Here is a 576,716-nt window from a genome sequence, read left to right as displayed (position 1 = left end):
GTTACACCCTCAAAAACCTCCAGTAGGTTGTCAAACATGAGTTCCCTTTCATAAATCCATGTAGACGTTGCCTAATCACGTTGATATTTTCTGTGTTCTACTTTTGCATCCTTTATGATAGACTGCAGCATTTTCCCTATTATCGATGTCCAAATGCAGTAAGACCGAGATGATATACAGGATTGGACTGACAAGTGTCAAGTAACATTCATGCCACACAAACGGCAGGCAATGACCATTCCCAGCAAGAGACTATCTATCTTACTTTGGCATTCAAGAGCATTACCATCGCTGCCATGTTTCCTTTTCTTTTTTAATGGGATGTGGGTGTTGCTGGTTAGGCTAGCATTTATTGCCCATCTCTCATTGCCATTCAGAAGGCGCTGTTGAGCTGCCTCTTGAACTGCTGCAGCCAATGTACTGTCTGCACATCCACAGTGCTGCGAGGGAGGGAGTTCCAGGATTTTGGACCAGCAACAGTGAAGGAACGGCAATATATTTCCAAGTCAGGATGGTGGGTGACTTCAAGGAGAACTTCCAGTTGGTGGCCTTCCCAGGAATCTGCTGTCCTTGAACTTCTAGCTGCTATTGTGCGTCGTTGGTGGAGGGCGTGAAAGTTTGTTGAAGGGGGAGCAATGAAGTCGGCTGCGATGGTGTCAAGCTCCCTGAGTGCTGTTGCAGCTTCACTCATTCAAGCAAGTGGAGAGTATTCCATCGCAAGCTTTTTCTGCCTCTTAGATGGTGGACCGGCTTTGAGTTACTCACCATAGGAACCCTAACCTTTGACCTGCTCTTGTCGCCACAGTATTTATATGGCTAATCCAGTTCTGCATCTGGTCTATGGAAACCCTCAGGATGTTGATAGTGGGGGATTCAGGAACTCACCAATGCTCCTTAGTCAACACCTTCCAAACCTATGACCTCTAGCAGCTAGAAGGACAAAGACAGCAGGTGCCTGGAGGCCACCAAATAGATGTTGCCCTCCAAGCTGCAATTGGACTTGGACTACTTCAGTAACTAAGGAGTCATGAATGGTGCTGAGCATTGTGCCTTCATCGGCGAACATCACCACTTCTGACCTTATGATGGACGGAAGGTCATTGATGTAGCAGCTGAAGATGGCTGGGCAAAGTCCATAAACACTTAAATCATAGAATCCCTAGAGTGCAGTAGGTGGCCATTTGCCCCATTGATCCTGCATTGACCCTCTGAAAGAACAGCTGGCCTAGGCGCATTCCCCTGCCCTACCTCCACAACCCACCCAACTTGCTCACCTTTGGACACGAAGGAACAATTTAGCATGGCAAATCAACCTAATTTGCATATCTTTAGACTGTGGGAGGAAACCAGAGTATCTGGAGGAAACCCACTCAGACACAGGGAGAACGTGCAAACTCCACGACAATCACCTAAAGTTGGAATTGAATCCATGTCCCTGGTGCTGTGAGGCAGCAGTGCTAAGCACTATGCCACCGCGCCGCCCCAGTGAGACCCATGATGTAAGTCAAATGCTGATGCAGTTATGTCCTCAGATGCAGACTCGCACACAATGTGAGAACTACAAGTAATATCTGATGGTCAGCAGGTTTGTGGTGGGAAGAGACCCAGGAAAGCTCCTTATTTGCAATTTTCCAAAGTTTCCTTTTGAGGCAGGATGAACAGAAGAACTTCTCCTGATCCCACAAAGAAACAGTAGGTGTCATTTGGGGAATTATACTGCAGTTTGATAATTTGGGGCCCCTGTGCTTCTTTTGGACCGTGAAGGCTGAATGTCCCAGTTTTAAAATGAACAGTCTGTCACTTTAAGCTGCAGCAGCATCTGTAGCAGTGCTGGCTTCCCAATGCCCCTTGCTCAGCAATTTTCCTGCTGTGAGTGCTAATAGCCCTGAATGTAATTATGACCCTGAATGAGGGGAAATGTGACAGGTTGAGCTCTAGGTAACCCCCTGGGCAGGAGTTGTGTCGCGATGCATTTCTGGCACAAACGTCAGCCTGAAGGAAAATCTAGGACACAGAGTTTTAACAAATGGCTCTCTTACACTGAATCAGTCTTATGTGCTTCATTAGTTGGAGAAGGAATGTCTTTTGGGAACTCTGAAAAATGTTTGAAAGCATCGGCTCTGATGCATTTACACTAACCATGAATGGCTGCAGAATATAAAGTCAGCTCGAAAAATCTGTGTTTAGGTTACTTAAGGATAATTTGAGGACATTGACCAACCTGATAATATTCTGCAGTGTAACAAGTTAAGATTTGCATGGGGCTTCACAACATAATGGTCTGGAAGTTGCTAGATTAGGACATATGTCTGTGTGCCCCATTCATTAACATTTTTCCCTTCATCTGCAGCTCAAAAAATGTTTGCACTGCAAATTGCTGAAAGTGCAGTATGGAGAGGACAACAGGGTATCTGGAACCAGGAAGAACAACACGGCCAACAGTCCAACTCCTCCATCACCAGGATTTAAGGATTAAGAAAGCAAGCTAGAATCAGCAGAACATGAAGTAGGATAAATGTGAGTTAAATCAAGTACAAAAAGAGAAATAGAGAGAAAGAAAGATAGGATTAATGAGGCAGAATGGAAAACTAAAAATCAACATTAAAAAAAATGTTTCATTCAAATAGTCTCCAAGTACAATTATCACCTGCACGAATGAAACTCCACAGATCCCTTTCTGTCGGAAGAAATTGAGCAGGGTTTAAATATTATCGTTAAAAATGTACTTACGCTTATAAGTATCAGCTCTCAGGTTCTACAACAAGTTGAATTGGTGTGGGGTTTAGTGAGTTTTTATGATCTTTTTTCGATGATTGCCTGTTTATGACAAGGCTAAGAAGAAGTGTAAGAATGTTCGTTCATACATAATCAGCACGTTTTTTTTAATATTGACTGATTACCTGTTGATCAAGAAGCATTACATTCGAATTGTGTGCACAGGTAGCTAGCAATATCTTAATGTAGCTAACATAATAGAATAGAATCCCTACAGTGCAGAAGGAGGCCATTCAGCCCATTGAGTCTGTACTAGCCCTTGGAAAGAGCAGCCTACTTAATCCCATGCCTCCACCCTATCCCCCTAACCCAATAATTCCACCTAACCCTTTGGACACTGAGGGGCAATTTTAGCACGGCGAATCCACCTAACCTGCACATCTTTGGACTGTGGGAGGAAACCGGAGTACCCGGAGGAAAGCCACACAGACACAGGGAGAAAGTGCAAACTCTATACAGTCACCCGAGGCCAGAATTGAACGCAGGTCCCTGGATCCGTGAGGTGGCAGTGTGCCACCCTACTGCCCAAATAAGAGCACAAAGTCCAGCCAACTGACCATACAACCTTTTATATTGAGTCAGGTGAGGTAATTGTTTTAAGGAATATTTTTCTGACAGACACACATGTAACATTTTACACAACTGTCTCATTGTGTCTTTTACCCAGTTATGAGGCAAAGTGTGCATGTCTATAATATATGTGCCAAATGGAGAGATTGAAGGTTATTATAGTCATTATCTTTGCTAGCTTTCAGCTGTGAGTATATTTAAATAGCTCTTCTGGCTTCAGCCCAGGCTTTAATTTTGTCACAAAGAATAATTACTGACATTTTACTCTGAATTCATTAATGAATTGACAGTGTTAGAAAAAAAAATGTAATATTCAACTATAACCAGGAATAAAATGACAACAGTGATGATGGCGGGATTTAAGACAATGGACTCTATGGAAAACTCTGGCTGACCTTTTGATTTGATTTGATTTAATTTATTATTGTCACATGTATTAGTATACAGTGAAAAGTGTTGTTTCTTGCATGCTATACAGACAACACATACCGTACATAAGGAAGGCAGGAGAGACTACAGAATGTAATGTTACAGTCATAACTAGGATGTAGAGAAAAGATCAACTTAATACGAGGTAGGTCCATTCAAAAGTCTGATGGCAGCAGGGAAGAAGCTGTTCCTGAGTCGGTTGGTACGTGACCTCAAACTTTTGTATCTTTTTCCTGACGGAAGAAGGTGGAAGAGAGTATGTCCAGGGTGCGTGGGGTCCTTAATTATGCTGGTTGCTTTTCTGAGGCAGCGGGAATTATAGATAGAGTTAATGGATGGGAGGCTGGTTTGCGTGATGGACTGGGCTACATTCACAACCTTTTCTAGTTTCCTGCGGTCTTGGGCAGAGCAGGAACCATTCCAAGCTATGATACAACCAGAAAGAATGCTTGCTATGGTGCATCTGCTTGTGTTCAGTGGTGTTGGTCACTGCCACGTGAGCACCTTTTTCATGAAAATTTTTTCCCAAGCCCTGATATCTGTTTGTACCATAGTGGAACCATGGAACAAGGCCATCCACGACTTTATACCCTGCAGACTCCCCAGATTATCAGTCTTCCTGCAGTAATGTGTTACTTGACTGCCTTATGGGGCGGGATTCTCCTGCGATTGGCGGGATGGCCTGACGCCGGCGCTAAGAAAGGTGCGAACCACTCCAGCGTCAGGCCAACTGGAACTTCAGGAAACCTCTGATCCGGAAGGGGCTAGCAGCAGCGTGATGTCCATCACGACGCCGTCACCTGTCACAGACCCATGCGCTGTCATTGATGCCGCACGCGTTGCAGCACAAAAGACGCCACCGCCGGAGACTCGGCAAAATGGCCACCCGCCGCGCAGCGCCGAGGTTCCAGGAGCGGGACATCGAGTTGCTCCTTGACACACTGGAGCAGAGGAGGGAGGTGCTGTACCCTGGCAGGTCGCACCTAAGCTCAGCCGGCGCCTGTGGTGAGAGGTGGCAGAGGCTGTCAGTGCCGTGGCTGTGACAGCAAGGACAGGCATCTAGGCCACAAGAAGGTCAATGACCTAGTCACCGCAGCCAGGGTGAGTCCAGGATGGGTGGCACAGCCCTGGCTGAAACAGGCATAGCTGCACACACATGGGTGTGAACCTATGTCAACATACACAAAACCGCTGGTCTGCAAGTATATGTCCGCCTAACACTGTTGCCCTTTATCTCTGTCACCCTCCCACCTCCCCCACAGGATAAGCACACTCATAACAACCGTAAGTGTGAGAGGACTGGAGGGGGTCCATCTGAATTGCGCCCCCTCACCGTTCATGAAGAGAGGGCCCTGGACCTTGCAGACGGACCTGAGGACTGGGAGGTTGGGGATGCAGAGGCCGGGGGCACAGCACCAAGTGAGACCCCCCACTGCCTGCCCCCCCCTTCCCCATCCCCCCTTCCCCATCCCCTGTTCCCCCTTCCCCCATCCCCCATTCCCCCTTCCCCCTCCCCTTTTCCTGTACCCCCCATCTTCCCCTCCCCCATCCCCCTTACCCCATCCCCAACCACCTTCCCCCATCCCCAGCTGCATGTCTACCATGCATGCTGTAATGTGTATTGCAAGACCAAACATCGACCCATCCGTCCCTGTGGATGCTGACCGGCCCCAGGACGTGCCAGTGCGCCCACAAGACATGGGATGACCCGGGCCGTCAGGCATATGATGCCTCCACCCAGTGCCAGGATGCCCACAAGACAGGGATAGACCTGGACCGTCAGACATATGACGCTCCCACACAGTGCCAGTGTGCCCATGAGCCAGGGATAGACCCGGACCATCAGGTGTACGCCGCACCCATCTAGTGCCAGTGTGGTGACGCCGGAGGGCCACACCCAGCGACGGGGAGGGCAGCCACACCAACAGGCCCCATATCAGTCAACCCAGGAAACTGATACACAGGACACAAGCACCCAGGAGACCCACATACAGGACACACCCGCCCAGGACACACCCACCTAGGACACTGACACACAGGACACAACCACCTGGGACACCCACAGACAGGACACACCGACCCAGGACACAACCACCCAGGACACAACTGTCGTGTTATTCACCCTGGGGTAACACGGACTGCAACAGGATGCAGATGAACAGTAAAGCATACACCAAACGTAGGCGTTGGTTCAATACGATTTATTGAACTTCTATAACAATGCACACAGCTGGCTGTGGGTTAACACTCTACTACTCTCAGTGTACTAACTCAAACTTACTAGACCAGGCTACCTCTGATCCATGTGTAGAAGGTGCTGACTGATATATACACCCTGACTGTCACTACAGTTGTCACCAATGGAAAGAGGCGGAGTGCTGATGCCTCGTGTGTTTTATAGTTGGAAGCTCCCCTCTGGTGTTCTGTCTGGTGATTGGTTGTGTTCTACCCTGTATGGTGATTGGCTAACCTGGGTGTCTGTCACTGCCTGTTTTTATGATGTGCATAGGTGCATATTATGGCAACAACCACCCAGGATACCCACACACAGGGGACGGACGGACAGGAAACACCACCCCAAGGGACCCCGGACTTCGGGTCCGATGAGGACCTCGACATTACGCCACTGCTATCTCCTACATCTTCCACCATCGCAGAGACACTCACCTCTGTTGTGCACTTTAGTGATGAGGCTTTTGGTACACTAACTGGTGCGCACAACACAGCCATCCCAGTACAGCAGGTGGAGGTAGGAGCAGCCGAGGGGCTGGATGGTCGGAGTGCAGGCCGGCCCCAACAACCACCTGCCACCCAGATGGGTCTCGGGTTCCTCGGGTTACCACACCCACCCACAGACCGGATGCAGTCACGGACCCAGGGATGATTTAAGGGGGTGATGGCCAGCTTGCAGCAGCTGCAGACGCAGGTGGAGAAGTCCATCCGCGTGCAGGACCAGGGACTAGTGCCGGTAATGCGTGCCACCCAGGCCAAAACTGTACGGGTGGCGTCCACAGTGGAAGTAATGGCTGTGACGGTGTCAGACATGGGTAGCAGTATGCAAGGCCTGGGGCTTTCCGTGCAGGCAGCGTCCGTGGCCCAGGACATGGCAGCACTCTCACAGGCAGCCATAAGCCAGAGCCAGCTGCAGATCGCAGAGGCGCTCAACGCCGTGGCCCAGTCTCAACAGGCCACGGCGCAGTCCCTACAGGCCATCGCTGAGGGCATTGGCGCCATTGCCAAGGTGCTGGCAGACAGGGATGGCCAACGCCCTGAGCTCCATCGCTGCAAACATGCAGACCCTTGTTGATACCAGGGCGGGCCTCCAGGACTGGCAGAGCCAGGTGCCGGGGTGCATTGGGTGCTGGGTCCGTTCACACCCCCGACCCATGGAGAGGCCTGAGGGCCATCGGGCACCCCGAGGGAGGAGGAGGTGCTGGGGCCCATTCCGGGTCCCCCTGCAGGGACATCTCGGACTCCCGCCCTTCCGTCCCAGGTGCATCTGGTGGGCAACGGACAGGACAGGCTGGCAGCTTGCCATCCCAGTCACCCGAGCCACAGCCTGGCCCATCCAGGCCCGCCCTCGCCACCGACCCCCCCCCCCCCCCCCCCCCCCCCCCCCCCCCCCCCCAGGCAGATGACGGGACCATGCGCTGCAGTGTCAAGGCCGCAAACAGGGACGGTCCAGGTGGAGGGTGTTGCTGTGGCCATGAGTCAGACATTGTCTAACGATGTAGAGCCCGGGGCTCATCGCAGAGCGAGTTTTCATCATCCTCCATGGCCTGTAATAGACCCGCTTCCACTGGCGACCGTGTGAGCCCTGGCCATTAAGGTTACCTCTCATTTTTCTAAATCTGTGCTTTTCAAACTTCTTTGCCCGGGACCCACTTTTGCCAACCAGCCAACTTTCTCGACCCACACTGGCCGATGTTTGCGAAAGACATCGGGTTGGATTCTCCATGTGGGAGACTAAGTCCCCATGCCAGCGTGAAAACGGTGGTGTTTTACTTCAGGAAAACTGGCGCAAAATGGCCACTGATTCCCTGCTCCGGGGGGTGGGGAAGAAGGGGGATGGCTGGCAGCCAGGTAGCGTAGATCTCCCAGCTCTAGCTGCCAATACAGCCTGAAGCATTGCCGGATCTGCGACCTGCAGCGGCCGCACCGTGCTTCATGGAGGATGCAGCCCGCGGACCCGGCATGCAACAATAGTCCCGCCCTTCGGCCGCTCGCCCCGGACCGCCCCCCACAATGCCCCCAGCCCTGAATAAAGCCCCCCATGCCCGCGGATCGGCTCTCCCCCGACTGTGGTGGTGCTGAACTGAGTCTGCAGCTGCCAAGCTGAGTTCCTGATGGGTGCGACCACACATGTCCCACGCCGTAGGGAACTCAGCCTGTCGGGGACGGAGCATCGCGGGGCGGGCCACAGGCAATAGCCTGAGGCAGTGGATATGGTGTGCAGCGTATTTCTAGAGCATGCCGCTTTTCAGTGGGTGGAGCATCGCGAAAGCGCCACCACCGCCGATTCTGTCATCATCGGGGATTCTCCGCCCCATCACTGAACGTGGTTTCGGCTTCAGGGATCATGTTTGCTTACCTATAATGCAAAAGAGAAGCCTGCTTGGTCTTCAGAATCTCACTCCAATCAGGTTCACAGGAGGAGAGGGCATTGCGTATATCAGGTGCAGCATTTAGCCAGTTCGGTTGTGCACTCTTCCTTTTGGTGAGAACGGAGAATCCAACCTCGCATATGTAGGTCATCGTGAAGTTCAATAGCAACAAAATGCTTTTTTACTCAGCACTGGACACTCCTGGGAGATGCTATTCCAGAATGCTGACAACTTTATGTGCTTTTGATGTGTTTTCAATATGCTGTCACAGGTGAGGTACAGCAGCTTAGTCTTTTCATAGAATCTTAGACTCATAGAATTTACAGTGCAGAAGGAGGTCATTCGGCCCATCGAATCTGCACCAGCCCTTGAAAAGAGCACCCACCTGCTCATCTTTGGACTGTGGGGGGAAACTGGAGCACCCGGGGGAAACCCACGCACACACGGGGAGAATGTGCAGACTCTGCACAGACAGTGACCCAAGTCGGGGATCGAACCTGGGACCCTGGACCTGTGAAGTAACAGTGCTAACCACGGTGATACCTTGCGACCCACTTTCCTCTGGAGTCATCTGTAAGTTTATAACTGACTCTGGGGACACAACCTCAAAATAAATTTTTTAACTACCATTTCCCTTTCAAAATCAGAAATTTCTCTCGTTCGCCAGTGCTTCCTTGCAAATAACACACATGGGCTTTGCATCCTTTCTTGCATTGACAATTAACAAAACGATACCTCAAGAAATTATCTTTATATTGCTTTAATCCTGAGTTAAGTTTCTTCTTTGTTGGCTGTTCACCAGATGCCCTGGAACTCTGTACAGAGCTAACACTAGCACTGCTCTGTGTTGCTATGGACTCTCCTGCACAATTCTCTCCAGCAGATTCAGCTGTGAGATCCTGGACCATAGGTACACTATCTATTTGTGTCTCTGACTGTCTCTTCCTTGCAACAAGATGATCCATCTTCACAGTCCTCTTGCTTTGCTTGCTAGCAGCTAGGAAATGGAAGAAGCTCTCCTCTGTGATTTCGCACCAGAAGCAGGTCAAGTGTACATGCAGGGTGCGCTGACCTGCTTACTGCTGCCACTCATGGTTGTAAAACTGCACTTAGCCTCATTTCATTCTCAGTTTAAAGCTATTAGAGGCCGCCATTTGCAATTTAAATGCTGGAAGCAGCCATTGGGCACTTCTCCTACGATCGGAACGACCGCAGGAACGCCATGACCGATTGCTCTGTAACCCTCCCAACACACACCCACGACCTACCTGCTGGTCATGACACGCACTTTGAACAACCCTGTTCTAAACTCCAATGGATGCAGGCCATAACAGCCTGACAGAGATTTAGAAGGTTTAAACCCAAGGTGCAAAGTGACTTTTTCAATACCCAAGGATGTAACTGGCTGTGGATCCTCAATTTGATATTGGGGTTTTATTAGGAAGATAACCTCTTTGAATAACCGTTTTAGTTAGCCTTACCGCTAAACATATTTTCAAAATATTTTTGAAGATAAAATAAAGTCTCATGTCCAGTTAACTGCCCAACATGCCAGTAATACCTTGGAAAGAAATATGCAAATTAACTCAGCTTCAAAACCGACAAATTTGGCATGCAGAACCCATTTTTTAGGGATGGGCAATAAATGCTGGCCTAACGAATGACGCCCACATCCCGTAAATGAATAAAAAATAAATAAAAAATAAGATAGTGTCTCTCAGTATAAGACTGCGTCTGTCAGTTCAAGGCATGTGGGTCAGTATAAGTCGCCTGGGTCAGTTTAAGACAGAATCTGTCAGTATGACAGGGAGGAGTGTGCAGCAAGTCAAGATCACTGTGAAGCAGGCAGGAAGGAATGTGCCGCAGGTCAGGATTACTGTGAAACAGACCGGGAGGAGTGTGCAGCAGGTCAGGATCACTGTGAAGCAGGCAGGAAGGAATGTGCCGCAGGTCAGGATCACTGTGAAGCAGGCAGGAAGGAATGTGCCGCAGGTCAGGATCACTGTAAAACAGACTGGCAGGATGCGCAGCAGGACAGGATCACTGTGAAATAGAAGGGAGGAGTGCAGCAGGACAGGATCACTGAGAAGCAGACCGGGAGGAGTGTGCAGCAGGACAGGATCACTGAGAAGCAGACCGGGAGGAGTGTGCAGCAGGACAGGATCACTGTGAAGCAGATCGGGAGGAGTGCGCAGCAGGACAGGATCACTGTGAAATAGAAGGGAGGAGTGTGCAGCAGGACAGGATCATTGTGAAGCAGACCAGGAGGAGTGTGCAGCAGGACAGGATCACTGAGAAGCAGAAGGCAGGAGTGTGCAGCAGGATAGGATGATTGTGAAGCAGATCGGGAGGAGTGTGCAGCAGGACAGGATTATTGTGAAACAGACTTGCAGGAGTGTGCAACAGGTCAGGATCACTGAAACAGACGGGGAGGAGTGTGCAGCAGGACAGGATCATTGTGAAACAGACTAGGAGGAATGTGAAGCAGATCAGGATCACAGTGAAACAGTGCGAAGCAGATCAGGATCACTGTGAAGATGGCAGGGAGAAATGTGAGGGAGGTCAGGATCACTGTGACGAAGGCAGGGAGAAATGTGCGGGAGGTCAGGATCACTGTGAAGAAGGCAGGAAGGAATGTGCGGGAGGCGTGTGCAGCAGGACAGGATCACTGAGAAGCAGACCGGGAGGAGTGTGCAGCAGGACAGGATCACTGAGAAGCAGAAGGCAGGAGTGTGCAGCAGAACAGGATCACTGAGAAGCAGACCGGGAGGAGTGTGCAGCAGGACAGGACCACTGAAAAGCAGACCGGGAGGAGTGTGCAGCAGGACAGGATCACTGGGAAGCAGACTGGGAGGAGTGTGCAGCAGGACAGGATCACTGTGAAGCAGATCGGGAGGAGTGTGCAGCAGGACAGGATCACTGTGAAGCAGAAGGCAGGATTGTGCAGCAGGACAGGATCACTGTGAACAGAACAGGAGGAGTGTGCAGCAGGTCAGGATCACTGTGAAGAAGGTCGGGAGGAGAGTGCAGCAGGACAGGATCACTGTGAAGCAGAAGGCAGGAGTGTGCAGCAGGACAGGATCACTGTGAACAGAACAGGAGGAGTGTGCAGCAGGACAGGATCACTGTGAAGCAGACCGGGAGGAGTGTGCAGCAGGACAGGATCACTGTGAAGCAGACCGGGAGGAGTGTGCAGCAGGACAGGATCACTAGGAAACAGAAGGGAGGAGCGTGCAGCAGGACAGGAGGAGTGTGCAGCAGGACAGGATCACTGTGAACTGAACAGGAGGAGTGTGCAGCAGGTCAGGAACACTGTGAAGCAGACCGGGAGGAGTGTGCAGCAGGACAGGATCACTAGGAAACAGAAGGGAGGAGTGTGCAGCAGGACAGGAGCACTGAGAAGCAGATCGGGAGGAGGGTGCAGCAGGACAGGATCACTGTGAAGCAGATCGGGAGGAGTGTGCAGCAGGACAGGATCACTGAGAAGCAGAAGGCAGGAGTGTGCAGCAGGACAGGATCATTGTGAAACAGACTGGCAGGAGTGCGCAGCAGGACAGGATCACTGTGAAGCAGACCGGGAGGAGTGTGCAGCAGGACAGGATCACTGTGAAACAGACTGTAAGGAGTGTGCAGGAGGACAGGATCACTGTGAAGCAGACTGGGAGGAGTGTGCCGCAGGATAGAATGATTGTGAAGCAGATCGGGAGGAGTGTGCAGCAGGACAGGATCATTGTGAAGCAGAAGGCAGGAGTGTGCAGCAGGACAGGATCACTGAGAAGCAGACCGGGATGAGTGTGCAGCAGGACAGGATCACTGTGAAGCAGAAGGCAGGAGTGTACAGCAGGACAGGATCACTGAGAAGCAGACCAGGAGGAGTGTGCAGCAGGACAGGATCACTGAGAAGCAGAAGGCAGGAGTGTGCAGCAGGACAGGATCACTGTGAAGCAGACCAGGAGGAGTGTGCAGCAGGACAGGATCACTGTGAAGCAGACTGGGAGGAGTGTGCAGCAGGATAGGATCATTGTGAAGCAGACCGGGAGGAGTGTGCAGCAGGACAGGATCACTGTGAAGCAGACTGGGAGGAGTGTGCAGCAGGACAGGATCACTGTGAAGCAGACTGGGAGGAGTGTGCAGCAGGACAGGATCACTGTGAAGCAGACTGGGAGGAGTGTGCAGCAGGATAGGATCATTGTGAAGCAGACCGGGAGGAGTGTGCAGCACGACAGGATCACTGTGAAGCAGACTGGGAGGAGTGTGCAGCAGGACAGGATCACTGTGAAGCAGAAGGCAGGAGTGTGCAGCAGGACAGGATCACTGTGAAGCAGAAGGCAGGAGTGTGCAGCAGGACAGGATCACTGTGAACAGAACAGGAGGAGTGCGCAGCAGGACAGGATCACTGTGAAGCAGAAGGCAGGAGTGTGCAGCAGGACAGGATCACTGAGAAGCAGGAGGCAGGAGTGTGCAGCAGGACAGGATCACTGAGAAGCAGAAGGGAGGAGTGTGCAGCAGGACAGGATCACTGTGAAGCAGAAGGCAGGAGTGTACAGCAGGACAGGATCACTGAGAAGTAGACTGGGAGGAGTGTGCAGCAGGACAGGATCACTGAGGAGCAGAAGGGAGGAGTGTGCAGCAGGACAGGATCACTGTGAAGCAGAAGGCAGGAGTGTGCAGCAGGACAGGATCACTGTGAAGCAGAAGGCAGGAGTGTGCAGCAGGACAGGATCACTGTGAAGCAGACCAGGAGGAGTGTGCAGCAGGACAGGATCACTGTGAAGCAGACTGGGAGGAGTGTGCAGCAGGACAGGATCACTGTGAAGCAGACCGGGAGGAGTGTGCAGCAGGACAGGATCACTGTGAAGCAGACTGGGAGGAGTGTGCAGCAGGACAGGATCACTGTGAAGCAGACTGGGAGGAGTGTGCAGCAGGACAGGATCACTGTGAAGCAGACCAGGAGGAGTGTGCAGCAGGACAGGATCACTGTGAAGCAGACCGGGAGGAGTGTGCAGCAGGATAGGATCACTGAGAAGCAGAAGGCAGGATTGTGCAGCAGGACAGGATCACTGTGAAGCAGACCAGGAGGAGTGTGCAGCAGGACAGGATCACTGTGAAGCAGAAGGCAGGAGTGTGCAGCAGGACAGGATCACTGTGAAGCAGACTGGGAGGAGTGTGCAGCAGGACAGGATCACTGTGAAGCAGACTGGGAGGAGTGTGCAGCAGGACAGGATCATTGTGAAGCATATCGGGAGGAGTGTTCAGCAGGTCAGGATCAATGTGAAGCAGAAGGCAGGATTATGCAGCAGGACAGGATTACTGTGAAATAGAAGGGAGGAGTGTGCAGCAGGACAGGATCATTGTGAAGCATATCGGGAGGAGTGTTCAGCAGGTCAGGATCAATGTGAAGCAGAAGGCAGGATTATGCAGCAGGACAGGATTACTGTGAAATAGAAGGGAGGAGTGCAGCAGGACAGGATCATTGTGAAGCAGACCGGGAGGAGTGTTCAGCAGGTCAGGATCAATGTGAAGCAGAAGGCAGGATTATGCAGCAGGACAGGATTACTGTGAACAGAACAGGAGGAGTGTGCAGCAGGACAGGATCACTGAGAAGCAGAAGGCAGGAGTGTGCAGCAGGACAGGATCACTGAGAAGCAGACCGGCTGGAGTGCGCAGCAGGACAAGATCACTGTGAAACAGACTGGAATAAGTGTGAAGCAGGACAGGGTCACTTTGAAGAAGGCAGGGAGGAATGTGCGGGAGGTCAGGATCATTGTGAAGAAGAACGGGAGGAGTGTGCAGCAGGACAGGATCACTGTGAAACAGACCGGGAGGAGTGTGCAGCAGGACAGGATCACTGAGAAGCAGACCAGGAGGAGTGTGCAGCAGAACAGGATCACTGAGAAGCAGAAGGCAGGAGTGTGCAGCAGGACAGGATCACTGTGAAGCAGATCGGGAGGAGTGTGCAGCAGAACAGGATCACTGAGAAGCAGAAGGCAGGAGTGTGCAGCAGGACAGGATCACTGTGAAGCAGACTGGGAGGAGTGTGCAGCAGGACAGGATCACTGTGAAGCAGACCGGGAGGAGTGTGCAGCAGGACAGGATCACTAGGAAACAGAAGGGAGGAGCGTGCAGCAGGACAGGATCACTGTGAAATAGAAGGGAGGAGGGAGGAGTGTACAGCAGGACAGGATCACTGTGAAGCCGACTGGGAGGCGTGTGCAGCAGGATAGGATCACTGTGAAGCCGACTGGGAGGCGTGTGCAGCAGGATAGGATCACTGAGAGGCAGAAGGCAGGAGTGTGCAGCAGGACAGGATCACTGTGAAGCAGAAGGGAGGAGGGAGGAGTGTACAGCAGGACAGGATCACTGTGAAGCCGACTGGGAGGCGTGTGCAGCAGGATAGGATCACTGAGAGGCAGAAGGCAGGAGTGTGCAGCAGGACAGGATCACTGTGAAACAGACTGGGAGGACTGTGCAGCAGGACAGGATCACTGTGAAGCAGAAGGGAGGAGGGAGGAGTGTACAGCAGGACAGGATCACTGTGAAGCCGACTGGGAGGCGTGTGCAGCAGGATAGGATCACTGAGAGGCAGAAGGCAGGAGTGTGCAGCAGGACAGGATCACTGTGAACAGAACAGGAGGAGTGTGCAGCAGGACAGGATCTCTGTGAAGCAGACCAGGAGGATAGTGCAGCAGGACTGGATCACTGAAACAGACTGGGAGGAGTGCGCAGCAGGACAGGATCACTGTGAAGCATACTGGGAGGAGTGTGCAGCAGGACAGGATCACTGTGAAGCAGACCAGGAGGAGTGTGCAGCAGGACAGGATCACTGTGAAGCAGACCAGGAGGAGTGTGCAGCAGGACAGGATCACTGTGAAGCAGAAGGCAGGATTGTGCAGCAGGATGGGATGATTGTGAAGCAGATCGGGAGGAGTGTGCAGCAGGACAGGATCCCTGTGAAGCAGACTGGGAGGAGTGTGCTTCAGGACAGGATCACTGTGAACAGAACAGGAGGAGTGTGCAGCAGGACAGGATCACTGTGAAGCAGAAGGCAGGAGTGTGCAGCAGGACAGGATCACTGAGAAGCAGACCGGGAGGAGTGTGCAGCAGGACAGGATCACTGTGAACAGAACAGGAGGAGTGCGCAGCATGACAGAATCACTGTGAAGCAGAAGGCAGGATTGTGCAGCAGGACAGGATCACTGAGAAGCAGACCGGGAGGAGTGTGCAGCAGGACAGGATCATTGTGAAGCAGACCGGGAGGAGTGTGCTTCAGGACAGGATCACTGTGAAGCAGAAGGCAGGAGTGTGCAGCAGGACAGGATCACTGTGAAGCAGACCGGGAGGAGTGTGCAGCAGGACAGGATCACTGTGAACAGAACAGGAGGAGTGTGCAGCAAGTCAGGATCACTGTGAATCTGTGAATCTGATCGGGAGGAATGTGCGGGAGGTCAGGATCTCTGTGAAGCAGACCTAGAGGTGTGTAAAGCAGTCAGGATCATTGTGAAACAGACCGGGAGGAGTGCAAAGCAGTCCATCATCGCTTTCCATTTTGCATATTGATTACCTCTTAACTGGCTGTGGATCCTCAAATTGCTATTGGTTTTTGTTTAGGAAGTTAACCACTTTGAATAACCATTTTAGTTAGTCTTGGCCCTGAACATATGTTCAAAATATTTCTGAAGATAAAAAAAAGCGTCATTTCGAGTTAACTGCCCAATATGCCTGTAATAGACTGAAGTGAAAAACAGGTCAGGATCACTGTGAAGAGAGCAGGAGGAGTGTCAATCTGTTCAGGATAACTGAAGCACACCGGGAGCAGTGTGCAGCAGGTCAGAATCGCTGTGAAGCAGAAGGGGAGGAGGGTGAAGTTGGTCAGGATTTCTGTGAAGCAGACCAAGAGGAGTATAAAGTTGGTCAGGATCACTGTTAAGAGATTGGGATGAATGTGAAAGAGGCCAGGATCACTGGAGGAATGTGAATTTGATCATGATTGCTGTGAAGCAGACAGGAAGGGATGTGAGGCAAGTCAGGATTACCGTGAAGCAGACCTGGAGGAGTGTGCAGCAAGTCAGGAGCATTGTAAAGCAGACCGGGAGGGATAAAGGCGGTCAGGATCACTGTGAAGAGACCGGAAGTGTGTAAAGCACTTCAGGATCATTGTGAAGCAGACCTGGAGAAGTGTGAAGGGTCTCAGTATCACTATGAAATGCACTGGGAGGAGTATACATTGTAAGGGTTCTTCCTGTTAATTCCCTTCCTTCCCATTTTGTTTATTTTGCCGTTGTTCATTTTTGATCCTTGGATGATTAATGGACACATATCTTTATGTCAGGTAACGTAATTCATAAGTTACCAGAGTTCCTGTTGGTATGAATAGGAGGCTTCAGGCTTGTCTGCACCAAAGAGAGAGAGATATGGTGTGTCTCGGTTTGATTGATTAGCTAGCAGCCAATGAATGGGTCCAAAAGGCCGTACAATGCCTGTTAACAGGATGTCATTGGATCCTGTCACAGTGGAATGCTTTTCAGACTCCCAAGGAGTTTCAGTTTGACTCCTGACAGCTCCGAGAGAAGATCCTACTCTCGTTCCTCTGTGTTTCCCACAAGGAAGTGCATGGGTGCTGTATATCTGAACCTGCAGAGTACCTGAATGAATCTAAATATAGGAAAACGAGTTCACAGTTACAAAGACCAGAACTTGCTTCTCTCTCTCCAGAAAGGCAGTGACTGCTGTACTTCTGAAGTTGCAGAGAACCGACATCAATGCACCTACAGCAAAGACCATTAAGGTCTGCGCACAGAGACATTAATTTGCAAGCTTGTTGTGAAGGAAGGTGTCCTAAAAACCATAATCTGAAACAAAGACTGTTTTTCCGATTGCTTTTTATTTTTAGCTCTTCCCACCCCTTTGTGGTTGCCTGTCTTGTGTGTGTAGAAGGTGGGGGGAAAGTTAAAGTGGGGAGTTAGGAATTAGTTAATAGTTTGCCAGTTGTATTTGCTGTATAATTCATTATACAGTATTTCTTGTTTTAAATAAACAGTAATAGCTTTTCAACTTACAAACCTTGTGACTGTAATTATTGGGTAGTCAAGGGCCAAAGACTTTGGATATTTTTAGAAGAGTTATTAGTTAATCACTTGTGTTGTGACTTTGGGACAAGTTGACTAGACATTAGCCCAGAATTTGTAACAAAAGCTGGTCAGGATCTTTATGAAGAGATCGGGAGGAATGTGCAGGAGGTCAGAATTACTGTTAACCACACTGGGAAGAGTGTTGAATAGATCAGGATCATTGTGAATCAGAACGGGAGGAGTGTGCAGCAGGTCAGCGTTGCTGTGAAGCAGAGCGGGAGGAGTGTGATGCAGCATAACTGTGAATCAGACCATGAAGAGTGTGAAACAGGTAAGGATCACTCTGAAGAGCACCAGGAGGAGTGTGAAGCAGTTCAGGATCATTGTGAAGCAGTTCGGGAGAAGTGTACAACAGGTCAGGATCACTGTGAGGCAGACCAGGAGGAGTATCAAAATTAATTATCATTGCAAATATATATATATTAATTATGAAAAGACTGCATGGGTTAGTCAATGGGCAACTGTGTTTAACCTTTTTTTAAATACATAAATATCTCCTTATTGTTATCCAAGTAAGTTATTTTTGTTTACAAAATAATACCATGATCCCTGATATTTTCATTTGGTCAATATGCAAAAACAATTAAGTACTTCTGCAATTGGGCAGCACAGTGGCGCAGTGGGTTAGCCCTGTTGCCTCACGGCGCTGAGGTCCAGGTTCGATCCCGGCTCTGGGTCACTGTCGGTGTGGAGTTTGCACATTCTCCCCGGGTCTGCGTGGGTTTCGCCCCCACAACCCAAAGATGTGCAGGGTAGGTGGATTGGCCACGCTAAATTGCCCCTTAATTGGAAAAAATTAATTGGGCACTCTAAATTTTTTTTTTTTAAAGTACTTCTGCAATTTAGATTTTGCATGGAGATCTGGCAAATCTTTCTGCTGCAACTATTATAATATCAGATATCAGAAGCCAGTATTGCAGCGACAGTTAGAGATTTTGCAGCAGTTATGGAGTTTTCCTCAGCCCCATGGCCAGTGCAAAATTGTAACCAATGGATCATCAAGCCACAATGAGCGAACCACTAAACAGCATTCTGCTGTGTCAAGTTGACCTCCATACTTCATATTGAGTGAGTGTTTACTGAAAAATGGTGAAACACAACAGAATAAGGTTATTAGGTTGAGCAACTCCCCTTTTTCTCCTCTTTAGGGAGGAAGGGCAATATTGTGCCTAACTAATTCATTTATGAGCTAACTGGGAAGATTGATGAGGACAGTGCTGTTGATGGGGCATACATGGATTTCCAAAAAGCATTTGATAGTGCAGCACAGCAGACATTGCAAGCAAAGCTGGAGCTCATGGAATGAAGGGACAATAGCCGCAGGGATGGTGTGCGATTCTCCATTTGCTGATACCGAAATCGCAAAATGCAATTGGTCAGAGAATCGGTTCCGGCGGCAAAATTGCGGCGGGCACCGATTTGACACCAAACTGGAATTCTCCATCACCTCGGCAGCGCAGTCAATGCATATCGGAACGCACATACAGTAAACACTGTTTGTATATCACTAACAGGCCCGACCCGGTATTTTCTTGGGCCTCCGTGATTTTTCTCTTCCAGATGGGCCGAGTTCCCTATGGCGCGGTTCACTTTTGCTTTCAAAAACCATGAAACCAGTATTGTGGTTGATGAGAGAGAAAGGGCGAGGAGGTAGGACACAGAGAGGGGCGGCTGTGGGCTGCTGGGCCTGAAACTGGTTGGGCTGGCTTAGGTGGGGGCAGCCCTGCCAGGGCCGGGAGAGGGGGGAAACGGGGGAAACAGTCCGTGTGGCCGGGGTGAACCCCCATGGGACGGGGGGGGGGGGGGGGGGGGGGGGGTCCAGTCCCAGACCGCCATTACCGCAGCATTTTGCTGTGCACCCCAATGACCACTCTAATTGGGCCCTGGTTCCCTGGTTCTGCAGAGCGACACCTGCCATATAAGTGCCCCCCCCTCCCCCCACCCCTGCACCCCACCTTCTGCCACAGACACCCCTCACTGGGAACCCACCCAGGGCAACACCAACAGTAGCCCCACGGGGGCAAAGGAGCATACCACTGGCAAGGGCTGTCCCAGCCAATGGTACCCCTGGCATCAGGGATGGGCGTCAGGACCAGAAGCCCCCACGGTTCCAGTGACCAACAGGGCTAGGTTTGCGGGGATGGGAGGTGGGGACACATGGGGGCAGGACCCGCAGTGCCAACTGGGGCCACCATGTTGCCTGCTGAACCTGGTTGGGCATGGGAGTACACACCATGATAAAATGTCGGCCTTTCACCACCTGCAGACAATGGATATTTAAATTCAACCAGCAATGGTGGCCTTCCTCCTAGTCGGCACATCCATGGGGAATTCCCTACGATTGTACAAGCTGGAACTGCTCAAGGAGGAGGAAGCTTCTGCAGCAGAGCGTGTCACAGAGGGACAGGAGGCAGCCACCCAAAGTGGAGAACTGGCTTCCCAGCAGGCCGAGGAGGATTAGGTGCCAAGGAGGCGCTGCATGAGGCCTTGCGTGTACTGGCTCTGCCTGTCACTCGAGGACCTGCCGGACCGGGCATGCTATCGAAGACTCCGGCTGAGCAGAGACACAGTGCGACAGATGTGCCATATGATGGCACTCCTGGCACCACGGGGGTATGGGGAAGGACACCCGCTCCCGGTGGCCATTAAGGTGACGGTCGCCTTGAACCTCTACGAGTTTGGACCTGTCCACAGTCTCACAGACATCGGTGCACAGATGCATCCATGCCGTCACAGAGGCCCTAAGTGCCCAGGCGACTCAACACATCCACTTCAATGTGGACCAAGCCCCAAGGCTGCCCGGGCGTTGGGGTTCACCACCATTGCCAACATGCTCCGGATCCAGGGGTTGATCGACATGATGCATGTCGCCTTACGAGCACCTGCAGATGACGGGCCATTCTACCCCAAACCAAAAGGGGCTCCGCTCAATGAGCGTGCAGCGGATATGTGACCATCAGGTATGCATCATTCAGGTCTGTGTCCAATACCTGGGCAGTGTGCACAATGCCTTCACCCTGACACATCAATGATTCCTGACATGTTCAAGATGGCCTCCCCTGCTGGGGGTTGGCTCCTGGGTGACAGGGGTTATCCACTGCGGTCATGGCTGATGACACCTATCCAGAGGCCACAGACCAATGCAGAGACCCTGTACAAAACTGTCCAAAAAACGACCAGGCCCGTGATCAAGCGGTGCTTCGGTCCCCTAACGATGCGGTTCAGGTGCCTGGACAGATCTGGAGGGGGCCGCTGGGAGGATTGCCCGCATTGTGGCAGCCTTCTGTGTCCTCCACAACATCGTACAGCAGAGGAGTGATGTGCTGGAGGAGGAGGAATGGCAGGTCTCATCCGAAGGAGTTTGCAGGGGTAGTGCGAGGATGGGCAGGACCTGTGCTTCAGGGTCAACATGCACAGGATGCTCTGATCCCCTCCAGGTTGACCGACAAGTGGGGAGGGGGTTTTGACAGGGCGGACTGGCCAGGGGCATGGACACTGCATCCCATCCCAAAACCTTCTCACCCCTCACCCCCGACCACCTCCCTGCTTGCAACTCCCTCTGTGATACATACCAGCCGCACGGGGGGCCTGGTCCATGGGGTTGAGGATGATGACAACCTGCTATGTGATGAGATCTGGTGCTCCGCATTGTATGACAATGTCTGACTCCTGCCTACAATAGCACTTTCCACCGTCCACCTGGGTGATCCCTGCATGCGAGCTGGTTATTCCATCACATGGTCCCATCGGATCTCTGGGGTGGCAGTGGTGGGGACGGTTGGGCGGGTGGGGAACCCAGGCCACCCACAACATCCGCCATTCCACCCCTCTTTTTGGCCAGACCAGACCAGCCCAGACCAGCCCAGACCAGCCTATCCCCACAATCATCTGACAGAGCACCCGAGGCAGGTTGTCACAGGTGTTTAATATGGCCCAGTCACAGCAGGCCACCGGAATGGCAGCGCCAAGTGCCAGGGAAGCCTCAAAGGGATAGCTCTGCTTACATCCCCCTGCACCAATGCCAACTTACCTGTTGTCTAACTTTCTGGCCTTACGGGCCCTAACGCTATGTCAAGACGGATCCCCAGACAATACAGCAGGAGTGGAGGCAGCCTGCTATGATTCCTGCCCTGCGGAAAGGATCCCTGTTGGTGGCCGTCTTCTGGAGAGACTGGGCCTGGATGGGCCGGCTGCTGCTCGGATGTCCCAAGTGGCGCGGTGTCGCCCTGTTCTGCCCGCTGCCCATCAGATGCACTAAGCACAGGTGGGGGAGTCCAAACTGCTCGGTGTTCCGCACCGTCCGTGCGGGAATCACCGACACGGGCCTCATCACATCCTCCTCCCTCGGGGTGCCCGATGCCACCTGGGCTACTCCATTGGACAGGGGTATGAGCGGAGCTATCCCCTGAGGCTCTCCTGACATTTGGCGCTGCCAGTCCTGGAGGTCTGCTGTGACTGGGCCACGCGCAGGAGCGCCACTGGAAAGTACATGGGGATCTGAAACATGGGGTGCCTGTGAAACAGCAACCTTGCCCTGGGCCTTGGCCAGTGTCTGCACAGAATGCCCCAGCCTTGGACATGCTGATCCATAGCCAAATCCGTCACTCCCAATGCCTCCACCGCAGATGCCATCCATGCGATGTTGGCCTGGGTGGCACGCATGGTCACCCTGCTGCTAAACAGTGTTGGACTCCTCCAACTGCATCTGCAGGTACTGGATGTTCACTGACAAACCTCTCATGTAGTCCCTGGCTCTGTGACAGCATCTCCAGTATAGATAGGACTGTGCATTCCAGAAGCCAGAACCTGTCTGGATGGCAGCTATTTCCTGGGGTCAGCCTGCCCTCCAACCATGCGCCCCCTCGGGAGTCCCTACCTCCACCTTCTGTACCAGATCAGCAGTGTGGTGAACGGCAGGAGCCTCTTCATAAAGTGCCCAACCAAGATTAGTGCCTCTGGGTTGGTGAAGGGTGTTGGAGACAGCTGTGATAGGAAATTATTGTCATCCTCCGACTCGTGTCTCAGGCGGAGAGCTGGTGTCCGAGCTGCTCCCATCGCTGCTCAGCTCACGTGGGGGGGGGGGGGGGGGGGGGGGGCGGCGGCCTCCGGCTGTGGCACCAGCTGGGGGCGGGGACACTAGATGGACCTTTCCCATCACCAGCAGGTCCTGTAAGAAAAGACACATGATTAGACCATGGGCTGAGGGGGTGGGGAGTGGGCGTGCGGGTGGAGGGTGGTGGTATGGGGTTGATGTAGGGTGAGGGTGGTATAGGGGTGAGGGTGGTATGGGGTTGAGGGTGATGTGTGGGCTCGGGTGCTACGGGGTTGAGGGTGGTATGGGGGTGAGGGTGGTATGGGGTGATGGTGGTATGGGGTTGAGGGTGATGTGTGGGCTCGGGTGCTACAGGGTTGAGGGTGGTGTGGGGGTGAGGGTGTATGGATGTGGTGTGGGGAAGGGGGTTGACATATTTGACATGGGGAACCGCAACTAAGTAGGGTCTTAGTTCCTCACCGAACTCCACCTTGGCGACCTCCCTTTCCTCCAGTCCACCGACCATGTCCAGGGCCCTCTGCTCTGCCATGGTTAGGGGCTGCAGGTCTGACGGTCCTCCTCCTGTCTTCTCCCAGTCCCAGCAGTTATGTGTGGCCTTCTCCTGGCAGTTGAGGGGGCAGAGAGGGGGTTGGAAACAGATGACGACAGTGTTAGACAGTGCGATGCATACAACCCAGGTAGTGGTTAGCTTGTGGCCTCAGTGGCTGGGGACCGGCCATGGCGGCCGGTATGGGTGCTGACATGTGGTGAAGGGTGGGGGTTCGGCCGCACTCCGGGTGAGGGAGGTTTAGGGGTATGCGGGTTAATGCCTGAGGAACGGTGCTGTATACTCATTCTTGCCACCTTGAGGATGTTATGCCATCTTTCCCAGCACTGCTGGCTGGTTCGGACGCTGTTACCCACTGCATTGACTGCCTCTGCCACTCGTGCCCAGGCACGGCAATTGGCAGCGGCTGGCAGCCTCCTTAGTGTCAATCGGAAAATCGGCGAATCCGACACTGTTTTTAATTAGAATCAATTGTGTTCCACGTGCGCCGGTGCTATCCGCTTGACAGTAGCGAAATCCCCGTCCAGGTGCAGTGCCAGTTTTGTTGTGAAAATCCACGAAATCTGCATCTGCGACAACACTTAGTCTCAGAAATAGAGAATCCCGCCCATAAAATCTACTGTTTGATTTGCTGACACTTTGGGTCAATGCTGGCCTCCCCATCTGGATCCCTCCCTGGCCTGATGGGTGGTCGCATCCTCAGGGTGTTGGATGGCCCCCTGCACATGGGCTGCTCTCTCTCTCGAGCATCCATTGACGCTGCTGCCGTCGAGTTCTCTGGCCGCCTGGACTGAGACCGCCACTGCGAAGGCAGCTGCTGCGGTGCGTCCATAATATCATCCATATTGTGATGAGGAATTGGAGATGGCGAGAGACTGACAATCAGCGATGGCTTTCACCCCAGAACCTCAAATCCCCCAAGCCTCCCCTACCTTACGCTTCCCGCCTTGTCTCATGATACCATCTAATGAGCCGGCTGGGGGACCCCGCCTCGTACACGCTCACCTGGCAACAGTGGAGCCCCTGGACACCGGACGCCAGAGCCCAGATCCCAGACCCCCACTGGGAATGGGTGGAGGTCCCGTCCCTGATCTATACACACACACACCCTCTGGTCATGGGGATGTTCCCAGTGCTGAAGACCAACTCTTGATTGATTGGCGGTTGCTGTCTCTGTTGTGTTGAAGCCCTAGTGTTCCGGCAAATTGTCCAATTCACCAAGTCTGATTGGATTGCTGGGCAGTAGTACCAGCCTCCAACGTAGCACGTCTACCCATGGGAATCCACTTGGGAGTGTGGAGTGCTCACATTGTGAACATTGCCAATCCCCTATGAGTGATAGTCTTCAGCTGTGAGCCAGAGGCCGCCACGGTCAGTGGGATTTAAAGTGACCTTCACCATATTGCCACGGATGGGGCTCTGTCCTGGGGTGTTTGGTGGGATTGATATGCAGCAGCTGAAGTTGCCCCTGGCATGGGTGGACACAATCCGTGGGGTGGCATATTGGACCCAGGGGTGCTGAGCCCCTCATCCTCCAGCCCAGGAATGACCATCAACCGATGGCAGCCAACAGCCCCCCCCCCCCCCCCCCCCCACCATGGCCAGGCCGTTCACCCCCGGGTGAGCCCCACCTAGCTCAAGCCCCGGGCTGACTGATCAATTTCCAAGATGGCTACTCACCTCCTCTGATGCCCACAGCAGCCATTTTGCCAACTTCACGTTTTTAAATAGGTGTGCTAAATGATGCCCATATGACTGCTCACTGGGGAGCTGGTAAGATCAGGGGAGGCCGTTCGATAGGGGTTTCTTTCCATTAATGGGATAGAGGTTGACCTTGATTGGTAATTATTGGTTTCTCGCCACGTCATGATAGGATCCATATCGCGCCAACGGTCATGGGCTGGTTAGTTCAGAAACTGATCATCGACTGGCACGATTCCTGATTTCAGCCTCTCTCGCGATCTAACCGGGTTTTACTTCTGGATTGCCCCAGGGAAGTATCCTTCTAGTCACGATATTTTACATATGCCTTCAACAACTGCATTTTTTGCTATTATGTCCTGTGCTGCTGCTTCTTGACTGTTACATTCACGTCTTACCTTTAAATCTTCAAATCATGAAGCTTTTTGCCAAGTGCTGTCAGAGTCCTCTGAATAGTTGAGAAAGACATCAGGCTTCCAGCAACACATTTAGATGGTTGATGCCTCCCTTTCATATATGGGCGAACTCCTCTTCCAACAAAGTTGCACTATACAGAGGTTACATTTGGAAGGACTTGTTAAATTGGATTTTCTCACATGTTCAACCATTTTCACTGAAAAAGACCCACCATCAGATGAATCCAATTGTTGAATAGCACAATGGAAACTTTGGAACATCAATGGATTATTATTATTATAGTGCATTATCATTGGCCATTAGTTCTTCCTTACTACAGAGGAAATCACAGCATATTCAGAAGTTACACATTTCAATGTTACCCATTGCTACATTTATTTCTTTAGCAATTCATCAATGATGTTGAACACAGACATTTAAGGCATTTCCCTTTCAAAGGAAAATGGCAGACGGTTTGTTTTAATTGCTTTAATGGCAGCTGGTGGAATTTCAGCTCAATTAATGACTCTGGAATTAAAAACTAATCTCAGTCATGGTTACTGAGATGATCAGATTGCAGTAAAATCCCAGCTGGTTCACCGATGCTCTTTAGGGAAGGATATTTGTCATCCTTGCCTGGTCTAGCCTGCATGAGACTCCAGACACAATTATGTAGTTGACTTTTAAATGCCCACTGAAATAGCCGAGCAAACCTTGCATGTATACCAAACCACTACAGAATAGTCAAAAAGGCATAATATCGGGCGGACCAATCAGCATTGATCTAATCCTCTTGACATTGACATTGTAAAGTCCTCCTTACTAACATCAGGGGAGCTTGTGATAAAGTTGCAAGAGCTGACCCACAGACTAGTCAAGCAAAATGTCTGTAAAATATGGTTTGGTGAGAATGCCACAACCATCATCAAACTGATTATTTTGTGTCCCACTGGTAGGACAGACCCACCTGAAAAAATGGCAGTGATAGGCACTCAGGAGTTGCCTTTGGAGTTTTCAACATTGAGTCAGACTTATTGAAGTCTCATGACTTCAAGTCAAACACAGGAAAAGAAACCTACTGATTACGTAAGAACTTAAGAACATAATAACTAGGAGCAGGATAAGACAATTCAGCCCCTCGAGCATGATCTAATCCTGGCATTATCGCCACCCTTCCTACCCGCTCCCCGTAAACCTTCACCCACTACAAATTAAAAAACTATCTTCTTAAATTTGTTTAGTGTTCCGGCGACTACTTCACTCTGGGGTTGGATTGGATATTGTTTATTGTAACGTGTACCGAGTTACAGTGAAAAGTATTTTTCTGCGAACAGCTCAACAGATCATTAAGTACATGAAAAGAAAAGGAAATAAAAGAAAATACATAATAGGGCAACACAATGTACACAATGTAACTGCATAACACCGGCATCAGGTGACGTATACAGGGGAGTAGTGTTAATGAGGTCAGTCCATAAGAGGGTCGTTTACGAGTCTGATAACAGTGGGGAAGAAGCTGTTTTGAGTCAGTTTGTGCGTGTCCTCAGACTTTTGTATCTCCTATCGAGAATTCCACAGATTCACAATGCTTTGAGTGAAGTAATTCCTTCTCATTTCTTTTTCAAATCTGCCATCCCTTATTCTAAAGCTATGGTCTCTCATTCTAAAATGTCCAGCAAGGGGAAACATCTGCTCTACATCTATCCTGTCATTCCCCTTTAGCATCTTATATACCTCAGTTAGATCTCGTCCCATTCTTCTAAACTCCAGCGAGTACAGGCCTTAACTACTTAATCTCTCTGCATCATGAGAAGTCCTTCTTCCCTGGAATCAATCTAGTGAACCTTCTCTGAACTGCCTCTAATGCATTTATATCCTTCCTCAACTAAGGGACCAAAACTATGCACAGTACTGCAGATGTGGTCTCGCTAATGCCCTATACAGTTGCAACAGCACATCCCTACTTTTATATTCTATTCCAAATGGCAACATTTAATTGGCCTTCCTTATTAGCTGCTGCACCTGCATATTAACTTTCGGTGAACGAGGACACCCAGATTCCTCTGCGCCAAAGCATTTTGAAGTTTCTCTCAAGTTAGATAATAAATTGGCTTTTAATGCCTCTGACCAAAATGGATAACCTCACACTTACCCACATTAAAATTCATCTGCCAAATTTTGACCTACGCACCTAACTTATCCAAATCCAATTGAAAATGTCTTAATTTTTCACTGCAACTTACTATCCCACCTACTTTAGAATCACCTGCAAATTTGTCTATTGTACCTTCTATTCCTGCATTCAAGCCATCAATATAGATTGTAAATAGTTAGGGACGGAGGACCGAATCCTGTGGCACACCACTACTGACATCTTGCCAAACAGAAAAAAATACATTTCTCTCCATCTTTGATTTCTGTTGGTTAGCCAATCCGTTATCCAAGTTAATATATTACACCCAATCCCTTGGAATCTTACCTTGCTGTGTATTGTGTGCAGCACCTTATCAACTGTCTTCTGGAAGTCCAGATGTACTATATCTGCAGGACCCCCATTATCCATTTGGCTTGCTACATCTCCCAAGAACTTCAGCAAATTAGTCAAACATCTTTTACCCTTCATAAAACTATGCTTACTCTGCTGGATTGCATTGAGTTCCACTTGATCAACAACCTCTGCTTCACCTGTTACTATTGGGATGGTACTAGTGACCTCCACCGTGAAAACCAAGGCAAAATATTGAATTAGTGCCTCTGCTGTTCCTGTATTCCCCATTATTAACTCCACAGACTCGTCCTCCAAGGGATTAACATTGACTTTAGCTACCCTCTTCCTTTTTACATACTTATAGAACCATTTGCTATCCATTTTTATATTTTGTACTAGATTTTTTTTCATAATTTACCTTTGTTCTTTTTATTACCTTTTTGTAACCTTGTTGGTCTTTAAAAGTTTCCCAGTCTTCCACCTGTCACTGCCCTTTGCAATATTGTATGCCTTAGTTTTTGCCTTTGTTATCTTTGACCTCTTTGCTTAGCCACGGGTGCATTTCTCCCCTCTTACAATCATTTTCTTCTCTGCAATGTATTTTTGTTGGAATATCTCCTTAAATATCTGTCACGTTCATCAACTGTCCTACCTTTTCGTCTTTCTGCCAGTCGACCTGGCCCAATTCTGTCCTCATGCCTATATAATTACCTTGGTTTATTACCAGAAAACAAGTGTGGGACTCAGGCTCATTACCCTCAATCTGAGTTTGAAATTCAAGCATGCAATGATCACTCTTCCCCAGAGGATCCTTTACTACAAGATCATTAAGTAATCCCATCTCATTACACAATATTAAATCCAAAACAGCTTGCCTCTAGTTGGGTTTGACTATTATTCCTAGAAACAATCTCTAATAGTTATGAACTCTCACTCGAGAACACCCTTGCCAACTTGATTAATCCAGTGGAGATGCACATTAAAATTGCCCATGATTATTGTCACACCTTTGTTACAAGCACCCAGCATTTTCTGGTCCTACTATTAGGGGACCCATAGATTATTTCCACCATGGACTTCTTTCCTCTGCTATTTAAGAAGGCAAGAGATTAAGAAGTTTTCTCTTAAATTTCCACACTTACCTCAATTCCCAAGCTCCACTTTCTGCAGAGAAGGGAGGCGGTGGCGTAGACGTGTCGTCACTGAACTTGTAAACTGGAGACCCAGAGTAATGCTTTGGGGACCCAGTTCAAATGCCGCCAATGCAGATGATGAAATTTGAATTCAATAAAAATCTGGAATTGAATGTCGAATGATTACCATGAAACTATTGTCAATTGTGATAACAACCCATCTGGTTCACTAATGTCCTTTACGGAAGGAAATCTGCCATTTGTACCTGGTCTGACCTACATGTGATTCCAGACCCACAACAATGTGGTTGACTCTTAACTGTCCCCTCAAGGGAAATTAGGGATGGGCAATAAGTGCTGGCACAGCCTGTGATGCCCCCCTCCCAGGAACGAATAATAAAAAAGGTTGCGCTCCAAGCTGAGTAGCACCCCAGCCTTTGTTTTGAAGCCTCTTCAACCAGTTTATTTAACTGACTGCACCAATTAACTTCCCTGGCTTTTCCCACTTGGAGAATCTATTTGATTCCACTCTCCTTAGGCCTAAGGATACTTAAATGCTTACCCTTTAATTGTTTGCAATTCGTGCTAGGTTTTAAGAAGGCAAGAGATTGAGATTTATTTTCTTAAACTCCTGCACATACCTCAACTCCTCAGCTCCACTCTCTGCAGCTAGCACCACCACCTACCGCTCTCCCTCAGCAGGTGAATCAGTACTCCGTCGTGTTAACACCACTTGGATGAAGCACCGCTGGTGGAAAGGGTGCAGATTGTATGATGTGTGAGGGACTAAATATCTATCAACAGTGATTTACTAGCACCGCTACTGACTGAGGCGCCCAAGCTCTGAAGGTCATAACTGCCAGACTGGATCTGTGTCAGGTGCTGAGGGAACCAACAAAAGAGTAAAACCTACTTGACCTCATCCTTACCAATCTACCGATCATAAATACAACTGTCCATGACAGTATTGGTAGGAACAGTCCTTGTGGAGACAAAATCTCATTTTCATAATGAGGATACCACCCATTGTATTGTGAGACACCTCCACCACTCTGCTGCATGGGACAGATTCAGCACAATCTCAGCAACTCAAGCCGAGACATCCATGAGGCTTTGTGGGCCATTAGTAGTTACGAAAAGAACTCGGGAAGAGGGCAACAGAGCCCGAAAGGACTAAATGAAGAGCTGAAGGCAATAAGACTCAGTTGCTTTCCATCCTTTTGTATCGTAATGATAAGTTCCTTGAAAATTTTAGCAATGAACAAAAAGCAAACAATAAAGCTGTAATCAGTCAGGAAGTAAGTCAAGCCACAGCAAATGATGAAATTAACAAAGAGTGAAGAGAAAAGAGTTGGATGAACTGAACTGAAAACTGCAATAAATAGAAAATTAGTTAAAAGTTTGTGATCCTAATCTAATTGAGAAGAAGCCTGACGATATCAAAGATAAGGGGTAAAAACAGGTATTATGCAGAAGTTGGAAGTAGCTAGAGAGTCTATCAAGGCCAGTAAGAAACTGTACAAGCAGTAAGAGAAATTCACTTGGAGAAAGAAGATGTAACAAAAAAGGGATTGAGAGAAAAGTACACGCAGAACTCAACAATATTGAGCACAGCATGGAACTTGAGTAGATCCAAGGAAATCACATGTAATGGAGACTGTCAGTTTTTTTTAATGGGTGAGTGAATTACTCGTCTCAAAGTGAAATGCATCAAAGATTTGATCCATGATGCTCATGTAGAACTACTACAAGGGTCACCGTGCTGTTGAAGCAGAAATTTTGCTATCATTAACCAGAGCCATTATTAGTAATTAATTAGAAATCCAATTGAATGATCAAACTACCAGTCGTGTGAGAAAAGCAAGTAAGCTTGAGGAGTTGGCATTCAGCAGAGAGGCAGAAATTGTTCAGTGTTTGACGGTGCTGAGGAGGATATAGCAATGGACAAACCAAAAGAGAGAGCACAATTGCTGGAACAAGTTAGCAATTCAGGAGAACTGTCTAATAAATATAACAATAAACAGGAAGACATATTGAACATAGAAGCAGAGTTCAACACAAAGGCAACAAAAAGAAAATGGCAATTTTCTGAAAAACATGCAAATTTCCTGAAAAGCATGAGAAGCGAAAGATCATATCAAATGGTGTTTGGAGAGAATGTTGGATCCACCTTGAAAGAAACTTAGAAATAGATAAACTGAAAGGGTTGCAAAAGCAGAGCAATAGACGAGAAAATGGCTGTGCTCCTTTTCGGCAAGATGAAGTTATTATGGCAGATAGAAAGTGATTAAGGAAGAACTTTGAGTTGTTCAGTAACTGTTATGTTTTTAAATCCCCACACAGAGAATAAGTACTGAGGTGCCACACACTTTGTTTTTCTTAAAAATGTGATGCAAGGTTTATTCTGGAGATGGTACTTCATTCAAGTCTAAGATAAAAGAGAGGAACAAAATCCCATTGCAGTTATTACAGATCACATGACTTTCCACCAGCAGAGATCATAGTATTTACAGTGCAGAAGGATGCCATTCGGTCCATCAAGTCTGCACCGGCTCTTGGAAAGAGCACCCGACCCAAGCCCACACCACCCTATCTCCATAACCCAGTAACCCCACTCAACCAACACTAAGGGCAACTTTGGACACTAAGGGCAATTTAGCATGGCCAATCCACCTAACCTGCATGTCTTTGGACTGTGGGAGGAAATTGGAGCATCCAGAGGAAACCCACGCACACACGGGGGGAATGTGCAGACTCCGCACAGACAGTGACCCAGACGGGAATCGAACCTGGGACCCTGGAGCTGTGAAGCAATTATGCTAACCACTATGCTACCATGCTGCCCTCAGATGTATGACTTAAATACATAACACCCCACCCTCTTTACTTATTAGATAGAATTTACAGTGCAGAAGGAGGCCATTCGGCCCATCGAGTCTGCACCGGCTCTTGGAAAGAGCACCCTACCCAAGGTCAACACCTCCCCCTATCCCAATAACCCAGTAACCCCACCCAACACTAAGGGCAATTTTGGACACTAAGGGCAATTTATCATGGCCAATCCACCTAACCTGCACATCTTTGGACTGTGGGAGGAAACAGGAGCACCCGGAGGAAACCCACGCACACACGGGGAGGATGTGCAGACTCCGCACAGACAGTGACCCAAGCCGGAATCGAACCTGGGACCCTGGAGCTGTGAAGCCATTGTGCTATCCACAATGCTACCGTGCTGCCCCACAGCATTAACTACCGTTTCATCCCAAACAACAACTATTCCAATATTTAACCAACAGACCCAATTAATCAGATGCATTACTATACATCACAATTTTCCAGCAGGATTCTCTGTTCTGGAATCTAAGTGCTCCCACAAGCAGGGAAGCAGGACTGGTCTCTCCTGACGCTCGGAGTGTTCCACAGGTACCTCTGCCATGCAAATTTATACATGGTGGCAAGTGTACTGGTTTCCTTTCCCTTCCAGGTCTCGGGCCGCCATTTTTAACAGGCGTTTCGATCACCGCATCCAGCAGCAGGCCCCCTTCCTCCCAACAACGCAACTGTTGACCACCCCAGTTATAAGGGGAGCACCCCAAACCCCTCTGTAACGAGATACATCCTCCCCACCACCACGGGATTAATGGATCAGCCCCCCCAGCACCAGGCACACATGAGAGTGACCTGACCCTTCAGCCATCCTCCAACAGGCCCCTACTTCAGGCCTCCCCCTTCAGTCCCCACCTCCTGGCATTGCCAATGATGCACTGCCCACTGGAACCATGGCACTGACACCCTGGCAGTAGCACCCTGGTCTGGCGCACTAGTCCCGGAAAGGTGGGGGGTCAATGAGGAAAATCCATTGTTATCATTCCCCTTTACTGCTGGAAGGTTGCAGAAGGATGGTTCTTTGAGGCTTCTTAAATCTGTGTGGACTCGGGCTGTGGGAAGGGGTGGACCCGGAGGAGGGTCCCAGATTCAAGCCCTCACCCACAGCCTGTACTGCTATCATGGTTGTGTAGTAATTAACTGAATGACCACTAAGAGTCTCATTTGTATATAAATGAATGTTAGAGTCAGTTGACCTCAGACTGACTAGGGAGCTGAGAGTGGTTGCTTGCGCATGGTCATACTGTTATTCATCTATTGTTTTGTATATATTTGACCCACAGTTAATGTTAATAAATCGGTTCCGGTTGCAGCGATGAGGAGCTAAGCCGCACGTTCAGCAGCTCCCGCTATTAAAGGACTTTCGGGTCTATTTTAGGGCCCCAAACGGCGCTGTTTCGACGATTCCCGGTGGGGGAAGGTGTTTGGAGAAACATTCCCCGAAATTTATGGTGCTTACCCGGAGTGGGGCAAAGGAAAAGGCTGCAGCAGCTCCCCAGGAAAAGCGGGGGAAGGAGGACAAAATGGCAGCCGGCGGAGCACCCGAGGACTGGTGGAAGTGGGCGCAGGAGCAGCAAGCTGCTCTTCTGCGCTGTTTTGCGGAGCTGAAGGCTGAGTTGCTGGACTCCCTGAATGCGACTACCAACAAGCTGCTTGAGACCCAGACGGCCCAGGGGGTGGCCATTCGGGAGTTGCAGCAGCAGGCCGCTGAGCGGGAGAAGGAGGCCGTGGTCCTCGTGGGGAAAGTGGAGTTGCACGAGGCACTTCACAAAAAGTGGCAAGACCGCTTGGAAGAGCTGGACGTTCGCACGAGGCGAAAGAATTTGAGGATCCTGGGCCTGGCGGAGGGGCTGGAGGGGTCAGATATTCCGTCTTATGTGACCGCGATGCTGAGCTCGTTGATGGGAGCAGGGTCCTTCCATTTGCCCCTGGAGCTTGAGGGAGCCCACAGAGTGCTGGCCAGGAGGCCCAAGACAAATGAACCCCCGCGGGCGGTGCTGGTGCGGTTCCATTGATTCAGCGACCGGGAGTGTGTGCTGCGCTGGGCCAAGAAAGAGAGGAGCAGCAAGTGGGAGAATTCGGTAGTGAGAATCTACCACAGGGGTGGGCAAACTACGGCCCGCGGGCCGCATGCGGCCCGCCAAAGGTATTTCTGCGGCCCACCAAGTCACAAAAAAAAAAATCTTTTAAAAATTTAAAAAAAAAAAAAAAAAAATTTTTTTTTTAAAGGTTAATGGGGGGGGGGGGGGGGCTGTTGGGTTACTTACTGGTATAGGGTGGATACGTTGACTTGAGTAGGGTGATCATTGCTCGGCACAACGTCGAGGGCCGAAGGGCCTGTTCTGTGCTGTACTGTTCTATGTTCTATATGAGGCGCCCAGAATCATAACCGGGTGAAGTAATTATTTTACTTAATATACTATGCGGCCCTTTGTGAATTTCTGAATGTGGCCCTTGCACGGAAAAGTTTGCCCACCCCTGATCTACCAGGACTGGAGTGCGGTGGTGGCTAAGCGGTGGGCCGGGTTTAACCGGACGAAGGCGGTGCTGCATGCCAAGCAGGTCAAATTTGGAATGCTGCAGCCTGCGCGTCTGTGGGTGACATATAAGGACCGGCACCACTACTTGGAGTTCCCGGAGGAGGCATGGGCCTTTGTACAGGCGGAGAAGCTGGACTCGAACTAGGGTCTGGGGGCTGCGGGGTCCGGTGCACTATGGTCGTTGCTGTTTTTGCTGTTGTTGTTTTTGTAACTTTGACATGTGTTTTTTATGCTGGTTTTTTGCTCTGTTTCCAGGTGGGTCTGTTGGGTATGGTTTCGGGTTATGTGGGGAATGTTGGGGGTTTTTTTTTAAATTTTCTCTTCTGTATGGGGCTGGGGGATGGGATGGAGCTGGAATTTGGGGAGCTGCGTCAGAAGGGTGGGGTGGGGCTGTGTGAGAGCGCGGGCTTCCCTCTGGTTTCCCGCGCTGCTGGGCAGGAGGGGTGGAGCTGGCGGTGGGGGCGTGGCCTCTACAGTTTTTTTCCCGCGCTGAAGCGGTGCCAAGGAGGTGTGGCAGGAGGGGGGATGACCCCATGTCGGGAGGGGCCGGGTTTTGGCGGGATTTGCCGGGGTCAGCATAAGTCAGCTGACTCACGGAAGTACCATGGAGGGTGCATCGCGGCTAGGAGGGGTCCTAGCCTAGGGGGGATGGTGGGTGGGGGGGGATACCGGGTTGCTGCTGGAATGGCCAGGAAGGAGCTGGTGTGGGCCGGGGGGGGGTAGGGGAGAGGCGTTACTGTCATGGGGAATGGGTCGGGCGGGGTGTGGTGGCCTGGGGAGAGCAGTCGATGAGCTATGGCTAGTCGGCGGGGGAGGGGGGCGGGGTGCCCTCTGATCCGGCTGATCACCTGGAACGTGAGGGGGCTGAATGGGCCGGTTAAGAGAACTAGGGTATTTTCTCATCTGAAGGGGCTGAAGGTGGACGTGGCTATGCTCCAGGAGACCCACTTGAAGGTGGCGGACCAGGGTCATCTGAGGAAGGGGTGGGTGGGGCAGGTATTCCACTCAGGATTAGACGCGAAGAACCGGGGGGTGGCGATTCTGGTGGGGAAGAGGGTGGCGTTCGAGGCGTCTGAGGTGGTGTCGGACAAGGAGGGCAGATATATTATGGTGAAGGGTAGGCTGCAGGGAGAGAAGGTGGTGCTGGTTAATGTATATGCCCCGAATTGGGATGATGCTGGCTTTAAGAGGCGCATGTTGGGCCGCATTCCGGACCTGGAGGCAGGGGGCCTGATCATGGAGGGTGACTTTAACACAGTGCTAGATCCCCCACTGGACCGGTCCAGTTCAAGGACGGGTAGGAGACCGGCGGCGGCCAAAGTGCTGAGGGCGTTTATGGGCCAGATGGGAGGGGTGGATCCCTGGAGGTTTGGGAGGCCGAGGGCGCGGGAGTATTCCTTTTTCTCTCATGTCCATAGGGTTTACTCACGAATAGATTTTTTCGTCCTGAGCAGGGGATTGATCCCGAAGGTGCAGGATGCAGAGTATTCGGCCATAGCAATCTCAGACCATGCTCTGCACTGGGTCGATCTGGAGATGGGGGAGGCGCGGGACCAGCGCCCGCTGTGGCGCCTGGATGTGGGGATGCTGGCTGATGAGGAGGTGTGTAGGAGGGTCCGGGGAAGTATTGAGGGGTATCTTGAGACCAACGACACGGGGGAGGGGATGGGGATGGTCTGAGAGGCTCTGAAAGCAGTGATCAGGGGGGAGCTGATTTCCATCCGGGTCCATAGGGAAAGGAGGGAGAGGAAGGAGAGGGAGAGACTGGTGGGGGAGCTCCTGGATGTGGATAGGACGTACTCGGAGGCACCGGAGGAGGGGTTGCTGGGGGAACGGCATAGCTTGCAGGCCAAGTTCGACTTGTTGACCACCAGAAAGGCGGAGACACAGTGGAGGAGGTCGCAGGGCACGGTATATGAGTATGGGGAGAAGGCGAGCAGGATGTTGGCGCATCAGCTCCATAGGCAAGATGCGGCTAGGGAAATTGGTGGAGTGACGAATAAGGGTGGGAATGTGGTGCAGAAGGGGGCAGAGGTGAACGGGGTCTTTAGGGACTTCTACGAGGAACTGTACCGGTTGGAGCCACCGATGGGGGGGGGGGGCGGTGGAGAGCTTCATTTACCAAAGGTGCAAGAGGAGCTGGTGGAGGGGCTGGGGGCACCGATAGAGTTGGAGGAGTTAGTCAGGGGGATTGGTCAAATGCAGTCAGGTAAGGCCCCGGGGCCGGATGGGTTCCCGGTGGAATTTTATAAACAGTATGTGGATCTGGTGGGCCCCCTGTTGGTGCGAGCCTTCAATGAGGCATGGGAAGGGGGGGGGGCCTTGCCCCCGACGATGTCACGGGCGCTGATTTCCCTGATCCTGAAGCGGGATAAGGACCCCTTGCAGTGTGGATCATACAGGCCAATCTCGCTCCTCAATGTTGACGCTAAGTTGCTGTCGAAGATCCTGGCCACCAGGATAGAGGACTGTGTGCCAGGGGGGATACACGAGGATCAGACAGGATTTGTCAAGGGAAGGCAGCTCAACACGAATGTGCGGAGATTGTTAAATGTTATTATGATGCCGGCGGTGGAGGGGGAGGCGGAGATAGTGGTGGCGCTGGATGCAGAGAAGGCGTTTGATCGAGTTGAGTGGGGTTACCTGTGGGAGGTGCTGGAGCGGTTTGGATTCGGGGAGGGGTTCATCAAATGGGTGAGGTTGCTCTATGAGGCCCCGATGGCCAGTGTAGTTACCAATGGAAGGAGAGCAGAGTACTTCAGGCTCTACCGTGGGACCAGGCAGGGGTGCACCCTGTCCCCCTTGCTTTTTGCACTGGCGATAGAACCTTTGGCTTTGGCGCTGAGGGAGTCGGGGAGGTGGAGAGGCCTGGTGCGGGGTGGGGAAGAACATCGGGTATCGCTGTATGCGGACGACCTGCTGTTGTATGTGGCAGACCCAGAGGGGGGAATGCCGGGGGTGATGGAGCTGCTAGCGGAATTTGGGGGCTTCTCGGGCTATAAGTTAAATCTAGGCAAGAGTGATGTATTTGTAGTACACCCGGGTGATCAGGAGGAGGGATTTGGGAGGCTCCCGTTTAAGAGGGCAGTGAAGAGTTTCAGATACCTGGGGGTGCAGGTGGCCAGGAGTTGGGGGACTCTCCATAAGCTTAATTTTACCAGGCTTGTGGAGGAGGAATTCAAAAGGTGGGACATGGTGCCGCTATCGCTGGCGGGTAGAGTGCAGTCCGTCAAAATGACGGTTCTCCCGAGGTTCTTGTTCCTTTTTCAGTGTTTGCCCATCTTTATCCCTAGGGCCTTTTTTAGAAGGGTGACTAGCAGCATCATGAGCTTTGTTTGGGCGCATGAGACCCCGAGGGTGAAGAGGGTCTTCTTGGAGCGGGGTAGAGATGGTGGGGGGCTGGCGTTACCCAATCTCTCGGGGTATTATTGGGTGGCCAATGTGTCGATGGTGCGCAAGTGGGTGATGGAGGGGGAGGGGACAGCATGGAAACGGATAAAGAGGGCGTCCTGTGGAGATACAAGCCTGGGGGCCCTGGTAACGGCGCCGTGGCCGCTCCCTCCTACGAGGTGTACCACGAGTCCGGTGGTGGCGGCTACCCTCAAGATTTGGGGGCAGTGGAGGCGACATCGGGGGAAGTGGGGGGCTCGATGGAGGCTCCGTTAAGGGGGAACCATCGGTTCGTCCCGGGGAACATTGATGGGGGGTTCCAGGGTTGGCACAGATCGGGCATCAGACAGCTGAGGGACGTGTTCATTGATGGGAGGTTTGTGAGCCTGGGGGAGTTGGAGGAGAAATTTGGAGGAACGTTGACTATGTTTGCTTATTTAATTTTAATTTATTTTTAAGTTCTCTTGTTGTTTACTGGGTTTGGGGGTGTGTGTGATACATGCGTTGATACGGTCTTGGGGGTGTTACAGTTATTATGGTGTTTTATTGTTGCTTTTCATTGTTTGTTGTTATATTTTCTGTAAAAAATTCCAATAAAAATTATTTTTTTTTAAAAAATGTTAATAAACCGTTTATAGCTTTAGTTACAAATGTTCTTGTAAGATAAATCAGGCCATCCGACAAGAACATTACACAGCCCAAGCCCAGGCAACTCCCAGGATCCTTGGAAAAAAACTCTCTGCAGTCTGGCAGGGGCAGAAATGCACATTACCAATGGGATGTCCTTCCAGGTCACCCTCAGAGTCCACTGCACCTGGCTGCACTTAACCAGACTCACATCAAAGCCCGACAGGTGGAATACCCACTCTAGGGGTCAGAGCAACATGCAGGGGGTAGAATTGAGCTTCAAGTCTGTTCCAGTCTGTTCCAGTCTGAATTGGGCTTCCAGCCCATGAATTGTGAACACTCATTCTCCTTGAGTGAATACTCCCTTTTCAGTGTTTTGTTTCCTCCTGCAATCCATGGTTCCTGTTGTTGTTTGACAATCTCTGAAGTATCAGGCGGTATCAAAAGGTCAAACTGTGTGATTAGCTTCCTTTTGAAAGGCATCATTTGGAGTAACAGTGTGTTTGAGAAGGGGGAGATGGTGGTGTAGTGGTAATGCCATTAGGCTAGTAAACCAGAGAGCTCAGGCCAATACCCTAGGGACATGCGTTCAGATCCCACTGCAGGAGCTGGTGAAATTAAAAACTCTGGGATAAAATAGCTGGTCTCAGTGATAAGTGACCATGTAACTATCATTGATTGTTGGGCCAGCACGGTAGCACACATGGCTAGCACTATGGCTTCACAGCGCCAGGGTCTCAGGTTCGATTCCCTGCTGGGTCACTGTCTGTGCGGAGTCTGAACGTTCTTCCCGTGTCTGCGGGGTTTCCTCCAGGTGCTCCGGTTTCCTCCCACAGTCCAAAGACGTGCAGGTTAGGTGGATTGGCCATGCTAAATTGCCCTTAGTGTCCAAAAAGGTTAGGAGGGGTTATTGGGTTATGGGGATAGGGTGGAAATGAGGACTGTGGGTCGGTGCAGACTCGATGGGCTGAATGGCCTCCTCTGCACTGTATGTTCTATATTCTATAAAAATCATTTTGGTGAACCTCTGTATCATTGTTTGCAGTGTTTCAATATGATCCCAAAAAGTTACTTGCCTGTCTTGACAATGTACCTTTGTCCTCTGATGTCTTGATTGAATGTTTCAGTGATTGTACGAATCGCTTGGCCAATTTGTTCATTGAAGGTGGCAGAGAGCCAACTTGATGTGTTGTATACGATTTTAGTTGTCTCCCAGCTTCTTCAAATTGAACTGTGTTCCATTGTCACTTGGGACCTGCTCTGGTCAACCAAATCGCGCAAATATTTCATCCAACTTCCCAACAGTTTCTTCTGCCGTCATGGATTTCATGATCGCTACTTCCGGCAATTTAGAATGCGCATCTCCAATTACTGGGAACATATATTACACAATGGACCAGCGTATGTGTATTCTCTGCCATGGCAGTTTCGACCATTGCCACGGATATAAGGCTCGCAGCAGTGGAGTACTTCTTAGTTTTGCACAGTACTGACATTGCCCCACTTTCTCTTCAACTTGTGAATCTAATCCTGACCACCAAAAATAGCAATGTGCCAGTTCTTTCACCCTCACCATACTAGGATGTCTCTCATATAGTTGGACAAGGATTTTTTTATGCAAGCACGGAGGAATAATCACTCAGATTCCCCATAATAAAACTCCATTCGGGACTGTCAACTCAATTATTCTTCTAATGTAGAGCTGGAGATGGATTTTTACATGAGATAAAGTCACAGGTACGTTATCCACGTGCGAGAAATATAGGGGGCGGGATTCTCCGAACCCCCGCCGGGCCGGAGAATCACCGGGGGGGCGGCGTGAATCCCGCCGCGCTGCCCTGACGCCCCGACGCCGGCTGCCGGATTCTCCGGCACCTGGTTTTTGGCGGGAGGGGGGTCCGGAGCCGTTAGCAGTGCCCCCCCCCCCCGGTGATTCTCCGCTCCGCGATGGGCCGAGTGGCCACCCATTTTCGGCCAGTCCTGCCGGTGTAAATCAAATCAGCTCCAAATTGGTGGGACCTGGCTCTGCGGAATCCTTGGGGGGTGGGCACGGGGGGGATCTGGCCCCGGGGGAACCCCCCAAGGTGGCCTGGCCCGCGATCGGGGCCTACCGTGTGGGCACTCTTTCTCTCCACGCCGACGAATGTAACGGTCCGCCATGGCCGGCGTGGAGAAGAATCCCCCTGCGCATGCGCTGGGATCACGCCAGAGTACGCTGGCGCTCCCATGCATGTGCCTACTCGCGCCGGCTTTCTTTTGTCTAGTGCCATGCCTGTTTGGCACAACACAAAATTTGTAATGGCTTCAATAGTATTTATTGTAATAGTTTATTAATCCCAGAAACTACCTCAATTGCATCACATTTTGAGGACGTTGTGCTTCTAAGATTGTGATCATCATTTTGGGCCCTTTATGCAAGCCATATTTATTAATGATGTGACATAAATAGTTTAGAGATGTATTGAAAAAGTCAAACGAAGATTCTGATTTTGTAGGCTTTCCAGTGTAGCTTCCAAGTTCTTCAAGTGCTCTTGTTCACTTGAGCTGGTAATGAGGATATCATCTAGGTCACATTGCACCCCATTTAGCCAATTCAGAATTTGATTCATGGACCTCTGAAATAGAGCAGGTGCAGACGTTATCCCAAACAGAAGTCTGTATCAGAACAGACCTTTGTGCATCATAGTGAGTCATGATTGTGATTTTTCAGCTATATTCATTTGTAATTATGCCTGTGATAGATTTATTTTACTGAATTTCTGACTTCCAGAAAATCGAGTAAATAAGTCGTCTATCCATAGCAGTGGATAGTAATCGCCACACAATATAGGGTTTATTAAAATAAAATGCTGGAATCTGAAACGAAAGAGAAAATGCTGGAAAATCTCAGCAAGTCTGGCAGCATCTATAGGGAGAGAAAAGAGCTAGAGTTTTGAGTCCAATGACTCTTTGTCAAAGCTAACAGACAGAGAAAGTGGGAAATATTTAAACTGTGGAGTGAGCTTGGTAAATACCTTGTCCAACACTAAGAGAGAAATGGAAAGCAGTGAAGTTGGATAGCGAGGGACGGACTTACGGAAATCCTGTCGGAGAGAAGAGCAGTACTTCTTCAGGGTAGGCATTCCTGGAAGAGAGGTGGCAGTGAGTTAAACACTGGATAAAAGTAATTTACTGTGGATGCTGGAATCTGAAACAAAAGAGAAAATGCTGGAAAATCTTATCAAATCTGCTGATTTGCTTTTATCCAGTGTTTAACTCACTGCCACCTCTCTTCCAGGAATGCATTCCCCAATGGGACGGAGAATCGGGCGTCGGGGCAAAATCAGGATTGGTGCCAGGTGCCGACCCAAATGCAATGCTCCAATCCTCCCACTGGTGGCATGAACAAGCTCCACGCCGCACCCCAGAATATCAAAGAGAAGTAAATGCAGTGAAATCACTTGAGTGATTGGAATGCAGTTAGCGCTTGGAATGCACTTAAATCTCTTTGATGTGGTCAATGTTTACAACATTGGGGTTTCATCACTGAGGACACTAAAGCATGAAAGGATATGAATTAGTCAAAGCTACAGATGATCTTTACAAGTTGCCAATCCCTGGGGGGTCCCCCATTACAACATTCCCTGGTGGGGTTCCCCTAATACAAGGGTTCCTGAGGGATGCCCCTCTTACAGAGGTCCCTCAGGGGGTCCCCCTATTGCATAGGTCTCTGTGAGAGGCACTCTATTACAGGGCTCCCTGCAGAGTCCCTGGGGCCTTACCCTATCACAGGGGTCCCTGAGAGGTTCCCCCTTTTACAGGGGTCCCTGGATGGTTCCCCTATTACAGGGATCCTTGGAGGGATGGGTTAGATGCCCCCCATACTTGGGGTTGGGGGGCACCCAGGCAATCCGGGGGTGGGGGGGGGCTGCTTTGCGATGGGGTGGGGGGTCGGGAAAGATTTGAGGTAAGGACAGGTGTGTTCAGCCGCTGGACCTTACTATCAGGTCGCCCACTCAAGATGCCAGCCCAATAGAGGGATTCCCTTCAAATCCCTCGTATTCTATGCCATGCATAAGTTTGCATGGAATACGAGGGATTCACATACAGCTCAACATCATTGAGTACAAGCAGTGCACATCCACCACCTTCAGCATTCTCTCCCTCCACACTGATGCAGAATGGCAGCCATGTGTACCATATACAAGATGCACTGCAGCAATTCACCAAGAGTCCTTTGACAGAACCTTCAAAACCAGTGACTTCTACTGCCTCAGAGGCCAAGGATGCAGGTTCAGGCTACATCACCATCTGAAAAGTTCACCTCTAAGCAACACACCCAACCTGACTTGAAACTACCTGCCCACATGGACTGCAAGGGTTCAAAAGGCATCTCACTGCCATTTTCCCAGGGACAATTAGGAACGAGCAATAAATGTTGTCATTGTCAGCGATGCTCACATCTCGTGAAAGAAGAGAAAAAGAGAAGGAGAATAAACAGATTATCTGCAGAATGGAGACACCAATGTCACAAATCATTCTATCTTCCAAGCAGTAATTAGACACAGTTGATCACACCAGCATATTACTGCATGATGCTTCATGTTCATCTGCATTCACTAATTAATGCGTTGCCCTATTCACCATCACATAGTCTGAATGACAGAACAAAATCTCTGTTGGAGGATATTTTTGTGAGGCAGTATGTTAAGGTAAATTTAAAAATGTTGTGCTCCCTATGAGGATTCCGCATGGATCACACATCAGAAACAGGTAAAATTTTGTAACCCTATCTTGCCCACTGGGAGTGTAGAAATTCTGATCCACTTTATCATCTCCAGAAGGCTGGAAGATATGACAGATTATAAAAAACAGAAAAGAGTGACGAAAAGATTCATGAAGATGGAAAAATTACAGTATGAGAGAAAGCTAGCGAGAAATATAAAGACAGATAGTAAGAGTGTCTCTCGATTTTTAAAAAAAAGAGTAAACAAAGTGAGCGTTGATCCTGTAGAAAGTGATTCTGGGAAATTAAAGAGACGGTAGATGAATTCAATAGGTATTTTGCATCAGTCGGAGAGTACGGAGAATAAAAGCAACATCCCAAATATAACTGTAAATCAGGAATTCAAAAAGAGGAAGGAACTCATGGAAATTATAACCATCAAGGAAGCAGAAGCGAGCAAATGGGTAGAGCTGTGGGCTGACAAGTCCCCGGGTCCTGATGGACTTCATTCTATGGTTTTAAAAGAAGTGGCAAGTATAAGATTTTGATAATTCTATTAATTTTTAGGATCTTGTAGCTCAAAGCAAAACGAGGGAGGCTTGTGATGTTTAAGGGGCATCTTGACAAATACATGAATAGGATGTGAATAGAGGGATACGGACCCCAGAGGTGCAAAAGATTTTAGTTTAGACAGACAGCATGGTCAGCGCAGGCTTGGAGGGGTGAAGGGCCTGTTCCTGTGCTGTAATTTTCTTTGTTCCTTGTTTCTTTGTTCTTTGTTCCTTTACAACAGAACAAGGGTTGCTTGGGAACAAGTAAAGCTAAACTATACACAGCACAGATTCACTAAATAGCTCTTCACTCTCTGGCTCCCAGGTCCACTCTCCCAGGAACGCTACTTACAGGACTCCATGCTTTTTTCCCATTGGACAGCGCTTGCGGCTCCCGCACGATAGGCCCAAAGCCGGTCACGTGGACTGCGAAGGCCTGCCCATTAAAAGAGCCGCCACCACATCTTAAGAACCTCACAAACATTTTTACACAACAGGTTATGTACAGTTTCTACACATAGTAAAGAGCTTGAGAAACACAAGGAACGAGAGACCATAACAGTTCATCACAGTCAATCAGTCTGGGGAATATCTGGGCCTTGTAGAGCGCCTTAGCCCTCCAACTGGAGGTCATGTTATAAGTTACAAGAAAGTTGGCAAACCAAAGGCGTAATGGTCTGCTGAACTGTTTCTTAATGGCTATTTTGGATGTCTGCACAGCTCTCTCTGCTAACTCATTTGTGGTGGGCTGCCATTTGTTCGGACAAAGGGCTGAAACTCTGCACCAGTGAACACACTGCCATTGACACACGCTGGCTGCAATTCTTCAGCCGTTGTGATTCACCTTTGCCATTGCCAGTGTGCTCCCATCTGTGGCTTTCCTGGCGGTATGGGCTGGCTTCAAATCCCATTGACAAATGTCAGGAAGCAAGAATCTCACTGCCTGTGAAAGATGCACTGTTCAGGAACACACGGCTGGGAGACCGGAGAATCCAGCCAACTATACTTCAGGGAGGCCATGGGTAGCAAAAGTCCAGCACAGGACCTCTATCGTGGCCACTGAAGTTGTTGTCCCCATCTCTTGGACATCAAACCAGAGTTAAGTGCAGTCAGTTTCTAGCTGACCACTTCAAAATCACTCAACTGTGAAGGGAGGTGATTGGAAAGCACTTAACTCTGTTTGAAGTAGTCCAGGAGCTGTCCATCAAAGTTTGATGTTGATAAACATTGCAGTTAGACCACTTCAGAGTTACTCAAACATGAAGGAAGATTAATGGAACACTACTGACAGCTGGGATGTGTAGTAGCTGTCAATCACAGTCTAGTAAAATCAGTATCAAAGAGAAATGAATTGGTGGCTTGCAGATCAAAGATTTGAGGGAGTTTAAACCCAGCTGACTCTTTTTCTCTTTCCAGGAATTGACAGGTTCTGCTTCTCGTGTCTGAGCCAGTAGATATATTATCCAGCTGTTAAAGCAGTGATTTTTTTTCACTGCCTCTTTCAAGACCCTAAACACATTAAAGAAGCCATCCCCAATGGACAAACCCTACATATATGCAAGATATGCTCAGACAAGGAGAAACGTAACAGGCATCTACATGAAAGATGTCCTCAAATGAACGGGATATGGCACGCAACTCGTCGATTGACAGTTCTAAAGCGCCACAGCCAAAAAACGCACTGACCTTCTCAGAAGACAAATCCAGGACACAACCGATATCCAGTACTTCCCTGGAGCAGAGAAACTACGACATCTTCTTCGGAGCCTTCAACACGTCATCAATGAAGATGAACATCTTGCCAAGGCCATCCCCACACCCCCACTACAAAGCGCAACCTCCAACAGACCACTGTTTGCAGCAAACTACCCCGCTTTCAAGAGAATGGCGACCAAAACACCACACAACCCTGCCATGGCAACCTCTACAAGACGTGCCAGATCATCGACATGGATACCATTATTACACGTGAGAACACCACCCATCAGGTACGCGGTACATATTCGTGCGACTTGGCCAACATTGTCTACCACATACGCTGCAGGAGCATGGTACATTGGCGAGACCATGCAGACGCTGCGACAATGGATGAACGGACATCGCGTGACATCCATTCCAGTCCGGGAACACTTAAGCAGTCAAGGGAATTCAGCCTCTGATCTTCGGGTAAGCGTTCTCCAAGTCGGCCTTCAGGACGCGCGACAGCACAGAATCACCGAGCAAAATCCGATAGCCAAGTTCCGTACGCATGAGTACGGCCTCAACCGGGACCTTGGATTCATGTCTCATTACATTCGCCGTTCAACATCCGGCCTGAACTTGTGAAATCCTACCAACTCACCTGGCTTGAGAAAATTCACACCTCTTTAACCTGGAATTACCCCTCTCTCCAGTCACTCCGTCAGGAACTGTAAAGACTTAATTACCTGCAAAGACTTGCTTTCAAAGAATCATCTTGAATCATTTGCTTTGTTTATAAATGAGTTTGTGGAACACACTTCTTCACTCACCTGAGGAAGGAGCTGCACTCCGAAAGCTAGTGATTCAAAGCAAACGTGTTGGACTTTAACTCAGTGTTGTAAGACTTCTTACTGTGCAAAGACATGACACAGGAGCTGCACCATCCCCTTGTTCAAGCGGAGCCTCCTGTGGCACATACTGCCTGTCATCTATTCAAAAGACCAGTGACGCCTGTACTCCTTGGGCTGTCGTGGGCCTTGCCCTCTGGGTTTCTCCCTGGTCTGATGGGCATCCGGGTCCGCAGGGTGTGGAGTGGGGACTTACACATGGGCCACCGCTTTATGCCTCTGTTGACATGGCTGCCGTCTTCTTTGCCGTCTGGCCGCCTGGCCTGCCAGCAGCACCATGACAGCAGCTTCCGCAGGGTCCAAAATATCGTCCATACTCTTTAATGTCTGTAAGTAATTGGAGAGAGTGGGAGACTGACAACCCGTGGTGTCTTCCACCCTGGGACCCTCCAGTTTTCCATTGCTCCCCGCATATCCTTTGCTATCTGACACGCCAGCCCACTGTGGGGTCCCCTGTTCACAGGACCCCAGACCATGTATCCCAGACACTCTCGCATAATGTTACTTGGACCGAATGCTGGTCCCCTCCCTGGGCAAAACCCCACCCTCTGGTCATGGATATGTCCCCCGTGCTGGGGGCCTTGCCCTGGGCGTTGACATGTTGACCACTGCGTGTGTGGCATTGCCCCTCACCGTGGTGAGGCACAGTGTCCAAGCATCATGGTCTGATTGGGGTCTAGGCAATAACATCCACATGCTACATGGCCTTCCCACCCTTGGGGATCCACTTGGGAGATGTAAATTGCTCATTTAACAATGGGCCAGCGCACCGAGCGATTCCCAGACCCACTGGCATCTGATTCACTTGCATTGGAATTCACGTTAAAAGCCTGACAGACTGGAGAAACGTTTAAGTGCTCCACTCACCACAGACTGTCATTCCAACCAAGAAGATGGCTGTACGCAGACCAAGATTGAATGGTGGATGCCATTGAGGAGAGGAGGGACATCATAGAATGATAGAATATACTGCAGAAGGAGGCCATTCGGCCCATCGGGTCTGCACCGGCTCTTGGAAAGAGCACCCAACTTAAGCCCACACTTCCAACCTGTCCCCTTAATCCAGTAACCCCCTAACCTTTTTTTGGACCTATGAGCAATTTAGCATGGCCAGTCCACCTAACCTGCTCATCTTTAGACTGTGGGAGGAAACCGGAGCACCCGGAGGAAACCCGTGCAGAAACGGGGAGAACATGCAGACTCCACACAGACAGTGATTGAAGCCAGGAATTAAACCTGGGACCCCGGAGCTGTGAAGCAACTGTGCTAACCACTGTGCTACCGTGCTGCTCCTGCACCAAGGTGGGGCAGAGATTCAAGCCCACCTATGAGAATGGGAAGGACTGGAGGGCAAGGAGAAGTGTTATGGGCCAGGGTTGTATCATGGAGTTCAACTGACCCACAATGTTTAATAAATTGCGGTATGGGGAGCACACGGCCCACTCTACAGGTATGGTACAGCAGGAATCAAAAAGTATTTTTTTGAGCAAAACAATGTTTATTTTATGAACTCAAGTTTACCTTCACTGTAACATCTTAGCAACCATCAATTCAAATACAACCCCCAAAGAATACAATACTAAGTAATCCTTACTTTCCTTTTAACATTCATAAGACATTAAAAAAAACTTTTAACAGAAGCACATCAGGTTTAAATTCACTATTGGGAGCAGTCGTCACTCTGAATTCACCAATTGATCAAGACATAGTCTTTACATGGCAGAGAGAACAACATTACACATTCTTTGGCTGGCTGCATCTCCAACACTGAAACGGAACCAAAAAAAAACAGACACACCAAAGCTTTTCTCAAAGTGAAACTAAAAGCTGACAGACAGCCTAGCTCCACCCACACTCTGACATCACTGCAGTAACAAACACCCATTTCTTAAAGATACTCTTACATGACAGAAGACAGAGTGAAGAACGAACAGAGAGGGAAGGAGTGGAGGGACCGAGAGAGAGGGTCGGTGTGAGAGGTTTAGGGGAAGGTGGATTCTGTGTAGGGTGAAGGTGGGTTGAAGGGAGGGTGGCAGGGAGTGTGGAAAGGGTGGGGCAGGGTGTTGAAGATGGTGGCCAAGCCTCCTAGTTGGTAATTGGGAGGTGGTGAGATTGCCCTGTGTGCAGATGTCCTGGATCACATGTTGGGCGCCCTGCCCTCCCAGCACAGGCTCCACACCAGATCCTCCTGGATACCATCCCCCTCCTTCTCAGATGTCTCCTGCCATTAATTCTCTTCCACCAGGATGTGGCCCAATGATGCTCGATTCCTGTTGGGGGCTATATTGGAATGCTTCAGTAGAGCAGTCCAGGCATCGGAAGTGCAACTTGAACACGCTGATGCACCACTCGATGATGCTTCTGGTTGCTGAGTGAGCATCATTATAACTGCACTCCGTCTTGGGCTGGGGCTTCAGTACAGGCATCATTCGCCATGACCTCAGGATGTAAGCCATGTCATCCTATAGCCAAACCCTCACCCAAGAGAGAGCATCAAAAGTGCCAGGAACCAACAGTGTGTCAGGATGTATGTGTCGTGCACGCTGCCTGGATATCAGGCACAGGCGTGCATGATGTTCAGCTGGTAGTCGCACACCGACTACATATTCATGGAGTGGAAGCCCTTCCTATTGATGAAGGGTACACCTTGCTGAAGCAATGCTCGGAAGGCGACATGGTTGCCATCAATCATCCCCTTGACCTCGGCATGTCAGCGAAGTCCTGTTGCCAGGGCATCTTACTGGGCCTTCTCTCGGTTGAAGATTATGTAGTCTGATGCCTGGGCATATAGGGCATTCATAACCGAGCTGTGTGTGACAATTGCGAAATCGCACACAGGTCTCCGCTCGAGCCCTGGAATTCATCAGGGGCATAAAAACTCAAGGTAACCATTGCCTTGATGGCTAACAGAAGCAGAAGTCATAGACTCATTGTGGAAGGGAAATTAATGAGTTGCCAACTTAGAAGCATGCTGGGAAATGCTTGACTATAGTTCAACACTACTTTTGAATGAAAATAAGTAGGTCAGGTAACATAAATGAAATACTGCTTAATATTCTATTATGAAAACACATTGTCCTCCGAAAGATAACAAAATGTGTACTCAAGTTGTTTTTAGCCAAGGGCAAGAACATGTGTACTACGTATTTCATCATGCGTACTTTCCAAGGTCTATTTAATATAAACATGCCTGTTTATTTCAAGCTGTTATTTCAGACTATAATGATATGCTTCCGTCAATCGAATCTCAGAGTGCGGTGCACTGGCTTTGCAGCTGGAACACTCTCTCTCCGCAAATACATTTGTGTAAATAAATTTCCTTAAATCGAACCTCGAGGAATTTGTCTCTATTATAATGTCCACGACACTCATAGAATCATAGAATTTACAGTGCAGAAGGAGGCCATTAGGCCCATCAGGTCTGCAAAGGCTCTTGGAAAGAGCACCCTACTTAAGCCCACACCTCCACACTATCCCCATAACTCAGTAACCCCATCTCACCTCTCTGAACACTAGGGGCAATATACCAAGGCCAATCTACCTAACCTGCACATTATTGGACTGTGGGAGGAAACCGGAGCACCCAGAGGAGACCCACGCAGACACAGGGAGAACGTGCAGACTCCGCACAGACAGTGACCCAAGCCGGGAATCGCACCTTGGACTCTGGAGCTGTGAAGCAACCATGCTAACAATTGTGCTACCGTGCTGCCCTTATGGAGTCCTCCTCCATACCCCTGCAATGCCAGTTGTGCCACCATCTGGCACAGGTGACACATGTTCTTCCTGGTGAGCCAGAGCTGTCTGTGGTACACATGATCCGACAGCTCCTCGAAGGGAAGGCACTGACGGTATACATGTGGCCTGATGCAGCACCACCTTCGCACCTCCTCCTCAGCCTGTTGGATGGCTGGCACTTGATCAAAGAACAAAGAACAATACATCACCAGATCAGGCCCTGCGGCCCTCCAAGCCTGCGCCGACCATGGTACTTGCCTAAACTAAAACCGTATGCACTTACGGAGTCCGAATCCTTCCATTCCCACCCTGTTCATATAATTGGTCTAGATGCCCCTTAAATGCCATTATCATACCTGCTCCCACCACCTCCCCAGGCAGCGCCTTGCACATATTTACCATCCACTGTGTAAAAAACATGCCTCGCATAGCAGTTCTAAACTTTTCCCCACGCACTTTAATCCTATGTCCCCTAGTTCTTGCCTCTCCTACCCTAGGAAAGATCATCTGACTATCCACTCTGTCCATGCCATTCATAATCTAGTAGACCTCTATCAGGTCGCCTCTCAGTCTCCACCGTTCCAGTGAGAACAAACCGAGTTTATCTCACCTCTCGAAGATTATTAGTTGGCCCCTCGTTGCCTGGAATCATTCAGTTTGTGAAGGCTCCTCCCTGGGCTGGTCCTGGAGTTACCACCGTCATTCATTTGCAATGGCAGCAGCGGCCAGGTAGTTCGCAAAGTCCGTGTCTTTTTGGGGGAAATGGGGGAGAGGCAGAGAATGTGAGCAAGATCAGGATTCCCTTGACTATCCAATGCCAACAGGCTACCTGGCCACTCTAAGTTGTACTGCTGCACCATCTTCCACATGTCCCCCCCCCCCCCCCCCCCCCCACCCCCCCCCCCCCCCCACCCCCCTGCCCGACTTCCAGCCACTTCTAGATTAGGTAGCCCGCCCTGCACCCCATCCCCATCAGTGACGGGCACTGGGCCTCTGATGTGGGAAGCTTCTAGTCTCACCACCCATCCATGCCAACAGGGGTACCAGTGGGTGCTGCAACTGGTGTTAGCGATAGGCTCTGTGGCCCCCGTCCTATTTCTCCGTGTGGTCTACTGTGGGTCTCAAAACTGGGATAGCCTTGTGCTCCCCTGCCAGGAGGGTGGAAACAGGTTGTGTGGTGGAGACATTCATACCGTGCAGGCATTCGTCTCAATGCTAAAAGTCTGGTGTGCGGGAGGGCCTACAGATGGGAGTGAGCGAGGGATGTGTAGGTTTGCTGGAACCTTAGCTGCGGTGTTCTGTGGAGCCTGCGTTTTACACACAGGTAGTGACAGGGAGCTGGTCAGGTTTCCTGGCTAGGGATGGGAAGGATGGGACCAGGGGCACAATGGACAGGCAAGGCTTGGAGACATCTAATGATCCTCAGGGGTAGGCTCACTGATAGTGTTACTCTGAGAGCAGCTGTGTGCCAGGGAGGGTTTCAGCGGCCCTGGCGCATGTGTCCTTTGTTTGGGGGTGAGTTCAGCTAATTTCCTGACTCCTCTGCTGTGGGGCTGCGCTTCTAAGGATTGCACTGAGAAATGCCAATACCTTGTGGGTTGGCGGTTAAGCATGGCAACGCCCATTCCCTTAATGATATTGCTGAGGTATAAGGGTTTCTGATTGGCGGCTGAGTTGGTTTCCACATGACCAGAAGCCCTCAGAGCATTTGCAGAATACTGTCAGCAGTCAGCATTCTCAACAGCCAGGAGTCTGTAAGTTTAAATTTTTTTTTTAGCTTACTGTCACAAGTAGGCTGCAATGAAGTTACTATGAAAAGCCCCTAGTCAACCCATTCCAGCGCCTGTTTGGGGAGGCCGGTACGGGAATTGAACCCACAGTGCTGTCCTTGTTCTGCATTACAAGCTGGTGATTTAGCCCACTGTGCTAAACCAGCCCCAATTGCAGCTAGCAGTGGGTTTAAACGACTTTATGCAGCAATGGGGGGTCACAGCCTGGGTACCCTGATCCCAAGGGAGCTCCCCGGTTCTATATACTTGCCACCACATTCGTTACCAACTATTGCCTGAGGTCCAGGCAGACAACCCTCAACAAGGCCGAAAAGTTTGAAAAGTTTGCTTTTCTCCTTGCTGCTTCTCAACAGCGCATGGCACCCAGGTCCCGCATGTAAATGCTTGCACCAATTCACACCCATGTGACTCACTGTAGAGAGGGCTGGAGCATCACGTGGGGCTGGATATTCGGGCCGACAGCCCATGAATCATATTCCAATGCATGTAAATCACGGTTTTGCATCATGCTGCCAGCAGGGAGCATGTAGTTTCCTGCCGCCGCCAGTGGGGGCTCGGAGCATCAACCAGATTGTTGCCTGGCGCCGATCCCATTTTTCAGCTGGATCGGGAAACCTACTAATGGTGTCGGGCAATGGAGAATCCATCACATTATAGCAGGGCACTTAGCCTGAGATGGCGGAGCAGTGCATATCGCTAAGCAGCTTCTGGTGATCGGTAATTCACAGGGGATTTCTTCCTCACCACAACTTTCTGAATGATTTGTGTATTACTAATGACACACAAAGTTCACTGTTTGTTCTTCAGCAAACTCCAGCCCACAATGTTTATCTGCCAATTGTACGTTCTACTGTACGCATGTGCATTGAACTAGATTGGTTCTCGGATCAATAACATTTTTGCAGCAATTTAAAAGCCAAAGAGATTGTCATTCTTCGCATCTTGTGCTTGTCTATTTTGGGGAAGCATTCTACCTCCTTATGCTGAAAAAGCAAATAGAATAATCTCAATGCAAAGTAATTCAATGTGGAATTTAACCCATATACAAGATGTATAAATCCTTGTCATGACTGGGGTAAAATCAACATTAAACATACAGTGCCTATTTATTCAATTTTGGCGCAAATACAAATTGACAAATGCAAAATGAATGGGGTAGGATTCTTCCTTTCTAAGACTAAGGCTGGGTTCTCCGTTTCAGCCGGCATTTAGCCACTGAAACGGAGAAATCATGGGAGTTTTATCACACCAGAATCGGAGCCAATCCCTCACTGAATTCCGGTACCGGTGAGCGGCTAGCAGTGACGCCAGGTGAAATTCCCAGCTCCCGTGCCAAAAACCACTGGAGAATGGCCGGGTCCGTGGCCACGCATACGCACGGTGATGACATTCAGCGGTCACGCTGTACAGCATGGTGCTGGCCGTGCGCCGACCCGACTCACTGAATACAACCCCAGAGGCCACTGCCTGGCCACCCCCTGGCCACTCCCCACCTGTCTCCCCAGCCTGCATGGACGCCGCTTCCCTTGGATGCAGTCCGAAGCCCTCACATCGGGTTACCAACCGCTCAGACCACACTTCAACCACGTGGCCGGGAACTCAGCTCATCGGGGGCGGAGCATGTCGGGAGGGCCTTCCGATGACGGCGCACAACACAATGATGTCATTTTGAAAGGGCGGAGACTCAAAAACTGATGTCAAACTGGTGCTGCACTCAATTTGGGCGTCAGAAGGGATTCTCCGCCCGATCACCGATTACACAATCCCACCCGAAGTGTTGATGACAACACAGAATTCATGGACTTTCACAACAGAAAAGCGATTCTACTGTTGTTAAGGGGCTACCACTGGCACCATGTGAAACAGAAACGCTTCTAATGAGAAACGCTGCTGGGCTCGCTAGTTCTGTGATTCATACTCAGGAGGTTGACATGCTGCAGTGGCATATACACATTTCACTCCCCATACACACTTCACTCCCCATACACACCATCCCAGCCAACAATATGGCAGTGAGGAGAGCGGCCCCGAGATTTACTAATGCTGAACTGGAGACCCTCTTGGACGCCATGGAGAGGAGGAGGGTGACCTGTACCCTGGCCCAGGAAGGAGGCTGCCAGCCGTCGCTGTTTGTCATGCCTGGACGCAGGTGGCAGAGGCTGTCAGCGCCGGCAGCAAAATCGTCCAGACCGGACGGCAGTGCTGGAAGAAACTGCACAACCTCCCCAGGGCAGCCTGTGTGAGTAGGCAGCACTGTGTCCCTGGCACCAACCCCCATCCCACACACCCATAAACCGACCCAATGCCCCCAACCTGGAGGGCAGCCGAACCCCCAACCTGCCCCACATGCCAGAACCCATATTGGCCTCCATGGCTGAGTGCCCTGGCCACTGAGACCACCAGCTGCCCACCCCCTGGGCTGCATGTGCCAGACTGTCTAAAAATATCATTTTCAGTTTCCTTCCCCCGCTAAGAGAAGTCTGCACACAACCAGCAGGAGCGGGAGAAGACAGGAGGCGGACGGCTGGACATGCGGCCTCTCACTGTACCCGAGCAGAGGGCCCTGGAAGTGGTTGGCGGCCCAGAGGAAACAGGGTCGCTGAGGTTGAGTTCGGCCGTGGGCGAGGAAGTGAGACCCTGCTTAGTTGCGGTTGACACCTCTGTCAACTCTGCCCACACCACCCCACGTCACCCTCACCCTACACCACTCACACCTCTCTCCTCACCCCCACAAAACCCTCACCATACACCACCCCACCCTACACCATCCTCACCCCCGCAACATCCCCGCCCATTTACTAACCATGCATCTTGTCTTGTGTCTTACAGGACCTGCTGATGATGGGGGGTAATCGAGCATCCTCCGCCCCCAGCCAATGCCACAGCTAAAGCTCCCCTGTGAGCTGGGCACCAAAACTGAGAGCAGCGCGAATACCAGCTCTCTGCCTGAGACTCCGGACACCCCGGAGCTCGGGTCGGAGAATGACTGTGATTTTCCATCACATCTGTCTCCAACACCCTCCACAGTCCCAGGGACGCTCACCTCAGTTGGATATGTTAGTGAAGAGGCTCCTGGGATGGTTAGCTTTACTTGGGTCACTGGTAAGATTTTAGAGTCCATTATTAAATATGAAATAGCGAAGTATTTGGAACTGTATGGTAAAATAGGACTGAGTCATCACAGGTTCATCAAGGGGAAGTCATGTCTGACAAATCTGTTGGAGTTCTTTGAAGAAGTAACTAGGAAGTTAGACAAAGGAGAACCAGTGGACGTGATTTATTTAGATTTCCAGAAGGCCTTTGACAAGATGGCGTTAAATAAATTAAGAGCCCATGGTATTAAGAAGGGTAAGATCGTGGCATTGATAGAGGATTGGCTGACTGGCAGAAGGCAGTGGGTGGGATAAAGGGGTCTTTTTCAGGATTGCAGCCAGTGACTAGTGGTGTACCTCAGCGGTCTGTGCTGGGACCACAACTTTTCACAATATACATTAATGATCTGGAAGAAGGAACTGAAGGCACAGTTGCTAAGTTTGCAGATGATACAAAGATCTATAGAGGGACAGGTAGTATTGAGGAAGAAGGGAGGCTGCAGAAGGACAGGCTAAGAGAGTGGGCAAAGAAGTGGCAGATGGAATACAATGTGGAAAAGTATGAGGTTATGCACTTTGGAAGGAGAAATGGAGGCATAGACTGTTTTAAATACGGAAATGCTGAAGAAATCAGAAGCACAAAGGGACTTAGGAGTCCTTGTTCATGATTCTCTTAAAGTTAATGTGCATGTTCAGTCGGCAGTCAGGAAGGCAAATGCAATGTTAGCATTCATGTCGAGAGGGCTAGAATACAAGAGCGGAGATGTACTTCTGAGGCTATATAAGGCTCTGGTCAGACCCCATTTGGAGTATTGTGATCAGTTTTGGGCCCCGTATCTAAGGAAGGATGTGTTGGCCTTGTAAAGGGTCCAGAGGAGGTTCACAAAAATCATCCCTGGAATGAAGAGCTTGGCATAAGAGGAACAGTTGAGGACTCTATGTCTGGATGCATTGGAGTTTCGAAGGATGAGGGGGGATCTTTTTGAAACTTACAGGATACTACAAGGCCTTGATAGAGTGGACGTGGAGAGGATGTTTCCACTTGTAGGAAAAACTAGGAGCAGAAGACACGATCTCAGACTAAAGGGACGATCCTTTAAAACAGAGATGAGGAGGAATTTCTTCAGCCAGAGGCTGGTGAATCTGTGGAACTCTTTGCCACAGAAGGCTGTGGAGATCAAATCACTGAATGTCTTTAAGACAGAGATAGATTAGTAAGGGTATCAGGGGTTATGGGGAGACGACAGGAGAATGGGGATGCAAAAAAGATCAGCCATGATTGAATGGCGGAGCAGACTCGATGGTTCGAGTGGCCTAATTCTGCTCCTATGTTTATGATCTTATGGTCTTATGGGACACTATCTGGTGCGCACCACACAGTTGACCCAGTAAAGCAGGTGGAGGTAGGAACACCCGAAGGGGTGGACAGTCGGAGGGCAGGCTAATCAGATGTGTTGCCTGTGCACTTGGCCAATGTCCCATCCACCAACCCCCCTCTCCCAGTTGGTGAACGTGGAGGCTATCTGAGCGTTCCCTGCGCGGTGGTGCTGGCGCACACGTCGTGCGGCCTCCAACGCCTGCCTGGGCTCCATATCCTGCCCATCCTCCCCCTCCCCCTGCATCCTTATCATCGGACAAGGCCTGGTGTTCCTCCTCCTCCAACACATCTCCTATCTGCTGCGCGATGTTGTGGAGCCCGCACAGGCAGTCACAACACGGGTGACCCTCTCAGCATCACATTGGAGGACCCTTTCAGAATGGATGATCTCTGCATGCGAGCTGGCCATTCCATCGCACTCTCCCATTGAATCCCTGCGGTGACAGTGGTGGGGACTGTCGGTGGGTGGGGGTTGGTGAGGGTTTGGGGTGGTGTAGGATGGGGTGATGTTGGGGTGGTTTGGTGTTGGTGTGGGTGTGATGGTGGTTTCGAAGAGAGGGTGGTGTGGGGTGAGGGCGAGGGTGGTGTGGGGTTGGTGTTGGGGGGGCGGCGGTTGACACGCATGTCATGGGGAACCGCAACTAAGTGGAGTCTCACTTACTCGCCCACAGTTGAACTCTACCTCAGTGACCTCCCTTTCCTCGGGGCTGCCGACCACATCCAGGGCCCTCTGCTCTGCCATGGTGAGGGGCCGCAGGTCCAGCGGTTTCCCTCATGTTATCTCCTGCTGTGCAGTGGTTATGGGTGGCCTTCTCCTGAAGGAGGTGGAACAGAAAATGACAGTGTTAGACATTCCAATGCATGCAGCCCAGGGGGTGGGTATCTGGTAGCCTCAGTAGCCAAGCACCCAGCCTTCGCGGCCGGTATGTGTGCTGGTATGTGGTGCAGGATTGGGGTTCGGCCGCCCTCCAGCTGGGACGGGGGTTGGTACCAGGGGCCTCTCCTCCACAGCATCCAGGAGGGTTTCAATCTCTGCGAATATTCAGTCTCAATTGTTCCACCAAGGGAAGGCACTGATCAAATGTGAAAATCACCCGCCAATCTAAAATGGAAGATTCATACCTGGACTGTGTGAGATATAATCCTGTACTCTTGACAGGTTACTCTACTGTTCTGACATGAGAATTATGAGAAGAATTAAGATGCTAGTCAAAGCTCAAATTAAACACCAACGTCTGTAACAGATTTGAAAAAATGAAACATTAGCAACATGTTCATTAACAATGCATCTATTAATAGAACCTCCATTAGTCACAAATACTCCTTTTAACAATATACCCGTCTATCACAAGTACTTTGCAAGGAATCAAGACTGGAAATCTCCGGCGTTTGGGATTCTCTTTTACCCCTGGCAGCGCACCCCAATCTGTGGGTTTTCCGGCGGTGTGGAGTGACTTCAATGGGAAATCCCATTGACCATTAGCAGGAAGAAAGAATCCCGCCATCAGCGAACTGCGCGCCACCGAGAAACACGTGGCTGACAGGAAAATCCTGCGCCATATCTTTGATCACCCAGTGAGCAGTCTCTTTGCTCTCAATCATATCCTTCTGTAATTGACCAAACTGCTCACTTAAGCACCAAATCATTTTTTTTGTGATGATTTTTATTCTCTTGCCATGGTGGGGAATATTTCTTGTTAACAAGATACCTGCCCTACCAAAACCCACCTTAAGCTCTATTTATCCAATGAGGCATCTAATTCTTTGTTCAAATTACAATATTAGCACTCACTGCCTTGTTGATGAGCAAATTCCCTTCAGTGCATTTCTCTCAGGAATGCTTCAAATATCTTCAAACTCTCTATCGGTAAATGAAACAGGAGATTATTTTCCTGATCTCTCACACTCATTTCAAAAGCATAGTTAACCAATACAAGTCTGCCTGTGTGGAGTTTGTAAGTTATCCCCTGTGTGTGGGTTTCTTCCGGGTGCTCCGGTTTCCTCCCATAGTCCAAAGATGTGTAGGTTAGGTGGATTGGACATGCTAAATTGCCCTTAATGTCCAGGGGTGTGCAGGTTATGTTATGGGATTACGGGGATAGGTAGGGGTGGACACTTGCAAATGGGCAGGGTGTTCATTCGAAGGGTCGGTGCAGAGTCGATGAGCCGAATGGCCTTCTTCAGCACTGTAGGGATGCTATGTAGTCCCTTAAAGTACTGCCTACTTACAAACAGAGTATCTAATAAATCATTTAAACTAAATCTGTATTCTTGTGGGGTTAGCTTCTCTACATTTCAAAAGAAAGCTAACTCTGATGCCATCCATAAACGTCAGTTTGTCTAATCTTCACAGATTTCAAAACACTTAAGTTAGCTAAGAGACAGTTTTTATCCAGTTATTTGTTAATGTGAGGCTCCTCCAAAGTTCTAACTTGACACTAAAGTGAAATATAGCTTTGAAGTTCGTCTGTGTATTGGTTGCAACACATTTTATGACTTTTGTGAGCCTTAAAGTGTTTTTAACCAGTGACTCTGTTTATCAGTAATGAAAAAAAAACAGCCTGCAACTGTTAACAGGTCACTGAAGTTTGAGAAGCACTCTTAGCCTTCACAGTGCATGCTGATCAGATTTGCCAGCTTTCTCTGCAGCTCAGTACAGCCAACAGCATTCTCTATTCCATTTAAACTATCAGTGCTTCTGGGTTGGATGGTCTCCACAAATTTCAATCACAAATTTCACCTAAAAGTACGATTAAGTCAGTCAGAAATATTAAAGCTTCTCGCAATTGCTTTCCTGCAGCTTCTGGTTAGTTTAAGAGTGAACGGAATTGAAGTCTAAAGAGAGGTCACTGCACTCCCTTCATAGATGATATTTCATAGAATTTACAGTGCAGAAGGAGGCCATTCGGCCCATCGAGTCTGCACCGGCCCTTACAAAGAGCAACCCACTCAAGCCCACATATCTACCCGATCCCCGCAACCCAGCAACCCCCACTTAGCCTTTTTGGACACCAAGGGCAATTTAGCATGGCCAATCCACCAAACCCGCACATCTTTGGACTGTGGGAGGAAAGCGGAGCTCCCGGATAAAACCCACACAGACACGGGAAGTATGTGCAGACTCCGCACAGACAGTGACCCAGCCAGTAATTGAACCTGGGACCTGGGACTCTGGAGCTGTGAAGCAATTGTGCTAACCACTATGCTACCGTGCTGCCTTCAGTGGGGTCTCGGTTATAGCCAGTATTCTCTGGCCATTCGCTGGTCACAGGATTCTCTGGTCCCACTGGCAGCGCACCCTCGCTCCCGAGTACTCCAGTGACATAATGTAGCTTTATTGAGAATTCCCATTGACACAGTTGGGAGCATCGCATCATCAGCAAATGGTGCGCCGCCTCCCACCACCGGGAAACACGCGGCTGGGAGGCCAGAGAATCTAGCCCTATAGTTTGAGCACAGACAGGGTAATAGATGACCCCCTTTTCCTTTTCCCTTTTGCACTATTGTCATTAACATTGTTCACCCTCTAAAATTAATAGTTGCACATGTCCCCGTTCAAACTGCACTGTGGATAAGGAGGAACTTATCTTACAGCTGATGCTGCCATCTCCCATAACATTAAATAACTGAATGTAGAATGCCTCCCTTCATTTTGACAAACTGAAACCAGCAAGTCTATTACCACTGCTGCCTGAATCCACCTGGGAGACACACTTACCTTTAGACTTGCAGCTGTAGAAAATTGTACACAATTCCCACGAAAGGCAGGGGACTGGAGGGTACATTCTGAACATTGGTGAGATCCGCCAGACCATGGCCCTGCTTGGAGATTTGTGCTTTAGTTGTGGGACGTGGTTGTAATGACCTCCAATTAGCATTATTGGTTGGCCAATTGGAGTATGATAGCTCATTGAGGGGGCCCATATAAGCACCTGTGTAGGCTTTGTGATCCAGTTTTAAGTTGACTGGAATGCTAGCAGCACTGTTGGAGCTGCTCTTGTATATAGTTATTGGCAATAAATATTGGAGTGGTGACGGGACTCCTGCCTCCTGTGGATTATTACAGTGGCGATGAGGTAAACAAAGAACTTTGCGGAGACCAGCTGCCGCACTCGGAGGGTAAGCCTTGCTATTTAAAAAATGCTGGTTTTTGGGAGGTTAGATGCATTCGACCTGACTATTGAGGACTGGTCCCAGTATGTGGGGAGAATGTGTTACTTCTTCCGGACCAATGATATAACTACGGATGAAAGGAAACGGGTTATCCTGCTGTCGGCGTGCGGACCCTCAGCTTTCGCCATTATACGTAGTCTAACTTATCCCGATGCGCCGGACACAAAACCTCTCCAAGAAGTAACGGAATTGGTGAAAGAGCACTACGACCCAAAACCACCCCTCATTTTGCGTAGGTACAGATTCTACACAGCGAAGCGGGAAGACAAGGAGTCAGTTACAAATTTCTTGACCCGCCTGAGTAGGCTGGCGGAAAAATGTGAGTTCGGCCCGACGCTAAATGAAATGCTTCGGGACCGGTTAGTGTGTGACATAAACGACCTCACAATACAGAAACGTCTGTTGGCAGAAACGCAGCTAGACTGCAGGCAGGCGTTACAGCTCGCACTGTCCCTAGAAAAGGCAGCAAGTGGGGCGCAGGAACTACAGGGCAGACCAATGGAGGTAGATACCTGTGAGAGGGACTACCACACGGGTCCTGCTACCAGATAGCCGCTCTCAGGAAAAGCCTGAGGAATAGGGGGAAAAGGGAAAACCCCAGAACTGCCCCCAAGTGTGCCAGGACTAACTGGAGACAGAGGGAAGTACCGGCTGAGGCTCCCCCAACAGAGAAGGATCGTTTCTGGCACCAGACAGAGTGGGGTAACAGCGACAGAAACCCTAGAAGGAGGTGGCAAAATAGGAATAGCAGGTGGGGACGCAGGGAAGTACACAACCTAGACGCCCCATCCTCCTCCGAAGGGGAACAATTATATAATATCGCGATGAAGAAAGCAGAACTTATTAAGATTACCCCATGGGTGAACGGTCGGGGAGGCCGACCGTTAATGGAAAAGGACACGGGTGCGGCCGTATCAGTAATGGGAGTGGCAGCATTTAAAAAATCAAAGATGGACTCCAGCCACTAACCCTAATAAAAACATCAACGAAACTTAAAACCTACACGGGGGAACCCCTGGAAGTTTTAGACACAACTCATGTACCCGTGGAATATGAGAAACAATTGCTCAGATTACCGTTGACGATAGTAGAGGGCTCCGGACCAAGCTTAATTGGACGGAACTGGCTGAAAGACCTCAAATTAGATTGGATGAAAATTTTCCAGAGTGGAAGAGGGCAGTTGAGTGGAGTACTCTAAAAATACCCAGAGGTCTTCCAAGAAGGTTTGGGGGAAATCATAGACGCCAAAGCAACATTGCTCGTGGACCCAGAAGCCCTTCCAAAATTTTGTAAGGCCAGGGCAGTATCTTTCGCGTTAAGGAAGAAAGTAGAGATCGAAATAGAAAGGTTACGGCGCGACGGCATTATCAGACCAGTACAGTTCTCGGAATGGGCAGCGCCAGTGGTACCAATTTTGAAGCCAGACGGCTCGATACGTCTCTGTGGCGATTTCAAACAGATGGTAAACAAATACCACTGCTGGACAAATACCCGATCCCGAAAATAGCGACCTATATGCCAAATTGGCAGGTGGGCTTTTGTCACGAAACTGGACATGAGCCACGCCTACCTGCAGTTAAAACTGGACAAGGGCTCCCAGACGTTCGCTACAATCAACACCCTGAAGGGCGTTTTTCGTTATACTAAGCTACCTTTCGGAGTGTCATCAGCCTGCGCTATATTCCAGCGTACGCTGGAAAATATTCTGCAGGGACTACCGCAGGTGGCGATTTATTTGGACGATGTCTTAATCACGGGTAGGACGAACAGGGAACACTTAAGGAACCTGGAGGAAGTGTCAAGCATTTCGCAAAGGCAGGCGTACGGCTTAAAAGAGAAAAATGTGTTTTTCTGGCCCCACAAGTGACGTACCTGGGATATAAAGTAGACGAGTCGGTGGGAGGCCGAGAGCGCGGGAGTATTCTTTTTTCTCCCATGTCCATAGGGTCTATTCCCGAATAAATCTTTTCGTCCTGAGCAGAGGATTGATCCCGAAGGTGCAGGATGCCGAGTATTCGGCCATTGCGATTTCAGACTATGCTCCGCACTGGGTTGATCTGGAGATGGGGGAGGCGCGGGACCAGCGCCCGCTGTGGCGCCTGGATGTGGGGATGCTGGCTGATGAGGAGGTGTGTAGGAGGGTCCGGGGAAGTATTGAGGGGTATCTTGATACCAACGACACGGGGGAGGTCCGGGTGGGTATGGTCTGGGAGGCTCTGAAAGCAGTGATCCGGGGGGAGCTGATCTCCATCCGGGCCCATAGGGAAAGGAGGGAGAAGAAGGAGAGGGAGAGACTGGTGGGGGAGCTCCTGGATGTGGACAGGAGATACGCGGAGGCACCGGAGGAGGGGTTGCTGGGGGAACGGCGTAGTTTGCAGGCCAAATTTGACTTGTTGACCACCAGAAAGGCGGAGACACAGTGGAGGAGGGTGCAGGGCGCGGTATATGAGTATGGGGAGAAGGTGAGCAGGATGTTGGCACATCAGCTCCGCAGGCGAGATGCGGCTAGGGAAATTGGTGGAGTGACGGATAGGGGTGGGAATGTAGTGCAGAAGGGGACAGAAGTAAATGGGGTCTTTAGGGACTTCTACGAGGAACTGTACCGGTCAGAACCTCCGATGGGGAGAGGGGGGATGGAGAGCTTCATGAACAGGCTATGTTTCGCAAGGGTTCAAGAGGAGCTGGTAGAGGGGCTGGGGGCACCGATAGAGTTGGAAGAGCTAGTCAGGGGGATTGGACAAATGCAGTCAGGTAAGGCGCCGGGGCCGGACGGGTTCCCGGTGGAATTTTATAAAAAGTATGCGGATCTGGTGGGCCCCCTGTTGGTGCAAGCCTTCAATGAGGCATGGGAGGGGGGGGCTTTGCCCCCGACAATGTCGCGGGCACTGATCTCTCTGATCCTGAAGCGGGATAAGGACCCCTTGCAGTGTGGATCATACAGGCCTATCTCGGTCCTCAATGTTGACGCTAAGTTGCTGGCGAAGATCCTGGACACCAGGATAGAGGACTGTGGGCCAGGGGTGATACACGAGGATCAGACAGGATTTGTCAAGGGACGGCAGCTCAACACGAATGTGCGGAGACTGCTAAATGTTATTATGATGCCGGCAGTGGAGGGGGAGGCGGAGATAGTGGTGGCGCTGGATGCGGAGAAAGCGTTTGATAGAATTGAGTGGGGGTACCTGTGGGAGGTGCTGGAACGGTTCGGATTCGGGGAGGGATTCATCAAATGGGTGAGGCTGCTCTACGCGGCTCCGATGGCAAGTGTAGTTACCAATGGAAGGAGATCGGAGTACTTTAGGCTCTACTGTGGGACCAGGCTGGGGTGCCCCCTGTCCCCCTTGCTCTTTGCACTGGCGATTGAACCTTTGGCTATGGCATTAAGGGAGTCAGGGAGATGGAGGGGTCTTGTGCGGGGTGGGGAGGAACATCGTGTATCGCTGTATGCGGACGACCTGCTGTTGTATGTGGCGGATCCAGAAGGGGGAATACCGGGGGTGATGGAGCTGTTAGTGGAATTTGGGGGCTTCTCCATAAGCTTAATTTTACCAGGCTGGTGGAGCAGATGGAGGAGGAATTTAAAAGGTGGGACATGGTGCCGCTATCGTTGGCGGGTAGAGTGCAGTCCATCAAAATGATGGTTCTCCCGAGGTTCTTGTTCCTTTTTCAGTGTTTGCCCATCTTTATCCCTAGGGCCTTTTTTTAGAAGGGTGACTAGCAGCATCATGAGCTTTGTTTGGGTGCATGAGACCCCAAGGGTGAAGAGGGTCTTCTTGGAGCGGGATAGAGATGGGGAGGGGCTGGCGTTACCCAATCTCTCGGGGTATTATTGGGCGGCCAATGTGTCGAATGTGCGCAAGTGGGTAATGGAGGGGGAGGGGGCAGCATGGAAATGGATGGAGAGGGTGTCCTGTGGAGATACAAGCCTGGGGGCCCTGGTAACGGCGCCGTGGCCGCTCCCTCCTACGAGGTATACCATGAGTCCGGTGGTGGCGGCTACCCTTACGATTTGGGGGCAGTGGAGGCGACATAGGGGAGAAGTGGGGGGCTCGATGGAGGCTCCGTTAAGGGGGAACCATAGGTTCGTCCCGGGGAACATTGATTCAAGGTGCTGCATAGGGCCTACATGACTGGGACGAGGATGAGTAGGTTCTTTGGGGGTGAAGACAGATGTGTCAGGTGCTCGGGGAGTCCAGCGAACCATGCCCATATGTTCTGGGCATGCCCGGCACTGGAGGAGTTCTGGAAGGGGGTGGCGAGGATGGTGTCGAGGGTGGTGGGATCCAGGGTCAAGCCAGGATGGGGACTCGCGATTTTTGGGGTTGGGGTGGAGCCGGGAGTGCAGGAGGCGAAAGAGGCCGGTGTGCTGGCCTTTGCGTCCCTAGTAGCCCGGCGAAGGATCTTGCTACAATGGAAGGATGCGAGGCCCCCAAGCGTGGAGACCTGGATCAATGACATGGCGGGTTTCATTAAGCTAGAGAAGGTCAAATTCGCCCTGAGAGGGTCGGTACAGGGGTTCTTTAGGCGGTGGCAACCTTTTCTCGACTTTCTGGCTCAACCATAGGGTACGGGGACAGTAGCAGCAGCAACCCGGGGGGGGAGGGGTGGGAGGGTGGGAGGGAAAGGGGGGGGGACGATGACTATGTTTGTTTATTTAATTTAAATTTATTTTTAAGTTCTTTTTTTGTTCATTGGGGTTGGGGGGTGGGGGGATGTGATACATGCGTCGATACGGTCTGGGGGGGGTGTTACAGTTATTATGGGTTATTTTGTTGCATTTCATTGTTTGTCGTTATGTTTTATATTTTCTGTCAAAAATTCCAATAAAAATTATTTATTAAAAAAAAGTAGACGAGTCAGGCTTCCACCCATTGGAAGACAGAGTAAGGGCAATAAAAGAAGACCCAGCTCCCACCACGGTCCAGGAGCTACGATCATTTCTAGGGTTGGTAACCTATTATGGCAAATTTATTGAAAATCGGGCGTCCATCCTAGAACCCCTCCACCAGCTACTAAAAAAGGGGCAAGAATGGAAATGGTCCGCCCGCCAAAACCGAGCATTTAGGGACATTAAGGAACAGCTGTCATCCGAAAATGTCCTAGAGCATTATGACCAAAGGAAGGAGTTGGTGGTCACTTGTGACGCATCCCCTTATGGGGTAGGAGCCGTCTTAGCCTATAGAGGAAGGAATGGGGAAGAACAGCCAATAGCCTATGCTTCGAGGACCTTGACGATGCCTGAGAGGAAGTACGCCCAAATCGAGAAGGAAGGACTGGCGGTGACATTTGCAGTAAAAACATTTCACCAGTATCTATATGTATCTATACATTCACCATAGTGACGGACTATAAGCCGTTATTATGGTTATTAAAAGAAGACAAGTCAATACCACCGATCGCATCAGCTGGAATCCAACGCTGGGCGTTGCTACTGGCGGCATATAGATACGTTCTGGAGCACAGACCGGGAACAAATAGTAGCACATGCAGATGCTTTGAGCAGACTTCCCCTCTCGGACACCCCGCCGCTAATATCGAAAGTGGAGGAGACAATAATGACTCTAAATTTTTTAGACACCCTACAACATATTCGGTTGTGGACACAAAAAGACCCAGTTTTAGCCAAGATGAAGTATTTACTGCTAACAGGGGAACTGGAAAGACCAGGGGAGCCCCAGATGCACCCATACTGGAGTAGAAGGGACCAAATAACCGTAGAAGACGGTATCCTATTATGGGGAGCCCGGGTAATCGTCCCAGCTCAGGGCTGTCGGGCAATCTTAACCCAGTTACACCACAGACACCCAGGGGTGTCTAAAATGAAGATGCTAGCTCGAAGCTATGTTTGGTGGCCAGGTTTGGACACAGACATAGCAGTCTTGGTACGTCGATGCCAGGAGTGCCAACAGGGGCAAAGAGTGCCACCAGCTGCGCCATTGCACCCGTGGGAATGGCCAGGCAGACCATGGACCCGCCTGCATATTGACCACGCCGGCCCTTTCATAGGCTCAATGTTTTTGGTGATAGTGGACGCCCACTCCAAATGGTTGGACATCCATCGGGTAAACACGGCAAGCACAGCATTGACAATCGAAAAGCTCAGGGCCTTGTTTGCAACACATGGACTTCCGGAGGTATTGGTGTCGGACAACGGAATGGCATTCACAAGTGGGGAATTTGGAAAATTTCTAAAAGAAAACGGAGTCCGCCACATCAAAACGGCTCCTTACCATCCAACGGCCTGGCAGAGAGAGCGGATAGCTCATTGAGGGGGCCCATATAAGCACCTGTGTAGGCTTTGTGATCCAGACTTAAGTTGAATGCTAGCAGTACTATTGGAGCTGCTCTTGTATATAGTTATTGGCAATAAATATTGGAGTGGTGACGGGACTCCTGCCTGCTGTGGATTATTACAATGGTGAAAACAGTGTAAGCAGCAGGTTAATGGGAGCGCAATGTCAGACAGGCATATCTGTGAACCACCACACATCCCACACTATGTTGATTTATATCCTCCTTTCCTGGAGACCCTTCAGAGCAACATGGAGCAAAACTGCTTTTCCACCTTTTCATACTTCCATTTCTACCTGTCTTGCCTATAATGCCTCAGCCCATTACCTAATTCCTTGTGTCTTAAATGTTTTTGTTATTTCCCTCATTATGCCTCCTAGTGTTTCACATTAATAACACTTCGGCCATTTAACCAGATTTCCATTTAAAAACTTTGGCTGCGATTCTTCGCTCCCCACGTCGGGTGGGAGAATCGCGGGCGAATTACGCCACGCCACCCTGGCACCGCCCGCGATTTCCCCCCCCCCCCATTTTTCACGGCGACCGCCGATTCTCCGGCCCGGATGGGCTGAGCGGCCTGACGACTCCGACCGGTTCACGCCGCCATCAACCACACCTGGTCGCTGCCGGCGTGAACATCGCGCGGCAGGTAAGTGTGGGGCCTGTGGGGAGGCGGAGAGAAGGTCGAGCACCACGGGCGTGCTCATCAGATGTCAGGCCCGCGATCCGTCGGGCTGGCGTCTGTAAATGACGCACTCTTTTCCCTCCACCCCCTCGCAAGATGAAGCCGCCATGTCTTGCGGGGCAGCGGATAAGAAGACGCCATCCGTATCACTTAGGCGCTGCCGGCCGCGTCATTCTCGGCGCGCCGCTTTGACGCACACGCAAGGCCCGGCGCCTGAGTTCCGCGCACTGCCGCTCCTAGCCCCCCGGGGGGGGGGGGGGGGGGGGGGGGGGGAAATAGGGGGCGAGGAGAGGCCTCCGACGTCGTAGTGAAAGACTCCGAGTTTCACTCCGGCGTCGGCCATTTTGGAGAATCGCGCCCTTTATATCTCATTTTATTTTTTCCTTGCTCACCATATGTGTACATTTGGTTGTATGTGTGTGTACAGATGTATGTGTGTGCCCGTGTGTGTCTTCCCCCTTTCAGTTCTGCTCCCTCTTGGGTTCTGTTCATTTCTAACTTGATCCAATTCTGACAGAAGGGCCATACATCTTTAAAAAAAAATTTTTTATAGGATGTGGGTGTCACTGGCTAGGCCAGCATTTATTTTCCACCCATAGTTGCCCTTGGGACGGTGGTGGTGAGCTTCCTTCTTGAATCACTACAGTTCCTGAGGTGTAGGTGCACCCATATTGTTGTTAGGAAGGGAGTTCCAGGATTTTGACCCAGTGACAATGAAGAAACGGTGAGATATTTCCAAGTCAGGGTGATGAGTCACTTAGAGGGGAACTACCAAGTGGTAGTATTCCCGTATGCCTTCTGCACTTGTCCTTCTAGATAGTAGCGGTGGTGGGTTTGTAAAGTGAAGCATTAACTGGCCTGCTTCTATTTCCACAGATGCTGACTGACCTGCTGATTGTTTCCAACATTATCTGTCTTTTGTTCTTTTCAATTATTTTGAGCTGATTACGATAAAAATAAGGGGCTGGATTCTCCGTCTCAGGGACTATGTCCCCACGCCGTCATGAAAACTGTGGGGCGCGATTCTCCGCCCCCCACGACGGGTCGGAGAATAGCGGGAGGGCCTTCCCGACATTTTTCCCGACCTCCCGCTATTCTCCCCCCCCCCCGCCCACGGCCGCCCCCCGACACGAATCGCTGCTCGCCGTTTTTTTACGGCGAACAGCGATTCACCCCTGGCCGATGGGCCGATTTCCCAGGCCTTTACGGCCGTTTTCACGAACGGCAACACACCTGCTCTCACCGTTCGTGAAAACGGCCGCAAAGTGCCGTTCTGGGGAACCATGGCACCGATTGGCATGGCCGCCCCGCCGAGGTTCACGGTGCCACGCTGCTAGCCCCGACCGGGGCGCAGAATCGGGTCCCGGGAGGGGCCGCGTAGGCTGCCGTGAAACACGGCCGGTTTCACGGCAGCCTTCACGACTCTCCGCATTTGCGGAGAATCGCGCACTTTTACGCCAGTAAAACTGCTGTCAAAGAGCCACAGATTCACAGCCTTGCAGGGGGCTAGCAGGCAGCTATTGTGGAGCTCACAGCTCCAGCTGCCGATATGGCCCCCTGCACTTCTGGGTCAGTGGCCGTGCATCCGCATGGCGGCAGCCTCCAGCGGCCGCGCTGTGTCCCATGGCGCACTCAGACCGCAGACCTGGACCGCGGAAATGGTGCCCCCGATTGGCCGCGGGCCCGACCCGGACTGCCAACACAATAAAGCCCAGTCCCGAATGAAACCCCCTCCCTCCCATCCCTCCGAACAGCCCGCGCCAACTGTGGGGGTCCCGGACTGAGCCCGCAGCCGCCCGGCGTGTATCCTGAATGGCAGGACCACATTGGAAATACGCCATTAGGAATTTGGCTGATCAGGGGCGGAGTATAGCGGGGCGGGCCTCAAACAATGGCCTCAGGTGGTGGTCGCGTGGCTTTGGGGGGGGGGGGGGGGGGGGGGCAAGATTCGCAGAACCGGCACCGGTTCCAATTTAATGCGTGAAACTGGATTCTCCGTCCCTTCGCCGGACATGATTTCGGCGTCGGGGTGCGGAAAATCCAGCCCAGGAATTTTACACATGGAGCTGACTTAAAATTTAGAAATTTCTCTGAAAAAATATAGAAGTAAAACATTTTGTGCTTTGATATGATAATGAAAATATATTCTTCGCGTGCATAATTTGAGCATCAACAGCAAACTCTTTCTAAAATATCAAAAAATAATATATTTTGAGTTAGATAGATAGAATTAGGGATGGGCAACAAATGCTGGACTTGCTGGCGACATCTACAATTCCAAAATTTAAATGGGAAATGTTTTTGCTTCCAATTGTTGCTACTTTCTGACCCTAGGCTGACCTCTGTTTTATTTCTTTTTACTTTACAAACAATTATTATTTTACACATACAGCTAATTCTCTATGGCGCATTTCATTGGCGAACCAAGATTATCTGTAGAAAAATGTGCTTGAAGTCAGGAATCGTGCTCTGTAACCAACTACTAACAGGTGCACATAAGCACCTCCAATTGATCACTGTGCAATTTACTCCTGCTTCCAGTACATTAGACTACCGAGCAACCTATAATTGCCTTCTATTACGAGCTTAATAGCTGGTGTTGCTATGGTCACTAAAAGCTAAAAGTTAAAAAGATATTCATGATGGTCATAAACTAAATCATTCTATTGTTTCGGGGAATTTTTTTCTATATACATTAAGGAAACAGGTTATATGAATAAGATAGCAATATTGGCAGTTTTCTATTTCTAATGTCTTTTGTCACTTGCCTGGCATTCAGGCAAGTAAGTCACAGTCAATAATGTGCATATGGCACTATCAAGTATGCTTGCTTTCCCAGTATATCTTTTGCAATCTTGTACAGCAGTGTTTTTCAACCTTTTCTTCATGGGGCACACTTTTGCCAACCGGCGACCCATGCCGGCTGACCCTCGTCATGTTTGTCTACCTTTCATGTGAAAGGGGAGTCTATTTGGTCCCCACGAACTCATTCCAATTGGGTACACAGGAGAAGAAGGCATTGCGCATATCGAGTGCTGAGTTCAGCCAGTTCCTTTGTGCTGTCTACACCTTTGTGAAAACGGAAACTTTAACCTCGCACATGTAGGTCGTTGTGAAGGGCAAAAGCAACAAAATGCTTGTTTTACTCAGCACTGGATTATCCTTGGAGATGCCACTCCAGAATGCTGACAGCCTCATGGGCTTTTGATGAGTTTTTAATGTGCTGAAAAGGTCAGGTACAGCAGCTTAGTCTTTTCCTTTGGAATCAGCTGTAAGTTAATAACTGACTCTGGGGTCTCACCTCTAAAGAAATATTTCACCCCCCACTTCTCTTTCAAAATCTAAAATTCTCCTCTCATTTGCCAGCACTTCCTTGCATATGACACACATAGGTTTTGCATCCTTATTTGCATTGGCACAATTACAAAATCATACCTCAAGTAATCATCTTTATACTTCTTTGTTCCTGAGTTACTTTTCTTCTTTTTAGGCTGTTAACCAGAGGCCCTGGAGCTCTGTACAGAGCTAACACTAGCACTGCTCTGTCCCACCCTGGACCCTCCTGTGCAGTAGATTCAGATGTGAGATCCTGGACAGTAGGTACACTGCCTATTTGTGCCTCTGGCTGTCTCTTCCTTGTAACAAAATTATTAATCTTCACAGTCCTTTTGCCTGGCTTACTCGCAGCTGTTGATCAACATGTTTTCTTTCTTTACTTATTCGACAAATGCAGCATAATGTGATACTGATAAGCAATAAATGCAGAAGATTTGGGGGTTGATTTTCTTGACCCTTTTCCCATGGAGATTGCCCACTTAGCTTGCCATAGAACATAGAACATAGAACGATACAGCGCAGTACAGGCCCTTCGGCCCTCGATGTTGCACCAACATGGAAAAAAAAACTAAAGGCCATCTAACCTACACTATGCCCTTATCATCCATATGCTTATCCAATAAATTTTTAAATGCCCTCAATGTTGGCGAGTTCACTACTGTTGCAGGTAGGGCATTCCGCGGCCTCACCACTCTTTGCGTAAAAAACCCACCTCTGACCTCTGTCCTATATCTATTACCCCTCAATTTAAGGCTATGTCCCCTCGTGCTAGCCACCTCCATCCGCGGGAGAAGGCTCTCGCTGTCCACCCTATCTAACCCTCTGAAGACCCATTTCTCTACAATACACTGACATTTCCCTGGCACTTCTGCGGACAATTTAACAAGTTCAATAGCAAGGAACACACCATTTCAAGCCTGCAGCTGCACTTGGCTCCGACTGCTTGACAAGGCCTGTATCAGACGTACATGGAGGCCTTGCTCAGGAGAAAATCAGGAGTCTGATACTTCAACCCCTATTTTTTTTACCATGACTTCAACAAATCTACCTTGTACATCAAACCATTGATATTGGTACATCTCTGTCAGTTTTGTGATAGCTAAATTTTACCGAGCAAATTTTACGGGTGACATGTTTTAATCCACTCACCTGTGAAGCTGAAGTTTGTTGACTGTAATTACACCAGAGACTGGCATCTTCTGATTAAGCAATATTTTCAAATTAATTGTGCCAGTGGGAATTTATATTATTTTTACCAACCATACGTAAGTTTGTCATTGATTTATCACATTTTGTATTCTGAAACGTAGTTTGACAGGTATATCATTAAGTTTAAAAGTTTCAGTGTGAATGTCATTATTAAAAAATAAATTGAGACGTATTTCATTAAAAAGAGGAATCCAAGCTAAAAACAGACTGCCAAATGTTGCTGAGAGATATAGTTGCACAGATCAATTAAAAGGGGGATAGAAATGAAACCAAATTCATATGAAAACCCACAAGTTGAAAGAAACTAAAGACCCAGACATGTTCTTGTGGTCTTCTGATGTAACTTGAGCAGAAGATTAGAGGCAACTCTCAAGGCAATGGTTGAGATCCACAGTGACACAGCAATGCTGGATCACTGCAATTTCAAAGAACAAAGTTCTGCTGGTCTCTCACACCAGAGTAACTTGGATGTCCTATGGGATATCTCGGCCAAGATGACAGGAAGCTGGAATCTGGATAAAGGGTACTTTGAAGATGCAACGTTGATTCTCAAGATTAGTATAGCTGAAAGTATTAAACATAGTACCAAATGTTCTTTGTGGAACAATTCCTGTCACGCAAACGCGCAGCACGCGGCGCACATGCAGCCCACCCGATTCCCAACTCCGCAGGTACCTGATTTGCTTGAGTCAGGATTCTCGTTCAGAGCCTGACGAGCTGGAGCAGCACTCCACCCACGACAGACTGTTGTTCCAGCCAAGAGAATGGCAGCGAAAAGATCAGAACCTAGGGACTGGAATCTCTGTTTCTGTGGCTAAGTGCCGACGCTGGCGTGGGAACTGTGGTGTTTTGCCACACCAAAATTGGTGCCGAAGACTGACCAATTCCGGAACCAGTGAGGGGCTAGCAGCGGAGCACAGTAAAACTCCCGGCTCCTGCGCTAAAAATGGCCGCAGAATGGCCGGGTCCGTGTCCGCGCATGCGCAAGGTGACGACCTGCAGCGGTCACGCTGTACAACATGGTGCTGGCCACACGCAAACCCGACCTGCCAAATACTGCCCCACAGGTCAACCGCTGGCCAACCCCTAGCCACCCCCCACCAGTCCCCCCAGCCCTTGCAGAAGACCCCCCGTACAGCAGCACATCTCCCGGCCAACTGTGGCGACACTGGACACAGTCCGCAGCCGCCACGCCACGTTCCCAACCGTTCAGACCTCACGTCAACTGCGCGGTCAGGTACTCGTGCCTTCGGGGGCAGAGCATTAGTGGAGGGCCTTCAACGATGGTGCCATTTCGGAGGTGGGGAAACTGGAAAACTGGCGTCAAACTGGCACTGCCCCTGATTTGGGTTCTCTGCCCAATCGCCGATAATGATATCGGCATCGGGCAATGAAGAATCCTAGCCAAAGTTCCTGGACTCAGAAATTGAACACATGTTGGATGCCGTTGAGTAGAGGAGGGGAACCCTCTTCCCCAGGGTGGGCGGAGATTCAAGCCCACAATTCTGAATGAGGCCTAGGATGAGGTAGCAGAGGCTGTGAGTGCTACAAGCCTCACCAAGAGGACTGCCATGCAATGCCTCAAGAAGATAATGACCTCCTTCAAGCAGTTCGGGTGAGTAACCCTGGCATTACTCCTGTCCCTCCCTCATCACATCTGTACCCAATCCCCTAGCTGCCAACAGCACCCCGCCTGCACCTCCCTTCCAACTCACCCTCCACCAAACCCAAACACATGCATTGTCCTCTTTGGCCAGGAGCCTTGCACCTACATGCCACTAACTACAAAACTCCCATAAAACTCATGTCCCAACATCTCACTATGTCCTTTCTGTTTCCCCAAGTATGAAGTGGGCTATAATTGCTGTGAGCGCCAGAAGAGGGAGGAGGCATCCCAGGTATTCGGGTCCACACCCCTCTGAGGAAAAGGCCCTGCAACTGGTGGGGAGGCTGACGAGAGGGAGTGGCTGGAATGGAGTTTGGAATGCATCAAACATGTGAGAGTCCAACACAGATGTCCCTTTAGCACAGTGTTCTTCAAAGTCGGGGGCGCGACCCGCGGGTGGGTCACGGGCGGGTGTCGGGAGGGTCGCGGAGCCGTTGTCCGCGGCGCTCCCGATCGCGCAAATCCCCGCGCAGCAGTCGGCTTTTCATAATGCCGGCTGCAGGCTGCCGTGAACATGTAAAAAGAAAATTGGCGCGCATGCACAGAAAATTCGGCCGCATTTGGCGCGCTGCCGATAATCGGGCCACATGCGCAGTGCGGCCGCTATGTTTTTAAAAGGTTGCAGCTTTTTGTTTTACAAGTTCTGTAGTCATTTTTATTCATTTATTCATTTATTTTATTCATTTGATTTAAATTTTTTCATTTATTTTACTCATTTTATTTTTTGTTTTTTTTTACAAGTTCGGGGGGGGGGTTTGTTTTACAGGGAAAAAATCCAGAACTTTGGACAGATGGAGACTCCATACTTTCCGACACCGGAAGGCTTCACCTTCATCCAACAGGTTCCATTGGAGGAGCGTGTATGAGGGCCAAATGGACCCAAAACCATTTTCTCCATTTTTGGCAGCAGCAAACAAGGTAAGAGAAAATGGTGGGTCGCGCAGGTTGGCTGGCGTGGGTCGTGAAGGTCAGCGGGTTGGATCCCGAAGGTTGGCCGGTTGGTAAAAATGGGTCCCCGGTAAAAAAGTTTGAAGAATACTGCTTTAGCAATTCCTCCCACAGGCCAGTCCTTCCCAAGATCTCACCTTCATGTCTTCTATGTTGCAGTATCTCCATTAGACGGTGCTGCCCTCCCCCCATCCAAACCCTCAGAACACCCTGGGGCACCACTCCAGGGAAGACACCAACACCACTGCTTTCACCTGCACCACCCACCAGCGCAGAGGCTATCACCACGGTGATGCTGGTCTGACACTTGGAGGGGGGAGGGCGAGCTGTGGTATTGGGAAGGAGTAGAAGGCTAAGGGGAAGGTGAAGTGAAGGACTAAGGGAGAGGGAAGGGCTGAGAGTCTCTGGGGAAGGTGGATTTTGTGTGTGGAGTTTGAAGTAGGGGGAGGGGGTAAAGAGGTGGGAGAGGGTGGCAGAGCTGCAGTTGGCCTAGCCTCCTAGTTGGTAAAGTGGGAGATGATGAGGCTGTATTGTGTGTGCCATCTCTGGATCACACATTGTGCAGCCTGCTGTGCCAGCTCAGCCTCCACTCCGTGGTCTTTCTGGAGACTATCCTCGTTCGCCTCGACAGATGAGGCCTGCCATTCTTCCTCCTCTTCCAGCATGTTGCCCTGCTGCTGTCCTTTGTTATGAAGGATGCAGAAGGCCACAAGGATGCTTGGGACTCACTGGGGGCTATACTAGAGCATCCACCAGAGTGGTCAAGGAATCAGAAGTTCATCTTGAGCATGCCGATGCACCACTCGATGACCCCCCCCCCCCCCTGTTTGCTGTGTTAGCATCGTTATGATGGTTCTCTGCCTCAGTTTTGGGCCTCTAGACACACATAATTAGTCGTGACCCCAGTTGTAACCCTTGTCGGCCAAGAGTTAAGCCCTCGCCCCGGGGTGAGCCTCGAAGGTTTCGGGAACTGATGAGTGCATCAGGATGTATGCATGTGCACGCTGCCTAGGTATTGGGCACACGACGTACGTGATGTGGAGCTGATGGTCACACACCAACTGCACATTCATGGAAGGAAAGGCCTTCCTATTGATGAAGGGCACCCCCTGATGAACCGGTGCTCAGTGGGTGACATGTATGCCGCCGATGACACCTGGGCATGCCCATACCTGCAATGGTAGCACATTCTGCTGCCTGGGCATCTTGCTGGGCCTGGTCCAGCTTGAAGGTGAGGGGAGGGATAGAGAATGACAGCAAGATGAGAATTCCCTTGACCATCCAATGCCAGCAGCTTATATGGTCGCCAAAAGTTGTACTGCTGCGCCAACCTCCCACATGTCCCCTTCATCCCCCCCTCCCCCCCCTCCCCCCACTGGCCCCTTCAAGACGATATAGTCCACACTGCACCCCTGCCTCCAATAGTAACTGGCACCCAGAATGTGATGTCAGAAGCCTCCATCCTCACCACTAATCACTGCAAAGAAGTGTACTGGAGCCTTATCAGCAATGTTCTGTGGAGCCCGCGTTTTACACACAGGTAGTAACAGGGAGCTGGTCAGGTTTCCTGACCAGGGACGGAAAGATGGAATTAGTGGTGCAGTAGAGAGGCAGGGCTTGGAGACATCACATGATCCTCAGGGTTGTTCTAGCCGATTGTGTCACTGGTGAGACTTTTATTCTGAGAGAAACTGTGTCCGAGGGAGGGTTCCAGGAGCAACAGTCAACATGCCCTTTGTTCGGGATGAGCTCTGCTAATCCTCTGCTTCCTCTTGTAAGGGTCCTTCCTGTGTATTCCCTTATTCCCCTTTCTTTTATTTTGTTGTTAGCATTTTAGACCCATGGGTAATTCATTGATATGTATCTTCAAGTCAAGCAGCAGAGAGAATGTGGAACTCAGAAGTTACAGGGGAGAATACTCGGCTAGTCTCTGCTAGTTTGAACAGGAGCTTCAGACATTTTGTCACCGGAGAGAGAGATAGGGTGGGACTCAGTTTGATTGATTGGCTGGCGATCAGTGAATTGGCCAAAAGGCTGTACTCTGCCCGGTAACAGGTGGTGATTGTACGCTAGCCCAGTGTGAGGGTTCTCAGAGACCTCAGGGAGCAGTTGGGTCCAGCAACAGGAAGACCGGGACGTGCTTTTCACACACTCTTCAGAAAGGCTGTATGTGCTGTATTCCTCAAGCTGCAGAGAGCTGAATGAATGAATCCACAGGAAAACTATTACAGAATGCAAGCAAAAAGCAAAGACGAGGGGCAGGATTCTCCATCAGCTGGCGAATACGGAGAGACGTGACCGTGGGCTGCTGGGCCAGACACTGGCCAGGCGGGCTGGGGTCGATGGCCACACCAGTTCTGGGGCGTGGTTAGATGGGAAATGGGCCGTGTGGCCGGGTGACCCCCCCCCCACTCCCCAATGGCACAAGGGCTTTGTCCGGGCATGGACCGCCATTGCCATGGTCTGCAAGGCAGACATCTTGTTGTGCACCACACGGACCACCCACCTTGTCCTTGGTTCTGCAGAGTGACACCAGCCGTTGAGGTGCCTCTACCCCTGCACACCACCCTCCGCCAGACCCCTGCCAGCATCACCAGAGGGGCATCATGTGGCCCACCCAAGGGCAATACTCACAGTTCCCCCTATAGGGGGCCACTGGGCAGGGGCAACAGAGCATACTACTGGCAAGGGCAGTGCCAGCCAATGGTACCCCTGGCAGCAGGGATGGGCGACAGGACCAGAGGCCCCCTCAGTGCTGGGCATGATGGGGCCTGGAGTAAGGAGAGGGGAGGGGAGAGGGGTGGGACAAGCAGGGGCAGAGTCCGCAGTGCCAACTAGGGCCACCATGTAGCCCATTGGACTGCTGCGTCCTCCAAAACATTGTGCAGCAGAAGGGAAACTTGCTGGAGGAGGAGGACGAACACCAGTCCTCCTCCAACAAGGAGGGTGAGGGTGAGAATGGACAAGGCATGGGGCACAGGCAGGCACGACATGTGCATAAGGGTGCAGCACCTGCAGGTGGGAGGTATGGGCCAGGTACACGGACACTGCAACCTACCCTCACACCATCCCATCCACCCCCCACAATGTGTCCGTGCCACCAGCTTCTGCGTTTGTACCACATCAGTCAGTGTCTGTGCCATCTCCGGTGACCATGGGCTGCTGGGCCAGACACTGGCCAGGCGGGCTGGGGTGGATGGCCACACCAGTTCTGGGGTGTGGTTAGATGGGAAATGGGCCGTGTGGCCGGGTGACCGCCCCCCCTCCCCCCCGCCCCCCCCCCCCATGGCAAGAGGCAGCCCTGTTTTGGGCCTCGGCCAGCCCCTGCACAGAGTGCCCCAGACTTTGGACATGCCAGAACCACTCACCCCCAATGCCTCCACTGTGGACGCCACCCGTGTGGTGTCGGCCTGGGTTTCATGAATGGTTGGAACACCTTCTTTCCCCTGCACACAGTTGGACTCCACCCGATGTTCGTACCTCAACTCGATGTATCGTAGAATGTGTGGGGTGCATACCAGAGGGTGTCCCAGGAGTCTTTTCACTAAAGTGGCCAAACAAGGTGATCGTCTCTGGGATGGTGGTGGGTTTTGGAGACAGCTGTGACGGGAAACTCGCGTCACCCTGGACTCGTGCTCCGGGTGTCTTGGGTCACATGTACAATATGGCTCCCGTCCCTTCTGTTGTTCTCGTCTCTGGTTGGCACACGGGGGGTCTCAGGTTTTGGCACTGGCAAGGGCAGTGCCAGCCAACAGTACCCCTGGCAGCAGGGATGGGCGACAGGGCCAGAGGCCCCCACAGTGCTGGGCATGGTCACAAGATGGACCCGCCCCATCACCAGCAGGGCCTGCAAGACACACGACGAGACGCATGATTAGACCATAGGCCGGGGGGGGGGGGGGGGCTGTGGGTGCTGTGTGTGAGGGTGGTGTGAGCGTGAGGGTATGGGTGAGCGTGGTGTGGAACAAGGGTGGGGGTGTGAGGGTGAGGGTAGTGTGGGGTGAGGATGGAGATGAGGGTGGTGTGTGGGTGAGGGTGAGAGTGGGTGTGAGGGTGGTATAGGGGTGAGGGTGTGTGTGAGGTATTAAGGGTGGTGTGATGGTGAGGAGGGGGGTGAGGCTCGCGTGGAGGTGAGGTGGCCATGTGGACGGGCATGAGGGTGATGTGGGGATGAAGATGAGGGAGGTAAAGGTGGTGTGGGGGTGAGGATGTGGGTGAGGGTGGTATGGGGGTGAGGGTGGGGCTGAGCCTGGTGCGGGGATGAGGATAGAGGTGAGGGCGGCACATTAGCACAGTGGTTGGCATGGTTGCTTCACAGCGCCAGGACCCCGGTTCAATCCTGGCTTGGGCTGGAGTCTGCACATTCTCTCTGTGCCTGCCTGGGTTTCCTCCGGTGCTCCGGTTTCCTCCCACAAGTCCCGAAAGACATGCTTGTTAGGACATTCTGAATTCTCCCTCAGTGTACCTGAACAAACACTGGAATGTGGCGACAAGGTGATTTTCACAGTAACTTCGTTGCAGTGTTAAGGTAAGCCTACTTGTGACAATAATAAAGATTATTATGATTATTCTTATAGGGTGATGTGGGGGTGAGGGTGGGGTGGGGGTGAACGTGGTGTGGGGGTGAGGGTGGGGTGGGAGCAAGGGTGGAGCTGAGGTTGGGAGTGAGGATGTGGGTGAGGGTGATGTGGGGAATGAAGTCTCTATATTCAGCTGCAGATTCCCTCAGGAATCTCTCACAATCTTCACCATACATTAATTAGTATGGCTAGGCGTGGCACGGTGGTGCAGTGGTTAGCACTGCTGCCCCACAGTGCCAAGGACCCAGGTTCAATCACAGCGCTGGGTCACTGTATGTGTGGAGTTTGCACATTCTCCCCATATCTGCATGGATCTCACCATGATCCAAAGATGTGCAGGGTAGGTAGTTTGGCAACTGAAATGAAATGAAATGAAATGAAAATCGCTTATTGTCACGAGTAGGCTTCAAATGAAGTTACTGTGAAAAGCCCCTAGTCGCCACATTCCGGCGCCTGTTCGGGGAGGCTGGTACGGGAATCGAACCGTGCTGCTGGCCTGCTTGGTCTGCTTTCAAAGCCAGCGATTTAGCCCTGTGCTAAACGGCTTTCGGTGAAGTATGGCTGTGCTGGACACTCTGTAAGCCCTCTGTTTCTCCCAACAGCCACCACGCCAGGTTCTCGATTTGTGAGAGCACACGTGGACTGCGCCGTTGGGAATGCGGCCATTGGAGGCCCATCGCAGGTGGGCCCACAAATGAGATGCGAAGTGTTGCAACCACATGCGGCGTACATCGCATTGATGCCGTTTTCGAGGAGGCGTGGCATCGCAATTCAGCATCAAACCGGCGCCTGTTATGATTATGGCATCTGGAGCTATTCTCAGCCCGATCGCATGCCCCGATTTCAGCGTCGGCTAACGGAGTATCCCACCCATAGTCTCCCAGACGAAGAATTTCACCCTTGGTGTGAGAAAAACCTTTTTCACACAATTAGTGGTTGAAGCCTGGAATGCACTGCCTGGAGTTCTGTAGAAGACAGGTCCAATCGAGCCATTCAAGAGGACATTAGATAATTATTTAAATGGAAATAACTTGCAGGGGTATGGAGAAAAGGCAGGGGAATGGCACTAAGTCATGTTGCATGTTTGGAGAGATGGTGCACGCACGATGGGCAGTATGGTAGCACAAGTGGCTAGCACTGTGGCTTCACAGCGCCAGGGTCCCAGGTTCGATTCCAGCTTGGGTCACTGTCTGTGCGGAGTCTGCACGTTCTCCCCGTGTCTGCGTGGGTTTCCTCCGGGTGCTCCGGTTTCCTCCCAAAGTCCAAAGACGTGCAGGTTAGGTGTATTGTCCCTGAGTGGCAAAAAGGTTATGAGTGGTTATTGGATTACGGGGATAGGATGGAAGTGAGGGCTTAAGTGGGCCAGTGCAGACTCGATGGGTCGAATGGTCTCCTTCTGCACTGTATGTGCTATGATGGGTAAAATGGCCTCCATCTAACAATTCTATGGTTCTGTGAGTTTCCATATGGGCAACTTGCTCAGCATCGTCAGCACAGGGGAGTTGCCTGATCAGGATTTTGTCTTCACTTTCAGTCTGGAAAAGACTGTAGAGCTTGCTGGCTGACCGAGCTCCTTCCATATCGGCAGCGAAGGCAAAAGTCAGAAATATGGGGAAGAAGATGAAAACAGAGGGGAGAATGTGAGAATGAGGATTAGGAAGGAGAATACTGTCATCTCCGATGGTTTCAGCCCCACCACTGGGAACAGCAATAGTTGCCCCAGTAATGACCAGCACCATCTGCTCCATGGAGAATAGAACATGCTGACACACCTCTCCCAGTCATGTTAACTCCTGTTATCTCTGGTTGTGCAGCACCTTGTCCTTTAAGAAAGAGGGAGGTATTTCAATAAACTTTGTGCGATCGGTTTCCTGTTTGACTCCCAGCAACTGCTCATGTCACATTCCCTTTCAGGCGGTGCAGTCTACCTTTAAGTAGAGCTGGAAGTTTAGCCTCCCCTGCAGATATATAGTAAATGAATAGTATTGTTCGCATGGCTGCATGCAGAAATCATTGTAATGAGCAGGCAGCATCAAGTTGGCATGCTTCCTACATTTCAATCAATGGATGCAAGATATTTGTGCATCATGATCCCCACATCTGTTTTCAGGAGCCATCCAATTGAACTCTCGAAGTATTTTTCCACAACTGGTAAACTGATGTTACCCTGTGCATATATCTCTCCTTTCTTGAACACAGATGTGCTGTCAGTGACTTTTCCACTTCCAAACTCCAATTTGAATAGTTTTTACTGAAAAATTGTCAGCAGAACCTCTCTCCTCCTTGACTTCTCACAGCAGGCTAGCATCATGCCAGCATTGTTCGGTGAGGTTTCAAAACCAATTCCTTTTCTACAATAAGCTCTGTCAATTAATGCGCATCTCTCTCTGCATTTATGTTCTCAGCGTCATATGGAAAGACAACCAACAGGTTTTTTATTTAACCTCTGCCACACATCAGCATTTAGCTGTTGCAACATCCCCCCTACCCCTTTCCTTCCCTAACCTCACTCCATTCATCACGCAGTTGTCCTACCTGCTCACTGACTACAGCTAAACTTATAATGTACGTATGAAAGGCATTACTATTTCCTTTAATATAATTGTTCATTCTTCATATTCAATTTTAGGCCATTTATCTCCCATTCACTCCCCTGCAAAATATTAAGACCCCATGAATTGATTGAGGGTGTGATTCAGTGGCCTCATCACACCCGATGAGGACCGTTGAATCTTGCAAGAGGTCTCTCATGAGATTTACAACACTTGAAGCATCTTTTGAGACCAAACAGAGTCCTGTGAGATGTTGCAACCTGGATCTGGTTCTCACTGGGCATGGCCCAGATCAGAATATTCAAATGAGCCGGCGCCCGGACTCAATGGGCTCACATGGGAGATCTCGCCAGGGCGCCGTATCGCACTGGTCCACACGAATATGGACCAACTGTAATGGCACCTGGGGGGGGTGGTCTTCCATGGCATTAGAGACCCCAGGGTGTTCGGGATAGGGCAGTGCAGCACCCTGGCACTTCCCATGGCATCTGGGCACCTTGACATTGCCAGCCTGGAGCCATGTTGGCATGTTGTAAATGTAAGGGATCGAGCCCCTGGTGCTGTACCAGGTGGAGGGTTCCATGGGCCTCCCAAAGTTGGGGGTGGGGTTGACAACGGAGGGAAGGGGCCATGAAATGGGTGGGGGAAAAGTTCAGTGCAGCATCCAAAATGGCACACGATCTGTGAGGAACATTTCCTGCTCGCCAGCAGAAAATCCCTTTAATTGTGGCCTCAGCGGAGAGAATCTCCCGAGGCCAAATAAAAGGCTAAGTGTCATTGAATAGCGAGATGTTTCTTGGCGTTGTCGCCGCTGAGAAACACCCCAGAAAATGCACCTGAACCAGGCATAAAGGTTTTTCGGCTGAATCGCATCCTTAGTATTGATAGCCAGAGCTTTAGCAGACCAGGGGCTGGTTTAGCACAGTTGGCTAAACAGCTGGCTTGTAATGCAGAACAAGGCCAGCAGTACGGGTTCAATTCCGTACTAGCCTCCCCGAACAGGTGCCGGAATGTGGCAACTTTGAGCTTGTTCAAGGAACAGCTATTGCATGTTCTTGATAAGTACGTACCAGTCAGGCAGGGAGGAAGGGGTCGAGCGAGGAAACCGTGGTTTACCAAAGAAGTGGAATCTCTTGTTAAGAGGAAGAAGGAGGCCTATGTGAAGATGAGGCATGAAGTTTCAGTTGGGGCGTCTGATAGTTACAAGGAAGCGAGGAAGGATCTAAAGAGAGAGCTGAGACGAGCAAGGAGGGGACATGAGAAGTCTTTGGCAGGTAGGATCAAGGAAAACCCAAAAGCTTTCTATAGGTATGTCAGGAATAAAAGAATGACTAGGGTAAGAGTAGGGCCAGTCAAGGACAGTGGTGGGAAGTTGTGTGTGGAGGCTGAGGAGATAAGCGAGATACTAAATGAATACTTTTCATCAGTATTTACTCAAGAAAAAGATAATATTGTGGAGGAGAATGCTGAGACCCAGGCTATTAGAATAGATGGCGTTGAGGTGCGTAGGGAAGCAGTGTTGGCAATTCTGGACAAGGTGAAAATAGATAAGTCCCCGGGGCCGGATGGGATTTATCCTAGGATTCTCTGGGAAGCCAGGGAAGAGATTGCTGAGCCTTTGGCTTTGATTTTTAGGTCATCATTGGCTACAGGAATAGTGCCAGAGGACTGGAGGATAGCAAATGTGGTCCCTTTGTTCAAGAAGGGGAGTAGAGATAACCCCGGTAACTATAGGCCGGTGAGCCTAACGTCTGTGGTGGGTAAGGTCTTGGAGAGGATTATAAAAGATACGATTTATAATCATCTAGATAGGAATAATATGATTAGGGATAGTCAGCATGGTTTTGTGAAGGGTAGGTCATGCCTCACAAACCTTATCGAGTTCTTTGAGAAGGTGACTGAACAGGTAGACGAGGGTAGAGCAGTTGATGTGGTGTATATGGATTTCAGTAAAGCGTTTGATAAGGTTCCCCACGGTCGGCTATTGCAGAAAATACGGAGGCTGGGGATTGAGGGTGATTTAGAGATGTGGATCAGAAGTTGGCTAGTTGAAAGAAGACAGAGAGTGGTAGTTGATGGGAAATGTTCAGAATGGAGTTCAGTTACGAGTGGCGTACCACAAGGATCTGTTCTGGGGCCGTTGCTGTTTGTCATTTTTATAAATGACCTAGAGGAGGGCGCAGAAGGCTGGGTGAGTAAATTTGCAGACGACACTAAAGTCGGTGGAGTTGTAGACAGTGCAGAAGGATGTTGCAGGTTACAGAGTGACATAGATAAGCTGCAGAGCTGGGCTGAGAGGTGGCAAATGGAGTTTAACGTGGAGAAGTGTGAGGTGATTCACTTTGGAAAGAATAACAGGAATGTGGAATATTTGGCTAATGGTAAAATTCTTGGTAGTGTGGATGAGCAGAGGGATCTCGGTGTCCATGTACATAGATCCCTGAAAGTTGCCACCCAGGTTGATAGGGTTGTGAAGAAGGCCTATGGTGTGTTGGCCTTTATTGGTAGAGGGATTGAGTTCCGGAGCTATGAGGTCATGTTGCAGTTGTACAAAACTCTAGTACGGCCGCATTTGGAGTATTGCGTACAGTTCTGGTCGCCTCATTATAGGAAGGACGTGGAAGCCTTGGAACGGGTGCAGAGGAGATTTACCAGGATGTTGCCTGGTATGGAGGGAAAATCTTATGAGGAAAGGCTGATGGACTTGAGGTTGTTTTCGTTAGAGAGAAGAAGGTTAAGAGGTGACTTAATAGAGGCATACAAAATGATCAGAGGGTTAGATAGGGTGGACAGCGAGAGCCTTCTCCCGCGGATGGAGGTGGCTAGCACGAGGGGACATAGCCTTAAATTGAGGGGTAATAGATATAGGACAGAGGTCAGAGGTGGGTTTTTTACGCAAAGAGTGGTGAGGCCGTGGAATGCCCTACCTGCAACAGTAGTGAACTCGCCAACATTGAGGGCATTTAAAAGTTTATTGGATAAGCATATGGATGATAAGGGCATAGTGTAGGTTAGATGGCCTTTAGTTTTTTTCCATGTCGGTGCAACATCGAGGGCCGAAGGGCCTGTACTGCGCTGTATCGTTCTATGTTCTATGTAACTTGGGGCTTTTCACAGTAACTTCATTGAAGCCTACTTGTGACAATAACCTATTATTATATACCTTCATTCTAAATTTGTTCTAATTTATTCTTACTTTAATTTACTTTTGGAGTTCATTACTTTCGTGCACTCATTTTTGCCTTGTAAGAATATATTTAATTTGGTTGTATCTGTGTTACATCTGAATATTTCCCAGTGCAGATGTGTTCATCTGTTCCCTTACTTTTCTATGCAGTCAATGTGGTCCAGATGCCTTCTCACTGTTTCTTTTTTCCTTTGTCCAGTCCAGCACCAGTAATCTGACTCTTTGTTATCCTATTCTATTCTTACATTGCACAAAACTATTTGGTGGTCATTTATTCTTCTTTTCTCATATCAGCTTTTGTCCTACGTCATGTCCCAAAACTAAATCATACAATTATTTTTCTTGTTGGACTAGAGTTATATTTATCTTGGAAACAGTCCTGATATAATTCTAAAAATCATTCTCTACTTTGACCATATATATTAAGGCACAGTGGTTAGCACTTCTGCCTCACAGCGCCAGGGACCCAGGTTCAATTGTGGACTTGGATGACTGTCTGTGTGGAGTTTGCACTTTCTCCCCGTATCTGCGTGGCTTCCCTCCGGGATGCTCCGGTTTCCTTCCACAGTCCAGAGATGTGCAGGTTAGGTGGATTGACCATGCTATCTTGCCCCTTAGTGTCCAAAAGGTTAGGTGGGGTTACTGGGTTACGGGAATAGAATAGGGGGTGGGCCTAGGTCGGTGCAGACTCGATAGGCTGAATGGCCTCCTTCTGCACTGTAGTGATTCTTTTATTCTATGATTCTTATTCCAGTCTGTGATGGGGAGGATCTAGTGGTGCTGTGGGCAGCGTCCCTACCTCTCAACCTGAAGCTCTGGATTTGATATACCCTCTGGAGACAAACCCATTCCAGAAAAATCTAGCTATGGGCAGAGATATAAGCATGTACCTTGCCTGCCTCATGTGAGGAGGAGGTAGTGGTGTACTGATATTGTTGCTAGACTTAATCCAGAGACCCAGGTTAATGCTCTGGAGACCTGGGTTCAAATCCCACCACAGCAGATGGTGAAATTTGAATTACATTTTTTTTTTAAACTGGAATTAAAAGCCAAATGATGGCCCAGTCCTCTAATGTCCTTTAGGGAAGGAATTCTATTTTTTTCTTTTTTAAATTTAGAGTACCCAATTAATTTTTCCATTTAAGGGGCAATTTAGCATGGCCAATCCACTTAGCTTGTACATCTTTGGGTTGTGCGGGCGAAACCCACGCAAACACGGGGATAATGTGCAAACTCCACATGGGCAGTGACCCAGAGCCGGGATCAAACCTGGGGCTTCGGCGCTGTGATGGGGAAGGAATTCTGACATCTGGCCTACACGTGACTCCAGACCCACTGGTTGACTCTTAAATGCCCTCAATAAATGCTGGTCCAGCCAGTAATGCCCACATCCAATGAATGTTTTTTTTAAAAGGCACAGGAATTTTCTAAGTCTAAGTCTGCATTGGGATCTCAAAGTTTGGTCTGGAATATACACCAAAACTTGTCGCACTTTCCTTCCTGTTTTATAACACTGCCTATCTGAATTGCCTCTAACTACCATTTCCTTGGCATTCTTACATTCCAAAGCTGTGACAAAATCCTTCACAGACTCCTTCCCCTTTCTTCCACTCATTATTTTACAATTGCTCCCAATAGATTTCAATCTTCACATGTCAACAACATTTTTGAATTTAAGTCAGTCACAAGAATGCAGAGACTTTGTTGGTATCACAGTTAATGACTCCAAGCTGTCGGTAAATTTTTGCATTGCTGAACTTGGCTGCAAGATTGTTCTGAAATCTAGCTATGGTGTACACATGAGCTGAATGCCACTGTACAGAAATAATGAACACTTTCAATTTCTTGAGAAAGGAAAAGTGTTGTTGCAAATATAATGGAGCTAAATAGCAAACAAGATATCCTGTCTTGAGTTATTTAACAAAGAAGAAAAGACAGCTTCCTGCATATGTTTTCACATGACTGATTTTAGACAGCAATCCAAACTTAGTCTACAATTACTGGAATATTTTTGGATAAAGACTGAGCAATTAGTAATAATATCCACCAGCAATTAAAGCAATTTGGAACATTTGATTGATCATTCATTGCTTTTCAATAATTAATGAAGGTGGCCAAATTGCATTTTTGTGGTGCCAAATCTAAGGTTATCATTTAAGCAGCAAATTTTTCTGCTTACAGAAACTGACTTTATTATATTCATTCCATCGTTTCTCAATTTTCTCTGGTTTTCATTGCTCATCCTGACAGGCTTTGAGATTGTTGGAGTTATTGCAATCTTGTCCAAAACACTGATCTCTAAATGTTTCTGGTATTGGTGTTCAACAATTCTATATCAATCCTATTTGTGCAGTCACTGGCATTTGAGTTTCTTTCAACTTTCTCCATGGCTGCACTCGTGCATGAGATACAATTGGCCAAATCTTATAAAGGTAGCACTCTGCTGACTAAATAAAACCATGAGATCCCATACTGAGAAATGCAGAACAGAAAGGTTGCAGGTGTCATCTCTGTCCTGTGCCAATTTAACTGATTTGAGCTAGATCATTGGAGGACATTTTACAATTGGCCTCAGTCTGGGGAATGTTTGGGGGCTGGATTCTCCAACCTGTCACGCCAAATTTCTTCCCCGACCCGCCGGCGGGATTCTCCATTATGCTGGCCGGTCAATGGGGTTTCCCATTGTGGGGCAGCCCCACGCCGTCGGGAAACCCCCAGGCGCCGGCAAAACAGAGAATCCCGCCTGCATGAATCCTGCCCAAGGTTTATCGTTATTCCCCAACTGAGGCCTGTTCGCTGAACTTGTGTATAAATGATGATCAATTATGTGAAGTATTACAAAGCAACAACTGCCCATGGAATTGTACCACACCAACATAGATTACCTTCTCAGGACAGGAGCGGAAGGCAGAATAGGCATTAGGCTGGATTCTCTGATTTTGAGACTATATCCCCATTCCAGGGTGTGAACGGTGGGGTTTTCCGACAGAAAACATGGCATAAAAAGGCCACCGATCCTCCGTTTGGCTGGGGGCCAGCAGCGTAGAGAATCCAGTTCTAGCTGCTGATACGGCCTGGAGAATTGCTGGGTCCGTAGCTGTGCATGTGCACGGCGGCGGCCTGCAGAGGCCGCACCGTGCTACATGGCGGTGGCTGCTCGTAGAACCGGCCCCCTTTGGCCAGCTCGCGTGCCCCGGACCACCCTGCCACAGTGCTCGCAGCCCCTGATAATGTCCCCCTTGCCCACGAATTGGCCCTTCCCTGACTGTGGCGACGTTGGGCTGAGTCCACAGCCATCAGGCCGAGTTCCCGACAGATAAAACCACATGCGACCGACTCTGTGAGAACTCAGCCGGTCGGGGGTGGAGAATATGGGAGCAGGTCTTAGGCAATGTCCTGAGGCCGTCGATACGTCCTGCAGCATACTCTCTGAGTACGCCGCTTTGGTGGGGGCGGAGCATTGCGAAAGAGGCGCCGCCCCCGATTTGGTCGGGAATTGTGATTCTCTGGCCAATCAGTGGTCAGCGACCGGAGAATCCAGCCCATTGTTTTCAATAAAATGCACTAAGATTAAGTTTTAGTAAGCTGGAAAACAGACCTTTTATATAAGAGGTTTGAGTTCAAATTTACTCCAGCCAGGTGTCTGATGTGACCATCAATTCACTGGACACACGATTGGAAGTAAACTGTGGTTTCAATAGTCTTACAACTGAGCCAGCCTGCGACCAGAGGAACTGAGAGCAGGCTTACGGCTGCAGCACATTATACTTCCGGTTAGTGGGAGGAGCCATGGACGGAGCCATGGGCGGAGCCAAGGGTGAATCCCAGTACAAACTCCTCATCTCCCCCTATGGGCAGAGCCGCGCAATGGCTCACATACAGAGCCCACAAGGACATAATACAACGCAATGTAATACAGTGTGAATTACAATGCAGTATAATTCACCACATTCACCCCCTGTAAAAAAATCAAGTCCGGCGGGAGTGATGGGTCTACAAATTGAGTCGGTACGGTGGCCGAGTCGTCCTTTGGGATCGGCGGAGCACCAGGGTTGCAGCCTCTTCGGGTGGCTGGGTGGTGACGATCGGTGAGGATACGATGGTGGACTCCGGAAATGTTTCGGCCGAGCTTCATTCCTGACCGGTGCGACGGGCGACGGGGGGTGCAGGAAACCTATAGGTGCGGGGGTGCTGAGCGTGGGCAGGGAACCTATAGGCGCGGGGGCGCAGGGCGTGGGGGTTTGGGTGGGGTGTAGTGTGAGGGGTGCCTCGGCGATGGTGGTGATAGTGGTGGATCCTGCAGGCGCCAGGTCCCGGAGGGAAACGGTGTCCAGACGGCCGTCGGGGTGTTCTATGAAGGTATCTTGGGGGTTCGAATGGAGTAGTAGCACTCTCTCTAATAGCGGATCTGTTTTATGTGCCCGGACGTGCTTCCAGAGGAGAACCCGGCCCGGTGTCCTCAACCAGGATGGGAGCGAAACCCCTGTGGTAGTGCCCCTAGAGAAAACAAATAGTCATTCGTGAGGGGTCTGGTTGGTGGCGGTGCAGAGGGGGGGACCTAATTGCATGGAGCGCGTCAGGGAGGACCTCCTGCCAATGGGAGGTCAGGAGATTCCTGGACCGGAGAGTCAGTAGGACGGTCTTCCAGACCGTGCGTTCTTCTTCTCCACCTGCCCGTTCCCCCTGGGGTTGTAGCTGGTAGTCCTGCTCGAGGCGATGCCCTTGTCGAGCAGGTACTGACGCAGCTCGTCGGTCATAAAGGACGAACCCCTGTCGCTGTGTACGTAGCTGGGGAAACCGAACAAGGTGAAGACACTGTGCAGGGCTCTGATGACTGTGTGGGAGATCCTATCGGGGCATGGGATGGAAAATGGGAAGGGGGAGAATTCATCGATGACGTTCAGAAAGTACACATTTTGATTGGTCGAGGGGAGTGGCCCTTTGAAATCGATGCTCAAGCGTTCAAAGGGCCGGGAGACCCTTACCAGGTGGGCCTTGTCTGGTCTATAGAAGTGCAGTTTGCACTCCGCGCAGGTCGGGCAATCCCTGGTGATGGCTTTTACCTCCTCGGTGGAGAAAGGCAGATTTTGGGCTTTGATGTAGTGGGCGAGCTGGGTGACCCCCGGGTGGCAGAGGTCATTGTGGATAGCTTTCTGCCGGTCATCGTGCGTGCTGTCGTACGTGCCGCGGGACAGGGCATCTGGGGGCTCGTTGAGCTTCCCCGGTCGATACATAATATCGTAATTGTAGGTGGAGAGTTCGATCCTCCACCGCAGGATTTTATCATTTTTAATTTTGCCCCTTAGTGAGTTGTCAAACATGAAGTCAACCTATCTTTGGTTGGTGGTGAGGGTAAACCTCCTACCTGAGAGGTAGTGCCTCCAGTGCCGTACGGCTTCCACAATGGCTTGAGCTTCTTTTTCGACCGAGGAGTGTCGAAGTTCCGAAGCGGAGAGGGTTCGGGAGAAAAAGGCGACTGTTCTACCTGCCTGATTCAGAGTGGCTGCGAGAGCGACCGCTGAGGCGTCGCTTTCCACCTGGAAGAGGACGGATTCACCCACTGCCCACATGGCAGCTTTGGCGATGTCCTCCTTGATGCAGTTGAAGGCCTGGCGGGCCTCAGCTGACAGAGGAAAGAGTGTGGTCTTAAATAGTGGGCGGGCATTGTCCGCATACTGAGGGACCCACTGGGCATAATAAGAGAAGAGTACCAGGCACCTCTTGAGGGCCCTGGGACAATGAGGGAGAGGGAGTTGTAAGAAGGGGCGCATACAGTCCGGGTCGGGGCCCAGGTCTCCGTTTTCCATGAAATAGCCGAGGATGGCTAGCCTGGTAGTGCGGAAAACTCTGTATTAATGTGAGATTAAGTTTCTGGGCAGTTTGGAGAAATCGGTGGAGGTTGGCGTCGTGGTCCTGCTGATCATGGCCGCAGATGGTGACATTATCCAAGTACGGAAACGTGGCCCGCAGCCCGTACTGGTCCACCATTCGGTCCATTGCTCGTTGGAAAACCGAGATCCCATTCGTGACGCCAAAGGGGACCCGAAGGAAATGGAAGAGTCGGCCATCTGCCGCGAACGCCGTATAGTGGTGGCCCTCCGGGCGGATTGGGAGCTGGTGGTATGCAGACTTCAGATCCACCATGGAGAATATGCGGTACTGGGCGATCTGGTTAACCATGTCTGCAATCCTGGGGAGGGGGTACGCATCGAGGAGGGTGAACCGGTTAATGGTTTGGCTATAATCCACTACCATTCTGAACTTTTCCCTGGTCTTGACGACCACCACCTGAGCTCTCCAGGGGCTGTTACTGGCCTCTATGATTCCTTCATGAAGGATCCGCTGGATCTCGGCTCTAATAAATACTCTGTCCTGCAGGCTATACCGCCTGCTGTGAGTGGCTACGGGTTTGCAGTTCGGAGTGAGATTAGTGAAGATTGGAGTGGGGTCGATTTTTAGCGTCGCTAGACTGCAGATAGTGAGCGGCGGTAGGGGTCCGCCGAAACTGAGTGTGAGGCTCTTGAGATTACATTAGAAGTTGAGTCCAAGTAAGAGTGGGGCACAGAGGTCGGGGAGTACGTACAGCTGGAAATTAGCGTAGCTGGCGCCCTGAATCGTTAGGGTCGCGACGGTGCGCCCTTGTATGTGTACAGAGTGTGAATCCGAGGCGAGGGAGATAGTTTGCTGTGCAGGGAAGACAGGGAGCGAACAGCGTCTTACCAGGTCAGGGTGTACGAAGCTCTCGGTGCTCCCGGAGTCGCACATGTTGAAAACCAGTTGATTTTAACGGACATCATCGAGCTGTGGAGGTGTTTCGGACGTGACTGGTCCAACGTGACTGTGTTGTATTGCGGGTAGTTGGCGGCTCGATCAGCTGTGCAGGAGTGGCCCTGTGATGACTGTCCGCTGAGGTCGTAGTCGTCGAGATGAGATTCGGAGGCTGGAGAAGATGGCGTCCAAGATGGCTGCCCCCGTGGATCGCACATGGCGGGCAGCGAGGAAGGTGGCGGCCCCCATGAGTCGCACGTGGCCGGCAGCGTGGAGGTGGGTTGCCAGGATGGCGGCCCCCATGAGTCGCACATGTCGGGTGGGGGCGGAGTCAGCAGACACGCTGCAGCACTACGGGGCTTGCGGGCCTTTGAGTCTGGGAGGCGAGTGCTCTGGACTGCGGGGGAGTTTGGATTTTTCAACTTTGCCAGGCATACTCGGGCATAGTGTCCTTTGCGACTGCAGCTGCTGCAGGTCGCGTTGCGGGCCGGGCAGTGCTGCCGTGGGTGTTGGGGCTGTCCACGAAAATGGCACGCTGGCGCTGCATAGTGTGTGGGTGGCCACGCGGCACAGGCCTGGGCTGTCGCTGGTCGGGGGCCCATGAAGGGGTCGCCTGGTCCGCGGGGAATGAGTTCAAACTGCGGAAAGCGACCTCCATAGTTGTAGCTAACTCTAAAGTGTCCTCCAAGTTCTGGGCCCCTTTTTCAAGCAATCACTGGCGCACATAGTTGGACCTGAGCCCTGCAACGTTTACATCACGTACAGTGAGTTCCATATGCTGGGCAGCTGTTACAGCCTGAAAATTGCAGTCCCGAGCAAGGGCTTTTAAATTGTGCAGAAAGTCTTCCAGCGACTCCGCGGGGCCCTGGCAGCGGGTCGTGAAAATGTGCCGCGTGTAGACCTCGTTGATGGGCCGCACGTACATTCGGTCGAGCATGGTCAGGGCCATAGTACATGACGTGGTACAATTAAGTTGCGTAGAGATACGATGGCTCACCCTTGCATGCAATAGGCTGAGTTTCTGATCCTCTGTAGTCTCGGAAGTGCTTGATTCAGCCAGGTAGGCCTTGAAACATCGAAGCCAGTGTAGGAAGATTTCCTTCGCCTCTGCAGCCTGCGGGACGAGTTCTAGTCGATCAGGTTTGAGGGCTGATTCCACAGCAGTTTTCTTCAAGTTTTCTAAGACTATTAAATTGATGTGACCATCAATTCACTAGACACACGATTGGAAGTAAACTGTGGTTTTAATAGTCTTACAACTGAGCCAGCCTGAGATCTGAGGAACTGAGAGCAGGCTTACGGCTGCAGAGCTTTATACTTCTGGTTAGTGGGAGGAGCCATGGGCGGAGCCATGGGCGGAGCCAAGGGTGAAGCCCAGTACAAACTCCTCATCTCCCCCTATGGTCAGAGCCGCACAACGGCTCACACACAGAGCCCACAAGGACATAATACAACGCAATGTAATACAGTGTGAATTACAATGCAGTATAATTCACCACAGTGTCTTAATCCTTTTCCTTGTGTTAGACTGCTGGATGAAATTATTTTGTACAACTTTAGCACAGTCATATTCACTAAATAATGAAATTTTGAGGGACCTTTATAATCTGCTGGTTCAGATGTTGTGAAGAAAAAAATCACTTAATACCATCTCTAATGACTTTTGATCATTGATCAAAATGGTGAACCAGAAGGAGTCAGAAGATCAAAGGATAAGCCAAGAGGTAAACGACAGCAGAGGTGAGGCTGGCATGGAAATAAAAGGATCTTAAACTCTATTCACTTGGAAAATGGGAGTCAGTGTAGGATAAGGGTAATGGATCAGTGGGAGTCAGTACGTGACAGGCTATGGTTGGTGAAGCTTTGGATGAATTGATGTTTATAGAGGGTGGAGGAGGACATTGAAGAAATCAAGTTCAAAACTGGCGAAAGCTGCGATGATAGGAAGGATGACTTTGAATTGGAGGTCAGAAATGCTGCTGATGTGCAAGTTAGTGGTATTGGTAATGGAAAAGATATGGATCTAAAGTTTATCTTTATGTCAACTAGATGTTTAGAGCTGGATAGTTTAGAAGTTGAAATCAGGGCACCTTTTTGCATAAAGGGTAATAGAAATCTGGAACTCTTTCCACTGGAGTTTTGAAGAGTGAGGGGTGACATGATTGAGGTATATAAGATCCTGAACAGTGTTGACAGGGTGGATGTTGAAAGGGTGTTTCCTCGTGTGGGTGAGTCCAGAACCAGGAGGAACTTTAGGGGTCATCCTTTTAGGACAGAATGGGGAGACTTATTTTCTCTTTGAGGGTTGTTCGACTTTGAAACTCAGAAGGCAATGGAAGCGGGGTCACTGAAGATGTTTAAGGCAGAGGTAGAGTCCATCAGGGCAAGAGAATTGAAGGTTTTTTTGGGGATAGATGGGAATGTAGAACTCAAAACACAATAATAATAATCTTTATTGTCACAAGTAGGCTTATAGTAACACTGCAATGAAGTTACTGTGAAAAGCCCCGAGTTGCTACATTCTGGCACCTGTTCGAGTACACAAAGAGAGAGTTGTCCAATTCACCCAACAGCACGTCTTTTGGGGCATGTGGGAGGAAACCGGAACACCCGGAGAAAACCCACGCAGACACGGGGAGAACGTGCAGACTCTGTACAGACAGTGACCCATGCCAGGAATCAAACCTGGGACCCTGGAGTTGTGAAGCATCGGTGCTAATCACTGTGCTACTGTCCGCCCAAACAGATCAGCCATGAAATTGTTGAGTAGTGGTGCAGACCCAAGGGGCCGAATGGCCTACTCCGGCTCCTATTTCACATGTTTGTAAAGACAGTAGATGCCAGGTCAATTAAAATTGTCACGACTGAAGTCGAAGGGTTCTTGTTGGGTAAGGCTATAAAAAGGTTCATTTATATTGAACAAAGCTGGAGCCCATAGAGCAAAAGGGTCTGTAACAGCATGGATACATATTTGACTGAGTGACAGGAGAAGGAGTAGTGGTGAACAATCATTCTTCAGGCAGGAGGAAGGTGGGGTTCCCAGCGGTAGGTGTTAAGACTCCTTGCTTTTCTTTATATACATTAATGACCCAGGCTTGGGTGTATAGGGCACAATTTCAAAATTTACAGATAGGATAAAAATTGTAAGTATTGTAAACTGTGTGGAGGACACTAATAAACCTCAGCAGGACATAGACTGCTGGAATAGGTGGAGATGTGGTAGATGAAATTTAATTGGAGTGTGAAGCGATTCAGTTTGGTCCAAAGGAAGGGGAGAGACAATGGTCTCGAAACTCTGCATTTCGTGCTCGCGTAAGGGGATCGTGCCCCGCACATGTGCATCAGAAAAATACAGAAGTCCCAGCACAAGGACATACTCGCTCAAAGCACACCAGGTTCAACCTCCATTCCAGTATTTTTGAAATCCTCTGCTGCAAGCAGTGCGCTGAAGCAGCTGAATGTGAAATCACGGGACAGCACTAACTTGGCCTGCTCGTCCCGATGTTGGGTGGGCATCTATGCTTGTTTATTTGTTTATTTGCTTTTTTTTCTCATCCAGAATAAGTGAGCAGAGGCAGGAGAAGATTTTTTTAAGTGGGTTGATCTTTTTTAATGGTGTTTATAAATATATTTAAACAGGGCGGCATGGTGACGCAGTGGTTAGCACTGCTGCCTCATGGCGCCGAGGACGGGGATTCGATCCCAGCCCCGGGTCACTGTCCGTGTGGAGTTTGCACATTCTCCTCGTGACTGCGTGGGTCTCACTCCCACAACCCAAAGAAGTGCAGGGTAGGTTGATTGCCCCTTAATTGAGATTTTTAAAAAAACATTCAATGCACATAAAATGAAATACATTTTTTTTTTTAACTTTGGTTTGTCACGAGGCTGTTAATTCCATTCAGAAGTACTTTAATTTATAAAGAGGGTTTGGAGTCACAGAAAGAATTTTTTTTTAATTGATTTGTCGTGAGGATGTTAATTCCATTAAAGGAACTATAATGGATGGAGTTGGCTTGGAGTATATGTAATAAGCTCCATCGAAAGTACATTTGGATTTTGCAATGTGTTTTAAGTTGTGTTGGTTAAGAATCTTGTTGATGTTATGTTGATCCTTATAGGCCTCAGTGATTACTTCAAATGCATTGGGAAAGTTTAATGCCTTAATTAAAGTATGCAAACCTCCTATAAGCTAATGTGAACTATCTCTCTAACATGATGTGGAGATGCCGCCGTCGGACTGGCGTGGGTACAGTAAGGAGTCTTACAACATCATGTTAAATTCCAACGGGTTTATTTGGAATCACCTGATGAAGGCGCTATGCTCCAAAAGACTTATTACTATCTCTCTGGCAGGTATTGCAGAATCCAGTGCAGAATCACAATCTGGGGGTAGATTCCCAATTGCCCGACATTGGCATTGGGATTCCCGATTGTCGGAGAATGGAGCGTCAAGGGAAAAACAGGTTTGGCATCAGGCACCAAACACATTGCGATGCTCCAATCCCAACCGGTGACCTCAGTGCGATACCCACCCCACGCCACGGGAGGATACAAATTGATGATTTGCATTTGATTAATGGGCTTAAAGCCAATTTCTTCACCCCTTCCCCACCCCATGTTATGCACCAACCCCACAGCTGGCAATCCTCCTGACAGGTTAAGGTGCATGTTTGCCCAAGGCTGGCTCTGATGTGGTGGACCCCGAGGTAGGAATAACAGCAAACGGGATTATTATTTAAACAATAAAATATTAAAGCATGCTGCTGTGCAGAGAGACCTGGGTGTGCTAGTGCATGAGTCACAGAAAGTTGGTTTACAGGTGCAACAGGTGATTAAGAAGGCAAATGGAATTTTGTCCTTCATTGCTAGAGGGATGGAGTTTAAGACTAGGGAGGCTATGTTGCAATTGTATAAGGTGTTAGTGAGGTCACACCTGGAGTATTGTGTTCAGTTTTGGTCTCCTTACTTGAGAAAGGACGTACTGGCACTGGAGGGTGTGCAGAGGAGATTCACTAGGTTAATCCCAGAGCTGAAGGGGTTGGATTATGAGGAGAGGTTGAGTAGACTGGGACTGTACTCGTTGGAATTTAGAAGGATGAGGGGGGATCTTATAGAAACATTTAAAATTATGAAGGGAAAGATAGGATAGATGCGGGCAGGTTGCTTCCACTGGCGGGTGAAAGCAGAACTAGGGGACATAGCCTCAAAATAAGGGCAAGTAGATTTAGGACTGAGTTTAGGAGGAACTTCTTCACCCAAAGGGTTGTGAATCTATGGAATTCATTGCCCAGTGAAGCAGTTGAGGCTCCTTCATTAAATGTTATGGTGTTCAGGCCGGAAAGTGGAGCTGAGTCCACAAAAGATCAGCCATGATCTAATTGAATGGCGGAGCAGGCTTGAGGGGCCAGATGGCCTACTCCTGCTCCTAGTTCTTATGTTGTTATGTTCTTAAGAGGGTCAGTGCATAACTGAGATGTCCTCCAAAGCCCATTGGAAGGATCCCTTCCCTCACAATGTAAATCCTGTCTCCCCAAAAAATGAAAAGTAGAGGCAAAGTCCCTCACAACAGGAATAATGGTTCACTCATCCATAGCATGAGAGTGAATCGACCCACCCCAACAGACCCCCTCCACAGACGCCACCATCAGAGACCCTCCATCAGAGACCCCCAACAGGGACCCCCAACAGTGACTCCCCATCAGAATCTCCATCAGAGGTTCCCCACAAAGATCCCAATCAGTCACTTCTGCCTGTAAGCTAAAGAGCAGTCCAGGCAGGAGGGTGAAGAATCATTGCATTTTCCTCTTACCCCTCCCTAACATCTGCTGCCTCAGACAAAAGTGTTTAAAGCTGCAGCTGTTACAAGTGTTAGAGGCTTGCTCAAAAGCCAATACACTTCAGAGGGCTTAATATCCCTTGACAGTGATTGAAATGAAAATATTCCATTCAATTTCATACAGCAATACATTATATTAACCAGTGATTGACAGTTTTATTACTCCAGAGACAGGTGTTTGGTGGATTATTGAACTATCTTTCCCTTCACGCTTAAATGCATCTCAGGTACCCTGATTTGATGCAAATCACAGTGTTTAAAAACATTCTTACCTTGAATAACAGTTGCTCACCACATCAAAAACAACTAAGTGCTTTCACTTCCTCTTTTTAATAGCAGAAAGCACTTATGTCTCTATTGGGAGTATCTGATGGGGTCTCTGATGAGCGTCTCTGATGGGGATCTGATGGGGGGTCTGATGGGAGGTCTGTTGGGAAAGACTGGGCGCACCGGTGAGGGAGGGGGTTTGGGTCACCCTCATGCGTGCATGCTGTTGGGGTTGGCAGGTGTAACTCATTATTCCTATGATTGGGAGAGGATGCCTCTACTTGTCAGTGGGGCAGAGGCAGGATTTGCGTCATGGACATGGGGTCATGCCACTGGTTCTCAGTATTGGCAGCCGGCTCAAAATTGCCGCCTAATACCGGGATTCTGACAGAATCCGCTAGCTCTCCCTCATGCACAGATTAGCATGGTGAAGTAGAGAGACTCACACCTGGGCATCTGAATTCACACTATCGACTTAACCTGAAGATACGGACGCAGAATGGTCAAGTTCATGGCTGCATATGCTTGCAGTGGCTGAGATTTACAACATGGCGCCAGCCGTGCCCGGACCTGGCCTGCCAGATAGTGCCCACCGCAACACCCCTTGCCATCGCCGGAATACCCCACAACAGTTCCACCCACCCCCGTCAAAAGCCCCCCCTGCCAGCGAGATGGCCCCCCCCACCTCTCCCCCCCCCCCCCCCCACCAACTATGTTGGCACTGGACGCAGTCCGCAGCCGCCATGCTAGGCCCCCGAAAATTGATAGGACACGCACTCGACGTTGTCGGGATTTCGGCTCATCGGGGGCAGAGCATCGGGAGAGGACCTCAGGTGATGTTCTGAGGCCATCCCAACGCCATGCGCCGTAGTCCTCGAGAACGCCATTTTTGAGGGGGCGGTGCATCTGAAAAACGGCGCCGCCCCTGATTTCGGTGTAAAAAACGGATTCGCCGGTCAATCGCCGAACATGGTTTCACCGTCGGCAATCGGAGAATCCCACCCATAGTCTCCAGAATGGAAAATCCAGGCACTGGAATCATGTTTCACTACTACTGGTGGATCACACTTTTAGCTTTGATTCTGAAACTCACTGAAGTTCTTTAGAGGCTTTGACATAGGCGCAGGGATCATGAGAGAAGCATCAGGCTACATGTCCACCTGGTCAGGAAGCAAATTAATTACCCACCCAGGAGGGTGTACAGGTAAAGGACATCATATGAAATCATGTCAGAGGTCATGTGTGCCAGGAGACTGTGCTTCAGCAAGGAAGCAATGGGAAACCTTTGTGAAATGGTGAAGGAAGACCTGAAGATGAAATCTGTTACCTTAACAGTGAAGATAAAACTCATGACAGGTGTAGTGTGTTGTGCATTGTAGAACTGTGCCCTTCAGCATGGACTGAGCATTCACCCAGAAGATGATTTGCCACCAGAAATGGTGGAGCTGGAGAAGAGCAATATGGAGCCTGATGAGGACATACTTCATGGTACAGGTGAGGAAGATCAGGCTCGAGGTGATGCGAGGGCAGTTCTAGATCACCTGGTAGCTGTTGCTTTTAGACAGTGAATCCTCACTCCATTACTCCCCCTCACTCTACTCTCGTCTCTCATCACCCTATCCCTTCCCTCCTTCACCTCCTTCCATCTCCCTCCTCCTCCCCTTGCCCTATTGCCAAAAAGACAAAGAGCTGTTGTGTTAAAATGAAAAATATATTTTATTGCAAGAATTTTGAAAAGGTGAGGTAGTTATTAAATGAGATGTCATGCGGCAGCTGAAAAGTTAACTGCCAAAGTTTTGTATTTATATTTGTTCAAAAATGTTTTCCATTACACTTTACGCAAATGTCTTTTTCAAACATGAAAACACAACATTTAAATATGAGATAATTATAACTGAATAACATATTTGAAGTAAACAAGGCAGAAAATTACTGATGATAAACACCAATTGTAATGTTCTTTGACTGAGCCGATGTTGAATCTTGATATTGGAGTGTGAACAAAGATTACACTTTGCTTTATAAACAAAGTTATTTATTACCAACACTACATTAATGAATTACTAAAATCCCTATTCCCAGTCTGATTTGCTGGGGCCAGAATTAGCACTGGAGAGCCGGATCAGCTGGATCAGCTTATAAACATCCGCCCTCCCCACACACTCTCATTCCAACCAGGAAGATGACTTTATGGGCATCTGTGCCACACTTCATGGAGAGTGAGCTAGCGAGGATGCTGAATGCAGTGTAGGAGAGGATGGTCACCCTTTTCCCCAGGGTAGAGCGCCAACTGAAGCCAGCTTCATCAACAATGCCTGGGAGGAGGCGGCAGAGACAGTCAGTGCTGCCAGTCTAACCAGAAGGACTGGGACCCAGTGCAGCAAAAAGATGAATGATATCTTCAGGGCAGCTCGGGTGAATTATCACCTTTGTTCCTGGCATCACACCCATCCCTCACTCCTCAAATCAACCCCTCAATCCCTGAGAAGCCAAGCACACCCCACCTGCCTGCATCTCCTTTACAACCGACCCTCTACCAAACTCCAAAACCTGTATTTGGCCGGGTGCCATGCACACACATGCTACCAGCTACCAGCCCTCCGTAGAATTTGACTCCCTGTATCTCACCATGTCCTTTCTGTGACCACCTGAGGGTGACTATCCTCTTATACACTGCCCCCTAGGACAAGGCCCACAACGGATGAGAGAGTCAGAAGACTGCAGGAGGCATCTCTGACGTACATGAGCAGACCCCTGTGGAGTTAGTGGGAAAGGGCGGTATCTGATAAAGAGGCCGGCATCTGGCAACCAACTGAGAGCCCAATGCAAAGCCGATGTCCCTATGGCAACTGAGTCACCCCTCTTCCACAGATATGTCCTGGGGCCATGTGGACATTTCTGCGGTGCTCCAGAGCTTGACCCAGTCACAAAGGACCATGACGGGGGGCATCGGGAGCATTAGCCGGGCACTGACTGGCGTTGGCCAGTTACAGAGGGACATGACACAGGCTCAGAGGGACATTGCACAGTGCAGAGGGACATGACCATGGCAATAAGGGACATATCTCACTTGCTGAGTGATGTGACCCAGCCTAATTGCTCCATGGTTGAGAGCATCGAGACCATGGCTCAGACGAGGGTGGGCTTCCTGGACAGGCAGCACCAGATGACGGTGGAGCCTCTATAGCTCACTCTAGTGCATCACCTTTGTTGCATAGAGTAGCCCGGAGTCCACTGACCACATCGACAGGATGACGAAGTGATGAGGCCCATGCCAATGCCGTCTGCAGGGGAGGTGCTGGAACACCTCAGCTCTTCCGAATTCCTTTCATCTGTCACTGGCACATCTGACGGGCAGTGGGCAAATCAGGGTGACATGTCTTCAACAGTGATACCTGAACGTCAGCTGGACACATCGAGGTCCAGGCCTTCCAGAGGATGGTCGCCAAAGGCATCGCATGACAGAGGGTGAGACACGCAGCAGACCGCCTCTACTTCTGATGTGCTTTCTGGCAAAGCACCTGGAAGGTGCGGTAGGCAACTAAAATCAGAAGGTTAGAAAAACTTAATTTTGGTACAGCTACAGCACATAGGTGATAGTTAGCAGTCAGGGCACAACAATGTTTATACTCACCATTAATCACTTTTGCACCAACAGTCCGACCTGTCTCTAACCTCTGTCTGATGGGTATAAGGGATGGGCTGGGCCTGGGTGCAGAGTGTGTGCTCGTGGGGTGTGTTGGGGGTGGGGCGGGTGGAGGATGGGAAGGGGCAAGGCCCCAATGACACATGAATCTCCCACCTGGCTTCACTCTCTGAGACAGGTAGCAGGGCATGGGGATAGAAGTGTGAGCCTGTCTTGTGTGACAGCTTGCCCAGTGAGTGAGCTCTAACTGTTCACCATCTCCCGAAACCGCCCACCCCCAGAAAGGATATATGGCCCTGTAAGATGGATTGGCCAGCACACATGCAGCGGTCACCTGGGTGGACAGGGGAATGTGTTCCTCCTAAAGGCAGGAGTCCGATTTTGTCAAACACTGAAGAGCACCGGAGATCATGTCACGGCAAATCGTCATTATCCTCTGTCCCATGGACAAGACCCACTGATACTGCCAACCCTGTGCCCACATCCTGTGGTGATGCTGGTGGGACTCTCGAGGGGAGAAGGGGGAACTGAGGTATTGGGAAGGAGTGAAGGGCTGAGGGACAGGGGAGGTGTAGTGAAGGGAGGAGGGACAGGGGAGGTGCAGTGAAGGGAGGAGGGACAGGGGAGGTGCAGTGAAGGAAGGAGGGACAGGGGAGGTGCAGTGAAGGGAGGAGGGACAGGGGAGGTGCAGTGAAGGGAGGAGGGACAGGGGAGGTGCAGTGAAGGAAGGAGGGACAGGGGAGGTGCAGTGAAGGGAGGAGGGACAGGGGAGGTGCAGTGAGGGGAGGAGGGACAGGGAAGGTACAGTGAAGGGAGGAGGGACAGGGAAGGGGCAGTAAAGGGAGGAGGGACAGCGAAGGTGCAGTGAAGGGAGGAGGGACAGGGGAGGTGCAGTGAGGGGAGGAGGGACAGGGAAGGTGGAGGGAAGGGAGGAGGGACAGGGATGGTGGAGGGAAGGGAGGAGGAACAGGGGAGGTGCAGTGAAGGGAGGAGGGACAGGGAAGGTGGAGGGAAGGGAGGAGGGTCAGGGGAGGTGCAGTGAAGGGAGGAGGGATGGGGAGGTGCAGTGAAGGCAGGAGGGACAGGGAAGGTACAGTGAAGGAAGGAGGGATGGAGAGGTGCAGTGAGGGGAGGAGGGACAGGGAAGGTGGAGGGAAGGCAGGAGGGACAGGGAAGGTGGAGGGAAGGGAGGAGGGACAGGGAAGGGGCAGTGAAGGGAGGAGGGACAGGGAAGGTACAGTGAAGGGAGAAGGGACAGGGGAGGTGCAGTGAGGGGAGGAGGCACAGGGAGGTGCAGTGAAGGGAGGAGGGACAGGGAAGGTGTAGTGAAGGCAGGAGGGACAGGGAAGGTGGAGGGAAGGCAGGAGGGACAGGGAAGGTGGAGGGAAGGGAGGAGGAACAGGGAAGGTGGAGGGAAGGGAGGAGGGACAGGGAAGGGGCAGTGAATGGAGGAGGGACAGGGGAGGCGCAGTGAGGGGAGGAGGCACAGGGAGGTGCAGTGAAGGGAGGAGGGACAGGGGAGGTGTAGTGAAGGCAGGAGGGACAGGGAAGGTGGAGGGAAGGCAGGAGGGAAGGCAGGAGGGACAGGGAAGGTGGAGGGAAGGGAGGAGGGACAGGGAAGGTGGAGGGAAGGGAGGAGGCACAGGGAAGGGCAGTGAAGGGAGGAGGGATGGGGAGGTGCAGTGAAGGGAGGAGGGGCGGGGAGGTGCAGTGAAGGGAGGAGGGACAGGGAAGGTGTAGTGAAGGGAGGAGGGACAGGGAAGGGGCAGTGAAGGGAGGAGGGACAGGGAAGGTGCAGTGAAGGGAGGAGGGACGGGGAAGGTGCAGTGAAGGGAGGAGGGACAAGGAAGGTGCAGTGAAGGGAGGAGGGACGGGGAGGTGCAGTGAGGGGAGGAGGGACAGGGGAGGTGCAGTGAGGGGAGGTGGGACAGGGAAGGGGCAGTGAAGGGAGGAGGGACAGGGAAGGTGCAGTGAAGGGAGGAGGGACGGGGAGGTGCAGTGAGGGGAGGAGGGACAGGGAAGGGGCAGTGAAGGGAGGAGGGACAGGGAAGGTGCAGTGAAGGGAGGAGAGACGGGGAGGTGCAGTGAGGGGAGGAGGGACAGGGAAGGGGCAGTGAAGGGAGGAGGGACAGGGGAGGGGTAGTGAAGGCAGGAGGGACAGGGAAGGTGGAGGGAAGGGAGGAGGGACAGGAAAGGTGCAGTGAAGGGAGTGTGGTAGTATTACTAGAGGTACTACAGTACCTGGGAGTGTGAGCTATCATTGGTGGAGAAGGCTCGCTGCTCATTGGCCCAAGTGTTTGAATTTCTTTGGTCGGAATGTAGCTCCGCCCAGTGAGGCCGGGTATAAGAACCCGTGTTTCTCAGCAGCCAACCTTCTTTCTGTACTCGAGCTGCTGGGGAAACATCTTGTTGATTAAAGCCTTCAATTCGGACTACTTCCTTGTTTCAGTAGTTATTGATCGCGCATCAGGGAGGAGGGGCAGGGAGGATGCTGTGAAGGAGGAGAGTCAGGGGAGGTGTAGTGAAGGGAGGAGGGACAGGGGAGGTGTAGTGAAGGGAGGAGGGACAGGGAAGGTGCAGTGAAGGGAGGAGGGATGGGGAGGTGCAGTGAAAGGAGGAGGGACAGGGGAGGTGCAGTGAAGGGAGGAGGGACAGGGGAGGTGCAGTGAAGGGAGGAGGGATGGGGAAGGTGCAGTGAAGGGAGGAGGGACAGGGGAGGTGCAGTGAAGGGAGGAGGGACAGGGAAGGTGCAGTGAAGGGAGGAGGGACGGGGAGGTGCAGTGAAGGGAGGAGGGACAGGGGAGGTACAGTGAAGGGAGGAGGGACAGGGAAGGTGCAGTGAAGGGAGGAGGGACAGGGAAGGTGCAGTGAGGGGAGGAGGGACAGGGAAGGTGCAGTGAAGGGAGGAGGGACAGGAAAGATGTAGTGAAGGGAGGAGGGACAGGGAAGGTACAGTGAAGGGAGGAGGGACAGGGAAGGTGCAGTGAAGGGAGGAGGGACAGGGAAGGTACAGTGAAGGGAGGAGGGACAGGGAAGGTGCAGTGAAGGGAGGAGGGATGGGGAGGTGCAGTGAAGGGAGGAGGGACAGGGGAGGTGTAGTGACGGGAGGAGGGATGTGGAGGTGTAGTGAAGGGAGGAGGGACAGGGAAGGTACAGTGAAGGGAGGAGGGACAGGGAAGGTGCAGTGAAGGGAGGAGGGACAGGAAAGGCGCAGTGAAGGGAGGAGGGACAGGAAAGGTGCAGTGAAGGGAGGAGGGACAAAGGAGGTGTAGTGACGGGAGGAGGGACGGGGAGGTGTAGTGAAGGGAGGAGGGACGGGGAGGTGCAGTGAAGGGAGGAGGGACAGGGAAGGTGCAGTGAAGGGAGGAGGGCTGGGGGGGGGGTAGTGAAGGGAGGAGGGATGGGGAGGTGCAGTGAAGGGAGGAGGGACAGGGAAGGTGCAGTGAAGGGAGGAGGGACAGCGGAGGTGTAGTGAAGGGAGGAGGGATGGGGAGGTGCAGTGAAGGGAGGAGGGATGGGGAGGTGCAGTGAAGGGAGGAGGGACAGGGAAGGTGCAGTGAAGGGAGGAGGGACTGGAAAGGTGCAGTGAAGGGAGGAGGGACAGGGGAGGTGTAGTGAAGGGAGGAGGGATGGGGAGGTGCAGTGAAGGGAGGAGGGACGGGGAGGTGTAGTGACGGGAGGAGGGATGTGGAGGTGTAGTGAAGGGAGGAGGGACAGGGAAGGTACAGTGAAGGGAGGAGGGACAGGGGAGGTGCAGTGAAGGGAGGAGGGACAGGGGAGGTGTAGTGACGGGAGGAGGGATGTGGAGGTGCAGTGAAGGGAGGAGGGACAGGGAAGGTACAGTGAAGGGAGGAGGAACAGGGAAGGTGCAGTGAAGGGAGGAGGGACAGGAAAGGCGCAGTGAAGGGAGGAGGGACAGGAAAGGTGCAGTGAAGGGAGGAGGGACAGGGAAGGGGCAGTGAAGGGAGGAGGGACAGGGGAGGGGCAGTGAAGGGAGGAGAGACAAAGGAGGTGTAGTGACGGGAGGAGGGATGGGGAGGTGTAGTGAAGGGAGGAGGGACAGGAAAGGTGCAGTGAAGGGAGGAGGGACAGGGAAGGTGTAGTGACGGGAGGAGGGATGGGGAGGTGTAGGACGGGAGGAGGGATGGGGAGGTGTAATGAAGGGAGGAGGGACAGGGAAGGTGCAGTGAAGGGAGGAGGGACAGGGAAGGGGCAGTGAAGGGAGGAGGGACAGGGGAGGGGCAGTGAAGGGAGGAGGGACAAAGGAGGTGTAGTGACGGGAGGAGGGATGGGGAGGTGTAGTGAAGGGAGGAGGGACAGGAAAGGTGCAGTGAAGGGAGGAGGGACAGGGAATGTGTAGTGACGGGAGGAGGGACAGGGAAGGTGCAGTGAAGGGAGGAGGGACAGGAAAGGCGCAGTGAAGGGAGGAGGGACAGGCGAGGTGCAGTGAAGGGAGGAGGGACAGGAAAGGCGCAGTGAAGGGAGGAGGGACAGGAAAGGTGCAGTGAAGGGAGGAGGGACAGGGAAGGGGCAGTGAAGGGAGGAGGGACAGGGGAGGGGCAGTGAAGGGAGGAGGGACAAAGGAGGTGTAGTGACGGGAGGAGGGATGGGGAGGTGTAGTGAAGGGAGGAGGGACAGGAAAGGTGCAGTGAAGGGAGGAGGGACAGGGAAGGTGTAGTGACGGGAGGAGGGATGGGGAGGTGTAGTGACGGGAGGAGGGATGGGGAGGTGTAATGAAGGGAGGAGGGACAGGGAAGGTGCAGTGAAGGGAGGAGGGACAGGGAAGAGGCAGTGAAGGGAGGAGGGACAGGGGAGGGGCAGTGAAGGGAGGAGGGACAAAGGAGGTGTAGTGACGGGAGGAGGGATGGGGAGGTGTAGTGAAGGGAGGAGGGACAGGAAAGGTGCAGTGAAGGGAGGAGGGACAGGGAATGTGTAGTGACGGGAGGAGGGATGGGGAGGTGTAGTGAAGGGAGGAGGGACAGGGGAGGGGCAGTGAAGGGAGGAGGGACAAAGGAGGTGTAGTGACGGGAGGAGGGATGGGGAGGTGTAGTGAAGGGAGGAGGGACAGGAAAGGTGCAGTGAAGGGAGGAGGGACAGGGAAGGTGTAGTGACGGGAGGAGGGATGGGGAGGTGTAGTGAAGGGAGGAGGGACAGGGGAGGTGCAGTGAAGGGAGGAGGGACAGGAAAGGCGCAGTGAAGGGAGGAGGGACAGGGGAGGTGTAGTGAAGGGAGGAGGGGCAGGGGAGGTGTAGTGAAGGGAGGAGGGACAGGGAAGGTGTAGTGAAGGCAGGAGGGACAGGGAAGGTGGAGGGAAGGCAGGAGGGACAGGGAAGGTGGAGGGAAGGGAGGAGGAACAGGGAAGGTGGAGGGAAGGGAGGAGAGACAGGGAAGGGGCAGTGAATGGAGGAGGGACAGGGGAGGCGCAGTGAGGGGAGGAGGCACAGGGAGGTGCAGTGAAGGGAGGAGGGACAGGGGAGGTGTAGTGAAGGCAGGAGGGACAGTGAAGGTGGAGGGAAGGCAGGAGGGAAGGCAGGAGGGACAGGGAAGGTGGAGGGAAGGGAGGAGGGACAGGGAAGGTGGAGGGAAGGGAGGAGGCACAGGGAAGGGGCAGTGAAGGGAGGAGGGATGGGGAGGTGCAGTGAAGGGAGGAGGGGCGGGGAGGTGCAGTGAAGGGAGGAGGGACAGGGAAGGTGTAGTGAAGGGAGGAGGGACAGGGAAGGGGCAGTGAAGGGAGGAGGGACAGGGAAGGTGCAGTGAAGGGATGAGGGACGGGGAAGGTGCAGTGAAGGGAGGAGGGACAAGGAAGGTGCAGTGAAGGGAGGAGGGACGGGGAGGTGCAGTGAGGGGAGGAGGGACAGGGGAGGTGCAGTGAGGGGAGGTGGGACAGGGAAGGGGCAGTGAAGGGAGGAGGGACAGGGAAGGTGCAGTGAAGGGAGGAGGGACGGGGAGGTGCAGTGAGGGGAGGAGGGACAGGGAAGGGGCAGTGAAGGGAGGAGGGACAGGGAAGGTGCAGTGAAGGGAGGAGAGACGGGGAGGTGCAGTGAGGGGAGGAGGGACAGGGAAGGGGCAGTGAAGGGAGGAGGGACAGGGGAGGGGTAGTGAAGGCAGGAGGGACAGGGAAGGTGGAGGGAAGGGAGGAGGGACAGGAAAGGTGCAGTGAAGGGAGTGTGGTAGTATTACTAGAGGTACTACGGTACCTGGGAGTGTGAGCTATCATTGGTGGAGAAGGCTCGCTGCTCATTGGCCCAAGTGTTTGAATTTCATTGGTCGGAATGTAGCTCCGCCCAGTGAGGCCGGGTATAAGAACCCGTGTTTCTCAGCAGCCAACCTTCTTTCTGTACTCGAGCTGCTGGGGAAACATCTTGTTGATTAAAGCCTTCAATTCGGACTACTTCCTTGTTTCAGTAGTTATTGATCGCGCATCAGGGAGGAGGGACAGGGAGGATGCTGTGAAGGAGGAGAGTCAGGGGAGGTGTAGTGAAGGGAGGAGGGTCAGGGGAGGTGTAGTGAAGGGAGGAGGGACAGGGAAGGTGCAGTGAAGGGAGGAGGGATGGGGAGGTGCAGTGAAAGGAGGAGGGACAGGGGAGGTGCAGTGAAGGGAGGAGGGACAGGGGAGGTGCAGTGAAGGGAGGAGGGACAGGGAAGGTGCAGTGAAGGGAGGAGGGACGGGGAGGTGCAGTGAAGGGAGGAGGGACAGGGGAGGTACAGTGAAGGGAGGAGGGACAGGGAAGGTGCAGTGAAGGGAGGAGGGACAGGGAAGGTGCAGTGAGGGGAGGAGGGACAGGGAAGGTGCAGTGAAGGGAGGAGGGACAGGAAAGATGCAGTGAAGGGAGGAGGGATGTGGAGGTGTAGTGAAGGGAGGAGGGACAGGGAAGGTACAGTGAAGGGAGGAGGGACAGGGAAGGTGCAGTGAAGGGAGGAGGGACAGGAAAGGCGCAGTGAAGGGAGGAGGGACAGGAAAGGTGCAGTGAAGGGAGGAGGGACAAAGGAGGTGTAGTGACGGGAGGAGGGACGGGGAGGTGTAGTGAAGGGAGGAGGGACGGGGAGGTGCAGTGAAGGGAGGAGGGACAGGGAAGGTGCAGTGAAGGGAGGAGGGCTGGGGGGGGGTAGTGAAGGGAGGAGGGATGGGGAGGTGCAGTGAAGGGAGGAGGGACAGGGAAGGTGCAGTGAAGGGAGGAGGGACAGGGGAGGTGTAGTGAAGGGAGGAGGGATGGGGAGGTGCAGTGAAGGGAGGAGGGATGGGGAGGTGCAGTGAAGGGAGGAGGGACAGGGAAGGTGCAGTGAAGGGAGGAGGGACTGGAAAGGTGCAGTGAAGGGAGGAGGGACAGGGGAGGTGTAGTGAAGGGAGGAGGGATGGGGAGGTGCAGTGAAGGGAGGAGGGACGGGGAGGTGTAGTGACGGGAGGAGGGATGTGGAGGTGTAGTGAAGGGAGGAGGGACAGGGAAGGTACAGTGAAGGGAGGAGTGACAGGGGAGGTGCAGTGAAGGGAGGAGGGACAGGGGAGGTGTAGTGACGGGAGGAGGGATGTGGAGGTGCAGTGAAGGGAGGAGGGACAGGGAAGGTACAGTGAAGGGAGGAGGGACAGGGAAGGTGCAGTGAAGGGAGGAGGGACAGGAAAGGCGCAGTGAAGGGAGGAGGGACAGGAAAGGTGCAGTGAAGGGAGGAGGGACAGGGAAGGGGCAGTGAAGGGAGGAGGGACAGGGGAGGGGCAGTGAAGGGAGGAGGGACAAAGGAGGTGTAGTGACGGGAGGAGGGATGGGGAGGTGTAGTGAAGGGAGGAGGGACAGGAAAGGTGCAGTGAAGGGAGGAGGGACAGGGAAGGTGTAGTGACGGGAGGAGGGATGGGGAGGTGTAGGACGGGAGGAGGGATGGGGAGGTGTAATGAAGGGAGGAGGGACAGGGAAGGTGCAGTGAAGGGAGGAGGGACAGGGAAGGGGCAGTGAAGGGAGGAGGGACAGGGGAGGGGCAGTGAAGGGAGGAGGGACAAAGGAGGTGTAGTGACGGGAGGAGGGATGGGGAGGTGTAGTGAAGGGAGGAGGGACAGGAAAGGTGCAGTGAAGGGAGGAGGGACAGGGAATGTGTAGTGACGGGAGGAGGGACAGGGAAGGTGCAGTGAAGGGAGGAGGGACAGGAAAGGCGCAGTGAAGGGAGGAGGGACAGGAAAGGTGCAGTGAAGGGAGGAGGGACAGGGAAGGGGCAGTGAAGGGAGGAGGGACAGGGGAGGGGCAGTGAAGGGAGGAGGGACAAAGGAGGTGTAGTGACGGGAGGAGGGATGGGGAGGTGTAGTGAAGGGAGGAGGGACAGGAAAGGTGCAGTGAAGGGAGGAGGGACAGGGAAGGTGTAGTGACGGGAGGAGGGATGGGGAGGTGTAATGAAGGGAGGAGGGACAGGGAAGGTGCAGTGAAGGGAGGAGGGACAGGGAAGAGGCAGTGAAGGGAGGAGGGACAGGGGAGGGGCAGTGAAGGGAGGAGGGACAAAGGAGGTGTAGTGACGGGAGGAGGGATGGGGAGGTGTAGTGAAGGGAGGAGGGACAGGAAAGGTGCAGTGAAGGGAGGAGGGACAGGGAATGTGTAGTGACGGGAGGAGGGATGGGGAGGTGTAGTGAAGGGAGGAGGGACAGGGGAGGGGCAGTGAAGGGAGGAGGGACAGGGGAGGGGCAGTGAAGGGAGGAGGGACAAAGGAGGTGTAGTGACGGGAGGAGGGATGGGGAGGTGTAGTGAAGGGAGGAGGAACAGGAAAGGTGTAGTGACGGGAGGAGGGATGGGGAGGTGTAGTGAAGGGAGGAGGGACAGGGGAGGTGCAGTGAAGGGAGGAGGGACAGGAAAGGCGCAGTGAAGGGAGGAGGGGACAGGGGAGGTGTAGTGAAGGGAGGAGGGACAGGGGAGGTGTAGTGAAGGGAGGAGGGACAGGGGAGGTGTAGTGAAGGGAGGAGGGACAGGGAAGTTGTGAGCGTCTATGGGGAAGGGAATACCAGCTGAGAGGGTTGGGTAGAATGGATAGTGGGACAGGATGGTGGAGCTGCCGGTGACCAGGCCTCTGAGTTGGCAAATCAGGAGTCGATGAGGCTGTCCTCTATGCAGCAGCCCTGGAGCACACATTGGGTGGCATGCCCTGCCAGCCCGGGCTCCACGCTTGGTTCTCCATGGGCACCCTCCTTATCCTCCTCATCAGCAGAGGCCTGATGTTCTTTCTCCTCCTCCTCCAACATCCAGCATGTCGCCTCTCTGCTTCGCTATGTTATTAAGGATGCAGCAGGCTAACTGCACATTCAGGGAGTGGAACCCCTTGCTATTGATGAACGGCACCCCTTGATGAACTGGTGCTCGAAGGGGGACATGCGTATGATCAATCACCCCCTGAAACTGGGGCATGCCTGCAATGGTGGTGAATCCTGATGCCCGGGCATCCTGGTGTATCTAATCCAGACTGAACGTTGATTAGTCTACTGCCCGACCACATAGAGCATTTGTCACATCATGGATGCACTTGAGTGTGGACATTTGCGATATCCCACACAGTTCCCTGCTCAAGCCCTGGAAAGACACAGAGGCACAAAGTTTCAGGGCGATAGACATCTTGAGCAGGAGCAGGTGTCCTCCTCCAAACACCCATGGTGTCAGGTGTGCCACCATCTGGCACATGTGGCACACGGTCAGAGTGGTTAGCCAAAGTCTCCAATGGCGCAGATGGTCTGGCAGCTCTTTGAAGGACAGGCGTTGTCGGTATATATGTCCCCTGATGCAGCACCTCATTTGCACCTTATATTTGGCCTGGTGAACGAACCGCACCAGCTGGACCCCGCTCTTCTGGCTCAGGCTCCTCTTGTGCAGGGTCCTCCCTGAGCTGGCCCTTCTCCTCCAGCCTCTGTGCATCTACAATGGCAGCTGCGGCCAGGTAGATAGCAAGCTCGACTCTGAAATTCATTCTCTGCATTAGGATAAAAGCGAATATTAGCAGGATGAGTATTCCTTTTCCCATCTAAAGCCACCAGGTTACATAGTCACCCTGGGTTGTACTGCTGCACCACACTCAATATGTCCCTCCCCAACCATACCACCCCTACACCTCACCCAACTCCCTCAATATGTTGTCATCCACATTGTACCCCTATCCCCTCACCACCCATCCCTGTCAGCAAGGGTACCGGTGACTCCTGCAAACAGTCAGCGATAAGCTCTGTGGTCTCTGTATTGTTTCCCCCAGTGGGGTCGATTGTGGGTTTCCTCACTGGGTGAACCGTGTGTTATAGCGACAGCAGGCTGGCAACTGGTTGAGTGGTGGAGAAGGTCACCATGTGCCACCAATCACCTTCATGCTTATAGGTTTGTGTGTGAGCAAGGGAAGCATGCGTCTGCTGGGACCTTAGCTGCAGTGTGATGTGGATCCTGGGTATGACACACAAGTTGTGACAGAGAGTTGGTCAGTTTTCCTGGCCGGGAGTAGGGTGTATGGGCGCAGGGATGCAGTGCACAGGCAGGGCTTGATGGCATCTGGTGTTCCTGAGTGGTGCACTAGCTGATAGTGTCACTGGTGAGGCCCTGACCCTGAGAGGGGCAGTGTCCCAGGCAATGGTGCATGTTTCCTTTGTTTGAGGTGAGGTCTGCTGTTCCCCTGATTCCCCTGCAGTGGGACTGCGGTGCTAATGAGTGCACTGAGTGACACCTGTGGCGCAATTCTCCCCTACCCGGCGGGGCAGGGGGTCCCGGCATAACGGTGTGGCGCCACCCACTCCGGCGTCGGGCCTCCCCAAAGGTGCGGAATTCTCCACACCTTTAGGGGCCAAGCCCTCACATTGAGGGGCTAGGCCCGCGCCGGAGCGACTGGCGCTAAAACCGGCAACAACGGCCACACCGACTGGCGCTAAGACCACACCGACTGGCGCTAAAACCGGCAACAACGGCCTTTGACGCCCGCCGCCCGGCGCCGGGGCTGGCCGAAAGGCCTTCGCCGGTTCGCGCATGCGCCGGTGCGTCAGCTGCCGCTGCCGTCACCACCGGCGCATGCGCGCTGGGGGATTCTCTTCCGCCTCTTCCATGGTGGAGGCCGTGGCGGCAGCGGAAGAAAAAGAGTGCCCCCACGGCACTGGCCCGCCCGCCAATCGGTGGGCCCCGATCGCGGGCCTGGCCCCGGGGGGCATCCCCCGGGGTCCGATCGTTCCGCTCCCCCCCAGGACCCCGGGGGCCCGCTCGCGCCGCCGATCCCGCCGGCACAGAGGTGGTTCAAACCACGGTGGCTGGAGTGGCCTCTCAGCGGCGGGACTTCGGCCCATCCGGGCCGGAGAATAACGGCAGCACAGAAACCCGTAGCCTCCCGCCGGCCCCTGCCATTCTCCGAGGCGGGCAGCGGGATTGGCAGCACTCCGACTTTTTGCGGGTGGGAGAATTCTGGACATGGCACGGATGGGATTTTCGGCGGCCCCGGGTGATTCTCCGACCCTGCTGGTCTGTGGAGCTGTGGTCTGAGATTTCCTGGGTGGCGGTATGGGTAGTTTTCCAGTTGACCAGGGGCTGTCGGAACATTTATAGGAGCAGTCAGCAGTGTCAACAGCCAGGTGTCTGTAAGTGGCACTGAAGGAGTGCATTTAAATCCACATACTGCAGAAATGGCGGTTTGAGCCAGGCCAGCCCGATCCCCAGAGAAACAGCGAGTGCACAGACGTGGCACCGAGTCATTTCCCGCTATTCTAGATTCACACCTTTACTAAAATATAAAAATGTTAGCATTTGCTTTGGAACAGCTGCCCATCAGCCGAGACACGCTGTCACTCCCAACTGAAAAGACATTTCTTTCAGGGTAAAAGCAGCCCTTGTTTCAGGAAAGCTTAATGTCAGCCTCTGACGGTGAGATGTGGCTTTTTGATGAGCTTTTCTGTTCTGTTTAAATGCAGTCAACCTTGGTCGAAAAAAAAATCCTGGTTCACTCATTTCTTGTTATTCATGAAGCATTTACTTTAAGATAATTCAAATTGCATTTGGTATTTTCTTATTCAAGCAATACCAATACTTAATACTTTTATAGAAAACACAGTATTAAATCGTAACACTGTGCAATGAGTCAGATTAATTTGCATTTTGGCATCCTCTTTAATGAAGGAGCAATTAATCCATTCTAAATTTTGCACTGGTGCGATTTTTCTCCATTATTACCTGACAGCTTTGATGTAATTTGTGTTCCTTTGCAACATTTGCTGAGGTGAACTTTGATTCACTGGTGCCCTGAGAAACTGTTGAATGCATAACAAACTAAAGGAAGGCACTGCCGCTGAAATGGCTTTGAGTATAAATGTGACTTTATTGAGCTTTCATTGAGAACTTCAAACAAGAAGTGACTGTTGATACCATTTGTTAATAATTAAGTGAATAATGATCGCACTTCAAATGCTCAGATAATTTGTTCTAAATGACGACAAAGAATTACGAGAATTGCATGAAAAGCATATTTTGACAGCAGCAGGATTGTTAAATGTATTCTCGGTTGTGCAAAAGCTGGAACCAGGTAACAAAGAACAATATAGCACAGGAACAGGCTCTTCGGCCCTCCAAGCCTGTACCGGTCATGATACCAACCTTGGCCAAAACCCTCAGCAAGTCCTTGTGCCATATTCCTCTACATCCATCCTATCCATGGGGGGGATTCTCCCTTCTGGGGACTAAGTGGACTGCGGAGGAGTTGTCCCCGCTCCAGCCGGCGCCGAAGGGCTGGCGCGAGTTCACGCATGCGTGGAACGGCAGGCGTGATCTTGCACATGCGCCGAACGGCCGCCGTGATTCCACGCATGCGCAGGCCAGACGGCATATTTTCATGTATGCGCGGGAGGTTCTCTTCTCCGCGCCGACCAGCGGGCAATATGACAGCCGCACAGGGGTCTGGTGCGGAAGAAAGAAGCCCCCCCACGGAACAAGCCCGCCCGCAGATTCGTGGGCCCTGATCGCGGGCCAGGCCACCGTGGGGGCTTCCCCCGGGATTGAACCCCCCCACGCCCCCCTGAGGACCGCCCCGCACACTCACCTGCCAGGTTCCGTCGTGCGTGTGGTGAGTAATTCACGCCGGCAGGACTGGGCGTAAATGGACAGCTGCTCGGCTCATCGGGTCCGGAGAATTACCTGAGGGGGAACACTGTCAACAGCCCCCGACCAGCGTGACGCCGTCGCCGTCGTAGAATAGGGAAGCCGGCGTCGGGGCAGCGGGGTGGGAGTCGCGTCTCCCCCGGGGATTCTCCCACCCGGTGAGGGTCGGAGAATCCCGGCCAATGTATTTGTCAAGATGCCCTTTGAACTGCATTAATGGGCGGGATTCTCCCCTACCTGGCGGGGCGGCCGGTCCCGGCGCCAAGGAGTGGTGTGAACCACTCCGGCGTCGGGCCGTTCCGAAGGTGCGGAATCCTCCGCACCTTCAGGGCCAAGGCCGGCACTGGAGTGGTTTGCGCCCCGCCGGCCGACGCAGAAGGGGCTTGGTGCTATGCTAACCGGCGTCAAAGAGCCTCCGCCGGCCGGCGTGAGTTGGCACATGCGCAGGAGCGTGTGCTGGCATCATCCCAGCGTGTGCAAGGGGGGTTCATCTCCACGTCGGCCGTGGCGGAGGACCACAGCAGCCGACGCAGAGGAATAGAGTGCCCCCGCGGCCCAGGTCCCCCCGTGGATCGGTGTCCTCCAATTGTGGGGGCACCTACTGGGGCCAGATCCCTCTGCCCCCCCCCCCCCCCCCCCCCCCCCCCGAGGACCCTGGAGGCCATCCGCACAGTCAGATCCAGCCTGTAAGTACCTACTCTAATTTACGCCGGCAGGACCGGCCGAAAACAGGCAGCCACTCGGCCCATCGCAGGCCAGAGGTTCGCCGGGGGGCTGCTGCCAGCGGCCGCCGACCGGCGCGGCGCAATTCCCTCCCCCGCAAAATCCCCAGCACTGGAGAATTCGGCAGCTGGCGGGAGCTGGATTCGCGCCCAATATCTAAATTGCCCTTAGTGTCGGAAAGGTAAGGTGGGGTTACTGGGTTGCGAAGACAGGGTGGAGATGTGGTCTTAGGTAGGGTGTTCTTTCCAAAGGGCCAGTGCAATTTCAATGGGCCGAATGGCCTCCTTCTGCATTGTAAATTCTATGATATATGATCGGCTTCCACAGCCTCCCATGGCAACGCGTTCCAGGCACTCACGACCCTCTGTGTAAAAACCTGCCTCGCACATCTCCTCAAAACTTTGCTCCACGGATCTTAAACCTATGCACCCTGGTGACTGACCCCTCCACCCTGGGAAAGAGTGCCTGCCCATCCATTCTATCCATGCCCCTAATAATCTTGTAGACCTCAATAAGGTCATCCCTCAACCTCCGTCGTTCTAATGAAAACAGTCTGGGTCTATTCAACCACTTTGCATAGCTAACACCCTCCAGATCAGGCCACATCCGAGTAAACCTCTTCTGCGCCCTCTCCATAGCCTCCACATCCTTCTGGTAGTGTGGCGACCAGAATTGTGCGCAATATTCCAAATGCGACCTTACCAATGTTCTATACAACTGTAGCATGATACTTGATGCCCCGTGCAATGAAGGGAAGCCATCCGTATGCTTTCTTGACTATCTTGACAACTTGTGTTGCCACTTTCAAAGTCCTGTGGACCTGCACAGTCAGATCTCTCTGACTTTCTATACTCTTGAGAATTTTGCCATTTACAGTATGTTAGACCTACCAAAATGCATTACCTCACATTTGACCGGATTAAACTCCATTTGTTATTTTTCTGGCCAAGTCTCCAACTTATCCATGTCCTGCTGTATCCTCTGACAATCCTCAACACTACCTGCCCCTCCACCAACCTTGGGGTCATCCACAAACATACTAATTAGACCGGCGACATTTTCCTCCAAATTATTTATTAATACGACAAACAACAGGGCCTGGGGTGGGGGGGGAAAGGCCGAGCAGCTGGGGTGACTCCCCCCACTGGACAGGGGCAGTGCCCAGGCACTGACCACCAGTATGGCGGCCATCTTGCTGCGCACCGACTGGCCACCCACCTCGGCCACTAGTTCTACACAATGACACTGGCTGTATGGATGCCCCCACCCTTCACCCCCCCACCCTGGCTACACTGCCCCCCGCCCAACCGGCAGCCACCCTCCGGCAGACCACCTGGGGGAACACCCACGGTAGACCCCAGCGAGGGCAGTGCCAGCCAATGATACCCCTGCCATCAGGGATGGGCACCAGGGCCAGAGGCCCCCATGGTACAGGTCACTGACGAGGCAGAGGTGAGGGGGCGGAGGTGGAGCCCACACTGCCAACCGGGGATACCGGTTAGCCCGTCAAACCTGTTTGGGCACCGGCGCATGCACCATGCTAAAATATTGGCCATTCACCCCCTGCAGACAACAGTTTAGGAGTTCGACCAGCAATGGTGTCTACCCTGGTGGTTGCGGCAGCTCTGTGGGATGCCCTGTGGCCATGTGGGTGGCAGCTGCTTGAAGAGGAGGTGGAAGCTGCAGCAGCAGAGAGTGCTGCAGAGGGGTAGGTGGCAGCCGCACAGGCTGGAAGGCCGGCTACCCAACAGGCCGAGGAGGGGGAGGTGCCAAGGAGGCGCCGCATGAGGCCTCGTGTATACCAGCACTGCCTGACATTTGAGGACCTGCCAGACCGGGCATGCTGTCGAAGACTCTGGCTGAGCAGGGGGACAGATGATGGCACACCTATATATGTGGGAGGACACCCACTACCGGTGACCATCAAGGTGACTGAACCTTTATGCCACAATGTCTTTCCAGGTGTCAAGTGGGACCTGTCTGGGATCTCACAGACCTCATTGCACACGTGCATCCACACCATCACTATGCCCAGGCGGATCAGTACATCCATTTCAATGTGGACAGAGCCTACCAGGATGCTTGAGCAGCAGGGTTCGTTGCCATCGCCAGGTGCCCAGGTCCAGCGGGCAATAGACAGGATTCATATTGCCCTACGCGCTCCTGCGGATAACAGGCCGCTCAACACCAACAGAAAGGGGTACCACTCTATGAACATCCAGCTGCTCAGTGACCATTAGCTGTGCATCGTGCACCTCTGCGCCCGATACCCAGGCAGTGAGCACGACGCCTTCATCCTGGCACACTCAGTAATTCCTAACATGTTCGAGGGGCACCCCCCTTCCCCCCTTCCCCGGCTGAGGGGTTGGCTCCTGTGGCTGATGACACCTATCTGTCGGCCATTGACCAATGCAATGACGCCCATACAGCGGAGTGTGATCGAGCGGGTGCTTCGGCCTCCTGAAGATGAGGTTCAGGTGTCTGGACCACTCTGGAGGGGCCCTCCAGTATGACGTTAGGAGGGTTCGCCCGCATTTTGGTGGCCTTCTGCATCCTCCACCACATCACGCAGCAGCAGAGGGGCAATGTCCTGAGCAAGGAGGATGAGGAGGAAGGGCATGCCCTGTCCGCCAAGGAGGATGCGGGGGAGGGGGAGGGGGAGGATGGAGAGGACATGAAACGCTCTGATCGCCTCGAGAGGGGGCGAGGTGGGGGGAGTGGCTGCTGACCATGGGTACAGACATCTCATCCCAACGCCACAACTTCTCACCCCGCCAAACCCTCACTTGGACTCTCTTGTTATACATACCTGCAGTAATACGAGGGAGGGACCTTGAGTTAGCAGTAACAGTGGGTCTGGTCCATGGGGTGGAGGGTGATGGCAATACGCTCTGCAATGAGCCCTGGTGCTCCACATCGGATGACAACACCTGACCCATACCCACGGTTGCACAGTCCACCTGCGTGATCCCTGCTGGCCATTCCACCATAAAGTCTCATCGAATCCCTGGGGTGACGGTTGTGGGGTCAGGGGGCAGGGAGGAAGGAGGATGGGGAACACGGGCCTCCCAATCCCCCCACCCTCCCCCCCCCTCCCCCCCGCCAGCCCACCCCCCCTCCCCACTCAGGCCAGCCCAGACCTGCCCAACCCTCACCCATTCGACAGGCAGGTTGTAACGGTGGTAACAGGTGTTTATTGTGAACAGATATTCACAGATCTGTGCCCCAGCCTCTATGACTATACTGTGCCCAGCACCCATGCCAAATTAACTGGTGTATAACTATCTGGTCCTACGGGCCTTGATGCTATGTCCAGGTGGTTCCCCGGACGGTACAGCAGGAGTGGAGGCGGCCTGCTGTGACTCCTGCCCTGCGACGAGGGCTTCCGCTGGCGTGTGTCTTCTGGGGCAACCCGGCCTAGTTGGGCCCTGCCATTGCTCCGGTGTCCTGGGTGGTGTGGTGCCACCTTGTTCTGCCTGCTGTCCACCAGATGCGTCAGGGACAGGAGAGGGGGAGTCCGAGATGCTGAAGTGTTCCGGGACCTGCCCTGCAGGAGTCACAGGGAGGGGCACCATCACCTCCTCCTCCTTCGGGATGCCCGATGGCCCCTGGGCTACTCCATGTGAGGGGGTTCGGGCGGAGCCATCTCCTGTGGCTCCCCCGCCACCTACTGCTGCCAGTCCTGGGGGCCCGCTCTGGTCTTGACCAGGGTCTGCACGCTCATGGCCATGGAGTACAGGGAGTGGACCATCGCCATCTAGGATTGCACCATATCACGCTGTGACTACGCCATCTCCCTCTGGGACTGGGCTACCTCACTCTCTGTCTGCGGCATGCTGGTCAGCACCTGGGAAATGCCACTGACGTTCCCATCCATGACCTGCTGTGGCTGGACCACACTTAGCAGCACCACTGCGATGTCCAGGTGGTTCTGACACATGTCTGCCTGTGAGAGGGCAAATCTGTCCTGGGACTCGGCCACTGCCTGCACAGAATGCCCCAGGCCTTGGACATGCTGATCCATATCCGAAATAGTCGCCCCCAATGCCTCCATCGTGGACGCCACCCATGCGGTGTTGGCCTGGCTGGAACCAACCCCTGCTCCTGCAGGCAGTTAGACTCCTCCACCTGTACCAGCAGGTGCTGGATGCTTGCCGGCATCCCCTCATGTAGTCCCTGACTCTCTGACTGCATCTGCACTGTTTTTGGGACTGGATGTTCCAAAGCCCCGGACCCTTCTGGACGCCAGCTGGTTCTTGGGGTCAGCCTGCCCTCCGACCGTCTGCCCCCTCGGGTGCTCCTACCTCCACCTGCTGTCCTGGATCAGCTGTGTGGGGCGCACCACTGAGTATCCCAGGAGCCTCTTCACTATAGTGCCCAGCCGAGGTGAGTGTCTCTGGGAAGGTGGAGGGTGTTGGAGACAGCTGTGATGGATGGTCAGTGTCATCTACTCAGGTGGAGGTCTGGTTTCTGGGTTGCTCTCCCTATCAGTGCTTGGCTTCCGGGGGGGGCACCAGTTGTGGCACTGGCTGGGGACGGGGCCACCGGATGGAGCTGCCCCATCTTCGGCACGTCCTGCAAGTATGATTAGACTCCGGCCAGTGGGGGGATTGAAGGGGGAGAGGGGGTGTGGTGGTGTAGGGTGAGGGTGGTGTGGGTGAGAGGGTGGTCTGGGGGTGAGGGTGATGTGGGTATGGGTGATGTGGGTGCTGGGGTGGTATGGGGGTGAGGGTTGTATAGGAGTGAGGGTGGTGTGGGAGTGAGGGTGGTGTGGGAGTGAGGGTGGTGTGGGGGTGAGGGTGGTGTGGGAGTGAGGGTAGTGTGGGAGTGAGGGTGGTGTGGGGTTGAGGGTGGTGTGGGGGTGAGGGTGGTATGGGAGTGAGGGTGGTGTGGGGGTGAGGGTGGTGTGGGAGTGAGGGTGGTGTGGGAGTGAAGGTGGTGTGGGAGTGAGGGTGGTGTGGGGTGGGGGTGGTGTGGGAGTGAGGGTGGTGTGGGAGTGAGGGTGGTGTGGGGTGAGAGTGGTGCGGGGGTGAGGGTGTGGGAGTAAGGGTGGTGTGGGAGTGAGGGTGGTGTGGGAGTGAGGGTGGTGCGGGGGTGAGGGTGGTGTGGGGTGAGAGTGGTGCGGGAATGAGGGTGGTGTGGGAGTGAGGGTGGTGTGGGAGTGAGGGTGGTGCGGGGGTGAGGGTGGTGTGGGAGTGAGGGTGGTGTGGGAGTGAGGGTGGTGCGGGGGTGAGTGTGGTGTGGGGTGAGAGTGGTGTGGGGTGAGGGTGGTGCGGGAGTGAGGGTGGTGCGGGAGTGAGGGTGGTGCAGGGGTGAGGGTGGTGCGGGGGTGAGGGTGGTGTGGGGTGAGAGTGGTGCGGGAATGAGGGTGGTGTGGGAGTGAGGGTGGTGTGGGAGTGAGGGTGGTGTGGGAGTGAGGGTGGTGCGGGGGTGAGGGTGGTGTGGGAGTGAGGGTGGTGTGGGAGTGAGGGTGGTGCGGGGTGAGTGTGGTGTGGGGTGAGAGTGGTGTGGGGTGAGGGTGGTGCGGGAGTGAGGGTGGTGCGGGAGTGAGGGTGGTGCGGGGGTGAGGGTGGTATGGGAGTGAGGGTGGTGTGGGAGTAAGGGTGGTGCGGGGGTTCTCCCTTTCTGATGCCGGAAAAGGATTCGTGAACGACCACAACAGAAAAACTGGTGCAGCACCTGGACTGATTCAGCTACTGTTAAAGGCGAGCACCAGCATCATTCTCAATGAGAAACAGTGCCGGACACGCCACACACACCGTCCCAGCCAACAAGATGACAGCAAGGATAGCGGCCCTGAGATTCAAGTCGCCGAGCTGGAGACCCTCCTGAATGTGGTAGAGGAGAGGTGGATGGTCCTGTACCCTGGTCCGGTAAGGAGGCTGCCAGGTGCTACCCTTCCCCATGCCTAGACGCAGGTGGCAAAAGTAGTCAGTGCTGTGGGTAACACCATCCTGACTGGATAGCAGTGCTGGACAAAACTGTACAATCTCCTCAGGACGGCCAGGGTGAGTAGGCGGCATTGTGCCCCTGGTACCAACCCCCGTCCCACACACATCCTCCCCTCGCAACGCAGAGGGTGGGCGTACCCTCACCCTGCACCACATGTCGACAGGCCACCATGGCTGGGTGCTCTGGCCACCCCTGGGCTGCATGCATCGGACTATCTCACACTGTCGTTTTCTGTTCCCCCCCCCCCAGGAGAAGGCCGCCCACAACTGCAGTGAGTGGGAGAACGCTGGAGGGAGATCGCCTAATCTGCCACCCTAATCATTGCAGAGCAGTGAGTCGGCAGATCGAGGACAAGGAGGTCACTGGAGGTGCGGCCACGGGGGAGAAATTGAGACCCTGACAAGTTGCGGTTTCCCCAGGACTCGTGTGTCAACCCTCCCCTACACCACCCCTACACCACCTTCACCACCCTCACCCGCACACCAACCACACCCTCACACCCCATCACCCTCACCCCCACCACCCATACCCCACACAACCCTCACCCCCCATACCAACCTCACCACCACTTCCCAGACCACCCTCACGGTCATCCTCCGCCATCCTCATGCTCACCCCCCCCCCCCCCCCCCCCACACCACCCTCACCCCCACCCTCATCCCCACAGGACCCTTGCCCTGACCCCCACAACCCCCATCACCCTTATGTACACACCACCCTCACCCCACACTACCCTCATCCCAACCCTCACTCTGACATCATCCTCACCCCATCTTCACTACCACCCTCCTTCCACCCCCACCACCCTCAAACCCACCCCCACATCACCCTATCCCACCCTCACCCTCATCCCCACTCCCATCCCACCAGCTTGTGCCACAGCCGAGCCTTCCAATTAACTGAGCAGCGACGCTGAGAGCAGCTCGGACACCAGCCCTCCACCCCAGAGGAGAGCTCAGAGCTCGGGTCGGAGGATGACATAGATTTCCCATCACAGCTGTCTCCTACATCCTCCACCATCCCAGAGACTCTCACCTCTGTTGGGCACTTTAGTGAAGAGGCTCCTGGACACTATCTGGTGTGCACCACACAGCTCATCCAGTACAGCAGGTGGAGGTAGGAACTCCCAAGGGGGCAGACGGTCGGAGGCTTGGGCTTCTGGCATAGACGGTCCCATCGATTGTGGAGATGCAGTCACAGAGCCAAGGACTACATGCGCAGGTGGAGGAGTCCAACCGAGTGCAGGAGCAAGGGTTGGTTGCCGGCAATGCGTGCCACCCAGACCAACACCGCACAGGTGGCGTCTGCAGTGGAGGCTTGGAGGCGACGGATTCGGCTATGGATCAGCATGTCCAAGACCTGGGGTATTCTGTGTGGGTACTGGCTGAGGCCCTTAACAGGGTTGCCAGCTCCCAGGCAACCATGTCCCAGAGTCACCTGGAAATCGCAGTGGCGCTCCTGAGCGTGGGCCAGTCACAGCAGGCTATGGATGGGAACGTCCGGGGCATTGTCCAGGTGCAGGCCAATGTGGCACAGACACAATTGGAGGTGGTCCAGGCCCAGAGGGAGATGGCCCTGTCACTGGCTGACACAAACCCAGAAGGTGGTGGTACGGTCGCAGAGTGATGTGGTGCAGTCCCAGACGGAGCTGGGCCATTCCGTGTACTCCATGGCCATAAGGATGTAGACCCTGGCCAAGACCAGAGCAAACCTTCAAGACTGACAGCGCCAGGTGGCAGGGGAGCCTCAGAGGATAGCTTGCTCCTCCGTCCTAAGGAGTAGCCGGGGGGCCATCAAGCACCCTGAGGGAGGAGGAGGTGATGGGGCCCGTGCCAATGACTCCTGCAGGGGAGGTACCAGAGTACCGCAGAACCTCGGACTCCCCCCCCCGCCCCTGGCGCATCTGGTGGGCAGAACAGGGCAGCACCATCCCAACTACGATGCCCGAGCAGCAACCGGACCCATCCAATCAGCGTTTACGTACTCAACAGTGGGGCAGCACGGTGGCCTGACTGTGTCAGAGACCTGCATTTGATTCCAGCCTTGGGTTGTCTGTGTGGCGTTTGTATATTTTCCCTCTGTGGGTTTCCTCCAGGTGCTCCGGTTTCCTCCCACAGTCCAAAGATGTGCAGGTTAGGTGGATTGGCCATGCTAAAATTGCCCCTTAGTGTCCAAAGATGTGTAGCTTAGATGGGGTTATGGAGATAGGGCGGGGGAGTGGACCGAGGGGGGGTGCTCTTTCAGACTTGATGGGCCGAATGGCCTCCTTCTGCACTATAGGGATTCTATGAAGGTGTTTGGTTTAGTGCTGCCAATCACATTTGCATCATGGCAATCACTAATTCGCTTCCAAATGACAGGCAAAAAGCAGATTTCAAAATAGGCAAGTCTGATGAACACAGCATCCACTCTCTATCTATTTCCATCCTATCCCCATAATAATAACCACAGGAAGTGCGTTAGCATGGTTTGAAAGTTGGCCAAAGGATAGCGAGTAAGAGTTGATCAATGTTTTTATACATTGGAAAGATGTAAACGGTAGTGACCCCTAAAGTTCAGTGTTGTCACTTATTTTTCAATATGACTGAAAGTGAGTCAATAATTGGAGGACACAAACTGAAGATTATCACCGACAGAGGCAAGTGATAAATTAGCAAATATCTGTTTTGCAGAAGGCTATTAAGACACTGCCAGAAATAGTGGTGGAAGTTGAATTTATAATAGCGTTTTAAAAAGAAGTGGATCAATATTTGAACAAGAAAAAAAGCCTAATAGTGCATTGCGAAAGGAACTAATGGGACTAAGCAACTGGCTCTTTTAGAGAGTTGGCATGGGCCCAATGAGCTAATTGGCTTCCTCATATCCTGTAAAATTCTGCAGTCCTATATTATACAGTGGGGCTTCTATTACAACACTAAAATATTTGCAAGCTTTACAAGAATGCACAGTTAACTACTAATGCTTCTTCACTTTAAGTTACAGCCATCTATCACAAACATCACCCTGATTATTTCTTACTTCATTAACCATAGCTCATAGTCAAGCCTCTGTTACATACTGATGCTACAATAGGTTTGATAGAGACCCTTGAGAGAAGCTTAATGGCAAATAAATGCCTCAATCTTCGAGCACCACATAGTAAACTGCCCATGAATCACTGAAGCTGACTTAAATCTAAGGCTTTGTAAGTCTATGCAAATATTATAACATTTAATATTTGATTGCTAAAAATCAAAGACTGAGATGAGGATTTGTCTATACTTAACACATCACAGTTTTTCAGAACTGACAGTCACAAAGGTAAAATGCCACCAAATTTGAATGCTCAACTTTTTCACTTGCGTGGAAATTGTTCCTGTGACATTTACTTATGAGCCTTTGGCTAGAAATGGAAGTGCAGATTTATTGCATGCATACTCAATACATTTAATATCCTGGAGAAAAAAATTAAACCTTTCTTGGCTGCATTTTTAAAAAGTGAATAAACTGAACAACGTAGCTCTGTGATAATGGCAGATGCTGGCGTGTTAGTACAAATGTCTTGCTGTCTCCTTCAGATATCATTGGGTGAAATTGATTTTTTGCAAATGAGTTATCACAAAATTGATACAAGGAAGGATATCTTCACCAGTAAGGCCAAAGAGAGCCTAAGGCAAACAGCAATTTTTGGCACTCATTTAAATTAGATTGCTGGTACATCACCAGGAGTATCACCAGTTGCACATGACCCGATAGCTCCCCAGCTTGACGTCACCCTGGAGATCACCAGCTGTATATGGAAGGCACGGAAGCACAGTGGTTAGTATTGTAGCTTCGGAGCAATGGGGTCTCAGGTTCAATTCCTACTTGGGTCACTGTCTGTGTCTACGTGAGTTTCCTCCGGGTGCTCCAGTTTTCTCCCATATGTCCCGAAAGACGTGCTGTTAGGTGAATTGGACATTCTGAATTCTCCCTCTGTGTGCCCGAACCCGGAGAGTGGCGACTAGGGGATTTTCACAGTAACTTCATTGCAGTGTTATTGTAAGCCTATTTGTGACAATAATAAAGATTATTACTATCACCAGGGAGATCACCAGTTGTACACCACCCTGAAGATCACCAGCTGTACATCACCATGGAAATTACCAGCTGGACATCACCGGGACGATCAGCAGAGATCACCAGCTGTGCAGCACCAGGAAGCACCAGCTGTATATCACCAGCTGTACATCACCAGGAATCACTAGCTGTACATCACCATGGGGACCACCAGCTGTACATCACCATGGAGCTCACTTGTAGAGAGAATTGAAATTACAAGTGACTGCATCACTCGGCAGTGGTCCTCAGTAAATCCGGCAGGGCAGAAGATTGATGGTGAGGAGATGATCAGAAGAGGGGTAGAGTAACCAAAAGGGGAATGGAGATGATCGAGAGGGGTGAATGTTTGAATGGGAGGGGGTGGAGACAGAGCCAGATGGGGAGGGGTGTGGAAGAGCTCAGAATAGGAATGACGGTGGCGATGGAACAAGTCCAGCCTTTGGTCCAACCCGCCTCTGAGTTTGTTCCAGTATTGCCCGCATCGACGCCCATTATCATCCACCACCACCCAGACTGAAAATCTGGGGCGGCATTCTCTCAGCCCAGGCCGGGTTGGAGAATCGCTGGGCCGGGCGCGAATCATGCGACTCTACCTCGACACCGGTCCGGCCATTGGCGCCGGCATGGTCGGCAAGGCGGCGGTCAGGGGCCGCTCCATGCGGCCTCCCCCAGCGATTCTCCGCCCGGGCTGGGTCAAGTGGCCGCCCAAAAAAACCCGAGTCCCGCCGGCGCCGTTCACATCTGGTCTTACCCGGCGGGACCTCGGCATCCATCCGGGGGGTGGCCTGGGGGGGAGGAGGGGCGGTGGGGTGCCTCCACCGTGGCCTAGCCCGCGATCGGGGCCTACCGATCGGCAGGCCAGTCTCTCGTGGTGGGGCCTCTTTTACTCTGCGCTGGCCGCTGTAGCCCTATGCCATGTTGCGTCAGGCCCGGCGCGGAGAAGGGAGCTGCCATGCATGCGCGCATTCTCTCCGGTGGCAGTGCGCATGCGCGCATTTGCGCCAGTCGCAGCGCGCATGCGCAGACCCGCGGCGCCGGTATCAGCAGCTGGAGTGGTGTGGTTCGCTCCAGTACTGTGCTGGCCTCCTGTAGGGCTCAGGATCGCTGCTCCTGGGGGTCTGTTGACGCCGTCGTAAAACGTAACGCCGTTTATGACAGCATCAACACTTAGCCTTAGGATCAGAGAATCCCACCCCTGATCGTCCAGAGTCCTTTCTCCTGGGTCGGGTACGTGGAGCTGAGAAGTGTCCCCCAGGATGCCAACCACACCCCCAACTTTTCATTTGTGAGCACCGCCAAAGATACTTTAAACCCCTCGTGGCAACATCTTCCACCATGGTTCCTGCCCAGTCCTGCAGATTTAGCAAAAGCAGATTTACTCCAATCCAGAAAGGTATTTTATTCATAAATGGTTTGATCAGTTAAATAATATTCACCTAATCATAGTTGATCAGCAAAAATACTTTGATAATTTAGAGCGTAGTGTGTTGTGGAACATTATCTAAAAATACTTTTTGTCTCACTGGAATCATTTTCTGCCATCTGTTATTCCGAATATGAACTTCAATAGCAATTACCTGTAACTTTTTTTTATAAATGTTTTTTTTATTGGGTTTTTGGACAAAGTATATTTCCCGTTATGTCCATAAAATAGAATATATATATATACATAGAAGAGAAGGGAACATGCACAAACAACAAAGCAAACAAAAAGAAAAGTGAGAATAAAATAACTGGTAGGGGGCTGTTTAGCACAGGGCTAAATTGCTGGTTTTGAAAGCAGACCAAGCAGGCCAGCAGCACGGTTCGATTCCCGTAACAGCCTCCCCGAATAGGCGCCGGAATGTGGTGACTAGGGGCTTTTCACAGTAACTTCATTTGAAGCCTACTCGTGACGATAAGCGATTTTCATTTCATTTCATGTGCTAGCTCAACAACAGCAGCTCTGTACAATTGGCAATGTTGTTTTTAGCATATAAGTAGGCATCTGTTTGTGAGGGGGGGAAACTGGGGAGGTACATATACATTTGGGTGCCGGAGAAACAATTACAGAACAATTACAGAGGGCAATACGTGACTGGATCTGGTGTTGGTGTTGCCGCCTGCTTCTCCCGGACGGTTTTCGCTGCCGTTGTCGTCTTGCGATCACCTCCGCTTCAGCCATTCGTCCCGTCTTTCGCCCGGATTTTCCTTGTTCTCTGCTCCTATAGATGACAAGTCTGTTATCGTTTCCCGTGCCCTCCTTGCGGCTGTCATTCCCTTGCCTCCCCCCAACCTCTCTGGTTCCCCTCTATTGTTCCCTGTCTCCTCCCTCTTCCCCCCTCCCCTCCCCTTCTGCCCCTTCCCCCCTCCCCTTCTCCTGTGGTTCACCTTTCTTTTCTCTTAGGTTTAGCTGCTAATAGCAATTTATTTTGCATCTGTGAAGAATGTTACCTTTAGTTATTCAGTGACCACTGGAAATAATCTTCCCTTATGCACTTTCTCAATACCCTTGCAAAATGTTAAATATATTTGTTGGTTTTACTTCCCTTTTAACTGCCCTACACTAGTGAGTACAGCCCATATTTCAGTCTTTTCTTTCAGAGATTTGATGATGCAGGATGTCTGTAAATTATGTGGAGTGACTCAAGCCCTATTTGCAAGATAATGTATGGCAAAGGGCATGGTAAAGGTTTAAGGAGTCAGATAACAGACTTACATAGAACCTTTACAGAGCAGAGGGAGGCCATTCAGCCCATCGAGTCAGCACTGGCTTTGGAAAGAGCATTCTACCTAGTCCAGCTCGCCTGCCTTATTCCCAGAGCCTTGCACATTCTTTCTTTTCAAACAGCAGTCCAATTCCCTTCACTGAATTCTTCGATCGAACCTGCCTCCACCATCCTTTCAGGCAGCATCTCAACAACAAGGACCCCTACGTCAGACTCCTATTCATTGACTACAGCTCCACCTTCAACACCATAATTCCAGCCAAGCTCATGTCAAAACTCCAAAACCTAGGACTTGGCTCTTCCATCTGCAACTGGATCCTCGACTTCCTGGCCCATAGACCACAATTAGTAAGGATAAACAACAACACCTCCTCCACCATAGTCCTCAATACCAGGGCCCTGCAAGGCTGTGCACTTCGTCCCCTACTATACTTCCTATACATACACAACTGTGTGGCAAAATTCAGCTCCAACTCCATCTGTAAGCTTGCTGATGACATGACCACAATGGGTCGGATCACAAATAACAGTGAATCAGAGTACAGATGGAGATAGAGAACTAGTGGCATGGTGCAACGACAATAATCTCTCCGTCAATGTCAGCAAAACTAAAGAGCTGGTCATTGACTTCAGGAAACAATGTATTGTTCACACCCCTGTCTGCATTAATGGTGCCGAGATGGAGGCGGGTGACAGCTTCAAATTCCTGGGGGGTGTACACATCACTAACAATCTGTCCTGGTCCACCCATGTCGATGCTACAACCAAGAAAGCACAACAGTCCCTCCACTTGCTCAGGAAACAAAGGAAATTTGGATGTCTACATTGACTCTTACTAATTTTTACGGATACCACCATAGAAAGTATCCTATCTGGCTGCATCACAGCTTGGGATGGCAATTGCTTGGCCCAAGACCGTAAGAAACTATAGAGAATCGTGAACGCAGCTCAGTCCATCACACAAACCAGCCTCTCATCCATTGAGTCTATCTACGGGCAGAAGATACAAAAGTCTGAGAACATGCACTAATAGATTCAAAAACACTTCTTTCCCAGACTCCCGAATGACCCTCTTATGGACTGAACAGACGTCTTCACACATCTTCTCTACTGAGTCATACTACACTCCTGATGCCTGTCTATGTATTTACATTGTGCATTTATGTTTGTTCTACGTTTTTCATGTATGGAACGATCCACCTGGATTGTACGCAGAACAATCCTTTTCACTGTACCTTGGTACAGATGACAATAAATCTAAATCTAATCTAAATCAAAGTTTGTTCCAGACTCTGGGTGAAAAGACTTTTCCTCACATCACTTTTACTCCTTTTGCTGATAATATTTTCATAAAAGTATTTCAAGCATATGTAAATGTAATTTTAAAAAAAACCTTGCAAGGATACAACAGGCGCGATTCAAGTTCACGCCGGCTCAAGTTAAAGTCTGCTGGACATTGCATTTAGTGGGGCATACCTCAGAGGCTTCTGTGCCAAGAAACACCCCGGTTTTTATGGCCTTGGGGAGATTCTGTTTGCCGAAGCCGCACTTAAAGGGATTTTGGCAGGAAAAGCTCCTTGCAGATTGGAGTCCCATTTTGACAGTATCGCCGATCTCACACGCCACACATTTGAGGCCCCCCATGCTCTTTTGACTGCCCTCCCCAAAGTTGGGAGTCCACTGAGAACCACCCCTCATGCATGCTCTATCTGGCAAGGCCTCCCTGGGCCCAACCCCTGGCAGTGCCAACCTGGCATCTGGCAGGGTGGCAGTGCTAGGTTGCCAGGCTGGCATTGCCAAGGTTCCCATGTGCTGGGAAGTGCCAGAATGCATCCCTGCTCTGTCCACGACCACCGGGGTTCTCCAATGGTCTGGAAGAATCCCCCAGGTGCCATTACGCCTGGTTCACATTTGCACGGGCCAGTACTAAATGACAGCCTAATTAAGTCTCCTAAGCATGGCCGGTGAATCCCAGGCACAGGCGAATCCGGCGTCCGGGTATTTAAATGCCATTAGTCTCATTTAAATATACAGTGAGGGCGAGACTCAGATCGCGCAGGGTGACTCAAAATCGGCTGGGTGCCTAGTGCAAAGCACGATTTGGGGCTCAAGCGCGATTCACCCATTGTGCACGGATATGCATTGGATGCAAGGGGGGTCTCTGAATGTAGCTCAACAACCTTTACATCCTCAGAGTATCCCAAAGTGCTTCCCAGCTAATGAAATACTTTTCAAGAGTAGTTCCTGTTTTATTGTAGGGAAACATACCAGTCAACCTTTGCACAGCAAGAATGTGATGAAGATCATCTGTTTTAGCTGTGTTGGTTGGGAGATTAATGTTGCTACATTATTGAGGAACACTTTGCTCATCTGCTTCAAAATAGTGTGATGGGCCCTTGATACACCATCAACAATACACGATGAGTGATAAACACAACTGAGGCTTTAATACAACAAACAGCAAGCCTCCTGCCTCTGGACCTGAACTGGGTCCGGAGGCGGAGACTTGCCACTTTTATGCAGAAGCCTGAGGGGAGGAGCCACAGGCGGAGCCAGCCTGGACAAGCCCAGGCATGTAAAATACAGTACCATACGTATCATACAATAACGTGGTTTACCACATTCACCCCCGTTTAAACAAAGAGTCCGGCGGGGGTGAAGTGGTCTTAAAAGTCAAGTCTGTTGGCGGCAATGACCTTCCGCCATGACCGCCTCAGTCCTGGCTGTTGTGTGGGTGCCGGTGTCAAGACCTGCGCGTCCGGGAGCGTGACGACTTCTTCTTCACCCAGATCGTGGGATTATATTCATTGGAGTTTAGGAGGTTGAGGGGAGATCTAATAGAAACGTACAAGATAATGAATGGCTTGGATAGGATGGACGTAGGGAAGTTGTTTCCATTAGCAGGGGAGACTAGGACGCGGGGGCACAGCCTTAGAATAAAAGGGAGTCACTTTAGAACAGAGATGAGGAGAAATTTCTTCAGCCAGAGAGTGGTAGGTCTGTGGAATTCATTGCCACAGAGGGCGGTGGAGGCCGGGACATTGAGTGTCTTTAAGACAGAAATTGATAAATCCTTGATTTCTCGAGGAATTAAGGGCTATGGTGAGAGAGCGGGTAAATGGAGTTGAAATCAACCATGATTGAATGGTGGAGTGGACTCGATGGGCCGAATGGCCTTACTTCCACTCCTATGTCTTATGGTCTTATGTTGAGTTGGCGAAGGGAGGGTGGTGTATGGCGGAGGTGGTGGTGCTTGTCGCCGGTGGGTCTGCGGCTTTCAGTTCATGAGGGAGGTGGGCGGAAGTGGGGGAAGACGGTGTAGGTTTGGGGTTGGTGGTGATGGTCGCCGGGGAGCCTGCACAAGCCAAATCCCGAAGGGAGACCGTGTCCCGCTCCCCCGTCCTGGTGTGCCCCATAGGCGGGACACGGGTGACAGCTGGGGTTTGCATGGAGCAGCAGGATCTTCTCGACGAGGGGGTCGGTTTTATGGCTCCTCGCATGCTTCCGGAGAAGGACGGGTCCCGGGATGTCAGCCAGGATGGAAGCAAGACCCCGGAGGTGGACGTCCTGGGGAAGGCAAATATACGTTCATGGGGAGTCTCATTAGTGGCTGTACATAGGAGGGACCAGATGGAGTGAAGCGCATCGGGGAGGACCTCCTATCAACGGGAGACTTTTTGACTGTCGGGCCAAGAGGACGACCTTCCAGACCCTCGTGTTCTCCCGGGGGTTATAGCTGGTTCTCCTGCTGGAGGCGATGCCTTTGCTGAGCAGGAAATGACGCAACTCGTCGCTCATAAAGGAGGAGCCCCGATCACTGGATGTAGGCGGGGAACCCGAAGAGGGTGAAAAGACTGTGCAGGGCCTTGATAATGGAGGCAGAGGTCATGTCTGAGCAGTGGATGGCGAAGGGGAATCTGGAGTACTCATCAACGATGTTGAGGAAGTACATGTTACGGCCAGGGGAGGGGCCCTTTGAAGTCAATGCTGAGGCGCTCAAAGGGGCGTGAGGCCTTTACCAGATGTGCTCTGTCTGGCCGATAATTGGGGACCCACTGGGCATAGTACGAGAAGGACCCCAGGCATCTCTTCAGAGCCTTGGGGCAGTGGGGGAGGGGGTGTTCCAGGAGGGGGCGCATGCGGTCGGGGTCGGGCCCTCGGACTCCGTGTCCCACGACGTAGCCGAGGATGGCCAAGAAGGTTGTGTGGAAGACACATTTCTCTCTATTATAAGTTGGTTCAGGAGTTTAGCGGTGTGAAGGAAGCGCCAGAGGTTCTCATCATGGTCTTGCTGGTCACGGCCGCAGATGGTGACGTTGTCTAGGTACGGGAATGTGGCCCGCTGCCCGTACTGGTCAACCATTCGGTCCATTTCCCTTTGGAAGACCAAGACCTCATTGGTGATGCTGAAGGGAATCCTGAGGAAGCGATAAAGGTGGCCATCTGCCTCGAAGGCAGTATATTGGCGGTCCTCTGGGCGGATAGGGAGCCTGCGGTACGCAGACTACAAGTCGACTGTAGAGAAGACTGAAAACTGCGCAATCTGATTGACCATGTCAGATATGCGGGGGAGGGGGTACGCATCGAGCTGTGTGTACTGGTTGATGGTCTGGCTATAATCGATGACCATCCGGTGCTTCTCCCCTGTCTTGACGACCACCACTTGGGCTCTCCAGGGGCTGTTGCTAGCCTCAATAATCCCCTCTCGCAGGAATCGCTGGACCTCCGACCTGATGAAGGTCCTGTCATGGGCACTGTAGCATCTGCTTCTAGTAGCGACGAGCTTACAGTCCGGGGTGAGGTTTGTGAAGAGGGCGGGTGGGACGACCTTAAGGGTCCCGAGGCTACAGACGGTGATGGGGGGCAGAAGTCAGTTGAGCTTTAAGGTAATGCTCTGGAGATGGCACTGGAAGTCGAGACCCAGTAATAGGACAGCGCAGAGATGGGGGAGGACATAGAGCCTAAAGTTGGTGTACTGCACACCTTGCACAGTGAGGGTCGTGACACAGTACCCCCGGATTTCTACTGCGTGGGATCCGGAAGTGAGGGAGATTTTCTGGGTCGCGGGTAGGATGGGGAGGGAGCAGCGCCTTACCGTATCTGAGTGTATGAAGCTGTGTGTGCTCCCGGAGTCAAAAAGGCAGGCTGTCTCGTGCCCGTTGATCCGGACGGTCATCATGGACTTCGCGAGGTAGTGCAGCAGGGACTGGTCGAGCGTGACAGAGGCGAGTGTCGGAAGGCGGTTGGTAGGCCGCTCGGAGGTAGCAGCGGCCAGCCTATGGTCAGGTGAGCTAGGCTCACGGGAGGCTGCGGAGTGGTTCCAAGATGGTGGCCCCCATGAGTCGCACGTGGCGGGTGAGGTGCAAGATGGCATCCAAGGTAGCGGCCCCCATGGGTCGCACGTGGTGGGTGAGGTGCAAGATGGTGTCCAAGATGGTGGCCCCCATAGGTTGCACATGTTGGCCGAAATTAAAGATGGCGCCACCCACGGGTTACACATGGCGGGTGGTGCGGCAGTTGGGGGTAGCTCCGACAGGCAGCAGGAAACACTGCTGGGCCTAGAAGATTTAGGGGAAGCTCGGGCCTGGCGGGCTTTTGAAAAATGGCCCTTCATCCCACAGCCGTTACAAGTTGCACTCCGTACCGGGTTGCATTGCTGGGGGTGATTACTCTGGCCGCAAAAGTAGCACTTCGGACCTCCGGCGTTGGCGGGCCTCAGCGCAGCGCAGGCTTGCGTCGCACCCGGGTCAGCTGATGGCTGCGCCCACGAGGGTGCTGCGCGGTCGGAGGTGTAGGCCCCATGTTCAGGGAGGTACCTCCAGTGAGCTGGAGAGTTTTACTGTCTCTGGGAGGCCAAGTGTCTCCCCTTCTAATATACGCTGGTGGATATAGTTAGAGTTCATGCCCGCGACATAAGTGTCCTTGATCAGCAGCTCTGCATGCTGGGTAGCCGATATCGCCCGACAGTCGCAGTTCCGGCAGAGGATGCGCAAGGCATGCAGGAATTCTGCGAATGATTCCCCAGGGCGTTACCAACTCCTGGCGAGGAGGTGCCTGGCATACACCTGGTTAACGGATTTCACGTATTGTCCTTTTAGCAGCGTTATCGATTCCGCATTCGAGGGGGCGTCCCTGATGAGGGGAAAGACCCTTAGGCTCACCCGTGCATGGAGGACCTGCTTCTTCTGGAGGTCTGTGAGGTCATCATTGAAGGATGCGAGGTACGTCTCGAAGCAGCTTAGCCAGTGTTCAAAAGTCTCTGTAGTGTTGGCTGCTTGTGGGTCCAGTTCCAAGCGATCAGGCTTGAGTGAGGAGTTCATCTTGAGTGAAGCGTCCATCTTTAGAAGTTTAGTGTATTAAATTGATATGCCATCAATAATACATGACGAGTGATAAACGTAACTGAGGCTTTAATACACTAAACAGCAATCCTCCTGCCTCTGGACCTGAACTGGGTCCGGAGGCGGAGACTTGCCACTTTTATACAGAAGCCTGAGGGGAGGAGCCACAGGCGGAGCCAGCCTGGACAAGCCCAAGCATGTACAATACAGTACCATACGTATCATACAATAATGTGGTTTACCACAGCCCTTTATCATCCACTTTTGAGGGTAGATAGAGCCTGAGTTTAATGTTACATCTGTAAGACAGCAAACTTCAACAATACTGCATTTCCTCGGTGCAAACCTGAAATGTTACCTTTGATTAGGTACTCAAGCCCCAAGGCAATTAACCTTTTAACTCAGAGGTAAGAGGCATTGAGCCAACACTAACACTGGAAGGGGACTGGAAAGAGCCTGTACCCGGAGAAATCTTTCGACACATATAAATGTATAATGTTGAATTTGGATCGGCACAGCTCCAAGCGTGCATGCACCACGTAGTGTTGTATACTCAAGGCTGCTGAGTAGGAGAAAACCTCACAAGTTACAGTTCACATTACAATGAAAATTCCAAGTGAAATATGTCTCACCCAAAATAATGTAATTCAACTTGCTGTACCATTTCTTTTCTGTCTTTGGCATTGTCTTTCTGCCACATCAGAATACTTTGAACCTAGATTTTATCCTGTCCAGTGTCCAGGCATTCAGACTCATCTTTTTATCAGGATCATTCCTGTTTTTACTGTTGTGTTTCTTAATCTTCCAAATGAAGGCAACTAAGTACATACTGAAGCACTCAATTTATCTGGAGTAATTTTTGGTAAATGATTCTAATAGTACATTAGCTATTTGCCTCGGTTCAACAAATCTGTTGTCCAAATTATTTGCTGAATTATTTTGGCCCCAGGAGATCTCGATCAGTCCAAACACATTGCATTTCTGTGTTTATACATCATTTTCTAAAATACATATTTTTAAAAATCATACCTTATTCTATTTATATTTGCTTACTGTGTCTACTAAATGAATATGATGGTGATGAGGAGCGCAATTCTCCGAGCCGTGCACCGCGCCACGACACCCCAACGCCGGCGCGCGATTCTCCGAGGTGCGGACAATCAGCGCCATTTGCGCCGGCGCATTTGACGCGCCGCCAGCCACAGACCGCTGGAATCGGCGGGGCTCCAGCCCGGATGGGCTGAGCGGATATGACAGAGTCCCACCGGTGCCGTTCACCCCTGGTCGCTGCCAGCGGGAAATCTGCGCGAAGGGTCGGGGGGCGGCCTGTGCGGCAGGGAAAAGCACTCCTTCACTGAGGGGGGCTCGAATGGGGTCTGGCCCGCGATCGGGGCTCACTGATTGGCGGGCCAGCCTCTCTCCCCCCTGGCCTACTTTCTTCCGCTTCCAGCCCAGGAATCCCCGCGCCATGTTGCGTCAGGGCTGGAGCGTTGAAGAAGTCCCCCGCGCATGCGCAGGTTGGCGCGGCCCAACTGCGCATGCATGTGTTGGCGCAGCGCCAATTTGGCACCGGGAAGTGAGGCTGGAGCGGCGTGAACCCCGTGCCCCCTTTGCGCCATCGTGAAACGTGCCGGCGTTCACAACGGCGCGAACAATTGGTCTCCATTTTGGAGAATCGCCCCCGGGATTGTGGAGCATTTGTTAATGAAAAAACCTTCAATGAAGACTGATTAAAAATGGAAGGATTTAGAAGAAATTTCATGTGTGCCTAATCCTGATACCTTAGATGTATGGAGAGGCAGCAGAAGAGGTAATTTCCTTGTCCTCTTTAAAAGACAATGGGCAGAATTCTTCATGTGCCGGCGCCAAAATTGTAATATGCGATTGGGTGGAGAATAGGTTCTGCACCAAAATCGAGGCAGGCGCCAATTTGACACCAAATTGTGATTCTCCATCAACTCAAAAATGGTGTCAATGCATGATGGAAGGCACGTACAATAAACATCGTTTGTATATCATTAGGAGGCCCGACCTGGTATTCTCTCCGGCATCCGCGATTCTCCTCCTCCGTGTGGCCGAGTTCCCGACGGCGCAGTTCACAAGTGGTCAGCAGCAGAGCGTGCCGCAGAGGGATAGGTGGCAGCCGCCCAGGTTGGAGAGCCGGCTGCCCAACAGGCCGAGGAGGAGGTGCCAAGGAGGCGGCGCATGAGGCCTCACGTGGGTAGCACTGTTGCTTCACAGCTCCAGGGTCCCATGTTGAATTCCTGACTTGGGTCACTGTCTGTGTGGTGTCTGCAAGTTCTCCCTGTGGCTGTGTGGGTTTCCTCCGGGTGCTCCGGTTACCCCCACAAGTCCTGAAAGACATGCTGTTAGGTGAATTGGACATTCTGAATTCTCCCTCTGTGTACCCGAACAGGCGCCGGAGTGTGGCGACTAGAGGATTTTCACAGTAACTTCTTTGCAGTGTTAATGTAAGTCTACTTGTGACTGCCTCCACCTGCTGTACCAGGTCAACTGTGTGGTGCGCACCAGATAGTGTCGCAGGAGTCTCTTCACAAACACGGCCAACCAAAGTAAGTGTCTCTGGGATGGTGGAGGGTGTTGGAGACAGCATGTGATGGAAAATCACTGTCATCCTCCGACCCGAGCTTATAAAAGTAAAAATGGGAAAATATGTCATTTGAAACATGGAAGTCTGGCAATACCTGACCTAAGGTACATGAGAGGATGTAGGGAAAAATACCACGAAGAGTTAACAGCAGCTGCAAAAGAAGGTTTTGAAATGCAGATAGCCTTTATCAACCAGGCTTTAAGAAAACAGCTTGTGACTATTCAAGCTGTAAAACTGACGCATGTCTTTTAAGTTACAGCAGATTGAACTTTTAATTATATGGGAAAAAAACAATATTTTGCACCTTCTTTGAAGTTAATTATTTTGGTAAGCAGCTGAAAAAGACTTGCTAGGATCTTCAGTTGAATTGGATGATAAATGTTTAGGTGTGAAATTCTGCTAACACCAGGTGAATATGGGAAGCTGGAGACAATGTGACAAAGGGAACACAGGTTAGCCCCAAATCGGTGTCAGAGTTCTGAGCTGGGGGCACTATTTGGTAACAAAGCAACTTTAGAAATGACAGAAACCAGATGTAACACTTTTGAACATCACAAGGGAAACAATGTAATCACAATTCGATGAGCTGCAGTCATGCTCAATATGAATGCATAGATGTATTAGAAATAATTCAGATTAAAGATACCTTGTACAATCAAGAGTAAAATAAAGTTACTTTACGATAATGTCACATAAACTTAATAACTGCTAGAAGGGAATAAACCCTAGAAAAGGGGACAGCCAGTAGAGACAGCTCTCATAGCTGTCCTTGGCCATGGGACGTATATAACATAGCAACTGAGCAGAACAGCAAATCCATCTGAGGAAGACCAAAAGCTAAAGAAGAGTGATTGTCAAGGTAAACCTGAAGGTCTTTTCAACCAACCAGGAGAATCCAGAAGCAAGATCTTTTTACTTTTCTGTAAAGGCAGTGATTGCATCTTTTAAAACAAAAAATATAATAATGAAATAACTTAAAGTTTTATCCTGAAACTGTGGTTATTACAAAGTCTACTTTACTTAGCAATGCGGGACCCAGGATTGTGCTACTGAGTGATAAGTAAATAAAATGTTTCTATGAAGATATGGGTTATACCAGGGCATAACTTGAAAATGTAGTTTGACACGAATAGCACCCACCTAAGCCTGCATCGGAGTCAGGGAGTGAGAATCCCTGTTCACCATTTAGAATGTCGGCCATTTTTGGTTGGGGGAATTCTAAGAATAGTGGTGAGTTTTTTACTTCAAGCTCCAGGGTCTCCTGAGTCTCGGGCGGACGGCTGGTCTCCGAACTGCTTCCAGTGTTGGCAGTCTGGTTCATGGGGAGGGGGGCTTCGGCTGTTGGACTAGCTGGAGGCTGGAGGCTGGGATGCCTGATAGATCCAGCCTATCCACAGCAGGTTCTGTAAGACACAAGATGAGGCGCATGATTAGACCACGGGCCGGGGGAAGTGGGGTTGGGCGAGTGGGTGGAGGTTGGTTGTGTGGGGCTGAGGGTGGTGTGGGGGTGAAGGTGGTGTTGGTGTGAGAGTGGTGTGGGGTGAGGGTGGTGTTGGGGTGAGGGTGGTAGTGGGTGGGGGTGAGGGTGGGGCTGGTGCTGGGGGGGTTGGCCCACGTGTCACGGAGAATCGTAACTCAGCAGGGTCTCACTACCTCGCCCGTGGCCGCACTCCACCTTGATGACCTCCCGTTCCTCCAGCCCACCGACAATGTCCAGTGACCTCTGCTCAGCCACGATAAGGGGTCGGAGGTCCGACGGTTCCCCTCCTGTCTTCTCCTGCTCCCGACAGTTGTGCACGGCCTTCTGGGGGGTGGGAACAGAAAACAACAGTGTTAGACAGTTCGACTCATGCAGCCCTGGTGGCGGGTAGGTATAGCCTCAGTAGCCAGGACACCCAGCCATGGTGACAAGGTATGGGTACCGGCATGTGTTGCAGGGTGAGGGTTCAGCTGCCCTCCAGTTTGGGGTGGGGGAAGGGGTTACGGGTGTGTGGCAGGGGCACAGTGCCATCTACTCACCCTGACCACCCTGAGGAGGTTGTGTAGTTTCCTCCGGCACTGCTGCTCAGTCTGGACAGTGTTGCTGATGGCACTTTCAACCTCTGCCACCTGCGTCCAGGCAAGACGAATGGCAGCAGCTGGCAGCCTCATTCCTGGGCCGGGGTACAGGATCATCCTCTGCTCCTCCACCATGTCCAGGAGGGTCTCCAACTCAGAATCGGTGAAGCGTGCAGCTGATCTCCTTGCTGCCATCTTGTTGACTGGGATGGTGTGCATTGGGGTGAAATATATATGCGGCTGTAGCTTGTCAACCGCCTGAATGTCAATCATATAACGGGCTAATCCGGCACCGTTTCCCATCAGAATCAATTATGTTCCACATGGCGCCGGTGCTAGCCCCTCAACAGTAGCGGAATTGGTCCAGGTTTGATCCCAGTTTGCTGTCGTGAAAGTCCACAAATTCTGCTTTGGCGTCAACATTTAAGAATCCCGCCACTCCTCTCTACTTCTTTCAGATGCCGTCTCTATTAAAGTTGGCAGAAAAATGATTCATCTACTTTTCACTCAAATTTCATTCAGCAATGTTAAATTCACTGGAAAGTCTGACACCGCTGCCTGCCAAAGCAGTGATGTCACCTCCTATCTTTGGAGCAACGTTGGACTCGGGCCCTTTTTTGCTTCACAAGTTACATGAAATCCAGAATAGACTTTCTGAAAAATCAGCGAACACAATCAGTTGCACAATTTAAGGGGATATTCTCTCTGGTGCACTTGCTAGATGGGGTGGGAGGATCAGAAATTAAAGACAAAGGCTGTGTACTAAATTGTACAGTTGCAACTTGTCAGATTGTAATTAAGGTGGGACTTTCCGGCTCATACAGTCTGTGACTTTTCACCTCTGATGTATTGCCACTGTTGCATCCCTTTTTCCATCGCTTTTAAAAGAGCTCAGAACATTGTACAGGCACAGATCATTACTTCCTAGTACAGGTAAAGTTGCGTTGTTTGTACTGTTTCAGAAAACGATTCAGGAACATTTCTTTTAAACATTTTGTCTTTCTTTCAGTAACAATTATTCTGGTACATTTTCATTCTCCCATTTGTGTCCAATTTCACCTTTTGGTGTGTTTCACTTTTTCTCGTTAATGCTTTTCTGAGGCGTTTTCCTGCCATTGGCAACAGCCGTCTCACCCTTGGAAAGTTAGTAATTTAGCTTGGAGAACTGAAGGATGGGGAGGAGTTCCACTGGGATGCAATGGAGCAAGTAACCTAGTGGGCTTTCTATATCTGGTATCTCAGTTACTCTCTCACCCACAGTCACACTCTTCTCCCCCACACCACCTCCGCTGACACTCTCCACCCACTCGCCGAACCCACTTCTTGGGCCTCCACATCCTTCTGGTAGTGTGGCGACCAGAATTGAACACTATACTCTAAACGCAACCTAACTAAGGTTCTGTACAGCTGCAACATCACTTGCCAATTGTTATACTCAATACCCTGGCCAATGAAGGCAAGCATGCCGTATGCCTTCTTGACTACCTTCTCCACCTGTTTTGCCCCTTTCAGTGACCTGTGGACCTGTACACCAAGATCTCTCTGAATGTCAATACTATTGAGGGTTCCACCATTCACTGTATATTCCCTACCGTTATTAGAACTTCCAAAATACATTAACTCACATTTGTCTGGATTAAACTCCATCTGCCATCTCTCCTCCCATGTCTCCACAAACAATCTAAATCCTACTGTATCCTCTGACAGCCCTCATCGCTATCCGCAGTTCCACCAACCTTTGTGTCGTCCGCAAACTTACTAATCAGACCAGTTCCATTTTCCTCCAAATCATTTATATATACTATGAACAGCAAAGGTCCCAGCACCGAACCCTGCTAAACACACTAGTCACAGCCCTCCAATCAGAAAAGTACCCTTCCATTGCTACTCTCTGCCTTCTATGACCTAGCCAGTTCTGTATCCATCTTGCCAGCTCACCCCTGATCCCGTGTGACTTCACCTTTTGTACCAGTCTGCCATGAGGTATCTTGTCAAAGGCCTTACTGAAGTCCATATAGACAACATCCACTGCCCTACCTGCATCAATCATCTTAGTGACCTCTTCGAAAAACTCTATCAAGTTCATATCACACCTGATTGGGCGACAGCAGTTGACAGGTTTCTGGGGCACATTCTGTAAAGCACCACCTGATGCACATCAGGTGGAGGCAGGAATGCCCAGACGAGGTAGCAGTCAAACGTCTGCTGGATTTCGGGGCCCTGCTGGGTCTTCAGGGTGTGAGGCGCGGCCCTGCACTTGGCCTCCAACTCGAGGCTCTGTCGATGCTGCTGCCTCTGCTTTCTCCGGCGCCTGGCTGACTGGATTGCCAGCAGCACCACAAGGGCAGCTTCCATGTGGTCCAAGATATCATTCATCTCGTGTAATATATGTAAGGAAGTGGAGAGGGTGAAAGACAAACAACCAGCTGTGTCTTCCTTCCGGGGCTCTCCAGTCCCCCATGGCTCCCCCCCCCCCCCCCCACCCCCCCCTCCCCCCCCCCCCACTTCCCTCACATCCCTGTCTTCCCTTTGGGTGCTATTGAACAAGCCCTGCCCACGCACTCCCGGTCAGAGCAGGTGCCCTGGTCACTGGACCCCAGACCCTGTATCCCAGACACCCGGTCATAACGTTAATAAATTCATAAGATATAGGAGCAGAATTAAGCTATTTGGCCCATTGAGTCTGCTTCGCCATTCGATCATGGTTGATCCTATCCTGGCATTAACTCCACCTTCCTGCCTGTTCTCCAAAACCCTTCAACCCATTACCAATTAAAAATCTGTCTAATTCCTTCTTAAATTTAATCACTGTCCCTGCATCGACCGAACTCTGGGGTCGCAAATTCCACAGATTCACAACCCTTTGGAAGAAGTAGTTTTTCCTCAAATCTGTTTTAAATTTGCTACCTCTTATTCTAAGATTATGATCTCTCATTTGAGAATGCCCCACAAGAGGAAGCATCAGCTCCACATGTACTTTATCCATACCTTTTAGCATCTTATATACCTCAACGTGATCTCCCCTCATTCTTCTAAATTCGAGAGAGCATAGGCCTAAACTGTTCAATCTCTCTTCATACGACAAACCCGTCAACTCTGGAATCAACCTAGTGTTTGATAAGCTTCCCCACGGTAGGCTATTGCAGAAAATATGGAGGCATGGGATTCAGGGTGATTTAGCAGTTTGGATCAGAAATTGGCTAGCTGGAAGAAGACAAAAGGTGGTGATTGATGGGAAATGTTCAGACTGGTGTCCAGTTACTAGTGGTGTACCACAAGGATCTGTTTTGGGGCCGCTGCTGTTCGTCATTTTTATAAATGACCTGGAGAAGGGCGTAGAAGGATGGGTGAGTAAATTTGCAGATGACACTAAAGTCGGTGGAGTTGTGGACAGTGCAGAAGGATGTTAAAAGTTACAGAGGGACATAGATAAGCTGCAGAGCTGGGCTGACAGGTGGCAAATGGAGTTTAATGCAGAAAAGTGTGAGGTGATTCATTTTGGAAGGAATAACAGGAAGACAGAGTACTGGGCTAATGGTAAGATTCTTGGTAGTGTGGATGAGCAGAGAGATCTCGGTGTCCATGTCCATAGATCCCTGAAAGTTGCCACCCAGGTTGACAGGGTTGTTAAGGAGGTGTACGGTGTATTAGCTTTTATTGGTAGAGGAATTGAGTCTCGGAGCCATGAGGTCAAGTTGCAGTTATACAAAACTCTGGTGTAGCGGCATTTGGGGTATTGTGTGCAGTTCTGGTCGCCGCATTATAGGAAGGATGTGGAAGCATTGGAAAGGGTACAGAGATTTATCAGGATGTTGCCTGGTATGGAGGGAAGATCTTACAAGGAAAGGCTGAGGGACTTGAGGCTGTTTTCGTTAGAGAGAAGAAGGTTAAGAGGTGACTTAATTGAGTCATACAAGATGATCAGAGGATTAGATAGGGTGGATATTGAGAGCCTTTTTCCTCGGATGGTGATGTCTAGCAAGAGGGGACATAGCTTTAAATTGGGGCAGCATGGTAGCATTGTGGATAGCACAATCGCTTCACAGCTCCAGGGTCCGAGGTTCGATTCCGGCTTGGGTCACTGTCTGTGCGGAGTCTGCACATCCTCCCCGTGTGTGCGTGGGTTTCCTCCGGGTGCTCCGGTTTCCTCCCACAGTCCAAAGATGTGCAGGTTAGGTGGATTGGCCATGATAAATTGCCGTTAGTGTCCAAATTTGCCCTTAGTGTTGGGTGGGGTTACTGGGTTATGGGGATAGGGTGGAGGTGTTAACCTTGGGTAGGGTGCTCTTTTCAGGAGCCGGTGCAGAATCGATGGGCCGAATGGCCTCCTTCTGCACTGTAAATTCTATGTAAATTGAGGGGAGATAGATTTTGGACAGATGTTAGAGGTAGGTTCTTTACTCAGAGAGTAGTAAGGGCGTGGAATGCCCTGCCTGCAACAGTAGTGGACTCGCCAACACTAAACGCATTCAAATGGTCATTGGATAGACATATGGATGAAAAGGAATAGTGTAGATGGGCTTTCGAGGGGTTTCACAGGTCGATGCAACATTGTGGGCCAAAGGGCCTGTACTGCACCGTAATGTTCTATGTTCTATGTTCTATGTTCTATGTTCCTCTGAACTGCCTCCAATGCTACTACATCTTTCCTCAAAAAAGGGGACAAACTGTGCACAATACTCCAGGAGCAGTCTCACCAATGCCTTGTACAGTTGCAACAACACTTCCTTACCTTTATACTCAATTCCTTTTGCTATAAATACCAACATTTCATTTGCTTTCCTTATTATCTGCTGTACCTGCATGCTAGTTTTCTCTGATTCGTGCACAAGGACACCCAGATCCCTCTGCATCGGAGCACCCCAAAGTTTCTCCCCATTTAGATAATAAGCTGCCTTTCCATTTAACCAAAATGCATGACCTCACACATGTCCATATTAAACTTCATCTGCTACATTTTGGCCCACTCTCCTAACCTATCTCTATCCATTGTAAGGTTCTTATTTTTTCATTGCAGCTTACTGTCCCACCTATTTTGAGTCATTTGCGAATTTTCCGATAGAACCTTCTATCCCTTTATCCAAGTCGTTCATATAGATTGTAAATAGCTGGGGTCCATGGACCGAACCCTGTAGCACCCCACTCGTTACAACTTGCCATCCAGAAAAAAGCCCCATTTATCCCGACTCTGTCTTCTGTCCATCTGCCAGTCTTCTTTCCAAACTAATAAGTTACCACAAATCCCATTTGATCCCACCTTGTGAATCAACCTTTGGTGCGGCACCTTAGCAAATACCTTCCTGAGGTCCAGATATACTACATCTACAGAATCCCCATTATCCACTTTGCTTGTTACATCTTCAAGAACTGTAGCAAATGAAGGGCAAATCAGTCAAACATGATTTGCCCTTCATAAAACCGGGCTGGCTCTGATGGATTGCGTTTTAACTTTCCAAATGTCCTGATATTACTTCCTTGATAATTGATTCTAACAATTTCCCAACAACAGATGTTAAACTAACTCCCTTTTTGAATAAGGGCATTATATTAGATTTTCCCAATCCACTGGAATCTTTCCCATGACCAGGGAATTTTGGAATATTATAACCAATGGATTCACTATCTCTGCTGCCCCTTCCTTCAACCCTTGGGTGTAGGCCATCAAGTCCAGGGCACCTGTCTGTCTCAATGACAATAGTTTGTTGGCATAGCAGTGGGGCACCGTTCTGGAGGTGAAGGAGGAGGAACACAGCCACCTCCGAGGACAAGGAGGAGCCGGACCAGGAGTGGTTGGAGGAAGGGCTGGTGGAAGATCCTTGGAACAGTCGGAGGGTGGAGTAGAGGCGGCAGCGGTGAGGGCCCGACATGCCTGCAGGACCAGGAAGGCCCTCATCCTCTATCACTTCACATAGGATGTGGCTTTGACAGTCATTTCCCCCCCCCCCACCCTTCCCACCCACCATTCCCCACCCACTTATGTCTCCCTCACCCATGCCACACCCCACACCTCACAATATCCCCTCCCTTCCCCACCCCACCATCCCGCCAACCAACCACCCATTACCCTTCCCCTCCCCCCTTCTCAATCGGCCTGTTCCAACCTCACAGGGCCCGTGTTGGCACTGCCAGAGGGTCAATATGCAAGGCAGGAGGCTGATGATAACTTGCTGCGAGTTGAGCTCCTCAATCTATGCCATTTTCCTACTCCTGTCTATCTGTTGAGTGCGCACTCACACCTATCGTCTGCATATGTCTCAGTTTTAACGTTTTTTTAATGGTGTACAATCGTGACCCCCAACCGTCGCTAGCTCCCCATGGTGTCGCAACCCCCCTCTCCCCCCAATACCCTCTCAGTGGTCCTCTATCTGCTTTCCCCTTTGTGCTCTACTGTCATGTCTAGGTGTGTCCCTACATCAGAGGTATGGACAGCCTGCTGCTCACTGCGTCCCTTCACCTTTAATGTCACTGCAGGACATCCTCTGGAGGGTTTGTGGTTGGAGGGCCCCATCTAACTTCATGGTGGCATATGCCTTGCCATGCTTGCTGACCTCACAACGCATCGTTGTCATGGGGTTGACTCGGGAGAACTGGTGACCACCGCTGCCACCCCATAGGGAGGATCCAGGTCGGCCTCCAGCATCCCCCCCTCCCAATTAGGGCCCTGGGGGTCACCTCAGGGTGGAGGGGCAGCTGGATTGATCTCAGGATGCCCCTGAATTAACCGACTCTGCTTGCCCTGGAGGCTCTCCAATGTCTGCACCATGGTGTCGATGCCCTCAGCAATGCCCCTCTGTGAGTGGGCCATGCTCTCCAGTGCCTTGCTAATGTCCACCTGCGCCTAGGTCACGGTCCTCAGTGACCAGGACATGCTCTGGAGCACATCAGTGATGTCCACCTAAGATTGGGACACATCCCCCAGCGACTGGGACATGCTTCGCGGTGCCTCAGTGATGCCTACCTGAGACTGGGACAGCTACACAGCGCCTTGGATAGGTCCACCTTGTCCAGAAAACGTTCCCCAGCGACTTGGACATGTTATCGAGGTGCTCATCCATGACCGTCACTGTGGTGAATTATACTGCATTGTAATTCACACTGTATTGCATTGCGTTGTATTATGTCCTTGTGGGCTCTGTATGTGAGCCGTTGAGCGGCTCTGCCCATAGGGGGAGATGAGGAGTTTGTACTGGGCTTCACCCTTGGCTCCGCCCATGGCTCCGCCCACGGGTCCTCCCACTAACCGGAAGTATAAAGTGCTGCAGCCGTAAGCCTGCTATCAGTTCCTCTGGTCGCAGGCTGGCTCAGTTGTAAGACTATTAAAACCACAGTTTACTTCCAATCGTGTGTCTAGTGAATTGATGGTCACATCAATTTAGTAGTCTTAGAAAACTTGAAGAAAACTACTATGGAATCAGCCCTCAAACCTGACCGACTAGAACTCGACCCGTAGGCTGCAGAGGCGAAGCAAATCTTCCTACGCTGGCTTTGATGTTTCAAGGCCTACCTGGTTGAATCAAGCACTTCCGAGACTACAGAGGAGCAGAAACTCAGCCTACTGCACGCAAGGGTGAGCCATCGTATCTCTACGCAACTTAATTGTACCACCTCAAATACTGAGGACCATGCTCGACCGAATGTACGTGCGGCCCATCAATGAGGTCTACGTGCGGCACGTTTTCACGACCCGCCGCCAGCGCCCCGCGGAGTCGCTGGAAGACTTTCTGCGTGATTTAAAAGCCCAAGCTCGGGACTGCAATTTTCAGGCTTTTACAGCCGCCCAGCATATGGAACTCACTGTACGTGATGTATACGTTGCAGGGCTCACGTCTAACTATGTGCGCCAGCGATTGCTTGAAAAAGGGGCCCAGAAATTGGAGGACACTGTAGAGTTATCTACAACTATGGAGGTCGCGTTCCGCAGTTTGAACTCATTCCCGGCGGACCAAGCGACACCATCGTGGGACCCCGACCAGTGACAGCCCCAGGCCTGCGCCGCGCGGCCACCCACCCACCTTGGAGCGCCAGCGTGCCATTTGTGTGGTCAGCCCCAACACCCAAGGCTACACTGCAGCAGCTGCAGTCGCAAAGGACACTATGCCCGAGTATGCCTGGCAAAGTTGAAAACTCCAAACTCCCCCGCAGTCCAGAGCACTCGTCTCCCAAACTCACAGGCCCGCAGGCCCCGTAATCCTGCAGCGTGTCTGCCGCCTCAGCCTCCACCCGACATGTGCGACTCATGGGGGCCGCCATCTTGCCAACACTCCTCCACACGGTCGGCCACGTGCGACTCATGGGGGCCGCCATCTTGGACGCCATCTTTGGTGTTCAGCTTTGACAAAGAGTCATCGGACTCGAAACGTTAGCTCTTTTCTACAGATGCTGCCAGACTTGCTGAGATTTTCCAGCATTTTCCCATTTGTTTCAGATTGCAGCATCTACAGCTATTTGCTTTTATTTATTGGACGCCATCTTCCTTGCCGCCCGCCACGTGCGATCCACGGGGCGGCCATCTTGGACGCCATCTTCTCCAACCTCCGAACCTCATCTCGATGAGTCGCGTCCGAAACACCTCCAGAGCTCGATGATGTCCGTTAAAATCAATGGGTACAGGACGTCGTGCCTCTTCGGCTCCGGGAGCACTGAGAGCTTCGTACATCCTTACCTGGTAAGATGCTGTTCGCTCCCTATCTTCCCTGCACGGCAAACTATCTCCCTCGCCTCGGGCTCACACTCTGTCCACATACAAGGGCGCACCGTCGCGACCCTAATGATTCAGGGCGCCAGCTGCGCTAATTTCCAGCTGTACGTACTCTCCGACCTCTGCGCCCCACTCTTACTTGGACTCGACTTCCAATGTAATCTCAAAGCCTCACACTCAGCTTCGGCGGACCCCTACCTTCACTCACTATCTGCAGTCTAGCGACGCTAAAAATCGACCCCCCTCCACTCTTTGCTAACCTCACTCCGAACTGCAAACCCGTAGCCACTCACAGCAGGCGGTATAGCCTGCAGGACAGGGTATTTATTAGAGCCGAGGTCCAGCGGCTCCTACATGAGGGAATCATAGAGGCCAGTAACAGCCCCTGGAGAGCTCAGGTGGTGGTCGTCAAGACCAGGGAAAAGTTCAGAATGGTAGTGGATTATAGCCAAACCATTAACCGGTTCCCGCTCCTCGATGCGTACCCCCTCCCCAGGATTGCAGACATGGTCAACCAGATCGCCCAGTACCGCATATTCTCCATGGTGTATCTGAAGTCTGCATACCACCAACTCCCAATCCGCCCGGAGGACCGCCACTACATGGCATTCGAGGCAGATGGCCGCCTCTTCCATTTCCTCCGGGTCCCCTTTGGCGTCACTAATGGGGTCTCGGTGTTCCAACGAGCAATGGACCGAATGGTGGACCAGTACGGGCTGCGGGCCACGTTTCCGTACTTGGATAATGTCACCATCTGCGGCCATGATCAGCAGGACCATGACGCCAACCTCCACCGATTTGTCCAAACTGCCCAGAAACTTAATCTCACTTATAATACAGAGAAATGCGTTTTCCGCACTACCAGGCTAGGCATCCTCGGCTATGTCATGGAAAATGGAGTCCTGGGCCCCGACTGGGACCGTATGCGCCCCTTCTTACAACTCCCTCTCCCTCATTGTCCCAGGGCCCTCAAGAGGTGCCTGGGATTTTTTTCTTATTATGCCCAGTGGGTCCCCAAGTATGCGGACAAAGCCCGCCCACTATTTAAGACCACGCTCTTTCCACTGTCAGCTGAGGCCCGCCAGGCCTTCAACTGCATCAAGGAGGACATCGCCAAAGCCGCCATGCGGGCAGTGGATGAATCCGTCCCCTTCCAGGTGGAAAGCGACGCCTCAGCGGTCGCTCTCGCCACCACTCTGAATCAGGCAGGGAGACCAGTCGCCTTCTTCTCTCGAACCCTCACCGCTTCGGAACTTCACCACTCCTCGGTCGAAAAGGAAGCTGAAGCCATTGTGGAAGCCGTACGGCACTGGAGGCACTACCTCGCAGGTAGGAGGTTTACCCTCATCACCGACCAAAGATCGGTTGCCTTCATGTTTGGCAACTCGCAAAGTGGCAAAATTAAAAATTAAAATCCTGCGGTGGAGGATCGAACTCTCCACCTACAATTACGATATTATGTATCGACCGGGGAAGCTCAACGAGCCCCCAGATACCCTGTCCCACGGCACGTGTGCCAGCGCGCAAGACGACCGCCTGAAGGCTATCCACAATGACCTCTGCCACCCAGGGGTCACCCGGCTTGCCCACTACGTCAAAGCCCGAAATCTGCCTTTCTCCACCGAGGAGGTAAAAGCCATCACCAGGGATTGCCCGACCTGCGCGGAGTGCAAACCGCACTTCTATGGACCTGGTAAAGGCCTCCCGGCCCTTTGAACGCCTGAGCATCGATTTCAAAGGGCCACTCCCCGCGACCAAACGAAATGTGTACTTTCTGAACGTCATCGACGAATTCTCCCACTTTCCGTTTGCCATCCCGTGCCCCGATATGACCTCCCACACAGTCATCAGAGCCCTGCACAGTGTCTTCACCCTGTTTGGTTTCCCCAGCTATGTACACAGCGACAGGGGTTCGTCCTTTATGAGCGATGAGCTGCGTCAGTACCTGCTCGACAAGGCAAGGGCATCGCCTCGAGCAGGACTACCAGCTACAACCCCAGGGGGAACGGGCAGGTAGAGAGGGAGAACGCGACGGTCTGGAAGACCGTCCTACTGACCCTCCGGTCCAGGAATCTCCTGACCTCCCATTGGCAGGAGGTCCTCCCCGACGCGCTCCATGCAATTAGGTCCCTCCTGTGCACCGCCACCAACCAGACCCCTCACGAATGACTATTTGTTTTCTCTAGGGGCACTACCACGGGGGCTTCGCTCCCATCCTGTTTGAGGACACCGGGCCCGGTTCTACTCTGGAAGCATGTGCGGACACACAAAACAGACCCGCTAGTAGAGAGAGTGCTACTACTTAATTCAAACCCCCAATACGCCTTCATAGAACACCCCGACGGCCGTCAGGACACCGTCTCCCTCCGGGACCTGGCGCCTGCAGGATCCACCACAACCACCACCATCGCCGAGGCACCCCTCACACTACACCCCACCCAACCCCCCACGCCCTGCGCCCCCGCGCCTATAGGTTTCCTGCGCCCCCCGTTGCCCGTCACACTGGTCAGGAATGAAGCTCGGGCCGAAACACCCCCGGAGTCCACCATCATACCCACACCGATCGCCACCACCCAGCCACCCAAAGAGGCTGCAACCCCGGTGCTCCGCCGATCCCAAAGGACGACTCGGCCACCGGACCGACTCAATTTGTAGACCTGTCACCCCCGCCAGACTTGATTTTTTTACAGGGGGTGAATGTGGTGAATTATACTGCATTGTAATTCACACTGTATTGCATTGTGTTGTATTATGTCCTTGTGGGCTCTGTGTGTGAGCCGTTGCGCGGCTCTGCCCATAGGGGGAGATGAGGAGCTTGTACTAGGCTTCACCTATGGCTCCTCCCACTAACCGGAAGTATGAAGTGCTGCAGCCGTAAGCCTGCTCTCAGTTCCTCTGGTCGCAGGCTGGCTTAGTTGTAAGACTATTAAAACCACAGTTTACTTCCAATCGTGTGCCTAGTGAATTGATGGTCACATCAGTCACTGACTGAGCCATGCCTTAGATATCACCTCTCATGGTGGTGACTCTGCTCCAGGCTCTCTACTGCGGCCACCACCCTCGCAGTGTTGGCCTTGGTGCCATGCATTGCTGGTACCATCTCCTGCACCTGCAACCATTGGGACTCCTGCAATCGACTATGGACCAACTGGAGTGTCACTGACATCCCCCTCTGAATCTCACAGCCACACCCTATCGACTAGTTGGCTACATCAAGTCTGGGATTACCTGGTCATGAGACTCAGCATCTGACTGGGATGCAGCTGGGCCCTGGAACCCTGCTGCTTCCCCTGGATATTCCTGCCTCCATTTGATATGCATCTGCAACTGTGTGGTGCTCATCAGATTGCGGCCCAGAAGCCTGTCCATTACTCTCGCTCACCAAGGTGTGTGTCTCTGCGCTGTTAGAGGGCATGGATGACAATTGTGACGCATTGATGGCGGCATCCCCGGAGGCCTCCTCCAAGGTGGTTTCCTGGATGGCAGTAGGGAACCATCCTGGATGGGCCGGCACAATCGGATGGAGATCCTGTGGGAGAATGGTCATGTGGTCAGTGGGAGCGAAGGATCATCATGCTGGCATGAATAACCCACATGTGACAGGTCATCTGGGTGGGGGCCAGTGGATACTCATCGCTGCGGTGCAGGTCAATCTCAACGTAAGTGACCGATCTGTTCTTGGCTACCCCTGCGACCTCTAGGGCCCATTTCTCCAAGGGGGATGAGGACAATGAAGTCTGGAAACCCACCACTCGCCTACGGCCTTTCCCGTGGGTTATGAGCCAACATCTCCTGCCGGAACACAGAGCAAGGATCGTGAGGCGCATGCTTCAAGCATTGGGGGTGGGGCGCACAGGCAGATTTACCATTTCTGGGCAAATGCGGGATGTACTGATGCATGCCAGGGTGTGCTGGGCATGTCACGGTATTGTATTGGGGGGGTGTGTGGTGTCAGGTGTAGGGCCATGGAGGGTGCAGCACGTGAGAGCGGTGCCCGGGGGCCAATGCCAACTCGCACCCATGTGGCGGGTTGGAGGTCATTGATCTTCTCACGGCACTGCATGGCAGTCCTCCTGATGCCACTCACTGAGCTGATGGCTGCTGCTCTGCTTCCCAGGTGACACTAGCTGACCTATAACTGATCTTCCAACTCCCTCGGGGGCACAGGTTATGAAGTCTGGACTCTACCACGTCCAACAGTCTGGCCAGGTTGGCATCCCCAAATCGTGGAGCTGGTCTTTGCGGTGGCATGGCTGCGTGCGGTCTGGGGTTTGCTCTGCCGGATTGGTTTAAGTGCTGCTCTCCCTTGTTAGTGTGGAGCTGCCAGGGACGGTTGGCTCACAGCAGCGGGAGTGAAGCCCGTGCGGCATCATTAAGAGCATCATTACGCTCAAACATTCCGTGTAAAACAGCCACCGATCCTCCATTTGGCTGGGGGCTAGCATCCCAGCAGTGTAGAGTACCCAGCTCTACCTGCCAATATGGCTTGGAGAATTGCCAGGTCAGCAGCCTGCATTGGCCGCGCCGTGCAACATGGCACCGGCCACTCGCGGACCCGGCCTGCGAAATAGTGCCCCCCCTTTGGCCGGCTCGCGCATCCCGGACCACCTCCCCCATAGTGCCCCCAGCTCCTGGAAAAGTCCTCCCTGCCCGCGGATCGTCCCTCCCCCGACTGTGGCGGCCCTGGACTGAGTACACAGCCGCCACGCCGAGTTCCCGCCGGATGAGACCATGAGAGACCCACGCCATCAGGAAGGGAACTTGGCCAGTCAGGGGCGGAGCATCGGGGGCGGGTCTCAGGCAATGTCGTGAGGCCTTCTATACGCAGTTCTGGATGGGGCGGAGCATCGCAGAGTGGCGCCACCCCTGATTTGGTCGGAAACTTTGATTCTCCGGCCGATCGCTGAACGTGATTTCGGCGTCGGCGACCAGAGAATCCCGCCCAACATCTTACATAGGCTACCATTTTAGAATGCAATTTGTTTTTTTGTTAAAACAGGTTAAGAAAATGTGATGCATGGAATAATGCATTTCTAAAATTTCATTTAGCCGTACAATTTCCTTGGGAAATGAAAATTCCTTTGTGAAATGAAAATGGTTGACTCAAGTTCCTCACAGACTGGAAAATCTGTGCCAGGACTAGGTTGGGTGGGCAAACCGTGTTTAACTGTCCCATGTTTTTTGTCTGCAGGGCGGCATGGTGGCACAGTGGTTAGCACTGCGGCCTCACGGCACCAAGGACCTGGGTTTAATCCCAGCCCCGGGTCAATGCCTGTGTGCAGTTTGCACATTCTCCCCATGTCTGTGTGGGTCTCACCTCCACAACCCATGGATGTGCAGGTTAGGTGGATTGGCCACACTAAATTGCCCCTTAATTGGAAAAAAATAATTGGGTACTTTAAATTTAATTTTAAAATAAATATGTTGTCTGCATCAATCTATGTACGCTATGCTTTCCCCAAAAAATCTGAATATGCTCAGTCACATGTTCTAATGAATTTCTGCGTTCAATAAGACATGCTTATTTCAGAAATAAATCAGCTGGAAATATTGTCGAAGAAGCAATTGGTAGTTTAATGCTAAATCTTTCTATTCCCAAATTAGGAAATTGTAATGTTTCAGTTAACTAACGTTCATTAATTGCTGAACATAAATGCACATCATTTTCCGTATTGTATTGTTGGTTTACAGAAAATTTGTTGACAGATATTGCGATAATCTTATTCACATGAACATAAGATTGTAAACAGTTATCAGGAGTGTATAGGACATAAATGAATAATATGCACTTTGACAGCTCAGTCTGCTCTCAGCAGGTTAAGACAGGAAGCAGTTTATGTGGATCAGTGCGCTCCTTCCCTGTGGAGTCTGGAATGCATTCCTTTCAGATATAACTAACTGTGATCCATTGCTGAACATGCCCCAGAGTGTTCCCTCCAAGTTCTGCATTGCTGTATTATCTCGTAATATCAAATAATTCTGCTAAAAAAAATACTCATAAGCCCTGGGTGTGTTTTAGTATTTCAGCAATATAATTTTATGCGTTCAATTGCTCCCCAAATCCTCATAACAGCCAAGCTGCACCTGTGAACCTAAAGAAATGATGTGACAAATAATGTTATGTTGAGTTCATTCAAACTGAGCTCAGTCAATTATTTGTAATTGGAGTCTCTGGTGTGCCCTCTGCTGTTGGGGGGTCTCTGTGGGGGCTTCTGTAATTTGGAAGGTCTCAGGTGACGGTCCTTGTAATTGGAGAGTCTCAGTTGGAGGTTTCTATAATTGGTGGGGGGGGGGGGGGGGGGGCTTTGGTGGGAGGGATCATGGGAGGATCTGGTGGGCAGGATTTGCATTGTGGGTGGTGGTGGGGGGGGGGGGGGTTGGTGACAGTGGCCCTCCCATGGACTTTAGGGGCAACTTACTTTAAGAGTTACTCCCTTGGTCAGCGCGCGATCCACCGTATCAGGGCCACATTTGTAAATACCTGCACAAATTCTCAACCACGTGATTCCCGGTGCAGAGCACTGGAGAATCATATGGGCCCAGAGAATATGGTGCCCGACCCATTAGTAGGATGAAAATGGGTCTCACTGCACCATTTACATCCTCCCGCTGGTGGGGGGCATGAACCTTGATCGTGCCGCCAATGGGGGATCGGAGTATCCGACCCCATTTGTTGCCCAAAGCTGGATTCTCCGCCCCATCGTGAATCACCTTTCTGGCATTGTGAAATAGAGAATCTAGCCTGTGGTTTTCAGTTTGCCATTACATTTGCTTGCTGATAGTTTGAGGTCCATATATCGCAGTGCATTAGTTGATCCGGCTATCAGATGACCTTGTTTTACCAGCATCAGAATGCATTTCAAGTTCAAACTTAACATCTTGTCATCTCCCACCTTTACTTTTTTTTTAATGAATTTAGAGTACTAGTTATTTTTGTTTCCAATTAAGGGGCAATTTAGCATGGCCAATCCACCTAGCCTGCACATCTTTGGGTTGTGGGGGTGAAACTCATGCAGACACGGGGAGAATGTGCAAACTCCACATGGACAGTGACCCAGAGCCGGGATTCAAACCCGGGTCCTCAGCGCCACAATCCCAGTGCTAACCACTTTGCCACATGCCACCCCCGCCCCTCTCCTCTTATGCCAATATAATTCCTCAGTCCACCTGCATTATTCCAGTTTTTAATGCAGAATATATTTTTTTATGGTGAAATGTGGACACAATTTTTCATTACGACAGAGAGGCTCTCTGTTGTGGCTAAAATCTTGGACATGGCTGGAAATTTTAAATCCAGCCCTTCAAGCATGGAATTTCCTGGGCGGGATTCTCCAATCCCCCGTCGGGTCAGAGAATCGCCGGGGGGGGGGGGGTGGGCGTCGTGAAACCCGCCCCCGCCGGCCGCCACACTCTCTGGCACCGGCGATGGGACGAAGTCCCGCTGCTTCTATGCCGGTCCCGCCGGTGTAGATTGAATCCAGTTCCCATACCGGCAGGACCTGGTGGCGCGGGCGGGTGCCGGGGTGCTGGAGAGGGGGGACGCGGGGCTATCTGGCCCCAGGGGGTGCTCCCACGGTGGCCTGGCCCGCAATCGGGGCCCACTGATCCGCGGGCGGGCCTGTGCCTCTTTTCGTACGTGCCGACCATCAGTCTCCGCGATGGCTGGCGCGAAGGTGAACGCCCCCCCCCCCGCGCATGCGCGGGGATGACGTCCGCAGCCGCTGACGCTCTCGCGCATGCGCGGACTCGCACCTGCCGGCGGAGTCCCTTCGGCCCTGGCTGGCGTGGCGCCAAAGGCCTTCCACACCAGCCGGTGGGGCGTGAACCACTCAGGGGCGGGCCAAGCCCCTAAAGGTGCGGAGGATTCCGCACCTTTCGGGCGGCCCGATGCCACAGTGGTTCACACCACTCCGTCCAGCCGGATAGGGGAGAATCCCTCCCCCTATTTTTCTGGGGGTGGGGCAGGAGTCACGTGAGGGGTTGTGCATGTACAATTTATGGAGACAGAAAGCCACTTAAATCACCAGCCGGGATTCTCTAAAAACGCAGCTAAGAGTTGACACCGGCTTAAACACCGGAGTGTTTCATGCTGGCGTCAACGGGCCTCTTGGCCCAGCGATTCTGTTACCCACAGGGGTCAGCATGGTGCTGGAGTGACCTGCACTGCTCACTGCAGGTGCGGTCATGCACGTGGCGGCCTTTTGCGCGCTGCACAACATGGCAGAGCCACACAGCGGGCTGGCGCGGAAGAATGTAGCCATCCCCGGATCACGCGCACCCGCCGATCGGTAGCCCCCGATCGCGGGCCTAGCTGTGATGGGGCCCCCTCCCCCGGAGTCTAATCCCCCTGCACCCCCACCAGGACGGCCACCACGGCCACGGGTCGGCGTTCCCGCCTGGTGGAACAATATGGGAACCACGCCAGTGGAACTCTTTCAACGGCCCCCAACCGGCGTCGCTTCGAACGTACGCCCGCAGCTGCCGGCGATTCTTCGGTGGCTGGAGAATCGCGTCCCGGCGTCGGACCGGCATTGCGGCCCGTCTCGGCTTCAACGCCAATTCTCCGAGCCGGTGCGGGCTTGGAGAATCCCGGCCCAGGAATCTGAAGTCTGAAGTGTGCAGATTAGACCAGATAAGCAAAGGTAACAACCAAGTGCATTCATTTGGGTACTTCTTTTGGAGATGTAAGGCACCCTTTTGTAGAGGTAATGCACCCATTGGGATTGTTAAAAATAAACATGATTGTGCATAAAAAGTGCATAAACCCATTGGCACTTTCAAAGCTGACAGGGAGCCGTGAAAGAACTGTTAAGCTGTCAAAGGATAGTAGGTTAGTTGGAAATGAAGGGATAAGTACCAATGGTGGTGGGTGGGAGCATGGGTTGCTATGAGTTTGCACAAAGTTGGTATAGGGGCTATAAAGGACCATGAGGGTGTGAGAGCATAGGTGATATGAGGGGTCATGGGGTGTGAGTGGAAAGAAATAATTCAGCAGAATGGGCATGAGGGGCCAAGGGGGGTTGGATGGGGGTGTTGAGGTGACATATGTTGGCTGGGACATGGGGAGTGTCTGGGGAATGAAGGGGGTGAAGGCTATTTTTTTGATTTTTGACTTTTTAAAAGTAACAAAGTTCTGGAGCACGGAGACAGGCTTCCTGCCCAGCCCGCCTCTGCACCCACAACTTCCGCACTCATTCCGGGGCAGTGGGCCTGACTTCCAACCTAGCTTGCCACCCTATCCCATAACGGAAATCGCAACTGCAGACGGCCATTTTGAAAGTCAGGTCCTCAGGTCTGGGAATTCTCCCGTCTATCTGCGTCAGATCCAAGACCGAAACTCTGGGCCGCAATATGACTGTTTGAATTTAATTGTACCATGGGAAAGATCACTAAACAATACAGTTGCATGAAGAAAAATGATTTGCAGCTGAAATTAAATCAGTTATTGAAACTATGTCAAGAAATTACAACAAAATACATGTTAAATTTTGATCTTGGCCATTAATATTTCTCTTACCATTTTATGTGAACTGTAAAACTATTCAATGGACAAAACACCAACAGTGGCAGGTATATATTTTATTACGTTGGCTCTGGGGATTGCTGTAGCCATCAGTAATTTTGCGGCTTTCTTATTATTCACTTAAATTTGAGGCAGCAACATGGCGGAGAGTAAAACCATCTTAAAGAAGCTTGGACAGTGCATGCTGAAAAAGAGTTGTTTTAGTCATAGCAATGAAATAATAGCTTTTATGTTCAATTAATGTGCATGATTTCAATTCAGTTGAACGCAGGAACTTGAGTTTTTATGGAGTTACCTGCACATCATTTAGTCAAATACAGATCAAAGGTTCCATATGGTGTTTTCAGTTTGTAGATTATAATAGTAAGAAGTCTTACAACACCAGGTTAAAGTCCAACAGGCTTGTTTTGAATCACTAGCTTTCGGAGCACAGCTCCTTCAACAGGTGTTTCGAAACAAACCTATTGGACTTTAACCTGGTGTTGTAAGACTTCTTACTGTGCTCACCCCAGTCAAATGCCGGCATCTCCACATCATAGATTACAATAGAGGGAGGATAAAAATTGAATTTTTGGAACAGAATTTAATATATGTTCAATATATCACTCATTCTTTTGGTGGATGCAGTTAGGTGGGTGGAAAATTATATATTTGTTTTGGTACAAATGTCTATTGCAAAGTACAAAAACAAACTGGGATTATCAAATAAAATAGTGAGATATTCCTCCTCCCCAAAGTAGTTTGGTTTTGCCATCTTCCCACATAAGCAGTGTAGTTTCTCAGAGCCTCCCAATGGAGAGGGAGTCTTAAGCATTTACATTCTTTTTTGCAGCGTGGCTTGATACACTTTATGCTCTGCATGTTAAGTCCATTTTTGGAAGGATTTTTTTGTGGCTTCAAAGATTGATCATGTGCCACGATCTATGGTAAATGTTTCCTTCCTTATGGCGATGAGAGTGCTTCGTTTACAAATTAGAACCACTTCAACAGGGATTTTGTTGAAGAGTATTTTACCTCGTGGTGCTGTCCGACAGAAAAAATTAAACCATTGACTAAATTATAGCTGCATTATTTGTTTTTATGTTTGAGTCCAGCCACCTACAGAACTCAAGGATGACTCAAGTACGAATCACAGAACAGAACTCCAGATGTAGAGACTGAAATAGGCTTTACCTGAAAATCAGAGATTTGCAACTGTACTTTGAAAGTATTTTTAGGCTCATGATAATGATATTTAGTAGTAATTCTTATCTAATTCCGTTCCTATCACTATCCAACAAGTTTGAGGTTTAAAACAAGAAAGTTTGGCACTCTTTTTCTGAAAAAGAAATGGTAGAACACATTGGGCCGGATTCTCCGAATTTGGGGCTATGTCTGGAAGAAGTGTCTAGTTTTACGATGATAAAATCGGCGAGGCGCCAGCACTGACCCTCCGACTGGTGAGGGGCTAGCAGCCGTGCCACGTAAAAAACACAGCTGAAGAATTACCGGGTCCAAGACCCCATATGCACACACTGATGACCTGCCGCAGTCGTGCCGTACAACATGGCGCTGGTCCGCGCCGACCTAACCGACCAGATAGTGATCCCTGCACACCTCCAGGCCACCCCTCATCAGTCGACCCAGGCCTCGCCGAAGCCCCCCCTCCCCCCACCCTGGCCAGCAGCATGGCTCCCTCCCCCCTCCCGACTGTGGCAGCGCTGGATACCGTCCGCAGCTGGCACGCCGGGTTCACAAAAACTGAGAGCACACGTGAACCCCGCCGTCGGGAACTCGGCCTGGTGGGGGTGGAGCATCGGGGGAGGGCCTTCAGATAACGTCCTGAGGCCATCCCAACGGCATGCGGAGTACTCCTCAATGGCACTCCTTTGGAGGGGGCGGAGTATCCAAAAACAGGCGCTGCCCCCCGATTCAGTCATAAATAGGGATTCTCCACCTGATCGCTGATTACAATATCGGCATCGGAGAATCCCGCCCATATTTTATTGCAATGTACTGAAATGTATATTAGATAACATTCGGCTTTACACATCCATTGCTGCATATTTGGCTGGAAAGAAGCGCCTTGCCTTAGGAAAGGCAGGGAATGAAAATAAATAATTCAATAAGTATAGTAATAATGAGTGGAATTTGTCTGATGCCCTAAATCACTTATTTAAATCATCACTGTGCTAAATTTACAAAACCTGTTGGGCGGGATTTTCCAACCCGCCAGCCTTGTTTTCTGGTGGGGCGCAGCGCGCCCCAGTCGGCAACAGATTCTCCGTTTCCGGAGCCAGCCAACGGGGGTTTCCCATTGTGGCAACCTCATGCCCTCGGGATACCCACGTGGATGCGTCGCTGGAGTTCCGGAGGATCCTGCCGATGGAGAATTCCACAGATTATTTTTTACAAAAGCAAAACCCTGCAGATACTGGAGATGTGAAATAAAAAACAGACAATAGAACATAGAACATTACAGCACAGAACAGGCCCTTCGGCCCTCGATGTTGTGCCGAGCAATGATCACCCTACTCAAACCCACGTATCCACCCTATACCCGTAATCCAACAACCCCCCTCCCCTTAACCTTACTTTTAAGGGCACTACGGGCAATTTAGCATGGCCAATCCACCTAACCCGCACATCTTTGGACTGTGGGAGGAAACCGGAGCACCCGGAGGAAACCCACGCACACACGGGGAGGACGTGCAGACTCCGCACAGACAGTGACCCAGCCGGGAACCGAACCTGGGACCCTGGAGCTGTGAAGCATTTATGCTAACCACAATGCTACTGTGCTGCCCAGAATGTGGGATATCACCAGCTCAAGCAGCAGTTATGGAGAGAGAATGAGAGTTATGCTTTGAGCCCAGTTTAGCTCTTCTTTGGACTAATAATAACAATAATAATAATATTTATTAGTGTCACAAGTAGGCTTACGTTAACACTGCAATGAAGTTACTGTGAAAAGCCCCGAGTCGCCATACTCCGGTGCCTGTTCTGGTACACTGAGGATGAATTCAGAATGTCCAATTCACCTAACAACACATCTTTCGGGACTTGTGGGAGGAAACTGGAGCACCCGGAGGAAACCCACGCAGACACGGGGAGAACGTGCACAGACAGTGACCGAAGCGGGAATTGAACCTGGGACCCTGGAGCTGTGAAACAGCAGTGGTAACCACTGTGCTACCGTGCCGCTCCCAATTATCTGCAGTTCCAAAGAAAATTTACATTTGACTCAAAACATTGGGCTGGGTTTTCCTGTCCTTCCTCCGGTGAGATCTTCCAGCCCCAGGGCAGGCTTATTGACTTCAGCAGGACTGGAAGACCCTGCCTTCAGCCATGGCAATCCGCCCTTTCCGAAGGGAAACCCACCGCAGGGAGGCCAGAAAATCCCAAACATTTCTCTCCACAGATGCTGCCTGTCCAGTTGGGGTTTTCCAGTATTTTCTCTATTCATTCTTGTTATTTATAATGTCCCTTTGTTTTTACATTTTAAAGTTTGAATTTAAAAGACACAGCTTTCATTTCAGTTCCCGTCCATCTTTCCGAGTGTTAACGCTCTGAGGTACTTTGTGAGTTATATGTTTCGTGAAACAAACAGTCTGTTATGAGTGAAAAGAAATTCCTATTAGGGCAGCGTGGTAGCACAGTGGTTAGCACTGTTACTTCAGAGTGCAAGGGGCCAGGTTCCAATCCCAGCTTGGGGCACTGTCTGTGCGAAGTCTGCACGTTTTCCCCGTGCCTGCGTGGGTTTCCTCCGTGTGCAGTGGGGAGCTCTACTTGCTGGACTCCCCCGTGTAGCAAGAGGCCCCAAAATAATTCCCCACCTTCTCCCCAGCCTGAACGCACTATGGGAGGGTCCCTGGCCCATGCACCCTCCCTAGCGCCCTTACCAAGTACACCCAGTCCGATCACACATGCACAACAAATGCCAGCTTGGCACCCAGCTCGCACTGCTGAGGTGCCAGGCTGGCACTGCCAGGGTACCCAGATGGTGCCAGCAGTGCCAGGGCACCACCCTGCCCAGATGGTAAGCAGGTGGGTGCCTCTGATCCGCTGGCAGATCCCCACAAGTACCGTTCCATCTGGTCCCCGTTTACCGCTGTAGGGGTACCAGAGTGTGGTATTCTAAAGGGAATGAATCCCAAAGCCTCAGGTACCTTGGAATCTGCACAGCAGAGTGAGACTTGCTGCCTTACTCTCATATAATATAATAATAATAATAATCACTTATTGTCGCAAGTAGGCCTCAATAAAAACCCTACACTCCAGCAACTCCCTTCCACCCCACCGCCGCCCTCCAACTGGCTGCATCCGCCGAAAGGTCAGCACGCGGCCCACCCAGGGGCAACAGCCACTGTAGCCCCTACAGGAAGGTGCCAGATGGAGGCCACAAACTGTACCGCTGGCATGGGTAGCGGCAGCCAAAAGTACCCCGGGCAGCAGGAACAGGGCCAGAGTTCCCCACTGTACCAAGCACTGATGGGGCCAGGGGTGCGGAGGGCAGAGTGCCAGGGGGAATGGTCGGGCATTGGGGTGGGGATAGGGTGAAGGGGATATGTGGGGGCAGGGTCTGCAGCATAGACTGGAGCCACCGTGTAGCCTAGTGGCACTAGTTGGGCATGGGGTTATACACAATGCTAACATGTCTGACTTTCACCCCCTCCAGTCAATGAACTTCGGCAGCAGAGGGGTGACGTGCTGTTGGAGGAGGATGAACGCCAGGCCTTGTCAGCAGGGAGGCTGAGGATGGACAGGACATGGCTCAGGCAGGCATGGGAGGCCGCACAACGCGTGCGGCAGGGCCAATGTGCTAGGGGGGCTCCAATCGTTTCTAGGTTCACCGACAAGGGGCCTGGCCAGTGGCACAGCCATCCAATATCCCCCGCCCCTCTGGCCGACCACCCCCTCCCATGAACATCCTCCCAGGGATACCACCCCATACCCCCTTGCAACCCCTCTGTGATTCCTACCTGCCTCATTGCAGGTTGCGGGCCCGGGATTGGCAGCAGACTTCAGGACCACCGACACCATCTGTGACCTCCACCCCGGAAATCCCCATCACTCACGTCTGGAGCTGTGAAGCGGTCTTCCTGGTGCTCTTTGGAGACAGTGGTGCTCACGTCCTACCGTTCACCAGGAAAACTTTGATATTTATCTTGGAAAAGCAGAAATGTAATTTTGAGACACCGTGAGCTGAAGGAGCTATGGATGGGCATGTGTCAAAACTATAGGCCAACCTGTAAGTCATCACACAGCCAGGTTGTGTTGATAACTTTGAGGCAATTCCACTTGTCACTTCTGACAGGTGATTTTTGATAGAGCTGTGAACAGTTTGAATAGTGAGGTTTTGCACATTTTATGCACATTCATACCTATTTTTAACAATTCCAAGAGCACCTTTCCTCCCCAAAGATCACATGACCTAACCCCGAAATATGTCCCGGGACCAAATCCAAAGAAGTATCCTGCTATCCAAAAGAATCCTCAAATGTCAAACTTACTCTTACCGGATCTAATCTGCACACTTTGGGTTTCACACTCAGGTCACAAAAATACATCTTGAGTGGAAACAGCGAATGATTAAAAGAACCAGCTACCTCAGGAAAACACCAATGGATGAAACACGGCCAGGCCCCATTCCCACTCCTGGGAAAATGAATTGCCGAGTTCCGTGGCAGAACTTGTGATCTTGGGCCAACGCTGCCATTTTTGCCACAATGGAGAGCCTCTCGAACTTGGTGAAAATCTGATTTCATGAATTCATGTTCCCGGGTGGATCGTGGCCGGAATCAATTTTGTGTCCGTTTCTTGGCCCGCTGCGTGTGCATGCGCAACGAGCGAAAGTTTCAGGCCCAAGTTTGAACCCCAAAATTAAAAATGGGCTACATACACTTGTTAATTTTTGGTTCACAGACCACTTTAAGAAAATACCTTTAACGTGGTCCCGGCAGTAGCCTCCAACTGGCACCAGTCTGATCACCCACCCTATCCTTCACCCATGTTTGAGCTCCCACCTCCATATCCAAACACTAATCACCCTGCTCTTGGCAGACCACACACCCTGCCTCATGGACCTGAGTGCCACAGAATTCCGAGTAGCCCAGTGTGATGAATGTTATCAGTAGCTGATATAATGGTACCTTACCTTTAATGCATTGGCCCTTTAAGACCGGGCTTGGAACCCTGGGGGACTCCGCCTCTGGCTCCGCCTCTGGCTCCGCCCCCAGGAAACGGTATATAAGATAAGGCTCACTCAGGCAACATGTGATGAGCACACTTCTCGGCTGCTGTATAGTTCTCAGATGATTAAAGCCTTTGAATCATCTATCTTCTCTCCTGTGTCGTGATTGAGGGTATCTCACCCTGTCTTCCAGAATGCTTGGTGACAGTCTGTGCAATTTATTGGCTCCATGGAGATGAGGTCTGAGGCCCAACGCTCTGGGAACTACATTGGATCTCACTGTTCAGACACAGGGATATTCTCATGATCACCATGGATTTCTAAGCCCGTGCTTTTATGCTTTTATGCAGTGTGATGATCGGAATACCTTGCCCCTTTAAGAGGCTTGTGATGATCGGAATACATTGCCCCTTTAAGAGGCTTGGAACCCTGGGGGACTCCGCCTCTGGCTACGCCCCCTGGGAAACAGTAATTAAGATGAGACTCTATTTTGCGAGCACACTTCTCATGGAGGCTGCCATTGTTCACTGCTTATTAAAGCCTTTGATTACTGACCTAACTTTCGTGTCGTAATTGAGAGTGCCTCAATTTAATAAGCAGTGCACATCAAGATGGACAGCGGTCTGAAACCAGAGAAACTCAACCTGGAAGGCAGGACGCCTGAAGCCTCGGAAATCTTTAAACATTGGCTCCAGTGTTTTGAGGATTATCTGGATTCCTCACAGTCTGATGTCGACAGCGCTCGCAAGCTGCGCTTCTTACATGGCCGGGTGAGCCACCGAATCTCCGCCATGATCGAAACCGCTACGACCTATGAGGCGGCGATCGAAATATTGAAGAAACGCTTCATAAAGACTATCAATGAGGTACATGCCAGACATTTGCTCTCGACCTGCAGCCAGCGCTCCGGGGAAATGCTGGACGAGTTCGTGGAAAGACTCACCGCGCTCACGAGGAACTGCGACCACAAAGCAGTGACGGCTGAAGAACACAGGGACTTACACATTCGCGACGCCCTTGTGTCTGGCATCAGGTCATCATACATCCGGCAGCGGCTCCTAGAAGACGGGGCGAAGGATCTCCAAGGCACAGTAACGCTCGGCTTTTCTCTCAAAACGGCCCACCGTAACCTCCGTACGTACTCCGCGGACCTTACGAACCCCTCTCGATCCCCTCCAGACTCGGCCACGCTACAGGCCTGTGCCACGCGTCGATCCACTCACTCCGGGGGCTCCCCATGCTATTTCTGTGGTCAAGGCCAGCACCCACGTCAGCGTTGTCCGGCCCGATCCGCGACCTGCAACGACTGCGGGAAGAAAGGGCACTTCGCGAAAGTCTGCCTGGCTGGGCCCAAAGGCCACAAACAAAAGTCTCACCGGGCCCAGAAATCAAGCTCCCGGCCTCACAGACCCCGCAACGCGGCTGCACTGCGGCCAGACACGCCCACTTCTGACGCGTCATCGACCTCGTGCGAGTCATGGGAGCGGCCATTTTGGTGGCGGCCATCTTCGAAACCCGACACGTGCGACCGGCGGTGGCGGCCATCTTGTGACTCCGGGCGGCCATTTTGTGAGTCCAGTGTGTGTGACGGCCCGCACCTAGGAGCGATCACGCTTGATCAATCACGGCCGAAACACCTGCGGAACTCGATGATGCGGGTGCGAATCAACGGCCAAGACACTCCCTGCCTGTTCGACTCCGGGAGCACGGAGAGCTTTATCCACCCAGACACGGTAAGGCGCTGCTCCCTGCGCACCCATCCCGCCTCCCACACTATCGCCCTCGCCTCAGGGTCCCATTTGGTTCAAATCACGGGGTATTGTGTCGCTGACCTCACAATTCAAGGCGCGAAATACTCCCGTTTTAAACTGTACATTTTTCCTCAACTCTGCGCCCCCCTGCTGCTTGGCCTCGACTTTCAGTGCAGCCACCGGAGCCTGACACTGAAGTTCGGCGGACCCCTGCCCCCACTCACAGTCTGCAGCCTGGCGACACTCAAAGTTGCACCACCCCCCCCTCTTCGCGAACCTCACTCCCGACTGTAAGCCCATCGCCACCAAGAGTCACCGGTACAGTACCCAAGACTTGACTTTCATCAAGTTGGAGGTTCAGCGGCTACTAAAAGAGGGGGTCATAGAGGCCAGCAACAGCCCTTGGAGGGCCCAGGTATTAGTAGTCCACTCCGGGGAAAAGCAACGCATGGTTGTGGATTATAGCCAGACAATAAACCGCTTCACACAACTCGATGCGTACCCACTTCCCCGCATCGCTGAAATGGTGTACCAAATTGCCCAGTGTGATGATATGATCTGCATACTCGTCTGCCATTGGGCCAGAACGTCGGCTTACCATTGGCCCTGGTCGGTCATGTGCCTCTCGACCGATTGGCCGAGAGGCTGAGTTAACCACGCCTCTATCAACGAGGTATAAATGCTCAGAAGCCTGACGATCGTCCCTTTCCACTGTAGACGATCGCCAGGCTGTGTTCTAGTTAATTAAAGCCTGACATTGGTAAATCACTCGCCTCACGTGCAATCGATGGTGCATCAATTTAATTTACTACAACTTTGAAGATGGAGTTCTGCATCAAGCCCGAATGCCTCCGCATCAGCCCGCAAACTCCGAACTCTACAGAACTTTTCAAACTCTGGCTGACTTGCCTCGAAGGGTTCCTGGCATCTACAACCACCCCCCCAACCGGGGCACAGAAGCTGCACGTCCTCCACTCCAGCGTGGGTATTGACGCTTACTCAATAATCGAAGACGAAACAGATTATGATGACGCTATACGGAAGCTAAAAGGACAATTCATCAAACCGATCAACAGGGTATTCGCTCGACATCTGCTGGCCACCAGAAAGCAGGTCCCCGGTGAGTCTCTAGACCAATACGCCCGAGCCCTCTATTCCCTGAGGAGAGGTTGCGCCTGTGAAGCGGTGTCCGCTACAGAGCACATGGAGCTACTCGTCAGAGACGCTTACGTGGCTGGGATGCTGTCTCCCGTGATCCGCCAGCGGATGCTGGAAAGAGACGAACTCAGTTTAACGGAGACGCTGACTCTCTCCGCCTCCCTGGAGGTCGCAGATCTAAGCGCTCGCACCTATGACCCTGGCCAGGCCGCCTCCTGGCATGCTTCCCACCAGCTACCCACCGCTCCCGGCCTCCCTCAGGCTTGTGCCGCGGGGCGCCCCGATAAATCCGCGGGGCCCCGCTGCTACTTTTGTGGGTACGCTAAGCACCCTCGCTCGCGCTGCCCAGCCTGCTCCGCCCTCTGTAAGAGCTGCGGGAAGAAGGGCCACTACTCCACGGTCTGCCAGGCCAAATCGCTGGCTGCAGCGCTTCTGGAAGCTGCACAGCACTCTCCCCCCCTCCCCCAGGCCTCTGCAAACGGCCTGTGTGCCTCCCTCTCTCCCCCAGGGCCCCTCCAGCCACTCCCGACTCACGCCCCGCCGGCCGACATGCGCACCTCCCCGGCCCCTCCAGGCCTCTGCCTGCCTGCCGCGCATGTTTCTCCCCCCCGCCCCCGGGCCCCGGCGCCCGACCGGCTCGCCTCTCCGGGCCCCCCTGGTCCCTGCCTGCCCGCAGCGGCCCTGCTTCCCCCGCTCCCGGACCCCGGCTCCCCCCACCCCCGGGCCCCGGCGCCCGACCGGCTCGCCTCTCCGGGCCCCCCCGGTCCCTGCCTGCCCGCAGCGCGACTCGGCTCCCCCCGCCCCCGGCCCCCCGCACCCGGCCCGCGCGCCTTACCTCCTCCCACAGCTGATGCACCTAGCCGGCGTCCTGGAGCCGGCTTCTGCATCCCCACAGCTGATGCACCTAGCCGGCGTCCTGGAGCCGGCTTGTGCATCCCCACAGCTGATGCACCGAGCCGGCGTCCTGGAGCCGGCTTCCGCATCCCCACAGCTGATGCACCTAGCCGGCGTCCTGGAGCCGGCTTGTGCATCCCCACAGCTGATGCACCTAGCCGGCGTCCTGGAGCCGGCTTGTGCATCCCCACCGCTGATGCTTGTTACTCACCTCCTGGAGCCGGCCTGCGCGCCTCTCCGCTCACAGCGCCGGCAACGCTAGCTCCGCCTCCAGCGGCCATGAGGGCTTCCTGGGCGCCGCCATCTTGGGGTGCCGACCCCACGTGCGGGTCCTGGGCGCCGCCATCTTGGGGCCCCGACCCCACGTGCGGGTCCTGGTCGCCGCCATCTTGGGGAACAGACCTCACCTGGGGATCCTGGCCACCGGCTTCCACATCTGCCACGCAAGGTCCCTCCAGCATGGAATCGGACAGCGACGACGGATTTTCTCCACGGCTCGCGGCCGTTCACCCCACATATGGATCCTGGCCACCGACTTCCACATCTGCCACGCAAGGTCCCTCCAGCATGGAATCGGACAGCGACGACGAATTTTCTCCACGGCTCGCGGCCGTTCAGCTCGACCAGTCTCATCCACGCACACTCGCCAAAACGACTACGCTGATCCACCTCAACGGCCACAAGACGGACTGCCTGCTGGACTCCGGGAGCACGGAAAGCTTCGTTCACCCTGACACGGTAAGACGCTGCGCGCTCCCTGTCCATCCCGTAACACGCAAAATCGGTTTAGCCTCAGGTTCGCACTCCGTCCACATCACAGGGTGCTGCATCGCGGACCTCACGGTCCAAGGGAAGGATTTTAAAAATTATAAATTCCTTGTCCTCCCTGACCTTTGCGCACCGGCACTCCTAGGACTGGACTTCCAGTGCAACCTGCAGAGCTTGACTTTTCAATTCGGCGGCCCTATACCCCCCCTCACTGTCTGCAGCCTCGCGTCCCTCAAAGTAGACCCTCCCTCCCTGTTTGCTAACCTCACCCCCGATTGCAAACCCGTCGCCACACGGAGCAGACGGTACAGCGCCCAGGACCGATCCTTCATCAGGTCCGAGGTCCAGAGGTTGCTGACGGAAGGGGTCATCGAGGCCAGCAGCAGTCCCTGGCGAGCCCAAGTGCTGGTGGTCCGGACGGGGGAGAAAAACCGGATGGTCATCGATTATAGCCAAACCATCAATCGGTTTACGCAACTGGACGCGTATCCTCTCCCCCGTATCTCTACCATGGTAAACGAGATCGCGAGATACAAGGTCTTCTCAACGGTGGACCTTAAGTCCGCTTACCACCAGCTCCCCATCCGCGCGAGTGATCGACTGTACACCGCGTTCGAGGCTGACGGGCGCCTCTACCACTTCCTTAGGGTTCCGTTTGGTGTCACGAATGGGGTCTCGGTCTTCCAACGGGAGATGGACCGAATGGTCGACAAGTACGGATTACAGGCTACCTTCCCGTACCTTGATAATGTCACCATCTGCGGCCACGACCAGCAGGACCATGACGCCAACCTCCAGAAATTCCTCCAAACCGCAAAACTCCTTAACCTCACGTACAATAAGGATAAATGCGTGTTCAGCACCGACCGCCTAGCCATCCTCGGCTACGTAGTGCGTAATGGAGTGATAGGCCCCGATCCCGAACGCATGCACCCCCTGATGGAACTCCCTCTCCCCAATACCCCCAAATCTCTCAAACGCTGCCTGGGGTTTTTCGCATACTACGCCCAATGGGTTCCCAACTACGCGGACAAGGCCCGTCCCCTCATGCAAAACACGACCTTCCCGCCGTCGACGGAGGCCTGTCAGGCCTTTAGCCGCATCAAAGCGGACATCGCAAAGGCCACGATGCGCGCCATCAACGAGGCCCTCCCCTTCCAGGTCGAGAGCGACGCATCTGAAGTAGCTCTGGCGGCCACCCTGAACCAAGCAGGCAGACCCGTGGCCTTCTTCTCCAGAACTCTCCAGGCTTCCGAACTCCGCCACCCCTCTGTGGAAAAGGAAGCCCAGGCCATAGTCGAAGCCGTGCGACATTGGAGGCACTATTTGGCCGGCAGGAGGTTTACCCTCCTCACAGACCAACGGTCAGTAGCCTTCATGTTTGATAATGCACAAAGGGGCAAGATCAAAAATGACAAGATTTTACGGTGGCGGATCGAGTTGTCCACGTACAACTATGATATCTTGTATCGTCCTGGGAAGCTCAATGAGCCTCCTGATGCCCTGTCCCGCAGTACCTGCGCCAGCGCGCAGATAGACCGCCTCCGCTCCCTCCACGCGGACCTCTGCCATCCAGGGGTGACCCGCCTATACCACCTCATTAAGGCCCGCAACCTGCCCTACTCTATCGAGGACGTCAGGACAGTAACCCGTGACTGCCACATCTGCGCCGAGTGCAAACCGCACTTCTACCGCCCCGAGCGCGCACACCTGATCAAAGCATCCCGCCCCTTTGAACGTCTCAGCATTGACTTCAAGGGGCCCCTTCCCTCTAACAACCGCAACATTTACTTCCTGGCGGTTGTCGACGAACACTCCCGCTTCCCCTTTGCCATTCCCTGTCCCGACATGACCACATCGACCGTCATTAAGGCCCTACTCTCCATCTTCTCACTGTTCGGCTACCCCGCGTACATACACAGCGATCAGGGGTCCTCATTTATGAGCGACGAGCTGCGTCAATTCCTGCTCGACAGGGGCATCGCCTCTAGCAGGACGACCAGCTATAACCCTCGGGGTAACGGACAGGTCGAGCGGGAGAATGGTACCATCTGGAAGACCATACTACTGGCCCTCCGGTCTAGAAATCTCCCTATTTCCCAATGGCAAGAGGTGCTCCCCGATGCGCTGCACTCTATCCGCTCACTGCTCTGTACTGCTACTAATCAGACACCTCATGAACGTCTTCTTGTTTTCCCCAGGAAGTTGTCCTCCGGATCCCCTCTCCCGACGTGGCTGGTCACCCCCGGGCCCATCTTGCTCCGGAAGCATGTGCGGGTGCACAAGTCCGACCCGTTGGTGGAGCATGTCCAGTTACTCCACGCTAACCCGCAGTACGCGTATGTGGAGTACCCCGACGGTCGGCAGGACACGGTCTCCCTCCGGGACCTGGCACCCGCCGGCGTGCAGCCCCCCCACCACCACAGACCCCCCCCTCCCCTTTTCACCCCAGCACCCCACTCAGCTTCCCCATCCCTCATCCATGGCGTCTCCGCGGCCAGCTCAGGTGACGGAGACTACTCGAGGTCTATCGCTCCCGGACACCAGGACATCAGCAGGACCATCAGCCGATCCGACGACACCTCCTCCACTACGGCGCTCGGCCAGGACGTCAAGGACCACCAAATGACTGATCGAATTCTTCTAGAGTTCTACGGTCCCAAGGACTTCCTTTTGTAAATATTGTTATGTCTGGGCCAGTGGCAAGCCCCCAAATTCGACAAGGGTACGGAGAGAAAATTATTCTCCCGACGGCTACTCATATCATCAGTTCTTCCCCCCCCCCCCACCCCGCGTCTCGTTCACAACCCCCCCCCCCCCCCCCCCCCCCCCCCCGCCTTCCTTCTCCGTAAGGGGTGAATGTGATGATATGATCTGCATACTCGTCTGCCATTGGGCCAGAACGTCGGCTTACCATTGGCCCTGGTCGGTCATGTGCCTCTCGACCGATTGGCCGAGAGGCTGAGTTAACCACGCCTCTATCAACGAGGTATAAATGCTCAGAAGCCTGACGATCGTCCCGTTCCACTGTAGACGATCGCCAGGCTGTGTTCTAGTTAATTAAAGCCTGACATTGGTAAATCACTCGCCTCACGTGCAATCGATGGTGCATCACCCAGTATCGGGTATTCTCCACGGTTGACCTCAAATCGGCCTACCACCAACTCCCTATTCGCTCAAAGGACCGCCCCTACACGGCTTTTGAAGCAGCCGGTCGGCTGTTTCACTTTCTCAGGGTACCCTTTGGTGTTACAAACGGAGTCTCCGTTTTCCAGAGGGCGATGGATCAAATGGTGGACCAGTACGGCTTACGGGCGACCTTCCCGTACTTGGACAACATCACCATCTGCGGCCATGACCAGCAGGACCACGACGCAAACCTGAGGAAGTTCCTCCAGACTGCCCGGGCCCTCAACCTCACCTACAACAAAGAGAAATGCGTGTTCCACACAACCCGGCTCGCCATCCTCGGCTACGTCATGGAGAACGGGGTCCTAGGCCCGGACCCCGACCGCATGCGTCCCCTTAAGGAACTCCCCCTCCCCCGTAGCCTCAAGGCACTTAAACGGTGCTTGGGGCTTTTCTCCTATTACGCCCAGTGGGTCCCCAGATATGGGGACAAAGCCCGGCCACTCATTAAGACCACGGTTTTTCCACTGACGGATGAGGCCCAGTCGCCTTTCAACCGTATCAAGGCCGGCATCATCAAGGCCGCCATGCACGCGGTGGACGAAGCCATCCCCATTCAAATAGAAAGCGATGCATCAGACGTCGCCCTGGCTGCTACCCTCAAACAAGCGGGCAGACCAGTAGCGTTCTTCTCCCGAACCCTCAACGCCTCGGAAATTCGACACTCTGCAGTCGAGAAGGAGGCACAAGCCATAGTGGAGGCCGTGCGACACTGGAGGCACTACCTAGCTGGTAGGAGGTTCACCCTCATCACCGACCAACGGTCGGTCGCCTTTATGTTCGATAACGCACAACGGGGCAAAATAAAGAACGACAAGATTCTGAGGTGGAGGATAGAGCTCTCCACCTATACGTACGATATTAAATATCGCCCGGGGAAGCTCAACGAGTCCCCAGATGCCCTGTCTCGCGGCACGTGCGCCAATGCGCAATTGGACCGCCTGAGAACCATCCACGATGACCTCTGCCACCCGGGGGTCACCCGGCTTGCCCACTTCATCAAGTCCCGCAACCTGCCCTACTCCACAGGGGAGGTCAAGACCATGACTAAGGCATTCCAGATCTGTGCAGAATGCAAACCGCAGTTCTATCGACCAGACAAGGCCCGCCTGATAAAAGCCTCTGGGCCCTTTGAGCGACTAAGTGTGGACTTCAAAGGGCCTCTCCCGTCCAACAACCGCAACATCTATTTCCTCACCGTCATCGATGAATTCTCCCGCTTCCCTTTTGCTGTCCCCTGCCCTGATACTACCTCGGCCTCCATGATCAAGGCACTGCGCAGCATCTTCGCTCTGTTTGGTTTCCCCGCTTATATTCACAGCGACCGGGGTACATCGTTCATGAGCGATGAGCTGCGTCGGTACCTGCTCAGCAAGGGCATCGCCTCGAGCAGGACGACGAGCTATAACCCGCGGGGAAACGGGCAAGTGGAGAGGGAGAACGCGACAGTTTGGAAGGCTGTCCTCCTAGCCCTACGGTCAAGGAGTCTCCCTATCGCCCGCTGGCAGGAGGTCCTACCCAATGCCCTACACTCCATTAGGTCGCTCCTCTGTACGGCCACGAACGAGGCCCCTCACAATCGTTTGTTTGTCTTCCCCAGGAAGTCCACCTCTCGGGTCTCGCTTCCACCCTGGCTGACGACTCCGGGTCCAGTCCTACTCCGGAGGCATGTGAGGAGCCATAAAACGGATCCCATAGTCGAGAGGGTCCACCTGCTGCACGCAAACCCTCGTTATGCCTACGTCGAGCACCCCGATGGCAGGCAGGATACTGTATCCCTGCGAGACCTGGCACCCGCTGGCTCTCCCACCGACTCCACCGATCCTCCCACCGACCCCCCCTTCTACCGACGCTCCCGGCCCTACACCGAACGCGGACTTCGACAGCGCCCCCTCCATAGCACCCCCTGCCCCCCAGCCGACACCGACCACCCTAATCACTCCTGATACCCCCCCCTCTCCAAGGCGGACAAAGCTTCAGTCAACCGTGCTCCCGGATAGACCACCATCGGAACCGACCGCATCCACGGCGCCACCACCGGAGCGGCGAAAGTCAGCACGGACTATCAGACCACCACAAAGACTGAACTTATAATTTAAAAACACTTCATCCCCGACGGACTATGTGTTTTTTTTAAACAGGGGGTGAATGTGATGATCGGAATACCTTGCCCCTTTAAGAGGCTTGTGATGATCGGAATACATTGCCCCTTTAAGAGGCTTGGAACCCTGAGGGACTCCGCCTCTGGCTACGCCCCCTGGGAAACAGTACTTAAGATGAGACTCCATTTTGCGAGCACACTTCTCATGGAGGCTGCCATTGTTCACTGCTTATTAAAGCCTTTGATTGCTGACCTAACTTTCGTGTCATAATTGAGAGTGCCTCATGCAGGATTTAAGTACAGAAATTATTGGAAAAAATGAGCAATTATGTTAAACCTTAAAGGCTACATTCCTGCTGTCTCCATTCTTCCTCATCAATTCCTACTGCACCATAATCCTCCTATTTAACCTGCTGCATACATACCCTTTGTAAGGTAAAGTTATGCATGATGAAACAGACCACGACTATTTCTGTCAAATGCTGAATTTTACAGGAGTGGGTTACTATCAACTATAATTGTGCAGTCCGCAATAATTCAGATTGCTGTACATACGTCATTGTTTTTCTGTTCTGCAGTCTGTGGAATATCTCAGTTAGTTCATCAGCTCAGACTAATCATTCCACCTTAGCCAGAAAATAAGAGAAGAAACATAGTGCTGGTTCTCCACTGCCCAATGCTGGTAGCGAGAATCATGGGCTGGATTCTTCACAAATGTGACTATCTCCCCATGCCGTCGTAAAAACGCTGACATTTCACTCCAGACTTTTCTGCAAAAAATAAAGAGCAATTCACTTACCTGCAGTGGGCTGGCAGGGACCCGGGGAGCATCACGCAGCTTTAGCTGTGGATATGGGCCTCTACACTTCCGGTTCAGAGTTCATGCATGCGCACGGCGGTGGTCTCCAGCCGCCGCACCGAACGTGATGGCGGACTCGGACCGCGGACCAGGACCAAGAAACAAGGTCTCACCGATCTGCCCCTCACCGCTTCATCTGACCGCCCGATCGCTTCCCCGGCCACCCATAAGGCTCCCACCCCCCCCCCCCCCCACCCCCGCCCCTCGTGCTGCTGGATCCCCCACCCCTCACCAGGGCGGCCGCAGACTGAGTCATGAATTACGACCTGCCAGACGTGGTTAGAACCATGGTATCAAGACCTCGGCCGGTCGGGATCGGAGTATCGCTGGGAGGCCCTCTGGCAATGGCCTCCCAGCCACACGTCGTAATTTGTGGGCGAGCAATTCTCCGAGGACCTGAACATCACGGGAGCGGCGCCAGGCCCAATTCTCGCGTAAAAATCGATTCTCCGCCCCCGCATCAAACACAATTTTGGCGTGGGGCTGCGGAGAATCCAGCCCCATGTTTGGTTGGAGAATATCGGGTGAAGGAAAAAACAGAATTGGCGCAAACACCACAGCCGCTGTCAACAGGGAACAAGGGGCATCGGCAGTCAGGTTTACACTCTGGGCCCATCCAAATCCGGTATTTGCATGGATTTGAATGTGATTGGTGGGTTGGACAACGCATGCTCCACCACTCCATGATACTCCACCCTTCTCATGTGGGTGTGAATTGATGCAAGTAGTTACCAGCCATGATGCCATGCTGTTCAGGGGAAGCGAGAAGGTAAGAAAACTCTCAAACTTTGTCAGGCTTGCCTGGATGGTGGCTGCCTGGGCCATAGGAAGTAGCAGGGAGTGACGTGGTGCCATGTGCTTGCACTCGAAGTGTCCCCTCAGGATCGGGGTTGTCTGCCTCAGACCACCATTGCGGCAGTATGTTATCTAAATGCACCCCTGCGGTGGAACATATAGATTACTGGCTGTTCACACTGCTGACAACTCACTGTATCCTGGTTATGCTCAGTGAGCCTATGGGAACCCACCCAGCCAACCTCTTTGGAAACCCTCAGCCCCCAGCAGTATCATCAATGGGTCAAGCTCAATCATCAGCCCACTAGGTGTTGGCACTCCTCAGTGCACTCATTAGAAAAGCACCCCCCCAGCAAAGGAGGGAGGGGAATAGCAGAGCTCACCCCAAATAAATGACACATGTACTGTGGTCTTTGGCACCCTCCCTGGTACACAGCCCCTCTCAGAGAAGAAGCTTCACTAGTGACACTATTAGCGAGCCTGCATCTCAGGATCAGGAGCTGTCTCCAAGCCTTTCATGTCCACTGCGACCCTGCTCCCATCCATCCTGCCCCCAGCCAGAAAACCTGACCACTCCCTGTCATGACTTATGAGCCACAACCAGGCCCCATATCACACTGCAGATAAGATCCCAGCAAAGGAACACTTCCCTCGCACACCCCCTTATGTGGGACCTGCCCGCGCACAAGCATTGAGGTGACTGGCAGCACACGTTGGCCATTTCCACCACATTCCCAGTTGCCACCATGCTGTCGGGCTAACATACGGCACATCACGTGAGAAGACCCACAGTAGACCCCACTGGGGGAACCAGGACAGGGACCACAGAGCCTATCGCTGACACGGGTCGCAGCAGCCAAATGTTCCCCTGTTGACAGAGGCAGGTAGTGAGGATAAAGAATGCCCATATCAATGCGCTATGCCCAGTGCCACTCACTGATGGGACAGGGGTGCAGTATGGACATTTCAAAGGGCCGGTGAGGGTTGGGGGGATGTGTGAAGGTGGTGCATCATTACAACTCAGGGTGACCATGTAACGTGGTGGCTTTGGATGGGCAAGGGGATCCTCAGATAGTCTACATTCTCTGTTTTTCCCCCCTGCACCAACTCCCTGCAGAGACATGAATTTCAGAGCATAGCCAGCTATGCTTGCTATCTAACTGGCCTTACTGCTGTTGCAGATGCATGGAGGCTGGAGGAGCAGGGCCAGCCCAGGGAGGACCCTGCACAAGAGGAGCCTTCCTCAGAAGAGCAGGGACCAGCCAGAGAGGCTCAAATGCCAGCTGTTCAACAGGCCGAGGGGGCGGTGCGAAGGAGGAGTCGCTGGATCTCCTGTGCCAACCCCGACTACGGCTCATCGGGAAGATTGTGCACCACCTGTGCCAGTTGGTGGCGCACCTGGTACCTCGGGAGTTTGAGGAAGATTCTCCTGGTGGCCGTCAAGGTGATGATTGCGCTGAACCTTGATGCCTCTGGCTCATTCCAGGGATTGAGCAGGAACCTGTGTGGAATATCACAAACCGTACTGTGGTGGATGCCCTGTGTACCCGGGCATCGGTCTACATCACCTTCAATCTGGACCGGGCCCACCAGGATGCTCAGCCTAAGGAGGTCATTCAGTTTCTTCCTGCCTTGCGTGCCTGGTGAGGCTGACAGCACTAACTGCCACCTCCTCCCAGATGCTGTTCAGGTGGGCGTGCTTGAGTCTCCACCCCACCTGGGAAATGTGTGCCCTTCCTCTCCTCAATGGCATGGAGCAGTCAACTCCAGACCCCCGACTCTTTAACATGCTTTCCTGCCTCAGCGGAGCTGGGAATTGTTTGTAATTCATGTCGGCAGAGCGCTGGCCCATTTGCATCTCCTGAATTTCGTTCAAACAGTGTCCCCAGTGGGGACGATTGCTGCACGTGATTCAGTTCCGGCAGGCACACAGGGACCAGGAGTCAGGATTCACCATTTGGGAGATTGTGCTCTCCTGCCAGAGCTGAATTCCCACTGAGAGTGCAAATCAGGAAGCGATTCCCAATCCTTAGCCATGTAAATTTTTGCATGGTGAGGATTGCAAAGGATTCCCTCGGGAATCACACTATCGGGCCGCCATTCTGGGCAGGTGGGCCAATCGTGAGGAAGGTGGGCCAATCCCTGTCTAGAAGATAGAGATTAGGCCGGACAGAGGCGGTGAATAATTCACGACTTTAACACTCACCTGTGCAATATATCTGCCAGCTCAGGCAGAGGAAGCAGCAGCACCTGCAAATTCCTAGGCTGAAAATACCTGTCAGTGGTGGCATAGTGGTATTGTCAGTGAACTAGTAAGCCAGAGACCCAAAGCAATGTCCTGGGGACCTAGGATCAAATCCTGCCACTGCAGATGTTGAAATCTGAATTAAATCTTTTTTTAAATCTGGAATTAAGAGTGTAATGATTACCATGAAACCATTGGTGACTATCGTAAGAACCCATCTGGTTCACAAATGTCCTTTAGGGAAAGAAATCTGCTCTACTAAAAGCAAATTACTGCGGATGCTGGAATCTGGAATGAAAGGGAAAATGCTGGAAAATCTCAGCAAGTCTGGCAGCATCTGTAGGGAGAGAAAAGAGCTAACGTTTCGAGTCCGATGACTCTTTGTCAAAGCTGCTCTGCCGTCCTTACCTGGACTGGCCTACATATGACTCCAGATCAACTATAATGTGGTTGACTCGGAACTGTCTCCTCAAGGGATTATTATAAAGATTATTATTAGGGATGGGCAATAAATGCAGGCACAGCTTGCAACACCCAGGTCCCATGAACGAATAAGAAAAACCCTCAGATCTTTGATCTGCAAGCCATTCATTCATCACTCTGTGCAATTGCTTTCACTAGGCTTGACTGTCAGTATGTGCAAACACCCAGCTGCCAGCATTGTTCCATTCATCTTCCTTCACAGTTGAGTAACTTTAAAGTGGTCAGCTGTGAAACTACCCACAATGTTTATAAACATCAAGCTTTGATTGACAGCTCCAGGACCACTTCAGCATAGTTAAATGCTGGGAATACTTGTCTTTGTCCACTGAGCTGTATTTCTTGCCAGTTTCTGTCAGTGGTGGTTTGCTATTAGTTTCCACTCTCAAGAGCGGGATATGGAGGCTGATCCCAAGTATTCCTAGTCAGTTTCACAGCTGACCACTTAAAAGTCACTTAACTGTAAAGGGAGATGATTGGAAAGTTGAGGTGCAGAGGGATCCAGGTGTCCTCGTGCAGAAAATGTTGGTGTACAGGTACATCAAGTAAATGGGAAAGCTAACAGAAATTTGTCATTTATTGTGAGGGGAATTGATTACAAATGTCGGAAGGGTATGGTTCATTTAAACAAAACATTGGTGAGACCACATTTGGAATATCATGTACAGTACTGGTCTCCTTTTTTTATAATAATCTTTATCGTCATAAGTACGGTAGTATGGTGGTTAGCATAAATGCTTCACAGCTCCAGGGTCCCAGGTTCGATACCCGGCTGGGTCACTGTCTGTACGGAGTCTGCACGTCCTCCCTGTGTGTGCGTGGGTTTCCTCCGGGTGCTCCGGTTTCCTCCCACAGTCCAAAGTTGTGCGGGTTAGGTGGATTGGCCATGATAAATTGCCCGTAGTGTCCTAAAAAGTAATGTTAAGGGGGGGGGGGGGTTGTTGGGTTGCGGGTATAGGGTGGATACGTGGATTTGATTAGGGTGATCATTGCTCGGCACAACATCGAGGGCCGAAGGGCCTGTTCTGTGCTGTACTATTCTATTCTAAGTAGGCTTACATTAGCACTGCAACAAAGTTACTGTGAAAAGCTCCTAGTCGTTACATTCGATGGCTGTTCGGGTACACAGAGGGAGAATTCTGAATATCCAATTCACCTAACCTGCACGTCTTTCGGGACTTGTGTGAGGAAACTGGAGCACGTGGAGGAAACCCACACAGACACAGGGAGAACGTGCAAACGTCGTATAGACAGTGACACAAGCCGGGAATCGAACCTGGCACCCAGGAGCTGTGAGGCAACAGTGCCACCCACTGCGCTATCGTGCCACCCCTATTTAAGGAAATTAAGGAATTATTTAAGGAAAGATGGAAATGTATCAGAAGCAGTTGAGCAAAGGTTTACTAGATTAACACTAGGAATGGGTGGGCTATCTTATAAGGAAATGTTGGAATGATTATGTCTGTATCCACTAAAATTCAGAAGAATAAGAGTGACTTGATCGAAATATTCATGATCCTGAGGGGTATTGACAAGGTGGATGTGGAGAGGATGTTCCCTCTTAACGGAGAATCTACAACTAATGGTCACTGTTTAACATTAAGGGTTCGCTCATGTAAGCCAGAGATGAGGAGAAATTATTTCTCTTAGAGGGTCACAAGTCTCTGGAACTCTCTTCCTCAAAAGGCAGTAGAAGCAGAATCTTTGTATATTTTTAAGTCTGAACTAGATAGATTCTTGATTAACAAGGTGTTGAAAGGTTATTTGGGAATAGGCAGAATGTGGGGCTGAGGTTACAATCAGATCAATCATGATCTTATTGAATGGTGGAACAGGTTCAAGAGGCTGAGTCACCTACTCCTGCTCCTAATTCTTATGCACGTATGTTCATGGAGTCTTCCAATATAGAGAGGATGTATTTATATGATGCTGTTTCTGCCATCAGATACCACCTGGGTATTCATTCAATACTGAATTATTATCTTAATGTGAACAATTGCAAGTATCATAAAGTTAATTGCAACCAACAAAGTAATTTAGCTCAATTCACGACACATATTGTCCATGTCCTACGAAAGTATGGCCAACAAATCTGTTAATTATGTACACAAACTTTTTATTCATTTGTTTGTTCATGCTCTGCCCAAAGGCAGGTCCTTGGCTCTTTGTCCACAAGGCTGTATTTCTTAGCAGTTTCTGTCAATGGCCATTTGCTATTAGTTTCCACTCAGGAGCGAGATGTGGAGGCAGATCCCAAGTATTCCTCAGCCAGAACAACAATCACACCCATGTTGTTGGAGTTATTCCGAGCTATACAATAGCAATCTAGCCAATTAAGATAACCAGCCCCTCACAAAATTCTTACAAAGAGAAAAAATATATCAAAGTAATATGTATTACAATTGATATTTTCTCCAGGTTTTAAATAGTTAAAGGAGCAATTGGAATAGTCATTTTTTTTAAACATGAGAAAGTTTAGCATGAAAGGGTTGAACCCTTATCACTGATTGCAGGGAGCTATTTATAATGAATGACTGTTATACACATGTTGGTATTTGGGATACATTTCTCTTAGCTCTCAGTAACCACGGTAACACAAGCTCATTATCTTTGCTTGAAAATTAAGTCTGGATGGGATAAAAAGGAATTTGCAAATTTTGTAGGCAGCACGAACTAATTCGCCAAATCCTCTATTTTTCTGAAATATATTCTGTTCATAAACTCCCTACAGTGGCTCATAACTTCCAAACCCTGGAGCATCGTACTTGGGGTGGGGGGGGGGCACTATCTCAAAAATGCAGTTCTGACCACCCAGTGACACAAACCCTGCCCACTGACCACCTGAAACCCCCAAACTGACTACCTAACTTGCCCATGACCATCCTACATCATTATCCTTTCCTTCAGATCATGCTGCTCCCGGATGACCATACTACACGCTTTCCAGGTCAATCATCCTTGGCCTTCCCCACTGACCATCACTCCCTGTCTTATCGTACCCACTTACCTTACACACTTACCTTCTCCCTGGCTTCTTAATGTGGTTGGAACTTCAATCTTACCAATTTTACGACAACTAATGCTGTCAACAAAGGATGTGGTTTCCAGCCATCCGACTCTCCTGCACTCTTGGTTGAGAGGATTCCTGGACAGCTGCACTGCACTTTTCTCACCGAGCCACAGTCAAGGGAGAAAGGTGAGGTTACATTTTAGTTTAAATATAGAGGAGTAAAGTGGCACTCAGACTGTGAATGCACTCCAAGGAAGTTATGGCACGATATGTGTTTTGAGCGTGCAGTTGCACAGATGGGTCATATCTACTTTGTTTCTTGTTCCCTTTTATTTCTTTTTTTTACCAATCATATTTTCGAAAGCCAGACGGGGTGTAATTTATTTCAAGATTTCAAAAGAAGTGCAATTAAACTTGAAGTAAAACTTATGAAATAAAGCCAAATAAAAGCCACAATGAAATAAAATGAATAAATATCCAAGTTGAATAATTGATGATTCTGGCCGGGGGGTGCATGGAGGAGGGTTATAGATTGCATGTCAGTGGTTCATGGAGGCGGCTGCACATGTAAAAGTGCAACTGCCATTCAGTCAGATGCAACCTTTGTCACCCAAGTTGCTGCAATATGACTCATGGGCACACTTTTCAGAAATAGGTCTAAACATACTCGAGTTCTTATGAGAGGTAGGGCACCCACTGGAGAGGGAGGTACCCTTTTTGGTAGGTCCAGGGACCCTTTTTGTAGAAGTTAATGACCCTTAGGGATTGTTAAGATCAGACCTAAATGTGTATAAAATGTAGATAAACTCATTGGAACTATCAAGATGTCAAGCTATGTAACCCCATTGGAACATTCAAGATACTTAAATCTCCTGCACTTTAAATTTTTTAAAATTCATAGCCGACCGTTCAAAAAAATCAGTACTGTCTATTTCCCTATCATTATCATTATAGGATTTGTGCTGCATGATTGAGTTCACAACCTATCATTATTACAGTGCGGTCCCTGTCAGTTCACATTTGATTGATAGCTCAAAGTGGCTGTAAAATCTTTCATGTGGGGCTATGTCTCAAAAGACTTGTTTTTATAATGGATTATAATAGAATGAATAGAATTCAGGGATCACCCAGGTGGATGGTGGAAGGTGCTACCATGGGCAGGAGTCAGACGTTGTCAAACGATGTGGAGTACCAGAGCTCATCGCAGAGTGTGTTGTCATCACCTTCCATCCTATGGACCAGACCCGGTGTTACTGCCAACCCAGGGCCCGCACTAACAGGTAGGAATCACAGAGGGATTGTCAACGGGGTTTCCCATTGAAGACACCCTACGCCACCATGAAATGCGTGAGCTGGTGCGCTGCTGGCGGGAAAAGTGAATTGCAATGCCTGAAAATTCTGGCCAAGTTATGATAAGGCCCAAACAATCCGTAGAATGTCTCTCCCCATCCTTAAACCGGGCAATATATTTCACCTCTATGGGGATTATAAGCTGACAGTCAATTGGGTTGCCAAGCTAGATACCGCGAACAGAAAACCTATCTGCCAAGCTAGCAGGTGGCCAGGCATTCAGTAAGTTAGACATGAGCCGTGCCTATCTTCAACTTGAATTAGGTGAACCTTCCCGCAAATACGTTATGATCAACACGCACAAGGACCTGTATGAGTATACTTGCTTGCACTTTGGTGTCTCTTACGTGTGCACCATATTCCAACGGGTCATGGAATACATACCTCAAGGATTACCAAAAGTGGTACTGTACTTTGATGATGCCCTGATCACAGACTCTTCAGAACGAGAGTACCTGGCAAACCTCAAAGTGGTCTTGTGGTGATTTCTGAAAGCTGGGGTACAGTTGAAAAGGAAAAATGTGCTTTCCCAAGTGAGCGAAGTGACCTGTTTGCGCCACCTGGTGGATAAAAAAGGATTACATTCAGTGGGGGACAAATTGAGGGCCATCAGGGAAGCAACAATTCAAAGAAACACCATGGAATTTAAATCCTCCCTGGGACGTTTATCCAGAATTTGGCTGTCTCCCCTACATACACTATTGTGAAAGTATTAAAAATGGTCCAGGGTGGGCCACAGGTGGGAGCCTTCAAAAAGGTAAAACGACAGCTCCTGTCATCCAATGTATTGGCCCATTTAAACCCCAAACAGGAACTCATCCTGACATGTGATGCTTATCCTTATGGTATTAGGGTGGTACTTTCACACCGCTGGAAAACCAGGACAGAAACGTGCATCCGGACTCTCTCGGATGCCAAGCAGAGGGATTCTCAACTCAAGAAGGAGGCCTTGCTGGTCGTGTTTGGTGTAAAGAAATTTCACCAGTACATCTATGGCAGGCATTTTCAAAGATGGGGGCACGACCCTGGGGGTGGGTCTGATGTTGGGAGGGTTGCGGAGCCATCCGTCGCGGCGTTCCCAATTGCGCAAATTTGCGCGTAACAGCCGCAGCAACCGGCATTTAAGAATGCCAACTGCTGCGGCCTTCAAAAAGGCTGCGAGCATATTAAAAAAATACGGCCCCACTGCGCATGCCTGCCTGTTCATCGATGTACCTGCGCAGAATTTTGTGCATGCACACGCAGGTGCAGTGCGACTGCATTTTTTAAATATGCTCGCAGCCTTTTGGAAGGCAGCAGCAGCTGGCATTGTTAAAAGCCAAATGCAAAAAATTCAGGGAGAATGATGTGATTGGTTGCTTTCTGAACTTTAATGTTGATGAAGTGGAAGTCTCTTACTCCAAGAATAGCCAGGATCTGGGTGTCGCATTTAAGATTGGGAAAGACAGTCTCGCTAACAGAGCCTTCTTTCTGTATGTTTTGTGCCACAATTGTGCTGTGGAGCTTAACTTTGGACAGATGGAGACTCCATACTTTCCGACACCGGAAGGCTTCACCTTCATCCAACAGGTTCCATTGGAGGAGCGTGTACGAGGGTCAAAGGGACCCAAAACCATTTGCTCCATTTTTTCAGCAGCAAACAAGGGGCGAAATTCTCCGACCCCCAGCAGGGTCAGAGAATCGCCTGGGGCCGCCGAAAATCCCGCCCCCACCGTGGCAGAGATTCTCCACCACCCGGGAAGTGGCGGCGGCGGAATCTCGCCACTCCGATCGGAGAGGCCCCTGCAATGATTCCCCTGCAGGATGGGCTGAAGTCCCGCCGCTGGGAGGCCTCTCCCGCCGCCGAGGTTTGAACCACCTCTGGAACGGCGGGATCAGCGGCGCGAGCGGGCCCCGGGGTCCTGGAGGGGGGGGCGGGGGGGCGATCGAACCCCGGGGGGTGCCCCCACGGTGGCCTGGCCCACGATCGGGGCCCCCCGCTCAGACTCCGGGCCAGTGCCCTGGGTGCACTATTTCTCCTCCGCGGCCGCCACGGCGGAGCGGAAGAGAAACACACATCGCGCATGCACCGGCAGTGACGTCAGCGACACTGCCGGTGCATGCGCCAACCGGCGAAAGCCTTTCGGCCAGCCCCGCTGCCGGGGGCGCCAGTTTTTTGCGCCAGTCTTCTGGTGCAAACCGCTCCGGCGCGTGGCTGGCCCCCAAAGGTGGGGAGAATTCCCCACCTTTGGGGTGGCCCGACGCCTGAGTGGTTGGCGCTACTCCCCTACGCCGGCACCCTCCGTCACGCTGGGTAGGGGAGAATCCCGCCCCTGGTAAGAGAAAATGGTGGGTCATGAAGGTCGGCCGGCGTGGTCGTGAAGGTCGGCTGGCGTGGGTCACGAAGGCGGCCGGCATGGGTTGCGAAGGTCGGCCAGGTTGGGTCCCGAAGGTTGGCGGGTTGGTAAAAATGGGTCCCCGGAAAAAAAGTTTGAAAAACACTGGTCTATGGCAAATGTTTCATAACAGTGACCAACCATAACCTCTTATTGAGACTTTTTAAGCTAAGGCAAACTGCACTATTGTCTCAGCCCAATACAGCATTGGGCCCTGTTACTTGCATTTATGAATATCCTTTAGAGCATCACAATTGATACTGCTGTAAAACCTTTTGTCTGCCCTGTGTTCCCCTTTATATCCCTGTCCTGCTGTCTGCTTTGATCTGCAATCTTCTGGTTAGCTGCTACAACATTATTGCACCATTTGGGATTTCTGTTTAAAATGCAATCTTTGGACACTGGAACACCCCTGTCCTGTTGGACCAGGCCAAGCCATCTCCTGTAGATTCTGTGGCAGAACATGTGGGGCGCGATTCTCCGCACCCCACGCCGGGTGGGAGAATCATGGGAGGGCCGGGCAAATCACGCCACACCGCCCTGGCACCCCCCCATGATTCTCCCACCCTCCCCCCCAAAAATGGCGTGTCGTGTTTTTCGACAGGCCGCTTGGAGAATTGCCGCTCGCCGTTTCTCACAGCGACCGGCGATTCTCCTGCCCGGATGGGCCGAGCGGCCTGCCGAACCCGACCGGTTCACGTCGGTGCCAACCACACCTGGTCTATGCCGGCGTGAACAGCGCGCGACAGGTGAGTGTGGGGCCTGTGGGGGGCGGAGGGAGGATCGAGCACCACGGGCGTGCTCAGCAGATGTCTGGCCCGCGATCGGTGCCCACCGATCGTTAGACCGGCGTCTTTAAACAACGCACTCTTTTCCCTCCTCCGCCCCGCAAGATCAAGCCGCCATGTCTTGCGGGGCAGTGGAGGGGAAGACGACAACCGCGCATGCGCGGCTGACGTCACTTAGGCGCCGCCGGCCGCGTCATTCCCGGTGCGCCGCTTTGATGCAAGCGTCAATGCCGGGCGTTCGGGATTCACGCACCGCCGCTCCTAGCCCCCTGGGGGGGAGGGGGCAGAGAATAGGGGGTGAGGAGCGGCCTCCGACGCCGGAGTGAAACACTCAGGGTTTCACTTCGGCGTCGGCACTCAGTCTCCCGTTGGGACAATCGCGCCCGTGATGTTGAATTGATAGACTTGGCAAGCAGCCAATCGGTGTATTAAGGATTCTCAGCCAGCTCCCATTATGATTGTGATTGGTCAAAATAATTTCAGGAAAGAAGGAGGGTCTTTGCAGAGTTCTTTTTTTTTCAGCTCTGAGAAGGCTTCAACCAGGTCGCAGCTGGAAGTCACTATCACTCTCTGCTGCTATTTCTCACTTTTGGCCAGGCAATATCTAAAACCTCCAAGCCAGTTCTGAGAAGGCTCTCCTCGTGCGAAGACAGACAGCACTCAAGTTTGTGGAAGGCTCCTGGAGTAAGAAAACAAGCAGTCACTCACCAGGTCTTTTAATCCTCTCTCTGGAAGGTTGGGAAGAGTTTGAATTGGGAGTTTGAACTGGGAGCAATGGTTAGCACTGTTACTTCACAACGGCAGAGTCCTAGGTTCTATTCCTGACTTGGGTCACTGTCGGGGCAGTATCTACATGTTCTCCCCGCATCTACGTGGGTTTCCTCTGGGTACTCCGGTTTCCTCTCATAAGTCCCGAAGGACGATCTGTTAGGTAATTTGGACATTCTGAATTCTCCCTCTGTGCACCCAAACAGGCACTAGTGTGGCGTCCAGGAGATTTTCACATAAACTTCATAGCGGTGTTAATGTAAGCCTACTTGTGACGATACTAAAGATTATTATTATTCTTTAAAATACCACTTGCATTTGTGTACAGAAATCAGACAAATGAAAGGCCTCCAAATTCTCAAATTTAAAGCCGGGATTATCTCAAAGAGGCAGAAACTTCATGTGGTGGTAGAAGGTGAATGTGCATCGACCTGAATCCTGTGTAAAGCTCCATTTGGTAGTGGAAGGGCAGAATTGCACTGACCTGGAACTCTTAGGCAAAATGCCACCTGGTGGATGAAGGACGGAACCTCTTGCGTAAATCTATTTCCCAGAGGCCGAAACCGTAGCAGAGAAGAATCCTCTCAAACTTCCCCTTCATTCCCCAGTTTTTAAAAATCCTATCTTACTGATACCTTGCATCTGTCTTATGTGTGTCTGGGTGGAGGGTGGGATGGGATTTTTGGAATAGGTTAATTGGTATAATAATAGCTTATTGTCACAAGGAGGCTTCAATGAAGTTACTGTGAAAAGCCCCTCGTCGCCACATTCAGGCGCCTGTTTGGGGAGGCCGGTACGGGAATTGAACCGTGCTGCTGGCCTTGTTCTGCATTAGAAGCCAGCTGTTTAGCCTGCTGTGCTGAGCCAGCCCAGGAAGACCCCCGTTCTGTTATTTCTTTATATAATATATATATATATATATGTGTGTATTCATCTTTTCCTTTTATTATTAATAAACAGTTTGTTAATGTTTTACTTAAAATCTGGTATCTGTAACACATTGGAGCAGTCAAGGGTAAATATCTCTGGAAAACACAAATTATTGGTTAATTCACTTATGTTAGGACTCTGGGGTCTGTGGGGCTGGAATCGACTGTGTACTTACCCAGGGTGTCGTAACAGGAGATTTTCTGCAGTCGTTTAGGGCCTTAGCTTGACCACAGGGACACTCTATATTAGGCTTGCAGTGCTTGACTCGGGCTGCAACAATGCCGGAAAATCTCCGGAGAGGCCTCCCGTGAGATATACCAGCATCACCATGCCTCGCAAGATCTCATTAGATCTTGTGAGGCGTCGCGATCTTGAAGCCACATCTGACTTCAGGACCCAGATTTGCATATTCAAGTGAGTACTTGCCGGATTTAGCCAATTCCTGGGGTCCCGAGCAGGCACTGTTTAGCACTGGTTTGCACAATCATAGACCAAGTACACTGGCATTTAGGTGGGCCTCTCAGGTGATTGGGGGTCCTTGCTTCCTCAACCTTATGTAAGCTTCCTTTTTCCTCTTGACTAGAAGCTCCACCTCTCTTGTCACCAAGGCTGCTTCACCTTACCATTCCTTCCTTGTCTCAGTGGGACAAATCTATCCAGCACTCGCAGCAAGTGCTCCTTCAACAATCCCCGCATTAGTGTTGTCCATTTCCCTGTTAACAACTCTTCCCAATTTATGCTCCTCAGCTCCTGTTGAATAGCAGTATAATTTCCCCTCACCCAATTAAATACTTCCCATACTGTCTGTTCCTATGCCTCTCCATGACTATGGTAAAGGTCAAGGAGTTGTGGTCACTGTCACTAAAATACTCTCCCACCGAGGCATCTGATACCTGGCCTGGTTTGTTGCCAAGCACCAAATCTAATATGGCCTTCCCCCTAGTTGGCCTATCCATATATTGAGTTAGGAATCTTTCCTGGACACACCTGACAAAATCTGTTCCATCCAACCCATTTGCACGAAGGAGGTTTCAGTCAATATTAGGGAAGTTGAAGTCATCCATGACAACAACTGTTACTTCTGCACCTTTCCAAGATCTGCTGCCCAATCTGTTCCTCCATATCTCTGCTGCTATTGGCGGTCTATAGAAAACTCCCAATAAAGTGACCGCTCCTTTCTTGTTCCTGACTTGCATCCATACTGACTCAGTAGACAAACCTTCTTCGACTACCTCCTTTTCTGCAGATGTAATGCACTCCCTTAATAACAATACCAAAACTAAAGAGCTGGTCATTGACTTCATGAAGCAAAGTACTGTACACACCCCTGTCAGCATCAACGGGGCCGAGGTGGAGATGGTTAGCAGTTTCAAATTCCTTGGAGTGCAATCTCCAAAAATCTGTCCTGGTCCATCCACGTCGATGCTATCACCAAGAAAGCACAACAGCGCCTATACTTCCTCAGGAAACTAAGGAAATTCAGCATGTCCACATTAACTCATCAACTTTTACAGATGCACAATAGAAAGCATCCTATCTGGCTGCATCACAGCCTGGTATGGCAACTGCTCGGCCCAGGACCGCAAGAAACTTCAGAGAGTCGTGAACACCGCCCAGTCCATCACACGAACCTGCCTCCCATCCATTGATTCCATCTACACCTCCCGCTTCCTGGAGAAAGCGGGCAGCATAATCAAAGAGCCCTCACTCCCGCCTTACTCACTCTTCCAACTTCTTCCATCGGGCAGGAGATACAGAAGTCCGAGAACACGCACGAACAGACTCAAAAACAGCTTCTTCCTGCTATTACCAGACTCCTAAATGACCCTCTTACTGACTGACCTCATTAACACTACACCCTATATGCTTCATCCGATGCCGGTGCTTATGTAGTTACATTGTATACCTTGTGTTGCCCTATTATGTATTTTCTTTTATTCCCTTTTCTTCTCATGTACTTAATGATCTGTTGAGCTGCTCACAGAAAAATTATTTTCACTGTATCTCGGTACACGTGACAATAAACAAATCCAATCCAATGCCCCTCCTCATTTACCTCCCTCCCTATTCTTTTTAAAACATCTAAACCCCGGATAATCTAACAGCCATTCCTGCCCCTGTGAAATCCATGTCTCCGTAATGGCCACAATATTGTGGTTCCAAGAACTGATCTACACACTAAGTTCATCTCCCTTATTCCTGACACTCCTTGCATTGAAACAGATACACTTTAATCCATCCCACTGAGTGCAACTTTGCTCTATCAACTGCCTATCCTTCCTCACAAACTTGAATACTATTTCTGCCTGTTAGCAGCTACCCTATCCTTAATTCATAGCTCTGGTTCCTGCCAAACTATTATAAACACTCCCGAAGAGCTCTAGCAAACCTCCCGCCCAGGATATTGGTGCTCATCCACTTTAGGTGCAACCCGTCCTTCATGTACAGGTCCCACCTTCCCCAGAAAGTATCCCAATGATCTACAAATCTGAAGCCTTCCCTCCTGCACAAGCCCTGTAGCCATGCGTTCAGCTGCACTCGCTCTCTATTCCTTGCCTCACTTACACATGGCAGCGGTAGCAATCCTGAGATTATTACTCTGCTCGTCCTGCTCTTTAGCTTCCAACCTAACTCCCTTAAAATCTCTTTTCTTAGCCATGTCGTTGGTGCTAATGTGCACCACGACTTCTGGTTGCTCCCCCTCCCCCTTAGGAATCCTGTAGACACGACCCGAGACATCTCTGATCTTGGCACCTGGGAGGCAACATACCTTCCAGGAGTTCATGACCACAGAATCTCCTATCTGTTCCCCGAACCATTAAGTCTCCTATCGCTATCACTTTTCTATTCTCCCCAGGCTCAGCACCAGATAATTGGCCGTTAGGGCCTTCCCCTGTTAACAGCATCCAAAATGGTATACTTGTTTTGAAGGGGATTGGCCACAGGGGATCCTGCACTGTCTGCCCATTCCCTTTCCTTCCCCTGACGGTAACACAGCTAATCATCTCCTCTGCCTTCTGGATGATCAGAATTACGTCCAGCTCCAGTTTCCTAATGCGGTCTCCAAGGAGCTGCAGATGGTGCACTTCCTGCAGGTGTAGTCAGTGAGGACACTCGTGGTGTGTCCCACCATCCATATCCTACAGGAAGAGCATGCAACTGCCCTGGCTTCCATCCCCTCTGATCTGAATTCCCAAAGAAATTTAAAAGGAAAGGAAAAAAAGAAATTAAATTAAAGATTAAAACAAGCTGTTAGGTAATTAACCAAGAGGATTAAATACTAACTGCACTTAACATTTTTAAACATTAGTTCACTCAATATCTAGTGGATAAAGAAAGACACATTGACAAAAACTAACCCATTTGCAATGTCTTGAATTTGTCGGGCAATAGCAGATAAACAAATTTCATAAAACATAAAGGGAAGCGACCTGCCCAGACACAGGTTGAAATCTGCCTTGAGACAGCAGTAGCCAGTATTCAAAGGGCCTGATGAGGTGCATCTCTCCCCATAATGTGTTTCAATGGTAGCCATGATGTGGAGATACCAGCGTTGGACTGGGGTGGTCACAGTAAGAGGTCCTACAACAGCAGGTTAAAGTCTAACAGGTTTGTTTCAAATCACTAGCTTTTGGAGCTGTGATGATATGATCTGCATACTCGTCTGCCATTGGGCCAGAACGTCGGCTTACCATTGGCCCTGGTCGGTCATGTGCCTCTCGACCGATTGGCCGAGAGGCTGAGTTAACCACGCCTCTATCAACGAGGTATAAATGCTCAGAAGCCTGACGATCGTCCCTTTCCACTGTAGACGATCGCCAGGCTGTGTTCTAGTTAATTAAAGCCTGACATTGGTAAATCACTCGCCTCGCGTGCAATCGATGGTGCATCAGGAGCACTGCTCCTTCATCAGGTGAGTCACTTGATGAAGGAGCTATGCTCTGAAAGCTAGTGATTCAAAACAAACCTATGGACTTTAACCTGGTGTTGCAAGACTTCCTAATAAGTTTAGAAGGCAGCTTGGATAAGAATCAAATGCAAACAGATTGTGAGTATAAACAGTTTACCTAGACAATTGAAACGATCAATGAGGTAAACATATGATAATGTCTCGAATCAAGGAATCTGATACGGGCAGACAGCCAAATACACAGAAGGCAAAATCAAAGTGGAACAAAGATATAATTGGCCAGACCCTCAGAAGCAAGGCAGGCTAGTTAACACCTGGCTGGCAGAAGCAGACAAACAAGTTTCCAGCTAACAGCCTCTAAGTCTTAGAGCCAAGGCAGTGCAGAAAGCCTTCATTGGACCAGGACAAGACACTTCCCAGACTTGATTATCATCCCTGTATTGTGTGTTTATAAGTTGGTCCCAACTTATAGATTAATTTAATTTGGATGTTGTTTGGTGTAATGGGGAAGTTTTAAGGAGTTCAAGGATCGTAGATATATTTTGGGATAAGAGGTGCGGTTTATATACACCGTGTGTGTTTAGTAATTCATAAAACTTAATTGTCAGAGAGTGGAGCAGTCCTGTTCATGTGTATTGTCTTTTCTTTACTTTAATAAGTAGCCTTTAATAATGGTTGCACAATGACTGGGCAGCTTATTCTCACAGGGGTTTCACTTGCCTCCTCGCACCAAAACAAAACAAAATCTCCATGAACTGGTATACCATGTTGGGATGCCCTCACAGATAACATCAGCATGTAATGTATTAATGTCATGGTTCCTTCACATAGGATAAAGTGCAATTTTAATTACACCCATCCTCGTTAAGCACTCCTCATGTGCTTCTAAAAAACTGGCCCGCCAAACAAAAATATACCAAAGATCACTTTCCCATAAGAAAGCATTCAATAAGACTGCATTAAATACCCATTGGGCAGCATGGTGGCACAGTAGTTAGCATGCTGCTGTACAGCGTCAGAGGCCTGGCTTCGACTCCGGCCTGGGGCCTGTATGTGTGGAGTTTGCATGTTCTCCCCGTGTCTGTGTGGGTTTTCGTCGGGTGCTCTGGTTTCTCCCCAGTCCAATGGCGGACAGGTTAGAGGATTGGCTATGTTAAATTGCCCCTTAGTTTGTCTGTGTGTGTGTGTGGCTATGCTTGATGTGGTGTAATGCCCCTCAAGCTATTGGCCTCTGGCGACAGGCTAGCAAGCTGTTACAGGAATACTTAGCTACAGAAGCAGGCAACATTCTGACCTATGCACGCCAAAGTGTGGAAAGGTTGAGAGAGCGAGAAAATCTATTGACTGCTTTGAACCTCACTATTCTCTCTGCTATTGGAGCATGCTTTAAACAGGCAAATGGAATTGCTTCAGTTGAACATAGTTAAAAGATAGATACACTGTCAGATGACAGAAAACAAAAATTGACATGAAGATTTAGTGGCATCTATTTTTGTGTACCTTAGCCACTGAATGCTAAAAGCCTAATCTCACTTGGGGAGGTATGGGTAGCTCAGGAATTTGGACCTTGGCCCTTGCTGTCATGTAAATGGTACAGTGATAGGAATTTGCATGAAATTGTATGCCAATTTTAAGCGAAGTTATTGGAGATCATGGAGATTTAAAGGAGGATAATTTGGACCTCAAAGCACAATCAGAAGGCTATCAGGGTTCAGGAAGAAGAGTGCTAAGGTCTGGAATATTGTTGGAGGGAGTTTGACAGTTCTACTAAGGGCAAGGAGATGGGCGCTGTGAGTGAGTGGAGAGCAGGTGGACCTGGAGGTTGAATCCCGGTTTGAGGTTGTGATGTTTTTCCCAAAAGAAACCAACACTGGTGATGGCTGCCTTAACCACGAACCAAAGTTGAAAAAGGAAGCAGAATTAGGTGTTAGTTCCCTTATTTATCATTTGTTGATGGATAATGCCAAAATTATATATGCTTGGTCCAAAAAACATTTTGGACACAAAATAACACAACAGAAGTGATACAAAAACAGATGAAATGGGGCAGAATTGCTAATTCCTTGTATTTGTACATCTTTCACAACCTCAGGATAGCACAAAACATTTTACAGGCAATAAAGTACTTTCAAAAGTGAATCATGGTTGCATTGTAGGAAATGCAGCAGGCAATTTCTGCACAGCATGTTCCCACAAAAACAAGCTGTTCTTTTAAGTGATGTTGGTTGAGGAATAAGCAGTAGCCAGGATACTGAGAGGACTCCTCCTGTTCCATCTAGTGTATGGGATCTTTTACATTTACTGGAGAGGGAAGACAGGTCTCACCAAAACAATGGTACCTGAGACTTACAACATCTCTTTGGACATTTCAGTCTTTGGTTTTAAAATCTCAAAGTATTCATACAATGCATTTAATAAAAGCATGTGGAATTTTGCATTGTTAAAGTATTAGGCCCACACCTCAATAAATATGAAATATTAGAGCTCCCTCTAGCAGGCATTTCAAATTAACATATATATTTTGTAGGCTTTTGACTTTCGACTTATCGAATATTCCACTTTTAGGTTATACAATAGTGGTTCAAGTGTGCTCACAGATGGTTGGTTTAATTTTAAAGAACTGGAGAAAATTTAACGCCTACCTCTGAAGCATATTTGGAGGTGGGGGGCATTTAATCAGGCAGGAGGGTGCAGATTTGGACCCCTCAGTCTTCCCGTCTCTGTCTCCAATAGGTTTGAGGCCAGGAAGGCTCATGGACAGCCTTCCGACACCAGCATTGACCGAAGCCCATAGGTGTACAATTAATGCCCTCTTAAGAGCCTCACCCCACTTCCACTGATATTCAGTCAGTGGTGGGTGGGCCATTTGCTAAACAGGGGACACAACAACCAAACCTTTTTGGCACATTTTTGGCGGGGGGATGGGGGGGGGGGGTGGGGGGGGGGGGGGTAGTGAACACTGAGAGGCTCCTCTTGCCCTTTCTTCTAATCCCTCCCTTCCCCACAGCATACAGCATAGCCAAACATCACATCCCTGTAACCCCGATCCTATCCGCATTCACCATTGGCCTGGATCCCAAATTGATCCTGGACCTCTGCTGGGTGCCTTGCTGGTAGCTGCTGCCGGGACCTTCCTCCTTCTTGGTGACATTCCCTACAATGGCGAGATGTTGGCTTCTGATTAGTTGCCAGCTCTTGTGGGGGTCAGGATTTCGGAAATTCTTTCAACCAAGACCACGGGATAATTAATAAAGAAACATAGGAAGAGAGGAAAATAAGAACCGGATTAGGCCATTCAGCCCCTTCAGCCTGTCCCACCATTCAATTAGATCATGGTTGATCTGTGACCTAACTCCATATACCTGACTTGGGCCAATATCCCTTAATATTTTTGCTTAACAAAAATCTATTTTAGACTTAAAATTAACAACTGATCTAGCTTTAACTGCTGTTTGTGGGAGAGAGTTTCAAACCTCTACCACCCACTTGAATGAAGAAGTTCTTCCTCACATCTCTCCTGAATGGTCTAGCCCTAATTTTTAACTATGCCTTCTAGTTTTGCAATCTCCAACTGGTGGAAATAGTTTATCTCTGTCCACCCTGTATTTCGCTGTTAATTACTTGAATACTTCGATCACCCTTTCACCTTCTAAATTCTAGCGGAAACAGGCCAATATGAGTAATCTCTCCTCGTAACTCAACCCCCCTGTAATCCAGGTAACATTTTTGTAAACCTACATTGAATTCCCTCCAAGGCAAAAATAGCCTTCCTGTTTTTCTTATTTTTCCAATAAAGGGGAAATTTAGCGTGGCTCATCCACCTATCCTGCATATCTTTGGGTTGTGGGGGGTGAAACCCACACAGACACGGGGATAATGTGCAAACTCCACATGGACTGTGACCCAGAGCCGGGATCAAACCTACTAACCACTGCACCACCGCCCCGCCCCCCAAAATACCCTTCCTAATGTGTGGAGCCCAGAACTGCTCACATTACTACAAGTGGGGTCTAACCAGGGTTTTGTACAGTTGCAGCATAACCCCTGTGTCTTTATATTCCAATCCTTTAGATATAAAGGCTAGTGTTCCATTACCCTTTTTGATTATCTTCTCCATTTGTTCCTGGCATTTTAAGGGCCTACGCACCTGAACACCCAAGTCTCTTTGGACATCCACTGTATCTAACCTCTTTCCATTTAGAAAATACTCTGTTCTATCCTTTTCTGATCCAAAATGGACAACCTCACAATTACTTACATTGAATTCCATCTGCCATAATTTTGCCCATTCACCTAGTCTGTCAATATCTCCTTGCAATTTTATGCGATCCTCTTGGCTGTCTACAATGCCATCTAACTTTGTGTCATCCACAGATTTAGATATATGACTTTCTATGACATCAGCCAAGACATCAATGAATAGTTTCAATAATTGAAACCCCAACACAGATAGATCTCTGTGGTACACCCCTAGACACCTACTCCCAATTGGAGTAATTACTCATTACCCCACTCTGTTGCCTGCCACTCAACCAATTTCCTCACCGTGTCAATAATTTGCCCTCAACTCCATGGGCTTCCACCTGAGTTAACAGTCTCTTTTGTGGGACTTTATCAAATGCCTTCTGGAAGTCCATATAAATAACATTCATAGACATTCTCCTGTCCACTACATTAGTCACCACTTCAGGAAATTAACTAAGATTAGCCAGGCATGACTTCCCCTTCACAAATCATGCCGGCACTCCCTGATTGACTGAAAATTTTGAAAGCGTTCAGTTACCCCATCCCTGACTATAGACTCCAGCAATTTCCTCACCACAGACATTCGACAAACTTCTCTGTAATTCCTAGGTATCCCCCTTTCACCCTTCTTAAAAAGTAGAGTGACATGTGCAATTTTCAAATCCAGAGGGACTACTCTTGAATCTAGGGATATCTGGAAGATCATAGTTAGGACATCTACAATGTGCTCCCCTACTTTCTTTTACACCCTCGGATGAAAACCATCAGGACCTGAGGATTGTCACTCTTTTAATTCCATTAGTTTCCTAGTTAGTGATGCTGTACTTAACATTAATTGCATTAAGTCCCTGCCATGTATCGACTATTAATTTTCTCAGAAATTATGGCAAGTTATCCTCCATTTCTACTGTAATTACTGAGGCAGGGTATTTGTTCAACATGTCTGCCACTTCCCCATTATCACTGATCTCCACAAGATCTCCATTTTCAGCTTTTAGTGGGCCTCCATTGCTCTTTATCACCTGCTTCCCCTTTATAGAACTATAACATTTCTTCTTATTGCTTTTGATGCCCTTTGCAAATTTTCTTTTAAATTTCCACTGAGAGGAAAAGGCTCTGCCTCACAAATAAAACAACCATGGACAACTAAAAAGGTTAGAGATGACATTAAACTAAAAGTCTGACAACACCAGGTTAAAGTCCAACAGGTTTGTTTCAAATCACTAGCTTTTGGAGCACAGCTCCTTCCTCAGGTAAATGAAGAGGTGGGTATATAGAGACATCTTATGTTGTGCCAATGAGTTCATCAGCTTTACCACAGATGACAGCCAGACTGTCAGGGCAATAGGCTTCATTTCCCCAGAAAGAAAGGGGTAACTGACTGCACTGCACCATTAAATCTCTGGGGAACAGCCAGTGGTATGTGCAAACCAAAAGGATTCCACTCTTAAAAACTAATTTGCAGTCACAGGTAAAGAATCATTCAGGTTTATGCTTGTATTCCAAGGAGCTTCAGTGACTCCCAGCTTCCTGAGCTCGGAGCTCCCAGGCCTGATTGATGGCTGAATCCCGGATGACAAAGGCTCTCCCCTCCGAACCTGGTTAATGACACCATAGAACATAGAATATTACAGCACTGTACAGGCCCTTCGGCCCACGATATTGTGCCGACCACTTATCCTAATCTAAGATCAACCGAACCTACACCCCTTCAATTTACTGCTGTCCATATGCCTGTCCAAGAATCGCTTAAATGTCTCATTAGAGCATAGGGTCTGTTGGAGTTAGAACCATAGAAATGTTACAGCACAGAAGGAGGCCATTCATCTCATCTTATCCAAGCCAGCCTGACGACACCCAGGTGTCCTTTGTAATCCCACCCTCCTGCATCTGGCCCATAGCTCTGTAGCTTAGAGCACTTAAGGTTCAGATCCAGGTACTTCTTAAAAGAGTTCAGGGTCTCTGCCTCTACCACCAACTTGGACAACGAATTCCAGACACCCACTACCCTCTGCATAAAAATGATCTTCCTCATGTCCCCTCTACATCTTCTGCCTCTTGTCTTGAATCTACATCCCCTTGTTCTCGAATTCTATGTCAAGGGAAAAAAATTTATCCTTTCCAGTGTATTTCTTCCCACCATAATTTTGTACACCTCAATCTGAGCCTTCTTTGTTCCAAGGAAAAATAACCGCAACCTATCCAATCTCTCCTCATAGCTATACTTTTCTACCCTGGCAACATTCCTGTAAACCTCCTCTACACTCTCTCCAGGGTGATTACATCCTTCCTGTAATGTTGTAACCAGAACTGCACAAACTACTACAGTTGTCGCTTCACCGTTTTTTTATCCTGAGGGCAGGATGGTAGCACAGTGGGTAGCACTGTTGCTTCACAGTTCTAGGGTCCCAGGTTCGATTCCCGGCTTGGGTCAATGTCTGTGTGGAGTCTCCATGTTCTCCCCGTGTGTGTGTGGGTTTCCTCTGGGTGCTCCGGTTTTCCCCCACAAGTCCCGAAAGACATGCTTGTTAGGTGAATTAGACATTCTGAATCCTCCCTCTGTGTATTTTCATAGTAACTTCATTGCAGTGTTAATGTAAGCCTACTTCTGACGATAAAGATTATTATTATATTATCTGTTTTTTTTTTTGATAAAGATAGGTTGCGAAATACATTTTGTGCAGAACTCAAGGACAAACTCTGAAATACATCACCAAAAACGGTTCCTCAACCAAGTGATAACAAAGAGAAAGGAATCCAGAAATCAACTGACGTCCTGTTGAAAAGAATTTAAACAATGTTCAAGAAACTGAACAATGTTCAAATGTCATAACCAATGAAGTTCTCTCCCAAAACCTGCCTAACCTGCTGAGTCTAGCTGAATGTAATATATCCTGTCCAATTTTCCTTTCCATTGACTTGTTCAGAAGCATTAAAATTAAATATGGTCAAAGACATTTCATATCAACACTGCAAGTGTTCAGCCATTTTATCACACAGCCTGGCTGAGGGGCTGGAGAGGGGCTGGTTTAGCGCACCAGGCTAAATCGCCGGCTTTTGAAGCAGACCAAGCAGGCCAGTAGCACGGTTCGATTCCCGTACCAGCCTCCCCAGACAGGCGCCGGAATGTGGCGACTAGGGGCTTTTCACAGTAACTTCATTGAAGCCTACTCGACACAATAAGCGATTTTCATTTTTCGTTTCATTTCAGTAGCCAAATGTTTGTTGAGCGTTTATGTTTCGTGGAAGGGAAGTTAATGAGTTACCAATTTAGAAGCATGCTGGGAATATTGACTATATTTTAACACTGCTTTTGAGCGAAAATAAGTAGGTCATGTAATGTAAACTAAATACTGCTTAGTATTTTGTACTGGGCCTTATTATGATAATAAGTTGTTCTTCCGAAGGACAACAAAATGCGTATTCAAATTGTTTTTAAACCAAGGGCAAAACATTCATATTCCCTCTTGCGTATGTTCCCAAGCTTTATCTCTTCAAAGTTGTTTATTTCACACTATAAATATAATGGTTTTTGACTGTATAACTCAGAGTGCAGTGCACTAGCTTTTGCAGCTGGAACACTTTCTCTCCGCAAATATATTTGTGTAAATAAATTTCCTTAAATCGAACCTCGAGGAATTTGTCTTTATTATGATTTCCACGACATGTTTGACCTCAACATCCTGTTGGTTACTTCTACTCTTATGTTTTATAACTGCTAATGATACTGATGAACTGATGAAAATTTTTTATTGAAGGAGTCATTACATCTGACCTGTGAGAAGACTATACCTCAAAGAATCTGACGATATAAGAACCAACGGTTGATGTTCTCATCCGTTATGATTGACCTAACTGCAGGTCAGACACAAAGTGCAGCTTGATGGCTAAGGCCCCTATATGAGATAGCACAGTGGTTGGCACTGCTGCCTCACAGTGCCAGGGACCTGGGTTCAATTTAAACCTTGGTTCACTGTGTGAAGTTTGCACGTTCTACCCATGTCTGCATGGGTTTCCTCCGGGTACTCCGATTTCCTCCCACAGTCCAAAGATGTACCGTTTAGGTGGGTTGGTCATGCTAAATTGCCCCTTCATGTGCAAAGATGTGCAAGTTTGATGGGGTTATAGACTTACGGGGATAGGACGGGTGAGCGAGCACCCGACCTCAGCCCACTAAGATGGTGATGTAGGGCAGCATGGTGGCACGGTGGATTAGCCCTGTTGCCTCACGGCGCCGAGGTCCCAGGTTCGATTCTGGCTCTGGGTCACTGTCTGTGTGGAGTTTGCACATTCTCCCTGTGTTTGCGTGGGTTTCGCCCCCACAACCCAAAAGATGTGCAGAGTAGGTGAATTGGCCACGCTAAATTGCCCCTCAATTGAAAAAAAAAATGAATTGGGTACTCTAAATTTATAAAATAAAATAAAAAGATGGTGATGTAAACTCGATGGGCTAAATGGCCTCCTTCTGACCTGTAGGAATTCCATGGTTTTATAAACTGTCGGGATCAGACAGCTACTCTTGTTAGGATTGAGCAGTTTTTGCCTGCCTTTGTTTTAGAAAAGATCTACAAGGAAAGCTAATCAAAACAACTGAACTTACCTGTTTGTCTGTTTGGCCATTTCAATGTTCTGTCAAAGCTGCTGTGTAATTGGCGTTGACTTCAAGAACTCACCTCTGCAGTTTCAAGATTCTTTTTAAGGATCATATCTCCCCTGCAATGTCTAGCCTATTAATACCTCCAATTCAGAGACCAAATGAATCCATTGATATTCACTAATTTGAAGAAAAACTCTTAAGTCAAAAAAACAGACAAAACTAAAGGTTTGAAATACTTGTTTTAATTTTTAAAAGGAGATAATCCCTCTGTAAGCAAAACACATTCAATTTGCTTTTAAGTGAAGTAGCCATTTTTGAAGGGGATAAAGCTAAAAGTAGCATCAAACGGACCAAATCATCAAGACATTACATTACTTATGACAACACACAGCAAAAAAGATCATGGTTATATCATTTTACAGGATTTCAAATGTATTGACAAATCTCACCTTTCTTGCAAGTGACAATGATCCTGCATTTTTAAGCAAAGTTATTCGTGGTCTGAATCCACTTCTTTCTTGTAAGGAGACTCATCTCTTGCAAAGTGATGGCACTGAAGAATGAAGCTAACAGTATTTAATCATGTCCCATTTTCAATTGTTTCAGCTCATATCCTGAAACAACTATCAGCTTGTGACCTGACTTCTTGCTCAGTGCTGGAAAAACTATATTTAATTAAAATATTGACAGAATATCAAAGACAAATGTGAATTTTTCTCTGACTAATCACGCTCAGCTTCATAATGGTTCCACACAGTAAATTTAAAAAAATGTAAGTTTAAGGACTACTATCATTATTTGAAAGACAGTACTAACACTGAAAAGAAAGAAAGACTTGCATTTCTACAACATCTTTATTAACCTTAAGATGTCTCAAAGCACTTTATAGCCAATCAAATACTTTTGAACAGTAGTCACTGTTGTAATGTAGGAATCACAGTAGTCAATATGCTCACAGCAAACTCCAACAAACAAGTTACTATGACCAGATAACCTGTTTTTTATGATGTTGTTAATTGCATTAAGCAGCATATGAAAGTTAGTTGATTGACTTCTTGCGTACAAAGATTAAATAAATGATGGCAACAGTACGTGTGCTTTATCTGAAGCTCGAGTGTCTGATAAGAGCACCATGGGATAGAATTTCCATGGGGTTCTCCTGCTCTCCCATTGTAGCTTCAGCAGAAAATTAGCAGAAATCCTGACCATCTATCTTGCTTCTCCAAGTTTCCAGTTGATTTTTTACCAAAGCTATGCCGGGAGATTCCATCCTTGCAACTTAAGGTGGAGTTCTTTTGAGCGGCCATATATTCTGTACTATCACCTTTGTTTTGGTGGGTTAAACCCATTGACATTTTCATCTAAATACAATTTTAAACCCTTCAGTGATCCTTAATATTAATGAAAAATGCAGGTTTCCATTTTGAACTTGGGGAGGGAAAGCATTTTCATAAGCAATTGTTTCCACTTGAAAGTTTGACCATATCCCTCTCTTGTTTTAATCTATCTAACATGGTTAATTCATTTGCTACCTTCCTGGGTTAGGAGGGTTGCTCATTGCATTGGCCGGAGTCCTGTAATATCAATAGTCATTCTTGCTCCAACCAGTGGGAAACACATTTCGGTGATGTCGGAAGGAACTCACTTCTTTCAGCATAATTTTTACAAACCTCCCTCCACGCAACAGCCTCAGTTCCCAGATGAGAATGGCAAACTAATATCCTGGAGGAAGCCTCGTAATGCTATCAATAAAGGGTGGGATTTGTTCAATTCTGCTGTTGACTAGAGGAACACTGTGGATGGTGGTGGTGAGTGCGACATGACTATATGGGATAGAACTGATGGGCCAGCTGAACTTTTCCTAGCCATTATTTTCAGTCAAGGAGCAGTAACGTGGTGAGAAAATATTTACAAACTTTTCTGAGGTATGAAGGAACTGAACAGGATGTTATTTCTGTCACAATGTCATCAGTTGCAAGTGATGCAATGATGAGCTTCAATTAACGTAGTTATCAGCTTTGCTGTTTCCGTATATATGGAAAAGACCCATGAAGTGCCCCTGTCTGAGCAGTTTGCCATCCAATCCTGTCTGTACAAGTATCAAAATAATTTGTAGCTTTTACTTATTCTAGTTCACTAAATACTCTGGTGGGACAGCTCAGTAAGCTGCAGCCTATCATCCCAAATAAAAAATGTGAAGAAGTTGTAGTTTAAAGTTTGCCTGAGTTCCAATTAAACTTGTTTGGGTTTTGAACTGTTCATTATGAAATGCATTAATGTCAATCAATTTTAATCTAAAACTAAAGTCAATAAAAAACTTAGGGGGGGAAGAGTTACTCTATACACATTGGATGTGGTGAATTGAAAACATGTTGAAAAGAATGGGTGCTGTGTTTGGCCAAGCTGGAATGTTACACCTGTAAACCAAACTGCCTGATTTCCCTGTAACAAACACGGGAACATCAGGTAGATTTCTTTACTGGTGACTTTACTGAATTCCTATTTTTCTCTGCACCCAGACAATCCACTAAGTCTGGGCACAGACCCAGGAAAATCTCCTCTAAGGCACAAAGAACACTTTCAACCTCAAGAATCCATATCCCCGAAATACTACACTTTATATATGAATCGCCCTATTTTCATTCAATTGTAATCGCTGAAGGACGAATGCACAGATTTTAAAAAATATTTCTGACTACGAAAGCAATGTAATGCAGAAACTGAAAATACTCAAGTTCTTTAAAAAATATTTCAACCATAAGTCTTGGTATTTAGCGTCATTTGCATTAAAATTAGGCAAGCTATTGCTAAATTAAAAGTGAATGTTCTAAAAATTACATTATCAAATTGGAGATTTCAGGTTTTTTTAATGGAATGGTGGCCTGTATTAATGTTCCTGGATGAATGGAGAGCAAAGCAACTACAGGAAGCTGGTAGTGGCCAGAGTGATCTTATAAATGGCAACAAACTCAACGTTTTAAGTTTTTATGGAGCTACATCACTCAAATCTTTAAGCCCATGCATAACTGCTTCTGACACATAGCTGCAGTGGTGGAGAATCCATTAGTTTAGCTACTGTTATTAATCAGACTGAGGGGTGCCACAACAGATTCAATTTCTAACCGCATGGCCTGCCGGTAGATTAGGTGATCCTATTAGAAAAATGTTTACTTCCAATGAACAACTTTTTACCCAAACATACAAGGTATGTCATGTTGCGGGACTGCGGAACACATTTCTGACTGATCAGCTGACGGATGTCCTTCAGGCTTTGATTTTTGTAATCTTATCACAGTTCAACAGATAAGACAGAAAATATAAGACGGACAGCAGGTGACCCAGAACCACAAGCCCTTATCTCAAATAGAACTCAAGCTGCAACTAGTCTTTAGTTTTAATTTAAAGTCCATATTTATGTAATAGTTCAGACTGCCAGGGGCGTTTACGCTCTGGAAACTGAACGGGTATTTTGATCTTTCTAAAATCCTGGATGCATTTTTTCATTTCATCCTCGGCGCTCAGCTTTTCACTAATTTTCTTTTTGCAGAGGCTTGAGTCACGGGAATTGTTCATCAGCGTTTGAAAGAGTTCACTGTTTCTGCGTTTGTCGGGCTGCTGCATCCACTGAACGGGGGCTTTCTTGAAAGGTCGATCCAGTGTCAGGGTGTTAGGCTGAGATGCTGCGGACTGCGCTGCACAAGGGACATTCTCCTGCGGAGTGCTGGCTTCTGACTGGCTTTCACAACTGGAGCTGGAGAGCTCGTTACAAGACGTCCCGCTTTCCATTCCTTTCTCTCCTTTGTCGTGTTTCCTACCATCACATTCTGACTTTGGTGAGGCTGGTCTTTGCAGTCCCCCTGTTAAAGTTAGAAAAGGGCTGATAAAACAAAAAATTACTCAGGCATTTCCATTACTTTGTTTCACTGCATCATGCACTGGTACAAGACAACAAGACTATACCTTCCTTTTGAAGTCACTAAGGGAAGATGTGGAAGCTCTGTGGCACGACACCCTAATAAATAGTTCACAACCACCTGAGAAAAAATGTGCATGAATTACAATCACTTCCAAAGCCTAAAGCCCAGTAACATAAGAATTCCTCAGACCTGGGTTTGTGAAACGAATGAGCAATTGCACGATCAGCCAACGGGAATGGGCACAGCAGGTCTTTTTGAGGAAATAAAAGCAGCTACAGTACTGGGTTGATCCAAGCGGACCTCCCAGAACCCCAGCCATCTCCTGTGGGATTCTTCACGGACAAAAGTACAATCAGTATCCCTACACTGCTCTTCTCTCTGCCTTTCGGTTTTCGTTCCATTCTTTTGGTTTCCCTTGATTATCTTTATGTTCTTACAAAGGGATATTAGGTCAGATATTCAAAAGCTTGGCCAGAGCGGTAGGCTTTAAACGGTGTTTTCAGACGAAAGAAAGGTAGAGAAGTGCAGGGAGGGAATTGCAAGGCTTGACAACTGAAGGCACAAATAACATGCCTGGAGTAGAAGTTTAACACGGCTCAGAATGGGAACCTGACACGCTAACAGAAAATATGTTGCTTTTTTTCATCAACATGTTTGGTCGGTTTCTTATTTTCTGGAATTGCTTTTTTTGAATTGATCTGAGTATTAAAACGGATATTAATGAAGTATCATCGCAGTATGTTATTTAAGAAAGAATTTCAAAAATAAATCATTGAAATTTATTTGTCTGGTTTTGCGAAACCGGATAACCAACAAGAATGCATAAAAGTGGTACTTTATCACTTCACCCGCACAAGAAATTGAGACTTTGGACGTGAGGGGTGGGATTCTCTGTTTGAGAGACTAAGTTCTGACGCTGGGATTGAATCGCGAGTGTTCTATGTGGACAAAAGCAGTGCCAGTCCTGGAGTGATTCTGGTTTTGTTAATGGGCGAGCACCGGTGCCGCATAGAACTCGAGCAATTCCAAAGATGCCTACCCTGATCCCAGCCAGAATGATGGCACTGGTTTCGCTGGAGCATGCCTATCCCATTGATGGGTCAGCTGGGGCCAGATGCTACCTAAGTGGTGGCCTGGGGGGGCACCCAAAAGACCCGTGGCGCTAAGATCCCAGTGGGAAGTCAGAGGTATGCGTAGCTACGTGGCTGACTTGCAGGCTGCTGGAATAGGGCCGCACTGTAGCATAGTGATTAGCACAATTGCTTCACAGCTCCAGGGTTCCAGGTTCAATTCCCGGCTTGGGTCACTGTCTGTGCGGAGTCTGCACATTCTCCCCCTGTGTGCATGGGTTTCCTCCGGGTGCTCCGGTTTCCTCCCACAGTCCAAAGATGGGCAGGTTAGGTGGATTGGCCATACTAAATTGCCCTTAGTGTCCAAAATTGCCCTTAGTGTTGAGTGGAGTTACTGGGTTATGGGGATAGGGTGGGGGTGTGGGCTTGGGTAGGGTGCTCTTTCCAAGAGCCGGTGCAGTCTCAATGAGCCGAATGGCCTCCATCTGCACTGGAAATTCTATGAATAGTGGTCCATGCCAGGCCACCCTGATCCCATGACCCTCCTCCTAGACGCCCTACCCCTGCTACTCCCCCTGGCCTTGGCAGCCACCCCTCTGGCCAGCGTATAATGATGTCGGACACAGTTTTTACCCTCTCATGCACCCTCAGAAGCCTCCGAACCTGATTTGAAATACCACAAATAAACCTCGCCATCGGTAATGCCTCCTGGTGGAGGCAGAGCATCAAAGAAGATGACTGGAAAATGCCGGGTCTGTCCCATTAATGATGTGCCAACGGTCTTTACTGGATAATTTACATGGCCATGCTAGCGTGAGGTGTAGAGCACATTCTGGCAGTGGGATTCTCTGGTCCCACCGGCAGTGCAATCCCCGTCCACGGGTTTCCCAGCGGCATGGGATGGTTTCAGTTGAGCTTTCCTATGTTACTGGGCTTTAGGCTTTGGAAATCGTATTGACAGGTGCAGGGACCGGAGCAAGGCATTCCATTTGATGCCTTTTGCCAACCTCGATTTTCAGCTGATGCCGAATTCTCTGCCCAATTGTGTTTCTCAATTCTGATGCCAGCCGATGGAGAATCTCGCCCAAGAACTTTGGATAATAGAAACAAGAACGCGTATTGCATTGACAGACAGATGTCAACCTATAGATAGCTGCCAACAGAATTACAGAGCAGCAGAATTTATTTCAGATTACATAAAAAGAGTGTGCTTGTCAAACAAACAACTAAGTTGCTTTGCTTTGACAGCCAAGCTCAACTTTATCTCTGTAGCCACCTAAGATGGACACTGGGCTACAAAATGGAGAACTGCTAAGACTGTAGGGAGAAAACAGTCTTAGCCAGGACAAGCAGTTTGCAGAAGGCTAATTAGCATTCTGCACGTACAGAAACCAGTTTATGGCCAGGTGCAGAATCTCAGCTAAAGGTGTAAATGGCAACAACAATTTGCATAGTAATGAGGTGATCCAGATCTAGGTCCACACAATAGAAACATTTAGGTTTGAATGGATACTTTGAGTGGACGCCTAGACGAAACGGCACCATAAGTATCCATCACAAAGCACCATAGAGACCGCCCCACCCATCGAGAAGCGACCCTCAGATTGGGGGGGTTTGGAAAATATCGATTGGGAGAAGACCCAATCGATATACAGCAGGTAGAGACCGCCCCGAAGAGGCACGGACTTTGGGGGGACCTATAAAAGTAGACCCCGCACATGGTCTGGTCTGTTGTCTTCGCTCCGGCTCTCTGCTGTCTTCATCGCTTTGCTGATACATCGCATCCTGACTCCAGTTCCATCACCAGCCGTTGAGCCACCAGCCATCGAACTGTAAGTTTCACCACAACGATCGCTACGTGAGCCAGACTTGCTAGACCCTGACGACCTTAACACTTTGAGAGTTGCAGACCAAGAACGGGACGAAGGCCTCGCTCCCTGACCTTGCCTGTTCCTGTTTTAGATAAGTATTTTAGTCGTTTAGTTTAGAAGTAACTTAGTTTCTTTAGCGTATGCATGTGTATTTATTATATTGGTTATAATAAATATCAATCGTTTGAACTTACTAATCGGTGTACAGATTTATTACTTTGAACCTGACCTTGATATACTTGTGAGGTGTCTAAATATGGCACCTGGCGACTCTGAGCAGAATTACATACACAGAGCTGTAGTAGTTTTAAGCACACGGCCTTTAAACGGAGGCGTGTTAATACACTCCAATAAAACGCGTAATACACTCAAGTAAAACGTGCAACATTCAGTGGCGACATCCTGATGGGACGTGGTTACAAGTGGCACCCCCACTCCGTCGAGGACCCTGAAATTTGAATTAGAAATCTGAGTAAAGAAAAAGAAAAGAAATCACAAGTAATCAAGGTGTTCAAACGAATAAACGTAATTCGGAAGTGTGTTTTGTGCATGCGTGCTAACATGGTTGTAAGGAAAACCTGAAAGCATTTTTGTTGCGACAAACTTTCGGGAGTTTTGTGAACGGAACATAGCATAAGCCTTACCCGTTTCGTAAAACATAACCTCAACACCCCCTGTTCCAAATTAAAGTGAGTCAGAGAAAATGGCCATGCAGGCAATGGAATGCAGAACGGTTTGTGGTCGCAGCGACCAGCAGTAGCCGAGTAGGTCAGTGTCCCGTGTGGGAGCTGGAACTCCGCAAGTATCTGCAAGGAAAGGGATGGCCCCTTTGGAAAGAGTTCTGTATGAATGAGGAGACAGGTCCCGGACGTATAGGACATACTTGGTGGGAGAACCTCTCTCAAATTCATAAGAAAAACCTTAGTAAAGCACGCAAGCCGATGGCAATTGTGTCCTGTTTGGCACAATTGCGAGGCACAGAGGAGGTCGTTCAGACGCTCCGGGCAGAATTAGAAGAGAGAAATCGGATGAGCAAAGTGGATGTCAGGGACATCGAGAAAGAGAATATGGAACTTAGAGGGAAGCTGGCAGAGAAAGGTAGAGAGGTGGATGATGCCAAGAGGGTACACCAGTCTTGTCTAGCCCATCTCAGCAGTTCCCAGACCCAGTACAAAAAGGCCTATCAGGACGTGCAACGTGCCGTCCTGATAAGAGAAGAATCAGAGAAGCCGGTAGAGGCTTTGCAGAGGCAATGCTCTGACACTAAAGGCAGCTTTAAGAGCACTCCATGCTGCCACCACAGAACAAAGACAGAGTACAGTGGATCATGCGAAGTGTAGAAAGCAGATTGCGGAACTGCAATCTCTGCTTTCAGTGCAGAATGGGTTTCAAAGTACTTTTGGAACACAGCTAGATGAGGAGAATGCCCCAGACTGGCAGGAATTAAGTGAGACCGCGCAGCGTTATGTTCAGGGAACATGTGCGCCAGCAGCGCAGCAGAAAAGACAAGCACCCCAACCCCCCACAGATCAGATAGTTACCGCACCAATGAATCCAGTCACCACCCAAAGAAAAGCGACCACAGAAGGCGCACCCGATATTACCTACACCACCCCCTTAACTGTAACCCAACTCAGGGACGCGTGTGAGAAGATCACTCCGTTTCTCCCCACCGCAGACCCCCACCAATTTTTCGCGAAAGTAAAGCAACAGGCAACCATGTACGGCCTGGACGAGAGAGAGCAGGTTAAGCTCACGGTTCTGAGCTTAGACCAATCGGTAGTAGCAGCCCTCCCCGACCCACAGAGCGTTGGCGGAGGCACCCTAGAGGAAATGCACACCTCCATTTTAGATGCCATAGGGTATAACCGAGGTGACCCAGTCGAAGGACTTAACAAGTGCCGACAAAAGAAAACCGAGCACCCCACAGCATTTGCAGGAAGGCCGTGGATCCATTTTAACGCAGTTTTCGGCGATTTAAATAGAGCCCATTTGAACCATGAAAACATGGTTAAATGGACGCGCACCATAATTTCCCATGCCACAGATGCAGGACAGAGTGCTTGCAACAGTTATGACCCCTCAGAAGAGGCCCACAATGAGAAATGGATCCTGAAAAGATTGTCCCGCGCTTGGGAGCAATCAGTTCAGGGCAGAGGCAAAGTAAAGTCCCCAGAGGAAGCTCAGGCTGCAGCGGACATTCAGGCAGTGAGAGCGCACCAAAACCCCGCATGGGTAAATGAAGGAAAGAACAGCCCTCCACAGAAGTCGCATGAATGCTACAACTGTGGCCAGTTAGGACATTGAGCTAAGGAATGCAATGCACCCCAGAGATCACAGAGAGGCCAGCAGACAGGCACTCTGAATAGAAACAAAGCAAAACCGATTCATAGCATAGGGATACAGTCAGGACAGACCAATGTGGACGGGACGGACTGACGGTGTTCGGGCTCCCCCACTTGGGTCTGTGACACTCTTTGGGATCAATCCGGAAGACCGGTAGTCACAGCTAAGGTTAGAGGGAAGCCCATAGAGTTACTTTGGGACACAGGAGGGTCCCGCACCACGATTAATTCCACCACCACGGCACAGGCAGACACGTGGCCGACCACCTCTACCATCACACTTAGCGGTTTTACAGGTCACTCGCAGCAGGGACACATTACAGCACCCGTAGCAATCCAGCTAGGGAACATTTCCACCAGACACCCAGTTGTTTTAGTAAATCTTCCCCGTTCAGCCGAACACGTACTGGGGATAGATTTTATGAATGCCCATAGCCTGTCGTTCGACCCAGTTAACCAGTGTGTCTGGCGAATGGCAAGATCAGACAGAGCACCCGCTACTCTCACAGTAGGAGAGTATGCTAATCGGATTAGCGCAGTAGGCGACTATTCATTTGACCTGACTGCACTAAACACGGACAGACAAGTAAAGGCAGAATTAAATAAACACAGGACAGCATTTGCCAGTCACCGGCACGACTGCGGCAGAATGACTGGACAAATTCACGTTACCGGACCTGACCCCCGACCACAGAAACAATACAGATTTCCCCTAGAAGCAGAGGGAGAAATAGAGAAGGTAATAGGTAGCTTATTGGAGCAAGGGGTACTTAGAACAGTAGCCTCAACCAATAATGCCCCTATTTGGCCAGTGAGAAAGCCCGACGGATCATGGCATCTGACCATTGATTATCGGGAGCTCAATAAAGTAACCCCAGCAGTAGCCCCCACGGTAGCAACAAGTCCCGAGACCATGCTCAAACAGGGACTCAACTCCAAATTCTTCACGGTATTGGACATTAGCAATGGCTTCTGGTCAATCCCATTGGCAAAGGCGTGCCAGTACAAATTTGCCTTCACTTTCAAAGCACAACAGTATACGTGGACATGCCTCCCACAAGGATTCCACAATTCCCCCTCCATTTTCCACCGACAGCTGGCGAATGGTTTAGAAAAATTTTCCCGCCCCGAATGTCTGGTACAGTATGTGGACGACCTACTACTGCAGACAGACACAAAGGCAGAGCACATTACGCTTCTGGCCGAGCTCCTGGAACTTTTAACCGAGATTGGATGTAAAGTTAACCCAAGAAAGGCCCAGATTTTGGAAAATAAAGTGATGTATTTGGGTACAGTCATTACACATGGCAAACGCGAGATCGAATTCAAAAGAATTGATTTGATTGTCAAATTGCCCCTTCCCCAGAATGTTTCAGCCCTCCGGTCGTTCTTAGGACTGGTTGGTTATTGTCGGAACCACATTGACGGATTCGCGACAAAGGCAGCCCCACTCTCAGACCTCCTTAAGAAAGGAGCCCCTTGGGAATGGCTTCCGCAGCATACAGAGGCTGTGGAGGAGTTAAAGAAAGCCCTTAGCGCAGCACCCGCGCTGCAAGTCCCAGACCAACTTTCCCCCTATGCAATAGAGGTAGCGAGCACAGATCTGACCCTCTCGGCCTTGTTACTTCAGGAACGGCACGAGCAGCTAAGACCAGTGGCTTATGCCTCCCGACTTTTAGACCCAGTGGAACAAGGATTTTCAGCCTGCGAGAGGCACCTCCTTGCAGTTTTCTGGGCAGTGCAATACTTCTCCTACATTACCGGACTCAACCCCATCACCATTTTGACCGAGCACACCCCCACACAGTTACTCCTAGACGGTCGACTGAAGGACGGTTCAGTTAGCCAGATTAGGGCAGCTAGGTGGACACTACTTTTACAAGGACGTGACATTACGGTAAAACGGACCCGGACACACACATTTTTAGCCGACAACCTCCAATACCCAGGACAGCCCCATGAATGTGAAATTGTAGCACCCCTACACAACACAGGACCCTTCATAGCGAAGACACCCCCCAGGAAGATAGGGAACCCAAGACAAAGCCCCCAACACACAGACATGTGTGGCCCACTAAGGATATACGTGGACGGTTCATCCACGGTTTTAGATGGTGAGCGTATCACTGGATGCGGCATCTATGTCGAGGACGCGCAGGGTCGTGCTCTCGAGGAAATAGCATTAAAATTGCCAGGTCACTTAGGCGCGCAGGCAGCAGAGCTCGCGGCCATAGCTTATATAGTGGACCACCCCGATTCTTTCCCCAGCCCGGCGGACATATATTCGGACAGTCTATATGTCTGCAACAGTCTGACAGATTTTCTACCCCTGTGGAGGACACGAGGTTTTGTCTCCGCAGACGGGAAACCCCTTCCATCAGCCCCTTTACTCCGCCACATTCTAGACAAAGCGAAGGATAGGACCTTCGGCATTATAAAAGTTAGAAGCCACCATAGGTCATCCCCCCCTGGGAATGTAAAAGCCGACGCACTGGCTAAAGCAGGTTCCAGGTGAGGACACTTGTGGACACCCCCAGCTAGCGCACCAGCTAGCGCCCCTGTGAGCGCAGTTCAAGTCTCACAGACAGACATTAAGGATTTAGCAGAAGCACAGAAACAGGATGAGGATCTTAGGGAGATTTTTAAAGGCAACTTTGTGCCTCAGTATGATAAGTTTAGACACGCTCTGACCACACATGAGGGTGTGATCATCAAGGACCAGCTTTATGTGGTCCCGCAGCAGGACAGAAACCAAATGATTGCCTTGTTCCATGACGGACACGGACATCAAGGAATCGACACGACCACGAGGCACCTCAGGCAGCTCTGTTGGTGGCCTAACCTAAGGACCGATGTAACCCATTACATTGAGAATTGCCTTATTTGCGCCCAGAACAACCCGGAGAGGTATTCCAAAAAGGCACAGCTTCGGCATACTCGACCAGTTAATGGCCCTTGGACAAACCTCCAGATCGACTTTATAGGACCATTGCCCCCTTGTAGGAATGGCTATAAATACGTGCTGGTAGTAATTGATACCTTTACCAAATGGGTAGAGGCATTCCCCTCAAGAACAAATACAGCTAAGACAGCTGCAAAGATCCTGACCCACCACATCTTCACGAGATGGGGTTTACCCCAAAGCATTGATTCGGACCAGGGATCTCACTTCACAGGACGTGTCATGAAGAACGTCCTGACCATATTCGGCATCAAACAAAATTTTCATATTGCGTATCACCCACAGTCCAGCAGGATTGTAGAGTGCATGAATCGGACACTAAAATCGACCCTTAGGAAAATGGTTCAAGAGAACAATTCTACATGGGATTCAGTACTCCCATTTGCACTCATGTTTATCCGAAATACGGTTTCCACATCTACAGGTTTCACCCCACACACACCCATGACCGGACGCCCTATGAAAGGTACAGAATTCCTTTTAGGACTGGACATGACTAGCCCCGAAGTGACGGCCCTCACCCATGAGAAAGCTGTTAAAGAGCTAGTTGAGACTGTGAGGTCTGCACAGATCGCAGCCGCAGTTCAACTAGGGAAACGGCGCAGACAATGCACAGCCTGCTTTAATAAGACCGTACACCCCACAGAATTCCAGGTTGGGCAACAGGTAATGCTATCTGTGTATAACCCCAGCAGTTTTTTGGCACCAAAATATTCCGGCCCGTATTCAATTTCGGACAAAATTAGCCCCTCAGTTTACAGGATAAAATACCCCAATGGAAAGACCACGTGGTTCCATATTAACCAGCTAAAGGCATATGGAACACAGTCTAACCATGCACACCATGTCCTGCTAGACTCAGCAGAACACCTCGCCCCGCCCACTAGAGACACGTTTCCACCATCCCCCTCACAGACCAGTTCATCATCGGACTCGCCCACGACTCCGCCCACTGACCACAACAGACCACGCCCCGAAACGCCCACAAGCTGCCGCAGCAGAGACAGCGATACTGACACTGACTTTGAGGACAGCCACAGCACACAACCCTACAGCCCACACTGCAGCGACTATGACCCCGACTCCAGTGACCCCATGGAAGTCACCTATATCAAATATCCAGACCCACCACCCGACCCCGACTACCCCGACAATGCCCATTCAAGTTTAGATCCAACACTTTGGCACAGGGACAATTCATACAGACTTGTCCGCAATGACGAAAGTGACCCCCGGTCACATAATTACAAAATTGCATGCCTGATCCACACAAGGGTGTGGGATCCGGGAGAGCAGGATGACACGGTGTCTGGATCCCAATACGGCAACCCCTTTGTGACCCTGTTCACAGAGGCAGAGAAAAAGTGAGGTGTCCAGATGATGTAAAATAGGAACCGCTTGAGGGAAGCGATATCCTTTCTAATGGAACCTGCACGTATGTTTTGTTTGTGAGTTTATGTTTGTTTGATTTAATGTTATTGGTTCAGTTGGAGGTTGGACACCTTCTTTTCAGCCGAAAAGCTTGTGACCACCTCGCACACACTTTAGCTTGTCCGCAGATACCTTTGAGAACTTCGGTTCCCAACCCAATGGTTTGATTGGAGATCTTTTCAGCTGTAAGGCTTGTGACTGCCTTACACGCACACTAAGTTTCTCTGCTGAAATCTCTGAGAACTTCAGTTCACTGTTTTCAGATGTTGGAGCATCTTGGCTCCTCCCTTGTTTTTTAGGTGCCCCTCTATTCGGTGAATAGAGGCTGCAAACCCACGGTAAACACATTCTTGCCCGTTTAATCCAGGTTACTCAGGCAGTGGACAAACGGCACTGAGGACCCGCCCTGTCTGAGAACCCACTTTGGTCAGCCAAGCTCGGGTACGGCACAGCACGCCTTACCCGGGGATCCCATTCAAATGTTACCCGTAGCGGCCCATACGCAACCCATTCGACCTTTTGTTTCAAATTTGTTTTCATTTTTCGTTAGGTAGCCCTTAGGCCGCCATCCCACATGCTATTTACATCCAGGAACATTCGGATGGTAAATTAGCAAAGCCTGTGAGACGGCTTGCAGGAGGAAAGTTGTTAGGTGTATTCTGTTCCTAAAATTCGCTTTTGAAAAAAAAATGAGGGGAGTCACAGGGTGTGACTTGGCCAGTCATTTTAAAGGGTCAATTGGAATTGGAGGACAGATACACTAACAAGTACGGATATTAAACTGTGTATTGACAGATACTGTGCTTGATCCCATAGCTTTCGAAGGACGAAAGAGGGTTCACAGCAAGGATCGGCCATACAGGAGGAAGAGAAAGAGAACGAAGAGAAGACCATGATGGAAGCCTACCTATTATTGTTAAATATTGTATTTGCATATGTGGAAGCAAGGCACGTTTCCCCCACAACCCCCGCCGTCAATGTTTCCCTCACACCAACTCCCCCGTGCTCAGCTCTGATCAGCGAAGTTCAGACCTGGTGCACAAAATTTATGACATGGTACTCCATGTCATACGTGATTGAATCACTGCTAGTGATTGCAATCCTCTGCGTAATTGTACAGACCCTCAGGTTGAGGAAATGGAGAAGGAGAGCCTCCCGTTCCTGCCCCTCAACCATCTACGGAGTTCAATCCCCTATTTTCGGTTTCCACCAATCCCCCCAGCCCCTCAATGAATAAAGCACTATGTTAATAAAGGATACCCATGTATTATATTGTCCTGAACTCGACTGCCGAGTCAGGAAGTGATATGTAATGTGGTGTGAATAGATAAGGTTTTTAGACTGTAATAAAATGTTTAAAGTAAGGATAAGGATAATAGTTGTGATAGGTAGAGGATCCCGGTTTTGGTAATGCATGTCCCCTTTGACATAGCGGCAAGTAGGAATGTCAGGTAAAAATTTTTTCTTCCCATAGTCAAAGACAGAGTAGACGCCCAGGAACTTGCTGAGGTCAGGGAACCCAAAGAGGGCACCCAGAAGCACTCGAAGCAACGTGCATAGGTGATCCTTCACAATTTTATTGTGAGGATCACAAGGAGGGAATGTAGCCACCTAGGATGGACACTGGGCTACAAAATGGAGAACTGCTAAGGCTGCAGGGAGAAAACAGTCTTAGCAAGGACAAGCAGTTTGCAGAAGGCTAATTAGCATTCTGCACGTACAGAAACTAGTTTATGGCCAGGTGCAGAATCTCAGCTAAAGGTGTAAATGGCAACAACGATTTGCATAGTAATGAGGTGATCCAGATCTAGGCCCACACAATAGAAATATTTAGGTTTGAATGGATACTTTGAGTGGACGCCCAGACGAAACGGCACCATAAGTATCCATCACAAAGCACCATAGAGACCGCTCCACCCATCGAGAAGCGACCCTCAGATTGGGGGATTTGGAAAATATCGATTGGGAGAAGACCCAATCGATATACAGCAGGTAGAGACCGCCCCGAAGAGGCACGGACTTTGGGGGGGACCTATAAAAGTAGACCCCGCACATGGTCCGGTCTGTTGTCTTGGCTCCGGCTCTCTGCTGTCTTCATCGCTTTGCTGATACATCGCATCCTGACTCCAGTTCCATCACCAGCCGTTGAGCCACCAGCCATCGAACTGTAAGTTTCACCACAACGATCACTACGTGAGCCAGACTTGCTAGACCCTGACGACTTTAACACTTTGAGAGTTGCAGACCAAGAACGGGACGAAGGCCTCGCTCCCTGACCTTGCCTGTTCCTGTTTCAGATAAGTATCTTAGTCGTTTAGTTTAGAAGTAACTTAGTCTCTTTAGCGTATGCATGTGTATTTATTATATTGGTTATAATAAATATCAATCGTTTGAACTTACTAATCGGTGTACAGATTTATTACTTTGAACCTGACCTTGATATACTTGTGAGGTGTCTAAATACGGCACCTGGCGACTCCGAGCAGAATTACATACACAGAGCTGTAGTAGTGTTAAGCACACGGCCTTTAAACGGAGGCCTGTTAATACACTCCAATAAAACGCGTAATACACTCAAGTAAAACGTGCAACATCTCCCACTTGGGTTGGAATTCCCTGTTGCGGGTCTGGCCTGCTCCTGCTACTAGTGAGGATGGAGAACTTGGTGCATTATTCGCCAGTAGCAGGGTTCTCTCCTTCCTCCACCTGTCAATAGGATTTCCCATTGAAACCACCCCACGATGCTGGGAAACCCGTGGGCAGGGATTACACTGCCGGTGGTACCAGAGAATCCCGCTGCCAGCGAACAGCCAGAGAACCCCACCCCTGATCACCAAACTTCAAAAATCCAATTGCGTCCAAAAAAACAGGCATTTAAGAAATGGGATGCACACTGTTCACGTGGCCCCAGGCAGCATATTAAGTTTGTGTTGGAATCTCATTAAATTAATTCAGGAGTAAATTCCAAGCATGATAGGGAGGAATATTGGCATCTCGAATGGCTCCAAAAAGCAACTTTCATCTCTGAAGGGGGGGGGGGCTCCAGCTGCAGACACTGGAAAAACACAACCATGGCTGGCTTTCACAACTGGAGGTGGAGAACTTGTGACAAGACATCTCACTTTCCATTGCCTTTTCTCCCTTGTTTCCTCCCATCACCTTCCGAGTTTGGTGAGGCAGGTCCTTAAAGTCCCCAACATGTTTTTCGGTGGTACTTGGGAGGCCCTGGACCAGGAAGGGTAAGATTGTGTGACCCAAGGACACATAAAACCAAAGCCAGAAGATTAGCTCCAATTATCTGTAAGACTGCATTGGGCTTTGAAATATAACCGAACTGATTGGATTGGATTTGTTTATTGTCACGTGTACCGAGGTACAGTGAAAAGTATTTTTCTGCAAGCAGCTCAACAGATCATTCAGTACATGGGAAGAAAAGGGAATTAAACAGAATTCAAGAAAATACATGAGAATACATAATAGGGCAACACAATATATACAATGTACTACGTACTACATAAGCATTGAGAGACACGTCTGGCGTTCTGTAGTCATGTGACTATGCCATGAGGTTGTCTCTGCAGGTATACATCTTAAGATCAGTTTAATAAAGCCCCTCACAGAAACAGACACTGACGAAGACCGCAGTCCTTATACAAGAAAAAGACTGCAATGCTGTAATATTCAATGACCTCATCACAATTGTCACTGTAAGAACAATTAGACCCCCTGCTTGCACTTCCAGCACCTAAAGTCTGAATACTCACAATATTTTTGTCTCCACTTCCAACAATCACTGCACCACAATTCACTTCATAGAACATAGAACATAGAACAGTACAGCACAGAACAGGCCCTTCGGTCCACGATATTGTGCCGATCACTTATCCTAATCTAAGATCAACCTAACCTACACCCCTTCAATTTACTGCTGTCCATGTGCCTGTCCAAGAGTAGTTTAAACGTCCTTAATGACTCTGACTCCACCACCTTTGCTGGCAGTACATTCCATGCACCCACCACTGTCTGTGTATAGAACTGACCTCTGACATCTCACCTGTACCTTTCTCTAATCAACTTAAAATTATGTCCCCTCGTGACAGCCATTTCTCTGGCTATCCACTCTATTCATGCCTCTCATCACCTTGTATACCTCTATCAAGTCACCTCTCTTCCTTCTTCACTCCAGTGAGAAAAACCTTAGCTCTCCCAACCTTTCTTCATAAGACATGCCCTCCAGTCCAGTCAGCATCCTGGTAAATCTCCTCTGCACCCTCTCCAAAGCATCCACATCCTTCCTATAATGAGGCGACCAGAACTGGACACAATATTCCAAGTGTGGTCTAACCAGGGTTTCATAAAGCTGCAGCAAAACCTCGCGCCTCTTAAACTCAATCCCCCTATTAATGAAAGCCAACACAACATACGACTTAACAACCCTATCAACCTGGGTGGCAACTTTGAGGGATCTATATATGTGGACCCCAAGATCCCTCTGTTCCTCCACACTTCCAAGAATCCTGCCTTTTACCCTGTATTCAGCATTCAAATTCAACCTTCTAAAATGAATCACTTCACCTCCCTTTCTTCACGTTGACTGCTTTTGCCACCTTCATTTCCCTCCAACTCATCTGATACACTCCATATCAATCAATTGACAGTGATAGGTATATTTTCTGAAAATCTCACATGGATGCCACTTGCCCATTGCAGGAGAAGGTTGCACCATAGCTTCTGACAGGAGGAGGCAGAGTCCACATGCACGGTTCCCCCCTCTTGAAAGAAACAAGTTAGGCATCACAGGCCGGGCAGAGTCATGTCCCTTGTGATTGGCAATGCTTAGGAGATGTCAAGCAGGATTTCAACACATGTTATCCTCTTTATTTCATTAATACTTCTCTCTCACCTATAGTGCCTGGCAATTTACAGCTGCTTTTATCAACCATCCCCTTTGCTGTCCTTTCACACCCGGAATTGGGCCTCTCTTTTCTTTTTCAGTGCAGAATGCTGAGCTACCTCTGCCACTTCAAGAAGAGAAAACGAGCATTCGTGAAGATGCATTACACTCAATATAACCCTCACAAGCACTAGCTCAGATATTGGTAATACACATGCATTAGAGGATAGACTGGAGGATGGTGGTGCATCATTGGACAGAAATGTGCAAGAGCTAAGATATAAAGATAGGATGGCACAGATGCCAGGCTACCAGACGGCAAAATCAAAAATGAATTCAGATGCAGAGGACTCGGATGCTAACTTCCAGGGCCCACAATCTGTCAGTACCTTTGTTGGTGCCATCTAGCCAAGTAACCAAGCCAAAGCTGAGACCCTGGGCCCTGCTTGAGATTATCCATCACAACCATCTGAAGTGTCTTTAATAGGTGATCAGGAGCCTCCCACTATCCAAGCCAGAGCGACTGAGAACCACACAACTGGCAGTGAAGGCTTACATAAATGTTATTCAGAAATATTTCTGCTAACTATGGGCAAGGATGGAACTCAGTTGTTTGATAAATTTGTCTTTTACTCTGAATGTTCTGTTTATATTTGTAACGGAGCGAGGTCGGGACCCAGAAGGTTGGGCTGAAAGAAGGAGGTGGGCTGGTTGAATTAAAGGCTGCAGTGATACGAAATGTGGAAGTGTTGTTGTAATGGTGATAAAACGGACAGGGTAACACACGCTTTGATGATTTGCTACCCCAGAGCTCTAGCGGCTTGTGGCATTAGAGGTCAATATATCTCTTTCTCTTCATATTGCTCCTCTGGTATTTCTCCTTAGGTAGCGATAAGAACAGAGTCCTCATGATGGCAAAAAACAGCAGACAACTGCAAATCTGGATACCCTCGCAGGGGTTTACTGCTGCGGCCGTGCTGGGTGAACAGGTTGATTGTTTGAATGATGATTTGTTGATGACATATGGCTCTCGCTACCTGACTGGAGGCATGAGTTATTGTTGAGTAGCTGTCCGGTAACCTGATGGCCTGGGTCGGAGAAAGTTGACACAGAGGCCTAGAAAAGGATGACTATGTCATGGCTCCTAGTTTAAAAAAATTGCTTATTGTCACAAGTAGGCTTCAATGAAGTTACTGTGAAAAGCCCCTAGTCGCCACATTCCGGCGCCTAACGTACGGGAATTGAACCCGCGCTGTTGGCCTTGTTTTGCATTACAAGCCAGCTGTTTAGCCAACTGTGCTAAACCAGCCCCTGGTAGTAGGGAACAAAGTAGAGATCTATATGTTACACTTGCTTTTGATTGTAAGTCAATTCTCCTGATGCAGACACCTAAGGCAATGTGAGTGCCGACTGTGGCACGTCCAACCCTGTAGTAGCCTACAACTCAGGAAAAGCTTGTCAATACACTTCCTTTTTTGCTTTGTTAATGGGGAAATTAATCTAACTGTTCCACCTGGGCTGAAAGCCATGGTGACACCCTTAATACAGCAGCAGACTTCAAACTGACCAGATGATGGCGCCGGAGCGAGGCGACTCTCTGCAGGCTCTCCCCAACAGATCCACTTTTAACTTTATTTATACTCGTTCTAACCTTTTAAAAATTAATTCTAAAGCTAACATTATTACTAACCTCTGTCTTTTATCCTGTCTTGCAGGCCTGAAGATCCTCCGAGTCCCTTGGAGACCTTGTGACCCGACCCGACCTGACCTCCGTGACCTGGAAGAAGATCGGGCCCAAACCGGAAGTGAAGCCCCGACCTCGATTTGGAGCCGACCCGGGCTTCGGAGCTCCAAACCCGGCCTAACAACCGACGCAAGCCCCCGGATCGCCCGGCCTTGTCCCCGGAGCTCCCGACCCGACCCCCGACGGCAAGACACGGCTCAACGCGACCCCGAGAGACCTGCCCAGTGACCCGACCCGGAGACGCCCGCCCAGCAACCCGACCTACCTGGTGATGGAAGAAAGAAAAATCCACATGGAGGCCCCACCGTGCCGACTTCAAGATCCGACCCCAGGAGCGCCCAGGAAGGGAACAGACCATGGGACCTAGCCCAATCTGCCCCAGGAAGCCCCTGCCCATGACCCAGGACCCCAAAAACAACAGAGACTGCGCGCGAGGACCCGAACACGCTGCAAGGTATTCCCGCGCCCGCAGAACGCCGGGACCCATCCGGATCGCAGACTCACCCCCCCAGCAACTCCTCTACCTCAACCAGCGCCCGGGGCCCTGCCAGACGCGACCCCGGAAATGTAAACAGTGCCCTGGACCTCGCTAGCGCCCTGGATCCCGCCAGCGCCCTGGACCCTGCCAGACGCAACCACCTACCTTCCACAAGGGCTGACGTCTCTCATCGGATCCCAGGATAATCCAGCAGCAGCCGCCGACCGAGAAAGCGAGGGAAACGCAGTGGTCTGCAGGTTAGACTGAAGGAACGCGGTTTCAAGACCCCTCTCCCCAGCATACTCCTAGCAAACGTCCAAGCGATTGAAAACAAGCTGGATGAACTTAACGCCAGACTTACCTCTCAGAGGGAAGTAAGAGACTGCTGTGTGCTCTGTTTCACAGAGACATGGCTCACCCCCGCCTCACCGGACTGTGCCATACAACCTGAAGGCTTCTCTATTCACCGGGCAGACCGCACGGCATCTTCAGGCAAAGCGAAGGGTGGAGGGGTTTGCCTCCTCATCAACTCCTCCTGGTGCTTGGATGTGGTGACCCTGGCGACCTACTGCTCCCCAGACCTGGAATACCTGACCGTAAAGTGCCGCCCATACTATCTTCCACGTGAGTTCACTTCAGCCATTATCACAGCGGTCTACATCCCACCCCAGGCAGAAGTGAGGAAGGCGCTGGATGAACTGTACACAGTCATAAACAACCATGAAACAGAACACCCGGAGGCCCTGTTCATTGTGGCCGGAGACTTCAACAAAGCCAACCTCAAGAGTGTACTGCCAAAATTCCACCAGCACATCTCCTGTACCACCCGGGGCGACAACACTCTTGACCACTGCTACTCAAAAATCAAGGGCGCCTACCGTTCCATCCCCCGACCGCACTTTGGGAAATCAGACCATAAGACTGTGCTCCTTCTCCCGGCTTACAAGCAGAAACTCAAGCGGGAGAATCCAGCTAAGAAGGTTGTGCAGTGCTGGTCTGAGGAGACAGAAGAGCTCTTACGTGACTGCTTGGAGACAGTGGACTGGTCCATATTTAAGAACTCAGCGACTAACTTAAATGAGTATGTCACCACCGTCACAGACTTCATCAGCAAATGTGTGGACGACTGCGTGCCAAAGAAAGCAGTACGTACGTTCCCCAACCGGAAACCATGGCTCAACCGCGAGATTGACTCCCTACTGAAGGACAGATCTGAGGTGTTCAAGGCAGACGACCCTGTCCTATACAAGAAATCCAGGTACGACCTCCGCAAAGCCATCCGAGATGCCAAGAGAGAATATCAAACTAAGCTAGAGTCACAGACAGACTCTCGGCGGTTGTGGCAAGGACTAAACAACATAACGGGCTACAAAGCGAAGCCGAGCAGTATCTCTGGCAGCAGTGCACCCCTCCCCGATGAACTTAACGCATTCTATGCTCGGTTTGAGCAGGTAACCAACAACCCGTTATCGAGTGCCCCAGCAACCCATAATTCACCCATACCCACCATCACAGTTTCCGAAGTCAGATCGGCCTTCCTGAAAGTGAACCCACGGAAGGCGATGGGCCCGGACGGGATCCCTGGTCGTGCACTCAGAACCTGCGCGGACCAGCTGGCAGAGGTTTTCACAGACATCTTTAACCTATCCCTACTCCACTCCGAGGTCCCCACCTGCTTCAAGAAGACCACCATCATACCGGTACCAAAGAAGAACCAGGCAACGTGCCTCAATGACTACCGCCCGGTGGCCCTGACGTCAGTTGTAATGAAGTGCTTTGAGAGGCTGATCATGAAGCGCATCACCTCCATACTCCCGGAACACCTTGACCCACTTCAATTCGCATACCGTCGCAACCGGTCCACATCAGACGCCATTTCCCTGGCCCTACACTCATCCCTCGAGCATCTCGAAAACAAGGACTCCGACATCAGACTCTTACTTATTGACTACATGTCCGCCTTCAACACCATAATCCCAGCCAAGCTCATATCAAAGCTCCAAAACCTAGGACTTGGCTCTCCACTCTGCAACTGGATCCTTGACTTTCTGACCAACAGACCACAGTCAGTAAGAATGAACACCAACACCTCCTCCACAATAGTCCGCAACACCGGTGCCCCGCAAGGCTGCGTACTTAGCCCCCTACTCTACTCCCTGTACACACATGACTGCATGGCAAAACTTGGTTCCAACTCCATCTACAAGTTTGCTGACGATACGACCGTAGTGGGCCGGATCTCGAACAACGACGAGTCTGAATACAGGAGGGAGATAGAGAACTTAGTGGAGTGGTGCAACGACAACAATCTCTCCCTTAATGCCAGCAAAACTAAAGAGCTGGTCATCGACTTCAGGAAGCATAGTACTGTACACACCCCTGTCAGCATCAACGGAGCCGAGGTAGAGATGGTGAGCAGTTTCAAATTCCTAGGGGTGCACATCACCAAAAATCTATCCTGGTCCACTCATGTCGACGCTATCACCAAGAAAGCACAACAGCGCCTTTACTTCCTCAGGAAACTAAGGAAATTTGGCATGTCCAGATTAACCCTTACCAACTTTTACAGATGCACTATAGAGAGCATCCTCTCGGGCTGCATCACAGCCTGGTATGGCAACTGCTCGGCCCAGGACCGCAAGGAACTTCAGAGAGTCGTGAATACCGCCCAGTCCATCACACGAACCTGCCTCCCATCCATTGATTCCATCTACACCTCCCGCTGCCGGGGGGAAAGCAGGCAGCATAATCAAGGATCCCTCCCACCCGGCTTACTCACTTTTCCAACTTCTTCCATCGGGCAGGAGATTCAGAAGTCTGAGAACACGGACGAACAGACTCAAAAACAGCTTCTTCCCCACTGTCACCAGACTCCTAAATGACCCTTTTATGGACTGTCCTCATTAACACTACACCCTGTCTGCTTCATCCGATGCCAATGCTTATGTAGTTACATTGTATATCTTGTGTTGCCCTATTATGTATTCTCATGTATTTTCTTGAATTCTGTTCAATTCCCTTTTCTTCCCATGTACTGAATGATCTGTTGAGCTGCTTGCAGAAAAATACTTTTCACTGTACCTCGGTACACGTGACAATAAACAAATCCAATCCAATCCAATCCAACTATGGGGTGCCACTGATGTCACCCAGTGAAACATGGAAGGAGATTGTTGCATAAAGGTTAAGAGCCACTATGACCTTGGCAAGCACAGACCATGCTGTCCATTTATTTAGTGAAAAGTTTAAGTTGTGGCTTCAGCGTGAGTGGCAATGCTCAGTAACAGCCACCTTTGTGACACAAAGTCACCTCAGACCTGTTCCTCAGAGAAGCTGAAGACCCGCTGTGAATATGGCCTCCTGTGTAATGGTATCCTGTTGTTCCAGCTGCTCATGAACTCCAAGGGCAGAATCGTAGCCATGTGGAGATTGTTTCCGAGGTGGAAAGATTGGAAAGATTTAACATTGATGCTGAGGATTTGTGTTTCAGAATTAGCCATGCCCTTGGCTAGGCTGTTCCAATGCAGCTACAACACACACTGGCATCTAATTGGCAATGTGAAAAATTGTGCTGGTGTGTCCTGTACACAAAATGGACAAATCCAAACCGCCTATTGCCGATTAGTCTACTCTTGATCATCAGCAAAGTGCTGGAAGTTGTTGTCAACAGTTGTCTCAAGTGGCACTTGCTTTGTAATAATCTGCTCATTGATGCTCAGTTTGGGTTCCACCAGGGTCACTCAGCACCTGACCTCCTGACAGCCTTAGTTCAAACATGGACAAAAGAGCTAGACTCAAGAGGTGGGGTGAGAGTGACTGCCCTTGACATCAATGCAGCATTTCACCGAGTGTGGCACTAAGGAGCGCGAGAAAAACTTAAATCAATGGGAATCAGAGAGAAACTTCTCCACTGGTTTGAGACATACCTCGCAGAAAGGGAGATGGTTGTGGTTGTTGGAAATCAATCAAGTTAGAAACAGGATATCACAGCGGGAGTTCCTAAAGGTTGTATCCGAGACCCAACCATCAACTGTTTCATGAATGATTTTCCATCATAAGGTCAGAAGTGGGGATGTTTTCTAATGATTGCACAATGTTCAACACTATCCATGACTCCTCAGATAGCAAAGCATTCCGGATCCATATGCAGCAAGACCTGGACAACATTCAGTCTTGGGCTGATACGTGGCAATAAACATTCATACAAGTGCCAGGCAATGACCATCTGCAATAAGAGAGATTCCAACCATCTCCCTTTGTTGTTCAATAACATTACCATTGCTAAATTCCGTACAATCAACATCCTGGGGTTTGCCATTAACCAGAATCAAAAGTGGACCTGCCATATATATATATATATATATATATATACACAGTGATTACCAGAGCAGTTCAGAGGCTGGGAATTGTGCAGTGAATAATTCACCTCGTGACTCCCCAAAGCCTGTTCATCATCTACAAGGCACAAGTCAAGAGTCTGCTGGACTGCACTCCAATGGCACTCAAGAAACTCAATACCATCCAGGGCAAAGCAACCCACTTAATTGGCATCCCATTCATCACCTTCAACATTCGCTCCCTCCACCACTGATGAACAGTAGCAGCCGTGTACCATTTATGAGGTGCACTGCAGGAAATCTGGCTCCTTCAAAAGCAACTTCCAAACCCCCGACCCCGACCACCTTGAAGGACAAGGGCAAAAGATGCATTGGAACATCGCCTCCATCAAGTTTCCCTCCAAACCACACGTCATCCTGATTTGGAAATATATTGATGTTCTTTTACTGTCACTGGGTCAAAATCCTGCAACTCCCTCCCTAACAGCACCGTCGGTGGTTCCTCAAACACACCGATTGCAGAGGTTCAAGAAGATATTTCACTACTAATTAGTGATGGGTAATAAATACTAACCTATCCAGTGATGCCTGCAACCCATAAATTAATGACTAAAAAATAAACCACTAGGGGTGGAATTTTTCATCCTGGAGGTAAAGTGCAGTGGTGGGAGGGAAAGAAATGTGTGATTAGCACTCACACAACCATTCACTCACTCCAGGTCAGGTGTGTGGTAAACCTCTGAATTAGAATGGCAACAAAAGAAAGCAAACCCTCCGTCACAAGATTCGATGATACAGACCTGGGGAGGCTCCGAGATGCGGTGGTGCCAGGAAGGATGTCATGTTCCACCGAGGGTCCCAGAAGGTGAACCGCAGGGCAACCAGTGCTACCTGGGATGAGGTTGTGATGGCTGTAAGCTCTGGGAGTGTGACCCGGAGGACTGGCTTCTAATGCTGTTAGAAGGTCAACGACCTACCCTGGGCAGCACGGGTGAGTAGACACCAACGCCTCCCCCCCCAGAGTTTCCACCCCCCACGAGTATCCAACCCCAACACTCCATGAGGCCCACAACCCTTCCTTCACCCCCCTCTTCTTTCAACACCCCCTCAACCCTTCCTTCACATTCCGCCCACATCACGGTGCACCAGGCGTTTCGCTAATTATGCTCTCCCTGTGTCTCCGCAGGAGAAGCTCTCGCACAATCATCAGGAAAGGGTCCAGACTGGTGGCAGGCTGCTGGGCGTAAGAATCCTCACCTCTTAAGAGGAATGGACCCTGGAAGTGATGGGGGTGGCAGAGAACAGAGCAGACATTGGCGGAAGCCACAGTGGTGAAGAACCACCAGGCTCCACCCAGAGAAATGTGAGTTGTTATTCCCTTATTGACTGACCCATCCCTTCCACTGACCACATATCCATACTCACACAGGTCCTCCAGCCGATGGTGCCTGCCCATCCCGAATGGCCCGCTTTGCAACCCCCATGAGACCACTTTGGAGGAGAACTCTAAGGAAGACACGATCAAGGCGTCACCACTGTCACCCTATCCTCCGCCATCGCAGATACACGCACCTCAGTGGGAAATGTTTGTCAGGCTTCTGGGGCACAATCTGGTGAGCACCACATAGCTGTGGTGCACATCAGGTGGAGGCAGGAATGCCAAGGCGAGACAGCAGTCAGCAGTCTGATAGATCCCAGGATTCAGCTGGCTCCCAGCCTGATGCTGAGCCTCTGGTACCAGGTTGCCCAGAGCTGATGGAAGGATTAAGATGAAGTCAGGACTTTAGAGGGAGATGTCAGCAACACTCCGGCAGGTCCATAGCCAATTGAAGGAGTCCCTGAGGCTACGGGTTCAGGGCATGTTGCCAGTAATGAGTGGCACAGAGGCCAACACTGCCAGGGCGGCGACATACAGTGGGGAGCCTAGTGTAAGACGTCGGCACCATGAGTGAAGGTGTTCAAGGCAGTCGATAATGGTCATGGCTGAGGGTCTCAGCAGAATGTCCAACTCATTGGGAGAGTGTTATCCAGCACCTTGATGAGGTGCTGCAGGATATGTCCCGTTCTCAGATGAGAATGGCCGAGGCACTGCAGAGCTTGTCTCAGTCACAGGTGGACCTGCCGAGTCACTGCAGAGCGTAGCCCAATCACTGAGGAGCATCGCCGAGGGTGTTGACACCTTGTTGCAGACATCGGGGAGCCACCAGGGCTGGCAGAGCCAGATGATGCAGAGGCAGCGGAGCTTGCACCAGCTACCCCTCCATCCCAAGGTAAACTCCAGGACCCTACGGGCACCGAAAGGAGGAGGGGATACCGAGTGCCAACCCCGTCCCGTCCCATGGAGTGGCAACAGTGGCCACCAGACCTCCTCCTCTGATTAGATCACATCTCGAGGTCAGCAAATGGGACAAGGTGGCATGGCTATGCATGTGGCGTCGACAAATGAGCCAGGGATCTCCAGCCCCAGAGCCCCCAGAGGAGGCCACCAGGGGCATCGAATGCACACAGGATGAGGAAAGCAGTGGCTGCCTCCACCTCTGATGTGCATCCTGGGGACGCACTTAGACAAAGTGGTTCGAGCTTGGAAGGCCAAGGATATTGAGGTTAACTGAGTGGACTGGGGGAGGAGGGAGATGGTGGGGGGAGGGGGGTCACTTTCTTCCTCAATGCGGGCCAACCTCTGAACCCTTGGACAATCGCACCAGGCGTCACACCCTCCCTGGTACCACGTCAGGTGATGGATGTGAGCGAGAACTCAGCAGATAGGCAGGGGTCAGACTGGCATAGACTGAGGAGCACTGGCACTCAGCTCTCTGCGGGTTATCATCACCCCCCTGCCCTCGACAGTGACCCGCTGATGGTGCTGTCACAGTCCCAGCACCCTGGAATGATGTGACACATACCCTGGGAAGGTGAGAAATGGGGATGGGGATTGGGTAAGGTCGTGATGATGGACAGGCCATGTCCTATGTGATGAGGGCAAGTATAAAGACGGTCCAGGCCCTCCGGGCTTGCTGGTCACCGCTGTTGCCTATCCTGCAGCCTCGTTTTGCTCAAGCAAGAGCACAATGAGGCCCAAGAATCCCGCCCTCAGCGGCTAATTGTTGTGATGCAAGGCCTCACATTCATTCAAGGTACAAAGTTAAAACACACCCCCTATAATCTCCCACCTTTCCCCTCGGTTCCATTTCAAGATGATGACGCAACATGAACAAAGGCACATCCTTGATAAAAACGATAGCTGGTCAATGCACATGCATTTCAGGCAGACATTTGTGTCTTTGTAAGAATTGTTGAGCAAGGTTCGTGATTACTCAGCAAGGATACATATGTTATCGCACAGAAGTGTATAGTTTGTGGTTATTCTAAGTATTTGTCGTGACCAATATTGCAATCCTTCCTCCCAAGTGCAATTGCAATGACTATTTCTTATGGCTGGGTTTTTGGTAAATGCATTATTCATCGTCGAGCACCACAGCCTTTCATGCCCCCCTGCGGTGTAATTTTGTCTTCGCATCAAGGCAGAACATTATTCCATTATTAATTCCCACTCTCTCCATGCATGACACAGAGTGATGGAAGTTGATTCCAGTCGGTGATATTTGAAATGTCTGTTGGCCAGGAATGAGTGTCTAATCTGAGAGGTGTGCGCTCATCCTGATGAACCTGTCTATATACCTGTGAGGATTACAGTTTTTTCAAGAACGGCTGCCGAGTGGTGCCTCAGGAATCTGTCTATGAAGTCAGAGAACACAACTTAATATGTAAATCATGGCATGACAGTGCAGTCGTTGACTTAGGGTTCATAGAAATGATTGGCCTTTATAGATGGACAATGCCGAGGGCTGTCATGGTATGAAAGCGATGCTCTGGCACATCACCTGAGTGCTCAAAAGTATCTATGAATAGAATAAGTTACCATTGACTGTTGTTTCAAAACTGACTGATCTTTGTCTCTCGAAAATGCCACAGCAATGCAGGATGTGAACTGGGCACGTTTCCGACAAATGTAGGGTCATGAGTGTTTGTCAATAATTGCATGCTGGTCCTGCTGAACCAAGCTCCATGAGGACAATGCTTACGTAACTCCCAGCTTTGGGTTCATGCTGTTGTGTTACAAATCACTGTGCTCTGATGTCCAATGGCATCTTTCGGCTCAGCTTCAAGATGCAGCGTCTATACTATTCATCCGTGAGAGCTGGCATTTGGAGAGATAGTGCTACCCAAATGGAGCACCCTGATGAAACGGTGAAGTGGTAACCATTGATGATTTTTTTTGTTTGTTTTCGAGCCACCTTTGTAAGCTGCTACCATACTGGCATGAGAGCATCTAATTGTGCAATAACATTTCAGCCTCCTGAAGGATGCCATGGCCCCTGACATGTTGAAACCGCGGTTGGTTCGACTGCACTATATGTAGTTGCTTAAGGATGTGCACAACTGGAGTGCTAATCACATTCCATAGTGGCCACATATCCCTCGGTTATTGTGCCTTTCAAGGATGACCCCCTTGTTCGGCTTGATGGTGACTTATGCTTCCTGGGTGATCATTGTGAGATTGATAACCTTCTGTGAAGTTTTTGTGCTCCCTACATCAAAGCTTAGAGCTATGAAGTTTGTCATGGACACATCTTCCACATCATGCCCGTGCAATGGCATCCTCATGTAGTTCATCTGAATCCTTGACTCTCTAGATTCTTCCCCTTCAACATCCAAAGAGATGTCTAACTCCTCCATGTCTTCCTGTGGCAATACATCCACCTTTTGTGGCACCAGGTTGTGCAGGGCTCAGCAAACAATGATGATGCAGGACATTCACTGCGGTGAGTATTGGAGACCACTGCCAAAGCGGTCCAAACAGCTAAACCACATCTTTAAGAGGTCAATTGTCTGATCTATTCAGGATCTTGGGACTGAATGTGCAGCATTGTATCACTCCTCAGTCACAATCTGTGGCCATCGAACGGGTATCATTAGCCAAGTCTTCTGGGGGATCCTCCTTATCAGCCAACTCTGTAACTGCTGAGCTCCCTCAAATGTCTTTGAGGTTGACTCAAAATGTAAGAGTCATCTGGGCCATCTGGGTATCTGACACAAACATGCTTGATTTGATTTCTGTAATCACAAATTAGCTGGACATTCAGTGGGTGATTTTTTTTTATTGGGATCTCTAATCACTGTTGTCATGGATCTCTCAAGGCCATGTGTTCAGTCAATGGCACCTACACTTGTGGAATGCCTGAGATCACAGCAAATTCAACAGATCTGGCAGGCAGGTTTGCTTCATCCATGTGGAACTTCATGTAATGGTGAGCTTTACTGAAAAGGGCATCAATCACCTCCTTTATACATTTGTGTCACCGATTGTGAGATTCTGCAAAGGTCACCATGGAATCATGAAAGGATCCGCAGGCAAAACAATTCAGTGCAATGACAAACGTCAGAGCGACTGGCATTGGATGCCCCCAAGTCCATGTGACATCAGTTACTCATGGAGAATGTGCACATCTGAGCTACCACATCCTTGGACAAGCGCAGGGGTCCATGGCACCGTCTTTCACTAATCTTCATGTATCTTCAGTAGACCCTGGGTTGCACCAAATATACTTACAAACGTGGCCCTATTTGTCAGTATCTGGGTTATCCTGGCTCTTGTTCTTCAAAGTGATGGTCTTCTCTGAGCTGTGATAATCAGCCCTTCTTCTCCTCATTCTTTCAAAACTATCAATAAGGCAGCATTGTCTGTAGCCTGCATTCTCCACTCCTCTTTCTATCTGTGAATGGATATAACTGAGCAATCAATGGTAGTTGCTGTGAAATGGTTGTCATCCATATACAAGGCAGGAATGCAGTTATCATCACATGAATTTCTTTCAATCCATACATTAGATACAAAACCCACCCCTTGCAGGATGACACCATCTAACTGCGAAGTCACAACGAGGATCTTAATTAGGGTCAAAAGACCCAAGTCCTGGGAGCCAAAGACAGCCTTGTGTTGTGGAAAGCTCCATGGTCCAAAGAGTTGACCACAGGTAGGAAAGGCAGCCCCTGCAGCTGCAATGATATTCCCGAAAGGGTTTCCCCACGAATTGGTGGATCGTTTTGTCCTCGGCAATTCTGAATTTATACTTCCATCGTAGCTATCTAAGGCCGCCTCCGTTTTGATTGCAGTGGACACCTACCAGCCTCAGTAGATTCCACCAGTGATACTGAGGCTTCAGACTGCCAGTTTGGCAACATCAGAGGCCTGGCCAGCCATATTTAATTAGATATTGGGTCCAGGAGCAGCCAATTAGGGGGCCACCTCTGACAAAGTCATCAAGCTGGCCCCACTGCCGGCAAGTGTGGATTTGGGACACTGATTTGGCCCTAATGTTAGGGTCCTGAGGCTCGCTGGAAAATCAAGACCTATGTTTTTCCAGCTTTTTCTGATTGCCTTTTGGTGAGCATTAAGAGTATTTATCACATGTACAAATGCACATCCATTAGAAGATAATAGAAAGCTTTTCTTTATATGAGCTGCTCCATTATTAATTCTTCCTGCCATGAGGAACAGACAAAAAGGCAACAGAGAAGCAAAAACTCACGAGAATCTTGGACAGGGGACAAAGTTTGTGAAAACAAAGAATCTCATGCATCAGCCTTAATTACCCCCCCCCCCCTCCCCCCCCCCCCCCCCCCCCCCACACACACACACACACACACACCTTGGATATCTGTGAAATCTTTAATAAATATACAATTCTTATACGAATCAAACAAAGTCTTGTAGTGAGACCATGATGGTTAGCCAAGTTAGAAGGTAGAGCAGATGAAGAATCCACAGACCCAACAAAAAACTGTAGTAATGCTGATAGCAATTCTAGGCTAATTAATGTTGTTTGCCTTTGATTTTAAGACTAAGCTTTGTCTATAATCCTTTAATGATTGACAGTTGTTAGGCTAAAGTGTGTGCTTTCAGCCAGCAGTAAAAATGCCAGCACCAACTAATTTGGGAATAATTCGATTTGAAAATAAATCCATGCGGGGGAAGCAATATGGTTGCACTTTATTTTCTCCTATTATCACGAACCATGGGAAATGAACCATTCGTGTTGTGGAAACTGCTTTCTCGCTCTCCATATATTTCATGTTTAGCTTGCTTGCTTGTTTGCAGTTCAGCCCCACCTCAGTAGATTGCTTTTCAGTATTCTTTAAGGAAGGCAGAATGCATGCGTGGCCATTACTGAAACATGGTTAAAGGATGGTCATGACTGGGAGTTAAATATCCGAGGGTATCAAACTATTCGGAAGGACAGAGTGGATGGTAAGGGAGGTAGTGTTGCTCTGTTTTTTAAGGATGACATCCGGGCAATAGTAAGGGATGACATCGGTGCTATGGAGGATAAGGTTGAATCCATTTAGGTGGAAATCAGGAATAGTAAGGCGAAAAAGTGACTGATAGGAGTAGTCTATCGGCCACCAAATAGTAACGAGATGGTGGGGCAGGCAATAAACAAAGAAATAACTGACGCATATAGAAATGGTACAGCAGTACAGCAGTTATCATGGGGGATTTTAATCTACATGTCGATTGGTTTAACCAGGTCAGTCAAGGCAACCTTGAGGAGGAGTTTATAGAATGTATCTGCGATAGTTTCCTAGAAAAGTATGTAATGGAACCTACGAGGGAGCAAGCGGTCCCAGATCTTGTCCTGTGTAATGAGACAGGATTGATTCATGATCTCATAGTTAGGGATCCTCTCGGAAGGAGCGATCACAATATGGTGGAATTTAAAATACAGATGGAGGGTGAGAAAGTAAAATCAAATACTAGTGTTTTGTGTTAAAACAAAGGAGATTACAATGGGATGAGAGAAAAACTAGCTAAGGTAGACTGGGAGCAAAGACTTTATGGTGGAACAGTTGAGGAACAGTGGAGAACCTTCCAAGTGATTTTTCACAGTGCTCAGCAAAGGTTTATACCAACAAAAAGGAAGGACGGTAGAAAGAGGGTAAATCGACCATGGATATCTAAGGAAATAAGGGAGAGTATCAAATTGAAGGAAAAAGCATACAAAGTGGCAAAGATTGGTGGGAGACTAGAGGACTGGGAAATCTTCAGGGGGCAACAGAAAGCTACTAAAAAAGCTATAAAGAAGAGTAAGATAGAGTATGAGAGTAAACTTACTCTGAATATAAAAACAGACATTAAAAGTTTTTACAAATATATAAAACAAAAAAGAGTGGCTAAGGTAAATATTGGTCCATTAGAGGATGAGAAGGGAGTTTTAATAATGGGAGATGAGGAAATGGCTGAGGAACTGAACAGGTTTTTTGGGTCGGTCTTCACAGTGGAAGACACAAATAACATGCCAGTGACTGATAGAAATGAGGCTATGACAGGTGATGACCTTGAGAGGATTGTTATCACTAAGGAGGTAGTGATGGGCAAGCTAATGGGGCTAAAGGTAGACAAGTCTCCTGGCCCTGATGGAATGCATCCCAGAGTGCTAAAAGAGATGGCTAGGGAAATTGCAGATGCACTAGTGATGATTTACCAAAATTCACTAGACTCTGGGGTGGTCCCGGTGGATTGGAAATTAGCAAACGTGACACCACTGTTTAAAAAAGGAGGTAGGCAGAGAGCAGGAAATTATAGGCCAGTGAGCTTAACTTCGGTAGTAGGGAAGATGCTGGAATCTATCATCAAGGAAGAAATAGCGAGGCATCTGGATAGAAATTGTCCCATTGGGCAGACACAACATGGGTTCATAAAGGGCAGGTCGTGTCTAACTAATTTAGTGGAATTTTTTGAGGACGTTACCAGTGCAGTAGATAACGGGGAGCCAATGGATGTGGTATATCTGGATTTCCAGAAAGCCTTTGGCAAGGTGCCATGCAAAAGGTTGCTGCATAAGATAACGATGCATGGCATTAAGGGTAAAGTAGTAGCATGGATAGAAGATTGGTTAATTAATAGAAAGCAAAGAGTGGGGATTAATGGGTGTTTCTCTGGTTGGCAATCAGTAGCTAGTGTTGTCCCTCAGGGATCCGTGTTGGGCCCACAATTGTTCACAATTTACATAGATGATTTGGAGTTGGGGACCAAGGGCAATGTGTCCAAGTTTGCAGATGACACTAAGATGAGTGGTAAAGCGAAAAGTGCAGAGGATACTGGAAGTCTGCAGAGGGATTTGGATAGGTTAAGTGAATGGGCTAGGGTCTGGCAGATGGAATACAATGTTGACAAATGTGAGGTTATCCATTTTGGTAGGAATAACAGCAAATGAGATTATTATTTAAACGATAAAATATTAAAGCATGCTGCTGTGCAGAGAGACCGGTGTGCTAGTGCATGAGTCACAGAAAGTTGGTTTACAGGTGCAACAGGTGATTAAGAAGGCAAATGGAATTTTGTCCTTCATTGCTAGAGGGATGGAGTTTAAGACTAGGAAGGTTATGCTGCAATTGTATAAGGTGTTAGTGAGGCCACACCTGGAGTATTGTGTTCAGCTTTGGTCTCCTTACTTGAGAAAAGACATACTGGCACTGGAGGGCGTGCAGAGGAGATTCACTATGTTAATCCCAGAGCTGAAGGGGTTGGATTATGAGGAGAGGTTGAGTAGGCTGGGACTGTACTCGTTGGAATTTAGAAGGATGAGGGGGGATCTTATAGAAACATTTAAAATTATGAAGGGAATAGATAGGATAGATGCGGGCAGGTTGTTTCCACTGGCGGGTGAAAGCAGAACTAGGGGACATAGCCTCAAAATAAGGGGAAGTAGATTTAGGACTGAGTTTAGGAGGAACTTCTTCACCCAAAGGGTTGTGAATCTATGGAATTCCTTGCCCAGTGAAGCAGTTGAGGCTCCTTCATAAATGCTTTTAAGGTAAAGATAGATAGCCATGATCTCATTGAATGGCGGAGCAGGCTCGAGCGGCCAGATGGCCTACTCCTGCTCCTAGTTCTTATGTTCTTATGTTCTTATGTTCTTATGTTCTTATGTGGCAAGATTCACAATATTACAGTACCTGGACTATTCCCAAAGTTTTGGTGTTACAACTTAGAGTCACTCTACAATTTAACAAGGTATTAGGCAGTGAAAGATGTACTCCAGCATATTGGGGATGCGAACATTGCTTACAACAACAAAAACAACTTGGGCGGGATTCCCAGTCGGCTGATGCCGAAATCAGGAAATGTGATTGGTCAGAGAATCGGTTCTGATGCCAAAATCACAGCAGGCGGCGATTTGACACCAATCCACAATTCTCCATCTCCACAACAGCGACGTCAATGCATTGCGGAATGTACATACAGTAAATACCATTTGCATATCATTAGTGGGCCCGGCCCATATTCTCCGGGCCCTAGAGATTCTCTGCCTCGATGGCCCATATTCCTAATGGCGGAATTCAGTTGTGCTTTTAAAAATCGTGAAACCGGCGTTTTGGCTGATGAGAGAGAGAAAGGATATAGGACACAGAAAGGAGCGACTTAGGGTTGCCGGTTCAGACATTGGCCAGGCGGGTTGGGGTGGGTGGGCCTTGCCAGGACCGGGGGGGGGGGGGGGGGACATGGGGCAAATGGGTCCTGTGGCCGAGGCGGCCCCCCAAGGGACTGGGGCGGTGCCCAGGCTCAGACCGCCATTACCGTGGCCTGCAAGGCAGCCATCTTGCTGTGCACCTTTTGTGAGGGCCACAAAGAATCCAGCACGAGTTTTCAGGATACAAAGAAATAACATTTATTTACAAATTAACACAACAGCAGCAACAACAACTTCTCTTGCTGCCAAACCCCTCTCTCCCTGGTTCCAAACTGGCCAGCTCTATTTATGCAGGGAGTCTGCTAATGATTTCTCCGCCCCCCTGATTGGGGAAGCTCATACTCCCACAGGATTGTGGGATTGTCATTAGTCCCCAGCCAATGGTAAGCAGGCAGGTTATAACAGCATCCCACTGAACACCCAATTTAGACCCTGGTTCTGCACACCGGCTGTACAGCTGTCCCCACCCCCTCATCCACACACTCCACCATCTGCCATTCTGCCCCCCTCCCCACCACCCAATCAGCCACCACCTGCTGGCATGTCATCAGGTGGCCTACCCTGGGCAATGCCCACTGTAGCCCCTCGCATGCAAGGGAGCGCCAGTCATTCGAGGATCTGCCGAACTGGACATGCTGCCGAAAACTCCGGCTGAGCAGAGAGGCAGTGCAACATATCTGTCAGATCATGGCGCATCTGGCACCAGAGGGGAATGGGGAAGGACACCCGGCCCTGGTGGCCCTTAAGGTGAATGTCGCCCTGAACCTTTACACCACAAGGTCTTCCAGGCGTCGAGTGGGTCCTGTCCGGGATCTCACAGACCTCGGTGCGCAGGTGCATACGCACCAAACGGAGGCCCTATCTGCCCAGTCAGCACAATACATCCATTTCAATGTGCACCGAGCCCACCAGGATGCCCAGGCAGGGGGTTAGCTGCCATCAATGGGATATGATCGACGGGATGCATATCCCCCTACGAGCACCTGCAGATGAAATGAAATGAAATGAAAATCGTTTATTGTCACAAGTAGGCTTCAAATGAAGTTACTGTGAAAAGCCCCTAGTCACCACATTCCGGCACCTGTTCGGGGAGGCTGGTACGGGAATTGAACCATGCTGCTGGCCTGCCTTGGTCTGCTTTAAACGCCAACGATTTAGCCCTGTGCTAAACCAGCCCCTGACAGGCTGCTCTACACAAACTGAAAGGGTTCGCCTCGATAAACGTGCAGCTAATATGTGACCATCAGCTGCACATCATGCACATCTGTGCCCGATACCTGGGTAGTGTGCACGACACCTTCATCCTGCCACACACGATGATTCTTGACATGTTCAAGACACCACCTCCCCAGCTGGGGGGTTGGTTCCTGGGTGAGAGGGGTTATCCACTACGGTTGAAGCTGATAATGCCTATCCGGAGGCCATAGACCAATTCCAAGACCCGCGACAACGACACCCATGCAGCGACCAGCGGTGTGATCAAGCGGTGCTTTGGCCTCCTGAAGATGCGGTTCAGGTGCCTGGACTGTTTTGGAAGGGCCCTCCAGTATGACGCTGAGAGGGTCACCCGTATTGTGGTGGCCTGCTGCGTCCTTCAAAACTTTGCAAATCAGAGGGGCAATGTGCTGGAGGAGGATACTGAACACCAAATGGCGTCCGACGAGGAGGACATGGAGTGAGCAAGGATGCGTAGGACATGAGGCCGCATGACGTGTGTGCCAGTGCCAACGCATACAGAACGTTGGGGCTGTTTAGCACAACGCTAAATTGCTGGCTTTGAAAGCAGACCAAGCAGGCCAGCAGCACGGTTCGATTCCCGTAACAGCCTCCCCGAACAGGCGCCGGAATGTGGCGACTAGGGACTTTTCACGGTAACTTCATTTGAAGCCTACTCGTGACAATAAGTGATTTTTAGGGGCTGGTTTAGCTCACCAGGCTAAATCGCTGGCTTTTAAAGCAGACCAAGCAGGCCAGCAGCACGGTTCGATTCCCGTACCAGCCTCCCCGGACAGGCGCTGGAATGTGGCGATTAGGGGCTTTTCACAGTAACTTCATTGAAGCCTACTCGTGACAATAAGCGATTTTCATTTCATTTTCAACTCTCTGAGAGCCTCCAGGTTCACTGACCAGGGTGGGGAGACTGACCAGGGGCATAAAGTTGGCCCCCCCCTCCGTGCCCCCGTGGTGGGGACGGTCAGGGGGACGCGGAGGGATGAGGAAACCAGGCCACCTAAAATGACCTCCAATTACTCCCTCCCCCTCCCCCGCACCCACTCCCTGGCCTGCCCAGACCAGTCCACCCCTCACACCAATCTGACAGAGCACCCAGGAAGGCTGTAACAGTGTTAACAGGTGTTTAATGTGCACAAATATTTACAGATACATGCCCTCGCCCCCATAGCTAAACTGTGCCCTGCACCTGTACCAAATTAATAGGTGTCTAACTTTATGGCCTCAGGGACCCTAACACTATGTCTAGGTGTGATTCCCGCCGTGTGACCTGGGTCTTCGTTTGTGGCTGCCTTCCGGGATGACCGTGCCTGGATGGGCCCGGCCGCTGCTTGGGTCTCCCAGGTGGCCTCGTGCTGTCCTGTTCTGCCTGCTGCACACCAGATGCACCCGGAACTGGAAGGGGGAGTCCAAGGTGCTGCGGTGGTCCAGCACCTCACCTACAAGAGTCACTGACACGGGTGCATCATGTCCTCTGCCCTCGGGGTGCCTGGTGGCCTCTGATTTACTCCTTTGGACGGGCGTGAGAGATGAGCCATCCCCTGAGGCTCCCCGCCAGCTGCTGCTGCCAGTCCTGTTGGCCTGCACTGGTCTCGACCAGGGTCTTCATGCTCACGGCCATGGAGCACAGGGAGTGGACCATCTCCATCTGGGATTGTGCCACAGCACACTGCGACTGTGCCACCACCTTCTGGGTCTGTGACACATCAGCCAGTGACTGTGCCATCTCCCTCTGGGAGTGGGCCACCTCCCTCTCTGTCTGCGTCATGTCGGCCAGTGCCTAGGCAATGCCGCCGACGTTCCCAACCATGGCCTGTTGTGACTGGGCCACGCTCAGAAGCACCGCTGCAATTTCCATGTGGCTCTGGTGGCCACCCTGTCTTGGTCCTTGGCCAACACCCGCACAGAATGCCCCAGGCCTTGAACAAGCTGATCCACAGCCAAAACCCTTGCACCCAATGCCTCCACTGCGGACACCATCTGTGAGGTGTTGGCCTGGGTGGCAGGCATGGCCAGCATCACACCCTGCCCCTGCACGTGGTTGGACCCCTCCAACTACACCTGCAGGCACTGGATGCTCGCCGACAAACCCTCATGTATTCCCTGGCTCTGCGACTTCATCTCCACAATCGATGGGACTGTCCGTTCCAGAAGCCTGAAACCCATCAGCACGGCAGCCAGTTCATTAGGTCAGCCTGCCCTCCGATCATCCGACCCCTCGGGAGTTCCTACCTCCACCTGATGCACCTTGTCAGCTGTGTGGTGCGCACCAGATAGTGTCCCAGGAGCCTTTTCACTAAAGTGCCCAACCATGGCGAGTATCTCTGGGATGGTGGAGGGTGTTGGAAACAGCTGTGATGGGAAAACTGTGTCATCACTGGGCTTGAGCTTTGGGGTGCCTCGGATCTCTTGTCGAGGGCTTCCATCCGTGCTGTTGTCCTCAACGCTGCTCGACACATGGGGATGGCTAAGGCTATAACAATGGCTGGGGGCAGGCAACACTGGATGGACCCCCCTATCACCAGCAAGACACAAGACAAGGTGCATGATTAAACCGCAGGCCAGGGGGGTGGCTGTGATGGTGGGGGTGAGGGTGGGTGTGAGGATGGTGTTGATGGTGAGTGTGGGGGTGAGGTTGAGGGTGGGGGTGTGGGTATGGGTGGTAGTGGTGTGGGTGTGAGGGTGAGGGTGATGCAGAGGTGGTGTTGAGAGGGGTTCATACACATGGCATGGGGAACTACAACTCAGCGAGGCCTCAGTTTCTCACAGGTGGCCGATCTCCACCCCGGTGACTACCCTTTCCTGTGGACCATTGGTCACGTCCAGGACCCTCAGCTCAGCCATTGTGAGGGTCCAAATGTCCGCGGTCCCCCTCCAGTCTTTGCCCGCTGCCTATGGTTATGGCAGACCTTCTCCTGGTGGTCGATGGGGAGACAGAAAACAACAGTGTTAGACAGTCCAACGCATGCAGCCCAGGGGGTGAGTAGCTGGTGGTCTCAGTGGTCATAACACCCAGCCATGGCGATCAGTATGAGTACCGGCATGTTGTCCATGGTGAACATGGAAATGGGGTTAGTGCTAGGGGCACAGTACTCACCTTGGCTGCCCTGAGGAGATTGTGCAGATTTTTATGGCACTGCAGGCCAGTCCAGGTGGTTTTGCTCGTGATGCTGACCACCTGCGCTCAGGCAAGGCGAATGGCAGCGACTGGCAGCCTGCTTCCCAGGCTGGGGTAAAGGGTGGCCCACCTCTCCTCCACTGCATCTAGGAGGGTCTGTATCTCGGCGTCCGTGAACTGGGGTGCCGCTCTCCTCACTGCCATCTTGTTGCCTGGGATGGTGTATATGGGGAGTGAAATGTGTATATACGGCCGCAGCTTGTCAGCCTCCTGAGTGTCAATTGTGAAACCGGCGCATCCTGCACCTTTTCTCACTGGAATCGATTGTGTTCCGTGTGATGCTGGTACTCGCCCTCTAGCAGTCACTGAATCGGTCCAGGTGTGGCGCCAGTTTTGCTGGTGTGGATGTTCACGAATCCTGCCCCAACGTCAACACTTAGTCTCAGGAACGGAGAATCGCGTCCCTTGTATTTACATGGCAACCTTGATTGAGTAAAACATACCAAGGAATTTGTCAAGACAAATTTTGAACAAACATTCGTACCGAACTTCAAGAGGTGTTATTAAAGGTGACCAAAGGCCTTTTCAAAGAGATAGGTGATAAGGCATCTTAAAGGAGGGCAAATAGCTGGAGAGACCTAGTGGGGGGGGGAATTCAAAAATGTAGGGTCTTGGCAGCTAAATGGAAAGCTGCCTATAGTGGAGTAATTAAACTCGGGGATGCTCAAGAGGCCAGCATTGGACCAGCACAGAGTTCTTCATGGACGGCAGGTCTGAAGGAGGTTACAGAGATGGAGGGGAGATCATTGAGGACATCGAGCACAAGATTGAAAATTTTAAAATCAAGACCTTGCTGGACCGGGAGCCAAATCAGTGAGCACAGATGTGATGTGAATTTGGACAGTGGGAGCAGGGGGTTAGAATGATGGCATCAATACTGACAAATTATCAAAGTGACAAAACACTCGGGCAGCATGGTGGCGCAGTGGTTAGCACTGCTGCCTCACGGAGCCGAGGTCCCAGGTTCACTCCCGGCTCTGGGCCACTGTCCATGTGGAGTTTGCACATTCTCCCTGTGTTTGCGTGGGTTTCGCCCCCATAACCCAAAGATGTGCATGACAGGTAGGTTGGCCACGCTAAATTTCCCCTTAATTGGAAAAAATGAATTGGGTACTCTAAATTTATCAAAGAAAAGTGATAAAACATGAAATCTTGTCGCAATAATGCATTGAAAATAGAGTTTACATACAAGAACTGTGTATTTTATACAGCTTAAGAAGGTCTCCTTGTGCTCCTTTTGAAAGCTGCAATGATGGCATACATTCAATGGATGAATATCTTATACATTGTGCTCCTCATCCCTTCAGCTCAACTCCGAGGGCCTGGCCCAATGTGGGAGAACATCTCCCTACATTATGAAAATGAGGTCTTCCTGGAATTTTTGCTGAATCAATAATCATCCAATCAAACTGATGCTAAAGCCATTGTGGCCTCAACCCACTTGATCCACACATGGTCTAAAAAGTCAATGGCTGAGCCCTGGTGAAGTTTGATTCAGTTTTGCAGGTTCTTTAAAGAACAAAAGGCTATTTTATATGTTGTTCCAGTATATTGGGTTCTCTGGAAACACTGCATAAAATAAGCACTGTCCCCAGATATCTAACAATTGGGTTTCGGGATAATTGGCAAGTCAAGGGGAGAAGAATTAGCAGATGATGTAGAATGCGGTTCGGTGATTGAGGCATGGGTTTTGATCTATTGATGATTAAGAGTCAATGAGTAACTTAGACAGAAGTCTGGATGTAATGGTGTTTCCTATGCATCTTCAGCTGTGTCCCTCCAGTTGGCGGACTTCAGAGTTTTGGGAGCTCCTGCTGAAAACCTTCATGTGTTGCTATAATGAACCCTGTAGATTTATTTTATTAATTCATATTGTTAGTGGCTGCACCAGCATTTGTTGCCCATTCCTAATTGCCCTGAGTGTATTCGAGAGTGAACCATTGTGAGTCTGGAACTACGTAGGCCAGACCAGGTAAGGATGGTAGATTTCCTTCCCTCAAGGACATTAGTGACGCAGATGGGTTTTACAGCAATCGACAATTGTTTCATTGTCTTTTCAATTCCTGATTATTACAAATTTCACCATCTGCAATTGTGGAATTTGAAACTGGGTCCCCAGACCATTGTCCTGGGTCTCTGGAGTACTCATCTAGTGGCAATACCACTGTGTGGTGAAAATGTTACTTGCCACTTATCAGCCCAAGCTTGGATGTTGTCCAGGTCTTGCTGCAGGCAGGCAGGTAATTGATGAAGCAGCTGAAGATTATTGAGTTTCAGACACTGCCCTGAGGAACCTCTGGAGTGCTGCCCTGGGGTTGAATGTGTTGTCCACCAACCTTTGTGCCAGGTAATACGTCAGGCAGTGAAGAAGTTTTTTCCTGGATTCACACTGAATTTGGTTTAAACAGGACACCTTGGCAACACGGTTGGTGATTGTAATTTTTCTACATTAAATGTGGGGACTTCGGCTCAGAGAAATATTTCAGCTCACTAATATCAAAAGGCCAAAAATAAATTGAAACCGAGCCCTCTCTACCAGTTATTCTCTTCCGCTCTGTGGGCGGCATGGTGACACAGTCGCTAGCACTGCTGCCTCACAGCGCCAGGGATCCAGGTTCAATTCTGACTTTGGGTGACTGTCTGTGTGGAGTTTACACTTTCTCCTGCGGCTGTATGAGTTTCCTCTTCCCTCACTCCAAAGATGTACAGATTGGGTGCATTGACCATGCTAAACTACCCCTTAGTATCCAAAGGTTAGATGGGGTTATGGGGATAGGGCGGGGGAGTGGGCCCAGGTTCGAGTGATCTTTCGGAGGGTCAGTGCAGACTAGATGGGACAAATGGCCTCCTTCTACACTGTAGGGATTCTATGATTCTGTGCCAGTTGCATATTTGTTCTCCTGGCACACAGGACTTGATAAACAACAGTTTAGGTTTAGTTTGGAATATCTATTAAAGGAACAATGTCAAAGATCAAATTTAAATTTATAAAATAATACCAGAGATTACAGTTTACAGTAATGAAGAGAAATCTGAGACACACTGGAATTACGAGTGTTGAGAGGTGATCAGAGAAAGGCCTTTAAGATTATGAAGGGTTATGACAAGATAAATAGTGATATTTAATAAGATGGTACAAATTTAAGATGATCAAAATAGCAGGTGTTTAGACCCGGATAATTGCCCATCACCAACCATTTTGAAGCAGCGCCATAATTGTTTTTTAAAAAGAGATTTAGGTAATACATATTAGAGGGTATGAAGGGTAAATATCTAGCTGATGTGAGTAAATACCCATGCAAGTTTGGTTGACTAAATTACTTGCTTCTCTTCTACACTGTTCCATGCAAAACCCATCCCTGAAAATGCAGCATTGGAAAACTATTAACCATTTTAATAGACCATGAAATATGGTAAAATTAAATTCAATATATTTCACTATTTTTAATACTTACTTGACCACAACTTCTGTTTAAAATTCAAAATCAATGGCCTTGAATCAATTTTGACATGTCATCATTCTATTAACAATTAAATTCGGAGTAAATGTAAAAGGCGGAAAACCACTATAAAATGATTCTGAGCAATGCTTTGATCCACATATCTATTGCTGAGGAGTGCAAAGTAATCACAGACATCGCAGGAAGTCGGCAAAACACATCAGCCAGAAAATTGGTCTTTGGGTCTCATTTGCACAATATCAGCAAGCTGTGGATGCCAATCAGACATCCTGATATGCTCGCAGGTCAAGGACATTACAAGATCTTCATGCAAAGGATACAAACTTTCCGACTGTTCCTGACTCCACATTAAGGTTAGCAATAAAAGAAAATACGTGGGGCAGAATTCTCCGTAGCCCAATGCCGAAATCGAGAACAGCGATCAGGTGAGGAATGACTCCCGACGCCATAATCGGGGCAGCCGCCGGTCTGACGGCGGTTCACGATGCGCCGGCCCCTCCGGATCGGCGTCATCGGGACACGCACTATGCGCATTCGCAACCCCATTGGCGCGTCATTAGATGGGTCACTTACGACACTCTGCCCACAATGGGCTGAGTTCCTGACGGCGTGCGAAACGTGTGGTCCCAGCGGTCAGGAACCTGACGTGCCAGCTGCAGACAGTGTCCAACACTGCCACACTCGGCCGAGATCCATGCCGCTGACTGGGGGGAGTGATGGGTGGTGGGCTGTGGGGTCAGGGCGGGCAGCTCTGCGGTCCAGCACAGCCGGCACCATATTTTCCACCGCGACCAGCGGGGGTGTAGGTGTGCGCAGTTGCTACTTGTCAGCCCTGTGCTTGTGTGGCAGGGACCCGGTAATTCTCCAGCCGTTCTCCGCGTGATCCATGGTTGTTTCACACAGTGCCAGTCCTAGCTCCTCACCAGTACTGGAATCAGTGAGGGGTTTGTCATGATATGCAGACATGCAGATAATGATATACAGACAGGCACTGACAGGCAGAAAATGAACACAGAGAACAGGACATGACCAATGAGCAGGCAGGACACTCAGGGGTGGTATCTCACTATAAAAGGCATGAGGCACTCACATTCTGCCTCTTTCCACTGATGAACATCTACACAGTGAGTCAGAGTGTATGCACAGTATCACACCTCCAGCACGTGGCTAAGAGCTAGTCTGGTTCAGTCAGACAGAGTAACCACATTTAGGTTAGCAGAGAGTCGAACTCATAGAGAACTGAGCTAAAAGTGCTACTGGTTCAATAAATCAGATTGAACTAACTTCAAGGTCTGGAGTATCTATTGGTTAAAGCTGCATCCAGTTGCAGCCTGTGTAATCCCAGAGTACATAACATGTCAGGGTTTACGACGATTTTTCCGTTGTGAAACACCCCGGGGTGGATTCTCCATTTTTGGGACTATGTCCCCACACCGTCATGAAAACTGTGGTATTTTATGCCAGGAAAACTGGCGTCAAAAGGCCACAGATTCACCGTCTTGCAAGGGGCTAGCAGGCAGATGTCTTAGAGCTCACAGATCTAGCTGCCAATACAGCCCCCCACACTTCCGGGCTAAAGGCCACACATGCCCATGGTGGCAGCCTCCAGCGGCAACACCATATTCCATGGCGGCCTCAGCCCATGGACCAGGACCGGCGAAATAGTGCCCGCATCGGCCGCTCGCCCGCCTCGGACTGCCTGCACACATAGTCCCCAGTCCTAAATGAACCCCCCCCCCACGCCCTCCGATCGCCCCCCCCCACCCCCCCCTCCCCGACTGTGGCAGCCCCGGATTGAGTCCGCAGCCACCACGCGACGTTCCCGAATGGCTGGGCCAGATTAGAACCACGGCACCGGGAACTCGGCCGGTCAGGGACGGAGAATAGTGGGGCGGACCTCAGACAATGGTACTCGGTGCGGCGTACTCCAGTTTTCGGCGGGGGTGGGGAGGGTGGAGAATACGGCGCCTATCCCGATTTCGCAAAAACGGATTCTCCAAATGTGATTTTGCCGTCGGGTGCGGAGAATCCAGCCCCCCCCCGGTCCCCTTCTGGTGCCAGCACTTAGCTGCAGGAGCAGAGAATCCAGCCCTGTTATTTGGTTGTCTCCAAGCATCCCTTTAAAGATTTGCAGCGGGATTCTCCGACCCCCCGCCAGGTCGGAGAATCCCCGGGGGGTGGCACGAATCCCGCCCCGCCACCGGCTGCCTTATTCTCCGCCGCTGGCTTTCAGGAGGGGGCAGGGTTCACGACACGCTGGTCAGGGGCCATTGGCACTAACCCCCCCCCCCCCCCCCGGCAATTCTCCAGGCCCCGATGGGCCGAGCGGTCGTCCGTTTCTGGCCAGTCCTGCCAGTGTGGGTTCGACATGGTCCCACACAGCGGGAACTGGCAGGTAAGTCAGCTGGGGCGGTCCTCGGGGTGGGGGTGGGGGCCACGGTGGCCTGATGGGGTCCACCAATCTGCGGGTGGGTCTGTGCCGTGGGGGCACTCCTTCTTTCCACGCTGGCCCCTGTAGGGCTCCGCCATAGTCGGCGCGGAGAAGACAAACCCCTGCGCATGCACGGAACCACGCTGGCGGTTCCGCCAGCTGGTGTGGCGCCAACTCCTCTGCCATCCACTTAGCCCCTGGAAGCACGGAGAATACTGCACTTTTGGGGGCTGTTGCCGCCAGAGTGGTTCACGCTGGTTTTCCCACCGGTGTGGGGACTTAGTCCCGCGAAAGGAGAATCGCACCTCGCTAGTCAGGCCATAATAGATACATAAAAATTGTACAGTGCATGCTTCACTCTGGTTTTGCTGAATTCTGTGTGGAGATCTCAAAACAGGCTTGCATTTTCATCCACAAGGCAGGAATTGGGAGTTGGGAAAATTCCAGGCTGCCCCCTTGCTGCCTCAGGGGAAAATGCCCACAAGGATGGTATTCTCATTGTGGAGGGCGGGGTGTATGCTGCAGTCGAGTCAGCTGACCTGGGAAATAGTTTGGAGACAGTCACAGGGGCTGCTAGCTGTGGTAAAGGCCCATCCTGGGACATCATCCCAGCTAAAGTAAAAAACAGGAAGGCCTTTCAGACCTCAACCTTAAACCTCTCACTCCCCATTCACCTTCATGCCCCAAATATGCAACATCAACCCCTCCCCCAAAATATGTTACCTCAATCCCCCACCTACCCACTCCCTATGGTCCTCAGGCCCCTCATGCCAAGTTATGCTCCTCATATAACCCCGATGGCTGACTTTGCTTCGACATCAAGCTATGACAATTCCATGCCCTTCACCCACTATCCACTGTGTAGAAGCAATAAACCCTATAGTGACAGTTGGATGTGTTGAGCTTTAAATAGCCATTCATTCATAAAAATAGCTTTTACTACAGTCCAATAAAAGAGTCAATTATCCAGACACCTCTGAAGTGCCATAAACCACAAATCTTTTAATACCGACACCATAAAATTGCAGAGGACTAGGACATGTCAATGGCTGCAATGGAGCCACCCAAATCAGGGGTACAGAGTACGGGCTTTTGACTCAAACCGGCCCACACATTTAAAAGGCACTCCTGAAAATCAGAAATCTTGGAAATGAGGTTGGGAATCCCAGAATCGGGACCATACCGCAATTGTTAACAGGCTCCCAAGTCGTCCCGACGCAACATCAGCCCAGGCCTAGTCCTCACTTGGCTTAATTTAGGCTGTTGCCCAGGCATGATGATTTATAGACAGCAGTTACCGCCTTCAGTGTCGTTTTTTTATCCATGGGTAGGGTGCAATGTGGCCCTATTTTTCCCCCATAATGGAGGAAGACTGCATGGTTGCCGATCGCCTTCTTATGGACCTTAGCACAGGGACCATCCTTCATATATTGCTTTGTAAGCAATGTTATCAGCATTTAGTTACATTTTGCGACAATCACTCCAGTGGTTCCTGAATAGTTTGAAACTGGAAGCTTCTTAAAGTATTGAAGAGCAAGCAGGGCAGTGCACACAATGTAATACTTGCTGTTCAGGTAAACCCAGATACAAATGTAATGGCGATCCTTTCACTGCCACCCAAAATTTTTGATAACATTTAAAAATGTTTTTAAAATTTCTATTAAAATCTTTGGGCGCAATTCTCAGGGCTGGTTCTCCATGGTGTAAATCCGGTTATGGCCGCAACTCTCGCGAGAGGGCATAAACTTTTTTTTAAAATTTAGATTAGCCAATTATTTTTTCTAATTAAGGGGCAATTTAGCGTGGCCAATCCACCTACTCTGCACATTTTTGGGTTGTGGGGGCGAAACCCACGCAGACACGGGGAGAATGTGCAAACTCCACACAGACAGTGACCCAGAGCCGGGATCGAACCTGGGACCTCAGCGCCGTGAGGCGGTTATGCTAACCACTAGGCCACCGTGCTGCCCTCGAGAGGGCATAAACAGCCCTCCCTGCTGACACCATCAGGTTCATGCCCAATAAGGGTGCGAACCTTATTTGAATGAATTTTCATCCATTTAAATATCTTTAGCGATGTTCCTGTCCACCAGCGTGATGTCATGTAGGTGCGAATTAATACTCCTTTTTAAAAACAAGCAATGGGGAACAGCTCCGGGATCTTTCCTAAGATGGGCATCATGGTTGGTGCGAGTTGCCATGAAGCCTTCAGCCTGTCTCTCTTAAAAGCCCTTCAGAGCCCAGAGCTACTCTAGCCTGTCTGCCTTAAAAGCTGTTCAGAGCCCACAATGAATGCAAAGGCATTCTGTTTTCACAGCTTATTACTGTCCAGAGTGATTCTCGAGGAAGACTTCCTATTTTAAAACATTTTCACTCCCATGAATGATTCTGAGTGGCAAAGAAGTGAGAATGAGCGCACTGTTTAAAACTGTTAGTGGCCTGGGGGTATGGGCCATCAGGGGAGTGGGGTTCATGAGGTGGAAAGGAGTGATGCAACTGAAGGAGGCTACCCTAAGTGCTGGCTGGTTCAGATCCTGAAGGAGAAAGCAGGTGCGTAATGAAAATGCGATGGGGCCCGATTGTCCATTCATTTAAACATTATGCAGTGGCTGCCCAGGCGTCGTAAGTGTAAAGGTCTGACAACAATTAGATCACGGGTGTCATAATATACACACAAGTATATGATGGTGCACAGACAGGCATTGATTGACACACAGGATGACCAATGAACACACAGAACACAGCAGCCAATCACCAGACAGGACATGACCACTATAAAGCCAGAGGGCACTAGTTTTCCCGCTCTCTGGGGAATGCAGCTTCTGAGACAGTCAGAGCCCGTGAGCAGCAACTAGAACATCCACCATGTGGTAGTAAGATAATCTGGTCAGGTTAGCCTCAGGTCTCCAGTCAACTCAGCATAGTGTCAACCCACAGTTAAAGTATGTATGATAGTTAAGAGTTCAATAAAATAGAGTTGCGTTTCTTCAAGTGTTGGAAGCCTGTCTCTCTCACTGCTGCAGTAAATGCAGTCCTCGCAGACCCAGCTTACCCAACACATCAACGGGTTGACAATGCACTTTGGTAGGAAAACAGAGGGGCAGACAATTTTCTAAATGGGGAAAGGCTTTGGAAATCAAAAGCACAAAAGGATTTGGAGTCCTATTTCAGGATTCTCTTACGGTTAATATGCAGGTTAGAATAGAATAGAATAGAATAGAACAGTACAGCACAGAACAGGCCCTTCGGCCCTCGATGTTGTGCCGAGCCATGATCACCCTACTCAAACCCACGTATCCACCCTATACCCGCTACCCAACAACCCCCCCCCCCCCCCACCCCCCCAACCTTACTTTTTAGGACACTACGGGCAATTTAGCATGGCCAATCCACCTAACCCGCACACCTTGCTCTCAAACCCCTCAGTAATGGTGCTGTGTGTCTGCACCATGCTCTCGAACCCCTCTGCAATGGTCCTCTGTGTCTGCACCATGCTCTCGAACCCATCAGCAATGGTCCTCTGTGTCTGCACCATGCTCTCGAACCCATCAGCAATGGTCCTCTGTGTCTGCACCATCCTCTCGAACCCCTCTGCAATGGTCCTCTGTGTCTGCACCATGCTCTCGAACCCCTCTGCAATGGTCCTCTGTGTCTGCACCATGCTCTCGAACCCCTCTGCAATGGTCCTCTGTGTCTGCACCATGCTCTCGAACCCCTCTGCAATGGTCCTTTGTGTCTGCACCATGCTCTCGAACCCCTCTGCAATGGTCCTCTGTGTCTGCACCATGCTCTTGAACCCCTCTGCAATGGTCCTCTGTGTCTGCACCATGCTCTCAAACCCCTCTGCAATGGTCCTCTGTGTCTGCACCATGCCCTTGAACCCCTCTGCAATGGTCCTCTGTGTCTGCACCATGCTCTCGAACCCATCAGCAATGGTCCTCTGTGTCTGCACCATGCTCTCGAACCCCTCTGCAATTGTCCTCTTTGTCTGCACCATGCACTTGAACCCCTCTGCAATGGTCCTCTGTGTCTGCACCATGCTCTCGAACCCATCAGCAATGGTCCTCTGTGTCTGCACCATGCTCTCGAACCCATCAGCAATGGTCCTCTGTGTCTGCACCATCCTCTCGAACCCCTCTGCAATGGTCCTCTGTGTCTGCACCATGCTCTCGAACCCCTCTGCAATGGTCCTCTGTGTCTGCACCATGCTCTCGAACCCCTCTGCAATGGTCCTCTGTGTCTGCACCATGCTCTCGAACCCCTCTGCAATGGTCCTTTGTGTCTGCACCATGCTCTCGAACCCCTCTGCAATGGTCCTCTGTGTCTGCACCATGCTCTTGAACCCCTCTGCAATGGTCCTTTGTGTCTGCACCATGCTCTTGAACCCCTCTGCAATGGTCCTTTGTGTCTGCACCATGCTCTCGAACCCCTCTGCAATGGTCCTTTGTGTCTGCACCATGCACTTGAACCCCTCTGCAATGGTCCTCTTTGTCGGCACCATGCACTTGAACCCCTCTGCAATGGTCCTCTTTGTCGGCACCATGCTCTCGAACCCATCAGCAATGGTCCTCTGTGTCTGCACCATGCTCTCGAACCCCTCTGCAATGGTCCTCTTTGTCTGCACCATGCTCTCGAACCCCTCTGCAATTGTCCTCTTTGTCTGCACCATGCACTTGAACCCCTCTGCAATGGTCCTCTGTGTCTGCACCATGCTCTCGAACCCATCAGCAATGGTCCTCTGTGTCTGCACCATGCTCTCGAACCCATCAGCAATGGTCCTCTGTGTCTGCACCATGCTCTCGAACCCATCAGCAATGGTCCTCTGTGTCTGCACCATGCTCTCGAACCCATCAGCAATGGTCCTCTGTGTCTGCACCATGCTCTCGAACCCCTCTGCAATGGTCCTCTGTGTCTGCACCATGCTCTCGAACCCCTCTGCAATGGTCCTTTGTGTCTGCACCATGCTCTCGAACCCCTCTGCAATGGTCCTCTGTGTCTGCACCATGCTCTTGAACCCCTCTGCAATGGTCCTTTGTGTCTGCACCATGCTCTTGAACCCCTCTGCAATGGTCCTTTGTGTCTGCACCATGCTCTCGAACCCCTCTGCAATGGTCCTTTGTGTCTGCACCATGCTCTCGAACCCCTCTGCAATTGTCCTCTTTGTCTGCACCATGCACTTGAACCCCTCTGCAATGGTCCTCTTTGTCGGCACCATGCACTTGAACCCCTCTGCAATGGTCCTCTTTGTCGGCACCATGCTTTTGAAGCCTCAGACATGTTCCTCAGAGATTGAGCCATGCCTTGGACTCATCGTGACATGTGATTTGACATGGTACATGGTTCATTTATCCACTACAGCAATATCCTACAGCAGTACCGCATCTAATTGAATACGTACATTTACTGATGGCACAGTGGTTAGCACTGCTGCCTTGCAGCGACAGAGACCCTAGTTCAAATCCAACCTTGGGTGACTGGTTGTGTGGAGTTTGCATATTCTTCGCATGTCTGCATGGGTTTCCTCCGGGTGCCCCAATTTCTTCCCACTTTTCAAAGATGCGCAGGTTAGGTGGATTGGCCATGATCAATGCGCAGGGTTAGGAGGATAGAGCAGGGCAGTGGACCATAGTAGAGTGCTCTTTCAGAGGGTTGGTGTAGACTCGACAGGCCAAATGGCCTCCTTCTGCACAGTAGGGATTCCGTGGTTCCGTGGGACAGTACTTCTGGTGTGTTCAGTGTTCCAGCATCTGAACCCTACTTCATAGATCAGAGTTCTGGTCCCCAAGTGCTGGGATGATATTTAGCAGGATACACCAATGGAAGAAGAAAAATTCCCGATTGTAGAGGTGGTTATCTTGATAGTTTGATCCTAACTGTTCATGTTAAAAAGGAGACATTGTTATGGAAACAATCTAAGGATATATAACATTAGAAGGCATGCTTCACCTACCATTAGGCAAAAGAAGGAAGATAAAGGTAGAACATAGAACATAGAATATACAGTGCAGAAGGAGTCCATTCGGCCCATCGAGTGCACCGACCCACTTATGCTCTCACTTCCACCCTATCCCCGTAACCCAATAACCCCTCCTAACCTTTTTGGTCACTAAGGACAATTTAGCATGGCCAATCCACCCAACCTGAACGTCTTTGGGCTGTGGGAGGAAACCGGAGCACTCGGAGGAAACCCACGCAGACACAGGGAGAACGTGCAGACTTGGCACAGACAGTGACCCAGCGGGGAATTGAGACTGGGACCCTGGTGCTGTGAAACAACAATGCTAACCATTGTGCTACCGTGCCGCCCACAGGAATGGTTCTGAACTCTTTTTTTTCTTGGGTCTTTCCTCCAATATTTCTCCTCTCCTCACCTCCTGAAAGTACCGACTCCCTCATAATGGTACAATTCCAGGAAGTCCTGGTTCTCTCTAATGTATCATTCAGTGAGCATAATGAGTGAACCTTGATAATGAATGCCAGTAACTGTGACTGTGGAGGAGATGACTCACCTGAGGAAGGAGCTGCACTCCGAAAGCTAGTGTTTCCAAACAAACCTGTTGGACTTTAACCAGGTGTAAGACTTCTTACTGTGCCCACCTTCTTTGTGGAATTGGCCCTGGAGGTGGCTGGGGTGGCCGAGGACAGAGTGATCACCAATGTGGAGGTTGGCGCATGCCGCAGAGGTGAGGATCTACCGGGCCCAACGCGGAGGACCTGTCAAAAATGAGGTGTTATTGCCGTACAGACTGACCCATCCTTCCCATTGACCGCATGTTAATTCTTCTGCAGGACCTCCAGGAAATGTCCCGCTCTCAGATGGACATGGCTGAGGCACTGCGGGCCTTGTCCCAATCGCAGGTCGGCATTCCCGAGGCACTGCAGAGCGTGGCCCAGTCACTGAGGAGCATTGCCAAGGGCATCGACATGATGGTGCAGACATTGGGGAGTTGCCAGGGCTGGCAGAGCCAGATGATGCAAGGGCAGCCGGGGCTCGAACCAGCTGCCCCTCCATCCCGAGGTGAGCCCACGGGCCCTATGGGCACCGAGCGGGAGAGGGGTCACTGGGTGCAAATCCTGACTCTTCCAAGGAAGGCGAAGCACATTGAGAATCACTGAGCGCACTGGGGGAGGGGGTAGGGGGCTGGGGGGGGGGGGGGGGGGGGTAGATGGTAGGGGGGCAGGAGGGAGTGAGTGGTGGTGGGGAGAGTGGGGCATTGTTGGACACCTGTGACACATTGAAAACCCTTGACCACAAGAAGTATGATGCCTGTCACTTTCTTCCGCAATGCGGCAGTCCTCCTAAACCCTTGGCCCATCTCTCAAGGCATTCCCCACCCTCCATTTTGCACTCATCTACCCTCCGGCCATGGACATGTCCCCGGAACAGTGTCCCAGCCCCTGGTGTTCGGATGTTGGCTGCTGCATGCGTGATGTTGCCTCCTGCAGTGTTCAGACACAGTGTTCAGGCATCATGATTTGATTGAGATTCTGGGCAATGACTTCCACATGCTACAAGTGGGCTACATGGCCCACTTGGGTCATGTGAAGTGCTCTCTTAACCATGAATGATTGCTACCATCAGTAGCATATTATCAATAACCTTCAGCGACACGGCCAGAGGCTCGGCAGTCAGTGAGGTATGGGTGCTAGGTGGGGCAGACGGTCAGGGACAAGGGTTGCCCCTGGAACGGATATACATGATCCAGCAGTTGGCATAGTGGAGCCGCTCGAGTTTGCCCCTTCAGTGCCCCCCTGCCTTCTCCCCCCCATTCCCAAGATGGTCTGCCCCTTGGAGGGTGCGCCCACCCCCGCCGAGCACTGAGGTGGCAAGCCTAGCACCACTGGGCTCTTTGCCTCTGAGCAAAGATGGCTACTCACTTCCTCGGCATCACCACAGAGGCCCTTCCACCAGGTTTATGTTTTTCAAAAGGTGTACTAATCGCCTCCAATGTGACCATTTGCATGCATCGATGCTAAGCCTTCTGGAAGAGTGTTGAGGAGAAGGATTGAAGACAGACTTTAGGAAAGATAGTTTGAGTGAGAGCAGATCGTAGTTATTGTATTTGTGTAGAGATTAGTAGTAGATGAGGTCACATTGTTTGTTTATTATCAACTGTTTATTATATAGGAGTAAGTGTCAAATCCAATTAGTAGTGTAAATAAATCTTTAGTTTTGTTTAATATAAAAGCTAGTTATGATCTTTGTGAATACTATATCAACCATCCTCGGATCAGAACCACAAAGAACAACACGTGGTACCAGGGGTATATTTCTAAAAATAATGATCAATTAGACTACACAGAATATCCTTAAGAATATTCAAGAAAACAATCACACCACTGTACCGATCAAAAAATCTACACAGACGACGGATCGTAAGATGGAAGGTCTGAAGAAACCAGACTACTTCGGAACAAATGGTAAACAATGTCAAAAGTGTGCATTTTTCACACAACAGTTTGAAGTTTTCCTATCTGCCTCCGCGCTAGAAAATGCTTCCGATCAGAGAAGAACACCACAGCAGTGACCAGGAAATCCTTGTTGTTTGTCATAAAAATCTGGTTTGCTAATGTTCTTTAGGGAAGTAAATATGTCACCCTTACCCGGTCTGATCTGGTTTACATGCAATGTGGGTGACTGTTAAATGTCCTCTGAAATGGCCAAGCAAACCATTCAGTTCAAGAAGGTTGGCAACAAAAAACTGTCCTTTTCAGCAACACACACATCCCATGTGTGGTGATAACCTTACTGTAGATATGCATACTTGCAGTAGGGGGATGTATGGCTGTACCTGTAATACAGGTTCCTCCGGTAAGCCCCTGCCAGCTAGCTCCGCACACAGGGAGCTTGTGTATAAATATGCGTGTGAGTCACTCAGACCCTAGTCTACAGTTGCAGCCGGAGGAATAGCATCACACAGCAATAAAGCCTCGATTGTACTTGTCTCTCGTCTTTGAGTGCAATTGTTAGCGCCACAATTTATTGCTGTGTGATTTTCCATTCACCATGGACCCGGCAAGCTCAACGAGCCCCCAGATGCCCTCTCCCGAGGTACATGTGCCAGCGCACAAGTGAACCAGCTCCGTGCCTTGCACGAGAGCCTTTGCCATTCGGAGGTCACTCGCTTGTACCATCTAATCAAAGCCCGCAATCTGCCCTACTCCGTCGAGGAAGTACGGACAGTCACCAGAGACTGCCAGGTCTGTGCCGAGAGCAAGCCGCACTTCTACCGGCCAGATCTCGTGCACCTGGTGAAAGCATCCCGCCCCTTTGAACGCCTCAGTGTGGACTTCAAAGGGCCCCTCCCCTCCACCGACCGCAACACCTACATCCTTAGTGTGGTCGATGAATATTCTAGGTTCCCCTTCGCCATCCCATGCCCGGATATGACGTCTGCCACCGTCATCAAGGCCCTGGATTCCATTTCCGCCCTGTTTGGTTTCCCCGACTACATCCACAGTGACAGGGGATCCTCGTTCATGAGTGATGAGCTGCGTCAGTTCCTGCTCAGCAGAGGTATCGCCTCCAGCAGGACGACCAGTTACAACCCCCGGGGAAACGGGCAGGTAGAGAGGGAGAACAGGACTGTATGGAGGGCCGTCCAGCTGGCCCTATGGTCCAGGAACCTCCCAGCCACTCGCTGGCAGCAGGTCCTCCCTGATACGCTCCATTCCATTTGGTCGCTACTGTGCACCGCAACTAACAGTACACCCCATGAACGTGTTTTTGCCTTCCCTAGGAAGTCTACATCCGGGGTGTAGCTCCCGACGTGGCTCACGACTCCGGACCCAGTCCTTCTCCGTAGGCATGTCCGGCACCACAAGGCGGAACCCCTGGTGGACAAAGTACGCCTTCTCCACGCCAACCCTCAGTATGCCTACGTGGAGTTCCCCGACGGCCGCCAGGACACAATATCGCTCCGGGACCTGGCTCCCTCAGGTGCCGATCCCATGCCCACGCCCCTTTTCCCCCCCGCGCCACCCTCCTTTTCCCCGGCGCTCCCCTATTTGTCCCCACCAGGTCCATCCCTCGTCCCCCTGCCCACATTAGAGGACACGGAAGATTTCGGCTCGCTCTCGGAGTCACCCCACCAGCAGCCAGCACCAACACCGCCAGCACCTGCACTGACATCGCCACCACAGCTACGCCGATCACAGCGGAACTTTCGACCGCCGGTTCGGCTCAACCTGTAACCTGCTAACCGGATGGACTCTGGTTTTCTTTGTTTGAACACTTTTGTACATATTTCATCCTTTGTATTATAGTTACACGTCACCCCCGCCGGACTCATTTTTACAGGGGGTGAATGTGGTGATATAACCACTGTAGTTATGCATACTTGCAGTAGGGGGGTGTATGGCTGTACCTGTAATACAGGTTCCTCCAGTAAGCCCCTGCCGGCTAGCTCTGCCCACAGGGAGCTTGTGTATAAATATGCGTGTGAGTCACTCAGACCCTAGTCTAAAGTTGCAGCCGGAGGAATAGCATCACACAGCAATAAAGCCTCGATTGTACTTGTCTCTCGTCTTTGAGTGCAATTACTAGCGCCACACCATGAAAGAATAAAAAATTATACTTCCAGTAGAAATCACTGCATAGAAATTCAGAGCAGGTACCCTGTTATTTCCCTCTCTAAGGGATAGGGGTGGCATGTATGATCGTCAATGCACCTACAGAATCAGCTTTGTAATTTTCTTGCTGTTTTCAGTCCAGATTTCTTAGCTGAATCAGCAATTCTCTTTCCTTGCCACATGCTCATTGTCATTAAAGCTAGTTCAGAGACAAAAAGCCTCTATCCCTGAGCTGTGCAAACAGGAAAACTTTCAGATTTGATTCCCAATCCTGATCTGAGATCATGTAACTCAGCAGAGATTAGCGATAAAACATTGCACCTTTTCATTGCCCAGTAGTGTTTGTTCAATCAATTCAAAGGTAAGATACAGCATCAGCTGTAAATCCTGTCCGGTCTATACCAGTTCCACCTATCCATTTTCACGGAATAACTTGCATGCAGAAACTGAGTTTCGCTTGCACTGCACTGTGATTGAGTTTTACTACCTCCATGATGGAAAGAAAAAGGCTCTTAAATTGGAAGGGAGTTCAGATTAAAGGGTCACCTCCACTTCTGATCATAGAATTTACAGTGCAGAAGGAGGCCATTCGGACCATCGAGTCCACACCAGCCCTCAGAAAGAGCATGCTACCTAAGCCCATACCTCCACCCTATCCCCGTAACCCCACCTAACCTTTTTTTGGACACTAAGGGCAATTTAGAATGGCCAATCCACCAAACCTGCCCATCTTTGGACTGTGGGAGAAAACCGGAGCACCCGGAGGAAACCCACGCAAACACGAGGAGAATGCGCAGACTCCGCACAGTCAGTGACCCAAGCTGGGAATCGAACCTTGGACCCTGGAGCTGTGAAGCAACTGTGCTAACTACCGCGCTGCAAAACATTTCACTTTTCAGCTGAATTTTCCTGGTTTGACACTGCCTTAGAAATTTGTTGATGGTGCATTATTGATTTTACAATCGCAACATGAATGAGTGTTTATGAGTTCAATAGAGTGGGCAAAGTGCACAAGCACATGGAGGTGCACCATCTTAGTAAAGGCTCCCATATTGGTGATCCAGCTAGGCCCTGGCCTATGTTACGATCCCAGTTGACGTTAATACTGGATAAGTCAGATCTCAGAGTGAAACGTGGCTTGATAGGTCTTCACATTTGTGTTTTGAAACCCATGGAGGGAAGTTCCTGAATAAAGTCACAAGAGTCCACTGATGAATTTCCACCATATGGAATAAAACATTTATTAAACAAGAAAAAAATGAACTATGTTACATCAGACACAGAAAAGTTGAAGAACTGAATACAAACACAAGGAGATGATTCCCATTCATGGTTCCTTTTTTCCAGCAATACCCTTACAGATACAATATCCAGTGGAAAGTTACCACTATCTTGTGGCTTCCTCTATTTAGCTTTGGTGTCTGTTGTGCTTTATGACTTGGACACAGACAAAAACCACACCCATTAACAGTATACAAAAAACATTGTGCTTCTGGCACAATGGTAATTTACTTCCTAATTCAGTCAATCCTTTTCACCCAATATATCTCCTTGGACACCCAAAACCGCATTCTAAACTCATTAATGCTTCAAATGGACAGCAAGAACATGAGTTCCCTCAACTCAGCAACCGCCGACCCCCCCCCCCCCCCCCCCTTCTGCCAATAGCATTGTAGTATTTCTTTCTCTGACTTACTCTGAACTTTTAGTCATTCTGTGTCTCTTTGTATCAATGGACACCTGCCACTAGGCAACAACACAGTTTTTCTACTTTGCGATTTTTCACAATCACTAAACTTCCAACCCCTTTTAACCCATCTTTTCAACTTCAAGAATTATAAAATCTCATTCAAAATGTACTTGCACAAACCAATCTAGAAAACCTGGGGCGGGATTCTCCGACCCCCCGCTTGCGTTTTCCTGACAATGAGAATGGTGCCTGTTTTCAGTTTTACCCCCAGCAGGAAAATGGACACTTGCAGATTGACCTTCCATTTTACACGCAGTAGAGTTAGTGGAATTATAGATTGGGCAGCTTGTATAATGAGAGACTGATTGGCCATCTCCCAGTTACCATAATATTTGTATGCAACTTGCATCAACAGCATGGGAGTGAAGGACCAAAATTCTCATCCAAATGCTGAAAATAAAGTGTTTGTGAATAAATGGATATATTTAGTAATTATTATTAATTTAAAGCAGGTGAGCATTACTGACAAGGCTAACATTTATTGCCCATCCCGAATGCCCTTGAGGAGATGGTTTTGAGCCAACAGAATCACAGCAGTCATGCATGTGATGAAGGAACTATATTGTTACATATTCAGTTGTCCAGCAGAACCCTAGGGTTCTGATAAACTAATTACCTTGAACATCGGGTCCCACCAGCCCTGTTTTATGACTTGTTTTGTTTAAGAAATTCATAAATGATCTGGAGTTGGAATCACAAACATAAGGGCCATGTTAAAACTGACTCTCGTAATGAATTACTCAATTGTCCAATGTTTGATTATGTGTTTCTGTTGCCAGCTCCCTGTTTTTTGTATACTGTTAATGGGTGTGGTTTTTGTCTGTGTCCAAGTCATAAAGCACAACAGACACCAAAGCTAAATAGAGGAAGCCACAAGAAGACTTGAATATACTTGGGAATTTAGCAGAAATGTGGGCAGATGAAAGTCATGTAGATCAATGCAAAGTGCTCATGAAGATTACTACTTAAAGAGAAGGTGCATGGAAGGTGCTGATGTTCGGTGGAAGTGAATAAAGAAAAGCAGATGTGGGAATGTATTAATATTGAACCAAAAGTGTAACTGTAACTGATCACACTCTTTGCATTCCCCTTGGCCTTATTGGAAATTTTGATTCCATATCCCACCATCGCTTTCTTCTGTTTGGTAATATTTTAAAATCATGTCTTAGTGCTCTCGCTCACCTGGTCCTCATTAATCCAATTGTTAGCTCCAAACTTAACTATTCCAATTTTCTCTCAAGCATCCTCCCAACCTTGCTGAATTCAACTCATCCAAAACTTTGCTTCCCATCACACCAATTCCTATTCATCCAACACCCCTGTGCTTGCTTACCTGCATTGGCTGCCAGTCAGGCAATACCCCATTGTAAAATGTTTACCCTTGTTTTCATACCCCTTCATGGCTTCTTCCCTCCCTATATCTCCAACAACTTCTCCACCCCAACAACCCTTCAAGAAGTCTGCATTCTGCCAACTCTGGTTTATTATCCAACACCTACGTATCTCCAGCTCACTACTGCTGATTAAACCTTTATACATCTGGACCCTACATTTTGCATTTCCCTCCCTCAACCTCCTTTCTTTTAAGATTCTCATCAAAACATGTCTCTTTGATAACGCTTGTCACTTTTCTAATGTCTCCTTCTTTGGTTCAGTGTTTCCTCATGCCTGACCATGCTCCTGCCAAACCTTGGGATATTTTATTACATTAACGGTGGTAAATGCAAGTTGTTGTTGTTGATAACATAGAAAGATGAGAAGCCAACAAGAACTTTGAAAACAATATTGATGAATGTTCCATGGAAGCATTTCTATGACAGTGTATGGCACAGCTCCTTTTTCCTGTAATACCTGTACGTGGTCACATTTAATGAACAAGCACTTGCAGGATAATTGATGCAGCCAATTGTGAGACATCAAAGTGCTCTCTGCAGTCTTTCAGGACAGCTTGACAAAACCTTGCACTATGCAAAATGTAAAGTAAATGGGATTGGAATTAAAATGACAAGATAAATAGGAGCTATTCAGTGGCCTTTGATGTGGAGGTAATAGAGGTTGCTGCTACAAAAGAGGACCGAGTAGCAGCATGAATTTAATGGTGAAGTGCACTGCAGATGAACAAAAACTTCATAAACTCACAAGCATTCCTGAGTTTGAAATGTTCTTCAACCACTACAACTGTTAAACTTATTTTTGGAGTTACAGGGATTCAGGGTAAGTGAAATTTAATATGTTCTTTTTCGTCTTACTATCTGTACTGTATTTCACAGTCAATAGCACAATAAAAGTAACCAATAACAGTAGTAATTGCGACAAATTGAAGATTTAAAGGGGAGTTTTACCAGTCTGCACTCTTAGCAGTGATGTGTTAGGCAGGCTGAGTTGACGTGGACTGCACTTGATGCAGTGTAGCGAGAGACAGACCTCCAACACTTGATAAGATGCAACACGATTTTATTTAACGTCTTAACTACTATACATGTTCAACTGTGGATTGACACTATGCTGACCTGACTGGAGACCTAGTACTAGCCTGACCAGACTTTCTAGTTACCGCATGGTGTTTGCACTGGCTAGCTCATGAACTCTGACTGTCTCACAGGCTGGGTCCTGAGAGAGCGGGAAACCTAGTGCCCTCTGGCTTTATAGTGGTTGTGTCCTGTCTGGTGATTGGCTGCTCTGTTCTGTGTGCTTACTGGTCATCCTGTGTGTCAATCACTGCCTGTCTGCACTCCATTATATACATAGATGTATATTATGACAAGCAGGACGTCACACATGCTGCCATTGTGAATGGAAAATTTGAAACTGTGTAACTGTGTGGTAACTGGGTGGTGGTCAATCAGTTGCTCATTATACATGCTGCCCAATCTATAATTCCACTGGCCCTACTGAGTGTGAATAGATGGCCAAGCTACAAGTGTCAAGCATCCAGGACTTCCGGTGGCAGCGATGTGCTGAGTGGACGCACATCAGGTCGCTCCCCTCGCAAACGAACCTAACAGAGCCAATTTATCGGGAATTGACGCTTAAAAAGCCCACCAAAACCCAGCAAAAGGTGAAAGGCACACAAAAGGAAAATGACTGGAAATAATAACAAATTGAGGGGACGGCGAGATGTAAGGAGCAGCATCGAAGGAAAAGCGCAGGAGAGGCGGGCGCGCAGGCAGGCGGCCCATGAGGCGGGATGAAGGTTCAGGCAAACCTGGAAGGAGACAAGCTGGCGAACCGAACAGCGGAGCAGGAACAGAGGAACAGGATGCGGCGACCTCTTCCCCCCCCCCCCCACACACACACACACACAGGGGGAAAAGTGGAGATGCGTGCTGAAAAGGGAGCTAAACGCCATAAAGGAGGCGATCAGGACGGGGCTCCACACAATGATGAAAGAGATGATGCCGGAGGCGACCGACAGAATGCAGCGAACCATCGAAGGTCTGGGAAGGAAGATGGAGGCACAGGAGAAAATGATCCTGGAGTTGGACAAGGCCGCCTCGGGCCAGAGCGACAGGATTGTAGCTCTGGAAACCAAGGTGAGAAGGTTGGTAATGACCCAGGGGAGCCGAAGAGGGAAAGTGGTGGACCAGGAAAACAGGTCCAGACAGCAGAACGTCAGAATAGTGTGTCTGCCAGAGGGGAGAGAGGGCAGAGACCCAAGGGCTACATCACCCAAATGCTGGACAAGCTAGTGTGAAGGGAGGGATTTCCAAACCCCCAGAAATGGACAGAGTGCACAGGTCACTTTGACACAAGTCCAAAGCTGGGGAGCAGCCCAGAGCGATTATCGTGAAGCTTCACCGGTTCCAGCACCAGGAAAAAACCCTAAAGTGGGCCCAGCAGACAAAAACGTGCACATGAGAAGGAAAGAATATAAGGGTGTACTAGGACATTGGGGCGGACCTGGCAAAAAGAAGGGCAGAGTCCAACAGAACAAAATCAGCACTCTACAAAAGTGGGGTATGATTTGGGATGTTATTCCTGGCCAGACTCTGGATGACATTCAAGGGAAAGGAACTGTATTTCGACACCCCAGCAGAGGCTGATGAGTTAGTTCAATCGAACAAATTGGGGGAGGAACAGCTGCAACAGTAATGAAAGCCAGATGGCCGGGAAAGAAAAATGAATCAGAACAAAGAGCGGAGGACAGACCGCAAGCAGAGACAGTAATAGCATGAACTGTACACATGTGTTTGGTGTTTTGCGCGGGACTGTGCTGCCTCATTTTCAGGCTCGTTTCTTCTCTCAATGGGATGAGGGGGAGCGTGATGCACTATCAATTATGATGAGACTAGAGTAGAGAGTAATCAAGGCTTTATTAAGCAGAGATGTGGAGCCTCCTGCAGCTGCTACCGAAATGGCTGCAGCTCAGAGAGCCCACACATTTATACTCCGCCTACTGGGCGGAGCCAGCAGGCCGGGATCTACCCCCGTACCTGTAGTACAGAGGCCTTACCGTAATACCCTGGTATGCAGTATATAATACAACAGTGGTGACTACGACTTCACCCTCTGTTAAAAAAGAGTCCAGCAGGGTTGGTGGAAACAATTTACATACAGGTTGTTAAAAAATGTTGAAATAGTCTACAAATTTAGACTGTCGGGCGCCTTGATCCGCCGTTGCGAGCGCCGCAGGTGTGGTGTTGATGCCGGCGTTGGTTCGGTCATCGGTGACTCCGGGAGCATGTTGACCTCATCTTCATCCATGTGTAGCACCAAGGGGAGGTTGGATCGTCCTGGAGCGGGGGCTGTGGTGGGGTGCGCCGGGGGAAGGGAGGGTGATGCCAGGGTAGAGGGGGGGTGTGCGGGGACCCAGCTGGTGCCAGGTCCTGAAGGGAGACTGTGTCTTGGGGGCCATCGGGGTACGCTACGTAGGCGTACTGTGGGTTCGCGTGGAGTAGCTGTACCCTCTCAACCAACGGGTCCGCCTTGTGTAGCCGCACGTGCTTACGGAGGAGAACGGGTCTTGGAGCTGCCAGCCATGTCGGGAGCGAAACCCCAAAGGTGGACTTCCTAGGGAAGGCAAAGAGACGGTCATGGGGAGTTTCATTAGTTGCAGTACACAGGAGCGACCAAATGGAGTGAAGGGCCTCGGGAAGGACCTCCTGCCAGCGGGAGGCCGGGAGATCTCTGGTCCGCAGGGCCAGCTGGATGGCCTTCCAGACAGTCCCATTCTCCCGCTCCACCTGCCCGTTTCCCCGGGGGTTGTAGCTGGTCATCCTGTCTGAGGCAATGCCTCTGTTGAGCAGGTACTGGCGCAGCTCATCGCTCATGAATGAGGATCCCCTGTCGCTGTGGACGTAGGCGGGGAAACCGAACAAAGCGAAGATGGTGTTAAGGGCTTTGATGATGGTGGCAGACGTCATGTCGGGGCATGGGATGGCGAAGGGGAATCTCGAGTACTCGACGACCACATTGAGGAAGTACGTGTTGCGGTCAGTGGAGGGGAGAGGCCCTTTGAAGTCCACGCTGAGGCATTCAAAGGGGCGGGAGGTCTTCACCAGGTGCACTCAGTCTGGCTGGTAGAAGTGCAGTTTACACTCTGCGCAGACCTGGCAGTCTCTGGTGATAGCCCTGACTTCCTCGATGGAGTAGGGCAGATTGTGGGCCTTTATGAAGTGTTAAAAATGAGTGACCCCTGGGTGACAGAGATCGTCGTGCAGGGTACGGAGTCGGTCCACTTGTGCGCAGGCACACGTACCTCGGGGGGGGGGGGGGGGGGGGGGGGGGTTTCGTTGAGCTGACCGTAATTGTAACTGTAGATGGATCCTCCGCCTCAAGATTTTATCATTTTTGATCTTCCCCGCTGTGTGTTGTTAACATGAAGGCAACCGACCATTGGTCAGTGAGGAGAGTGAATCTCCTGCCGGGCAGGTAATGCCTCCAATGTCGCACAGCTTCTACGATGGCTTGGGCCTCCTTTTCAACAGAGGAGTGCCAAATTTCGGAGGCATGGAGGGTGTGGGGAAAGAATGCCACGGGCCTTCCTGCCTGGTTGAGGGTGGCGGCCAGAATGACGTCTGATGCATCGCTCTCGAATTGGAAGGGGAGCGTATCGTCGACCACGTGCATCGCGGCCGTGGCGATATCGGCCTTGATATGGTTGAAGGCCTGGTGAGTCTCGGCTGTCAGGGTGAAAACAGTGGAGTGAATGAGTGGGCGGGCCTTGTCCATATAGTTTGGGATCCACTGGGCGTGGTACGAAAAGAACCCTAGGCATCGTTTGAGGGCCTTGGGGCAGTGGGGGAGGGGGAGTTCCATGAGGGGGCGCATGCGATTGGGGTCGGGCCCTAGAACTCCGTTCTGGACCACATAGCCGAAGAGGGCTACTCGGTCCGTGCTGAACACACACTTCTCCGTGTTGCAGGTTAGGTTAAGGAATTTGGCAGTGTGGAGGAATTTGGAAAGGTTAGCGTCGTGGTCCTGCTGATCGTGGCCGCAAACTGCAAATGGTGACATTGTCCAGGTATGGGAAAGTGGCCCGCAGTCCATACCGGTCAACCATTCGGTCCATCTCCGGTTGGAAGACCGAGACCCCGTTAGTGATGCCGAAGGGAACCCGAAGGAAATGGTAAAGGCAGCCGTCCACTTCAAATGCGTTGTACTGGCGGTCCGCCTTACGAATGGGGAGCTGGTGGTATGCAGTTTTCAGGTCTACTGTCGAGAAGACCCGGTACTGTGCAATCTGATTGACCATATCAGATATGCGAGGGAGTGGGTATGCGTCGAGCTGCGTGTACCGATTGATGGTCTGACTGTATTCAATGACCATCCTGTTTTACTCCCCAGTTTTTTCCACTACCACTTGGGGTCTCCAGGGGTTGTTGCTGGCCTCGATAATACCTTCCCGTAGCAGCCGCTGGACCTCAGACCTGATGAAGGTCCTGTCCTCGGCACTGTACTGTCTGCTCCTGGTGGCGACGGGTTTGCAATCCGGGGTGAGGTTCGCCAACAGGGAAGGTGGGTCGACCTTAAGGGTCATGAGGCCGCAGACAGTAAGGGGTGGTAGGGGCCCACCAAATTTCAAGGTTAGGCTCTGGAGGTTGCATTGGAAATCCAGGCCGAGTAGCAAGGCAGCGCAGAGGTTGGGGAGGACGTAGAGGCGGAAGCCACTGAACTCTTCGCCCTGGATGGTGAGGGTGGCAGTGCAGTACCCCCGGATCACCACGGAGTGGGATCCGGAGGCCAGGGAGATTCTCTGGTTGGTGGGCTGGGCCGTGAGGGAGCAGTGCCTTACCGTATCAGGGTGGATGAAGCTCTCAGTTCTCCGGAGTCCAGAAGGCAGGAAACCTTGTGCCCGTCGATCTTCACCCTCATCGATGCGGTCGCGAGGTTGAGCGGTCCTGTCTGGTCGATCGTAACGGAGGCCTGCATGGCTGGTTGGTCGCGGTTGCAGGCCATGAGTGGCCCGATGAGGTGCCCAACAAGCAGAGATCCTGAGGCGGGGAAGATGGCGGCACCCACGGACCGCACGTGTCCTGGGGCGGGCAAGATGGTGGTGCCCATGGGCCACACGTGTGAGGCGAGCAAGACGGTGAGTAAGATGGCGGCACCCACGAGCCGCACGTGTTGTGAGGGGAGCAAGATGGCGGCGCCCACGGGCCGCACGACGTCTGCGGGGAGTAAGATGGCGGCACCCGCAGGTCGCACTGGGGGGCACCGGGGCAACAGCGGCGACCGAGTGGGCCTGGCACACAGCAGCAAAATGTCCTTCCTTACCGCAGGCCTTGCAGAGCGCGCTCCGTGCTGGGCAGCGTTGTCGGGGGTGCTTTGACTGTCCGCAGAAGTAGCACTTGGGTCCCCCGGGGTTGTGTGGTTGCCGCGCGGCGCAGGCCTGCAGTTGGCTGGGGATGGTCGCTGATGTGGTGCACGGTCGGGCGTTCGCTGGCGGGGTCCACGATGTCCAGAAGCGCTGGGGCCCGACCTCATGTTTCGAGCGGCGACTGCGGCCATTTTTGACAGCCCCCTAACAAAGGGAAATCCCAGAGTGCAGGGTCACGACCATCAGGTAAGTATTGGTGATCCTGCAGGACCGGGCGGTCCGAAACTCCCAACCAGGGTTGTTACCTGGAAAGTAAGGGGACTCAATGGCCCAGTCAAAAGATCTAGAGTATTCGGTCATCTAAGAAGCCTAAAAGCAGACATAATCTACTTACAAGAAACGCACCAGAGGGAGAAGCACCGATTGCTAGTTAGGAAGGGTTGGGTGGGACAGATGTACCACTCATGCTATGGGACGAGGGCTAGGGGGGTAGCAAAGCTAATTAACAAGAGGACGAGGTTTACAGAAACCAAGACAGTTACGGACCCAGGGGGATAGTACGTCATAGTCAGTGGTGTTCTGGAAGGGGCACCAGTCATACTGGTAAATATGTACGCTCCCAACTGGGATGACACAGAATTCATGAATTAGAACATGGCGGAAATCCCCGACATTGACACACACCGACTGATTATCGGGGGGCGACTTTAATTGCGTGCTGGACCCACTTTACGACCTATCAAACCCAGAACATTGAAAAAGACTGGCATGGCGAGGGAACTAGGAGCCTTTATGCAGCAGATCGGGGAGAAAAGGAATTCTCAAACTTTTAACAAGTGCACAAGATGAACACCCGTATCGACTTCTTTACAGTGGGGAAATCGGAGCTTCCAGGGATCAAGGAAGCAGAATACTCCGTGATCGTTATCTCCGACCACGCTCCACAGTACATGGATGTGAGGTTGGAGACAGGCCAGCCGAGCACCCCACATGGAGGCTGGACATGGACCTCCTGGCCGACAAGGCCTTCTGCCAGAAAACATCGCGGGCCACAGGCAACTACGTTAGTAGCAACCAAATGGGGTGATCTCACCCTCCACGTTCTGGGAGGCACTGAAGGCCGTGGTTCGAGGAGAGATCATAGCCTACAAGGCAAGCAGAGATAGGGAAGAGAGGGTGGCCAGGCAACAACTGGTGATCTCTATCCTGGAAGTCAACAGAAAATACTCTTGAGGCCCCAACCGTAGAGCTGCTGGCAGAGAGGAAAAAGCTGCAAATGGACTTTAACCTGCTATCCACGAGGAAAGCAGTGTACCAACTCCGCCAGGCATGGGGGACCTTCTACGAACATGGCGACAAGGCTGGCCGCCTATTGGCTCACCAGCTGAGAAAACAGGCAGCCATGAGGGAAATAGAGAAGGTAAAGGATAGAAGAGGCAGACTGGTAACAGAACCAAAGGAGGTCAATCGGGCATTTGAGACCTTCTACCACGGACTGTACTCCTCCGAGCCCCGCAACAGGGACACGGGATGAAACTGACTGGAACTGCCAGTTGTGGGGGAAGTCAGATGGGAGGAGCTGGAAGCACCAATAGATCTGGGAGAAATCATGGAGAGCATCAGCTCCATGCAGACGGGGAAGGCATCGGGACCCGATGGCTTCCCGGCGGACGTCTACAAAAAATTTGCACCAGTCCTGGCCCCACACCTAAGGGACATGTTCGTGGACTCATTGGCAAGGGGCACTCTGTCCCTCAGGTTAGCACTGGCCACAATTTCACTGATACCCAAAAAAGATAAAGACCCAATGGAATGTGGATCATACAGACCTATTTCACTGCTGAATGTGGACGCGAAAATACTTGCAAAGGTCCTGGCCAAAAAACTGGAGGGCTGCGTACCAGAGTCTGCATAGCCTGCACATCTTCGAACCGTGTCAGGAAACTGGAGCACCCGGATTAAACCCACACAGGGAGAATGGGCAAACTCCATCTGACAGTCACCCAAGGCCGGAATCAAACCTGGGTCCTTGGCGCTATGAGGCAGCAATACTTACCACTGTGTCACTGTGGCATTTTCAATGATCCTCGTTGCCAATGTGCTGTCTGGGTGATTGGCAACCACCATATTTGAACAACAACAAGCTATTCAGGAGCATATCTATAACTATATACAGAGTGCTATGATGTGCAACCAACTTCCACAGCTCCAGGATAGAATCTGCCAAGGAAAGCCTATGCTCAGCCCTGGAAACTGATTGATTGATCAGGTCACATGACTTGTTGAAACCTCGGCCCCTTCAAGGGGCCTGTTACTAAGGGGTATGTTTATAAGGGTGATAGTTGGCTGGTTCTTTTCAGAGAATCATAGAATAGTTACAGCACAGAAGGAGGTCTTTTGATCCTCTGTGGTGCCCTTCTGATGGAGCCATTCACCTAGTGTCACGCCCCTGTCTTTACCATGTAACCCTGCAAATATTGTGGCATGCTGGGCAGGAACTATTATTGAGATTATTGGAATAAAAATAGAAAATATTGGAAACACTCAAGCTCAGACAGCTTCATAGAGAGAGAGAACAAAATTGTTGACTGGGGTCTTTGATGCACTGAATTCAATAATGCTGTGGAGTTACTTGAGCTAGTCATAAAGTTAATAGCCGTTGGAACAAAATCTATAATATGCATAGACTCCTGATGTATCTGTTCCTTCATTGATTCAAGCAGTGATTTTATTACTGCATTAGATGTTACAAAGTCCAGGGGCCCTGCAACATCCTGGCTGTAGCCCTGAGGACTTGTGCTCCAAAACTAGCTGTGCTACCATTCAAGCTGTTTGAGTGTAGCTACAACACTGGCATTTACCAGACAATGTGGAAAATGACCCAGGTATACCCTGACCATAAAAAGCAGGACTGATCCAACCGAAACAATTAGCATTCCATAAGTCTACTTCCAATCAGAAGCAAAATGATGGAAGGTGTCATCGCCATTACATTCAAGCAGCTCTTACTCAGCAATAACCAATTACTGAGCTAACCAATGCTGAGTTTGGGTTCCAACAAAGCCACTTGGCTCTAGATCTCATTACAGCCTTGGTCCAACGTGAACCAATGAACTGAATTCCAGAGGTGACGTACGACTGACTGCCATTGACATCTAGACAGCATTTGACCAAATGTGGCTTCAAGGAGGCCTGGCAAAATTGAAGTCAATGGGAATCAAAATAAACTCTCCATTGGCTGGAGTCATAACTAGTATAAAGGAAATAGGTTATGATTGTTGGAGACCAATCATCTCAGCCCTCAACATCACTGCAGGAGTTCCTCAGGATTGTATCCTAGACCTAAATGCCTTTAGCTTCTTCATCAATGATCTTCCCTCTTTCATAAGTTCAGATTTAAGGATATTCAGTGATGATTGCACAATGTTCAGCTCCATTCACAACTCCTCAGACACAAAAACAGTCAACGTACACATGTAGCAAAACCTGGACAACATTCATTGCTGTGCCCCACCATCAACATTCTGGGGGATTGCCATTGACCAAAAATTAAACTGCACCAGCTATATGAATCCAGTAACTACACGAGCAGGCCAGAGGCTAGGAATCCACCTGACTCCCTTCAATCTATCCATCATTTACAAGGCTCAAGTCAAGAGTGTAATGGAATACCCTCCGCTTGCCTGGATGAGTGCAGCTCTAACAACACTCAAGAAGCTCATCCAGGACAAAACAGCTTGCTTGACTGGCACTCCATCCACCACCTTAAACATTCAGTCCTGCCACCACTGATGCAGAATGGCAGCAGTATATACCAGCTACAAGATGCACTGTAGAAACTCACCAAGTTTCTTTCAACAGCACTTTCCAAACCAGTAACCTCGACCACCTAGAAGGACAAGAGCAGCACATATATGGGAACACAATCACCTTCAGATTCACCTCCAAGCCACACAGCATCCTGACTTGGAAATATTGTTGTTCTTTCACTTTCACAGGGTCAAAATCCTGGAACTCACTTCCTAACAGCACAGTAAGTATACCTACACCATATGGATAATGGAAGTGAAGTTTAAAAAGCTTCATAACTCAGCATCACCTTCTTGTGGTCGATTCAGGAAGGGCAATAAATGCTGGCCTTGACAATGGCTATCACATTCCTTGAACGAGTTAATAAGTAAAGACCTCCAGGGCCATAGCCTTGACCTCACTGTTTCTTAGCTCTATTGCCTTCTTACACAGTATCAACTGAAAAAGGCAAGGCCAATACTGAGCTCTGGAAGTATTTCTACACACAGTAATCAATACTTAATAGATTGTAAGAAGCACAAACTGCAGCTATTCACATGTCTGTTTGATCTTTGGAGTAAAAAACGTTGATTGGCATTCTCTTTGAAGTTATCTCTGTGCTCTTTGTATCAAACATGCAGAAGAAAGGTTTTAAGGAGTACAGAGAGGGAGAAGTTGTCTGAGAAACATAGATATGAGATAAGACAAGGGAAATGTACACAAAGGGAGATGTAATAAGGAGATGAATCTCCAGATATCGGAGCATAAAGTTTGAGAAGCATACCTAATGTTATGCAAGGGGGATATTAGGAGATTGGGTCCAGAAATGGGATTGAAGATGTAGCAGGCAATTTAGGTTGAACAGACTGAGGAAAAAAAACTGCTCGCACGGAGTCAGAGGGATACGCCCACACCTGGCATGAGTTACATTATCCCAGTCAGACGTAAACTCATTAGTGGGAATAATGGCCCTGTACAGCAAGGATGAATCACTTGAGATCCATTGTCCTTTGGGATTCTCCATCAGACCAGCTATTAGCCCATTACAGAATCTGATGTCCTCTTTGTCCGTTTAGGGGAGGTTAGTTGCAAATCAATAGCATGGCTCTTCTTTTGTATGAATGGGAGTGGACAATCAAACAGCCAAGATAACAATGATGGGTTCAAGTCTGGAAACTCCTTTGTTTGAGAGGCTTGGCAGAGCTTAGAGAGAGAAAGAAAGATTCCTTTTTAGAACAGGTACAGGGATAAGGCTTTGGAAAATAACTGAGAGAGATCATAATAGTTACCACTGAGACAGCCTTTGGCAAAAGGCTTCTGAAAGAATTTCCCTAACAGAAGAAAAAGTGTTTTGTAAATGCAGATTGCCTGCCTGTGTCAATGAAATGAGAGCTTCATGTTCATTTAAAGTGCTGTTTAATGGGAGCTAGTGTGTTAAGGTTAAGAAACTACATGCAATCTGTTATTGTTGGGGGTGAAGTTTAAACATTTTAAATGTTTTTATTTTGTTTAATAAAGTTTGTTTTATAAAATAACCTAGCCCTATTTCTTATGTTATCACTCCTGCAACAAATCAATCTTTCCGTTCCGCATCAAAACTAAAAAATTTGCGGCTCTGGCCCAGAATCGTTCCCACGGCTGAGAGCTATTTAGGTGCCTGTAACAGTAAGAAAAAAAATGATAAGTAAATAAAGAGAGAAGAATGCAGAAAGAATTTGCACTGAGTGATCAGCAGACAAATGGGCAGCACGGTAGCACAGTGGGTAGCACTGTTGCTTCACAGCCCCAGGGTCCCAGGTTCGATTCCCGGCTTGGCTCACTGTCTGTGTGGAGTCTGGACGTTCTCCCCATGTCTGCATGGGTTTTCTCCGGGTGTTCCGGTTTCCTCCCACCAATCCCGAAAGACATGCTATCATCAAGTGAATTGGATATTCTGAATTCTCCCTCAGTGTACCCAAACAGGAGCCAGAGTGTGGCCATTAGGGGCTTTTCACAGTAACTTCATTTCAGTGTAAATGTAAGCCTACTTGTGACAATAAAGATTATTATTATATTATTATTAAATGAGTAGGTAGGAATTTTACCTCTTCCTTTCTGCGAACAACACCTTGAGATTTTGGTTATATTTCATGATAATGTATTGTATATTTCATAGTATCAAACCCCAACTATAAAAAAAGCATTTTCTCTGCTTGTCATGAGAAATACCATGTCAATTAGTTCAGTTAAAAGACATATATGTAGAGACAGATATAAATTGAATCACTGTGCTGAATGAATAACTCTGTCAAGATGATTGCCTAGATCAGCTATTACTGGAATGTTTTGAAAGAATGGCTGCAGAATGTCAAGATAATACAATTACAGGCATATTGTAGCACACGTTCTGAGATGACAGCATGAAAATTAGATGATTGCTTTATTTTCAGAGACTGCAACAGTATACCGATCCATTGATGGATTCAATCTCTGGTGTGGACATTCTTTCCAAGGCAGGTTTTCAGCAGCAGGATCCTTACCCCAGCAAATGTGAAACTATTGTTAATTCAGGTTAATTTCAACCACCCATCTCCCCCACCCCACAATATCCCTGTTAGCCATGGAGGGTGGTCTGGAGCCAGGAAACATCTGTCATTCAACACCAAAGCCAGGAGAAGAGAAATATACTTCAACTCCCTATGATTTTTCTCTGCACATAGTTTCAGTTCCCTTTGCTTTTTCAAAGTACTGCAGTGCCCTTACAATTACCTACTTTTCTTTTGATGAAAATCTCACTGTGCACATATAAATAAGATGTTCTGCCTTTTGCATCTTGAAAGAGGATAATTACCCAGACCCACAGCTGTTGTTACTTCTTCACTAACTGCACCCTGACACTCCACTTCCACAGTGTTATTGCAAAGAAATTATTATACAATTAGGAATGCTGCAACAGCACTAAAGAGAATGACGGAATGGAACAGAGGGAGAGAGCAGGACTGACGTGGAGGGGGGCAAAATTACTCAAGTAGCAATGAACTCAAGTCACAGAAGCCCAATCATCAAAACTACAGTGATGGTGGGCATCAGTTTCATCTGTAGGCAATGGGGATGATTTCCAGGGGAATGGTTGAAATATGGTTAAGTGGGATAACTTGATAACATTTATGATATAGTGGAAATCTGATGAAATAAGCTATAGTTCAGAAGGTTCTCAGGACAAATAAAACATTGAAGAATTTACATTTGGAAAAATGTGCACTCAAATTTCTAGCCTTGGGTGTTTTTTTGTGATGTTTCCCATACTAAACTTTAAAGACCACAAGACCAAAACACATAGGAGCATAATTAGGCTACTCGGCTCATCGAGTCTGCTCCGCCATTCAATCATGGCTGATATGTTTCTCATCCCCATTCTCCTGCCTTCTACCCATAATGCCTGATCCCCTTATTAATCAAGAACCTATATATCACTGTGTTTGGCCTCCTCAGCTTTCTGCAGCAAAGAGTTCAACAGATTCACAACCCTTTGGCTGCAGAAATTCCTCATCTTAATTTTAAAAGATTGTCACTTTAGTCTGCGATTGTGCCCTCTGGTACTAGTTTTTCATATAGTGGAAACATCATCTCTGCGTCCACTCTATCCAGGCCATGCAGTATCCTATGTTTCAATAAGATCCCCCCTCATCCTTCTAAACTCACACAAGCACAGATCCAGTTTCCTCAACTCCTCCTCATATGACAAGCTCTTCATTCCAATGATCATTCTTGTGTACCTCTTCTGGAGCCTTACCAAGGCCAGTACATCCTTCCTTAGATAAATGGCCCAAAACTGTTCACAGTACTCCAAATGGAATCTGAACGGAGCCTTTACATAGCCTCAGAAGTACATCCCTGCTCTTGTTTTCTAGCCCTCGACATGAATGCTAACATTGCATTTGCCTTCCTAACTGCCAACTGAACCTGCATGTTAACTTGAAGAGAATCCCGACTCCTAAATACCTTTGTGCTTTTGATTTCCTAAGCCTTTTCCCATTTAGAAAATAGTCTAAACCTCCATTCTTCTTACCAAAGTGCATAACCTCACATTTTTCCACAATGTATTCCATCTGCCACTTCATTACCCACATTCATAGCCTGTCCAAGTCCTTCTGCAGACCCCCTGCTTCCTCAACACAACCTGTCCCTCTGCATATCTTTGAATCATCTGCAAACCTAGCAATCGTGCCCGCAGTTCCTTCTTCCAGATCATTAATGTATATTGCGAAAAGTTGTAGTCCGAATACCGACTCTTAAGGCACACCACTAGTCACCAGCTGCCACCCCAAAAAAGATCCCTTTATCCCCACTTTCTGTCTTCTGCCAATCAGCGAGTCCTCTATCCATGCCAATATCTTACCCTTAACACCATGGGCTCTTAACTCATTTGACATCCTCCGATAGAGCACCTTGTCAAAGGCCTTCTGGAAATCTAAATAGATCACGTCCACTTGTTCTTCTTTGTCTAATTTCCATGTTACCTCCTCAAAGAATTCTAACAGTATTGTCAGACATGACATCCCCTTGACAAAGCCATGCTGACTCAGTCGTATTTTATCATACACTTCCAAGTACTCCGCAATATCGTCATTAATTATAGACTGGTCAGGGTGACCAGCCTATAATTTCCTGTCTTCTGCCTCCCTCCCTTCTTAAACGTGGATGTTATATCAACCATTTTCCAGTCCTCTGGGGCTCTCCCTGCCTCCAGTGATTCCTAAAAAGATCACCACCAATGCCTCCACAATCTCCTCAGCTATCTCCTTTAGAACCTTGGGGTGTAGTCCATCCGGTCCAGGTAATTTATCCAGTTTCAGACCTTTCAGTTTCCCCAGAAAATTCTCCTTAGTGATGTCAACTACACTCACCTCTGCCACCTGATTCTCCTGAAGTTCTGGCACCCCACTGGTTCCTTCCACCATGAAGACTGATGCAAAGTAACTATTCAGTTCCTCTGCCATTTCTTTGTTTCCTATTACTACTTCTGCAGCCTCATTTTCCAGTGGTCGAATGTCTATTCTTCCCTCTCTCTTACCTTTTATATATTGAAAAAATCTCATGCTATCCTATTTTATATTACTAGCTAGCTATACCTCATATTTCATCTCCTCCTCCCTTATTGCTTTTTTAGTTGTCCTCTGCTCACTTTTAAAGGCTTCCCAATGCTCTGGCTTCCCACTAATCCTCACCACTTTGTATGCTTTTTCTTTTGCTTTTATGCTGTCCTTGACTTCCCATGTCAATCATGGATGCCTCATACTCTCCTAAGCATGTTTCCTCCTCCTTGGGATGAATTTCTGTTGTGCCTTCTGAATAGCCCCCAAAATCCTGGGGGTGGGGGGCGCAATGCCATAGTATCGCTGACTAGTAATCAGAGACCCAGATGTAGTGATATGCTGAGGGCCATATCACAGTTGGATGGTGTGAGACCTCCAAACAGCAGGTGGCGGTACAGACACACCATGTGGTCTCAAGATCAAGGTCATATGACCTGGGGAAGGGTAGATGAAGAAAGGCTCATCCGGCCATCTCCATAAATTCCCTACTTTGGTCTGTCTCATTACACATCACCAAATCCAGAATTGCCTGTTCCCTAGTGGGCTCGGCCACAAGATGCTCCAAAATAGCATCTATTGGACATTCCCCAAATTCATTTTGTTGGAATCCACTACCAACCTGATTTTCCCAGTCCACCTGCATATTGATGTCCCTTATGAATATTGTAATATTGCCTTTCTTTTAGGCCTTTCCTATCTCCTGATTTATTTTCTGCCCACATCCTGACCACTGCTACAGGGCCTGGACATCACTCCCATCAGGGTCTTTTTTCCTTTGCGATTCCTCAACTCTACCCACACAGATTCTATGCATTCTGATCCTGTATCGCTTCTTGCTATCGATTTAATTTCAATCCTTTCTAACAATGCAACCCTGCTCCGTCTGCCCATCTGTCTGTCCTTCCGGTAGGATGTGTATTTCAGTATAGCTGGATTTATCATATTGGGTGACAACACAAAATGTTGACCCTTCCTCCAGGAAGCCAAGGAAACACAAAAGGTGGTTAACGTACTCTAGCTGCAGAAAAACTGGCATGAATGGAAACAAGTAAATATGGAATGTATGTGTCTAAGGATTTCTGAAGGAAGTCCAATACAAGGGACACCTGAGAAAAGTTTTCCCATTGAATGTTATGTGAATTACTTCTCTCTTTGTGATGATGTTCATTTGTCAAAAGGTATCAGCGTGGGAAACGGTTGAGAATTGACCTCGCTAGTATAAAGGAAATACTGGACAGAAAAAAAGATCTCTAAAATAAAATGGATCGACACAAGCCCCCAGTTATTAGACTGTTTTACAAAGAAAAATGCTTGCTCCAATAAATTATTGGAGGTGGTAGAAGAGGGATATTTTGTGTTATGATGGGCTGTATGAAATATAGAACACCACTTTTTTGCTTTGATTGCATTTTAATTATTTAAGTTTGTTATGAAAGGGAACTGTGTATGTAAGCCATGTTTGCTGGGTTTGGTTGTTAGTTGGGTGGGTGTTATATGTTTTGTTGTTTTTTCCCGCTTGAAAATTGTTACAATTATTAATGCCTTAATAAAATATTTTCAAAAAATGTTGTGAAGTTTTTCTTTAAAGCTGTTAATGGTTGGTTGATTCTGTTAATGATACACAGGTGATGGGGATTGTTGATTAAGGACTGAAATCACAAAGAGATTCCGCCCTGAGCATCCCTGGGCACCGCAGGGGCTGGAGTTCTCCCTTCACCCCCAAAATGACATTTTAATTTTGTTCATTTAAATTTCTGTGTTTTTGTTACAGTGCCCTATTAGGCCCTATTTGGCAAGAGTGACTTTGGAAAGCACGGTAGCACAGGGGTTAGCACAGTTGCTTCATAGCTCCAGCATCCCAGGTTCGATTCCCGGCTTGGGTCACTGTCTGTGCGGAGTCTGCATGTTCTTCCCGTGTCTGCGTGGGTTTCCTCCAGGTGCTGTGGTTTCCTCCCACAGTCCAAAGATGTGAAGGTTAGGTGGATTGGCCAAGATAAATTGCCCCTTAGTGTCCAAAAAGGTTAGCTTCGGTTACAGGAGTAGGGTGGAGGCGTGGGCTTAAGTAGGGTGTTCTTTCCAAGTGCCGGTACAGACGCGATGGGCCGAATGGCCTCCTTCTGCATTGTAAAATCTATGAATTGGCTGGTTAACTGGATCATTTATTAATTGTTAATTTTTGTTATTTTATTGATGTGCTCAAAAGTGAATCAGCCACCCTGTGGGGCAGTGGTGACGCTGGACTCATACTGAACTCTTCCTGTGGATCGCCCACTCTCCTGTTGGCCTGGTAGGAGAGTGACCTCAGCCAGCAACAGGCAACTGACTGACTGGTGCAGACCCGAGAAATCTGACTGTTTCATGAAACAAAACATCATACAGGCACTGGCAGTTGTTGATGCAATGTGATTTCTGCCCAGTGTTCTGAATGTCAAATGAAAAAATTCAATGGAGTGCAGGTAAATGGCAGGAGTAATGCCTGGTGGCTTCCGTCAACAAAACTAATACATAGGTTACAATAGTATGTGCATCGCCTATAATTAGAAGAGCTTGCACTGCCTCCACCATTCCAATATATTATGGCATTGAGTTTGCGGCCGAGGACTTCAACCAGGCCAACCTCAAGAGTGTACTGCCAAAACTCCACCAACGCATCTCCTGTCCCACCAGGGGCGCCAATATCCTTGACCACTACTACACAAACATCAAGGGCACCTACCGATCCATCCCCCGACCATACTTCGGACAATGAGACCATAAGACAGTGCTCCTTCTCCCGACATACAAGCAGAAACTGAAGTGGGAGAATCCGGTTAAGAACGTCGTGCAATGCTGGTCCGAGGAAACAGAAGAGCTCCAACATGGCTGCATGGAGTCAGTGGATTGGTACATATTCAAGAACTCAGCAGCCAACATGAATGAGTATGCCACCCCCATCACAGACTTCATCAGCAGGTGTGTCGAAGATTGCGTGCCAAAGAAGACAGGATGTACGTTCCCCAACCGGAAGCCATGGTTTAATCAGGAGATTCATTCCCTACTGAAGGCCAGGTCTGAGGCATTCAAGACAAGCAACCCTGATCTGTACAAGAAATCCAGTTACGACCTCCGCAAAGCCATCAGGGATGCCATCAGAGAAAATGGCAGACTAAGCTGGAGTCACAGACTAATGTCATGGACACTCCTCGGTTCTGGCAAGGCTTAAACAACATAACGGGATATTTCAAATTCCTAGATGTGCACATCACCAACAATCCGTCCTGGTCCACCCATATCGACACTATGTCCAAGAAAGCACAACAGCTCAGGAAACTTCCTCAGGAAACTGAGGAAATTCTGCATGTCCACATTGACTCATCAATTTTTACAGATGCACCATAGAAAGCATCACAGCCTAGTACGGCAACTGCTCGGCCCAAGACCGTAAGAAGTTAGAGTCGTGAACACAACCCAGTCCATCATGCAATACCGTCTCCCATCCATTAACTCTGTCTACACCTCCCGTTTCCTTGGGAAAGCGGACAGCATAATCAAAGACCCCTGTCAGCCGTGTTATTCTCTCTTCTAACCTCTTGCATTGGGCTAGTAATCCACAAACCCAGAGTCATGCTGTGAGGACCAGGATTCGAATCCGACCATGGCAGATGATAAAATTTGAAGTCAAGAAAGATCTGGAGTTAAAGTCTAATGATGACCATGAATCCATTGTCGATTGTCCTGAAAAACCCACCTGGTTCATTAATATCCTCTCGGGAAGGGAATCTGCCATCCTTACCTGGTCTGGCCGACATGTGACTCCAGATCCACAGCAATGTGGTTGACTCTCAAATGTCCTCAGGGATGGGCAATAATTGCTGGCATGATGACACCCACATCCCGTGAAGGAATTAAAAAAATATACATGAAAGTAAGATTTCATAGAATTTACAGTGCAGAAGGAGGCCATTCGGCCCATTGAGTCTGCACCGGCTCTTGAAAAGAGCACCCAACCACACACCTCGATCCTATCCCCATAACCAAGAAACCCCACCCAACACTCAGGGCAATTTTGGACACTAAGGGCAATTTAGCATGGCCAACCCACCTAACCTGCACATCGTTGGACCGTGGAAGGAAACCGGAGCACCCAGAGGAAACCCACACACACACGGGGAGAACGTGCAGACTGCACACAGACAGTGACCCAAGCCGGGAATTGAACCTGGGACCCTGGAGCTGTGAAGCAATTGTGCTAACCACTATGCTACCGTGCTGCCCTAAGGATAAAAAAATGGTGAAGCCACAACTGGAGAATTTTGTGCAGTTCTGGTTACAACATTACAGGAAGGATGTAATCACCCTGGAGAGTGTAGAGGAGGTTTACAGGAATGTTGCCAGGGTAGAAAAGTATAGCTATGAGGAGAGATTGGATAGATTGCGGTTATTTTTCCTTGGAACAAAGAAGGCTAAGATTGAGGTGTACAAAATTATAGTGGGAAGAAATACACTGGACAGGAAAACATTTTTTCCCTTGACATAGAATTCGAGAACAAGGGGACGTAAATTCAAGACAAGAGGCAGAAGATGTAGAGGGGACATGAGGAAGATCCTTTTTATGCAGAGGGTAGTGGGTGTCTGGAATTCGTTGTCTAAGTTGGTGGTAGAGGCAGAGACCCTGAGCCCTTTTAAGAAGTACCTGGATCTGCACCTTAAGTGCTCTAAGCTACAGAGCTATGGGCCAGATGCAGGAGGGTGGGATTACAAAGGACACCTGGGTGTCGTCAGGCTGGCTTGGATAAGATGAGCTGAATGGCCTCCTTCTGTGCTGTAACATTTCTATGGTTCTAACTCCAACAGACCCTATGCTCTAATGAGATATTTAAGCGATTCTTGGACAGGCATATGGACAGCAGTAAATTGATCTTAGTGGTCGGCACAATATCGTGGGCCGAAGGGCCTGTACAGTGCTGTAATATTCTATGTTCTATGTTCTATGGTGTCATTAACCAGGTTCAGAGGGGATAGCCTTTGTCATCCCGGATTCAGCCATCAATCAGGCCTGGGAGCGCCGAGCTCAGGAAGCTGGGAGTCACTGAAGCTCCTTGGAATACAAGCATAAACCTGAATGATTCTTTACCTGTGACTGCAAATTCGTTTTTAAGAGTGGAATCCTTTTGGTTTGCACATACCACTGGCTGTTCCCCAGAGACTTAATGGTGCAGTGCAGTCAGTTACCCCTTTCTTTCTGGGGAAATGAAGCCTATTGCCCTGACAGTCTGGCTGTCATCTGTGGTGAAGCTGATGAACTCATTGGCACAACATAAGATGGCATTGGTCATCTCTGGCAGACTGTGGAATGCCACACACATCGCTCATGGAGTCCTGGAAAAAGCCGATGGTGAAAACGTTGAACACCAGTGTTTCATTGAGGGCCACAGGGAAGTATTGGTCTTCCCAGCGGTTGCTGCCAGATCCATGGGGCTGCAGGATCCAGCAAAGTTTGGTGATTGCTTCTCAGGACATTCTTTGTCATTGCTTCTCGAACATCGGGAGGTAGCTTGTCTGTATCCTGAAGGTGCACTCCTGTGCCAATGACCCTCTCCAGTGCCTTCCCTGGATGGCTGTCATCTGACCACCCACTGATATTGCCTGCGGCTGGCTTGTGGCCAAGGTTGTTGACAAGTGAGAGCCCTTCTTTGTCACATCCACTTCTCCTATTAGGACAGTTGCTTCACAGCTCCAGGGTCCCAGGTTTGATTCCTGGCTTGGGTCACTGTCTGTGCGGAGCCTGCATGTTCTCCCCGTGGATGCATGGGTTTCCTCCCGGTGCTCCCGTTTCCTCCCACAGTCCAAAGATGTGCAGGTTAGGTGGATTGGTCATTCAAAATTGCCCTGAGTGTCCAAAAATGTTATCTGGGGTTACTGGGTTACGGGGATAGGGTGGAGAGGTGGGCTTAAGTAGAGTGCTCTTTCCAAAGGCCAGTGCAGACCCGATGTGCCGAATGGCCTCCTTCTGCACTGTAAATTCTAAGATTCTATGAATATTGACTGTGTGAGGGCCATTAGTTTAATCTAAAAGCTGCTCAGCAGTGAGATTTTCTAATTCTCCCATTATCCACAAAAAAAGCTCCCAGAACCCCATCCTGGCATCATCTCACTTGGATCTGCATTCTTGGAAGCTACAAGTAAGTTTGTTTTCGATGTGGCCAGTTGCACAGTGCAAGTGATCCTCGATTTGCAATCTGTGATCCTCCATGAATAATGAGGATAGGTATAAGAGCTGTTTCAGTAGAACTGAGTGGCCTCTTGACTGAGAGACAAGACTCAAATGGATTTTCTCATCATGGGCTCCATTTTGACAGTTGGAAAGAACTGTTGAATTTGCTTGATCAACATCTATGAGAGGTTAAAGTCTTCTTTCTTTGATCTGTTTTGTCAATATGTTTGTTTATTTGGGCAAGATTTTTTTATATTTTTATAAATTTAGCGTACTCAATTCATTTTTTCCAATTGAGGGGCAATTTAGCGTGGCCAATCCACCTACCCTACGCATCTTTGGGTTGTGTGGGCGAAACCCACGCAAACACAGGGAAAATGTGTGAACTCCAAATGGACAGTGACCCAGAGCCATTATCGAACCTGGAACCTCGCAGCTGTGAGGCAGCAGTGCTAACCACTGCGCCACCGTGTTGCCCATTATTTGCATAAGATTAAGAGGTATGAACTGTTAGAAGCCTCTATTACTGATATTTTAATGGTACTCTTTGACTGTCCCTTCCATCGGGTTGTAGGGACAGCAGTAATATTTTAAATAAATTTGTGAATACATGTTATTTTTTCAGAACAGTTTCACACATGACATTGTTACTATAGCATTCATTGGTGGTGTATGCTAGTTGAATGGGCATGGAAAGTCTTTGAGTTGCAAGGGCGATGCAAGGGCCACAGGGCTGGGTACGGGGCCTTGAATTGGCACGGAGGCTATGATGGACTATGGGAAGTGGGTGCGGGCATTATTTGGAATGGAAGTGACCTTTTCGTTTACCTTTTAAAAGGCTCCCAAATCCAAACTGTGGCTCACAACTTCTCTGAGGGGCTGTGAACCTCGAGCTGACCTGACACCACGTAAATTCCCCCGCAGTGGAGCCAGCCAGGTTGGGGGTACAGGGTGAAAGTTCATGACCAAACCTAATCCTGTAGTAACAAACATTAGGGTGCCGGGAATGGGGGTGCAGGGGCCCCAAGGTTTTATTTGTAGATATCATGCATTAAAAGTGAACAATGTTTCTTTGCGAGGAGTAATCTGTTGTATTTATTTGATCATGTTTTGTTGACATTGCTGGCAAGGCCATCGTTTTTTGCACATCCCTAATTGCCCTTTAGGGTAATGGGACACTGCCTTCTTGAATTGCTGTTGTCAGAACAAAGGAATACAGGAACAGGATTAAGCCATTCAGTCCATTGAGCCTGCTCTGCCATTCAAACAGATCATGGCTGATCATCTACATTTTATAATATTTTTCTCATTACGCCCTCATCTCTTGATGTCATTAGATTCCAGAAATCTATTGATTTGTGTTTTGAACATGTTCAATGATTATGTTTCCGCAGCCTTCTGGCTGAAATCTGGAGAATTCTAAATATTCACGACCATCTGAGTGAAGAAATTCCTCCTCCTCTCAGTCTTAAACAGCCTGCCCCTTATTCTGAGTCTGTGTGCCCAGCTTCTAGAAACACCAGCCAAGGGGAACATTGTTTGTTTTTGGTTACAGGTTCACCCACAGTGCTGTTAGGGAGGGAGTTCCAGGAAATTGACCCAATTATGATGCAGGAACAGCATCCTGGTCAGCATGTTGAGTGGCCTGAAAGAGAAATTGCAAGTACTGGTGTTCCAATGTTCCTGCTGCCCTTTATCTTCTCGATGGGAGAGGCTACACGTTTGGAAGGTACTGAATGAGAAAATATGTAGCGGCTGACCCAAAATGTTTTAATAGGCCCATTGATTTTGCTAAAGCGCGGGGAAGCACAGAAAGATCACATGTCATTTTCATGGCAATGCCCTCGTGTGAAGGTGAAGTCAGGGCCACGCTTCAATACAATTTATGTCATCTAATTTTGCATGTGGGGGCCTTAGGGATTCCACTCCTGGATTGCCACTTTAAACTCTTCAAAATCATTATATTGAAAATACTGTGGATAATGCGGGACTGTGCAATTGCTGCCTAACCCGTTACCATAATCACTCATCTCCTCTCAAGGGGAGATGGGAAGATAATAACATCTTTCTTCTTAAATGCCTATTATTGGATCAGTGGCCTGTGTAAGTTCACCATCAACACAAATACTTAAAAAAAACATCAAGCTGCTACATCAAGTGAAATTTACCACAGCGCAGGAGACATGAGATTTCATTTGGGGATTACACATGCCATCTGAGTTTATTTTATCTCTTGTTGCACTCCCAAAACTATGAGATATTTGAGGAAATTAGATTCTATTCCGTTCATGCTTTTGAGTGTTACAATTACAAACTGACTACTGGAACTCTTTCAGCTGTTTATATTCACAACTTGTAGGGAGTTGTGATGGCAACAGAACTCCAGCAGTGAATCAGAAATCTATTAGCTATTACAGACACAACCATTTGGGGATCTGGTACATAGATCATTAAAATGTCATGAACTGGTACAGAAAATAATCAAAAGAGCTAATTGTGATGACTTGAGGCAGGAACTGGTTTGATGCAAATGAACAAACTTTATTGAAAACACATATTGAGATATTTACAGACTCGGTACCATCTTACTATGTGGAGCAAAGCATTGGTGCTGTCCACTGGTCGATAGACAGGAATGAGGGGCCGCCACTCACATTACCATATTTCCTCCCATGTTAAGTTATTTACACAAGCTCCATAACACTTGTAATGCGTCTTGGCTTTAACTTTCCCTCTTTTACAAATCAAGTCTCTGAAGGTGCTCTATGGCGGAAGGTCAGAGCAACGCAGCTCTACCCCAGAGGAGGTTCCGAAAAAGGATTCATGGGGTTTTGAGCTACAGAGAAAGATGTCTCACTGGAACTGGGCAGCTCTGAACTCGATAGCTCGCTGGGTATAGTGTAGGTTAGATGGCCTTTAGTTTTTTTTTTTTCCATGTCGGTGCAACATCGAGGGCCGAAGGGCCTGTACTGCGCTGTATCGTTCTATGTTCTATGTTCTATGTAAATTGCCCGTAGTGTAAAAAGTAAGGTTAAGAGGAGGGGGGGGGGGTGTTGGGTTATGGGTATAGGGCGGATACGTGGGTTTGAGTAGGGTGATCATTGCTCGGCACAACATCGAGGGCCGAAGGGCCTGTTCTGTGCTGTACTGTTCTATGTTCTATGTTCTATGTTCTATGGGTGTATCAGGAACAACAGCGGCAGGGTGACCACACACCTCAGAGGTTTACAGGGAAATCTCAAGCGCAGGTTGATTTTGCATTCATTGGGATGCTTCTCCAGCTCAGTGTAGTCCACGACCGGGATTCTCCGAAATCCTGGCCAAGTGTTGACGCCGGCATAAACACCGGAGTGGTGTACGCCGGCATCAATGAGCCTCCTGGCCCAGCAATTCACCGCTGTTCAGGGGGCTAGCACAGTGCCGGAGAGCTGCGTGCTGCTCCGCCGCCAAAAGGGGTCCCTGCACAGCCGGCATGGGTCCGCGCATGCACACGATAGCCGTCTCTGCGCATGCGCGTGGTTGCCGTCTCCACGCCGGCGCGGAGCAACATGTCGGGACTTTGCAGCGGACCGCGCAGAAGGTGGTCGGCCCTCATCAGATCGCGGCCGCCCGCCGATCGGATGCCCTCGATCTTGGGCCTGGACGGCGTGGAGGCCCCTCCCGGAGTCAGATCCCCCCTCCCCCTCCCCCACTAGGACGTCCACAGCGGCCGCGTGTCCGAGCTCCCACCGGATGGTAGAACCATGCCGGCGGGATTCGGTGTAACTCGGCGGGAGTTTGGCCTGTCGCCCATGGAGAATCGGCACAGGGGCCTTTTTCACCGGCCCCCGAACTACGCCAATTCTTCGGTCACCGGAGAATCGGCGGCCTGGCATCGGAGCGGCATGGCGACAATTTCCCATGCCCCCGGCGATTCTCCAACCCGGCGCGGGCTCGGAGAATCCCAGCCGTCGCACATGTTTGCACACTACTTTGTTCTCAACTTGAACTTGAAATGGCAATGGACCAGTTTCTGAATTGATGGCTCCTGCGGTCCAGCGTTGTTCATTTCCAAAATGACACATGTACACGGGGCCGCCTACTTTGAACGTATGAGCAACACTTTGTCGGCCATGGTTCAGTTTCTGAGCATTTCTTTCTCTGCTTCACCTTCTCCTCCAAATTTGGAAACAGCAAATTCAGATGTGTGCCCAAACAGCATTTCATCAGTAGCTCTGATGGCGTGGAACCAGTAATAGTCTGTCATATTGTGTGGAATCTGGAAAGACAAGACTCCCAAAGAACCTCCAGAAAATTTCTTCACAGCAGGTTTAAAGGGCTGGACAACTCTCAGCGAAACCATTTGACAAAGGATACTGGAGAGCATTCTTTGTGTGAAGAATGCTGTTCAGGTCTGTGAACCTCTGAAATACTGTCCTGGTGAATACAGCAACATTGTCAGAGACAACAATCTCAGGCAACCCATGTATCCAAAAGAAGTGAAGCAGCTTCTCAATAGTTGCAGCTGAAATTGGCGTCTTTACCTTGTAGACATCAAGCTACTTTGAATGTGCATCGATGAGTAACAGGAACATGGTGCCGAGAAATGATCCCACATTGTCAATATGCAGTTAAACTCAAGGTCGACCAGGCCATTGCCATGGGTGAAGAGAAGCTGAAGGAGGTTACCTCTGGTGCGGCTGCCAAAAGGAACAATATTTAACCATGTTCACTGTGTCACTGTGTAATCCTGACATAACTCCGTGCCAACATCATCATCCTTGGCATCCCTGGGTTTGTGGAGCTCTGCCAAATGTGACTTTCTACTCTCGAATGGAACCACGACCCTGGAATCTCACAAGATACGTCCAGACAAATCAGTTTAATGCTTCTGGAATACAGGTCATCAGACACAACTGTGTCTGGAAAACTTTGTTTAATTTTTAACAGTACTGGACATCTGCTCATCCAATTCTTCATCTGTTTCACGGATACAGATGATGAATCCAGTAAATTTAACAAAACACTAAATCCTGTGGAATGGGTGTTGACAGGATTGTTAACAGAAGACGGCTAAGTGAGCCTACAATGGTTATGCAAGCCAGGATGGTATATGAATCTATACTCGTAAGCTGATAGCATCAGGACCCAATGCTATATTTTCGCAAAGCTGTAGCTAGAATAGCTTTGACTTTGCTGACCAAGCCTGTCAGTGATTTCTGGTCAGACACAATTGTAAAATGTTGCCCCATGCATGTGTCGGTGAAATGTCCTGACACCAAAAATAACCAACAACCCTTCTTTCTCCAGCTGGCAGTAACCCTTTTCAGCCTGAGACAGTGTTCTTGAAACGTAGTCGATGGGCTTTTCTGCTGCGTCCTCCATTCGATGAGACAGTACGACTCCTATGCCATAGGGAGAAGTGTCACATGTCAGCACTCGCTCTTCAGCTGGGTCACAGTGTACCACCAAGCACAATGACTGAAAGTTTCCTCACTGCTCCAAATGCTTTTCCTTGCTGTGAACCCCATGACCAGCGGTGATTCTCCCACAACAGGATGAGTGCTGCAAGCACAGTACAGATTAGGTAAGAAAGGGCTGTCGTAATTTATCATCCAGAGGAATGATCTAAGCTTTGCCACGTTACACTGTGATGGCGCATCTTTAATGTCTTGAAACTTGGGTGGGATTTTCTGGCTGTTCCCACTAGTGGGGTTATCTGGTCCTGCCAACAGTAACTCCCTGCCACAGGTTCATCAGCGGTGACGGACACAAACAACGGGAACCCCGATGACAGCGGCGAGACTGGAAGATTCCAGTCCTGGCCAATGGTGGGCCCCTTCCACTGCCGCAAAACCCACCATGGGGGGGGGGGGGGGGGGGGGGGGGGGGAGATGTATGCGGTGGGATGAGGGGGCGGAGGGCGGTATCCCACCCTGTGACTTGAACAGGATGCAACCCCATTGCATTCACTCTGTGGTCCAAGTAGGTTACCTCAGATGGTTGGAATGTCCATTCCTCTTGCATCAAATGCACACCTGCTTCCTTAAAACTTTTCAGCACCTCCTCAAGGTTAGCTGAATGTTCAACTTCAGTCTTTCCAGTGACGAGGATGTCATCTAAGTACACAATTGACCACACATCAAAGTCCCTGCAGGAGACTTTCCATAGTTCTCATGAAAATGGCACATGTGGATCAAACTCCAAAAGGCAAGCGGGTGTTCTGACAGAAGCCTCTGTGAGTATTGATTGTCACATACTCCCTTGACATGTTGTCTAATTCCAACTGCTGATAGGCACGGCGGCTTAACTTCGGTAGTACGGAAGATGCTGGAATCTATCATCAAAGAAGAAATAGCGAGGCATCTGGATGGAAATTGTCCCATTGGGCAGACGCAGCATGGGTTCATAAAGGGCAGGTCATGCCTAACTAATTTAGTGGAATATTTTGAGGACATTACCAGAGCGGTAGATAATGGGGAGCCAATGGATGTGGTATATCTGGATTTCCAGAAAGAACTTTGACAAGGTGCCACACAAAAGGTTGCTGCATAAGATAAAGATGCATGGCATTAAGGGTAAAGTAGTAGCATGGATAGAGGATTGGTTAATTAATAGAAAGCAAAGAGTGGGGATTAATGGTTGTTTCTCTGGTTGGCAATCAGTAGCTCATGGTATCCCTCAGGGATCCGTGTTGGGCCCACAATTGTTCACAATTTACATAGATGATTTGGAGATGGGGACCAAGGGCAATGTGTCCAAGTTTGCAGACGACACTAAGATGAGTGGTAAAGCAAAAAGTGCAGAGGATACCGGAAGTCTGCGGAGGGATTTGGATAGGTTAAGTGAATGGGCTAGGATCTGGCAGATGGAATACAAATGTGAGGTTATCCACTTTGGTAGGAATAACAGCAAAAGGGATTATTATTTAAATGATAAAATATTAAAACATGCTGCTGTGCAACCCAAAGGGTTGTGAATCTATGGAATTCCTTGCCCAGTGAAGCAGTTGAGGCTCCTTCATTAAATGTTTTTAAGATAAAGATAGATAGTTTTTTGAAGAATAAGGGACTAAGGGTTGGTGTTCGGGCCGGAAAGTGGAGCTGAGTCCACAAAAGATTAGCCATGATCTCATTGAATGGCGTAGCAGGCTCGAGTGGCCATATGGCCTACTCCTGCTCCTGGTTCTTCTGTTCTTATGTTCTTATATATAGCTTAGTGAATGAATTGCCTTCTGCTACCTTGGTGAACAAGTTATCTATTCTGCAAACGGGCTACTTGTCTAATTTTGCCTCTCTACATTTTTTGGCCTCCCCGCAGCATGTTTGTCGGTGGCAGGAGGCTGGTGGTGGGATTATCTTTCTCGCTGTTGTCAATGGGATTTTCCATTGAATCCACCCAATGCCGCTGGGAAGCCCATGGCGGAGGTGTGCCATCGGCAGGGTGAAAGATTCCACCACCCTAAATCCAGAAGATCTTGCCCATAATCTAGTCAGCAATTAATCATGAATGCATAGATTCATTTTGATCCTATTTATCATACGGCTCCTGTATTGCCAGCCTGCTCTAATAACCTTTTGCTCTGCTTTGTCCTGACTTTGCTTCCTTTCATTCCCAATGATCTACTGATTTTCCTGAATAATTCCCAATTTATGGGTGCTATTTAATGGAAATGTTTCTAAGTGTGGTAGCGAACGGGAAGTACATTATGTAAGTTTGTACACAATTTTATGCACGACCTCCGATCACTAGGTTGTCATTGTAAACCCATCATGTTACCATGGGAGTTGGGAGTTAGTCGTGCTGGGAGATAGGTGTTTTTGCAGTAGTTCCATAATAGTTGTTCAGTATTAGCTGGTTATTATTTTATTTATCCTACTTCTCTCACCATGCAGTTGTTCTGAATAAATTATTGTAAACTATCTGTTCTGTAGTTTCTCATTCACTCCGGCCATTCTACAGAACATGACACCACGAGCTTCCCGACGCTCAGCCCAGCGAGGCCATCAGTGCTATAAGACATTAATTGGTCCTCTTAAGGAGGCCCCATGGGCTTCACGCTGCAAATGATGGCCCCATGAACTGATTCACAGGGAATGCACACGCCAGCCCCTGATAACAAGGAAGAGCAGCATTTAAACCGATCCTGCAGAGCTGGCCCCTCAGCTCGCAGCTATTCCTCCAAGAAGACCAACCCCACGATTCATAAGAACATAAGAACATAAGAACATAAGAACTAGGAGCAGGAGTAGGCCATCTGGCCCCTCGAGCCTGCTCCGCCATTCAATTAGATCATGGCTGATCTTTTGTGGACTCAGCTCCACTTTCCGGCCCGAACACCATAACCCTTAATCCCTTTATTCTTCAAAAAACTATCTATCTTTACCTTAAAAACATGTAATGAAGGAGCCTCAACTGCTTCACTGGGCAAGGAATTCCATAGATTCACAACCCTTTGGGTGAAGAAGTTCCTCCTAAACTCAGTCCTAAATCTACTTCCCCTTATTTTGAGGCTATGCCCCCTAGTTCTGCTGTCACCCGCCAGTGGAAACAACCTGCCCGCATCTATCCTATCTATTCCCTTCATAATTTTAAATGTTTCTATAAGATCCCCCCTCATCCTTCTAAATTCCAACGAGTACAGTCCCAGTCTACTCAACCTCTCCTCATAATCCAACCCCTTCAGCTCTGGGATTAACCTAGTGAATCTCCTCTGCACACCCTCCAGTCCCAGTACGTCCTTTCTCAAGTAAGGAGACCAAAACTGAACACAATACTCCAGGTGTGGCCGCACTAACACCTTATACAATTGCAACATAACCTCCCTAGTCTTAAACTCCATCCCTCTAGCAATGAAGGACAAAATTCCATTTGCCTTCTTAATCACCTGTTGCACTTGTAAACCAACCTTCTGTGACTCATGCACTAGCACACCCAAGTCTCTCTGAACAGCGGCATGCTTTAATATTTTATCGTTTAAATAATAATCCCGTTTGCTGTTATTCCTACCAAAATGGATAACCTCACATTTGTCAACATTGTATTCCATCTGCCAGACCCGAGCCCATTCACTTAACCTATCCAAATCCCTCTGCAGACTTCCAGTATCCTCTGCACTTTTCGCTTTACCACTCATCTTAGTGTCATCTGCAAACTTGGACACATTGCCCTTGGTCCCCAACTCCAAATCATCAATGTAAATTGTGAACAATTGTGGGCCCAACACGGATCCCTGAGGGACACCACTAGCTACTGATTGCCAACGAGAGAAACACCCATTTATCCCAACTCTTTGCTTTCTATTAATTAACCAATCCTCTATCCATGCTACTACTTTACCCTTAATGCCATGCATCTTTATCTTATGCAGCAACCTTTTGTGTGGCACCTTGTCAAAGGCTTTCTGGAAATCCAGATATACCACATCCATCGGCTCCCCGTTATCTACTGCACTGGTAATGTCCTCAAAAAATTCCACTAAATTAGTTAGGCATGACCTGCCTTTAACGAACCCATGCTGCGTCTGCCCAATGGGACAATTTCTATCCAGATGCCTCGCAATTTTTTCCTTGATGATAGATTCCAGCATCTTCCCTATTACCGAAGTTAAACTCACTGGCCTATAATTTCCTGCTTTCTGCCTACCTCCTTTTTTAAACAGTGGCGTCACGTTTGCTAATTTCCAATCCACCGGGACCACCCCAGAGTCTAGTGAATTTCGGTAAATTATCACTAGTGCATCTGCAATTTCCCTAGCCATCTCTTTTAGCACTCTGGGATGCATTCCATCAGGGCCAGGAGACTTGTCTACCTTTAGCCCCATTAGCTTGCCCATCACTCCCTCCTTAGTGATAACAATCCTCTCAAGGTCCTCACCTGTCATAGCCTCATTTCTATCAGTCGCTGGCATGTTATTTGTGTCTTCCACTGTGAAGACCGACCCAAAAAACCTGTTCAGTTCCTCAGCCATTTCCTCATTTCCCATTATTAAAACTCCCTTCTCATCCTCTAAAGGACCAATATTTACCTTAGCCACTCTTTTTTGTCTTATATATTTGTAAAAACTTTTACTGTCTGTTTTTATATTCTGAGCAAGTTTACTCTCATACTCTATCTTACTCTTCTTTATAGCTTTTTTAGTAGCTTTCTGTTGCCCCCTAAAGATTTCCCAGTCCTCTAATCTCTCAGCACTCTTTGCCACTTTATATGCTTTTTCCTTCAATTTGATACTCTCCCTTATTTCCTTAGATATCCACGGTCGATTTTCCCTCTTTCTTCCGTCCTTCCTTTTTGTTGGTATAAACCTTTGCTGAGCACTGTGAAAAATCGCTTGGAAGGTTCTCCACTGTTCCTCAACTGTTCCACCATAAAGTCTTAGCTCCCAGTCTACCTTAGCTAGTTCTTCTCTCATCCCCTTGTAATCTCCCTTGTTTAAACACAAAACACTAGTATTTGATTTTACTTTCTCACCCTCCATCTGTATTTTAAATTCCACCATATTGTGATCGCTCCTTCCGAGAGGATCCCTAACTATGAGATCATGAATCAATCCTGTCTCATTACACAGGACAAGATCTAGGACCGCTTGTTCCCTCGTAGGTTCCATTATATACTGTTCTAGGAAACTGTCGCGGATACATTCTATAAACTCCTCCTCACGGTTGCCTTGACCGACCTGGTTAAACCAATCGACAGGGATACCAACCTGGATAGATTATTGGTTGAGGCCAGACGGGATGCCCTGTCCCCATGAAGGTCTCGGAGGGTCAGCCACAGGGCAGCAGTGCCGCCTGAGAAGTGGCAGCAGCTGTCAGCTTGGAGAGTGTCACCATGAAGACTGGCACCCGGTGATGTAAGTAGATGAATGACCAGGCTACATGGGTGAGTTAACACCGGAACCTCGACACCACCCACCCTCTCCCCCGCCCCCCAGGAGAATGCACCTGTCATCGCCCCCAACAAGCACCGTTCCGTGACCCGGCCCACCCATGTTCAGCAATGCTACCCGCGCCGTTCCCCCCCACAATAATTCTCATTTCCCCCTGCTATACACCGCATCTCCCTAATTCCCTCCATTGCTGGACCCCCCCCCCCCGGGATGAACAGCATACGGATAATAATCTCTGTCGCTGCAGGGGAAGCTGGCCCACAATAGACGGAGAGGGCCTGGACGGTTGGTGGTGTGCCGGACATCAGTCTCAGGGGTGGCTAAGGACAGATCAACGTAGAGGTCGGCGTATGGCGCAGAGGTGAGGGACCACCGGCCCCCACCCAGATGACCAGTCACACGTGAGTTGTTAATGCCATACAGACTGACCCATCCATCCCACTGACCACATGTCCATTCTCCCGCAGGATCCTCATCCGATTGTGAAGGCTCTTCGGGGGTTGTGTCCCCCACCACCCCCTCCCCCCCAACCCAACTCCCATGACAACACCTCGGAGGAGAGCTCCGAAGATTCCACCATAGAGCTGCTGCAGCTGTCATCCTCACCCTCAACCAGGGCAGAGACACGCACCTCAGCGGGCAATCTTAGTGGACAGGCTTCTGGGGCACATTCTGGGTGAGCATCACACAGTTGCTGCTGCACATCAGGTGGAGGCAGGAACCCCCAGGCGAGACAGTTGTCAGGGGTCTGCTGGATCCCAGGACCCATCTGGGTCCCAGTCAGATGCTGAGCTTCTGGACAGGGTTTACCCAGAGCTGATGCAGAAGCTAGGCTGCGACCATGAGAGTCAAAGGGGGATGTCAGCAACCCTCCAGCAGGTCCATAGTCGATTGGAGGAGTCCTGGAGTCTAGGGGCGCAGAAGATGGTGCCAGCAATGCATGACACCAAGGCCACCACTGCTAGAATGGTAACTGCAGTGGAGAGCCTGGTACAGAATGTTGGCAGCATGAGTGGAGGTGTCCAAGGCGTAGCTCAGTTTGTGGTGCCTATGGTTGAGCGCCTTGACCGTGAGTGCCAGTCTCTAGCGGACATGACCCAGTTCCAGGCAGAACTTGATGAGGCGCTGCATGACATGTCCCAGTCTCAGGTGGACAAGAGCACGTCCCAGTCGCCAGGGGAGATCTCACAATCCATGTGGGCATATCCCAGGTGCTGTAGGACATGTTTCAGTCTCAGGTGAGCATAGCTGAGGTGCTGCAGAGCATATCCTGGTTACTAGGGGACGCATCCCAGTCTCAGATGGGCATTGCCAGGGCGCTCCAGAGAATGTCCCAGTTACTCAGGAGCATCGCGGGGGGACTGTACTGCAGATATTGGGGTGCAGCCAGGGGTAGCAGAACCAGATGAAGCGGGGGCTCGATCCAGCTGACCCTGTCCTGAGGTGAACCCAACACCCCGTGTACATCGACTAGGAGAAGGGAGAACTAGGTGCCAACCCTGAGCCACCTATGGAGTGGTGGCGGTGGTCACCCACTGCCCCAAGACCAATCCCAATGATAACGACACATCTCGGAGACAGCACTCGGAACAGGGTGACACGGTAGGGCATGTGTCACCGGCAAGAGCATCGGGGCCCTCCTGTCCCAGAGGATGCCTGCCAGGGGCATCAAAGGTCACAGGATGCAGTAAGCAGCAGGCTGTCTCCACCTCTGATGTGCATCCTGGGGACAGACCGAGGTGCAGTGGTAGAGCACAGAAGGCGCAGGTTGGGTTCACTGAGAGGGCACTGGGGGGGGGGGAGGAGGCGGGGAGGGGGTAAGGGGGGATTGGGTGTGCTGTGTGGTGGTGGGGGATGGGGTGGACGGAGGATCAAGGATGCGAGTGTGGGGCAGCACCATTCGGAGATTGAGGCAGTTGGGGACATATGTGTAAAATTATTAAAAATCATTGGCCTCGATCAATATGGTGCCTCTAGCTCTTTCTCCCGCAATGCGGGCCGAGTACCAATCCCATGCCCCTTCTCCCGGACATAGAGGTCATGGATGCCACTTCCCCCTTCCCGCGCACATAACCCTAGCAATCCCCTCCCCCTGTCCGGCACATGCAGGTGCAGGTGATGGGTGTGAGCAAGCACTCAGCAAATAGGCAGGAGTCAGACTAGGGCATTGAATGAGGAGCACCGGCGCTCAGCTCTGCAGGTTATCATCACCCCCTCTGCCCTCAACAGTAACCCGCTGACAGTGCCGACACATTCCCCTTAAGAGATGTTAGGCAGACCTGGGAGGTTGGAAAATGGTGAGGAGAGAGGCGGAAGAAGGGGTCAGGAATGGAGGGAAGGGGATGGCTGAAGGATTGGGGTATGAAAATGAAAAATGAAATGAAGGGGGGTTGGGGAGAGGGGCAATAATGGACGAGGCCACGTCCTATGTGAAGCGGGTGAAGATCAGGGCCTGACTCAAGCCCTGGAATGATCCTGAGGCATAGACTTCCAAGGCTGGGGGGACATTGACGGCCATCGGGAGTGGATACCCTACTCCTCCTCATGGTGCCAAGTCCGCGAGACATAACACAGGTATCACATCATCCCCTGTTGAGGCAGAGCCCCCTGTGTCACACGCTGTCTGCCATTTGTTCGAAAGATCAGTGATGCCTGTGCACCTTGGGCAATCGCGGGCCTCCTCCTCTGGGTCCCTCACTAGTCTGTTGGTCGGCCAGGTTCTCAATGTGTGGGGCGGGGCACGCCACATGGGCTGCCGTCTCGAGCCTCAGTCGACGTTGCTGCCGCTATCTTCTCCGTCGTCTGGCCGTCTGGCCTGCCAGCAGCATCACTTAGGCAGCTTACACGGGGTTCAAGATATCATCCATCCCGTGTAATATCTGTAAGGAATTGGGAATGGGTGTAAGACTGACAACGTGTGGTGTCTTCCATCCCAGGATCCTCCAGTCCCCCCATTGCCCCTCCACCCCCTCCCCCACCCAGCACCCCCCCTGCCGATGCATCCCCAGCTGCAGTGGGGGACCCTGCTCACCGGACTCTAGACCCTGTATCCAGGCACACACATGTCACTTTACCTGGACCGGGCACTGGGCCCCTTCCCGGTGCACGCATCCACTCTCTGGTTGCAGAAATGTCCCCAGTGCTGGAGCCAGCCCCTGGGAGTTCGGATGTGGCCGCTGCATCCTAGGTTTTGCCTCACTCAGTGCTCAGGCATCACGGCCTGATTGGGATGCCAGGCAATACCTCCCACATGCTACATAGCACGTCTACCCACAGGGATACATTTGGGTTGTGTGAAGTGCTCACTTAATTACAATTGCCAGTTTCCTACTATCAATAACCTTCAACCGTGCGGCCAGAGGCCTCCACAGTCAGTGGGAGTTATGGATGATTTGGGGAATACATGATCTAGGAGTTGGCATATCGGACCGACGGGAGCTGAGACACCCCCCACTCCCAGCCCAGGCCATGGGAGGCCATACTCCCTGCTCCACAACCAACACTCCGCCCTTCCACCAATGGCAGCCCGCCCCGAGCAAGACTGACCCCCTGCTCCCCACCCTCCTCCGAGCACCGGGGCAGTAGCCCCTGTACCATCGGGCTCATTGCCCAGGAGCGAAGATGGCTACTCACCTCCTCGGCTCCCCATGGCAGCCTTTCCGCCAGCTTCATGTTTTTAAAAAGGAGTACTAATCAGGAATTTCTCCAACTGCAACCAATCTTATGACTATTGTCATTGGTGAAAACTTACCATATTTTACAAAATAAATCAAGATTAATTATATTAATATAAGTATTCACTAGATAGCCATTAGGGATGAAGCTTCTGACTATACTGTTACTCTTTATCTTGGAGATATCGCAACCAATTTATTTCCACTGCTTCCCAATGTCAGATTAGTTAAATCAACATAGATCAGAGATCCAAATATTTTCTTGATTTTGGTGATCTGGAAGCAGCCAACTAGCTTCTTGCCCATTGAGCCATCAGGACAATGGCAATTCGGTGCAATTAACAAGACACAATTTAACTATTCAAGCATGCATTTGTTCCCTTTATACTCATCAATTTTAGTTTTTGGAAAATTATTGTAAAATACAATAATTGTAAATGGACACTCAGCCAGGCTATCTAAGTTGCATTTTAAACTTTGCAACAGTAATACTTGTCAGGGGATGAATATTTCAGTTCAAAAGCACAACTTATAAATTTCTGTCTACCAGAATGTTGCCATTTTAAAGAGCATTGATTGCTTTGCATCTGATTACCATAAATAAATCAGGCAATATATCCTTATGAAGTTCACCCTTGTCAGCCGGCATTGAATTTTCTGATAGTGCCTATAATGACAATGGAATGAAAACTAGAATACGACACCTGGTACTAGCTGGGTCATGCTGTAGCATCTTCCTCTGCAACCCTTAATTCTTCCATTGGCCCCTGACCCATTCCCTATTGCGTACTGTATCCCTCTGCCAGCTCCTATGCCATCTGGCACCGCATGACCACATTGTCATCTTTCTGTTTTTCCTCAGCCATCTGCCATTGCCAGGGCTATCTGACACCAACTGCAATTTTAGTCAAGGAACCGAAATTGTTCTGCATCTCGAGTAAATTATTTTGCAATCTCTCGGTAATATGTTCATTCAGGATGCTCGGTGACTGATGGCCTTTTGGACACACATGTAAATAAATGTAATTGCAAGTTTAAAAACTCCACAAGTTACTGCAAAGTATGCCACAAATTGACATAATTGCTATAAGATACATCTACAGACCAACTGATCAATTTAGTGCAGCCATAAAAGCATGGCTCAAATGAAATATTACAGCAGAATCTTTTCTTTCCATAGCTACTTTTGTTCCTCTTCATTAGCACCTAGAGATCATCGTTTGAGCAGAGTTACAGACATGATTCTGAAGGTGACCATTTGTGAAAATCAGCTTTTAATTTATCTTCATATTATGCAAACAAATTGGTTTGTTGACAATGCAATTCGTAAGGAAGATTAGTTGTACAAAGTCTTACTTGAACATAAACGCATTGGAATGTATTTGGAGCAGGTGCCAGCTGTGGCTCAGTGGAGGCACTCTTGTTTCTGCGTCAGAAGGTAGTTGGCTCAAATTCTACCTCACTTGTACACAAAAGCTAAGCTAATACTTCAGTGCAGTACTGAGGCTGCACTGCCAGAGTGTCTTTCAGGTAAGACAACAAACTGAGTTTTATATGCCTGCCCTAGTGGACATGAACGATCCTATGGAACTCTTTGAAGAGCAGAGATTTTTCCCCCGGTGCCCTGACCAATATTTATTCCTCAACCAACATTGCAAAAAGCAGAAGGTCTCGGGTGCGATTCTCCGTTTCTGAGGCGCCGTCTTGTTGACGCTGAACTAGAATTCACGGACTTTCACGACAGCAAAACTGGCACCACACCTGAACAGATTCCTCTACCATTGAGAGGCTAGCACAGGCGCCACATGAAAAACAATCGATCCCAATGAAAAACAGTGCAGGATTCGCTGGGTCCGTGATCGACACTCAGGAGGCTGACAAACTGCAGCCGCACATACACATTATAATCCCCACACACACTTATCCCAGCCAACAAGATGGCACTGGTTGTGCTGGAGCACACCCATACATCTGATGGGTCGGCTGGAGCCAGAGGGCATGACCATTGACACTAAGTTCACAGTGGGCAGTCAGCGGCATGCGCAGCTGCATGGCTCCCTCGCCGGCTGTGGCAATGATAGAATTTACAGTGCAGAAGGAGGCCATTCAGCCCATCGAGTCTACACCGGCTCTTGGGAAAGAGCACCCTACCCAAGGTCAAAAACTCCACCCTATCCCCATAACCCCATAACCCAGTAACCCCACCCAACACTAAGGGCAATTTTGGACTCTAAGGGCAATTTATCATGGCCAATCCACCTAACCTGCACATCTTTGGACTGTGGGAGGAAACCGGAGCACCCGGAGGAAACCCACGCACACACGGGGAGGATGTGCAGACTCCGCACAGACAGTGACCCAAGCCGGAATCGAACCTGGGACCCTGGAGCTGTGAAAAGATTGTGCTATCCACAATGCTACCATGCTGCCACTTATGGTGTTCCATGATGTTCCATGTCCGCTCACCCCGACCCCACAGCCCACGTCCTGGCCACCCCCTGCTACTTCCCCAGTCCTGACAGTCGTCCCCCGGCGCAGGGCACAATTGCCAGCAAACTATGGTGATGTTGGATATTTTCTGTGCTCCTTCTCCCTCCCTCAGCAGCCACCATGCCGGTTTCACGATTTTTAAAAGCACAAGTGAACCCCGCCATCGGGAACTCGGCTCGCTGGCGGAGGAGGATCGCAGAGGTCCTGGAGAATACCGGATCGGGCTCGCTAATGATATGCAAATGGTGTTTACTGTACATGCATTCCAGGATGTATTGGCGCCACTGTCGAGGTGACAGAGAATCGCGATTTGGCATCAAATCAGCCTCGATTTCAGAGTCGTAATCGATTCTCCGCCCAATCGCGTTTTGCTCACGATCAACGTTATCAATCTTACCCCTCATATCTGATTTTGGGACTGTGCAAAATGGCTGCCATGTTTACCACATTACTACAGTTAATATACTGCAAAAGCATTTAATTGCCTGTAAAGCATTTTGGTACATCCAGAATTTGTGAAAGGTGGAATGTAAATGCAAGTTTTTCCTTTTATCATCTTTTTTGACTGGAAAGATATGGCAAGACGAAAGAACAAATAGGAAGATGACACAAAGAACTATTTTCAAAATTGGAAGTTGACAAAAGGCAATTAAAAACAAATGTTATGGGCCATGGTTTAGAGAACCCCAAAGTGTATTATGGAGTTCACCTGACCCACAACTTTTACTAGATTGTGGTATGGGGAGCACACGGCCCACTCTACAGGTGTGGTACAGCAGAAAGGAAAAAGTATTTTTTAAAGCAAAACAATGTTTATTCTATGAACTCAAGTTAACCTTTTTAAAACATACAGTGAACATCTTAGCAACCATCAATTCAAATACAACCCCTAAAGAATACAACACTAAGTAATCCTTACTTTCCTTTTAACATCCATAAGACTTAAAAAATAACTTTTAACAGAAGCACATCAGGTTAAAGTCACTGCTGAGAGCAGTTATTAGCTTTAAATCACCAAAGGATTGATTTACATTCTTTAGATTACAGAGAGAGAAACTAATACCCCTTCTGGCTGTGACTGCAGCTATTCAGCTCTGAAAACAAAACTAAAACACACCCTGCAGCAAACAGCCTAAAACGTAAGTAAAAAGCTGACAGACAGCCCAGCTCCACCCACTCTGACATCACTGCAGTAATACATACCCATTTTTTTAAGGTACTCTCACATGGCACCTCCCTCAAGAAAACAAAATAAACCATCAACTTCAAGACGGTTTCATTCTTCAACTTTTCACTATCCTTTAAGAAATACACACAGTAAATATACGTTTTTGTTTCAAAAAAACAAGACACGCAATCAGGTACAATAATATAGTCATTTTTTTTTGTTCTTCTTCCATCAACTGAAATCCTTCTCGATTGCCAGTCTCTTTGAATGAGAAGTTCTCTGCACGATCCGTCCATTTCTCTATGCCTCGGCATTTCTCTTTAAAGTCAGATACTTTAGTTAAATCTGATCACAGAGTCCCTTGCAATTCTCCAACACAGGAGCATTGGTTATCACAGCTTTCAGGCAGTCAAATTCCTGTTGACACTCCGCTATCCATTGAAATTTTCAACGTTTCTTCAGCAAGTCCATCGGTGGAGCCACCAAGCTACAAAAATTGTTTGCACAAATGTTTGATCAAATCCACTCATGACAAGAAATCGCATTATTTCCCTTCGTCTTGAGGGTATCGGAAACTCCTCAAGGAAAGTGACTTGGGCTTTTCCAAATTCACTTTTGGCTAGGTTTATCACCAAACCCGCCTCCTGAAGTTGGTCGAATTTAAATGTTCTTTCCATGTCTGGCTGAAAATTACCAGATCATCGATGTATCCCGCACAATTAGGTAATCCTGAAACTACTTTGTTAGTTACCCGTTTAAATGTGGCTGGGGTGTTTTTCATGCCAAATGGCATAACTTTGAATTGGTATATACCATCTGGAGTCACAAAAACTGAAATCTCCCTCGCCCTTTCGGATAAAGATACCTGCCAGTAACCTTTAAGTAAATCCAGTTTGGAAATAAAAGCTGATTGTCCCACGTTCTCAATGCAATCCTCCAAACGTGGGATAGGATAAGAGTCCGCTCTTGTAACTGCATTAACCTTTCTATAGTCCACACACAATCGTTGGATACCATCTGGTTTTGGTACCATCACTATGGGTGAGCTCCATTGGCTGCAACCCACTTCAATTATGCAATTTTTAAGATACTCTCAATCTCTTTGTTAACCTGTGCCAATTTTAAAGGGTTAAGTCTGTATGGATGTTGTTTAATTGGAACAGCATTTCCCACATCTACATCATGTATAGCCATTTTAGTATTTCCCAATATATCTCTACAAACTTTGCAAACGTGATATCAATAACACTTTCAGGTCAGTTTGTTTTTCCTCTGGAAGGTAACTCAACAATGTATCCCAATTTTTAAGAACATCCTCGTTTTCCAAATTAATTTGAGGTATGTCAAATTCACTGTCATCTGGATTTGGTTCGTCACTTTGAGTTAGAATCATTAAAACCTCCTCCTTTTTCTCTCCTTCCCTTTCAAAGTACCTTTTAAGCACATTCACATGACACACTCGGTGAGTCTTCCTTCTATCTGGTGTTTTTACCACATAATTCACCTCACTTCATTTCCTTTCAATCTGATAAGGTCCACAAAACCTTGCTTTTAAAGGTTCCGCTACCACTGGTAACAATATTAAAACTTTATCTCCACTAGCAAAACTGCGAACTTTGGATTTCTTGTCCGCTACCCGTTTCATCACATTTTGTGCAACTTTTAAATGTTGTCTAGCCAATTCACCTTCTCTATTTAAGCATTCCCTAAAATTTGACAAGTAATCCAATAATGTAATTTCTGATATCTCACTCACCAATTTTTCCTTAATCAATTTAAGTGGTCCTCTTACGTCATGACCAAAAATTAGTTCAAAAGGACAGAATTTGGTTGACTCATTAGGTGCATCCCTAATTGCAAACAGTACGAATGGAATTCCTTTATTCCAATCCTCTGGATAATCGTGACAATAAGTCCTCAACATTGTCTTTAATGTCTGATGCCACCTTTCTAACACTCCCTGCGATTCTGGATGGTACGCAGTTGATTTAAATTGTTTTATTCCTAAGCTATCCATAATTTCTTTGAATAACCTTGAGGTAAAATTTGATCCTTGATCCAATTGTATTTCTGTGGGTAGTCCATATCTAGTAAAAAATGTAATTACTCCTCCACAATCTTTTTAGCTGTAATATTACGTACTGGAATGGCCTCTGGACACCTAGGAGACACATCCATTATTGTCAAAAGATATTGATTCCCACTTTTTGTTTTGGGAAGCGGTCCTACGCAATCAATTAGGAACCTTGTAAAAGGTTCCTCAAATGCTGGAATTGGTATTAAGGGCACTGGTTTTATCACTGCTTGAGGTTTCCCTGTCACTTGACATGTGTGACGTGTGACATGATTGACAAAATTTAACCATATCTTTATGTAGTCCAGGCCAATAAAAATGTTTCTGGATTTTAGCTTGAGTTTTCATTATTCCCAAATGACCTCCCACTGGTACCTCATGTGCAACTCGCAGCACCTCCTTACTATACCCTAGCGACAACACTACTTGATGAACTTCTGTCCACTTTTCATCCACCTGCACATGTAAAGGTCTCCATTTTCTCATCAAGACATAATTTTTATGGTAATAACACTCTGGTATACACGCAGATTCCTCTTCCGCGTATGCTTTCTAATACTTCTGTTTTATTTCTATATCTTTCTGTTGTAACTCCATCTATTTTCCTGAACTAAAATTATCCACCTCATCCTCCACCTGTTCTTGTTTTTTTTCAACCATCTGATCAAAACTCGTTTCTGATAATTGCACTTCAACTTCATCATTACTCTTTGATTTCTCGTCTTGTCTTAACCTGTGACATTGCGATCTTGTTACTACACAATCCGGAAATATCCCAGGATCTTCATCCTTCAACACTTCTGTTGTCTGATTTTCCACTGGCTTATCAACCACAGTTGGCATCACTCCCACCTGCGATCCAGCTATATCATTACCCAAGATAAAATGTATTCCTGGACAAGATAGTTTCTCTATTACTCCAACTACCACTTCACCACTCTTCACTCGACTTTCCAACCTTATCTTGTATAATGGGACACGACTCCTCGCACCTGAATTCCACATATTACCACCTTTTATGGCAACATTCTTCCCAGACTACACAACTCCTCATCTCTGATAGACTTATCAATGATAGGCAGCATGGTTTTGTGCAAGGAAAGTCATGTCTTACAAACCTAATAGAATTCTTTGAGGAAGTGACAAAGTTGATTGATGAGGGAAGGGCTGTAGATGTCATATACATGGACTTTAGTAAGGCGTTTGATAAGGTTTCCCATGGCAGGTTGATGGTAAAAGTGAAGTCGTATGGGGTTCAGGGTGTACTAGCTAGATGGATAAAGAACTGGCTGGGCAACAGGAGACAGAGAGTAGTGGTGGAAGGGAGTGTCTCAAAATGGAGAAGGGTGACTAGTGGTGTTCCACAGGGATCCGTGCTCGGACCACTGTTGTTTGTGATTTACATAAATGACCTGGAGGAAGGTATAGGTGGTCTGATTAGCAAGTTTGCAGATGATACTAAGATTGGTGGAGTTCCAGATAGCGAGGAGGACTGTCAGAGAATACAACAAAATATAGATAGATTGGAGAGTTGGACAAAGATATGGCAGATGGAGTTCAATCCAGGCAAATGCGAGGTGATGCATTTTGGAAGATCAAATTCAAGAGCGGACTATGTGGTCAATGGAAGGCTCCTGGGGAAAATTGATGTACAGAGAGATCTGGGAGTTCAGGTCCATTGTACCCTGAAGGTGGCAACGCAGGTTGATAGAGTGGTCAAGAAGGCATATAGCATGCTTGCCTTCATCGGACGGGGTATTGAGTACAAGAATAGGCAGTTCATGTTACAGTTGGGGCAGCAGGGTAGCATGGTGGTTAGCATAAATGCTTCACAGCTCCAGGGTCCCAGGTTCGATTCCCGGCTGGGTCACTGTCTGTGTGGAGTCTGCACGTCCTCCCCCTGTGTGCGTGGGTTTCCTCCGGGTGCTCCGGTTTCCTCCCACAGTCCAAAGATGTGCGGGTTAGGTGGATTGGCCATGCTAAATTGCCCGTAGTGTCCTAATAAAAGTAAGGTTAAGGGGGGGGTTGTTGGGTTACGGGTATAGGGTGGATACGTGGGTTTGAGTGGGGTGATCATGGCTCGGCACAACGTTGAGGGCCGAAGGGCCTGTTCTGTGCTGTACTGTTCTATGTTCTATAGTTGTATAGGACTTTGGTTAGGCCACATTTGGAATACTGCGTGCAGTTCTGGTCGCCACATTACCAGAAGGATGTGGATATTTTGGAGAGGGTGCAGAGGAGGTTCACCAGGATGTTGCCTGGTATGGAGGGTGCTAGCTATGAAGAAAGGTTGAGTAGATTAGGATTGTTTTCATTGGAAAGACGGAGGTTGAGGGGGGACCTGATTGAGTTATACAAAATGATAAGAGGTAGGGTGGATAGCAACAAGCTTTTTCCAAGTCAGTTACAAGGGGTCACGATTTCAAGGTGAGAGGGTGAGTTTAAGGGAGATGTGCGTGGAAAGTTTTTTACGCAGAGGGTGGTGGGTGCCTGGAACGCTTTACTAGCGGAGGTGGTAGAGGCGGGCACGATAGCATCATTTAAGAGGCATCTAGACAGGTATATGAACGGGCGGCAACAGAGGGAAGTCGACCTTGGAAAATAGGAGACAGGTTTAGATAAAGGATCTGGATCGGCGCAGGCTGGGAGGGCCGGAGGGCCTGTTCCTGTGCTGTAATTTTTTTGTTCTTTGTTCTTTGTTCTTGCCATTAAAGATTGACTAGCTCCTGTATCTCTTAAAATTGTGACTTCTTTACCTGCTCCTCCTGATACACATGAGTAAACTTTACCCACACAAGTATATTCTTTCAAGAGATCTGCCACCTTCTTATCAATCACCTTTTGATCAGGCTGTACAATCTTTTGCTTCACTTGGCCTTTCCTTTACCACTTTAACAAACCCCACTGTCTTATCCTGTTTTACCACATCAGCCTTCCCAGTGCTTTTCTTCAACCACCAACACTGTGACTTTACATGGCCTAGTTTATTACAGTGAAAACATTTGAAATTTTTCATTTCTTTTCCACCCTCCTGGATTTCCCTTTTAGTCTGAGGTACATTCTCCTTTTTATCTCCCATCAGATCACCTTTATCTTTACCACTTGAGTATTTCTCATGTCCCCATTTTCTATCACTCCCCGGCTGAAACTGATGTCAGAAACCAAACTTTGATTTATGAACTAATTCATAATTCTCTGCCATTTCTGTTGCTAATCTCGCAGTTTTAACCCACTGCTCTTCCACATGAGTTCTCACTACATCAGGAATTGAACTTTTAAACTCCTCCAAAAGTATAATTTCTCTGAGAGCTTCATACGTTTGGTCTATTTTCAAAGCCCTTATCCACCTAACAAAATTACTCTGTTTGAGCCTTTCAAACTCCATGTAAGTTTGACCAAATTCTTTACCAAAATTCAGGCACTAGTTCATATCTTTTCACCTCCTCATCCGACCCAGATACCTCCTCCAGTAGCGATGCAAACACTTCACTAGCCCTACCTATCAGCTTTGTTTGAATCAGTAATACCCACATGTCATGTGGCCATTTCATTTGTTTAGCTACCTTCTCAAATGAAATGAAAAAGGCTTCTACCTCCTTCTTGTCAAACCTTGGCAATGCTTGGACATATTTAAATAGATTTCCACCAAGCCTTCGACTATGATGCTCTTTTTCACTATCCTCATCACTATCCACCAACTGTACATTTCCCTTTACGTCTGCCAATTTTAACTGACTGTCATGTTTCATGGCCATTTTCTGAAGTTCAAACTCTCTCTCTTTATCTTTTTCCCTGTCCTGTATCTCTCTTTCTCTTTCTTTTTGTTTTGCTTGTGCTATTCTTTCTGTTTTCCTTTCTTCTCTCTCTTTTTCCTCTCTCTCTCTTTCTCTTTCTCTTTCTTTTTCCTCTCTCTCTCTTTCGTACACACGCTGCTTTAATTCTTTCTCATGTTCCATTTGTTTAATTTGTAACTGAATTTTTGCCATTTCCAATGAGTCAAAGTGTACCTCAGGCAACTTTAAATGCTTAGCAACCGCCATAATTACCTCAACTTTTCACATTTTGTCAGGTCATGTTAACTTCAATGTTTTTGCCAAATTTAACAGTTTGCTTTCAGTCTCTGTCTGTTATGGGGATAGGGTGGAGGTGTTGCCCTTGGGTAGGGGGTAGGGTGCTCTTTCCAAGAGCCGGTGCAGACTCAATGGGCCGAATGGCCTCCTTCTGCACTGTAAATTCTATGATAATGCAAATTGGCCAATATCTTCAAAAGATAAACTCATGTCCCAAAAAGCTGACAACTGCAAAATTACCTTATTGCAAGACAAGGATATGGAAGCAAATTGTTGAGCAGACTTAGTGACATAATTAATTACAATAGAGTAGTGGACTAAAAACTAAGAACATAAAAGGCTGAAGGTAAACTTGCAAATGTTAAATGCATAACATTTGGTGGATATCCTGTTCAGGTTGTGACCACGACTGTTGAGTTAATGTTCGCATTGTCATATGAAATACCAAGGTCAAAGCATGACAACAATATGAGGACACAGGAAGAAACACTGACCAGAGATTTAAAAGGTTTGTTGCACAGATCTGAAGATGACAGGAAGAGACACGAGAAAAGGAGTCATGAGCCATCTGTAGCTATTAGAGTTGGTGGTGACCATCAATTATCTGAACTAAGATATTAATTACCTTTGTTTGTTAAGCCATAACTTCTGTTGTTTAATAAATTGTTCAGATATGCACGGCATTAAGACTGGAATTTATTGTCTCGTCTCTGAATCTCTGACAATTGGTGGACCATGGCAGGATCCAGACTAGGACAGGAAATATTTGTGTAATAACTTTGGCTGACCAGCTAGTAAAGAAATGAGTAACATAGAACATAGAACAGTACAGCACAGAACAGGCCCTTCGGCCCTCAATGTTGTGCCGAGCCATGATCACCCTACTCAAACCCACGTATCCACCCTATACCCGTAACCCAACAACCCCCCCTTAACCTTACTTTTATTAGGACACTACGGGCAATTTAGCATGGCCAATCCACCTAAGCCGCACATCTTTGGACTGTGGGAGGAAACCGGAGAACCCGGAGGAAACCCACGCACACAGGGGGAGGACGTGCAGACTCCACACAGACAGTGACCCAGCCGGGAATCGAACCTGGGACCCTGGAGCTGTGAAGCATTTATGCTAACCACCATGCTACCCTGCTGCCCCAAACGTTTATATACAACACACTGGGTGGGATACTCCTGCCTCCCAGCCATTGTTTCTCGATAGCAGGAGGCAGCATGTCGTTCGCTGGCAATGGTATTCTCTGCTCCTGCTGCTGTCAATGGGATTTCCCATTGAAGCCACTCCACGCTGCTGGGAAACTCACGGTCGGGTTGTGCTGCTGGTGGGACCAGAAAATCCTACCACCAGCAAACGGCCGGAGAATTCCGGCCACTATCTTACAGAGTTTTGCAGCTTCAAGGCTGCCAGTCTGTGTCTGGAATTGATCTGAGGCAAAAGCCCATGCTTGTCAGGGTGAATCCCCCACCCTGGTCCCCTGATTGAGTTTTCCAGGTCATGTGACCCCCATCGGCCGATCGGCCCTTAAAGGGGACAGACACCACAATTTGGTGCTGGTGGTTAGAGAGTTTCGTAGTTTTTGGACTAGCTATCATTCACGCCAGGAGGGGAAGGCCCCAGGGTTGTGGAATCAGTAGAATCCACCAATCGGTTAACAGCAATTGAAAATAATAATCTTTATTATTGTCACAAGTAGACTTACATTAACACTGCAATGACGGTATTGTAAAAATCCCATAGAAGCCACACTTCGGCACTTGGGAGGATTCAGAATGTCCAATTCACCTAACAAACACTTCTTTTGGGACTTGTGGGAGGAAACCCGAGCTACCGGAGGACACCCACACAGACATGGAGAACGTGCAGACTCCCCACAGACAGTGACCCAAGCAGGAATCGAACCTGGGACCCTGGCTCGGTGAAGGAACAGTGTGAACCACTGTGCTACCATGCCACCCAAAGATATTAGGGCAAGATAAGAATTATTTTTTATTTTTTATAAATTTACAGTACCCAATTCATTTTTTCCTAATTAAAGGGCAATTTAGCGTGGCCAATCCACCTACCTTGCACATCTTTGGGTTGTGGACGCGAAACCCACGCAAAAACGGGGAGAATATGCAAACTCCACACGGACAGTGACCCAGAGCTGGGATTGAACCTGGGACCTCGGCACCGTGAGGCAGCAGGGCTAACCACTGCAGCACCGTGCTGCCCCAAGATAAGAATTATATTCTGTCAATGCATAAAGGGAAGTTGTACAAACTGATTTACACTGTGTGGTATTATCATAACTATCAGCATTACAAGGGTTAATGTAGTACCATGAATAGCCACTAGAGGAAGCTGCAGATACTACTATATTAAGCAGTGATGCTAGACCTTTGGGGAGGAATAAGCAGGAGGCAGCTAGAGCGGGGTCATCAGAGCAGTTAGTGTGAGAAGGTTAGATATAGTTATACCAGTTAGTGAGATTAGCAGTAGATGAGTGTAGTTAGATGTTATTGATCAATTCTGTATTCTAAAGTACTAAGTGCTGAGACCCAGTTAGCAGCGTAAATAAAATCATAGCTTTGTTTAAGTAAAAGCTATACGGTGGTTTTTGTGGAACACTACACAATGCACCCTAAATAAGCAACACAAAGAACACCACACACTGAGGTCCAGATTTTGTTGACAGAATGTTTTTTTACTAATTGGCTCCCAGTTAAGCAAGGCTTCAATTTTAAAATTTATATTTTCATTTTGAAATCAAATTCTACCTTGGCCTTGCCCCTCTTAATTCCTATTTATCTCCTCCAGTGCCAGAACTGTCCAAGATACCTATCCTCCTTTAATTCCAGCCTACTGAGCATTCTCAATTTAAATTGCTCCACCTTTGGTACCATGCCTTCAGCTGCCAAGGCGTGAAGGTCTCAAATTCTATTCTGAAACCTTTTAATCTCTCTAGCTGTTACCTCCGCTTCAAGTTGCTTCCTAAAATCTACCACTTTCATCAAGCTTTGGGTGATCTGCCATAATATCTCCTGATGTAGCTCTGTGACATGTTTTGCCTTACAACACTCATGCGAAGCACCTTGGGAACCTTAATTGCAAAGTGCTGATGTCACGAAAAGCACCATCTTCCTTGTGGATATCTGTCATATTCCCCTGCAGACGTTGGAATTTTAGTCTTCAAATCTATGCATTCTGGTTAATTTTAGACATATTATACTGCACATTTGACAGATGATTTTTTATTTAAAAAATCATAGTGGCATTTCAATTATCAGTAGTCCAACCACTGACCATGTAGGACAAATTCATGCTGAATGAATAAATGAAATTTTGCTTTTATTATTTATTATTCTGAGATTTCTACTTGGGCTTTTGAGATCAAGTTCTATATCACTGTCCATCATTCAGTGAAACTAGCAATTAAATGGCCCTTTCTATACATTATTAAAATCCATGAGTTTATATGGCAATTTGACTGTTAGTCAAACTTTCAGTTTCTTCTGAATGTCACCCAAGCGTTAATTTAAATGGAGGAAGGCCACAGTTGTAAGTCATGTCTGTAATGTATACTTCTTCTATTGGCTTCACCATGCCACCTGCCTCAACTTTTTTGACAACAATAAATAGTCACAGTGCAGCTTCCAATAATGTTGCAAATTTTTCCTGAATTTTTTTCCTGAAGTTCTGGTTCTGCTGCTGCCTGTCAGATAAAAGGAAACTTGTCTGCCATTTCTATTTTGGGCCAGAAAATAAGTAATTGCTTCATTTTGTTCCCTCATACTCTGGCAGAAATAATTACATAAAACTGTTGATCACCTTTAGTGTTACCTGTGGGATCCCCATACTTCTCATGTTTGCTGAGCACCTGTCAGGGTTAAAATAGTGTTAAGATACTTGTCGCCATGTTCCTAATGTGACCCCCATCAATGATATTGTCAGGTTGACTGCAATTTTAGCCTGTGACTTTTCACCTGGAAGGACAAGAGCAGCAGATGCGAGGGGAACACCATCATCTGCAAGTTTCTCTCTGAACTAATGGCAGGGCAGCACCGGGCCTGTGTGGAGCAGGAAATGGGACTGAGTGTAGCCTCGGTGGGGCAATCCTCCCCGAGACCCCGAAATGAAGCAGAGTCCCGTTCGATAGTGGGGACTTTCTCACCGTTGCCGGCACCTAGAAACAACGGATAAAAAGGGCTCGACATTCGGCTCTGTTCAGGTTCCATTAAATCGTGCACCGATCGGCGTTCCTTCATTGTCACTTGGTCAAAATCCCCAAGTTCCCTTACTTACAGCACTGTAGGTGCACTTACACTACATGACCCGCAGAGATTCAAATGCAGCTCACCACCACCTTCTCAAAGGCAATTAGTGATGGGCAATAATTGCTGGCCTAGCCACCGGCAACCACATCCCATGTAAGAATGACAATATTTTACAAGAGATTCATCAATGTCCAGAAGGCACAACATATAGGAATTCAAAATCACTTTGTTTTGCCTTTCTTCAGATTAAATCTGTGTGATCCACGAGAAGTAGGTTTGCTCCTCTGGGTCCTGCAGGGAAATATTAGGCCACCCCTCTCCTAGTCATCACTCTTTACCTCCTCCCCACATTATTTATTGATCTCAGTGCCAGGGTCATTACCATTTGAAATTTAGCTCTCTGGCCATTTACTGGGCTCAATCAGGAGGTTAATTAGCTACATGTAAATAAAGAATGGCAGTTAAAATCAACTGGAGTTGTTTATTGTCACGTGTACTGAGGTACAGTGAAAAGGATTTTTCTGCGAGCAGCTCAAACAGATCATTTAGTACATGAAAAGAAAAGAAAATACATAATAGGGAAACACAATGTAAATGCATAGACACCAGTATTAGGTGAAGCATACAGGGGTGTAGTGTTAATCAGGTCAGTCCATAAGAGGGTCGTTTAGAAGTCTGGTAACAGCGAGGAAGAAGCTGTATTTAAATCTGTTTTTGCGTGTTCTCAGACTTTAGTATCTACTGCCTGATGGAAGAAGTTGGAAGAGTGAGCAAGCCGGGTGAGAGGGGTCATTGATTATGCTGCCCGCTTTCCCAAGGCAGCGGGAGGTGTAGATAGAGTCAATGGATCGGAAGTGGGTTTGTGTGATGGACTACCCTAACACTAACTGGGCTCTCACTGATGTTGGCATATAGGTCCTTTGCCCGCCTCAAATCCCTACCAGACTGATCGCGACCTGTGTTATAAAACCTACAAAGAAAAATGTTAAGAAATTAAGAAATGTTAAGTATAGTCGGGATAATCTCAAAGTTGAGAGTAGTTTATAAAGTCAACTTTCAACAAGCCAACCAACGAGTTTAAAAAAAGATTTTGGAATGAGGCGTCAAAAACATTAAGATGTCTAGTCAGTTCATGAAGATGGCTATCAAAAGAGTGCAGAAGAAAGAAAAAGCCACAGAGATCAACCTTCCATCTTGATGCTTGTTTGCACCATAATCATTAGGACCTGAGGATAATTTGGGAAACTGGGAGGCAGCACGGTAGCATGGTGGTTAGCATAAATGCTTTACAGCTCCAGGGTCCCAGGTTTGATTCCCAGCTGGGTCACTGTCTGTGCGGAGTCTGCACGTCCTCCCCGTGTGTGCGTGGGTTTCCTCCGGGTGCTCCGGTTTCCAAAGATGTGCGGGTTAGGTGGATTGGCCATGCTAAATTGCCCGTAGTGTCCTAAAAAGTAAGGTTAAGGGGGGGGGGGGGGGGGGGGGGGGGGGTTGTTGGGTTATGGGTATAGGGTGGATACGTGGGTTTGGGTAGGGTGATCATTGCTCGGCACAACATCGGAGGGCCTGTTCTGTGCTGTACTATTCTATGATCTATTTAGGAACATCGAAACATAGGGATTCTCTGTACCACCAGCCCCGTTTTTGGGTGAGATGGGGCCCCGTCGGCAGCGGGATCCTCTGTTCCAGCAGCCGGCCAATGGGATTTCCCATCATGGCCATCCCACACCATTGGGAAACCCGTGGGCATGGGTACGCTGCTGGCAAGGTGGAGGATCCTGCCGACAGAGAATCCCGCAGAGCGTTTAGAAGCAGGAGTAGGTTATTCACATATACGAGCCTGCTCCATCATTCAGTAAGACCATGGTGGATCTGGTTGTGTCTCAACTCCACTTTCCTGACTGCCCACATCGGCCTTGACTCCCTTGTCTATCAAATATCTGTCTAACTCTGCCTTGAATAAATGCAAAGATCCAACCTGCACTGTTTTCTGGGAGACATACTAACGACCTTTTCGGAGAAAACATTTCTCCTCACCTCTTTTAAACTGTGTCCACTAATTCTAGTACCTCCCACAAGTGGAGACATCCTCCTGGTGTCTGAAGGGAGGTGTTCTGAGATCCCTTAAAACTGGATAGCAGGGCCACACGGTGGCCTAGTGGTTAGCACAGCTGCCTCACGGCGCTGAGGTCCCAGGTTCGATCCCGGCTCTGGGTCACTGTCCGTGTGGAGTTTGCACATTCTCCCCGTGTCTGCGTGGGTTTCACCCCCACAACCCAAAAATGTGCCGAGTAGGTGGATTGGCCACGCTAAATTGCCCCTTAATTGGAAAAAATAATTGGGTAATCTAAATTTAAAAAAAAAAACTGGATAGCTAGGATAACACTAGAATTGTTCCACTAAAGTTAGTTAATTAAGGATTGAGACTAATTATAGAAAGTATACCCAGTAATCATTATTAACTATTAAATGAGTATTTTTAGAACATAGCAGTAATAAGCATTCAAATTCTTGCTAAAATCAGTGGCCACAATGAATGGTGGGATTTAAACTAGCTAACTTGCCCATCTTTTTAAGACAAACAGAATTAGATAGAAATAGTGTGGCCAGCAATAACACAGTCAGCTCAGTGAACAGTTCTTATCAGTGCTCCCAACGTCCTGTCTCAGACAATCCATGGTGTCAAGAGGAACCAACTTTAGCATCCTGCCCCTAGATGAACCATGAGGTGGGCAGGAACTGGCTGCAGTAAGTAACATGGAAATGGCAGAAAAACAATTTCATAACGGATAAAGTATCCTGGTAAACAACAGGTGGCAGGATGGGGTTAAATCATGAGTTGCTCACAGCCATCATGTTGCTGAAAGTAACCTTCATTGGTTACTATCAAACTGACAGCTCCAAAGATTTGATCAAGTCCAACTGGAGTGGGCTATGGATTTTTGGAAAGTTGTACATTTGGGGTGTCTGCACCAGTGTAAAGCAGAGTGGTTTTGGCATTATCCAAATCACTCTCCCTTGTACGTAGATCAAGCTTGGAAAAATAAAGCCGTCTGAACCAGAGTTGATGTGTCTGCAGGTCTGTGGGTTCAGCTGAGCTGTAACTAAGAAGGAGAAACCCCATGTAAAAGCTAGCTCAATACTCAGTCCTTGGAAATACTACAGCGTCTACCCTATCAAATCTCCTCTAGATCATATATGATGTGGAGATGCCGGCATTGGCCTGAGTTGAGCACAGTAAGAAGTCTTACAACACCAAGTTAAAGTCCAACAGGTTTGTTTCAAACACTAGCTTTCGGAGCACTGCTCCTTCCTCAGGGGAATGAAGACGTATGTTCCAGAAACACGTGAGAACACCACCCACCAGGTACGCGGTACATACTCGTGCAACTCGGCCAACGTTGTCTACCTCATACGCTGTAGGAAAGGATGTCCCAAGCGTGGTACATTGGCGAGACCATGCAGACACTGCGACAACGAATGAACGGACATAGTGCAACAATCACCAGGCAGGAATGTTCCCTTCCAGTCGGGGAACACTTCAGCAGTCAAGGGCGTTCAGCCTCTGATCTCCGGATAAGAGTTCTCCAAGGTGGCTTTCAGGATGCGCGACAATGCAGAATCGCCGAGAGAAACTTATAGCCAAGTTCCGCACACATGTGTGCGGCCTTAACCGGGACCTGGGATTCATGTCGCATTACATTCATCCCCCACCATCTGGCCTCGGCTTGTGAAATCCTACCAACTGTCCTGGCTTGAGACAATTCACACCTCTTTAACCTGGGGTTACCCCTATCTCTGGATCTGTAAAGACTTAAATACCTGCAAATGCTCGCATTCTAAGCATTGTCTGGCATCTTTGAATTTGTCTATATTTTTGTTTCTGGGACATACCTCTTCATTCACCTGAGGAAGAAGCAGTGCTCCGAAAGCTAGTGTTTGACACAAACCTGTTGGACTTTGACCTGGTGTTGTAAGACATCTTACTGAGATCTTATATGGTTCAAAGGGGCTGGTTTAGCTATCTGAGATAAATCGCTGGCTTTTAAAGCAGACCAAGCAAGCCAGCAGCACGGTTCGATTCCCGTACCAGCCTCCCCGGACAGGCGGCAGAATGTGGCAACTAGGGGCTTTTCACAGTAACTTCATTGAAGCCTACTCGTGACAAAAAGCAATTTTCATTTCATTTCATTCAATAAGAATCTCTCGACAAGACTAATCCAGTCAGCCATCGGCAATACCACAAACAAAATGAAATGTCATTACGTAGAGGATGATCTCAAATGCTTTTCCTGATTGCCGTGTTTTTGGAATTGAGTATGGCTTCAAATTAAATGAACTGAACTTTTATTTTCATGTTTCTTTTTTCAAAATGCATAATCCAGCAGCAGTAGATTGCAGAAATAGAGATGTAGCACAGAGAGAGGCCTTTCAGTTTGTGGGAAATTTGCACATGTCTCAAAGGCTAATTTGACACAATCCTGTTTTCCTACTTTGTCCATTTTCTTGCTAGAACTTCAAACTAATCCCATTTTACTGTATTCTCCCCAACCTCTTTACATGGTGTGTCATCGATTCTATATTGCCTTTTTGAACAATGTAATCATATTGATAAATCTCTTTGTGAAGCCATTTTTCTAATCTTCTTCATAATTGCTGTAGTGGACCCATCTACTGACTACAGAGCCAGTGGCATGGTCATTTAGGGATTACGTCCCACTTCGGCAACTTTCCGGCTGGCATCTGGGTTCCCGGCTTCACCGGGGCAACTTCCTGCCTGGTGGATATTCTGTTTCTGTGATCTGCCAGCCAATCAGAGGCTGGCAGCTCTCCAGTACTGACAGTGTCACCGACAGCAGTGGCCACTGTCGGTGATGCAGTAGGTCACAGGGTTGTCATTGGTGCCCCGATGAAGGTGAATGGATTGGGATCACTGGGATCACTGGAGGAGGGTGGAGGAGGAGAGTGTTCATTCCAGGGGGCTGCTTCCTACACGTTCATCACTTGCCACCACTGGTACCTCCATTAGACACAGGATGCCTGAAAAATAAGGACTCTGTGCCCCTTATCCCCACCCCCACCCCCTGCACTATGCTACAGGCCGGCCTGCCATGGTTCACCTGGTAGTTTTCCCACATGGTGTGACCCTCCACCCCCCACCTGTCACTGTCACTGGTTCAATACTAACAGCAATGGGACAAGCCCTGAAGGCAACAGGTCTACCCCAAGTTTTCCCTCCTCATTATATGGCCCTCTCCATCTCCCAGCCCACCTCTAAGGGGGTGGAGACATTAAATTCTGCCCTACATTCCTGAAGTTTATTTTGAAATCATGCTTGCTTGTTTATGATTTATCTTCCAACGGAAACAGTCGTGACCATTTTTCCCAGCAGCTCAATCTGATGTAAATTAGATAAACTCAATTGGGAAATTGGATGAAAATGGAATACCAGATATCTCACCATTTTGTTTGGTATATGAGCTGGATTTCCAGTTCCTCCCAGGTTCGGAGGTGTCTGGGAGTTAAAAATTGCCCCAGAGGCTCTTGTGCTCACACACAGAAGGTGACCAATAAGCACTAACCTCATTAAGTAATAAATAACTGGAGGAACAACATCTCGGGCGTGATTCTCCGCCCCCCACGCCGGGTGGGAGAATAGCGGGAGTGCCTCCCGACATTTTTCACGCCCTCCCGTTATTCTCCCCCCCCCCCCCCCATGCCCGACCCACGCCACAAATCACCACTCGCCGTTTTTTACGGCAAGCGCCGATTCTCCGAGGCCGATGGATCGAGCGGCCAGGCCTTCACACCTGTTTCAACACGGCAGCAAACACACATGCTTGCTGCCGTCGTGAAACGGGCGGCAGATGCCCGTTTGGGCATCCGTGGTACTACCGTGCCAATCGGGCCCCCAGATGCCCGTTTGGGGCATCTGGGGGCCCGATTGGCACGGTAGTACCACGGCCATGCCAAGGGGGGCATAGGCCCGCGATCGGTGCCCACCGATCGCGGGCCGTACATCCGTAACGGACGCACTCTTTGCCCTCCGCCGCCCCGCAAGATCAAGCTGCCACGTCTTGCGGGGCGGCTGAGGGAAAAGATGCCAACTGCGCATGTGCGGTTTGGCATTGTCCAACCTGCGCATGCGTGGCTGACGTCATCGGCCGTGTCAGCCGGCGTGACGCTTGGCGTGCGGCCTTGATGACCGTCATCAAGGCCGCGCCGCCATGACGCACGGGGCTGCACTCCTAGCCCCGCCCGGGGGGGAGAATCGGCCCCGGAAGTGGGCGTGAAGGCTGCCGTGGGTCACGGCCTGTCCCATGGCAGCCTTTACGATTCTCCGCACCTCGCACCTCATCTTCCGGTTAGGCACGCTACAGCCTTCCGGCCTGAACATCGAATTCAACAACTTCAGATGATCAGCCCCACCTCGACCCATTTGTTTTCATCCCATTTCATTTTAACCTTCTTTTACCATTTCTTTCTTTCCTGCACCTTTCTCCTCTTTGCTTCCCCCTTCCCCTCCCCCCACACCTACAGTTCATCCTCTGATGTTAGTTTCCCTGCTGTTTGACCTTTCACATCTTTTGTCCTCTCTGGGGACTGCCATTAGCACTTTTTTTCCTTGGTATCTGTGGCCATTAACACCCGGTTTCCCTAGGCTTTTGTGGCTATGACTCATCTTTCATTCTTACTCCACAGTATAAATATTTCCCACTCTCTGTCTGTTAGCTTTGACAAAGGGTCATCGGACTCGAAACGTTAGCTCTTTTGTCTCCCGACAGATGCTGCCAGACTTGCTGAGATTTTCCAGCATTTTCTCTTTCGTTTCAGATTCCAGCATCCGCAGTAATTTTCTTTTAACCTCATTAAGTGCCCGTTTAAGTTTCATTGAGGGACGACTCCAGGTTTCCCAGAAGTGCCCAGAGGTACTCGCCCACCAAATCGGGAGGGGCCAGCACTCCAGGCAGGCCCTGTGGTCCACCCTGCTTGCCTGGGTGAAGGAGCCACAGCTTTCCCTGTAGCAGGGATTTTGACTTAAATTGATGGCCCAGCACCAAAAAACAATTTTTGATTTAGATTTTAAGAAATTGTCGAGAGGTGCCTCCATCTTGAGGCATTCTCCTCTTACTTTCCTTCATTATAGCTTGCTGTTCCCTTCAGGCTAGAAGGCCTCTGGTTGGCCTTCCAGCTAAAAGGACCTTTCCCCCTCCTTAATTTGATGGCCAAACTTTCTTCAACCAATTACGGGGGCATCCATGAAAATCCCGATGAGGTGGGTGCCTCCCCCAAGGAGAGGCAGCCAGAAACAGGCCCAACCTGGAGGAAACACCCAGCCCTACTTATTTCCAATATAGAAAAAAGAGGGGGAAAGAAAATGTTGTCCAAACCAGTAAGGTTTCCAATGCTCATGTATAATGGGAACCCATGATTGCTAGTGAAAGTTTTATGCTAAATTACATTTAAAAGGCCAAATAAGAGAAGAATTGGAGAAGAATAAGATACAAATTATATTGGCCAGATAGCTTTCAGGACCTGGGCTGATGTTGCTCCTTTCCTTACAAATCCATTCAGTCCTCAGGGATTTCCCTGTATCTTGCTTATAAAACACAGCACGGTAGCACAGTGGTTAGCACTGTCACTTCACAGTTCCAGGGTCCCAGGTTCGATTCCTGGCTTGGGTAACTGTTTGTGCGGAGTCCGTACGTTCTCCCCGTGTCTGCATGGGTTTCCTCCAGGTGAACATAGAACATAGAACAGTACAGCACAGAACAGGCCCTTCGGCCCTCGATGTTGTGCCGAGCAATGATCACCCTACTCAAGTCAACGTATCCACCCTATACCAGTAACCCAACAACCCCCCCCCATTAACCTTATTTTTTAGGACACTAAGGGCAATTTAGCATAGCCAATCCACCTAACCCGCACATCTTTGGACTGTGGGAGGAAACCGGAGCACCCGGAGGAAACCCACGCACACACGGGGTTTTCTCCCACAGTCCAATGATGTGCAGGTCAGGGGGATTGGAAATTCTAAATTCTCCCTCTGTGTACCCGAACTGGCGTTGTAGTGTCGCACCTCAGGGATTTTCACAGTAACTTCATTGCAGTGTTAATGTAAGACTACTTGTAACAATAATAAAGATTATTATTAGGAGACCCGAGAAAGTGATTCAAAAGTGGGTTTATTTCCAACCAAAAGAAAACACTGAAACGCTTTGTGCAGCACATAAGTCCCAACCGGAACTACCAATCATGCCGCCCAATTCACCCCGGCTTTTACGGATTGATTCTAAAAGCCCCTGCTAATGGTCTCCACCCATCAGCGGGGAAGCTCGTATTCCACGAGTTCCACAGGGAGATCAATCGGATCATCCCTGTGGGTCTCATTAAGGTTATTATATCCCTTCCCCTCACAGCCTGAAGGTCTCTCAGTTGCTGGATGCAGAGGAGGTCCTTCACCATCTTGTCCATGGTTGTGCTTCCCACAGTGGTGGTGCAGGGTCGGGGGGTGTATAAGCCGTCAGGGTGCATCGTTTTCATGCTGACCATTGGTGGAGTCCTGTTGGAAGTCCGTCTCTGACCATTCTATGCTCCGAATGTATTGAGGATTCCATATCCATAATCTGATGCAGAGTCTTCAATCTCATGCAGACGTGGGTCCTGGTCCCTGGAGGATGGTGCTCCCTGGTTTATGGATGGTAGGCAAGGGGGATCAATTTGACTGGCGGGGCTACCTCTGATGCGGGCTCCCTGCCTTTGAGGTGGTCCACATGAAAAATGAAAAATGAAAATCGCTTTATTGTCATGAGTAGGCTTCAATGAAGTTACTGTGAAAAACCCCTAGTTGCCACATTCCAGCGCCTGTCCGCGGAGGCTGGTACGGGACTCGAACCGTGCTGCTGGCCTGCTTGGTCTGCTTTAAAAGCCAGTGATTTAGCCCAGTGAGCTAAACCAGCTCGTGTCCAGTCCGTTCCTTGGTTTTGGCCGTACAGGAGACTGGCCTTGTCTTCTCCACTATGGTACACGGTATCCACCGGGTGCCATGCCCAGAATTCCTGAAGTAAACTGTGTCCCAGAGGTTGAACCCTCTATCCTCCTTCCGATACCTCTGCTGGTAGTCTTGTTTCTTCTCCATCTTCCCACCAAGGTTGGGAAATGTCAAGCCTAAGTGGTTTGGAGACGTCAGCCCCTCAGTAGCTCTGTGGGTGCTACTCCAGTTGTAACATGTGGTTTTGTTCCGATAATTAAATAAAACATGTGCTAGTTTTGTATTAACGGGCCGGTGGTTTGTTTTTCATGCTTCTCTTAAAGGTTTGCACTGACCGCTCAGCCATACGATCCAAAGAAGGGTGATATAGGGTGGTTTGAATATGCTTCATCCCACCCATTTCCATAAACTCCAGAAATTCCTCACTTGTGAAGGGGGTACCATTTTCGGTGACACAAACCTTTGGAATACCGTGGACGTCAAATGATTGGTGTAGCTTCTCCATGGTGGCTCACAAAGAGGTAGAAGACATCCAGTATACATCCATCAATGTTCAATGGGCATCGATTAACAGCGGAAACATTGACCTCAGGAAGAGCCCAGCAAAAGTGGCATACAAAGGTACTGAAGGGGGCCCCAGCCACTCCCATGGGTGGAATGAGGCTGATGGTAGAAGCTTTTAATGTTCTTGGCACGCTACACCTCGCTGCACCAACCTTTCGATATCACCATCAAACCCTGGCCACAACATGTAGCTCCTAATGAGCATCTTCATTTTAGAAACCCTCAGATGTCCACTGTGCATGTCCTGCAAAGTGACTTGGGACTAGCATGCAGGCTCCCCACAGGAGAATGTCATCCTCTACATTAAGCTTCTGTTGCTTGATTGTGAATGCTTAAAGTTCTTCTGGAAGTTTCCCACGTAGTCCCCAAGGTAGAAAAGTGTGGCACAGCTTTGCCAATGTAGAATCCTTTTGAGTGCATACACGAATGTGTGAAGTCAAGACAGGCGACATGTCCAAAATAATTAAGTGCCGGGGACTTCTAGTGGCAGCCATGGAGTGAGTGGTCGCACACTGGGCAGCTCCGGCTCAAGGGCATTGGTTTGAGCTAGCTCTTTTTACCCCAAATGGGGTAATTTCAACAGAAGAGTGCAGCAGAAGGTGTAGAGGAGAAGTACCCCCCCCCCCCCCCCCCCCCCCCCCCCCCCCCGGTGAGTGGCATGTCTGTTGGTTACCAAATCCAGCAGAAGAAGGTTCAAGACCTGGCCATGGAACTGGAGGAGACCTGCGCACAGCAACAATTGGGAAGATGGTGGAGGGGGAAGGGTTGTTGCAGGTTGGAAAACCCCAGATGGAGCAGCTGATGGTGTTTATCAGACAGGAGTTCCACCAGCAGCAGAATTAGATGCATGCGGATCGGTTGAAGGCCATCGAGGGAGTGGTAGCACCCCTGAAAGGCTCGATGGAGAGAGTTGAGAAGTGTCTGGAGGCACAGGGATCACAGATCTGGGAGATGGAGCGGGTGATATCTGACCACAGTGGTGGCATTGGAGGCAGAGGTGGGACTCCTGGGGGATCTTTGCAAGTTGTTAAGGGCAAAGATTGAGGAGCAAGAGGACAGTCCAGAAGTCAGAACCAGAAATCGTTGACTTGTGGTTTTGGATCTGTCTTTGTTTGTGTGAGGGAGGATGGGGTCCACGAGGAGCCATTTGCTCAAACCAATGAGGGAAGGGTGGGGAGAGGGGTGAGGGGTGGGTTGGAGAAGCCTTTGTGCAGGAGCTGCCACGCTGGCAGGAGTGCTAGTGAACGGACGAGAGGTGGGGGAGGTGGCCGCAGGGGTTGGCCAAGTGGGGGTTGGGGTATGGGAGTCGTCAGGGGGGCGGGGGAGGGATGCGACGTGGCAGTGTTGGAGAACGAGCAGGGTCATGTGTGGAGAAGGGGGCAATCTTGAATGGTCCCGGTTCAGGGCAATATCAAAGGAGGTCGAATTAAAAGGTGATGCTGGTGGATGGTAGAGGGGAGTGGAGGCGCTAGCCTCTAGTAAGGCTCGTGTTATGAAAGTACAGGGACTGGGACTTCCGGTTGCGGCTATGTGGAGCTAAGCCGCACGTTCGGCAGCTCCCGCTTTAAAAGGACTTGTGGGCTCTTTTAAGAGCCCCAAACGGCGCTGATTCAACGATTCCCGGTGGATAAAGGGGTCTGGAGCAAAACCCCCCGGAATTTATGGTTCGGACTCGAAGTGGGGCGAGGAGAAAAACGGCAGCAGCTTCCCTGGAAAAGCGGGGGAAGGTGGACAAAATGGCGGCCGGTGGAGCCCCTGAGGAGTGGAGGCAGTGGGCTGAGGAGCAGCAGGCGGCCCTTCTGCGCTATTTCACGGAGCTGAAAGGGGAGTTGTTGGAATCCCTTAAGGTGACGACGAGTAAGCTGCTGGAGACCCAGACAACACAGGGTGCAGCGATACTTGAGTTGCAGCAGCAGGCCTCTGAGCGCTCCCCACCCTTCCCTCATTGGTTTGAGCAAATGTCTCCTCGTGGACCCCATCCTCCCTCACACAAACAAAGACAGATCCAAAACCACAGGTCACAGGAGGTTTCGGCCCTCGTGGGGAAGGTGGAGATACACGAGGCACTTCACAAAAAGTGGCAAGATCGGTTCGAGGAGATGGAGCTTCGGTCACGGAGGAAGAACCTGAGGATCCTGGGCCTCGAGGAGGGGCTGGAGGGGTCGGACCTGCCGGCCTATATGGCCGTGATGTTGAACTCTCTGGTGGGGGCAGGATCCTTCCATCTGCCCCTGGAGCTGGAGGGGGCCCATAGAGTACTGGCCAGGCGGCCTAAGGCGAATGAACCCCCGCGGGTGGTGCTGGTGCGGTTCCATCGGTTCAGTGACCGGGAGTGTGTTCTCCGATGGGCCAAGAAGGTGAGGAGTAGTAAGTGGGATAATTCGGTAGTAAGTGGGAGAATTCGGTAGTGCGTATCTACCAGGACTCGAGTGCGGAGGTGGCCAAGTGGAGAGCCGGGTTTAACCGGACGAAGGCGGTGCTCCATGGAAAGCATTTGAAGTTCGGCATGTTGCCGCCTGTGCGCCTGTGGGTCACCTACAAGGACCGGCATCACTACTTTGAGTCCCTGGAGGAAGCGTGGGCCTTTGTGCAGGCTGTAAAGCTGGACTCGAACTAGAGATTGGGGGCTGTGGGAGTTTTTCTATTCTATTCATGTATCATTGTTTATGCTGTAGCGGGTTATTCTGTTTGTTTTTGTTTTTTCTCTCGCTTTCGGACGATGTGGGTTATGGTTCTGCGTTCTAAGGGGGGTACTGGGGTTTGTGGTTGATCTGTGTCTTTGTTTGTATGGAGTTGGTGGTTGGGTTGGGACTGCGGTTTGGGAGCTGCATTGGTGGGGTGGGGCAGTGTGAAAGCGTGGGCTTTTCTCTGGTTTCCCGCGCTGCGGGACGAGGGGGTGGAGCTGGTGGCGAGGGGCGTGGTTATTAGAACGGGTTTCCCGCGCTGAAGCGGTGCCCAGGAGCTGATGCAGGGGAGGAGGGGGGACCTCATATCGGGAGGGGTCGGAGTTAGAGCGGGAGCTGCCGGGGCCAGCAGAAGTCAGCTGGCTCACGGGAGTACAGTGGAGGGAGAGTCGCGGCTAGGAGGGGTCCTCGCCTGGGGTGGATACCGAGTTGCTGCTGGATTGGCCAGGGAGGGGTTCGGGGGGGGGTCATGGTGAGGTTCTATCGCCGTGGGAAACGGGCCGAATGGGTGATGGCCAGGAGTGAGCAGTCGATGGGTTATGGCTAGTCGAGGGGGGGGGGGGGGGGGGGGGGGGGTGGGGGGGGGGGGGGGGGGGGCGGGGGGGGGTGCCCCCTGATCCGGCTGATTACGTGGAACGGGAGGGGGTTGAATAGGCCGGTTAAGCGGGCCCGGGTGTTTCGCATCTGAAGGGGCTGAAGGCGGACGTGGCCATGCTCCAGGAGACCAACCTGAAGGTTTCGGACCAGGTCCGTCTGAGGAAGGTGTGGGTGGGGCAGGTTTTCCACTCAGGGCTCGACTCGAAGAACCGGGGGGTGGCGATCCTGGTGGGGAAGAGGGTGGCGTTTGAGGCGTCTGAGGTTGTGGCTGATAGTGGCGGCACATATGTGATGGTGAGCAGTAATCTGCAGGGGGAGAGGGTGGTGTTGGTTAATGTGTACGCCCCAAATTGGGATGATGCTGGTTTCATGAGGCATATGTTGGGCCGCATTCCTGGCCTGGAGGTGGGGAGCTTGATCATGGGGGGGGGACTTCAATACGGTGCTGGATCCCTACTGGATCGTTCTAGTTCAAGGACAGGCAGGAGGCCAGCGGCGGCCAAGGTATTGAGGGGGTTTATGGACCAGATGGGAGGAGTGGATCCCTGGAGGTTCGGGAGGCCGAGGGCTCGGGAGTACTCTTTTTTCTCCCATGTGCACAGGGTTTATTCCCGCATTGATTTCTTTGTTTTGAGCATGGGACTGGTCCCGAGGGTGGAGGAGGCCGAATATTCGGCTATCGCGATTTCGGCCCATGCTCCGAATTGGGTGGATCTGGAGATGGGGGAGGCGCGGGACCAGCGCCCGCTTTGGCGTCTGGGCGTGGGGTTGTTGGCTGCTGAGGAGGTGTGTAGGAGGGTTCGGGGATGTATCGAGAGGTACCTCGAGGTCAATGATACTGGGGAGGTCCAGGTGGGGATGGTGTGGGAGGCTCTGAAGGCAGTGATTAGGGGGGAGCTGATCTCCATCCGAGCCCATAGGGAGAGGGGGGAGAGGAGGGAGAGGGAGAGACTGGTGGAGGAGCTGTTGAGTGTGGATAGGAGGTACGCGGAGGCCCCGGAGGAGGGATTGCTGGGGGAACGGCGTAGCTTGCAGGCCAAGTTTGATTTATTGACCACCAGAAAGGCGGAGACACAGTGGAGGTGCACCAGCTGCGTAAGCGGGACGCGGCTAGAGAGATTGGTGGAGTGAAGGATAGAGATGAGAATGTGGTGCGGCAGGGGGCAGAGGTCAATGAGGTCTTTAGGGACTTCTATAGGGAACTGTACCAGTCGGAGCCGCCGGCGGTGGGAGGGGGAATGGAGAATTTTTTGGGCAGGCTCCGATTTCCAAGGGTGCAGGAGGAGCAGGTGGAGGGACTGGGGGCGCCGATTGAGTTGGAGGAGCTGGTCAGTGGGATTGGCCACATGCAATCGGGGAAGGCGCCGGGACCGGATGGGGTTCCCGGTTGAATTTTCTAAGAAATATGCGGACCTGCTGGTCAGGACCTTTAACGAGGCATGGGAGGGGGGTGTTCTGCCCACGACGATGTCTTGGGCACTAATCTCCCTGATCCTGAAGCGTGATAAGGACCCCTAGCAGTGCGGTTCATACCGGCCGATTTCACTGCTGAATGTAGACGCCAAGTTGCTGGCGAAGATCTTGGCCACTAGAATAGAGGACTGTGTGCCGGGGGTGATACATGAAGATCAGACGGGTTTTGTGAAGGGGAGGCAGCTGAACACTAACGTGCAAAGGCTGCTAAATGTGATAATGATGCCGGCAGCAGATGGAGAGGCGGAGATTGTGGTGGCATTGGATGCGGAGAAGGCCTTTGACAGGGTTGAGTGGGGGTACTTGTGGGAGGTGTTGGAGAGGTTCGGGTTTGGGGTGGGGTTTATTAAATGGGTGAGGTTGCTGTATGAGGCCCCGATGGCGAGTGTAGCGACAAATAGGAGGAGGTCCGAGTACTTTAGGCTCCACCGTGGGACGAGGCAGGGGTGTCCCCTGTCCCCCTTGCTTTTTGCACTGGCAATAGAGCCTCTTGCCATGGCTCTCAGGGAGTCGAGGAGGTGGAGGGGTTTGGTGCGACGTGGGGAGGAGCACCGAGTGTGGCTGTATGCGGACGACTTGCTGTTGTATGTAGCAGACCCGGTGGGGGGAATGCCGGAGGTGATGGAGATTCTTGATGAGTTTGGGAGTTTCTCGGGGTATAAATTGAACCTGGGCAAGAGTGAGCTGTTTGTCGTACACCCGGGAGATCAGGAGGAGGGGATTGGTAGGCTCCCGCCAAAGAGGGCAGTGAGGAGTTTTAGGTACCTGGGGGTTCAGGTGGCTAGGAGCTGGGGGACTCTGCACAAGCTCAATTTTACTAGGTTGGTGGAGCAGATGGAGGAGGAATTTAAAAGGTGGGACATGCTGCCATTGTCGTTAGCGGGTAGAGTACAGTCCGGTAAAATGACGGTGCTCCCGAGGTTTTTGTTTTTGTTTCAGTGCCTCCCCATTTTCGTTCCGAGGGCCTTTTTTAGGAGGGTGAACAGCAGCATTCTGGAATTTGTTTGGGCGCACGGGACTCCGAGGGTAAGGGGGGTCTTTTTGGAGCGGGGCAGGGATAGAGGGAGGCTGGCGCTGCCCAACCTCTCTGGGTACTATTGGGCGGCTAATGTCTCGATAGTACGCAAGTGGGTAATGGAGGGGGAGGGGGCAGCATGGAAAAGGATGGAGATGGCGTCCTGCGGAGGTATGAGCCTGAAGGCACTGGTAACGGCTCCGTTGCCGCTCCCTCCAACAAGGTACACCACGAGCCCGGTGGTGGCGGCCACCCTCAAAATTTGGGGGCAGTGGAGGCGACACAGGGGGGAAGTGGGTGGCTCGGTGGAGGCCCCACTGCAGGGGAACCACCGGTTTGTCCCAGGGAACATGGATGGCGGGTTCCTGGGGTGGCACAGGGCGGGCATTAGGAAGTTGGGAGACCTGTTTATTGACGGGCGGTTCGCGAGCCTTGGTGAACTGGAGGAGAAGTTTGAGCTCCCCCCGGGGAATATGTTCAGGTACCTTCAGGTCAAGGTGTTTGCTAGGCGACAGGTGGAGGGATTCCCTTTGCTGCCCCCGCGGGGGGTAAGGGATAGGGTGCTTTTGGGGGTGTGGGTCGGGGATGGGAAGGTGTCTGACATCTACCAGGTAATGCAGGAGGTGGGGGAGGCATCGGTAGAGGAGCTGAAGGCTAAGTGGCAGGTGGAACTGGGGGAGCAGATTGAGGGGGGGACATGGGCGGACGCCCTGGAGAGGGTGAACTCCTCTTCATGTGCGAGGCTTAGTCTCATCCAGTTCAAGGTGCTGCACCGGGCCCACATGTCCGGATCTAGGATGAGTAGGTTCTTTGGGGGCGAAGACAGGTGCATCAGGTGTTCGGGGAGTCCAGCGAACCATGCCCATATGTTCTGGGCATGCCCGGCACTGGAGGAGTTCTGGAAGGGGGTGGCGGGGACGGTGTCAAGGGTGGTGGGTTCCAGGGTCAAGCCAGGCTGTGGACTCGCGTTATTTGGGGTTGGGGTGGAGCCGGGAGTGCAGGAGGCGAAAGAGGCCGATGTCTTGTCCTTTGCGTCCCTAGTAGCCCGGCGGAGGATCTTGCTGCAGTGGAAAGATGAGAGACCTCCGAGTGTGGAGACCTGGATTAATGACATGGTGGGATTCATTAAGTTGGAGAGGGTCAAGTTCACCCTGAGGGGGTCGATACAAGGGTTCTTTAGGAGGTGGCAGCCTTTCCTCGACTTTCTGGCACAACGATAAGGTACTAGGTCAGCAGCAGCAGCAACCCGGGGGGGAGGGGGGGAGGGGAGGGGGGGCCGGTTTATGGGGATAGTGTTTAAGTTAATTTGCTTATTGTTCATTTATTCTGTTGTTTATTGGGGTTGGGGGGTGGGGGGGGGGTTGTTATATGCGTTGTTACAGGTGCCGGGGGGTGTTTATTATTATTATTGTTATTGTTATTATTGTTTTGTTGATATATATTTTTCAAAAAATTCCCAAAAAAATTATTTTAAAAAAAAATGAAAGTACAGGGACTGAACAAGCTGGTGAAAATGTCTCGGATCTTTACAAACTTGAAGGCAGGGGTGGTCTTTCTGCAGGGAACGCACCTCCGGGTGAAGGATCAGGTCAGGTTGAGAATAGACATGTCAAATATCTCACTTGAGATTTGATTCAAAGTCGCGGGTGGTGTCCATCATGCTGAGCAAAAGGACGGGGTTTGTAGGTACTAAGGAAGTGCGGGACCGGTGGGAGATATGTGATAGTGAGCGAGTGTTGGAGGGGAAGTCAGTGGTCCTAGTGAACATTTATGTGCCAAATTGGGATGATGTGCGGTTTGTGAAGGGGTGCCTGGGAACGATTCTGGGCCTAGACACGCATCAGTTAATTATGGGGGTGATTTTAATTGAATTTCTTTCCTGTCTCCTTCACAACTGCACCTGCCCACCCCCCCCCCCCCCCCCCGGCCCCCACCACCCCCTCCCACAGGTTAAAATATATTTTGAGCATTTCAAAGGCAGTAAGGTTTCTGGCCCCTGTTCCGCATCCCATTGCAAATTTGCATTTTTCCAGCTCCAACACTTTCAAACATCCAATGGTGATATGAATAACAATCATAATTTCACCATGAAAAATTCCACCCAGTCAGCAGCCGAGACTTTGGACGGGTTTATGGTACTCATTTCTAGTCATTCATGGGTAAACTGCATCCACACCAGAAAATCTAACCATCTGTCTTGTCCTTTTATCATTTGAATGATCGATCAACGGCTACCCCACCACCACATTCTTCTTACTTTGAGAGAATACAGCTCGAGTTGCTTTGTAAGTTTTGTTGTCAGACTGGACTAATGTTAAAATAGGACACAACACTCTGGAAAAAGTGCTGCAATATACAAAAATCTGCACTCGCATCAATCAACCTTTGTGCTATCATTATTCTCTTTTTTCAGCATAGCCATCAACAGCTTTCTGTTAGCCTTTGTAAATCTATTGGGACTGAGACATTTTTCAGCATGTTCAAAAGTTTGTCATGTGGAAATGTTACTTTCCATTTGCCTGACCCTGACTCTGCTATTATAAGTACTTGTGGGACTGCTGAACACAACAGGCAACAAAAGACATGATTATTATTTGCATCTGGCACAGGTTCTGACGCATAGCCCCACTGCTCAATCTGCCTCAATATTTTTTCTTTTTTCCTTTTTTTTCTGTCAACCAATAATAACAGTATAAAGTTATCTTAGAACTTTGTAAATCGTAACCAGAGACTAGATAGTGCAATATGCTTATTTTAATCAGCAATAAACAAAGATATCCAACGACAATAGTTGGTTACTGGATAGCAACTGCAGTCAGTATATTCCAAGTAGTGAAAGCAATTAGTTTATTACCTACTGCTTCTTCAGTCACAGTACTGATTTTGGGCGCAATTTAATGGAAATGAATCATTTAGTTGGATGTTTCCTGGCATTTGCAGCGCCAAGAATGACGCATTATTAAATGAGACTCTGCTTCATTTTTGGGCCTCAGAGAGGAATGCCCCACTGAAGCTGCACTTAGAGTCATTTCCTGCACTAACGAGCTCAACTCGCCAGTGCAGGAAGCAATTGGGGCACCTTTTTTAAATGCCGCCCTGAACTCTGGACCCCCACCGCGACCACCGGACCCCTCCCAACGTCCCAATCTACCAATTAGGGGATCCTCAAGCCCCCCGCCCCACCACTTCATAAGGGCAGGGCACCCCGGTGCCCACTCCCTGACACTCCCAATGCCACCCGGGCACATTGGCGCTGCCAGCCTTCCATCCTAGCAGTGACCCCTGTGCTACTGCCAAGGTGCCAGCTGGTAGTGCCACAGTGCCGAGGTGGCATCAGGAGTGTTACTTTACTACCCTGTCCAGAGCCCGAGCACCCGGGGCCCTCTATCGCCTGGGAAACCCACAAGTGCTGGCACTCCTGGTCCACATTTGTCAAAACCAGTGCTAAACAGCATCCGATCGGAGCCGCCAAGGCGCAGACATATTCAAGTGAGACTAACTACTCACTTGACTGCAAATCTAGATCACGCCCATTGAGGGCGAGATCCAGATCATGACGCCTCGCGAGATCTAAAGGGATCTTGCGAGATGTAACGAGCATCTTAAATCATGTGAGAGATCTCCCGCAAGATTTACCAGCCTCTCGCGCCCCGAGTTGGATGCAACAAGGCCGTTAGTTCATGCCCGAGTCTAAAGGGATAACAAGGAGTTCAAATCTTTGCCTGACGGGTTCCAGCTTGGGGCAGGGTGGAGGCCAACTCTTAGCAACCTCTATCTGCTTCTCAGTATGCGTGCAGAAAACTCAATCAATAAAGCTGCCACATCTGCATGCACCAAAGATCCAGATTATAATCAGTGCACTCAAGAACTATGGCACATTCATTAAATTAGGTGCTGCATACATTTTCTGTGCCTAAGTGATTCTATTCACCACATATTTAAATGCAAAATTGTTCAGCTCCAATACATTATAAATGATTGCCTTTGCACAAGGTAAACCAGTTCAGTTGTTTCACCTTGATTGCAGTTGGGGATACCTTTGAGATTAGCTGTAGAATATTTGATCGTGTCATATGTTATTGACTGAAACTCAAACAGTGAATCTCAAACAGGAAAAAAACTGACTACAGATTACATTTCCGATGATAAAGACATTTAGCAATTACATCAGTGCTTAAAATGCTTTACGTAAAGTGTAGTTATTTAGTAGGTGATTACCACTGGATACTTCAGGTATTGAAGAGCCTACAAGATGACTCAGCTGTATTTTTCAACTGAATTGCCTGCTTAAACCACATCAAATGCAAGATGCAAGGGCAATAACTTTTTAAGGCCCACTTCTGGGCTTTGGGGTTGCAATGCACAAACAGCCTTGTGTGATCCCATCGTGGTAGATAGCACACAATCATTGCACTGTGTGGTGGTATGACTAGGAGCGCTGCCATTGGTGCAGAGCACCGGTTTCCCATTGGCTCTGGCTGGTCATGTGCCTCTCGGCTGATTGGCTGAGACTAGTCATGTGACTGCTCACCAATTGGTCGAGAGACAAGTAGACCCCGCCTCCAAGGTGGGGGTATAAGTACCCAGAGGTCCCGGCGGTCGGCCTTTCACTGTAGTCGACCACCAGGCTAACATCTAGCTGATTAAAGCCTAAGTTTGGACCTTCATCGTGTCTCGCGTCCAATTGATGGTACATCAATTTAATCAGCTAGATGTTAGAATTGAAATGGAGCTACGCATCAAGCCTGACTGCCTCCGCATCAGCCCTCACGCTTCGAACGTGCATGCAACTTTTAAACATTGGCTGGCATGTTTCAACAGTTACCTGATGACTGCAGCTAGCCAGCCCACCAAGGAGCAGAAACTCCACATCCTCCACTCGTGCGTGGGCACGGCGGTATACTCAATGATTGAGGACAAACAGGACTATGACACGGCTATGGATCTCCTGAGAGGACACTTTCTCCGGCCGGTCAACTAAGTATATGCACGGCATCTCCTAGCTACTAGACAACAGTTCCCTGGTGAGTCCCTCGACGGGTTTTACCGGGCCCTCGTGGCTCTGGGGAGAAATTGCGCCTGTCCCCAAGTTTCTGAGACACAGCACATGGAATTTTTAGTCACAGACGCTTACGTTGCTGGCATGAAATCCTCCTCTATCTGCCAGCAATTACTGGAAAAGGACGCCCTCAGCCCAGCTGAGGCACGGACCTTCGCAGCCTCCCTGGAGGTCGCCGACCTGAACGCCCCGCGCATACGCCCCCGGCCGCGCGGCAGCCCCTTGGGCTTCATGGCATGCACCCTCCCCGTCCTCCGCTGACCCCGACCACCCTCAGGCCTGCGCTGCGAGACGCTCCGACAAGCTTGCAGGGCCCCGCTGTTATTTTTGCGGCCTAGCTAAACACCCCCGCCCCCGCTGCCTGGCCCGCTCCACTCAGTGCAAGAGCTGCGGGAAGAAGGGCCATTATGCTGTGGTCTGCCAGACCAAGTCGGTCGCTGCTGTCCCGCGCAGCGACCATGGATCACCCACCCCCCGGGCCCCCCCAGGGCCCAGTGCGGCGCACAGGCCTCTCCACCCCGCCTCCCGGCCCCCGCATCCAGCCCACGGGCTGCCCTGCCCCCGCTCCAGGCTGCTCCGATTGGCCCGCAGACACCACTGACCCTGCCCCCAACCGCCACGAGGGTCCCGCGGGCGCCGCCATCTTGGGCCCCGGACGCCAAGTGGTGGGTCCTGGCTGCCGCCATTTTGGGGCCCCGGCTCCACGTGCGGTCCTGGGCGCCGCCATCTTGGGGCCCCGACTCCACGTGCGGGTCCTGGGCGCCGCCATCCTGGGCCGACACAGAAGGCCCTGCCAGCGACTACTCTGCAAGCGATGACGACCAGGAACGCCCCCACGACTTGCTTCAATCACCCTTGACCAGTCGTGACCACGCACGCTCGCCAAAACGACAATGCAGATCCAGCTCAACGGGCACGAGACGAGTTGCCTGCTGGACTACGGGAGCACAGAGAGTTTCCTCTACCCCGACATGGTACGACGCTGCCGCTCCCCGTCCATCCAGTCAAACATAAGATTGAGCTAGCCTCATGTTCGCACTCCGTCAGATCACCGAGTGCTGCATAGCGGACCTCACGGTCCAGGGGAGGGTTTTCAAGAACTACAAACTCCTCATCCTCCGGATGGTCATTGACGACAGTCAGACCATCAACAGGTTTACGCAGCTGGACGCGTATCCTCTCCCCCGCATTTCCGACCTGGTTAACAGGATCACAAAATACAAAGTCTTTTCCACGGTGGACCTTAAGTCCGCCTATCACCAGCTCCCCATCCGCGCAAGTGACCGTAAGTACACCGCGTTTGAGGCAGATGGGCGCCTCTATCACTTCCTAAGGGTTCCATTCGGTGTCACAAATGGGGTCTCGGACTTCCAACGGGAGATGGACCGAATGGTCGACAAACACGGTTTACGGGCTACCTTCCCGTATCTCGATAACGTCACCATCTGCGGCCATGACCAGCAAGACCACGACACCAACCTTCAAAAATTCCTCCGAACCGCAAAACTCCTTAATTTAACTTGCAATAAGGATAAGTGCGTGTTTAGCACCGACCGCCTAGCCATCCTTGGCTACGTAGTGCGTAATGGAGTGATAGGCCCCGATCCCGAATGCATGCGCCCCCTGATAGAACTTCCCCTTCCCAACACTCTCAAATCCCTCAAACGCTGTCTGGGCTTCTTCTCCTATTACGGCCAGTGGGTCCCCAACTACGCCGACAAAGCCCGTCCCCTCATCCAATCCACCTCCTTTCCCCTGTCGATGGAGGCCCGCCAGGTCTTTAGCCGCATCAAAGCGGATATCGCAAAGGCCACGATGCATGCTATCGACAAGTCCCTCCCATTCCAGGTCGAGGGCGACGCGTCTGACGTAGCTCTGGCGGCCACCCTGAACCAAGCAGGCAGACCCGTGGCCTTCTTCTCCCGGACCCTCCACGCAACCGAACTCTGCCATTCCTCGGTGGAAAAGGAGGCACAGGCCATAGTTGAAGCTGTGCGATACTGGAGACACTATCTGGCCGGCAGGTGGTTCACCCTCCTCACAGACCAACGGTCAGTGGCTTTCATGTTTGACAATGCACAGAGGGGCAAGATCAAGAACGACAGGATTTTGCGGTGGCGGATTGAGTTGTCCACGTACAACTACGATATCTTGTATCGTCCTGGGAAGCTCAACGAGCCTCCTGGTGCCCTGCCCCGCGGTACCTGCGCCAGCGCACAGGTCGACCGCCTTCGCGCCCTCTACGCGGACCTCTTCCATCCAGGGGTAACGCGTTTCTACCACTTCATCAAGACCCGCAACCTGCCTTACTCCATTGAGGAAGTTAGGGCTGTCACCAGGGACTGCCACATCTGCGCAGAGTGCAAACCGCACTTCTACCGCCACGACCCAGCGCATTTAATCAAGGCGTCCCGCCTCTTCGAACGTCTCAGTATAGACTTCAAGGGTCCCCTCCCCTCCAACAACCGCAACACATATTTTTTGAGTGTGATTGACGAGTACTCCCGCTTCCCTTTCGCCATTCCCTGTCCCGACATGACCACAACAACCGTCATCAAGGCCCTCCTGTCCATTTTCTCCCTGTTTGGTTACCCCGCGTACATCTACAGCGACGGGGAGTCCTCCTTTATGAGTGACGAACTGCGTCAATTCCTGCTCAGCAGGGGCATAGCCTCTAGCAGGACGACCAGTTATAACCCTCGGGGTAACAGGCAGGCCGAGCGGTAGAATGGCAATATCTGGAAGACCATCCTGCTGGCCCTACGGTCCAGAGATCTCCCTATCCCCCGTTGGCAAGAGGTCATCCCCGACGCCCTTCACTCAATCCGGTCTCTCCTCTGTACCACCACTAACCAAACACCTCATGAACGTCTTCTTGTTTTCCCCAGGAAGTCGTCCTCAGGATCTCCTCTCCTGACCTGGCTGGCCACCCCCGGGCCCATCTTGAATCCTCCCTATCCCGATTCCCCCCAGCGCCCCCTACGCCCCCACAAACCAGCGCACAGGGCCACCCTTCCCCGATCCTAACGTCTCCACCACCGGCCCGGGGTACGGAGACAGACCTACGAGCGACGCTGCCGGAGTCACGGACGATCACCGGCCCGACGTCACCGGCTCTACCGCGGCGCTTCACCAGAACACCACGGGCACCCGACAGGCTGATCGAGTCCATCTGATGCCACCATTGGACTTTGTTGGACTCTATTGTACCATTTTGTTTGCATTCAACTGTGATTAATTCTGTTCGCATTTGCCACGAGCCAGTGGGTGGCCACCGTTTATCTCGATTTTCCCTACTCATACCACCAGTCCTCGGCCCCCCCTCTTTTCCCTTTACTCCCCCCCCCCGCTTCTTTCTCCACAAGGGGTGAATGTGGTGGTACGACTAGGAGCGCTGCCACAGGTGCAGAGCACCGGTTTCCCATTGGCTCTGGCTAGTCATGTGCCTCTCGGCTGATTGGCTGAGACTAGTCATGTGACTGCTCACCAATTGGTCGAGAGGCAAGTAGACCCCGCCTCCGAGGCGGGGTATAGGTACCCAGAGGTCCCAGCGATCGGCCTTTCACTGTAGTCGACCACCGGGCTAACATCTAGCTGATTAAAGCCTAAGTTTGGACCTTCATTTTGTCTCGCGTCCAATTGATGGTACATCACACTGCTTCATGTGAATGTTTTCAGTGAGAAGCCCAGCACAGAACCTACTGCCCTTTCTCAGGATTGGAAGAATTCTAGCTCCCATCACTGCCATTTTCCACCTACTGCACCCTCTCAGCCAGCCAGCCTTGAAGTATGCTGCCCATGCTGAGATAGTGCAGTCTGAAGCTGAGCCCACAAGGCCCAGAACTAAACGGATCATCCTGAAAGGCCACCTGCAATCATCCTCAGTGAAAGTCAGCAACCTTTCACCGGCCATGTTGAAGCCACTGGGTTAGCACTCTGTAGGCACTTTAGAAGAGGAAAAGACACAATAAGAATGCAAAAGGATAAGATGTTCAGCTTTATGTGGGTCATTGTAAGTGTTGGTGGACAAGCTTGTTATGGAATGGTTTTTGATGGTGGCTTTTCTTTTAGGATTTTGATGAAGTGAGCGCTGTAATGTATTTAACAGATGGACTAAAAGTTGTGGATATGTGGAGCACACATGATGTTCGGATGATGTCTGCGGGGAAAGTACTGGTGGCTCAGTAAAATTGTCCTGAATATTACAGGGAGGCAGAAGTTTACTCGCTCCTGGTTAGCCCTCCCCACAGCCATAACACGTTAGATTTGGCCTAAATAGCCTGCTAGTGGGATTCTCTCCCTTCATTTGGGGAGGAAGTCCCACCCTCAAGAGCTGCCGGCCAATTGGATTGGCCAGCAGCTGTAGTAATCCTGGTATCATCAAGAGCACATTAGTGGGCGCTGCCGATACTGCAAGCAGGCCCAAGATGAAGGCCCATGATTCCGGGAGCAAGGTATGCCCAGGATATTGGGCAGCGGACTTTGGGCAGTTTCAGGATGGGGATTGAGCCAGATAATCTCCCTCTTTGTTTGTTGAGTGGACTAAAGCCACAGAATAAGTTAAAAAGACTCAAGTGACGGAACAGCACGTCTCAAAATGGTTCAACGTTTGCATAACTACACCTTGGGCGCAATTCTCTGGAAAGATTTTAAAGTGTGGTAGCGAGCTGGGATTGCCTTGAGCTTCCTAGCACTTGACCCAGCGAGGCCGGCAACGCTAGTCAACATTAATTGGTCCACTTATGGAATGGCACTGGTGGGGGTCTCCCTGGGGATCAGAGGCCCCCTGTGCATGTCCTTTGAGCAGGGTGGTACCTTGGGCAAGGGGGTTCTTTTTTTTTTAGCTCTTTGGAGATAAGGGCCACCCATTGAGGTCCTGACTGATGACGTCAGTATGGAGGCCTGAGACTGAGGCATGGACTTGAGTTAATGAGGCCCAAGCTTCCACCCAAGATTACAATGAGCAGTGCATCAGACTGTCACTACCTAGAATGCTCTGGTGGTGCACTGCAGTTCACTCCCAGATGATGTCCCATTTTGTGGTGGTCTGATAGGCTCACCACAATCAGGCATAGCAGCGGGGCAATATGCTGGAGGAGGAAGAGAGGGAGGAGGAGGAGGAACATGCGGCTTCATCTGAGGAGGAGGAGGCAGAGCAGTATTGACTGGAGGATGAGCCGGAGGATGGAGGACAGCTGGTAAAGGGTCCAACATGTTTGTAGGACTAGGGAGACCCTCACCTTTACCCTCGCCCCACATTTTCCTCACTCGGCCCCAATTCCCCTCCCCATAACCCTCCTTCCTCCCAATCCCCCATTCCCCAATCTCCCTCCCCCCACCACCTGATCACTCTGGCCCCGCCCCGACCACATTGTTCCACCCTCCAAGTGTCTGTGTAACATCATCCCAGAGTGATGGGCCTGTGTTGGGATTCTCAGCGAGTCACCATACAAGGCAGGAGAGTGATGATAACTCACTGAGGAAAGCTCTGGTGCTCCTCAGTTTATGCCAAAGTCTGACTCCTGTCTTTCTGCTGACAGCGCGCTCACACCCATCCTCTGAACGGGGTCTGCATTGGGGCCATTTGATCTTGGACCATTGTGCCCAGGGGTTGAGGGAGTGGAAGGAAACAGTTGGAGGGGGGGGGGGGGGGGGGCAGGCAGGCCTGCTGTGAAGATTAACAGGACTGAGGCCGCACACGTATCAGATGGGGGCTCATTTTCAGCACTAAGTGTCGCTGAACATGGTCCATGATCTCACCAACATGGATGTTGAGAAACACCCTGTCAAATGCCCCCAAACTGACAATTAGAAATTTTCCCATTGATTCTCTCCCTGGGGGTGAATTTTGACCCCAGCTTTCAATGGACAGGAGGGCCAGAGAAGGTGAAGTAGCGAACGGATGTCCCAAAGCAGCTTTTACGCCAGTGGGATTTTCCGTAGAGATAGTCCCTTTTCCCACCCCGCCAACTACGTTATGGGGTTTCCACGAAAAAATGTTGTGAACCCCATGAGCATGCATTAACATCCAATTTGTGGCTCCCCCCCCCCCCCTCCCCCCCCCCCCCCCCGGCTGAATCATCCCCCCGCATTGGCTCCCTCTGCTGGTATGATGGCATCTCTGCAGGGTTTATTCTTTTTTTTAAATATTTTTATTGGTATTTTCAATTTATACACAGTAACACTTTACTTTTAATATTTACACTACATGTGGTTCTTATATACACATTCATGTTGTCTGTCCTGGGTGTCCTCACCACCCCACCCCCAGCCCCTCCTTCGTATACTCCCTTTTTCGTTCAGGGTGTACTGTTCCCTGGCTCCCATTCTCCCCTTCCCCCCCATCCGTTTCTGTTTTCTGCTGCCTGCCTTGTGGGTTTGGGGGGGGGGCTTCTGCCCCCTCCCTCTCCTCCCGTGCTCCTCCCTGTAGTTCCCCTGGGTTACCTCCTCTCTTCTTCCTCCCCTCCCCCAGAGTTGTGTGTTCCTGTCTTACCTTCTCCCACTTCTCACTTTTTCCCCTAATCGCAATTGGCTTCGAACAGGTCTTGGAACAGACCGACGGACTGTCCACATGCTTTGAGGGAGCCTTCCTCCAACCCTCGGATGGTTTATTTGATCTTCTCCAAATGGAGAAACTCCGCCTGGTCTGCCAGCCAGCCTGCAGCTGTGGGTAGTGCTGCTGATCGCCAGCCAAGCAGGATTCTCCAGTGTGGGCAAGGGATGCGAAACCTCGGGTATTGGCCCTCTTCCCCATGTTTAGTTCTGGCTGTTCGGATACCTAAAGATTGCCACTCTTGGGCACGGCTCCGTCCTCACCCCTACAACCTTGGACATTGCCTCGGAGAAGGTTGTCCAGAACCCTACAAGTTTGCGACAGGCCCAAAGCATGTGGGTGTGGTTGGCCGGGCCTCTCTGGCACCACTCACATTTGTCCACCACCTTCTGGAAGAATCTGTTTATTTGGGTTTGGTTAGGTGCTCTCTGTGCACCACTTTGATTGGATTGGATTTGTTTATTGTCACGTGTTCTTCTAGGAGGAACACAAACAGATCATTTAGTACATAAAAAGAAAAAGAAAATACATAATAGGGTTACACAAGGTATACAATGTAAATACACAGACACCGGCATTGGATGAAGCATACAGGGTGTAGTGTTAATGAGGTCAGTCCATAAGAGGGTCATTTAGAAGTCTGCAACAGCAAGGAAGAAGCTGTTTTTGAGTCTGTTCATGCATGTTCTCAGACTTTTGTATCTCCTGCCCGATGGAAGAAGTTGGAAGAGTGAGAAAGCCGGGTGGGAGGGGTCTTTGATTATGCTGCCCACTTTCCCCAGGCAGTGGGAGGTGTAGATGGAGTCAATGGATGGGAGGCAGGTTTGTGTGATGGACTGGGCTGTGTTCACGACTCTTTGATGTTTCTTGCGGTCCTGGGCCGAGCAGTTGCCATACCAGGCCGTGATGCAGCCAGATAGGATGCTTTCTATGGTGCATCTGGAAAAGTTGGTAAGAGTTAATGTGAACATTCTGAATTTCCTTAGTTTCCTGAGGAAGTATAGGCGCTGTTGTGCTTTCTTAGTGGTAGCATCGACATGGGTGGACCAGGACAGATTTTTGGAGATGTGTACCCCTAGGAATTTGAAACTGCTAACCATCTCAACCTCGGTCCCGTTGATGCTGACAGGGGTGTGTACAGTACTTTGCTTCCTGAAGCCAATGACCAGCTCTTTCGTTTTGCTGGCATTGAGGGACAGATTGTTGTCATTGCAGCACTCCACTAGGTTCTCTATCTCCGTCCTGTATTCTGACTCGTCATTATTCGAGATCCGACCCACGATGGATGTGTCATCAGCAAACTTGTAGATGGAGTTGGAACTGCACGAGGCTGAGCCTTGCGCAGCAGGAGATGGAGTTGGTCCTGATCAGTGCTTCACTCCATAGTCCCCAGCCCAATTCTCTCCCCAGTTCGTCTTCCCATTTTCATCTGGCTTCGTCCAGTAGCAGTCTCGCCCTGTCCAGTAGCAGTCCATAGATTTTCCCACAGTTTCCCCCTTACTGTCCGAGTCTATCAGGTCCTCTGGTCTCCAGGGCCCTGGGGTATCCTACTGCCTCCTTGCGGAGAAAGTGCTTTACCTGGAGGTGTCTAGGTTCCTGTCCTGTTGGTAGTTCCAGCTTCTCCGTCAGTTCGCCCAGTGTCACTAGTCTGTCCCCCATGTAAAGGTCCCTGACCATCAGCGTCTCCCCGTACTGTCTCCATTTTTTGAAGATGGTGCCTAGCATGGCTGGTGGGAACTTGTGGTTTCCTCAGATGGGGTCCATGGGGGACATCACGGTCAGACCGAAATGTTGCCTCATCTGATTCCACATCCATTGTGTGGCTCCCACCACTGGGCAGGATGTGTACTTCATCAGGGGGGATGGGAGTCTTGTCGTGGCGAGGGCCCAGAGGGTCATTCCCTTGCAGGAGAACTCCTCCATCCACACCCATTCCATGATGGATTCACGTATCCATCCCCTCACTCTCTCTGCCGCAGCTGCCCAGTGGTAATATTGTACGTTTGGTAAGGCCAGGCCACCCCTATCTTTTCTCCTTTGCAGTGTTGATTTGGGGACTCTCAGGTTCTGCATTCTCCCCGTCAGGGAGAGTGGAAGTGCGTCCCATCTCTGCAGATCCTTTTTGACTTCCTCCGCCAGACTGGTCAGATTCCACTTACGGATATGTGTCCAGTCCCGGGCTATTTGGATGTCCAGGTAGCGGAATCTGTTTTGAGCTAATTTGAATGGAGTCCCTCCAGCTCTGTCCTTCACCCCTTTGGGTTTACCGGGAATGCCTCGCTCTTGTCTAGGTTAAATTTATAACCCGAGAAGGTTCCAAACTCTTTCAGGATCCGCATGATTGCTCTCAGGCCTTCCTGCAGTTCCGTGACATAGAGGAGCAGGTCATCCACATAGAGTGAGACTCTGTGCTCTCCGCCTCCCCTTTTGAAGCCCGTCCAGCTATTCGCTTCTCACAGAGCGATCGCCAGGGTTTCAATTGCGAGGGCAAACAGGAGCGGGGACAGTGGGCATCCCTGCCTTACGCCTCTGTGCAGCTGGAAGTATTCAGAGCTGGTGGTGTTGGTTCGAACGCTCACCTTGGGGGCGTTGTACAGGGTTTTCATCCTCATAGGTGAATCCTGCTCCTAGCCCAAACCGCTGCAGTACCTTGAAGATGTACTTCCATTCGACTCTGTCAAAGGCCTTTTCTGCATCCAGGAAGACTATCACCTCTGGTGTTTTCTCCCCAGGGGAGTCATTATTACATTCACCAGCCGCCTGGTGTTTGCAGTAAGCTGCCTACCCTTGACAAAGCCCGTCTGGTTCTCTGCAACCACCTCTGGTACGCAGCCCTCCAGCCTTTTGCCCAGGGCCTTCGCGAGTATCTTTGCGTCCACATTGAGCAGTGAAATGGGCCTGTAAGAGTCGCATTCCATCGGGTCTTTGTCTTTGTTGGATATCGGCGATATCATGGCCTGTGTTAGTGCAGGACGCAGGGTGCCTCTCGCCAGTGAGTCTGTGAACATGCCCCTTAAATATGAAGCCATGGCCAGGGTCAGCGCAAATCTTTTGTAGACGTCTGCCGGAACTCCTCCGGTCCCGGCACCTTCCCCACCTTCATGGAGCTGATGCTCTCCATGATTTTTCCCAGATCTATTGGTGCTTCCAGCTCCTCCCATCTGTCCTCCCCCATAATTGGCATGTCCAGCCCGTTGAGGACCTGTTTCATCCCCGCATTCCCCATGGGGGCCCTCGGTAGGAGGTCTAGAATGTCCGATTGACCTCTTTTGGTTCCGTTACCAATCTGCCTCTGCTATCCTTGCACTATTTCCCTCGTGGCTGCGCTATCTCCCTCGTGGCTACCTGCTTTCTCAGCTGGTGAGCGCGATGGCGGCCAACATGTTCTCCGTGTCCGTAGAAGGTTCCCCGGGTGGAATTCTCCGCTCCCGTGGAAAATCGAGAAGGCCGTCGTGAACTCGGCCGAGTTTCACGACGGCCTCGGAGGCCGCTCCTCTCACCTTATTCACCCTCACCCGAGGGGCTAGGAGCGGCGCTCCGTTATTCTCGGCCGCCGGGAATGACGCGGCCGGCGCGCCTAATGACATCAGCCGCGCATGCGCAGGTTGGCCGGCGCCAACCTGCGCATGCGCGGTTGCCGTCTTCCCCTCTGCCGCCCCACAAGACATGGCGGCTTGATCTTGCGGGACAGCGGAGGGGAAAGAGTGCGTCCCATTGAGACGCCGGCCCGACGATCGGTGGGCACCGATCGCGTTCCAGTTCCCTCCCGAGCACGGCCGTGGTGCTCACTCCCCTCTCCGCCCCCCCACAAGCGTCAAACCAGTGTTTGACGCCATGTTCACGACGGCAGTGACCAGGTGTGGTTGCCGCCGTCGTGAACCAGTCGCAAACGGCAGGCAGCTCGGCCCATTTGGGTCGGAGAATCGCCGCTCACCGTGAAAAACGGCGAGCGCCGATTGCTCCGTGCGGGGGGTGGGAGAATCGCGGGGGGTGGCAGGGGGGCATGTCGTGAGTCGCCCTGCCCTCCCACGATTCTCCCACCCGGCGTGGGGAGTAGAGAATCGCGCCCCCCGTGTCTGGCGGAGTTGGTGCACTGCTTTCCTAGTGGGTAGCAGGTTAAGGCCTATTTGCATAAAAGCAAATTACTGCGGATGCTGGAATCTGAAACGAAAGGGACAATGCGGGAAAATCTCAGCAAGTCTGGCAGCATCTGTAGGGAGAGAAAAGAGCTAATGTTTCGAGTCCGATGACTCTTTGACAAAGCTCTATTTGCAGCTTCTTTATGCAGGCAACTCTATGGTCGGGGCCTCAAAGTACTTTCCGTCGACCTCCAGGATGGAGTCAATCAAACTGTCTGGCTGCCCTCTCTTCCCTGTCTCGGCGCACCATGTAAGCTATAATTTCCCCTCTGATCACAGCCTTTAGTGCCTCCCAGAACGTGGAAGGTGAGACTTCCCCATTCTGGTTGTTAGTCATGTAATTGTCTATGGCCTGTAATGTTTTCTGGCAGAAGATCTGGTCGGCCAGGAGGTCTCTGTCCAACCTCCATGCAGGACATTGGGCACGGCCTGTCTCCAACTTCCCATCCATGTATTGTGGAGAGTGGTTGGAGATAACTATAGTGGAGTATTCCGCTCCTACTATTCCTGGAAGCAGATTTCTCCACTGCAAAAAAGTCGATCCTGGTGTTTACCTTGTGGATTGGTGAGCAGAACAAGAATTCCCTCTCAACGGGGTGCAGGAATCTCCATGGGTCCACTTCCCTCATATGTTCCATGATTGGTCCCAGTTCCCTAGCCATGCCTGTCTTTTTCCCCGTTCTGGGGTTTGATTGGTCGGTCAGCGGGTCCTGTACACAGATAAAGTGCTCCCCCCCATAATCAATTGGTGTTTGTCGATGTCGGGGATTTCCGCCATGGTCTTTTTAATGAACTCTGTGTCATCTCAGTTGGGTGCGTACACATTTACCAGGACTACCGCTGACCATGACGTACCATCCCCCTTGGTCCATTGTAACCGTTCTGGTCTCTGTAAACGTCGTCCTCTTACTAATCAATATGGCTACTCCCCTCACCCTCGTCCCGTAGCATGAATGGTACATTTTATCCCACCCAGCTCTTTCTTATCAGCAGTCTGTCCTTTTCCCTCAGGTGTGTTTCCTGCAGGAAGATTATGTCGGCCTTAAGGCTCTAAGTGGGTGAAGACTCTGGATGTTTTCACGAGGCTGTTGAATCCCCTTACATTTCAGGTTACTATCCTGGTGGGGGGCTTCTGTCCCCCCGTTCCTGCGGGATCAGCCATACTTACCTGGTGGTCGTGTCCCTGCACTCCGGGGTCTCCCTTTGTTTAGGGACTCCCTAAAGTGGCTGCTTGTGGCGCCATCTTGTTTCCTCGGTCTGCTCCCTGCCTGCCCAAGCCAATCCAGTTGCCAACTCTTTTCCCCTGTTCTGTCCCCTCTCTGTTCAGTACCCCCCCCTTGTCCCCCCTGTCTCCCTTCCCACATTTATCCCTCCCTGTACCCCCGCTGTGTTTCACCCTCTCTGCCACTGTGTCCCCCTTCCAGCCAGGCTCTCGCTCTCTGCTGAGAGGTGCACCACAGCCCCCCTTACTACCTGTCTTCCCATGCAAGCCCTCCCTGCTAGTACGGTGGCCCCATTACCAGGGCTGATCTAGCCCTTTGCCTGTGTTCTCTGACTGCCTGTTTACCCTTTCCGCCCCCTCACCTGCTTTCCCTATCCTCACTCTCTCCTGTACCCGGTATTTCTGTTCAGAATGAGGCAACACAGTCCCGTGCAAACGCATAGTCCAGACTGTAGTCTCCCATTCTGTCTCTTTTCAGCGATCCTCCCCCAACATGCCTTCATCGCTGCCTAGCTTGGTCTCTCTCCAGGTCATTAGTTCGCACAAAGTCATTTGCCTCTACCGGGGTGTTAAAATAATGTTCTTTACTCTGGTACATAACCCAGAGTCTGGCCGGGATCAACATGGCGAACCCCACCCCACTCCTGTAGAGCGCCGATTTTGCCCTGTTGAACTTGGCCCTTTTCTTTATCTGGTCTGCCCCAATGTCCTGGTTGATCCGGTTTCTGTGTCCTTCACACAAGCACACTTTTGTCTTCTGAACCTGCTTTAGGATCTTTCCCGATCCTGGTGAAGGTGCAGCTTTGCTGTAATCGCGCTCAGCAGCTACCCTGCTTTGGGCTTCGGCCGGAGTGACCTGTGTGCCCTGTCGAGTTCTGGGAGGGTTGCGGAAACTATCTCTTCTGACCAGGTTGCCCAGCATTTGGCTGATATAGTCTGTCGGGTCTTTGCCCTCAATGCTTTCTTGCAGGCCCACAATCCGAATGTTCTATCGCTGGGACCTATCGCCTGGTCCTCAACCTTCCCCTTCAAATTCCCCTGTGCTGCCACCAACCTTGTTTACTTCTGCCTCCAGAGCCACAATCCTGTTGCTCTGGTCCATCGAGGCTCTTTCGAGGTTCTGGATTGTTTTTTCCTGCGCCTCCACTTTCTTTATGCGTTGGAGGGAGACCATCGCCTCCGTCACCGCCACCTGGATCTCCATTTTTATTGCCTCCTTCATAGCGGCCAGTTCCTTCTTTAGGATGCTTCACCATCCGTCCCCTGTGGGGAGGGGGATGTTGTTGTTTGTGTTGGCACCAGTGCTCGGGTTGCTGGTCTTCCCCTCTCTTGGGCGGCCGGGGCATGCACCTCGCCTCGTGGGGCCATCGGCTCGTCCGCCCCAAGGTCGTAGCCCTTTCCACCACATCAGCCCTCTCGTTGGCCCCTCGAGCTTCTGTTCGCTGGCATCTTCCTCTCTGCTCTATCACTTTCCCTTTTGGGATTCTTTTCCATTTGTTTTTCAGGCCAAATATCTCTGAAATTAACTTTTTTGGTTCTAGTTGGGAGGAGAGCCACCTGATGTGCATCCGCTCAGCACATCATCATCACCAGAGGTCCCTCTGCAGGGTTGATAACATGTCTTGATAAATGGGGATGGCAAAACAGAACCCGCTGCTGCCTTGCCAGGGGCATTCAGATAGGTACAGCCCCCATGGGGGAGAAGGTTTTGCCTGGACAATATTCAGGCAGTTCCCCCTGCCAGTACCCCCTAGTACCAGGGCAATGTGCCGGGGGTCTTCTGTTGGGTGGTTTGACATGGGGGGGGGGGGTTTCATGTTCGTGGAGGGGAAGGGAATTCCTGCAGGGGGATGGCATGGTGGAGGGTGATTCTGCGTTCATTGGGGGGGGGGGGGTTCCTTTTTCCATTATTATTCTTTTTACAGACCTCCCCAATCTGTCAGGAGCTGAGGTTACTGGTGGGGCACACTCATTCAGAGCATGTCATCGTGGGACCGCCTCCAGGGCTTTTTTTCCAGGGTGTTTAAAAATTCGACGGGAAAAGCAGTCTTTACAGCCAATGGGCTACACACCACTTTCCTGTCTGAGTTGGCACTCTGGGAAAAAAAAGAGTTCTACACACTGAGTGCAGAAAGATCATGAGTAGGTAACAGCCAGAAAACCTGTGGTTGCTGTGGTGAATGTAATTCATACTGTATTATATTGTGTCTACTGTATAGTATTGTGCCCTTGTGGGCTCTGTCTGTGAGCCGTTGCGCAGCTCTGCCCACAGGGGGAGATGAGGAGCTTGTACAGGGCTTCACCCTCTGCTCCGCCCATGGCCCCTCCCACTACCGGAAGTATAAAGTGCTGCAGCCGTGTGAGTCTGCCCTCAGTTCTTCTGGTCGCAGGCAGGCTCAGTTGTAAGTCTATTAAAACCAAAGTTTACTTTCAATCGTGTTCCGAGTCAATTGATGGTCACGTCAGTTGCTTTCTTCCTCTCTCTGGCCATCCTGCAAGCAGGGGCACTGCTTGTTTCTGATCAGTCAAACTCTGCAGGGATCGACTCCGATGTAAAGCAAACAGATGCTGATTCCAGCGATCAACAATCAACATTTTGAATCATGTCGACGCAGAATCCGGAAAGATAAGGCTGAAACTATCAAAGTCATCAATCTACAGGTCCCCTATGTGATTGACTTTCTTTTGGGGTTTTTAAACAACTTAAGAAACAACGGGTGCGATTCTCTGCTGCCCACGACGGGTTGGAGAATAGCGGGAGGGCGTCCCCGACATTTTTCACACCCTCCCGCTATTCTCCCCCCCCCCCCCCCAACGGCCGCCCCACAACACGAATCGCTGCTCGCCGTTTCTTACGGCGAACAGCGATTCTCCCCAGGCCGATGGGCCGAGTTCCCAGGCCTTTACGGCCGTTTTTACGGCAGCAAACACATCTGCATGCTGCCGTCGTAAAAACGGCCGCAACATGCCCGTTCTGGGCATCCAGGGCCCCGATTGGCACGGCAGTACCACGGCCGTGCCAAGGGGGGCATGGGCCTGCGATCGGTGGGCACCGTAACGGACGCACTCTTTCTCCCTCCGCCGCCCCGCAGGATCAGTCCGCGGGGCGGCCGAGGGAGATGACGGCCCCGCGCATGCGCAGGTTGGAGACGTCCAATCCGCGCATGCGCGGCTGACGGCATCATGCCCGTCAGCCGGCGTGACGCTTGGCGCGCGGACGTAGCAACGGTCGCTAAGCCCACGATGCCGTGCTTCACGGGGCCCCGCTGCTAGCCCCGCCCGGGGGGAGAATCGGTCCCAGGAGGGGGCGCGGAGGCTGCCGTGAAACACGGCCAGTTTTACGGCAGCCTTTACGACTCACCGCCATTGCGGAGAATCGCGCCCAACCTCTCTCTTGTAAAATTTACTTTAGTGTGCATCTGTGAACCTCTTGAATGCATGTGTAAGAGTCAGAATATTTTATCATTTTTATCTAAAGGGTGTTTATATCTTTGATTTTGCTACATAGATAAAAGATGTGGAGGTACCCACACTGTGGATTCTTACAGACACGATGAGAGATTTTATTAGGGATGTTGCTCCATTATAACCCCCACCTGACCCCAGGGATGATCTAATTAATTTCCCCATGAGCTTCGTGGAGTACGAGCTCCCCCGCTGAGGGGCGGAGGCCCCTCAGCAGGCTCATTAATTCCACAGGATAAAACCTGGCCCAGGTAGGAGCTAGGGTTCCAGAATAGTCCTGGCGGGGACTGGGATTGTTGCTTGCATATACTTTTCCAAAACCAAGGGTTGGAAATAAACCTTTTTTGATTCTCCTTTCCGGACTCCTCCTTGACTACCATAAGCTCAAACCATCTAGGATGGAGAACTGAAGCTTGCGCAAACACTCGCTGCCGACATCACCAAAGATCATGTGACGCTTCACCAGGTGAGATGTACTCTTCGGTACAGCACAGGGTTAAGGACAATAAACTTTTTTTTCCTTTTAACACACAAACAAAACAGTAAAGTATTCACTGAATTGGCAAGCAAATTCTTTTTAAAAGCCATTCGCGGTCATGAAGAGGGTAAAAGAGGCGGGAGCCATTCTACCATTTCCCACCTGGCTGCAGCAGTATAAATGTAAATACAAGTTTATTTTAACCCCAAAAAAATGCAGGAGGGGAAGGGTTGCCATCAAGTGCTTTTGGTAAAAGTTGCCTGCTATGTGAATGCTTTATCCCACAATGGTGCTCTTCAAATTTATTTGAAGCTGAAGGAATTCTCTGCTGGTATGCTGTTCAGCGAAGTGTTTGCTGAATCTACCCCATTGTTTTCCTTCCTCCATGCTCTGTGCATTTGCTTACCTCATGATGTGAACTATTCAAAAAGGAAACGCTGCTCAAACGACTGGGGGAGGAACAAAATGATGTGAGGCAAAGGGTCGGCTGTACCAATTCTCTCCCGTTTATAACTGTGTGTGAGCTTGTCAGGATCTGTAGTGGCTGCAGATTTCATAGTAAAAACAGTGGCGAGGGTTAAGCAGAGCCTAACAACAAATCAATTTCTAATTATTTTGACTTCTCTAAATTCACAACTTTTGTGAGTTGTGTCACAAAGTGACAAATGTGAATTTAGTCACTTTATTTATTTTATTTTGCTGCTTCAACAACCACTTGTCACCACTTTCTGTAATCTTGACCGCTGAATGTCAAAGGGCAGATATGCTTGGAGCAGATGCCAGCTGCGAATACTGAATCAGCATTGCCCTTTGGGCCATATACCAGTCTGCTAACCACCATGAGCCTTGGGGTGGCCTTGGGCGCTTTCCTGATCCAATATTGAAGGGTGCCATGAAAGGGCTAAAGCAGCCAGAGGAAAATGTGGGACCACCACTCAAGTGGCATTGACATCATCCTTCTTGCCTCATCTGACAGATGGGGCATCTGTAGCAAGGCCTTGTGGCAGAGGCTGCCCCTGACACAGGTGCAGCAGCCTGTGGAAAAGCACTCATAGATACCCCAATGACAAGAATGGAAGCTGTGTATCTCAACCATGAGCAGAGACAGAGGAGCATGCTGCCTTCATCGCATTCTCAGGAAGATCATGCCATGGGAGTGGTCGTGAACGCAAGACACCATATCGACCCACTTTGTCAGTTCATTTTTGTACAATCTGCCAATGTGGCACGCATAGACCAAGCAGATAGAAAACAAAAGTAAGGTTTATTCACATTATACAAGAATCTCCACTCCCCGAAGGGTCTCCCTCCTCGACCTGCACCCTTTGGGTATAAGAAGCCGCCCCCGAGAGAGAATTGCTCTCTTGGACTCGGCTCTCGAAGCGGAGAGACCCGTCCACCAGCTGCATCAGAAGCAAGTAAGTCCAAGGTCAACGCTCGGCATCAGACGGACGACCTTAGCTGATCTAGGCCTCTCTGCATTGTTATGCTGTTCAGCAGGTAGCAGATGAGTGCAATAGGACACTCTGGCTGTATCATATTGGAGGGTTCCACCCGACCAATAAAGGAAACAGAAGCATATCATCAAGGTGTCAATGATCTGCTCAATGTAAGTACGTGTTAGTGGATCTATCTGGTTCTAGTGTTTCTCTCCATCTCTTTGAGTGCTGGACGGACGTCAGGAACCACCTCCTCAGAGGATAATCCTTGTTTCATCGTAACCACTCATGGACTCAGAATGTTGGCCTGAGGAGGTGCGGGACCTGCAACTCTTGAAGGATAAAGGCATCATGACAGTTACCCTGGCACAAAGCACAAACCCACAGGAAGTGTTCCCTGCAGTCACAACTTAGCTGGACATTCGTTGAGTGGAGAATCTTTCTGTTCAGGAGTCTGGCTGGCTGGTAAGTTGTTGGCTTGATGACTACATAGGTATAATTAATGATCTGCGGAAAATTATTAATGGTAGCAAACTCCAATGCCCTCTACCTTACCTGGCCCAGCTGATCAAAATGGATGTATTGCATTAGAATTGGGCATTCATGGTCTATCTGATAGTCTGTAAAATTGATCCCTGTAATATGCCACTTTCCTCCCCAGTTTATCTCCAGAATGACCTGGATGCATAAAGATTCAGTGCATTGGGGACCTTGATGGTTGCAAGGCTTCAGGTCAATATGGGCAAGAACACAAATGTCAGAGATCAATTGTTTGGATCGGCATCATCTCCTGTGGCACTGCCATTCTGTCATTTGCAGTTAGTTGGCTTTTGGACAGTACACACACTTCTGTGGGTAGCACCTTTTTCCTCTTGCTGCCCCTCACCGTGCTCCTTTGGCCTGGTCCTGATCTAGAAGATGAATCTGCTGCTGAACCTCCACACTATTTTGTCAATGTCAGAATAACTTGAACTCTTTTCAACAGCTTCACCTGCCACTCACTGGCTTACTTCCTTAACCCACCTCTGATGCCCAAGTGATGCTGCTGGACTCACATCACTCTCTAAATTCCAAACACTCACTCCTTACAAAGGTGAGTCTCTCAGCACCAACCTTGACAACGCCATGCCAGTGCATAAGAAACTGACTTTCAATCTCCTGTTTTAAGCAACATGTGCACACTGCAGTCATGAACACTGTGTTCCCAACAGCTATGCCTACGTATCTCAGACTCTCCATGTTACACATGCTTCTCAGATTAAAAAGTCCAGGTTGCTACATCCCACATTGTGGGATTAAGTAGGCATGTGTGGGTTTGCCAATTCTCCCCTTCTACCCTCCCTTTGAAATCCGCACCATGTCCCTGAGCCATTGAGAGACAGTGATACCCTTTGAGTGTGTGTTTTCCCAGGCTCACCCATACTCAAACAGGCCCTCACATGTGTGATTGAAAATTTGCCCATTGTACCTCGATGAGTGAAGAATTACGGGCGGAATTCTCCGCTTCCCACATGGCGTGGGAGAATCGTGGGAGAGCCTCCCGTCATTTCTCACACCCCCCTGGTGTCCCCAGCAATTCTCCCCCCGGCTCGGAAAAATCGGCACTCACCATTTTTCATGGCAAACGGCAATTCTCCAAGCCCGATGGGCCAAGCGGCCAGCCCTTCACGCCCGTTTCACCATGGCAGCAACCACACTTGGTTGCTGCATTCGTGAAACGGGTGCCAGATGCACATTTGGGGCATCTAGGGGCCCAATTGGGATGAGAGCACCACGACTGCGCTCGGGAAGGGACAGCCCCGCGACCGGTGCCCACCGATCGTTGTGCCAGCGTCCAAAACGGACGCACTCTTTCCCCTCCGCCGCCCGGCAAGACCAAATCGCCATGTCTTGCCGGGCGGCTGAGGAGAAAGACGGCCACCGCGCATGCGCGGGTTCGTGTCGTCTGTGCGATGAAGTCATCCGCGTATGCGCGGGTTGGAACTGGCAACCCGCGCATGCGCGGATGATTTCACATTCTCGGCGTGACGAGGTCGCTGCCGAGAAAGATGGAGGCCTGCTCCTAGCCCCCCGGGTGGAGGTGAATTAGGTGCGGGGAGCGGGCTCCGAGGCCGTCGTGAACCTCGGCCGAGTTCATGACGGCCTTCACAAATTCGGCCCCCTGCGGGGAATTCCGCCCGTGATCTACAAGTGTCTTGGAACACTACAAAAGTGGACTATTAAGAATTGCAGAATGCATACGTGTAAAAATAACGTGTAGAAATGTGAATGGATAATAGAAGTAATCTTGAAGTTAAGTGAAAAATGAAAGAACCTCATGGTTGAGCATAGAAGTGATGACAGAATAAAAGAGCCCAACCAGAGAAATAAAGCTAAAAAGCTAAGAGAGATCAGAACAACTACATAAATGATCAACGCAAATGGGCAGCACGGTGATGCAGTGGTTAGCACTGCTGTCTCATGGTGCCAAGGTCCCAGATTTGAAAATGAAAAATGAAATGAAAATCGCTTATTGTAACGAGTAGGCTTCAATGAAGTTACTGTGAAAAGCCCCTAGTCGCCACATTCCGACACCTGTCCGGGGAGGCTGGTACGGGAATCGAACCGTGCTGCTGGCCTGCTTGGTCTGCTTTAAAAGCCAGCGATTTAGCTGAGTGAGCTAAACCAACCCCTTTATTTGATCCTGGCCCTGGTCACTGTCCGTGTGGAGTTTGCAGATTCTCCACGTGTTTGCATGAGTTTCACCTCCACAACCCAAAGGTGTGTAGGATTGGAGAATTGGCCAGGCTAAATTGCCCTTTATTGGAGAAAATTATATTTTTTATTCATTCGTGCGATGAAGAAACAATATTTAAAGTTTTAAACTGCAACCTGTAGCCATCTGGGATGACCACTTACAGAATACAAAATGGATGTTTGCAAAGACTATAGGGAAACATGGACAGTGCTAAGAAAGCAGGCATGCACAGAGCCTGGATGCGTATTGAGAAGGCAACTCCCAGACAAGACTGAAACTGTAAGGCAATGAGCATATTGATGGCCCATCTCCGGGAACAAAGGAATAACATTCAAGTAACCGATACTATAGCAGACAGCCCGGCGCCACAAAGACACAAACAAAGCAAGGCCAACGGCCACCTAAGACACGCCCAGCCATCAGGGCATCCACCCCTTTGTTGGTCGAGATCAATACCAGTGATCAAGATACGGTCCAATTAATTGGGGCCAAGTTCAAGGCTCGCTCAAAAGTGTGTGAAGCCCCTTCAGGTATAAGAAGCCCCCACCCCCGGGAGAGAATCGCGCTCTTGGACTCGGCTCTCAAAGCGGAGAGACCCGTCCACCAGGAGCAAGTAATTCTAAGGTCAACGCTCGCCATCAGACGGACGACCTTAGCTGTTCTCCTGTTACATCTTCGAACCCAACAGCCTCAGATCCGAACAACGGCCATTGTTCCTCTGACTGAGTGGGCACCCGAAGTTAAGTATAGGCATTAGCATTAGAGATAGTTTAGCTTGTGGTATCTGTGCATGAGTAGATATTATTGTGTGTGTAAATAAATAGTATTGACTTTGAACTAACTAACTGGTGCATTGGTTCTTTGATCAGTATTCGGGTTTGAACCTTGTGGCGGTATTGAAAGATACCTGCCGACTCTAGAGCAAACGTAATTAGGATTAAGGAAGGTGACCATATTGACCGCTGTATTTATAACCAGATAAATATAGCAACAAACTCCAACAATAACATGTAGTTTCTTAATCTTAATACACTATTTCCCATTAACAACACTTTACCAGAACATGCAGCTCTCAAGCCACTTACACGGGAGACAAAGGCAATACTTTCATTTATGAAGCAATTATTATTTGGTTAGGGACATTCGTTGAAAACCATTTTCCAGAGCTTGCCTCAGTGAAAAATTTCATGACCTCTCACGGCCGAGTTCCAAAGCCTTCTCTTCTGTAACTTTAATGACTTCTCTCAATCGGTTCTCAAAGCTTTCTCCCCTGTAACTGTTCAGAACAGCATTCTTTCTCTCTCTCTCTCTCACAGCTCTGCCCAGCCCCTCAAACAAAGGTTCTCTGCTGGGATTTCCAGGCTTAAACCCATCAGCATTATCTTGATTGTTTGATTGCCCACTCCCATTTATTCAAAAGGACAGAGCAACTAACCTCCCATTGACAGGCAAAGAGGCTGGTCAGCCAAGAGTGTCCGAAAAACAATGGATCTGGGGAATCCTGGGCGGGATTCTTCCCTACCTGGCGGGGCGGGCGGTCCCGGCGCTGAGGAGTATCGGGAACCACTCCGGTGTTGGGCCGCTCGGAAGGTGTGGAATCCTCCACACCTTCAGGGGCTAGTCAACTGGTGTCGAAGGGCCTCCGCCGGCCGGTGCGAGTTGGCGCATGCACGGGAGCGCCAGCGTGTGCTGGTGTCATCCCAGTGCATGCGCAGGGGGGGTTCGTCTCTGCACCGGCCATGGCAGAGGTCCACAGCAGCCGGTGCAGAGGGAAAGAGTGCCCCCATGGCACAGGCCAGCCCGTGGATCGATGGGCCCTGTTCGCGGGCCAGGCCACCGTGGGGACACCCCCCCCCCCCCCCCCCCCACCCCGGGCCAGATCCCCCCGTGCCTCCCTGAGGACCCCAGAGGCTGCCTGCAGAGTCAGGTCCCGCCGATAGGTACCTGGTCTAATTTATGCCGACGGAACCGGCCTAAAACGGGCGGCCGCTCGACCCATTGCGGGCCGGAGAATCACCGGGGGAGGCCACTGCCAGCAGCCGCCAACAGGCGCGGTGCGATTCCCGCCCCCGCCAAAACGCCAGCGCCAGAGAATTCGGCAGCCGACGGGGGCGGGATCCAAACCAGCCCCCGGCGATTCTCTGGCCCGGCAGGGCGTCGGAGAATCCCGCCCTCTGTGTATTCCCACAAATGCGTTTAAGTCTGACTGGGACAATGACACTCGGCCAGTTGTGGGTGTATCCCTCTGACTCTGTGCTGGCAGGTTTTTTCCTGCCTTAGTCTGTTTAACTCCTAAATTTCTTGCTCCATTGGGATCTCACTTCTGGACCCAATTTCCCTATATCTACATCATGTAACAGCATTACTTGCGTATATGGAACTAAAAATTACAGCTTGTCTCCAAACATTTGCCATAGGCACTGCAATCAATGACCTAAATATTGTCTCACTGTCTGTCATTTTTAAAATTAGTTCATGGGATGGTTTGGTCAGCATTTGTTGCTCATTTCTAATTGCTCTTGAGAAGTTGGTGGTGAGCCATCTTCTTGAACTGCTGCAGTCCATGTGGTGTAGGTTCACCCACTGTGCTGTTAGAGAGGGAGTTCCAGAATTCTGACCCAGCGACAGTGAAGAAACAACGATATAGTTCCAAGTCAGGATGGTGTGTGGCTTGGAAGGAAACTTGGAGCATTGGTGGTGGAGGAAGTAAACGATAAAATGGTGGATGGGTACCAAGCAGATTGCTTTGTCTCGGATGGTGTCAAGCTTCTGAAATGTTGATGGGACTGCACTCATTCATCAAGGCAAGTGGAGAGTATTCCATCATCCACCTGACCTGTACCTTGTCGATGGAGGAGAAGTTGTGAGAAGTGAGTAAGCGGCTTACTCACCACAGAATTTTCTGTTGTATTCATATGGCTGCTCTAGTTCAGTTTATGGTTGATGGTAACCCCCAAGATTTTGTTCTGGGGGAATTCAGCTAATGGTAATGCTTTTGAATGTCAAGGACAGATGGATAGATACTCTCGTGTTGGAGTTGGTCATTGTCTGGTACTTGTGAGGCACAAATGTTATTTGTTACTTATCAATACCATTCTAAATATTGTCCAGGTCTTGCTACATATGGGCATACACTTCTTCAGTATCTGTGGAGTTATGAATGGTGCTGAACAATGAGAAATCATCAGTGATCACCCCCCTCCCTCCCCCGACCCCATTGATGAAACAGCTGAAGATGATTGGGCTAAGTTACTAGCCTGATGAAAATGTCTGAAACTGAGATGCTTGGCCTCCAATAACCGCATCCATCTTCCTTTGTGCTTGGTATGACGAATGAATGGTTTGCCCATGATTCCCATTGACTCTAGTTTTGCTTGGGCTCCTTCGTGCCATACTCACTCGGATGTGGCCTTGGTGTCAAGGGCAGTCACTCTCTCTTCACCTCTTGATTTCAGCTCTTTTTTCCATGTTTGGACAAAGATTTTAATGAAGTCAGGAGCTGAGTGGCCCCGGCAGATCCCAAACTAAGCATCAATGAGCAGGTTATTGCTGAGTAAATGGCGCTTGATAGCGTTGAGACAACACCTTCCATCACGGGATTAAAAGAGAATTGATGGGGTGGTAATTGGTTGGGTTGAATTGGTCTCACTTTTTAAAAAAAACATTTTAAGGCATTTATGATTTTAGAACAATAAACAATACAAATACAAATCTACACAATAGCTCAGTGCGTAACACATCCCTCCGTCTCCCATTGTTCCCGCCCACTCTAAACACAAAATAGCCTAACTTCCCCCTACCCCCTAACCACCCCCCCACCCCACCCCCTCTTATTGAATCTGCTGATAGTTTAGTTTTCTCCGAGGAAGTCGATAAACGGCTGCCACCTCCAGACGAACCCTAACATTGATCCTCTCAGGGCGAACTTAATTTTCGCAAGTCTGATAAACCCAACCATGTCACTAACCCAAACCCCTGATTTTGGGGGCTTCGAGCCCCTCAATGCTAACAAGGCTACCAAGGAGGCAAAGTCAAAACGTCAGCCTCTCTTGCCCCCTGGACTCCCGGATCTTCCGACACTCTGAAAATCGCCACCTCTGGACTCGGCACCACGCTTATTTTTAATACCGTTTACATGACATCCGCAAATCCCTGCCAGTATCCCCTAAGCTTCAGGCATTCCCAAATCATATGGACATAGTTTGTTGTCCCTTCCGCACACCTCACACCTCCCAAAAAACTTGCTCTTCCGGGCCACCGTCATGTGTGCCCGGTGAACCACCTTGAATTGTATCAGGCTGAGTCTAGCACATGATGAGGACATGTTGACTCTGCTCAGAGCATCCTCCCACAGACCCGCAAATTTGTCTCACTTTTTATGGACAGAACAGATGCAGACAATTTTATACATTGCCGATATTTTAGCTGCACTGGAACAGTTTGGCTATGGGTGCAGCAAGTTCTGGAGCACAATTCGTCAATACTATTGCTAGAATGTTGTCAGGGCCTTTGGCCATTTGCTGATATCATGTGGAGTGAATTGAATTGGCTGAAGACAGATATCTGCGATGCTGGGACTTCCAGAGGAGACTGAGATGGATCATCCACTCGGCACTTCTGGCTGAAGGTGGCTGCAAAAGCTTCAGCCTTTTGCATTGATGTGCAGGTCTCCCCATCATTGAAGATGGGGATATTTGGATATTTGTGGATACTCCTCCTCCTCTTAGTTGTTTAATTGTCCACCACCATTCACCACTAGGTGTGGCAGCACTACAGAGCTGGGCTGTCAGTCTGGTTTCATCCCTTTAGATTTCAGTAGTTTGATAGAAATTACTGTCTTACTAGACCACTTCAGAGGCAGATACATTGCTGTGGGTCTGGAGTCATATGTAGGCCAGAACAGGTAAGGCAGCAGATTTCCTTCATTAAAGAACATTTGTGAATCAGAAGTGTCTGATTTTAATTCCAGATTTGTTAATTAAATTTAAGTTCCGGCAGCTGCCTTGGTGGGATTTGAACCTGTGTTCCCAGAGCAGGAGCCTGGGCCTCTGGATTGCCAGTCTGGTGACATTACCACACACTTCACATCTATTCTAACAGGTTGAAATATATAATCAACAATGTTCCTTTCTCATTGCTAGTAACAAGGACATTCTGAAGCAATGCAATAGTTACTTGCCTGTTAAAGTCCCCTGATTGTAATCTCAAGTGTCATTTGCTTCAAAAATAATGCTCACTGAAAACTGATTGCAATATTAAAGGGATGTAATTTTCATAGGAAAGTGCTTTTTTATTTCTCATGTATATACAAAATACCAGAATCTTCTGATCCAATAGTGCAGTTGTCGTTCCTGCCAGTGTCACCTTACTTTCACCTTTGCAAATCATCTGGTCTCAAGCTTATAAAAATTGTTGCTTCTGTTTTGAAATGCAGTCTGCTTGCGTCATTTACCTTGACTGAGTGGAAGGGATTATAGACAGTGGTCACTGGGGCTTTCAAAATAAAGTCTACTTGCCTATTCCTATTGTGTATTCTTACAACCAATTCCACTTAACAAAATGACCCTTAGATTTTTTTTAATGTCCCTCTAGCTTCGTTGCGTGGTTGAATACCAAGCAACAAACAACATACATGCTGCCCAGTCTTACAGAACAATTAATGGCAGGGTATGTAACAATAAAATATAGCTGTCATTAAAGTTTCATTTCAATATCTGTCCATTCTTTTTATCACTCCCCCATTAGCTGCTGTACCTTCAGCTGTCAAGGCCCGAGCCTCTGGAAATTCCTCACGCTTCACGCTTCTACTTTGCTCGACTCTCTTTAGATGCATGTTACAACCTATCACTTTGAAAAGTTTTTGGCCACCCATCCTAATGTTTTTATGTAGCTCATTGTCAAATTTTGTTTGATTACACTCCCATGAAGCACTTTGGGGTGTTTCATTATATTTGCAGGCACTATATAAATGCAATTTATTGTTGTCCAAACAGAGGTGAACATATTAAAGACGAACAAAGAAAATTGATCAATACTTAGATTGGAGTTGCAGACAGAGTATTGGAGGTGATAACCCTTCAAACCCTTAATTTAGGAAACAATAAGATGCCAAAGTGATAGGATTGTGGAGTTTTTGGATGAATGAATGACATTCCTTGTTATCTTTTACACCCTTTTCAATAAGTAGACAGCACCTTAGTTTAATGCTTATCTAATTCGCACTTCTGACAAAGCAACACTCCCTCAGCACCATGGTCAAATGCCATTCTAGAATATGCGCTCATGTCCTAAATGGGATTTGAACTGCTGATAAATCAAAGGTGAGAATGTTATCAGTTGAGCCAAGCTGTCACTTCTGAGCGCAGATTACTCTTTTGCTTCTCTATACCTCTGGGAAGTGTTCCATTTCCCGAACAGGGACAAATCTTGGGCAAAAAACTCTATATTAGATTTGATAAAGAAAAAAAATTAATTCATGTGCAGTGTACATTTGTCCATCTGCTTTTGACTCTATCTTTTCTTTTACAGATGCTGAACACACTTGTGCATTTCCAGCACTTCTTGTCCATTACCCTATCTTTGTGTATGTGGTAAGGAGGTGGCGGGGGGGGGGGGGGGGGGGGGGGGGTGCGATGTGGGGCCCAATCCACAAAGCTGTGATTGGTGGTTTCTTATGATATATCAGGTCCAGTTCCTGAATGGGAGGGTACCAATCCCAAAGGGAGCTCCCACCATCAGTCCCAGAAGATCCAATCATGGAATACATTCTGATCCCCAATCTCAGCATGGGGTGGATGAGATCCAATTCACATTCAGTGGCGGTCTGGTCCCAGGGTATGCCGGTGAGGTTTGTATGTAGTTTAGTCTGATGGTGGTAGGGGTTGGGCAGATGGGAGGAAGCACACCCCCTTGAAGATGTGTTCTTGTCACTGTGACTGTCAGGTCTCCTGAGTTACAGGGATCCTGGGCGACCACCTGAAACCTGAAAAACTGTTTCAATCCAAAGAATTCAACGTTATTAATATGCTTCAAATGACAACCCACCTCTTGGGAACAAATTGGCTGCTTGTCTCTTCTTCTAGTAAACCTGAAATTTGGCAGGTTCCATCATTTTGCCCAATTACCTGTCCACCACACTCCATCCCACCTATTAATCCATGTTAACATTTCCTTCAGAGTCATTGAGAATTTGAACAAGTATAAGCAGCTTAAAGAGCGTCAACATGTATTTATGAAGAACAGATAAGGGACGGAATTTTGAGCACCCGTTCGCTGCGGGCACAAATCCCGTTACGGCCGCTAACTCTCGCGAGAGGGCGATAACACGATTTGTGATGGTGAGAGCTCACTTTGAGAATTTCCCCACACCCTGCTGATGACAAGATCCAGTTCAAGCCCAGGCATCCTGGCACAGTCCCCTAGCAGCACCGGCAGTGCAAGGGTCAGGGGAGGGACCTCGAGGGAACTCCATGGGGGGGGGTCCTATTATGTTGGGGGGCAGCAATAGTCAGGGGAGTGGGGGGGGGGGGGGTTTGCCTGCATGGCGGTGGAGGTGGACTTTTAGAATGAGGGGGTTGCCCCAATGCTGGTACGGATGGGTGGAGGGGGCCCAAGAACTCCACTTTCAGATCAGGTGCTCTTTAAAAATGGTGCCCCGATCTCTGAACCCCAGCTTTGCTGGCATGTTTAATATGTTTAATCCTCTCCCCAACCCCCACCCCTCACCCACCCCAAGCTGGCTGTGTAATCCTTTACAGCACTTTGAAATTGCACAGAATGCCATTTGATTTGGCTAGAAAAGGCAGCCATAGGGGCGGCGCGGTGGAGCAGTGTTTGCACTGCTGCCTCATGGCGCCGAGGACCTGGATTCGATCCAACCACCAGGTCACTGTCCATGTGGAGTTTGCACATTCTCCCCGTGTCTGCGTGGGTCTCACCCCCATAACCCAAAAATGTGCAGGGTAGGTGGATTGGCCATGCTAAACTGCCCCTTGATTGGGAAAATCCAAAAAACAAAGAAGACAGCCAGAAGACCAGTGAGTTTCACATAGCTTTTCTCACCTGATCCAGCACACTGTGAAATTTTGGGAAAGTTCCACCCATGGTCTCAATAATCTGACTGAATTGTTTCAGGCAGTTATTCACCATGTGTATATTGCCTGTATGAAATTATACAAAACGCTTGATAAGGTTCTGTGCAGCAGATTATTAACAAAAATAAGACAGCTCCAAGGTGACAAGAATCAAAGATTGTTGAGATAGGAGACAGAGATTAAGCATAAAAATAATGTGCTCTGATGAGAAAAAGAAAGACCAAAGTGTTATTAACAACCACCTTCACTTTATAGCCAAGGAAGTACTTTTTGAAGTGCAGTCACTGTTGTAGTGTTGGAATCGGAACAACCAGTTTGCACAAAGCATATTCCCACAATTAGCAATGTGATAATGACCAGATAATCTCTTTATGTGAAGTGATTGAGGGGCCTCCAACAGTGCACTGTCCCTCAGGACTACACTGGAGTGTCCATCTTGATTTTTGTGCTCCAGCTCTGGAGTGGGATTTGAACCCAGACCTTTGTGGTTCAAGAGTGCTACGAACTGAGCATGGCTGACATTCTGGACATAGCAATTGGTGTTCCGCAGGGAAATGAGGGGAATTGTCGAGTCATCCACTTTGAATCTGAAAAAAACTAAATCAGAATATTTCCTTATTAGCGAAAAACTAGGGAATGGGCGGATATCCATGTACAAGAATCACTACAAGGTAGTGAATAGGTACAATAGGTAATCAGAAGGCGAATGGAATGTTATTCTTTATCTCAAAAGGAATTTGAATTCAAAAGTGAGGAAATATTGCTTCAATTGTTCAGAGCCATGCTCCAGTAAAGTGTGATGTGGAGATGCCGGCGTTGGACTGGGGTGAGCACAGTAAGAAGTCTTACAACACCAGGTTAAAGTCCAACAGGTTTGTTTCAAACACGAGCTTTCGGAGCACGGCTCCTTCTTCAGGTGAATGGAAAGGCTTGTTCCAGAAATGTTTATATAGACACAGTCAGAGATGCCCCGGAATGCGAGCACCTGCAGGCAATCAAATCATCAAAGATGCAGAGAGAGAGGTAACTCCAGGTTAAAGAGGTGTGAATTGTCCCAAGCCAGTTCAGTCGGTAGGCCTCTGCAAGTCCAGGCTTGTTGGTGGGGGCCGAATGTAATGCGACATGAATCCCAGATCCCGGTTGAGTCCGCATTCATGCGTGCGGAACTTAGCTATAAGTTTTTGCTCAGCAATTTTGCGTTGTCGCGTCTCCTGAAGGCCTCCTTGTAGAATGCTGACCCGGAGATCAGAGGCTGAATGTCCTTGACTGCTGAAGTGTTCCCCAACTGGAAGGGAACAGTCCTGCCTGTTGATAGTCGCACGATGCCCGTTTATTCGTTGTCGCAGTGTCTGCATGGTCTCGCCAATGTACCACGCTTCGGGACATCCTTTCCTGCAGCGTATGAGGTAGACTACATTGGTCGAGTCGCACGAGTATGCGCCGCGTACCTGGTGGGTGGTGTTTCCACGTGTAATGGTGGTGTCCATGTCGATGATCTGGCATGTCTTGCAGAGATTACCCTGGCAGGGTTTTGTGGTGTTGTGGTTGCTGTTCTGAAGGCTGGGTAATTTGCTGCAAACAATGGTTTGTTTGAGGTTGCGCGGTTGTTTGAAGGCCAGTAGTGGGGGTGTGGGGATGACCTTGGCAAGATGTCCATCCTCGCTGATGATGTGTTGGAGGCTGCGAAGAAGATGTCGTAGTTTCTCCGCCCCAGGAAAGTACTGGACGACGAAGGGTACTCTGTCAGTGGTGTCCCGTGTTTGTCTTCTGAGGAGGTCGGTGCGGTTTTTTGCTGTGGCGCGGTGGAACTGTCGATCAATGAGTCGAGCGCCATATCCCGTTCGTACGAGGGCATCTTTCAGCATCTGTAGGTGTCTGTTGCGCTCCTCCTTGTCTGAGCAGATCCTGTGTATACGGAGGGCTTGTCCATAGGGGATGGCTTCTTTAATGTGTTTCGGGTGAAAGCTGGAGAAGTGGAGCATCGTGAGATTATCTGTGGGCTTGCGGTAAAGCGAGGTGCTGAGGTGACCGTCCTTGATGGAGACGAGTGTGTCCAAGAATGGAACTGAATTTGGAGAATAGTCCATGGTGAGTTTGATGGTGGGATGGAACTTATTGATGTCATCGTGTAGTCGTTTCAGTGATGTCTCGCCGTGGGTCCAAAGGAAAAAAATGTCATCGATGTATCTGGTGTATAGCATCGGTTGAAAGTCCTGTGTGGTGAGGAAGTCCTGTTCAAACTTGTGCATGAAGATGTTGGCATATTGAGGTGCAAATTTGGTCCCCATGGCTGTTCCGTGCGTCTGGATGAAGAATTTGTTGTCGAAGGTGAAGACGTTGTGGTCTAGAATGAAACGGATGAGTTGCAGAATTGCGTCTGGAGATTGGCAGTTGTCGGTGTTGAGGACTGAGGCTGTTGCAGCAATGCCGTCGTCATGGGGGATGCTGGTGTAGAGTGCCGAGACATCCATTGTGACGAGGAATGTTCCTGGTTCAACTGGTCCATGGGTGCTGAGTTTCTGTAGGAAGTCCGTCGTGTCGCGACAGAAGCTGGGTGTACCTTGTACGATGGGTTTCAAGATGCCCTCGATGTGGCCAGAGAGGTTCTCACACAGGGTCCCATTGCCTGAAACGATAGGACGGCCTGGTGTGTTGGCCTTGTGTATTTTCGGGAGGCAGTAGAGATCTCCAATGCGGGGATTACGTGGGATGAGAGCACGTAGGGTGTTCTGAAGGTCTGGATCTAAGGTCTTGATCAGTCTGCTGAGTTGGCGGATGTGTTCCTTGGTTGGATCTGCAGGTAACTGCCTGTAGTGTTCCTGGTTGTCGAGTTGTCGGTATACTTCTTTGCTGTAGTCTGTTCTGTTCAGTATGACGGTGGCCCCTCCTTTGTCTGCTGGTTTGATGACGATGTTGCGGTTGGTCTTGAGAGTGCAGATGGCGTTGCGTTGTGCTTGGGTGACGTTTGAGGCTGCCTTGTGATTGCGAGTGATGAATCTGGCATTGACACGACTTCTGACGGCTTGAGCATACATGTCGAGTCTAGGGCAGCGGCCTTCCGGAGGGGTCCAATTTGACTCTTTCCTTTTCGGTTGCTGCACTGCAGATCTCGCGGTCTGCTGTTCCGGTTCATTGGTCGTGTCCCTGGGTTCGCTGTCGGCCTCTTGGGGTCTGTGGAAGAATTCCCGGAGCCTCATTCGCCTGATGAATTCCTCCGTATCTGCCGCGAGACTGATGGGGTCCATTTTGGTGGTGGTGCAGAAATTGAGCCCTCTGCTGAGGACTTCGATTTCGTCTGGTTGAAGGGTGTAGTCTGACAAGTTGACAATGGATTTCCCTGTATTGTTTTCGACTGTTGTACCGGGAGAAGCTTGATTGCTGCTGGTGGTGATGCCAAGTTTCTCAAGCTTCCTGTTCTTGGTGTGCATGTAGGTGGCATAGTATTGCTGTCTCATCTGTTTGGCGGTGTTCCGCAGCTGGTCTGCTGTGTCCTGAGCGCAAGTTGAAAATATGGCCTCTCTCTTGGTTTCCAGGTTGCGTCGACTGCTGTAGAGTTGGTGTACGAGGTGTTTGAGGAGTGTGACAGAGGTGCGGTGGCAGAGTCTTTCAGCGTAGTCTGTGTTGTAAGTCGACTTGAGTGGGTTTTTGATCTGTAGTCCTTTCGGGATCTTGTCTGCTTTTTTGCATCTTTGTAGAAACTGAATGTCAGTGTCTATATGCGCGATCTTCCTGGAGATCCTCTCCACTTTGAGCCGGCAGTTTGCGGTGTCAATGGTAGCCATGATGTGGAGATGCCGGCGTTGGACTGGGGTGAGCACAGTAAGAAGTCTTACAACACCAGGTTAAAGTCCAACAGGTTTGTTTCAAACACGAGCTTTCGGAGCACGGCTCCTTCTTCAGGTGAATGGAAAGGCTTGTTCCAGAAATGTTTATATAGAATTCATGTCCAGTAAAGTGTGGCATTCAGCTTTCGACATCGAACCCCATGAAAGCTAAATTGACCTTGAAGAGGATGCAGTTTAAATTACGAGAACGGGCTGCATAAACTTTGCTTGTGTTTGCTTGAGTTTTGCAGATTCCGGTGGTGATTAAAATCGAGATGGTTAATATAATAAAATAATTTGATAGGGTAGATGCAGAAAAAAGTATTTTCTCCGGTGGGTGACTGCAGAACAAGAGGCTATGATCTGAAGACTAAAGCTCAGTCATTCAGGGGTCCAACTCCAACCAGAATATAGCAGGTGCCTGATGCGCTAACAATTGCACACAGAAACACGAAACGGTACAAAAGAGGCTTTATTACCGTGAGCTGTTATTCCCTCAACTGCAGCTGTAGAATGGCAGCTCAGGAGAGCTTATGAATATTTATACTGCTCCCTGTGGGCGGAGCTAGCTGGCAGGGGCTTACCGGCAAGCCTGTAATAGCAGGTACTATTGTACATCCCCTAATAGAGGCACACACATATATATACAGTGGTGGATCACCACAGTGCCCAGAAAACAGACTAGGAGTAATGGCTTAGATGACAAGACTGAAAGTAGTGCAACCAAGTTTGCTAATGATGCACTGTTAGGTCGGAATGAAAGGGGTGAGCAGAACACAAAGGACAACAAAGGGATATAAACAGGTTAAGTGAGTTGGCAGCAAGGTGGCAGATGAGTATAATGTAAGGAAGCCTGCAGTTATTCACTTTGGTCAAAAGAATAGAAAAGCAGAATCTTTTTTTTGAAGACATGAAACTTGTAAATGTTGATGTTCAAGAAGGACTTGGGTGTGATCATGCAAGAAACCCAAAGCTAGCATGCATGTATATCAATTAGGAAGGCAGATTACCTTCCTATGCTTGGAGTACAAGTGGAAGGAAGTCTTGCTAAAATTGTTCAAGGCTTTGGTAAGACCACACCGGGAATATTACATTCAGTTTTGATCTCCATATTAAGGAAGGATATACCTGTGGTGGAGGTAGTACAGTGAAGGTTCACGAGATTGGTTCCCATAGTGCGGGGTTGAGTAAATTGGGTCTATACTCTCTGGAGTTTACAAGAATGAAAGGTGAATCATACAAGAATCTGAAGGGACTTCACAGGGTAGAAACATAGAAACATAGAAAATAGGAGCAGGAGGATGCCATTCGGCCCTTCAAACCTGTTCCACCATTGATTATGATCATAGCTGATCATCCAGCTCAATAGCCTAATCCCGCTTTCCTGCCATATCCTTTGATCCCCTTCACCCTAAGTGCTATATCTAACTGCTTCTTGAAAACAAGCAATGTTTTGGCCTCAACTACTTCCTCTGGTAACAAATTCCATGGGCCGACCACTCTCTGGCTGAAGAGATTTCTCCTCATCGCTGTCCTAAATGATGTACTGCACATCTTCAGACTGTGACCCTTGGTTTTGGACACATCCACTATTGGGAACATCCTGCATGCATCTACCCTGTCTAGTCCTGTTAGAATTTTGTAGGTTTCGATCAGATTCCCCCTCATTCTTCTGAACTCCAGTGAATACAATCCTAACCGATTCAATCTCTCCTCATACATCAGTCCCGCCATCCCAGGAATCAGGCTGGTAAACTTTTGCTGCACTCCCTCTAGAGCAAGAATATCCTTCCTCAGATATGGAGACCAAAACTACACATATTATTCCAGGTGTTGCCTCACCAAGGCCTTGTATAATTGCAGCAAGACATCCCTGCTCCTGTATGTGAATATTCACGCTACCATTTGCCTTCTTTACCGCCTGCTCTACCTGCATGCTTACATCCAGCGACTGGTGTACAAGGACACACAGGTCTCATTGCACATTCCCCTCTCTAATTTATGGCCATTCAGATGATAGCCTGCCTTCTCGTTTTTGCTACCAAAAAGGATAACCTAGCATTTCTTCAAATTATACAGCATCTGACATTCATTTGTCCACTCAGTCAACTTGTTCAAATCACACTGAAGCATCTCTACATCCCCCTCACAGCTCATCCTCACACCCAACTAGGTGTCATCTGAAAATTTGGAGACAATACATTTTGTTCCCTCATCTAAATCATTAATATATATTGTGAATAGCTGGGATCCCAGCATCAGTCCCTGTGGTACCTAGTCACTGCCTGCCAATTTGAAAAAGACCCATTAATTCCTACATCTTTGTTTCCAGTCTGCAAAGCGGCGATCATTTAGGACTGAATACTTGAGAAGAAATTTCTCATTCAAAAGTGTTGTGAATCTTTGGAATTCTCTACCCCAAAGGGTTGCGGATGCTTCATTGCTGATTTTTTTAGGGCAGAGAATAACAAATCTTTGGTGTCTCAGGGAATCGAAGGACATAGGGAATGGGTGGGAAAGTCGGGTTAAGGCCAAAGAACAGCCGTGATTGTATTGAATAACAGAGCGTGCTTGATAGGCCATATGGACTATATTATGTTCTAGTGCATGGACCAAAGGATATTTTGTTCTCGACTAGTTGAATTTATTATTGTATATCAAATCGTGGGTTGGATACAAATACTAACAAACTGGAACAATCACAAACACAACCAACCATGATGACTTCTTCTACAGACTCCCCCTCAGTTGCAGTGCCACATGGTATAACTTGCCTGCCACCTAATGGTTGGAGGTCAAACATATTTACATGTACAATTGCTTATGCATATCGCTACATCCCCTTTCCTTGAGATTTTGTGCAAAACATATATACATCATTTCAATAAATATGTGATGATATGCACAGCAGAATAATTTATATCATGTACAGCTACATTGTCCAATTAAGATTTCTTTCCGTGCCTTGTTTATTTTCTTAGCTTCGGTAGATCTGATGAATTTGCTTGACACTGTTCGTAATTTCAGACTGTACAATGATATTTGATTCATTCTCTGGTTGTGTTGGTTTTGAAGGATGTAAGTTTTCAGAGACATCATCTCCTTGCAGTTGAGCAACAAGTTGTTTAACTTTCAGGAGCGCCTGTCTGTTTCTCCTGAATATCTGTCCATGCTCCCTGATTACAATGTAAAATCTCGGACCAATTTTCTCTTTTTTTAAATTTAGGGTACCCAATTTAATTTTTCCAATTAAGGGGAAATTTAGTGTGGCCAATCCACCTACCCTGCACATCTTTGGGTTGCGGGGGTGAAACCGACGCAAACACGGGGAGAATGTGCAAATTCCACACGGACAGTGACCCAGAGCCAGGATCAAACCTGGGACCTCGGCGCCGTGAGGCAGCAATGCTGACTACTTGCGCCACCGTGCTGCCCTTCTGTTATACTTTTCCACATTTTGACCAGCCATCAGGATCCTTCACCCCCACTACATCAAGGTTGCAGAGCTCTAGTAGACTTATCATAGTAACTGACTCCTTATCTTGTTATTTACTTGCTGTTTGGTGTGGCATGGCAGAGTTGTTTGTAGCTTTCGACTCATCAACAGGTCTGATGGCAACATACTGCTACTGAAAGGTGATGCTCGATAGCTGAGCAATGCTAGATATGGATCATCTTGAATGTCCATGGATGTTTTCAGTAGTTGTTAAGTATCTGCACACCTTGTTCTGCCTTTCTATTTGACTGAGGATACAATAGACTTGATGTTACATGTCTGAATTCATAATGCTGTGCAAATGCCTTCCATTCTTTACAATTAAAACACGAACCATTGTCACTCATGATGACCTGAGGAATGCCATGATAGGCAAATATTGCTTTTGTGTCATAATAACACAATTGGCTGATGAGCTTGACAACTGTGCCACTTCAGGATAGTTTGAATAGTAATTGACTATTCGCAAATATTCTTTACCTTCAAGGTAGAATAAGTCTACCCCACCTTTTGCCAAGGAACTTATACAATTTCACCCATCTCCATTGGTTCCTTTGTTTGTCAATATTGGTATCGTTGACAAGTGGTACACTTTTCCACCATTGTCTGTATATTTTTATTTATTCCTGGACAATATACCATATCTTGCACTCTTCTCTTGCATTTCTCGATTCCAAGGTGACCCTCATGAATCTTTTGCAAGGGCAGCACGGTGACGCAGTGGTTAGGTCCCAGATTCCATCCCAGCTCTGGGTCACTGTGCGTGTGGAGTTTGCACATTCTCCCTGTGTTTGCGTAGGTTTCGCCCCCACAACATAAAGATGCGCAGGTTAGGTGGATTATCCATGTTAAATTGCCCCTTAATTGGAAAAAATGAATTGGGTACTCTAAATATATTTTTTTTAATGAATCTTTTGCAGTATTTCGTTGCACAGAGACTGTGGAATAACAATTCTCTGTTGTCTTAGTAACAAACCAGTTGCTCCACTTTGCTCTGATCATATATTATGATGCCTGGAGCATGAACCTTTCGGGCATCCACTGTTGAGATTATGGGCGGGATTCTCTGATCCTGAGGCTAAGAGATGACGGTGTTGTAAAGGCCATCGCGTTTCCCGTCGGCGTCAACGCGGCCTCAGGATCAGCAATTCTGGCCCCTACAGGTGGCCAGCACGGCGCTGGAGCGACCCACGCTGCTCCAGCTGCTGATCCTGGTGTCAACTGGGCAACATGGAGTCCACACATGCACAGTGGCACTGGCGCCAACGCGCACATGCACAGCGGCTCCCTTCTCCGTGCCAGCCCCAATGCAACATGGCGTAGGGCTACAGGGACCAGCACGGAAGAAAGGAGGCCCCCAGGCGGAGAGGCCGGCCTGCCAATCAGGGCCCCGATCAGGGCCAGGCCATAACAGAAACCTCCCCGGGGTCGGACACCCCCTAACCCCCACAGGCCGACCCCGGACATTCCACGCCGAGATCACGCCGGCTAAGAACATGTTAGAATGGCACTGACAGGACTGGGGTTTTTTGTTACGGCCGCTCGGCCCATTCCGGGCCAAGAATCACTGGGGAGGCCCCGTATAGCGGCCCCCAGCGGGCCGTGCGCCGATTCTCCGCTCTGCGGAGACTCGTGTCCCGGCGTCGGGGCGGCGTGGCGCAATTCGCGCAGGCTGGAGCGATTCTCCGGCCCGGCCCGGGCTGAGAGAATCCCACCCTATGTACTTCATCCTTCTCTGTTTCTGCAACTATCAATTTTGACTTTGCATCCAACACTGGTAGTGTCTCTGTGATCATATTCACATGCACTTGCACATCCTCTGCCATTGAATTGTCATCCAGTACTGCTGTCGCTCTGAATAGTGCATCAGCTACGACAATGTGCTTGCCCGGCGTATAGATCAATTCAAACTCATACCTCTGAAGTTTCATCATCATCCTTTGGATACGAGGTGACATCTCACTAAGATTTTTCTTGACTAAGGCTATCAACGGTCTGTGATTTGTTACTACAAGGAAAGTAGGTAGGCCATACACGTAAATGTGGACTACCTCTAATTCGTTGACTAATCCTAGACATCTCTTTTCAATTTGAGCATAGCGACACTCAGACTCTGCCACTGATCTGGATCCATATGCTACTGGTTTCCAATCACTACCATTTTCCTGTTGCAACAAAACTGCACCTCAACCATCCTTCGGTACATCTGCCGAAATTTTGGAGTTCTTGGTCGGGTTGACAAATGTTACTGGAGGTGTTGTCAGAGGTGTTTTTAATGTGATCCACTCTTGCTCATGTTTGTCTGTCCAAGTGAAGTTATTCACTTGTTTTAAACTTCTCTAAGACATGCTGTCTTCCTGAGAGATTTGGAATAAATTTACCAATAAAATTACTCATGCCGAGTACGCTCAGTTCTTCCTTTTTGTCTGTTGGTCGAGGCATCTTCATAAAGGCTGGTATTTTCATGTCATCAGGCTTTATTCCTTGAGCAGACAACCTGGGCAATATTCTCCCCTACCCGGCGGGGCGGGAGATCCCGGCGTAGCGGAGTGGCGCCAACCACTCCGGCGTCGGGCCTCCCCAAAGGTGCGGAATTCTCCACACCTTTAGGGGCTAGGCCCGCACAGGAGTGGCTCACGCTCCGCTGACTGGCACCAATGGCCTTTGGCGCTACGCCGCCCGATGTCAGAGATGGCCGAAAGGCCTTCACCGGTCGGTGTGAGTCTGCGCATTCGCCAGAGCGTCAGCGGCCGCTGACGTCACCACTGGCGCATGCGCGATGGAGGGGGGTCTCTTCCACCTCCACCATGGTGGAGGCTGTGGCGGCGGCAGAAGAAAAAGAGTGCCCCCACAGCACAGGCCCACCCTCCGATCGGTGGGCCCCGATCGCGGGCCAGGCCACCGTGGGGGCACCCCCCCGGGGTCCGATCGCCCTGCACCCCCCCCAGGACCCCAGGGCCCGCTCGGGCTGCCTGCTCCCGCCGGCACAGAGGTGGTTTAAACAACGGCGGTGGGAGAGGCCTGACAGCGGTGGGACTTCAGCCCATCGCGGGCTGGAGAATCGCCGCGGGGGACCCGCCGATAGGCGGGGCACGATTCCCGCCCCCTTGATTCCCAGGTGGCGAAGAATTCCGGCCACGGCGGGGGCGGGATTTATGCCGGCCCCGGGCAATTCCCCGACCCTGCGGGGGGTCGGAGAATTCCGCCCCCTGTCTCCAAGGAATGTTATTTCCTTCACACCTTGTTAAGGCGTAGCCCATTTTACTTGACATTCTGCAATACTCTTATTGGATTTTCATTGTGTTTCTCGTGTGTGGAACCCCAAATGATGATGCCATTGGCATATACTCGAACACCCTGAATGCCTTCAACTATGTGTTCAATCGCTCTGTGGAAGATTTCTGATGCTGAGATTATACGAAGAAAACAGTATCTACCAAACGGAGTATTGAACATATAGTACTCTCTTCGTCTAACTTGAGTTGCCAGAATCCCTGCGAAGCACCAAGTTTGCTGAAATATGTTGCACCAGACATCTCACTTGTGATCTCCTTTCGCTGAGGTATTGGATAGTGTTTCCTTATCATGTTTGCATTGAGGTCTTTAGGATCCAAACATATCCTGAGATCATTATTTCGTTTTTTTAATACACACCATCCAATTGACCCAATCTGTTGGCTCGTTAATTTTTTGATCACACCAAGATGTGTCATTCTGTCTAGTTCAGCTTTTAGGCAGGCACATGATGATGCTAGAATTTTTCTCAGAGCATGTATCACTTGTTCAGTATCATTCTTGCGTTGAATCTTGTGCCAAAACACCAAAACGCTGGAATATTTCCGGAAAAGCCTGCACAATGGACTCAACCAATCCACTGTGTGCTCAGTGCTATACACTCTTTTAATCAGTTCCAGTGCTTCAAACACTTCAACACCTAACAGTGAATCATCTTTAGCTACTATGAAGAATTTAACTTTGTGAACTTTTACATCGAATTTGAGTTCACACATGCCAATGCGTCAGTTTTTTGACCACTGTAGTCCTTTCAAAGATTGGCTTGTTTAATATTCTGGGTTTTATTTTCATAGCTCCAGTTTCACTGATGCTGTTGAGATTCACTCTCATAGAATTTAGAGTGCAGAAGGAGGCCATTCGACCCATCAAGTCCGCACCAGCCCTTGGAAAGAGCAGCCTATTTAAGCCCACGCCACCACCCTATCCCCGTAACCCAGTAACACCACCTAACCTTTTTCTAACTAAGGGGCAAATAATCATGGTCCGTCTACCTACTCGGCACATCTTTGGACTGTGGAGGAAACCAGACACCTGGAGGAAACCCACACAGGCAGTCGCCCGAGGCCAGAACCCGGAACCCGAGAGCTGTGGGGCAGCAGTGCTAACCACTGTGCCACCATGCCACCCTGTGCCTAGTTTAACATTGATGAGTAATTTATTTATTAACAGTGAAACTATCCAGTTATCCTTTGTTCCTGTTGCAATATAATTTTTATCACTTTTTGTTTCTATAGGCGACATTTTACTCTGCTTGGCTTCGCTGGCCCTGCCTTCAGTCAAGACTACATTGATGAAAAATGTGCCCTCAAAATTAATATCATCAATAACATTGATGAACTTTTCCATATTAATTTTCTTGGTTGTAAAACATTGCATGGCAAAATGGTTTTTGCCTTGGCACTTTGTGCAATTTTTTCCAATTGCTGGACATTGCCTTGGTAGGTGCCTGTTTCCATATCTTATACAATGGCTGCTACTGGCAAATGTTTAAAATGGCCACTGCTGCTGAGACCACGTTTTACTTTTGAGTGGGTCACAACATCAATGGCATCGACATCTATGTCAGCTACGTCCGAGCACTCCGGGCCCTGCGAGCCACCTGGAAATCGCAGAATCACCCTGGACTTACTCCAGAACCTGGGCAAGAAGATAATAATAATCATTCATATAAGATTTTTATTGTCACAAGTAGGCTTACATTAATACTGCAATGAAATTACTGTGAAAAGCTGCTAATTGCCACATTCCGGCGTCTGTTTGGGTCCATGGAGGGAGAATTCAGAATGTCCAAATTATCTAACAAGCATGCATTTCAGGACTTATGGGAGGAACCGGATCACCAGGAGGAAACCAATGCAGACACAGGGAGAACGTGCAGACTCCACATAGACAGTGACTGAATCCGGAAATCAAACCTGGGACCCTGGCGTTGTTAAGCAACAGTGCTAACCATTGTGCTACCATGCAGCCCGTATTTCCTGTTCACAGATGGTAATTCATAAATCTACCTCGTATTATTGCGGCAAAGCAGAGAGATTTTACTCTCTGTAACATCTCTACACTATGCCTGATTTGGAATTCATTCCTGTTGTCAGTGGGTTCTTCAAATGGAGACCTGCTTAGTTTCTAAGTACCAGCATCCCTCACCTTGGTGAGGACAAAAAGATACAAAAGAAAATCCCTCCAGAGAGCATTTGATACATCAACAAAAATAGCTAATTATATGACATCAATCACTTCAAAAATAGAATTGAAGGTTACAGGGATAAATTTCAAAAGGGATGACCATATCCTTCATATAATATGAGGTTTCCTACGCTTCTGGGAGCATGGGAATGTATCAGTGCAAAACAGTTGGTAAACAATCCCCATTACTGGCATCGTTTCAATGAAAAGAAGAAATTTATATTGGGCCTTCCACGACCACTGGACATCTCAAAAAATCTTACATCCAATAAAATATTGTTAAAGTCCAGTCACTGCTGTAATGCAGGAGACGTTTGGAAGCCAATTTGCACAGAGCAACTTTTCACAAACAACAAGTTGACGATCATTAGCTAATCTGCATTTTGTGTTGTTGATTGAGGGATCAAAGCTGTGCAGGGCAGTGGACACAACTACCCTGCTCTTCTTCAAAGTCGAATCTTTTGCAGTTATCTGAAAAGGCTGGATTCTCCCAAAATGGGACTATGTCCCCAAGCCGGCGTAAAAACGTTGGAGTTTTACTCCGGAGATTCCTGCAAAAACGATCAGCTAATTCAATGCCCTGTAGGGGGCTAGCAGGGACCCAGAGGAATTCACGCAGCTTTATTTGCGGATACGGGCTCCCGCACTTCCTGTTTTGAGTCTGCGCATGCGCACGGAGGTGGCCTCCAGAGATCGCGCCGAGTTCCATGGCGGACTCAGACCACGGAGGCAGACTGAAAAATTAGACCCCCCCAATCGGCCGTGTACCTGAGGATCTGACCGCGCGGATCGTAACCCCGGCCGCCTATAAGGCCCCCCCCCGGTGTCCGATATCCGTGCCCCTCCCCACCAGGGCAGCTGCCAGCATCCCAACCAGCAATAGGTGGTTAGTTCCACGCCGTCAGGAACTCAGCCAGTTGGGAGTGGAGGATCGCTGGGCGGGCCTCTGTCAATGGGCCCTCAACTGCACGACCTACTCCACTATCACGCCGATTCTCGGGTCCCTGGGAATCACCAGACTGGCGCCGGGCCCGATTTCGGTGTAAAATTGGATTCTCTGCCGCCGCGCCGAACGCCATTTTGGCGCGGAGCTGTGGAGAATCCAGCCCCCTAAATTTAAGATCTCATCGAAAGACAGCAATTCCAATAGTGTGGCACTCCTGCAGTACTGCACTGAAGTATCAACCTTGATTTTTGTGTGCCAGAGTTGGAATTTAATTCACACTTTTTGATTTAAAGGTGCAGATTTTCATCCCTAGGTCTGGTTCATCAGGAAATTTCCTGGCTCGGTGAAACTAATTTTAAAAAATGTTCACCTGCGAGTTGGATTTTCGGTCAGGTGGGCGGGTGCAGGCTGAAACAGGAGTTTGGGCAACGATGCCAGAAGGATTGTGCAGGCTGCTGGGTGCGGAGACTGGCTGCTCACAAAGTCTCCCTCTGTACACAAACACTGTTTAAAATAATATAGAACGGTAAAACGAAAAACATCCCCCAGCTCTCACCCTTCATCCCCCTACACGCACAGCACGGTAGCATTGTGGTTAGCGCTGTGGCTTCACAGCGCCAGGGGCCCAGGTTCGATTCCCTGCTGGGCCATTGTCTGTGCGGAGTCTGCATGTTCTCCCCGTGTCTGCGTGGTTTTCCTCCGGGTGCTCCGGTTTCCTCCCACAGTCGAAAGACGTGCAGGTTAGGTGGATTGGCCAGGCTAAATTGCCCTTCATGCCCAAAAAAAGTCAGGAGGGGTTATTGGGTTTAGGGGTAGGGTTGAAGTGAGGGCTTAAGTGGATTGGTTCAGACTCGGTGGGCCAAATGGCCCCCTTCTGCATTGTATGTTCTATGTTCAATGTACACACCACCTATGCTCCAATCTATGCCAACCCATGCCCACCACACAACCCCATGATCCCCACACCCGCATGCCAACTCAATGCCCCTCTATCCACCACCATTGCTCCCATACCACTATGCCAACTTTGTGCCAACAAATATTAACACATGCCCCCCCATCCACCACAATTCCTTACCCCTTCTTTGAATAGATCATTGAAAGCTTTGACACTTCCTGGTCAGCTTTGAAAGATTTGGCAGCTGGGCAGCACTTTATTAGTTTCTTGACAACTGGAGAGTTCTTTGACAGCTGGACAGCTCTTTAACAGTTTCTTGACAGGTGGCAGTTTCTTGACAACTGAACGGCATTTTAACAGTTCCTTGACAGCAGAATAGCTCCTTGGCATCTTGATAGTTCCAATGATTTTGCACATAAAAGTCTCTACTCGTGTTCATTTTTAACAATCCCAAATATTATATTACCTCTCCCAAACCAAAGCTGTTCTCGGATCCTATCCAAAGAAATACCTCCAAAGGTTATCCAAAAACATCCCATCAAGTTAAAACCTCCTTTTCCCTGTTCAATTCTTCATATTCAGATTCCACACTCCTGTTCTTCCAAAATCCCTAATGATGTAAAATGGCCAGCTATCTTCACAAATCGCACATGCATGAATCCCAACCTGACTCCAATCCTTCCCCCTCATGAAGATGTGAAATGTCGAGCTTGGGGACTGGATTTAGAAACTTCAGCCATTTCCGGGATTTTTGACAAGACGGAGAAGACACTCCAAAATCTGGGCCAAACGCAACCTCTCTCTGGCTCTAAATTTTAAGATGCAGAGTGGATAGATCCAGACTAACTTACTTTTCAGGCTCACCAATTTCTCCACACCATTAACAAGCTGGGCATCTTGTTGGGCCTGGTCCATGTCAAATGTTACATAGTTCGCTTCCCAGACGAATAGTGCTCCGTGGCTTCACGGATGCACTTGTTGTCTGTAGCTTCTGATGCCACGGAAGTCCCCGCTCAAGCTCTGGAATGATCCTTAGGCGTAAATGTTCAGGGCTGCAGTGACCTTCATGACACCAGGAGCGGTATCCTCCTCCATATGGTGTCCACGAGGGTGTGGCACAGGTGCCGCACCTGTGATGTTTTTTGATTTCTGAATGAGGATGGCTTCGAAGTGCAGTGCCTCACAAAGAACATCAAGCTATGTTTTGAACAAAGCTAATTTATTTACATTACAATTAAATTGATTCGACTTGCTTGCTCAGACATAAAAGATAACAGATTAATTAAAACTATGATTCTAACTACAGAGCTCCTGATAATATGACTACTCACTACCTCATCTAACAACCTACTCCCTGAATCAAGAGTATCACATGATCCACATGTATGCACTGGATCGCCATCTATGGTTGGACGTAGTACAACAGTAACTTGTTAACCCTTCATTATTCTTACAATATACATATTGTCACAGCACAATCCCCTTGTTGAGGCACAGCCTCCTGCAGCACATGCTGTCCATCATCTGTTCAAAGGACTATTTACGCCTGTACACCGCTCGGGGTCCTTTCCTGGCCTGATGGGCGGCTGGGTCCTCAGGGTGGTGGGGCTGAGCCCTGTACATGGGAGGCTGCCTCGAGCCTCTGTCGACGCTGCTGCCGGTACCTTCTCCGGCATTTGCTGTCTGACCTGCCAGCAACATAGCGCAGGGGGGGAGAGGGGAGTGTCTGTGGGGAGAGAGTCCCCATAGTCAGGGGGTCCCTGTGGGGGGTCCCTTTAGCTAGAGGGTCTCTGTTGGGGGTTCCTTTAGTTAGGGGTCCCTGTAGGGGTGTTCCTTTAGTTAGGGGGTCTCTTCAGTTAGGGGGTCCTAGGGAGGGTCGCCCTATTAAGGGGGTCTCGGGGGGGCCTCCCATTTCAGGGGATTCCTTTGGGTGACTCTCCATTAATGGGGTCCCTGGGAGGGTCTCCCTATTAAGGGGTTCTCTGGGGGGTCTCCCTATTAAGGTAATTTCTGGGATGTCTCCCTATCAAGGAGTTCCCTGAGGGGGGCAGATCGGGTCACACCTGTACTTGGCAGGACGGGGGGCACCCAGGCAATTCAGGGTTGGGGGGCAGCTTTGAGGTGTAGGGAGGTGGGTGGAGGGCAGATTTGTGATGCGAGGTGAAGGCTGGCTGGCTGTGGGACTTCGCTATTGGCTGCCCAATGGCAAGATTCCCTCAGGATTCCCTTTGGGGCAGCACTGAAGCAGAGTGGTTAGCACTGTTGCCTCACAGTGCCAGGGGCCCAGGTTCAATTCCTGGCTTGGGTCACTGTCTGTGAGGAGTCTGCATGTTCTCCCCGTGTGTGCGTGAGTTTCCTCTGGGTGCTCCGGTTTTCTCCCACAGTCCAAAGATGTGCGGATTAGGTGGAATGGTCGTGTTGAATTGCCCGCAGTGTCCAAACGTTGGGTGGGATTGCTGGGTTACGGGATTAGGGTGGAGGTGCGGGCTTCGGCAGAGTGCTCTTTTAGGGGCCGGTGGAGACTCGATGGGCTAAAACGCCTCCTTCTGCACTGTAAATTCTATGATTCTATGATTCTATGAATCCCTCATACTCCTTGCCATGCATAAATGTGCATGGCAAGGGATACAAGATTTGCATCCCGATTTGCGCTCCCAGGGAGACGTAGATCAGTAGCAATTCTCCTCAGTGGGAGAACATCATCACCCAAATGGAGAATCTTGCCCAGTACGTCATGCTCTCTTCTTGACCTGTAGCACTTTCAATTCTCATGCTCTGTGCATGAAGCTGAAATTACAAGCTTGACTGTTTCTTCATTGCTCCTCGCTCTTCCTAACTTTCTCACAAACATTTGAAATGACGTTAGATTGTGGTGTTGTAGAGCTGGAAGTTGTGTTCACAGCTGTCCTACCATCAATGGTTCTGATGGTAGGAACCTATTTTTTTAGTGGTGAGGTTCTATAGGTTTAGAAGGACAGGATTAATATCTTTGTTCTTTTTCATTAATTCCTGGATCGTTCAAACTCCTTTCTTCTCTGTTCAACCGAGGGTATCTAGGTGAATTAATCATAGGCATGAATCCAGATTCTTGCGAAAAGTTATGGAGCAGCTTGTTGATGATTTTGAGATATTTTCTCTGCACAGATTTTGGCGAAATATTGGATTATTAGGAGTATAATCCGACACTATTCCGGCAATACTCTTTTATTCAGATACATTCGTCATTCTGCTATTGAGTTTTTTAAATTTCCTATTATCTCTTCTCCATAGCTGGTAGGTGCTTAGTAATGAGCCAAATATATGCTTCCACTTCCTCAATAAAATTCAAATCTTCCAGTTTGATTCCTGCCACTGGTATTCTTGATAATGGGTCTGATGTCATCTGGCACTTCTCTTAAACATACTCAGTAACCCAAATTGCGTCTCATGAGTCTCAATCTAAAGTGTTGAATTCTAGATGGCATTTTTGAACGATTGTTTAGGTTAAGAAGATTAACCAAAGGTTTGTAGTCAGTTTTAATTTTAAGCCTAAATCTCATACATGTTCAGAGGACTTCTCACAGACCGATATAGCTGCTAATGCTTATTTCTCAATGGTCTGTACTCTGTGCATAAGAGATTTTGAGGCATAATAAATCAGTTTTCTTTGTCCATCTTTTTGAACCTGAAACAACGCTGCGCTCAAGCCTGTCAATGATGCATCCACTGCTACAACTGTTGGCAACTCTGAATTGTAGTACTCTAGAATTTCTGGTAAAATTAGCAGATTTTTGAGCGTTTCAAAAGCATTTTGCTGACCCATGTTCATTGTTGATCTTGTCTCAACAAATGTCACAATTGTATATTAATTTCTGCCAGGTTTTACAGGAACTTGGATACTTGGTTCACCATCCCAAGGAATCTTTGTAATTCTAGCCATAATTCCCCAAGTTTGGACATGAGGCCTAGGAATTTTATCATAGGCTTTGCAAATGCACTTCTTTTATTTAACATCAAACCTGCTCTCACTTGACGGCTGTTTTCTTCCCTCGATGAACTGTGCACGGAAATATCGTCCATATGGCATGGTTCTCCTTCCATGGTCTGAAACATGATTCTTTGGAATATCTCAGGTGCAAGAGCAATTCCATATGATAACCTGTTAAAATAATCATGACCAAATGTACTGCCATTGTGAGAATTAAATCTTCCCTCACTTGCAAGAGAGCTGACAGCGTTTCATCTAAGATCCCGACTACTATACAATCACACAGTAATTCATCTCCCAGGATCTCAGAATCACAATTTTCTAGAATCTATACAGGTTATTTATGAATTAATCCATGCATTCACCAGTCTTTGCGTCCTCATTGCAAATTTCACCCGCTCAATTATCACTTTTTTTTAAACTCTGAAGTACGCATCGAATTTCTGGAGGAGTTTATCACATGAGTTTGAAGCCTCAGTGACTTCCTGTCTTGCTTTGCATTGCCTGCAATAGCCTCTACTGCATAGAGTAATGTACTGACCTCATCCTTATGTTCCTTCTTCTGCAGACATGGCATTCCTTCCTATGCAGATCTAAAGCTGTCCTGGATCTGGAGAATCTCTCCTCCAGTCTTAATTTTGAGCCTGTTGTGAGCCATCAGCACTTCGGAGAGGTTCTGGGCGTGACAATGTAGACTACGTGCTTTCCCCAAGCTTTGTATCTTTTGCTGCTTTAGTAGTTTCGATTGTAATTGTGATCTGAGCTCACTGTTATTTAGACTACAAGTCTGTGTGTCTGCTTGCATCTGCAGCGCTCGAGGTGCTCCATTCTCAGGTGATTCTTCAGACTATTTTCTTGTCCATTTTCCAAGGATCTGCAGGTCTTTCAGGTCTGCAGTCTTCTCTTGGACTTTTTCTGGGTCTTTATGCTGCTGCCCCCATGTTTCATTGTGAGCTCAGTGTCTAGATAGGGTTTCTTTAGGGTTTACCTAAGAATGCTACCATGGATTGTTATTTGTAACAATCTTGTTTATTTACAGATCGGCACATATCTCAGTACTCACGTAAGGTTGTACATCTGCTTCCCACCAGACCTCAGTCTTAGTCATGTGACATTAACAATCTTTATTGTCACAAGTCGGCTTACATAAACATTGCAATGAAGTTACTGTGAAAATCCTCTGTTCACCACATTCCGGCACCTGTTCGGGTACACTGAGGGAGAATTCAGAAAGTCCACCTCACCTAACAGCACGTCTTTCGGGACTTGTGGGAGGAAATCTGAGCACCCGGAGGAAACCTACGCACACAAGGGGAGAACATGCAGACTCTACACAGACAGTGACTCAAGCCGGGAATCGAACCTGGGGCCCTGGCACTGTGAAGCCTTAGTGCTAACCACTATGCTACCATGCTGCCCTTCTGCCGCGATATCGTGCTACTGTAACGTTGTTCATTGTTACATCAATACCTGGTGTTCCTGAAGTTAACGTTTACTCGACAAGTAACATGGTTCTTTTGTTCATTTTTAACTTACTTTCCTCTGCTCCTGAAGTTATACCATTTCAAAGGTGCCAACCCATCTTTTGTCCCTTGCTTAAATAAACAGCCTTCATCAAATCTGTTCCTGCCTGGCCTCCGTGCTTTCCAGAAAATCAAAAGAAGGTGAATGTAGGGTCAAATTGAACATGGATGCAGAGTCTAGAAGCTGAATTGCATTTAGTGCCCATTCAGTTGTCATTCAGTTTTATTAAAGTCAGCGGAACTGAACACCAGCAGGGTGCATAACAGATGATCAATGCAATACTACCTGTTTTTGCACCCATGCCCATGTCCAATTTCACTCTCATGAACCGAAGAAAATTATCATCAACTGAAACCATCACTAACTTCCCTCTCATTATTAGAACATTCCGTAGACAGTTGCTTACTACTATCCCATCTGTAATCAGCTAACTCGGCATTTACATGCACCATCTACACTTCTAAGCTTCAATTCTGCAGTACTCTTACAAATAGAGGTATAAAAGGAGCCTCCATTTTACAGACCCATTATATAAACCCCGACCACAAGCACGTGAGACCCACTTCTGGTTGACTCGATCTGCAGTCTTGTTAAACTGATGTGAAGTGTTACTGGTGAGAAGGAACCCTGATGTAAAACTTTGGACAACATGCATTCCGGTCAAAGTCAGTAGCTGAACTGTGATTCAATTTCTACTTATTTTTCTATATTTAAGAATTAAATTTTAACGTGAACCAAGATCAAATTAAAAGTCAATCAAAATTCTCTAAAGAGCAGAGGTACATTTAAGGTTGCTACGTCAAACTACCGGCAGATTGAGGTGAGGCATATATTCTACTTGCTGATAAAATGTCATTAGTCTCATAACAGTGTATTACCAGTCCATTAAGTTTCTGTAATGCAGCTTCTCAGCAAAACAATAAATTAATTGGCTGACAGACTGCAAGGGAAAATCAGATGACTTCTTCAAGGAGTTTTAACAAAGCACAAAAACAAATCAGCCATCTTGGGGAAGTGCAGAGTGAAGATTTAAAGAACTAATATCTTAAATGAACTATTGAATAAAATGAATAGGTAATAAGCCACATGCTAACCTAAGCTAGTTCTGACATGGTAGACTTCATATCATCATGGGTTTGCCAATGAGCCACTGATTTTACTGCTAAAAACACACAAGAATGTTGACCTTGTACTGTAAAGTGAGATGTTTCAATTGAATTATATTCTCTTCAGGGCTTTTGGAGACTGATGTTTTTAAGTATTTTAATTTAAAATGTTGCGCTTATATACATATATCTTTTTAATATAGCATGAGCTTCAAAATGCCACCATCTCAATGGCACTTTAATGGCGTGTCGATAAAGGAATAAGGAATATCTGAGGAGTGGTTACAAGGCAATAATCTAATTATTGTGTTCACAAAGCACCAGGAGACACAGCAAATATTGTGACATATAAATTGAATCGATGTACAACAAACAGCACAGGACACGGATTTAAATATTGCAATAAAGCTGCAACCTGATTTAGGCAGATATGTGACTCAATTTCAAGGTCTGGTTAAGAAATCAAGTTTGACGGGGAACATGCTGCAATTTTTTGCTTTTAATTTTTGTCTGCCTACAGTCCTGGTTTTCAGCATGGAAAGATAGACAGATACAAATTTCCCCTGATATATTTGTAATATTACAAGCAAATGAAAGTTTTCAGTGACTGATTGCCGTTGTCCCTCTCTTCATACTCTATCAGTATAAGGCTAATATCACAATTTACTTGAAAATAAATAATTGTGGAGGCAAAACTAATACCTGCGGCAGTTTTCATGTATGAATTCACATTGGTGAGTACTTAAAAGTTCGCAACAGTAATCACAAGGAATTAAATTAACATTAGCTTTAAGATATCAAAGGTGATCAGTTGATAAAATAAACACTACCACCAAATAACAGTATTTCAATCTCTGAAACCTTATTTTCTTATTAAAGCATGCTGCATTAAAGGATACACCAACCAGATAATTTGATTGTTTAATGCTTATATTGCCCACAACATGATGTTGATAAATATTTCAAAGCAGTAATCAGGCAAATGAGCTGTTTGATTTTATGTGGACAAAGATTTCCAAAATTATTGAAGGCTGTGCGAAGTTAAGATTATTCCTAATGTTTGGGTGATGGCTGGGATTATCTGTTGGGGATGGCACAGTGGTTAGCACTGCTGTCTCACAGCGCCAGGGGTCTGGGTTCAATTCAGACCTTGGGTGACTGGAGTTTGCACTTTCTCCCCATGTCTGCGTGGATTTCCTCCAGGTACTCCGGTTTCCTCCCACAGTCCAATGATATGCAGGTTAGGTGAATTGGCCGTACTAATTTGCCCCTTAGTGTCCACAGATGTGTCGGTTTGGTGAAGTTACGGGAATAGGCTGGGGAAGTGGGCTAAGGCAGGGTGCTCTTTCAGAGGGTTGTTGCAGAATTGATGGGCCTAATGGTCTCCTTCTGTACTGTAGCAATTCTATGTATCTAGGAAGGTAGAAAAAATATTTTCACAAGCAACACATGAACATGGAATGCTTAGCTATTGAACCAGATTTAATTATCAAAATGACACTGAGGCGAATGTCACTTGCTGTTATTTAATATTTTAGCACAAGAACTCTATGCAAGGGACAGGTGCACTTTCTTCATATTCATTCATATCAACCATTTATTGCTTATTCCCTAATAGCCATTGAGAAGGTTATGGCGAACCATCTTACTGGACTATTGCAGTCCGCGTGATGTAGGCACAACCACAATGCTGTTGTGAAGGGAATTCCAGAATTTTGACCAAGTGATAGTAAAGAAACACTTCCAAATCAGGATGCTGTGTGACTCGAAGGGAAATTATAGGTGGTGATGTTCCCATTCACCTGCTGCCCTTGTTCCTCTTGAAGGTTTGGAAAGTGCTGTCAAAGGAGCCTTGGCGAGTGTGGAGCACATCTTGTAGATGGTACGCACTGCATTTTGAAGATACAAGTGATACAATGGGTGAACGTTTGATGTGGCGAAGGGCATGGCAAGCAATGGACTGCTGCGTTCCAGTGGGTGTTGAGCTACATGAGTATTTGTAGAGCTGTATTCATCCAGGCTGGTGAGGTGTATTCCATTCTGCTCCTGTATCTTAGAATCATAGAATCCCTAGTGAAGAAGGAGGCTATTTGGCCCATCGAGTCTACATCAACCTTCTGAAAGAGTCTCCATCCTAGCCCACTTCCCTGCCCTATCCCCATAATGCCACCTAACCTTTGGACGCTAAGTGACAATTTAGCATGGCCAAGCCACCTTACATGCAAATCTTTGGCCTGTGGGAGGAAATGTGAGCACCCGGTGAAAACCTCTGCAGACCCGGGGAGAACGTGCAGACACCAGACAGTTACCGAAGGTCAGAATCAAACCTGAGTCCCTGGCACTGTGAGGCAGCAGTGCCACTGTGCTGCCTTGTGGGCAGGGTTTGGGGAATCAGGTGAGTTACTCACTACAGAATTCCCAACCTCTAACTCTCATAGCCACAGTATTTATGTCGCTGAGTTAAGTTTTTGGTCAATGATGACCTCGGGGATGTTAATGGTGTAGAGATTTAATGGTGGCGGTGCCATTGTAAGTGTTATATGTCAATGAGCCATGAAGTGGAAAGGTATGGAGGTGCTACATCACTTGGGTTTCTTCCAAAAACAATGCAAGGCTTATTCAGGAGATGTTGCTCATACAATAATAAGATGGAGAATTGAAGCCCGCATGAACACTCTGCTGACGTCAGCATAAATCATGTGACATCCAACCAGCAAGGATGTAATACTTAAATACATAACAGAAAGTCAGTAAGAGGTGGCTACACCACTGGAAATGGTCATTAATATGGTACTTACCTGCATGAATGGTTTTTCTGCATGCAGACATGGACTGCTTCAGTATCTGAGGTGTTGTGAATGATACTGAACATTGTGCAATCTTTAGCGGATATTCCCACTTGTGACCTTATGGTAGAGGAATGTGGGGCAGCATGGTGGCGCAGTGGGTTAGCCCTGTTGCCTCACGGCGCCGAGGTCCCAGGTTCGATTCTGGGTCACTGTCCATGTGGAGTTTGCACATTCTCCCCGTGTCTGCATGGGTTTCGCCCCCACAACCCAAAAGATGTTCAAGGTAGGTGGATTGAACACACTAAATTGCCCCTTAATTGGAAAAAATTAATTGGGGACACTAAATTTCTTTTTTAAAAATGATAGAGGAATGCTTATCTATGAAGCAGCTGAAGATGGTTGGGTTAGGGCATTACCCTCAGGAGCTCCTGCTGCAATATTCGTGAGCAACCACAACTATTTTGCTTTGTGCTCAGTATGACTGCAAGCAGTGGAGAGATTGCCGCTTAATTCCCATTAATTTCAGTGGTTGAATGCAAATATCCAAAAGTACTGTTGTGCCACTTTGCCAGTAGCTTAGCAAAAATGTTACTTCGTAAAAATAGGAGAATCTTGCTGCTGTGTTGACCATTGACATGCTTTGAATGGCTTGAAGGTTCTGTATTGTGTAGTAGATACACACAGAACCCTCCATCAATGCTTAGGGCTTGTAACTACAAGTGTATGTATACTTTTAAAAATATGATAAGCATTACTGCCTGCCTGCCTAACCCTAATCTGCCAAGCAATCTCTCTGCTACTGAAAATTAACTATTAGAAATTTTTACTTCTATCTCTTCAGATTGTAGTTCTTTTTAGAAGATTTTTGAAAAATGACTCTTACTTTTGTCTCTCTTAACATAGTCTTTCTTTCCCTCTTTCTTTCTTCCACTGTATCTGATAATTCAGCTTCTCCCATTCCACTGCTTAATCCCCAATCCTTAAACCTTATTCCTTGTTCATTCAGATCCTTCACTGTGTATTTATCAGCTCACACTTTCAGCAACTTAGTGGGCGAAATAACTAAGAGCTGAAGTGTATAGGAGTAGATCTAACTAATGGCCAACACTGTTAGATGCACTCTTTCAGCAAGGTCTGTCCCACTGAGGCAAATACAAGATCAGTTAAAATCGAATCAATTAAGTATATCAAAAGGAAGAGTATATAAGGAAACACCAGGAGAGCAGATAGTTGAATTTGAAGAATCTGGCCCCTTCTGACAATTCTGGAGTAAACTGATACTGATTGGCATTTGAGGAACACTCTGGACATCTATCTACTGGTGAAAAGAGGAGTCTGAAGTACTTTCTTCAATGTTAACAGTCGTTGGTATTATGCTAACTTGGCATCTCAATCCTTGGAACTTATTTTAGCTCTGTTCAATGCTTTGACTTTTTGTTGGCCTCATTTCAGAGGAGTCCTCGTTTCTACTGTGATCTTATTCATCTGTACCATAGAATAAACTCTCACCACCCACCCCAGCGATTCTCTCCAGATTTCTAGAAGGACCCCATGATGCCCTCTCTGAAATTCCTCAGAATTTATTCCAAAAAAAATTTTTGTATCTTCCGAACAGTGTTCTAAAGCTAGTCAGCTGACCTGCTTCATTATCTCGTACAGCATATCAAAGCCTACTCTTTGCATTTATGACAGTGAATGATGTTGTTATCATTAGTTCAGACAGGACATCGGCTACACTTGTTACAACAGGAATAATTACTGTTTCAGAACTTTACCCATCTTTTGATCGTTTCCCTTTAATTACTGCCATTACTGAAGAGGTCCACTCAGTCCTGGCATCAAGTTTCAAATCACCAGACTCATTAATGTGCTTCTTGACAAGTTATTTTATCAACAGAAACAGTTTCATAGCCAGCAACTGTGTAGGTGGGATCAAATTGCAGCTGCAGAATAAGTTTTAACTCTCCTTCACTCTTGAAAATGTCCTAATACTTGGTGATTGCATTTTGTTTTTAGTTTTGATGAACACTCATCAAAGTCTCTTGTGATAGGTTTCATACATGAGACCAACTTCACCATTTGTTGTAATCAAGAACTATTTCAAATTCAGTGTTGTTTTTGGAGATATTAATACTGACTTGTTTCAAAATGGCTTCTTATTGAGCCTCCTGTTTGCTCCCATGTTTCTCCAGTTCTTCGATTCTGCCCTTCTGCACCCACTACCCCTCCACATCCACTGTTGGTGGTCGATTATATTGGCACCTTATCCCTGTTCTCTGTAACTACCTATTATAAATTCCTCCATCTTGCTGCCTTTACGGCCAAATTCTTAAAACCATTTATTCAGCTATGCTTTGGGTCACCTAGGATCAAAGGAGCAGGTGCAGGCCACTCAGCCCATCGAACCTGCTCTGTCATTCAGCACGATCAAGGCAGATCATCCACCTCAGTGTCTTTTTCCCAAACTATCTTTTTCCTTCATGTCAAAAATCTGTCAATTTCTGCTTTAAACATACAAAATGGGTGCGATCTAACGTCCTTGTTGCGCCCAACTTGGGACACGGTGAGAACAGTAAATCTCATAAGAGTCCTCTCGTGAGATTTACGATGCTCATTACGCCTCACAGGAGTGATGCGACCATCAATTCATTCAGACACGAGTTGAAGTAAACTGTGGCTTTAATCGGCTTACAACTGAGCCTGCCTGCGACTATACTGAACTGAGGGCGGACTCGCAGGACCGCAGCACTTATACTTCCTGCTGGGGGCGGAGCCAAGGGCGGAGCCCTGTACATGCTTCTCATCTCCCGCTGTGGGCAGAGCCACGCAACGGCTCACAGATGGAGCCCACAGGGACACAGTAATGTACTGTGTGAATTTATAGTGGTTACGATCTGGAAGGGGCGGGGTACAGATTTGTATATTCAAGCGTGCAGTTAAACTCACTTAAATATGTTTGTGCCATATTTACCTAAAGCATGTGTTGACTGTTTACATTATGCTTACATTAGGAATGTTTACTGAATGGCCTCGCCTCAGAGACCCTGAGCAGGGGTGATTTAGCACTGGTTTCCACAAATGTGGACCAGGCATACTGGCACTTTGGGGGGTCTCCCAGGCAATCGTGGACCCATGGGTGGTTGAGCTCTGGGCAAAGTGGTACGTTGGCACTCCCGAAGCCAACTGGGCACTATGCACTGCCAGCAGGCATCTTGGCAATGCCAACCAGGTGTCACCCCTGCCACCTGGGCACCCCTGGCACTAGCAGGTCGGGGACTACCAGGATACCAAGCTGGCAGTGCCAGGATGCCCAGTGGCATCTTGCCCATGCTGTGGATCAGGCCCAGGGGTGCCCTGCTCTTATAAGGTTGAGTGCAGGCGGGCTCGAGAATTCCAATTGGTATATTGCGGCATTGGGGGTGGGGTGGTGGGGGGGGAGGGGGGGGGGGGGAGGGGGGGGGGGTGGCGAGAGACTGGGGCACCATGTTAAAATGGCGCCCCGATCTCTCCCTGCACTGGCAAGCTGAGGTTGTTAGTGCAGGAAATGAGCCTCAGTGCAGCCTCGCTGAGGCCTAATAATGAAGCAAAGTCCCATTTGATAGTGAGGTTATTCTCGGCACTGCAAACGCTGGGAAACACCCCACTAAATTTGTCAAAATGGGACTCTTTCATTTCCATTAAGTCGCGCTGAAGACTGAGCCTTTACAGGCTTCTGGGGTAGAGAATTCCAAAGATGCATATTTCCCTGAGTGTTACAGCCTGCATGAGACCGAAGGGGTTGGAGTAATCAGTCTCCCCGTGAGTCTCACCGATTACAAGCTCCCCCTGTTAAAGGGGCGGGGATCCCAGTATCATTCATGGTTAAGATCTGTATGAAGTCACCCAGGTTGGGACCCAACACAGCAGAACCAGCTGAGATCGGGGGCGAAATTCTCCCCTATCCGGTGGGGCGGGGGGTCCCGGCGTAGCGGAGTGGCACCAACCACTCCGGCGTCGGGCCTCCCTAAAGGTGCAAAATTCTCCGCACCTTTAGGGGCTAGGCCCGCACAGGAGTGGCTCCCGCTACACCGTCTGGCGCCAAAACCGGAGCCAATGGCCTTTGGCGCTACGCCACCCGGCGTCGGGGCTGGCCGGAAGGTCTTCACCAGTCAGCGCGAGTCCGTGCATGCTCCGGGGCGTCAGCGGCCACTGACGTCACCACCGGCGTATGCATGGTAGGGGGTCTCTTCCGCCTCCGCCATGGTGGAGGCCGTGGCGGCGGCGGAAGAAAAAGAGTGCCCCCATGGCACTGGCCCGCCCGCCGATCGGTGAGCCCTGATCACGGGCCAGGCCACCATGGGGGCACTCCCCGGGGTCCGATCGACCCGTGCCCCCCCCCCCCCCAGGATCCCGGGGACCCGCTCGCGCCGCCAATCCCGCCGGCACAGAGGTGGTTTAAACCACGTCGGCGGGATTGGCCTATCAGCAGCGGGACTTCGGCCCATCGCGGGTCGGAGAATCGCTGCGGGGGGCACGCCAATCGACGGGGCGTGATTCCCGCTCCTGCTGGTTCCCGGGTGGCGGAGAATTCCGGTCATGGCGCGGGCGGGATTTACGCCGGCCCCGGGCGATTCCCCAACCCTGCGGGGGGTCGGAGAATTCCGCCCCAGATGTATATTGTAAATATAATGGACGGGATTCTCCAACCCTCTGCGTCGGAATCAGTGTGGGGGCGGAGAATAGCCGTTCACACCAGACGGTACTTCCACGATTCTCAATGGACCCGCCAATCGCACACACGCAGTTGACGTAGTGACGGTCGGGGGCCGCTGAAATAGGCCCCCGCGGTAATTCTCCGCGGCCGACCAGTCGAACTCCCGCTGCTGTAATTTACAACTGGTACTACCCAGCGGGAGCTCCGACCTGCGGCCGTAGTGGCGGTCCTGGTGGGGGCATGGGGTATCTGACTCTGGGGAGGGGGGGGGGGGGGGCTCAGCAGTGGCCAGGGCCGCGTTCGGGGGCCACCGATCGGCGGGCAATCGTGACCTGTGCAGGGCCCACCTTACTCCGTGCGGGCCCGCTGTGTGGTTCTGCCATGTCGGTGGCGCCCACGCCGAGGTGTGCCACCGCACGCATGCGTGGACCCGCTTGCCGCTGCCGGACGCATGCAGGGACTCTGCTAGCCCCCTGGAAAACGGAGAATCCCCCCGGACTTTCGAGGAAAAAGGCCGGAGTAATTCCCGCCCGTTTTCCGGCGGGCGTGGGGACTCCCAATAGGGAGAATCCCGGCCAATTTCTTTGCCGTAAGCCAAGTTTCCTTTTACTAACTCAGTCCAGACTCATTTGTCGTCTCCAAAATTGAGTAAAAAAATTCTCTCATCTTGGTCTCAGTGGTTTCTCCTTTATTTTAACATAATGTCCCCAGTTCTTGACTCTCCAACCTAGGGAAACTTCTTACCTGCATCTACCCTGTCTATCGCTATAAGAATTTTGTAGATTTCAATGAGAACACCTCTCATTCTTCAAAACTTAAGAGAGTGCAGGCCCAGTTTCTACAATCTCTCTTCATAGGACAGTCGACAGTCTCACCATTCTGGGAACTAGTCTGGTGAATCTTCGCTCTATGGGAATAATATCCTTCTCAAGGTGAGAAGACCAAACTGCACACAATACTCAAGGTGCAGTCTGACCAAGGTTCCATACAATTGAAACAAAACTTTACTACACCTGTGCTCAAATCCTCTTGCGATAAGGGTCAACATACCATTAGCCTTCCTAATTAGTTGCTGCCACTGTATGTCAGCTTTCAGTGATTTATGGACGAGGACACACAAGCCCCCAATGTATATCTACACTTTCTAATCTCTCACCATTTGAGAAATATTCTGCACATCTGTTCCTCCCACCAAAGTGGATAAACTCACATTTTCCACATTATGTTCCATTTTCCATATTCTTGTCCATTCACTACGTCTGTCCAAATCCCCTAGAGGCCACTTTGCATATTCCCCACGACACGCATTGCTTCCGAGCGAACTTGGTCCCCACATCTAAATGATCGATATCTATAGTGAGGAGCTGGGGCAAAAGTACTGATCCTTGTGGTACCCCCTAGTCACAGCCTGCCTACATGGGAATTACACATTTAATCCTACTCTCTGTTTTCTGCCCATCAACTAATCCTTTAGCCATGCCATTATATTACCTCCTGACAGTCAGCTTTATCATCCCGTGTAGCAGTCTGTCAGCGTTTTACCAGAAAGATCTGTTTTTTGGATATCATCAACATAAACAATTAGATGAATCAGCTGACACGACTGGTGATGGTCAGCACCAATCAGATTAGGTGGAGGACAGACTTGATGGTGTTTTCCCCTCACTGGCATTTGTGCACAAACCTGAAGGATAAAGGTTTCACCTGAGCTCACAGTTTCTGGCAATTGTAGCTGCAATGTCCCTGATTTTAATTTCCCCAAGCTGACAACATCCCGACATTGGCCCAGTCACTCACCCACCTCTTATGAGTCCCAATTGCAAACTGCTATTTTGAGCAGACGAGCTGAACATTCACAGGAAAGAAACAAGCTTTTTCTTCGCCATATTGGTCAGAGGCTTGGGCAATGATGGTTTCCACATGAGGTCAGAGCTAGTGGGTAGGAGATGAGTCCTTGTAGTAAAGTGTAAAGAAATTAATCTTAAATGTTCTTGTCGGGCAGAGTGGTCCTTCAGACCACATAAAGATACTTTAGTTCTCCCTTGACCAGGACTCCCCACCCCACCCCAATGTTTGCTAGTGGCTCTCTGCCCCACCCCTGACTGACTGCTGGGGCTGGATTTTATGCAGCCTGTCATGGCAAAAACCATGGTGTCACTCATCATGGGAGAGTCCCCATGTCAGTCTCCTGGCGGCGGGTAAACATTCTCCCAATTAAATTTGGGACAGAAGGGACTGATGTGAAATTCCCAGCCCCTTCCAGCAGAATGTTAACTTGACTAATTAATAAATCAGTTGACACCCATTACCCCTGAGCCCATCGTAAATCAGTGATTAAATGGAGGCTGCACAGTTTTCCCGTGCCCACAGAAGGCCATCCAAAAACTCTGTCAGGTTTGCCAGGGAATCTGTGGCGGTGATTGGGGCGGGGAGGTGTGCATGTGTGGGAGGTTGGGGGGGGGAGGGAGGGGGGGGGGAGGGGGGGGGGGAGGGGGGGGGGGGAGATGTTGGAGATAGGGTGCGGGATGGTGACTAGTGTAGAGGGAAGGATTAACTCTAATAATAACAGAGGCAGCACGGTGGTGCACTGGTTAGCACTGCTGCCTCATGGAGCCGAGGTCCCAGGTTCGATCCCAGCTCTGGGTCACTGTCTGTGTGGAGTTTGCACATTCTCCGTGTTTGCGTGGGTTTCGCCCCCACAACCCAAAAGATGTGCAGGGTAGGTGGATTGGCCACACTAAATTGCTCCTTAATTGGAAAAAATGAATTGGGTACTCCAAATTATTTTTTAAAAACCTCTAATAATAACTACTGAGCATGTGCGTAAGGATCTATGTTGCAGTACTGTCATTTACCAGGGAAGCAGAGTGTGAAGCACCTTAGAGAGTAGCTCCAGCTATGTCTTGTTCTTACCTAACCTTTGTAAATAATGCGAAAGGGAAAATGCTGGAAAATCTCAGCAAGTCTGGCAGCATCTGTAGGGAGAGAAAAGAGCTACGTTTCGAGTCCAATGACTCTTTGTCAGCTTTGACAAGGAGTCATTGGACTCGAAACATTAGCTCATCTCTCTCCCTACAGATGCTGCCAGACTTGCTGAGATTTTCCAGCATTTTCTCTTTCATTTCAGATTCCAGCATCCACAGTAATTTGCTTTTATTCTATGCAAATAGTGAGTATGTAAAGAAATGTGTGTTCAACAAAAGACCTGTGATGCCCTCACAAGGCCCACGGGGATGCACAGAAAGAACTTCCCATGGGTCTCATTGAATATGAGCTTTCCCGCTAATGGTTGGAGGTCCGCCCAGCTGGCACTTGTTACTTAGCCCTTTAAATACTGTCTCAAACAGTGACCGGGGCTATCGTTATTTCCCAACTGGAACACCATTGTTGTACGCCATGGTAGACAGCTTAATTTTTAAGTTTATAATAAACTTAAGTGAACCTCAGTCATTATACTGGCAACAAGGGAAAAGAAAGGAAAGAGTGATTTTGGACAACCTTGCCACAACTGAATAGTCCAGTAAAAAAAAAACCGAAGGAGATTCGAAGGTGCTGCTGTTCAAGAAGCTTGAGTCATATCATAGAATAGAATCTACAGTGCAGAACGTGGCCACCCGGCCCATCGAGTCTGCACTGGCCCTTACAAAGAACAACCTACTTAAGCCCACGTATTCACCCCATCCCTGCAACCCAGTAACCACCACTTAACCTTTTTCGACACTAAGGGCAATTTAGCATGGCCAATCCACCTAACCCGCACATCTTTGGACCGTGGGAGGAAACTGGAGTACCCGGAGGAAATCCACGCAGACACAGGGAGAACGTGCAGACTCCTCACAGACAGTGACCCAGCAGGAAATTGAACCTGGGACCCTGGAGCTGTGAAGCAATTGCACTAAGCACTATGCTACCGTGCTGCCCCATATGATGCAGGCAAAAAGAATTGGGGTCAGTATGCTGAAAGAATACAATACTTCTTTTGGACAAAGGACAAAGACTCAGAAGACCGACAGAAGATGATATCCTGACTACTTCGCGGGGCCCCAACATTCAGCATCATCAAAAGCCTAACTACCCGACAGCCCCAGACTCAAAGTCCTTCCATGAACTAATTGAACTAGTGGCGAATCACTATGACACAAAACCATCTCTAATACTAGGAATATATAGGGAGTGATTCAACCAAACAATTTCTATGTCCGGTTTTGGGCGTGTTTAGTGGGGCATTTCTCGGTAGCTGCAGCACCGAGAAACACTCGGCTGTTCAATGCACTTTGTCGGGTTTCTTTGGCACCAGGGAGTTTCTCTCCGCTGATGCCGCACTTAGAGTGCTTCCTCATGGATCGGGGCGCCATTTTGGAAGCCTGCACAATCTTCCCCCCTATCCTTTCAGCCCTGTTTTCTAACCACCACCCCCCCCGAAAGTTGGGGAAGCCCCCAGGAATACCCGCTCACCTCCTCTCCATCTGGTAAGGCCCACCCAGATGCAATCCCTGGCAGTATCAACCTGTCGCCTGGGCATCCTGGCACTGCCGTACTGGCAGCATTGCCATTCCCTTCCGCCTGGTAGTGACACGCTGGAACCCTCGAAGTGCCAGAATGGCAAGGTCACAGTGCCCAGGTGGCACAGCCAGGGCACCAGGCTGGCAGTGCCAAAGTGCCTGCGTGCCAGAGGGAGTACCAGGGTGCCACAGTGCCATTTCCCCAACCACACGAGGTCACACATTACAAATGGCACTCTGGCGAGGTCTTCCAGGTGTGGGCGTTAAGTTGCAAGCACCGGGAGAATCTGCCGAGTAGATAGTTAAAGATCCAGATCGCAATGTCTCAATCGCAATCCATTAAATCTCGCTAGACATCCTAAGTGTTGCAAATCCCTCGACAGGTCTCTCAGGAGATTCAACGGGCTTGTCCCGACGCCAACGTGAGCGCAATGAGGGTGCCGAGTCATGCTCATAGATTTATTACAACCGGAAGCATCCTCAGATAATTGGTAACAGAATTCCTCACATGAGTCCGGGAACTAGCGGAACATTATGAGCATGGATCATCTCTCCCAGAGATGCTCAGAGACCAATTGGTATGTGGAACAAATAACGTAGGAACTCAGAAGAAACTATTGGCAGAGCCTACCCTGGACCTAAAAAGAGTCATAGAACTGGCTTTATCTCATGAAAAAGAGGCCCAGGGACTGCAGGGTTCCATCAAATTCAGCATTCACAGCAACGGATGATCCTCATACAAGAGAACTAAGCTCCCTAGGGATGGCACACATGACCCCCCCCCCCCCCCCCTCTATATCAATAAACAGATATACGGGACCAAGACAAGGCTCGACAGCCACGAGCCACAACAGGCAGATGGGAGACTTCCCCAAAGAACTGTTGGACAGAGGACACTTTGGCATCCACCCCAGCCCATCATCTATGAGTCAACCGTGCTCCACTTGCTCCTCTATTCACCACCTCTAGAGAGTTCATCTATCCCCGTCCAGCAAACAGCATACCTTTGATCCCTTTGTTTCTGAGTTTTTGATGCAGCTTCCCTCCCCTCAGTCAACACAAAGGTGGACCGACTTGTCCGGCTTCAACACCAGGACAACCGGAGCTGCCCATTCCATGAATGGGACTGGGTGTATGTTGCCTAGGTTCTCCAACCATGGCAATTAAGCCTTCACCTTTGTGAATATGGTGTTTTGCAAAGGAATCCACCAAACACCTTGACTTGTCCAAACCAGGATCTTTTATTGAATCACACATGGTGAGATAGCGATCTGTTACAGAACAAGTTATCATGGAGTTTGTTTGTACTCCTCTGGGACTACACCTAGCACGACTGTTTACCTGTACGTTTTACTACCATGTCCTACTTACAGCCATCTCTTGATGGTTGGATGTGCCCCAACTTATAGTGGAGTCCCTGGTCACAGTCTTGAGACTGCATCGTGTGTTTTCACCGCCACCTACAGGTTGGAGGTCACACACCATGAAAGAACAAAGAACAAAGAAAAGTACAGCACAAGAACAGGCCCTTCGGCCCTCTCAGCCTGCACCGACCATGCAGCCCGTCTGAACTAAAATCTTCTACATTTCCAGGGTCCGTATCCCTTTATTCCCATCCTATTCATGTATTTATCAAGATGCCTCTTAAATGTCACTGTCATCCCTGCTTCCATCACCTCCTCCGGCAGCGAGAGCCAGGCTCCCACTACCCTCTGTGTAAAAAACTTGCCTCGCACATCTCCTTTAAACCCTGCCCCTCGCACCTTAAACCTATGCCCCCTAGTAATTGACCCCTCTTCCCTGGGGAAAAGTCTCTCACTATGCACTCTGTCTATGCCCTTCATAATTTTGTAGACCTCTATCAGGTCACCCCTCAACTTCTTCATTCCAGTGAGAACAAACCAAGTTTATTCAACCTCTCCTCATAGCTAATGCTCTCCATACCAGGAAACATCCTGGTAAATCTCTTCTGCACCCTCTCTAAAGCCTCCACATCCTTCTGGTAGTGTAATTCTGGCCCCTTTTATTTTCTGGAGGCCTTCCTGGAAATGTTTCAATATTTCCCAATATTTCTGGTAGTGTGGCGACCAGAATTGAACACTATACTCCAAGTGTGGCCTAACTAAGGTTCTATACAGCTGCAACATGACTTGCCAATTCTTATACTCAATGCCCCGGCCAATGAAGGCAAGCATGCCGTATGCCTTCTTGACTACCTTCTCCACCTGTGTTACCCCTTTCAGTGACCTGTGGACCTGTACACCTAGATCCCTCTGACTGTCAATACTCTCATCCATCTAGGATAATGCTTCCAGGCATATCACCACAAGGTGTGCTGAAGGGAGGTAAATGAATGTGCTGAACAGATATCTAAATATGGCATCGGGACCGTGAAACCTGTCAGCTGAGGCCGGGTGCGATGAATCAGCTGCCGGCCCAGTAGGAGAGTTGGAGGGGAACTCGCCTCTGCATAATTAGTTAGGTTCCAAGCACAGAATCTGGAGCGGGATCCCATCATTCAGGTTGACAGGAGAGGAGCCACCCACCACTGCGGGAATTCCAGCCATTGCCCCCAGCAAGATATCTTCTACAGTAAGAAGCTAACAGACTCCAAGGTAAAACCACAATTAGAGATGGTTACAGCAGTGTCTAAACCCACAGACAAATGGTAGAAAATGGACAGAAAAACCTCAAGTGAAGCCCAGCAACAGTGCAGTTGAGCAGTTGAAGGACCTCAAGGCCAACTCAGCAAATACACCGGAGATGGCAAAATAACAAGCGCAGCCCAGCGACATACAAGACATTCAGAGCGGGGAAAGAAAACCTCAAGTCATGGCGAGAAATGGCTACTTCGTTGCCCCTACCAGATTCTTTACAAAATATGGAGAATCCTGACAGGCTGTGATAAGCAAAATTGCCAAAGATTGCAATGCTTCAGGTCTTGCAAGTAAAGAAAACAAAGATCAAGTTAGCACTTTGTTACACACTGTCAGGACCATAACAGACAACATGCTTGTCTGATGGGATGAATGAAGAGACAACTTCCAATGTAAATGTCATCATACTTCAGTCTTTGTGAAAACATTACCATTGAGAGGGTGAAATTTAATTGGTGCCGTCAAAATGAGGATGAGTGGATTGGCTTATTTATCAATTAATTTAACCACCTCGCCACAAATTGTGAGCATGCAACACAAGACCACCAGATCAGTGACTGAATAGCTGTTGGGATACGTGGTCCCAATCTCTCTGACTTTTTACAATCTGGGGAAGATTTAAATTCAAGCAAAGCTGCTCAACTGACTACACAGGCCGAAGAACGGAGGTAGAATAACTTTTGTCAGGGATGCGAGGGAAATTTCCCACAAACACCTTGATGAAGTAATTCAATGTGTGGATTGTAAAAGCAAAAGTACAGCAAGGCAGCAATTAGGGAAAAGCCTAGAAAAAGTGCAAATACCATTTTTTTAATGTCCCTGCTTTGGCAGGAAGGAGGTCCAGGATCGGGAAGAACGTACTGCCTGAATTCTGCTGTGCCAGGGCTGTATCAAGTTAGGCCATTTTGTGACAGAGTTTTATGGCTGAATAAAAGTGACACAACAACCTTTGTGTACTCAACTTCAAGGATGGCATGGTGGCATAGTGGTGAGCACTGCTGTCTCACAGCGCCAAGGACCAGGGTTCGATTCCAACCTTGAGAAACTGTCTGTGTGGAGTCTGCACATTCTCCCCATGTCTGTGCGGGATTCCTCCGGGTGCTCCGGTTTCCTCCCACGGTCCAAAGATGTGCAGGTTAGGTGGATTGGCCATGCTAAATTGCCCCTTGATGGGGTTGCAAGGATAGGGTGGGGGATTGGGCCTAGGTGGAGTGCTCTTTCAGTGGGCCAATGCAGACTCGATGGGCAAAATGGCCTTCTTCCGCACTGAAGTAATTCTGATTCTATGACTGCAGGGGGCTATGTCAGGTCTTTCTATTAAGAGAATTACCCTGTTTAAGAAGATAATAAAGAGATAAATTTGTCTCTTAATTACACTGGGCCCACTGATAATAATTACAAGCAGCCAGCAAAAAGCTATCCAGGGAAAATGAGATGCTTAACTCCAAATTCCAAACTGGATCAAATCAATAATAAAAGTTCAGCTGCGGGATTCTCAATCAGCGGGATCCTAAACCCCACCAGCAGCGCACCTACTCCCGACAGTGTGGGGTAGCCCACAATGGGATACCCCATTGGCTGGCTGAGGGGGCGCCACGCTAGAAAACATGGCTGGCAGGACGGAGAATCCCACCCCAGATGTATTAATCCCAACAAATGTAAACTGGAGCCAACAGTTGTCCTCATCATCAAGCTATGGAAGCACTCAAGCTTTCTTTCAGAAGCACAAGTGACAGAATTTATAGCTGGAGAAAAACTTAACACTGAGCATCAAAAGGAACTTGAAAATTTTCAAGTTCAGCAAGAATTGGAGAAGCCTAACTAAGAGAGAAGAATGAAATATAAACACACCAATACCTGTCACAGCAGTCACACAGCACTATCAAACCACAGAGAGGGAGTTATACATTAGTAAAGCTGCACAAAAGAATGTGAACATATTGCAGTACAGAAGTCTATAAACACTGTACCAAATCTAAGAAAATGGCCATGTTATCAGGTGAAAAGAGTTGGCCACAAAGCAGTTATCTGAAGAAGCACTGACACTCACCGTCTTTCCTATCACTACTGAGACTTCTAGCACGCCTCCAAGTCACTCAACATTCTGACCTGGAAATATATCGCCGTTCCTTCACTGTCGCTGGGGCAACATCCTGAAACTCCCTCCTTTCAGCACTGTGTACTTACACCTCAGAGACTGCAGCAGTTCAAGAAGGCAACTTACCACCACCTTCTGAAGGGCAATTAGTATCAAACAAGTTTCCAGATCGGAGGACTATGCAGGAACTTGCTAAAGATCTCAATCCTGAAGTTTATTCCATTGTTAGTAATGCTACAATTCTACTTCCTCCTGCTGACCCCGAGATCCTATTGTCTGCAGCAGTGAAGCCTCACACTGAAGAAAGCATAGAGTTTAGGCCATTAACAACAGAACGAGATATTCCTACCCTAAGTCCTCCTCTCCCTGTCTCCAGCAGTGTCATCAGAATGCCCTGCAGTCTGAGGTAATGGGCCCTTGGGTCAGCAGGAGGAAGTAGGATTGCACCATTGTCAACAAGGGAATAAACATCAGGAATGAGATCAAGGGCGGTATTCTCCACTACCCGGCGGGGCGGGGGGTCCCGGCGTAGCGGAGTGGCGCCAGCCAGTCCGGCGTCAGGCCTCCCCAAAGGTGCGGAATTCTCCACACCTTATGGGGCTAGGCCCGCGCCGGAGTGGCTCCCGCTCCGCCGACTGGCGCCAACGGCCTTTGGCGCCACGCCGACCGACGTCGGGGCTGGCCAAAAGGCCTTCGCCGGTCGGTGTGAGTCCGCGCATGCACCAGAGGGTCAGCGGCCGCTGACATCACCACCGGCGTATGCGCGGCGGCGGAAGAAAAAGAGTGCCCCCACGGCACAGGCTCGCCCGCCGATCAGTGGGCCCCGATCGCGGGCTAGGCGTCCAATCGCCCCGCGCCCCCTCCAGGACCCCGGGGCCCGCTCCCGCTACCGCCAGCACTAGAGGTGATTTAAACCACGTCGGCGGGAGAGGCCTGACAGCGGCGGGACTTTGGCCCATCGCAGGCCCGCCGACCAGCGGGGACGGCCAGCCGACTGGCGAGGCCCAATTCGCACCCCGCCGATTCCCGGATGGCGGAGAATTCTGGCAACAGCGGGTGCGGGATTTACGAAGGCCCTGGGCGATTCCCCGGCCCTGCGGGGGATCGGAGAATTCCGCCCCTGATGTGTTGGGTACTCTGGATCCGTGGAGACTGCGTTTACCTCAGCAGTAACACATACAGACTACCAACACTTGAAATAGTACAACACTATTTTATTAAGCTAGAAACTGTTGAACATATGTTAGATTAAACTAAAGACCTATGCCTATCCTAACCAGTCTATGCACTCAGCACATGGTGAAGATCTGTGCTGCAAGCTGTGAGCTCTGTCCTTCTGAGAGGCTGCATCCCGAATGAGCGGGAAAACTGATGCCCTCTGTCTTTATAGTGAGTGTGCTCTAACTGGTGATTGGCTGCGGTGTTGTGTGTGTTGATTGGTCTTGCTGTGTGTCAATCAGTGTGTGTGTGTGCACCATGATATACTGGTGTATATTATGACAAGATCAAGATGAAGTTCTTTCTTTTCATTTATCAGATGAATTTCTCATTCAGGTATTGAATGCTTCTCTTGTTGTTACAGCAGTGGTGAATGATACCGCTACAAAGTTCTTCATAAGAGCTGAAGATGGTTCATTTTGTCAAGCCAGTCCTTTCACCAGAGAAAAAGATGAGAGGGAGAATTTCAATGTGTTGCCTTCCTTTTTGTGGAGTTGTGATCATCCAAGACCTGGAGGGTTCTCTTTTGAATCAGTCTTTCCTTGATTAGCCTTTACATTCAAACCATCGTAAGTGGCACAGCCCAGGAGTCAGTTGCTATGAGAAGCTGCATCCCACTCCACCAATATGTTTGTCTTCCAAGTGGGCGATAAGAGAAAAAATACGTCCTCCAGGTTCTCCAAGAGAGCAGCGATTGGGGATTGATGTCTTTGGCGAAAGTGACTTGGAGGTTGGTGGGGTGTGGTTGGGGGGGGGGGGGGGGGGGTGTACAAGGGGAGCAGAAGTTTAATTGTTCAGTTTATAGAAAGAATGAACTTGGGGGGAGATGCAGAGTAAAGGGTTAAATCTGGTAATAACAATTGAGCATGTATGTAAAGGGCTATGTTCAGTAAATGGCATTCACTGATATAGATGAGAGTGAAACATTTGACAGAGTAGCTTTTATTTAACGTTTGAAAATATTATGTAAATAAATCTGTTTTCAACAAAAGGCCAATGTCTCCAGCAAGATCTCTTCTAGAGTAAAATGTAAACAAATCCCAAGATAAAACCATGAAAACAGTGGGGGGGGGGGGGGGGGGGGGGGTCAGGAGAATCCTTAAAAAGCCATGCACAGCATGATTTGTAGGAGCATGTAAAGGAGCTGATCTCAGTACTCTCAGCTGAGCTGACAGATTTCCTCCAGTCTGGAATTTGAAAACTATTATACGCTCTGGGCCCAATTAGGTGATGTGGCATTGCCAGCAGAGTGGCTACGGAAAGCTACCCTTTGCCCTTGCCGCTGAGCCCCTTCTTTCTCTCTCACAGCCACCAGCTCATGATCCTCATTCCGCCTTCCCGCGCCTGTGGCCTGGGTTTCCTTTGCAATCCTGGGCCTCAGTGGGTGCAGTCCTACCCAGGGGGTAAAATTGGTGATGAACTTAAACAAATTACACAGAGCGTCCCATATTTATATGTGATTGCATCTGTTGACTTGGTGTGTGAGTTGCGATGCCCACATATATTCTGTTAGCTTGGCAGTTTATTTATTGCACACAAACAAGCTTGAGGCTCCTCTATGCATGTGCAGTGACTGGTGAGAGAACCTGTGCTAATGGCACACACAATGCTCACGGCGAAATAGAGGAGTGACTTTAATAATCAGTCAGTGTAGAACTGTTCGCAAGCCCGAGGCTGGAGGAAATCTGTCAGCTCAGCTGAGAGTGCTCAGGTCGGTTACCTTTACCTGCTCGTACAAATCATGATTTTGTGCATGGCTCTTTTTAATGATTGACCTGTGTAATGGGATTTCCCACTGAAGCTGCCCCATGCCGCTGCAAAGCCGGCTGGCAGGGGCACGCTGCCAGCAGGAAAAGTGAACACCGACGACAGGAGAACCTTGGCCCATATATGCATTTACCCAAAACAGAAATTTTAGGAGCATGGGCATAAGCTTGCATCCACTCTAACACAAAATAATTACCGCATAGCATGCAGCGATCATGCTCCTAATTCCAATGCACAGAAAATATTAATTCCAAGAGTAATATTCATTGACTGTAATGCAGAAAAGAGAATTGTGCAGTTTAACAAAATGTGCACAGATTGCCAATCTTTGAAGATTCACATTCATGGATTTGTATTACCTCTGCCTACATGCTGCCAAGAGACAAGATCCTCCAGGGGCAATGAGCTGAAGGTTCACTGGCTTTGAGCTGGGCACCACCTGGGCTTTTGATTATTTATATTTAGGGAGACAAAGCTCCAGCAATTAAGTGCAGCATATCAATTCACAGTGGAACATAATGTATTTCTACTTTAATACCTGTCCCAGCATATTTCTGGCTCAATTAAACAGGGGCTTTTGAAGATCTCACTGTTGTCATTTGATCTGCAATCCTGTAAATTTGCCAGACAACATCATTTTATGCCTTTCATTATTTTTTGGATCTATCCCTTTAACCCAGTTTGAATTAAACGGGAATATAAAATAGCCATTAATCCAGGCATGTTTGACCGTGAACAAGAGGGGGAAAATGAGGTACAATTCGAACTTTAAGATTCATGGTTCATGAAGCCACTGGTTCATAACTAAATTTGCTTGGCTGCCGGATGAAAATTTTGTTTGTTCACCCAAATATTTGCCAATGAACCCATGGTCAGAATCTCAACAGAACACACTGAGAAGAAGAAGGTTTATTGTTTGAAGGCTTCCCAGCTTGCTAGTTTCATTGAAGAAACACAACCCACTCTGCCCTTACCCAGCTGATGGTGGTGAGTTGCAGAGATCTTTGGAAACCCATTCACTCACTGTGAAAGCCAGTCTGCAGGTTTAAATTCAAAGCCTGTTTACGCATTAGAACATAGAACATACAGTGCAGAAGGAGGCCATTCGGCCCATCAAGTCTACACCGACCCACTTAAGCCCTCACTTCCACCCTATCCCTGTAAAACAATAACCCCTCCTCCAAAGCGTTTTGATCATGAAGGGCAATTTATCATGGCCAATCCACCTAATCTGCACGTTTTTGGACTGTGGGAGAAAACCGGAGCACCCGGAGGAAACCCACGAACACACGGGGAGAACGTGCACTCCACACAGACAGTGACCCAGCGGGGAATCAAACCTCGGAACCTGGCACTGTGAAGCCACAGTGCTATCCACTTGTGCTACCGTGCTGCCTTAATATATTATAATGCATTATAATGACATAGACGACTGCTGCATTGGGGTTCTCAGCTTGTCTGCAAACACACCTGGGTTAAATACAGAAGTAAATCCTTTTGCATTTTCAAGCCACTTTTTGGCAATGTGAACATGCTGAAACATAGAACATAGAACATACAGAATCCTACCAACTGTCGTGGCTTGAGACAATTCACATCTCTTTAAGCTGGGGTTACCCCTATCTCTGGATCTGTAAAGATTTAATTACCTGCGAATGCTCAAATTCTAAGCATTGTCTGGCATCTTTGAATTTGTCTATATATATGTTTCTGGAATATACCTCTTCATTCACCTGAACAGTGCTCCAAAAGCTAGTGTTTGAAACAAACCTGTCGGACTGTAACCTGGTGTTGTAAGACTTCTTACTGTGCCCACCCCAGTCCAATGCCGGCATCTCCACATCATTTTAACAAAAGACCCTGCTCCCATGCTGTGGTGAATGTATAAGTACTATTAATTCACCAGTACACTGTGTTGCATTATACCATGCTATTAACCCTGTGGGCTCCATCTATGGGCCACTGTGTGGCTTCACCCACAGGGGGAGATGTGGAGCATGTACAGACTCCACCCATGGCTCCGCCCCTTTGAGGAAGTTTAAGAGCAGCTGACCTGCGGGACCACCTTCAGTAATGCACCAGTCGCAGGCAGGCAAAGTTGTAAGCTGATTAAAACCACTGTTTACTTTGACTCAAGTCTCCGAGTGAATTGATGGTCGCATCACATGCCCACATGTCTGTTCTTGGCCTGCTGCAATGTTCCAGTGAAGCTCAATGCAAACTGGAGGAACAACATCTCATCTTCCGATTAGGCACGCTACAGCCTTCCAGCCTGAACATCGAATTCAACCACTTCAGATGATCTGCTCTACCCCACCTCGACCCATTTGTTTTCATTTAATTTAAACTGTCTTTTACCATTTCTTTCTTTCTTAATATATTTTTAATTCCCCCCCCCCCAAATCTTATCCACCTTTCCTTCACCTTTCTCCTCTTTGCTTCCCCCTTTCCCTCCCCCCCCCCCCCCCCCCATCTACAGTTCATCCTCTGATGTTAGTTTCACATCATTTTGTCCTCTCTGGGGTTTGCCATTCGCTTTCTTTCTCCTTGGTTTCTGTGTCCATTAGCACCCAGTTTCCCTGGGTTTCTGTGGCTATGACTCAGGGGGGGGAATTAAAAATATATTAAGAAAGAAAGAAATGGTAAAAGACAGTTTAAATTAAATGAAAACAAATGGGTCGAGGTGGGGTAGAGCAGATCATCTGAAGTGGTTGAATTCGATGTTCAGGCTGGAAGGCTGTAGCGTGCCTAATCGGAAGATGAGATGTTGTTCCTCCAGTTTGCATTGAGCTTCACTGGAACATTGCAGCAGGCCAAGAACAGACATGTGGGCATGTGATGCGACCATCAATTCACTTGGAGACTTGAGTCAAAGTAAACAGTGGTTTTAATCAGCTTACAACTTTGCCTCATATTTAAACGATAAAATATTAAATATTAAAGCATGCCGCTGTTCAGAGAGACTTGGGTGTGCTAGTGCATGAGTCACAGAAGGTTGGTTTACAAGTGCAACAGGTGATTAAGAAGGCAAATGGAATTTTGTCCTTCATTGCTAGAGGGATGGAGTTTAAGACTAGGGAGGTTATGTTGCAATTGTATAAGGTGTTAGTGCGGCCACACCTGGAGTATTGTGTTCAGTTTTGGTCTCCTTACTTGAGAAAGGACGTACTGGCGCTGGAGGGTGTGCAGAGGAGATTCACTAGGTTAATCCCAGAGCTGAAGGGGTTGGATTATGAGGAGAGGTTGAGTAGACTGGGACTGTACTCGTTGGAATTTAGAAGGATGAGGGGGGATCTTATAGAAACATTTAAAATTATGAAGGGAATAGATAGGATAGATGCGGGCAGGTTGTTTCCACTGGCGGGTGACAGCAGAACTAGGGGGCATAGCCTCAAAATAAGGGGAAGTAGATTTAGAACTGAGTTTAGGAGGAACTTCTTCACCCAAAGGGTTGTGAATCTATGGAATTCCTTGCCCAGTGAAGCAGTTGAGGCTCCTTCATTACATGTTTTTAAGGTAAAGATAGATAGTTTTTTGAAGAATAAAGGGATTAAGGGTTATGGTGTTCGGGCCGGAAAGTGGAGCTGAGTCCACAAAAGATCAGCCATGATCTCATTGAATGGCGGAGCAGGCTCGAGGGGCCAGATGGCCTACTCCTGCTCCTAGTTCTTATGTTCTTATGTTCTTATGTTCTTATGTTCTTATGTTCTTTCATTCTCACTCCACTGTATAAATATTTCCCACTTTCTCTGTCTGTTAGCTTTGACAAAGAGTCATTGGACTCGAAACGTTAGCTCTTTTCTCTCCCTACAGATGCTGCCAGACCTGCTGAGATTTTCCAGCATTTTCTCTTTCATGGATGATTCTTCGGCAGCTCTGGTGAAGACCCACTCTTTCATGGATGATTCTTTGGCAGCTCTGGTGAAGACCCACTGAGATTTTCCAGCATTTTGTATTATTGTTTCAGGTTCCAGCATCTGCAGTAATTTGCTTTTATCTTAGTTCCATAGGGTAGGTTCCTTTGGGCCCAACCATCTTCAGCTGCTTTATCCAAGGGCTGGTGCAGACTCGATGGGCCAAAAGGCCTCTTTCTGCACTGTAAATCTATGATTCTATTACCTTTCCTCCCATGTAAAGTCAGAAGTGGGATTGTTCACTGGTAACTGCAGTGCACAGTACCATTCACAACATCACAGATACTGAAGCAGTCCAAATCCGCATGCACAACACCTGGACAACATTCTTCTAGCTTTGGTAATAAATATAATTTGTGCCACACAAATGTCAGACAAGACTATTTCCAACATGAGACAACATGGCAGCGTGGTTAGCACTGCTTCCTCGTAGAGCCAGGGACTTGGTTCAATTCTGACCTTGGGTGACTGTGTAGAATTTGCACGTTCTCCCTGTCTCTGCGTGGGTTTCCTTTTGATCCTCTGGTTTCCCCACACTGTCCAAAATGTGCAGGTTAGGTGGACTAGCCATGCTGAATTACCCCTTAGTGTTCACAGATGTGCACCTTAACCATTCACTGCCTCTGCCACTGGAGCACCATTGCAGCAGTGTGTAAAAGATATAGCTCATTCATGCTCCTTTGAGACCACTTTCCAAACCCTCAACCTCAGTCACTTAGAAGGACAAGGAGAAGAGAAGCATGGGTACATCACGACTTGAATGTTCCCTTCCAAGTCCCAGGTTATTCTGATTTAGAACTTGCTTCTATATAGTCATTTGTTCTTTGCCACTGTGAGAGAAGCCAGGAATTCACTCCCCAACATTAATGTGACTGTACCAGCACAATTTCTTAAGAAGACGCTCACCATCATTTTTGTAAGGCACTTATGTATGTGCTCTGCACCCGTGCCAACTTACTCAGCATCTAACCTTCTGGCCTTATGGGCCTAAACACTACACCTAAGTGGTTCACCAGATGGCTCAGCAGGAGTGGAGGTGGACGGCTGAGACACCTCCCTGCGACAAGGGGCCCTATTGCCGCACGTTTCCTGGGGTGGCCCAGCCTGGATGTGGCCAGCCGCTCGTCAGGCGTGCCAGCTGGCGTTGTGCCGCCCTGCTCTGTCCGCTGCCCACCAGATGCACCAGGGATCGTAGGGAGAGAGTCCGAGGTGGTGTAGTGTTCCAGGACCTCCCCTGTAGGAGTCACCGGTACGGTCCCCAGCACCTCCTCCTCCCTCAGGGTACCCAGTCCTGGAAGTCTGCTGTGAAATCAACAAGGATCTGGATGTTAGCAGCTGTGGAGCCCAGGGAGTGGGCCATCCCTGACTGGGATCGGGACATCTCCCTCTGGGACTGTGTCACCTCCCTTTGGGACTACGCATCTCCCTCTGGGTCTCTGTGATGCCAGTCAGCGCTAGGGCAATGGCGCGGATGCTCTCAGCCATGGCTTGCTGGGACTGGGCCATGGCCTGCTGAAATTGGGCCATGGCGTACTGAGATTGGGCCATGGCCTGCTGAGATTGGGCCATGGCCTGCTGAGATTGGGCCATGGCCTGCTGGGACTGGGCCACAGTGAGGAGTGCCACCGCAATCTACACATGGCTCTGGTACATGGCTGCCTGTGAGTGGGGAGTCTTGTCCTGGGCCACGACCCCCGCCTGCACTGATAGCCCCATGCCTGTCATAACTTGACCAATGTCTGACACCGCTGCCCCTATTGTCCCCTGTGTGTCTGTCGCCTGTGTGTCCATCCCCTGTGTGTCGGTGTGTGTCTGTGCCGACGTGTGCTGTGCTGCCGTCCCCTGTGTTTCCGTGTCCTGTGTGTCCGTCCCCTGTGTGGTTGTGTGCTGTGTGCCCGTCCCCTCTGTTTCTGTCCCCTGTGTAGACATGTCCTCCGTAAATGTGTCCTGTGTAGATGTGTTCTGGCTCATGTCGGGTGCAGGAAGTTGAGACAGCTAGCCTCCCAGTCGGGACTTACGTCCCTGGGGGGCACCAATCCTGGCACTGGCTGGCATCGGCGGATGGGCAGCACAGTAGCATTGTGATTAGCACAATTGCTTCACAGCTCCAGGGTCCCAAGTTCGATTTCCGGCTTGGTCACTGTCTGTACGGAGTCTGCACGTTCTCCCCGTCTGTGCGTGGGTTTCTTCCGGGTGCTCCGGTTTCCTCCCACAGTCCAAAGATGTGCAGGTTAGGTGGATTGGCCATGATAAATTACCCTTAGTGTCCAAAATTGCTCTTTGTGTTGGCTGGGGTTACTGGGTTATGGGAATAGAATGGAGGTGTGGGCTTGGGTAGGATGCTCTTTCCAAGAGCTGGTGCAGACTCGATGGGCCAAATGACCTCCTTTTGCATTGTAAATTCTATGAAATCTATGAACATCGCCGGCTGGTCCTGTAAGACACAAGACAGCATGTATGGTTAGACCGATGGACAGGGGTGAGCGGGTGGAGGGGGGGGGGGGGGGGGTTTGTGGTGGGGGTGTTGTGCTGAGAGGGGGTTGTGGTGAGGGGGGTGGGGTGAGGGGTTGAGGGGGGGTGGGGTCAGAGGTTGGCACAAATGACCAGGTAGGTTGGTGCCACGATCTCGGCAACCTCCCGTTCCTCTGGTCCACCAACGAGGTCAAGTACCCTCTGCTCAGTCACGATGAGGTTCAGATGCTCCCCGCTTCTGTCTTCTCCTGCTCGCTGTGGTTATGGGTGAACTTCTAACATCAACATTGTTAGACGGACCAATGCATGTGACCCAGCGGTTGGTTCTGTGATGGCATTGGTGCACAATGCACAAGGCCACTGCAGGGGGCGTGTGTGGGTGCAGCCATGTGGGTCAGAGTGGGGGTGGGACCATCCCAATGGGGGTGGGGGGTCAGGCTCACATGTGTCAGATAGAGGGGTTGGTGCCAGGGGCACAGTGCTGGGCACTCACCCTGGCTGCCCTGAGTAGGTTGTGCAGCTTCTTCCGGCACTGGTCGCCTGTCCTGACAACAGGCCTGGTGGCGTTGACGGCCTCGCCCACCTCCACCCACGAACGCTGGACGATGGCGGCTCGTGTCCTGTGGCCACGGGCGGGGTACAGGAACCCCCCCTTCTGCTCCGCGGCGTCCAAGGCGGTGTCCAGTTCTCCCTCCCGCAATCTCGGTGATGCATGACGGGCGGCTACCTTCCCTGCGACGTATGTGTGTTGGGGGAGATCTCTTTTAAAACATTGCGGCGTTGCATTAATGACACAACTCCACGTATTGACGGTTGATCGGCGGCCACTCCCTCGGGCGCTTCCCGCGGGACCCGTGCTGGCCCCTTGTGGGCCGTTGAGCATGGGGGCCCATTGACACCATCGTAAAACTCTGCGATCTTTACGATAACATCAACACTTAGCCCCATTATCGGGGAATCCAGCCCAAGATATTCAAAGATCAGGGGCGGGCTTCGCCGTTGGTTGACGCCAAAATCGGGAAATGCGATTGCGCAGAGAATAGGTTCCGACTCCAAAATTGTGGAGGGTGCCAATTCGCAATTCTCCATCACCTCGACAGCAGCGTCAATGTTTTCCGGAACGCACGTACAGTAAACACCCTTTGCATATCATTTGCGGGCCTGACCCGGTATTCTCCAGGGCTTCCACAATGCTCCGCCTCTGATGGGCTGATTTTCTGATGCAAATATCTGAAGCAATCCTCGCAATTAATTTAAGCTTAAATTGTCAAATCATGGGTGACCAAAGCTCAAAGTACAGAATAAATCTTATTATTTTATTTTGAAATGTGAAGAACATCGGAAATGCACGCACTTATTGTCTGTCACAGATTGTATTTGAACTCAGAGGTGGTAGTTAGTCCATGTTTGACACACCAATGATAAATTCAGGGTTGGACATACTTTTGATGAGTCGAGGTTGGACAAACCGAAGGTGAACGTAGGTTGGACACAACGATGATGAGTCTAGGTTGGACACACTGATGGTGAGACAGCATGGTAGCACAGTGGTTAGCAATGTTGCTTCACAGCGCCAGGGTCCCAGGTTCGATTCCCGCTTGGGTCACTGTGCGGAGTCTGCACGTTCTCCCTGTGTCTGCGTGGGTTTCATCCGGGTGTTCCAGTTTCCTCCCACAAGTCCAAAGATGTGCGGGTTAGGTGGATTGGCAATGCTAAAATTGCCCGTAGTGTAAGGTTAATGGGGGGATTGTTGGGTAACGGGTATACGGGTTACGTGGGTTAAGTAGGGTGATCATTGCTCGGCACAACATCGAGGGCCGAAGGGCCTGTTCTGTGCTGTACTGTTCTATGTTCTATGTTCTAAGTCCCGAAAGACATGCTTGTTAGGTGAATTGGACATTCTGAATTCTCCCTATGTGTACCCGAACAGGCGCCAGAGTGTGGCAACTAGGGGCCTTTCACAGTAACTTCATTGTAGTGTTAATGTAAGTCTACTTGTGACAATAAAGATTATTATTAGTAGTAGTGAGTCTAGGTTGCACACAATGATGGTGAGTCTAGGTTGGATACATTGATGATGAGTCTAGGTTCAACACAATGATGGTGAGTCTAGATTGGACACAATAATAGTGAGTCTAGGTTAGACACACTGATAGTCTAGGTTGGACACACTGATGGTGAGTCTGGGCTGGATACACTGATGGTGAGTCTGGGCTGGATACACTGATGGTGAGTCTAGGTTGGACACACTGATGGTGAGTCTGGGCTGGATACACTGATGGTGAGTCTGGGCTGGACACACTGATGGTGACTCTGGGTTGGACACACTGATGGTGAGTCTGAGCTGGACACACTGATGGTGAGTCTGGGTTGGATACACTGATGGTGAGTCTGGTTTGGGCCAAGATTGAAAAGAATAGAAGGAAGTGTCAATTAAGAGTATTTTTAATTGATCCCAAGTTGGATTTTGAATCTGTATATTGTACATGGGAATGATGTCTGAACATGGTAAGGTTTTGCAGATTTGTACACACTGATGGTGAGTCTGGGCTGGACACACTGATGGTGAGTCTGGGCTGGATACACTGATGGTGAGTCTGGTTTGGGCCAAGGATTGGATTGGATTTGTTTATTGTCACGTGTACCGAGGTACAGTGAAAAGTATTTTTCTGCAAGCAGCTCAACAGATCATTCAGTACATGGAAGATAAGGGAATTAAACAAAATTCAAGAAAATACTAGAAAATACATGAGAATACATAATAGGGCAACACAAGATATATAATGTAATTACATAAGCATTGGCATCGGTTGAAGCATACAGGGTGTAGTGTTAATGAGGTCAGTCAATAAGAGGGTCATTTAGGAGCCTGGTGACAGTGGGGAAGAAGCTGTTTTTGAGTCTGTTCGTCCGTGTTCTCAGACTTCTGAATCTCCTGCCCGATGGAAGAAGTTGGAAAAGTGAGTAAGCCGGGTGGGAGGGATCCTTGATTATGCTGCCTGCTTTCCCCCGGCAGCGGGAGGTGTAGATGGAATCAATGGATGGGAGGCAGGTTCGTGTGATGGACTGGGCGGTATTCACGACTCTCTGAAGTTCCTTGCAGTCCTGGGCCGAGCAGTTGCCATACCAGGCTGTGATGCAGCCCGATAGGATGCTTTCTATAGTGCATCTGTGAAAGTTGGTAAGGGTTAATGTGGACATGCCGAATTTCCTTAGTTTCCTGAGGAAGTATAGGCGCTGTTGTGCTTTCTTGGTGATAGCGTCGACGTGAGTGGACCAGGACAGATTTTTGGTGATGTGCACCCCTAGGAATTTGAAACTGCTAACCATCTCCAGCTCAGCCCCGTTGATGCTGACAGGGGTGTGTACAGTACTTTGCTTCCTGAAGTCGATGACCAACTCTTTGGTTTTGCTAGCATTGAGGGAGAGATTGTTGTCGTTACACCACTCCACTAGGTTCTCTATCTCCCTCCTGTATTCGGACTCGTCATTATTCGAGATCCGGCCCACTATGGTCGTACCGTCAGCAAACTTATAGATGGAGTTGGAACCAAGTTTTGCCACGCAGTCGTGTGTGTACAGGGAGTAGAGTAGGGGGCTAAGTACGCAGCCTTGCGGGGCACCGGTACTGAGGACTATTGTGGAGGAGGTGTTGGTGTTCATTCTTACTGACTGTGGTCTGTTGGTCAGAAAGTCAAGGATCCAGTTGCAGAGTGGAGAGCCAAAGAATAGAAGGAAGTGTCAATTAAGAGTATTTTTAATTGATCCCAAGTTGGATTTTGAATCTGTATATTGTACATGGGAATGATGTCTGAACATGGTAAGGTTTTGCAGATTTGTACACACTGATGGTGAGTCTGGGCTGGACACACTGATGGTGAGTCTGGGCTGGACACACTGATGGTGAGTCTGGGCTGGATACACTGATGGTGAGTCTGGTTTGGGCCAAGGATTGGATTGGATTTGTTTATTGTCACGTGTACCGAGGTACAGTGAAAAGTATTTTTCTGCAAGCAGCTCAACAGATCATTCAGTACATGGAAGATAAGGGAATTAAACAAAATTCAAGAAAATACTAGAAAATACATGAGAATACATAATAGGGCAACACAAGATATATAATGTAATTACATAAGCATTGGCATCGGTTGAAGCATACAGGGTGTAGTGTTAATGAGGTCAGTCAATAAGAGGGTCATTTAGGAGCCTGGTGACAGTGGGGAAGAAGCTGTTTTTGAGTCTGTTCGTCCGTGTTCTCAGACTTCTGAATCTCCTGCCCGATGGAAGAAGTTGGAAAAGTGAGTAAGCCGGGTGGGAGGGATCCTTGATTATGCTGCCTGCTTTCCCCCGGCAGCGGGAGGTGTAGATGGAATCAATGGATGGGAGGCAGGTTCGTGTGATGGACTGGGCGGTATTCACGACTCTCTGAAGTTCCTTGCAGTCCTGGGCCGAGCAGTTGCCATACCAGGCTGTGATGCAGCCCGATAGGATGCTTTCTATAATGCATCTGTGAAAGTTGGTAAGGGTTAATGTGGACATGCCGAATTTCCTTAGTTTCCTGAGGAAGTATAGGCGCTGTTGTGCTTTCTTGGTGATAGCGTCGACGTGAGTGGACCAGGACAGATTTTTGGTGATGTGCACCCCTAGGAATTTGAAACTGCTAACCATCTCCAGCTCAGCCCCGTTGATGCTGACAGGGGTGTGTACAGTACTTTGCTTCCTGAAGTCGATGACCAACTCTTTGGTTTTGCTAGCATTGAGGGAGAGATTGTTGTCGTTACACCACTCCACTAGGTTCTCTATCTCCCTCCTGTATTCGGACTCGTCATTATTCGAGATCCGGCCCACTATGGTCGTACCGTCAGCAAACTTATAGATGGAGTTGGAACCAAGTTTTGCCACGCAGTCGTGTGTGTACAGGGAGTAGAGTAGGGGGCTAAGTACGCAGCCTTGCGGGGCACCGGTACTGAGGACTATTGTGGAGGAGGTGTTGGTGTTCATTCTTACTGACTGTGGTCTGTTGGTCAGAAAGTCAAGGATCCAGTTGCAGAGTGGAGAGCCAAAGAATAGAAGGAAGTGTCAATTAAGAGTATTTTTAATTGATCCCAAGTTGGATTTTGAATCTGTATATTGTACATGGGAATGATGTCTGAACATGGTAAGGTTTTGCAGATTTGTACACACTGATGGTGAGTCTGGGCTGGACACACTGATGGTGAGTCTGGGCTGGACACACTGATGGTGAGTCTGGGCTGGACACACTGATGGTGAGTCTGGTTTGGGCCAAGGTTGAAAAGAATAGAAGGAAGTGTCAATTAAGAGTATTTTTAATTGATCCCAAGTTGGATTTTGAAACTGTATATTGTACATGGGAATGATTTCTGAACATGGTGAGGTTTTGCAGATTTGTAAGAATACAAAGTAAGTACTAATATGGAAGACCTTTTTGTAAATTTTAATCCATCCATACAACATCCAAAGATTTAATTCTAGAGTTTTTTCATCCATTATTCTTCACGGAGATCTGTTTCATTTACCATTAACATCTATGTGAATGTAGGAAGAAAAACCTCCCGATAGTCCTTCCTTTGATTTTTATAAATTCCCATTCTGATCCCCCATTTTATTTTTTCACATGCTCCAGGCCCACTCCAGCCGGTGTTATCTGGCTCAGGCCAGCACTTAGTGGTGCCGAGATTAGCATATTTAATTCTTCATTTAAATACAGAATTTGCTTTAAGCCGGATTCTGCCGGCTCCTGCAATTCTACCATCAGCTGGTAAAACATGAAGCAGGCGCAAATCACCACTGGTCTCCAGACAGGATGACCACACTAGTAGGGCTTGGAGGGTATTTTACCTCCTGGGTCCTCAGAGACATGGCAGAGCAATGACCCCTGGCACTACTAGTTTGGCACTACCAGGTTGGCGATGCCAATTTGGCACTTCCAGGGCACCAGGTTGACACTGCCAAGTGGCGAGACTGAAGGGGACTTAGCCTAAAGGGTGGTATGAAGGGAGGTATATAGCGACCCCATAGCAGGGTGCCAGTCACCTGATGAGGGGTGAGGAACTGTGGTACCGTCAATTGGGAGGAAACCTGGTGCTGCCGATTTGTTGGGGGGGGGGGTGGGGGTATAATGTGCTGGCTGGAGTATAATGTGGTGAAGTGTGAGATTATTCACTTTGGTATTAAGCCTTGAAGCACAGTGGCAGTGACCCTACGTCTGGACCAGAAGCTCCAGGTTCAAATCAGAGCTTACCGGCCATGGAAGGAGCATTCATTACATGGTTCAATTGGCTGATAATCTGCTCAGAGATCCTTCAACTATTCTCCAAAGGGAAACAAAATTGTGTGAAAATATGCTGAAAAAATTCACTTTGGCCATGTGAGTAGAAAAGAAGAATGCTTTTTAAAAGTTTTGAAACTTGTAAATGTTGAATTTCTAAGGGTCTTTGATGCCTTTGTTCGATTAACATAGAACATTACAGCGCAGTACAGGCCCTTCGGCCCTCGATGTTGCGCTGACCTGTGAAACCCCTCTAAAGCTCATCTACACAATTCCCTTATCGTCCATATGTCTATCCAGTTAAAATCTTTTTTTCTTTTTTATAAATGAACCCAATTCATTCCTTCCAATTAAGGGGCAAGTTAGCGTGGCCAAGCCACCTAACTTGCACATCCTTTGGGCTGTGGGGGCGAAACCCACGCAAACACGGGGAGAATGTGCAACAGACAGTGACCCAGAGCTGGGATCGAACCTGGGACCTCGGCGCCATGAGGCAGTAATGCTAACCACCGCACCATCGTGCTGCCCCATAACAGAGAAGTTTGGGCGACACAGTGGTTAGCACTGCTGCTTCACAGAGACAGGGACCCGGGTTCGATTCTGACCGAGGGTGAATATCTGTTTGGAGCTTGCACTTTCTCCCCCTGTATACGTGGGTTTATTCCAGGTACCCTGGTTCCCTCCCGTGTCCATGGATTGGCCATGCTAACTTAATAAAAGCAAATTACTGCGGATGCTGAAATCAGAAACCAAAAGAGAAAATACTGGAAAATCTCAGCAGGTCTGGCAGCATCTGTACAGAGAGAAAAGAGCTAACATTTCGAGTCCAGATAACCCTTTGTAAAAGCTAAGGGTGCATTATTAAGACCAAAAGTACAACAATTTGATTGATACCCTCAAGCATGGAAAATGACATCAAGCCCGTTCAGACAAGTTCACAGCAACAACAACAACAACTTGCATTTATATAGCAGCTTTAATGTCATAAGATGTCCCAAGGTGTTTGACAGGAACTTACTAAACAAAATGAGACCGAGCCACGTAAAGAGATCATTAGAACCGGTGGCAAAACTTTGGTCAATCAAATAGCTTTTAAAGGAGCATTTAGAGGAGTGGGATGAGGCTAGACAGAGAGGCTTAAGCAGGAAATTCCAGCACTTAGGGCTGAGGTAACTGAAAACGTGTCCACCAATTTTGGACAATGACAGTCGAGTACAAGAAACCACAATTTGATAGGCACTGAGATCTCAAAAGAATGTAGGGCTGGAGAAGATAGGGAAGGGTGAAGCAATGAAGGGATTTGAACACTAGGATGAGAACTTATCATCTCTGAAGCATTGCCAGGCCAGGAGCTATTGTAAGTTAGTGAACTCAGTGATGATAGGTGAACATGACATAGAGTGAGCTAGCGTACAGTTTGGGTGAGCAGAAATTGATGAAGAGTGGGAGGCCCAGAGAGCATCGGAAAGATTAACTATATTGCCACTTCTTCACTGTAGCTGGGTCATAAATCGTGGATCTCCCTCCCTAACTATACTGCTGGGTGTACATACACCATACACACTGCAGTAGTTCAAAAAAGTGGATCACCACTGTAATATCCCACACTGGGCTAACAGGGTGAGAATGCTTGGGCGCGATTCTCCGCCCCCCACGACGGGTCGGAGAATAGCGGGAGGGCCTTCCCGACATTTTTCCCGACCTCCCGCTATTCTCCCCCCCCCCCCACGCCCGCCCCCTGACACGAATCGCTGCTCGCCATTTTTTTACGGCGAGCAGCGATTCTCCCCTAGCCGATGGGCCGACTTCCCAGGCCTTTACGGCCGTTTTCACGAATGGCAACACACCTGCTCTCACCATTCGTGAAAACGGCCGCAAAGTGCCGTTCTGGGTAACCATGGCACCGATTGGCACGGCCGCACCACGGCCATGCCAAGGGTGCCATGGGCCCGCGATCGGTGGGCACCGATCGCGGGCAGCGGGTCCGAACCCCGCGCACTCTTTGTTCCTCCACCGCCCCGCTGGATCAGTCCGCGGGGCGGCTGAGGGGCATACCGGCCTGCGCATGCGCGGGTTTCACGCATATGCGTGATGACGTCATCGTGCGCGTCAGCCGCTGTTAACTTTGGCGCATGGGCTTAGCGAATGCCGAGGTTCACGGGGCCCCGCTGCTAGCCCCGACCGGGGAGCAGAATCGGGTCCCGGGAGAGGGCGTGGAGGCTACCGGGAAACATGGCCGGTTTCACGGCAGCCTTCACGACTCTCCGCATTTGCGGAGAATCGCGCCCTCGTCTTTCCCATGCTCCATTTGGAGTACGAGCTCCACACTAGGGGCGAGGTATTTCAATTACCCAATGTATATAAGGTCCGCCAGTAAGGTGACCAGAGAGGTACACGATAGGGGTCTATCGGGAAGTTTAAATATACTGTATATAAATAAAACTTTGTTCTTACTTTTACTCGGTTTGGACTCCCATGCCCTTATTAAACTGGCGATGAGGAATAAACTGGTTTGCTACTCAGCTGAGCCACGTCCCCGATTTTCTGGACCCAGGTTTGGATTTCTTTGCATCGCCATGACTCTGTTTGGGTGCTTAGATACATTTGACATCGGTGTTGAAGACTGGAACCAATACACTGAATGAATACATTATTTCTTCTAGACCAACAATATCACGGAGAATGAGAGCCAGATCGTCATACTATTGACGGCCTGTGGAATGCATACCTTTGGGATGGCCCAGAGCCTCACATACCCGGCAATGCCAGAAACCCAAACATTCGACCACCTCACGGTGCTTGTGGTGCAAAACTTTAAACTAGCCCCAATGACAATCATTCAAAGACCTTGCTTTAATAGGCCAGAGATGTCCTCCAGCGAGTCTGAAACCGAGTTTTTGTCGTGGCTACGGAAGGTAGCCGGGTTTTGTGAGTATAGAACTATTTTGCTCAATATGCTCTACAGCCACTTGCTCTGCGGCTTCAACAATGTGGAAACCCAGAAAAAGCTTTTGTGTGAAGCATCCCTAACTTTTCAGCTGACACTGCAGATCTCCCTATTTCAAGAAATTGTGGAATGCGACATCCAGGAGATGGAAGACATGGAGGTGAACGTTTTGGGGCATCACCTCTCACGTGGTATCTCCACGGCTCGGGCCGGCCGCTGCTGCAACTTTGGCTTCTGGATGAAGAGCCGGCTGCCGAGACATGCAATGCCCCTGGACTGGGCCGAAGGTGATTCCAACTAGTGGAGTAAATGTGGATGCCAGTCTAGGCATAGCCGCTGGCAGCAGAAAGGCCAGCGTTCCAGGCACCCTGGTCAAGGTAACCGCCAGCCCCGGACCAGGCCTTGCATCTAGATGACCCAGAAGAGGCAGAAGTCAAGGCTGAGATGCAGCTGATCTGTTTGACAGCTCCACGTGTGGCCTCGATTCGTGTTCCGATACAAGTTAATGGTCATATGCTCCAGATGGAGCTGGATACGGGAACGGCCGTTTCAGTAGTGGCACAGAGCACTTTGATCTTATCAGGCAAGGGATGTATACTTGGTCTTTGAATGGCATGGTGGTTCTTTTGGCCACTTATACAGGGGAGCTGCAAATATTATGGGTTCCACCCTCACTCTGGTGGTTTATGGGCACGATCAGTGCACCTTCCCCTCATTGTTGTGCATGGCTAAGCATGGATTGTGCAACAGATAAGCTGATCTGTTGGCCATGATTGGCTACACCAGCTATAGTTGGATTGGCAACATATCCTCCAAGTGGCATCTGTTGGTCTGTGTATGGTACTGAGCAAACCCCCCGGAGGTTTTCCAGCCAGGTTTGCGTACCACTAAATGGGCTGTGGCAAAAATCCAGAGGAAAGCCCAGCCCCAATATTTTCATGCCCGCCCAATCCCTCTGCTGTAGTGGAGAAGGCTGAGACTGAACTTTAGTGTTTGGAAAGTTTCGGCTAGGACTCATCATTGATTGGGTGGCGCTGGTGGTCCACGTAATTAAACCGGATAGGAAAATACACCTTTTTGAACATGGTGGGGTTCCTCAATTACCTAGTGTATATAAGGTTGGCCAGTAAGGCACCGACCAGAGAAGTACCCAGTTGGGTTTACCGAGGAGTGTAAGTATACTGTTTGTAAATAAAACATTGTTCTTACTTTTACTCAGCATTGTTATTAAAATGATGGATCCTGCTGCCAGCGCCACACCAGAAAACAGGTGCGATGGGACGGAGAATCCCGCACCAGGAGACATATATTTCAGAAATAGCTCCAAAAATAGATCCTTGGGGATTCCAGAGCAGATGTGATAGCAGAAAGAGCACACATTACAGGCATTTCTCTGGCTGTGACTGAACAGATAAGAATGGAACCAGGCAAGGGCAATTTCACCCATCAGACAACTAGAGAGGCTAGCTCTGACAGAGTCATCCAGGCTCAAAACATTCAGCGGCATTCTCCAGTTCCACAATCGTGTGTTTCTCAGCGCAACACCGTTTGCTGGTAGTGGGATTCCATCTTGTCGGCACTGGTCGATGGGATTTCTCATTGAAACCATCCCACGCTGCCGGGAAACCCACGGGAGGAGGTGTGCTGCCAGTGGGAAAAATGAATGGCAACAGCTGGAGAATTATGGCCGTTAGCTCCCGTCTCTCTCCACAGATGCAGTCAGACCTGCTGAGATCATTCAGTATTTTCTAGTTTTGCTTCAGATTCCAGAATCTGCTTTAATTTGCTTTTATTTTTACTAAAGAGAGACATCGGACGATTAAAGAAGTGGTTATGATAGGAAATCTCTAAATGTGAGCACATGTACAATATATAACTTTGTGCATCCCTATTCATTACAACTGTAGCAAAGTAATGAAGCAAATTTAACACTATTGTCATGGGAATGTCACTTAAAGGGAATGTTTGTCTTCTCAAGTGGCTGTAGCAATGACAGTGAGTGGGTGGAGCTGAGCGCTGGCTCTGCTTTTTACTTTCATTTTGAGCTGGAAGCTGTTTTGTAGCTGAGTTTTAGTTTAGTTTTCAGTTGGAGAGCTGCATTCAAACCAAGGAGGTGTATTTTGGTCTCTCCCTCTGCATGCCAAAGAATGTCTCTAGATCACTTGATAATTTCAAAGTAATACCTGTTTCTGTAAGGAATGAAAACCTACTGTCTTTGTTAAAAAGGGTCTTTGACTTGTGGATGTTGTTAGGAAAGTTACTAAGGGTTACCTATAGAGTATTGTATCTTTGAGGGAGGGGGGAGGGTATCAGTGTTGGTAGTTGATAAGATGTTTACTGTGTGTTTATAAAATGTTAATTTGATTCATAGAATAAACATTGTTTTATTTAAAAATACTTTAGATCCCTCTTGCATCATACCTGTCAACTGGGCCCTAGTGTTCTCCATAACCAAAATCTATTAAAAGTTGGAGGTCAGGTGAACTCCATAATATACCTTGGTGTTCTCTAAACGCTGGCCCATAATACTATATAATTACTTTGCATCACATTAGTGACATCATGCAAGGGAGGGAGTCTGTAGGATCATCAGACTTCAGTGGAGAAGAGAGAATGAGTGATTGAGCAGTTGTGCTGTGTTCTTAGCAATTAGAATTAAATTCCTGATTTTTTGTGGAGTGTGGAGACTTTATGCAGCTTCCAGAATGGTGAGCAGGATTCAGATCAGAAAGCCTTATTTCCAACAGATCCTGTTTCTCATAGGGGAAAGGGGTTATCCATGATTCACACATGATGGAAACCTGAACTCAACAAGGCCATTTCAACTATTGAGTTCAAAAAGACCCCATTATGACTGTTGCAAGGGCCTCAGCCCACAATGTGGGAGTCACAAATTTATTGAGCCGATGGAAACATTTTTGAAAGCAGATAAGGTCTGTATAACTGTGACAATGTGAATTAATTTAAATACCCAGCCATTAAGGGTGTCAGTTTGAGGTTAAGACAAAAACTTTGTTCTTGTGATATCAATAGCTATTTGTTGCCATTTCCCTCAGGAGTCCTTATGAATACTTGGCTGATTTCCAAAAGATACAATTATCTCAGCAGGGTGGTTCTGAGTTCACACTTTGATTGACAGCTTGAAAACGCTAAGGGACTGGTTATCTTTGAAATGGATTATGAATCAAAGTTTGTTTTATTATGTAAGAGATAAAGCATTTGAGTTCAAAAAATACATTGAATGGGTTTTCATGAGCAGGTTTTTTTAATTAACTATCATGTCTATATAGAGAAATCTGTATTGATTTTTAGAACTTTATTTCATGTCATCTCCACATGGCTCTGAGGGTGCCCAGGATGGAGATGGATAAGTTGGCAAGAGATTTGATGGGGAAAAGAGACCATGTGAGTTTGTGGGGGGGCATGAGTTGGCATGGAGGGTATAACGCGCCATTGGAGTGTCTGGCAGGTCAGAGAGAGTGGATTAAAATCTTATAATACCACTGGGATAAGGAGGTCCAGTGGTGCAATGGGTAGTGCCCTGCCTCTGAACCAGTAGCTTCAGGTTTGAGTCACACCGCAGGTCATGATGGCTGATGAAGGTGCATTCATAATGCAACCAACAAAATCCGTCCAACGCATACCAATGGCAGGCATATTCATTATGACTGTACCAAATTTAACAGTATATTATAAATTACTTTGCATAAGAACAGGAGAGGCATGGTAAGCCATGTTTGGTGCAGAGTGCCACTCCTCAAGCTATAAACCTCCAGCGACAGGCTAGTGACTTGTTCCAAGAATAAACCTCACTATGGGAACAGATGAAGAACATCTGCCTTGAGCACCATAAGATGCGGGAAGAGAAATAACATAAACTGATGCATTCTAACAAGCTCACCTCACCACTTGGCTGACCCCATGGTCACCTTGACTCTTCTTCTGGGGTCAGGGGGCTTGAGTCTATGCCGTACCCATTACCTCCCATCTTTCCTAATCCAAATGAAGATCACAATATTGTTTCTGTGGCAGGCCTGCTGAATATAAAAGCAAATTACTGCGGTTGCTGGAATCTGAAACAAAAACAGAAAAAGCTGGACAATCTCAGCAGGTCTGACAGCATCTGTGGAGAAGGGAGCTAATGTTTCAAGTCTGGATGACTCTTTGACAAAGCTGGAGAGAGCTGGAAATTGAGTCAGATTTATACGGTTGTGGGGGGACGCGGAGCGGTGGGAATGGATAAGGGGCCAGCGATAGGCAGAGATTGACAAAGATGTTGTGGACAGAAAGGTAAAGGGAATGTAAATGGGAGCAATTAAGGGTAAGAGAGTGCTGCATATAAAGAGAATGTGTTAAAGACAGAACAAAGGTAAGCAGTGTGTTAAAGGGCAACTAGAAACAGGGAACAGGCCGTCCAAGTGGGTGAGGTGGGGGGAGGGGTGATAATGGTGAGGGGAAAACAGATCTATTGAAGAAATGTAAATAAAATGATAGAAATAAAAATGGGGTGAAGGTGGTGGAGAGAGTTCACTGTCTGAAGTTTTTTTTAAAAAGTCTTTTTTCATAATAAAACAGTAGTAACCATAATAACTAAACAAACTAGAGTGAACATTACCGTAGTGCAAAAAGAGAATATACAATAACAATTAAATAGACATTACCCCACGCGACCCAGTCTTCCCACACCATCCCAATGAAGCACTCACACACCCACGGATTGCTGCTGCTGACATTTTAATTTTCCCCGAGAAAGTCGACGAACAGCTGCCACCTCTGAGAGAACCCTAGCGTAGACCCACTTAAGACAAACTTTATTTTCTCGAAGCTGAGAAACCCAGCCATGTCATTAACCCAAGTCTCTACACTCGGGGGCTTCGAGTCCCTCCACATTAATAAAATCCGTCTCCGGGCTACGAAGGAGGCAAAGGCCAAGACGTCGGCCTCTTTCGCCCACTGAACTCCCGGGTCTTCTGTCACTCCAAAGATCGCTATCTCTGGACTTGGAACCACCCGTGTGTTAAGCACCTTGGACATTGCCCTCGCAAACCCTTGCCAGAACACTAAGCTCTGGGCATGCCCAAAACATGTGGACATGGTTTGCAGGGCTACCCTTGCACCTCATACAACTGTCTTCTACCCCAAAAAACTTGCTGATTCTCACTGCCGTCATGTGTGCCCAGTGGACCACCTTAAATTGAATTAGACTGAGCCTGGCACATGATGAGGAGGAATTAACCCTGCTCAGGACCTCTGCCCACAGACCCGCTTCCAACGCCTCACCTAGCTCCTCCTCCCACTTGCCCTTGAGCTCCTCCACCGGGGTTTCCTCCGCCTCCTGTAGTTCCTAGCAGATATCCAACACCTTCCCCTCCCCCATCCAGGTGCCAGAGACCACCCTGTCCTGTATCCTCAGTGCCGGCAGCGTCGGAAAGGCCACTACCTGTTTTTTTGGGAAGGCTCGTACTTGCAGATATTTAAAGGCGTTTGCTGGCAGCAGATTAAATTTGTCCTCTAGCGCCTTCAAACTGGGAAAGCTTCCGTCTGTGAACAGATCTCCCATTCTTCTGATGCCTGCCCTCTGACAGCTCTGGAACCCACCATCCATCCTACGCGGGAGACAGTCTGAAGTTATTGAACTCTATGTTAACTCCAGAAGGCTGTAATGTGCCTAATGAAGTGCTGTTCCTTCCTCTGCGCTGGACATCACTGGAACATTGCAGCAGGCTAAGGACAAGCATGTGGACGTGAGAGCAGGATGGTGACTTGAAATGGCAAGCAACAGGAAGGCCTGGGTCCTGCTAGCGACCCAGGCTTGAGGCCTGGTGAATGTTGATGCTGATGCTGCAGTGCATACTTTACAGTTTGGGATGCTGGAGACACCGATTTTGTTGTTGGGGATTATTTTTAGTTGTTAAGGGTTAACTGACATCTTTCTGTGTAATTACTTTCTTCCTCCATTTCTGAACTGGCTTCTTAAGATAAGTGAGTTGTTGGCTTTGCTAATTTAAGCTACATTTCTGTATTATTCAGGATCCATCTCTTTTTGACAGACTACGCAACTGAATATTTTCTGGTCCAAGTACAGTATTTATTTTACTTAAAAGGTTTACGGTGGGATTTCTGTGAATACAGTCAAATGCTGTCACAATAAATTAGTCACAGTTTCAGTCCATCCAATTAGTTATATAACGTTATTTTCAAATTAACCCTGCCAGATACAGAGCTTTTGAGATTGTTCATTTCCTTAAATATGTAATAGTTAAGCTCAAAAGCATGTATCACAATTAGCCACAAAAATACCAAACTAAATTTGTGGAAATAAATATAAACAGATAACAGAAAGGGTTATTTGACTCATTGATAGATGTGATAATTTTTCATGTTTGTGGGGCATTACTGAGATACTTAACTTGGTTCGAAAGTCATTCTACATAAACTGACCTAATTAAATTATCTAGCCACAGGCTCATCCATTAGTATGAATGCAGCCCAGCATTGGTAGAATGCATAGCTCACTTCCAAGGTAATAAGGACTAAATAAAGAACATTTTGATTCATTACTCGCATTTATTTTGTTTCACTAGTTCTAGGCAGGGATGAATTCCAAGATATTAATTTTAAGGACAGAATTCTCTCAGCCCGAGGCCAGAGAATCCCCGCGACTGGCGTTAATCGTGCCACACCGCCCCAAACACAGCGGAGAATCAGCACCATTGGTGCCGGCGTGGTTGGCGTGGCGCCGGTCGGGGGCCGCTCTACGTGGCCAGCCCACTGATTCGCGGCCTAGGATGGGCTGAGGCAGTCGAGAAAACACCGAGTCCTGCTGGCGCCGTCCACACCTGCTCTCAGCCGGCGGAAACTCAGTGTGGAAGGGTCGTGGGGCGGCCTATGGGGGGCCTCCGATGTGGCCTGGCCCGCGATCGGGACCCACCGATCGGCAGGACAGCCTCTCTGGCTGGGGGCCTCGTTTCTTCCGCGCCGGCCTCTGTAATCCTGCACCATGTTGCATTGGGGGCTCATCAGCCAAAATCAGCAGCTGGTGAGGCGTGAATCCCTCCAGTGCTGTGCTGGCCTGTTTTGCATGCCAGAATTAGTCTCAGGGTCTGACTATTCACGCCGTCGTAAAACACAACAGAGTTTACGACGGGGTGAACATTCTGCCGGGATTGGAGAATCCTGCCCTAAATGCCCAGCAACTTGAGCGGAATTCTCCCATGTTTCTGTCAGCGGGTCCAATGAAGAGCACAGGGGATGGGGGAGAATTCTGCGGGGCTCCAAAAATCAGTTTTATGCCCGCTTAAATTTCCTGCGGGATCTTCCACCAGTGCACGCCATGGCAGAATGGGAAGCCTGCTGGAGGCCGGTATGAAACTGATTTGTATCCAGCTATTCAGGTGCAGAAGAAGGCCTGGCCGGAATATTCCATGCACAGCTGGGGCTGGTTTCTCAGTTTTGGAGACTAAGTCCCCAGGCCGACATGAAAACGGTGGTCTTTTATTTAGAACATAGAACATAGAATTTACAGTGCAGAAGGAGGCCATTAGGCCCATCGAGTCTGCACCGGCTCTTGGAAAGAGCACCCTACCCCCTACACAAGGTCAACACCTCCACCCTATCCCCATAACTCAGTAACCCCACCCAACACTAAGGGCAATTTTGGACACTAAGGGCAATTTATCATGGCCAATCCACCTAACCCGTACATCTTTGGACTGTGGGAGGAAACCGGAGCACCCGGAGGAAACCCACGCACACACGGGGAGGATGTGCAGACTCCGTACAGACAGTGACCCAAGCCGGAATCGAACCTGGGATCCTGGAGCTGTGAAGCGATTGTGCTATCCACTTTTAAGCCAGGAAAATTGGCCACCGATTCCCCATATTGCTGGGGGCTAGCATGGAGGCAGTGTAGAGCTCGCAGCTCTAGCTGCAGATACAGCCCTGAGCACTTCCGGTTCCGAGGCCAGGCATAAGCACGGCGGCAGCCTGCAGCGGCCGCGCCGTGCTCCTTGGCGGACTCAGCCCACGGACCCAGACCGTAATAATCATATTGTGGGCCAGAGTTTAGAAAACACCAAAGTATATCATGAAGTTCATCTGACGTACATCTTTTAATAGATTTTAGTTACGAGAAGCATAAGGGTCCACTCTCCAGGTGTTGTGCAGAGACCTTAAGTATTTTAAAAACAGAATGATGTTTATTCTATAAATTCAGTTAACACTTTATAAACGCACAGTAAACAGTGTATCAACTACCAACACCGATAATCCCCACAGATACAATACTCTATAGGTAACCCTTAATAACTTTCTTAACAACATCCATTAGTCAAAAGACCCTTTTTAACAAAGACTGCAGGTTTGAAATCTCTACAGAAAGCAGGTATCACGTTTAAATTATCAAGTGATCTGAACACCTTTTTAACATATATGGAGAGAGAGACTCCAACATACTTGTAGTGTGAATACAGCTTTCAACTGAAAACGAAACTAAGACACACAGCAGCTTCCAGCTCAAAACAAAAGTAAAAGACAGAATCACAATCCAGCTCCACCCAAACAATTACATCACTGCAGCCATTTAATAAAACACACTTTTTTTTAAACGGACTCTCACATGACACCTCTCCCCAAGAAAAAAAAAACATGAATTGAAGATGGTTTCATTTTTCACCTTTTCACTTTTCTATAAACAACATTGACAGGAAATATACTTTTTTGTTCAACAAAATAAAACACGCCAACATTTATAATAACATAGTCCATGTTAGTTCTTCTTCCTGCAACTGGAATCCCTCTTGATTGACAATCTCTTTGGACAAGAAGGTCTCTGCACGATCCATCCATTTCTCTATGCCTCGGAATTTATCTTTAAGGCCTGATGCATTAGTTCAATCCGATCACAGAGCCCCTTGTAATTCTCCAACTCGGGAGCATTGGTGATCACTGTCTTTAGACCTTCAAATGCCTGTTGACACCTCGCTGTCCACTGAAATTTTCGACGTTTCTTTAGCAAGTCCGCCAATGGAGCAACCACCCTGCAAAGATTTGGTATAGATTTTTGATAAAATCCACTCATGCCAAGTATTCACATTATTTCCCTTCATGTCGAGGGCAATGGAAACTCCTCAATAACTTTTGTTTTCACATCCCGTGGGACCATTCAACCATGTCCAATTGTATGGCCAAGGAAAGTGAACTTTTCCAAGTTAACTTTTGGCTAGGTTTATCACCAACCCCACTTCCTGAAGTTGATCAAATAACTCCATCAGATGCTTCAAGTGTTCTTTCCATGTCTGACTAAAAATTACCAGATCGTCAATTTATACCGCACAATTGGGTAATCCTGAAACAACTTTGTTAGTTAACCATTGAAATGTGGCTGGGGTCAGTTTTTCATGCCAAATGGCATAACTTTGAATTGGTATATACCATCCGGAGTCACAAAAGCTGAAATCTCCTTTGCCCTTTCGGGCGAAGGTACCTGCCAGTAACCCTTAAGTAAATCCAGTTTGGAAATAAAAGATGATTGTCCCACCTTCTCAATGCAATCCTCCAAGCGTGGTATAGAATATAACTGCATTAACCTTTCTATAGTCCACACATAATCGCTGGATACTGTCTGGTTTCAGTACCATCACTATGGGTGAACTCCATTGGCTGCAACCCACTTCAATTATGCCATTTTTAAGCATACTTTCAATTTCTTTGTTAACCTGTGCCAATTTTAAAGGGTTTAGTCTTTCTAGATGTTGTTTAATTTGAATAGCATTTCCCACATCTTACAACATGTAGAGCCATTTTAGTACTTCCCAACTTATCTCCACAAACATGCCCATGTGATATCAATAACTCTTTCAGGTCAGTTCATTTTTAGCCTGGAAGGTAACTCAACAATTTAACCCAATTTTTAAGAACATGCTCGTTTTCCAATTTAATTTGAGGGATGTCAAATTCAAAGTCATCTGGATTCTGTTCTTCACTTTGAGCTTGAATCATTAAAACCTCCTCCTTTTGCTCTCCTTCCCTTTCAAAGTACCTTTTAAGCATATTCACATGACACACTCGGTGTGTTTTCCTTCTATCCGTCATTCTTACCACATAATTCACATCACTTAATTTCCTTTCAATCTGATAAGGTCCACAAAACCTTGCTTTTAAAGGTTCACCTACCACTGGTAACAGTACTAAAACTTTATCTCCACTGGCAAAACTACAAACCTTTGCTTTCTTGCCCACAACCCATTTCGTTTTTTGCAACTTTTAAATGTCGTCAAGCCAATTCCCCTGCTCTATTTAATCGTTCCCTAAAATTTGACACGTAATCCAATAATGTAAGTTCCTACTGCTCACTCACTAGTTTTTCCTTAATCAAATGAAGTGGTTCTCTTATCTCATGACCAAAAATTAGTTCAAAAGGACTGAATTTGGTTCACTCATTAGGTGCATCCCTAATTGCAAACAGTACAAATGGAATTCCTTTATCCCAATCCTCTGGATAATCTTGGCAATACGCCCTCAACATTGTGTTTAACGTCAGATGCCACCTTTCTAATGCTCCCCATGATTCTGGATGGTACACAGTTGATTTAAATAGTTTTATTCCTAAGCTATCCATAAGGTCTTTGAATAACCTTGAGGTAAAATTTGATCCATGATCCGATTGTATTTCTGTCGGTAGTACATATCTAGTAAAGAATTTGAGTAACTCCTCCACAATCTTTTTGCTGTAATATTATGTACTGGAATGGCCTCTGGAAACCTAGTAGACACATCCATTATCGTCAAAAGATATTGATTCCCACTTTTCGTTTCAGGAAGCGGTCCTGCGCAATCAATTAAGACCCTTGTAAAAGATTCCTCAAATGCTGGAATGGGTATTAAGGGCACTGGTTTTATCACTGCTTGAGGTTTCCCTATCACTTGACAAGTGTGACACGATCGACAAAATTTAACTACATCTTTATGTAGTCCAGGCCAATAAAAATGTTTTTGTATTTTAGCTTGAGTTTTCCTTACTCCCAAATGACCTCCCACAGATATCTCATGTGCTACTCACAACACCTCCTTTCTATACCCCACCGGCAATACCACTTGATGAACGTCTGCTCACTTTTCAGCCGCCTGCATATGTAAAAGCCTCCATTTTCTTATCATTCAGAGATAATTCTTATACACGCAGATCTTCCGTGTATGCTTTCTGATATATCCGTTTTATTTCTATATCTTTCTGTTGTAAATCCGCCAATTTTCCTTAATCAAAAATATCCACCTCATCCTCCACCTGTTCTTGGTCTTTTCCAACTATCTGATCAAAAATCGTTTCTGATAATTGAACTTCAACTTTATCTTCACTCTTTGATTTCTCCTCTTGTCTTAACCTGTGATTTTATGACCTTGTTACTACACAATCCGGAGAAATCCAGGATATTCGTCCTTCAACACTTCAGTTGTCTGATTTTCCACTTGCTTATCAATCACAGTCGGCATCACTCTCACCTGCAATCTCCAGGTGGATTCCAGGTTCAATATATTTGAGGAGTGTTCCTGGAGATCCACTTTTTTTTTCAGGGGGTGCATTTCTTCCTTCAACAATATGGTCCCCACACTTGATGGCAGGACTCAAGCCATTATGTCCACCCCTCCACATAAAAGTTGGAATAAATGGGTCTTTTTCCGATTGGCAGTCAGTGACTAGTGGGGTACCGTAGGGATCTGTGCTAGGGCCCCAACTGTTCACATTATATATTAATGATTTGGATAAGGGAATACAATATATTATCTCCAAATTTACAGATGATACAAAGCTAGGTGGGAGGGTTAGCTATGAGGAGGATGCAGAGATGCTTCAATGGGGCTGGTTTAGCTCACTGGGCTAAATTGCTGGCTTTTAAAGCAGACCAAGGCACACCAGCAGCACGGTTCGATTCCCGTACCAGCCTCCCCAGACAGGTGCCGGAATGTGGCAACTAGGGGCTTTTCACAGTAACTTCATTGAAGCCTACTCGTGACAATAAGCGATTTTCATTTTTCATTTCATTTTTCATGGGCAGGCTGAGTGAGCGAGCATATGCATGGCTGATGCAGTATAATGTGGATAAATGCAAGGTTATCCACATTGATAGCAAAAATAGAAAGGCAAATTATTATTTGAATGGGTGAAAATTGAGAGGTGGATACTGTGAGACCTTGGTATTCTCATGCATTAGTTGCTGAAAGTTAGAAAGCGTGTGGGTACATCAAGCAGTAAAGAAGGAAAATGTTATGTTCGTCTTCATAGCAAGAGAATCTGACGCTACGAAAAGGGATGTTTTGCTGCAATTGTATAGGGCATTGGTGAGGCCACACCTGGTGAATTTTCTGCAGTTTTGGAGGGATATGGAGGGAAGGCGGGATCAGGGTATTGAACTTGATGGTCAGCCATGATCATAATGAATGGTGCAACAGGCTCAAAGGGCCGAATAGCCTCCTCATGCTTCTATTTTCTATATATGAATCTATGCAATATATCACTAAATCACCGGATGCATAATTAATGGATTTGGGGCCGAGAGACGTGCTCTGATTACCCGCGGGCCTCCACAACGGGAAACAATCCCTGTTCCTGCCCCTGCCATGGGACTTACTGCCAGATGGGAGAATCCCACTCTTAGCTTCAAAATGACAGTATAACTATCATAACTTCTCTTCATACTAACAGAATATTCAGTTCTAGGGATGATCAATTCCAACTTTTTGTAATTTATATAGCAATGTAACAGGTAGCAATTATTTTCTCGCTGCCTAGTTCTATAACCTCAATGATATTCGCGCATGCAACCTTCTGTCAAAACACCTAATTTGAAAAGCTCAGTCTTGCTCTCCAGATACTGATTTAGCCTCTCAAGTTTTCTTCATCCCTGGTTCATTAATAGACTTGTTTTCCTGATTTCTAGTAACTCCTCACACTTTTTTTTTCAAATACAACCATGAATCCATATGAATAAGTAACTAGATTAGGCTGCTCTGGTACAGATTTCTGGGGCAGACGCTTACCACCCTGGTTCCTGCCTCAGCGACAGGACCATTTTTGGGTTTTAGAATTTGACTCTCTGAGCAGCACACCTGGCAGCTGTCCTCATCAGAGCAAAGTAATTATCATCCCATCACCTGGGGGCTCCCTGACTAATCAGGGAGGGAGGGCAGGAAGACGGGTCCATTCTGTCAAAGGAAGGATTGCTAATTAAAGGGACCAAGTTTCTCCAAACCATACTCATCAAACAATCCAAGCTTTAAACATTTTATTTACCACTTCCACAATCCAAGACAGGATTGCACTGTTGTTGTCATAGAATTTACAGTGCAGTAGGAGGCCATTTGGCCCATCAAGTCTGCACCAGCTCTTGGAAAGAGCACCCTACCCAAGCCCACACCTCCACCCTATCCCCATAACCCAGTAACCCCACCCAACACTAAGGGCAATTTTGGACACTAAGGGCAATTTAGCATGGCCAATCCACCTAACCTGCACACCTTTGGACTGTGGGAGGAAACCGGAGCACCCGGAGGAAACCCACGCCGCACGGGGAGAACGTGCAGACTCCGCACAGACAGCGACCCAAGTTGGGATTCGAACCTGGGACCCTGGAGCTGTGAAGCAATTGTGCTAACCACTATGCTACCATGCTGTTATGATCCCCATAGAGACCAATACCTTTTAAAAAGGAATTCTCACAATAACAATGGAAAGAAACTGCTTTTAAAAATTTTTACTGTACAAAACTGACTAAAACCGACACAATTTTGACATTGAGAGGCAAAGGACAATTTCACTTTAAATAGTTGGTACAACAAAGATAGGCCTCACGTAGCTACAAACGCTTACATTACTTCCCACACAAATATGACATCACTTGTAATCTCAGTCTTTCCAATTTGGCCTTCATTTTGCAAGATTTCTCATTTCCTACTCAATCATTTCAGCCCTCAAGTTGCATTGACCAGGAGATATATTTCATCCGAGTGAGAGAGAGTTTATTGACATGCGCCTTGTTGGTGGGGTCACAAATGAGGGGGTCATAAATACAAGATTAAATGTAAGCTACTTGGAAAAAGAGGACATGATAAATGTCTTCATACCGTTGCTGTAGAATTCATTTCAACTGTCAGTGGTTATGTCAAAAGCGAGGCCAAGCTTGGATTGGATACACGGATAAAGGAAAGTGCAATGAATGAATATGGTGATAGCGTGTGTAAATTAATTTAGGATTATTTGATCATGTGTAGAATAAATGACAACATAGCTAGTTTGATCCAAATGGCCCGTTTCTGTGCAACGTCTTTGGATTTTGCTATAATAAGGTGAAGGCTGCCCATGATGGACAATAGAATACTTTACTTTCTTGCAGTATTCATTCCTAGGTTATGCATTGTATAAATTAGATGTAAAACAGAGCATTTTCTGTTTAGAAAGTACGTCTGAGAACAGACTTTCATCTCGTAAGATGATGGTTTACGCCTTTGTGGTCAATCCTGTGTTAAGTATTGCCTGGCATGGCTCAGGGACCACACACTGGCATGGCAGCACTCTACCCTATTTGCTGCAGAATAAAACAGTGGGCTGAGAAGCTGCATGATTCACTGGCCTTCATTGTCTCTGGGCCTTCTTCTCAGCCAACGGATCTTTTAGTTTCTGGTCACCTCTTCTACTATCCCTCCGAACAGTCAGCTTCCAGGGGTCACAGTGACTGTCAGTGACTGTCTTCTGATTGTCAGTGTACCTGACCTCAGATCTTTCTGGAAGCCGTCCATGGCAGAGGTATGGACGCCCAGGAGGTTGCAACCCAGTTGCCACATCACCACACAGAAGGCTTTTGGCTATATGGCAGTCATCCATTTTGTGAATATGGCTGAGCCAACAATGCTGGGTCCCCTGATCAAGCACTGTATGCCTTTGAATGAGTGATTCCCCAGGTTTCAACAAACAAATTCAGCAGGGTGTTACTTTCAGGCTTCTAGTGTGGTTCCTATCCCTTGTGAATGACAGCTGGTTGAATATCAACAGGAGTGCGATGAAACCCTTAAGTGAGCAGTAATTTACCACTTAAGGGTCTCAATTGGTGACAGGGTGGGAAGGCCATCCACAATCATTCCCGCCCAGGACTTAATTGGGGCAAAGGCAGGAAGGCCTTAAGGAATACCAACCCAGAACACTCTGCATGATTAAACGGCCCCCAGCCTCCAAATATATCATGGGTCAGGCATTAAATTCTGTCCAACATTTCAGGTTGATGGCGTTTCAGCAGAACTGGGCAAGTTAGAGATTTAATAGGTCTTAAGTAATTGGAAGGTGTGAAGGTGGAAAAGCAGAACCAAAGGGAAGCCATTATTACCTGTCAGCCAGAATTAATAGGCGATTTATTTTCAAAGGTCAGTTCAGAAATATTTAATGCTCTGCAATAGAATCATGAAAAGAAAGCAAACTAACTCAATATATACCACATTTGTGATAGAAGTATATTAATGTAGCATCCAACAGAATTCAAAATCAACTAAATCTCACATAATCATCTGAGCTTTCTTTGTATCCTCTAGGGCTGAGAACATGAATTTCACTGGCAAATATCGACAAAGGTGAAATTTAGTAAAACTCAACATCTGCAAGCCAGAGTTTGGGGTTAGTGGGCCTGTGGGTCCAAACAAAGTTAACATCTTTATTCCTGGAGGACTTCACTTAGGATGCAAATTATCTTTGCAAATTAAAACTCATACCATAACACGTTACTTCATTAATTATAGCCTCTTACAAATTCTCAGAAAGCAATTTTGATTTTTTTTCAATGCGATCAATTATTAAAGAATTTGGCGAATAACCATCTCATCACATGTATATTAAATGTCCTAATTAAATGTAATTGCCTTGCATTAAGAAGACAGAGCTCCCACAACAAATACGGAAATTACCTGAGCTTTAATAGTTTTATCTCAGTAAACTAGTTTGACAAGGAACATTTTGGTTCCTTCTTTGCTGTCTTCATCCTCTTCCTTGAGGAAATGTGGAGATATCAGCGGCGATTTTAAACCCCTGTTCGGCACAGGCACAAATCCCATTATGGCCAGAGACTCTCGCGAGAGGGCCATAACGGGAGAGATATCAGGATGTGATCTTCCCCACCCTCTGCCAATGAGGGCATGAACCTGGTACCATCAATTTAAATATATTTTAATATTCAAAATAAGCTTAACGCCAAATCAAGCAGGAATGTCAGATGTTCCCTCTCACTGGTGTGATGTAACACCAGCAGAAATCACCACTGGCCTCCACAAATGAACACCAGACATGATGATCACGCTGGGCATTCAGAGGCCAATGGTCAAGGACATGGCAGGCTAGTGCCTTGCACTTCCACCTGGCACTGCCAGCTCGGCACTTTCGAGGCTTGCGCTGCCAGGGAGCACGGCCTGAAGGGCAGGTCTACAGGGGACAAGGCCTGGAGGCAATCCCATATCAAGAGTTTGCTTCATGTGGGAGGGTGGTGGGTGGGCGCCGATGCCCTGAAGACTGGCAATTAGGGGGTGCGATGGGAGGGGCCGATGCCCAGAAATGCCAGAAATTGGTGGGGGTGGCCTGATGCCAGTCAGGATGGAGAAAGAGCACCTGATTTCTGTGGAGCAGGGTGTGCACGATTCTCCTGATCGGAGACTAAGTGCGTCTGCCAGTGGGAAAACTGGAATGATTCCCAATGGCATTCAGAGCGAACCCAACATGCCATTCAATGACATTTAGAAAGAAATCTACCCAGGATCGGGTTTTTAGTGTCATTCAATTCCATACTGAATTCCCCACTGGACCTGAGCATGGTGGGACCTAATCTCTGTGACAGGTCCCGCTCCTCAGAAATTCAAGCACAATTTTTAAATGGCGCCCAGATGCAAGATGGCTGCTGCAGTCCCCCACCCTGCATTACTGGCCTAATCACTGGCAAGACCCCACCACACTCCCCCCTTTCAGCCAGACCCCCAGTCCCTCCTTCAGCCCCCCCCCCCCCCTCGTTCGCCCGCTTCAGGCTTTGCCTCTTCACAGTGCCAATCTGATATCTTGCAATTAAAGGAGTGACAAGGGGGTGAGTAACGTCCCTGCAATTGCTTCCAGGGAACCAAGAGGGTTTCTTTATGGGAGCTGGGGGTCAGAGGGGCCTGTCCTGTGCTGGATGGGCTCAGGCGGGAGTCTTTCCTGGGATGGGGCCGTTTGGCTGCTCTCCCCAGCTGCAGCCCTTAAACCTTTTAAACAGTATGTTAGTATCTCAAAAATACAGTTCTCTGACAATAAAGTGAAAGTCTTCCCATCTGCCATCCCTGCAAACCTGATTCTTCTGGTACATCACAGGCAAAATTAACATTACAAAATTAGTCATGTCTTAGATATGTATGTGTGGCTAACCTCAGGATCCTACAGATGTTTCCAATGCGGCCTTGTTGGAATCTACAGGCAAAGAAGTTAGTGACAACTTTGACAGCTGCTGGTAAAGTATGACTACGAGCTTCAGCCAGCAGCATGTCAGCCTCCACCTCACGTGACGCCTGGAGCTTCCTCGGACTGAGTTGTTCAGAGATCCTCTGTCAGTAGATCCCGAGTGCCAGGAATAACCTCATTCTCTGTTGTGGAGCAGTGGGCCTGTTGATAGGCCTTTTGTTGGGCATTTTGGTACTCATATCAGGTCCAGCTGCATACAAACAACATGCTAATCTGATATATCAGTGCTCCAAAATGCAAGTTGGACCTTCAAACCCCCAAAGCATTCTGGAAACTACCAAAATGTTGAAAGTAACCTCTCAGCACAAATACTGTGAGCGATTCTCTGGATGCTTTGCACCCGGCACACATCCTACTATGCCGGGAGATTAGCAGGAGAGGCCCCAAATGGGGTTTGCACCAGGCGCCGAACAGAGCATAATGCCCCCGGCCACTTCAGGGGCGGGATTCTCTGTCTGGCTGCGTCCAACCAACAGGCGAAAATTCCCACTCGATATCAATGGACCTTTATGCGGTCATGTCCTGTCCTGGTGATCGTGTGGTGGGCGGGACGAAGAATCCAGCCAAGGTGAAAAAATCAGATCAGCTTATTATGTGAGCATTTAATGTGGATTCGCCCGAAACCTGGTATGCTTATCACCCCCGGCGCCATGTGAGGTCGGGGGTGGGAATCACTACTAGTGCAAACCCAGAGACCAGATGTGATGATCATGCCGGGGGCATCGATGCCATTGGAGCACCCAGGTGGTCAGGGACATGGCAGGTCAGTACCCTGACACTTCCACCAGCAGCCTGGCAGTGCCAACCTGGCAAGGTTCAGAGGGCACTCCTAAGGTTCCGGTGGGCATCCGAGGGGTGGGGCCTGAAAGGGGCCAGGCCATGGAGGTGGAGAAGAGCCATGGGGGGGCATGAAGGGGGGTACATTTGTTGGCCCCATTACAGGCAACCACTCACCTTGGGGTGGGGGGGGGGGGGGGAGGCAACGCTGGTACCGGCATTTGGAGGGACAGGTCCTGAAAGTAGACCCTTTAGGAGATCACTTTGGGGGCCTCACAGATCGAGACGCCGTTCATCTCTCACGACACTGGGGAGTTCCGGTGAACAGAGCTCCCAGTGTACAAAACGGGGCCATGTGCAGCCTCGGCCGATCGTTCCCCGCTGAGGCCCCTTCCACCACACGTTGCATAGCCATGTGTTTCTCGCCAGTGCGAGCATCGGGAAACATGTGCTAAACTTTGTTCCCATTTAGCTGAATCGAGCCCCTAGTTATTTTTGGGGGAGAATTCCACCGATTGTGTAGAGAACCTTCCCACAAGCAGGTAAGAAAGGCTGTGGGTACTCAGTATTTGTTGGCATTTTCCCCTGACATAGTTTCTGTCCCCTCAATTGCCACGATGTTTCTTTCACTGACAAGTTCCAAGAAGCCAGGAGATTCAAAGTAAAAGTTGAAAACTCATTTCAGTATCACTCTAACCGAGTGATTAGTATAAGTTAAGTGGGAACCCGAATCACCCAAAGAGTTTTCTCAAACATAGCCTGATGTGCTGCTGTGCAATGAGAAAGTCAATGGGTGGGGGCTGATTTCCTGATGTGCCATGAATTTAGTCGGTTTTAATCCTACACTTTGTTCGCAAATCCACATGTCACTACACGTTTAAATTCAGCTTAATGGTTATGATAGTGGTGGTGGTAGGGGAGCAGCACCCATTTGTATGCGCCCCATAATTTTACTCTGATTTGGTGATGTGGTTTGGAAGAAATATTAGATGGAAAACCCCCTTATCCTTCATTGAATGTTATCATTGAATTTTACAGCCCCTGAGAGGGCCTTGGGTATAGCATCTCATACAAAAGCCAGCACCTCTGATGGTGCACCCTCAGTACTGCACTGAGCTCGCATTGTGTGCTCAATTCTCTGGAGTCAGACGTGAACCCATCTTCTAACTCAGAGGATTGGGCGCTATTACAGGGTTAAGATTTTAAAACCCTTACGTTTGTTAATGCGTTCTTAGAGTTAATCCCAGTGTGCATTCTGTAAAGTTTAAATGATAGATGAATAGCAGCTTATGCTGACATCACACTTACCTTTGTTAACCTTGTGAGCTTATTAAACATCCACACTGGAAGAGTTCATGGGGCCTAGGGAAATGCCCAGCTCTGCCTGTACGCACTCAATCATACATTCTGCCTGATATGTTGATGGATCCCTTGCCACCCACTCAGAATATTCAATGCATAATTTCACAGAAACAGACTTATTTAATTCTTTGTGGTTTGCTGCTCCTTTCTCGCATGTTTTCATTGGAGCCACGCCATCACCTTCCTTCAGGCTAGTTCTGCTTTTGCAGCAATCCTGACTGAAACTTTGCTGCTGTGCCCATAGATCTACTTGTAAAACACTTCCTCGTAGTAAGATTCACAGGTGCATCTCAACTATCACTGACAAGAGTCTCAGCATTATCCCATAAGACCATAAAACATAGGAGCAGAATTAAGCCATTTGGCCCATCGCGTCTGCTCCGCCATTCAATCATGGCTGATATTTTCTCATCCCCATTCTCCTGCCTTCTCCCCATAACCCCTGATCCCCTTATTAGTCAAGAACCTATCTATCTCTGTCTTAAAGACACTCAGTGACTTGGACTCCACAGTCTTCTGCGGCAATGAATTCCACAGATTCACCACCTTCTGGCTGATGAAATTCCTCCGCTTACATGTCCCATTCAGTAATATTCTAATAAGCTTATTCTCTGAGCTGTGGCAGGATCTGTATTGGGGTCAGTGGATGGGCAGCAGTCACCAATGCGGAGGTTGTGACGGCACACGCTGTCCGTCATTTGTTCAAATGACCAGTGACGCCTGTACACCCTGGGCCATCGCGGGGGTTGGCATGGTGGAGCCACAAGCGGTTGTCCCCCCCCCCCCCCCCCTCCCGCACAACATCTCCCCCCATCCTTCCAATGTGGTCCACCCCTGCGGAGGGTGCCTTCCCCCAACTGGGGTTCCCCCCCAACTCACCCCCCCCCCCCCCCAGCAAGCTGAACATCCCCCGTTTGCCTGTGAGCAAAGATGGCTACTCACCTCTCCTCGGCTCCCCACAGAAGCCCTTCCGCCAGGTTCACATTTTTCACAAGGAGTACTAATCAACACCAGAGTGACACTTGCTGGGAAGGCCACTGAATTACAGGAGGCCTTCGGATATGGGGTGGCTCCTGTTAATTGTATGGAAATAGGGCTCAAGTGATGATAATTGGTTTCTAGCCGCGCTACAGCGGGATCCCGATTTCACCGACGGGGTGAGCCGGTTGCATTGCAAACTGTTGTGATTCTCATTTTCGGCCTCTCCCACTATTCACCAGCCTCGTTTCATTCGAGCGAGAGCACAGCGAGTCCACTGAATCGTGCCCATTATTTCAAACTTCGGTGGAGTAAATTTCTACTGTCTCCTATCTGTCCATTTTGCCAGCTTATCTATGCTCTAATGCAATCTTTCACAATAACTCGTGCCATTTTCTCATACTTCCCAATGTTATGCCATCAGTATTTTCCAATCATTGTTTCCCAGGTTCTCAACGCCTGACCATTTTTGAATATAATAAATAAGTCTGACTCAATGCAGACTCCTGTGAAGTATCACTCACTACACCTTTCCAACATCTTTCCAATCCAAAAATCTTTGTTTATTCATAGTCTTCTAACATACCATTTTATCCATGTCACCATTTATTAATTTAATATGTCACATTCATCCAATTAGTTTCCCTGGTGGATATTGAGACAACTATTCAATATTTCTGCAACTTTGCAGTCATTACCGCTGATATCTGTCATGTAACTTTTACGTCATGCACACTTTTGTAATTCCTCTTTGACTTCCTATTGATTTACCCTTTTTTAATTGTCTTCTTTATTGTCAATGAACATAGTGTGGACATTTTTTTTCTTTAGTTTCAATTCTGTCCTTATTTATTTATGAATCTTGGTGTTTCATTATTGGCCAGATTCTTCTTGCTTTTTAGGCCATAACTTTCTCTTCAGCTCTGCTGATTACCTTTCTAAATACATCCCACTGCTGCTCTCTTTGTTTGTCAATAGGCTGAATTTTCCCCATGTAATATTCCACATGGGACCTATGGAGTGGGAATGCTTGTCTTCCCCATGCTCCTTGCGGAGTACCAGCTCCCCCGCTAGGGGTGGGGTATCTCGTTAATCACTGTATTAATGGTCAGCCAGAGGAAACCCAGTAAGGATATAAAGACTTGTGCACATATCGTTCTTATAAATAAACACTTCTTATTTTACTTGGTGTGGACTCCCCGTGTCCTTATTAAACTGGCGACGAGGAATAAACTGGTTTGCTGTCAACACCACAACCTACTCAGTTGAGGCACCTCCCCAATTTTCTTGTTCGGGTTTGGATTACCTTGATTCGCCACGCCTCTGTTTGGGTGGTTAGATAAATTTCACGCTTGTCACCACCTCACCACTCTATACCTCTCCACTCTATACCTCACTACTCTACACCTCTATACCTCACCACTCTATACCTCACCACTCTATACCTCTATATCTCACCACTCTATATCTCACCACTTGGCGAGGGCTTCTTTGAACTGGGAGGGGGAGGAATGTAAAATCCCGCAAGAGACCTAGGGGGTGGGAATGCTTGTCGTCCCCATGCTCCATGCGGAGTATGAGTTTCCCCGATAGGGGCGGGGTATCTCGTTAATCAAAGGTCATCCAATGAGGCACCAGCCAGAGGAGAACCCTGTAAGGATCTACCAGGTCGTGAACATATCGTTCTTGTAAATAAACGTTTCTTATTTTATCAGTGTGGACTCCATATCCGTAAACCCAAACCCAGGGTTGTCCCACCATTGAGACCAAAAGCAAGTGATGAGACTGCAGCAATGGACTGTGGGATACCAGGTGGGAATATTCACTACAGTGGATCCTAATTAGCCATCTAATTTAAGCTGGTGGCTGCCCCTCAAAGCTGCCAGCCCTACAAGAGGACCGGAACTGAAAGCATCATCATTGGAAGGGGCCACTGCTGATGTTGCACCGAGAAAAGGAGACTGCTTCCAAGGCTGGGCAAGTCTTTTAAATTTATTATGCCTGGGCCAGGCAATAAGGCCCCGATGACCTGACCTGGGGAGGGGTTTTTTGGTGAGTGATGAATACTCCAGTGGAGGCATTGGCGTTGAGGTGTGGCCGTTTCCACTGCGGGGCTCCTACATAGGCCATGGAGTGACCATTAAGAAAGGCCGTCCCCTTCTCCCCCTTCGCTGAGAACTTCAGAACTTCACTGGGAGGTGGCCACGGTTTACCTGGTGGTCCCCACATCAACGCCAGTAAATTCAGGTGGGGACAGGAAATGGCTAATAATTGGCCAATGGATTGCTTTAATTGATGACCCACTTCCAGTTGGGTGGCAGCCATGCCACCGTTATATATCTTGTGGCATCTGGAAAACATTGGACTCTGTCAGTGTCTTACGTCACTTCCGTTTTATGAGACTTTCCATCTCCCAGCTCATCTCCAGAGGGTCAGTAAAATCCAACCCAATATTCTTCCCAGTTTCTGATCCTTAAATCCATTCTCATTTACCCAAAATTCGCTTTTTTCAATCTGTTACTTTGGTCTTCGGATGTCTTGTGATTTATTTGGTGACAATCCTCCTTCTGAGCCAGATGTTCTGCGTTCGTGGTCTGCTCCAGGACTTGGTGGCCATGGAAGGAGTGTTCATGACATGATCAAACAGCTTGACAATCAAATTGCTGATCCTTCCAACATGCCCATAGCAGGCAATAAGAGTGGGAACGATTCCTGGTCAGTCATGCTTGAGGCAGTTTGGTGTGCCTCAAGCTAAACTTCTTGACTCTCTCAAATAGGACCGTGGCTAATTATGGAGAGATGGACTTTTGATCTTTGTCTCAATTACACCTTCTCATTCATTATCTTAAAATGTGTTATGCTATGATCACCCTTGCTCATGTTTTCCACTGCTCTTCATTCTCTTATTGGCTCTGACTGATTTCTCATGAGTGAATCCAGCAGCAATTTCACTCTTCTTGGATTTCTTACATATTGCGTAAGATTCGTGTCCTGCCTACTTTGTAAAAAATCAATTTCCTTTTTTCTCTAAAAAGATTTCTCTATCTTTTCTTACTAGTTTGATTTGGGGAGCCAAATTTGCCCATAATTATGAATCTGTTTTTTTTACTCATTTGCGAACATCTGTCTTCCTTCCCTTGTTTGCATTTTGAAGTAGTTTTCAGGATACCGATATTAACATGATCAATCCATTCTTACCCTCTATCAAGTACACATGTATTCTAGGGCAGCACAGTGGCCTAGTGGTTAGCACAACCGCCTCACGGCGCTGAGGTCCCAGGTTTGATCCCGGCTCTGGGTCACTGTCTGTGTGGAGTTTGCACATTCTCCCCGTGTCTGCGTGGGTTTCGCCCCCACAACCCAAAAATGTGCGGAGTAGGTGGATTGGCCAGGCTAAATTGCCCCTTAATTGGAAAAAATAATTGGCTACTCTAAATTTTAAAAAAAAGTACACATGTATTCTGAGTCGATATTAATGTTTGTTATGTAGGCCGGAATTTTCTAGCTGTTCCCGCTGATGAGATCTACCAGTCCCATCGAAGGTAAACCTCCGCTGTAGGTTCCCCAGCACTGGAGGTGCTGGAATGCCAAAGCGCCTCGGAATCCCACCCCTCCTGTCCCGAGCGCATCTGATAGGCAGCGGGAAGAATATGGTGGCACCACGCCACCTGGGACACCATCCAGGCCCGGTCAGCCAGAAGACGGCCACCAAATGGGACCCATATCACAGGGCAGGAACTCCAGCAGGCCGCCTCAATTCCTGATGATGGGTTGGTCTGGACTGGCCGCAGAGGATGGAGGAATGAGCGGATATTGGGGGTGGGCTTGGCCCAGGGACCCCAGTTCAGCCAGCGCTCACCGTTCTGGTGTCCCACCCCCATCCCTCTCCCACCCACACCCCGCCACACCTCCGCCACCTCAGGGGTTTGGTGGGATTGTGTGATGGAATGGCCAGCTCGCATGCAGGGATCACCCATGTGGACAGTGGAAAGAGATACCGTGGGCAGGAATCAGACGTTTTCAAACAATGTCGTGCACCAGAGCTCATTGCAGAGTGGGTTGCCATCATCCTCCATCCCATTGACCACACCTGCTGTTACTACCAACCTCGGACCTGTACTACATTGTGTGACAGATAGGCATCATGAAATGAATGAAAAAATGAAAATCGCTTATTGTCACAAGTAGGCTTCAAATGAAGTTACTGTGAAAAGCCCCTAGTCGCCACATTCCGGCGCCTGTTCGGGGAGGCTGATCCGGGAATCAAACCATTTTGCTGGCCTACCTTGGTCTGCTTTCAAAGCCAACGATTTAGCCCTGTGCTAAACAGCCCCCTCATGGAGGGGGTTGCAAGGGTGGGAGGTGTTGCGCAGGGAGAGTGTTCATGGGAGTGGGTGATCAGCCGGGCGAAGGGGTGGTGGTGGGATGGGATCTCGGTGCCGCTGTCCAGGCCCGCTTTTCGGTGATAAAAACAAATTACTGCGGATGCTGGAATCTGAAACGAACGAGAAAATGCTGGAAAATCTCAGCAAGTCTGGCAGCATCTGTAGGGGAAGAGAAAAGAGCTAACGTTTCGAGTCTGATGACTCTCTGTCAAATCTTTGTAAGATAGCTTTATAAGATAAAGATGCATGGCATTAAGGGTAAAGTAGTAGCATGGATAGAGGATTGGTTAATTAATAGAAAGCAAAGAGTGGGGATTAATGGGTGTTTCTCTGGTTGGCAATCAGTAGCTAGTGGTGTCCCTCAGGAATCAGTGTTGGGCCCACAATTGTTCACAATTTACATAGATGATTTGGAGTTGGGGACCAAGTGCAGTATGTCTATGTTTGCAGACGACACTAAGATGAGTCGTAAAGCAAAAAGTGCAGAGGATACTGGATGTCGGCAGAGGGATTTGGCCAGGTTAAGTGAATGGGCTAGGGTCTGGCATATGGAATACAATGTTGACAAATGTGAGATTATCCATTTTGGTAGGAATAACAGTAAAAGGGATTATTATTTAAATGATAAAATATTAAAAGATGCTGCTGTGCAGAGAGACCTGGGTATGCTAGTGCATGAATCGCAAAATGTTGGTTTACAGGTGCAACAGGTGATTAAGGAGGCAAATAGAGTTTTGTCTTTCATTGCTAGAGTGATGTGTTTAAGACTAGGGAGGTTATGCTGCAATTGTATAAGGTGTTATTGAGACTACACCTGGAATATTGTGTTCAGTTTTGGTCTCCTTACCTGAGAAAGGATGTACTGGTGCTGGAGGGTGTGCAGAGGAGATTCACTAGGTTAATCCCAGAGCTGAAAGGGTTGAATAATGAGGAGAGGTTGAGTAGACTGGGACTGTACTCGTTGGAATTTAGAAGGATGCAGGGGGATCTTATAGAAACATATAAAATTATGAAGAGAATAGATAGGATAGATGAGGGCAGGTTGTTTCCACTGGTGGGTGAAAGCAGAACAAGGGGGCATAGCCTCAAAATAAGGGGAAGTAGATTTAAGACTGAGTTTAGGAGGAACTTCTTCACCCAAAGGGCTATGGAATTCCTTGCTCAGTGAAGCAGTGGAGGCTCCTTCATTAAATGGTTTTAAGATCAATATAGATAGTTTTTTGAAGAATAAAGGGATTAAGAGTTATGGTGTTCAGGCCGGAAAGTGGAGCTGCGTCCACAAAATGGCGGAGCAGGCTTGAAGGGCCAGATGGCCTACTCCTGCTCCTAGTTCTTATGTTATTACGTTCTTATACTAATTCCTTACCTTTTTATTCTCCTACCCTATGGGCGAGATTCTCCGCACTCACGACGGGGCGGAGAATAGCGGGCGGCGCAAATTTTTACGGTGACGCTGGTCCGACGCCCTCCAGCTATTCTCCCCCCCCCCCCCCCCCCCCCCCACGCGAATCGCTGCTCGCTGTTTATTTACGGCGAGCAGCGATTCTCCCCTGGCCGATGGGCCGATTTCCAAGGCCTTTACGGCCGTTTTCACGAATTTGAATACACCTGCTATACAAGTTTGTGAAAACGGCGCCAAAGTGCTGTTCTGCACAACCATGCCAAGGGTGGCATAGGGACGCAATCGGTGGGCACCGATCGTGGGCAGCGGGTACTTACCCCGTGCACTCTTTGTTACTCCGCCGCCCCGCTGGATCAGTCCGTGGGGCAGCTGAGGGGCATTACGGACGGCGCATGCAAGGATCTGACGCATATGCGTGGATGATGTCAGCCGCGCATGCGCGGGTTGGAGTTGTCCAATCCGCGCATGTGCGGCTGACGTCATCATATGCGTCAGCCGTCGCTAACTTTGGCGCACGGGCTTAGCGAAATTCGTTAAGCCCGCGATGCCATAGTTCACGGGGCTGCGATGCTAGCCCCGACCGGGGAGCAGAATTGGGTCCCGGGAGGGGGCGCGGAGGCTGCCGTGAAACACGGCCGTTTTCATGGCAGCCTTCACGACTCTCCGCCTTTGCGGAGAATCGCGCCCATAACTTTTCCCTTCAGCTTTATGTTATTGCCACCATGTCCCTCTCCGAAGTCTTCTCTCCCCTTTCTTCACAGCCTTTTCAACCTGTCTTTTATTGTTGTCATTTTCTTTTTGACCATTTTTATTCATTATGTCATGAGTAAATAATAGACCTGACTACCATTACAGCTCATTACTTCTTAACTTTCATCAGAATTTTTCTTCGGCTGTTCTGGGATAAATGGGCCATCACTGATCTATATAATGGTGTTTATTTCAGAAATATTGGGCAGAATGAAGGGGCATGCTGGCACAGTGGTTAGCACTGCTGCCACACAGCTTCAGGGACCCGGGTTCAATTCTAGCCGCGGGTGACTGTTTGTGTGGAGTTTGCACTTTCTCCCCACGTTTGCGTGGATTTGCTCCGGTTTCCTCCCAAAGGTATTTACAAATGAGAGGGGCCATATTGTTGGAGAGGACAGCGTGAAGCAGACTGATAAGCTTGAGGAGATACTTGTCAGGAAGGAAGATGTGTTGCGCGTTTTGAAAAACTTGAGGATAGACAAGTCCCCCGGGCCTGACGGGATATATCCAAGGATTCTATGGGAAGCAAGAAATGAAATTGCAGAGCCGTTGGCAATGATCTTTTCGTCCTCGCTGTCAACAGGGGTGGTACCAGAGGATTGGAGAGTGGCGAATGTCGTGCCCCTGTTCAAAAAAGGGAATAGGGATAACCCTGGGAATTACAGGCCAGTTAGTCTTACTTCGGTGGTAGGCAAAGTAATGGAAAGGGTACTGAGGGATAGGATTTCTGAGCATCTGGAAAGGCATTGCTTGATTAGGGATAGTCAGCACGGATTTGTGAGGGGTAGGTCTTGCCTTACAAGTCTTATTGAATTCTTTGAGGAGGTGACCAAGCATGTGGATGAAGGTAAAGCAGTGGATGTAGTGTACATGGATTTTAGTAAGGCATTTGATAAGGTTTCCCATGGTAGGCTTATGCAGAAAGTAAGGAGGCATGGGATAGTGGGAAATTTGGCCAGTTGGATAACAAACTGGCTAACCGATAGAAGACAGAGAGTTGTGGTGGATGGCAAATATTCAGCCTGGAGCCCAGTTATCAGTGGCGTACCGCAGGGATCAGTTCTGGGTCCTCTGCTGTTTGTGATTTTCATTAACGACTTGGATGAGGGAGTTGAAGGGTGGGTCAGTAAATTTGCAGATGATACGAAGATTGGTGGAGTTGTGGATAGTGAGGAGGGCTGTTGTCGGCTTCAAAGAGACATAGATAGAATGCAGAGCTGGGCTGAGAAGTGGCAGATGGAGTTTAACCCTGACAAGTGTGAGGTTGTCCATTTTGGAAGGACAAATCTGAATGCGGAATACAGGGTTAATGGTAGGGTTCTTGGCAATGTGGAGGAGCAGAGAGATCTTGGGGTCTATGTTCATTGTTCTTTGAAAGTTGCCACTCAAGTGGATAGAGCTGTGAAGAAGGCCTATGGTGTGCTAGCGTTCATTAGCAGAGGGATTGAATTTAAGAGCCGTGAGGTGATGATGCAGCTGTACAAAACCTTGGTCAGGCCACATTTGGAGTACTGTGTGCAGTTCTGGTCACCTCATTTTAGGAAGGATGTGGAAGCTTTGGAAAAGGTGCAAAGGAGATTTACCAGGATGTTGCCTGGAATGGAGAGTAGGTCATACGAGGAAAGATTGAGGGTGCTAGGCCTTTTCTCATTAGAACGGAGAAGGATGAGGGGCGACTTGATAGAGGTTTATAAGATGATCAGGGGAATAGATAGAGTAGACAGTCAGAGACTTTTTCCCCGGGTGGAACACACCATTACAAGGGGACATAAATTTAAGATAAATGGTGGAAGATATAGAGGGGATGTCAGAGGTAGGTTCTTTACCCAGAGAGTAGTGGGGGCATGGAATGCACTGCCTGTGGTAGTAGTTGAGTCGGAAAATTTATGGACCTTCAAGCGGCTATTGGATAGGTACTTGGATTAGGGTAGAATAAGGGAGTGTAGGTTAACTTCTTAAGGGCAGCACGGTAGCATTGTGGATAGCACAATTGCTTCACAGCTCCAGGGTCCCAAGTTCGATTTCGACTTGGGTCACTGTCTGTGTGGAGTCTGCACATCCTCCCCGTGACTGCGTGGGTTTCCTCCGGGTACTCCGGTTTCCTCCCACAGTCCAAAGATGTGCAGGTTGGGTGGATTGGCCATGACAAATTGTCCAAAATTCTATGATTAACCTAGGACAAAGGTTCGGCGCAACATCGTGGGCCGAAGGGCCTGTTCTGTGCTGTATTTCTCTATAAAGGTCTTAACAATGACGGGATTCCTCCAGGATCCCGTTCACCCCAACCCAGGTGCCATTTCACGGTGGGGTGGACAAGGTTTCCAGCGAGAAACCCACCCTTGGCCCTATTAAGACATTTAAGTAACCATTTAGTGGTCACTTAAGTCTCGGTTGCTGCCCAGCCTTAATTTGTAGGCCAGAGGATGATGGCAAACAGAAAACAAAAATTCTCCGTCTCGTGCAGGAAGGTGGGATAAAGTGGGAGGGTGCCTCAAACTGATGGCGTCTTCAGATTTTGGACGCCCTCTTCTTCTTAGCCCACCCCCGGACTACCCACCCACTATCACCACCCCCCTTTCCCCCTCCAACCACCCAGGGCATCACCTACCCTCCCACTCTCAGGAACCCCATGACGTACCTTAAAACAGTATCAGGACTTAGTTCCAGGTAGAGCACTGCAATATCTCTTCTGGCCACTACTGTGTCTGGATAGAGTGGATCACTGTCAACCAGTCAGATTGGCTGAAGATCTCTAAGGTGAGACTTCCTTCCGTGGACAGAAGGAAATCCCATCCACTGCCAATCAGAGTTCAACTGAGCATGAATGGCAGCCGGGTTCTGAGAGTCGGTGGGCACGCATAATGCACCAACTCTTAGGGTGATGAGCACTGAAAATTCTGCCTGTTGTATTATTATGCTATCATAAGTTATTGGAGTGTATTTATTTTTTTAAAAGGCAACTACAAGATCACCGTTGGAACAGGATGCAATTTTACAGCTAAATGGGCGTGATTCGCCAAAATGGAGACTAAGTTTTCGTGCCATCATGAACACCGTCGTGTTTCACGATGGCGCGAAACGGGCACGGGGACTACAGATTCTGGCCCCCCTCAGGGGACCAGCACAGAGCTGGAGTGGTTCACGCCGCTCCAGCCTCCCTTGCCGGCGCCAAATGGGCGCCGTGCCAACCCGCGCATGCGCAGGGGACTTCTTCAGCACTCTGGCCCCGATGCACCATGGCATGGTAGTTCAGGGGCCGGCCGCAAAACAAAGTAGGCCCGGAGGGGGAGAGGCCGGCCCGCCGATTGGTGGGCCCCGATCGTGGGCCAGACCCCTCGGAGGCTCCCCCCCCCCCCCCCCCCCCGGTGAAGGAGCGCTTTTCCCTGCCCCACAGGCCACCCCTGACTCTCTGCGCAGAGTTCCAGCCGGCAGCGACCAGCGGTGAACGGCGCCGGCGAGACTTTGCTTTTTCCGCGCGGCCGATTCCAGCACCCGCGGCACGTGCCGCGTCCAACGCGTCAGTTCAAATGGCGCAGATTGTCCGCACCTCAGAGAATCACGCGCCGGCGTCGGGGCAGCGTGACGCGGTTGCAGCGATTCTCCAGCCCAGTGCGGGGCTCGGAAAATCGCACCTAAATATTTTTGAGGAAAACAGCTTTTGCTATGTTGTTCAATACATCAAAGCACAGGCACCTTTCATGGAATATTAATATGGTCTCAAAGTTTTGCAACTGGCTTGTTTCCCGCTCAGTGTTCATCAAGAACAAAGTTTTCGACTTTTATGCATTTTTATATTTTTGGCCTGAAGCAATGCCTCAGGTTGTGACTGAAAATCTCAAATCCAGAATTTACCTGGTCTTGGCAGTTACGGGATTAAGATTCTTGTTTACGCACTAGATCTCTTCCTATCCTGCTTTATCTTCTGGGCTATAGGTGCTGAATATGTTCAATATGCACATTGAAGTTCTGAGGTAATTTTTAAAGCATTGCACAAAGTAGACATGGTGGTGTGGTGCTTATGTTTCTGGACTAGTAATCCAGAGGCCTGGGCTAATAATGCAAAAGCAAAACACTGCAGGTCCTGAGAATCTGAAATAATTCACTATTGTAGAGGTCATTGACTTCAAATGTGGCGTGGAATTTTCCATCCTGCAGACTAAGTGCGATTATGAGCGAAAACGTCGGCATGAGTGCCGCTGGCTAACGGGTCAGATTAATCTGTTCAATTTTCGGCTTTTCAACTCATCAATGTATCAAGGGTGGTCCATTGAATCTCATTACCGAATGTCCTGGCACCATATTAAAACAACACTTGCATCGACACCCACTCATTCAGCCCAGATGTGTAGTTAAATCTTGCTTTTCAACGGTGGCCAAAAGAACAATACCTTCCACTCACAGTTTTGTGAGGCTTCCCTGGGGATCCTCCTCCAGGTCATCCAAGAAAGGTGGGAGGTCCGCTTTCCTCAGGATAGGTGCAGGAGGCCATCCAGCCTGACCTCTCTAACCTAGGAGAAGGTCGCCAGGGAGGTCCAAAACTGTGGCCATCAACAATGGATTGACCTGCAGTACAGGAAAACCTGATGCTCCGCCAGGGTAAGTGAAACCTCCACTCACTCCAAATTCACCCATTCATAGGACATCAGGCAGTCTAAGGGTGGAATGGGAACTGCTCACAGGGAGGTCACACAGTATCAGCAGATGAGACTTTAGCACTAAATGTTTGCCAACCACGTTAAGATCACCATCTCATGCACAAGATCCTGCACAAAGGACATCTTAATCTCTTACTGGGGAGGGTTCAGTGCACACACATGTGTGTATGCTGCTGGACTGCTCCTTCATCCATGGTGCATGCAGGCAATCATCTATCTTTATGCAGTACCAGGTCATTTGCAACAGAAGTGAGAGAGCCAAGTCTGCAGAAGGAACCCCAGAATTCAGGGCACTCTCCTCCCACGAGGAATAGGTGGCAGATCTTGCTGGAGAAGACAGAGGTTGCTGCGCTGAAGCCAAGTTCGGTCTCCCCCAACAAGCCAGTGGGGCCTCACGGTAGCATGGTGGTTAGCATCAATGCTTCACAGCTCCAGGGTCCCAGGTTCGATTCCCGGCTGGGTCACTGTCTGTGTGGAGTCTGCACGTCCTCCCCGTGTGTGCGTGGGTTTCCTCCGGGTGCTCCGGTTTCCTCCCACAGTCCAAAGATGTGCGGGTTAGGTGGATTGGCCATGCTAAATTGCCCGTAGTGTAAGGTTAATGGGGGGATTGTTGGGTTACGGGTATATGGGTTACGTGGGTTTAAGTAGGGTGATCATTGCTCGGCACAACATCGAGGGTCGAAGGGCCTGTTCTGTGCTGTACTGTTCTATGTTCTATATAGGGGCTACATGAGGACAATGACTGTGAGTGACCAATAGTTTCGAAGTCGAGTCATTCAATAATTGTCTCTTCTCTCTATTACAGCTACCAATGAAAAAACATGGAGGAAAACTACCAGCAAATGCCTCAGCCTCAGCCCCCAGACCACCACAGATGAGAACACAGTGCCAGCATTCGAGGAAGACCAAAGTTCTCTGATACTCAGACAAACGCGGTACACCAGACCCCTGCTGATTTTGGGTCTTATGTCAAGCCTCTGGAATTGGCCCCAAGAGAAATATTGGTGATGCAGGGGTAAGAAGGGGAACATCAGGCAGAGTTGACAAAGGTGACCTGCGGATGGAGGAGTCCTTCCACATTCTGTCTGATATTGTGGCTCTGGCATGTGAGTGCATTAAAGTCTCCACGGGAAGGATGGTGGCTGCGTTAGAGATCCAGGTCCTTCAGTTTCTGCTGGATTTGCACTCTGACCTGCATACCATTGGTCAAGCCATGGGTGAGTTCCTGCAGTTGATAGACGAGAGGGGGACAGTTCACCTTGACCTCCCTCCAGGTGCTGCTTCTCCTCAAGGAGTCAGGGAGTTGACCCCCTGCATGCAAAGCGGGGAGAAGCACCAACCATACACCCTGGGGACATCCACCCAGGACCCTCCAACTGTGTCCTGCAGCTCCAAACTCTCTATTCCAGTGACCCCATCAGCTCTAGCAGGTCAGGCTGAGGAGATTGCACCTAGAGCAGGAGACCCTGAGCAGGCTGGGGCCATCCGGGCCTTGGGCCATCAGAGGGCACCTGCCAAAGTCATCGACAACAGGGTAAAACAGTCAGCAGGCTTCTTCCATCTCTGCTGTGGATGTTGGGGCTGTGCCGAGGTGTAGCAGTAGGTTTAGAAAGATAAGGGGTGGAATTCTCCGACCCCCCGCCAATCGCCGGCCCCTGGCAGTGCCCCCCCCCCCCCCCCCCGGCGATTCTCCGGCCCACGATGGGCCGAGTGGCCGCCCATTTTTCGGCTGGTCCCGCCGGCGTACATTAGAGTAGGTCCTTACCTGCGGGACCTGGCAGTGCGGGCAGCCTCCGGGGTCCTCGGTGGGGCGCGGGGGTATCTGGCCCCGGGAGGTGCCTCCACGAGGTGGCCTGGCCTGCGATCGGGGCCCACCGATCCACAGGCGGGCCTGTGCCATGGGGGCACTCTATTCCTCCACGTCGGCTGCTGTGGTCCTCAACCACAGCTGACGCGGAGATGAACCCCCCCTGCGCATGCGCTTGGATGACACCAGCACACACCGGCGCACTCGCGCATGCGCCAACTCGCGCCGACTGGTGGAGGCCCTTCGGCGCCGGTTGGCGTGGCGCCAAGCCCCTTCCCTGCTGGCCGGCACGGCACAAACCACTCCGGCGCCAGCCTAGCCCCTGAAGCTGCAAGTTACAAACATCAACAGTTTATAACCACAATCTACTGGATATAAGGCAATACAATTAATCAATAGTGTTAAGCATCCTGCGCTGGACATGCAGCAGTGGAAGAACTGGGTCTCACCTGCAACTGAGACACAGAAAACTAACTACAGAATCCACGCAGAGTGAATATGCATTGAACAGTAGGTTGGATGCAACAATACTGATCTATTCTTTGGACACAATAACTCTCTGAATGGTCTGTCTCCTCGACCTGCACTATGAGGGCCCCCCTAATTAAAGGGGAAGACCTGCCCTGTTACTGGGGAAGTTCGTATTCTGTGGACGTCATGAGGAGCCGGATGGTCCACGCCCCGTGACCTCCATGGGGGTTGTAACACTCCTTCCACCCAAGTCCAGGGCTCAACAACTTTAGAGTATGAGCTTTCTCCTCCATTCTGACCCTTTTTTAAAATCCCATTTTTGGTCACACTGTAATTCTGTAATGATATTCAGATATCAATAAACATGATCAATGTCACAGTAGGATACTATAAGAACTGATTTCCCGCTTTTTCTAAGTCAGATGACATGATGATCTGACATAGAATAGCTAGAGTGAGAGAAGTTAGAACTAGTTTATTTTAATAGTGTATAGTTAGATAGTTAGCTGTATTGTACTTTAATTCTTTATGGTTAGTTTAGCATTGAATAAAAGGACTCACAGTTTATTATTTTATTACTCATTAAATAGTTCATCTTTCAACAAGAAGATTATTGGTCATTTTATCATCCTGGTGGATTCAAGAGTAATATATATATTTTAGATAAGTCATTATTTAATATATAACATGGTGCCAGTGAGTTATAAATCTTTTAAGATAGACTAACATAGATAGATTTAGCATTGAAAAGAAGAAAGAAAAAAGCCCAAACGGATTCAACTATTCGACTATAGCAATCATCGCAACTTTGAAAACTTCGACGCAAACGACCTATCAATGGATCAAGTTCAAGCACCAAGACATCTGAAGACCACTGGTAATTTAAATATAAATTGGAAGTTGTTCAAGCAGCAATTTCAACTTTACGTAGAAGCTAGTGATTTAAGTGCAGCACCAGAAGCTAGAAGGATCGTGTTATTTCTAACTCTTGCAGGTCAGCAAGCAATCGAAATATTCAACGCATTTCAGTTTCGTGCTAATGAAGATAAAACCAAATTTGATCAAGTGATAGCTAGGTTTGATGAACATTATAAAATGCAGACAAATGAGATTTTGGAACGAATGAAATTTCATCAGAATTCAAAAATGTGGTGAATCTGTGAATAATTTAATCACAGATCTCAAGCTCTCAGCTAAAACGTGTAACTATGAAAATCTCAATGATTCACTTGTAAGAAACCAGATAGTATATGGTATACTTGATGATAATGGGCTGGATTCTCCCCTACCTGGCGGGGCGGGGGGTCCCGGCGGGAAGGAGTGGCGTGAACCACTCCGGCGTCAGGCCACCCCAAAGGAGCGGATTTCTCCGCACCTTTAGGGGCCAACCCTAACCTTGAAGGGCTAGGCCCGCGCCGGAGTGGTTGGCGACCCACCGGCCAGCGGGAAAGGCCTTTGGCGCCACGTCAGCCGGGGCCGAAGGGACTTCGCCGGCTGGGGGAAGTCCGTGCATGCGCCGGAGCATGTCATCCCCAACAATGCGCAGGGGAGGCGGTCACTTCCGCGTCGGCCACTGTGAAGGCTATGGCCAACGCGTAAGGAAAAGAGTGCCCCCACGGCACAGGCCCTACCGCCGATTGGTGGGCTCCGATCGCGGGCCAGGCCACTGTGGGGGCACCCCCCAAGGACAAATCGCCTCGCACCCCTCCCCCCAGGACCATGGAGCCCGCCTGCGCAGCCAGTCCCGCCGGTAAGGGAGGTGTTTTGATTCACGCCGGCGGGACCGGCATTACAGCAGCGGAACTTCGGCCCATCGCAGGCCGGAGAATTGCCGGGGGGGGGCCTGCCGACAGGCGCGGCGCGATTCCCGCACCCGCCGAATCTCTGGTGCCGGTGACGGCGGGGGCGGGATTCATGCTGCCCCCCGGCGATTCTCCGACCTGGCGGGTGGTCGGAGAAGCCAGCCCAATATCAGAGAAGTGTTAATTCGTCAAAGTGATTTAACTCTACAAATCGTGATTAATAAATCATATGAGGAAAGGCTGAAGGACTTGAGGCTGTTTTCGTTAGAGAGAAGAAGGTTAAAAGGGGACTTAATTGAGGCATACAAGATGATCAGAGGATTAGATAGGGTGGACATCAAGAGCCTTTTTCCTCGGATGGTGATGTCCAGCACGAGGGGACATAGCTTTAAATTGAGGGGAGATAGATACAGGACAGATGTCAGAGGTAGGTTCTTTACTCAGAGAGTAGTAAGGGCGTGGAATGCCCTGCCTGCAACAGTAGTGGACTCGCCAACACTAAATGCATTCAAATGGTCATTAGATAGGCATATGGACGATAAGGGAATAGTGTAGAGGGACTTTAGAAGGGTATCACAGGACGGTGCAACATCGTGGGCCAAAGGGCCTGTACTGCGCTGTTATATTCTATGTTCTATAGCAGCAGAACAGATCAGAAGCCAATATCTAGCAATTTATCCGAAGGAAAAAGTATAAATCTCGACCACGAGGCAGAGAAAATTAAAATGGTGTCGCAAGCAAAGCAGAAATCTGTAAAGAACGGAAGCTATCCTCTGCAAGCATTTTCGAGCTCTGCACATGCGCACTACGCACCAAAATGCGAGACATTCAAGATGAAGTCTGCCCATGCGTCTACGTCGCAATTACATCATGATGGCAACGTAATTACGTGTCACAGATGTGGTAACGCCCACTTAAAGGGGAATTGTCCAGCTTTTGGCAAACAATGTTTAATATGTCAGAAACTCAACCATTATGCTTCACAATGTCAATCAACTGCTAAATACATTCTTCCTACACACAAAATGTATCACAAAGTATGAGCTGTGGACAAAACAGAAGAAATCAACATTCAAGAAGATTTCACGGAAGATGACGATACTTTCTTTGTTGGTGTAGTTGATTCATCCATCAAGAATGATCTACAAGCAAGCAAGGATCATCTTAAAACAATGAAGTTACCTCATCGAGAGTATGAGAAAAATCTTCAAGCAACAGAAGAACAAAAAGTCAACACAATACGCAACGAATGGATGACTACTGTGTATATTAACATAATTCCAATCACTTTCAAATTGGATACAGGAGCCTCGGCAAATCTTTTGAATTCCAAGGACCTGTCCAATGTCGAGAGTCATTATGAAATGATTCCTCCAGAATGCTCATTGCGTGATTATAATGGCAACCCCACTTTTTCACATGGATCCTGCTAAGTGTCACAAACAGAGACATTCAACAACAAATCAGGTTCGAGATTGTCAATGATACCCGTTCATCATTACTTGGAGCACAAGCATGCAAAGATTTGCAACTCATACAGAGAAACTTCATGAATACCTGTCAATCAAGTACACTCAATGATGATGTTCAGCAACTCTTATAGCAATACCCAGATGTTTTTCAAGATATGGGCACGGTTACCTTTTCAGTACAAAATCCAACTGAAAAAGGATGCCAAATCGGTGATCCATCCACCTCGACGTGTTCCTGCTCCACTTAATGATTGCCTGAAAGCTGAATTGTCAAGACTTCGAACTCAAGGAATAATCTCTAAGGTTACTCAATTTACTGACTGGGTAAACTCCCTAGTCTGTGTCAAGAAACCTACAGGTGAAATAAGAATCTGTATGGACCCAAAAGTTCTCATTAAAAGTATCAAGAGAGAGCATCATCCAATACCAAAGCAAGAAGATATCACTGCTGAGGTGGCAAATGCTAAAATATTTACCAAACTTGATGTGTCTCAAGGATTTTGGTAGATGCAGTTAGAAGACTCCAGCAAAATTATTTGTACTGTTAATACACCTTTTGGAGGGTACTGTTTCAATAGGATGCTTCTGAAATTTTTCACAGAACAATGGAACAGGTGACCAAGAACATAGAAGGAGTATGGGTTTATGTTGATGACATAATTGCCTGGTCAACAACACCTGAAGAGCATATCAAGTGTCTTCAGGAGGTTTTTCAAAGAATTGAAATGAAAATGAAATGAAAATCACTTATTGTCACGAGTAGGCTTCAATGAAGATACAGTGAAAAGCCCCTAGTCGCCACATTCCGGCGCCTGTCCGGGGAGGCTGGTACGGGAATCGAACCGTGCTGCTGGCCTGCGTGGTCTACTTTAAAAGCCAGCGATTTAGCCTGGTGAGCTAAACCAGCCCCTAAATTGACAACTATAGTTTAAATTTTTAAATTTAAACAAGGCCAAGTGCATGTTTGCGGCCTCATCTTTAAAATTCCTAGGTGACAACATAACGGCTGAAGGCATTAAACCAGATCAAGACAAAATTCAAGCTATCAAGGCAATGCAAATTCCCAAAAATAAGAAGGCTGACTTACGCTTTCTTGGATTTGTCAACTTTCCAGGAAAGTTCATTTCAAATCTATCCGCGAGAACAACTGCTCTACGTCAATTGATCAGAAAAAACACAGAATTCATCTGGACTGACAAACATGCTGTAGAATGGACTGATTTGAAGCAACAACTGATACAAGCCCCATGCTTATCATCTTTGATCCTCCAAAACCAACCAATGTTTCAACTGATGCAAGTAAAAATGGCATTGGTGCTGTTTTGCTGCAACAAGACTATTTTGATAATCGGGTTCCTATTGCCTATGCGTCAAGAGCAATGACTGACACTGAGTGTAGGTACGCCCAAATCAAAAAAGTGCGTCTCGGTTAGTCACGGGGATTTCCAAATTCCACGACTACATATATGGTCTACTCGACTTCACAGTGGAAACTGATCATCGTCCACGAGTACACATCATAGAACGAAACTTAAATGACATGACTCCCAGACTTCAATGTTTAATGATGAAATTGAGAAGATACGATTTCACGTTGAAGTATACACCAGGCAAAGCATTAGTAATTACTGATACTTTATCTAGGTCAGTCAACACTGACATTCTCCAAGAAGAATCCATCAATGATGTTAATTTACATTTGCAGCTGTTCAAATAATTACTACCTGTATCAGATGTCAATTTTCAGCAAATTCGCATTGAGACACAGAAAGGTACCACGTTTATGAAAGTTATGAAACATCTTCAAGAAGGATGGCCCAAAGGCAATTGTCCACAATATCAATCAACTCAGTCAGAACTGACTATTGTAGATGGTATACTGCTGAGACAAGATCGCATTGTAATTCCACAAAGCATGCGTTCTGAAATGCTGTTGTAATTACATGAGGGTCATCTAGGCATTGAGAAATGTAGAAGACGTGCCAGACGGTCTATTTATTGGCCTAGTATCAACAATGATAGTACTAACATGATAGCGTCATGTTCCACATGTCGATCCCATCAAAGACAGCAATGCAAAGAGCCACTGCAACCACATTATCTAGTAACATCACCATGGATCAAGGTTGGTGCTGATCTTTTTCACTTTTTTGGAAAAGACATTGACTATTTTCCCAATTTTCCTGAGTTAGTGAAACTGAACTACATCATATTCAACAATATCATAAAGGCATGCAATGAGATTTTGGCCAGAGATGGTATTACCAGTATCGCAATGTGTGACAATGACCTTTGTTTTTCAAGTCTTGAATGGCATGATTTCTCATTGAAATACAATTTTCAACATGTCACTTCAAGCCCACGCTTTCTGCAATCAAATGGAAAAGCAGCGAAAGGTGTTCACATCATGAAACAGCTACTTAGCAAATCTAAAAAACCTGATTCTGATTTTTACTTAGCTTTACACAATTACAGAACATCTCCTCTATCAACAGGCTTATCTCCATCTCAAATGTTATACAACAGAGTGTTGAGAACAACATTACCTCAATTACACTTTCCTGATCAAGAACAACAAAATCTTTTTAAAAGACTGCAACAACAGAAAATAAGTCAGAAAATATATTTTGATCAACATTCGAAAGAACTGTCTACTCTATCTAATGATGATATAGTTAGATTCAGACTTTCTGAAGGAGGTTGATCTGACAAAGCTCACATAATTAGGCAATTCTTACCAAGATCATATCTGATCAGAACTTCTGTGATGGAACCATTCTAAGAAGAAATAGAAGAGATCTACTTCAAGTCAAAGATACTGTCAACATTTTTCCAGATCTTGATTTGAACCAGACTGTTTCCAAATTACTTGAAAGAAGAATGCAATCCAATGTACTGATTCACAACAAACTGAAGAATTCTTCCTCACCTTTGAAGTTCAATAGATCGACAAGGAGAAGAAAACCCAATCATCTGAATTGGATTGGATTGGATTGGATTTGTTTATTGTCACGTGTACCGAGGTACAGTGAAAAGTATTTTTTCTGCAAGCAGCTCAACAGATCATTCAGTACATGGGAAGAAAAGGGAATTAAACAGAATTCAAGAAAATACATGAGAATACATAATAGGGCAACACAATATATACAATGACATAAGCATTGGCATCAGATGAAGCATACATGGGTGTAGTGTTAATGAGGTCAGTCCATAAGAGGGTCATTTAGGAGTCTGGTGACAGTGGGGAAGAAGCTGTTTTTGAGTCTGTTCGTGCGTGTTCTCAGACTTCTGAAACTCCTGCCCAATGGAAGAAGTTGGAAAAGTGAGTAAGCCGGGTGGGAGGGATCCTTGATTATGCTGCCTGCTTTCCCCCGGCAGCGGGAGGTGTAGATGGAATCAATGGATGGGAGGCAGGTTCGTGTGATGGACTGGGCGGTATTCAGGAACTTCAGAGAGTCGTGAATACCGCCCAGTACATCACACGAACCTGTCGTCACACGAACATGAATTTGTGAACTTTTTCAATAATCTAGTGATTACTGTATACTGTTTACACTGCATTTTTATATATATTTTCTTTTCAAATATTTTAAAGAAAATGTTAAAAAGAAAGGGGGATGTAGTAATATTCAGATATCAAGAGACATGCTCAATGTATGTAAATGTAGTACAGTCATTTCAACACTAGATGGCTCACAGTCAGATACTATAAGAACTGATTTCACGCCTTTTCTAAGTCAGATGACATGATGATCTGATTCAGAAAAGTGAACAAGCAAGACACAGAATAGCTAGAGTGAGAGAAGTTAGAACTAGTTTATTTTAATAGTATATAGTTATATAGTTATCTGTATTGTACTTTAATTCTTTATTGTTAGTTAAGGATTGAGTGAAAGGACTCACAGTTTATTATTATATTACTCGTTAAATTGTTCATCTTTCAACAAAAAGACTATTGGTCATTTTATCATCCTGGTGGATTCAAGAGTAATATATATGGATACATAGAAGATAGGAGCAGGAGGAGGCCTTTTGGCTCCTTGAGCCTGCTCCGCCATTCATCACGGCCATGGCTGATCATCCAACTCAATAGTCTAATCCTGCTTTCTTCCCATAGCCTTTGATCCCATTCTACCCAAGTGCTATATCCAGCTGTCTCTAGATAAGTAATTATTTAAAATATAACACCCCCCTCCCCCTCTCCAACTGGGCCATCTGTCACTTGTTTTTAAGTTTTGCTGTCACCAAGCACTGACGTTTATTCTCCCATTAACCCATTCTGTTACACTTATCTTTATGCCATTATTCACACCTTCTATAGTCCTTCATGCTGCTATTAATGTTTCATCTGTTTTGTGACCCACACATCATTGTTGCAATCTCTCTTAGCTCCTACATGTCACCCTACCTCTACTCTGCTCCAGCTGTTCCACCCTCTCTTGCACAGTATATAATCGATAACATTTCTCCTTCTTCTTAGATGTAAAGAGAAGTCATACTGACTTGAAACATTAACTCTGTTTCTCCCTCTACATATGCTGCCAGACCTGCTGATTTTTTTCTAGCATTTCTGTGTTATTTTCAGAATTCCAGCATTTTTGTTTTGATTCAACACTTTGATCTTTACAATTAAGATAATCTCACACTATTTTACTAATGATGTGGAGATGCTGATGTTGGACTGGGGTGAGCACAGTAAGAAGTCTTACAACACCAGGTTCACCTGAGGAAGGAGCAGTCGTCTGAAAGCTAGTGATTCAAAACAAACCTGCTGGACTTTAACCTGGTGTTATAAGACTTCTTACAAATTTACTAATGCCACTCTTAATTAACAGAGCTACCCCCACCACCTTCTCCCAGCTTCCTGTCCTTATGAAAGCTAAGTATCCTTGATTATTCAGGTCCCAGCCTTCGTCACCTTGCAGCCATGTCTCTGTAGTCGCTATCAGATTATGCAAATTAATTTCCCTATGAGTTAACAATTCATTTGTTTTGCGATGAATGCTGCATTCATTTAAACATTGAGCTTCTGGTTCTGTTCTTTTTCTATGTTTGCAACTGCTGGCCTTATCTGCTAGTGCACTCTTAAGTGTGTATGCTCTGTCCCTTCTTCCAAAGCTCTGATTATCATTATTGCTACCTTTCTGTCTTGCCTTGTTTCCTCCCTTTATGTTTTCACAGTTTCCCTCCCTTGATTCCTCACCCTACACTATGGGCACGATCTACCGGCCACAATGTGCCCAGAAAGCAGTGCACCACGGCGCATCATGGGCAGTAAATGCTGGGAGATTTGCTCCCGGGATCTACCTGGCTCACCAGGCCTTACGAGATCTAACACAATCTCGCAAGACATCACAATATGAAGCTTACCCATTGTGGGCGGGATCACCTTTTGACAAATTTACGTGTTCGAACAAGACAGCTAGTCCCACTTTAATATGCAGGTCCCTGAGGTAACAAAGGCATTGGGATGTTCCCCATTGCCTTGGAGACCTCGGGCAAGCCCCGTTCAGTACTTGTCTCCATAAATGGGGACCAGATCGAAAGTAACACATGGGGTCTTCCAGGTGATTGGAGGCCCCCAGGTGCAAGCCCTCTGGACGCGATAGTACCCTGGCACTGCTGGTGCCACCTGGGCTCCTTGGCAGTGCCAGCATGGCACCCTGGATGTACCAGCCTGGCACCCTGGCAATGCCACCTGGTGCCAGTTTGGAACTGACAAAGTACTGAGGTACCTCTGCCAGCTGGCAGGGACACTGACAAGGTGCAAAACTGGCATTTTTTGTGCAGTGATGATTAGGCCAGAGGGTGCCCTGCGTAGGTTTTGGGGGGTGCTTGGGCCTCCATTTCGGTGAGTTGGGGCTTGGGGAGGGTTGAAGAGTCGCAATGGGGGCTCAAGAGATCAGTTTGCCATTTTAAAATGGCGCCCCGATCTCTCCCTTCAATGAGCTGGGCTCCACAGTGCAGGAAAAGAGACTAAGTGCGGCTTCGGCCGCCCATTCCCTGCTGAGGCCCTATATCTCAGCGATGCAAATTATATGGTTAAATACACTCGCTATGGTTCGATCACGCCCTTTATTAGTTTTTATGCAAAAACACTGACTAATGACAACAATACAGCATGTGGTCTTGCACATGTGAAATCAGCTTCACTAACCCTGACATAAATTCACTGTACTCAACACACTCTCTTTAAATGTTTAGTCAGCCGTCTGAAACAGTAATCCTCTGGAGAAATCAAAGCAGCAGGGTTTCCCTTACAAATAACATAATGGAGGCCAGTAGAGTTTTCACAAATGTCTGATTCAATCAATTAACCTCGCAAGATTAGCACTGCTCTGGCATTTTCTTCTAAGTGCCTTTTGGTATGAGACTGCGTTGCATGATATTTGTCATGGACAAATTAACATATTCCATAAAATATATTTGGTTTTTGAACAGAATATAAACCTGTTTATTTTAAATGAGTTTATATTTTCTTCAAAATAAAGAAACAATGGAATTCCGAATGACTTACTGCCTAGGCCTTGACCTCAAACAAGGAGACAGCACCACTAATAGATAAATAAGTGTTGCTGAAAAAAAAAGAGACATGCTTTTGATGCATTTCATCTTGCATTCATCAGGGCAATTTGCAAGAAACCCAATGGCAATTTATATTGCATGAGAAGAGAATGCAAATTGATTGGCAAGTGGACTCTGGTCGGTAGAGGCATTACTGTGGAGAATGCACCAGAGATCAGTTAATTGCCAAGCTTTTGTTTAAATTCAAACCAGGCAGGTCGACTGTTCCCAAATAAATAAAGAAGCATTGAACAGTTGGAAACTAACCTGTGAGGAAAATGGTTAAAGTCCAGTCCTGTTACTGTGGTGGACTATTCATTCTCCAATTTTTCACCACCTCTCAGTCCTATGGGTCTCTGCCCCTGAAACATATTGGGGGCGCGATTTTCCGCAAATGCGGAGAGTCGTAAAAGCTGCCGTGAAACTGTCCATGTTTCACGGCAGCCTCCGCGCCCCCTCCCGGGACCCGATTCTCCCCCCGGGTGGGGCTAGCAGCGCGGCCCCGCGAAGCACGGCATCGCAGGCTTAGCGACCGTCGCTAAGCCCGCGCGCCAAGGGTCGCGGCGGCTGACGTGCACGATGATGTCAGCCGCGCATGCACGGATTGGACAGCTCCAATCCGCGCATATGCGTCAAACCCGCGCATGCGCGGGCCATCATGCCCCTCAGCCGCCCCGCGGACTGATCCTGCAGGGTGACAGAGGAACAAAGAGTGCGCGGGTTTCGGACCCGCTGCCCTCGATCGGTGCCCACCAATCGCGGGCCCATGCCACCCTTGGCACGGCCGTGGTGCGGCCGTGCCAATCGGTGCCATGGTTGTCGGGAACGGCACTTTGCGGCCGTTTTCACGAACGGTGAGAGCAGGTGTGTTTGCGTTCGTGAACACGGCCGTAAAGGCCTGGGAACTCGGCCCATCGGCTAGGGGAGAATCGCTGTTCGCCGTAAAAAAAACGGCGAGCAGCGATTCATGTCGTGGGGCGGCCGTGGGGGGGGGGGGAGAGAATAGCGGGAGGTCGGGAAAAATGTCGGGAAGGCCCTCCTGCTATTCTCCGACCCGTCGTGGGCAGCGGAGAATCGCGCCTTGTCTAGTCACATATTCCCTTCTTTAAGCTGTTTTAATTGACTATGCATTCCCATCGCCGCCTTTCCCATTTCCAACTCAATATTTTCCTCCCCCCTTTTAGCACTTTAAGGCATTGAAGTTGAGAACTGCTATAAATATAAATGCAAGTTGACGTTGTTAGAAATTAATTCAAAGGCTCAGCGCGCTACCACATTAGTTGATACCCCATTGGCAACTACTCTGTTTTCCCTCTGAGGTTTTTAAGTCTGATGGTTCACCCTGAATGTAAGCAACTTAGATTAATTTCAAAACAAACATTTTTTGCACTTGATTGAACAGAAGAGTTTTCTCCAGTGTCCTAGACAATATTAATCCCTCAAGCAACATTACTAAAATAGATTATCTGGTTATTATCAGACTGCTGTTTGTGGAACATTGCAATGCACAAATTGGCAGGCACATTTCCAAAATTGCAATATTGTCTACATTTCAAAAGTACTTCAGCGACTGTAAAACATATAGGGATGTCCTGAGGTCATGAAAGACACTATGTAAAATTTAAGTCTTGTTTAGTTAAACTTATAACTTATTTTTCTGATATTTTTGTATCAATCAGAATAATTAGGGTTTGTTTTTGGTCTTTCATGGGATGTGGACATTGCTGGTTACATCAACATGTGTAGTCCATCCCTAAATGCTCCTGAGAAGGTGGTGGTGAGCCACCTTCTTGAATCACTGTAGTCCATCTGGTGTAGATGCACTCTCAGTGCTGTTAGGAAGGGAGTTCCATACTTGTGATCCAGCGACAGTGAAGGAATGGCAAACTCGTTCCAAGACAGGTGTTGCTTGGAGGAGAACCTGATGGCAGTGGTGTTCCAATCTATGCCTTTGTCCAGATAGATGGTAGAGGTCATGGTTTGAAAAGTGCTGTGGAAAGAGCCTTGGTGCATTGCTACAGTGCATCTTATGAATTAGACATACTGTTAGCACTCTGTGTTGGCAACGGGGGCATAAATGCTTAAGTTGGTGGATAGAGTGTCAGTCAAGTGGGTGTTTTGTCTTGGATGGTCTCAAGCTTCTTGATGCTCTCACCCAAGCAAGTGGAGAGTATTCCATCACACTCACAGATGGTAGACAGGCTTTGGGGAGTCAGAAGATGAGTCACTTTGTGCAGAATTCCCAGCCTCTGATCTGCTCTTGTAACCACAGTATTTATATGGCTGGTCTAGTTCAGTTACTGCTCACCCTAACTACCCCGGAATGTTGTTAGTGCGGGGGGGGGGGGGGGTCAATGATGTTAATGATGTTAACACCTTTGAATGTCAAGTGGAGATGGTTAAATGCCTGGTACTTTTGTGGTGTGAATGTCATCCCAAGCTTGAATGTTGTCCAGGTCTTGCTGCGTATGGATATTGCCACTTTTGTGCTTATGAAGGAGGCAATGTTATTGTTGAAGCTGCTAAAGAAGGGTGGGCATAGGCCATGATCCAGGGGAACTCCTGCAGTGAAGTCCTCGGGCTGTGATTATTGATCTCCAATAACCACAACCATCTTCCTTTTGTGTCAGGTCAGGAACCAGTAGAGAATTTCCTCCTGAATCTCATTGAATTCTGTTTTGCTAGGGTTTCCTAATGCCACATTCGGTCAAATGGTGCCTTTCTTAATAGACTTTCATAGAATTCACAGGGCAGAAGGAAGTCATTCGGCCCATCGAGCCTGCACCGGCCCTTGGAAAGTACACTCTACCTAAGCCCACACCTCCACCCCATCCCTGTAACCGAGTAACCCCACCTAATTTTTTTGGACACTTAAGGGCAATTTAGTATGGCCAATCCACCTAACCTGCCTATCTTTGGACTGTGGGAGTAACCCGGAGTACCTGGAGGAAACACACGCAGATACGGGGGAACGTGCAGACTCCGCACAGTGACCGAGCGGGGAATCAAACCTGGGACCCTGGAGCTGTGAAGCAATTGTGCTAATCACTGTGCTCTCACCTCAAATTCAGCTCTTTTGTCCCTGTTTGGACCACGGCTGTAATGAGGTCAGGAGTTGAATGACCTCTTCCTGCCGCTTGTCAATGGGATTTTCTATTGAAGCCAGCCCACACCTTCGGGAAACCCAGGGATGGGGGTGCGCTACCGGCAGGAACAGAGAATCTCATAGATTGGAAAATTACGGTCTATATGTAGCAAGTCATTAGAACACAGCTTAGGAGAAACACTCTTCCAAATATCACTTTAAATTGTGATTTGGTGATCAATGAAGTAGAACATCCAGAAAGGCCATAACAAATTAGCTATTGTATTTATATAGCAGCTTTAATGGAATCGAACATTTAAAGCTGTCCACAGGAACATTATCAAAATGATTTTGGCACTGGGCCACAGAAGGACAGATTAGGGCATTTGACAAAAGCTTTGGTCAAAATGTAGGTCTGAAGGAACGTCTTAAAGAGGAAAGAGAGGCAGAGAGATTTACGGAGGAAAGTCTCATTGGCAACTGAAGGCACAACCATCAAAGGTGAAACCATAAATCTGGGATGCAAAAGAGGCCAGAATTGGAAGAGCTTAGATATTTCGGAGAGTAGTAGGGCTGCAGGAGATAATGGAGCTTGGGAATGGTGAAGCTTTGGAGGTATTTGAATCAATGGGAAGAATTTTGAAATCAATCCATTGTTTAAATGGGTGTCAATGTAGCTCAGCAAACACAAGTGTGATGGGTGAATGGAACCTGGTCCACACGCGATAGAGATCTACAATTCATTTCAATACACTGCGGGTCAAGACAAACCAAAGTTTGAAGTAACCCTTGAAAAATCTGATAGCCATTGTAAGATTCAAACCAATGAAACGTTTGAGCGCTACATATTTAAGAAGAGATTGCAAGGAAAAGATGAATCCTTTAACAGCTTTGTAACAGATCTCAGGCTGCTTGCACAATCCTGTAACTATTCTACACTTAATGATTCAATGATTCGTGACCAACTTGTGTTTGACATTACTGATGAACATTTAAGGGAAAGATTACTAAAGCAAAAAGAATTAACTTAGAAATCGCGATAGAACTGTGTATTGTTCACCAACAATCAAAAAACAGTACCAAGCGTATTTTCTCCGTGAAAAGGGCGCAAAAATTCCCCACGAGACAGAGTGTGTAAAGGCAGTGATGCAGATGAAGAAGATGCACGATGTGAGTGGCAGCAATCTTGCGCACGCGCATTCTAGCCCCGCACATGCAGACTTCGTTCAGAAATGCGAGATGGCCGGAAAACAATCTGCGCAAGCGTGAAGAAATGTCATGACGTCAACGCAATGACGTGTTTAAGATGTGGAACCTCCTACTTTCAGAAAAAATGCCCTGCCAGAGGAAAACAATGCTCACAATGTGGTAGATTCAATCATTATGCTGCACAGTGCAAATCTACACTCTCATTTAAATCTTCCAAACCGATTTCAAGGCATATTAATGTTCGAATCAAAAGAAGAAGACTTACAGCAAGATTTACATAGCAGCACTCACTGACACACAGCACAAAGGCACTCATGTTCAGCGTCCAGATATTGCATTCCACCCACACACACCCACTAATGCTACTAGGTTAGTGTCCACTTCCCATTGCCTCTAGTTATTCAGCTGCAGCAGGGAAATCACCCAAACAAAGTACAACATTATCACTGACATTTTCCACTCTCTGTTGCAGAACCAAGCAGTGCATAACCACAGGGAACCAGGGCAGAGCAAGGATGCCTCTTTTGTAGCCATCTAAAATGGCCACCTGCAAAGGACCATGGGAATTGTGGTCAGCTTGGACACAGACAGGTACACAGCCTCTGTGTATTCTGCAAAGACGCCAGACCTGACTGAAACTTGTCACCATTAAGAGTCAATCACCATTTCCCCCAGGACAATAGAAATTGAATCAAGGAGTTACAAAAGTAGCAGACTAACCGGCACCGCTTCCCCTTATTTGGAAAGGCCTGCGTGCCTATGACAATGGTAGCTAGGACCCGCCCAGCCATTGAGGTATCCGCCCCCTCATTAGCCAGGATCAATGAGGGTGATTGAAACCCTATCGATCTATTGGATCTGGTGTTAGGAGCGCCCCAAAGGGCGCAAAAGCCCAGGGGAATAAGAAGAACTGCAAACCGAAAGGACAACCTCCTTTGGACCGGCCTGTGTGCGACCAACTGCAGCATATCAACGAGCCAAGTTCAAGGACCTGCGATCGCTACCTGAAGTACGAGCCCAGCCAAGACGAACCTGAAGACTTCCAACTGACCCACATGAACACAGATAAAGGCCTTATCTCCCACACAGAGCCGGTCACCCCGAAGTTAAGTAAAGGTCATTTTAGTTATTGGATCTACTTTAGTGCGTAGTCGCGTGTATTATTGCATACAGAAATAAGTCTTGTGTTATTAATAAACTGTCTTTGAACTAATACACTAGCTGTGTGGTTATTCAGTCAATATAAGAAACAGCTTGTCGTTCACATCAAAATATAGAAGTCAACATTTATTGGCGACTCTGACGGGATTTTGATTAGAAGTGACTTTGTTACTCCGAGAAAGAGTCCACAGCTTTAAATCAAATTGGAGAAAAAAAAAACGAACCACAAGAGTAAGTTTCATATCGACCAGAAAACCGAATTTTGGAAGTGTGCATGCAAAACTAATAGGGAAGGGTAAGGTAAATTCGTCAGACTTGCATGCAAATCTAGAGGGATTGTGAACCGGAACCCGCTGTTCGATCGACTCCTTATTCCCCCCCGTTCCAAATTATAAGTGGAGAAGAGATGGCAGAGCAGATGATAAAAAAGATGATGAATCCACAGCAGCAACCCAAGGTTACAGTAGTTGATAAATCAGAGCAGTGCCCCATATAGGAGGATGTATTGAGGAAGTATTTAAAGGGGAAAGGATGGTCCCTTTGGTCGAATGTTTGTGCAAAAACCGAGTCAGGACCAGGAAAGATAGGACAAACTTGGTGGGAGAATTTATGTGACGCCTACAAAAAAAACGCAGTAAAGTTCAGAAAGCCAATGGCAATAGTGTGCTGCTTGGCACAATTGCAAGAAGGTCGTCATGATGCTCCACAGACAGCTAGTAGAGAAGGAAGAGGAAAACGAGGGAAACAGTAAAGAAAGTGAGAACATTAGTGAGCAACTCCGGGAGAAGTTAGCCGCTAAAGACAGGGAAATCGCCGTTGTTAAACGCGCCCACCAGTCTTGCATAGTACACCTTAGCAGCTTCCAAACGCAATATGACAAGGCCTATCAAGATACACAGTGCACAGTCTTGGTAAGAGAGGAGACTGAACACCAGGTCACCCAGTTAACAAACAAAATGCGCCGATTTACAGGCAGCTTCAAGAGCGCTCCACTAGTCCACTAAAGAACAAAGGCAGAGCACCGTTGACCATGCTAAATGCAAGCGAAAGATAGATAAGCTCCAGTCATTATTTTCCATTCAGAATGGTTTTATATGTATCTTCGGGACAGACGAGACAGATTAGGAAGAGATGGCAGATTGGGAGAGTTAAATGAAAGCACGCAGATGTATGTAAAGAGAACGGAGAGTCAAAAACAACCGCCATGCATCCCAAAAAGAAAGGCACCAGCAGCACAGGTCGCACCAACCCCCACAGCTGCCCCGACACCCATGAATCCGGTCACCACAGAAAGAAGGATAAGAGATCAGGCAGGTCAGATATCCCCTACATCACCCCACTTTCGGTAACTCAGTTAAGGGACGCTTGCACTAAAATCACTCCATTTCAGCCCATCGCAGACCCGCATAGCTTCTTTGAGGAGGTGCGCCTGCAAAAGGTTATGTACGGATTAGATGAGAGGGAGGAAGTTAAATTAATACTAATGAGCCTCAGCCAGTCAGTAAGATCAGCTTTGCCAGAACCCCAAAACGTAGGAGGATGAACCCTGGAGGAAATGAAGGCCACAATATTAGATGCTATTGGATACAACAAAGGGGATCCGGTAGAGTGATTAAACAAATGCAGACAAAAGAAAGGGGAACCCCGACCATCTTTGCCGGTCGCCGCTGGATACATTTTAAGGATGTAAATGGAAACTTAAACCGCGCTTACTTAGATGAGGAAGAAATCACTAAATGGCCCCGTACTTGAGTTTCACATGCCACTGAAGCAGGTAAAATGGCTTGCGCAAATTATGACCCGGCAGATACCACACACAATGTGATTTGGGTACTCAGACGCCTATCTAGAGCGTGGGAATAGTCCCTTCAGGATCAGAGCGGAGTAGAACCCACAATGTACCCAGTTAGAACTAGCCCGGAATCCGCATGGACAAATGAGGGCAGAAGAGAGGAACACTACCCCCAAGAACAGCACCTTAGAGCACAAGGCCCAATTCACGCACCAGGAGGTTCATGTTACACTTGTGCACAAATAGGATATTTCGCCCGTGATTGCAGACAAACCCCCCACACAGCCAAAGACCACAATAGCCCAAACACCCACCCAAAAACAATAGGCCAGACCACAATCGCCAGCCACGACAGCGAGAAGGCAACATTCACACCATGCACAACGTAAACGCTCGTTCAGACAACCCCGCTTATAACACCTTAGATTGACGGTGTCCAGAGTCTCCAAAATGGGTCTGTGACACGCGCTGAGATAATGTCGGATGACCGGTAGTCACAGGCACAGTCCGGGGACATGCAGTTGATTTTCTCTGGGACACAGGAAGGTCCCATACCACATTAAACTCCTCACCCTGTTCCAAAAAACACCCTAGCCAACCACAGATACCATCACAATCAGTAGATTCACAGGCCATATGCAAGAGGGATACATCACTGCCCCTATACCCGTCCAGATAGGAAATGTAACCACTAAACACCCTGTTGTTTTAGTCAACCTAGCCTCAACTGCAGAACATATCTTAGGCATAGACTTTATGAACTCTCATAACCTCTCCTTTGACCCTGTAAACAAGTGTGTCTGGCAGATGTCCAAAACCGCCAGAGCCCCCACCACGCTCTCAGTAGGAGATTACGAAAACAGGATTTGCTCTGTAGGGGACTATTGGTTTAACCTTTCGGCAATTAGCACAGACACCACCATTAGACAGGTACTAGCCACACACAAAGATGCGTTTGCCCAGCACAAGCATGACTGTGGGCAGATTCCTGGCACAATTATGATTTCAAGTCCCGACCCCAAACTGCAGAAACTGTATGAATTCCGTCAGCAGGCTGAGCGCCAGATTTTAAAAATCATTAACAGTCTGTTAAAACAAGGAGTGATTCGATCCATAGCTTCCACTAATAGTGCTCCGATTTAGACCGTAAAGAAATCAGACGGTTCATAGCGACTCACAATTGACTACCGCAAACTAAACAAAGTTACCCCTTTAACAGCTCCCACCATTGCCACGAGTCCCGCGACCATGCTTAAGCAGGGAGTGCAAGCAAAGTATTTCACCGTGTTGGATATTAGCAATGGTTTTTGGGCCATTCCCCTAGATTGGGCTTGCCAAATAAATTTGCTTTCACTTTTCAAGGCCAATAGTGCATGTGGACGTGTTTACACCAAGGATTCTATAATTCCCCCTCCATTTTCCACAGACAGCTGGCTACTGGTCTCTCTAAATTCTCCCGCCCTGAATTCCTAGCTCAGTATGTCGATGACTTGCTACTGCAAACCGATACCAGGGAAGAGCATATGGCTCTGTTAGCCGAATTACTGACCCTGCTCCAGTCCATCGGATGTGTGCGACCAACTGCAGCATATCAACTAGCCAAGTTCAAGGACCCGCGTTCGCTACATGAAGGACGAGCTCAGCCGACCCACATGGACAGAGATAAAGGCCTTATATCGCACAGAGCCAGTGACCCCGAAGTTAAGTAAAAGTCATCTTAGTTATTAGGTCTAGTTTAGTGCATGGTCACGTGTATTATTGCATACAGAAACAAGTCTTGTGTTATTAATAAACTGTCTTTGAACTAATACACTATTTGTGTGGTCATTCAGTCAATATAAGAAACAGCTTGTGGTTTACATCAAAATATAGAAGTCAACAATATCTCCTGAACCTTACAGAGGAGATACTGCTTTGCATCATGGAGTTGACTACAACAAAGCCCATATCATCCAGCATCACTGAGAGCGTTTAGGATCATGGTACATTCCCACCTTGTGCCCCTTCTTATCTTCATCATCATCCCACTGTATTGTATGATAATCAAGCTGCTAATGGTGAGACTATTGACCTAGTACTTTCCACTCCAATACCCTTCCTCTATCCCAACCTGTGTGGCCATTGACTTCCCAAAACCCCTTTCCCCCACAACAACCTTCCTCATTCTGCTTATTTTCTTTTAAACACCTCAGGCGGGATTCCCCACACCCAGGTCCCCAGAGCATCATCCTAGGTCTCTGGATTACTAGTCCAGTGGCAATACCATTACTCCACTGCCTTCCCCACTCGGACTGCGTCCAGCTTCTTTAACTTGGATCCAGCAGTGCTACAGAAATTGGCACCTATTTGGGAGGCTGGTCCGGGACTTTGGACAATGATGAGAGTTTGGAGATGGAGCATTAGTTTACAACGGTGAAGGTGTCAAAGGAATTGGGGTTGTATTTTAAGGAGAGGGTGATGTTGGTAGATTTTAAGTGGGGCCACCATCTGAGGAAGCACATTGACTGTTCATTTCTCTAGCTGCTGTCGATTAATGCCTTTAAATGGGGTTCTCTGTACCTCTGAATTGGAAAGTTAAAAAGCTTAAAGATATTTAATATTTAATTTATAATGTTAATGTCTGTTTTAACAAGGCATCAATGTGATATTCCATTCCTTTTTCCTTGGTTACATTTGTGCTGTAGCTGCATGTCAGGTGGATTGGCCATGCAAAATTGCGCCTTAATTGGAAAAAAAAAATTGGGTACGCCAAATTTATTTAAAAAAAACATTAGTGCTGGAATGGGGGTCTGTCAAATGCAGGAATCACCTTAGAGCTAAAATTGTAGTTTCTGAAATGTTAAAACTAAAATATTTTGGTTACATGCTTGTATGACATCTGCCGAACAAATAATTATTGTATGCGCAGCTTTGATTGAGCTTCATTTCCACTTCATTAAGCCTGATTTGTTTTAATATTCAATATAAATTTTAACTTCAAATTCATGTTATAAAGAAACCACCGAGTCTGTTAATGAATTTCACAGTAGGAACTGTGTACAGAGATAGTAAGAGATTTCACACTTAATTGCTGTCATTAACTATTTAAAGAAACACTCCGTCTCACTGACTCATTATAGTTTTCCTATACCTCACGCAATCTGTTCCTTTTAACTTTAAGAAAATAAATGGAATATATACAGCTTATCATTTGTTTTCAATAGCAGAGTGTGATTACGTAAATCACACCAGCACAGATTATCATCATAATAAAATGACAATCTGGATTTTCATCTTCAAGGTGGGAGTTCGGAAAATGTCCCCAAGTACAAGCTATGGCACTTCCATGCACACTGACCCATTATACACTGTATGGAACCAATGAGCTCTATAGTGACAATGGCATGTACCAGAAAAACAGTCATAAAATACACATTAATTTATTCATAACTTTCCACAATGTTAAACAAAAGTCATTTTACTAAATGCAATGGAAGTATCAATCATCCAGACTCTTTAAATTATCAATAAAAAAATTCCAAACACTTGAAACTTCTTAACCTTGTATGTATACATATTGTGCAATTGGCAGTAGAGATCAGAGAGCCAGAAGTGTTAATCAAGCAATGTTTCCCTTGGGGTTCAGGTGTTTCAACAGAGTAATGGATTTCTGGACCATCCTAGGCCCTCTTCTCTGCTATCAGATTGTCATTGGACTGCTCCAACTTCCTGACCATAAAGAGCAGGTACATCTGAGATGTCCTTGTTGGTATAGTGCACTCCCACTAGCAGCCCCACCTCACCCCCCCACACATCTCACACACACATACCTATACACACACATGTCAATTATCCATGTCAATTATCACAACCACAATTTGGGGCAAAATGTACATTTCTTAGGCATGGGCTGATGTGGGATCTGCCCTATTGCACATGTTTATGCAGAACAAAACCCTAGAAATTCATAGAATCATCAAATGACCCAGCACAAAAGGAGCAGCTACTCAGTAAATCTCACTCCCCTATCCTTTCCCCATAGCCTTTTAATTTTTTTCTTCAGGTAGTTAACCAACTTACTTTTGAAAGTCCCAATTAATTCTGCCTCCAATTCAATTTCAGAAAGTCCATTACAGATCCTAACCATTCGCTCAGTGTCAAAAATCTTTTCCTCATGCCACTGTTGGATCTTTTTAAATCACCTTTAATCAGTGTCTGCTGCTTCTCATCACTCTTACAATTTCTCTCTATCTACTCTGTTTGAATTCCTCATAATTTAAACACTTGTGCTAAATCTCCTCTGAGGAGCACAGCTGTAGCTTTTCAACCTACCCATCAGCCCAAGTACCTCATTCTTGGAATCACTCTCGTGATATTTTTCAGCATTCTCTCTAAAGCAGTCACATTATTTTTAAAGTGTTGTGCCCAAACCATGGGCATGATTCAATGGAAATGCAACAGAGTCTCGTGGTGGACGCGTTTAGCAGGGTTTTTCCTGGAGTTTGCAGTGCTGAGAATGACCCCATTATTAAATGGGACTCAGCTTCATTTCTGGGACTCAGAGAGGAATGCTCCAACAAGGCCGCAATTAGGCTCACTTCCTGCACTGATGAACTTTGCTCACGTGCAGGAAGTGACCCTCCTACCACAGCCTCCGATCCCCCAACATCCCAACTCAACAATTAGGGTGTTATTGGACTCCCCAGCATCTCACCTCATAAGAGCAGGGCACCGCCTGGACTGGTCCTCAACAAGGGAAAAATGCCACCTGAGTACCTTGGCACTGACAGTCTGGCACCCTGGAAGTACACCTGCCAAGGTGCTCAGGTGCACTGCTACGGTGCCAGGCTGACAGTGCTGCAGTGCCTGGGTGCCATTGAGAGCGCCCAGAGCCCGACCACCCAAAGGTCACGGATCGCCTGGCAGAACCCCCCCTCCCCCCAAGTGGTGGTACATCTGGTCCACGTTTGTGGAAACCAGTGATAAACGGCACCCGCTCGGGGTCTCTGAGGTGAGACTGTTAGATCCCTTGCCTTGGGTAACCCTGGCACAGACATATGCAAGTGAGTCTAACTACCCCTTGAAAATACAAATGTTGATCCTGCCCTCAATGGATGGGATCCGGATCGCGATGCCTCACAAGATCTCGTTCGGTCGAAAGGCTTCTCGCAAGATTCACTGGTCTCGTGTTCCAGGGCGGATGCATAGATTGTACCCAATACTTCAGCTGAGGTTGAATCAGGAAGGTTCATAATAACTTCCTTGCCTTCATACTCTATGCCTTGATTTATAAACCCCTAGAACCCATATGCTTTGTTAAACACTTTCTCAACCTGCCCTCACACGTTCAATGATTTGTGAACACATACCCCCAGGCTTCTCTGTTTCAGTACCTCTCCTTCGAACTGCGCCCTTTAGTTTAATTGCCTTCTCTCATTCTTCCTATGAAAATTACCATTTCACACTTCTCTGCATTAAATTTTATTTGTTAGCTGCCGCTCTGTTCCACCAACCTGTTTATGTTCTCTTGAAGCTTATTACTGTTCTGTCCACAATACACAATCCTCACAATCATCACATCACAATGCACAATCATCGTCCATGTTTTAAATTGTGCCCTGCACACCCAAGTCTATGTCATTACTATATACCAAGAAAAGCAGAAGTCCGAGTGCTAAGTCTGGGGAACCCGATATATTCCCCACCACCCCCCTCGTCTGGAAAACAACCACTCACCACTACTTTATAGAATCATAGAATTTACAGTACAGAAGAAGGCCATTTGGCCCATCGAGCCTGCACTGGCCCGTGGAAAGAGCACGCTAAGCCCACACCGCCTACATATCCCCACACCACCACCCTATCCCCGTGACCCCACCTAATCTTTTTTGGACACTAAGGGCAATTTATCATGGCCAGTCCACCTAACCTGCACATCCTTGGACTGTGGGAGGAAACCGGAGCGCCCGGAGGAAACCCACGCACACACGGAGAGAACGTGCAGACTCCGCACAGACAGTGACCCAAGCCTGGAATCAAACCTGGGATCCTGGAGCTGTGAAACAACTGTGCTAACCACTGTGCTGCCCAAATGTTTCCTGTTACTCAGCCAACTTAGAATTAATGCTACCACTGACCTTTATATTCCACCAATTTCAACTTTGCTGACAAGTCATTTCTGTGGCAGTTTCTCAGATGTCTTTTGGAAGTCTGTGTACACCACCCACATCAACCATTTCTATCACCACAACAAACATCTAAGCCAATTTAGTCAAGCATGTTTGACGTTTAATAAATCTGGTCTGGCTTTCCTTTATAATTTTGAACTTCATAGAATTTACAGTGCAGAAGGAGGCCATTCAGCCCAACTTGTCCAAGCGACTGTCAATTGTGTCCCAGGTGATCATCTCTAAAAGCCTTCCCATGGTTAAATTGACTAACCCATAGTTGCAGAGTTTAACCCTACACCCTTTCTGAACTAGGGTGTAACATTTTAAAAGTCTCCTGTTCTCTGCCACCATCCTGGAGCACCGGAGGATTATGGACAGTCTCCTGAATTACCACCGTATCTTTCCTCAGAAAACTCAGATATATTCCATCTGACCCTGGTGAATTATCAGCATGAAGTATCACCAGCCTATCTACTACTTCCTCTTTATCAATCTTTAGTCCTCCCAGTATCTCAACTACCTCCTTTTTCACTGTGACTTCGTCATCACCTTCTTCTTTGACAAAGATAGAGATAAAGCACTCAATTAGTACCTTAGCTATGCCCTCTGTTTCCATGTGCAGAACTCCTTTTTGCTCCCTAAACTGTTCCACCCACCTCTCCTTTTACTACTATTTTATTATTTCTAGGGTTATGGAAGACTTTTGGATTATCTTCTGTGTTAGCTGCCAGTCTCTTCTCAGACTCTCTCTCATTATAAAACATAATCATCTCACCCTCCTCCCACCACACAGGCAAACATACAAGCCCCTTAGACTAGCACAGGACAGATCTACTCGATCAGGCGCCGTAGTGGGCGACTAGGAGGTTTTACACAGTAACGCCATTGCAGTGTTAATGTAAGCCTGCTTGTGACAATAATAAAGATTATTATTATTTTACCAAGTTATTTTGTAAATACTGCATTCACTCTCACCTTTGGGTCAGAAGGCTTTAGCCTGACTGGAGAAACCTGAACACATTACTAAGAGATCACTGTACTTTTGGAGGTGGTCTTTTATTTCATTGCTGATTGAAGGTCCCCGCTCTGAAGAAAATAGCTACTGCCTTTCCTATATTACAGCAGTAACTACATTTCGGAAATACTTTATTAACTGTAAAGCTCTTTGCGGCTGTGGAAGACGCTATATAAAGCTGTGTTTCTTCTTGTGTGTAAGTTTAACGTTCAAAGTGCTAATTCACACTCCACCTCTAACCACCTGTTAGGTAGCCTGGTTTCGAAGATGTCAAATAATAACATTGGCACTGGATTTGTGCACAGCAGTTGGAACAGTTGCTATTTTGGACTTGATATGGTGATGGTACCACAGCATAATGCAGCTGGAGATAACAAAAATCAATGCTTCACAGAGTTACTCCTCATTTGACAGAATTTATGGTGCAGAAGGAGGCCATTAGGCCCATCGAGTCTGCACCGGCCCTTGGAAAGAGCACTCCACCCAAGCCCACACCTCCACCCAATCCTCATAACCCAGTAACCCCAGCCCAGCTTTTTTGGGCACTAAGGACAATTTAGCAATTTAGCATGCCTAACCTGCACATTTTTGGACTGTGGGAGGGAACCGGAGCACCCGGAGGAAACCCACACCAACACAGGGAGAACGTGCAGACTCTGCACAGACAGTGACCCAAGCCGGGATTCGAACCTGCAACCCCGGAGCTGTGAAGCAGCTGTGCTAACCACTGTGCTACCGTGCTGCCCACGGTCATGCTTTCTGAAAGCACAGAACTTCATAAAGAAAATAACAGATTCCACAGAATATTGCATACTCCATTTACTCTTCCACATTGTAGTATAAGGTCCCAGCACATCTAGGGTTAATGTGGGACTGAGTATAGTACCACCCACACAGTGATGTAAGAGAACACATGACTGGCTCCCAGGGATCAGTGTAGCTATTTGAACAGGCAGGAATGGAGACGGCTCCCAGCTTAAACACTTCACTGAATTGTTACTGTAACTGGGCTTGGGCGCCTCGTTCGGGTGCCCTGAGCTAGGGCACGGTCAATTACAGCCCTCCTTGACACGGAGTCGTAACATAATCAACTTAACAAATAATTATCAGAAAGATACCCAATGTCTTTGGCCCTTGGCTGCCCAATGCTTTAATTCACCAGGTTTGTAAATTTAAACAAAATTCCTCTTTATTTATAACAAGGATTATAATGAAATATGCAACAAATATGGCTGGTTAACTATTATCTAATTCCTAATCCACCACTTTAACTTGCCGCAAACCATCTACACACACACACAAGGCAGACAAACACAAAGAGGAGGAGGACGATGAAAATAATAAGTAAAAGGATAAAGAGTCACGAGGTGTGGTCTAACAGGAGAAACACTAAGTGACTTCCTGGGTGCTCCCCGACAGCCAACGCAGCAAGAGTGCAGCTGATATCGAATGTCAATTAGGGCCGGAAATGATCCGTCACGGGCTTCATTGGGGAAATAGCCATCTCGCCAGCTGATTCACCAAGACTGTGCCTGGCAGCTCCCCGCTAACAAGGGGGAGCAGTACATAAACCACTCCCTCTTAACATACAACCATGCCACCACGGAGACCTGTTCCACACTTTGGGGATGCCAGGCTGCTGGATGCCGTGGAGGTAAGATGGGACACCCTGTTCCCCCAAGGGGTACGGAGGATCAGCCACAGGGCCACCAATGCTGCCTGCAAGGCAGTGGCAGCAGCAGCAGCAGTTCGGACACCGTGACCAGGAGGTCCTCAGTTCAACGTAGGAAAAGGAACAACAACCTCCACCAGGCCGCACAAGTAAGTTAAAAATGGCCCCCTGCCATCAGTCTCACCTGCCACCCTCTGCCCTCTCCCCCCCATATGGGTTGACCGCTGGCATGCCACACAAATCCACCACCACCACCCCCCAGCATAATACCGCACCTATGCCCCAGCACACCCTAGCACCCACCAGCACAAACCACCCATGCCCAGAATCGGTGCCGACGCATGTCACCTGCTGTAGACAACCCCCCACAATGCATAAGACATGCGGCTCATGATGCCCTCTCTTTGTCCCTGCAGGAGAAGCTGACATATAATGGATGGGGAAAGGCCTAGATGAGCGGCGGGGTACCGTACATCAGAGGACCAGGCCCTGGAGATTGCGGGGTTGTCCGAGGATAGAACAGTCATCGACAGCGAGGTTGGCCTGCAGCGCAGATGTGAGCACCCACTGCCCCTTCACCCAGATGGCCTGTCCCAATTGAGTTGGTCATGTCAGAGAAAATGTTCCTTATTTCTTACTGACCACCACATATCCTTTCTTTTGCAGTATCTCCATCAGATTGATTAGGCCATCCGGGGTGGCACCCCCCCCCCCCCCCCCCCCCCCCACCACCACCACCACCACCACCCTGGAGAACAGCTCGCAAGAGAGCTCTGAGGATGCTACCATTGATGCATCACAGCTATCACCCCCACCTTCCACCAGCGCAGAGACACACACCTCGGTGGGTGACATTAGTGGACAGACTTCTGGGGCACAATCTGGTGAGCACCACATAGTTGCTGATGCACATCAGGTGAAGGCAGGAACATCCAAGGGAGTCAGTGGTCGGAGGTCTGCTGGATTCCAGGATGCAGCTGGGTCCCAGTCAGATGCTGAGCCTCTTGTCAAGATTATCCTGGAGCTGATGCAGATGCTAGGACATAGCTGTAAGATTCAGGAGAGGATATCAGCGACACACTGGCAAATGGATAGCTGATTGGAGCAATCCCAAAGGCTATGGGCACTGGATATGCTGCTGGAAATTCGTGGCAATGAAGCCAGCAATGCTCGGATGGCAGCCGCAGGGGAAAGCCTGGAGCACGACGTCAGTGCCGTGAGTGATGGCGTCAAAGGCGTGGCTCAGTCAGTGATGACCATGGCTGAGGGCCTTGACAGCATGTCCCAGTCGCTGGGTGATATGTCCCAGGTACCGAGGCACTGCTGAACATGTCCTCGGTGCAGGTGGGCATTGCTGAGACATTCCAGAGCATGTCCCAGTCATGGGTAGCATTGTTGAGGGCGTGACAATATGGTGCTGACAAGGGGGAGGCACCAGGACCAGCAAGGTCGGATGACAGAGGGGCCTCTGGAGTTCACTTCAGCTGCCACTCTGTCGTATGAAGTCCCCAGGGCCTTAAGGAGAGGAGGGAGCAATGGAGACTGAACCGGGGCCTTCCATGAGGGAGATGACAGCGAGTCCCCTACTCCTTCCCCCGGCGCATCTCGAGGTCAGAGGGCAGAACAGGGTAGGGCACGGTGATGCCTGTGTCACCGGTGAGATATCTGGTGCCCTCCAGCCTCAGGCACTCCAGATCATACCCACCAAGGGCATCAAAAGTCACAGAGTGTGAAAACAGCAGGCTGCCTCCACCTCTGCTGCGAATCCTGAGAGCACACCTAAACAGGTGGGGGGGGGGGGGGGGGGGGGGGGGGCACCATTGTTAGGTTGGGACAGTTGGGGGTTCGGAAGTGCGCAATAAAAACATTCTGCACCTGATACACGTGACACTTCTGTCACGCCCTGTCCCACATCAGGAGAGCACGATGCAGACCCCATGCAGGTGATGGGTGTGAGCGCGCTGACAGCAGAAAGATGGAGTCAGACTATGGCACAGACTGAGGAGCTTGAGAGCATATCTCAAAGTGGGTTATCATTATTCTCCTGCTTTGTATATTGACCTGCTGACAGTCGACCCAGGCCCAACATCCTGGAGTGATGTTACACAGACCCTGGGAGGGTGGAACAGGGTAGTTGAGGGGGAGGGGGGGGAATGGTTGGGAGGGTGGGGGATGGAGATGGTCATTGGGGGAAGGAGAGTAATTGAGGGGGACGGGGGTGTGGTAGGGGCAGTAGGGAAGGTAGAGGGGAGAGGAGGAAGAGTGGTGAAAGGTGGGCGGGGGGATGATTGAGAGTTGGAAGGGGGGACTCCGGGGAAAAGGGGCTACTGGGGGGGGGGGGGCATTGGGCAGAGGGGGTGAGTTGATGGACGAAGCCTCGTCCTATGAAAAGCGGGCAAGGATGAGAGCCTCCCTGGTCTTCCAGGCATGCCGTATTCTGCCGCCGCTGCCTGACCTCCTTCCCCTGGCTGGTACCATGGGTCCTTCCCAAGTTTGACCTCCAGCTCCTCCTGGCCGAACCCTCCTTGTCCTCCTCCTCCGACAAGGCCACATGTGCCTCCTCCTCCACCTCCAGCATGTTGCCTCACTGCTGTACCAGACTGTGGAGGTCACAGCAGACCACAAAGTAGGAGACCCTCTGGATGGTGTACTGCAGTGCACCACCAGAGTGGTCCAGGAATTGGAACTGCATTTTCAGCAGTTCGATGTACCATTCCATGACAGCACAGTATATTGGGTCTCCGCATCAGTCTCCAGTCTCCGTGCTGGCGTCATCAGGCAGGACCTCAACGGGTACCGTTTATCCCCCAGGAACCAACCCATCATCCTGGGGTGGTCCTCCAAGATGCCGGGGCTCTCAGAGTGTCCCATTAATACTTTGGCTACCAGAGCAGGTCAAAGACTAGGAATGCTACTGCGAGTAAGTCACCTCCTGACCCCGCCAAAGCCTGTTCACCATCTACAAGGCATAAGTCAGAAGTGTAATGGAATACTCTCCACTTGCCTGGATGAGTGCAGCTCCAACAACACTCAAGAAGTTTGACACCATCCAGGACAAAGCAGCCCGCTTGATTGCTCCTCCTTCCACAAACATTCAAATCTCCACCATTGACGAACTGTGGCAGCCATGTGTACCATCTACAAGATGCACTGCAATAATTTATCAAGGTTCTTGAGACAACACCTTCCAAACCCACGACCACTACCATCTAGAAGTCAAGAGCAGCAGATACCGGGGAACCCCACCACCTGATGGTTCCCCTCAAAGTCACTCACCACCCTGACTTGGAAATATATCGTCGCTTCTTCACTGTCACTGGAGCAACTTCCTGGAACTCCCTCCCGAACAGCACAGTTGGTGTACCTACACCTCAAGTACTGCAGCGGGTCAAGAAGGAAACTCACCACCACCTTCTGAAGGGCAACGAGGGATTGGCAATAAATGCTGGCCTAGCCAGCGACACCCACATCCCACATACATGAATAAAATAAATGTAGCTATCGTACACACTCCCTGGGAAGTGTGTACAAATGTTTGTGATCCGTGGGCGGTGGTTGCATGTGAGTTGAACATTAAGGGAGTGAAACCCCTTCCTGTTAATGAAAGGCTCTCCTGGATGCCCTGGTGTGCGCAAGGCAACATGCATGCCACTAATGCCCTCTGGACCTAGGGCATCCCAGTGATGGCAGAGAATCCTGCTGTCTGGGCATCTTTATAGACTTGGTTCAGCTCAAAGATTATATAGTCTGCTTCCCAGGCAAACAGGGCACCCGTGACTTAACGGATACACTGGGCTGTTGGTTGGGATATGCTGCACAAGTCCCCACTCGAGCCCTGGAATGAACCTGAAAAGTAAAAGTTCAGGGCTATGGGGTCTTCACAGTCACCGAGAGTGTGTATTCTCCTTCTCCACAAGATTCCAAGTCCGCAAGGACATGGCACAGGTGGCACACAGTCCCCTTGTTGAGATGCATCCCCCTTCAGACGTGCTGTCCGACATCTCAAATGATCAATGATGCCGTCACTTGCCTCCCCTCTGGATCTTTCCCGAGCCTGATGGGAGGCTGGGTCAGCAGGGTATGCGGCAGCCCCCTGCACATGGGGTGCCACCTCCAGCCTGCGTGACGCTGCTGCCGCCGTCTCCGACTTCTGGCCGCCTGGGCTGCCACTAGCACCGCGAGGTCTGCCACTACAGGGTCAACACCACTACCCGTATTGTTAAATCATTAAGCAATCAGAGAAGATGAGAGACCGACAATCAGTTACTGCTTCCACCCTGGGACCCTCAATGCCCCGCCTCCCCCATCCTTACGTGCCCCACCTTCTCTCAGAGTGCCATCCTCTGAACCAGTTGTGCTGGGAAACTCCATCTTGCATACGCACTCCAGACCACTGCAAGGACCTCTAGATCACGGATCCCAGACCCCTGCCGGTAACATTAGGAGGAACTGAGTTTATGTACCCTCCCCTGGTCCACACAATCACCCTCTGGTCCCAGGGATATCCCAGTGCTGAAGCTCAGCTCTGGAGTATTTGATTGTTAGTTGCTGCCTCTATGGTGCTGACACCTCCAGGGTCCAGGCAGAGTGTGCAAGCCTCACAGTTTAATTGGAATGCTAGGCAATAACACTTGTCTGAGACATGACACATGTACCCACAGGAATGCACTTGAGAATATTTTGCTTATTAAACAGTCAATAATTCCTCTGTACAAAAAGATGAAAACAAACTACTTAACAGACCTGTATCACAGTAACCATTATCCAACAAGGAAAAAGCACCGAGCCATACTCACAAGCACCTTTTGGCCACAGCATATCAGAACAAACACAAAAAGACAACAAACAAAACAAAACAAACAGTCAACAGTGCAATAAAGTCACCAGCAATCTGCACCTCCTCCACGATAATCCTCAATACCGGGGCGCGGCAAGGCTGCATACTTAGCCCCCTACTATACTCCCTCTACACACACGACTGTGTGGCAAAATTCGGCTCCAACTCCATCTTCAGGTTTGCTGATGACACAACCATAGTGGGTCAGATCTCAAACAACGATGGGTCAGAGTACAGGAAGGAGATAGAGAACCTAGTGGCATGGTGTACCGACAACAATCTCTCCCTCAATGTCAGCAAAACTAAAGAGCTGGTCATTGATTTCAGGAAGCAAAGTATCGTACACACCCCTGTCTGCATCAACGGAGCTGAGGTGGAGATGATTGACAGCTTCAAATTCCTAGGTATGCACATCACCAACAATCTGTCCTGGTCCACCCATGTCGACGCTACCACCAAGAAAGCACATGAGTGCCTGTACTTCCTCAGGGAACTAAGGAAATTCAGCATGTCCACATTAACCCTTACCAACATTTACAGATGCACCATTGAAAGCATCCTATCTGGCTGCATCACAGCCTGGTATGGCAACTGCTCGGCCCAAGGCCGGAAGAAACTACAGAGAGTCGTGAACACTGCCCAGTTCATCATGCAAACCCACCTCTTATCCATTGACTCAGTCTACACCTCCCGCTGCCTTGGGAAAGCAGGCAGCATAATTAAAAATCCATCCCATCCATCTTATTTTCTCTTCCAAACTCTTGCATTGGGCAGAATATACAAAAGTCTTAGAACACGCACTAACAGATTCAAAAACAGCTTCTTTCCCACTGTTCCTACACTCTTGAATAGCCCTCTTCTGGACTGAACTGACCTCTTGCGCATCTTCTCTACTGTTGTAGCACTATACTCCACATGCTTCACCCGATGTCCATGTCTATGCATTTACATTGTGTATTTATCGTACGTCCTATGTTTTTGATATGGAACGATTGTATATGCAGAACAATACTTTTCACTGTACCTCGGTATGCATGACAATAAATCTAAATCTTAATCAAAAGTATTTCTTGAACACCTTCATCAAGTTGCTCATTCGGATCAAGTTGCCTCTCTCTCCTCCTCCCACAGCTCGCAGCCGTAGACTCCCAACATTGGAAAGTCACACCAGAAAGTTATACTGACACAGAGCATGCCAGAAGAGAGGAGGAGCACCTCTTCCACTTCTACAGCGCCGGTAGCAGGTCATCATACATCTTCCCTTTCCTTGCTATAGGCCACAGAAGCAAAAGAGGCTGTATCAAACAAGCACATGGCCATCAGGTCTTTGCAGCTACCAGCAGGAATGAGCAGCAAACGCAACTTGCAACACCAGTTGAGAGCTGTGAAGTGATCACATAACTAACATTGCCAAACCCCTGTTAGCAATATCCTTTGCTGTGCAGCCAGAGGCTGCTCACAGTCAGAGGAAGTTAAAGTGACCTGCGACACTTACCATGGATAGGGTTCTGCCCTTGAGGTGTTCGATGGGACATGGGCAACAACTGTAGCTCCCGTGTTATGGGTACACATAATTTGGGGGATGGCCTGCAGGAGCTGCATGTGAGCCCCTGACCACCCCCCCCCCCCCCCTCCCACCCACTGGAAGCAGGGGTGCCCAGGAGTGCCCAGGAGCACTTAGCCCACACAAAACACCCCCTCCCCCTAAGCACTGTGTTGCAGCTCAGGTACCCCGGGGCCACATGCACAATTTGAAAATGGCTACACACCTCCTCCCATCCCCACAGCAGCCATTGTGTGTGCTCAAGGGCGCTCTTGTCACCTCCTACTGGGGAGCCAGTTAAACCTCGGGAGGCTATACGATCGGGCATCCATCTTGTTAATGAGATAGAGATTGCCCTCAATTGACCTTTCACCGCGCCTAGGCGGGATCTGGAACCCGCAGGCCTGTTAGGTCGGAAACCGATGAGCGCCCAGCATGGTTCCCGATTTCAGCGTCTCCCAAGGTCTAACCAGCTCACAAGGATTGCACCCTCTGTGTCAAATAATTTCCTTCAAAGTCAGCTTTAAGATCCAGTGGCGGGATTCTCCATTGGCTGATGCCAAAATCACGAAACGTATATAGGAGGCCCTATGCGCCCACTTCAATGTGGATCGAGCCCACCAAGATGCCCAGGCAGCGGGTTTCGCTGTCAACGACAGGATGCCCTGGGTTCAAGGGAAGATCAATGGGATGCATTTATCCTACGAACACATGCAGATGACAGGCCGCTCTACACAAACCAAAAGGTGTTCCAATCGATAAACGTGCAGCTGATATGTGACCATCGGGTGCACATCATAATGTCTGTGCCCGATACCTGGGCAGTGTGCACGATGCCTTCATCCTGACACACTCAATGATTCCTGACATGTTCAAGATGCCCCCACAGCTGGCGGGTTGGCTCCTGGGTGACAGGGGTTATCCATTGCGGTTGTGGCTGATGACACCTGTTCGGAGGCTACACACCGACGTGGAGACCTACTACAACGGCGCATATGCAGCGGAAAGAGTGTGATCAAGTGGTGCTTCGGCCTCCTGAAGATGCAGTTCAGGTGCCTGGACTGCTCTGGAGGGGCCCTCCAGTATGATGCTGAGAGGCTCGCCTGCATCGTGGCAGCTGCTGCGTCCTCCACAACATCGCACAGCAGAGGGGCAACGTGCTGAGGAGCAGGGCGAATGGCAGCACTCGTCCAACGAGGAAGATGCTGGGGAGTGTGAGGATGGGTAGGACATGGGGCCCAGTGTGGTAGTCACCATTGTTGTATTGTTGTACTGTATATATCATATATAAGGTGTATTATGGTAAGGCCCTTGCACTACAAGTACGGGGGTAAATCCCTGCCTGCTGGCTCTGCCCAGTAGGTGGAATATAAATGTGTGGGCTCTCCAAGCTGCAGCCATTTTGGCAGCAGCTGTGGGAGGCTACACATCTCTGCGTAATAAAGCCTCGATTACGCTCTACTCTCATCTCGTCGTAATTGATAGTGCATCAATTTATTACACAGAGATTTTACAACGATGGATCTCCGCATCAAGACTGATCGCCTGCAGCTGCACCCTCAAGCAGACAACGCCAAGTCGGCCTTCGCACATTGGCTAGCTTGCTTTGAAGCATGTACCGGATCTGCGACAGAACCACCCTCAGAGGCACAGAAGCTCCAGATCCTTGACATTGGGCTGAGCTCCAATATCTTTCCCTTGATCCGGGACGCGCCCACCTACACTGAAGCTATGGTGCTACTGAAGGAGAACTACGCTCAGCAGACCAACAAAATCTACGCCAGGCACCTCCTCTCCACGCGGCATCAACTCCCCGGTGAGTCTGTGGGAGATTTCTGGGGTGCCCTGCACAGCCTGGCGAGGGACTGCGATTGCCAGGCTGTTTCGGCCGTTGAACATTCTGAACTTCTAATTAGAGATGCTTTCGTTACTGGCATAGGGTCAGCTTACATCCGTCAGCGTCTCTTAGAAGGGGCTACCTTCGATCTTGCAGCAAGCAAACAGCTAGCGATCTCACTCACGGTCACCTCCCGCAATGTACAGGCGTATGCCCCCGAACGCACGGCCATCCATTCCTGGGCATCGTGGACCCCACCAGCGGCCGCCCCCAGGCCTGTGCCGCGCGGCAGCCAACCAACCCCGGGGGACCCAAGTGCTACTTCTGCGGACAGACAAAACTACCCGGCAAGGCCTGCGGGAAGAAAGGACATTTCGCTGCTGTGTGCCAGGCCCGCTCGATCGCCGCTATTGGCCCTGCACGTGCGACCCGTGGGTGCCGCCATGTTCCTCGCCTCAAACCACGTGCGGCCCGTGGGCGCCACTATCTTACCTGCCTCAGGACCCCTGCTCGTCGGGCACCTCATCTGGCCACTCATCGCCTGCAACCACTGCCAACCAGCCGCGTCTCGCGTCCATCACGATCGACCAGTCCCACTGCACAACCTCGCGACAGCGTCGAAAACAGTGAAGGTCGATGGGCATGAGACATCATGCCTTCTGGACTCCGGGAGCACTAACAGCTTCATTCACCCCACTACGGTAAGGTGCTGCTCCCTCACGGTACACCCCATTAACCAGAAAATCTCCCTGGCCTCCGGTTCCCACTCTGTGGCGATCCGGGGATACTGCTCTGCCACCCTCACCATCCAGGGCGTAGAGTTTAGCGGCTTCCGAATCTATGTCCTCCCCAATCTCTGCATTACCTTGCTACTTGGCCTGGACATCCAGTGCAACCTCCAGAGCCTAACCCTAAAATTTGGCGGACCCCTACCACCCCTTACTGTCTGCGGCCTCACGACCCCTAAGGTCGACCCGCCTTCTCTGTTTGCGAACCTCACCCTGGATTGCAAACCCGTCGCCACCAGGAGCAGACGGTACAGCGCCCAGGACAGGACCTTCATCAGGACTGAGGTCCAGCAGTACTACGGGAAGGTATTATCGAGGCCAGCAACAACCCCTGGAGAGCCCAAGTGGTAGTTGTGAAAACTGGGGAGAAGAACAGGAGGTCGTTGACTACAGTCAGACCATCAATCGGAACATACAGCTCGATGCATACCCCCTCCCACGCATATCTGATATGGTCAATCAGATTGCACAGTACCAGGTCTTCCCTACAGTGGACCTGAAATCTGCCTACCACCAGCTCCCCATTCGCAAGGCGGACAGCCCGTACACCGCTTTTGAAGCAGACGGCCACCTTTACCACTGCCTTAGGGTTCCCTTCGGCGTCACTAACGGGTTCTCCGTCTTCCAATGGGAGACGGACCGAATGGTTGACCAGTACGGACTGCGGGCCACCTCCCGTACCTGGATAACGTCACCATCTGCGGCCATGACCAGCAGGACCACGACGCTAACCTTTCCAAATTCCTCCATACCGCCAAACTCCTCAACATAACCTACAACAAGGAGAAGTGCGTGTTCAGACCTAAGCGATTAGCCATCCTCGGCGATGTGGTTCAAAATGGGGTTCTAGGGCCCGACCCCGATCGCATGCGCCCCCTCATGGAATTCCCCCTTCCCCACTGCCCCAAGGCCCTCAAACTATGCCTGGGGTTCTTCTCGTACTACGCCCAGTGGGTCCCGAACTATGTGGATAAGGCCCGCCCACTCATTCACTCCACCGTTTTCCCACTGACGGCTGAGGCTCACCAGGCCTTCAACCGTATCAAGGCCGACATCGCCAAGGCCGCAATGCACACAGTCGACGAGACTCTCCTCTTCCAAGTCAAGAGCGATGCATCAGATGTCGCTCTGGCCGCCACCCTCAACCATCAGGCAGGCCGTGGCATTCTTTTCACGCACCCTCCACTCCTGCAAAATTCGGCACTCCTCCGTCAAGAAGGAGGCCCAAGCCATAGTAGAAGCTGTGCGACATTGGAGGCATTACCTGGCTGGCAGGAGATTCACTCTCCTCACAGACCAACGGTCGGTTGCCTTCATGTTCAACAACACACAGCGGGGCAAGATCAAAAATGATAAGATCTTGAGGTGTAGGATCGAGCTCTCCACCTACAATTATGAGATTTTGTATCGCCCCGCTAAGCTCAACGAACCCCCCGATGCCCTATCCCGAGGTACATGTGCCAGCGCACAAGTGGACTGACTCCGGACCCTGCACAACGACCCAGGGGTCACCTGTTTTTTTCACTTCATAAAGGCTCGCAATCTGCCCAACTCCATCGAGGAAGTCAGGGCCATCACCAGAGACTGCCAGGTCTGCGCGGAGTGTAAACCGCACTTCTACCGGCCAGACTGAGCGCACCTGGTGAAGGCCTCCCATCCCTTTGAACACCTCAGCGTGGATTTCAAAGGGCCCCTCCCCTCCACCGACCGAAACATGTACTTCCTTAACGTGGTCAACGAATACTCCAGATTCCCCTTCGCCATCCCATGCCCCGATATGATGTCTGCCACCGTCATCATATCCCTCAACACCATCTTCACTCTGTTCGGTTTCCCCGCCTACGTCCACAGCGACCGGGGATCCTCATTCATGAGCGATGAGCTGCGCCAGTACCTGCTCAGCAAAGGCATTGCCTCGAGCAGGATGACCAACTACAACCCCAGGGAAACGGGCAGGTGGAGCAGGAGAATGGGACGGTCTGGAAGGCCGTCCAGCTGTCCCTATGGTCCAGGAATCTCCCGGCCTCCCGCTGGCAGGAGGTCCTCCCCGTCGCCCTTCACGCCATTCGGTCGCTCCTTTGCACTGCGACTAACGAAACTCCCCATGAATCTCTCCTTGCCTTCTCCAGGAAGTCCACCTCCAGGGTTTCGCTCCCAACGTGGCTGGCAGCTCCAGGACCTGTTCTCCTCCGTAAGCACGTGCGGCTCCACAAGGCAGACCCGTTGGTTGAGAGGGTACAGCTACTTCACGCGAACCCACAGTTCGCCTATGTGGCTTACCCTGACGGTCGCCAAGACACAGTCTCCCTCAGGGACCGGGCGCCAGCTGGGTCCCCACACGCCCCCACCCCCCCCCCCCTGCCCTGGCACCACCCCCCCCCTCCCCCCATTGCACACCACCACAGCCCCCGCTCCAGGACGATCTGTCCTCCCCTTATTCCCACCCGGGGATGAAGATGATGTCGACACGCTCCGGGAGCCACCGACGCCCAAACCGACGCCTGCATCGCCACCGGGATTGCGGCACTTGCAACGACAGATCAAAGCGCCCGATTGTCTGAATTTGTAAACATGTAAATAGCCTTCCACCACCCCCGCTGGACTCATTTTTAACAGGGGGTGAATGTGGTAGTCACCACTGTTGTATTGTTGTATTGTATATATCATATATAAGGTATATTATGGTAAGGCCCCTGTACTACAGATATGGGGGTAGATCCCTGCCTGCTGGCTCCGCCCAGTAGGCAGAGTATAAATGTGTGTGCTCTCCGAGCTGCAGCCATTTCAGCAGCAGCTGCGGGAGGCTCCACATCTCTGCGTGATAAAGCCTTGATTACTCTACTCTCGTCTCGTCGTAATTGATAGTGCATCACCCAGGCAGGCACGGGAGGCCACACGGCATGTGCACCAGAGCCAATGCGTACGGCTCTCTCTGATCACCTCCATGTTCACCAACAGGGGGTGGCCACAGGCCAGGGCTACGGACACCACACCCCATCCACATACACACTCTCACTCTCTCCCCAGCCATCCACCCCCCACCTGCAACCCCCAACGTGATACATATCTGCTGCACTAAGGGGTGAGTGCCTTGAGTTGGCAATAACAGCGGGTCTGGTCATGGGATGGTGAATGATGACAACCTACTCTGCAATGAGCTCTGGTGCTCCGCATCGTATGATATCTGACTCCTGCCTACGGTAGCACTTTCCACCGTCCTCCTGGGTGTTCCATGCATGCGAGCTGGCCATTCTATCAAGCGGTCCCATCGAATCTCTGGGGCGGATGGGGGGCGGACGGGGGGCGGAGCATGGGCCACCTACAACAGCTACACATTTCCTCCCCGCATTCCCTCTCTGGCCATCCCGGACCAGCCCACACCTCACACCCATCTGACAGAGCACCGAGGCAGGTTGTAACAGTGGTACTGGTGTTTAATGTGCACAAATATATACAGATACATGCCCTAGCCCCTATAACTAAACTGTGCCCTGTGACCCGAGTCCCCATTTGCAGCTGTCTTCTGGGGCGACCGGGCTTGGATGGGCCGGGCTATTGCTCAGGTGTGCCAGGTGGCGTGGTGCCGCCCTATTCCACATGCTGCCCACAAAATGCACCAGGGACAAGACGGGAGACTCCGAGGTGCTGCATTGTTCCGGGACCTCCCCTATGGGAGTCACCAGCATAGGCCCCATCACCTCCTCCTCTCTTGGGGTGCCAGATGGCCCTTGGGCTACTCCTTGGGATGGAGGTGCGAGTGGAGCCAACCCCTGAGGCTCTCACGCCACCTGGCCCTGCCAGTCCTGGAAGCCCACACTGTTCTTGGCCAGGGTCTGCATGCTCGCGACCATGGAGCACAGTGAGTTGGCCATCTCCATCTGGGACTGCGCCATGTCACCCGTTGACTGTGCCACCACCTTCTGGGTCTGTGTCACATCAGTTACTGACTGTGCCATCTCCCTCTGGGACTAGGCCACCTCCCTCTGTGCCTGGGCCATATCGGCCAGCGCCTGGGCACTGCCGCTGACTTTCCCAATCATGGCCTGCTGTGACTAGGCCACACTCAGGAGCGCCATTGCGATTTCCTGGCACATGGTCAACTGTGAGGCGGCAACCCTGTCCTGGACTTCAGCCAGCGCCTGCACAGAATGCCCCAGGCCTTGGTCATGCTGATTCATGGCCAAAACCATCACCCCCAATGCCTCCACCGAGGACACCACCGTGCGGTGTTGGCCTGGGCGGCACGCATGACAGGCACCACCTCCTGCTGCTGCACGCGGTTGGACTCCTCCAACTGCACCTGCAGGTGTTGAATGCTCACTGACAACCCCTCATGTAGTCCCTGGCTCTGCAACTACATCTCTACAATCAATGGGACTGTCCATTCCAGAAGCTCGAGAGTCATCTGGACGGCAGCTGATTCTTGGGGTCGGCCTGCCCTCCAATCATCTGCCCCCTCGGGTGTTCCTACCTCCACCTGCTGAACCGGATCAACTGTATGGTGCGCACTAGACAGTGTCCCAGGAGCTTCTTTACTAAAGTCCTCAACTGAGGTGAGTGTCTCTGGGATGGTGGACGGTGTTGGAGACCCCAACCCGAGCACTGGGGTCTCCTGAATCTCGATTGATGGCTGCCATCCGAGCAGCTCTCATCGCTGCTCGTCTCACGGTGGGGAGGCCTCCGGCTGTGGCAGGGAACACCGGGCCCGGAGGGCGGGGGGGGGGGGGGGGGGAGCGCGTGGGTTGGGGGGGGGTAGTGCAGGTGGGGGTGATGTAGGATGAGGGAGTGAGGGTGGTGTGGGTGTGAAGGTGGTGAAGGGGTGGTGTGGTGTGAGGGTGATGGGGGTGGGTCTTGTTGGAGAGGGGTGGGGGTTGGCACACGTGTCATGGGGAACTGCAACTAAGCGGGGTCTCATTTCCTCACTCGCGGCCGAACTCCACCTCGGCGACTTTCCTCCGGGCCACAGACCACATCCAGGAGCCTCTGCTCTGCCATGGTTAGGGGCTGCAGGTCCAGCGGTCCCCCTCCTATCTTTTCCCTCTCCCGGCAGTTATGGGCGGCCTTCGCCTGTGTGGCAGGGAAACAGTAAACGACAGTGTTAGACAGTCCAATGCATGCAGCCGAGGGTGTGAGTAGCTGGTGGCTCCAGAGGTCAGGGCACCCGGCTATGGTGGTCGGTATGGGTGCCAGCATGTGGTGTCGGGTGGGGGTTCAGATGCCGTCCGGGTTTGTGGGGTAGGGTTACGGGTATGTGGGACAGGGATTACTGCCACGAGCACAATGATGCCTACTCACCCTGGCCACCCTGAGGAGGTCGTGCATTTTTTTTGGCACAGCTGGCCGGTGAGGACAATGTTGCCCATGACGTTGACTGCCTCTGCCACCTGCTCCCAGGCATGAGGAATGGCAGCAGCTGGCAGCCGCCTTCCCGGGCTGGTGTACAATGTCGTCTGCCTCTCCTCCACGGCATCCAGGAGGGTCTCGAGGTCTGCGTCTGTGAAATGTGGAGACGCATGTCTTGCTGCCATCTTGTTGGTTGGGATGGTGTGTGTGGGGAGTGAAGTGTGTATATGCAGTTGCAGCTTGTCAGCTTCCTGAGTGTCAATCTCGGGATCTGAGAATCCGGCACCGTTTCTCATTGGAATAGATTAGTGTTCCATGTGGCACCAGTGCTAGATCCTTAATAGTAGTTGAAGCTGTCCAGGTGCAGCGCCAAATTTGCTGGCATGGATCTCCACAAATTCAGCGTCAACACTTAGTCTCAGAAACAGAGAATCCTGCCACAGGTCTCTGTTTGCAGCCTGTAATAGTGTTATTGGTGTTTCATTCCTGCTGGTTCTCTGTAGATTAATTAAGTATCCATGGAATAAAGATGATAACAGTAAAAATAAAGTAAGAAGTCTTATAACACCAGGTTAAAGTCCAACAGGTTTGTTTCAATTCACTAGCTTTCGGAGCACAGCTCCTCCTCCTGATAGCCACCAGGAGTTGTTCTCCAACAGCTAGTTATTCGAAACAAATCTGTTGCACTTTAACCTGGTGTTGTAAGACTTCTTACTGTGCTCACCCCAGTCCACAGCTGGCATCTCCACAGCAAAAATAAAGAAAGGGGAAATAAGGGAATCAACAGGAAGAACCCTGATAGTATATATGTACTTAGCTCCTGTATTTGATAAATTCATACAGCTAACCTACTGAGGACTTCAGTAAGAACTGCCAAATTATATCCAACACCCTAAAATATGGTGGAACTAACCTTAGACAAAATTCAGAGAGAAACTAAAATCCTGCAAGACTAAAGAAATTTTCAAAGAAGCATTCTGAAATGAAGAAAGATTTGAGAAACAAACGTGCAGAGGAAATGTCATCAGGCATAAGCTCACAAAAAGGATTGGAAGCTGAATGCGGAAGTATGACACTCCTCCCTGCCGCAGGCAACTCATTGATATTTCTTGGACATCCAGCTTTAATTCCCAAAGTGCAGAGTCGGCAGTCTTCGAAAGGGTGAGCTAAAACTTTTAACTTCCAAGATTCAGTATGTCCAGAGACACTTTCAAATAGCTCTGTGGTCAAAAATGACCATTTAAAATCTCAGTTAGACAAACCAGATTGCCGAGACAGCATCTGAAAATGTGGTGTCTGGGATAGCTCCAAAAAGGAAAAAAAATTGAATTTAGAAGAATCGGAACTAAAGAATCAGATTTGAAGACCAACAATGGTCTTCAATGGTCAGGATTTGACGCTTTCACAACCCTAAAGCATAGAGAGTCGCTTCAAGCAGCCATTGCCTTCAGGGTTGAGCATGAATGCCATTAAATTGAGAGCCTACAAGGTCGGGAGATACGGGTGAACCTTTTGTCTTTAAACGAACAGTGGTGCTATCTCAAATTTCAGCAACTTCTTCAATCTAAATGTTCTTTTAAAAATATGAGAGCCGGCAGGAAGGCACGGGATACAATAACGAACATGGCATCTCCAGGAGCAGGGAACGAGGAGAATAAAGACGAAAGACGGGAGGAACGGCAGAAGTGGAGATGAGCACGAGACGGCAGTGAGATCCATCCGGGAGAAGCAAGCTACAACAACACCAAACACATTTGAGTATTGCCCACTGTAATTGTTTCTCCGGCACCCAAATGTATATTTACCTCCCCAGTCTCCACCCACCCCCCTCCCCCCCCCCCCCCCCCCCCCCCACCAACAGTCACCCACTTATGTGTTGTAAATAATTTTGCCAGGTGTACAGAGTTGCTGCTGTTGAGCTGGTGCACAATACCCTACCAGTTATTCTATTTTATTTTTTATTGTTTTTTTAAAAATTATTTACCATTTTCTTTTCTTTGGTATGTTTGGGTGTGCCTTTCTCTTCTATATATGTGTATATATTATATATATGTGTGTCTCTTATCCTGTGTACATAACGGTAAATATACTTTGTTCAAAAACCCAATAAAAAACATTTATAAAAAAATATATGCAACAATGAATCAAACATCCACATTATCGGTTATGTTTGGACTCACCTAAGGGCAAAAGCTAACTGAAAAGTAGACATCAGGGAGATGAGAATTTTTAAACTGTTGGATTACATCAGGTCTAAGTAGAAAGTCAGAAAAATATCTTTTAATGCTGCTTTGGTGAAATTGCTGATGAAGTAATCATAACGCAGTGTATTGATGAATTTTCAACCACCTTTAATTAAATATTTAAAGTCTTTGCCAAATATTTTAATCTTTAAGTTGTGGAACATGCAGAGCTTAAAATAAGGCACAGAAACCCCCCGTAAAGCACTTAAAGGGTAAAAGACAATGGGCGAAATTCTCTGCGGACCGACGTGACGCCCATTTCCGGCGGGAAAAAGCGGTGTGCATGACTCCGGCGTCCGGGCCTTCTTTTAAGCCGGCAATCTCCGTTCCCGAAAGGGCCAGCAGCGGACTGATGCGATACGCGTCAGTTTCACCAGCTGCGGAAGTGGCGAGTCCCGGCGTTGTTTGGGGGGGGGGGAGAAGAGGAGAGAGAGACCCGGCGTTGTTGGGGGGGGGGAAGAGAGAGACCCGGCGTTGTTTGGGGGGGGGGGGGAAGAGAGGGACCCGGCGTTGTTGGGGGGGGGGGGGGAAGAGAGAGACCCGGCGTTGTTGGGGGGGGGAAGAGAGAGACCCGGCGTTGTTTGGGGGGGGGGGGAAAGAGAGAGACCCGGCGTTGTTGGGGGGGGGGAAGAGAGAGACCCGGCGTTGTTGGGGGGGGGAAGAGAGAGACCCGGCGTTGTTGGGGGGGGGGGGAAGAGAGAGACCCGGCGTTGTTGGGGGGGAGGGGGGGAGAGGGGGAGGGGGGGAGAGGGAGGGAGGGAGGGAGGGGGCGGTTGCGGCATTGAGTTGAGAGGAGAGGGGAGAAGGGGGTTACCTGCATTGAGTTGAGAGGAGGGGGGGAGGGGGTTACCTGCGTTGAGAGGAGAGGGGGGGAGGGGGTTACGGCGTTGAGTTGAGAGGAGGGAGGGAGGGAGGGGGTTGCGGCGTTGAGTTGAGAGGAGAGGAGGGGGGGGTACCGGTGTTGAGAGAGAGGGGGGCGGCATTGGAGGGGGGTAGGGGTGGTGGGGAGAGGGGGTAGGGGCGTTGGAGGGGGTAGGGGTGGTGAGGGGGGTAGGGGCGTTGGAGGGAGGTAGGGGGGTGAGGGGGGGTGGTTGGGGTAGGGGCAGCGGCGTGCAGAGGGGGGGGCGACGGTGCATTGGCCCCGGGCATCCGTCGCCCCCCCCTCTCTGCACGCCGCTGCCCCCAACCCCCCCACCACCCCTACCCCCTCCAACGCCCCTACCCCCCCCACCGCACCTACCCCCCCTCCCCACCACCCCTACTCCCCTCCAACGCCGTCCCCCATCTCCCGCAACCCCGCAACGCCGCAACCCCCCCTCATCGCCGAAACCCCCCCCGCAACACCCCCCCCGCACTCGCAACCCCCCCCACTCGCAACCCCCCCCACACGCAACACCCCCCCCCACTCGCAACCCCCCCCACTCGCAAACCCCCCCCACTCGCAACCCCCCCCCCACTCGCAACCCCCCCACTCGCCCTTGGACACTGAACGGCGTCAACCATCATCAATGGTTGACGCCGTTTTAAAGCTACTCTGTTTTTCGCCGACGTGACCCGTGGCCACGTCGCCGGGACTTCGGCCCATCCGGGCCGGAGATTTGGTGAAAGAAAAATATAATGACATCCCGCCGGCGCCAGCTGTTTTCAGAGGCTGCCGGCGGGATTTGCACAACGCCGGTTTTTGGCCGGTCGGAGAATAAAAAACCCGGCGGGAGCGGTATTAACGCCGCTGCTGGCCGATTCTCCGACCCTGCGTGGGGTCGGAGAATTTCGCCCAATGTTTGAGTAAACCACACGAGGGCATCATTGAAGCAGGAAACTTTCCGAAAGTCTCAAAATATATCTTTTTGAAATCCCGACGTATTACCTGAACCGCAACAGTTGGTAACAGTGCAGAGCAAGCAGCTGATGGCGCATTAAGGAAAGCTATCTGAAGAAATCCAAAAGAAACAAATCCAGCAAAAGGAAAATTAAATAAGATTGGAAAATATTTGCATTAAGTTGAACAGGAAGAATTGAAAGATTCCAGCTGAATATATATCTTTCAAAATGCACAATAAACTAAAATACTCAATGAGCCAAACTGTTCAAGATTTGAACAAACACATCAAAGCAGAAGTTGTGAAAACCCAACCAGCAATATAGCCAGGAACAACTGGGCAGAAAATATACTCAGAGAAATTGCAGGTTTGAAATACTCTTTGATGAATCAATACATGCTCCTGGAAAAGCATGGGGAGATAAAAAGGAAGTTGAATATTACTTTAGAGAAAGCAGCATTGGAACTATCAGTAGTGACAAGGAAATGCACTGAAACACAGAGAGAGAAGACAAGAACTCAACAAGAAAATAATCAGGTGATAGAATAGCTAATTGTCCATCAAGATCAAATTCAAATAGAACACATAACCCTTCAGCAGCAGAAATGAATAGACTACATTGAACAGCAGAATGGAGGAACAGCAAACAAATAAATGATGAGGCTCTACTAAATTACAAGAAACTCAAGACAAAGTAATTGAGCTTTGCAAAGAAAAGGAAAACCTGTTGAAAGACCTTCACAGACAACAAGGATCCCTCAGGTCAATGTTTGTTCTTCAGGGAAATCATGAAGAGAAGCAAGACACATTTAACATCACTCTGAAAGAAGTGAAGAAATGGCTGGCATGGAAGTCACATAAATGCCTATATTCCAAAAGGAAGCAAAGGGATACAAGAAAGAGACTACATCTACAATGTATGAAGAGATGAAAATCAAAACTTAGACGGGCAAGAGAAAGCAAAGTTCTCATGAAAGAGTGTGGTGTGTCTCAAAAACCATCCACAGAAGCACAATTACAGAATGTGAGCTTGAATGATAGCACACAGAAATTATACTCTGTCAAGGAAAAACTGATCAGTGCAGAGAATCAACTGCCATGTCCAAGAGATGCATTTGATAAGGGAAAATGATAATTCATCAGGACACTGGAAGGTAGCTCACAGGAAGTAGAACACTCGAAAGAGGACCTGAAACTGGTATAAACAGATACAGCAAAATTGGATCTTCAATTACAACCTGATGAACCTCAAGCATCAGAAGTATTTAGTAAGCATCATGAAAAATGCTGGGAACAGGAGAAGGAATTTCAGGTGAATCAGAATAGTTGTTTGAAAGCAGAATTAACGACCAAAAATGATGAGCTACTTGAACTTCGGTCCAATCTGAACAACATGAAGGATGAGATGTGTGGTATGGAAGAGCACATCCAGACTTTAAAAGCAGAATTGGTGAATGCTACAGAACAGATTGAAGATCTAACAAATGAATTGCAAGTGTCTAAAGAGAAATCAGTGGCAATGGAAGAAAGATTCTGACAAGAACTAAATGCTCAGACAAAGCTATATTTATACAAGATGTCCACAGATAAATTTGAAACAAAAACAACTCGACTTACCTGAGCTGACTGAAAAGATTCATAAGCTCAAACAACAACTAGAAAAGTTGAAAGTAATTTTTTAAAATGACTATAATTGTGAAACAAGTGGGAATGAAGGTTCTATTGTTGAAATGTGAATATCCAAATGCGAGCCACAAAATGAAAGGAGAGGAGAAAGCGCTATGCAGATGTGCACAGCGTTCATCCATCTGGGAAAAAATGGGGCAAATCAACAATTGCTGAATCACCAAAGAGCAGTTCAATACCAAGGAACGGAAAAAGAGGACAGAAAGATACCCAGATGCCACAATGGGCTCTAAATCATGTTTACCTGCAATAATAGAACCTAAAACTCCTGCAACAGTAGTGGAGGCTATAAGGTCTCCAGACTGCCTATACCTTTGAGCTCAGAGGGTAGAAGGGGGGAGGTGGGGTAGGATTAACAATGTAATACAAGGGATAACTTGAAACACATTGGATAAAGACTTGGGAAGAGGTGTAATATAAAGGTCTGGCACATAAAGGGCTGAGATGGGACTGAGTGCAGTACAGACCACACTATGATGTAAGAAAACACATGATTCACACCAGCAAGCATGGAGACAGCGCCTAGCTTGAACCCTTTACTCTATACATGTTCTTAGTTCTTGTTGTTAATAAGCACATACTGTGAAACCCATGCAAACACAGGGAGAATGTGCAAACTCCACACGGACAGTGACCCACGGCCGGGATCGAGACTGGGACCTCGATGCCATGAGGCAGAAGTGCTAACCAGTGCGCCATCGTTCTGCCCTTCATTCACACATACTGAATGGTATCTAACACACTATAATACTCAGGATACCATCATTAACTGTAATATTGTATTTCTGCACATTGTAGAATGGTTTCAGGTGATGACATTATGTGGGAGAGGGTTTGACAGTCCCCAAGAAGCAATTTTCTTTTGGTCACTCAGGCTATTGAGATTCAGTTACAGCGAATTTTTTGATCTTGGCAAGAACATGGAAGTTGGAAAAACTTGCACTTTCAATCATAAAAGACTAGTTCCATCTCTCTGCAGCAGATTAGGGAAGCTTGCCTGGAGTTATCAGAGACTGACTTTGATCCTTTCTTCTGGGAAGGCACAACTGTTAATACCTTTCATTTTGATTGGAACAATTTTCGTATAAACACCTTAATTCGGTGAATTAAGTTTTATTTGAAAAATAAACTCAAATTGCTTAAGAGCTCATAACATTTTGATGTAATTTCAAATCACTGGCTTACTGAATTTCTATTTTTTACAATTGCATTTGGATTCATACCTAATAACTACAGGGATTTTTTTTTAAATGAAGGTTTAACATTGCTTTAGCATACCCAGGTAGTATTGAGGGTGAAGGTAAATGTCTTTCGAGGCTATTTGTCACATTTGGAGTCTTCTCGAATCCAATTAAGAGTAGCCCCTTATCATTGAAAGCGACAAATGAAATAACAATCTCAGTTCAATATCATCCTTCATGGAGAAGTAAAGCATAAAACAGTTCATAATCCAAGAAATCTCAATAGGTAGGCAAAAGCAAGATTTCTTCACATTGAAAATCACTTTGTCTTTCAGGCAGTAAGACAGTGGGAGGGATTTTGTGGGCCCATTTGCCTCAGGCCAGAATCCCCTTCTGGCCATTTTGTGAGGGCCACAAAATATCCAGCACAAGTTTGTAGAGTCAATAGAAAATAACCTTATTTGCAATTGTATATATACAGCAGTTGTAGTACTTCACCACTGCTTAACTCCTCTAGCTGGTATCACACTGGTCAACGATGATGGTGGGGGGGGGGGGGAGATTGTCGCTGATGATAAATTCAGCGGATGGGAAGATTGCCAGTGCTGATGGAATGGAGTAGGAGTGGGGGTAAGATTGCCACCGAGGATGGATTGGGATGGGGTTCTGATGTTTGTGGAAGGAGGGACTTGTCTCTTAACTTTGAGGCCAGTGCGCTCTGTGGCGCCGATTTTGCCGGTGATAACTACATCGGCAACGGTAAAGCCTGAACTCTTTTCCAATCATCGTGGCTGTCACCGTTACTTGTCCTTCAATGCATGGATGATACCTACTCAGGGCCATGAGTTTTTTGCCATGGTCCTTCATGTAACTGAAAAGGACAATTCTCAACCTGCAGATGGTTGGGTACAAGGGCAGTATGTCCCACGAGTTAGTGGGATGCGGAGTACAGGATTTGCTCCCTTTTCCTTCCTTCTCTGCCTCTGCTCTTACTCATTAAGACATTTGGACTCAAAACATCATGCATCTTGATGGTCAAATTTTCGCCATTTGTGTGCTTATCTTCCCCTAGAATGTTCGCTATTTGAGAAAGTAAAATCAAGTGGAGAAAACACTTTATGCCCAGCTGATAGTCCATCGTGGTTGGTTTTGCAGGAAATTTACATGAATGCTTGTGGAACTGGCTTTGAAAAATCACCAGAGTTTTTTGACACTCTTCCCATTGTGTCCAGAGACATTATTGATGGAACATCTCCAGTATTTTTGTGGTGTCTCTGGTATACAGTCCAGGTCTCACTTCTATACAGGAGTGTGGTGATGACAAATGCTCTGTGCACTAAGATTTTTGTTGACTTGTGGAGGTATTTGCTGCCAAACTTTGCTGCTTTATTGTAGAAGGGTAAGCTGGTGCAGTTGATCCAGTGTTGAATCTCATCAGCAACTGTGGCATTTTCATAGAGTTTGTTGCCAAGATATGAGAAGTGCTCCACATAGTCCTGAGTCTCCCCTGCAACATATGTGGGAATATTTGACTGACCAGGTCCAGGTTGATACATGAGGTATTTTTGGCAACATTCAAGGATAGGCTGAGGAGTCTCGTGAAGAGATACAGAGCAGCTTGCAAATCTGGTGCAGAGTGGTCAACAACATTGCAGTCATCTACAAACTATAGATCAAGTAGATCTATTGTGATCAGTTTAGTCTTGACAGAGAGGCGACTGTGGATAAAGAGTTTTCCAAATAGGTGGTATTTAATATTCACACCATAGGGATAGCCTGAGGGTAACAGCTGCAATTATGGATTCATGTTTGAGTAGTTGTTGAAAATGTTCGTTCCAGCATTGATGGGTGGCATTATTTTCCTTCCGAAGCAAACACCATCCTGTGAATGAAGGGGATTTTCTCCATTTTAACATGGTTCATAGATGGTCAATATATAACTGAGTTTGTGAGACCCCTTCCACAAATCTTTGAACTTTTAGAGCCTGCTTTGCCATTCAATTAGATCATGGCTGATCTACACCATGGGCGGAAGTCTCTGACCCCCCGCAGGGTCGAAGAATTGCCCGGGGCCAGCGTAAATCCCGCCCCCGCCGTGGCTGGAATTCTCCGCGGGCCCCCCGCGGCGATTCTTCAGCCCGCGATGGGCCGAAGTCCCGCCGCTGACAGGCCAATCCCGCCGGCATGGTTTAAACCACCTCTGGTGCCGGCGGGAGCAGGCGGCGCGAGCAGGCCCCGGGGTCCTTGGGGGGGCGCGGGGCGATCTGACCCAGGGGGGTGCCCCCACGGTGGCCTGGCCCACGATCGGAGCCCACCAATTGGCAGGTGGGCCTGTGCTGTGGGGGGACTCTTTTTCTTCCGCCGCCACGGCCTCCACCGTGGCAGAGGCGGAAGAGACTGCTTCCACCACGCATGTGCCAGGGTGACATCAGCAGCCGCTAATGCTCCGGCGCATGCGCGGACTCACGCCGGCCGGCGAAGGATTTTTGGCCAACCGTGGTGCGGTCGGCGGGGCGCCAAAAGCCGTTCGCGCCAGTCAGCGGAGCGGGGGTCACTCCGGCGCGGGCCTAGCCCCTAGAGGTGTGGAGAATTCCGCAACTTTGGGGAGGCTCGACGCCGGAGTGGTTCTCACCACTCCGGTACACCGGGACCCCGCCCCGCCGGGTAGGGGAGAATTTCGGCCCATAACTCCATTTACAGCCTTTGGTTCATATCCCTTGATACCTTTACCTGACACAAATATATTTCAGGTTTGAAAGTTCCAATTGATCCAACAATCTCAAATTTTGGTGGACAGAGTTCTAAATTTTGGCTGCTGTGTATGTAAAATGTGCTCCTAGTTAAATCAGCTTTCATTTTAAGATCATGTCCCTTTTCCTTTATTCCCCAGTCAAACCAATAGATTTTCTTTATCTACCCCATCAAATCCCTTCATCACAATTCATTCGATTGTCCCAAATCTTCTAAACTGAGGGGAATTCAAAAAGTCAGGTTTATGAGCGGTTCAGTGGCACAGTGGTTAGCACAGCTGCATCATAGCTCCAGGGTCCCAGGTTCAATTCTCGCCTCGGGTGATTGTCTGTGTGGAGTTTGTGCTTTCTCCCCGTATCTATGTGGGTTTCCTCCAAAGATGTACAGGTTAGGTGAATTGGCCATGCTAAATTGTCCCTTAGTGTTCAAAAGGTTAGTGGGGTTACTGGGTTATGGGAATAGGGTGGAGACATGGGCTTGGGCAGGTTGTGACCTGGAAGGAGGTTGATGTCACTCACTTAAAGGGAACACTGGCATAGGACTATGTCAGGTGCCCCATTAAACATAGTTTTGTGGATCAGTATGTTGTTGGTGAATCGGAATTTATTTTAACCATTGCAGAAGATAAATGATCATTTATAAATGTATATGAATTGTAGCTGAGAAGCATTCAGTGGCTTTACCAAGGACGAAATGCAGTTGAGCCATTACCCTGATGAATGTCAGTTGTTTAGCGCAATATTGAACATCAGGCTGCTAGCTTTCTTTGTCCCTCCACAGATGGCCCAGAGAATGGGAAGGACAAAACATTAAGGACAGCCCAAATGTTGACAATGACGCCCTGCAAGCCCTTTGCCAGGCTATGAGTGTTAGACGGGAGCTGGTCCTCATGCCTGCTGGCAGGAAAAGGAGACCTCTCAACCTGACCAAAGCAGCCTGGACAGAGCTCAAAGGAGGTCAACAACTTTGGCGTAGTCCAGTGAACTTGGATGGAGTGTGTCAAATGTCTCAACAGCGTTCCAAGATCTGCAAGGCTGAGATGAACATAGTTGGAAGGTTGTGCACTTGATGCATTATGCGATTGTCTTGTGTGTTGTTCAAGTGTAAGGCGCATGTCACTCTGCATGACAACAGGGGTTATGAAGGAATAGTTGGGGTGCTTGGGGTATGCCACAGCAGTTAGTTAGCAGAGAGTATTGGGAAAATTGTGCTGATGGTAGAGTTCATATAGGCCACACATGTCAGGTGACATGGTGGATCAGTGGTTAGCACTGCTGCCTCACGGCACCGAGGACACGGGTTTGAACCTGGCCCTGGGTCACTGTCCATGTGGAGTTTGCACATTATCCCACTGTCTGCATAGATCTCACCCTCACAACCCAAAGATGTGCAGGGTAGGTGGATTGGCCACGCTAAATTACCCCTTAATTGGAAAACAAATATTGACCATACATGTCAAGGAATAATTGTGGCACAAAATCATCATCATTACAATGTCCCTCTTTAACTGCAGGAGAAGAGGACAGACAATGTCAGGGAGAGAATTAGAAACCAGAGGTAGCTTGCCAAACCTTGCCATATTATTTCCCATCGAGGAGGAGGAGCTGCAGTTGGCGGCCAATAACTGGAAACCGGTCACTGGTCAAGGCAAGGTAGGAGGAAGGCTGTGTTGGTGAAATAACGAGAGAACATTTTATAATTTCAACAAAAATGTGTCAAGAGGTGTTAGGAGAGGAGGGGAGGCTGCAGGATGTTCGGCAAGTTGCCAGGAATTAACAATTGATACTTAGTGGCTTTGAAGAGTTTCATGAATTGGATCGGAATGTGTGACTGGATGTTGAAAGTTGTAAGATTGAAACACTGAGTCTCATCTCACAATGGTTCCAGTGCTTTCCATGAGGAAGCTTGAAGCTTGAAGATGCCCCTTAGTCACCTTACTCCTGTTACCCTCACAGATATAACAGCAGCAACTACTGCTGCTCGTCCCCAGAGTCCCACATTAACCTCTATGAATAAAAGGAAGCATCAGATGATGTAGCATCACATCTTTGCTCTGCATCCAGCACCAGCGCAGAGACACACACCTCAGTAAGTATGTGTGGCTCGGCAGCGAGGGAATCACAAAATCGTGGGAGCATGTCGCATTCTCACACGTCATTGCTGGAGACCGAAGTTGATCAGGTCTCTGGCAGTCAGAGGAGCCCTTCGCTCTACCAAGGTGCTGTGTCCCAGTCTTACAGTAAGTCTCAGAGTCATCCATTAGGCAGCAGGTGCATAGAGATGTGACAGACATACAGTACAAACTGAAGATGAACTATTGTGGAGACGACACGCAGATTGATTGTTAACTGCACGTATAAATGTGCTAGTACCATGCATGCCTGAACTATCTCAAGAAGGAACACCATACAACCAGATCATGTGGCTGCAACTTCTGGTCAATCCGATGAAGCAGAGATTCTTGAATAAGCCCCTGCTGCCACTAGTCTCCCTTCTACAAAAGAGACTGTACTGCCTTCCAGGGTAGAGGCATCCACAGGAGAACCTGAGAGTACATCTGAGATCAAGGACATCCAAATTCCTGAACTGCGCAGGCAACCCAGTGTGGAATAGACGCCCACCAGATTGTCTTTCCTATTAACTGTATTATTACTGTGTAATGATTAATGTCTGTCCTTGTATATATGTTTTGATGATTATATAAAAGTATAATTGTTGTGTTAGAACCTTAGAAGTAAAGGGGGAGGAATGTTTTATATTTGGGGTTTTTGTGTTGTTGCATGGTCAATTTAAGAGTCTAGTTAAGTGATAGTTTGTGATGTCATCAGCTGCTTTCCTGAATCTCGATCAAGCCTTTATACAGTTGACAGCCATGCAAAACTTGTGTTGTTATTTGCATTCAATCACACGTGCTACAAATTCACCTACTTTTGTCCTGAGAGTGCAGAACATAACGGGAAGCATTGTCTTTCCATGTCTCACGGCCATCAAAGTCTTCCCTGGGAGTGGCTTGCTGCAGCTCAGTCTTTTCGTTCTCTGCCTCCTGAACGGAGGACTGATTTGTCTCTCTCGACTCATCCCCTGAAATGGGCACCCCTCTCTGAAGGCCAAGTTGTGCAATGCACAACAGACTATGGCTTATGAGGTAGTCTGGCTGGTGCATATTGGAGAGATACCTCTGATCTTTCCCCCTGATGCCTTTCAATACAGGTGGTAAATATACAGCAAATGCAGAACCCTTCGGAGTATTGACAGGCAGAGGGATCTATGTGTACAGGTCACAGGTCACTGAAAGTGGCAACACAGGTGGAGAAGGTAGTCAAGAAGACATACAACATGCTTGCCTTTATCGACCTGGGAATTGAGTTTAAAAATTGGCAAGTCATTCTCCAGCTGTATAGAACCTTAGTTAGGCCACACTTGGAATATACTGTCCAATTCTGGTCGCCACATTACCAGAAGGATGTGGAGGCTTTGGAGAAGGTACAGAAAAGATTTCCCAGGATGTTGCCTGGTATGGAGATCATTAACCATGAGGAGAGGTTGGATAAACTCCGTTTGTTCTTACTGGAACGACGGAGGCTGGGTGGGGTCAACCTGACAGAATTCTACAAAATTATGAGGGACCAAGACAGAGTGGATAGTGAGAAGCTTTTTCCCAGGGTGGAAGAGTCAATTACGAGGCGACACAGATTTAAGGTGTGAGGGGTAAAGTTTAGAGGAGATGTGCAAGGGAAGTTTTTTATACAGAGGGTAGTGGGTGCTTGAAACTCGCTGCCGGAGGAGGTGGTGAAAGTAAGTACGCTAATGAAGTTTAAGGGGCATCTCGACAAATACATGAATGGGATAGGAATAGAGCGATATGGACCCTGAAAGTGTAGAAGGTTTTAGTTCAGACGGGCAGCAAGATCGGTTTAGGCTTGGAAAGCCAGAGGGTCTGTTCCTGTGCTGTACGTTTCTTTGTTCTTTGTTCATCAATATGTTGTGATGAGCTGTAGGTTGGGTGATTCCAAACAGGTCTCCACAGTCGACATGAAATTACCCTGAGGTGAAAAGGTTCAGCACTACTGTGACTTCGAATGCAACAGACATCTGGTGGCCACCCACACAACTGGAAGCTTCCTCGGGGGCTAGCATGTCACACAGGGATGTTGCAGTGGTTCACAAAAGGCAAAGTCGGCAGAGCCATTGTTGCCCCATTAACTGAAGATATGACATTCTCATCCCATAAATGCAATTGGCAGGGCACCGCTCCTCCTACATCTCAGTGCCTCCTCCGCAGCCCCCTGCTCTTCAGCTACTTTGCCACCTTCATTCAAATCATGTGACTTCTGACCTGGACTGACCTTCTCCTCCTCACGAGAGGAGTTATTGCCCAAAGAGCACACAATGGTCATAGTAGGCAGTATTTCTCATCACGGGTAGTGCAGTGATGAAATATGACAGGATCAACAGGTTTCTGGACACTCCACTGATAATAATTAGAGGTTTATGAAGAACTAAGAATTCCCAGAGAAATAACCATCAGCTACCTCTCCAGTTCTATATCCATCTCTAGCCTTTATGTCCATTCTTTCATTAGAACATGAAAAAAATCGAGCTTTCCACTGGATGTGTTTCACACACACTCGCCTTATTACCATTTCAGGAATGTGTTAGTGCAGCCAATTGGACTGGTAACTAAAATAAAAGCAAAATACTGCGGATGCTGGAAATCTGAAGTAAAAACAGAAAATGCTGGCTAAACGCAACAGGTTTGGCAGCATCAGTGGAGAGAGAAACACAGTTAACATTTTGAGTCTATATGATGCTCCTTCAGAGCTACTAACCAGCTTAAATGACCCGGAAATATCACTTTAAAAATGGCAGGTGGGCTGGAAATTTCAGAGGCTGCATACCCACCGTATTACAACAGTCTCGCTTTCGCAATGTAGAAATTCAGCCAACACTCATTGTGATTATTTCTTCAAAAAGGTATCTTGGTACATAAAACCCCCAAAAAACGTAAAATATAAACATAACACTAACAGTATAATAGGTGTCTAGTCACGTTTGGCCCAGTTATCCATCTCCAGGGTTTCAACCTCTCCTTCTGATGTTCCTCTCTGGATTATCATGGGCATTCAAGCGTTACCTTCAACACTGTCAGATACTCAGCCACCAGAACACCACTGGTCCACAGCCCCGTATTAATGAGCCACCAACCTTTCGCTATCTCCTCAGATCTTCTGATTTCTCACAAGCCCACTTTACCTTGATTTGGATTTCCAAAGCTTTCTCTCTTTAACTTGCTGCATTTTCCACCACTCCATATTTTAACTTCGGTGAACAGGACTTTGTTCAGGCTCCTCTTCTTGTTGCTTGGCTAAGTGTCTTCCTGGGACTTTCTTTTTTCTCCCACTCCCTTGTTCCTGGGACTCTCTCCTGTTCTTTTGGGATATCTGCATTCTGTAGTTTCCTCTCCTGTGCCCAGCTCCTCCTGACACCTTCTTCCATTGAACTAAAACTGTTTTCTATTTCTCGTGTGTCTGTGTGGCTTTCTGTTGTGAGGTAATCATCCAGTTTTTTCAATTTTGTTTTAACTTCCCTCAGCCACTGGCCCCCTTTGAAAACATAGCACCCCACTTCAAGGGACATGAAACCTCATTAAAATGCAGATATACAAACAAACCCACAGACTCACAGGCAGCTCTTTAAAGTGAAATCAAAGCTCCTTTTTCAACACACCAATGCAGAAATATAGATTAAACTTAAAGCATACAAATACAACTTACTTAAAACTATCTCTAGTTCCTAACATCAGGCATACAAATGACATTGATCATAGAATCATAAAATCATAGAATCACAGAATCATAGAATCATAGACTCATAGAATCATAGGATTTACAGTGCAGAAGGAGGCCATTCGACCCATCGAGTCTGCACCGGCCTTTGGAAAGAGCACCCTACTTAAGCCCACACCGCCACCCTATCTGCATACCCCAGTCACCTGACCTAACCTTTTGGACATGAAGGGCAATTTAGCCTGGCCAATCCACATAACCTGCACATCTCTAGACTGTGAGAGTAAACCAGAGCATCCGGAGGAAACCCACGCAGACACGGTAAGAAAGTGCAAACTCCACACTGACAGTCACCCAAGGCTGGAATTGAATCCGGGACCCTGGAGCTTTGAGGCAGCAGTGCTAACCACTGTGCCACCATGCCGTCCCACTCAGTGGAAGTAGTTTTGAATGATAGGCACCTCAATACTGGGTATGATGGCTTGGGAGATGACGCTGCTATTGGACCACCTTCTTGTCACTGGATTTGGAAAATCCTGGAAAGGTACTGTGAACTGTACTTGTCCAGTGCTTTGAGGTGCCTGTTGTTCATCATCTAAGTCTCCGAAGCATAAAGGAGCACGGGGATCATTGCTGCCCAGTAAACCGTGACCTTAAACTCAGGTTTGAGATGCTGATCCTCAAATACTCAGCTGAAGGCCGAGCTGGCACGTAAGAAGCATTGATGAATTTTGTGTTCAATGTCTGCCTCCGCTGAAAGGACAATCTCAAGAATGGTTCACATTTGATTTTAATTAATGGTGGGAGGTGTTGTCCTGTGGGAACTGGGTGGGAGAGGGCCTTAGTTTTCCAGGTTTTTGACAGGGAAATGGGATCAGAGCAAATACTTCTGGTGGAGAATTAGCATCTGAACAGGCATAATGGAGGCAAAACAGTCTGATTTTATTCTAGCATTTTGAAGATTCTAAGAAAGTAATGAAGGAATGATGCTCACATCCCAAGATAAGTGTTTTTTTAAATTGATAACTGGTAAATCTCTATGCTTTTTAAAATCTTGTCAAAAATACAAAGTTACATTTTGGATGGTATTGGAAGTCAGAATATTCTAATCCTGCCAATTATAAATGCATCAGGTTTCCAGAGATAAATTTCTCAATGCGTTCTACTGGAACTGCACACAAGAATATTAGCACTTGGACAAAGGCTTCGGGGAGGCAAAATGAAGGCTCTACTAGCTTTCAAGTGGAGCTTTCAATCCCATATAAAATATTGTCAGGTGAGAGTTTGCCTCAGAACAAGGCACCCAATTGAGGAATAAATGGGCAGTCAAATGAAAATTGCTGCGTTACTCAGCTGTGAGATGGAGGGAAGTCAGAAACATAGAAGCATAGACGATAGTAGCAGGAGGAGGCCATTTGGCCCTTGGAGCCTGATCATGGCTGATTGTCCAACTTACTAATTCCTGCTTTCTCCCCATAACGGCCTCACGGTAGCATGGTGGTTAGCATCAATGCTTCACAGCTCCAGGGTCCCAGGTTCGATTCCCGGCTGGGTCACTGTCTGTGTGGAGTCTGCACGTCCTCCCTGTGTGTGCGTGGGTTTCCTCCGGGTGCTCCGGTTTCCTCCCACAGTCCAAAGATGTGCGGGTTAGGTGGATTGGCCATGCTAAATTGCCCGTAGTGTAAGGTTAATGGGGGGATTGTTGGGTTACGGGTATACGGGTTACGTGGGTTTAAGTAGGGTGATCATTGCTCGGCACAACATCGAGGGCCGAAGGGCCTGTTCTGTGCTGTACTGTTCTATGTTCTAACTCTTGATCCCATTCGCCTCAAGTGTCATATCTTGCAAGCACTTGAATATATTCAATGTCTTCGCCTCAATTACCTCCTGTGGTAATGAATTCCACAGGCTCACTACTCTTTTGGTGAAGAAATGTCTCCTCATCTCTGTCCTAAATGGTCTACCTGAATCCTCAGACTGTGACCCCCTGGTTCTGGACGCACCCAACATCGGGAACATCCTCCCTGCATCTACCCTACCTAGTGCTGTTAGAATTTTATAATTCTCTATGAGATCCCACCTCATTCATCTGAACTCCAGGAAAACAATCCTAACCTCGTCAATCTCTCCTCATACGTCAGTCCCGCCTTTCCCGGAATCAGCCTGATAAAACTTCGACGCACACCCGTAAGAGCATGAACATCCTTTCTCAGAAAAGGCGACCAAAACTGCATGGTGTGGCCTCACCAAGGCCTTGTATAATTGCAGCAACACATCCCTGCTCCTGTACTCGAAACCTCTTATAATGAAAGCCAACATACCATTTGCCTTCTTTAACACCTACTGCACTTGCATGCTTACCTTCAGCGACTGGTGTACAAGGACACCCAGGTCCCATTGCACAATCCCCTCTCCCAATTTACAACCAGTCAGGTAGTAATCTGCCTTTTTGCTTCCAAAGTGAATAACCTGACATTTATCCAACTTTTACTGCTTGTGCCATTGATTTGCCCACTCACCCAACCTGTCCAGATCATGCTGAAGGATTTCTGCATCCTCGTCATAGTTCACCCTCCCACACAACTTGGAATCATCTGCAAACTTTGAGATATTACATTTTGTTCCCTCGTCCAGATCATTAATTTATATTGTGAATAGCTCCAGAGTCTATAGAATCCTGGAAGAAAACCACAAATGCATCCACTATTTCTAGAGCCACTTCTTTAAGTATTCTGGGATGTAGATTACTAGGCCCTACGGATTTATCAGCCTTCAATCCCATCAATTTCCCCAGCTTAATTTCTGTACTAATATTGATCTCCCTCAATTCTTCCCTCTCACTAAATCTTGCATTCTCCAACATATCTAGTATCTGATTTGTGTCCTCTTTTGTGAAGACAGAACCAAAATATCTATTCAGTTGCTGAGCCATTTCTTTGTCTGAAGGTCTATATAAGCTCAGTTGACAGATCCAAAAGCAAACTGAGTCTCCTGACTAACTTTGTTTTATTTCTCATCACTGGCAACATTGCCCATCATCTTTGACCTGCTACTAATCTCTGTAAAATGAAAAGCGATGGTTCTCCTACACTGTGTGGTACTGCAGATTAAATGACTATGAATACTAAACTGTCCTATAGTGCACAATCAACGCCAATGCCAGATGGAGAATTTTTGTGCACTGATTCTAAAGGACAGTTCCAGGCCACTGGCAAGGGCTGGTTTCTAATAAAGGCATCTCCAAGAAATAACTTTAATTCATCTTTGCTCTTTACCCACAGTCATAAAAACCACTGCAGCAGCAGACCCTGTGTCTTTTAATGCACCAGATTTCAAACAAAATTGGAGCATACAAATAATTGCCTTTCAATCCAACCAGCTCAGTGCTTTGTAAGTCCTTGTCAATCAGTAAGACTAAAACACAATGGGAAGCCAGTTTTTTGTGCTTAAGTGCACCTGAGGAGCACTGCATTTTCCCACTCCACACCACTTTGGATCGGCATTGTTACTACTACTTCATGATTACCTCACTGCAGAAATATGATCAGTTCAGCATCAATTTTTGTTAAAAAATCCTGCTGTCAATTCCATATCAATTTTTGTTTACCGTAAAACTATAGCAAATTAGTTTTCACGCTTTCATCTTTGATCATTTTAAACACAATTGCAAGCAGAATCTGACATGCTGCGTTTAGTGTTTATTCCAAAAACAATTATAAGAAACACACTGGGTTGAATTTTCATTTTAACAACAGGGAACAAAAGCCTGGACTGTTTCTGGGTTGCAAACCTGACTGGAGGGAGTCACTCATTGGGATTTTGATAGAGGTGTCCTTGTAATTGGCACAGAGATAGGTTCGCTGTCCAATTAAGAGCAGAGGGAGGACTCTCAAAGTTGGAAGGCCAAATTGGATTGCCAGTGCAATATAAAGGAAGCATCTGAGGGGGCGTTGCAACATGGAGGTGCCATTTCACAAATTTTGTTAAAAATTTGAATACAAAACAGATTCAACAGCCTAGCCACAAATGGGCGGTGTTATATTACTTAGGAATAATATATGTTACTCATTTGTTATGCTGAGTTTAACTTAACTTTGATGATGAACACTCAAAGTATTCCAGTGATTACAAATTATTTATTGAGTAACAAATTAATACACCTGTGAGTTCTTTTCTTTAATACTTTTACTAATAGTCGAATTAATTAAGATTGAATTAAATTAACAATGAATATAATAATCAATGCTGTGAGCTTACTTCACTTCTGTTCTCCAGCTACATCACACACAGAGAGCGGGAAAACGTCTTGAGCTTGCTTATATACTCACTGTAAGTGTTGCCCTCCAGTGATCATCTGACAGTACTGACTGAACATTAACCAATCATGTATTTACATATACAGAGATCACTACATCCCCCTTTTTTGTGTTACATATTTTCTATGTGCTATAATGAAAATTGTACATAAAGAAATGATGCAGTTGGTCATGCATTATACATAGGTTATGAACCAATCAGTCCAATGTTAATAAGTTTAAACAATTTGCTTTTCCGTCATCGTCTACTTGATCTTCTCAATTTAGTTGGAGAAGTTGATATTTAATGTCCTGCTGTTCAATTTCAGCTGTTTTTCTGACATTCACACGTTGCTGACTTAGAGATCGACTTAAATTCAAGGTTGGAAATACAGGTTGATGAATTTGTACTTTTAAAAGGTCATGCCTATTACTTCTAATTAATCCACCTTCTGCAGTTTTGATTATGTAGGAGCGTGGTGATACTTGTCTAATTACCACAGCAGTTTGAGACCATCCTCCTTCTGGATGTCGAATTCTAACAATGTCATCTGCCGTTAGTAGTTTCAGTGGCTTTGCATGAATGTCATTATAATGTTGTTGCTTGCTGCGTGGTTGTTGAATTTATTTTGGCATACCTGGATTGTCAATTTGAATCTTTGGTAGTGTTGCTCTTATTTCGCAATTGAAAAGCATTTGAGCCGGAAACAAACCTGAGTTTAACAGTGAGGCTCTATATGATAAAAAACCAAGTGAAAATCTGATTGCGAATCACTTGCTTTGCTTAGCAATTACTTTACAATGTCCACACCTTCCTCTACTTTGCCTTTTGACTGAGGAAAGTGCAGACTTGAGGTGATGTGTTTGAAATCATGCGCAAAATTCTCCGACTCCCAGCAGGGTCGGAGAATCGTCCGGGGCCGGCGAAAATCCCGCCCCCGCCGTGTCCAGAATTCTCCCACCCGCAAAAAGTTGGCGTGCAGCTAATCCCGCCGCCCGCCTCGGAGAATGGCGGGGGCCGGCGAGAGGCTATGGGTTTCCCGCTGCTGAGAGGCCTCTCCCGCCGCCGTGGTTTGAACCACCTCTGTGCCAGCGGGATCGGCGGCGTGAGCGGTCCCCCGGGGTCCTGGGGGGGGCGCGGGGCGATCGGACCACGGGGGGTGCCCCAACGGTGGCCAGACCCGCGATCGGGGCCCACCGATCAGAGGGCGGGCCAGTGCCATGGAGGCACTCTTTTTCTTCCGCCGCCGCCACGGCATCCACCAGAGGCGGAAGAGAATCCCCCAGCGCGCATGCGCCGGTGGTGAGGTTAGCAGCAGCTGACGCACCGGCGCATGCGTGAACCGGCGAAGGCCTTTCGGCCAGCCCCGTGTGCGGGCGGCGGGCGTCAAAGGCCATTGTTGCCAGTTTTGGCGCCAATCGGTGTGGTGCCAACCGCTCCGGCGCGGGCCTAGTCCCTCAATGTGAGGGCTTGGCCCCTAAAGATACGGAGAATTCCGCACCTTTGGGGAGGCCCGACGCCAGAGTGGTTGGCGCCACTCTGCTATGCCGGGACCCCCCGCCCCGCCGGGTAGGGGTGAATTTCGCCCCATATCTTTTTGAGAATTCGGTCCACTCCCAGCTTGCAAAGCATGGACCATTATCTGACATAATGGTTTGCGGAAAGCCATGTCTCGCAAAAGTTTCCTTACAAGCTTTGATTACTAACGTGGAGGTGAGATCTGGCAGCCTCATCACTTCAGGGAAGTTGGAGTAATAGTCTGTGATGAGTACATAGTCTCTTCCTTTAGCATGGAACAAGTCAATGCCTACTTTCATCCACGGTGATGCTGCTGGAGTGTTTCTTTACATTGTGCCGGTTGATGCTGTTGACAGGTGGAACACATCATTGTCATGTCTGTAATGTCTTTATTTATTCCAGGCTAATATACAGCTTGTCGCATTCTTCCTTTGCACATCTCGATTCTGAGATGTCCTTTGTGAAGCTTGCTGAGCCTTTCTGACATGACAGTTAGAGGAATGATGATCTGGTCATTTCTTAGGAACAATCCATCCACCACAGTAAGTTCTGCTGGTATGCTTTGAAACTGAGGACAGTGTCCTTTCGGCCACCCATGCTGTAGATGATATATAACTCTAAGCAAGGTTGCATCTTTTTGTGTCTCATCACTTATTTACTTCAACTTTTCATCAGATGCGGGTAGGTTTTCTTTATACAACTGTAGTTGAGCTTCTACATTGTTAATGGACTCTGGAGGTAAGTTGTCAGTATTTATGGATCTCGATAGTGTGCTGATATGATGAGGTCCTTTCTGGGAGTGTAGATTAATGTAAAATCATACCTCCTCAACTTCATCATCATTCTTTGCAAACAAGGTGTCATATCATTGAGGCTTTTCTCTATGATATTAACTAGAGATCTATGATCTGTCTCGCCGATTAACTTAGGTAAACCATACACATAATAATAAAACTGTGTGATGGGCAGCACAGTGGCGCAGTGGGTTAGCCCTGATGCCTCACGGCGCCGAGGTCCCAGGTTCGATCCCGGCTCTGTCTGAGTGGAGTTCGCACATTCTCCCCATGTTTGGTGGGTTTCGCCCCCACAACCCACATATGTGCAGGATAGGTGGATTGGCCGTGCTAAATTTCCCCTTAATTGGAAAAAAAATAATTGGGTACTCTAAATTTAAAAATAAAATTAAATAAATAAAACTGTGTGATGTCTGTGATAAGTCCAAGACATTCTTTTTCAAATTGTGCATACCTGCACTCAGTGGCTGTCATCGCTCTGGAAGCGTATGCTACAGGAACTCAATTTGTCTGGTTGTCTTGTTGAACTAAGACTGCACCAATTCCATCTTGACTTGCGTCTGTCGAGATCTTTGTGGGTTTTGGTTGGGTCAAAAAAATTTAAACTTGGAGCTGTCATCAATTACTGCTTGAGGTCCTAGTGGCGTGGAGTCCACTCAAAGAGTAGTTTTTCTGATCAAGTTTCGCAGAGCTACAGTTCGTATTGATAAGTTTGAAATGAATTTACCTTGGAAATTTATGAATCCAAGAAATCAAAGCATCACTTTCTTATCTTTTGGCTGCTGCATATTTTGTATAGCAGATATTTTTTCATTATCTGGATGGACACCTTGAGCTGACATGGTATCACCCAAGAAATTCAACGATGAACTTACTAATGTGCACTTGGACTGGTTAAGTTTTAGTCCATATTGGTGTATTCGGTGAAATACTTTTCTTAATCTTGCACTATGTTCTTCTTCTGTGGTTGACCAAATGATAATGTCGTCTACATATATTCTGACACCTTCAATATTTTCCGTCATCTGCTCCATGATTGAGTGAAAAATCGCTGGGCTGAGATGATCCCGAAAGGCATTCGATTAAAACAGTATCGTCCAAATGGAGTGTTGAACGTACAGAGTAGTTTGCTGGAGTCGTCTAGCTGCATCTGCCAGAAACCTTCACATGCATCTAATTTTGTAAAAATGTGTGCGTTAGCCATCTCAGAAGTTATCTCCTCTCGCTTGGGGATAGGGTAATGTTCCCGATGGATGTTCTGGTTTAGACCTTTGTGATCCATACAGATTCTGAGATCTCCTGAAAGTTTCTTGATGCAAACCAACGAGCTGACCCAGTCAGTCGGTTGTATGACTCTGGAGTTGACTGGATATGATTTCTTGAGACTGTAATCACTGTAAATTTGCTTTTAGTCTGTCACGCAGAGGAGCTGGTAGTCTTCTTGGTGGATGTATGATAGGTTTTGCATCCTTATTGAGCAAAATTTTATATTGGTATGGCAATGTACCCATACATTGAAATCAGTCAGTGTATTCACTTAGTAGTGCTGGATGTCTTCTTCCAGTCATGATGTCTCTTTTGTGTTCTTTGATTTGATTTATTATTGTCACATGTATTAGTATACAGTGAAAAGTATTGTTTATTGCATGCTGTACAAACAATACATACCGTACATAGGGAAGGAAAGAGAGACTGCAGAATATAATGTTACAGTTATAACAAGGTGTAGAGAAAAGATCAACTTAATACGAGGTAGGTCCATTCAAAAGTCTGATGGCAGTAGGGAAGAAGCTGTTCGTGAGTCAGTTGGTACGTGACCTCAAACTTTGATATCTTTTTCCTGACGGAAGAAGGTGGAAGAAAGTATGTCCAGGGTGCGTGGGGTCCTTAATTATTCTGGCTGCCTTTCTGAAGCAGCGGGAATTGTAGACAGAGTCAATGAATAGGAGACTGGTTTGCGTGATGGACTGGGCTACATTCACAACCTTTTGTAGTTTCCTACGGTTTTGGGCAGAGCAGGCTCCATACCAAGCTGTGATACAACCAGAAAGAATGTTTTCTATGGTGCGTCTGTAGAAGTTGGTGAGGATCGTAGCTGACATGCCAAATTTCCTTAGTCTTCTGAGAAAGTAGAACTTGTTGGTGGGCTTTCTTAACTATAGTGTCAGCATGGGGGGACCAGGACAGACTGCTGGTGATCTGTACACCTAAAAACCTGAAGCTTTCGACCCTTTCTACTTTGTTCCCATTGATGTAGACAGGGGCATGTTCTCCACTACGCTTCCTGAAGTCGATGACAATCTCCTTCGTTTTGTTGACATTGAGGGAGAGATTATTGTCATTGCACCAGTTCACCAGATTCTCTATCTCATTCCTGTACTCTGTCTCGTCATTTTTTGATATCCGACCCACTACGGTGGTGTCATCAGCAAATTTGAAAATGAAGATTCTTTGGGTTAGCTGCTAGTCCTTGCATGCTTTAGCACCTAATAAAGAGGATTTGTGATCATCAACGATTTGAAAACAAAGTGTTTTCTCGACTTTTTATTGACCACCTTCAAATGGCATGATCCTTGTGAAGCAATCTGGTTACCATTGTAATCTTTTAACCTGCATGTGGCAGGTACTATCTCATAATCTCCCTGGATTGATGCAAGATCTTTGCTAGCCATCAAGTTTGCTGAAGCATCAGTGCCAATTTTGAATATTATTGTGCAATTATTCACTTGTACTGTTCTTGTCCGTTCACTGTTGCAATCAATGTAATCTATCTGCTGAGGAGCCGTTGGTGTTGATTGAAGATCCTCCACTGTATCAATTATGCCAACAAAGCACCATTCTGTCTCCAGCTACAATAAACACGAAGAGAGCGGGAAAACAGCTTGAGCTTGCTTATATACACCCTGTTAGTGTTGCCCTCTAGTGTTCATCTGACTGTACTGACTGCACATTAACTAATCATGTATTTACATATATAGAGATCACTCGAGGCGGAGGATGAGAATGGGGGTTAAGGGGTTTGGGGGGCAACTTCCTCCGCAGAGCAACGTTTGGCTGCACATGCACCAATACAGGCAGTGAGAAACTGTGGGTTTAAATTTTGTTTAAATTAAAACTAGGCAAGTCATCTCTGGTAAAGGTATTGCCATGGGGCATGAATCAGGGAATGGTTGCCCCCCCCCCCCCACCCCCCCACCCCCCCCCCCACCCTGCCGCTCTAATTTAGTTGCAAAAAGCTGCAATGTATGGCCATTCTCCTTCTGTCTGCAAAGGGGAGGGCTTTGTGTGTGAATATATGCAGCTTCTGGCACATGTATGTGAGCCAAACTGCGAGCCTAATTGTTCATTTTAAATTAGTTGTCAGTGTAATTAGCACATTCAGGATTATTTAGAAAGTGCTGTCCAATTGCAGGATTACATCTAATGTTGGGCACTAAGTTTTGAGTTTTGCAAGTACAGGTTGGTTGGGTACAGTTAGCAGTTTGACCATTGCGAGCAGCTGAAAGAATGTGCTTTTTGATATAATCCACCAGTTGTTGGGACATATGGCCGACATAACTGATATCACACCACCACTGAAATTCATATACTGCATTTGTGTGATTGGCAGAATATTCATTTTGGCTTGATGGCAGCATCCTTTTAGTGGAGAATGCAATTTGTGTTGTTAATGCATAGTAGCAGCATCAAACAGCCAGCTACATCCTGTTGCTCAATTTTTTTTATTTTTCCTGTGAAGGTTTAATGACTTCCACAGACAAGGTCACAGAGGTTCAAGGTACAGTTGTTGCAGCATGTAGAAAGAAAATGGTCATGAAAGAAGGTCAGGAAAATACATTTAGAGCACAGCAGAGAGAAAAACATCTGAAAGAATCACAGTGATGAACAAAGCTAACTAATAACATTGGATGTGGAAGAAATGAAGGAAGTAAAGTAATAGATTAAAAGAAATAAGCACAGAGTAGAAGAAGCATATATTCTGGCACGAAGTGAAGGGGACTGAGAAGGAAGAGGTTTGTGTTTTATTTTGCTTTCTTGGCTCTCTGGTGGTTATTCTATAGATTAGCATGTCCTTGGTATGTTCTTTGTGAACAGTGGACTGTCTGTGAACTTGTTGGCAATAACAGTCCCATGCAAAAGTGATGTTCACCATGTTGTTCCAGAGGTCACGAGTTTTAAAAAATATATTGTTGAGTTTATTGTGTTAAAAGATGTCAGCAATAATGCCCAACAGTGACAGAAATGACAATAGAATTTTTGAATGCCAGGTTTGGATTTTTCCCCTGCTCATGGGAAACAGGAGCTAGTAATATTTTGGAGTCAGAAGCCTATCTCCAATGAGAAACTTACTAGGTTTCAGATTGTCACCCTGGGGTGAGCACTTAATTGAGGTTTGTGTCTAATTAAAATTAGTTGGGACAGGAATGGAGACTGGTTTCAGGCACCCTGTGAATCCTCAATGCTCAATCCGTTGTGAATCTGATGTGTTATCCAGTATCAGTCAAGAGAGCATCTGTCACTTGAGTGGCTCATCAGTGTGCTGCTGCCTGTGAGGTGCTGCGGAACTCCACACTGACAAGGACACAGATGTCTATTACCATCTGCCTAGAGAGACATTGTCCTTCGGCACTGTTTCTCAGTCTTGTCCAGTTACTTTCACCTCCCTGTAGATCCTGTGTTTAGGGTAATGTGTCCTTCTCCTTTGTGTGCCTCTCCTCTGGCCTCCAGATGCCAGGCAGTTTCTTGTTCCTATTTGGACTGCTGCTCGTCATCCTCAATGGCCTTGATTTCTGAGGGTGCAGCACACGTCTCCAGCTGCATTGTTCACGTTGCTCTGGTAGAGTTCAAACTGCCGTTCCCACTGCTCCAATGTAATGCAATACCAGGAGGGTGATGACCCTGTGAACTCATGAAGTTCATAATTTTGGTTCCTCCCTAGACGAGTGTTGGGCTTCTGCAAATTTGTACAGCGGTAAGCCCCCTAATCAATGAAAAGTAATTTAACTTCCCTTCTCACATGTTTTCCACATCTATTTTTAAAAAAATATAAATTTAGAGTATCTAATTCATTTTTTCCAATTAAGGGGCAATTTAGCGTGGCCAATCCACCTACCCTGCACATCTTTGTGTTGTGTGGGCGAAACCCACGCAAACACAGGGAGAATGTGCAAACTCCACATGGACAGTGACCCAGAGCCAGGATCGAACCTGGGTCCGCAGCGCCGTGAGGCAGCAGTGCTAACCACTGCGTCACCGTGCTGTCCGCTTTTTCCACATCTATGATGGTTGGGCATGGGCTGGGCGTTCGTCACTCAGCAGGGGTCTGGCCCACCGATAAGATGTGGCAAACCATATCACCGCCACCCCCTGCCCCATTTGTCTCTGAGGGAGACCTGGAATCAAGTACCCTTCATGCACTAAAGCGACCACAATTGGGCCTCCCCCACGATTGAGGTCGCTGGTGGCCGAGGTCCCACTTTTAGAGACTGGTGAGCCAATCAGAGGCTGGCAACTTCTCATGCTGCCAACACCATGGTAGCTACTGGTGGTGCTGCACCCATCAGCCCAACATTTATCAGGGGCCCCAGAACAAAGATGAATGAGGATAGGATGGGGGTTGCAGGGTGGGGATCATGGGTCATGGGTGGTTGCAGGGGGGGGGGGGGGAGATGGCTTTTAGTTCACGTTCCCTCCTGCCTGCGGGTAGGTCCTTTGACTGGGTACACCGTGCCTGTAAGAGGGAAACTAATGAATATGATTTAATTAGAACGATTTATTTGGGCAGCAGTCACTGTTTATTAAGGAATCTTAGGGAGTTTTGGAAACTTAGGGCAATGTTAGGTAAATTTTCACCATCCAGCTAACAAGCTAATGTGGCAAAAGACAGCTAGTTGAATGCTTAAGAGTGACAGGTAATTCCTACAGCTGCAGACCTGCCTTATGCCCATCTGCAAATTGTTTAACGTAAAACCTAAAACTGACAATGTTGGAATGTGGATTATGCTTTGCCTACGTGACCTACAATGTATTAACATTGCATGATTCTGTAGCTAGGTAGCTAGGCAGCACGATAGCATGGTGGTTAGCATAAATGCTTCACAGCTCCAGGGTCCCAGGTTCGATTCCCGGCTGGGTCACTGTCTGTGCGGAGTCTGCACATCCTCCCCGTGTGTGCGTGGGTTTCCTCCGGGTGCTCCGGTTTCCTCCCACAGTCCAAAGATGTGCGGGTTAGGTGGATTGGCCAGGCTAAATTGCCCTTAGTGTCCTAAAAAATAAGGTTAATGGGGGTTGTTGGGTTACTGGGATAGGTATACGTGGGATTGAGTAGGGTGATCATTGCTTGGCACAACATCGAGGGCCGAAGGGCCTGTTCTGTGCTGTACTGTTCTAATTCTAAAAAAAAGTCAGCTCCAGAGATCCTTCTCTGAGGTTGCGCTCTCCCAACATGTTGGCAAATAAACAATCATTTTGTACCTGTGTCTCCTGGGATTATTTTGTATTATATCTGCTCCACAACAGTGCCTGATAGTGAAAGACTCCTGTGAGGCCACTGATAAACATGACAGGGTTTACTGGATAGTCTTCAGAGTTTGCAGGGAAGCCATGCGACTTCCATTTAATCCCCAAGACACCACTAAATTGCGGTGGAATTAAGATAGAAATTCCATCATACATTGAGACACACTCGAGCCCGGATGGTGACTATCCATTGGCTGTTTGATCAGGATGTCACCTTTGCTGACATTGCTCTAATCCTCTCCCAATGTTTGCCTGCACAAAGCTTCCAGAAGGAGTTATTTGATTAAAATGAGCCGTTTGTATGGGTTCCTTCTCCTAGCACAGAAATCAATCATTGGCCATATTATTGTCCAGTTAAAATAATCTATTTTAGCACAAGTCAAGGATTGAACCTGAGCATTGAGACTTCTGGATGAAGTCAACTAATTTCTCCTTTCAACTCAATCACTCTCCTCATGTTCAGTGTTCAATATAGTTTAATTGCAAGTCCACTAGTAATATTTTTTATTCCCAAGGCATTTTATGATATTGATTAAAATATCTCAGTTTACCTCCAGTTACATGTTATTCAATGCCCAACATTAAACTTCCCTTAATACCTTTTAAAAATCTATTGTAAGATAAAGCATCTTATCACTGATGTTCACCAACAGAATTTCATTCACTTGTGCAAAAGATTAACAGAGTGATCATGAGTTATGAAGGCTAGGCACTCTCCATTACTTTGTCATTCATATGCGATCACATCTTACTGTTCTTAATCAAATCACTTGATGTTGTTGATTTTTGTCCCTTTTCCATAATAGTTCACTCAGTCTGTGTTTGTTTCTGTTAGCTTTTTTTCCATTTAGTAATTTACATCACCATTTCTTCCGAGGATGAAAGATCCAGACTTTTTCAGCTTAATGGTCAATAAGTGTATAGATAATGGCACCAGGTTGAAAACCTGTCGATTTAATCTTCCAGCTAATTCTCCTCAGAGTACTGCTGTTCACCAGTGCATCAAAATGATGCTGCTGCTTTCTATCTGTCCAGAGACAGCTGTCAGAATGTTGCTATCATTCAGCAACTTGCAAATGACCCACTGAAGTCTTTCATTTATAAGCTATGACAAAAATGTATCTTGCGCAGCTAAACTATTGATAAATGCACATTCATTAATGTATAAAAAGATGAAAAAGATGATCCAGTACCTACATTATGAGAATTTTTAAAAAAATGAATATATATATATATATATGTTAAAATATGCACGATAAAGTGGTAAACAATTTTAACAGTTTGTGGTTTTGATTACTTTTGTACATAATTCACCACGTCAGTGAATGGTCACATGGCAGTTTGGTCCCCACACAAGTGTAACTTTGAACATCCCACCCCAATTATGAATTAGCAGAGGAACACCGAGAATGATACATGATCCTCTTTGTGGATTTATGTTTTCATATTTATTTGCTACCAATATTCATACAATGTCATGGCCAAGCCTTCAACTCACAAGACTTATAATAACTATATATTAATTATATAATAATTCTAGTTTTCAATATCTAGTAATCTAGGGGTTTAAAATAATCGCATACACAAGCAAAAATCTAAAATTAAAAACATATGATTGTACAGCATTTTAGGATCAGTAAAAAAAAATTAAGCTGAAGTGGCCAACTACTTTCACACCATAGCACTCAGCCCTTACTCTCTGGGGTCCACTTGTACTGTCCTCTTCAATGCCTTCCCAAAAACCTTCTTCCATAAACATGTTATCCTTTGGATAAACACATTCTGTCTGATGTCCCTTGATGTTAAAATAGATATATTCCTGCAGCTGAACTGAGAATTCCATTTAACGATGGTGGTGAATGTTGTTACAATGTTGCTGTATTACAAAGTGTGCTTACAGAGGTGCGATGAGAGTGACTGACCTCAACATCAAAGAAGCACTTGACTGAGTGTGGCACCATGGAGCCCCAGTACAACTGAGGTCTATGGTAATTGGGGTTAATTCTGCTTTAGCTGCAGTCATGCTCAACATCACAAAGGCTCTTTCAACAGCACCGTCCAAATACGTGGGCCAGGATTCTCCAATCCCGCGGCCAAGTTCTGATGGCGGTGTGAAAAGCGACGTGAACCACGCCGACATCAACGGTCCTCAATTGTCTGGTATGCTCCCCTTCCTAGGGGATAGGTCGGCACCGGAGTGTTCCCCGCAGCTCCAGTCGGTGCGACACGGCCGGCGTGAGTTTGTGCATGCGCGCTACGGCCGGCGCAAGTTCGCGCATGCGCATCACGGCCGACGTGATTCCACGCATGCGCATGGTTCCCATCTCCACGCCGGCCTCTGGGCAATATGGTGGAGCCTGGCGCGGAGGAACATAGGCCCCCACGGAACCAGCCTGCCCGCCGATTGATAGGCCCCGATCGCAGGCTAGGCCACCGTGGTGGTCCCCCTGGGCGTCGGATCCCACCGCCCCCCCTCCTCTAGGATGGCCCCCACAGACACACCTTCCAGGTCCCGCCGTGTGGGTCCTGAGTAACCCACGCCAGCGGGACTCGGCCGAACTCAGCGGGCACTCGGCCCATCGAGGCCCAGAGAATTGCCGGGGAGGCACCTTCAATGATCCCCGACCGGCTAGGCGGCAATCCCGCGGGCGCACAAAAATTTGCGCCGGAGATTCTTGCGCCCCCCCTGGGTTTCTCTGACCCGGCGCGGGGTCGGAGAATCCCGGCCTTGATTTTACAACATAGAAGGATAAAGTCAGAAGATGCAACACCTGCAAGCTGCCACAAAGCCACACACCATTTTGACTTGGACCTACATTGCCGATCTTTCACTGCTACTGGATAAACTTCCTCACAGTACTGTGGCTGTACCTGCACCAGATTGACTGCAAGAAGGCACCTTCTCAAGGGCAATTAGTGGAAAGCAACTAATGCTAGCCTAACCAGTAGCACCCATAACTCAAGAAAGAATTCTCTGCCCAAAGGAAAACAACCCAGCCCCTCTTCATAGCTGAAACGCTCCAGCCCAGGCAACATCCTGGTGAAACTCTTCTGCACCCTTTCTAATGCAATTTTACCCTTACTGTAGTGTGGTGACCAGAACTGCACACAGGACTCTAGCTGTGACCTAACAAACATTTCATACAGCTCCATCATATACTCCCTGCTCTGATGTTCTGTGCCTTGGCTAATAAATGCAAATATCCCACATGCCTTCTTAACCACTTTGTCTACATGTCCTGCATACCTTCAGGAACCTTTGGACATGCACAACAAGTTCTCTGTTTCCCTGTAGTTTCCAGCATCCCTTCATTCATTGGGTATTCCTTGCTTTGTTAGTCCTCCAAAAGCCCATCACCTCACACTTTTCAGGGTTAAATCCCATTTGCACTGTTCTGCCCATCTTCCTTGCTATCTACCTCACCACCATATTTATGTAATCTGTGAATTTACTGATTATACTTCCCACATGCATGACTAAATCATTGATGGACACTACAAACAATGAGGGACCCAGCACCGATCCCTGCGGTACACCACTGGACACAGGCTTCCAGTCACAAATAAAACCTTTGACTATTACGCTCTGTCTCCTGCTACTGAGTAAATTTTGGATCCAATTTGCCAAATTGCCCTGGATCTCATGGGCTCTTACCTTTCTGAACAGTCTCCCATGCAGAACCTTGTCAAAGGCCTTACTGAAGTCCATGTAGACTACATCAACTACACTGCCCTCATCTACACACCTTGTCACCTCCTCAAAAAATTCAATCAAATTTGTTATACACGGGGTGGGATTCTCCACTCCTGAGACTAAGTGTTGACATTGGGGCAGGATTCATGGACTTCCACGACAGCAAAATTGGTACCGCATCTGGACGGATTGAGCGACTGATAAGGGGCCAGCACCGGCATAACGTGGAACACAATAGATTCCAATGAGAAACAGTGCGGGATTCGCTGGTTCTGCGATTGACATTTAGGAGGCTGATAAGCTGCAGCCGCATATGCACATAACACTCCCCACACACATCCCAGCCACCAAGGTTGCAGCAAGGCGCGTGGTGCCAAGATTCACAGATGCCGAGCTCAAAGCTCTCCTGGACGCCATGGAGGAGAGCCAGGCCACTCAATATCCCAGCCGGCGAAGGAGGCTACTCGCTGCCGCCGTTCACCATGCCTGGGTGGCAGAGGTGGTTAGCGCCATCAGCAATACCATCCGGACTGGCCTGCAGTGCAGGAAGAAACTTCACAATATCCTCAGGGCGGCCAGGATGAGTAGAGACCACTGTGCCCCTGGCAACAACTGCGTCCCACACACCCATAACCGCCCCCCCCCCCCCCTCCACTGCAGGAGGCTGGCCAAACTCCCAACCTGCACCACATGCCGGGACAAATACTGGCCACCATGGCCGGGTGCCCTGCCTGCTGAGGCCACCAGCTACCACCTCGTGGGCTGCATGCATCGGACTGTCTAACACTGTCATTTTCTGTTTCCCCTCCCCCCAGGAGCAGGCTGCAAATGGGCAGCATGGTGGCACAGTGGTTAGCACTGCTGTCTCACAGCTGCAGGGACCTGGGTTTGAGTCCAGCCTCGGGTGACTGCCTGTGTGGAGTTTGCACTTTTTCCCTCTGTCTGTGTCGGTTTCCTCTGGGTGCTGCAGTTTCCTCCCATAGTCCAAAGATGTGCAGGTTAGGTGGGTTAGCCATGCTAAGTTGCCCCTTAGTGTCCAAAATGTTAGGTGGGGTTACTGGGTTACAGGGATAGGGTTAGGTCGGGGTGTGGACAGGGTAGGGACAGGGCCTAGGTAGGTTATTCTTTCCAAGGGTCAGTGGAGACTCGATGGGCTGAATGGGCTAAATGGCCTCCTTCTGCACTGAAGAGCTTCTATGATTCCATAACCGCCGGGAATGGGAGAAAGTTAGAGGGGACCGCAGGACCTCAGGCCCCTCACTATGGCTGAGCGGAGGGACCCTGGACGTGGTCGGCATCCCAGAGGAAAGGGAAGTTGCCGTGGTGGAGATCGGCTGTGGACGAGGAAGTCAGATCCTGCTGAGTTGTGATTCCCCATACCACCTGTGTCAAACCCCCCAACACCACTCACACTCCCACACTATCCTCACACCCACCCCACCCTCACCACCGCACCAACCTCACCACAGATGTGGTGCACTGTCTCCCTGCTCAGCTGGAGTCCGACAGCATGCCCGGTCCAGCAGGTCCTCGAACGACAGGCGCTGCCAATACATGCGGGACCTCATGCAGCGCCTCCTTTGCATCTCCTCCTCCTTGGTCTGTTGGGCAGTTGGCTCCCCATCCTGGGCAGCTGCCTCCTGTTCCTCTGGGACATGCTCTGCTGCTGCAGCTTCCTTCTCCTAAAGCAGCTCCAGCTTATACAGCCGCAGATCATCCCCCAGGGCTGCGGCGACCAGCAGGAAGGCCACCATTGCTGGTTGAATTCCATTGTCTGCAGGGGGTGAAAGGACAACGTGTAAGCATGGTGTGTACCCCTGTGCCCAACCAGGTCCAACGGACTACATGGTGGCCCCGGTTGGAACTGCGGACTCTGCCCCCATATGTTTCCCCTCCCATCCCCACACCCTTGGTCCCACTGTGTGTGTTTCCCTTGGGTCGGCTGCCTGATGCCCCACTGGCGGTGGCAGCCGGGACAGTAGTGGGGTACCCATATGGCCGGTGTCACTCTGTAGAACCAAGGGCCAAGGTGGGGTGCACAGCCAGATAGCTGCCTTGTAGGCCGCAGCAATTGCGATCCGTGCCTGAGCACCACCCCAGTTCCATGGGGGTGGTCACCCCGGCCATACGACCCGTTCCATCATCACTTCAACCCGTCACCCCGGCCTTGGCAGTGCCCCACCCCCTCACCTCAGCCTGCCTGGCCAGTGTCCAGCCTAGCAGCTCATGGTCGCGCCTTTCCATGCCCTACCTCATCTCCCTCATCAGACACGACGGCGGTTTCACGATTTTTAAAAGCGCAAGTGAATCTCGCCATCGGGAATTTGGCCCATTGGAGGGAGAGAATCACGGAGGCCCTGGAGAATACCGGATCTGGTCCTCTAATGATATGCTAAGGATGTTTACTGTACATGTGTTCTGGAGTGCATTGACGGTGCTGTCGAAGCGACCGAGCATTGCGATCTGGTGTGAAATCAGCGCCCGCCGGGATTTCGGCATCGGAACCGATTCTCCGTCCAATCCCATTTCCCGATTCAGTTATTCAGTTATCAGCTGACAGAGAATCCCGCCCAGCATCTCCCACTGACAAAACCATGCTGACTATACATAATTAATCCTTGCCTCTCTAAGTCAAGATTAGTTCTGTCCCTCAGAATCTTTTCCAATAATCTCGCTACCACTAATGTTAGACTCACTGTGCTGTAATTACTCTGTTTTTCCCAACTTCCCTTCTTGAATAATGGTACCTTAGCTATCCTCCAATCCTCTGGAAACTCTCCTGTGGCCAGAGAGGATTTGAAAATTAGCATCAAAGCCCCTGCAATCTCCTCCCTGTCTCACATAGCAGCCTTGGACATCAGCTGGGTCTGAGTGTTTATCCACTTTTAAACCTCCTTGGAACAAAGGAGATTGAGGAGACATTTGATAGAAGTGTGTAACTTTATGACAGGTTTAGATAAGATAGACAAAGAAAGGCTGTTCCCATTAGCCGATGGCACAAGGACTAACGGACACAGACTTAAGGTTTTGGGCAAGAGTTGTGGGAAGTGGTGGGGTGGGTGAGGATCTGAGGGGAAACTTTTTTAACTCAGTAATGGTAACAACTTGATGAAAGCAGACATGAAAAATAATTCCAAAAGGAATTTAGATAGGATTTAGAAGGGAATTAGCGTACAGGGCTACAGTGACAGAGTGGGGGAAAGGGACTGACTGACTACAGAGAGCTGATTGGCATCTCGCGGTGGGGGCATAAATTAAGCCCCCAGGTCCTTAATCCATGGGAAGGCCTGACATTGGTCACATAAATGGGGCACTTAATGTCAGTGGGCCTTTACCAATGCAATGCAGGGCTCCTGCTGGTTCTCCAGCCAGTGGGTGAGACTCTGTAGTAAACAGTAAATTCCGCCCTCTGATTGTATGAAATGTTTGGATAGCAATTACCCTCCTTCTCACCCTCCAGTCCCCGCCCCCTCACCTTTACACGTAAAAAGATGACAAAACTAACTTTCCTATGGAGTCTTTGACTGCAACAAACAATCGACAGCAGCTCTTCAAGGGCGTCCGTTCATCATCCTTGTGATGGAGACACAATCGTTGACGAATTGTTCATGATGACACAGCATATGGATATAGGACTGCTAGTTTGGATGTTAAACAATTGAAAGTGCTGTAGCAGGAGGTGAAACAATGAGAGGTGTGTCTATTTGGGATCAAAGTTCAACCCCCATCAGTAAAAGCATTCATGGTGGGAGGTAGCAGACTGAATCAATGCAACTTGCTGCACTTGGTTGGAAATGAGGAAAATGTTTTCTGCTCTCATGAGGAAGATGAAAGTGACTGTATGTTTTAGTTTTACTCACCTGTCTTTTGCGGCATGGGAGTTTTTGAAAGCTGATCTAAATATTTGCATGGGGCCGATCCATACCAGTAGCATTACAAAATTACATTTCTTTTTATATTGCCAGCAAATTAACTGCACAAAATAAACACCCATTTTTGGCTCCAGTCAACTATCTGGAAGGTCTAGGAAAATGGGCTCGAAAAAGTAGTTCACTGAGAAAATGTACCTATGTATCCTTCACAGAGACAGTTTGCCAAATTTAATTGGTTAAAGTTGCTTAATTCTCCCTTCCATGTTCCAAACCTAGTTCTTTCTATGCCCTTCCCAGAAAGAAACTAACCCCAATTAATTTACAACTGTACTTTAAACTTAGAGGGGCTGAGAGGAGAGTGACATAGTCCTGCTCCGAATTTGTATGCTTTCCCAAATGACAACACTTTGGTTCTCCATTCACCATGATATTTCTGCAACCACCTTCATCTTCACTCTTGTTCTCTTAGTTCATTAAAGCCATTCATTTTTCTTGACCTTGTCTGCATTCTCTCCGTGTTTGCGTGGGTTTTACCCCCACAACCCAAAGATGTGCAGGCTAGGTGAATTGGCCACGCTAAATTGCCCCTTAATTGGAAAAACTGAATTGGGTACACTAAATTTATTTTAAAAAATGTCTCTCAACCTTGCACTTTCTTCTGAATCGCCATCATCTCTGCTCCAATAAGTCTAAAGGATGCAGATTTCAAAGGTTATGGCAGCCAACTGGTTTAGCCATTTAACCCCAGTGCTAACCACTGCGCCACCATGTTGCCCGCATAGCTACATTATTTTCTGGCTAGTTCCATTCAGTTTCTGGTCAATAGTAAACCCTAGGATGTTGATATTGGGGGAATTCAGCTATGGTAATGCCATTAAATGTGAGAGGGAAATGGTTGGTATTGTAATATGCCTTTAATGGATCGCAGCATGCCCTCATTAGAACTGAAATGTGTCATTTGATCCAGTCTCAGTTTTACTTTGCCCTGAAAGCAGAATGCAGCACACACAGCCTTGATCCTAATGTCCTCAAGCTTTCTATCTATGTATATTTGTTCCTATAAGCCTAGTCTTAATAAATTAACCCACAACATGTTTGCCTCCCTTATGAGTGATTGGCACCTTTATATTATTAATAAAAACATGACCGTTAGAAACATAGAATCGTAGAATTTACAGTGCAGAAGGAAGCCATTTGGCCCATCGAGTCTGCACGGCCCTGGGAAAGAGCACCCTACTTAAGCTCACACCTCCACCCTATCCCCGTAACCCAGTAACACCATCCAACCTTTTTTTGGACAATTTATCATGGCCGATCCACCTAGCCTGCACATCTATGAACTGTGGGAGGAAACCGGAGCACCCGGAGGAAACCCACGCTCACACGGGGAAAATGTGCAGACTCCGCACAGACAGTGGCCCAAGTTAGATTCTCTCTTGTTGAAGATCGTCAGAGCAAATATGGTCCACTTCTGGAGCGAAGATCATTTGTGAAACAGCTGAAGATGGTTGGGCCGAGGACACTGCCATGAGGAACTCCTGCAGTAATGTTCAGGACTGAGATAATTGACCTCCAACAACCACTACCACCTTCATACGGTGTAGAGTTTACCCCCTGATTCCAATTGACTCCAGTTTTGTTAGAGATCCTTGATACCACATACGGTCAAATGCTGCCTTGATGTCAAGGGCAGTTGCTGTCACCTCTAGAGTTCAGCTCATTTGTCCCTGTTTTGATCCACGGCTGTAATGAGGTCAGGAGATGAGTGGCCCTGGCGGGACAGAAACTGAGCATCAGTGAGTAAGCTATTGCTGAGTAAATGCTTCTTGATAACACTGTCAATGACACATTCCCTCACTTTGCTGATGATCAAGCGTAGATTGATTGGGCAGTGATTCGTTGGGATGGATTTGTCCTGCTCTTTATGGACGGGCCATAGCCGGGCAATTTTCCATGTTTAGTTGTGGACAGTGTTGTAGTACTGGAACAACTTGGCTTGGAGTACAGCTATTCTGGAGCAGAATAGCCCACAGTTCCACATCAGTGCTACTGCTAGAATGCTGTCAGGTGCTGTCAGGGCCCATAGCCTCTGCAGCATTTGGTGCCTTCAGCCATTTCTTTATATCACGTGGAGTGAATCGTATTGGCTGAAGATTGACATCTGTGATGCTCGGTCCTCAGTAATAGGCTGAAATGGGTCATCCACTCGACACTTCTGGTTGAAGATGTCTTCTGCATTGATGTGCTGGGTTCCCTCCAATATCGAGGATGTAGATATTTGTGAAGCATCCAGTGAGTTGCATAAATGTCCACCACCATTCACGATTGGGTGTGGCAGGACTGCAGTGCTTAGATTTGATCCATTGGTTACGGATCCCTTAGCTCTGTCTATTGCATTCTTCTTCCATTGTTTGGCATGCAAGTATTCCTGTGTTATAACTTTGCCAGGTTGAAACCTCATTCTTAAATAATCTCTTCTGCTTCAGTGATCACACAGTAACAAGTATGATTGTCCATCTCTGAAACGCTGTGTTACTGGTCATGGTTCTGTGGGTTCTTGCATGGCTGTTGAGCCCAATCCAGAGCAGTATCTTCGACCACACACTTGGCAAGTGTTTCCTGGAGGTACGAATGGTTCTCGGATTCTAAATCACTGTTATTCCTTTCTCAGAATCTTTTTCCGGGCTTCCTCTTACCATTGGGTGTTCTCGAAGAATTATGTCCCTTCAATTAGGAGGTTCCTCAAAGAATCCTTACAGTGCAGAAAGAGGTCTTTCGGCCCATCGAATTTACACCAACCAACTGAAAGAGCACCCTACCCTAGCCCAACCCCACATTACCCCACCAAGGGCCAATTTAGCATAGCCAATCCACCTAAACTGTGCGAGGAAACCCAAGCAGACACGGGTAGAAAGTGAAAACGCCACACAGTCACCCGATATCGGAATCAAACCCTGGTCCCTGGTGCTGGGAGGTGGCAATGCTAACCACTGTGCTATTGTGCCACTCGTGGGTCTTTTCTGAGCAAGTCGATGTTGCATTTCTTGAGGTAAGCCTTCAGGGTGTATTTGAAGTGCTTCCTTTGTCCTCTTCTTGTTCAGAAGTCTTCCTTGAACTGGATAAAGAAGATTTGCTTTGGAAGTCAGGATTCTGACATCCAAAGCACATGGCCTGCCTGGCAGGGTTGGTTTCGGATGATCCTGACCTCGATGCTGGTGCTCTGGGCTCCTTCAAGGAAACTGATGTTAGTATGCCTGTCCTCCCAGCTGATGTGCAGAATCCATCTCAGACAGCTTTGCTGGTACCTCTCTAGGACCTTGAGATGGTGTCAGTATGTAGTCCAAGTTTCTGAGCCATTTAGAAGAGTTGGGAGGACAACTGCCTTGTACACGAGGATCTTTGATGTCAGCACTGATGTTGGGGGTCATCAAAGACTCTTGTCCTTAGGCGTCCGAAGGAGGCACTCGTGGATTGGATACAATGTTGGACCTCCACATCAATGTCAACCTTAGATGAGAGGTGGATCCCCAGGTATGGGAAATGTTCCCCATTTGGGAGGTTTCTCCGCTAATCTTGATGGAGGAAGTGACCGGATATTACCCTGGGGTAGGATGGTAAAGGACCTGAGTCTTCTTGAAGTAGAGGCTAAGACCGATTCTTTGGTATGCTTCCGCAAAGGTGTCAAGCATGGCTTGGAGATTCTCTTGTGAGAGAGTGGAGATGGCGATGTCGTCCGCATTCTGAAGCTCCACGAGAAATGTCTGTATTTTTCTTCTTGGATTTCAACGGGTTGATGTGGAAACATTTTCCGTCCATTCTGTAGATGATCTCCACTCCTATGGGAAGCTTGCTCTTGGCAAGGCGAAGGATGGTGGCATGAAGATGGAGGAATGGGTGGGTCCAATGGCACATCTCTGCTTGACTCCGGTCTTGACCTTGAATATTTCTGTCTTATTTTCATCAGTGAGGACTGTCACCGACATGTGGTCATGGAGAAGTTGGAGGATGTTGACGAATTTCTCTGGACAGCCAGATTTTTACAGGGTTATCCATTGACTGAGTCAAAATTCTTGGTCAGATCGATGAAGGCCATGTAGAGTGGTTGATGTGTTCCTGGCATTTTTCTGGAAGTTGCCGAGAATGAAAATCATGTCTGCTGTTGCACGATCTGGTCGGAAGCCACACTGGCTTTCTGGAAGGATTTCTTCAGAAACTGGGAGAGGATGGCGAGCAAGGATTGGGGCGATGCTCTTCCCGGTGATGGAGAGTAGGGAAATTCCTCGGTACTTCCCACAGTCCACTTTGTCTCCTTTCTTCAAAATGATGTTAAATATTATGTCATACCTCATGCTTCAATCCTCTTCATTAAATCAGGGTTGGTTCCCTAGCTTGATGGTAATGATAGAGTGGAGGATATGTTAGGCCATGAGATTGCAGAATGTGGTTGTATTCTACTGCCTCTGTTGCCCACAGCCCAGTTTTGCATTGCTAGGTTTTTTTGAAATCTATTCCATTTAGCATGGTGGTGGTGGTACACAACATGATAGAGAGTATCCTCAATGTGAAGCTGGCACTATGTCTCAACAAGGACTGTGCGATGGTCACTCCTGCCGATACTGCCATGGACAAATGCAGCTGCGACAGATAGATTGGTAAGGATGAGGTGAAGTATATTTTCTCTTATTGCTGGTTTCCTCATCACCTGCTACAGACTCAGTCTAACATCTATTTCTTTTAGAACTTAGCCAGCTTGACAATAGTGGTGCTACCGAGCTACCCTTGGTAGTCCTTGGCGTCCATGCCTCCTTCAATGCAAGTGGTGTCCAATATGGATTAGTGCTGATTCATCAGTTGAGAGAGGACTGTAGCTGGTAATCTCCTGGACATCCAAACCTTTGCTGCCCGTGTACTTGCGCCAAGCCCCATTCATCCATGCTCGCTGTCTTACTTGGCTCTTGGTTAAGAAATACATCCATTTTTAAATTCACAGTACTGTTTTTACCTCCCTCCACAGCCCTGTCCCTCTCGATCTTGGTAATCTCCTCCAAGCCCACAACCCCTGTATATATCTACACACTTTTAATTCTATCCTCACTTGAGCATCCCTGATGTTAATCGTTCTAGCATTAGTGGCCAAACTTTCAGCAGCCTAAGCCCCTAAACTCTGGAATTCCCTCCAGCGACTTTTACCTGACACTTTCTTCCCATCAAAATCTACCTCTTTGACCAAGCTTTTGGCCATCTGTCCTAATAACCTCTTATGCGACTGGGATTGAGATTTTGCTTTACAATGCTCGTGTTGAAGCAGCTTAGATCAATTCATCAGGTCAAAAGTACTATATACATACACATAGTTGTCGTAATTAGGAAAGCAAAATATGACATAACTTTTGGAATAGTATTAAAAAAAACTGCATAATACTATTATATTTCAGCTTTTGTTAATGTGACGTGGTATGAACTTGTTGTTCTGTCCAGTATTTCCAAAAAATAATGATAGCTTAGAAAGGAACATTGGCAATCTTAGTGGATTAACCTTTAACATATTTCCATACATTGTTCTATTTGTTATTTTAATAGGCAGATTAACTTGCTTATTTTAATTGGGTTAACACATCTGTTAAAATAGCAGATACAGGAATATATTAAGCATTCACCCACTGATCTCACTTGCAATCAATTCTAGCCTCATATGTTCAGCCAGCAGAAAAGCAGGGACAGCTGGTATGAGCAACTCACTCATTGCATCATTAATTCTCTTTACAAGTTGGATGTTTATGATGATTTTTCCAAAATGTTAGATAGACACCAACATATTAGTGAAATGTTCATGTTACTTTTCCAAAACATCAATAAATCTGAGGCATAATGGCCATCTGCTGTATTTTTATTAACACCCGCTATCAGAACCTTCTTGTCAGCCTAACTCTGACATTTATCTCATAAAAAAGAAAGCTGAATGGATTATGAAATATAAGCGAATAAACCATGAGCTGAAACTTTGTCTGCATCAGCATTTGGGCTTGGGGGCAGGGCTGCGAAGAGTGGGTGGGAGAGGAAGAGAGGGCAGACATACTAGTTCAGCCGAGGAGCACACAGACACCTCCACCCCGCCCGGTCCATGCTGTTGTTCCCAAGTAATGTTTGCAATTCCCTGGGAAGTGAATACATCCCAGGAGCAATTTCCTTGCACTGGGAGCCAACCGAAAATGCAATTTAAATTGCAAGCTTGGGATGGTCCCGACCTTTGTACGTCAATAGTTACCAGGAAATGATGAGAAGTAAAACCCATTCTAGATTCTGGGTAAATATTACACAGCCTTAATCAACCCCATCAGACTCTTCCGCCCACCACCCCCTCCCCACACTCCAAATATCCCAGGGACTCTTCCCCTACCAGCCCCCTCCCACCTGATTCGGCCCCACCACCCAGCGACCATCCCCCATGGGAGCACCCACCATAATCCCAACTACAAGCCCATGAGAAAGCCCCGCATGGGACCTCCACCCCCTAACCACCCCTTCCCTTGTGAAACTCCCCCCCCCCCCCCAGTCCCACTGGACTCCTTACCCACCCACTGCAGGCTACCCTCCCCACAGAACACCCACCACCACCCAAGGGACAACATCTCCCTGATGGGTACTCCCTGACCCACAAGAGTTCCCCCACCTTCACCTCCTACACATACTTCTCCTCATTGTATGGGGCCTCATCCCATCAGGCAAAATTCCCACCACCAACACCCCCCACCTCAAGCATTTTCTGATTTTATTTCAGATCGCAAGCATCCACAATGCTTTGCCTCTGTTTTACGTTTGGGCACTCCGACTTTGCGTAATTATAGTGTCCAGCCAAGCTTGACCCACGCTGCTGGGTGGCTGCACACTCAACAGCGGTTAACAGAATATCAAAGTCTCCAGTCCCTGAAGACAGTCTGCCACTTTAACTGAGAGCTGTACTGACTTAAACAAAGCTGCTGACTGCTGGTACTTACTGCAATTGGCAGCAAGAGGAAATAAAACAAATGGAGCACCAGGGAAGTGAGAGTGCCCTCAGATTCATGCTTGCAGTGCTGGAAGCCTTGACGGAGATCGAAGGGAAGAGATGGGTATGCTTTTACTGAGGGTCCCTTGGATGTGGCTAAAGTATTGGACAAAATTCACTGACCTTTCATGCAGGTGACCAAAGTCAGTGAATGTGCCTTCACACGATTCTACTATCCACCATGAAACCAACGTCCCACACTCTTCAATGCAGTTCACCCCCAAGGCTCATCTATTTGCAGTTCCTTGCAGCGAATCTTAAAGCTAACATTTGGTGCTTTCCCTCAACCTCACACTCCACTCTAGCTGCTTCCACATACCTCCAGTGAAATGCCTTCCAAAACACTCAGTAACATTTGTCCTCTCCCTTGTAAGAAGATCACACACAATAGAAGGGGCCAGAGTGGAACTGGCAGGAACAGACGTGCCTGAGTCACCAAAGCCACACATGGTGTTCCACCTCATGATGCCAGCTGCAACAAAGTTCGATGTATGTGGCATCTCCAAGAACATTTGGGATGGTGGCATGTTCCTGCTTTATGCCCATTCTCAAATCCTATCTCACCCTCATCCTGCCATGTTTTCACATGACGTGTAGGTTGCTAAAAGTGTGACCCTTGACCCCGTGGGCGGCATTTTCCAACCTTTCCTGCCAGCGGGATCTTACGGTCCTGCCAAAGTTGACCCTCGTCGCCGGGTTGGGTAAGCCATGTATGTTGCCATCAACTTGGGTGAGATGGGAATATCCCATCCATGGCCAATGGTGAGCCAGCCACCTCCACCATGAGAAAACCCACCGTGGCGGTGGGGGGGGGGGGGGGGGGGGGGGCTGAAAACCCCAGCCTTTTTTTCTTTAACCCCCTTCCCTCACCCCAGATTTCACCTTTCGATTTTCTGTTTTCAGATACCCATAAACTACCAGCTGTACAGCCACAGCAACCTCAAGAGAAAGGACGAGAGCAACACCATGGATCAAAAACCATCACCATTTGAATTGATACATGTGCTCCTTTGCTCAGATACTGATACTGTGCAAACTTTAGACTCAGCGTAGACTTGGGATCTGCATGTGGTCGGTCACTGTGCACGAATGGACTCAAGCCAGGCAAGGGTAATAGGACTGTGCATCTGAGAGCTCCCTGGAGGGTGAGGTTGCTGATGAATTCTTCTACAGAGGACTTAACAGAGGACTTCAGTGAGTTGGCATACAGGAGGATACTGATGAACATTCACACTAAGATGCTTGGTGCACTGGCAGGCTTGTCAGGCAGTCACTTTTCACTGTCAAGGGCATAAAAGAGTTTGGTGCCAATGTGGCAGAGTCCATCACGGTGCCCATTCTTTCCACAAACAAAAGATATCTCTTTCTGCCCCATTCCAAGAAGTCAAGTCACCATTTGTTTATTTGACCAATGGCAGATTAAGTTTATAATCTCTTCAGATGGAAACCTGTTTGGGAAACATAAGAATTAGGAGTAGGAGCAGGCCACTCAGCCCCTCGAGCCTGCTCCACCATTCCGTAAGATCATGCCTGATCTGATTTTACTCTCAACCTCACATTGTTGCCTACGCCTGATAATCTTTCACGTACTTGCTCATCAAGAATCTGTCTACTTCTGCTTGAAATATATTCAAAGACTCTGCCTCAACCACCTTTTGTGGAAGAGAATTGTGAAGTCTCACAACTCTCTCAGAGAAAAACGTTTTCCTCATTTCTGCCTTGAAAGAGTGACCACTTATTTTTAAACAGTTGCTATGACGTCCTGGGCAAGTGCGCGGTTAATTTCAGCCATACATGATCCACAGTCGCAACACAAATATTTTTTGGAAAATAACCAAATCTTTGGCCCTTCGTTACCCAAGAAGTATAGTCACCAGGTTCATAAATTTAAACACAAATGCTTTTAATATATAACAAGAACTGTTAATATGCAGCAAATCCAACTGGTTAACTATTATCTAATTCTTAATTCCCCACTTTAACTTACCCCATTCTCCACAAAGACGACAGACAAACACAGAGAGGAGGAGAGGGGTGCAAACATATAAGTAAAAGGAAAAAGACTCCTTGTTTCAGATGATTGTCTTTAAGAACACCTTTCTTCAAAGTAAGCTTTAAGATCCAGGGGTGGGATTCTCTGACCCCCCGGGGGGTCGGAGAATCGTCCGGGGCCGGCGTCAATCCCGCCCCGTCGTGTCCCAATTCTCCGGCCCCCGAGATTCGGCGGGGGCGGGAATCGCGCCGTGCCAGTCGGTGGGCCCCCCACGCCGGTCGGCGGGCCCCCTGCAGCGATTCTCCAGCCCACGATGGGCCGAAGTCCCTCTCCCGCCGGCGTGGATTAAACCACCTACCTGACTGGCGGGATTGGCGGCGGGGGTGGGTTCCGGGGTCCTGGGGGGGGGCGCGGGGCAATCTGATCCTGGGGGGTGCCCCCACGGTGGCCTCCCCCGCGATCGGGGCCCACCGATCGGCGGGCGGGCCTGTGCCGTGGGGGCACTCTTTTTCTTCCACCTTCGCTATGGTTTTCACCATGGCGGAGGCGGAAGAGACCACCACCCCTGCGCATGCGCCAATATGACGTCAGCAGCCGCTGACGCTCCAGTGCATGCGTGGACTTACGCCGGCCGGCGAAGTCCTTTCGGCCCCAGCTGGCGTGGCGCCAAAGGCCGTTCACGCCAGCCGGCGGAGTGGGAACCACTCCGGCGCGGGCCTAGCCCCTCAATGTGAGGGTTTGGCCCCTAAAGGTGCGGAGAATTCCGCACATTTGGGGTGGTCCGACGCCGGAGTGGTTCACGCCACTCTGACAGGCCGGGACCTCCCGCCCCGCCGGATAGGGGAGAATCCCGGCCCGTGTCTCTGTTTGCAGCCTGTAATCGTTTCACTGTAGATTCATTCCCTCCGGTTCTCTACAGAGTTGGACAGCATAAACTCATTGAATTTACAGTGCAGAAGGAGGCCATTCGGCCCACCGAGTCTGCATTGGCTCCTGGAAAGAGCACCCTACCCAAGGTCAACACCTTCACCCTATCCCCATAACCCAGTAACCGCACCCAACACTAAGGGCAATTTTGGACACTAAGGGCAATTTATCATGGCCAATCCACCCAACCTGCACATCTTTGGACTGTGGGAGGAAACCGGAGCACCCGGAGGAAATCCACGCACACACGGGGAGAATGAGCAGACTCCGCACAGATAGTGACCCAAGTCGGAATCGAACCTGGGACCCTGGAGCTGTGAAGCAATTGTGCTACCCACAATGCTACCATGTTGCCCATCCTTTCTGGAGGAGGGCGAGAGGGAGACATAGACACATTCTGGAATGCACCGCGTAAACTCTTTTCTTCTTATTATCCACCATCAAAAACTCCCCGAAAATTAACTCTTCCAGCATCCATTCAGACACCCCCCAATTCTTTTATTACTGGTCGACATCTCCTTCTGTGAATTAGAACATAGAACAGTACAGCACAGAACAGGCCCTTCGGCCCTCGATGTTGTGCCGAGCAATGATCACCCTACTCAAACCCATGTATCCACGCTATACCCGTAACCCAACAACTCCACCCCCCCCCCCCCCAACCTTGCTTTTTAGGACACTACGGGCAATTTAGCATGGCCAATCCACCTAACCCGCACATCCTTGGACTGTGGGAGGAAACCGGAGGAAACCCACGCGGAGGACGTGCAGACTCCACACAGACAGTGACCCAGCTGGGAACCGAACCTGGGACCCTGGAGCTGTGAAGCATTTATGCTAACCACCATGCTACCGTGCTTCCCCTAATTATCCTGGAACATTTTTAATAGTAATGTTGTCGATACATGGAAGTTATTTTTGAGGTTTCATACCATAAGTTGAACCTGAACTGGAACTTTGCCATCATTGAAGAGAGGTAAGAAAGTTCACAGCTGCCATTGTATTTTTTCTGCAAAGGGTTTGAAAGAACACTGCCAAGCTAAATTTAACACCCACCAGAATCTCCAGGTACTTAAATGGTTCATCTTTGGGTCAGAAGCCCTCTATTTCGCAAATAATATCGATGCAACTCTGAGAATCTGCTTTCCACTTGCTGATGTGCTGTATAAAATGTTAGATCGAGTTTCTAATAAAACCTTTCACAACATCAGATTCAAACCAGCATTAAATACAATTATGGACATGGCCAGAAAGATAACACTACATTTCTCCAGCCTAATGGGTCAATTAGCAGCTTATAGACAGATTTTAATGCTGTAGATGAAGAGATGTATTTCCTATATATGACTTGCTATCTTTTAAACTCTACGAATTATTGTCTCCATTATATCAGAAAGCCCGATGCAGTTTTTCAGGATTTGATGTTTTTACTCTACTCGTTACCTCAAGTCATTTTCTCCAACATTGTAACTGAATTGATTCAGAAAAATGGGCATGACAATTTAATGAAATACCTGCATTGTCCAGATTTAAACTTTCGTTGTTCAAGAGAGCACAATTTGCAAGAGTGACATCTATATCTTGTGCAGATGCTTTCACTTGTTGGAACAGCTATCCCAGGCGGGATTCTCCGTTTCAGAAACTGAATCGATGAACTTCAATGACAACTTAATAGGTGCCAGTACCGGAGCAATCCATGATCTGTTAGTGGGCTAGCAGCGGTGTCACGTGGAACATGATCAATTCCAATGGAAAATGGTGTCCGATTCACCGGGGTCAAGATTGCCACTCGAGAGGCTGACAAGCCGTAGCCACATATCAACACTCCACTCCCCACACACACTCATCCCAGCCAACAAGATGGCAGCATGGAGAGCGGCACCCCAGTTTGCGGATATAGAGCTTGGGACCCTGCTGGATGCCGTGGAGGAGAGGCGGGCCACCCTGATCCCCGGGGTGGCAAGGAGGCTGTCACCCGATGCCGTACACTGGTCCTGGGCGCAGGTGGCAGAGGCCATGAACGTTCTGGGCCCCACCGCCGGGACTGGACAACAGTGTCGGAAGAAGCTGCACCACCTCCTCAGGGCAGCCAGAGTGAGTAACCCCCAATGCAGAGGACAACCGATCCCCACCCTCCAGCAACGTGCACGTTCCCTACCTTGCACCTCATGTTAACACCCATACTGCCCGCCATGGCCGGGTGGCCATAAAAGCCACCAGCTGCCCTCACTGTTCCCCCCCCCCCCCCCCCCCCCCCCGCAACACACACAAGAGAAGGCATCGCAAAACTGCAGAGAGAGAGAAGACCAGAGGGGGACCACTGTACCTGTGGCCCCTCACCGCCAGGGAGCAGTGGGCATTGGACCTGGTCGGTGGTCCAGAGAGAGGGCAGTCACCGAGGCGGAGGTTGGTATCGGGAAATCAAGTGAGCCCACCAATGAGTTGCAGTGTCCCTATGGCACACATGGCATGACCCCCTCGTCTCCCGCACACCACCCACCAGCCCAACCTGCAATCCAATCACGCATCAAGGCTTGTGTCTTGCAGAATCAACTGGCAATGAGGTGGGCCCTTCTGGTGTCTCCTGCCACCGACCCCAACCCCAAATGGATTCCAGTGAGGAGTTGGCAACAGAGAGCAACGAGTGCCCCCAACCGTCAGCCCGACACACCCCAGAGCACCATTCCAGGAACGACACTGACTTTCCTTCTCAACCGTCAACACCCTCCATCTGAGAGACACTCGCCTCGGTTGGGCATTTTAGTGAAAAGGCTCCTGGGGCACTATCTGGTGCGTGCACCAGACATGTACAGTGGTTCATCAGCTAGAGGTAAGAACCCACGAGGGGATGGATGGTCAGAGAGAGCGGCCCGGCCCCAGGGACTAGCTGCTGTCCAGATGGGTTTCGGGTTTCTGTAAAAGGCAGTCCCTCGATAATGCAGGCGCGGAGCCAGGGACTACATGAAGGGGTGTCAGCAACCATCCAGCACCTGCGGCTACAGTTGGAGGAGTCTAACTGCCTGCAGGGGCAGGAGGCAGTGCCGAACATGCATGCCACCCAGGCCAACACCGCGCTGATGGCATCTGTGGTGGCGGCCTTGGGGGCGAAGGTATTAGCCATGAGTCAGGACTCATTCTGTGTTAAAGGCTGCCCTGCCACAGGCAGCCATGTATCAGGGCCACCTGGACATTGCAGTTTGGCCTAGACACAACGGGTTATGACTACTCCAGATGCTGGCACTGTACCCCTGGCCCTGTCAGTGCCCAGCACTGCAGGGACCTCTTTCCCAGCACCCACACCTGCCGATGAATACTCCTACTCATGCTAGAGATATGCTCTGCAGGCCCATCCGGCGCCCTCTGGTAGGGGCTACTGTTGACTTTGCCCTTGGGTGGGCCACGATGCCCCGGTATTGGGAGAGGGGGGGTTATTGGTAGAGTGGAGGGGGGTTTGGAGTGTGGGGGTGGTGTCATTCTGCCTAACCATGGGCCATGGTGGGCAGTCAGTGCAATGCACAGCAAGGTGGCTGCCTTGCAGTCCTTTCTACTCCCCTCCTCTCCTCCCCACCCCCCACACCGCCCCGGCCCTGGCAGATGCCACTGGCAGGACTGGCAGCCCACGGTCTCACCTCTGGGAACATGTCCTACCTCCTCTCTCTCCCTCAGCAGCCACGGCACCTGTTTCCCGATTTTTAAAACCACAAGTGAACCTCCTGGCAGAGCATCGTGGGAGCCCCGGGGAATACCAGGTCGGGCCCTTTAATGATCTGCCAATGCCATTTACTATACGTGCGGAGTTGAATGCATTGGCACCACTGTCAAGGCACGGGAGCATGGCATTCTGTTGCGCGCCCGGCACTAGCCATGACGTTCGGTTCACGCCCGATTCTCCAGCCAATCGTGTTTCGCAATTCCGGCGTCACTTGATAGAGAATCCCATTCCCCATTTTCGCGGTATTGTACAATCCTCCACAAAAATAATTGGTGAGGGGCTAGAATCTAATTTTTAAAAATACACCACGTAAAAGATATAAATTGAAATTTTATATCATTTTAGTTTTCCTCCCTAAACTTTTACTAAACATTTCACTATGTGAGCACTGCAGCTGTGCTAGATTAGTTAGCCTCCAAGGTCCTGTTTACAGAGGGGAAATTAGGAGTTGTTTTTGAGTTGTCTCCAGTAGTTCATTTATGGGCCACTGATTCAGTCATTTAAAGACCCTTAAAAATGGACAGTGTAATGTAAGGAGGATCGTAGTGTGGAGTGTGCATTAATATTGCCTTCCACCAGAAACCAATACCCAGCTGCTTACAGATTTATGCCAAGCAAACTTTGGAAATCAATGGGGCAGCTGAGGTGGTCCCTAATTTCCAACTGCCGGCAGTCTATTTTTCAGTACAAGGAGGAGTGGCACGACCCTGGGGTGGGCCAAGACTCAAGCCTATCTTCTTGAACAATGCTTGGGAGGAGGTGGCAGGGGCAGCCTCACCAGGAGGAGACAGCTCATTACCCCGAGGAGTGGGTGTCACTGGTGAGACCTCTACTCTGAGAGGGGGGGAATGTACCAGGAAGGGGTCCAAAGGCCATGATTGAGGTGAGCTCTGCTGATCCCCTGCTTCCTCTGCAGTGGGGCTGCACTTCTGAGGCGTACCAACACCTGGTGGGCCTGTGATTGGGCATAGCCATGCCCATCCCCTTGATAATACTGTTGGGATATGAAAGTTTCGAGTGGGTGGGCTCCCACATCACTGGAGGCTTTCCTAACATTTACAGCACACAGTGAGCAGTCAACAATGTGAATAGCCAGGAGCCTGTAAGTAGCACTAGAGGGGTGTGTTTAAATCACATACTGCAGCAATGGCAGCCTGAGACTGACTACACTGATACCAAGGGGGGGGGGGGGGGGCACTCCGCCTCCACCAGCTTGGCTCCAAGTATTCCTGCTACTCCCCCCGGCCCAGGCAGCCACTCTCCCAGCAAGCCTGAAAATCTTTGATAGTCTTTGAGAGTTAATTTTAGCCTCTCAGTCCCCCTCAACTGCCATGGCACTCCGGCACCACTTGTAAATACTCGCTCTAATTTGCGCCCATGTAACTTCCTCCTGAGAGGGGAGAGCACTGCGGAGGTGTGGAGCATGCAGTGTACAACCCGCTAATGAGATTTAAATCCATGCAAATGAAGGTTTTGCATGGGCTTGCAGGCGCGGGGCACGAACGTCACAAATGCCGCCAACAGGGGACCAGAGCATGACATCAGAATCGGTGCCAGGCGTGAAACGCAATTTTCCATTGTGTGTTTTTCTGTGCCCAATCGCAATTCTCACTGCCAGCAGCAGTAAGTGGCGAATTCAGTCAGTGGTCTCACTATTGCCCTGTACAATTGTAGCAAGACTTCTTTATTCTTCTATTCCAATCCCCTTGCAAAAAAAGGCCAACGGGAAATTTGCCTCCTTAATTGCTTCCTTGATCTGCATGTTGACTTTCTGTGTTCCTTTTACGATAAACTAAAGTCCCTCTGAATATCTGCATGTACAAGTTTTATACCTTTTTTAAAATATTCTGCTTTTCTATACGTGCTATCAAAGTGAATAACCTCACATGTACTGCCCCATTTCCTCCACCACCTTGTTGCCCACTCACTTAGCTTGCCTCTCTTTGCAGCCTATCTGTGTCTTCGTCACAGTTTTGCATTCCCAACTAGTTTTGAATCGTCAGCAAACTTACACTCTAGACGGGAATCTCCATTGGCTGGCGCCGAAATCATAAAACGCGATTTGGCGGAGAATAGGCAAATCGCAATTCTCCATTACCTTGGCGTCAATGCAGCCTGGAAGGCACGTAGAGTACACACCGTTTGCATACCATTAGCGGGACTGACCCGGTATTTTCCGGGGCCACCACGATTCTCTGCCTCCGATGGGCCGAGTTCCCGACTGCGCGGTTCACTTGTGATTTTAAAAATCATGTCACCACCGTGGCGGCTGCTGAGGGAGAGAGAGGGGATATGGAAAGTGTCCAACATCGTCATAGTTTGCTGACAGTTGAGCCGCTGGTCGGGGGCTTCTGCCAGGGCTGGGGGAGTAGCGGAGGGTGGCCAGGAGGTGGGGTGGGGGTAGACGGGCACGGAACACAATTTCCGCAGCCAGCTAGGCAGCCATGCAACTGCACACACCGCCAACAGCCCACTGTGAACATAGTGCCATGGGTCATATAGATGTCCCCCCAGGCCACCCCCCTGGGTGCCCTATGGCCCCAGCCGACAAATCAGCTCTATAGGCACGCTCCAGCATAACTAGTGCCATCTTGTTGGCTGGGATGAGTGTGTGTGGTTACAGCTTGTCAGCCTTCCGAGTGTCAATCACGGACCTGGCGAATTCCGTACCGCTTCTCATTGGGATCGATTGTGTTCCACATGCCACCGGTGCTGGCGCCTCCACAGTTCCTGAATCGATCCAGATTCGGTACCAGTTTTGCTGTCGGGAAAGTCCACAAATTCTGCCACAGCATCAACATTTGTCTCAGGAATGGAGAATCCTGCCCTCTGACTCTTTGTCTAAGTCACAAATTAATATTGTAAATTGGTGAGGACACTGCAGTGATCCTTGTGATATTCCACTGATCACAGGTTGCCAACTTGCAAATGTCCCATTTATCCCAACTTTCATTTTCCATTATCCTCAACTTCATGAGCCCTTGCGTATCAATTATTTGTACAACACCTTATTCAATATCTTTTGGAAACCCAGGTATACTGCATCTACTGACTTCCCTTTATCTACCCTACTATTTACATTCTCAAAATCTAAATTTGTCAAACGACATTTAGTAAAACCATGTTGAATTTGTCATACTATCATTTTCAAAGTACATTGTCAAGACTTTATTAATAATAGATTCCAATATTTTCCAAATGATGTTAGACTAATTGGACAGTAATTCCTTCCTCCCGCTTTCCTATCCTGAAAAATTGGCATTTGCTCATTTCCAATCTGCAGAGGTAATTCTAGAATGTGGGGAATTCTGGAAAATCAGAACCAATGTATCCACTCTTTGCAGCTATCTCTCTTAGAACACTAGGATATAGACCATCAGCTCCTGGAGATTTCCATTATCTTCCTGTTTAACTTTGTGGAAAGTTGGCAGGCGGGATTTAAATGGGACACCAGAAATTAAAATGATCTGGCTTCATTTTTGTGCCTGGTGTTCAGCAGCTTAACCTGAGCTGCAATTAAATTGAGGTGTGGAGAAGGCTGGATTCTCCCCTACCCAGCGGGGTGGGGCATCCCGGCGGGATGGAGTGGCGTGAACCACTCCAGCATCGGGCCGCCCCAAAGGTGCGGATTTCTCCTCACCTTTAGGGGCCAAGCCCTCACCTTGAGGGGCCAGGCCCGCTCCAGAGTGGTTCCCGTCCCACCGGCTGGCGTGGAAGGCGTTTGGCTTCATGCCAACTGGGCCGATGGGACTTCGCCGGCCGGCGGAAGTCTGCGCATGCGCGGGAGCGTCAGCGGCTGCTGACGTCAGCCCCGCACATGCGCAGGGGAGGGGGTCACTTCCGTGTCGGCCATCGCGGAGGCTATGGCTGACGCGGAAGGAAAAGAGTGACCCCACGGCACAGGCCTGCCCATGGATCAGTGGGCCCCGATCGCAGGCCAGGCCACCGTGGGGACACCCCCCGGAACCAGATCGGCCCGCGCCTCGCCCAGGACCCTGAAGCCCTCCCGCGCCGCCAGTCCCGCCGGTAAGGGAGGTGGTTTGATTCACGCTGGCGGGACAGGCATTACAGCAGCAGGACTTCGGCCCATTGCGGGCCGGAGAATCGCCGGGGTGGGGGGCCCACCGACCGGTGTGGCGCGATTCCCGCCCTCGCCGAATCTCCGGTGCCGGAGAATTCGGCGGCCGGCGGGGGTGGGATTCATGCCACCCCCCGCCGATTCTCCGACCCGGTGGGGGGGGTCGGAGAATCCAGCTCCAGGTGATTTTTGGAAAGTTCTGGAGGAAACTGGGTAAATATTTGGAAGAGGAATAAATGGAAGGACATGACAGATAAATTGGCGTAAGGATATCCAAGTTCCCTTGATTCAGTCCTCAACAGCCTAATGTGGTTGCTTTCTTGTTGTAAATTTTTTTGCATAAGCTTCTTTTGCTGCCATTGAACTTTATGAATTTTCTGAACATGGATAATTGAAAAAGTCTATTTTATTATTGATACATTTAAAAGAACAGGGGAGCACGCAATTATCCTGCAGTTGCTACCAATCCTCTGGGAGATTTGATAAGATTTTCCATTCCTTTGGAGAACCTTGGAAGAAGATTACAATAAATGGGGGAAGCAAGCTGAGCAGGTGATTGGAGAATAGACAAACTGAGGTTGCAGGGTAGAGCAGGTGCTAGTAACCAATCTGACCAACAGAGGGCAATAGTTAATGGTGGGCGATGCCAGGATGGTAAAAAGTAGCAGATGGCAGTGAGAGCAGAAGTGAAGACCATGTCAAGAAGTGAAGAGCATCAGCAGTTGGTAGGAGATGAAGAAGAAGAAGGAACACCAGCTAAATGACAAAGATAAATGAGGAGCAAACAGTCAGCCAGGATTTAGTATGCGTGTTTGAATTTTAGTATATAAGCACTTGGTTTAATAACAAGTGGTGGTTTGATTTCAATTTTATTTGTAGGCATTTGAATTTTTACAGATGGTTGCTCGGTGTGTTATCATAAGTGTCAACAAACAACAGTGTACACAATGTCGCCAGCATGATCAAACCCTGTGATATTCATTTTGAAATATATGCCGTGGGTCAATTCTAATAATTATAAAAATAATTTATGGGAATAGAAAGTGGACATGATAGATAATCCCGATCCTGACCAAATCAAAGATATTTAAGTCATCCATGGCTTACTCACTGATTGGCAAGCGGGGGCAGGAGTGAGGGTGGGGCCAGGCGGCCAACCCATCCGTGCGGCCTAGTGGATGTCATTAATCTTCTTATTACACTGGGAGCCAGTCCTTTTGATGATGCTCCCTGAGCTGATGGCCACTGCCACCTCTTTCCAGGCAACACTGGCTCCCTGTGGCTGACCCTCCGAGCCCCTCAGGGGAACCGGGCATCACATCTGGCCTCGACCAACAATCTGTCCAGGTCGGCATCCACAAATCGCGGGGCTGGTCTCCTCGGTGACAAGGCTGCAAGCTCTGTGGGGTTTGCTCTGCAGGATTGGTTTAAGTGCTGCTGCCCTTGTTGGCAGTGAGCTGGCAGCTCGTTCCTGGCGAATCAGCCGGTGGGGCCATCATTTGCAATGTGAAGCCCGTGGTGCCTCATTGAGTGGGCCAATTAACGATTGCTACCAGTGGCGACCTCACTAGGTCGAGCATTAGGAAGCACACGGCAGTTCCCGCTCGCTACCACAGTTAGAATTTTCATTAAATCGCGCCCATTGACTAAGTTTTGTTAGATAGCTGTGGGGAACGCGGTGACAGAGCCGGGGGGAAATTCCCAGCAAAACCCACCACAAATGACACTTAGAAATCTTTCCGTTAGGTCATGGCCTCTATATTCCTGTCTGTTCATTTACTTAAAAAAATTAATCAACAACAAAAAATGTAAATCATTTCAAAAAAAACCATAATCTCCTATTGGTATTTCTAACAGGCAGGATTCTCTGTTTTCTTGCGTGGCATGCTCGCTGGCAGTGGAATCCCCCGTTCTGGCAACCGGCCAATGGGATTTCCCATTGTGGCCACCCCATGCCGTCGGGAAACCCATGGGCGTGGGTGAGCTGTCGGCAGAGCAGAGGATCCCACCAATGGAGAATTCCGCTGAAAATGTTTCAAGCATTGCCTGAAACAATCCACCATCTTCCCCATTAAATAAGTAAAGGATGTGAGATTATTTCCCCAGTGTAATGCTTCATGGCTAGGTGAATGAAGGAGAATAGAAAAAACCCATTCCTAAAATGCCTCCTTCTTGTGAGCAGACAAATAATATTCACCCACCAATCGCTAGATACCCGGAGAAAACACCATCACAGTCACAAAGACAACAGCACAGAAGGAGGCCATTTGGCTCATTGTACCTCTGTAAAAGTTGGTCCTGGTCATGGACTCCTGCAAGACAATCATCTTACTGCACAGCAGCAGCACAAAGCAAAAAAATCTGACTCTACACTCTTTGCCAAAGTTTGCTGACCTTAAGGGCACCCACACATTTGGGAATACTTTAATTCATTTTTAAAACGGAAACAGCATTTTTCCTTCAGCAAAGCAACATGTGAGAAAGGGTAATGATATAATCAGATAGCCTATTAAACATACCTGTGTCGGAGAAGGGAAGACAGAAAATCAGGAACTGGATAGCTGACATTGTGTATGTTTGACAAACAATAGAATATCTACATTCTCTTTTGTGCTACTGGATTGGGACTACTGTGCTGAACCTCATTATTCAAGTTGCATACTATCCAGTTATATGCGGTGCCGTGACAGTGCACCATATTGTAAACAAAGTCAGTAAATGTCTCGCAGCCAGAGCTGAACACAAAGCAAGTCTTCTGTGCGGATCTTGATTGGCAAATGCTAATCCCATAGCACCGTTTGTGGGGATAGGAGCTGACTCTGGTGCTTTAGCTGATATTACTCCTGTCAGGTATTTCTTTTTACAGATCGCTGACACATGCAAACATTCATCATGGAATTTCAGAGTTTCAAGCTAGGCAGCTTCTCTTTATTGGGGGAATGGACAATAGGCCACAATCATAGAACCATAGAAAAGTTACAGCACCGAAGGAGACCATTTGACCCACCTTGTCCATGCCTTAAGAGACAAATTCTAACTGTCAAGTCTCTCTGATATTGCAGTATGGAGAATGTATGCCTAGGGAGCTCCCTGTCATTTTTCTTGCTCTTAGGCTAGACCCAGAGTCTACTCACGCACTTCCTGAAGATATCCAGGAACTAGTGTCGCCATAAACTAGGCATGTCCAGGAAATTGGTTGGCCACATCCGCCACCTTCTGCAAGGTCCATAGAATGCCTGCAGTGTAAAAGGAGGCCATTTGGCCCATCAAGTCTGCACCAACCCTCCAAAAGAACACTCCCCCATCCTATCTCCGTAACTCTGCACATTGATCATGGCCAATCCACCTGATCTGCACAACGATGTGCAGATTAGACGGATTGGTCATGATCAATGTGCGGAGCACTCGGAGGAAACCCACACAAAATGGGGACAATGTGCAAACTCCACACAGATTGTCACCCAAGACCAGAATCAAACCCAGGTCTCTGGCACTGTGAAGCAGCAGTGCCATAGTCGTGCACTGGCATCCAATGCCAGTGTCACTTATATTTACAGTAGCACTCAATTTATGCACCAGTGCCTCCTTCCAGGGCTTCACAAGTGAGCTCTGTGGGATTTTGCGGTAATCTTCACGAGGGCACACAATGTCATCCATTCTGACCAGGATCAGGCAAGCTAGGATGCAAGAGCGTTGGGATTTGCACAGATCTCTGGTTTTCCACAGGTGCACTCAAATGGCATTCAGATTTCCGAGGCATCAAGCAGTGAACTGTATGAACCGCAGGGCTTCAACTCATTGAATTTTCAGTTGTACTGTGATCCCAACAGGCTCATCCTGCAGGTGTGTGCACAGTTCCCAGGGAATGCACATGTATCCTACATTCTGAGCCGCACTCAGATCCCTAACATGTTTCAAGGTTCACAGCGATTGCACTGTTCACTCCTCGGGACAAGGGCTACCCACTGAGGATGTGGCTGATGACGTCTGCATGGAGACCACAGAGTACAGCTGGGACAAAATACAACAAGGCTCATTCTGAAACTCACACCTTGGTGGAGCAAACCATATGAATGCTAAATCTGGGGTTCCGGTGCCTGGACAGGTCTGGTCGAACCCTGCAATATAATTCAGAGGGTGTCACACATCGTCTTTACCTCCTACGCCATACACACCCTGGTACTGCAACAGGTGGAGGATCTGCCTGAGGAGATGGAGGATGTCAAAGGCGATGAGGCTGAGGAGGTGGTCGAGGGAAAGGCTGTTGACTATGAGGCAATATCCAGACAAGGCAGGTAAGCCCGGGACACACTCTTTGCCGCTAGATTAATGGATCGAGATGAAGAGATCCAGTGAGGATTTCCATGGTTTCTATGAGCATTTCTCTCCCACCTGACTGTTGGCAGTGCACACCTTCTGTGATAATGCTCCTTTCATGGGGACGGAGCAGTTGCCCATAGTCCCTACATATCAGGAGGATACTGACAACTTGCAATGGGACATGCATAGATCCTCACAGAGTTTATGTGAATGTCTGGCTCCTTTTTAGATGATGGTAGCTCGCTTGCCCTCAACGACCAGGGTCATACCATGGCAATGTAACGTGGAAAGTTTAACGTCTCCTGATATTATGACATCCTTAGGAAGCTGTACCCTTGAGGTTCAGTATCATCGGAGGTAGACAGGATGGGGGACCAGCCACAACTCAAAGGTGCAGAAAGCACACATGGAGAATATCTGGAATTAGTGACACTAACCCTGTACATTGTTGGAAAGATCCTCTTTCCCCACGACATACAAGCATGACTGGTGTGCTCAGGTACTGTGAAGGGAAACCACCAATGTGCTGGCAACCATGCGCAAACCACCTGGAGAAAGCCCTGGGCTTAGCATCCTGCCTTTTTCTGGTGCAGGAATCCAGTTTTCAGGTATGGACTGCAGGGCCACAGCTCATTGTAGCAAGCATTAATAGAAAGGGTGCAATGAGTGAGCATTTATATACGGAGGTGAACAATATGTACAAGTATGTGGTTTTTTGTTCCATGGTCACTTTAAGAGTCTAGTTACTTGATAATCTGGGACGTTATCAGCTACTTCACAGGCTTTGCCTCAATCTAGATCAAGCCTTTGCACAATTCAAAGCCAGCTAATAAACCGTTATTGATTATTGTGTTCAACCCCACATGCTTTAGTATTCTATTCTTTTATCCTGCAAGTACAATACACAATAGGATAAAAAGAAAATAGGCAATGAGACCAGGAAAATTATTTTCTGAGCAGAAAAAGAAAAGAAAATTTTGCGTCAGTTAACGTTGAGATAGATCTGCAGTAGGTCGGCGACTACACTCCACACCTGGCATCAGACTGGTCAGGTTGTTGGGCACACATTTAAAAGGAGAAGCCCACGCCTTAAATTTAAACCGGTACCCTGAGGAATTCAGGCTGCAGAGCTCGCTGTGCACAATGGAGTTATACATAGAGGTAGAGTGGGACAGAGAAAAATGGTATTGCATTGCAAGCTGCCACAATTGGCTGATTCAACATTATTAACGAGACCAGTTACAGAAGCAAAGTTGTGAGCAGATCTCGGTATCACTGAGAAATGGTGAGAAAATGTGCTGCCGTAGGCGTATTTGAGGAAGAATCTGAAAATTGAAAGTCATATGCAGAAATATTTCATGGCGATATTATGGTCCCTGCGTCCTTAGTACCATTGGCAGTGAAACTTTTAATTTACCCCGAAGTCTGGTCCAGCCCAAGACAACCGGTTACAAAACTTATCAAGAATTGGTTAAGATATTAAAGGACTATTGTTCACCTGAACAATTAATAATCATTGAGCAGTTTCAGATTCACTGAAGGAATCAGCAAGGAGAGGAGAATATAGTGCAGTTTGTTGTGACTCTAAAGCACCTCACAAAGTATTGTAAATTTGCTAACTCTCTGGATGAGAAGATTAGGGGGCGCTTGTGGGTTAAGGAATCAGGCCAGAGGGCATAGATTGCTAACGGAACAAAATTTAAGTCTTAAAACAGCCTTCAGGATAGCCATTTAATTGAAGCTTGCTGCTAAGGAGGCTTCTCAGCTCAGTGCAGGCATGTGGAACCATAAACTGGCTACTGCCCAGAGGCAGTTTACCCAGTAAAAGGCATGTCATTGCAGTGCAATAACAGGCCATTCACAGGCTGATTGCTGGGGCAAGGATGGCCAATGCAAATTGTGGCAGAATTGGCCACACAGCAAGAGCTTGCTGGGGCAAAACAGTTCTCCAGAGTACAACATTCAAAGAAAATGCAGGGTAGCATGGTGGTTAGCATAAATGCTTCACAGCTCTAGGGTCCCAGGTTCGATTCCCGGCTGGGTCACTGTCTGTGTGGAGTCTGCACGTCCTCCCCCTGTGTGCGTGGGTTTCCTCCGGGTGCTCCGGTTTCCTCCCACAGTCCAAAGATGTGCGGGTTAGGTGGATTGGCCATGCTAAATTGCCCGTAGTGTCCTAATAAAAGTAAGGTTAAGGGGGATGTTGTTGGGTTACGGGTATAGGGTGGATACGTGGGTTTGAGTAGGGTGATCATGGCTCGGCACAACATTGAGGGCTGAAGGGCCTGTTCTGTGCTGTACTGTTCTATGTTCTAAAAACACAGAATACACCTAAGGGAGGAAACAAAAGGAATTCAACCAAGAAAATTCAGTGTGGAAGAAAAAAATTACAATAACAATGAAGACACAGCACATTATTCTGATGAGGTATTGAAGTGAAATGTACCTTCAGTTCAAGGTGAATCACATTGATTCTGGGTAGTTGTAAAGTTCAATGGACAACCTATAAAAATGAAGATCGATACGGGAGCTGCCATCTGCCTAATTCCTGAGACCAGCTAGGAACAAAAATTGAATCACCGACCATTAAAACCAGCAGATGGCATCCTGAGGGCCTACACAGAGGAAATTGTGTCTCTAAGAGGATACATCAGAATCAAAATAGAGTTAAGTGGGCAAACTGCGGAACTGCTAATCCATGTTGTCTGAGGATGTTTTCTGGCTCTCTTTGGCCGCTCTTGGCTGGAGAAGATAAAGCTGAACTGGAGTGGTGTGAACAGCTTAGTTGATTCAAAGACAGATCTACAGACCATCTTAGAAAAGCACAGCAGTCTATTTAAGGACAGATTGGGATCCATGAAAGGAGTACAAGTGACATTAAAGATCAAACAAAACAGCCAGCCTAAGAGTCTCAAGGCCAGAGCAGTACCCTATGATATACATCCAAAGGCAGAACCTGAACCGAGACTTGTAGATACAGGAGTCTTGGAACCTATCACTACTAATGATCGGGCAACCCCTACTGTGCCAGTAGTAAAGCAGGGTGGAACTGTACTCATCTGCAGAGATTTTAAAACAAGCATCAATCAGGTTCTATGTATAGATCAATACCTGCCACCATTTGATTGAGGATTCATTTGCTAGCCTAGCAGGAGGACCGAAGTTCAGCACAATTAACCTATTGCAGGCCTATCTGCAAAAGAATGTTACAGCTGAATCTTCTCACCATTATAACCCATAAAGGTCTTTTCTGCTATCATTGATTATCTTTTGGAATAACATCAGCACCCATTTTATTTCAACAGCCCATGGACCAGATCCTTAGTGGTCTGCAGGGGGTACAGTGTTACCTTTATGATATACTCATTAATGGTACCAATGAACAGGAACACTTACATAACTTTGAAGCCACCTTCAAATGCATGGTATTCATGTGAGGAAAGATATGTGTGATTTCCTTCAACCATCAGTCCAATATTTAGGCCATGTGATTGATAGTAAGGGTTTACACAAGACACCGAAGAAGATTGAGGCTATAATGGAGCTCTGCAGCAATGAATCGAACACAGTCAAGATTATTCCTAGGGTTAATTAACTACTATGGGAAATTCATCCCAAATCTAGCAACTATACTTAAACTGTTGCACACTTTGTAAAATAAACATGGCAATGAACACCAGAATCCGAAAAAGCATATCAATCAGCTAAACAAGCACTGAAGAATTCAAAGTGTTGGTCCATTTCAACCCAAAGTTATCATTATAACTTGCTTGTGATGCCTCACCATACGGAGCTTGAGCCTGTGATGTCACATATACTACCTTCAGGTGAAGAAAGGCCAATAGCTTTTGCATTGCGTACCTTAACAAGTACTGAATCAAAGTACGCTCAGTTGGAGGAGGAGGCACTGAGTATTATTTTTTGTGTGCGAAAATTTCACCTATACCTCTATGGTTGCCACTTCACATTGTTGACAGACCACAGGCTCTTAACAGCAACCTTTGGGCCAGATAAAGGTATTCCTTCATTGGCATCAAGCAGACTTCAACGATGGTCTTTCATAATGAATGAGATCCTCTGGCCTCTCTGCAGCATGTTTCACGGCAATGGGAGGTGGTCTGCCGCTGGCTGGCGATGGGATCATCTGGACCCGCAGCTATCAAAGGGCTTTCCCAATTGATTCCACGCTGACAGAAAACACACAGCAGGTGGTGCGCCATTGGCGAGACCAGAAGATCCCACCAGCGTGAAGAATCAGAAGATCTCACCTTTTATCTGCACATTCCGACGAGATCAAATACCATCAGTCAGAGCGATGCCAATGCTGATGCATTGTCACAATTGCCTTTGACTGATCAAATACCACCCAATAGTAAATCTACCTTTTATTGTGCATAGAGAGAACATGTTCCAGTAACTGCAGCTGAGGTCCAACGACATACCAGAAATGATCCCGTGATGGGGAAGGCACTGAAAATGGTATTAAACGTGAGGATAGTGGGAACACATCCTGTATTAAAGCCATATATTTCCTGAAAACTAAAACAAAAAGTATCGGGTGGATGCCTTTGTGTGGGATGGGAATAATAATTCCTCCAAACTTGTGACAAAGAGTATTGGAACGATTACATGAAAAACACCCAGTTATAATTTGAATGAAGGAACTCGCATGGAGTTACTTTTGGTGGCCTGGAATCAATGCCCAAATAAAGGAAAAAGGAGGAATGTGCCAGTCACGTGCGCAGCTAAGGAACGCACTGCTGTTGTCCCCATTGCATCCATGGGAGCAGCTTGAAATGCCTTGGAAACGTCTGCACATTGATTTTGCTTGTCCATATGGGGGGCACATATTCATGGTCACCATAGATACGCACACAAAGTAGCCTGAGGTGGTCGTAATGAAGTCAACCACTACAGAACAAACCATTGTAAAGCTCGAGTGAGACTTCGCCAGATTGGGAAACCATAACAAATCATGGGTGACGAGTGACAAATGTCCACAATTCACTGCTATTTGTTGAGTTGGACCTCAAAAGTAACAGGGGGAGGGATGTTATATATGAGGGTAGTTTTTGTGTTGCTGCATGGTCACTTTAAGAGTTTAGTCACGTGATAGTCCGTGATGTCATCGGCTACTTCGGGGGCTTTGTCTCAGTCTAGATCAAGCCTTTGTACAGTTCACAGCCATCTAAAAAACCCTGTTGATTATTGCCACATATTTCAGCATTCCCATTCTTTTATCCTGCAAGTACAATACACAATAGTTCAGCACACATGTCCATGCTGCGCATCTAGAGCTTTTTAACCTTTCTAGTCCTGCTCTATGTCTTGGTGAAACCCCAACATCATGGTGAACATGGAGACAGCTTGTTCTCAGATACGCCCTATTGTGTAATAATCTTGGCAGGCTCTGAAGGGCCGAGTCATGGAGGGACCAGGCCTGCTTCTCGGTCCTGCTGTGTGGATGTTCCAACCTCCTTCGCCTGTTGGGCTCAACCTGAAGCAGTCACAAGAAGAGGGCATTTGGATGGGTGAGACACTCCCGGAAACTCCTGGGTGGATTGCCCGGGGCTGTGCACCAGCTGATCCTCCACTCTATGGGTGCACAAGAGCCCCTGTCTTCTTCCATGGGATAGAGAGGCAGCTGGAGTGAGCTTGAGAAGTCCCGGCGTTCACTGGCATTGACACGCATGGATCCCAATAGGTGCCTGCACCATAGAGTGTATGTCCTGCAGCAGTGCAGGACAAAGTCTTGAACAAAGGTTTCCACCGTGGCCATCACCCTTGCCATGTGGACCTCATTACGTTGCAATGTGGGCACAATCACTTCAGACAGAAGATGGACAGACTCCTCCAAAAAGGCCTTTTAATCTGATGAGATATCAAACATCCATGCCTGATTTTCCATTGTTTGCCTTTGGAGCTCCAGGAACTGAGGCTTGACGGAGTCCAGTGGCACAACATCTGACTGGAACTCAGTGGGGTGGATTCTCTACCTCACGCTGCCGGTAGTGGAGTTCCTGATGCGGCAGAGAATCCAATGTCAGGCAGCAAACGGGAGCGGTGCTGGGAACCAACTCGTTTCTAATGCTCTGGCTTATGGGCAATTAAGACCCATATGCATACAATTAACAGGCCGGGCAGCATATTCTCCAGGCCCGTGTGATTCTCCAGTCCTCTGGGCCGGGAATCAAGTGAGTGGAATTTGGCAATGATCTGACAAGCCTGTATTTGACGTGCGGGCTTCGCAATGGGCCAAGAGGTAACTCTTAAAGGGAGTTGCCCCCACTGTCCATCCTCCCACCCACACAATGCAAGATCTACCCACCTCACCCTCACAAGACCCCCCCCCAACACTGCATCTCCCACCAGAGACTCCCTAATTAAAGAGAATCACCCTGTAGACCCTCTAAATAAACAGACCACACATACAGACACCCAAAATAAGTAGACCCCCCTTCACAGAATGCCCAGAAGAGAGACCACTGTCAGGAAGCCCACACAGACCTCCCAGAAGAGGGAGCCTTGTCAGGAAGCCCACCCCCCACAAGACAGACCCCTGTGAGGAAGCCGCACAGATGAGAAATTCCTGTCTGCAAGCTAGAGAGTAGCCCAGACAGAGACAGTGAAAAGATTACTGCTTTGGCACTCACCTGCGCAACACAGCTCCTGACACAGGCACGGGAAGCACCACCTGTAAATTCCTGGAATGAGAAAACCAGCCAGCTGGGTTTAACCACCTCTGATCTTTGATCTGCAAGCCACTCATTTATTTCACTTTGATATTGTTCAATTCATGTCCCTTCACGTTGAGTAGCTTTGAAGTGGTCAGCAATGTTTATGACCATCATGTTTTGATTGCCAGCTCCTGGAACACTTCAAACAGAGTTAAGTGCTTTCCATTCATTTCCTTTCAGGGTTGAGTGACTTTGAAGTGGTCAGCAAGAAACTAACACCGTTAGTTTGAAGTTGTCCAAGAACTATCAAACAAAACTTAAAGTTTATAAACATTGTGGTTCACTTTTCAGCCCCGGCGGATAAACATAGTTCCCCAAATAGAGAATCCTGCCAGGCATATAACCTGGTCTCCAGAAACCCTGCAAATGCTGGTACCCTGGAGCGCCCCTGCCTCTGCCTGCTGTGATCGGGAAGAGTGATGTGCTCAGCAGGTTGTGACCCTGAGGCTTTTCTAAGAATAGGTCCCATCGAGGTTTGTGTCCCTGTCGTGTTGGAGGCTGTGGATGAAAGCTGTGATGGTTCTTCAATGTCAGGGTCAGTGAATTCTTCTGCTCTCGGGGCTGGAGTCAAGGACCTGGCTGGTGGGTTCCCTCGGCTGCTTCCCCGATGTATCTGCGATGGAAAGAAGAGGACATTAGTGCATGGCAAGGGCCTTTACAAATAGGAGACATGACTCACAGCACTGTTGTCTGATGGATGATGAAATGCTGGATCCTCAATTGGCTTATTGCCGTCAACCTCACCATCGGCACAGGAGCAGTCGTCGTCTTCCCCGGCCAGCTGGATGGCTCTGTCCTCAAAGTTCATGAAGACCCTCAACTTTCCATCCTTCTGAGATCTCTCCCTCTTGTTGTGAACCAGTTTCTGCTATATAAAGACAGATGGAGGATGTGAAAGCAGGACTCTTGCCAAGGCAGATAAGCATGCCTGTCCTGTGTGGATGGTGAGTGGAATCAGTGAGGTTATGAGGAAACGACCCGCAGGGGGGTTGAAGATGTGTGTGGGAGAGCAAGTGGTGGTGTCCCTTGAGCTGGTGATGTGTGAGATCCCTGTGGATGTGTAATTGATGTGTTAGTTGAGAGTGATGGGAAGAGTGACTTACCCCGGCAGAACAGAGAAGATCAATGACTTTCTTCCGACACTGGGTGGCTGTCCTCTTCAGTAGAGCGTTAGCACTAAACACGACCTCCCATGCTGGCCTGATGATCTTGCTGGCTGGTTTTCTTCCTGCATGGGTACAGCACATCACACCATGCCTCTCCTGCATTCAGGAGTCCCTCCGCGAAAGCATCTTCAAATTTGGGGCAGATTTCTTGGCAACCATTACTTTTCGATGACCTATAGTGGCTGGTGTGCACTGGGCCAGCTTTTAAATGTGACATTGTGATGATTGCAATGTTGTGGTGAGGATGGAGTGGGCGAATCAGAGCTGCCACACCAGCGATAGGGTGCGGTGGGAAAAACTGCCATTGCCATCAGAAGGCTCAACGTTGCCTTTCCCGCCTGCCATCAGCCTTTGCCAATTTCTGGGAAAGGGCCTACAGGGAGATTTTCTTTCCTGCAAATGGGAGGAGAAAGAATGCATCGAAAAATAAGGAAGCATGACAGGAAATCACTGAGGAAGTGAGAGGAAGGAATGTAATGCCACACTTCTGGATACAGTGCCAGAAAATATTTAATGACCTAATCAGGTCAGGAAAAGATATAATGGTATAATCAATTATATCCTGATCTGCATCTAACCCAACTTCCCTCTCTCTGTCTTCCCAAGCTAAGCCTGCACATCACTCCACATACCAGCTTATTTTGACGTGCACCTGGCTCTCTGTCTACGCACCTCCTGACATTCCCACCTGACTATCACCACTGACACTCACCCTCATTCACCGTAACGACCCTCCACAAATGTTACGCATCTATCCACTTAACACATTTCATTACTCACCCTCATAGGTCAGAAGAACATAGGAACTGGAGTAGGGCAATCAGCCCCTCGAGCATGTCCCACCAGTCAATGAGATCATGGCTGATCTGTGACCTAACTCCATATGCCTACCTTTGGCCTATGTCCCTTAATAACTTTGCTCAACAAAAACTTATCAATCTCTGATTTAAAATTAATAACTGGTCTAGCTTCAACTGCTGTTTGTGGGAGAGAGTTCCAAACCTCTACCACCCTTTGAGTGAAGAAGTGTTTCCTAACATCTCTCATGAATGGTCGAACCCTAATTTTGAGACTATGCCGTTGAGTTTTAGAATCTCCAACCAGTGGAAATAATTTATCTTTATCTACCCTGTCTTTCCCTGTCAATATATTGAATACTTTGATCAGATTACCTCTTAACCTTTTAAATTCTAGCTAGAACAGGTCTAATTTAAGTAATCTCTCCTTGTAACTCAATCTAGGTATCATTTTTTGTAAATCCACGTTGCACTCCCTCTAAGGTGTGGTGCCCAGAATAGGTCACAGTTCTCCAAGTGGGGACTAATCACGATCCTGTATAGCTGCAGCATAACCCCTGTGTCTTTATATGCCAATCATCTAGATATAAAGGCTAGTGTTTCATTAACCTTTTTGATTATTTTCTGCATTTGTTCCTGGCATTTCCTACGCATCTGAACCCCCAAGTCTCTTTGGGTAGCCACTGTACCTAACTTATTTCCATTTAGAAAGTAATCTGCTCTATCCATTTTGGTCCAAAATGGACAACCTCACACTTGCTTCCATTAAATTCCATTTACCACAATTTTACCCATTCACCTAGTCTGTCAATATCTCTTTGCAACTTTATGTTATCACCTAGGCTGTCTACAATGCTGCCTAACTTTGTACCATCTGCAAATTTGGATATCTGATTTACTATGCCATCATCCCAAGTAATTAATGAATAGTTTGAATAATTGAGGCCCCAACACAGATCTCAGTGGTACACCACTTAGTCAGCTCCTGCCAATTAGAGTAATTATTCATTATCCTCACTCTCTGTCGTCTGCCACTCAACGAATTTCCTAAGGTCAATAATTTACCCTCAACTCTGTGGGCTTTCACCGTAGTTAAACCAAAAATGTTCAAGATGTTCAGTTACCCCATCCCTGATTATAGACTCCAGCTCAGACATTTGGTTAATTGGTCTGTTATTCCTTGGTTTCCCCCTTTCACCCTTGTTAAAAAGTGGAGTGGCATGTGCAGTATTCCAATCCAGAGGGACGACTCCTGGATCTAGATGTGGAGATGTTGGTTTGGGGTGAGCACAGTAAGAAGTCTTACGACACCAGGTTAAAGTCCAACATGTTTGTTTCAAACACTAGCTTTCGGAGAACTGCTCCTTCCTCAGGTGAATCTAGAGAACCTGAATCTAGAGAACACTGAAAGATTATTGTTAGGGCATGTACAATGTGTTCCCACACTTCGTTTAACACCCTCGGACGGAAACTGGCAGGTCCTGGGGCATTGTCACTCTTTAGTTCCATTTATTTACTAGTTACTGATGCTGTACTTAGTTAATTGTATTAACTCCCTGTCCTCTATCGACTATTAATTTTTTCGGGACTTCTGGCAAGCTATCCTCCTTTTCAATTGCCACAGGGAGAGTCAGTGAACCTGAGATGGCTCTCCAGTCATTCCCATACTGACAGCTACAAAAGTAAGCTGGGTCTTGGCACATCTGGCCATCGGAGATGGAGAGATGGGGGGGGGGGGGGGGGGGGGCAGCTATATGGCGACATATTTAAATAGACCACAACTACATGGGATACAACACCCAGGTATGTTAACTTGATATCAGCAGCCAGTGTGATATGATTCTGTGCACAATGATAACTTTGTAGCGCCTGACCTTGACAGTTCTAATTTCATAACTATCATTAACAGATTCTTCAAGCATCTCGTAGGAAGTGGTACAGGAGGAGGATCAAGACTCAGAGGTCACACACTCTGAGGATGTACCATCACAGGATTCAGGCAGAACATTCACCAGCCTAGAAGCGCACACCTCACCAGATTTACTTACATGAAGCATCGGATATGGCCCTCACAGTACCTTTAGAAAAAATGTTGGCCACTTTTTTTTTGTACTCAAAATAAGATGTCCATCCATGGTGGCGCAGTGGTTAGCACTGCTGCCTCACAGCGCCAAGGACCTGGGTTCGATCCCAGCTCTGGGCTACTTTCCATGTGGGGTTTGTACATTCTTCCCATGTCTGCGTGAGTCTTACCCACACAACCCAAAAAGATGTGCAGAGTAGGTGGATTGGCCACGCTAAATTGCCCCTTAATTGGAAAAAAAATTAATTGGGTATTTTAAATTTTCTTTTTAAAAACATCAATAATATATGGCAAGTAACGAACAAAAGCAGTTGAAAACAATAGAGTTGAGTTTTAAGAGTCACAGATCAAAACAGGGTGCATGATAATACATTTTTGAATCCAATCTCACCTTCTTTATTCCAGATGAAATTGATGTTGCACGTTATATCTGTGTTTACTTTCTCTGTGTATTTCTCATACTGTCCTGATTGAGCCCTTAGACTAAAACATGTATGTACATATGGAGTGCATGTCACCATTTTGTTTCTGGTTTGGATTATGCCTTCTCTTTGCTTCGCACCAACCCTCCATTTTAGAATTGCCTCTGCCTCTTTAGTTGTGGCCTTACAACTGATTGAGCTTCTGCAAGTGCATGGGTATGTAATAAATTGGTGTATTTAATTTAATCCGCTCTACTATTGGGCTAGAAGGTGACAAAGATAGAGATCATTATGTGTAATATCAGCATACTAACACTCAGCATGCCCATATTACATTGTTACAGGAGGTTGGTTCGCTCAGTTGGCTGGATGGCTGGTTTGTGATGTGAAGGTGCATGGGTTCAATTCCCGTACTGGCTGAGGTTATTCACGAAGGCCCGCCTTCTCAACCTGCCCCTCGCCTGAGGCGTGGTAACTGTCGGGTTAAATCCCAACAAATCACTTCTCTCTCAAAAGGGGCGGGCAGCCTATGGTCCTCAAGGACTGCAGCGACTCTCATTACATTGTCTGCTATTTTAGTAGGAGCTAAACTTGCAGAGAAATGCAGAGAAATGATGACCCTACAATCGCAATAACCTTTTTTATACTCATTAACACACAACATGATTTCTGGGCTGTAGGTTGTTAAGGCTGAGCATTTATATTAATTATAATAACCATAAGGCTGAAAGAATTGTTTGGAGTTTGGAGAGAAATGAGACATGAAAACCATTGACAGGAAAAATGCAAAGAGTATTCCATGAGGTCTTTGTAGAATCATTCAGTTGGATTATAATGTGCAATAAATATAAATACTCATTAAAATTTGAAATTAGATTTGATATCATGGTATTATTTGAACATGTTATCTGTGCTGAACCCTCCCTCTGGTGTACACCAAAATAAAAGGCCAAGTGAAACAAAGTTCCAAAAGTTACTCACACACCATATGAACAAATCATTTTTTATAATTCATTGTGGTCATTTCCATTTTGCGAAAAAAAAGTCTAATTTCTCAATGACTAAGGTGAAAAGTCAAGACTAAGGTGGCAATGGCGACGGAAATCAGAAAACAGCCAGGAGGTCATTTTCAGCCTCAATATTCTATGAAAAGGCAGAAGAAGATAAATGAGATCCTGTCACAGAGTAAATCTGAGCAGCAGGCCACCAGATACATCCTCACTTCAACACAGCGACATTTCTGAGGGAGAGGATGCATAGGACAAGATCTCTGAAATTTAGAATAAATGTACTGAATATTCAAAGAAACACCAAGCAGAGTAAAGCAGAGGAATGCAAGAAAGGGGATTGTAATCCATTCAAATTGATAACTAAAAGTGAAATAGGAGCCTTCTGAAATCCATGCATAAATTTACACCGAACACTATTGGAAGATCATATAGAATTATAGAATTACTACAGTGCAGAATGGGGCCATTTGGCCATTGACTCTGCACAGACTCCTCTGCCCTTTCCGTAACCTCATCTAACCCATACATCGTTGGACACTATGGGGCCAATCCACCTAACTTTGCACATCTCTGGACTGTGGGAGGAAACCCACGCAGACCCGGGGAGAAAGTGCAAACTCCACACGGTCACTCGAGGCCGGAATCGAACCAGGGTCCCTTGAGCTGTGAAGCAAACCATCGACCTGGAGCGTTGACTCTTTCACTCTCCGCCGATATTCCTTGGCATGCTGAACATTTTGCACATCGTTCGGCTAATACTTTATTTAGCTTCAATTACTCGACAGTGCGGTCTAAAAAACAGCCCTGACCAAGGTACAGCTGTATATCAAACTGCTCAGTTCACTTGAATGATATCCCACGGGTGTCTTGTCCTGTATCCCCCACATATATATGTCAAGAATGTATTGGTGTGCAGAATGAACAGGGCCTTTAACAGTTTGCACGCCTGATTGCTTTGCTTACATTCAGGATTGCATAGATGCCGACTCAATTACGTTACATCTGTTTACTATCGGCAGCAAGGAGACAGCACTATTTCCAGCTCATCCGTGCGTGCACTGCTTGGGAGACCGTGCAGATAAATCATTCTGCGTTGCCGCGTTAAGAAAAATCACAATAGGGCCAATAAGAAGCAAAGACATGAATAGATAGTGACAGCGGAGAGCCTGTGGAGAACCGGCTGAGGTGTTTTCGTGATTTCATTAGCAGAGATGGCGCTCTGCTGAGGAGTCAGGATTCTGGGCCAGGGGACTTCACTATCGATCTTGCCACTGAAAGGCGAGATTCTGGCAAATCCTGAAGTAATCCATACGCAAGACTTTCCTCCATCGACCCTGCGCCCCCAGTCAGATGATATTTCTCTTTGATCCCGGTCTGTGCCTCCCCACTGTTTCCACTCCCAGTGACGTCTCTGTGGACTCACAGAAGCTGACTGCAGTTCCCGCCAACAGAGAACTGAAAAAAAAACAATCAAAAGCCTTTGAGGCTTTTCTCATGCACAGATTTGATCCGTTCTCTCACAGGCTGGGAAATCGGAACAGTGTCCCAAAAGTGATCAAACGCACCGAATCTCATTAGGAAATACATTGAGTAGCCGATGGGTCAAATATTAACTTTATTCACAGATAACATTACTCCGCCGCGTGAGGTGTCACACTAACTGGAGAACTCTCCAGAAAGTCAAAAAGGAGAGCCCACGCGGTAATTGTGCAGTTTGGAAAGTTGACGAGTTGTTCCCAGGCGAAGAGCGGGGATGGTACCGGGAAGCTGGGGCGATGCTACTCCCAACTCCTGCTGGAGATCGCCCGCCCTCCCACCCTGCTGTAAATGTGTGATCCTCTTTGTGCTCCAGCTGGGAATATGTTCAGCTCCAAAGAAACGGGTTCTTTGCTTTTCCCATCCCAATGGGGATGGGGTAAACGTTTGGGATCATTAACCTGGAGTGCTTGGAGTTGGAACTGTCCGTGTGGAGGAGCCAGGCGCTCCTCACCCGTGTCTGAATGAACTCGATTGTGTTTTACTGTGACACAGAGTTAGGGGAAAGGGACCAGAACACGGTTATTGTAGAAAAAGTTCGCGCCTCGCTCTCAGCTACACTGAGTTTAACGGGAACTCCACACACTTTGATGCCAGGTTGACATTACCAGTGACTCGGGCTGTTGGGGCGCTCCCTCGCTTCGCTGTGAAGTCGGGTGCCACCGCTAAATACATGTAAGGAACTGCGGTTAGAAACAAAAGAAAGGGTTCAAACTCACGGAAGAAGATGTACTCGGTGTAGCTGCTCCACATCTTGTCGTCTCTGTACTGGTTAATGAAGGTAGCTGTCCCAGTGGAGTTACAAGCCACCATGTGGAAGCCGGCCCCTGAGAGCCTGTCAAAGGCTTGTTCCAGGTAAGTGAACTTCAGGTAAAAGCGGGACGTGTACTTCTCCGGGGGCCGGTCAGGGTCCCGGCTCTCGTTCAGGGTGTCCCCGAAAACCTCCTTGGTCAGGGCGATCCTGCCACACACCATGATCCTGGCCACCCGGCGGAACTTGGCATCCGCCTGGTTGTCCCTCACCAAGGTGTAGGAGCCGCGGTAGCCGATGGTTATAAACCCTGATCTCCTGTCTGCTGCCGCCGAGTAAGGCGCAGACTTGGCCAACACATCGCTGCTCTGGGAATTCTCCTCAATGTCACTGTGGCAGGTGTCCTCTGTGACCGAGCTCTGCTTGGTGACACTGGGCGTCAGGAACCTGACCAGCTCGCCCATCTGTAAATGTTCAGCCTCCCTGAGCAGCCTCTCCTTCTCCGGGAAGTGCTCGGGTAGGACCAGCTGCTTGTCTCGGAGGTAATCCAAGATGTACCTGAAGAGGAAGCCGTCCCGATCGAGGAAATAACGGCCCCTGTTGTCCCTGGGAAGCACCTGGACGTTGTTCCTGGAGAAGAGCTTGGCCAGCAGGGAGTCGGAGACACTGAGCAAGGTGTCGTGCTTGGTCACATATACCTGCCCCCCAACGTTCAGCTCCACCACCTCGGGGAACGAGCTGGACATCTCGCTGATGGGCAGGACGCTGTCGCGGACAGCCATTTCTTTTGGAGGAGGCGATGGAGACAAAAGTGTGTGCGCGCTGATCTCAGCTCCCAGGCGAGAGTGTGCACATTCCTCACTGGCAAGCAGACGCGGCGGCTCCTCTTGTGGGCGACGGGAGGACGGAGAGGGCGAGGAAAAGTGAGGGGATGATGTTTGTGTGTGATGGGAAGAGGCAGCCTCGGAGATTGAAGTGGACCAATTCCCTGCCTCTGGATACAGGAGAGAGTCTGGGGAAGCACCCTGACGTCAGGCAGCCAGGCTGCAGGGAGGGGACTTTGCCAAGTGTGGATTGAAAAGTCAAAGGAAATCTGCCTGGAGCCCAGCCTAATCAGCCAGCTACAATTCAAGTTCAGATTTAGTGGGAACTTTAGCGTTAAGATATATTTGACCAACCTTTCCATGTTTCTGCGTTCCTCCTTTTACAATGCTTTCTAAAAAAAAATGTGGAAACGCGACAGAAATGAATGTAATGTAAAATATCTATTAGCTGTGTCATTATATCGAGTGGACACTGTAAACAGGGCACGGTGCTGCTGCAGTTTGCAATTGAGTTTTATCCTCTTTAAAATACTTACAATGTTGGTGGACATCATATTTGTAATGATATCCGGCCACCTTCGTTTATCCTGAACACTTTCTCTGATTTCACACGCTTTATGTTTAGAATTGTGACGTTTTGTACCTGCGATATTTAACCTAAGATGGGGAAGTTTATGGACGTTAATTATATGTTTCAACTTCGAAAATATTATTTGAATAAACTTTAATAAAATCTTGGAAGTAGAGATATTTTAAATGGCTTGAAGGAGATGTCCGGCGTGTCAATAACAATAGATCGGGAACAATATATTAAAACCTACTGGAATTGTAAATTATTTATACAGAATCAATCACCACCGAAGGCTTTATATATATATGTGTGTGTGTGACAGTGCGGCTTGGGAATGTTCATAACAAATGTTATAGGAAATGTTATTGCTTGTCCATTCTCAATAATTATTCCATTACTGTACTGATACCGCACATTGGCACTGATTTATGGCGGGTCCAAAAATAACAAGATAGCTCTGTGGCTTTGTGTAACGTTCAGATTTCAGAATGAAAATAAACTTACAATAGGGTACGGAGGTGAAATGAATACTCCACCCCATTTGCCGTAATGACGCCGTAGCAATGGGTTAAAGTAAGAACCAGCATGGATTTCGCTGAACCGCAAGTCCTGTCTTTCTACTCTTCAAAGGCTAAAATAGTTTTAAAATTTAATTTAAATGAACATTGCAAATGTAAAGTGGCTCAGGTAGAGGAGTGGGTGAGAGGAATACACAAAGTCCACTGTAATTCATCATGTGGCAATTTCGAAGTGAGAAGGAGCAGTAAAGGACTCATGTCCTAATCAATATGCCACACATGGCACTATGAGCAGTTGAGTTTGTGGGTTTTGATTGTACACAAGGCGGGTACCTGATCTTGCTCGTAACACAACGGGTCGGTGACTCACTGCTCTTGAGCGCTTCCTAGCGACCACTTTTAGAACAGCATTAGATCGTCTCTGGCAGACCGTCGCTCAACAGGTTATGTGGGACAGAAGTCCAAAAAAAGGAGCAAAATAATTAATACGATGAAATAAGACAAACACATTGAAAGTAATATACATAATAATGGCAGGTTTTATTTGGATATTTTCCGGATTGTTCAATGGCATGACATGTTTTGGTCTGCAGGAAGATCACAACATGTTGAACCCAAACTTGCACTGTCGAGTATCACTCTGCTTATTCCTGTGTATTTATAGCTGGCTCTATTCACACCAATATTCGGTGTGATTTTACAGCCACAGTTGTTGCAATGAAAAGTAAATCGCTTAGCACTGCATGACAATCAAAAGGCGAACCATATTATATGAAATATACCACGTTACTGTCAGCCACAGATGTTTTCCAAATTCCACCCAAACTTTAGCAGGAGCCATTACTGGAGTATCACTTAAGATTCATTCACAAGACTATAATTTAATTCATTCATAAGTCACTGTCATTTTTTTCAAAGAGACAGACAATTGGTTTATCAAACCTGAATTTGAATTCAAAACAAACCTGTCATTCGGTAATTACTGCTGCCCGATTTCTCTTTACGATTGCTCTTGGCACCGTGGCTCGAACACTTCATCTCAACTTTCAAAATGGCCCCTTTCCTCCCAATAGGACACAAGCAGTTCAGATTGTCATAAACTGTCCTCAATTTTTCTCATCTCTGGAAGTGAAAAGAGGTGAATAATTACTGTGGTATTGGGTTTCGTTTTTAATTTGTTCTTGGGATGTGGGTGTCCTTGTTTATTGCCCATACCTGAGACATTGAAGAGTCAACCACACTGCATGTTTTTCTGGAGGCCAGACCAGGTAAGGACTACAGGTAAACAATGGTTTCATGGTCATCATTAGATTTTTAATTCCAGATTTGTTTTATTAAATTCAAATTTCACCATCTGCCATGGTGGGATTCGGACCCAAGTCCCCAAACCATTATTCTGGGTCTCTATTAATAGCCCAGGTCACTGCCTCCCCATAACTTTATAAAGTTTGCCTCAGATCTGAAAAGTCCTTGGTTCAAAACTGGGCAGAAACATTTTCAAATAACAGGGGAACATTCTACCTGTTCTCTGGAGTGACAATTGGCAGGATGGGATGCATTAAAAAAAAAGATCTATTATTCAACCATGATTGGTTCCTCTCCATTCGTATTTAATCCCTCCACCAACAACAAACAATGGCAGCCTGTGTACCATCGGCAAGATGCACTGCAGAAACTCACAAAGGTTCCTTAGGCAGCACATTCCAAACCCACAAATACTACCATCCAGAAGGACAAGAGCAGCAGATACCTGGGAACTGCACCAACTGACAGTCACTCACTATCCTGACTGGGAAATATGTTCCTTCACTGTCGCTGAGTCAAAATCCTGGAACTCCCTCCCTATTAGCACAATGCGTGTTCCTAAAGCTCAGGGACTACAGGGTCCAAGAAGGCAACTCACCACCACCTTCTGAAGGGAAACAATGGATGGGCAATAAATGCTCGTCTAACCACTGACACCCTCATCCCGTAAATTATTTTTTAAAAAGTTGCATTTGTATTTTTGTGCCCCATCAGCATAAGTAAAAATAAAAGCAACTTCCATCTGTATAGTGCCCTTAATGTGTCCGAACACATTTCACATCAGCAATAGTGTTGGAGAATGTAAAAAAATTGGTGGAAGGCAAAATAGCTTCAAGAAGGTATTTTAAGGCAGGCAATGAAGCAGCAAAGCAAAAAGCAGCAAAGCAAAAAGATTTGGAAAGAAGCTTTTGTGGATAGCATCAAGAGAGATGAAAGCTCCAATACCAAGGAAGGAAGATTTGGGTCTCAATTTTCTGGTCCTCTGCTGGCAGGTTTGGAGTGAGTAATATCACACTTGGGCTTCCTGCTGGGTTCCCACCCACCCTGACCTCTCAGTAGTCTTATGCTGGGGCATGCGAGGCCTCGGAGGGCTGCCCATCCTTATCCCAATTGAGGCCCTTAAGTGGCCAATCATTGGATACTTAAGAGCTGTTTCCTACCCAACCTCAAATTATTAACACTGAAACTAACGTTAGCGACTGGATTGCAATCTAGGATGAAACCAGTTAACTTATTTCAGAGCAGGGATGAATCCAGCCACACTGGTGCACGTTGAATTCAGTAATTTCTGCACCTTTATATAACAGCAAAGTGTGTCATATCAGAAGGAGGAGAGTAGCAATTTTAGAGGCATCTTGCGGCAGTGTTCTTTGTATCAAATGATTGCAGAGTAATATTAATGATGGCTGTGGAGAATTCCATGAGACATTCGTCCCAACTTCTCATCTGAAGGAGAGAATCTGTCCAGAATGATGGCCTAAAAGTAGTGAACAGGGAAAATAGTAATTAACCAGCTCTTATTCCACCAAATTGCTGGTGGTGATGTTAACAGAGAAATACTTGCATTATTCATATGACATCCTTTCATCCACTTACATAACCTCATAACTTAAATGGATAAAAGACTGAGCAAGGGAATGTCATTAAGAATTAATCCAGTAACCACAGCAAAAGTATCTTTTTGGATTTTGTTATAATAATATAATAATCTTTATCGTCACAAGTAGGCTGACATTAACACTGCAATGAACTTACCGTGAAAATCCCCGAGTCGCCACATTCTGGCGCCTGTTCGGGTATACAGAGGGAGAATTCAGAATGTCCAATTCACCTAACAGCACATCTTTCGGGCTTGTGGGAGGAAACCGGAGCACCCGGAGGAAACCCACGCAGACATGGGGAGAATGTGCAGACTCCACACAGACAGTGACCCAAGCCGGGAATTGTGGTCGTCACCATTGTTGTATTGTGTATACTGCATACGAGGATATTAGGGTAAGGCCCCTGTACTACAGGTACGGGGGTAGATCCCTGCGTGCTGGCTCCACCCAGTAGGCGGAGTATAAATGTGTGAGCTCTCCAAGCTGCAGCCAATTCAGCAGCAGCTGCAGGAGGCTCCACATCTCTGTGTAATAAAGCCTCGATTACTCTCGACTCTCGTCTCGTCGTAATTGATAGTGCACCAATTTATTATGCAGAGATTTTACAACGATGGATCTCCGCATCAAGCCTGATCGCCTGCAACTGCATCCTCAAGCAGACAATGCCAAGTCGGCCTTCGCACATTGGCTAGCTTGCTTCAAGGCATACATCGGATCTGCGACTGACCCACCCTCAGAGGCATAGAAGTTCCAGATCCTTTACATGCGGCTGAGCTCGGACATCTTCCTCCTCATCCAGGACGCGCCGATATACGCTGAGGCCATGGCACTACTAAAGGAGAACTACGATCAGCAGACCAGCAAAATCTGTGCCAGGCACCTCCTCTCCACACAGCATCAACTCCCCGGTGAGTCTGTGGAAGATTTCTGGCATGCCCTGCAACTCCTAGTGAGAGACTGCGATTGCCAGGCCGTTTTGGCCGCTGAACATTCTGACCTGCTACTTAGGCACGCTTTTGTTACAGGCATAAGGTCGGCCTACATCCGCCAACGACTCTTAGATGGGGCTACCCTCGACCTCGGGGCGACCAAGAAACTTGACGCGGTCGAGATTTTGTGCGGTCATGTCTGGTCGATTGTGACGGAGGCCAGACATGGCTGGTCGGCGGTGGTCGCAGGCGATGAGCGCAATATACAGGCGTATGTCCCCGACTGTGCGGCCCACCCCTCTTGGACATCATAGACCCTGTCAGCGAACACCCTACCATGCACACCACCAGTGACCTCCCTCAGCCAACCCTAGGCCTGTGCTGCGCGGCAGCCACACAACCCCGGGGGACCCAAGTGCTACTTCTGCAGACAGTCAAAACACCCCCACAAACGCTGCCTGGCACGGAGTGCACTCTGCAAGACCTGCGGTAAGAAAGGACATTTTGCTGCTGTGTGCCAAGCCCGCTTGGTCGCCGCTGTTGCCCCGGCAACCCCCATGTGCAACCCGCGGGTGCCGCCATCTTCCTCACCTCAGACCTCGTGCGGCCCGTGGGCGCCGCCATCTTCCTCACCTCAGACCACATGCGGACCATGGGTGCAGCCATCTTGCTCCCTTCACAACACGTGCGGCCCGGCGCCACCCTCCCTTCCCCCCAGCGCACCCCACCACAGCCCCCATTCCAGGACGATCTACCCTCCCCTTGGTCCCACCCATGGATGAAGATGAGGTCGACACGCTCCCGGAGTCCCCGACGACCGAACCGATTCCTGAATCAACACCACAGCTTCGTCGCCCGCAACGACTGATCAAGGCGCCCGACCCTCTAAATTTGTAACCTCTTCCTTAAAATTTTAACAACCTGTCTCTAAATAGATTCCACTAGCCCCGCTGGACTCCTTTTTAACAGGGGGTGAATGTGGTAGTCACCACTGTTGTATTGTGTATACTGCAAACGAGGGTATTACAATAAGGCCCCTGTACTACAGGTACGGGGGTAGATCACTGCCTGCTGGCTCCGCCCAGTAGGCAGAGTATAAATGTGTGGGCTCTCCGAGCTGCAGCCATTTCGGCAGCAGCTGCGGGAGGCTCCACATCTCTGCGTAATAAAGCCTCGATTACTCTCTACTCTCGTCTCATCGTAATTGATAGTGCATCAGGAATTAAACGTGGGACCCTGGCGTTGTGAAGCAACAGTGCTACCCATTGTGCTACCCTAATATCATGTTTCCAATTTCAGTGTGACTTCAAGTACGTTCCTTGCTCAAATTTAGACAATTTACTCTTCACAAATATTTATCATGGCTGACAGGGAGAGACGTTCAGATCACATCATGGGCCGGATTCCCCGCAGCCCTGCGGCAAATTCGTGGCCGGCGCGGGGGCGGTGAATCCACTTTCATGACGGAATCAGGTCCTGCAGGTCTGGCAATTCTCTGGGACTGAGAATCGGCATGACCGCGGAGTATGCGGCATGGCCAAGTTCCCTATGGCGTGGAGCTAACCACCTATTGCTGGTCGGGATGCTGGCATGGCAGCTGCAGACTCAGTCCGCGGCCTCCCTGGCCAGGGTGGGGGGAAATCAAAGGCCAGGGTGGGCGTTATAGGCGGCATGGGGTTAGATCTGTGTGGATTAATGCACGGGAGAGCGGCCGATCGAGGGTGTGTCCTTTCTGTGTCTGGTTCCGCGGTCTGAGTCCGCCTTGGAGCTTGGCACGGCCGCTGGAGGCCGTCACTGTGTGCATGCACGGACTCCGAACCAGAAGTGCGGGAGCCTGTATCCCCAGCTAAAGCTGAGAGATCTGCTCTGGGTCCCTGCTAGCCCCCTGCAGGGAATTGAATTAGCTCAACTTGTTTATCACAATTTCTAGAGTAAGACCCCACCGTTTCTATGCTGGCGTGGGTCATAGTCCCATTTTCGGAGAATCAGGCCCCATATCTCCACTATGCAGATACCTATATAACATCAATATAAAGAAGATATGGTATTGATATTTGTAGAGCTGGTAACTTGATTATTTTAGAGTTGTCTGGAATGCACAATGGGGCCTGGTTGGTACTGAAGAAGAGTGCATGACAGACTGACATCATCACAATCACACTGATTATATTCAGATAATTATAACTGTAGGGCAGACCCGAGAATATTTTTTTCATTCATCTGCCTTGTAACTAAAGTTACCACAGATGCTACAAGACAGTGCTTGTTAAGCTTTTCTATACCAGCTGCTAAATCTGCCAATCAATTATCTCCCATTTAAATCGTTTTATAAACAGTTCCATCAACTCTGCTTTGGCATTTCTTAATTTTCCAAACATTGATTTATCCTATTGAAAGTACTGATCTTTACCACACCTGTCCTGCCTATAACAATATTGGCCACACAAACCTAAGTTGTACCTGTGGATGAGGCACTAAAGCAATTCCATATTTTATTTAATTACTTTTTTATGGGATGTGTGTTTCGCTGGCAAAGGCAGCATTTATTTCTCATCCCCAGTTGCTCTCAGGACAGGATGGTAAGCTACCTTCTTGAACCCCTGCAGTCCATCTAGCGTAGGTACACTTACTGTGCTATTAGGGAGGGAGTTCAGGAGTTTGACCGAGTGACAGTGAAGGAACGGAGATATATTTCCAAGTCAGGATGCTGAATGACTTGGAGGAGAACCTCCAGGTAGTTGTTTTCCCATGTATTTGCTGCCCTTGTCCTTCCAGGCGGTAGCGGTGGTGTGTTTAGAAGGTGCTGTGTAAGGAGCCTTGGTGAGTTCCTGCCACTGTGCTACTGATGCTACTGTGAGTCATGGTGGAAGGAGTGACTATCTGTGGAAGGGGTGCAAATCAAGTGGGCTGCTTTGTTCTGGATGGTGTTGAGGTTCTTGAATGTTGTTAGAGCTGCACTCATCCAGGCAAGTGGGGAGCATTCCACCATGGTCCTGACTTGTGTCTTGTAGATGGTGGACAGGCTTTGGGGAGTTACTTGCCGCAGGATTCCTAGCCTCTGATTTGTTCTTGGAGCCATAGTATTTATATGGCTAGTCCAGTTCAGTATGTGGTCAATGGTTACCCCCAGGATGTTGATAGTGGGAGATTCAGTGATAGTAATGCCATTGAATGTCGTGGGGCGATTATTTAATTATCTCTTATTGGAGATGGTCATTGTCTGGCACTTGTGTGTCTTGAATGTTACTTGACACTTGTCAACCCAAGCCTGGATATTGTCCAGGTCTTGCTGCATTTGCATGTAGACTGCATGTATATAAGCAATGTTTGTAAACAATCCCAAAGTAGGTTTTAAGGAAGAGCAGGCAATTTTAATAGCATTCGGGTGAACATTTACCTCTCAGTCAACATCATTCAAACAGGTTAAATGGTCGTAACTGGTTTTGGGGCCTCAATGTAATAATAATCTTTATTATTGTCACAAGTAGGCTTACATTAACACTGCAATTAAGTTACATGAAAATCCCCTAGTCGACACACTCCAGCGCCTGTTCGAGTACACTGAGGGAGAATTCATAATGTCCAATTCACCTAACAGCACATCTTTTGGGACTTGTGGGAGGAAACCGGAGCACCCGTAGGAAACCCACAGACACGGGGAGAATGTGCAGACTCCGCACAGACAGTTACCCAAGCTGGGAATCGAACCCGGGACCCTGGCGCTGTGAAGAAACAATGCTAACCACTGTGCTACCATGCCACCCAAAACTTCACAAGAAGTTCACTTTTCCTACAAAACCAAAGTAATTAATTGGTTATGCCGAGTTTGAGGTATTTTCTCATTGTGTGAAAGATGCTGCAAAGTGCAATCCTCCTTTGTTTCTTTCTACTAGGAGAGGAAAATTAGACTGGATTATAATTCTTGCAAATTAGCAGAACAATTAGATGAACTTCATGTATAAGAACTCTTTTAAATTAGTCAAGACTATCCCTTCAATGTAGTCGTTTGCATTTATAGAGTACATTTCTTTTAAAATCACATCCCAAATAGTGTAAGGAAATGGATGCAATCAGTTAGGTAGGAATAAAACATGCAAGGGCCACCCCTAGTTGCTGGATGAGGAATCGGAGGAAGTTGCAAGATCAACCATACTAAACACTGTATAAAGGTTGGGAAGGACAAAAAGGAAGACGACCATAGCTACGTTACCATTACTAGACAATATATTGCTTTTGATAAGTCTGTAGCATAAATTACATATCATTTTATAGGACTAGAATCCCAATTACATAGTTTCACATACATCAGAGTTGTAACTAGATTTCAAAATTTGCCCAGACTAAAATATCAAATCCCAATGTTCAATTCATATACAAGTCTCATTCCAAGTTATGTAGATTCAGGTTTTGATTGAAGGCATCCCTGCAGGCAAGACATCTGCTTTGCTTGAATTAACTAATGTCTATTAGACCTCATGAAACAAATTCAAGTTTTTGAAAGAGCTGAAGTCAATAACATTACATTGTGGGGATAAGGCAATCTGAATAGTGATGGTGAATAATGATGGCGATGACATGCAGATGATAAGGCAAATCAGAAATGCTTGGAATTCACTAACTCACCTGATATAGACTTTGTCCCTCGCCAAGTAACATTCTGAATTCATCCCTGTGTTAATTTTGGTGTTGTTAATTGGTAATATTGCTCATTCCGGGAGCTATTGCAGATGTGATGGGCCAAATGGCCCCTTTCTGTGCTGTAACAATTCTGGATTCTGTTTCTGTGATTCTTGTGTTGACTACATTGACCGGATAGATGGTGAGGTCCATTTATATATGACTCAGCTCTGGAAAGCTGTGGGGAATGGTTTAGCACAGTGGGATAAACAGCTGGCTTGTAATGCAGAACTGATGCCAGCAGCACGGGTTCAATTCCTGTACCGGCCTCCCCGAACAAACGCCGGAATGTGGCGACTAGGGGCTTTTCACAATAACTTCATTTGAAGCCTACTTGTGACAATAAGCGATTATTATTATATATTAAATATAAATATCATCGTTGCTAACATTCTTTAGATGTCACTGCACATCCATTTCCTCAAGAACTGTAATCTGTAGCTCCTGAAATCTTTAAAATGTCCACTTCATAAATCAGAAGATGATGTTTTAATAGAAGAATATTTGATGGCAGCAATTTTAAAGTTTGAATAATCTTTGAGAAAGACTTGAATTGACTTAGAGGCATTTAAGTTCCTTTGTCAGACGAAAGAAGAGATAGTTTCATCATTGAAGTGAAGCAAAAAAAAAACAATTTTGAAAAACTTATCACATGGAAATCACTTCTGGCTATGATTATATACTTAAACAGCTGTCATGGGCTTATTGCAGATGGTTAAAGTCGCTGAAATTATATAATTTACAGATTAATGATGAGAACTGCCAAGATAATGGGGAATGTTTTTGGCAATTCACATCAAACAATATGTTTATTTAAAGGACATTTTATATTCAAACAAGTGCAACTTCAAATGAGTAATTTTGTGAATTTGCATGGTGTCTGATGCATTTCAAATCCAATCAGGAACATTTTGCTTGTGCTCCAAAAAAAACATATTTCAGGAATATTCTAGTTTTGTGATCTTTGACCAATGACAGTCTTTAACGGCAGGAATGGAATTAAAGTATCCCAAGTGCATCTCTGGTACACAGCTCTTTGTCTGAGGTGAGGGTGAACTTTGGTGAACTTGAATTATTTCATCCGTTGCGTCGAATCTCATTTAATTAAATTCCAGTTAAAATTAGTCAGTACTTTATCCTGGTTTGAAAAGTTTATTGCAAATCCACCACTGATATTCAAACTATCCCACTGAAGTGAAACAAATGAAAATACTACACTGAACTTAATATTGCAAGATAATGAAATTACATCGAAAAATCTGTCCTACTTGTGTTTTCATTGGTGGAAACGTTGATGGACAGGAGACTGTTGCACTTGGTTGCAAATGGTGTGACACACAGCACTGCACCATGACTATTCTACAGAGCTTGGAAACAACCTTTCGCAGCACTCCACTTGAGTAATGGTGAGTCTCCTCAGGGAAATGTCATGAACTGTGGAAGTTTTCCCTCCACATGATACTTTATCTTAGGTTTTTCAATGTCTACTGGTGAATGTCAACCTCCAGTGCTATGCATCAATTAGACCCAAGTTGTTTCCTCAATAATTTAATCTGCCTCACAACCACCTACCAGGAGAGCCAAATATAGGCTTGATGGGAGATTGTCATTCCATTCCCATCAATCATGTGTTCCCCGTAAACAACAGAGCTGTGGTTTCCTAGTCATCAAGGCTATGATAGGTGGACTTCACTCTCATAGGATAGAGGTACTTTGGTGGACTGTATGCTCTCCATTTCAAGAATACTGCTTCCTGAGGCGTTTGTGATATTCAGGCCAATAAAAGAGAACCGTTATACATTGTAATAAAATTATAGTCTGAAAAGAACAGGTTTAAAAATATTTAGCATATTATTCATTCATTAAAAATAAATTCTGATCAATTTTCCCCCTCCCCACCCTTCCTCAAACATTAAGGCCGGAGAACGCGAGAATCCCACCACGCTGCTCCGATGCCGGGCTGCCGATTCTCCGGTGACCGGAGAATTGGGTAAATCACACCCGCGCAGTCACTGTGGCGCCAGTCGGAGGCCGTTGAAAGCGCCCCCCGCGGCGTTTCTCTGTGCTCGGCGGGCCGAATGCTCGCCGAGTCCCACCAGTGTGGTTTACATATGGTCCCACCCAGTGGGACCTCAGTGTTGTGGCTGCGGGGGCCGTCGTGGTGGGAGGGCGGGGGGGGGGGGGGGGGAATCCGACTCGGGGAGAGTGGCCAGGCCCACAATCGACGGGCACGCTCATTCCGGGGGGAGCCTATGTTCCTCCGCGCCGGGACCCTGTAGAGCACCACAATGTTGCGCAGGGGCCGGCACGGAGATGGCCGTGGCGGCATTCGCGGACCCACGCCAGCTGTGTAGGGCTGGCTTTCAGTGCCGGAACAGCGCACAGTGCTCCGGTGCCATTCTAGCCCCCGAAGGAGAGGAGAATGACTGGGCCTGGAGGCCTGATGACGCCGGCGTTGCTCGCGCCGGCTTTGATGCCGGCGTCAACACCTGGCCGCTATATCGGTGAATCCCAGCCTAAGATCCTTTTGGGACTGGAGCCTCTTGCAAATATCATTGGCAGCGAGCACAGCAGGCAAATTGACCAGGGTAATACTCCAGTGCTCCAGTGGCCTGTTAAGGTCCAGGGTTTAGCGAACCCCAAAGTGTATCATGGGGTTCAGCTGACCCTCAACTTTGAATTTATTGTGGTTATGGGGAACACACGGGCCTGTCTTTCAGGTGTTATTCAACAGAGAGTAACAGGGCGCGATTTTCCACAAATGCGGAGAGTCGTAAAGGCTGCCGTGAAACTGGCCGTGTTTCACGGCAGCCTCCGCGCCCCCTCCCGGGACCCGATTCTCCCCCCCCCCCGGGCGGGGCTAGCAGTGCGGCCCCGTGAAGCACGGCATCGCAGGCTTAGTGACCGTCGCTAAGCCCGCGCGCCAAGCGTCACGGCGGCTGATGCGCACGATGATGTCAGCCACGTATGCGCGGGTTGGACGGCTCCAACCCGCGCATGCGCGGATGACGTCATCACGCATATGCGTCAAATCCATGCATGCGCGGGCCGTCATGCCCCTCAGCTGCCCTGATCCTGCGGGGCGGCGGAGGAACAAAGAGTGCGCAGGTATCGGACCCGCTGCCGTGGTGCGGCCGTGCCAATCGGTGCCATGGTTGTCCGGGACGGCACTTTGCGGCCGTTTTCACGAACGGTGAGAGCAGGTGTGTTTGTGTTCGTGTAAACGGCCTTAAAGGCCTGGGAACTCGGCCCATCGGCCAGGGGAGAATTGCTGTTCACCGTAAAAAACGGCGAGCAGCGATTCGTGTCGTGGGGCGGCCGTGGGGGGGGGGGGGGGGGGGAGAGAATAGCGGGAGGTCGGGAAAAATGTCGGGAAGGCCCTCCCGCTATTCTCCGACCCATCGTGGGCAGCGGAGAATCACGCCCACAGTACATTTAAATTAAAACAATGTTTATTTACGAAATCAGTTAACACTTTATAAACCCACAGTAAACATCTTCACAACTATCACACAAATAAATCCCCAAAGAATACAGTGCTCTATAGACAACTCTTAATAAATTCCCAAACAACATCCGGAAGACAAAAGACCCTTTTTAACACAGAGATCAGGTTTAAATTCTCTAATGAGAGCAGTCAGCACTTTTAAATCACCCAAATGAACACTCTTTAGCTTGTACAGAGATCCATGCACATCTGCTGGCTTTCACTGCAGCTCTACTCTCTGAAAAAGGAATTAAAAACTCACTCTGTAGCAGCTTACTCAAAAACGAAAGTAAAGCAGACATACAGCCCAGCTCCACCCACACTCTGACATTATTGATAAACAGCCATTTCTTAAAGACCCATTTCTTAAAGGCACTCTCACATGACACCTCCCCCCAAGGAAAAAGAAACCCATCAACTTCAAGATGGTTTGACTTTTCAACTTTGCACTAACCTTTAAGAAATGCACACAGTAAGTATACTTTTTTGTTTCAAAAAACAACACACGCAAACAGGTATAAAAATATAGTCAATTTTTGTCCTTCTTCCTCAAACTGGAATCCTTCTCAAATGACAGTCTCTTTGAACAAGAAGATCTTTGCACAATACGTCCATTTCTCTATGCCTCGGCATTTCTCTTTAAAGTCAGACACTTCAGGTCAATCTGATCAGAGTCTCTTGTAATTCTCCAACACATGAGCATTGGTTATCACAGCTTTCAGTCCTTTAAATGCCCATTGAAAGTCCGCAGTCCTCTGATATTTTTGACATTTCTTCAGCAAGTCCGTCAGTGGAGCAACCACGCAACAAAAATTTTGCACAAATGTTCGATCAAATCCACTCATGCCAAGAAATCACATTATTTCCCTTTGTGTCGAGGGTATTGGAAACCCCTCAATAACTGTTGTCTTCACATCCCATGTGACCATTTGACCCTGTCCGTTTGTATGGCCCAGGAAAGTGACTTGGCTTTTCCAAGTTCACTTTTGGCTAGGTTTATCACCAAACCCGCCTCCTGAAGTCGATCGAATATCTCCATCAGATGTTTTAAATGTTCTTTCCATGTCTGGCTGAAAATTACCAGATCGTCGATGTATACCGCACAATTGGGTAATCCTGAAATGACTTTGTTAGTTAACTGTTGAAATGTGGCTGGGGCGTTTTTCATGCCAAATGGCAGAACTTTGAATTGGTATATACCATCTGGAGTCACAAAAGCTGAAATCTCCTTTGCCCTGTCGGATAAAGGTACCTGCCAGTAACCTTTAAGTAAATCCAGTTTGGAAATAAAAGCTGATTGTCCCACTTTCTCAATGCAATCCTCCAAACGGGGATAGGATAAGAGTCCAATTTTTCCTTAATCAATTCAAGTGGTCCTCTGACCTCATGACCAAAAATTTGTTCAAGAGGACTGAATTTGGTTGACTCATTAGCTGCATCCCTAATTGCAAACAGTACGAATGGAATTCCTTTATCCCAATCCTCTGGATAATCTTGACAATAAGCCCTCAACATTGTCTTTAATGTCTGATGCCACCTTTCTAATGCTCCCTGCGATTCTGGATAGTACGCAG

At 48.8% G+C, this 576,716-nt stretch overlaps 1 protein-coding gene across 4 annotated transcripts; it reads right to left on the bottom strand.

Annotated features, from left to right (window-relative positions):
- Positions 1 to 199,644: 199,644 nt before the first annotated feature.
- On the bottom strand, positions 199,645 to 562,422 carry LOC119962951 (BTB/POZ domain-containing protein KCTD8-like). 4 transcript variants are annotated; one of them, XM_038791300.1, is made up of 3 exons: positions 561,199 to 562,422; positions 203,360 to 203,433; positions 202,928 to 203,256 (listed from the first exon to the last, which is right to left on the bottom strand). In XM_038791300.1, exons 1-3 carry the CDS (start codon positions 562,010 to 562,012, stop codon positions 203,059 to 203,061), a joined length of 1,086 nt encoding a protein of 361 aa, XP_038647228.1. In that variant the 5' UTR covers positions 562,013 to 562,422; the 3' UTR covers positions 202,928 to 203,058. The 4 variants fall into 4 exon arrangements, with proteins under 4 accessions (XP_038647227.1, XP_038647228.1, XP_038647230.1 ...); XM_038791299.1 differs by lacking the exon at positions 203,360 to 203,433 and having other exon boundaries at positions 199,645 to 203,256; positions 561,199 to 562,380; XM_038791302.1 differs by lacking the exon at positions 203,360 to 203,433 and having other exon boundaries at positions 203,117 to 203,276; positions 561,199 to 562,380.
- Between the last annotated feature and the right edge of the window lie 14,294 nt (positions 562,423 to 576,716).

This window comes from Scyliorhinus canicula, chromosome 3 (assembly GCF_902713615.1).
Source record: "Scyliorhinus canicula chromosome 3, sScyCan1.1, whole genome shotgun sequence".
Lineage (NCBI taxonomy): Eukaryota > Metazoa > Chordata > Chondrichthyes > Carcharhiniformes > Scyliorhinidae > Scyliorhinus > Scyliorhinus canicula.
Note: the sequence above shows the minus strand (reverse complement) of the source record. Positions and strands in the feature narration are given on the sequence as shown.

What these genes read in the sequence shown, in the direction of transcription:
- LOC119962951 (XM_038791299.1), bottom strand. Translation starts at nt 562,012, where the DNA reads ATGGCTGTCCGCGACAGCGTCCTGCCCATCAGCGAGATGTCCAGCTCG. An exon ending in CACCGAGTACATCTTCTTCC is followed by an intron (nt 203,257 to 561,198) that starts GTGAGTTTGAAC and finishes TAACTTTAACAG; the next exon opens with GGGGACTGCAAAGACCAGCC.